Here is a 576,716-nt window from a genome sequence, read left to right on the forward strand (position 1 = left end):
AGCTTGTATCTGGCATTGCTGTGGCTGTGGTATAGGCCTGCAGCTGCAGCTCTGATTTGACCCCTAGCCCAGGAACTTCCGTATGCAGCAGATGTGGCCATAAAAAGAAAAGAAATGAAATGAAATAAAATAAAATAAAAAGAAAAAAAATAATAAATAAATAAAATTAAGAAGTAATTTGGAACCTGAATGTGAACTGCCAGTGTTTGCTAGAGTTCAATGGTGGACACATGCCTTTTTACATTTTCATTGTACTTTTCTGGGTGTATGAAATTCCTAGTATTAAAAACAATGAAAACTGAAAAAAAAAAAAAAAAGACCATTCTGGTATTTTCTCATTATAACATTTCCTGAAATGTTTTATTTAACTCAGTGCATTCCTTCTTTAAAATGTGTCTTTATCATCACTAAATCTATATTTTGAGTCATCTAACATGATTATTGTTGATATACAGATCTTTGACCCAAGTATAGCATTTTAACTGAAAAGTTGACTCAGGACACAAAAACCCATTTGAGTAAGACCTTAACAGTTCCTTTCTTTGTTTAATACTTCCTGTGGATGTATATTTGTGGTAAATACAGATAACTATTTAGTCTGTTGCTTGCTAAAGTGATGGATGAACAGATTATCTGTAATGACATTTAACACTCAAAACCATGATAACATCCCCAGGAATAACTGGCAAATTTGCATTACATTTCTTTATCCAGTTTTACTTCTGATGATGTCTCCACGCAGCCAACAAGACTATTGATAGTTTGGGTGGTGTCTTCCTTAAGCATCAACTTTCAAAATAAAATTATTGAGAGAGTATTCTCAATATGGAAGGCCTTATTAGGACTCAAAAAATGGTAACACTTTTTCTGAAAGACAGTATTGATGGGAGAGTCCCTTGTTTTACATTTGGTTATTAGTTATTATCAGTTAAACTTTTCCAAAAGAGATGAGCCTCTCATTGGTGAGCTATCCTGGGTATACGAATATCCTAGTACCTCGAACTGTGCTTGACCTAGAGTACATGTTTAGTAAATGATTGTGAGTGAATGGATGAACAGATGGATGGATGAGATAGCATTTGCTTTAGGTGAATGTGACTGTGCATGAGGATTGTGCAGTGCATACTACTCACAGTGAACATTACATCATTGACAACATAGAACTGTCTGTTGAACATGTCATTCTTTCTGGTACCTTCAAAGTGAGTGTCTTAACAAGGCAAGTATATGTTAAGAGAATTTTCTGACAAGAAGTAAGAAAATGTTTAGGAAAGGTCCAATTGCTACCGGCTATGGCCAGGAATAACCTTGGCCTTAATGCTACAAACTATAGTAAACTAGGTTCTGAAATAACTTACTTCCTGTGCATTAAAATCATCCCCAGGAGTTCTCGTTGTGGCTCAGCAGGTTAAGAACCTGACATAGTGTCCATGAGGATGCGAGTTCAATCTTTGGCCTCACTCAGTGGGTAAAGGATCTAGCATTGCCACAAGTTGTGGCATAGGTCACAGATGCGGCTCAGATCCTGTGTTGCCGTGGCTGTGGTGTAGCCTGGCAGTTGCAGCTCCAATGTGACCCTTACCCTGGGGACTTCTGTATGCTAAAGGTGTGACCCTAAGAAGAAAAAAGAAAAAAGAAAAAAAATGGATAAAGAAAACATCCCAGAAGGAATTTTTTCATTTAAGAAAAAAGGAATTATGAAAACTACTAAAATTGGAAATATTTAGACATCAAAATTATGCAGATTTTTAAATGTTTAAATACAGAAACATTTATAAGTAACTTGATTTCAAGAAAAAAACACCTTTATAAAATGGATAATTATATGTATCATGTCATGTGAAATGTTGCAGCCAATATTGTCAATAGCAGATAACAAGAGTTATATTTTGCAATAGTAATAGCTTACTTGGCACCTCTATTTACAAAAAAATTTACTTTCAGAAAACTTAATTATGTGTTTTGAAGACATATTATGAATATTAACTTTAAGCTACCTGACATATTTGTTGTGTTCTATAAAGCTTATTTTAAAATGGTATTTTACTTCAAACAGCAGGAAAAATGGGCTTCAGGCAATTTCATACCTATTTTGTAAAGCTGTGTACAGAGTGTATTACTTTGTCATAAAGATGTTATTGTCATGCACATTTTCCACCCTGTTCTTAACCAACAGCTATCACCTACTATCTCTTCAGATTATTAAGTGCCCCCGAACTCTCTTGAAGGCTTTAACAGTCTGTCTAAACCTTCTTTATCATGTTGCTTTCAGAAAACTGTTTTGACTAGAATAGGAAGTCTCTGTATTATGTTAAGCAAGAAGGGAGAAAAAGCAATTCATTAATAACTATAAAAATCTTTGAAAAGATAGTTAAATATTTCATGCTACATTGTGCTATTTAAATTGCCCTCAAGGAGTTCCTGTTGTGGCTCAGAGGTAAGGAGCCAGACTAGGATCCATGAGGATGCGTGTTTGATCCCTGGCCTCCTCAGTGGGTTGAGGATCTGGCAATGCCATGAGCTGCAGTATAGGTCATAGACAGACGGGCCTTGGATCTGTGTTGTTGTGGCTGTGGCGTAGGCTGGCGTCTGCAGCTCTGATTTGACCCCTATCCTGGGAACGTCAATGGGCTGTGAGCCTGGCCCTAAAAAGAACAAAAAAAAAAATTGTCTGCAAATATTTATCTCCAGTTTTGATGATTCTAGATAAATATACAACACAGTAGTAACATGGATAATCCAATGTTTTCCAAAAAGTAATTGGCATACCACTGGTGGAACAAAATATTATTTTAGGAAATACAGAGAACAAACATTGTCTAGTAGTATGTGACACATTTATATTAATGTGTATGGCAGCTTATCTACAAAAATGATCCCCAATGAGCCCTTCCTTCCTTCCTATTTTCTTTTTTTTCGTCTTTTTTTTTTTGGTCTTTGGTCTTTTGTCTTTTTAAGGGCCACACCTGCAGCATATGGAGGTTCCCAGGCTAGGGGTCTAATCGGAGCTGTCACTGCTGGCCTACACCACAGCCACAGCAACACCAGATCCAAGCCGCATCTGTGACCTACACCACAGCTCATGGCAACACCAGATCCTTAACCCACTGAATGAGGCCAGGTATCAAACCTGCAACCTCATGGTTCCTATTCGGATTTGTTTCTGCTGCACCAAGAGGGGAACTCCTTCCTTCCTATTTTCAAGCTGTTTTTCATTACCTGTCACACTGAGTCTAGGTGAGTTGCTTTAACCCATGAGATGTGGCAGAAGTGATGCTATGTCATTTCCAGACCTAACCTTTAAGAAGAACTGAACCCTTCAACATTTTGTGATTTAAAAAGGTCTAAACCAACAATTAAGAAATCTGTTTTCCTTGATATGCATACTATGTGATAAGACCTTGTAGAAAAGCCATATGAGGGGATAAGATCTGGAAGCAGATCTTCCTGCAGAGAGAAAGGTCCACCCATCCCAGTGTCCCTACTGAGCCCAGAGTCCTATCTCGCGTTGCCATGCTCAGTCAGACAGGGAGTAGAAGGTTGGCAAAATGGATAAAGGGAGTCAAAATATCCAACCCTCAGTTAGAAAATTAATAAGTCATAGGAATACAATGTACTGCATGGTGACTATAATTAATAATATTGTGTTGCAAATTTAAAAGTTGTTATGAGAATAGATCTTAAAAGACCTCACCATAAGGAAAAAAAATTGTATAGCCATATGTTGTAACCAGTGTTAACTAGACTAAATGTGATCATATTGTAATATATACACATATTGAATCATTATGTTGTACACCTGAAACTGATGTAATGTTATATGTCAGTTACACCTCAATAAAAATTTATTCTGTTATATTCTGAATCATTTTAGAGCCACAAATTAAACTAATCAACACAAAGTATAATTTTGAAGTTTCCAAAGAATATCCAGAGGAATCTATGAAAAAAAATTTTTTTTTGACATATTTCCACCATAAGGAACCCCCTGTGACCTAATTGGCAGCTGTGGAAATGCTGGATCCTTAACCTGCTGTGCCACAGTGAGAACTATCAAAATATTAGAAATGAAGTGCAAGCACTTTCAAGTGCGTCCCAATAATATCTATTGTGGTAGGGGGCAAATGCAAAAATCTTTGGAATACTTGTGTTTAGTGTCACATTTAAACACAAGAGCTAGGTAGACATCCTGAAGTTTTGGCAGGTTCGTTAGTAAATTTGCCAGCAAGAAATTATGCAGATCATATTTGGGCATATAATGAATACAGTGATAAAGTGCTTTCATCAGAAAGTTTATTTTAAAATTCTAAAATAAATAAATAAATAAATAAATAAATAAATAAATAAATAAATAAATAATTAGAGTTCCCGTCGTGGCGCAGTGGTTAACGAATCTGACTAGGAACCATGAGGTTGTGGGTTCGGTCCCTGCCCTTGCTCAGTGGGTTAACAATCCGGCGTTGCCATGAACTGTGGTGTAGGTCGCAGACACGGCTCGGATCCTGTGTTGCTGTGGCTCTGGCGTAGACCAGGGGCTACAGCTCCGATTCGACCCCTAGCCTGGGAACCTCCATATGCCGAGGGAGCGGCCCAAAGAAATAGCAAAAACACAAAAAAATAAAATAAAATAAAATAAAAAATAAAAAATAAAATTCTAGATATGGTAGAAACCAAAGAAAATATTTCAAGTCTTAAGTGTGGCCAAGCACAACTCATGAACAATTGTTTTTCAAATATGAGTGAATGAAGAATTCCATGAAGGTGTTTTTTTCATTCAACCATTCAAAATAGCTATGAGGTACCTTAGAAATCTATACATAGAACTACCATATGACACAGCAATCCCACTCTTGGGTGTATACCTGGACAAACTTTCCTTAAAAAAGACACATGCACCCGCATGCTCATTGCAGCACTATTCACAATAGCCAAGACAAGGAAACAACCCAAATGTCCACTGACAATAGCCAAGACAAGGAAACAACCCAAATGTCCACTGACAGATGATTGGATTAGGAAGATGTGGTATATATACATAATGGAATACTACTCAGCCATAAAAAAGAACAAAATCATGCCATTTGCAGCAACATGGATAGAACTAGAGACTCTCATACTAAGTGAAGTAAGTCAGAAAGAGAAAGACCAGTACCATAGGATATCACTTATATCTGGAATCTAATATACAGCACAAATGAACCTTTCCACAGAAAAGAAACTCATGGACTTGGAGAATAGACTTGTGGTTGCCGGGGGAGGGGGGGGATTGGGAGCTTGGGGTTAATGGATGCAAATTATTGCCTTTGGAATGGATTAGCAATGAGATCCTGCTGTGTAGCAATAGGAACTATGTCTAGTCACTTATGATGGAGCATGATAATGTGTGAAAATAGAATGTGTACATGTATGTGTAACTGGGTCACCATGCTGTACAGTAGAAAAAAATTGTATTGGGGAAATAATTTTAAAAATATAAAAAAATAGCTATGATTAGAGATTTCTAAATAATTTTCCAACTGGTAACATAGACTAAACAGATATACTGAGTTAAGCAATGTCACTAAAGATGTATTTGGTCTTAGGCTAAGAAACCTTGTTTCAGGCATTTAAGTTGTTACAATGGAAGTAAATTATACTCTGTACTGAACACATAGGGAATTTTATGTCCCATTAGTTATACACAATTATCTAGGAAAAGTAATTTAAAATCTGTTAAAATCTTCATTCATTTTAAGGATAGAGCTCCAAATTCTTAACTCTTTGTGGAAAGATAGGAAATATTTACAAAAACTACTTATTATACAGTCTGCTAATTCATACGGAATCATGTTGCTTCTCACTTAAAAGTGTTCAGTATTTTATTGGGTAATTAGAACTTTAACTTCGTCTGGAAGAAATATTTAATAAGTATAAGACATACAGAAAAATTTGCAAATTGATTTAATTTTGCACAAATAACTGCTCACTGAAAAAGTTCAAATGTGTGAGGATTAGTCAGGATGGGCTAGATGAAGTTGTTGCGGTAAGTAGACCCCATCTTCTTGACTTGCAAAACCAGAGTCTGTGTCCTCCTCATTTTGGGTAGAACCCAGCTCCACAGTGGTGGCCTTTGCTTTAGAACCTGATGGGACAGAGTGCCACCACCAAATCATTGCCAGTTTCCATGGCAGGGGCAAGGAAATATAAGGATTGGGCACCACTTCATTCCATTCACCAAAGCAAGTCACATGGCTGAATTCAAGAGGGCAGTGAAGTGCTAGCTTCTCATGGGCCTGGAATCACAGGAGCTAGACTACTGTTAGCTTCCTAATGATGCTATAACTTCTTTACAGGTTAACCTTGCTTAGGTATGAAGTCAAAAAGAATGTAGGCATCCCATAATTAAAAGTATGCAAACATCCTTGATCAAATTGATGTCTTGTAACTTTTCTGAATTCCTTTTGATATCACTTATATGTGGAATCTAAAATATGGCTCAGGGGAGTTTCCCTTGTGGCATAGCAGAAAAGAATTTGACTAGGAATCATGAGGTTGCAGTTAGATCCCTGGCCTCACTCAGTGGGTTAAGGATCTGGTGTTGCCATGAGCTGTGGTGTAGGTCGCAAATGCGTCTCAGATCCTGCATCGCTCCAGGTGTGTCATAGGCCATCAGCTGTAGCTCTGATTTGACCCTAGCTTGGGAACCTCCATACGCCATGGATGTGGCCCTAAAAAGCAAAATAAAATAAAGTAAAATAAAATAAAATAAAATAAAATATGGCACAAATGAACCTATCTACAAAACAGAAACAGACTCACAAACATGGAGAACTGACTTGTGGTTACCAGGGGGCAGAGGAGGAAATGGAAGGACTGGGAGTTTGGGGTTGAAAGATGCAAACTATTACATTTAGAATGGATAAACAATGAGATCCTGTGGAACAGCACAGGGAACTATATCTAATCACTTGTGATAGACCATGATGGAAGATAACATGAGAAAAAGAATGTATATATTTGTATGACTGGGTCACGATTCTGTACAGCAGAAATTGACACAACACTGTAAATCAACTATATTTGAATACAAATAAAAGAAAAAATGATGTTGATGTTTTGTTGTCTAAACTGCTTATGAAACTTTTTGAAGAGTTTGCTTAGAACCATTTAAATTATTGTAGAAATGCACTTGAAATATTTGAACAAAGTCCTTGATAAACATTTTTCTCAGTCAGAAAGTACTTTCTGAGTGGAGGAGTGGAGGATGAATCCTTTTCTTATCATGTGTGGGCAAAGTACCAATATAACTAGATTCATTCATTCTGTGAATCACTTCAAATGACAATTCAAAATAAAAGTCTAACACAGGTCACATATCTTTCCAGGCATTAACCTTCAGCAGCCAATTGTATTAGAGAAGTAAGTAATTGTTTACTTTGCTATCTGATCCCACGTGCAAAGTTTTGATTCTCCAATTAATATAACACTTTAAAAAGCAAAATTATTTCAAAATCTCACTTTCACCTATGCTAAACCAAATGTGCCTTTATCACTGATTAATCAAAAACATTATCATTTTTCCCCACTGAGTAATGTAATTTTGGTTGTGTAATTTTGCAAATTGACTAGATTTAGCATTACTAATCTATTCTTTAACATAAAAGCTTGATTTTAATCATATTTACATTTATAATCACTTTACTTGTGGCAAGTGAGATCATTTCAAATGCATGGTAGTGATACAAAATTATTTTAAATACACATATTTAATAAAAGGTTACAAAATATAGAATAAGGAAATGTATAGATGGGACACACATAAAAACTGTATAAGAGTAATGCAAATGCTGATGTTTAGAAAACAGTCATCTAATAAATGGATTATAAATAGTTGTTTGAGTTACAATATAGAAATAATCAGCCTGTTTGTTCAGAGAGAAGATTACCTTTCTTTGGGACTTTTAATCATGGATACATTTTGGAAATGCTAAAGATTTTAAAGTAGTATTTCCAATTTAAAAAACTTGACTTTCTAAGGCTCCTTAATTAATAAACAAACTTTTAAAACTCTGAAAACATAGATTGTGGGAGTTCCCGTTGTGGTGCAGCAGAAACAAATCCAACTAGGAACCATGAGGTTGTGGGTTTGCTCCCTGGCCTCGCTCAGTGGGTTACGGATCTGGCATTGCTGTGAGCAGTGGTGTAGGTCACAGACGTGGCTCGGATCTGGTGTTGCTGTGGCTGTGATGTAGGCCGGCAGTTGTAGGTCCCGTTAGATCCCTAGCTTGGGAACCCCCATATGCCACTGGTGCAGCCCTAAATAAGACAAAAGGAAAAAAAAAAAGACTGTGAAAAAATGTATGTAAAATTATTTGAATACTTATTTATTGTTTATTTTTACTATAAAAGATTTGTAATTATATAAATAAGTAAAACATTTTCCAACCCATAGTAATAGTTATATTGTAACATTTTTTTCCCATGCTAAATTGCTTTTTGAGGTTATACAAGAAGAGAAAAATGTTTTTTTGTCTATAATTTATTTATTACTCAATGAATTTATTACATTTATAGTTGTACAATGATCATCACAATCCAATTTTGTAGGATTTCCATCCCACAACCCCAGAGCACCCCCCATACTCCCCAACCTGTCTCCTTTGGAAACCATAAGTTTTTCAAAGTCTGTGAGTCAGTATCTCTTCTGCAAAGAAGTTCATTCTGTCCTTTTTTCAGATTCCACATGTCAGTGAAAGCATTTGATGTTGCTGTCTCATTGTCTGACTGACTTCACTGAGCATGATAATTTGTAGGTCCACCCACGTTGCTAAAAATGCTGGTATTTCATTCATTTTAATGGCTGAGTAATATTCCATGTGTATATGTACCACATCTTCTGGATCCACTCCTCCATCGATGGACATTTAGGTTGTTGCCATGTCTTGGCTATTGTAAAGAGTGCTGCAATGAACATTGGAGTACATGTGTCTTTGCAAGTCATGGTTTTCTCTGGATAGATGCCCAGGAGTGGGATTGCTGGATCCAATGGTAGTTCTATGTTTAGTTTTCTGAGGCATCTCCATACTGCTTTCCACAGTGGTTGCACTAATTTACAATCCCACCAACAGTGTAATAGGGTTCCTTTTTCTCCACACCCTCTCCAGCACTTATTGTTTGTAGATTTTTTGATGATGGCCATTCTGACTGGTGTAAGGTGGTACCTCATAGTGGTTTTGATTTGCATGTCTCTAATAATGAGTGATGTTGAACATCTTTTCATGTATTTCTCGGCCATCTGTATGTCTTCTTTGGAGAACTGCCTGTTTAGATCTTCTGCCCATTTTTGGATGGGGTTGTTTGTTTTTTGGTATGGAGCTGCAGAAGTTGTTTATAAATTTTGGGGATTAATCCCTTGTCAGTCGATTCATTTGAAAGTATCTTCTCCTATTCTGTGGGTTGTCTTTTCATTTTGTTTAGGGTTTCCTTTGCTGTGCAAAAACTTTTAAGTTTAATTAGGTCCCATTTGTTTATTTTTGTTTTTACTGTCATTACTCTAAGAAGTAGATCTGAGAAGATGTTGCTATCGTTTATGTCGAAGAGTGTTTTTTTGTTTGTTTTATATTTTTGCCTTTTCTATGGCTGCTCCTGCAGCATATGGAGGTTCCCAGGCTAGGGATCTAATTGGAGCTGTAGCTGCCAGCCTATGCCAGGGCCACAGCAATGTGGGATCTGAGCCTCATCTTCGACCTACACCACAGCTCACGGCAACACCAGATCCTTAACCCAGTGAGCAAGGCCAGGGATCAAACCCACAAGCTTGTGGTTCCTAGTTGGATTTGTTAACCACTGCACCACAATGGGAACTCCTATGTCGGAGAGTGTTTGGCCTATGTTTTCCTCTAAGGCCTATGTTTTCCTCTAAGACCAGATGGACTTAATAGATTTTTATAGGACATTCCATCCAAAAGCAATGCAATACACATTCTTCTCAAGTGCACATGAAACATTCTCTAAGATTGATCACACCCTGGGCTACAAATCCAGCCTTGGTAACTTTAAGAAAGTTGAAATCATATCAAGCATCTTTTCCAACCACAATGCTATATGACTAGAAATCAACAAGAAAAAAACTGCAAAAAACACAAACACATGGAGACTAAACAACATGCTACTAAACAACCAATGGATCACTGAAGAAATCAAAGAGGAAATTAAAAAACCTAAAAACAAATGACAACAAAGATACGACACTCCAAAACCTATCGGATGCAACACAAGAGAAAAGTCTATAGCAATACAAGCCCACCTCAGCAAACAAGAAAAAGCTCAAATAAACAAGCTAACTTTACATCTAAAGCAGCTAGAGAGAGAAGAGACAAGACCTAAAGTTAGTAGAAGGAAAGAAATCATAAATATCAGAGCAGAAATCAATGAAATACAAAGGAAGAAAACCATAGAAAAGATCAATGAAATGAAAAGCTGGTTCTTTGAAAAGATCAACAAAATTGATAAACCCTTAGCCAGACTTATTAGGAAAAGAAGAGAGAAGACTCAAATCAATAAAATTAGAAATGAAAAAGGAGAAGTAGCAATGGACATCACAGAAACACAAAGGATCATAAGAGACTACTATATGCAACTATATACCAATAAAATGGAAAACCTAGAAGAAATGGACAAATTCATAGAAAAGTACCATCTTCCAAAACTAAACCAAAATGAAATAGAAAAGAGGAACCAAGTAATTCGCTGTCATGAAAGTAAACTTTTAACTACAACTGGCTTAAGGCAGACAACTTGTTGCGTGAGGCAATTTATTTATTTATTTATTTACCTACTTATTTACTTATTTATTTATTTAGCTGGTTTTGTTTGTTTGTTTGTTTGTTTTTAAGAGCCACATCCGCAGCATGTGAAAGTTTCCAGGCTAGGGGTCCAATTGTAGCTGCAGTTGTTGGCCTATGCCACAGCCACAGCAATGCCAGATCCGAGCCTCGTCTGCAACCTATACTGCAGCTCAGAGCAACACTGATCCTTCACCCACTGATCAAGGCCATGGATTGAACCTGTGTCCTCATGGATACTAGTCGGATTCGTTATCACTGGGCCACAATGGGAACTCCACGTGAGGCAATTTTAGAGGTGACAAAAAGCCTCTAACTACCGTGAAACTTTAGCAAAAGCTTCACTTTTTTTTGGCATAAACCAAAAAATTGCAAAAATAGTACAGAACATTCTAACAGGAATTCATATGAATTCTAAGAGTTCATAAAATGTGAATTCTTATTAAAATCTAAATAATCCTAGAAGGACATAATATTCTCCTTTGTTAGTTATTATTTGTAATTTAGCATGAAGCAAGTCTCTGAAAACAAAGTTTGACTAGGAAGGAGTAAGGGCTGATATTTTAACTGAATATTTGAGAAAAAAGTGAAGAATTTGAGGATGGGAGGAGCACAGATTAAAAAGTTAAAAATTTCACAATTTTATTCAGTGTTGGCCCAACAGTCAATCTAAAGTCACTTCTAGCAGCGTGTCACCAATTCTTGCAGCTACTTGAGGATTTAAACTCAGAACTTATACTAATTATTATTTTTAAAAAGCCTGCAAATCAAAACTACAATGAGGTATCACCTCACACCAGTCAGAATGACCATCATCAAAAAGTCTATAAATAATAAAGGTGTGGAGAAAATAGCTCTGATGCAACCCCTGAACAGGGAACTTACATATGCCTCAGGGGGCAGCTGTAAAAAGAAAAAAAAATAGAGATATGTGCATATACACAGGTTAGTATACACACATATATTTCTTTATTGTGTCAGCTGAAAGAGCCTGTAAGAAATGATACCCAAGAAGCAAAGAGCACACCTAGAGCCCACATCTTGCTTTCTAATATTATTCACTGATAAAAGAAACTGGGGATCCTTGGAGAAACAGCTGATTTCAGGCTTGGGGCAGGAAGTATACGAGAAGTGCTTGGAGCATCTTTTAGTGTCAAAAACTGTCCCCCAAAGGGACAGTACCCCAAAAACAACCAAATCGCCACAGTCCACATCGATGGAAGGACATCAACAGGATACAGGAGTTAGAACAATCTGAGCACAAAATGAATAAAGTAGCGTTGGATCATTCAAAACCTATAGAAGGCAGAAGTAGAAAATAATTTTTCATGAATCTATGTGGATAGAATAATTAAATGAGTTGAAGTGGATAGACATTTCCCGGACAGAAAAATTCTAAGTAGTTTATGCAGATTTGCTGCTCTTCTTCAATCTGGGCTGGATATAGGGACTTCCTTCCACAGGAAACTTCCAGTCTGGAGAGGAACACAGTGCAGCTTTACATTGGGAAGGAAGTCTGACAAACACTTCCTCAGCCAGATGCCAAGGATGACATCGATGGTAACAAGTCAATTTAATAGAATATATTCTTGATGAGGGGTGGTGAGAATAGCATTTTCACTCTGTGATCTTCCTCCCCAAAATGAATAACCCAATTCTAATCATGAGAAAATCATCAGACAAATTCCCATAGAGGAGAATCCTACAACACTAGCCAATACTCCTCAAAGTCATCAAAACCAAGGAAAAATCTGAGAAGCCGTCACAACCATGAGGAGCCTAGAGACCTAAGACCAACTAAAGGTGATGCCAGATCCTAGATGAGATTCTGGACCCAAAAGTACACTAAGTAAATACAAAGTAAGTCTGCACTTTAGTTAGTGTTAATATGTCAAAATAGGTTGATTATTTGAGACAAATGTACCATACTAATGGATGATATGAATAATAGGGAAAACTGGGTTTGGGCATATTAGAATGTTCTGTACTATTTCTGCAAGTTTTCTATAAACCTAAAGCTGTTCCAGAATTAAAAGTTTGTTTTAAAAAATCACAGTGGTAGAAGATTTTTGAAAATTGGATCAGCAGTGTTGCCTGGTACCTCAGTGGGTTAAGGATCTGGCCTTTTTACTGCTATGGTTCAGGTTGTTTCTCCAGTTCTGATCTCAGGCCTCAGAACTTCTGCATGCTGCAGGCATGGCCAAAAAAAAAAAAAAAAAAAAAGATAAGCACATGAATGCTAAGTTTCTATATCTGTACATCTGGAATTTCTTTCAACATTTTTTGATTAACTGGGTTACTCAAATTACTAATGATTATCATTGTTAGTAAAAAAAAAGAAGTGGTCAAATATAATGACTGTTTTTAGAAATTGGAAGTTCGCTACTAAAGAAGAATAAAATCACTAAATGATCTAGAAAAATGTTTTCCTCCCATGCTTGTGGCAGCCTTTTCTCAAATTGTAATCCCAGGACCACGGGCAAAAGAATCACAGAGGGTGCTCACAAGAAATAGTGATTCCTGTGGCCAATCCCACAACTGTTGGGTAAGGATCACAGGCTAGGGAGTGCAGGGCCCCAGGGAACTGAGAATTTAAATCTTTAACAAGATCTTCAATTTAGCCACTGTCATCATAATTTCTAGGGTTAAACACTTGTTATTGGGGAAATAAATTCTAAAGGTCTCTTACAATAATGAAAAGTGCATTTTGTTCACATATGAATATCATAGACTAAATTGTCCATCTCTTTTCCTTTGAACATTAAACAATTAATACAAAGCCTGTGTTTGCACCTGTGCATATGAATTTTGAGTACCTTTTATGATCCAGCTAGCATACTCTTTACTTGGTATATTAGTTAATTTTATTTTTCTGATTTGCTTTATGTAAAATCACTAACGGCAATTGTTTAGGGATTCTATACCTAGGCACCTTTAAAAAAACAGTTTTGTCACTTTCATGCATTCATATACCTCATAATTTATTCAGGAAGCTTTGTAAATAGCCATTTTATTTTATTTTTATTTTTTATTTATTTTTTATTTTGCTTAACCCACAGCATGTGGAAGTTTCTGGGCCAGGGATGGAAACTGCTCTGTAATTGCTACCTGCACCACAGCTGCAGCAATGCTGGATCCTTAACCCATTGCTCCACAATGGAACTTCCTTAAATGGCAATTAGGATAAATCCTAACAAAGCACGTATTAGTCCATCAAACAGTTAATTTTCAATGAACTCGTATTTTGAGACCAGTCGGTGATCTTTTTTTGGTGTGTGTATGTATGTATCCTTTTAAATTTAGAAATGTTTCCATTTGGTGTATCTCTGGTTTAACGGTATTTCATTTCAATGGAAAGTCTAATGGGTCTTGAAAGTCCTAATCTCGGTTGTTAGATTATTTTTTACTTTGTTTCTGCTTAGCTATCTCATTTTTAACTCCAACCAAATTTTCAACAATTCAGATGCGTAATATGTTTTAAATTACAAATCTAACCACGTCCTACAATGTCCTGGAAATGGTAAATGATTCATTTTGTACAGAAGCAATATCGCCATGAAATCGGTTTCTTTTATTTATGCCTGGGTTGTGAGGACACTGATTAAAAAAAAAAGCTAGAGTTTAGCAAACAGCAGTAATCACGGAAGGTAGTTTTGTTTTTAGTGTTATTTATACACAAACTTTTCTATTTCTCTTGTAAATCATTATGACTTTCTATAATACAGAATTTGAATTTTACGCAGTAATTAAAAAGTGTATATTTGGAGGTAAATGAAAAGTAAAAGTTTTAGTTGTTTTTTTGGTTGATTGGTTCCAATCTTCAAATTTCTCCTTCATTCCCAGAGAAGAACCCCAAACAAAACACTCATAGTATCTTGTTCTTATATCAGTGTGGATGTTCTATTACTAGCCTACAAAGTTCAAGTGATTAAAAAAGACCAGCAACCTTCTCAGGACATACCAAATACTTCTAAGTTCCTTGCTCCCAGGTGAATGGGAAACTGACCATTTCATCCAAGCTTCCATGGTGGTAGAACTGCAAGAGCCAGGAAACCAGAGTCAGGGGCTGAGGCCATAGGATGGAGGAGCAAGCTTCCCTTTAGCTGCACAAGTCAGAAGAAAGTCCATGAAAGCACAGAGGATTTGATGCCTGTCAGATGCATTCACCCAACGTTAGCTGGACATTCTTAGTGGTGCTTTCTGTTAATTAAATTTCATCATGAAAATTCCCACAATCTCATTAATTTCAGTCACTGAGCATCAGAAAACTCAAACTATTAACTTGTCACTCCTTTCAGTAGACAGAGACTCAGTTGGAAAATGCAGATGCAAGATGAGCTCCTGGAATGGGAAGAGGTCTGCTAAAGTAGAACTGTAATGGAGACACACATGACCTTCCTTGTTTGTCTCCAAAGGAGACTTGGCCAGGAGACAGACAGCCAGAGAAAGCAAGAATGAAGGTCTCTAGGCAGTAATCCCAGTAACAGCCTAGACTAGAGGAAAGAGAAAATCCCCTAGATCAAGGAGTGGTAAGTAAGTACTTACAATCAACCAGTGCTTCCCATGCCCACCTGGTAGAGGAGAGTCAGGTGTTGTAAAAAGGGCCAGGGACCAAGCAGGTATGGGGGTCGGGGTGGAAAGGATCCCCAGGACAGATTATCTCACTGGTGACAACACTGGCCAGTTAAGATTACATTCATGGCAAGTTCAACTTCCGCCCCAGATTCCTGCCACAGATCCTTTATGAGCTGGACATCTCCCAGCAGTTGGTGTTGGTGCTGTCTTGAGCTCAGCCTTAATAAATCTCTTTTGCTTTATGCATTTGGCCTCGTGGTTCCTACCCTGGCAAACCTAATGGTGGCTAAGTTTGAAACTGAAACTGAAAACCCCTCTGACTCAAACCAGCCTAAACCCAGATTGGGCCTTGAACCCATGCTTATTTAATTAGAATCACTCACCTAGTGTCTGGACTTATGGAGGCTCAGGTTCTTTGGGTCTCAGAGCAGAAGGAATTCAGAAAGAGACAAAGAGATATGCAAGAAATAGATTTATTAAGATAGGACACTCGTGAGGGATAAGTGTCAAACTTCATAAGAGAAATAATGGAATTAATATGCTTTGGTGAATACACCTGGGAATCACTTTGAATAGAATCCTTCTTTCCAAATACGTATCTAAAGGATCTAAACATCAAACAACATCATGAAAAGTAAAGTCCCAGACAAGTGCCTTTATTTTAGTGAAAGGCCAATCTGATAAATTAACTCGGAATAGTATTACATGGGCAAGGTTTCAACTGTTTTCTCCATGATGTCACTTTCCAGAAAGTTTACTTGATGCGATTGCTTATAAATACCACCATGCTTCTTTACAAAGTTTGACTCATTTAAAAAAAAAATTATCGGAGTAGAGTTGATTTACAATACTGTGTTAGTTTCAGGTGTACAACAAAGTGAATCTGACATATACATAGCCATTCTTTTTCATATTCTTTTCCCATATAGATTATTATGGAATATTGAGTTCCATGTGCTGTACAGCAGGTTCTTGTTGGTTATCTATTTTATATATAGTAGTATGTTTATGTTAACATTGACTTGCTAATTTATCCCCCCCACCCCAATTGGCTCACTTTTAAGTGCCCAAGACAAAGGAAATTATGTTGAAACTATTGTAGAGATAAATCTCAATTCAAGGCAAGGAGCACAAACCCACTAAATTAGCATGTGACATATTTATATGTTAAAAAGACCTCTTTGCCATGATGGAAGATAACATAAGAAAAGGAATGTATTTATAAGTATGACTGGGCCACTTAGCTAGACAGCAGAAACTGGCACAACATTGTAAATCAACTATAATTTCATAAAAAATAAATTTAAAAAATTTAAAGAAATGAATAAAAAAGAACTCTTTGTTTTAGAGGAATGTAATCACTCTTGGATATAACTTTATTTCATATACAACACATTTAGTCTTTCCATGAGCATTTACTGTCAAGTTGATTAGGAACTGAAAATATAAGATGAACAAATTTTCTGTCTTCTGAGCTAACTGGTAGCTGTGATTTCAACTCTTTCTTATAAATTCTAGTTTCTGCATCATTCTGCATGTCTTATTTTGGACATATTCCATTTTCTTATCCATTAAGTTGAAATATAACTAGCAGGTTGAATTTTAACCCTTCAACCACTGGCTGAGATAAGCTGTGAACACTTGAAAGCTCAGTTCCCCAGATCAGAGAGCTATTATGTCTGCTAATGAAATTATGTTTTCCATTACACGTAAAGGGCAGCACACCTACTTTTGCTTCACATTGAGCTGATATTAAGCTTGTTGTTTTAAAAAGTGAATTGTCCATCCTATTTCTCTATCAGCTTAGTCAAGGGATTAAGAAATCTCTTTTAAAATTTTAAGAAAAAACATTCTAGCAAGTGGCCCTAACAGTTTACTCCTATGATGTTTTCTATTGTGGTTAGCTCACTGTCTGAACCTGCCATGACCTCTATGAGCCGTTCATTGGTCCTTTGCTGTGGTGCCTGACTTAGGAGCATTGTGGCTTTGGAGATTTCAACCAATTTGGCTTCTTTATTCAATCCAGTGACAAAATCCAGTTGTATGAAGGACATGGAAGAACCGTGTTCTCTGCAACTGTGGATGTTTCTGCCCGCCATCCTCAGTGACTGACACATGGCCTTCATCAACACTTGTTGGGATAAAATTGTGCAAATAAATATGATTTCAACTAATTGGAGTGTGACACAGTCTGCCCTTTTCAATCTGGTCCACAGTACTGAAGGGAACAGAATATGCCCCCTCAAAATAAGCCACTTTGGCATGTTGATTATTTTGAATTAAAGTTATTTAAGAACCAACCAGTGTGATAAGGACACAATGACTTCCTTTGCCTCCCCTGGAGGATACCCTCTCTGTACCAGGAAGTAGAGGGCATTTTTCTCATCAGAGGTGGGGGTTCAGGGCCAAGAATGCTGTATTCAAAGCACCAGGTTACTTCTTCATTAATTTGCTACCCCAAGCCCAAACCCCTTTTTCTTGTCAATTCCTCACAGATTTATAGTTTCCTTGTCTGAAAGGTATAAAACTGCCTGCTTGGGTCACTTCTTTGAGTCTTGTTTTTATAGATTCACATATATACAAAATTCAATTTGTTTTTCTCCTGCTAATCTGTCTTATCTCAACTTAGTTATTAGGCCCACTAAAGAATCTAGAAGGGCAGAAGAAAAGTTCCCCCCTCCCTATAGTACTACATAAATTCCTGAAAATTAAGATACCTTCCCAGTATTTGTAAGCTTCTTCTGATCTAGTCCATAATGCTATCTTTTTACAAGTTCTTGAGGAGTTCCTGTTGTGGTGCAGTGGAAATGAACCCGACTAGTATCCTTGAGGATGCATGTTGGATCCCTGGCCTCACTCACTGGGTCAGTGATCCAGCATTGCCATGAGCTGTGGTGTAGTTGCAGATGCAGTTTGGATCCCACATTGCTGTGGCTGTGGTACAGGCCGGCAGGCAGCTGTAGGAAACTTCCATATGCTGTGGGAATGGCCTTCAAAAACAAAATAATAATGACAATAATAATAATAACAATAATAATAAGTTAGTGCTTGAGAATTTATGCTTTATGCCTCTATATTTGTTTACACTGATAATCAGATTCTTTTTAAAATAATTTATTGAATCAGTTTTTTCAGAGTCCTTTGTAGAATTTTCCTGGGAACCAATAGGAAATTTGGCAATATTTCATGTCACAACTTTTTCTTTATCCCCTTTTGAAAAAATACTGTGATGCTACTGGTAAATCTACAGTCATGCAACACTTCTCTCCATAACCAGAATTTTAAAAAATATCATTGACAATATTTCTTCAACTGTATCTGAAAGTTCACTCAGTTTATTTTACTTTAACCCAGTGTAAATGCCTGAGGATGACTTACTGTAATGCATCTCCATTAGACCTCGAATATCACTTAATGTTTCTAAAAAGTTTCTGTGTTGCAGAATTTTCTCTTTGACTAAAAAATATTAGTAACATCAAGTAGTTCTCTTGTGGCTCGGTGGGTTAAGGATCTGGTGTTGTCACTGCACCAGCTAGGATCACTGCTGTGCTTCAGGTTTAATCCCTGGCTCAGGAACTTCTACATACTATGGGTATGGCCAAAAGATTCAGAAAAAAATTAGTAACAATAAAAAGACAAGTAGTTTGGTACCATTATGCCATCTACCTAAATGTTTGGCTTAGGCCATCTTTGGTCTTACTCTAGTTTTTAATTTTTTAATTAAGTTATGTACATTGTTTCTTTATCATAATGCTATTGTGCACATAATACACCACAGTATAGTGTAAACATAACTTTTACATGCACTGGGAATCAAAAAAATTCAAGCGACTCACTTTATTGTGATATTTAATTTATTGTGGTGGTCTGGAATCAAATTGTATTATTTCCAAGAGACGCCTATATGTTAGTTCAGTCATTGCCCAATTTTGTAATCATGATCTATTAATTTCATGCAGTCTCTCCTTCAGTTGAAGGTACTAGTTCTCCAAATTGTCCTTCTATTCCTTACACCTGCCATCTAAATTCAGGTAGAACTTTATCTTACAGTGGAAATACCAATGATACTTTGTGTTATTTGAGAAGCATAATTATATATTGTATTAGCTGATTCTTGAAACTCGGTAAATAACATTTACATTGTTACAGCTGTGTAGCAACTGACCAAGAAAGAACACACTGGTCTGGGATACCATTTTAATCCCTTCACATCCAATGTCACATACCCAGGACCAGTTGAGAAGGATGTTGCTGAAATCCAAAAACAAATGTGCTTTTTTTATATGTCTTTAGTTACCTGAAATCATACCTTGTTCTATTTTGTTTCATAAATTAACCATGACTTTATAGTGTAGTTCTATTTCTTTTCCAATTTTTCATTTTTTTCCTGCATTTTCATGGCTGAGAGAATAAAATATATGCATTCTTCCACATAACATCAAGAATCTCCCATTTCCTCTTAACTCATCTATTAATTGGAATGTATCCTATTCTTTTAAAAGATATTCCTCTTGGAGTTCCCATCGTGACACAGCTGAAACAAATCCAACTAGGAACCACGAGGTTGCAGGTTCAATCCCTGGCCTTGCTCTGTGGGTTAAGGATCCAGCGTTGCTGTGAGCTGTGGTGTAGGTCGCAGATGTGGCTCAGATCCCATGTTGCTGTGTCTTTGGAGTGGGCTGGCAACTACAGCTCCAATTAGACCCCTAGCTGGGAACCTCCATATGCCACGGGTGCAGCCCTATAAAGACAAAAAAAAAACAAAACAAAAAAAGAAAGAAAGAAAGAAAGAAAGAAAGAAAGAAAGAAAGAAAGAAAGAAATTCCTCTTGAGTTTTGAGACAGGATTAAGACGGCAGAGACGGATTAGAGCTCAGCTTCTCTCATAAAAACAACAAAATTTAAACCAACTGCTGAACAACCTTCAACTAAATAGACTGTAAACTATCAAAAAAGATATCCTACTCCAGAAGAAAAGGAGGAAGGCACATCAAGATGGTAGGAGGGGCGATTACATGATATAAGCAATTCCATACCCACCAGATGGGCAGCCCATAGACTGGGAAGGAACTGTATCACAGAGACTCACCTTTGGGAGTGAGAGTTCTGAGCCCCATATCAGGTCCCCACACCTGGAGATCTGGCATTGGGAGAAGGAGCTCCCAGAGCATTTGGCATTGAACAGTGGGGCTTATGCACAGGAGCTCCATGGGAATGGGGAAAACAGAGATCCCATTCTTGAAAGGTGCACACACAGTTTTACATGCACTGGTCCCAGGGCAAAGCAGAGACTCCATAGGAACCTGGGTTGGACCTGACTGCACCTCTTGGATGATCTGGGAAAATGAGTTGACTGTAGCTTGTTGTGGGGGAAGGACATTGGATGCAAAGATCTTGGGGATATTCATCAGTGTGTGCTCCTCTAGAGGTGGCCAGTCTGGACAAATATGGCCCCATCCACCCAGGCTGAGAAGCCCCAGGCCAAACAATAAGCCGGGTGGGATCATAGCTCTACCCATCAGCAAATAGGCTGCCTAAAGTCCCCCCTCCCACCCAGGCACAGAGCTGCCTCTGATCTCACCCAGAGGCAAAGCCCAACCCACAAGAGGGATAAGAATCAGCTTTACCTACCAATGGACAGGCACCAGTCCCACACATCAGAAGACCTACAGCAAGCCCCTGAACCAACTTCAGCCACAGGGGTAGGGGGGACATTATGTAAGGACATTACATAATGATCAAAAGATCAGTCCAAGAAGATATAACAATTGTAAGTATATATGCACCCAATATAGGATCACCTCAATATATAAGGCAACTGCTAACAGTCTTAAAAGGAGAAATTGACAATAATACAATATTGGACTTTGACACCCACTTACAGCAATGGTCAGATCATCCAGACGGAAAATCCACAAGGAAACAGAGGCACTAAATGATGCATTAGACCAGATGGATTAATAGATATTTATAGAATATTCCATCCAAAAGCAGCAGAATACACATTCTTCTCAAGTGCACATGGATCATTCTCTAGGACTGATCACATTGTGGGCCACAAATTAAGCTTGGGAACTTTAATAAAATTGAAATCATATCAATCATCTTTTCTGGTCACAATGCCACTATACAACTAGAAATCAACAACAAGAAAAAAACTGCAAAAAACACAGACTCATGGAGACTAAACAATATGTTACTAAACAACCAATGGATCACTGAAGAAATCAAAGAGAAAATTAAAAAATTCCTAGAAGCAATTGACAACAAAGACGCAACAATCCAAAACCTATGGGATGCAGTAAAAGCAGTTCTAAGAGGGAAGTTTTTAGCAATACAAGCCTACCTCAGAAAATAAGAAAAACTCAAATACACAACCTAACTTTACACCAAAAGCAACAAGAAAGAGAAGAACAGACAAGACCTAAGTTAGCAGAAAGAAAGAAACACAAATATCGGAGCAGAAATAAATGAAATAGAAACAAACAAACAAACAAAAAACAAACAAAAAAACCTTAGGAAAGAACAAATAAAACTAAAAGCTGGCTGTTCAAAAAGATCAACAGAATTGATAAACTCTCAGCCAGACTTATTAAGAAAAAAGAGAGAGAACTCAAATCAATAAAATTAGAAATTAAAAGGAGAAGTTACAGTGGGCATCACAGAAATAGAAAGGATCGTAAGAGACTAGTACAAGCAACCATATGCCAAAAAAAAGGCAACTAGAAGAAATAGGCAAATTCTTAGAAGATACAATCTTCCAAGACTAAACCAAGAACAAAATAGAAAAGATAAATGTATCAATCACAAGTACTGAAATTGTGATTAAAGAACTTCCAACAAACCAAAGTCCAAGACCAGACGGCTTTACAAGAGAATTCTATCAAACATTTAGAAAAGAGCTAACACCTGTCCTTCTGAAACTATTCCAAAAAATTGCAGAGGAAGGAACACTCCCAAACTCATTCTATGAGGCCAGCATCACCCTGCTACCAAAACCAGACAAAGATACCACAAAAAAAGAAAATTACAGGCCAATATAACTGATGAACACAGATGCAAAAATCCTCAACAAAATGCTAGTAAACCAAATCCAACAATACATTAAAAGGATTGTACATCATGATCAAGTGGGATTTATCCCAAGGATGCAAGGATGTTTCAGTATCGGCAAATCAATCAGTGTGATACACCACATTAATGAAGTAAAGAATAAAAACCATATGATCCTCTTAATAGATGCAGAAAAAGTCTCTGACAAAATCCAACACCCATTTCTGATAAAAACCCTTCAGAAAGTGGGCATAGAGGGAACCTACCTCAACATAATAAAGGCCATATATGACAAACCCAGAGTTAACATCATTCTCAATGGTGAAAAGTTGAAAGAATTCCCACTAAGATCAGGAAGAAATTACTAGTATTCAAAATAATTTTAGAAGTCCTAGCCAAAATTAATAAAAGAAAATAAAAGGAATCCAAACTGGAAAGGAAGAAGCAAAACTATAACTGTCTGCAAATGATATGATACCATACCTAGAATATCCTAAAGATGCTACCAGAAAGCTGTTAGAGCTCATCAATAATTTGGTAAAGTTGCAGGATGCAAAATTAATACGCAGAAACTGGCTGCATTTCTATATGCTAGCAATGAAAGATCAGAATGAGAATTTAGGAAAACAATCCCATTTACCATTGCATCAAAAAGAATAAAAGACCTGGGAATAAACTTACTTAAACAAAAGACCCGTACTCTGAAAACTATAAGATACTGATGAAAGAAATCAAAGATGACAAAAACAAATGGAAAGACATACCATGTTCTTGGATTAGAAGAATCAATATGGTCAAAATGACTATACTACCCAAGGCAATCTACAAATTCAGTGCAACCCCTATCAAATTACCAAGGATATTTTTAACAGAACAAGAACAAAATATTTCAAAGTTTTGAAGTTTATTTGGAAGCACAAAAGACCCAGAATAGCCAAAGCCACCCGAGAAAGAAAAATGGAGTTGGAGGAATCAGGCTTCCTGACTTTAGATTATATTACAAATCTACAGTCATCAAAACCATATGGTACTGGCACAAAAATATAAATATAGATCAGTGGAACAGGATAGAAAGCCCAGAATTAAACCCACGCACCTACAGTCAGCAGATCTATGACAAAGGAGGTAAGAATATACAATACAGAAAAGACAGTCCCTTCAATAAGTAGTTCTGGGAAAACTGGACAGCTACATGTAAAAGAATGAAATTAGAACACTTTCTAATACTATACACAAAAATAAACTCAAAAGAGATTAAAGACCTAAACATAAAACTCTTATAAGAAAACTTGGAGTTCCCGTCGTGGCGCAGTGGTTAACGAATCCGACTAGGAACCATGAGGTTGCGGGTTCAGTCCCTGCCCTTGCTCAGTGGGTTAATGATCCGGCGTTGCCATGAGCTGTGGTGTAAGTTGCAGATGCGGCTCGGATCCCGCGTTGCTGTGGCTCTGGCGTAGGCCGGTGGCTACAGCTCTGATTCAACCCCTAGCCTGGGAACCTCCATATGCCGCGGCCCAAGAAATAGCAACAACAACAACAATAACAACAACAAAAAAGACAAAAAAAAAGAAAAAGAAAACTTAAGCCAAACACTCTCTGACATAAACCACAGCAATATCTTCTCAGATACACCTCCTAGCATAATGACAATAAAAACAAAAACAAACAGGACTTAATTAAACTTAAAATTTTCTGCATAGCAAAGGAAACCCTAAGCAAAATGAAAAGACAACCCACAGAATGGGAGAAAATATTTACAAGTGAAGCCACTGACAAGGGATTAATCGCTAAAATTTATGAACACCTCAATCAGCTCAATACCAAAACAAAAACAAAAACAAAACAAAACAAAACAAAAAAAACCCAAACAACCCCATCAAAGAATGGGCAGAAAATCTAAACAGACAATTTTCCAAAGAAGACATACGAATGGCCAAAAAACACATGAAAATATGTTCTTCAACATCACTCATTATTAGAGACATGCAAATCAAAACCACTATGAGGTACCACCTTACACTGGCCAGAATGGCCATCATCAAAAAGTCTACAAACAATAAACGCTGGAGCAGTTGTGGAGAAAAGAGAACCCTATTACATTGTTGGTGGGAATGTAAATTGATGCAACCGCTGTGGAAAACAGTATGGAGATTCCTCACAAAACTAAAAATAGAATTACTATTTGATCCAGCAACCCCACTCCTGGGCATCTATCCAGAGAAAACCATGACTTCAAAAGATATATGTACTTTAGTGTTCCTTGCAGCAATATATACAATAGCCAAGACATGGAAGCAACCTAAATGGCATCGACAGAGGAGTGGATAAAGAAGATGTGGTACATTTATATAATGGAATATTACTCAGCCATAAAAAGGAAAGAAATAATGGCATTTGAAGCAACATGGATGGACCTAGAAATTATCATGCTAAGTGAAATTAGTCAGACAGTGAGACACCAGCATCATATGCTATCACGTATATGTAGAATCTAAAAAAAAAGGATATAATAAACTTCTTTGCACAACAGATACTAACTCACAGACTTTGAAAAACATGATTTCCAAAGGAGACAGGTTGGGAGATGGGGAGCATGGGCTGGTGATTAGGGATGGAAATGCTATAAAATTGGGTTGTGATGATTTTTGTACAAGTATAAATGTAATAAAATTCATTGTTAAAAAATCAAAAATAAATAAGATCTTCTTGGAGTTTACTGTCCTAGGGATCTGATTTGAACCAATTGCTTTCTAGGCTTACTACAAGAAATTCATTCCAATGTTTGTTTTGCTGCATTTCCAACACGCTTGCAGGGTTTCTCTTGCTTGATTTTTAACCTTGTTTTATGGAGCACAACCTCAAAAAGTTTCCTCAGAAAGGGTACATCAAAAGTGAATGGTCATTGGAGTTACCATGGTGGCTCAGTGGTTGACAAATATGACCAGGAACCATGAGGTTGCGGGTTTGATCCCTGGCCTTGCTCAATAGGTTAAGGATCTGGCATTGCCGTGAGCTGTGGTGTAGGTCACAGACGCAGCTCGGACTCTGGTGTTTCTGTGCTCAGACTCTGGTGTTCCTGTGGCTGTGGTGTAGGCCAGCAGCGACAGCTCCAATTAGACTCTTAGCCTGGGAACCTCTGTATGCTGTAGGAGCGGCCCTAGAAAAGGCCAAAAAAAAAAAAGTGAACTGTCATTATTATTTATATTGTCTTTATGTCATGCCCACAATGGAATAACTGATTGATCATGTGTAGAATTATATGTTAAGGGTTTATAAATCTTCCATCAGCGGTATTTTGATTGTTTTGTAAGGTTTATATCCTTTCTCTGTCTCTATATCTCTCTGATTGAACTTATTTATTCTTAATGTCATGATATTTCACAGGAATGTATGTATATGTGAATATTTAAGACCTATCTTCTATGAATTCTATAGATCCTTTTTGTTTATTTGTATTTTTTAAACAAAAACAAATAGTTAATGATATTTTCTATCTTTTCACTGTTTTTGGTGTTGCCATTTTAATTTTCATACAATATAATTTACTCTGATGTACAGTTTTTGGGTTTTGACAAAAGTGTTAAGTAAACAAGACAAACATGATAGTAAATTCCACTGTCCCCAAATATTTCCTGTGCTTCCTCTTTGTAGTCAAACCTTCCCTCTCCCCTCAGCTCCTAGCCGCTTCTGATGTGTTCCCATTTCCTATAGATTTGTCATATAAATTGAATAATACAATGTGTAAAGTTTGTATCCAGCTACTTTCATTTAGCATAATTTCACTGGGATTCATTTGTGATGCATTTATCAAGAATTTGTTCTCTTTTATTACTGAGTAGGATTCCACTCTATGGATGTACCACAGTTTGCTTATCCCTTCACCAGCTAAAAAAAAAACATTGGGTTATTTTTATTTTGGACAGTTATGAGTCAAACCAATAAGTACATATTAGCTGTTGTGGGAACTTAGGTTTTCATTTTATTTGGATAAATGCCTAGGAAGACGGTTGTTCTGTATATGGCAGTGGTATGTTTGAATATACAAGAAACCACAACCCTCTTTCCTAATGTGCTATAACATTTTGCATTTCTCCCAGCCATGCATGAAAACTCCACTTGTTCCACATCCTCTTTAGCATTTGGTATCATGCATTGTTTTTAGTCTTTGGCATTTTTGGTGACATCATATTGTGTTTCTAATTTTCATTTCTCTAATGACTTAAGATATTGAAACTGTATGCATGGGCTGATTTGCCATCTGTGTGTCTTCTTCAGTGAGTGTCTGTTCAAATGTTTTACATGGTTTGTAATTGGGTTCTTTCTTTTTCTCTTGAGTTTTAAGTGTTCAGCTTGTATTTTAGGTAGAATTCCTTTGTCAGATACGTGGTATGCAAAATTATTTCCTAGGCCTTGTCGTGTGTTTTCATTTATATGGGAGTGTCACTTACAGAATGAAAGTTTTAAACTTTCATGAAGTCAGATAGAGAGAAAGAGAGAGATTGTGTTTTTGGTCATAACTGAGAATTCTTCACCCAAGTCTAGGTCCCAGAGATTTTCTACTCTATTTTCTTCTAGAAGTTTCATAGCTTTAGGTTTTATATTTAGTTCTCTGATTCATTTTTGGTATATGGTTATATGTTTTATCTATTTCTCTATGAACATCTACAGCAAGTCTTTTAGCAGGACTCATTTAGGGATCAAGAGCTCACTGTCTTCTTAAGGCTTTGCCATTTTAGAAGGGCCATGTCGTTCTTTGTCTAAGATATGTTTCTTTTTTTCTACAGGGAATGTTGAGATTCTTCATTTACCAGCAGTGTTTTAGAATTGTATGCTAATCTACTCTAGTTTGTTTTAAATTTTTATGAATACATACCCTAGTTTGAGACTTTTCATTCGAGGTACTGGATACTTATTGTGGATATCAATAGCAAAGGTATCTCAACAAAGAAATGTTGTCAGATGAAATGGTTTCCAGGAAGCTCTGAGCTAACTTATGCAAAAATATTGGTAAGAGCAAAGAAAGGAAGAAGGAAGAAACGAGGGAGTTGAAACTAAGATGGATGGTAAGTCTGGCACTCGGGGCTGCTGCTCTAGGCAATAATGTCCTAGAAGAAACTTCCCAGGCTCTTCTCAAAAGAACTCAGCCACATCCTATGGGAGAATTCCAAAAGCTTATCTGCATGTTGGTGATCTAGAACACATCACTTTTTATTGCAGAATTCTGCAGAGGGGAGAAAGTGTTTTGCAGAACCTTATCAAGTGGTCAGCTCCTGACTATCGAAAGCACTAGTCCTCCAGGGATCTGGTTAATGTAGGATGCTGGGAGAACAGCAGACTAGGTAAATGTCGTGGAAGATCTGGGAAGCGGTAAGGACCAGTTGTGCTTCAGTATCTTCAGAGATGGGGTGGCCTGACTGTGTGCATCTCTAGACTCAGACATCTGCCCAGTGTGCGTACAGAGTAGGTGGAAGGTCAGAATTTTGCCCAGTGCCATAATGGATATTAACTTAGGAAATCTCACAGTCACCCATTGCCATCTCCTACTTCTCATCACAAAATTTTCACTCCTAGTGAAAGTTTTTTTTTTTTATCCTAGTCTCTATTTTAGAATTTCCCCAAAGCCAGTGCTTTTCCAGCACAAGGATCTAGAACTCTCCACAAGTGCATAGCCCTCTCATCTGTTCATGCCTTGTGTGTCCTTTTCCCTCACTTGATTATCATTTTACATCATGGAACCCCTTCTGAAGAGAAAAGAAAAGAATATGGTAAATAACCGCTGCCTCAGCAGGGAGGGTACCTATGAGACATGTCCTGTTGGACTGGCCAATGGAAAACCATTCGAGACAATGTCTTGAATAGTGTTGAAACACACCAGCAATGATGCAGGAGAGCAGGATCCTGGGAGGAGCCAGCTCAATCCCCAATCTGCCAAGGGTGCTGAGATTGACAGATTGTTTATCTGAGGAGAGGCAGGGGAAGCCTGGTGGCTCAAAGACAAGTAGCTTCCAATACCCCACTAGTGCCTTATGAGCAATTAATGAGAGACTGGACTGGGTATGAGGACAGGTGGCCTCCTTTATACTTGGGTGGATCATTTGACCTATATTATGTAGATGCCTAAACCCTTGAACTTGATTATTGTTCTCAGCTGTTCTAAGAAGATGGCAGAATGGAGCTGGTCTGCAAAAATATTTGCCATTGGCCTATGGGGAAATGGATACCAAAAATAAGAGGTAAACATTTAAAAACTCTTTCAGAAATTTAACATTTCTATGACATTCCAGCACATTTTGTATTTTTATAAATATATTGGCACTGGACGTATTAGGATTTTAAAAAATGAAATCTGGTCTTTCTGAAGTTCTGCTCAAAAGAACATTATTTTAAAAATTAGTGCATTTTTCAGGCTATTGTAAATGTGAAATAATGCTCTTTTATACTTGCTCAAAGAGTATTTTTTGCCCTTCCCCACCCCAAAAAGGCAAAGAGAGAGAGATTCTGCCAAAATGACTTCAACTCATTAAAATGACCAAATCTGTTCCATTTTTCCTTAAGCTAAGTCAGAAATGGGCTTTTTCTGAATGATTGCCAGTCAGATATGGGCTTTCCTCTGGTTGGTATCTTATTTTAGTTCTACATGGATCATGTCAGAAGTGAGAATGTCTTTAAACAAACAAACTAACAAACACATTTTTCTGGGAGTTCCCGTTGTGGCTCAAGGGGTTAAGAACCCCACATAGTATCCATGAGGATACGGTTTCCATCCCTGACTCTGCTCAGTGGGTTAAGGATCTGGCATTGCCATGAGTTGTGGTGTAGGTTTCAGACATGGCTTGGATCTGGCATTGCTGTGGCTATGGCACAGGCTGTCAGCTGTAGCTCTGATTCGACCTCTAGCCTGGGAAATTCCATATGCCACAGGTGTGGCCCTAAACAGAAAGAAAAAAAACAAAGAGTAAGCAAGTTGAATATTTTGCAGGACTTTATTTGAATAGAAATATCCTAAAGAATGTTGCTGGCTAAAAATTCGATTCCCCTCTTCTTTTATTAATGCCTCGCATGATATTGACTTTCCTTAATGTCCCTCACTGTTGACCAAAATACCACAGTGGCTCCCCATGGTAAGCTCTATCAAAGCTCACTGCCTCTCACTCACAGTGGCTGAGTTGGTGGCCTTCCTTGCACTGTCTGAATATATATGTGTGTATAGCAGGAGGAGATAGCAATTTCACACCCTCGTCACGTGACCCTCTTGTTTCCCAGGGGTATGAAGGGTTGAGCACTGCACTGCCAAGCAGATTCAAAGGTGTTATATTGTGAAATACAACATGAAGAGCTGTGTTTTGAAAGAAAATGTTCACACTTCACCTGAAACCTCTTTACAAATGCCTGCATAATATCAGGAAGTCTTAGATCAGAACTGTGCCAAAGTCTACATTCTTGGAGGTAATTTTTGTGACCACCTCATTATTCTTAACTTGGCTGTTATCAACTAGAAAAAAAAGAGAGAAAAAAAAATGAAATGTCAGAAGAATTTCTTTTAATTTCATACTAGCGAAGAACATAAATCTAGGCTGCCGTTTCTAGACTTGACTGGAACAGGTGCCTGAGATTCGAAACTAAATTGTCAGGAGGACAGGAAAACAGCATGTAAGGAATGATGTACTCATTAAACTTGAAATGCACTTACTTCACTGGTCTTTTTAAGCAGAATCTTTTACATGGGGAAAAATTCCTCCATTTATAACAGGACTAATTAAGTGAAAATTACTGAATTTCCAGTAAACCAGCAACATTTATCTAGCACCTACTTCATATAGATTATCATCCTAGCACTCAGAAGGAGGCATCCCTTTTAAATTTAATTACTCCTTTTTTGCCAGAGCAATGCTCTATAGATGTAGCAGCATATATTTAATCATGTCTTATATTAATGGTTCCTATTTCTCATTCTCTCACTAGACTGAGAATTACTTGAGGGTGAAGATTAAATCTTACCCTTCTGTGTAACCTCCTCAGCATCTATCACAATGCTTTCTACATACAAGATACTTAAAGGATGCTTGCTAAAATAACATATTGGAGGAATAATAGACTGGTCTCCCATATGGGGTTCATTTGGGGGATATGACCACAGTTGGAAGACAAGCCTAGTTGTTGTTTAGCTCATATGGTCATTCTGAAAATATTTATTTTACACCAACTATGTGCCAGCATTCTTTTTTTTATTTTTTTTTTTTATTTTTTAAGGCCACACCCATGGCATATTAAGGTTCCCAGGCTAGGGGTCCAATCTGAGCTGTAGCTACTGGCCTATACCACAGCCATAACAAAGCCAGATCTGAGCCATGTCTGCGACCTACACCACAGCTCATGGCAATGCCAGATTCTTAACCCACTGAGCAAGGCTGGGGATCGAACCTGTATCCTCATGGATCCTAGTCGGGTTCGTTAACCACTGAGCTACAAAGGGAACTCCCCATGTGCCAGCATTCTTTAAGATGCCAGAGATATATCTGCAAATGAGGTGTAGATCATGTAGCTTGCCCTCATGAAGTTTACGCTTGACTTTGGGCCTATGAGTGGATTGCCTTACTCCTGGTGCTGCACCTGATATAATTATACCACATCAGGGTAAATTGTTACCCCTTCCCACCACAGATTCCTGACAATTGTATACCTGCAACCAGGAATCCCATGATTCTTGTTTAGTTTCCTACAGATGTGGAAGTAAAAGTATCTGCTTGACACTCATATTCTCTGTACCTCTATTAACACAAAGAGGTTTCCTCCACAATTTGCCGATGTTGCCTTCCCTACTAGCATAGAGACCAGAGTCAAAAGCCAAGGAGAAAATTGTGACACTGTTCAGTTGAGGCTGAACAGTCTAGGAGCAAAGACCAAATGGCTTCAGACCCTGGGATTCTGGGTTTGAATCTGGACCACAATGCATATTTGATATGTGGCCTGAGGCAGATCTCTTAGCTTTCCTGAGCTTTACTTTTCTCAACTGTGCCTAGAAAATAAAGAGGCTCACAAAGTAAAATGAATTATGAACATTGTAGGATAAAATAATCAAATTCTTAGCATTGAAAAAATGTTATCCAAAAACTTGGTGCCAGCTCAAATCAGGCCATGAGGGAAATCACCCATCTGACTACTTTGATGGGTAGAGCAGCCACTAGACTAGAGATAAATAAAAGATTGATTTGTTACCCCTTCTATAGCATTAAGGACACTCTTCCCATGCCTTGTGATCACTACAGCCACATTGTTGGAGTATTGCCCCTTAACTGGGCAGCAGGAATAATGAGTTAGCAACCAGTCCTGGCTTAGGTTCCTTAGTAAGCAGAAATTGAAACAAACATTTCAATGCAGGTAATTTTGGAGGGGTATTAATACAATGTGCAGGAGTGAAGAAATACAGAGCTTAATAAAAAGAAGGGGGAGAAAAAGATTACATAAGGATACACTATGAATTAATGATCAAGGTGAACAAAAAGTCTTAATTCTGCCAGGACTAAGACTATTATCTTTCGGAATAATCCATCTATAGAACAGGAAGCAAGAGCTCTCATCCTTCACTAAAGAAGGGCTGACTCAGGGCTACCCTATATTTCCAGGATGCTTTTAAAGGATGAACAAGTGCCCATGAATATCTGGTAGCTCTGGAGAGCCATTAGGGCAGAGTGCAAAGATGCTCAAACTCTGCTTAATACAAGATGCTGTTAGTGAAAAGTGAATCATGTCTTCATGGAACTATCTACCATTTATTTGTAGACTTGTTAATGATGGATTAAAAAGATATTTCTCTGCTCTTGGTCTTTTGCTTTTCCATGTGAATTTTAGAGTCCTTCACTATTGGTGGGAATGTAAATTGGTACAAACACTGTGGAAAACAATATGGAGCTTTCTCAGAAAACTAAATATAGAACTACTATATGATCCTGCAGTCCCACTCCTAGGCATATATATGGAGAAAACCATAATTCAAAAAAAGCATTAATCCCTATGTTCATTGCAGCACTATTCACAATAGCCAAGACATGGAGACAACCTAAACGGCCATCAACAGATGAATGGATTAAAAAGATGTGGTACATATATACAATGGAATACTACTCAGTCATAAAAAAGAACAAAATAATGGCATTTACAGCAACATAGATGAAACTAGAGATTCTCATACTAAGAGAAGTGAAGTCATAAAGAGAAAGGCAAATACCATGATATCATTTATATTGGAATCTAAAATATGGCACAAACGAACCCATCTATAAAACAGAAACACTCACAGAAATAGAAAATAGACCTGAGGTTGCCAAGGGAAAGGAAGGTGGGACTGGGATGGGTAGGTAGTTTGGGATTGGTAGATGGAAACTACTATGTTTAGAATGGATAAGCAGTGAGACCCTACTGTATAGCAGAGAGAATTGGGATGGACCATGATGGAAGATAGTATGAGAAAATGAATTTCATATACATATATATATATATATGACTGGGTCATTATGTTGTTCAGAAATTGGCACAACATTGTATATCAACTGTACTTTAATTAAAAAAAGAAAAACATCTTTTAAAAAATGAACAAAGCTTAAGAGTTGACACAACCTAACTTCAAGATTTATTTTAAAGTCATGATAATCAAGATGGTGTGGTTTTGGCAAAAGAGCAGACATAGAGATCAATGGAACGTGACACAAAGCCTAGAAACAGACTCACACATACATGGTCAATTCATTTTTGAAAAAGTTGCAAAGGCAACTTTGTGGAGAGAGGATTGATTATCTTTGCAAGAAATGGTGCTTAAACTGGTGCATCTGTATATGCAAAAAATAAATTTTGATCCTTATAGTATATACAAAAAATGAACTCAAAATGAACCATGGACTTCAATATAAAACCTAAAACTATGGGACTTCTTGAATAAACACAGGAGAAAACCTTTGTCACCCTGGTTTAAGCAAAGATTTCTTAGACACTACATCAAATGAATGACCCATAACTGAAAAAATAATAATAAATTGGATTTTGTAAAAATTAAAGACCTCCTCTGTAAAGAGACTATTTAGAGAATGCAAAGACGAACCACAGTCTGAGAGAAAATGTTTACAAGTAACATATCTTAAGGGACTGATGCCCACAATATATAAAGAACTCTCTAAACTGAATAATAAGAAAGCAAACAATCAAAACTAGGCCAAAATTTAAAGATATGTTACTAAAAAAGATATTTGGTTGGCACATAGGCACATTAAAAACATGTCTGACATCTATAGATAAATGCAAATTGAAGCCACAAGAGAATAACCCTACACATGTATTAGAATTCCTAAAATTTAAAAGATTGATCAGATAGCCAACAAACACATGAAAAAATGCTCAACATCGCTGGTTATAAGAGAAATGCAAATCAAAACTACCATGAGATATCACCTCACACCAGTCAGAATGGCCATCATTAATAAATCCACAAATAACAAGTGCTGGAGAGGGTGTGGAGAAAAGGGAACCCTCCTACACTGTTGGTGGGAATGTAAACTGGTACAGCCACTATGGAGAACGGTTTGGAGATATCTTAGAAATCTATACATAGAACTTCCATATGACCCCACAATCCCACTCTTGGGCATCTATCCGGACAAAACTCTACTTAAAAGAGACACGTGCACCCGCATGTTCATTGCAGCTCTATTCACAATAGCCAGGACATGGAAACAACCCAAATGTCCATCGACAGATGATTGGATTCGGAAGAGGTGGTATATATACACGATGGAATACTACTCAGCCATAAAAAAGAATGACATAATGCCATTTGCAGCAACATGGATGGAGCTAGAGAATCTCATACTGAGTGAAATAAGCCAGAAAGACAAAGACAAATACCATATGATATCACTCATAACTGGAATCTAATATCCAGCACAAATGAACATCTCCTTAGAAAAGAAAATCATGGACTTGGAGAAGAGACTTGTGGCTGCCTGATGGGAGGGGGAGGGGGAGGGAGTGGGAGGGATCGGGAGCTTGGGCTTATCAGACACAACTTAGAATAGATTTACAAGGAGATCCTGCTGAATAGCATTGAGAACTTTGTCTAGATACTCATGTTGCAATAGAAGAAAGGGTGGGGGAAAAATGTAATTGTAATGTATACATGTAAGGATAACCTGACCCCCTTGCTGTACAGTGGGAAAATAAATTAAAAAAAAATAAAAGATTGATCATACCAAGTATAAGTGAGGATGTGGAGGAATTTGAATTCCCAGACATGAATGGTAGAAATGGTAAATGGTCCAAACATACTGGAAACAGTCTGATAGTTTCTTGAAAATTAAAGATACCCTTATCATATGACCAAGAAATCACTCTCTTGGATATTTATCCCGGAGAACCTGTTCACACAAAGCATATGTTGAAACAAAGACTTACACTTAAGTGTTCGTAAAAGCTTATTTTGTAATATCCAAAACTGGAAAAAAAATCTTTCAAGATGTGACTGAATAGAGAAGTGTGGTCTATACACAGAGTGGAAAAGGCCTAATGGAAAACAAGGAGTAAATGACCACTGTCAGTACACATAACAGCACAGATGACTCTCCGATACACTCTATTGAGTAAAATAAGCCAGAGGGGGAAAAATAATACTCTATGATTCCATTTCTTCAAAATTTTAGAAAAAAATCTATGGTGACCAGAAGCAAAACAGAGTTTGCAGGGAAAGAATAGGTTTGATAAATGTTGTGGAGGAGATGAAAAGACAAGAAAATTTTGAAGGGAACATATATATTCATTATCTTGATTGTGGTGCTAGTTTCATGATGGCATCACATACATACACCCCCCTGACACACACGTAAAATTTTACCAAATCATGCAATTTGTGCAGTTTATTGTATGTTAATTATATTTCGACAAAGCTGTTTAATAAAACTGTAGAGTTCTCTGCCATCTTAAACATTGCATACAAATTTCCTTTTTCTTTCTAACTTAGGATAATTATTGGGTATATTAACCACATTTTAGGGTCAAAGTATCCAAATAACGTCAATGTCTCTTAGCTAAGCCTGTTTACCCACACAAGTGGCTCTGGGATTCTTCAGTTTATGAAATTTTGTTTAAGTTTTTTAGATTTTATTTGTTATTTTGATTTCAAATATCAAAAAATGTTATTGCTTTAAACTGATCAGAGAACTGTAACCCTTACCATCCAGTTAGAAGTGAACCAAAGATTCTTGAGTGGCTGTGTTGTAAAATACAGTTTTTGAGGTCTGTAAACTCAGGTGCAAATTTTGACACCACCACTTACTGGCTGTGGATCCAAGAACTGTTATTTTAGTCAAGCCTCAGTCTCTGCATCATGAAATAGAACTGCTGTTGGCTAATTCATAGGTTTAGTTTGGAGGATAAAGAAAACAATGCATATGCAAGGTATAGTACACAGTAGACACATTAAGTTTTTCCATTCCTTTCTTCATTGTATTAGATGAATTAATTGTAAGTTTGTAGATGATAAGTCCCCAATACCTCAGTGGCCAAATACAATGGAAATTTATTTCTTGCTCGTGGAATGTCTGATTAGTAGCAGAGAGCAGGTACATGGGGGGAGCATCGGGGACTTTGCCATACAGTACAAGACACACTGCAAGTATCTATATCCAGCCAGCCCGTCAGGCAGAAAAAGTTATTGTAAGAGGTTTCTACGGACCAGGCTCAGAAGTATCATATACCATTTCTAGGATTTTCACATCATCAGAACACAGTCATATGACCATAGCCTGGGAAGAAGTAGGAACCAAGTTTTGGTGAACAGCTAGATGTTTCTGCCACACTCCCTATGCAGATTAAGAGTGAAGGTCTGAGGAACACTCAAATGAGCTTTAGGGTATAGTCTTAGTAATATCCATTTGTTGTACAGAGCCTTTGTCAGGGCTGTTTTATAGAGTTGAGGTTGCTGATATGTGAATTCTCATGTGATGTGTTAGGACTCCAAATAATAAAGCTTACAAAATTATAGTATTTATCTCTGTGGACATCCATTCTTCTTCTTCTTCTTCTTCTTCTTTTTTTCCTTTTTAGGACCGCAGCTATGGCATATGGACATTTCCAGGCTAGGGATCAAATCAGAGCTGCAGCTGCAGGCCTATGCCACAGTCACAGCAATAGCAATGCAGAATCTGAGCCACATCTGCTACCTACACTGCAGCTTTCAGCAATGCCAGAGCCTTAACACACTGAACAAGGCCAGGGATTGAACCAGCATCCTCATGGATACTAGTCAGATTCTTAACCTTCTGAACCACAGTGGGAACTCCTGGACATTCATTCTTGAATGCCAACTTTTCAGCAAACCTCAAACTCTGCCTCTTACCAATATCATATCATTAATTTCTGTCTTGGAGTGAAGAATTCTTAGGGATAGAAGGCATGTTTTCTTATTGGTTTCTTTTCCTGACAGTATTCTGATACTGAGTAAAAACAGACTATGATTGATACTTTTGAAAAGAGTGAATATTAGAGTCAGAAACTTCTCACCTGGGAAAACTGCTTCAGTTGTTCTAGCTTCCCAGACATGAATGTATGCTCGCTATGTTTTCACTATGATAGGAACTTCCATTTTAACAATAGTAATTCTTCCAGGGAGTTCCCACTGTGGCTCAGTGGTTAATAAATCCAACTAGGAACCATGAGGTTGCGGGTTTGATCCCTGGCCTTGCTCAGTGGGTTAAGGATCCAGCCTTGCTGTGAGCTGTGGTGTAGGTTACAGACACTGCTTGAATCCTGCATTGCTGTGGCTCTGGTGTAGGCTGGTGGCTATAGCTCCGATTTGATCCCTAGCCTGGGAACCTCCATATGCCATGGGAACGGCCCAAGAAATGGCAAAAAAAAAAAAAAAGAAAAAAAACCAAAACAATATTAATTCTTCCAATCTATGAACATAGAAACTTTTTCTGTTTATTTGTGTCTTCAGTTTCTTTCATCATGTCTTATAGTTTTTAGTGTACAGGTTTTTCACCTCCTTGGTTAAATTTATTCTTATGTATTTTAGGGATTGGGGTCATTTTAAAGGGAAGTCTTAAATACTACTAAACAAACAAACAAAAACTATAGTATGTCTTTTCTCAAAATATATACAATAATATATTAATTTATTTTTGTGATCAGGATTCCCTCCCCCCTTTCCTATATGATGATGTATAGTTGGCCCAGGGGGAGCTACTCTTTCTATATATATGTTTTTAAATGTATCTTAAAAAGTCTTAGAATGGACATATCAATCTTCATAATGCCTATCTGGGAGCTGTGCTTGTGAGGACTCAATAAGTTATATCTCATGACCAATTTGTATTTACAGAAATGGACAGAAACTGATTCTCAAGAGAATATGGCTTATTTATAGAATTTTTTGTGTGTAATTTTTCAGCTAGCCACCCAATCACTGGAAATTCGCAGCTGCTTTTCCTTAAATTGCACATTCTTTTACTCAAAAAGGAAAATGTTTTGCTTTTGAATACAACAACAAAAGCAAAATAAACTTTTGCACAAATGAGCCTGCTCATTGCTGGTTTATTTACTGGTTCATGCTAATTTCAGGTCATTTCAGCTTTATAAATTATTCTTTTTTTTTTTTGTATTTTGTCTTTTTAGGGCTATACCTGTGGCATATGGAGGTTCCCAGGCTAGGGGTTTAATCAGAACTGTAGCTGCTGGCCTACACCACAGCCACAGCAATGTGGGATCCGAGCCACATCTGCGAACTTTACCACAGCTCACAGCAATGCCAGATTCTTAACCCACTTAGCAAGGCCAGGGATTGAACCTGCATTCTCATGCGTACTATTTGGTTTCGTTAACCACTGAACCACACTGGGAACTCTTATAAATGTTTCTTTAATCTAGGTGCTCCTTAACAGGGCTAATGTTTAAAATGACATTTTCCTCCTGATATATCAAGTACGTTTCTATATGAAAAATTTTAATATTAACTGGAGTTGAAAAAGGCAGTCAAATTAAGTGTAACACACAAAAAATCATTGATACTAACAATGCAATGATGTATTCTTTCAGTTGACTGGACATTTTGCATGTAAAGTTAAAGGTCAAATTCTAGTCTTATTATTTGTTTTAAAACAAATTTACTTAATGTAGTCTGTCAAGAACGTTTATGTCTCTGGAGAAATTAGAAGACTACATAATTATAAGTGTTTTCTCAAAAGGGTAAAATGTCTTGCTCAATTAAAATACTTAAGAGAGAACCTTTTTTTTCAGTTTTATGGAGGTATAATTGGCAAACAAAATTGTAAGATACTGTAAGATACTGCAAGATAGTTCAAATCCTGATGACTTGATACATGTGTACATTGTGAAAGAATCCCTCCCATTTAATTAATTAATATCCATCAACTCATATATTTATCTGTTTATTTTGGTGAGACTGTTTCAGTTCTATTCTCTTGGTAAATTTCAATTACACAAAACAGCATTATCACCTCTAGTTACCATATTATACCTTAGATCCTCAGACCTTATTCATTGTATAGCTGGAAGTTTGTTCCTTGTTAGTCAACCTCTCTTGATTTCTCTAACCACCACCCCCTTGCCCCTGGCTACCATTTTTCTACTCTGTTTCTATGAGTTTGACTTTTTTTTTTAAGATTCCACATGTAAGTGATACTGTACAGTATTTTTCATTATCTGTCTAGTTTATTGCACTTAGCAGAAGGCCCTCCAACTTCATCCATGTTATTGCAAATGGCAGGACTTCTTTTTTAATGGGCTGTATAATATCCCATCACATATCTAGACCACACTTTCTTTATCCAACCATCTGTGGGTGAACACTAAAGTTGTTCTTTATGTCGGCTATTACAGGCAATGCTGCAGTTGGTTCAGCCTGACCTCAGAGCTGTCTCTCAAACATTTGTGATTTTCCAAGCCTCCTTCTTGGTTCTTTGTGGCCCCCAAGGGTTGAGGGTATGTATGCCAAGTCCTGTCCCTGTCCTAAAGGGAAGCAGCTCAGTCAGCAGCTAGCAGCAGGTGGCTTGGAAGCTGGATCCTTAGGTATCAGCTGGGGAAATAGCTAAAGAGCCCTCCAGGAAGAAAGGAGTTGGGCATATCTGCCTGCTCCCTCTCTGCTGGGCTCAGCGTAGAGCTGTGGGGATATGCCTCTGATCATTCAGAATTGTTTCTTTGTTTGCTAGTCTCAAGGGACTCTCAAATGCAAGCCCCATTGACTATCAGGGTCAAGAAATCCAGGCCAGTCCCTCGGGTGGCAGCCACAAGAGTGGGAGCCACCGAGGTCTGCAGAGTCTTTCCAGGGAGATGCTAGCACCTTGGTCTTGTTACTGAAGCTGGTTGGTGTGTGTCGGGGGGGGGGGCAGTGGGATGGGGTGTCCACTGACTTCCCTGGACTCTGGGGAGGTTCCCAGCCTGCCCTTACTGCCTGCCCAACAAGAAGCCTGACCTGAAGGCAGCAGCTTTTAAAATATGCAGATAAACCTCTTTGGGGAACGCATGGGAAATGGGTGATTTTGTCTGCTCCTTCTGCCCTGAGCCATGGGGAGAGGGGAAGGGGATAGGCCAGGCGAGGACGTGGACCTATCAGGAATTTTATCTTTGCCAAAGGCTTGTGGGTTTTGAGGGCTCAAGCCTGTTAGCCTTTAGAGCTAAGTGTTTAGGGAGCCCTCTCTCCAGGCAGTTGTCATAAAACCTGGAATGACTGGTGTGGGGTTGAACCTTGCACTCTTCAGGGAGAAGGTGGGAGTCAGGGGTTCCTTCCGGAGGGTTTGGTGCTGTGTCAGTGGTGGGGCTTATGCCAGTGTGTGCCTCAGTCTTTCCCACCATCTTGATATTTTCTAGGACTCACTGAGCTGGTTTCTGAAGCTTTTTCGTAAGGATTTGTTCCATGTGCCTTTGGTGCTTCTGTGGGAGGAGGAGGCCTCAGGAGACTCCTATGGCCCCATCTTGGTGGACCCTTTCCATCTGTTCTTTACTCTCTAATTTCTTGAGGGGACTCCACAACTTTACCTCATAGATGTACTGATTTACATTCCCACCAACAGTGTAGAAGAATCCTTTTTCTCCATTCTCACCAGCTTTTGTTATCTCCTCTCTTTGGTAATAGACATCCTAACAGGTCCCTTCCCCCCTTTTTAAACTATGGTATGTCTTTTCTCAAAAATATATACAATAATATATTAATTTATTTTTGTGATCAGGATTCTTTCTCCCCCTTTTCCTATATGATGATATATAGTTGGCCTAGGGGAGCTACTTTTTCTATATATATTAGCAGTACCTACTTATTTATGGGTGAACATATTTTTTTTTGGGTGTTTATTGTTCTTGGATTCATTCATCTGTATTTTTAACTATAAATTTTAACTTCCAAACTGTTACAAATTCTTTTAATAAAGTTTTTAATCCAGTATGTGAAAAGCCACCCCCCTCAAATCAATTTGTTTGATAATTTAATGAATAAAGAATCAGCTTGTGGGAGTTCCCGTTGTGGCGCAGTGGTTAACGAATCCAACTAGGAACCATGAGGTTGCGGGTTCGATCCCTGGCCTTGTTTAGTGGGTTAAGGATCCGGCGTTGCCGTGAGCTGTGGTGTAGGTCGCAGACGCAGCTCGGATCCTGCGTTGCTGTGGCTCTGGCGTAGGCCGGTGGCTACAGCTCCGATTCGACCCCTAGCCTGGGAACCTCCATATGCCGCGGGAGCGGCCCAAGAAATAGCAAAAAGACAAAAAAAAAAAAAAAAAGAATCAGCTTGTGAATGACTTTGCATGTTGTCCATAAGGCTTCAGATTTTTATCTTGGAGACAAGGAGGATGTACTGAATGATTTTAAGCAGTACAGTGCAATAGCTTATTGTTTTAGGAATTTGATAAGACTTGGTGACTAATGAGATATAGCAGATGAGGTAGGACAACGAGTATCAGGATGACTAATGCATTTCTGGCTCCAGTATCTGGCTTTATAGTGGAGGGAATCATCAGGGGGAAGACTGTGGGTGGAAGGGGCTAGTGCTGGATGGAAGATGGACCATTTGACTTGTACATACTGAATTTGTGATTCTATATATTTCTTGCAGGAGGAGATGTGACATATATAGAAATGCTAGTTTGAAATTCAACATCAAATCCCATCTCCTAAAATCTTCTCCTTCTTTGGTTTCCATGGGACTGCTCATTTTATGGCACTGCTCTCTTGAGTGTCTCCCTGCCTCTAATGTTGGGCTCTTCCTCCTTTACCAATGGGCGTCGCAGATAATACCCATGATCCTGACCAAGAGCTCTTCCTCTTTGGAGACCTCACTCTCACCAGTGCCCTTGGCTACCATTCTGGGGGCACAATGATTGCAGCTCAGAAGAGATAGTAAGTAGGTAGACTTAGGAGCAGAGAACTAGAAGAAAAACCAGGGAACGGTAAAATAACGGGTGTTTCTAGTGGGAATTTTGAAAAATCAGGTATCCACTGTAGAAAATTCTAATTAAGAGATCAAGAAAATGAGAGTTCCCTGGTGGTCTAGCTGGTTGAAGAGCTGGTGTTGTCACTGCACTGGCTTCTGTCACTGTTGTGGTGTGGGTTAGATCTCCAGCCAGGGAACATCTGCATGCTGAGATCATGGGGAGGGGGCAAGGGGGAGGGAGTACAAAGGGCCTTTTTGTTGGGAAAATTAAACCACCCTTACCAGAACAAAGCCAGATTGATTGCAATGCACAGGACTCACACTGTATTGCAATGGATAAAAGAGTAAATGAGGGTTTGGGGGAGGTGACAGGAGAAGGAGACAATGTATATTAAGTGGAAACAAGAATGGTGAGGTATAAAAGAAGAGTTGAGACAGAAGTTAAATCAATTGCATTTACATCTTTAATAAAAAATATTACGTTAGGAGTTCCCGTCGTGGCGCAGTAGTTAACAAATCCTACTAGGAACCATGAGATTGAGGGTTCGATCCCTGGCCTTGCTCAGTGGGTTAAGGATTCAGCGTTGCTGTGAGCTGTGGTGTGGGTCACAGATGCGGCTCGGATCCCGCATTGCTGTGGCTCTGGCATAGGCCGGTGGCTGTAGCTCTGATTCGACCCCTAGCCTGGGAATCTCCATATGCTTCACAGGAATTTCCTCAAATTTTTTGGCATTCATTTAGCATGAAAAAAGAAAGTTTTCCACTTATTTCCATTTATTAAACTTCCTGAGTTATGGGTTTTAAGATTTGGCTACAGGATACATCACATCACACACAGGCTTCTATTAACTTAAGCTATATGTGGACATTACAAAATATTCTCAAAAAAGTTCAGGTTAATTCAGTCCCATGAACATTTATTGATTTTCTATTGAGAGGCAATTACTATGCTAGGTATCAGGGACCCATATCGGGATAGTTACAGCCTCAAAAATACAACCCAGATAACCTGAAAATTGTAATATAATGCCGTTAAAAACTGAGATAGTAGTAGCTTCAGTGAACCTGGACAACACTTAAAGCAACCTAATGATTCAGACATGAGATCCACGGAAGCAAGTTTGAAGGAGAAATAAGTACTAGTCAGCAGAAGCAGAGAAAGAATAGCATGAGAAGTTACAGAAATATTCCAGAGCACATTACATGAAGGGCATGAGAAGCAACAACACTCTGATTTACTGAAGCATAATGTATAAATCATGAGGTTGAAGGCTGAGGAAAGAGATAAAGCTAGTTTATAGAGAGATTTGTATGACATTCTAAGGAACTAAACTTTGTAAATTTATAAGGCACTAAACTGTAAGTAAAGCATTGGTATAATGTATTTTTAGAAGACCATTCTTGCTGTGATGATATGAGAAAAAGAATGTGTATGTATATGACTGGGTCACTTTGCTGTAGAGCAGACATTGGCAGAATATTAAATTAAATTAATTAATTAATTAATTAATTAATGTCTTTTTGCCTTTTCTAGAGCCTCTCCTACGGCATATGGAGGTTCCCAGGCTAGGGGTCGAATCGGAGCTGTAGCCGCCGGCCTACGCCAGAGCCACAGCAACGCAGGATCTGAGCTGTGTCTGTGACCTACACCACAGCTCACGGCAACGCCGGATCCTTAACCCACTAAACAAGGCCAGGGATCGAACCCGCAACCTCATGGTTCCTAGTTGGATTCGTTAACCACTGAGCCATGACAGGAATTCCAAGAATATTTTAAATCAGCTATGTTTCAATTAAAAAAAAAAAGAAAGAAAAGGAGGTAAGACTGGGGGAAGAAAAAGAAGAGGTTAGAAGTGAGATGACCAATATGGGGTGTATGATATATATATAGGGGTATATAAAAGAAAGGGAAATATAGGAGAAATTCAAAGTCAGATCACAGTATTTGGTGATAGATTGGAGGTGATTGGTGGGTATAGAAGTCTAGGATAACTCACGGGTTTCTGGTATTGGTGACTTGGTGGATGAGTGTGTCATGAATCCATATAGTTTAACAGGAAAAGGAATTTAAAAAATGAATATGTGGAAAAGGCCGAAAGTGATAAGTTTAATTTGGACCCATTGAGTTTGGGGTACCAGTGGAACTTTCAAGTGGACTTGTCTAGCAGGTTTTTGAATTCACAAGCTTGAAACCTAGCTGAGAGGTCAAGGCTAAAGATACAGATGTGAAATCACCATTTATTTATTTATTTATTTTTTGTCTTTTTGCCATTTCTTGGGCCGCTCCACGGCATATGGAGGTTCCCAGGCTAGGGGTCGAATCGGAGCTGTAGCCCCTGGCCTACGCCAGAGCCACAGCAACGCAGGATCCGAGCCGCGTCTGCAACTCTGCAACCTACACCACAGCTCACGGCCGTATCGTTAACCCACTGAGCAAGGGCAGAGATCGAACCTGCAACCTCATGGTTCCTAGTCGGATTCGTTAACTACAGCGCCAGGATGGGAACTCCTGATATCACCATTTAAATGTCACTTAACATCACAGGAATGAGTGAGCAGGTTTCATTAATGCAGAAGAAACCTCCTTTGTCTTTCATGTTTACCATTCAGGCTGTCCTTCAGAGTTCTTTCTTCTTTCACCACCATTCCTCATCTTAATGGGATTTTTCCTGTTTGACCATATCATGGTCTAGGTGTAGTGGTGTCATTTTGATTTAACCAGAGAAATGGCGAACCCCTGCATAGGAACGCTATCTATGATTTCCAGTTTCCTATTCTTACCAACTCATTGCTGACCTAGCCTCCCTTTGAGTTACTTCTTCATAAGTAGATATGTCTTTTCATGTTTCTTCAACAGTAAAGTCTCTTGTGTCACCTGCTATCAACGTGTGTTTTGGGGAGATAATACCCAGGGTTCAGTAGGTTGTCTAGATTTGTTTCCTATAGCTGCTCTTATAGAGACTTAGTGTCTCCAAGCAACATGAATTTATTATCTCACAGTTCTGGAGATGAGAAATCTGAAATGGGTTTAACTGAGCTAAAAGCAAGATGTTAGCAGACCAGCATGCATTTTGGAGACCCTAGGAAAGGATCATTTATCTTTTTAAATTTTATTTTATTTTTTGTATGGCTGCACCCATATGGCATGTGGAAGTTCCCCAGGCCAAGGACTGAATCTGAGCCACAGCTGCAGCCTACACTGCAACTGCAGCAGTACCAAATCCTTTTAACCCATTGTGAGAGCCTGGGGATTGAACCTGCACCTCCATGGTGACCTGAACTGCTGCAGTTGGATTCTTAAGCCACAGCACCATGGTGGGAACTCCTCATTCATCTTCTCTAACTTCTGTATACCTTTGCTTGTGGCCTAATTTCTCCATCTTCAAAAGCCATCTCCCCAACCTCTGCTTCCCATCCTTTTCTTCTGTCTGATGACCTTCTTGTTTCTCTCTTTAAGGACCCTTTCCATTCCATCAGGCCACTGAGGCTGTCCAAATAACCTTCCCATCTCAAGATCCTTTACTTGATCACATCTGCAAATTGTCAGGTAAGATGCCATTCATTGGTTCCAGGGGTTAGAATGTGGACATCTTTCCAGGGCCATTATTCAGCATACCACACCCTCTGGGACAAGAAAGGAACACAGCTGCTCCACCTAGTTTGCAGTAGTTCTTAGAATAGGCACTGTGCTTATATAAGGTAACCGGCCAAAGGTACATTGTTTAAACAGTGTTCTTTAACTTGAAACCAACTTTCAGTTTTACTGGTATAATATCATTACTTATTTCCAAAAATCTCTAAGGATTACAGTGTAAATTTCATGGCCAGTCAGTGTAACAGGCATTTTATTTATTTATTTATTTTACCTCAGCATCAAATTCTTCTTCCTAGGAGCTTCCTGCATTGGTTTTGAGGAAGCATCTATCTCCACTCATGTGTGCTTCTGGAAGCATGATAAATCCAGGGATCTGCCCTCCCTTCTGGAAGTTCCGGAACCCAAAGTTTTCTTTCCCTCCCCTGGTACAGCTAGGGAGTGGGCGCCTAACTTAGGTTTGGCTGCTCAAATGCTTTGTCCCGCGACTTGAACCTTGATCTAGTAATATGAGGTTAGACAAACCCATTGACATTTACTGATATTGATTGTGTGGCACCAAACAAAACTGCTTCTGTCTTCCTAACTTCTGAGAGCTACAGTGTTGCCTCAAATCCTGCCTGTTTCAAGACTGCAAAGCTTTCAAGTCTTTCCAATAAATAACTTTCTCTTCAGTTAGCCAAATTTGGTTTCTGTCACTTACAGTCAGCAAATCCTAATAATAGCAGTGTTACAAAGATATTATTGTTGCCTGGTTGAATCAACCATAAGAATTTTGTAAGAAAATTGATTTTCTACTGCAAGTAAATTTATTCACTAAAGTCATCTAATTTGATTTCGGGCCTGACAGTTATGCTGACATTCTTATTTATGTGATCTCATTAAAAATTCTATGAATTAAACATACTTACAAATCTAGAAAGGCAAGGTGGTTGCTCTTTCTAGATCATGAAGGCTATTTTTCCTATGTCAATGCTTAGCCTTTTTATGGAATCTTATTTGAAGAATAAGTGACACTATACAGTCACTCTTGAATTGGCTGGGGATATCTTTCAGAGCTTTGTTAAAGCATTATAATCACGGTACTATTCTGCTAAGGATTTACCTCCATTTCGTTGAGCGTTTATTGGTTTAAATATTTTTTTTCCCCCTCTTTAATGGAAAATCACTCAGTGAAATTGTGGAAAAGCGATTATTTATCTGAGTCATATTTTCATGGAAACTGTTTTTCACTTCTCTGCATTTTTAGGAGTGTTTTCTTTAAAAGGATATTCTATTAATATTTATAATTAGATATCACACAAAGCAGATGCTAAATCTTATGCTATAACTTTATGGGTACAATTACATAAAGAAGATTATACGCTCTTGGACATAATGTTCTCTCTGGGAGCTGTGGAACAAAGGACAGACATTCTCCATGAAGATGCCCATTCTTTTGGAGTAGAGGGAAACAGGAAGATGGTGATTAACCATGGTTATTTTAACTATTATCACCCAGAACATACTACTTCAGTGGATAAAGCCTCTCCGTAAGCACTAATTGATTGACTCTTTTCTCTCTTTGACCCAAATCTCAATTCACCCATTCACACAGTTTTTGTTTCTTTACATACTGCAAAGCCGAAGCCTTATGGGTTCTTCCTATTTTCGGAGCACGTGGAGGTGTGGTCCTCGGTCTGTGTGCATGCGCATGGATTCCCAAAGCCGCTGGGGTAGATAGCCAGGGGTTTACCAAGGTCAGAGGACTGGAAGAAAAGGAATTCGTTTTTCTAATTACCATTGGGCTAATTCCTTGAGAAGCCGGTGGAATATATACTGTGTAATCTAATCCACTTGACCTCCCAAGACCCCTCCTTGTCTAGATGGGGAAACTGAGGCGCTGAAGGTTAACCAAAAGTAATGGCACTGGGTTTGAACGTCTGTCCTGGTGTGCATCTAGACTCTTTCCACCACCTTGTCTCTTCCCTGGCGATTCTACTTTTTCAAAAATTTTACCAGGGACCCTGAGGATGGAGAGACAACAAAAAACCCTCTGTCCGCCTGCGCGATCTCCTGTGATCCAAAGTGTGGAGCGCTCCTGAAGAAAGGGTTAGAACTAAGAGCTGTCAAGTGAGGAGGGGCAGGTTCAGTTCTCCCGAGACGCTGCGCGAGGGAACGCACGGGGCACGCCCACCAAGGAGGGGGGCGGAGGCGGCCGCCTAGCGGTTCCTCGCCTGGGACGCGAGGCTTTCCCCTCCGTCCGGAGTGAGCGCGCGCACTTGCCGCCTGGAGGCTGCGCGGGCATCACCCGCAGGCCGGGAGCCCACTCCGGGGGACGCCGCGCGCCTCCCCGCAGCTTGGGCGCACGTGCCTGGGCTAAGGCCAGGGCTAGTGGCCGCGCCGTAGTAGCTGGGGAGGGTGGGAGAGCTGGCTCCCGGCCCCGGCCGCCACCCGCCCGCCGGCTCCGGTGGTTGGGCGGAGGAAGCGCGGGACTCCTCCTCCCCACCGTATTAACATGCACCTAGGGGCGGGTGACCAGCGCAGCCTCGCCGCCCTAGCCCGCCGCTTCCCGGCGCTCAGCCTCTGCGCCAGAGGCGAGCGCTGCGCTCCGGGCGCCGCAATCCTGAGGACACGGCCTCTTCGACACCTCCAGCCCCGGGGAATCGGCAGTATCAGCGGCGGGAGCGGCCGCAGCCGCCTCGGCTCCTCTCTGGAGTCCTTCCCATCACCTCGCTGAGAGCCTGTCCCAGCCACGGGGACATCTCTTTCGTCCTTCCTCGTCGGCTTGTGGGACCGACGGACGAAAGCGGGGACCGAGGGCCGGACCGCAGGCAGCGACAAGGTAACGGCGGGCTGCGCCGGGGACTGGGGCGTGCGCTCCCGGCGGCGGCCCCCGGAGCCCGGGCCGCCGCCACCGCCGCGCGCTGGGTGGCTCTTGCCCGCCGCGCGGTCGCTGCTCCTCTCGCCGGCGGAGAGACTCTGGGCTGGGCTCCCCTGGCCGCCCGCCGGCTCTCCTTCTCCTTCTGCCTCCTGGGGCGCACTCCTTGGCCCCCGAGGGATTCTAGAGACCCAGGGGCCGGCGCGCCCCTCTCCAGGCGTGCGGTCCTCGCGGCACTCCCCGGGGGAAGTGCTGATTTCTAATTGCGACAGGGTCCTGGAAGGGGGAGGGGAGGAGAACACCAGTCCCGGTCACGTCTACCAGCCAAATTCCCACACCCCGCCCCCAACCCCAGGTGCACCTTGCAGGGGAGGGGTGGGGGGCTGCTCCCTGAAGGGCATTTCTCGACCGTTTCTTGGGTCGTTGGCAGAGCAAGTTGTTGCACTTGTCTTTTAGGTGACATTTTGGCACTGGTGGTGGAGACAGCCCCCACCCCTGTGTGTGTGTATGCGTGCGCGCGCGCGCGCAAGAGAAAAAGAAAGCCAGAGAAGCAGAGACACAAAGAGAGGCACGCAGGGAGAGATCGAGATCCAGAAAGAGGCACACGGAGAGTACGAGGTCCAAGGGAGCGTAGCTGGAGAGTCGCAGCCCCCACCCCTGCCCGCGGCCGAGGCCAAGGCCGATTCCAATTTCAGTGAACGAGTGGAGTATTCTGCTAACTGAACGAGTGGGGCTCAGCCGAGAGCAGACAGGGACCTCTCCTCCGGGTGGGAGAGGTAACACAGAGCACTTTCATGGGGCGGGCGGTGTCGGGGGGTGTGGGGAGGCGACTGCAGCTGCGGGGCGGAGGGACTTCTAGGGGCTCCAGGGGGATGGAGACCCAGCCTGCAAGACTCAGGATGCTGAGCCCGGAGAGCGCGGGAGGAGAACTAGCCCCGCCAGGCGCGATGGCCCCGGGAGGCGGTGGGAAGGAGCGGCTCAGGTGCCCGCGCCCGCGACACTGTCTGTGCCGGCGCCGCTCCCGCCCCAGGCTCGCAGGCTCGCCTCCCTCCCGGCGAGGAGCGCTGCGGAATTTTTAGTCCGAGAACGGGAGGGGGTTTGAGGCGGCGAGAGGGCCGGGACAGGGACGCCCGGGGATGAGATGTTATTTCCTTTCTGGACTCAGGCGGTACTGCCCACTCCTGACACCCTGAGCCTTAATCGGTTCTGGAGACTCGAAGCTTCCTTCTCCCCCACCCCGCCCCGGCGTAACACGTGAAGTTATGGAATTACAGTGATGAAAGACGTATAATAAAAGTAACAACTCAAGGCAGATCTTTAGCTTATATCGTCTTCCTGAATAGCTTTGTGAAGTGGTGATGGATCAATCTGACTTTGTAGTCAGAACCTGGGATGAAGAATGTTTAGAACTAGGAAAGCGATTTTAGGACCGGATGCAAACATTGTGCAAATTATTTTTACCAGGAAGGAGCTAACTGCCTTTTTAATGTTATTTATAGCGGAATTTCAGCTTTAGGAAGCAACTTTCTATTGGCCTCTGTAATTTTGCATATGTAACAGTAATCTTTATCCTAACTTGAACGGAAATTACATGAAGGCAGGCGATGTTACAAGTATTCTAATAGACCCAATGTCAAAAGGATAAAGTTTTCTTACATTTTATAAGGAAATAAAAAGTCATAAAGATATTGAATACATCTATGCAAAATATATGAAATTTAAACATGTAGGTTACAAAAGCTATCCTTGGTTCTGAAAACTCCTTTTTTGATGTGAAATAGGAAAGTTCATGGAAATCTGGTGTTAATGGGCTTGTTATTGTCTGGATGTATTAGTTCACTTTAAAGATGCTGCAGTAAAGTCATTGCCTTGCGTTATTCCTAGTTCTAGATCTAAAGTTCTATGATTATTAAAAAAAAAAACACCTCAGTCACTTACTAGAAAGTATTAGCTACTATGAGAAGAGACTTGAATGCCTTTGCAAACATAGGATATTTAAAAAATTGCATCTGTCTATTTTCTCTGTTTCTATTCTAAGATTAGTTTGCCAAATAAAATATTTCATCTCTGAAGTTATAGACAATATAAATATTGGCAAAATGGACTGATAAAGAGATTCTTTAAAAATTATGATGTAATTCTCTGATAAAGCCCTTCAAATCAGACATAAGCAACAGTGCCTTTGGGGGAATAACACTTGAGTTTCCTTTTGGGGAATTTTCAGTTTAGCATCTGTAATTTCTCCTTCAATAGAAACTTCATTCTACCAGGACCAAAACCTTGATGTGAGTGATTATTAAAATCAAGATGCCCTTCTTAAAGTGTCATGTAGCCCATACAGAGGAATAGCCTGTGTGTTGCTCTACTTTCTAAGCTCGAGTCCTTCTAAGCTTAGGTGTTCTGTTGAAGCAAATTTGGAAATACAAATTGCATGCACTTTGATTTAACTCTATTAGGTATGTATGCTTTTGTTCCATATAGCTGTCTGGATTGATTAATTTTTAAATATACATTTAAAACTGGGAAGGGGGGAGCTGAAGCTCTACTCCTTTAGAGATGTGTAACATAGTAACAGTTTTAGCTACAACTCAAATGAAACAAGTAACGTAGTCTTTGAATAGCAACTTCTTTTGGAAACAAAGACTGTAGTTTTCTGATTTTTGTTTCAGGTAATATTTCAAAATCAGAAAAAATACTATCTAAATGTGTATTTTAATAGTGAAGTTTATATGACAGATGCACATTATAATATCTCCTTGGTCATGCCCACAAATTGTCCTACCCTTGATCAAAGCAACTGTCCTCTACACTGAAGGATTTATTTCCTCTTAGGAAGCCTTCCACTGCAAAGCTTTCTTGAAGATTTCATCATTATAGAAGTCATACTGCCTCTCCTTGGTTAATTTAAAGAAAGATGTGGTTGTAAGTCCCCCCCCCCCCAATAAAGGGACATTATTAAAGGAAAAGCATTATGAAAGGACTTAAAAAAAATCTAAGCACTTTTCTCCAGTACTGACTTCCCACGCTTATAATCTACACCTTATGTCTCTGATACATGGTTTGCTTTGTACATTTTTAATTTAAAGAAACACAATCACAAGAAGACCCTTTTCTAGAATTCTAAAAGTTTTTGTGCTGCTGAGACACTCAAAGGTTCAAAGCATCCTATCCTGTCTTGTGCTTTTTTTATTTCCAGTACAGGGTCAGGGCTTGTAATTCTTTGGTTTCAAAGAAAAGAATCATTTCTTCTTTGACTTTCTTTCTTTTGGGGGGACTGTGCCTGCAGCATATGGAAGTTCCCTGGCCAGGGATGGAACCTGCACCATAGCAGCAAACAGAGCTGCTGCAGTGACAATGCTGGATCCTTAACCTGCTGCACCACAAGGAAATTCCAGTTTGTTTGTTTGTTTGTTTTTAATCATGGGGGACGTGTAGCCTGATTTCTGTTCCTGCTCAATGAAGGTGACTTTCTTTTTATGTGTAGTCTGTTAGGAATTCCCAAAGATGTTCCTAGGAAGGTCTAAAGCATTGTACTACAGAGGAGGATTTAGAACTAATCATCAGCCATTCTCTTTAATTTATTAAGCATCCACTGATAACTCATTGTATGAGTACCAGTTCCTTTAACATATAACACATTTGGTTTCTTCAAAATGTATATTTGCTATATATAATATTACCATTAATGCACATAGCGTGTGTGTGGGTGTGCATGCGCGCGTGTGCACACACACACACACACAGAGGCTACTTCTTGTTCCTACCCCTGCAATACACAAACCACATGCAGAGCAAAACATGTGATTGAGGATAGAAAAAAATGGGATGTGGATATAAGGAGGTTGAAATGGTGAACAGCTTCCCTTTGAGGTCTTTTCTCTTGTCTTATTGCATGCAGGTTGATATTGCATATGAGATGCACTGACCCATAAATTTTACATCTTTCACTCCAGACAACCATGGGGCCAGGCAACTGCTCTACCAGAAAGAAACTGGAGATAGTCTCTGCCTTTACTGACCTAAGAGTTTTCCTGGGTGGTGTTTATTGTTTCGTCCTTCCTATAAGAGGTAACGATTACTGATAGCAAGTGACATCCCACTTTGGAAGCTCAGCTCACACCCAGGAAGCACTCTGGATATGCAGCCACAGATCTTTGGCACAGATTCCTTGGGCTTTTTTTTTCCCCCTTGGGTAGATGAGACCCAGTATAGTGGCAATATCATGGCCCCATTTGGGGTTGTTGTGAACTAGATATCAGTGTACTGGATCATCTGTGAAAAGGCAGAGCCACCACCTCCTGGGATTTGCTTGGCACAAAACTGTTCATTTCAAAGTCTTTTATCATGGTTTGCTCATCTGTTGTCATGGACAATTAATTTCTCTCTCTTCTCTCAACATTTCTCGTTGGATGCGTAAGCAACTGTACAACAGCAAGCATGAAGAATGTGGTTTGGCAGTGTTTTAACGGCCCGATCCTGCCAGGATCTCTTAGGATTTAGCAGAGCGGTGGTCTCCTTGGAGCCATGGATGAGCCATAGGAGAGGAGGGTTTGTTTTGGGACCCGTGCTATCTCCCCAGCGCCTGCATCCCCATCTGCAGTGGGTGGGCTCAGAGGCATTTCAGTGGCTCCATCAAGGCGGCTGTGGGAAGGTCCCTTTCTCTCTCTCTCTCTCTCTGGGCACATTTCCAACTCTGCTGCTTTACTCCCTGACACATTGTGGCTAATTTGAAAACATCCACTGGAGTAATTTCTCTTTAGTTCTACTACTGGAGAACGTCAATGAGTATCTGATAGGAGGACTGGCTTTAACCTTCCCTCTCACCTCGAGATGACACCCTTGCCCTGGGGAACCCTCGCTTTCTTGGTTTCCATTTCAGTGGAAACTCAGTGTGATGCCTCTTTCGGGACTAGATATTTCCTTGGTAGACATCACGGAGATTTCTTTGCCAAACACATGCTGTTGTTCCAGAGGAAAATGGCATTTTGATCTTGTCTTAGCCTTTGCAAACAACTCTTCTTTGATATGATTCATCAGACTGCTCGTGCAAGAAGGCAAGGCACAGTCTTTTCCCAGACATGAATGCAGAAGCAAAGTCACCTTTTCCTTCTTTAAACAAGGATGAGATTTTCCATTTGGAGCTGGGAAAAGGCAGCTGGGGCACGTTGAAGCAGTAACACGTTTAGAAGTTTGCTGTGTGAACTCCCTGGATTTCATACGTTATTTCCTCGTCCTTAGGCCTCAGCAAAAAAGTCTTTTAATCAGTGAAGCTCTTCAGTTGTATGCAGTTTTAGTGCTTGATTCTTTTTATCATGGTCAATTATAAAAATATAGTCAATAATGATACCTTGACTTTTGTGATTATCAGATGCATTGTCTTCTTCTCTGAATGATGCATTCCAGGAGATCAAGGACTAAATATCCCATGTTCACAAAATATCACTGGCACCTGGAATAGCACCTGGCACTTTGCAAGTGGTTGGTAGCTGTTGGTTGAGTGAGTGCACACATGAGTGTGTCCAAATCTGTATTCCAGCTGTGTAAGGACCGTAACGTGGCTTTTGCATGGCCTGCCTTGTGATCTTAAACTCTGCATTCTTTGGTGCTAAGTTTACTCTGATAATACCTGGTGAACACAGGACTGATCCCAGCATGGCTGGCATATGATGGGTTTGGTTGTGTTTTCTTTCTTGTTAGGGAGGTTCCAAAATAAGATAGGGATTGAAAAAACAAAGCAATGCCCCCCCCCCAATATTTTTCATTTTTTTCTCCTCCTTCTTACTTGAAATAAACATGTGAATAACTTAACCACCCACACACCTTTACTGAATCCCCCACCCCCACTCCACTATTTGATACTAAGCACAAGCTTCTCCTCCACCCTTTACACCATAGGATCAAGCATTCCTTTCTATGTCTCCACTGAATCTGATGCATATTTATATGCCATCCTCTGTTTCTGTGCTTGTCAGTCTCTATGAGACCATAAGTTTACAGCATAACAGAGACCAAGGGGCAAGGAGAGGGGTTGCCTATGGAAGGGAGGCAAATCTTCATTGACGATTGAAAGATTGAATCCCATCACAGGGATGAGAGATAGGAAGTGGCGGGGGGAGAAGTGACCACACCTGACTTTCTTGCTGGAGGTTTCTGTAGAGATTCTTAATTAGAAGCTAAGTGGGGATGTTGGAGTCTGCCATTTTAAATTACATAGATTCACAGCCTTCTAGATATTTCTATGACTCTCTTATGCTAGTTTCTGGCCAGGCATGTAGTAGTATATTCTATCCTATCTATACCTTTGAGAAACCTGTTTTTTGTCTTTGGCTGCACCCGAAGTTCCCAGGCCAGGGATTGAACCCGTGCCACAGCAGTGACATTGCTGATCGTTAACCTGCTGTGACACCAGGGACTGAGATACTTGAATGATGTGTGGGGTGGGCCAGTGGTGTGGGTGTGCTACCCTGCCCTTGGCTCCCTGCTTTAGGTGTGACAGCCATTGGTCAGCCTTAAAGATCTGTGAGGAAATGTAAGACCCAGCATGGACTTGACCCATGAGTTTGTACTATGCATAATCATTTTTCTAGATCTGCCTTTACTTTATTGATACTTTAAAGTATTCTGCTTGGATGATCAGGAGCCTAAGGGATTTGGCTGGTAGATGTCAGCTATTTGGTACTTATATAGCCTTTGCAAGTATGGGCAAACAAGCAAATGAAATTACATTCTTTTCCTTGAGCTCATGCGTATGGAGACTCTAGAAGTGCAAAATGGAGTTCCAATCCTTGGGCAGCTGAAAATCGAATCCAAAGGACTGGGATCATCTGGGGTTGCTTCCTAAAGAGAAAGGACTTAAGTTGGACTTTTCTGGGGCTGTGAGAATTAAGTAGGAGGAAGGGATGACTTCCATTGACAAAGTCATGGGGATGCAAAGCAGCCTGGAGGATTCCTGGTTCAGGGAGGTGGCCTTCTTCACTAGCTTCTCTAGTTCATTTTAGTTAGACCTGGAGATGCATCTGATTGAGAAGGAGGGAGACACAGTAAGGAGGGTTTTACTGACTGCACAAGAATGTATAGGGTTCATAGGAGCATAGGAGGATTATGTGTGGACAGTGACGTGGACAAGTGGCCTCTTGGACTGTTAGAAGTAGGTAAGTCTGCCACCAGATTGGACAGAGGGATGTGTTGGGGGCGGTTGGACTCAATTCAGGCATAAATGGTGAGACCCACGTCTAGGGAAGTTGGAATGGGAGAAGAGAAGACATGAAATATTTCAAAAAATTTTCTCCCAGGTTCTTTTCTTTCTCTATTACTCTATACCTGGGTCACAAAGTACTTTTCAGGTCTTTAGTAGTTATTAAGAATTATTGTGGGAGTTCCCGTCGTGGCGCAGTGGTTAGCAAATCTGACTAGGAACCATGAGTTTGCGGGTTCGGTCCCTGGCCTTGCTCAGTGGGTTAAGGATCCAGCGTTGCTCTGAGCTGTGGTGTAGGTTGCAGATGTGGCTCGGATCCCACATTGCTGTGGCTCTGGCGTAGGCTGGTGGCTATGGCTCCGATTAGACCCCTAGCCTGGGAATCTCCATATGCCACGGAAGTGGCCCAAGAAATAGCAAAAAAAAAAAAAAAAAAAAAGACAAAAAACAAAAAGAATTATTGTGAAATATTTTAGTAACACAAAAAATTAAATGTTATGATAAACATTGCTGTGCCCAGTCATGGCACACACTCTTGATACTGTCTGAGTACTTTCTCTTCAAGCTTACCTCCCCTCATTAGTACCCTCTGCACTGAATTTGGTATTTATCACTGCTATGCATTTCCTCACACTTTGCTATATATGAGCGTGCACCTACAGAGTATAGTCTTGTCTCACACTTTTGAAACTCTGTATAAATGACAACACACTCTTTGTAGTCTTCTTTACCTGACTTTGATTAGTATTTTGTTGATATGTGTAGGTATTGTTTATTCATTTTTGCTACCATGTGGTACTCCATTGTATAATATACAGTGGTTAATGTACCAGCCTTCTGTTGATGGACATTCAGGGTGTTGTCCAACAAAGCTGCTATGAAGGTTCATACCTCCATCTCCTTGTCTAAAAAAAGAGCTTTTCCTCAGGGTATCTTCTTAGGAGAATTACAGGAGGGCAAGATTTGTATTGTTACATTTAGCAGGTAGTGCCAAATAACCCAAAAGGGTCTTCCTATTTATACTCGCACCAGCCATCGATAAGAACTCCTTTTGTAACCTGTCTTTGTCAACCTTTGGCGGTACATTAATTTTTTAGCCAATCTTCAGGATGTGAAATCATTATCTCCTTGTAGTTTGAATGTGTTGTTTCCTGACTGACTGTTCATAATGTTGACTGATTTTTTTTTGCTCTCTCAATATTCACATTTCTTTGGGATACATGGTCATACAGGCTGGCCACTCTCCCACTGCTTAAAAAAACACAGTGATTTGTAAGAGTTATTTATGTGTTCTGGATATCAGAGTTTCAGAAATGAAATGTAACTCATTTCAATGGGCTTCTCCCAGGGGGTAGCTTGTCTTTTCATTTTTATAGTGTCTTTGGGTGAAAATATTATCTTTAAACTTGAAAATAGATGCATTTTTAATTCTTCTCTGTATGATGTAGATATGTTGTTTAAGAAATCTTTTCCAATTCTGCGTGACAAAGGTATTGTCCCTTCGTATCTCTAAACTATGAAAGCTTTATTTTCACATTTAGTTCTTCAAGGCTTTCTCATCAAAGATTACCTCATAAACTCCTTAATGACATTTCCAATTTGGGCACAACATGTAACATCTCTTGGTCTTATTTCTTCCTTATGAGATAGACTTTGAAGTAGTGGTTCTGTATGGATTCTGTGGCCACCAATCCTCTTCAAGACTTTATCACTTAATGTCTGGAATGCACAGAAGTCTCTTAATGGGACTTCTGGCTTCCAGGGTCTCCTTCTTCTGATTAAACCTGCATCTTGATTTACGTTTCTAAAGTCTTGTCAAAGTCATTTTGAGACTCCTCAAACTCTGACCGTGAGACGCCGAGGGCCACAGTCATGTCCATTTGTGCTCCTCCGCATCCCCCAGATCCAAGCACAGGCTTGGAACATGGTTGGTCCTCGGATGTGTGAGTGAGGAAAAGGCATGAAGGCCCAGCTGGCTCCCTTCGTAGATCAGCTTTATTTCTTATTTATTTCTTTTTGGCCATGCCCTGGGCATGAGGAAGGTCCCGAGACAGGGACTGAACCCACACCACAGGGGTGACTTGAGCCCCAGCAGTGACAGCACTGGATTCTTAACCACTAGGCCACCAGGGAAATCCCTCCATTTCTTTTTTTTTTTTTTTTCCAGTTTTATTGAATTCTAGTTGATTTACAATGTCGTGTTCGTTTCAGGTGTATAGCCAAGTGATTTGGATTATAAAGAATACCTGTATATATATTGTGCTTCAGCTTTTTTCCCTCATAGATTATTACAAAATATTGAGCATAGCTCCCCATGTTGTACAGTCGGTCCTTGTTGTTTATCTGTTTTATATACAGTAGTGTGTATCTGTTAATCCCAAACTCCTAATTTAGATCCCCTCTCCATTCCTTCAATAGTCTCTTACATTAAACCTCTTCTCCAGCATAACCAACCCTGCTTGTCAGGACTGTGCTCTTCTGGCTCTTCTTTCCTCTTCAATTCTTTTCTTCTTCATGTGTTTGAATTCTGTCGACCTGATGAATCCCTAACGGCACATTCTCCTAGAGGCAGGACAGGAGGAGCCTGGGGTTTTCTTTTCTCATCATGTCCTTCTAGACAGTTTGAGGGTTTTACCATGACGCAGAACTTCTTTTAAAATCATTGTTTCAAAGCTCTCTCTATTCTTGGAGTTCCCATCATGGCACAGAGGAAACAAACCCAACTAGGAACCATGAGGTTGTGGGTTCGATCCCTGGCCTTGCTCAGTGGGTTAAGGATCCGGCATTGCCATGAGCTGTGGTGTAGGTCGCAGACATGTCTCAGATCCCACGTTGCTATGGCTGTGGCGTAGGCCAGCAGAACAGCTCCAATTGCACCCCTAGCCTGGGAACCTGCATATGCTGTAGGTGTGGCCCTAGAAAAACAAAAAAACAAAGCTCTCTCTGTTCTTGAAATCTCAGGCCCTGTCAGGTCTCACTTCTCATGTGAGGTGTTTTATGACTTCTTCCAGCCCAGGGGAAACTCTCCTCTGAATTCTAGTTGCGTTTTTCTGGATCATTTACTTTATGATTTACGTTTTAAACATATTTGTGAATACTTTTAGATTCCAAGTTCCTTTGAGTGATGAATTGGCTTCCATGATTTTGTTCCTCTCCTAAGTCTAACCCTGTAGCCAGCATGGTGGTTTTTCTCAGTGGGTGGTGGCAGGTGCTTTCATGATGATTGTAATTAGTTATTGCAGCTGCCTCAAATGAGTGGTGATTTGGAGTGTAATGATGTTGGGGATGGTGGCATTCCTGGAACATGGAAGGATTTGGGCTAGGGAGTCAAATTGAAGTGACCAAAATGTGAGTTGTATTTTGATCTTTCTTTTTTTTTTTTTTTTTTCCTTTTCCTTTTTATGGCCACGCCTGCAGCATATGGAAGTTTCCAGGCTAGGGGTCAAATCAGAGCTATAGCAGCAACCTACACTGCAGCTTGTGGCAACACTGGATCCTCAACCCACTAGGCAAGGCCGGGGATCAAACCTGCATCCTCACAGAAACTGTGTTGTGGTCTTCTTAGCCTGCTGAACCATGATGGGAACTCAGAGCTCTATTTTGGTTATGTTATGTTGATTTTTGAGATGGCATGTCCCATCATCAATTTGGGAAACATTAAACCTGAGTTTTATGAAATGATAAACGTTTGAGATATTGATTAGGGCATTCTGTGTTGGAAGGTGATCATGAGATTCATGACATTAGCAGCTGTTTCTATGTTCCAGACGGGAATCTGACCTCCAGTTCCCAATCCTGAATCTGCTATCCTGACATCTAACTAACTTGATGACTGTGGGCAATTTAATGAATTTTTCAGTGTAAGTTTTTCTCATCTGAACAGGGAGGAAAATTCAACTCACATATCAGTTTTTGAAAGGATTCAGTGAACCACCCTTTGTAAAGTTGCTAGTTCAATGGTGGGCAGTTAATAAATGCTGTTATTAACAATGCATTTTATCGCCGAGAACTCATCTACCAACCATCTTTTTTATATCCAAGTAGCACATTGGTTTAGAAGAGGCAATTTTCAAAGAATTTGAAAATCACTTGATTAGTCATGAAAGACTTTTCTTCTATTGAAAATTCCTGGATCTGATTTCATTTTCCCTTATTATCTGATAACAGTGAGAACAATTCACTGAACAAGTTCAATAATAGCTAGTATTCATTGAACACTCTGATTTTTGGACTCTGGCGGAGCATAACTTTCAGCAGTGCTTGCCGCCTCTATAGGCTGCATTTAAGGGAAAGAGGCCCACAGCCCCTACAGTTCAGCGCTGCCTGACACATGCTGTGAGGAGATTACAAAAGAAACCAAAGTCATGTCTTTCTCCCCAAGAAAGATTTAAATGTGAAGTAATTAATGCACCAAAACCAACATACAAAATGTACATTTTAATTTTCTCTGGCCAGAACGCATGCTTATTTATTTTTATTTTTTAAATTTTATTGAAGTGTAGTTTATTTGCAATGTTGTGTTAATGTCTGCTATACAGCAAAATGACGTAGTTATATGTATACATATTTTCATATTCTTTTCTGTTATGGTTTATCGCTGGATATTGAATATAGTTCCCTGTGCTAAATAGTAGGACTTTGTTCAAAATGCACACTTATTTGTTTATTTCTTTGAGAAACTTTTATTTGGGGAATTTTTGAACATATACAAAGGAGTAAGTAATTACTAGCTTTAGGAATTATAAATTAATGGTCTCTTTTGTTTTACTACTACCTCCCTACCTTGCAGTAATTATTTTAAAGCAGGTGTCAAGTGTCAATCATTTAATCTACCAACATCATCAGCTATCTGCTCTTTTATTTCCTTTTTCCCTTTTTTATTAAAGTATAGTTGATTTACAATGTTATATCAATTTCTTCTGTACAGCAGAGTGACCCAGTCATATATATATATATATATATTTCATATATATATATATTTTCATATATATATATATTTTCATATATATATATATTTTCATATATATATATTTCATATATATATTTTCATATATATATATATCATATATTTTCATATATATATATTATCATATATATATTTTCATATATATATATTATCATATATATATATTTTCATATATATATATTTTCATATATATATATTTTCATATATATATATTTTCATATATATATATTTTTTCATATATATATTCATATATATATATTCATATATTATATTTTCATATATATATATTTTCATATATATATTTTCATATATATATATTTTTCATATATATATTTTCATATATATATATTTTCACATATATATTTTCATATATATATTTTTTTCATATATATATATTTTCATATATATATATATATATATATATATATATATACACACATACACATACACACACACTTATATATATTCCATTTTTATATTATCTTCCATCATGGTCTGTCCAAAAGACTGGTTATAGTTTCTGTGGAATGCATATTTATTAAGGCAAGATGGGATATGGAAGAAACCCCGAGGCTAACCAGAAAGAAGCCGTTATGTTGGATCCTTACAGAGGAGCATCTCCCAGTGGTCACTGTGAGCCCTGGTTCCTGTGTTTTGGAAGGTGGAGCACTCATCTTCTGTTTGCATCTACTTCCTCTGCTCTTTGGGGCTTATCTTCTGTCTCCAAGTCATGTGTCTTCACTCAGCTCACAGCTTCTCTTAAAAGAGGCCCTGTAAATGAAAACCAATACTAAACAGAATGAGAATTTTACTGATTGATTAGAAGGAAAAATTCCATTGTTTTTTCATAAAGGGAAGGATTTTCAGGCAGTTCCAGTTCTATATTATTTGGGTTTTGTAGGATTTTTCTTTCTTTTAGCATACTGTTTCGTATCTTTTTAACTTGGGTTTAAAACCCCATAGAACCAAATCAAAAATAGATTCCCCATGTCCTTAATTCTTTTAGGGCTTCCTTTTGGGTAGAAATATTGCCACACATAATCTGGCTTGAAGTATTCCAAAGAGACCTGATAAGCTCATATTAAATGTGATGAAATTTACCAAGAGGTTGTGTTCCATAGTGTGCTTATAAGCTGATCATTTTTGGACATCCAACAGAATTATCCCATCAAATAGTGTATCTGACAGTGACTGGTTTCTAAAGTTAAATTTATTTCTAGAGTCTTTTTCACCCATTTTCTATAAGCAAACTGGTATTACTCCAGTGAAAACCAGAGCTATCTAAAATTTGGGACCTAATGTCTGAAAAAGAATTCTAAATTGTGACCAGGAACATATACCATCCCTTCTGCACAGAATTAGGACCTCTTTGACTCTGCCAGGGGTTGGGTGCTGGACCACACTCAGGCAAGAGCTGCTGCCATCAGAGCAGTGTGGTTTCCTTTGATCCAGGATCAGAACCAAGAGGCTTACTGATGGCACTAATAATTGCTCAATAGCTACATTTATATAAACCACTTACCTTTATTTGCCTACTTGAATGAAAGAAGGAAAGTCTAGTGTAGTTCAGTTATTCATAGTATGTCCTGTGTTGAGAACTGACATGTGTAGGTGATTTCTAAGTCAGATGACAGTGAGTTAGGAGTGATAGGTAGAAACGTATTCCTTTGAGGTTCCTGCTGCGATGCAACAGGTTAAGGATCTGGTGTCTCTGCAGTGGTGTGGGTTTGATCCCCAGCCAGGCACAGTAGTTTAAGGATCCAGCATTGCCATAGGTGTGGCATAGGTCTTAGCTGCAGCTCAGATTCAGTCCCTGGCCTGGAATGTCAAAAAAAAAAAAAAAAAGTAAAAGAGGGGGGGAAGAAAGAAAGAACTATATTCCTTTGTCCTATGTCATTTTTCCAGATTTTTTTTCCCTATGCATTTCAGATCCTAAAGATGCCCACTAGTAGGATGATGGGAATGACCAATGTATTCATTCATGCAGCCAACAATTTATTGAATAACTAGTATGTGCCAGGCATTATTCTAGGTACTTTGAATTTAATCCTGAACAGAAACAAGAACAAAAGACAAAAGGCATGCCCTGTGGACTTTCAAGTGTAAGGAAATCAGACAGCAAACAATAAACATGACATTTCTTTTAACGTATTAGAAGATATGAAAAAAATAGAACCAGATCAGACTGGTTACTGAACTACTGTTCTTGGATAGATTTCCAGTATAGAAGAAAATAAGCTTAAATTTTTTTTTAACTCAGACATTCACTCGAAATATTCTAGCTTTGGGACCTGAGAAGGCTCTGAGAAGGTTGTGGGGTGATGTTCACTGCTGTGTCATTCCTTTGTCCTTTCTATCTATATGCTTTTCAGATGTACTCTCTGCCATATTGCATTGTAGGTACTTGTGTGTGTGTGTGTTTTCTTTTCATTTTTGGCCACATGCAAAAGTTCGAGGGCCAGCGATCAAACCTGAGCAGCAGTTGTGGCCTACACCACAGCTGCAGCAATGCCAGATCCTTAACCCACTGCACCACAGTGGGAACTAGTCTACTTATATTTTTTAACCTCCTGCTAGATTATGAGCTGTAACAACAAAGGATGTGTTTCTTCCAAACTTACATTCATGTAATAAATCTGCTAATATTAATAATGGGTATTATATCTTCCTGAATGCTTACTATGTGCTAAGTACACGATGCTGCACTTATGCAGAAACTGGTACCATGCTTTACAGAATCTATTCTCATACCACAGAACTGCCACAGGTAGAGGTGATCACTGAACTGAGTTCTGTTAGCAGAAGGCTGTGTACTGCCCTGGTGCCTAATCTAGTGCCTGGCATTTTGGTTGGCATCCAAGCAACGTGGAATGAAATGGAAATCATGTAAATGGCAGCATTGTGAAACTGATAACCCTCAGAAACATCCCTCCAGCTGCCTCCAAGATACACCCTCTTGTTTTAAATTGTTTCAGCCCAGGAGGTGGCTATTTGAATATTCTTGAAGAGACACCTCTTCCCCCGCACCCCTGCTTTAATTCCTTCATCCCTTTCCATTCATCTCATTTGTGGAGAATGCAATAGAAACAGAATTACTTCTGCTGAAATCATAATCTATCATCTCTAGTTTGAGTGTGAAACTTTTTGTTTTGTGATGGCTGTTATGATAAGGGATATCCATGGATCCTTTTCTTATTTTTTGAGTTCTAATTTCCTTGTGACTGACTGGTGTGTGCTCCCATGGGTTCTTTGAGGACATGGCATTTTGATGGCACCAAGAACCAGGAGCATCAACATGTTGGGTTTGGCTCACCTTCTACTTTACACCTGCCTCCTCCCAATTGTCAGAGAAATTTTGTGTGACAGAGGTGAGTCTGCATGGACCCTTTTGGGGAGATGGGGAGATGGTGGGGGGGTGCATCTGTTTACTCTGAGGCAAGTCACTTCCTTCTTTCCAGGAAAAGGTCTCTCAGCTGCAAGAGAAACTCGAGCTCCTGTTTCCCATCAAATAATCTCTCGGCAAGGACACTTAGCACATCCTTCCCAGATGAAGTCACACACGCACAGGTGATCCTGGCATCAAGACCCAAGTTAGGGAACGCAGGGAGCAAACGTGGTACACCTTCGGCAAGGTTCAGATGAGGAGTCTAAATAACGTGGGGGAGGGGGGAGCTGTTAGATCATCCTCCTAAGAAATCCCACTGGAAAAGTGCTCCTTGTACCTGGGAACCCTCGGCGGTTCAGCTTGATGGAATTAAACACCTCAGTCTGTTTAAACAGACACTGGTAAATCCACACTGTTGTATCCCTAACTCAAAAGCAAGGTAATTTGCATGGCCTGTAATATACTAGAATGCTGCTGTAGGTTTTTTAAACTCTAATTTTTAAAGAAAAAGCCAAGCTGGGAGTTCCCACTGTGGCTCAGTGGTAACGAACCTGACTAGCATCCATGAGGATGTGGGTTCGATCCTTTGCCTTGCCCAGTGGCTTAAGGATCGAGCATTGCTGTGAGCTGTGGTGTAGGTTATAGACGTGGCTCGAATCTGGCATTGCTGTGGCTGTGACGTAGGCTGGCAGCTGCAGCTCCAGTTCAACCCCTAGCCTGGGAATTTCCATCTGCCACAGATGTGGTCATAAAAGGAAAAAGGAAAAAGAAAAAGGCAATTCAATTGTTTAAGCATCTCTGTCTCAAATAAATAAGTATTGGTACTGGATATTTGGCTCATGTACATTAACAGAAGCTGAAATGAAGATGGATACATGTAAAATTGGTAGAACAGTGTCTTTCATAAAGGCCCTGCTGCCATAGAGTCATGGACAACAAAGGCATTTTGTAAGTGCAATGTCTTCAATTTTTCTTCCCATGTTTCTACATAGATTATTTCTAATGCTTTTGTTTTCTTCAGAATTGCTGTATATTCCTTACCAAAATAAATTTTAATATTGAATTGACTAGGGCATAAACTCGGTGAATGGTAAGACAGGTACTAGTAAAGGTAATATGCTAATAGTAATGCATTAACTTGTTAAAGACAGGAAATATATAGTCAAAGGCTTGGCCGTGTTTTAATCTATGGGTATCCTACACCGAAATTCAAATCCAATTTATTGATATTAGACATTTTCTGAAAATTAACTTGTTTACACATGTATGGAGAGCACATGAGTCAAAACATTTTATTATAAATTACATAATTAAAATTAGTTTACATTGCACAGTCATAATATGTTTAGGTATAAAATGTAAGGATAACTAATATTTTCTACGGTATTTTGTACCATCTGCCTGGAACTTTGCCACCTCCCTACTTCCAATTCATTTTCCATGACTTTTTTTTTTTTCTCATTAATTCCACTCTCGATCACCGTTTGCAAAGTAGTTCAACTGTCCCCGTATTCTCAGCACCCTGGTTCACATACAGATTCTTAATAAATATTTGTCAAATATTATTGCTTCTTAAATATTTATCCAGAGAATGAATGTGAAGTAACACAGTTCTCAATGATTTAGATTTTTTGCTTATAATAACAAGGTGTGTTCGAACCACTTATTTATTTCACATTCTTACTACCTGAAGAGAAATTGGTAAACAAACCCAAGACCACACCAACATTATTTATCCCATTAGTTATTGTTAATTGATCAATTATGCTATAATGCTGAAAAAATGCAAAAGAGATTGAAAAATTTCCTGCCTTCAAACATCTTCCTTGGCTAGTATGTGGCAAAAGATTTGATTATTTTCCCTCTCCCTAAAGTTGCATTAAAAATCTTTGTCAATGTTTCAGTCTGTCGATATTCTTCATAACATTTCAGAAATGAATCAGCCCATCTGTTTCTAGAGCATTGTCATTCCTCAGCAACTTTATCGAATTTTCCTCTTGGCTGCATTATCATTGTTTTGGAAAACTTGTTTTCCTTCTGAGCCTTGACAGCTTAGATGGAGAAAACCAAAGTCTTGCTTCCATTGTTAGAGATTTCTCTTTTGTTTCCTAAAGATAAATTGAGCCTCCTGTGATGGTTTCTAAATTATTGATGATGTCCCCTAAATACTTCAGTGGCATAAGTGGGATTTTGGTTGAGCAGGAGCCATAAGTAAAGTGCTTTAGTTAAACATCACCCCTAGAAGATCCCATGAAGATTTTAAGCCCATAGGTTTAAAGAGAGAAGGCAGCTTCCTTTCAGAAAGGTAGCTTGCTGAATCCAAAACAGAATTAATTTGTCATCATTTAGCTTTACATCTCCACATAGCAGTGATTCTCAACCTTGTCTAGGCATTAGAAACATCTAGAGAATTTAAAAAAAATACCCATCTCAGGCCCTTCCTACTCCACCTCATCTTCACCTGTAGGGTGGATTCAGGTGTGAGCATTTACAAAGCCTGTCAGATGATCCCGGGGCATGTCTGTGGATGAGGACTTAAGTGGTTCTCCAAGTGTGGTCTCTGGACCAGTGGCATCACATCATCTGGGAACTTGTCAGATACAAATGGCTTGGGCCCAACTCTGATTTACTGAATCAGAAATTCTGGGGGCGGAGCTCAGAAATCACCATTTAACCAGTTTTCTAGGTGATTCTCATGCATGAGAAAATTTCAGAACCATTGACCTCTAGGGTCTTACCTCCAGCCAGATACTTAGATCCAGTCATGCTTGGGAATTGGCACTTTTCTTGGAGGGAAAAACAGAAAAGATCACTCACTGTTTGAAACAAGGGATCCTTGCTTGAGTTTTCCTAACTTAGCTGTCCAGACAGCTTTCCAGACCACTCCCCTGGGAACTTCCCACCCTTGCCTACTTCCAGAAATGTTTCTCTGAGGTTCTGACCTTTCCCTTGCCACCAAAATCATCTTAACGTATTTTGAACTTCTTGGTTGATTGTTCTGGCCACGTACCGTCTAATTTCTGATGTCTGTGGGTGCCTAACCCTGGCTTGAAGCCTCTCCCCAGTTCTTTTGCACTCACAGCCTGTCCCCAACTTTCCTAGTTGCACTTCTTGTGTCTGGGACCTGCTGCTACCCCAGCTTTGGGTGCAAGTTTAATCTTTTCATGTGTTGGAAGAAGGAGAGTGAAAGAAAGAATTTAGAAATGAGGTGACTAGCTTTCATCTCTCCAGAATTACATTTTTGTTGAGTGATTTTAAGACTGTGATGCAACAATGATGAGTTTGTAGAACATCTGGAGAGATTGCATTCAAATATACCCCAACTCTTTCCCAAGATCAGTGATTGATGCAGCTAAATCATGGTGATTCTCAGTAGTGCCTGCCCTCCTTTGGTGTGGGGATTGAGAAATGATTGACCACTGTGATCTATTTTCTTATCAACTTTGAACTTTACTTCAAGGTCCCTTCTCTTCTACCTTGTCCATTGTTTTCTAGGATTGTGGGAATTATTTTTCCTGGCTCTGCTTCCTTCACTTTTCATTTTACCATAATACATGTCCATTGCTCTGAATTTTATGTCAATGTTTTTATGTGGCTGTATTTTTTGGGATATGTACATTATCTTCCTAGTCGCTCAAGTCAAAAACCTGAGGTGATTTCTGAGGTAGCCTTCAAATCAGTGAAAAGTGAGGTAGCCTCTGTTTTTACTTCCTCACATCTACTCATAAATTTTACTAACTACCCACCTTTATTCTCTATGATTTACTAACTGCTCACCTATTATTCTCTCAAAGCAACTTCCTTCCATAACCCAGAAACCTTCAGCTTACCTGGTCTCTTCACCGTCTATTTTTTTCCTGCTAATCCAAGAGCCTCCCTTCCTGCTCGCTCTGTGTTCCCCTTCACCCTTCTCTATATGATCCTCTGAAGTTACATAAATCATTTTGAAATGTTTTTATTTAACTAAATTTCCAAATTAAATCATTTGACTTCTGGCCCTCCTTGACCTATGAGATGAACTTTCAGCTTTGCCCAGTGTGGCATTTAAGATCTCTTATGACCTAGTCAGATACACTTTCCCAGCCTTAACTCTTTTCTTAAAAAGAGCTTCAAATTTTATTCAAATTTAAAGGTTACTTTACATTTACATTTATTACAAAATATTGGCCCTATTCTCTGTGTTGTACAATCCATTCTTGAGCCTGTCTTACACCTGATAGCTTGTACCTCCCACTCTTCACTCAGATGTTGCCCCTCCTCCAGCTCCCCACTGGGAATCCCAAGTTTTATTCTCTATATCTATGAGTCTGCTTCTTTTGTGTAATCTTCACTAGTTATTTTTTGCATTCCACATATAAATGATATCATACAGTATTTGTCTTTCTCTGTCTGACTTATTCCACTTACATAATGCCCTCTGAGTCCATCTCATGTTGCTGAAATTGGCAAAATATCATTATTTTTTATGGCTGAGTAGTATTCCATTATGTATGTGCATATATATAGATAGATATTTATATTTATATATCTATATATATCTCCCATCTTCTTTATCCATTCATCTGTTGATGGACACTTTGGTTGTTTCCATGTCTTGGCAATTATAGATAATGCTGCAATGAACATTGGAGGAGGGCATGTATCTTTGAAAATTAGTGTTTTGGGGAGTTCCCTTATGGTGCAGAGGGTTAAGAATCTGGCATTGTCACTGTAGCAGCTTGGGTTGCTACTGTGGCACAGGTTCGATCCCTGGCCCAGGAAATTCCTCATACCATGGATGTGGCCAAAAAGAAAAAAAAGTAGTTTGTTTATTTTTTGGGGGGGGAGTAGATAGCCAGGAGTGGAATTGCTGGATCATATGGTAGTTTTATTTTTAATTTTTTTGAGAAACCTCCATACTGTTTTCCACAGTGTCCCAGCCTTGACTCTTAACACTCCTCTACATCATATACATAGTTTTTTGTGTCAGGCTGCCTTATGTGTCATCTCCTGATTAATATTATGTCTTATATTTTTCATCTATGTCTTGCCTCTGTGGTTTCCTCTCCTTGGAATGCTCTTATTTCCTTTTCTGCCTGGCAGGCCTCTAAACATCACTCAGGACAGCTCAAGACTCCTGAAGCTTCCCTGGAAAGTTTTATGTACCATTTCCCCTGAGTTCCAACAGTATCTTACATGTCCTGATTACAACATATTACAAAACTCTGCCACCATGCTGGTCTCTCCAAGACCTGGTGGAGAAGAACTGACTTCTTGCAGGACCAACTTGCAGGAGAAGCACTCATCCCCCAGCTAAGCTGAGAGTTGGGAACACTAGTGCATGCTGTTGGAACAAATGCGGGACCTAGGGTGGGTGAACTGGGCAATGGAGGCCCAGTAGGATGAGGGTGATTGCAGGCTATTTCTATAATTCAGACAGATTCAGGAAGAAAGAGAGTTTAGGAAAAATGTTTGGAAAACAGACTATAGTTCAAAAAAATAAAGTGAGAAAAAGGAGTCAGTGTGTCTGTTATCTTTTTTTGCCTAACCAATTGATACAAAACTTAGTGATATAAAACAATCATTTCATAGAGAGTCTATGGGTCAAGAATTCAGATAGGGCGTAATACTCTCATTGGAGAGGTGTATGTAGTTGAGTGTCTACAATATCAAGAAGCAGAGGACAGTGCTGTTGTATCTGGACAGGATGCTTTGGGTATAAGGCCCAGGCTTTAGTTCATAAAATAGAAAATAGGATGGAGAAAACTTGATTGAAGAGATACCTTTTGGGTTGGGCTTCAAAGAAGATGCTTCATTGCCAGGCTCAAGCTCAAGGGCTGGATGAGGTAACAAAAGGGCTAAAGGTGTGAATAATTTGTGATGGTTAGAAAGGAGCGTGTGTGGCAAGATACATTAGAGAGAAGCTTTGGGGTATAAACCAAAGAGCTTAATTTTATTTATCATGCAGCAAAGGATCATTGATTTCTTTTTTTTGGCAGAATGATCTCTCTAGATAGAGCCCATCCAGATTTTGAGACTAGAAATGCCTGAAGAATGGGTGAGTTAAGCAGCTGTGTATAGGGGGTTATGTTGCCAGATCTTTACCAGGTAACATGCTTTCAGGTTTTGGTGTTGAGATTATAGAATAAGTGGTCAAAGTGATAAAGAATACCCTTGCCTTTGACCTGCCAGGAATCTTTCAGAATAGGTCCTTACATGGTTGTGAGGGCAACTCTATTTACAGTGGCTAGAAAAATGTCTAGTGGCTTCATAAAAATTAGATTAACAAATGAATTTGAGACTTTTTTTTTACATGTCTCAAGCCGTTTACCCATTTCTCTTTCACCTCCTCAAAAATAAGTTTTTCCTGTTAGAACTTTGCAGTTTTTAGAAGTTTGATCTTGGCACCTGATTTCTACAAACTTATTTGAACACTTTTTGTTAATAGTTGGTTAGTAGGTCAGAAAGTTGCTCTTAAGAGCCAACTGAAACTAGGTAGACTTACATGGTGCTAGAATAGAAAAGTTTTCCAGAGAGCTTTGATCCATTTCTGATGCTTTATGACAGATGAATAAAGTTAGATGAGTTAACCACAGTCATCCAACCAGTAAATGTTGAAGCCAAGATTAGGAGCCAGTTTCTAATAGGTGGTGGGTATTATTTCCATTGTACAAGGTTGCACGCCACTTTGATTTTTAAGTCAAATCTTAGCTGGAACTGTAGGCGAAAAGAACAAAAATTTCCATCTGGCTCCACTAAATTCCCAGAGGGAAAAGCCCCCTGTGTGGCTGCTGAAAAATTTAAATCCTAGGGTGGCAGAACTCAGGAACTGAGAGGAAATTAACATCATTATATTAGCTAGTGTTTAGAAGAGACACATGTGGACACTTGTACATTGGATTAACTTCTTTGGGCTTGTTTTTCAAGAATTAAATTCAGGTAGACTGGGCATTGCCTAAGATAGAAGGCTTGGAGATTTATGCAATTGTTGGAATATTCTCTAGAAAAGACCAAAGAGATTGGTCTGTATTTTCAAGGCAGAAGATCCTCAGAGAGATTAAGTAACATATCCAAGGTCCCAAAACTGTTTGTGATTGAGAAATGGAAAGCAAGCTCTTAATTTGGAGGAGTATTGCTTTTCAGATATAAAATACACAGCCTTAAAGGAAATACTGGCATTTAAGGTGATATGTTTTAAAAATATTTTAATTTGTAAATGTCTATTTATGATATGAAACATAACTCAACACTGCCACAAACATGCCTCCTCACCAGCCATGAAATGGCTGTGCCCTTGGCTTCCTGCCTTCCACAGTGAAGGACTCTCTGGAGCTTTACTTTGTATCCTTTTCTCTCTGTTCTCCATTCTTTGACCATTATATGCATTATTCCTAAAAATCTATTTTTTAAAAACGTGTGCTTGCTCTTGAACTTGATCAGAATGGCAGCAAAGTATTCTTCTGCACCTAGCTTTCTTCATTTCATGGTGTCCTTTAAGGTCCATTCTTGCTGATGGATGCAGTCCATCTATCCAGAGTTGTACAGACTCTAGTTTATAACAGTTCCACAATCTGTTCATCCATTCTCTCATTTTTGTGCATTTGGTTTGCATGACTTTGCTTGAGTTTGTTTTTGCTGTTACCAGCCGGGTGGCCACAGGCATTCTTAGGCACGTCTTGTGATAAATCTGTGCTAGAGGCTGGGCTGGGCAGTGCCCCAGCTTTTCAAGATAATGCCCAGCTGTTTTGCAAAGGGGCTGTGCCAATTTGAACTTCCACCAGTGGCACCAAAGCATGCCCAATGTTCTAAATCCTTGCCAACACTTAATGTCACCAGCCTTCTTCATTTCTGCCAGTCTGGTAGGTGGATATTGGCATTGAAAGGTTATTTTGTGTGTGTGTGTGTGTGTGTGTGTGTGTGTGTGTGTGTGTGATTTGGGGTCTCATTTTTCTGTAAGGAAATACATGGACAGTATTACAGGAGGATGCAAAAATAAAATATTTTATAATTACTCACTTTAGACAAAATGATTAAGAAAAGCATACCACCCAGTCACATGAAGAAAGTCTAGAATGTGAGAGGAGAGAGATTTTCACACATCTAGAGTGAGGGCTGTTGATATATTTAGCAATAACACCTTTGTGTTGGTTAATATTTAATGATAATCTGGCATTAATTAAGTGAAGTTCAGTTTATTCATAGTTACTCATTTTATCTGCTGTTTTAGCTCATTCTGGAAGAAAATACAGTAAGATGGGAATTATATATAATATGTATAATATATAAATAATTATATATAGTATATATAATTATATATTATATAAATAATTATATATATTATGTATTATATATATTATTATATATATGTACACACATATTTATATATATATATACATACATTTACATTTGTATATAGGTAAGTGACTCAGGATGAAATCATATACTGACCTAAATAGAGTACCCTGCCAGGTTTACAAAAGTCATGACATTCTAACTCTGTGGGCTGTTTTACCGTTTTCACAATTTAATTTTTTTAAAACCATCTTAGGTTCTTGGTTGAGTAGTATCCTGACTATGCTTATTATGTGACATTTAATGACCCCAGTGATGTGACACAGGCTCTCTTGGCTCACATTATAGGTTCTTTTCTTCCCCAGCAGGATCTAATGTGGTGGCACCAACTTGCTATTTTAATGTGGGAGTCAAATTTTAGAATTCTTGGTACCTGCTTTTACCCTCCACTGCTCACGTTAAGCGTGGTTTTGCTATAATAACTTGTTACCAAACATAGGTGAACCAATTCAGAGAAGTGGAACATCTGTAAAGAACCTGTAAATGCCCAAAGGTAAATGAGATTTCATAAATACCTTCCTCTGTGATCATAGATCTGTGGTGTTTGCCTTCAAGTTTGGTAGAAAAGACGGTCTTTGTATTGGGAAGTCACTGTGTACTGAGGCATCGATTGTGGACGCAGTGGAGTCACTTCAGGCATTGCAGTTGCTGTGAGGACTTGGAACGGTTGCCTAGTGATAATCAGAAGGAATAGTTAGGAGACCAAGTTTGTCTTAGGATCCACTAGGAGCGCAGCATTTCCTCCACAACTTACAGTCTAAGCCTGTGACCATCCCAGGGTTGCTAAAACAGTGGATCCCCGCCATGGGTGCTTTTTCTCTCTGAGGCTGGATTGAACAGGCCCAGGCACTCTGGATTCCCACCCACACCTCCTACTCTCTCAGTGGGTTTCACCCTTTGATGGCAGCAGGGAACACGATCTAAATTTCATATTGTGAAAAGTGCCAGAAGCCAACTCATATACAAATCCTTTGAAAGAATAAGCCCCCTTAAGCTTAGGTTCATCCTTTGCATCGAGAGGTCCCTCAGAAAAGGTGAGGTGATGCGGCTCCCTAAGCACCTGTCTTACTTGTGCTGGCAGGTCTGCAAGATTCTAGAAGGTCTGGAGTTGACAAGTCCAGTATAGCCCAGGAGTCCCTCAGGATTCTGTCCTTTGTTCCTTGCATAACTTCCTTCCCAGCTCCATCACCAAGCTTCACCCAAGGTGGACCTAACCCATCTGCTTGTGACTCTGTCCCCATTTATTCTCCACTTCCTCTGCATGTGGCTTTTCTCCATATGACATTGCTAGCCTGGGAAAGCAAGCTCTCTGCTCCATTTGGTTAATTAGTCTCCGACCGTGTCTGTGGCTCACCTTGTTCTGATGTTTACAAGATGATAAAAACTCTGAAACTTCCCCTTCCTAGTTTTCCTGCATCTGTTCATATACAGCACCAAACAAACCAGACTTTCCCCAATCCACTGCATTAATGCATTCTATTTCCACTAACTCAAAATCTGTAATAATAGTTCTATAATCTATAATAATCATTAATCATGTCATAATCATCTCAACAAATGAACTTCTTAACCAAATACATATCATGTACTTCTCATTTAGCCTAATATTTTCCCTCTTGCACTACAATGTATTTTCCTTCTGATTACTGTTAATCTGTATTCTTGAAAGTACCCAATTGCATTTTATTGGTTTTGCATGATTTCAGATCTAATTGAGGAGATAATGTGCATGTAAGAGGAGAAATTAGCAATTTAATAATACCTAGAAAATTTACTGAGATCTTTTTGCTGATGATAGTTTGCTATGCGTGTGATGGTATTGTCATTTACTTGTTAAAATATGTCATGAAGGTAATAAGCCACATGCAGAGGAAGTGGAGAATAAATGGGGACAGAGTCACAAGCAGATGGGTTAGGTCCACCTTGGGTGAAGCTTGGTGATGGAGCTGGGAAGGAAGTTATGCAAGGAACAAAGGACAGGGAACACGATCTAAATTTCATGTTGTGAAAATTGCCAGAAGCCAACTCATATACAAATCCTTTGGAAACTGAGGCATGGAATTGCCCATGGTCACATAGGAAGTAGCTTGTGGGACCCGTAGGGAGGATGCAAACATGAGGAGCCTAGCCCTGACACAATATTCTTCATCTCTGGTCTTTTACTTCATTATCAGTATGATACATATTTCATCCTCTTTAAATCTTTTCTAAACAAGATAGTTCTCTCTCTTTTTCTTATTTATTTATTTATTTATTTATTTATTTATTTATTTATTTATTTTTGTCTTTTGTCTTTTTAGGGCTGCACCCGCAGCATATGGAGGTTCCCAAGCTAGGGGTCTAATCAGAGCTACAGCCTCTGCCCTACACCACAGCCACGGCAATGCCAGATCTGAGCCGTGTCTGCGACCTGCACCACAGCTCACAGCAACACCAGATCCCTAATCCACGAGTGAGGCCAGGGATCGAACCCACAACCTCATGGTTCCTAGTTGGATTCGTTTCCACTGCGTCATGATGGGAACTCCAAAATAGTTCTCTTAATTTAAATTTTTTGTTAAACTGCAGTTGATTTATAATTTTGTATTCGTTCAGGTATACAGCAAAGAGATTCAGTTTACATATATGTATATGTATCTCTGTCTATATAGATATATCAATATCTCTCTCTATATATACATATTCTTTTTTAGATCCTTTTCCATTATAGGTTGTAGCAAAATATTGACTATAGTTCCCTGTGCTATACTGTAAATCCTTGTTGTTGAGCTGTTTTATGTATGGTAGTGTGTATCTGTGAATCCCATATCCCTAATTTATCCCTCCCTCCCTTTCCCCTTAAGACAGATTTTTAAAAATTATTTAAATTTTTATTTTTATATTTTTAATTAAAATATTGTTGATTTACAATGTTATATTTTAAGTGTGCAGAAAAGTGGTTTGGTTTACATATAGGCGTATGTGTACATGTTTATATATATATTATTTAAAAAATTTTCTATTGTAGGTTATTACGAGATGTTGAGTATATTTTCCTGTACCATTCAGTACATCCTTTTTGATTATCTCTTTTATAAATAGTAGTATGTATTTTTTTTTTTGTCTTTTTGCCTTTTCTAAGGGCACTCCCGTGGCATATGGAGGTTCCCAGGCTAGGGGTCTAATTGGAGTTATAGCTGCCGGCCTACACCAGAGCCACAGCAACTCCAGATCCGAGCCATGTCTGCACCACAGCTCATGGCAATGCCAGATCCTTACCCCACTGAGCAAGGCCAGGGATCGAACCCGCAACCTCATGGTTCCTAGTCGAATTCGTTAACCACTGAGCCACGACGGGAACTCCTGGTATGTATATTTTAATCCCAAACTCTTAATTTGTCTTTCCCCCCTGTACAGGTATTTTACATAAATATATATGTTCATTGGTCAGAGAGAATGGGCAGAAAATAGTATAAAAATTCATACCTATGTGTTGGAGTAGGGGGGTAGAGGGACATAATGATATTTTAGATTTCAAAGAAGTTTTTTTCCAGGAGAATAAACAATGGTGGTCAATGGCAGATTCATGATGGTAGGGAAGTCTACCAATAAATTGGTTTTGGAAGAAGTAAATGAAGAATAAGGGGGCAAATTTAGTTTACTTCACCATCTCTTGTATTTTCACTTCCTTCCAAAAAGGAGAAAAAGATAAAATCCATCTAAGGGATAAATGTTTAAGCAAAACTCCTGCTTCTTTTTCTTTTTTCCAATTTGTGATGAATAACTCTGCACTTTCAGATATGCCATGAATTAAATCAGATACCCACGGAGAACAGTATGCTCAGTATTTGGTCACAGTTTGAAGACATTCCCAGATGATTTTAAAGAAAAAACTAATTTTATGAGAATGCAGGATAAATGACTAATTTTATGCTTGAAATTTTTAAAGGTCCCTCTACCCCAGTGACTGCTGTCACCTTGTATTATCTTTATATCATGCATACATGAATTTAAATGTATATTAAAAAATGTTGATGATGCTAAAACTGCGAAGATGGTGTAACCCACAGAAACAGAAGAGATGAATGCGAGCAAATGTTTGTTAACCTTTTATGCTTTCTCTAGCCTGGAATGAGGAACCTGGGTTCTGAGATGGGGGGGCCCAGCCTGCTATCAACTAAGTTGTTTATCTGGAGTCATGTAAAATTAGAAAGGGGGACGAGTTTGCCTAGGTTCTCTCCCCATCTACAAGGTCTCTTATGCATCCTTTTAAGGATGCACTGTCAACCTTTACCAAGTGCCCAGTGAATATTCACGTGGCTTCAAATTCTCTGCCCTCTGCTTCTGCAGGCAGTGACAAGATCTTTTTTCTTTTTAAAAAATTTTATTTTTTATTAATGTGTAGTTGAATTACAGTGTTGAGTCCATTTCTGCTCTACAGCATAGTGACCCATGTATAGTGTATACACATTCTGTTTCTCATATTATCCTCCATCACAGTCTGTCCCAAGAGACTGGATAGAGTTGCCTGTGCTATACAGTAGAACTTCATTGCTTATCCAATATGGCACAAAGGAACCTGTCTACAAAACGGAAACAGACTTAAGGACACAGAGAACAGACAAGATCTTTTCTGACCATCTCCCTCTTCCCTATTGCCTCCTGCCCTCAGGGTTCCTGTACGCTGCCACCTTCCCAGGACTTCTATAAATGCTGCTCTGGAGTAGGCAGCTTTCAAGCATCCTCCGAACTGACAGAATTGAAGCAGCTTTTCCATGATTAGCTTCTGGGTTAGAAGAGGCTCATTCAGGAAGTGCTGAGTTCTCACCAAGACACAGAGGAGTAAATGAGCATGTTGACCCTGTTTTCTAGCAAATTCTGTTGATAACAATATGCCTTTGGAAAATTTTTTCTCTTAGATTATTTGTGATGTGAACAAAGTCAAATCATTCACTACATTTTGTGGCACAAGGCTGTGTGTTCCAGCCTTCAAAAATGATCTAGGAGAACCATTCCCCTAGCTTCTGTGACAGGCCTTGCACTTGGGAGGCAAACAGATAGTCATAGTGAATCTAGAAGAAAAAAAGTAGCAGCCTAGTCATTGTCATAGTTAAATGAATTGTGAACTACTTCTCACCTTATTATTAATGCAGATGTTCTGCCAGTGAACACGGCACAGTTTTCATTATTCATTTTATGAAGAGCTACATAAAGTTCTCCATAAAAGCTCTAGGAAGACATTTTTTGATTAATCCATTTAGCAGATGAGGAAGCAAACACCAGAAGAAGTGAATATCTGTTGGCTTTGGAAGAATTGGTGGGTCACATTTAATTATAGCAAAAGAGCAATTTTGTGAGAGTTTTTAGGTTTGAGCTGTACTCTGTCCTAATAGTATTTCAACGATCCTTCTTTTATGAGTTAGATATCAATCACAGTAAATCTTGAAAAATGTATTTTGTGGGCAATAACATCACTAATTGTGATGTTTAATAAGACTAGAGCCCCTTCCAGAAACAATTAAATTTTATAATTTATGTGTATAATGTAAGTTTGTAGGTATAATTCATTCACAGTCTCATTTAACAAGCACACATACACACAATTGGCTTTTTAAAATGGCTGGTAGAGTATATTTACTGCTATGGGCTAGCTTTTTCTTAACTAGTGAATGTTTATTACTCTTAGGAGTAAAAGTTTTATTCTCACTTATGATACAAAAAGATAATGCTGATATTAATATTTTTACTTAAATGGCTCAAATTTTTTCCACATTTTGGACTTTGTAATATGTAGAAAACAGGTATTTTGGTTTTTCCCTCAAATATATACAAGTGGCATGTTCACTTGTATATATTTCTCTTTTTTATCTATCAAAAGATTTTTCATGGTCAAATTACGCTGAAATGTCTTAAGTTTTCGGGAGGGTTATATTTTGAAGAAAAGTTAGTATGCATCTGACACATTAATTCACTTTTCAGTTATTTTAAAATATAAGTAAGCTCACTGAATAAAAATTCAAAATCATAAATTAAATGAATTGATAAAATCCAAGTGATCCTATTAATATTATTTCTGTGATGAACTCATTATGATTATTTTAGATGTATCTTTTCATTTACTAAAATATCATGCAATGTATGTTATAACTTTTTAGTTAATCATACTGTGAATCCTTTGGAAGTATATTACCAGTTTTTTTTTTTTATTTTTTATTTTTTGCCATTTCTTGGGCCACTCCCATGGCATATGGAGGTTCCAAGGCTAAGGGTCGAATGGGAGCTGTAGCCACCAGTCTACGCCAGAGCCACAGCAACTCGGGACCCGAGCCTCGTCTGCAACCCACACCACAGCTCACGGCAATGCCAGATCCTTAATGCACTGAGCAAGGCCAGCGATTGAACCCGCAACCCCATGGTTCCTAGTCATATTCGTTAACCACTGAGCCATGACGAAAATTCCACCAGTTTTTTTTTTTTTTTTAAACTGGCAAAAGAATATTTATAGGACAAATGTTCAAAAATTATTTTTAGGAGTTCCTGTTGTGGCTCAGCAGTAATGAACCCAACTAGTATCCATGAGTATGCCAGTTCAATCCCTGGTCTTGCTCAGTGGGTTAAGGATCTGGTGTTGCCATGAGCTGCAACGTAGGTCAGATGCAGCTTGGATCCTGTGTTGCTGTGGCTGTGGGGTAGGCCAGCAGCTGCAGCTCCGATTCAATTCCTAGCCTGGGAACTTCCATATGCCGCAGGTATGGCCATACAAAAAAAAAAAAATTATATTTAAAGAAACATGCACAAGTCAATCTCATGTATTCTGAAAACCCTGTCACCTGCTTTATTTCTGGAGAAGGGTAAAGGGAGAAGAGGAAATCATTCACTTGAATTTGAGGGACAGCCAAATTGGAAGTAACGCAGCCACAATTTTAGGCCTCTGAGGTTTCTCTGACCCATAAGGGAATGCTGAATTTTCCTTCTTTGGAGATTTAAGAGTTTAATTTTTCCCTAGAGCCAGATCATCCATTATTTACTGGAATAAAAGAACAACAAACTCAGTAGCACCAAATGGGATTTAACACAGAAAACAGGGTTAGGTTTTTCTTTTCAAATGTCCAGGCTTACACTGATAACAAACAGGTTAACTATCATTCCCATAACAATTGGAATAGAGTTGAACTTGAGAGTGGTGACCTGCAGTGGGCAGCAGTCCTGGTCTGGGTTGGCATGGACATTTTCATACTGGATAGGAGACTGCAATCCTCCCGTATATACTTGTGCCTCTTGCTTTTCTTTTCTCTGGAGACAGTTTTCTCATGCATGCTTTCCTCCTGGGCATCCATCTCATTGCTGCTGTCAATGTCACAAGGCTCACCAGCCCCAGAAGGAGCTTCTACTGCAGGAACCTGGGAGGCTTCCAAGCCACAGAGACTTTACTTCCTGTGGAGCAGACTTGGCGACAGCTTTCTTGACCCTTTCAGACCTCATGGCGGCTGGATCTGAGTTGGCATAATCTGCCGTGGTCACTTGCCCAGAGCCAGGCGTCTTAGGTCTGGAACTTGAGGTGCGGAAGCCTGGTGACTGTGTCGAGATGAGGCCAGGCTAGTGGACCGGGAACCCTGGCCGTGTTTCATGCCAGGGAGTAGGATCCTGGAGCCAAGGGCCAACTCTGCCTGGCTCCGCCGCCATCCTGCTCCCCTTTGGAATTATATTACCAATTTTGATGGCTATACCTGTCATTATAGGACTTTAATATATATGTATTATATGCATTCATATTATATATGTATTATATATTATATATATGTATTATGTATACATATGTGTATATATGTCTGTGTATGTATATATAATTTATAATATATAATATATTATATATAAAATTTAAATCCCATTTAAGCCCCCATTTTTGGGTATTTTAGACTAGATCCAGGTTTCTTTTCCGAAATTAAAAAAATATGTTGGTGAAAGTACTTGCACCTTCGCATATGAACCACATCTCTTCTGTATGGAAGTTCCCAGGCTAGGGGTCAAATTGAAGCTGCAGCTGTGCAGGCCTAGGCCACAGCCACAGCAACATTGGATCTGAGCTGCATCTGACCTACACCATAGATTGTGGCAATGCCAGATCCTTAACCCATGGAGTGAGGCCAGGGATGGAACTCACATCCTCATGGACACTATGTCAGGTTCTTAGCAACAGAAGGAGCCACCACAGAACCCTTTCTGTTGTTACTTGAGCTGTGTTAGCATTCGGCCTCACTGTTTTTTTTTTGTTTTTTTTTTGTTTTTTTTTGTCTTTTTGCTATTTCTTGGGCTGCTCCTGCGGCGTATGGAGGTTCCCAGGCTAGGGGTCGAATGGGAGGTAGCCACCGGCCCACGCCACAGCCACAGCAACGCGGGATCCGAGCCGTGTCTGCAACCTACACCACAGCTCACGGCAATGCTGGATCGTTAACCCACTGAGCAAGGGCAGGGACCGAACCCACAACCTCATGGTTCCTAGTCGGATTCGTTAACCACTGCGCCACGACGGGAACTCCAATTTTTTTTTTTTTTCTGCCTCACTGTTGAATGGAGACTGTGTCTCTGACTATTTGGGGTGTGGCCTCCTTGGTTCCACCCCTTTCCCGTCCCCTGGGGTGGGGGTGGGGGGCAGGGGGATGGTTGTTGGTTGTTTAGTTCCACTTCTGTTTTCATGGCTGCAGTGGGTTTCCTCTTATATCCGAGGCTGGTGGAGTTAGTTTCTCATCTCTTAGAGGATGAATGCTTTCATTTGTAGGAGAGCTGGAGGGGAAGGAGGTTTCTGGGTGGAGTCTTTGCCCCTCCATGGTTGCTGATTCTCTCTCCTCAGGTGTGCCTCACAAGGGATGTGTTACTGAAACATTTTCTATGCTTTTCCATGAGCACTTGGTGGGATTTGTGGGGAAACCAACCCTGCAGATGATTGGACTCCTCTGATTTCTGTGATTGCTTCTCCATCTCATGCCCCTTGACCCTGAGCCTCCTCCCTATGGCTGAGGTCTTCTCCCAGGCATCTGGTTGTCTCTCTCACAGTAAGCACTGCTCACATTCCCTCGTCTGCAGGCAGCTGTCTCTCCTTAGCTGTGGACCCCATTGTCTGCCTCACAACCTCAGCTCTCCTGTGGGTACAAAACAGCTTGTGAATTTGCAGTGTGTCCAGATTTTCATTGGAAGGGTGGGAACCATCTTTTTTCAGTACGTATCCCCAAGCAGAAATGAAATAAGAGCTCTTATTTTCTTACTAAATTATTACACAAAGGGAGCATTTACCAAACCTTTTAGCTTCAGGGCTCCTTTTACATAAATGTAATGAAAACCCGAAAGATCTTGCGTTCGCGTAGGCTAGATAGCGATAGATATTTACTTCATTAGAAATTAAAACATCTATTTTATTTGTATTTTTTATTTTTAAATGATTTTTATTTTTTCCATTATAGCTAGTTTACAGTGTTGTGTCAATTTTCATCTTTTAAAATAATTTACTAGTTCATTTTAAAATAAGAATAATAAACTCATACATTAATATAACTTTGGGAGGGAAATTAAACATTTTTTAGGACAAACTATATATCATGATCCATCTTTTGTTGATTGTTTTGTAATGTTCCAGATCTGTTTGCTGTCTGATTTAAGAGATGGTGCAGTTGAAGTCTCATAGCTCCTTTCTGCATTCAGTGGGTTGCTGTATGACATCATACGACCTCTGGAAAACTCCACTGTAAACTCATGAGAGAATGAGAATGAAAAGTAGAAATGATGTTTTGGTATTACTGCGAAAATAGTTTTGACTTTGCAGACTCTCTGAACAAGACGAGATTGACCTCCCACAATGGGAGTAAATGAAACCATCCCCCGACTTCTCACCCCCACGGTAATGAATATATATCAAGTCCCAGTGTGCTAGAAAGCCCAGTTTTCTTATAATATACTGCACTCCTGAGATCTTAGGAAAGAGAAATATCTAAAGGCAACCATGAATCCAGGAACTGCTATGGTTCATCAGGTTAAGAACCCAACATAGTGTCCATGAGGATGTGGGTTCCATCCCTGGCCTCGCTCAGTGGGTTAAGGATCTGGTGTTGCGGTGAGCTGCAGTGAAAGTTGCAGATAGGGCTCGGATCCGGTGTTGCTGTGGCTGTGGCATCGGCCTGCAGCTCTGATATGAGCCCTAATCCGGGAACTTCCATATGCCATGGATGCAGCCATTGAAAAAAAAATGTGGATCGCGTAAGGGACTGCAATCGTGTTTGAACCCAGGTCACCCTGACGCTAAGCCTGTGTTCTTTTTCTCATGCTGTCCTATTTCAGGTGGATTGGAAATCAGACACATCAAAGTGCACTTCAGGATTGGCACCTCTTAAGTATAGCTTCATTTTGGGCTTCCCCAAACCGGTAACTGTGGGTAATGCATCTCTTACCTGCATTAGCTGTAAATAATGTTTAGAGGATTGTTGGATCTTATAGAAAGTTAATTCATGACCATTATCTTTGGATATTTAGAATTTATATGTTTATATGTATATAGGCAATTCATAGATTTCTTACTGTTTCAGATATTAACCAAACGTGTTTAATACTCTTCAAAAGTTCACACTGTCTGTTCTACAAACATGTTATGGTAAAATTCATACTTAAGCTAGAAAATCATTGCTATCAACTAGTCATTTTTCATGAGGGAAAGGAATTCTAAATCTGGACTTGGTCATTCATAAAATGCACATATTTTGATATACCCTTCTCATGTAGCATAACTCAAATTAGCATCCTGTTAGGGGTCTAGCCTTGGTATCTCATCTTTGGAATTTGGAATAATTAGAAGTTATCTATGAAGGACGTAATTGCCAGGACACCAATAATAAAAAATGAGAGGACAGACAGTATTATATGATATATTGTGAACATATGCTTTGATCTTTCTTTAAGTCCACTGCATCTTTGTTGAATTTCATGATGTATTAATATGTCACTACACATTTAGGTCCTGAAGCATAAAATATACCCTAGCCCGAGTGCTTGCCAAGATACTAGTGCCACAATTGAAATACTGGAATGTGTTTATTGACCAGCATAAATGTAATGAATAGAGTTGCCGGTTTATATTTTACCTTGAAACCTCAAAGTGATTAAAAGAGAGGGAGAGAAGGAAAGAGATCTGGCCAGTTCTGTAAAAACTAAAATTAAATCAATGCTTAGGCACTCACCAATACCATTCATAATGCAAATATCCATGGTATAAATAGCCTGCTTCATTGAACTCCACTGTATTCCAGTGTGTTAGGCTCTTTCCTGACATTGTTTCTATTCTTCACAATTACCCTCTGAGGCAGGTGATGCGCCCATTTTACAGATGGAAAAACTGAGGTTCACACATGTAAGAAACTTAGCCCCAAATCCTAAGTTAGTAAGTGACAGAGCTTATATCTGAGTCTGTATCAGCCGAAGTGCCAAATCTATGTGTGTCATTTACATTCTGGCAAGCAACAGTAGAGAAAAGGTAAGCCACATTTATAGTAGAAATATTACTGTTTGTGCTTAGAAACTTGAGTTCTTAATTCTTTGTTAAAAGGCAGTTCAGTATGCAGCATTATGACCTAAGGATTGGACAGATCTGTAACCCAATTCATTGTATACATGTTTTCTGATGAAAAATTATTTAATTTATTAAGGTTTTTCAAGGAGTGTGAGACAGGGTACTTGATTTAAAAACCTCTTTGAAAATTATTCCTTGACCAAAGATTGTTCTTCTAATATTAGCAGCCATTATGAAAACATGACCTTGGCCATAAGCAGGTAGAGGAGTGGGGAATATGTATTTCCACTGACCTGGTGTTCAGCGGTGTTTTATATAGTATCAAGATAATCCTATAAAGTGAGCATCGTCATTTCTTTAGAGATGACAAACTATAGATTCGGAAGAGAACCAGCTTGTCCTTGGCAAAGTCAGAATTCATATATGAGACTATTATATTTTGTAGCCCATGTTCATTTGCCAATAGAAGATGCCAGGGACCATCACTTTGCTGGGAGAGACCATAGTTTCCATGTTACATATTATTATTATTATCATCATTACTATTATTTTTAGGGCTGCACCTGAGGCATATGGAGGTTCCCAGCCTAGGGGTTGAATTGGAGCTGTAGCTGCCAGCCTACACCTCAGACTCAGCAATGCTGGATCTGAGCTGTATCTGAGAACTACACCACAGCTCATGGCAATGCTGGATCCTTAACCCACTGAGTGAGGCCAGGGATCGAACCTGCATCTTCAACGATGCCAGTCAGATTCGTTTCTGCTGAGCCATGACGGGGACTCCTGTGTTACTTACTATGATTCTTAGAACAGAATAAACATTTGTTGAAATAACATTGATTATATGCTAAGCATCATGTAAACATAACTCTTTCCTGTACTCCAAAAAGAAAAAATCAAGTAACTTTATTTACTTTTTATGAGTAAAACAAAACAAACTATCTCATCGTTATTTTGAAAAGCAGTTTCCAGGAACTGTCCTAGAAATTAGTTTAAATTTACTTTAATCTCGTCATTAAAAAGGACCATAGTAAATGTGTTATTGAATATTTTCTGTACTCTGTCTTAGCATTATCCTATGTTCTTTACATGGATTATCTTATTTAGTAAACACAGAAATTCCTTTTGGTAATGTTTTCATTCATATGAGAGATCAAAGAAATGAGGTTGAAAATCTGACCAGCTTCCCATGGTTAGTAAATATCTAAGTCTGATGCTGAATGCAGACTGTCAGATTCAGAGCTTAAGGATGAAGGTTGATAATTCATACTCATGTTGATGATCTTGGGGTACCTCAGAAGAGAAATCCTTTTGGAATCATCAAGAAGGATTGTAAAATGTAGGTTTCTAAAAAATATATTTTTGAAGTACAGAACATATAAGTAGAAATGCAATAAACACCATTTCCAGCTTGATGAATTTTCAGGATCACATCCATGTCAGTAGCCCCCCAGGTAAGAAACAGAACTTTTCCACTCTGCAGGAGCCCCTTATTCCCTCTTTGAGTCAGTACCACCCTTCCAGGGAAACCACTGCCCTGTTACCTAACATTCTATTTGATTTCTGCCTGTGCTTGAGATTTATATAAATACTCTGTGTGTGTGTTCTTTTGTATTCGAATTCTAACTTGGATTAGCTTCCTTAGAAACTGACTCTGAGTCGCAGACTGACATGCAGGATGTGCACTGGGAAGTGTCCTGGGCAGTGTGACCTGGAGGGCGTGGGGAAGGAGATTTCCCCAGGAGGAAGTTGAATTGAGATACATTTACACCAGAGACCTGAGGCACATGGAACTCTAGGGCTGGGTGGCCCAGATGTGCAAGGGGGCTGGGTCCTTGAACCCCTACCTTCATCATCTCAGTCTTGAAGGGGACACTAATTGACTTACTTAGTGTCTCTGGAGTCCACCCACTGGGCCATTGAGATCTATTTGATTTGTTTAACCTCATGGGAAAAAGCTTCTCCAAGGGAAAGGGGGGAGATCAATTAGGAATTTGGGATTAACAGACATACACTACCATATAAAAAATAAACAACAAAGACCTACTGAATAGCACAGAGAACTATATTCGATATCTTGTAATAACCTATAATGGGAAAGATTCTGCAAACAAATATATGAATCACTTTGCTCTACACCTGAAACATTGCAAGTCAACTACAATTTAAAAAAAGAGTAGATGGGAGTTCCCGTCGTGGCGCAGTGGTTAATGAATCCCACTAGGAACCATGAGGTTGCGGGTTCGGTCCCTGCCCTTGCTCAGTGGGTTAATGATCCGGTGTTGCCGTGAGCTGTGGTGTAGGTTGCAGACGCGGCTCGGATCCCGCATTGCTGTGGCTCTGGCGTAGGCCGGTGGCTACAGCTCCAATTCAACCCCTAGCCTGGGAACCTCCATATGCCGCGGGAGCGGCCCAAGAAATAGCAACAACAACAACAACAAAAAAGACAAAAGACAAAAAATAAATAAATAAATAAATAAATAAATAAATAAATAGTAGATGGAAAATCCAGAGATGAAAAAAACTAAGCAGTTACAAACTTAAAACATAAAAAGCTCCTCTAGGATTTTGATTGGTCTCTTTGCCTAAGAAGACTTACAAGAGGAGGGCTAGTGGGGTAAAGTAGAGCCCTTGCTTCAGCATCTGGTCTGTGGGCCACAACCAGTCATCCCCTTCCTCCCCTACCAATTCTAAAGCCCCTCACTCTCAGCACCATTGCTTGTCTAGACAGATAACCGAGTACAGCGATCCAGATCCTCATCTCTAAAGGGTCGGAGTTCCTGAACACCATGCCCTTCTGAGGCTGCTGCCCGTCCATTTACCATCACAGCTGGTCTGGAGAATCTAAAAAATACCCCTGCAAACTATCTGAGTGCCGAACATGTTTTTCAGTGCCCCAACGGGAAACGTCAACTTATCTTCTCCCTTCCTGCCCAAATTGTGACTCATTTTCAACTCTGCTAGTCTTTTGATACAAGATGCTCAGAGAGACTGGGTGGCACCTAGAGATTCAAGTTTCATTTTCTCCTTGATGTGTCTCCTTTGGAAGTGTTTCCTCTCTTGGAATCAGACCCTTAGTACAAGAGTTTTGAGTGCAGGAAGCACACCTTTCCTAAATGGGTCATTGGGAGAAACGGTGAGTCACTCTTACATCTACCCCTTGGTTCCTAAAGAATCATCATGATTTAGGGTATAGACTGCATCCTAGAGACATGGTGCCCCATTCTGGCACATTACCACACCTAAGAGGAGACTTCAGTTACAATTTCAAAAGGCCGTTCCATCCTTTGCAGGCTTGCAGCCTTTGGGTGGTGTGGTGATGATGGGACTGGTGGGATCCTCATGGTCATATATCTGCTTCCATCCATCATTCAATGTAGGTGGTCCTCTGGTCCACTGCTGATCCACAGCATCCTGTGCTGGTGCATTAAATACTTTGTAAGCCCATGGACAGTGGTGTTGCATGAGATCCTTTGGGGAATGAAAGCAAATTCATACTTGGAGTAGGTATTGATTCCATTTGAGATGAATCAATGCCTTTCCCAAGGTTTCCAGTGTATTTCAGCTGACAAGGTATCTGATGCTTCTCCCAGAGACATAGCGCCATATTAGGGTATCAGTGTGAGCTTCTGTTGCTGGCAAGTTTTACAAGTGTCTGGGGCTGGGGCAGATCAGGAGGATGTGGAATGGTCAGGGGGGTGTTGGCTGATGTCAACTGACCAAATCATGATTGCCAGTTATGTCTGCCTCTTCTGTGGTGGCTGCTCTCTTGAAGGATCTAACATAGAATAACTAGTTCTTCAAACTCACTCCCATGGTCCTTCCAAGACCCTCTTTCCAGACCTCATTTCCCTCAGTCTTCCAGTCATTCTCCTTGCAGGCTTCTGACCAACCAGGCAGTTCAGATGCTACTGCCTGGAATTTTGCTTACTGTATCCAATAGTCTTTGACATTCTGAGTCTTCCCCTTTGCCTAACTGGTGGGTACCTGAGTAAATGGCTGTAGACCTCTTTGCAGAGGGACTGTGTTAACATTAACATTACATTAACATAATATTAATACACATACTTGCAATGGGCTTTTGGATCCTTCTTCTTGGGAACCCAGTGTTTCCTTTAGTTAATGGGCTTGGTGTCTGAAAACTGGCTTAGGTCCAGACATTAGGCAAAGGATGATGAATTTTTATTTAGGCGACCCTTTTCAACCTCATGGTCATCCACCTTTGATTTGTTTTGATCATATAATTTGAACAATACTCTTGCTGGCTGCCCACCTATCTTTCTACAAAGGATGCTGAGTTTTATTAAGCATATCCATTACCCTGAACGAGTCAACAATTCCTGGCTGCCATCCTGGCTGCCATTCTTGATGATAATTGTGCTCACCTTTGCTGTCAGGAGCATTGCTCTGTAATAACATCTCCTCCGATCAGCCCTGGCTTAGCAGGACAGCACCACGAAGCACATCGACATTGCATGTACCTATCTAATGGGTATGTTTCTTATGACTTTGTTAAACTGTGTCCTCCAGGACCTCCCACAGGACATAGTCACCTAATAGGTTTTTCTGACATTGGTATATCCTCTTCTATGCCCACTTGTTATACCTCTCAATCCCTTTTTTCCTGTTGTCTGCCATGATGTGGACCATTGCTTCCTCTAAATTTTGAAGGACCATCTTAGCATTATACTTGCACTGACTTCTAGGTTTATTTTTAAGGAGTTAACATCCTATATGGTGGATGATTATTCTTGAATCAGTAAACTGTCCTTTGTTAAACTGTATGTTTCTCCCCACTGGGTTTAGAACCCTCATCATCCAACCCAGACCCATTCTCTTGGCTCTGGCCATGCCTGTTGGTTTGGTCCCACAGACCCTTCAGTATCTGCAGTATCTTCTGCAACCCCATCAGACCCAGTGCTTGCCCAGCCAGGGTATGTTGTGACTTGACCTAGTAATTTTTCTGGCAGCTCAGAAGGGGAGTGGACTATATTGTAACGGCGATAGTTGTCTTGTAAGGCATAGACCTCAGCAACATCTTTATCCAGGGATTGATGTCAGCCCTAGAAGAGTGGAGTGAGCCACTTGGTTAGGCCAGGGAGGTTTGGGGAAATCTCCCGATAAAATATGTTCAGATGCATTGACTGAGATGTTCTTATCTCAAATCTCACGATCCCTCTCCTTCTCGACAAGGACCTGACCTTAGCACAGCAGACTTGCTGGAGCTGGCTGCGAAGTCAAGTTTCCCCTTGTATTTAAGCCCAGAGCCTCATAATCGGCTTCTTTTTCTCTTTGATGGCAGGAACTGTGAGTCTCTTTATATGTTACCACGGAGGCTGTGTAGTTAGCCTTGCAAGCTGAGGACATCCCCCTACCCTTGCCAGTTTTTCCCATGTAAGTGTAACACCCATCAAGAAATGGTGCTTATTGCTGCTCTCCTTGTATCTGGGCTGAACTTGGGACTAGCTATGACCAATAGAATGTGGAAGAAGTGGTCATTATGTTCCTGGGCTTCTGAGCTCATTAGTGGACTGGAAGCTCTCTCTTTCTCCTCTTGGAACCCAGCCATTATGCTGAGAGGAGCCCAAGCTATATGAAGAGGTCCCATGAAGGACAATTGAGGTGCTTCAGTTGAAGTCCTAAGCTGACATCTTAGGCAAGAGCCAGAATCCAGTGCCAACTATAGGAGGGAACCACATTTCATGGGCCCCCAGATGACTCCAAGTGACATCACATGGCGAGGGAAGGCTGCCCAGTGGATCTCTGTCAACCTACAGGTCATGAGAGATAATAAAATGACCGTTCTATTAAGCCACTGAGTTTTGGGCAGTTTATTATGCGTCTATGGAGATGAAAGAGTCCCCTGCCCTTCCCTCTGCTCTGTATATTGGTTTTCATTTTCTGTCTCTAGTGTAACCTCAGCAAGTGTCAGCTGATCCCATCGCCCTTATACTGACTACTTCGCCCAAACCTTTCAAACAGCCATGATCCTGTACCCTCCACTGTATTCCCACCAGCGAAAGGTTTAATATTTGCATCATTATCCCATCTCAGGGGTTGTCACTTTTCTACTGGTAGTGGCAGGTGTTAGCTGTGTGGCAGGTATTGTTGCCCTATTTCTGGTACCAACCTTCTTAGTTTGAATTCACCACAAAACACTCTGAGATTCAGAGATTTGCGTGAAAAAAGTTTTCTTTTTTTTTTTTTCCTCTAATTTTTATCTTTTGACTGCCCCATGGCAAATGGAATCCTGGGCCAGGGATCAGATCTGAGCCGCAGTTGCAGAAATACCAGATCCTTTAACCCACTGTGCTGGGTCAGCGATTGAATGTGTGTCTTGGTGCTGTAGAGAAACCACCAATCCTGTTGTGCCACACTGGGAACTTCATGAAGAAAGTTACAGCATCTATAAAGGAATGAGAGAAGGATACAGTGTCTATAAAGGAATGAGAGAAGCAGGTGAGGCAGGAGGAAAATTTGAACTGAGATGTAGTTGCAGCAAAGGCCTCAGCCGTACCTTTTGGATGCTCTGGGACAAGTCCAGTCCTTCAGATATCCCACATTGAAGCAGTGGGGCCAGGCCACATCTTGGCTGTTCATAGATGAGCTTGTTGCCTTTGGCAGAGGAACTCAGGTGTGAGCCTCTAGTAGGCAACACTCTTGGAATGTTGGTCTTGGGGGAGTTCTCTGTGACACCATCCACCACAATTTCTTTTGTTGATTGTAATGGTGAGATTCATCTGTGTTGTTGAGTGTAGCTGTTAATAGTTCTTATTATGTGACCATATTGAAATTTATTATTGGTTCTGTTGCTCCAAATGTTCTTGATCGTTATCTTTTTTTTTTTTTTTTTGGCTTTTCTGGGGTCGCTCCTGTGGCATATGGAGGTTCCCAGGCTAGGGGTTGAATCGGAGCTGTAGCCGCTGGCCTGCACCACAGCCACAGAAATGCCAGATCTGAACCTCGTCTGTGACCTACACCACAGCTCATGGCAACGCCGAATCCTTAACCCACTGAGCAAGCCAGGGATTGAACCCACAACCTCATGGTTCCTAGTGGGATTCATTAACCACTGCACCACCAAGGGAACTCCTTGATCGTTATCTTTTGATGAATATGTATATGTGTATATATTTGTGAGGATTATATACCTGAGAGCTAAATTCCTGGATCAGAACATATATGGAATTCCAGCTTTGGCAACTCCAACTTCCCAAGATGTTTTAACCAACTTATATTTCCATCAGCCATGTATGAGTGTTCCATTGCATACAGTTTCATATTTCATTGTAATTTTTGGAAATGTGGTATTTTATGTGTGCATATATGAGCATTTATGATAATTCTCAATTATAATGACACATTATTTAGACATATTTGGAATTCACTAACATTTTAAAAAGAAGAGGCTAATTTTGTTTGGTTGTTTTGACATATTGGTATTGAAAATCTAGCTAGATTTATTGAATTTTTCCACCAATTTGATTTTTATCTGCTTAAAGCGTTAGCATATATAATTGGAGGATTTGTTTTCCTTTCAACCATGTTAATTTTATGTTAAAGGAGATAAGTCTGTAGTTATTGTGTTTTCTGGATTTGTGCATTCTGTGATGCAGGTAGGAAGACCAAAGTGTTACTATTGCTCAACATGATGTGCCTCTGTGGGGTGCCCAGATTCATGGCTCTCGTGCACTGTTTGACTACCTTGCATGCATGAACTTTCCTAAAGATTTTAACTACCTTGAAAAGAAACAAAGCATTGTACTCTAGTCTAAGGTGTCATCTTTTTCCCATCATTTTTTTTCAAAGAATACTGTCGGTATGCCAAAGTCAGGTGCTTTTTCTCACCTACTGTTTTATTATGGTTATTTTCCTTGTCAAAAAAATCTGCATCATTTTATTTTAGATATTCCATAGTTTAGATATATCATAATTTATTTAATGTATTGCTGAGCATTTAGAGTATTTTCATTTTTTGGTTCTTGTAAATAATATTAATTATATGTTTATAATTACACATATTATGGCTTTTCATACTAGTTTGATTCGTTAATTAAGCTTAAATTCAAGAAGGAAGAGTTAGGTTAAAGAGTTTTGCTGGATATTATCAAATTACCTCCAGAAATATTCTTATTTGGTAATGTCTTATCTCTGCTGTCAGGTATGTAACTGTCCTGTGGTTTTGCCGACATAGCATTTACAGTGTATCACCTTCGCTAGTCTGATATATGAGTAATCAGAAGTTATTTGCTTTAAATTTTAATCCTTGTTTAATGGTGAGACTATTTTAGCATTTTATTCAACATTTTATTATTTTTTTTGCAAATTGCCTTTCATTGTTTTTTTTAAATTACAATTGATTTACAGTGTTTCTTCAAGTTCTGTTGTATAGCAAAGTGGCCCAATCACACACAGTTCCCTGTGCTGTACAGTAGGACCCCATTGCCCATCCATTCCAAATGTAGCAGTTTGCCTTTCATCTGTTTTTAATTGGTTCATTCATCTTTTATCAGTTACTAGCACCTATAAACATTTTGCTTTCCCATGTGCCAATATGGCTTCTATGCTATATCTTCTATGTCAGTGTCATGTTTGTATCTTGCCTTTGCTTCTCAACTCTCACTGTAATTTTGACAAATTCCTTTTTTTGGTTTATGGGTTAGCCTTCTGCTTTTAAGACCTTTCCAACCCCCATATTTTCCTCTGCTTTAGCTCTCAGATTGGATGTGTCAACTAGAGCAGACTGCTTGCTGTTCTAGTTCTCTGCTTTTTTATGGTATTTTCCAGCATTCCACCCGCACACATACAAATACACACACCGTTATAACTGCTGCCAAGAATGTGTGCCTGGTAAATATCAACCCTTTTGTCAAGACTTTGCTCAAGGGTGACCTTTTCTTGGTGCCTTTCCTCAGTCTCCCCCCTCCCTCCCCTCTCTAAACTTGACTGTTCTTTTCTTCTTGTTCCTTCCTTCTCCCACCCCCGAAGTAGCTATTATAACCTCCAACACTTTAAAGCTGTAACTTGATTACAGGTTTGTATGCTCCTACTGAACTCTAAAATTTGTGGACAGAATTTGAATTATGTCCATCTCCGTATCCCCAGCAATGTTGGAGTGTTACACAACAGGTGTTTGCTGAGTACCTGTTGGGTACTTTCAGATATGCGATTGACTGAAATGATTTGCCCAGGCTTGGAGACCCTGGAAGAAGCACAGCCCAGCCTAATCCCAACACTCTGTTCTTTTCTTATTGCACCCTTTTGCTACTGTCCTACCTGTGCCGTAACGAGGGAGCAGGAATGGGTACCTTCTCTGCAAATATTCAGTTCAGAAAGTTCACATCCAAATCCTAGTTTTAACCTAGATAGCACTTATTTAATTAACTTGTCTAAAGATGAGGTCTTTTTCCCCTTTAAGGGGAAAAAACTGGAGCAACCAAGTAATACTTTGGGGTGGTTTTCTGGAAGACTTGTCCCTTTTCTTTAGAATTAAAAGTCCTCCCAGCCCTAGTTTTCTTGTTTCTTACTGCAGATGTTACTTTTTTCCCCCTTTTAACTAAATTGTGTTTTGCTCATTATTTTTTCTGGTTGGTAAAATTTGTATTGCTAAAGTGGGATTAAACTTAACGGTTATTGTTTTGTGGCTAGAATTGCATGGAATAAGCCACCTTCTTACATAAAGTAAATGGATTTCATGGTTCAGCAATGAATGCAAAACTAATTTAATGTGATAGGAGGGCATGATTTTAAATGTAAACATCCAGATGATCATAAAATCATTGACTTCTTTTGAGCTGGAAGAGAGCAGAGCAATTGTTATTCTTCAAATCACCAAAGGCAACATTGTAGAAACATATTTATCTAGCTTTTGACTAAGTTGCCTCCAATTGCATCCTCTAATAAGGCCACTGATTTTGTATAGTTTTGTTATTATAAGGTTTCTTCCTATATCAAGTTCTGTCGACCCCTATGTCTCCATTGAATGCTTATTTGTTGGATACCTGCTAACCTCCTCTATTGCTTGGACTATTGCAGTAGTCTTCTAACTGACTTGTCTCTTGTTTCTATCCCATTCATTCTGTCTCCCAACCACTCACAGTCCACATCTACACTAATTCTAACGTGCTTGGGGTGGCAGGACAGTTGCTTTCCACTGCCTCTCCTCCCACCTGGTGAAAAGATACCTGCCACTTCCTGGCAATGTGACCTGGGACATTCCCTGAACCTCTGTTACCCTCAGTATCCTCAGCTGTAAGGGATGATAATATGTCCCTCACCTTGCAGAGTGATTTTTGCAGGTTAAACAGCGTGCAGAGCAGCCACTGTTATGACTGACCACACCAGACCTCATGGTCTGGGTACAGTGTCCCAGAGTCCTCCGTCTGTTCTGTAGACAATCCCAGGGACTGTCTAATCCTGTCTCAACATGCTTCTAAATGGTAAAGCCCCGCAGGCGTGCCTGAGTTCTCGCCCTCATCAACCCTCGGAGCTATACACTTGCAGCCCATGAAATGCTCCTATTCATGTGCTAGTTATTTGTTCCTGTTTCTGTTCCCTGAAAGCAGGTGCATTTTGTTCGATTGTGTGTTCTCTTTAGCTCCCAGACGGTGTCCTTTGCAGGAAACCTCAGGGTGTAGATGCTCCCATTTCCTCAACACTCTGGCCCCTTCCTTGGAGGCTGGTCCATTCTTTCAGCCTAGTTTTGGTTCCCTGGGAGGGACACCCTTGATCCTGGCGCTGTCAGTGAAGCCGCTGGACTCAGTCTCTGTCCTGAGGAAAAGTCTTCTAAGCACACAAGCCAATTACATGAGAAACAGTGGAAAAAGCCACTTAGTATTAGACATGAGAGTGGAAAAGGTCAATGGCAACAAGAGTAGGAAGCTCTTATAACTCCCTCCCATCATCTCTTTCTGTGGTTATGCATTTTTTTTTTATGTTTTGAAATTCCCAGACAGCAAAAATTTTTCTGAGACAGAAAATTGGCACTTTGAAAACCAAATTTTTTTTTTATTGTTTTTTGGAGTAGTAGTGGCCTGAAGGAAATAGGGGGATTTCTTCCTCCCGTCCCTGCACAATTAGTGGTGGATGTTTCTATACTGTGTCCACATTACGGGACGTATCCAGAGGAAATTAGCCAAAGCCGCCGTATACGTTGCCGATCATTGGGCCATAGACCAGGTGTTGCCCTGTGATATGGGTTCCATCAGGGCACAGCTGTGGCATCAATGCTTCTGCTTGGCAACAGCTCCCTTCTGGGTACTGATGTAAATCCCGCTTCCGGTTGTACTTAATAATCGCGTGGATACTACCTTTTCTTTGTCAACCCACTCACTGTGCCAAATTCCACTTATGAATGTGAACGGTTTCCCAACTGTGTAGAGCTGAATATACTTAATGTGAAGTAGATCTCTGATATTCTTGTTCTTTTTCTAGAGAGTGAAGGTACCATTCTCCACTATGGTTATTCTCTCTTTTAGCAATTTACTCAAAGAACTGGTAGGATATAACTGTTCCAGTTTTTGGCTTTTATTTCAAGATGATAGAAAGGCATGAGGAGAAGGATTTTTTTTTAAAAAATAATACAATAGAAACCCTACATAATCATCCCCTATAAGCTGTGGAGAGGCTGTTACTTTCTCCTCTTGAGTCTTCTGTGATGTTGCCATGTTTCCAGTTTTTTCTGCATTTTCCACATATTATTGCATCCTCTGATTTCATAGGATTTGATGTTTGTATGATCTTTTTCTTTTGAAAGAGTTAGAAAACAAAGAAATATATGACAGACTTATGTACAAAAAGAACATAGAGAGTCTATTTCAACTCAGTAGATTTATTTTAATCCTAAAAGCTATTTCCCAGGAATGTATATGAAAGTAAATTCTGTTCATCTATATATTATATGTCATGGTCAATGAATGATTATCTGTTCTTAGATTACCACCTTGTGTATTACCTATGGGAAGTTATATGTATGTATATATATATATTTTTTATTTTGTGTATGTATGTATATATATTTTATGTATGTATTTTATGTATTTTATTTTATGTATGTATGTATATTTTATTTTATGTATGTATGTATATGTTTTTTATTTTATGTATGTATATATATTTTTTATTTTTAAATTTTATAAGATTTATCCTAACATTCCTTCTACTTGCTACATTTTCTTACTATCTCACAGAGCAGTTGGCCTGTGCTCACTAAATGCAAATGCATTTACATGATTATTAGGAAGGAAAACTGGCTTCGTGGGGGAAAAAAATCAAAATGTATTTCACACTAAGCTGGAACTGACTTTTGTGTTATCTCATGCTATTAAATGAGATTTCATTTGCTCACATTGCTTAATGCATATCATTAAACACTGTCTTTTCTTTCCAAGGAATACTGATAGGCTTGTAGAAACAAGAACCAAGAACCATTGCATAAAGGACATTTTCATCACCATCTTCAAACCTCTTCCCCCTTCCTCCCTCTAGAGTGCTGTGACTTTGGCGTCTGGCAGGAAACCTTCCTCATTCAACACTGGCCATCTGTGGTCTCTCTACAGGCCCCAATCCTGAGAGCAGTTTAGTAGAGGAGGAATTTTGAGTGGAGTTGGAACACATAGAGGTTGATGACCAGAGAGTGTGGGAAGATGCAGCCAGGACAGAGCATGTGGGAAGAATGGGGCTGCAAAAGGGAGCCAGAGAGAAAAAAGCAAAGCAAGATTCGGTTCTCTTTAATATTGAGAGATATTAGAGAGCGTGATATTAGCATAACCTAATATGTAAACCTACAACGTTTTCCCTCAGAATATCAAACTGATCCTGCAGATCATACATGGATTCTCCACTAGAGTTGGACAAGAGGGAAGGAGGGAAGGAAAGAAGGAAGGAAGGAAGGAAAGAAGGCAGGCAGGCAACATCCATTCCAAGATACAGCCTCAACCTTTTTTGTCATTTTTTTTTTTAATTTTCATGAACATGAGAACATGGATCCTTATTTTAAAATGTAACAAAACAGATTTGCATAAATGAAACATTTCTGAAGACATAATTTAGAACTTGGCAGGAATATAGACTTCGCAGAGGAGGGGGTTTTTATCACTGGAATTTTCTGTCTTAAAGAATGTATAGCTACCTGTGGTTTAAAACATTTTCTTAAAAAGAATTTTTTGCTAAAGACATTGGTTTTCTCTTTAAAAATATGGATAGCATTAAACATCAATTTTATAAAACTGAGTTTGAACAATGAAAGAATTAAATCATTAGAATTGCCATTATCTTTGTCAAATTATATTTTCTGAATTTTTAAAATTCAGCTGAATATGTTCTAGCTATATTCAGGTTGATCCTAAAAGAGTGACCTTTTTGGAAGAATTTAAGTACTTTGTTTATAGACCAGGTAAATATCCTCACTAGTGACCAACTACCTACATTATAATGGAGAATTTTATTTATTTATTTTTTGTCTTTTTAGGGCCGCACCCACAGCATATGGAAGTTCCCAGGCTAGGGGTTGAATTGAAGCCTCAGCTGCAGGCCTACACTCCAGCCACAGCAATGCCAGATCTGAGCCACGTCTGCAACCTACACTGCAGCTCACGGCAATGCCGGATCCTTAACCCACTGAGCGAGGCCAGGGATCAAACCCCTGTCCTCATTGCATACCAGTCAGGTTCCTTATTGCTAAGCCATGATGGGAACTCCCTACAAGGGAGACTTTTAAACAGCTGTAGTAAATTAAAATGTAGCTACTTTAAAATTTGCTGACATTTCCAAACCAGGACAATTAATACCTGATGTCAATTTATTTAGGAAAAAAGCCTTTAGTTTGGAATATTATTCAGAATAAAAGAGAAACAAATGGTAAGGATACCTTTTAATTAGATATTAGCCAGGGCTTGGGTTTCTAATACCTTTTTTTTTTTTGTCTTTTTGCTATTTCTAAGGCCACTCCTGTGGCATATGGAGGTTCCCAGGCTAGGGGTCCAATGGGAGCTACAGCTGCCAGCCACAGTCACAGCCATGTGGGATCCGAGCCACATCTGCAACCTACACCACAGCTCATGGCAACGCCGGATCCTTAACCCACTGAGCAAAGCCAGGGATCGAACCTGCAACCTCATCGTTCCTAGTCGGATTCGTTAACCACTGCACCACGACGGGAACTCCTGATCTATTACCTTTATTTTATTTTATTTAAAAATTAATTGTGGTCAATTTGCAATGCTGTATCAGTTTCAGGTGTATAGCAAAGTGATTCAGTGAATTGCTGAATTCTTGTTCAGATTCTTTTCAATTATAGGTTATTACGAGATAAGGAATATAATTCCCTGTGCTATACAGTGGGCCCTTATTATCTTTTCTGTTCATAGTAGTGCGTATGTGTTAATCCCAAACTCCTAATTTATCCCTCTCCTCCACTTTTCCTCTTTGTTTCTTATGTCTGAGTTTATTTCTGTTTTGTAAATAAGTTCATTTGTATCCTTTTTTGATATTCCACATATAAGTGATATCATATAATGTTTGTCTTTGCCTGACTTACTTCACTTTGTATGATAATCTCTAGGTCCATCTGTGTTGCTGCAAATGGCATTATTTCATTCTTTTTGGTAGCTGAGTAGTATGATACTAAGTGGGGATTTCAAAGTATGCAGTATGGTTGGAGATAAAATCATCTGTAAATCTTCACGACCTCCATCAAAGCTGTAAGCGTTCCAAATAATTACTTTGGGGGAGAGAGAGGCACATTTTGGTGAGAGTTGTGGGGAGAACAATGGATCAGACCACATAATCTGTTGGCCACAGGCTTCATTATGACCTCCCACAGGTCTTTTGACTTTTTCTAATATTACCTGTGGAATTTTGCCCTTGGTTTGTCTATGGAAAGCCTCCTTTTTTGGGGGTGGGAGCATGCCTTTGGCATGTGGAATTTCCCAGCCAGGAATTGAACCCATGCCATGGCAGTGATCAGAGCCACAGCAAGGACAATACCAAGTCCTTAACTTCCAGGCCAACTGGAAACTTCACAGAAAATCTCTTTAAAACTGAAGGATTGCATAGAAAAGATGAGTAGGGGTAAAGTGAAAAGCGAGCATAATTTATAGCAAACAAAAGTCCTACCTTAACTGTACACAGAAAGAAGGTCAGTGTTCAGTAGAAACTTAAGGTACTTGGGATAAATCTTCCCTAGGCAAGCAGACAACAGAAAATAATTATAATTATTTATTAAAATAGTTGTAATGGGAGTTCCCGCTGTGACTCTGTGGGTTAAGAGCCTGACATAATGTCCCTAAGGATGTGAATTTGATCCCTGGCCTCCCTTAGTGGGTTAAGGATCCAGCATTGCCATGAGCTGTGGTGTAGGTCACAGATGTGGCTCGGATCTGGCGTTGCTGTGGTTATGGTGTAGGCTGGCAGCTGCAGCTCCATTTGACCTAGCCTGTGAACTTCCATATGCCGCAGGTACAGCCATAAAAAGAAAAAAATATATAATTATTTACTTGTTTTAAACATATTAATCTTTTTACAAAGCATTTTTTAAAAACCAGTTTAGTGCTTCTTAGTAATAATAAATGCTCTACAGTGGTAAAGTTGTCTTTTTTTTGGGGGGTGTTCTTTTTAGGGCCACACTTGCAACATATGGAGGTTCCAGGCTAGGGGTCCAATTGGAGCTGTAGCTGCTGGCCTACACCACAGCCACAGCAATGCCAGATACGAGCCGCATCTGTATAAAATTTAGGAGCCTAACATTTACTGATTTTTCAGACCCTGAGAATTTAGTGACCAAGAAAATGTGGTACGAAATCATTGTGCATCAGTAGCACCTGGAGATCTTATTCCTAAAAATATAATCCTAAGAACACATGGGTGAAATGGCCAGGAATCTGTATTTTAACAAGTACGATATAAGCATCACATATAGAAAAGTGTCCCGGGTCCCAGAAAGAAAGGAATCTAGACTTGGCCCAACAGAGGGGACTACTGATTGTAGCTCTTCGAGAGCAGGAAGATTTATTGTAGCAATAGCTAAGGTTGGCTACTCTATGGCCAATAAGTACTCAAAAAGAATTCAACAACTCTGTGTTATCCAAGTGTGAAAAGAGATAGTAAGTTTAAAATTGCTTTAGGACCTTAAGATGTAGAAGGGTCAAAATTGAGCTTGTGTTAGGCTCCTAAATTTTATACATGGGAAACAAAAACAAAACTTTGTCATGCCTAATATAATGATTTGCGCTTTTGTTTTAGATCTTTTTTACCAGCAGCTGTGACTAGCTTTTTGTTCTACCTTGGGTAGGCAGCATTATTTCTGCAATAATAATAATAATAATAATAATAATAATAATAAATTAAATATAATAATAATTATTATTATTAAATGCAGGAGTTCCCTGGTTGCCTAGTGGTTAAGGATCTGGTGGTGTCACTGCTGTGAGTTGGATTTGAACTTTTGCATGCTACGGGCATGGCCAAAAAAATTTTTTTTTTTAAATTTAAACATACTTCCTATCTTTTGTCCAACCAAGACCTGCGACTGTCAACTAAGACATTTTTTTACATGCAAATATTTTATTGGGTATACATTCTCAGAGAAGTAGAAATGAGGGGTAAGGTAGTGAGGCAAAAACCAAGAGCAAATTCAGTGAGGTGCTTTACTAAGTTGGCCACCACTTCTAAAATACCATATGACCCAGCAGTCCCACTCTTGGGCACATATCCAGATGAAACTTTCCCTGAAAAAGACACACGCACCCGCATGTTCATTGCAGCACTATTCACAATAGCCAAGACATGGAAACAACCCCAATGTCCATCGACAGACGATTGGATTAGGAAGATGTGGTATATATACACAATGGAATACTTCTCAGCCATAAAAAAGAACAAAATCGTGCCATTTGCAGCAACATGGATGGAACTAGAGACTCTCATACTGAGTGAAGTAAGTCAGAAAGAGAAAGACAAATATCATATGATATCACTTATATCTGGAATCTAATATATGGCACAAGTGAACCATTCCACAGAAAAGAAAATCATGGACTTGGAGAATAGACTTGTGGTTGCCAAAGGGGAGGGGAAGGAGTGGGGTGGATTGGGAGCTTAGGGTTAATGGATGCGAACTATTGCCTTTGGGATAGATTAGCAATGAGATCCTGCTGTGTAGCACTGGGAACTAAGTCCAATCACTTATGATGGAGCATGATAATGTGAGGAGATAGAATGTGTACATGTATGTGTAACTGGTCACCATTCTATACAGTAGAAAAAAAATTGTATTGGGGAAATAACAATTAAAAAAATAAGGAGTTCCCTTCGTGGTTCAGTGGTTAACGAATCCAACTAGGAACCATGAGGTTGCGGGTTTGATCCCTGGCCTTGCTCAGTGGGTTAAGGATCTGGTGTTGCTGTGAGCTGTGGTGCAGGTCGCAGACATGGCTCAGATCTGGCGTTGCTGTGGCTGTGATGTAGGCTGGCAGCAACAGCTCCGATTGGACCCCTAGCCTGGGAACCTCCATATGCTGTGGAAGAGGCCCTCGAAAAGGCAAAAAGACAATAAATAAATAAATAAATTTTAAAAAAGTTGCCTTTAAAAGGCAGAATTAAAAAATAAATAAAATGCAATTGATTACTTGGTCTCAAGACATGGTCAATAGACTGTTTGATTGTATCTTGGAATAATTCCCCCATGAAGATAAAGAAATGACTTTTGACAGTACTCCCCTTTTCGCATTGCCCATGTCCCACAGAGAGTTAACGACTCCATACTTGCTGGTTTCCTTAGCTGGCTTCTCAAGACGGCTGCAGCCTTGATTAGACACAGCAATCGTGTCTTTCTCATTAGGCTGTGCTTCAGACACGGTGAATGGAATAGGCCTATAACTGGGAACACCGCCTTAGCATCCCACTGGTCTTTGATGTTTCAACTAAGATTATAGTACCTGTTTTGGCAGAAGAGTGTAGTGTTGTCACCTATCATGGGTATTGGTTTGGCTCAACCTACAGGTGAAATAAATGGCTGAAAAATTTAATCAGATCATTGATCATTGGGGAACATTTCCACTGACATCGGTGACTGTAGTACTTGATTTCCTGCTTTTAACATGGTTAACCCAACTAGATCTCAGGAACTTAGAAGATTTGCCATTTTTTAACTATCCAAGAGAAGAGTTCATTTATAGTAGAATATTGAAAAAAAAGGACATCTGTTGTTTTCACAAAGAATAAACTTTGCTAGTCACCTGAGATAGAGAAAAGAAAGCCTTCAAACCTTTGAAGCCAGAGTAGAGTGTTCTATAGAGGGTTTTCAGTGTGTTTTCCATAGCCAGCAGGACCAGGACATGTGGGGCTTGTCAAAAATGCAAATGTTCAGGCCCCACCCCAGGTCCATTGAATCAGAATCAGTGCAGGTCTGCCCAGCAATCTGTGTGTAAACAGTTCCTCCAGGTGGTTCTTATGCACACTAGAGTTTGAGAACCACTGCTCTAAAGCGTAGTTTGTGAGCCCTGGACTGCAGGCCAACTATGCGTTCTTTCAATATCCCTAGTGCAAAACCGGACGGTTTACTTCCGTTGCTCCAGATCCGCGCCTCTGGCCCAGCCCTTCTCGGAAGCACAGGGCTGCCATCCGCCACCAGCAGATGCTGGAGCAGCAGGTTAGAAACCTCTGCCTGACCTTCCTCTGCTCAGAACAACAGCAGGAGAATTGTCCTTAATGATGCACGTAGGGCAAAGCCGCTATGTTTTTACAAAATGATCCAGGTCAGCCTGTCTCTAGCTAAATTCCACCCGATCAGCCACCTGTTAATATTTTGTCAAAATCTTTGATGAGCTCCTCTAGTGCTAAACGCCACACCTGCACCGACCTTGGCTGCCCATGTGTCTGGGGCAGATTCTGGGTTTGTTGGCATTCCAGTGCCTTCTGTAGACATGACTTTGATAATGATGCTCTCAGGGCCATTCTAGATTTGACTTATGTGGCTTTTTGCCTACATCAAATTGCTATGTAGTATGCAGTAACTAGGCTGTACTTACAGAAACAATTATGCACAGAAGGAGAAAAGGCGGGTCTTGGGAAATACAGGATGCTTACAGAATGGGTGCTTTCGTTACACACACATTGTGGGTTTCTTTCCCTTTTTTCTTTTCCCTTTCCAACAGCTGGCTCTTTCTATGCCAACCTGTCTCTCCACCTGTCTCTCTCTCTTTTTTTTTCCTTGCTTTTTAGGGCCGCACCCACTGCATATGGAGCTTCCCAGGCTAGGGGTCTAATTGGAGCTACAGCTGCTGGCCTATGCCACTGCCACAGCAATGCCAGATCTGAGCCACGTCTGCAACCTACACTACAGCTCACAGCAATGCCAGATCTGAGCCACGTCTGCAACCTACACTACAGCTCACAGCAATGCCAGATCTGAGCCACGTCTGCAACCTACACTACAGCTCACAGCAATGCCAGATCCTTAACCCACTGAGCGAGGCCAGGGATTGAACCTGCAACCTCATGGTTCCTAGTCAGATTCATTTCCACTGCGCCACAATGGGAACTCCTCCACCTGTTTCTTAATAAAACCTGCCCCTACCTATAATTTGAAAAAGTTAAGCATTGCATACTTTGGGGTTAATTGTGCTGAGTCAGAGTGTTGGTTTTACTTCTAACAGGTTCAAAAAGGATTTCTGAGAAAAGATGGGGGGAAAAACTTTCCTAAACATCTTAGTGATGCTAGAAAGATGTTACCGGAATGTGGGTTCTTGTTCACACAGTTGAAGAATGAACTCCACGAACATACAGACAGCAAGCAAGCAAAGTCTTTATTACAGGAAACCAAATAGCTCCCAGGGCTGCTGGGAGGGAGGAGAAGAGCCCCCTTCTCTATTGTCCTATAGGGGTTTTTATCCCTTAAAGAAGGGGGGCTACCAATGTGGGGTCCAGAAAGATGTGGTTTTCTCCCATTGGCCTTGCCTAGTTACCTATATCAGTCCTTGTCCAATAGGGGTTTTAGGGGTGGAAACGTCCCATAAGTTTTTTGGTTTCTTTGTCCTTCTCTTTCCTTAGTCACCATCCTTCTCATTCCTTTTCTGTCAGTTGAGTGGAGTAGGGATTAAGGTCCATATGGGGGGAGGCACATTTCCGTGGTGAACAAGGCCTGTGGGGAATTACTCTCTGGAGCCCTTAAACCACGGATGTTAATCAATGGCCATATCAAAGAATGCATCGAAACCCCTGCTCCTACACTGACTACCTGAGTTAGCATTCTGCCTCATTAGCATAGAGGAAAAACCCCCAAACACTCAACCTTAGTTCTTATGTTTTTGTTTTTTCTACTCAGTAACTGTTTCACTTTGGACTTCTAGCCTTTTGACCCTCACTTTCATCACCTGTAAAATAGGCTCATAATACGTATTTTACAGGGTTATTTTGTGTGTTTATTGTACTTAATATGAGGTGAATGTATGGAAATTGACACTTAAAAGCTGGTAGCTATCATTTATTACTCTTGTTATTTTTAGGATTTCATGTCGGTAGTCAGAGATTAAATTGATTTGCAATGTAACAATGCCGAGAAAGTAGTTTTTAAAAATAGAAATGTATCCTTTCTTTTGAAGCGTTTGACATTGAAGTGAGTTATCAAAAAGATGTTTTGAAATCTCTTCCCCTAAAGGTCTTGAAACTAGGTCACATTTGATGGGGGAAGAGTTGGCTTGTCTTAGATGACTAAACTCTAAAAATTCTTTCCCATTTGGAGGTTTAGTGACTTTATCCCTGGCCTGATGGACACAGAAAATAGATGTAAGTGACACAGATGAAAGCAAAGGGCTAACAATTGCTCTCGTTTACCAATTTCTAGTGTTTGTAAAGTGGTTCCTAGAGTTATCTCTTAGTAGCAGCAATAATGCTTTTAACTTCTACCCCATAATCATCTTCCAGCAGTTTTAAAACATTTTCTGTAATAGCTATTAAGTTAGTAGACATTCAGCTGGCTAGACTCTGTCTGGGTTGGTAAACAGTTTGTCCGGGATAGAGAGAGGGGCCAGGCATCTGAGTCATTTTGGATTGTTCTGTCCACAGCATATCCACTCAACATACATGCAGTTTCCCCTTTCACTCCATTTGACTTCAACTTGTAATTGGGAAAAGGGAAAAGTAATATTTCTAATAATGAAGAAAATTGCCTTATTAAAGTCTTTTTTTTCTTTGTTCCTGTGGAAAAGCAGAGGGAACTGTATTTGGTCTTTGACTCCTCTCCTGATACAGAGCTTGGGATTTCCTAAAGGAAGAGAGCAATAAAGGTGTCTTTTGTTATGTTAATGAGATGGCTTTTGAAAAGCATCCAAAGATGGGGATGCTGGTTGCCAGGGGAACCAACTCTAATTAGAGGATGAGACCTTCCAGTCCCACCCCCTAACTTCCTTGGGAGGGGAGAGTGGTGGTGACTTCAGTTACCAATGGTCCAGGATTTCATCAATCCTTCCTATGTAAGGAAGCCTCCATAATAGCTCCAAAGAGCCCCATTCAGAGAACTTTCTCATTCAAGGGGAGATGTTGCAGACTGGTGTTCTCAGAGAGGTGCGAGCTTCATGAGACCCATCTGGCTCTTCCTGAGTTATATCTGCTGTAATAAACAGGTAAGTAAAATATTTATCTGAGCAAAGCAATCTAATCTGAGGAGGGGGTCGAGGGAACCTCAATTAAGAAGCTGTTGGTCAGAAGCCCAGGTGACAACCTGGGCTTGGAATTGGCGTCTGCAGCCAGGAGGTGGGGGCGGGGGAATCTTGTGGGCCTTGAGCCTCTAACCTGTGACACCTGATGCCACCGCCAGGTAGATAGCATTAGAATTGAGTGGAATTGTAGGATACTTAGCTAGTGTCAGAGGATTGTCTGGTGTCGGGGGAAAAACCCCACACATATTGGGATTGGGTGTAGAATCTTAGGGACACACTGAAACATGTAGGGATTCACACTGGATTCACCTGTTGTTTAAAAAAAAAAAAAGGAACTGAGTGAATTTTAAAGGTCTTCTTGGCGTTCTTCAACAACTTATAAATCAGGCAGCATCCATTCTGGCAGAAGGAATGGAGTTCCAAAAATCTCTACAAAATGAAAAGCTTTTAAGGCAGAAGGGAGCAGTTCTAAAGAAGTGAAACTGGGCAATAATGTGGGTTGGTTATTGCAAGGTTATTCTCCTTTAGAAGATGGCAGGGGCCTGTGAGGATGATTTCCTAATCTGTGCTTATCCAGGGGTTTCTGATTGGTTAACGATTCCACTTTTGGGAGAGCCAGAAACTGTCTCAGCTTGGTAACATTGGGCTTAGCATAAGCAACTCCGTTTTAAGCCTATCATCTTTAACACTGATCAATGTGTTTAAAATGCTGAACATATGCTGTTCTTTTTTTCACTGCTTGCTTCACATGAATATGCCCTAACTCCTGATAGGATTTTATATGTTCTGTGGTTTTGAATATGTAGTAAGAAATCATAAATATTCATTGAAATTAAATTAGTACTAGGAATACATTAATATTTCTAAAAAAATGGGGCAGAAATAACACACACCTGGCTGCCTATGTCATTACCTGTATGCCCCATTCTCTTTTTAGAATTTATGCCTTAGGAAGTCACTAAATATTAAATACATAAGCACACACTAAATTAGAGTAACATATTGATGAATGATCTAGAAAACAGCTTTATTCAGTTGTAAACTCTACTTAATAGCTAGGTAAATATATCCTAAAAAAAGTGGGATTAAGGAATCTTTACCTCTGGCTGATTAATTTAAAATTTAAATACCACTGGCTCTCAAGACTGAGTTCCAAAATTATGGGTTTATCCTCAAGAATATTAACATTTTATTAACTAGAAACGTAGTAATGGGTGAAATTGACTAATTTTGACTCTGCGATAATTCCAGATTTGTGACAGGGTCACCCCAATAAAAATTGCAGGACCCCTGTTAGGAGAAAAGGCCTTGTTAAATGCAATCAAGAACAGTGAACATATTTGAGGCATGATATTAGGTACTTTGACATATTTCCTTACAATATGTAAATGGATGCTGATCATTTCAAGTGAATGTCACCTGTTCAAAGAAGGCAAACAGAATCCAAGGAGTACTTTGATGTAAAGAAAGTGTGGCTTCTAGGAACATAGAAATAATCAAATACTAAAATGTTATGTAGACTTCATAAAGTGGCCTTTCTTAAGATTAGTCCTCTTCTTTTGACATGACAGTGGTTTTTTTTTGTTGTTGTTGTTGTTGTTGTTTTTTTGTCTTTTCTAGGGCCACACCCACGGCATAGGGAGGTTCCCAGGCTAGGGGTCTAATCAGAGCTGTAGCCACTGGCCTACGCCACAGCCACAGCAACGCCAGATACAAGCCACGTCTGTGACCTACACCACAACTCATGGCAACGCCGGATCCCTAACCCACTGAGTGAGGCCAGGGATCGAACCTGCTACCTTCATGGTTCCCAGTGGGATTCGTTAACCACTGAGCCACGACGGGAACTCCGGCATCAGACAGTTTTAAGGAACGCAAATCAGCCTTGTGAACCCAAACTAAGGACATACAACCTTTTGATGACTGCGGCATGGTTGTTGAGTAAATTACTACTAATGATAATGATTCCAGTGACCTGTTATACTTGTCCTCTGCTAGGTCTTGTTTTAAGTATATTAAGTGGTTTATTTTCTTCTCACACTTACCCTATGGTGGAATGCTTTGCCATACCTGTTGGACAGGGAATGGCACAGAGGCTTGGAGAGTTGAAGTGACCTGCCTTGGTCATACCTCGCTAAGTAGCAGTGGGGTCAGACCTCGGGTGTGTCTGGCTGTAGAGCGCACCTTGCTACCATTTGGCTTTAACTACTCCATGGAAATCTTCCCTCTCATTTTTAGCTCTTCCCCCCCAACCCCCACTGTGAAGTATTGCACAGAAGCTCTGAGAACAAATGAGTGCAAGTTACACAATACAGGTTTTAGAAATAGTGTGCAAAACCCAGCCAGGACCTCTTAATTCCGTCAACCACAAGCCCTGCCCAGCCCATTGGCTCTCTTCTCATATCCAGAAGCTGCTGCCTCCTTCTGACTCAACGTGGCAGGGAAAATAGGCAGTTTCTCTCTAGTGCGTCTCAGGTGTCTTTTGGCCACTCAGCCCTGGCGTGAGTTCCCAACTTCCCAGGTGAACCAGCCAGCTTGTTCTTGAGAGGAGAGAACTTGTAGCTTTTTCTCAGGGGACCCCCAGTATTAATGGTACCGTCTCCTCCACTGATCTGCTGTATGGATAACTACGTTGATCTTTTATTCCTGGTATTTGTTCCTTACTCTCTTGGGCCTCAGAGCAGCAGCACATAATTACTGAGACTCCCATAGTCTTCTTATTTCACTTTGCTGTTTTGGAGAAATCCTGGTCCTTACCATCATGAAGCACACTGACTGTACAGAGGTGCTCTTGTCCCTGTCTTTGGGGTGGTGATGGAATTACATTTGGGTTTCCTGGCAGCCTTGCCTTTGAAGGTAATGGACCATTCAGTGGCACTGTCTGTATCTGTGTAGAGCCGACTTCGGATGTGGGAGTTGACTCAGTTTCTCTCTCTCCACTTTTTCTTCAGACGTGGAATCGAGTATTAAAGTTTTATTTCTTCTTACTGAGTCATAGAGGCAGAAATCCCCTAGAGGAGACTAACTCAGTGCCTTTCACCTGTTTACCACCAGCCACTCAAGCCTCCCCCTTTGCCTGAAACCTAGGGGGGTGGCAACTTCTGTTCCAGTATCTAAGTGAAGCTCAGGAAGGCTTTTCCATGTGCCTGTTTTTCAGGATGCCTGTTTAGGAGTTGTTTAATTCAATGGGAGTTGGCTCAAGTGGTTCCTGTTATAAAATCTCCTAGTATTCAAAAATCATTAGGTTGTTAAAAAAAAGGATGCTATCTGGCCATCAAAATATATGTTGTGTCCATCTACGTTTATCAGAATAATTCTCCTTTTCATCTCTCTTGCATCTCTCTCCATCCCTGCTCTTTAATTAATGGCAGATATTTATAGAGGACCTCCTCTGTGCTCAGTAGATTTACTAGATTAAGACACCTGGCTGGAGGTAATGCCCTGAGTAACCTCACTGAGATAGACATTACTATTTAAAAAAAAAATAATTTTAAAATTGAGACCAAAATTTTAATTTTATTTTAAACTTGCTACTAGATTCCAAATGAATTTATCTTGACTTCTTTGGACCCAGGAGACTGCAATACTTAACGCTTAACACCCTAATTTTCTTTTTTTTTCCTTTTTACGCCTGCACATGCTGCATATGGAAGTTCTCAGGCCGCGAGTTGAATTGGAGCCACAGCTGCTGCCAGATCCGAGCAAGGCCGGGGATCAAACCTGCATTCTCATAGAGGCAATGTCAAGTCCTCAACGATGAGCCGCAACGGGAACTCTGGCCCCCATTTTTTAGAGACAATAACAGTAATGTAAAAAGAAAAAAGGTAGGATGAAGTAGATGTTGATGCTCTTGTGGGATTTTATCTTTTAAAATTTTAAATGGCGATAGAGAAAAATGTGAGCTTAGATCAGGAATGCTAAATGAAATTGCTATCTTTTATGCGTTTCATGTTGGAATGTTTCAAAACTTGTGTAAGGCTTCCCGTCATGGCTCAGTGGTTAACAAACCCAACTAGTACCCATGAGGCCTCGGGTTCGATCCCTAGCCTTGCTCAGTGGGTTAAGGATCTGGCGTTGCTGTGAGCTGTGGTGTAGGTCGCAGATGTAGCTTAGATCCCATGTTGCTGTGGCTGTGGTGTAGGCCGGTGGGTACACCTCTGGTTGGACCTCTAGCCTGGATATGCAGCGTGTACAGCACTAAAAAGAAAAAAAATTGTACATAAAACTCCAATGAGAGACCGAATATCAGAAACTGGAAACTTAACAGTGGAATTTCTCAGTAAATACATAGGACTCTTCTTTGACACTCTTTAATGTTGCTCTGTGACTATTCTGAGGAAGGTTTAATTTCTAATTTAATTTCTAAAGGGCTTATTTTGGCAGAGCTGGGCCTAATGAAGACAATTCCCCATGTGTATCTCATGTTGCTGGAGCCAAGCTCTCTTTATCCTCAACAGCTGAGAACTGAGACCCCGTAAAACAATTTCAAAAATCCTTCAAGAGAAAAGGGATCTTAAAATGTCACTGTTGACATAAGAACTTACTGACTTCTCTGATCATCAGAAATCTTGGGTGCTAAAAATAGATTTGTTCCCACCTGCTTAAAATGATCTAATTCCCTGGGAGAGGAATTTATGTTTCAAGGAGGATAATTTCAACAATAAAATATTTAGGATCTACATTTTTCATGAATAATTAAACTAATTCTTTCAGAAAGCGGTTGAAGTCAGAGATGTGGGGGCTTTCCATTTGGGGGATTGTTTTCAATTTTTCAAGACAATCTTTCCATTTACAAGGGTATCTTTCTGTGCAGTTGCTTTATTCTTTAGATCTTGGCATACTTAGATTGAAGTAAGTTCTTTCCAAAATGCCAATGAAACAGTGAATGAAGAAGGAAAATTTTAAATTACCTCACACCTTCAATAGCTCCTTGTTTCCTTCTAAGAACAGTGGACATTTGATAATTAACATTTATTAAAATTTCAACAATTTAGCACCAACAGCAACATCCATGTCATCTAGTAAATGGCTGCTTTTTGAGGCTGATGGGACCCATAATAGGCTCTCTTGTGACTTTCTTCTTTTTCTGTTATTCTTTGCATATACAGAAACTCTTGTCACAGTATCGTATTCAGCCACATAGCTACTTTTGTAATCACTTATTCAGTAAATATTTATTGCATACCTTCTATGCACTGCTTGTACCAGGGCCTGGAGATGCAAGGGTGAGTAAAATTGTCACGTTTACCCTTAAAGAGTTCATGAGCTAGCAAGAGAGATGAAAACAATCAAATACAGACAAACATGTGATTACAAATTGTGTCACTAAGTAAACAAACTGAATTGAGATAAGGAATAATGGGAAGTTGGTTCATTTCATAGAAGGCGTCCCAGATTTTTATGAGTTGATGATTTCTTTTTTAAATCGAAATAGAGTTGATTGGGTTAATTTTGGGTATACACCAAAGTGACTGAATTATATATATGTGTGTGTGTGTTTATATTTTCAGATTCTTTACCTTATAGATGATTACAAAATATTGAGTATATTAATAAATAGGGAAAATAATGGAATGATGCAAATATCTATTAGAAATAACAGACATTTACCACAGGCCAGAGAACAAGTTTGAGATTGAGAGACTTGCGATTAAAATGCTTTTAATTGCAGGTAATGAAATAAATAAAGACAAATTAACATATAAGGGTACTTAAAAAGCGGGGGGGAGAAAGAGTAATGGGAGGGGAGCTGGTTTAAATAGATGGGCCAAAGAAGGCCTTGAAGGAAATAGCATTTGAGATGGAACCTACATATTGAGAAAGAAGCAACCCCATGTAAAATTGGAGGCAGGTCTGTGCAAAGATGTGCAAAAGGCTTTGGAGGGAAAAGAGATGGGCATGTTCAGGAAGTGAGGGAAAATACTGCTATGCTGGAAGCATGAACAGAGAAGGGCTCGGGGTAAGATAGAAGAGTCTGCGTGTGCAGACAAATAAGACTCGAGGCATAGTTTTCCAAGGCCACAGTAAGGAGTTAGGAGTTGAAGTGCCAAGGGCAGTCAACAAAATAGTTTAAATGTACAAAGGACAACATCGAATTGAGTCATAAGATTGTTTCTGCTACTGCTAGGAAATCCTACCGATAGGCATTGGATTGTCATTTTGGGGTCTGTTCCAAGTTGTAAGAAGTGGTGTATCTGGTTCAAGGAGGTAGCAGAGGACATACAGAAATGGAAATCAAGTCCTTCGCGTTTGGGACACTGAGTAGACATGACCTGCTTATGGACGAGGGTGAGGGATGAGGGAGGAAACAAGGGCAACTTGGATGTTTCTGGTTGCAGCGTTACCTGCTGGTGCCTCATCCCGAGAGGGAGAAACTTGGAGTTGGAAGCAGACACATCAGGACTCCAGTGCTTGCTCTCAGTTATGCTAAGTTTGAAATACCCTTGAAATACCAAAAGTTAAGATGCCAAATAGTCAGCAGGTTGACATGTGAGGCTCCAAGAAAGCCAAAGCATGTCCTAAATGTTAATACTGAAAATTAGAATCCAGCCTAGGTCATAGAGTCTTACAAATCCCATATAATTGTTGAAACTTAACCATTGTAACACAGTAAAAACTGATTTGACTTGTTCCATTAAGAAAAAAAAAGTGAGGCTGGATGTCAGAAGTGGGACTTGGTTTGGGAATATATGTGTGGGAATCATAAAACATAAAGATAATATTGAAATCATGGGCCTGGTAAGGTCACCTTAGCCTGTACAGGTATTATAAAGCTCAATAGAGTATCAAATTTCCTATCTTATATTAGCCTTTAAAATGTAATTGGAGGAATTCCCGTGATGACTCAGCGGTTAACGAACCGGACTAGGATCCGTGGGGATGTGGGTTCAATCCCTGACCTTGCTCAGTGAGTTAAGAATCTGACATTGCCATGAGCTATGGTGTAGGTCGCAGACATAGCTTGGATCTGGCATGACTATGGCCATGGTGAAGGGTGATAGCTGCAGCTCCGATTCAACCTCTACCCTGGGGACTTCCAGGTGCCATGAGTGTGGCCCTAAAAAGCAAAAAAAAACAAAAAAACAAAAAAAACAACAACAATGTAAGTAGACACATCATCCAGGATAAGGTATCTGCCAGCATTGTCTTTCATTAGTTGTCCTCAGGAAGGCATTTTCCAGTGTGTTGTGACATGAGGCCAAATTCTTTTTATTCCTGGGTCATCTAAAGATTGGGTATGGTCATAATAAATAAAGTTCTGGTCAGTGATCTATGTTGAGGAAACCTATATCCTTGTTAACTTTTCATTAGAAAACTCTGATACATTTTCTCTTTGATTTTTTAGGATCCAATCAAGCAGTAATAAAGGAAGTTCAGGAGCTCCCATTATGGTTCAGTGGGTTAAGGACCCTGTGTTGTCTCTGGGAGGATGTGGGTTTGATCCCTGGCCTTGCTCAGTGGGCTAAGGATCCAGCATTGCCACAAGCTGCAGATGCGGCTCGGATCTCGAGTTGCTGTGGCTGTGGCTGTGGCTGTGGCATAGGGCCAGCAGCTGCAGCTCCAATTCAACCCCTAGCCTAGGAACTTCCATATCCTGGAGGTGCAGCTCTAAAAACAAAAACAAAAACAAAAACAAAAACAAAAAACGGAATCACACAGCTTCCAAAGAGAAGGTGCGTAAATCCTGCCTGGTGTAAGCAGCACTCTTTCCCTAATGTGAGATATGAGGCTTTTGTCAGTGGAACCCAGGTTGTGTTCCCACCACTTGTCCGTAAACAAATTTGGGGCTGCCCATCTGGATAGCTTATGGCAGTTGCTGGGGCCAGGCCCCGTTTTTGTGTGACATCTGACTTAAGAGGGAACAGGCTCCCTTGTCCTTGACCCACACTTGCCAGAAGAATAAATCCATTGACTTGTGTCTCCTCCTGAATCAACAGTTTGGTTTTTCCCCTTCAGTTTCTAACCCCAAACAAATGGGCAAACGGCAATACATCAGTAACAATGACACCAAAAAAAGCACAATTACCTTGAACTCCTTTTCCATGTTATTTTCATTTTAGAGCACCTGAGGCATATGGAGTTTCTGGGCTGGGGATCAGACCCAAGCCAGAGTTGTGAACTAAGCCGCAGCTGCGGCAATGCAGACTTCTTAACCCACTGTGCTGGGCTGGGAATTGAACCTGCATCCTAGCACTCCCAAGATGGTACCGATCTCATTTTACCATAGCGCAAACTCCAAAACAATTTTAAATCAGACAAAGAGGGCTTGGTGTCAATAGATGTGGTACAATCATGGCCGGACTTTTGTCCTTCTCAGTGAACAGCTCTGACCATCTTCAGAATGTCCTCAGGCACCAGGGAAGTGATTGTTCTGCCTGTTTCTGGGAGTGGACCTAAACAGAGGCTGTACATCTACCTGACTATGAGACAACATGAGAGCCAGTATTTCTACTTGAGCAACTCTGAAGGTCACTGCCCCTGGGAAGGACCAGTTTATTTAAGTTGCAAGCCATCATTCAAAAGTGCTGCTGTGGGCTATGCAGTGGTTTCTTCATTCGCCTTCAAGCTAAGGGGCTCTTCTTCAACCAGTGCTGTAGATGTCACTGAAAATAGGTGACAGCCTGCTATTGGTTGGCGCCAATGTCACTCAGCCTTCAAAGTTGGGAAAATTAGCCAGCAGCCCCATTCTAGAGGATGGCATAATGGGGAGGAAGGATCTTAATTGAGTAAGGAGTTGAGATTCTGGAAATGTGAGGAAGCTCACTGTGGTTCATGTTGGCCAAAGGCAAGGGTGTGATGAAGAAAGCAGATTTTCTGAGCATGTCCTTAGGAACTGGACTCTCATTTTTCTTGACTGAAAGGAGGGTGGAGAAAATAACCTAGTTAAATTTCAGATGTCTTCCACCCAGTGCTGTTGAAAAGCAAGTGCCTGCATTTTAGAAGGTGATCCCAGGAGGAGTAATCTTCCCTAAGTCTTTCTTTAAATTTGTTTTGTTTGTTTGTTTTGTTTTGTCTTGGCTGCATCCAGAGCTTGCAGAATTTCCCAGGCTAGGGATTGAACCCATGCCACAGCATGACCCAAGCCATAGCAGTGACAATGCTGGATCCTTAACCAGCTGAGAGCCCAGGGAATTCCAGAAGTACTTTGTTTTATGGTCTAGACAGATACCCTTGCCTTGAAGATGATGTCTCTCTAGTTTAAAGAAACTTGATGCACAGACTTGACCAACTCTGTCAATGGGAGCAGACTAAATTGAGTTGAGGTGATAAATAATGTTGCTTATGATTTATGTCAGTTTTGGATGACTTACAGTTTTGTACCAAGCTGCTTTCCTTCAGATGTGTACAGACTACCAGAGCTGGCCCAATGGTGAACACTCCAGGTACAGATCAGAGAAAAAACACATGGAGGAACCATGAAAGAGGTCCGAAGGAGGATTTGCTCAAAGAGGCACCGCATCTGCATGTGGTTGTTTAGGGCAGTTTTATTCACAACTGTCAAAACTTGGAAGCAACCAAGGTGTCCTTCAGTGGGTGAAAGGATAAATCAACTGTGGTACCTTTAGACGATGGAATATTATTCAGTACTAAGGGGAAGTGAGCTAGCAAGTCAATAAAAGACACAGAAGATATTTAACTGCGTGTTACTCCATGGGAAAAACTATTTTGAAAAGGCTATCTACTGTGTGATTTTGATTGTAAAACATTGTGCAAAAGGCGAAACTGTGGAGAGAGAAGAAAGAGGAATGGTTACGGGGGGTTAGGAGGGTGGGAGATGAAGAGTTGGAGCACAGAGGATTTTTAGGGCAGTGAAACTGTCAGACATGATACTATCATGGGGTGAAGTTCAGTAACATTGTGTGCTTTCAGTTGTTGTGCAATCAACCCTTAGGGATTCTTCTTCTTGGAAAAGTGAAATTTGGTCCCCATTGAACAACAAATCCCCATTTCTCTGTATCCCCAGTCCCTGATAACCACCATTCTTCTTTCTGTTTCTGTGCATTTGACTCCAGGTACCTTGTGTATGTGGAATCATGCAATATTTGGCTTCTGGTGACTGGCTCATTTGCCTTCACATAATGTCCTTAAGGTGCACCCATGTCCTAGTGCATGTAAGAATTCCCTTCCTTTTTAAGGCTACATAGTATTCCATTGTGTGATATGTCGCATTTCTCCATTCATCTACTGATAGACACTTGGGTTTCTTCCACCCTTTTGGCTCTTATGAATAATGCAGCTGGGAACGTGGGAGTACAAATATCTCTTTGAGATCCTACTTTCAGTTCTTTTGGGTGTGTACCTAGAAGTGGAATTACTATATCATATGGTAATTTTTATTTTTTTGAAGGATTGTAGTACTGTTTCCCATATCGGCTGCAACCATTTTACATTCCCACCAATAGTACATAAGTGTTCTAATTTCTCTGTATCCTTGCCAATGCTTATTTTCTGTTTTTTTTTCTTTTTCTTTTTTTTTCCCAGCTTCACTCACAGTATATGGAAGTTCCTGGGCCAGGGATTGAATCTGAGCTGCAGCTGTGACCTGTGTTGCAGCTGCAGCAACACTAGATCCTAAACCAGCTGCATCACAGTGGGAAAGCCTTCTGTTTTGTTTTGTTTTTTAATATATATGCATGTGTGTGTGTGGTGCACACATACAGGTGTGTGCATTTTTTTCTGTTTATTGTATTTATTCTTATTTATTTATTTATTTATTTTTCTGCTGTACAGCATGGGGACCAAGTTACACATACATGTATACATACTTTTTCCTTCCATTGTTGTGTTGCGATGTAAGTATCTCCACAGAAAAGGGTCAGAAGATGACAGAACTATGTGTCTATGCTACACATAGTTCTCAATGCTACACAGCAGGATCTCACTGTAAATCCATTCCAGGAGCAATAGTTTTTTTGTTTTAAGTAGACATCCTGATGGGTGTGAAGTAGCTCATAGGGATACATTTTTTGAGATAATTTTGATAGGTGAATTTAAAAATGTTATTTAATAAGTACTTTAAAAAGTAATTTAAAATGTATTAAATTCTTTGCAAGTAATATATAAATTCCTTTCAAAATCTGCAAATAGCATATCACTTCCTTTCAAGCAACATGTGACTTCCTTTCAAATTCTCTGAAACAGAGACGTTAAAGGTTAAGTATTGAGGGAATCCCACACTACATTTTGGAGAATTTCTGCGCTGAAAAACTGTTTTAACACATCCTACAGATGAAGTGAGTGATCTATGTTTTGGGGAACACATTTTAAGAAATACTGTTGTAAAGGAGGAGACAATGGAGTTAGGAACATCGAGATTCAGATCCCAGTTTTATCTCTTATAAGCTGATTGGCCCAAATAAATGTGCTGACTGCATCAGCCCATGACATGTTGTTGTTCTGCAAGAGGCCATTTTCAGTTATCCAACGTCTTATCTAAAGGTTTTCACCAGTGTCAGTTATTCCTGATATTAGTAAATACTTTCATCTCTGAGTTCCGATGCAGGCACCAATCCTGTGGTATTTGCGAGCTCTCACCAGTTAGCACATGTCTTCTCTGAAATATCCTGTCATCTTCTGACCAGTTTTTAATGTCATTGTGTTGTCTACAGCTCGCAGGAATGAATTGTCTGTTGCCTTCTCTTGTGAAAAAACAGGGTTTGAGGGAACTCTCAAATTTCTAGAATGCTATTATTGAATGAGAGATGTGAGTGAAGAAGAGGCGAAACTGGGGAGGTTGAGGAAGGAAAGAACTAGATAATGAAGTGCTTCTGGTGGCAAGTTGAGGAGATGGGACCCTTTTCTGTGGAGATTGAGTGGCTTGGCGGTAAATATTGGGGTAAGCCGTATGGAGGATGGATTGAAGATTAGCTACAAACATCCATAGTGGGTACGAACAAGGTAGGTTCGTCGATCTTGGCAATGTTGCAAGAAGGAAATGAGGCTCTTTGTCAGTATAATAGCAGTGCTGAGGAGCCATTATGAGATAGAATGGACAGGATGAGGTGAAGTAGGATAGGGAGAAAGAATTCTGGAATGACTTCCACATTTCTGATCAGGGGATAGTGGAGTTATTACCTGGGAAGAAGTTTTTTTTTTCATTTTTTTTTAACTTACCTTTTTAAAATGTATTTGCTTTTTTAGGACTGTACTTGCAGTATATGGAGGTTCCCAGGCTAGGGGTCAAATCAGAGCTACAGCTGCTGGCCTACACCAACCACAGCCATAGTAATGCCAGATCTGAGCCACATCTGCGACCCATACCACAGCTCACAGCAACACCGGATCCTTTACCCACTGAGCAAGGCCAGGGATTGGACCTGCATCCTCATTGATACTAGGCGGGTTCATTACTGCTGAGCTATGACAGGAACTCCCTAATGTACATTTTTTAAAGTTAAAGTGATGTTGGTTTACAGTGTGCCGATTTCTGCTGTACAGCAGAATGATCCAGTCATAGGTGTGTATACATTCCTTTTCTTTTTCTTTTTTTTTTTTTTTGTCTTTTTGCTATTTCTTTGGGCCGCTCCCGAGGCATATGGAGGTTCCCAGGCTAGGGGTCGAATCGGAGCTCTAGCCACTGGCTCACGCCAGAGCCACAGCAACGCGGGATCCGAGCCGCGTCTGCAACCTACACCACAGCTCACAGCAACGCCGGATCGTAAACCCACTGAGCAAGGGCAGGGACCGAACCCGCAACTTCATGGTTCCTAGTCAGATCCGTTAACCACTGCGCCACTGACGGGAACTCCCTACATTCCTTTTCTTATCTTTCATCATGGTCTGTCCCAAGAGATTGGATATAGTTCCCTGTGCTATACGGTGGGACCTCATTGCTTATCCATTCTAAATGTAGTAGTTTGCATCTACTAACCCCAAATTCCCAGTCCATCCCACTCCCTCCTGCCTCCTCCTTGGCAACCACATGTCTGTTCTCTATGTCTCTGAGTTTGTTTCTGTTGTGTAGATAGGTTCATTTGTGCTGTGTTCCAGACTCCACTTGTAAGTGATATCATATGGTATTTGTCTTTCTTTTTTTATATAATATGTTTTTGTTAGTAGTAGTATTTTTTTAAATAGTTATTTCCCCAATACAATTTCTTTTTTAAAAAAATCATTCCTCAGGTATTTAATTAATTAATTAATTAGTTTATTTTTTGTCTTTTTGCCATTTCTTGGGCCTCACTCGTGGCATATGGAGGTTCCCAGGCTAGGGGTCTAATCAGAGCCTTGGATCAGAGCCACAGCAACGCAGGATCCGAGCCTGAATCTGTGACTTACACCACAGCTCACAGCAATGCTGGATCCTTAACCCACTGAGCAAGGCCAGGGATTGAACCCGTAACCTCCTGGTTCCTAGTCGGATTTGTTAACCACTGAGCCATGATGGGAACTCCCAATTTTTTTTTCTACTCTACAGCATGGTGACCCAGTTACACATACATGTACACATTCTATTTTTGTATGTTATCATGCTCCATCTTAAGTGACTAGACATAGTTCACTTCACTTAGTGTGAGTATCTCTAGTTGCGTCTGTCTTGCTGCAAATGACATTATTTTGTTCTTTTTAATGGCTGCATAGTTTTCCATCGTATATATGTACCACATAAGAAGGAAATGACTTTGAAGGAAAAAATGGCTTCCATTTTGGACATGGCTCCATGGACCATCCATTTGAAAATAGATAGAAGGCAGGTGGGAAAGCAGTTTTTGGACCTGGAATTACGTGACCTGGGAATTGAGAGCCAGGGATCTTCTATGAAGAGATGGTGAAAGGAACTTTAGGGAACAATGAGCTTGCCTGGTGTGAGCTCATAATTCAGGAACAGAACTGTAAGATCAACTGCATCTCAGGGTTTGGCAAAGGCAGAGAAGATAGCGGAGAAAAATAAGGAGTAATGAAATACTGAAATGATTGCAGAAAAGATGGCCAATTTCTTCTCAAGCCAGGTCTGCATTAACTTTAGACCTTATATTAGCAAGGAAAAAGTTTCTTTCCCCAGCCTTTTTCCAGTGATAACTCCACACTTACACGAATTTGGCATTTGGTGTGACTCTCCGTATCTGGTTGTAATAAGAAGTATTTATGATCTAACTTAGATAAACAGTCTCGAGTAAGAAACAGAACTCGCAAGAATTGTGACAGAAGAGTGTCAGTGGCAGATGGTGAAAACTTCTTGACAGAGTTGAGGGTCTGGGTGCTAGTCAAGATTTTTTGCCACAGAGTAACTGTGTGATCTTGAATTTCCAGTTTAACCTATTCGGGGCTCCATTTTATCATCTGAATATTAGATATTCACTTCATTTCCTTCCTGCTGTAAAAATTTTATTACCTTTGAAGAGAAGTCATACATTTTGCTCATTCAAGGTCAGAGAAGTCTTCCCTAGAATAAATCGTGTAACATTCATTCAATTAATTTAAAATAAAGTTCACTTATGAAATAAATTTCCATCACAATTACTTCCAATAATATTTAAAAATCATCATCTGGTCAATGATATGGCCTTGTTTTAATCTTTATTACATAAATTTATAAAATATAACCTTGTGTTTTGCATTCGTGTATCCCTTAGTTTCCAATTTGGCCATTATACTCTTTTCCCTTCCAGATCATCTAACAAAGTGCCTCGTAGATGTGTTTGTAATAAAGGCTCAAGAAATGTCTTTCAGTTGATGGAGGTCATCTACCTTTCCACACCACCTTGCCCCATCATTTCTTCTTTCTACCCTTTTCATCCCTTCCCATGGTTTTTATTACCGTTCCAAAGAGGATCTGAGTATTTAGAACACTGTGGGTGTTAAATAATAACAGCTTACTCTCTATTTTAACTTAAATCCGGTTTCATTTACAAGACACATTAGAGAAGGTAGTTTTATTAACCTCTGAGTATTATAGAGGCAACACTTCTCTTATCCCAAACACTCTTGCGCCACAGATTTTTATCTCCTAGTTTTACCTATTAGGTAACTCTGTAACTTGACTATTTCTTTTCTTCCACTCATTTCCTTTGTTTTCATTGGCATCTCCCCCATTCTAAACATAGCCCTCCTCTCTGCATGCTTATGTTCATTCTTGCATTTCTGTGTTTTAGAGCATTGGTACCCCGGTTAGGCATCTTCTAATAGTCTAAAATAGTTACTGCCTAGAACTCCATTTCCTCACAAAACTGTGTACATGAGATCCTTTTCATTAACACAAGAATTGGAAAAGACTCCTGCCCCTGTTACCACCTATGTTAACTCATTTTGAAAATTTTATTTTATTGAAGTGTAGTTGGTATACAATATTATGTAAGTTACAGGTGTACGTACTGGTGTTAACTCTTAACCAATTCTTTGACCTTGGACAGGTATATCTGCCTACCAGATAGGCTGGGTGATAATTTTAACTCTTGCTTCTACATATTGCTAATGTTACACTGACCCTGATGAACTGTGGTTATGTGTGGTGATTTGCCATACCCAGTGGACTCCAAGCCCCTGAAGGGATGTCTCAGTTGCCAAAGGAGGTCATAGCTATCGCCAGAATCACGCTACAGCCTCGCCATGGTCACCCATGTACTTAAGTGTTGAGTAAAGGATGCTTAGAAACCTTGTCAGCTCACAACAGTACATTTTCTAAATCCTTATGGTAATTTTTTAAAATTGTGGTTTGTATTCTACACATCTCTTTGTGCTTTTCTATATTCAAAAAGCTTTCATATTTCCTCTAAGACCTACACAAATTGTGTATTCTCTATGAAAATGATTTGAACAACCGAATAAAATTATTGTCAAGTTAGTGGCATGTTTACCCTAACTCTATTCTAACATTGTGCCACAATTAATATGGGATTATTTATAAATTATACAAGTAAAATATGAAAAATAAATTAACTTTTATTATACATGGGTGTATTTGTGTATTTTTATTGTATATCTTGTTTTAGAAGTCTCTAGAAGACAAGAATCCTGAATACATAGATTTCTTTGACTGGAACAGCCTGTCTATCGTATGATATGCTGTGGTTTTTTTAAGGTCCATATGCTAATTCCCATAGCTCTTATTTATTATTTATATAATGTGGCAAATTATTTCTTGGAGCAACAAGCCGTCTGCATCTCTCAAATCAGATGTGATTAGTAACAGAAGGACTTTCTGCGAAGGTACAGATCAGTGACAAAATGAATGTATGTCAATATCTAACTGAAAAGGAATGAAAAGTAAATACTTACTTGACACCAGTTTGACCCAGGTTTTGGGGGATCTGAGGCAGGCAGTTTAAGAGCTAACCTCCTGGGCATTCTGTGGTGCCCTAGTGGGTTAAGGATCCTGTCTTGTCACTCTTGTGGCTCAGGTTCCTGCTGTGGTGCGCGTTCGATCCCTGGCCCAGGAACTTCTACATGCTGCTAGTGTAGCCAAAAAAAAAAAAAAAAAAAAAAAAAAAGCTAACATCCTGAATCAGGGGGTTGCTTATCAGATAATAATCTCAAGTAATCAGAGAACAAGCTTCATTTTCATTGTCTCTCTGTGACTTTGGCTTTTTCTTTTTCTTTTTTTTTTTTTTGGCTTTTTGTCTTTGTTAGGGCCACACCAGCAGCTCATGGAGTTTCCCAGGCTCGGGGAGAAGTTACTAGTATAGGTGAAATTGATTAGAGCAGTGCCTGGATTTTAGTAAATGCTCAGGAAGTTGAGATTCTGAGGATTATTATTACCGATCTGTTAACTCTTTTTGTTTTCCTGTGGAACCAAAGCAGTTCACTTTGAGAACAGAATGGAATGGCAAGGATCAATCTATTTTCGTATACCGTGTCTTGTTCGTCAATATAATTATATTCCTTCATCTCTGGAAATAAGATTGAGAATGTTTTTGTTTTAAAGTCAGGGCTGCCTCCAGATCAAGAACTGTGTGGTCCCTCATTCTGACATGGTTGAAATTATCCCATCACCATTGACCATCTGGACACCCATGAAAAGATAAGGTTGATGGCCAGATCAGGAAAGACCACCTCTGGATGTCTAGAGGCTAGATTTTATCATTTCACCAGCAGTATCCTCTCAGAGTAGAATTCTATTGGTTCTGTTGTTTTTTTTTCACTGTTAGAAAAAATCAGAAAGGCTGCTTTATTTGCTGGCCTTATAAACATAAGGCAAATTTTTCCACTAACTGACATCTGAAATTAGAATATCTTTGGTGCTTTGCCAGGTCCATCCTGCACCTTTGCTCTCAAAGTCCTTCATACCCCCAACCCCTTTCCTCTCTGCTCCCTTTATCTTTGCTAATTCCCAACTCCACTGTGGCCATCACGCCTTCCTGATGCCTGGAACAGTGCCCCGTTGCCATGGAAATAATCACTTTAAAAAACAATACAATAAAATAAGTAATAATGAGAGCTTCAGCAGCTGGTACTATAGCCAGGAAGGGAGGGGTGAGCCTGAAATAAAACTCAGCTTTCCTGACACTAACAACTACTCCCTTGTTCTAGCCAGTCGACCACTAGCTTCCCTTTTGCTTCTTTCCACTCTCATCTTCATATTCATATTCCCAGATGATATTGGGCAGTGCACAGATTTTGAATCAAGAAAATGCAAAAGTCAGAGTTCCCATCATGGTGCAGTGGAAATGAATCTGACTAGGAACCATGAGGTTGCAGGTTCGATCCCTGGCCTTGCTTAGTGGGTTAAGGATCCGAGCTGTGGCGTAGGTCGCAAACATGGCTCAGATCCCATGTTGCTGTGGCTGTGGTGTAGGCCGGCAGCTGTAGCTCTGCTAAGACCCCTAGCTTGGGAAGCTCCATATGCTGCGGGTGTGGCCCTAAAAAAGACGAAAAGCCAAAAAAAAAAAAAAAAAGAAAATTCCAAAGTCACAGAGAGACAATGAAAATGAAGCTTGTTCTCTCATTACTTGAGATTATTATCTGGTACACAACCCCCTTATTCAGGAGATCTTTTGAAATCCTATTTAGTGTGTGCAGTTAACTTCATGATGAGAATTTAGCTCATAAAATGTCCTCACTGGACCCCAAGAAACCTGGAGAGAGATGATAAAAGGTAGGTTAGTTATTTACTTCTCATTATGAGTCAGCTACAATACTGAATCACACCTTTGATTCTGTTGTTAATACTCTCCTTAGGAGGAAGCCCCTCAGCTTCTGTTGACCAAAGCTGTTTTGAGGGATGCAAATTGCTTGTTGCTTCAAGGAATCATTGACCATTTTATGGCATTTCCATAGTATTTGGAAGCTTTTTTGACTTTTGTTGCGCATTTTATTAGCAGAGTGCAAGGGTATTTGACACTAATCTTTTCCAATTCACTGAAGTTCAGAGAACTGATCCAGAGTTATTTTATTGAGTGGGTAGGAGCCATTGAAATGTTTATCCTTATTAGACTTGCAGGTTGAATGTTCAGGTAATGTTAGTTCAAATGGAGATGGACGCATTTAGCTTTTTCCCTTCACTGTCTTGATATATGGGATTTTTCCATTTGGTTACATTACATGGGTTAAAAGGAAGGAAGGATAATAATTCGTTGTCTTTGAGCACTTTGTGTGCTACATAACACAGTCCCAAAACAATCCCATTTGATCCTCATGAGTAAACATTCCTCTGAAGTATATATTTCCCTCATTTTATGTCTGAGGGTGCTTAGTTTTGTACACATTCATACAATATTTTGTAACTAATTAGTTTAGAACCTAGATCCCTTAACTACCAGCCTAGTGTTATTTCTAGCATGGCCTCCTGCTGTTACATCAGAGAGGTCTTATATTCTCATTTTATTAGGATTATATTTTCAAAATATAAAAAAAAGAGAATGCTAATGAAAACCACGAAAATCTCTGGCTTTAAGTACACAATATATTTTACTCATTAATAAATATGCTTGCACAGTAGGTGAATTTTAAAAGTTAAAAACCCCAAAGATAATGACCGTTCAATTAGATGAATATTAGAACATTATTCTCCAGGTAATGTGTTAATGCTTTGTTTGTGCTTTTGTGCTATCTAGAAGATGATGCGGTTCATTCTCAAGACATTTAGCCTTTATAAGAATAGGGAGTGAAGCTAATTAACCCCTATTTCTTTGTTAGCAGGCAGGTGGGTCCTTTGACCTCTTCCTGGCAAAATTATGCCCGGGGAAGAGAGAGCCAGGAATAATCTGCTAATTCTAAATAGTGTTGCTGAAATACCCACTGGCCGTATTCCTGTTGCTTAGTTTCCAAGGCGTGTAGTTGCCCTGACTTTGAAATAATTCAGTGTGTTGCTATTTAACTGATGTTGAAGAAATGTCATGTCAAATTCATGTTCGTGGTAAAGAACTTCAGGAGAGCCATTCAATAATCTTTATTAAATTCTTGCTGTCTTAAGTACTGAAGTGAGAACTGCGTACATGCGAGAGAGCATAAAATATAAAACCAATGACATAGGAAAACTTATTTTTCATACAGTCTTTTCAAAAAAATGGATTAGCTTTTCTATCATTGAGAGCTAATAAATACTTTATTTAAACTCAGGAGCTAAAGACCAGCAGTCAGTCTACAAAAGAGGAATTATTTTAAATTGTAAAGTAATTGATTCTCCTTCCTATAAATGCTATGGTTGCATGCATCACATATGAAGAAACTTTTCAAAAGCAATTTCATATTAAGATGTAGTATTTCCATTGAAAAAGGAGCACGATGCTCTTTTTCTATTGTCTCCAGAGTTGTTAAATCTTATTTCTAAGTTCTGAAATTTTGTCTACCGGGAAAATCTATTAATTGACCATGAGAAAAATAATAATGAAAATTATAACAGTAATGCAAAACACAAATAATTATCTAATAATGGCTAACTTTAATTCGGTGCTTAATATATATATTTTTTGCCACACCTGTGGCATGTGGAAGTTCCTGAGCCAGGAGTTAAACCTGCCAGATCCTTGATCCACTGCGCCACAAGAGAACTTCCAAGGGCTTAATATTTTGACAGTGCTCCAAGCCCAAGAGATGACTCCTACAACTACCCTTTTGTGTATGTAAAATTATATATAAATAAATTATGTTAAAAACATATATACATAAATTTATAAATCAAATTATATAAAATCAAATTATATGAAAATCAAATTATATATAAATCAAATTATATTAAAATTTAAATATAAATCAAATTATATAATCAAATTTATATATAAATCAAATTATGTATAAATTAAATTATATATAAATAAAATTTATTATATTTATAACATAAAATTCATATTTATATGATTTTTATTTTTTCATTTTAGCTGCTTTACAGTGTTCTGTCAATTTTCTACTGTACAGCATGGTGACCTTATATATATATATATATACATATATATATATATATATATATATATTACATCTTCATATATATACACATATGAAGTAAAGTTTGGGGAGGTGGGCTGGGAAATGGAATCCAGGTGAGTCTGACTGCAAAGCCTGGGCTGAATCACTACATTCCACTGTGTGAGGTAAGACCCATTAGAAAGGTCAAAGCAAGTGTCTGGAAGTTTAGAGTAAGAAGTCCCCTCAGCATAAAGGAATCGAGAAAGACTTCAGAGGAATGATGGTGCTCCAGTGGGACTGTGGAGGATGAATTAGATCTGAACACAAATGTGCTAGTGTTAAAAATAACATCAGATCAATTAAAATTTAATTAAGAGATTTTTGTGCATAAAAGAACAGTTCATCAACTAAGAGTCCTCACCCTGAAAGAGGAATGAAACTCAAAGGTGCAGTGGTACAGGTCAGCTTATGAAATGAAAATGCAGAAGCTGTTTCACTTTTCCAATGACCTCCCCAACAATGGAGGGTCACTGATGGCAGGGGATTGATGGACAGTGATTATCTTATACCACTTTAGAATAATGATTTAAGTTTTGTTTATGATTATTAGAGGCATTTATAAGAAATAACAAATTTTGCTTGTGCTGGGTAATAAGCTAGATTAGGTTTTGTTTACTTAACTGGTTTTGTCAGTATCGGGGATTGTCAGGCCAGGTTTCCATTTTTTTTTAATCCTAGTAAGTGGAGAAGATGAAATGACAAAGAAATATGAAATGGGGGGACGCCTGTCTAGCCCCTGTCTGTTGGAATGTGACATGAAAAATTAAGACAGATTGTTGGGGGGAGTTCCCATTGTGGTGCAGCAGAAATGAATCTGACTAGGATTCGTGAGGATGGGGGTTCGATCTCAGGCCTCGCTCAGTGGGTTAAGGATCTAGCACTGACGTGAGCTGTGGTGTAGTTGCAGATGCAGCTCAGATCCTGCATGGCCGTGGCTGTGGTGTAGGCCAGCAGCTGCGGTTCCGATTCAACCCCTAGCCTGGGAACTTCCATATGCCACAAGTGTGGCTCTAAAAAGTGGGGTGGGGGCGTGGGGAGGGTGGGCGGGGTGGGAGGGAAATTGATGGAAAGAAGGTGAGACACACATGTGGACCACCTTAAGTCTCAAATAATAGAAAAGCATCACAGTGCCACAGACCCAGATCCCTTCAGTTTACTCCTTGAAAGACAACTTTTGAAGATTGGGAGGGAAGAATCAGATTCATCCATATTTCCAGTGGACTGACTTTCAAAAGGTGCTCCCTATGGTTTCTAGCAATTGGAGATCATTGCGATGGTATTTTTACACTATACGTGTGCCTTTGAATATTTATCAAGTTAGTCTTTTTTTTTTTTTTTTTTAAGTCTGTCTACCTATCTGTCTCTGAAAACGACTGTAGGCCCACCCTAAGAGATGCAATGATAGCCATACAAGATCTCAGAATTCTAGGCCTTAGAGAATGGAAGCACAATAATTTTGATGTGAGAAAACTCAGTAAACTCTATGTCAACCATTTCATAGTGTTTCCATATGTGTATGTATACATACATGTGTATGTACACCTATATCTATTTTGAGTGGTATTTACCACTTCAGAAATAGGACATGATAGACTGCTTGGAAATTAATGATTATTTGTGGGAAAACAACTAAGGCAGCAAATGAAATCTTAAATTAAGGTGTGCCTTTGAATCTTCTGCCTTACTCGGGTCAGCAGTGAGCAATATTTGTAGTATGTAGTAGAGTATAACTGAATGGGTAGCTGGGTAACTGCATCATTAAGTTGCCTTTCAAAATATATCTCGAGAGAGACTGAGTCCTGATGCTGGAACAGTGGACCAAAGATGGACAGATCTCATGAATGCTGTGTCTGAGCAGAGGAGACAAGATTGGTAAACTGGTGTGCAGGCTATGAGTTGAGATCCTGGGAAACATATTAATGATAAGGCAAAGCTTAAATGGACTGGACAAACAGAAAGTCAGAGGTTCATAAAGATTCAGAGAGAGTTGGATGCCGAACATGTGTTAGGTTAGTTTCTACCCTCAATGACATGCCTTCATGCTGGCTTGGTGTCCTCCTGTGACTGGAAGTAGAACTGTAACCTAGGTGATCTTTAGTAAATGGGAAGAGGCAGTGTTTTGGGAGAGGAAGAAAAAAGTGAAAGATGGAGAAGATGTGTTCATGTATGTCATATTTTCTCTCTTCTTTGGTGCTTTACCCTCCAGTTTTATTCTATTGGTAGACTTTTCACCAGCCAAGGACAAATGCTTGTCCTCCTATTCTGCTTGTTGAATTGGCAGATTTTTAAGGGTTATTGTAATTTTGAAGAGGTAATTATTTTGTTATGTTGTAGTGAAAATTAGAACAGGAATAATTTTCAAAATTTAAATACATTGCCTTTATTTTTTGGTGAATAGTATTTGGGAAGTTATTACAGACTGTATCTTTATGATGCCTAGTGTTACCTATTAGTCTAAAACTCCTTTTAATAGTCATGAGGATAATTTTCCTTAAGACTTTCATCTCATTTATTCTATTCCTAGATGATTATGTGTGTATAGGGGCTGCAACACATCAACAGTAATATTTTATTAGCCTTCTTTCTTCCATGAGATTGCATCTGGGTTTTGAACATGAAATTGATGCTGGTACATGTACTTAAATTAACTCCAAATGTCTAAGCAGTGTATACTGGTTTATTTTTTTCAAAATTGACTCCTATTTTCTAGTATGTAATCTCTCAGTAGGGACCTTTTCTTTTGTTTAAATATTTTTATTAGATCTCAGTGGTAGAATATGTGCTTTAATTACACATTTAAGTTCAGTGAGCTTCAGTAATATTTTTGGAACATATGCTCAGTAACTTAACATGTTATTTGAATGCCTACTGAGTGCTCAATATACAGAAACTATTGAAGAAATGGAGCACTTTGTCCCAAAGAGGGCCCAGTGTAGTATGATACTCTGTCAAAGCCATTCTGTCACTTACGAAAGATGCTCCTGTCTAAGCTTGAATTATGAGGCACGTACTGTGTGGTGTATTCAAGGAATAATGGGTATAAATTGGAATTGTGGCTTTATTTTTTCATGTAAAAAAAAAAAAGAAAAAAAATGAATTTGGTTGGCCCTTCAAAGATGGTAGATTTAGAATTGATAGTGGGATAGTTCAAGGTTCATTCTCTGTCAAGATTCTAAGACAAGACTCATTCCTGTCAGCTTCACTAAGGAAATACTGAGGAAAAGATGAGAGTAGAATCCAGCAGAAGCAAAGATGAAGAACTACCGGGGGGGGGGGGTGTGTGTGGTCGGTCTCAGAGGTAGAACTGAAAAACCCTTGAAGAGAAAGCATCTGTGTCTGTCCCCTCTCCTCTGTTCTTTTCCTTCTCTCTCCACTCTTGTTCTGACTGTTCACTCTTTGATTCTCGTTGCTGCTTCTAAGTGTGGGCAGCCTGCCTCTCTCTGTTTAGTAATCAGCACAAGTAGCCTCAGGAGCTTCCATGGCTCCTGATCCTTCCGGATTTTCTTGCTCCAAGAATAAGTTGTAATTGATTCGGTCTTGGAGCCTATGACTATCTTGGTGAAATTCTTAAAGAGAGGACCTGGTTACCCAGCTTAGATGATGGGTAGGGAATGGAGATGGGAGACGGGCTATGGATGCAGAAGCAGGGACCCACCCTCTCTGGAGGGAAGTGGTGGATGTGGAGTTGTCAAAGACTCAGAAAAGGGAATGCTGACAGAGGAGCCCCCCCCCCCCCCCCCCCCCCGTGCATCCACTGCAGGGGTCCTCAGAGGAATGGCGTGGTATTGATGAAATTGTGAGATAGCCCAGTTGTTAGAAGAGAGGGTCTGTCTTTAGGAAGAGCAGGAAATAAAAATGGATAAAATGGGTTCAGGTTAAACATCAAGTTAAATTACATGAGAGGACAGGATACTAACGTGTACAAAATGCTTGTTTTGCATCAGAAATGGTGGGTGCTTCCATCTTGTGTAGATGCTTCCCTGCCTCTACTCAGTCCACAAGTGTGGGAGAAGCTGGTTTTGTTTTTTATTGAATTTTTCCTTTGTTTTTAATTATAATTCAGATGAGATTCATAGAAAGTAACTCTTGATTTTATCTAAATTTGTTGGACTAACTTGCCAATACGACAGGACCACTGCTCCTTCAGTTCAGATGTTAATTCCCTTTCGTCGGCATATTACTTAGATATTTAATTACACTGCACGATCCTGGGTTATAGGTATAGTTGATTCCATTGCTTCTGTTAACCTGCCTTTTACAATTTGAATTGAAAAGTGAAAGTAAGATGTAAAATGTGAAAGTCCCTGTTCTTACCTCCTTCCTGGCTTCCCTGTTTCCCATTCTTCCCCAATCTGCTGTCTACCCTATAGATAACCATAGTTTATAGGACCCTTTTAGCTTGGTTCTCATATACACAGACACACACCCCACAAACACATAGATGGATGGATAAAAAGATGGAGTTTTAGCTTTTACATAAATGAGATCATGTTGGATACATTATTTTTTTTTAACTTGGCCTTGCATTTTCTCTGAACAATGCATTTTTCCATGTTCAGGGCATGTGACCTTACTTGCCTATATTTAACTGCTGCATATGCTGTTCTGTAACATGGATTTAATTTAGTCACTCCCTAAGTGCTCATTCAGCAAAAGTTAAAGGAAGTATACTCTTAGTAGTAACGTGATAAACTTTCCTATATGTTTTTCTGTGCATGTGTAATTATACTTATTATAATAGATTCCAAATTATAGAACTTTAGGGTCAAAGCATAGTTATGCTTTAAATTTCTATACAGCCAAGGTGCCTTCCAAAATGGCTATGCTAACTTACCCTCCCACCCATGGTGTGTGAGATTACTTGTTTTCTGATCTCTCACTAGTTCTATAAAGAATGTTTTCTTGGCATCCTTTCAGAGTGAATCATGATGGTGTCTATATTATCTCAATGGTGCAGATTTTATAAGAAAGTAATAATGTACATGCCATGTCTTAAGGACAATGTAAGAGAATTTTTAAATGTGATTGAAGATGAAGTTGATTTATAAATCCTAAGGGATATAATCTCTTCTGTAAAACTTGTTTATCTTTTGAAAGGGAATGATTATTACACCCAACTGACTGAGATCAAAATATGCACCATATTTTCTTAAACAGGAAAAACATGGCTAGTGACCTAAGGTTTTAGGACTTTTATAAATCACTTGACAGTTTCAAGCAATGTATTTGCCTGAGAAAAATTAGCTTGGAGTCTGGGAATAATGAATTCAGAGAAATAGGCTGGTTCTTTTCTACTCTGAACATGATTCTCTTCTTGAGATGATTAGAATGGTAGTAACTGGTCTCTCCAGATTGCTGAAGGCAGAATACAACTTTCACCTTTCTGTAGCCTCTTCTATGTCGTGTCTGAGAGGAGCGTCACCTATGAATGCAGCAATCATGCCTGAACTCTGCACACACACGCGTATGTGGATGTGTGTGGGTGCGTGTGTATGTGTGTGAATGTGAAATGAATAACAAGTAACCAGAATAGGCCTCTGAAATCCTTAAAATGCGTGGGTTCCATGGCAAAGTCCAGATCTTTGAAGGTCTTTTATGTTGGAAAGGGAACAGTTCCTCCCACTGAGTTACTGGATGGAGCCAGATTTTATGGACTCAGAAGGCTCTATCAAAGTTAGACTCACTTTGAATGACCTAATTAATAAGTAGTCTAGGTAAGCACTGTCAAGGAAAGTGTATTTAGAGTATCCTCTGGATGGTTATGGGTTAATCTTCTAGTGCCCCGATGCACATGCCAGGTTCCAAACACCTGAAAACCCAGGATGCTGCTTTGTGTTCAATAAGTGCTTGATGAATCTGTTAAATAAAATTTGCTTCACCTCTACCTAACATTAAAGGAAACATAGAGTGCCAGTTAAGAATTCCTGACCAAGTGCTCAAAATCTTTCTTCAGATAAACCCTGACTTTGTTATAAGACTAGCCTTCTGTTACTGAACCAAAACTGGGGTCTGCTCGCCCATGTGCAGTAAAGCTAATCTTCTGACACTTGGTTGTGGTGAACGCAAGAACAGCCTTTATTGTGAGACACCAAGCAGGGGCTCTCGGACAGCATGTGCTCAAAAAGCCCAAGCTCTCTAGTGGGTTTCAGCAAAGCATTTTTAAAGGCAAGGGAGAGGAGTCCTAAGGTATGTGATCAGCTTGTGCACAGTTCTCCGACTGGTTGATAGTAAGGGGAGGTAAAAAGGCTATAAGTTATTGCAAATATTTCCCGATTCTGGCCAGACTCTGGAGGGGATGTGTTAATTTCTCTCTTGTGGTGGGAGTTTTGGCACCTCCAAATGACTCAAGAAATATCAGACACTGTTAGTGAGGTGCTTCAGAAAGGGGCTAAAGCAAAGAGTGAGGGGGAGGAATATGTCCCCGGAAGACCCCCAGGGTCTTGGTTGGTTACGCTTTTAAGTCTGAAGATCATTTATTCCTCTGAGATAGTTTCCTGTTGACACTTGATATCTCGGCTAAAACTAATGTTTCTAAATGGATGGGTATGCCTCCATAAGGGATGACAGAGAAGATCACAGTCCTCAGAAGGGTTCTGACGAAAATAAATCATGTTGGGCGTTCCCATCGTGGCGCAGTGGTTAACGAATCCGACTAGGAACCATGAGGTTGCGGGTTCGGTCCCTGCCCTTGCTCAGTGGGTTGGGGATCTGGCGTTGCTGTGAGCTGTGGTGTAGGTTGCAGACGCGGCTCGGATCCCGCGTTGCTGTGGCTCTGGCGTAGGCCGGTGGCTACAGCTCCAATTAGACCCCTGGCCTGGGAACCTCCATATGCCGCAGGAGTGGCCCTAGAAATGGCAAAAAGACAAAAAAAACAAAAAACAAAAAAAAAACCCCAAAATAAATCATGTTGGTTTCCGCTGAGATTTGGGTACCCAATTCTAACAGTGTAGGGCTATATGAGGAAAAGCAGAGGGAGAAAAGACCCAGAATTTGGCCACTGCTATGTGGCATCTAATAAGGGAGTTGTGGTTTTACATCATGGAAAATGTAATCAGATTGAAAGCTCTTGAGAGAGAAGACAGCAAGTTATGGAATTCGAGTATGTGCCAACAGTAATTACTGGATATACTGAAAAATAATTTAGTAAGGAGCGTGGGAGGGTCCAGTGATACTAACAGCTGGTTATTGCCTGGGACCACAAACAGTGTTTGAAATAATGCCATTATATATGCTGAGTGTTATGTATGCTTGGGATAGTTTTAGGGAGCTGTTTTATAATTTCTGTGATCAAATATGATTCAGTGTTTTCATACTCTTCTGAAAGGTTTTTCTTTAGAATCCACAGATTTCCCTTTTTATATGATTATATCACATGTAAGTGTATTATAAATGAAAACTACATGTGTTGGCCAACTTGCTATCCATATTTATGCATTGTGGTTTGAAAATGATGAAGACACAAAGTTGGTCTCATATGATTATATGCAGTGTGACCCATATAGATACTTGTAAATATTAACTGGAAATGTGGGTTTGCTCTGTTTGGAGAAAGAACTCAGGATGATAAATTCAACTCTCAAGTTGTAATTTAATCTCTATGAGTTTATTCTGTTGCTTCTTCCTCAGCCTAGGGCTTAGTTAGCACAGATACATATTGGAATCCTGTTATGTGCCAGATGCTGTGTTCCATGCGAGGCTGGGTGTGGAGAGTTAGGTGCCCTGTCCTCATGGCATGTGCAGGCGAAAGTGATGCCTGAAGCTTTATAGTAAAGAGGAGGATGACATTGTCCCATTTTTTTCTTTTTTCAAATTTTCTTGGACTATAGTTAATTTACAATGTTGTGTTAGTTTCAGGTGTACAGCAAAGTGATCCAGTTACATATATGTACATACCCATTCTTTTTCAGATTCTTTTCCCATATAGGTTATTATAGAATATTGAGTAGACTTCCCTGGGCTATGCAGCAGGTCCTTGTTTATTTTATATAGAATAGTGTGTATCTGTTAATCCCAAACTCCTAATTTATCCCTCCCCTTGCCACATTTCCCCTTTGGTAATCGTAAATTTGTTTTTGAAATCTGTGAGTCTGTTTCTATTTTGTACATAAGTTCATTTGTATCATTTAAAAATTAGATTCCACGTATTAAGTGATATCATGATATTTATCTTTCTCTGACTTATTTCACTAAGTATGATGATCTCTAGGTCCATCTGTGTTGCTTATTTCATTCCTTTTATGGCTGATTAATATTCCATTGCATTAATGAAATAGTGAATATCCATTAATATTCCATTGTGTGTATGTTGATTTTTGTTGATGGACATCTGGGTTTCTTCCATGTTTTGGCTATTGTTAATAGTGCTACAGTGAACATTGGGGTGTGTGTATGTTCCTTTTTTATGTAATGTTGAATCAAATCGATAGTGGGGGCTTTTAGAAATGAAACAATGCTTGGAAAACCATTTGCTGAAAAAAGAAGAACTTGGCTTTGATCTCAGATTGGTAGGTCTCAGTTTGAATACCTAAATGTATTTATCACAGAGGAGACAAGTGAATTCTGGAATTGCACGTTGGTGGGGAAGAGTGTGAAATAAAGAATTCATTGGTAAATTTGGTTGATTAACATCTGACTGAATGACAGCAATAAACCTTTTTGTTCATGCTCACATTAGTTGAAAAGTATCAACAAGATTCAAATTTGGGGACTAATCCACTTAATCCAAATGCCGCTATATGACCTTGGAATGCCATTCTGTAACTTTGGTTCCTTATCGGCATCTGTTTATTAATATTTCATAAAAGCCATGTTTGGGATGCTTGAATCAGTGGGAAGTGTTATGGTAAGATTACAAAACTGATAAAATTATCTCTGATAAAATTTAGAAAAAGGGCTCATAATTACAAAGCACTGAAACATAATTTAATTTCTGAATTTTCTCCCCAAATTAGGGATCAAATTTCTTTCCTGGGGATTATGCAAAAATTGTTGTTGGTTGAAAAGTATTAAACCTCTAAGTTACTAGAAGAGGAAAAAGTTATAGTTTAAATTTTCTGATCAATTTTCCTATTAATAGTTGAAAGTTGGAGTTCCCGTTGTGGCTCAGCAGAAATGAAGCCAACTAGTAACCATGTGGTTGTGGGTTCAATTCCTGTCCTCGCTCAGTGGGTTAAGGATCCGGTGTTGCTGTGAGCTGTGGTGTGGGTCACAGATGTAGCTTGGATCCTATGTGGCTGTGGCTGTGGCATCGGCCGGCCGCTGTGGCTTCGATTCGACCCCTAGCCTTGGAAGCTCCATGTACCATGGGTGCGGCCCTAAAAAGCAAAGAGCAAACAAACAAACCAAAATAGTTAAAAGTTGTTCAATTCCTTTTCTTTATTTCTAATAGAGTAGTTGTATTTAAACTTCATATTATACTCTACCCATACTTATATCTCAATTAGTAGTTTTCACTCCTGAATATGATCAGTGTTGAAATCACTGTGTTTTCTATTCTGCACTTTATAATCCTTTTCCTACCACTTGAGTATGTTTTCTTGACATTTACCTTTTTCCTGGTAAATACGTGTAAAGCCACCATCATTTGCTTTATCAGATTCAGATGAGATGTTGCACCCCTGGGCTCTAAAGGAGAGGAGATGAGAATCTTAAAACTACATCCTGTTTTCTTAATTCCTTCTCTCAAATTCTGTGATAGTATTTGCGTCTCTGCTACAATCCTCATTCTGCATTTTTTGGCCTCAGTTCTACTGTTGAATAGATTCAACGCTCACTGCCAAGCTATTGTCGTATATTTTCCATTCATCTCTTGGGTGGCTCTTGCAGTTTCAGTTGTTATTTAGAGCTCATGGGAAAAATATTACTAAATACTTTTGCATATTAAAACATACTTGTATGTTGCTTTTTTACCCACATTCCATCTTGGCAGAGTATAAATTCCAAAGTTATATTTTCTTTTTCTTCTTTTGTGTGTGTGTGTTGAATATTACAAACATGGTTCTCTCGTCCTCTAGACAGTGATTTGAAATAAGTCAGTGGACAGCCTGACTTACCAAATACTCCTTTCCATATTAATTAATTAGATTTTCCATATTTTAAATAACTTTATTGGGTCATGTCTCAGAATTGACCATTCCCAGGGGTAATTTTCTTAGAAAGGAGTGTACTCTTTTTTTTGTTTGTTGTTTTTGTTTATTTTGGGGGAGACTGCACCCACAATATACGAAGTTTCCCAGACTAGGGGTTGCATCAGAGCTACAGGTGCGGCCCTGCACCACAGCCACAGCAATGCAGGATCCAAGCCACATGTACAACCTACACCACAGCTCACGGCAACACTGGATCCCCGACCCATTGATCGAACCCACATCCTCATGGGTACTAGTAAGATTCATTTCTGTTGCACTACAGCAGCAACTCCAAGAACTCCAACTCTTTGAACCAACAGAGTCACATAGTATTTAAAATTTTTTCTTTAAATTTTCCTTGACTTACTTAAATTGTTAAATACTTTCTGGTTCTTTAAAAATATTTTTTTAGAGATTCCAATTATTGCCTACTTGGAACAAAATATCCACAACAGGAATACATGTCTTTCCTTACAAATTTGTTCTTTTTTACCTTCACTTGACTTTTTACTTCCATTTGACAAGATAAATCTGTTAAATCAAGTGTTTACACTGACTCCTCTACCCCTTAGATGTGTAAGAAATGCAGATCTAGGGAGAATCTGTGCTTTGGGTAATCAAGGTGACAGGAGAAAAATTGAAGGAAAGAGAAAAAATGCTATTAAATCACTCCTCATAAGAAAAGCTTAAATAAAAAATGCCAGGAGTTCCTACAGTGGCTCAGTGGAAGCGAATCTGACTGGTGTCCATGAGGACGCAGATTTGATTCCTGGTTTCACTCAGTAGATTAAGGATCCACCACTGAGCTGTGGTGCAGGTCGCAGATGTGGTTCAGGTCAGACCTTGCTGTGGCTGTGGTGTAGGCTGGCAGCTGCAGCTCCGATGATATCCCTAGCCTGGGAAACTGCATATGCCGCAGTGTGGCCCTTAAAAAAAAAAATCCAGTGTATGTGTTGGAGAAGTTTAAAGAAGAAATGAAGAAGATACACAAGAGAGGAAGGGAGAGACAGGTTGACAGGTGTGTGTGTGTATGTGCACACAGGCTGATTCAGGGATGGGCAGGGCTGGCCTGGAAGTGGCACTGTGTGTGAGCAGCTGTGTTTTTAAACTTTATGGGAAGATTTTAATTTTTTTCTATTAGGGTTGATTTACAGTGATCTGTCAATTTCTGCTGTACAGCAAAGCGACCCAGGCTCACATATACATACATTCTTTTTCTCACATTATCCTCCATCTGGTTCCATCACAAGTGACTAGATCTAGTTCCCTGTGCTCTACAGCAGGATCTCATTGCTTAGCCACTCCCAATGCAACAGTTTGTATCTACCAATCCCTGTTTTGATCTCATTTCCTCACATACTTATCAGTGCCAAGAGGTTTCTCAACTGAACCCCTTACAAGGCCATATCTTGGCTCTCTGTTGCCATACCTTGTGTAGTGCCTAGTAAGTAGTAGACACATGGTGAATACTTACTTACTGAATGAAAGGGATTGATAAATATTTGTTTTTATGTGCATGATATTGTATAAGATGTTCATATTGAGTACTAGACATTTCATGTCTGATTGTGTATGCCTGTGGTCCAGCAAGCCTAAACTTCTTAAGAAATAAAACACATATTTTATTTCTCTTGAACAATGTCCACCTCCATTTTGTAACATTTTCTATTTATTAAGCACATGGAGATTATGTGGCTTTTGAGTATGTTGTTTTTTTAAAATTGAAGTATAGTTGATTTATAGTTATGTTAGATTCTGCTGTGCAGCAAAGTGACTCAGTTATACATATATATATTCTTTTTCATATTTTTTATTATGGTTTATCACAGGATACTGAGCATAGTTCCCTGTGCTATACAGCAGGACCTTGTTGTTTATTCATCCTATATGGAATAGTTTGTGTCTGTAAACCCCAAACTCTCACTTCATCCCTCTGCCTCCCTCCTTCCCCTTGGCAACCACAAGGTTGGTTCTCTATGTCCATGAGTCTGCCTCTGTTTCATAGGTAGGTTCATCTGTGTCATATTTTAGATTCCACATATAATGATATCATATGGTATTTGTCTTTCTATTTCTGAATTATTGCACTCAGTATGGGAATCTCTAGTTCCATCCATATTGCTGCAAATGACATTTCATTCTTTTTGTGGCTGAGCAATATTTCATTTTATAAGTATACTGCATCTTCTTTATCCATTCAGGTATTGCTAGACATTTAGGTTGTTTCTGTGTTTTGGCTATTGTGAATATTGCTGCTGTGAACAGAGGGGTGCGTGTATCTTTTCAAATTATAGTTTTGTCTGACTCTATGCCCAGAGGTGGGATTGCTGGATCATAATGGCACCTGAGTACATAGCCGATGTCCAAATCGAACTGTTGATAGAAGTGTGTGCTCTGGTGTTATTTTTTGCACCAGCAACCTGGTCTTAAAATTCCATGTTTAGAGGGTTGCATTATGTCAGGCTGAGAATTAACACATGTTTCTTGTGTCCTCCTTTATGATGGGAAATTAAAACTCCAGCACCTTGGTAAGAATTAAGATTGTCAAGGTCTGGGGGCAGCCCAAGATCAAGTACAGCCTCTGAACATGGAGAGGGCTTGTTCAAATGACAGAAAAGAAGGATGATAAAGTCACAAACTAGATTCTGTCTGCTCTGCCATTTTGCCTCAGGCTAATCCCCAAATACCAAAATATTTGCTCTCTGAGTGAAAGCCTCATGCATTTGTAATCTTCTGGCATTTTTTTCTTCCTGGCTGAAATAGATGCACAAAGCCCAGTTGGAACAGACAATGATTAAAGACTCTGTAATTAAAACTAGAAGTTACAAGGGTGATTAAAAAAAAAGCTTAGAGCAGTGATGAAATTGAGCAGGAGAGTATAACGACACCTGAAGTGAGAGGGGGTTTGAGTCATCTGCCTCTTTGTGGGTTAGAGGATTGTCTGTTTAAATCACAAATGTGTGCGATGGGATCTGCCTTAATAAATGCTACATGGGTAGGTAATAAAATGCCTGTTTTAAAGCTAAGATGCTTAAATGCAAGCTTTCTTCTTGTTGCCTTGGGTGGTTGAGTGAATGGAGTTTTCTTACATTTCTCTCTTTGTCTGCCTTCCCCACACCACCCCCCAGCCCTTCATTGTATATGTTATTCTTAACAAATTCTATTTTAATTGCTTCTTTACTTGTTTCTTTCTCTTGCTAGGCTGTAAACTCCTTAAGGACAATTTGGATAAATCTCTGTTCCTAGCCACGTACCTAATACAACAAATTGTTTTTGAATGAGTGAGTGAATGAGACAAATGCTCATCCCGTCTTTGAAGTTCCTTGAGTCTTTGTTTTGTTTTCGTTGAGAATAATTGTGTGTGTGTGTGTGTGTGTGTGTGCTATACTGTGTTAAGTTATTTTCCGTTCAAGTACGCCAGAGTGGCTATTGGCTAGTAATACATTATTGAGTGGAATTAGTCGATTACCTCCCATGGAAGATGGAAAGAGAAGTAATTAGTGTTTTGTAATTTTTTGTATTGTTTTCGGTGGATTTCATGAGCAGTCTTAGTTTTGGAAAAGGTCAAACATACACAGACATATACACAAACACAGAATTATGGAACTAAAAAGCAGAGAATCAGGATAAAAAATAAAAGCATATACTTATAGCTGCCTTGCCACCTTTCTTCCTTAGGCTCCCCAGAAATTCTGCTATCCACATTTTTCTTGGGAAGATAAGAATCCAAACTTTGCTTCATTTTTCTGTCCAGAGACATGGGACTGAAATTAGTTCTTGGTGCCATTAAATCCTAAATGCAAAATTTAGGTAGATGATGTTGATTAAAAAAAAAGTATCTAGGACAAGAGGAAAACTCAGCAAGAAGCCATTGCACTTAAAAATGGTTCTTTGGAGTTTGGGGTGGGTAGATGCGAACTATTACATTTAGAATGGATAAGCAGTGAGGTCCTGCTGTATAGCAGAGGGAAGTATATTCAGTGTCTTGGGATAGATATGATGGATGATAAAATGAGAAAGGGAATGTATATATGAGTGGATCACTATGCTTATAGTAGAAATTCACTATGTAAATCAACTATACCCTAAAAAAATATAAATTTAAAAAAAGGTGATTTGTCCCAGCTGTCTCATTAATGACTATCTATGCTTTTAACTACTTGTGTGCCAGTGATTCTCAAATCCTTCCTTTTACCCCACATTCTTTCATGAGCCTCCATCTGAGCATCCCTCAGGAACTTGGTATTCTTGACATACCATCTCCCTCCTCCTTCTTCCCCTCTCCCAATGTATTTCTCTGTCTGCCTTCTCCAGCTCAGCTAAAAATCTTTAGACCATTCTTCACTCCCGCACCACTTTCCCACACATTCTATACATTCAGTAGGTCCTGCTTATTTTTGCTCCTGAGTCGTTGTTCAAATCCACCCCCTCTTTCTAGTCTTACTTTCTTTTCGCTAAGACTTCCCTTTGCCTTTCTCACCTGGACTGCAGTTCTGCCCCTGTAATTAAAGTTGGCTCTTGATACTCCCAGCTTCTAGATTTTGGTACCCATGGGGATTCCTGGAACCAGTGCCTTATGGGTACTGAGGGGTGACTGTAGTTTCCAGCCTCCAGTGATGCTTCCCTGCTTCCACTCCTGTAACAGTAACAGGTACAACAATCCATCCATAACTACTGTATCACTCCCCTAGTCGAGGCAGCTCAGCTTGATCACCTGTGTGGTCCTTTGTGTCTCCATCACCGAATTACTTTAGAGCATCATTCTCACCATTCTCTCCCCACTCCTGCCTTTTTTTTTTTTAACTAAGACAATAGTAGAACCAGATTTTCTCTTCTAAATCCATTTGCCAGTCCCCCACCTTCAGCTTCATCCATGCACTTCCGTTCCCTTTTACTCTGGGCAAAATTCCTTTCCTCTCTGCTCCCCAAGAGCCTGGACCTGACTCTGTTGAACACCCACTGTGGCATCATAGTGAGACTTGTACCTGGCATTGCACCTGGTTATTGAGTAGGCATTTTAACTTGACTATATAAATACTAAGACTGGGTCCTTTGATGCATATCACAGTGCTCAGGAAAACAGACAATGTTAAATTATTTGAAATAGGAAAAAAGAAATAAAAGTTGTGGGTAACTAAGGACTTGCATAATAATGATTGTAGTTCTCGATAATTTTAATCAGAGGATAAGACCAGGGAGTTCTTATTATCTGGAGACAAAGTAGAAGAACAAATATTTGTTCTCAGTGAAGTATACACACACACACACACACACACACACACAAAATGGGGAGAATTATTTAAATGGACAGGTATGTCTCAGATGTAGGCAGAAGCAGTTCTGTTCCCGGCTGTCTCATCAGTTGATTTTGTGACCTTATAGAGATTTGTCCTTGCTTATCTGAATCTCTTTCTTTCCATTGGAAAAAGAGCTACATGTTCCCGATGTAGGATGGGGGTCAGCTGTATTTCTTGAAATTTTGTAGTGGTCTTTACTTACTTGATTCCATAGTCACTGCTTCCTCAGTGTTTGCTGCAGAGAAATAGAGGGAATGGGGGAAATGGCACTTTTCTGCCCTCCATTCTCTTATCAACTAATAGAGAAGTCTGAATTTGAATAACAGTTTTATTTCAAATAACATTACGTGAAAGAGTTAATAATTCCTCTACTAAAAACTGTTCGGTAATGTACCGTTTTTGAAATTAAGAAAGCATGATCAATCTGTACTGGTCAGGGTGCTCCAGAGAAATAGAACCCATAGGACATGAAACATAAATAGATATAATCTCGCTGTGGAGTGATTTATTTTAAGGACTTAGGGGCTGGTAAGTCCCAAATCTGCAGGGCTAGCTAACAGTCTGGAGACCCAGGGAAGAAATAACTTTGCAGTTCAAATGTGAAGGCAGCCTGCTGGCAAAATTCCCTCTTCCTTGTGGGCAGGTCAAGTCTTTAAGGCCCCCAACTGATTAGATAAGTCCCCTCCGTGTTATGGAGGAGAATCCACTTTATATGTTAATCTCACCTAAAAATACCTTCAGGAGTTCCCTGGTGGCTCAGTGGGTTAAGGATCCAGTGTTGTCAGTGCTGTGGCTCAGTTGTGAACTGCAGTGGTGCACGTTCAATCCCTGGTCCTGGAACTTCTGGATGCTGGGGGTGTAGCAAAAAACAAACAAACAAACAATTAAAAAAAAATACCTTCACAGCAATATCCAGATATGTTTGACTAAATACCTGGATACTGTGGCATAGCCAAGTTGATACATAATATTAAGCCTCAGAATATCTAAAGCACAAAAAATAAATATTGGCCAAATGGGGAGAGAAAATTGTGGTGAATAGGAAGGAAAGATTTGTTAGAAAATGCTTAAAATTTCAGAACAAAACTTTAACCATGGTGATGCCTCTAATTTACTACCATTAAAACTACATATTGGGTATTATATGAAAATTTCTTTTTCTCCTGAGAATCATGAATTTACCCAAATGTAGTCATACATATACGTATTGCTCTTTGTTTTAAAGATCATTAAAATGAGTACATTGTATATGTCCTTTGCACAAATATATGTTAATAAAAAAAGATTCATTAAGTTTTTCTTAGCATTTTGAGAAAAACATGTAATCAACTAAATACTGAAGTAAGAACTACCTTTTTAAAAACCCACTTGAGTTTCCCGAGGAAGCTAATTTACTATTTCTGAGTGTTCCCTCTTGTCCCTATAAATCATCTTATTTTTGTGTAACATTTGGTAGAATTGCTACATTTTTAAAAGATAATTTGATTTCTTAGTACTTTTGAGAGAAGTAGATACATTGAATTTAATGAGAAAGTTGGCAGGTTTTTTTAGTTATGAAAGAAAGCTTATTTGGTAAGATGAAGTGAAAGCAATTTAAAGAAGATAAAATTAGAAAAGTGATCATAATGGATACATTTTTGAATCTAAAAATACTGAATCAAATCATTGATCAGTTTATTTTTCAAAGAGTTCCGAAAGCAATATGCTAACCAATTTCTCTGAAATTATGCTATGCCAGCTTCCTCTGATGCATCTACTTTGCCACTTCTGAATAACTAACTGTATTATGTGTTAGACGTAATTGGTGTTTAAAATTAGTTTGCTTGATCGTCTTGAAGCAAGTGCTTTGTAATTTAGGTCAGCAAAGAAAATGCCAGTGTACTGGATTAGCACAGTTCTAGCTGTTTTTGTTCCGCAGCTGCAGAATAAGAAAACTTGATCATCAAGATTCCCTTCCTCCCCCACTGGCAGAGCAATCTGCTAAATTATTATATAGCATTTACATATTACAAAAGTGAAGAGCAAAAAATCAATTTTTCTGCAAGACTGCTTTATTATCTGTCTATGGGTTTGTCTACATTGTGTTTGATCTATAGCATGGACCATCAGAAACACTATTGACTTTGTGGGTATGGCCTCTGGAAATATGCATGGAAAGTGTTTTGATTTTTTATTATTAATTTTTTATTGAAGTAGAGTTGATTTACAGTGTTGTGTTAATTCCTGCTGGAGAGCAAAATGACTCAGTTATACACATATATACATTCTTTTTTATATTCTTTTCTATTATGGTTTATCTCAAGAGTGTTTTGGTATTTTTTGTTTGTTTGTTTTTGCTTTTTAGGGCCACACCAGTGGCATATGGACTTTCCCAGGCTAGGGGGTCAAATCGGAGCTACAGCTGCCAGCATACACCACAGCTACAGCAACACCAGGTCTGAGCCACATCTGTGACCAACACCAGAACTCACAGCAACTCCATATCCCTAACCCACTGAGTGGGGCCAGGGATCGAACATGCATCTTCATGGATACCAGTCGGATTCATTTCTGCTGTGTCAGAAGGGGAACTCCTGTTTTGGTATTCTTAATGTTATCTCACATTGTGAGGCAGGAAGAGTTCACTTTTGAAAGGGTGACTAACAGCTTCTTATTACAGTGAGAATCTTTAAAAATTAGGAGTAATGGGAGAGCCAAATAAATTATTTTGAAATCATCCATATTTATGTCACCTACACCAATGTTTGCTAGCTTCTTTTCATCATTGCCCCACTAAAGATCCTATGTGGACTTTTTTTTCCCCCTAATCACTCCCCTGTGAAACTTGAATACAGGGATATGTATTCCGTTTCTGTACTCTGGTTCTGTACAAAATAGTTAAGATTTTTCACTTCCTGTAAGAAACAGTCCTCATGGTGAGAATGTATGACTTCCTTTTTATTAGTTCTTTTCTCTCTATCAGATTGAGAAATGAATGAAGTTTTGCTTTTTATTTAAATTTTTAAAAAATGATAGTTGTTTACATTGTTGTGCCAATTTGCTGTATAGCAATGTGACTCAGTCACACTTTATACATACATTCTTTTTTAAATATTATTTTTGATCATAATCTATCCCAGGAGATTGGATATAGTTCCCTATACTGTACAGTAGGACCTTGTGTTATCCATCCTATCTATAACAGTTTGCATCTATAATCCCAAACTTCCAGTTTATCCCTCTCTCTCCTTCCTTGGCAACCACAAGTCTGTTTTCCATGTCTGTGAGTCTGTTTCTGTTTTGTAGATAGGTTCATTTTGTGCTATATTTTAGACTCCACATAAGAGTAATATCATACAGTATTTGTCTTTCTCTTTCTTAGTATGAGAATCTCTTAGTATGATAATTTCTAGGACTATCCATGTTGCTACAGATGGCATTTAGTTTTTATGGCTGAGTAGTATTCCATTGTATATATGTACCACTTTAAAATGAGTGAAGTTCCTTAAGGGATTCAGGTTATTTTTTTTCTTAGAACACTAATTTTCTAAGAAAAACTCAATTTTCCAACCTCTCTTAAAATAATTAAAAATTTTCCTTTTTTGGTAGTTTAACATAGATTTATTTACAACTGAAAATATCTTAAGAGAGGCTTCCTTGGGATTCAGATAACTGTTCTGAGGCTTCAGGATGATTTTACTTCATTTTATGTTGGAACTTTGTTCAATAGAATTCAGATCTAGGGGAATTTTATTGTAGAATGTGGCTGCTGACTAAATAAGATGAATATATATGAATCATTTTGACAGTATCTATATGTTTATAGAATTTGGCTGAAATTATCATAACTTGTTGCAGTCTTAATGTAATTCAACTTGAAAAAATCAGAGCATCTTGCTAAAGAGGAAAGACAAGATATATTTTTACTGATGTAAAAAAAAAATTTAGTTATAAGCTACCCACATTTTTGTTGGACTAGAGATGAGCTTTTGACTTAATTTTTGAAATTTAAATTTATATTTAGTATTAAGACAACAACCAAATAGTTTATTTAAATATTTCATGTCCAATGGATAAAACTAGAAGAGGATATTTTGTTGACTATAAAATTATAAAGAAAGAATTAAATGAATTTCTTAATTTATAAATCTCTGCCTATGATTATCACTGTCTAGCTCAATTTAATCATACAGAATTTCATTTATTTGTGAAATGCTCATGCGTATTTTTCCACTGCCACTCAGGTCATTTGTATTTTAATGGCTTTATTGAGGTATACGTTACATACAGCTAAGTTCATTCATCGTAGTTGTATAATTCAGTGATTTAAAGTATACCTATAGAGTTACACAGGCATTATTCCAATCCAATTTTAGGACATTTTCCCTCACTTCAACAAGATGCTTTAGCTTGTTTGATGTTACTTCTTGTTTGCTTCCAAGCCCCAGGCAGCCACTGATTTGCTTTATGTTCTGTAAATTTGCCTTTTCTAGACTTTTCCTAATTGTGGAATCTGGTTGCTATGGGTTTAGTTTGCTATCCTGCTTCTAGTTTTTTTTTGTTTTTTGTTTTTTTTTTGTCTTTTTGCGTTTTCTAGCTCTGCTCCCGTAGCATATGGAGGTTCCTAGGCTAGGGGTCTAATAGCAGCTGTAGCCGCTGGCCTACACCACAGACACAGCAACGCGGGATCCAAGCTGCACTGCAACCTACACCACAGCTCACAGCAACGCTGGATCCTTAACCCACTGAACAAGGCCAGGGATCGAACCTGCAGCCTCATGGTTCCCAGTCGGATTTGTTAACCACTGCGCCATGATGGGAACTCCTGCTATCCTGCTTCTAGTTTTTTAAGGGGGAAACTTTGTTAGAATATGACTACATTTCTTTCCATCTCCTTATGTTACTACCATCATATTTTTACATCTTTATCTGTTAAAAAATCCAGCAATGGAGTTATACAGTACTTATTTTATGCAGTTAGCTTTAAATCAGTTGGAGAAAAAATATGTTTATATAGTTTTTATGTATTATCCTAGTATTTATTTTTTTTGGTGCCACATTTGTTCCTGTGGATTTAAGTTACCATCTGGTGTAATTTCCTTTCAGCTAAAGGACTTACTTTAGTATTTCTGTTAGGGCAGGTCTGCTGGCAGTGAATTACCTCAGCCCTTGCTTATTTGTGAATATCTTTTATTCATCTTCATTTCTGAAGGGAAATTTTATTGGACCTAAGATTCCCAGTTGGTTGTTGGTTTTTTACCTCCAGCCCTCAGAATAGATCACCCTTCTGCCTTCTTACCCCCCTATATGTGCTACATCATTTTTTTTTCTTGTTTTATCAAGATTTTATCTTGTATTGGCATTTCAACCACTTGTCCATGATGTTTCTATGTGTAGCTCTTTTTGTTTATTGGAATTCCTTAAGGTTTTTATACATTAATATTTTTCATCAAATTGGGAAGTTTTCATCCATTATTTCTTCAAAATTGTTTATTCTTTTTTCTGACCCCCTTCCGGAACCCTCATTTGCTCATAGGTTAGTGTGGTTGATGGTATGCTATAGTCCTCTGTTTACTCATTCTTTTTCTTTCTGTTTTTAACATTTCACAGCTTCTGTTGATCTACGTTTAAGTTTGCTGATTCTTTCTTCTGCCACCTCAAACATGCTTTTGGGCCCTTTGTGTCTTTTTATTTCACTTACTATGTTTTTAAGTTCCATAACTTTTTGTTTTTTCCTTATTAATAATAATTTCTCTTTGTATTCTCCATTTGAAATCTCATTATCATCATACTTTCCTTTAATTCTTTGAATTTGGCTTCCTTTAGTTCCATGAATGTATTTGTAATCCCACATCTGGGATTTAGTAGGAAAAGTTTTCTCAGATTGTATTTTTTGCCCTTTACCTAACTGTGAATCACAATTTCCTGTTTCTCTGCCTGTCTCATAATTTTTTTTGTTGTTGAAAAGTGGGTATTTTCGATAACATAGAAACTTTGGATTCCTCCTTCCCATCCCCACCCTGGTTTTTATGGCTATTGCTATTTGTTTGTTTTTTTGGTTTAATTTCTTGCCTGAGCTAACTCAGCGACATCTGTATCTCTTGCAGTTGTGCTGATGCTTATGACTCTACACATTTTCAAATAACTTTTCAGTCTTAAGTCCAGGTTCCTGGAGGGCATCATTGTGTCAGGATAGTTCTGGTTGTCACCCAGTGACTTCTCACAGTTTATGGTCCAATACCTTGAGTCAGTGAGGCCTCCATGTTTGCTGTGGCCTCTGTGTGTAGGTTGGGTACCACAGTCAAGGTTCAGTGAGATTCTGACCTAGCTTTTCGCATCCAGAGAGCTGGCGCTTTTCCCCTCTGTGCATGGGTATGTCCTTTTCACGGGCACTCAGGGACATGTGGGGAGCCAGACCCTCTCTGGTCTTTCCTGAGTGCACACTTCATACCACCTGGCGTATGTGGGGCTTATCTAGGTCACTGAGGCTGTCTCACTTCCTGCTTCTCCCTGGTGTAAATTTCTGGCTAGTCTGCCCTTCTGATCCAAACAGTATCACAAACGCAGGCTAGCTGTAAGTTGGTCTTCCAGGGTTGCTTGCCCCACTTTGTTTCCTGTAATGCTCATGGAACTGGAGTTGTGCATCTGTACCACGCCAAGTTAGCTGCCTCCAGCCTTCAAACTGCTGTTTTTCTGGTTTGCCAGAATCTCCTGCTATTCTTAGCACAGGTTCAGTAGTTTTTCTTGATTTAATGTCTATTAGTTGTACATTTAGCTTGATTTCTAGAGTTCAGAAATGGTGGTTATTGATAATTTTGTTAAGTTTTATCATTACTTTTCGGGGAGAGGATTTTCAGAGCTCTTTACTACTCCATTTTTGAATTCTTGCCTCCAAACTCCAATCTCTGGGGTTTTTTGTTTGTTTGTTTTTTCTTTTTTTGATTTGTTTTGAATGGCTGCACCTGTGGTGCATGAAAGTTCCTGAGCCAGGGATTGAATCCAGGCTGCAGCTGCCACCTATGCTACAGCCACAGCAGCACCAGATCCTTTAACCCACTGTGTGGGTTTGGGGATTGAGCCCTCATCTCCACAGCCACCCATGCCACTGCAGTCAGATTCTTAACTCAGTGCACCACAGGGGGAAAATCTCTATGTATTTCAATGTAATTTCTGTTTTCACTCATCTGTCTAATCTATATTTGGAAATGTGAGTGTATTTTCTCTTTTATCTTCCTATTCCATATTTTGAAATTACTATTTTGATTTAAGAATAGGAGTTTCCGTCGTGGCGCAGTGGTTAACGAATCCGACTAGGAACCATGAGGTTGCAGGTTCGGTCCCTGCCCTTGCTCAGTGGGTTAACGATCCGGTGTTGCCGTGAGCTGTGGTGTAGGTTGCTGACGCGGCTTGGATCCCACGTTGCTGTGGCTGTGGTGTAGGCTGGAGACTACAGCTCCGATTCGACCCCTAGCCTGGGAACCTCCATATGCCGCCGGAGCGGCCCAAGAGATAGCAAAAAAAAAAAAAAAAAGAATATATATTGAGCTTTATAGAATGATTTTTTTTTCTTTTTGTTCCTACTTAAGTCTGTCATTTGAGAAGACTGCACTAGATTTGGTGTTAGAAGGCCAGAAAACTCATTATTGTTTTTTGCACATTTGCTTTTAATTTGGAAAAATAAGCTTTCAGTTCCTTTGGGGCATACCATCAGGTAAAGAGATATGTTAATTACATAAACATTATTAGTAATCTCTTACTATAGTAGATGCCCTCTGAAAACCTCTTATCATCCAAAATCCTGAAAGAAAAACTACAGTTTCTGGTGGTTTTCTCTATGCAGGAGGAAGCTTTAGGTAAGTTTAGGTTTAACTTTAATGTCTCATCATTTAATTCTTCTCCCAAATAAGAGACAAATAAAAACACAGCTTCTGTTGGTTCTTCCTCCATTCCACATTCTTTCCTTCTTGTCCCAGGAGTCAATCCTTTTGACTAAAGGGTGCTGTTATCCTAACACAAGGTTATAAACTTCTCACTTGCAACCAGTCCATCAACACTTGATTCATTTATCTCCATCATCATCTTTTTATGTTGGAAAAATACTTTATTTGCACAAGTTCACTTAAGGTGACGTTTCTTCACTTTGACTGCCATGAGACCTACCTTTCTTTCATTCACGCCTCTCTACCACTTTGGTCTGATCTAACATCCTAATCTCTTAGCTTCTCCTTCATAACATTTTGGGACTCTCCTTTTTTGTTATCTCAGCCTCCCTTTTTCTATCATAACCCTTTATGAATGAAATAAAGTCCTGCCTCTAGTTTAACTCACCTCCAAGTGCACATACCCAATTCCATCCTTTAAAACCACAGCACTTAGTGGCGGCATTCCCCAGAGCTCTGTCCTCAAACCTCGTCTTTTTTCTCTCTGTATTTCCTCCCCAGGTAATCACATATGATCCCCATGAATTTAAGCCTTATCTGAAAATTCTAAATATCCTCTTGTCTTGACTTCTCTACTGGGCTCCAAAATTATCTACTCTGCTTGAGAGCCACAATTGAATTTCTGTAGCTATTCCTTACCCAGAGCTACTCAAGTCAAAAACCTCTGGAAGTCGTATTTTGATGCTGAATTGTTCCAACCCCCACATCGGATTAACCCACTGTCTTTGGTTCCAACTTGAACATATATGCCAGTTCTTTATGCTTCTCTCACTCTCCACTGATCCCATTCCTAGGCCAAGCCACCACCATCTCTACCCTGAATAACCATAGCCATCACCTCCCTGCTCACTCTTCATTTTTCCTCTCTATGGTCCAGTCTCCAAATGGAAGCCAGAGTCATCTTTTTAAAACATAAATGATATCACTGTATCTACTCTTACAGACAAACAAACAAACCTGTTGGAGTTTGAGAGGGCTAGTGAATTGTATCCCCTTCCTTGCCACCAGAGTTTTAAAGCAGTTGAAGGAGACAAAGATTTCAAACATACGGAGACCAGATTGTCAGCTTTATAGCTCTTAGAGAACATGTGTATACCAGCAGTGGACTTCCTTTTGTTGCATCAGGCTTAGAGGGACTGGCCCACACAGTCACAGAATACTGGCCCAGACAGCACTGAATACCTGCAAACCAGGTGCTACAGGAATAAAGACATTACCATAAAGCTCAACCCTACGCCCATTACAGCCCACAGCCTTGCTTCCTGCAGGAAGGAGGAAGGGGCTGCCTATTCATGGCTGGCTCTTCTTTCCAAACTTGCCAATCAAAGCAGTGAGAATATGAAAGAAGCCACTAGTAATAATCCAACAGGTTTGTCTTTACACAAAGAAAATATTAAGAGTAGCGACTCAGTGGTCCATGGTAATGTTTTGAATGCTTTTTCCTGCACTGCATTTAAAATACAAACTCTTTGAAAATATTTGCTAACCGTATATTTGATTAGGAGTTAATATCAAAGTATACAAGGAACTTGTATAACTCAATCACAAAAAAAACCTGATTAAAAAAATGGGCAAAAGACCTGAATATACATTCTTCAAAAGACGACATCCAGGTGGCCAGCTGGTTTATGAAACGATGCTCAACATCACTACTCGTCAGAGAAATGCAGATCAAAATCACAGTGAGGGAGAATTATTATTAAAATATTCTAGTCTCATAAAAAAACCCATAATGAGATATTACCTCATACCTCTGAGAATGGCTAATATCAAAAAAGACAAGAAACAGCAAGTGTTAGTGAGGGTGTGGAGGAAAAGGAAGCTTTGTGCACTCTTGGTGGAATATAAATTTGTACAGCCACTGTGGACAATGGTATGTATGGAGGTGCATCAGAAAATGAAAACTCTCTTGTATAATACAGTAACTCTACTTCTGGGTGTATAGCCAAAGGAAATGAAAACAATATTTTGAAGAAACTCTGCATTCCCTTGTTCATTGCAGCCTTACTCACAATAGCCAAGATATAGAAATAACGCAAGGATTCACTGATAGATTAACAGATAAAGAATATATATGTATACACACATATATAATTTTATATATAAATATCTTTATATTACATGTATATGCATATATGATCCTGTTTTATATATAACGTTTATATTATATATACATATATGTATGATATAAAACAAATACTATTCAACCTTAAAAAAGGAAATCTTGCCCTTTGTGACAACATGGATGAACCCTAAGTGAAATAAGCCACAGACAGACAGATACTGTTGATCTCACTTATAGATGGAATCGTAGCAAGTCAAACTCATGGAAACAGTGAGCAAGTAGTGGGTGCCATGGGCTGGCATATGGAGGAAAGGGAGAGATGCTGGTCACAGGGGACAAACTTCCAGTTACAACATGGTGGCCATGGTGAATGTAATCAATTTTATACTTGAAAGTTGCTAAGACAGTCTTCGGTGTCTTCCCCACATACACACAAAACATGGTGAACTCTATGAATTAGAATTAACTATATGTGTTAATTAGCTTCATTGTGATAATTCTTTCAAATGGGTACACATGTCACATCAACACATTGTGTACCTTAAAGATAGACAATGTTTATTTGATAATCCCACCTCAGTAAAGCTGGAGAATAGGCCAAACATGCCTTTCCTAGGGTTACCAGGGCTGAGTGGGTACCTGCTTCTCCCTCTTAAGCTTTTAGAATTCTTCCTCCCACTCCCTATGTTACAAACATCCTGGCTTTCATTGTTTATTTCTCAAGCATGCCACACTAGGTAGTCCCTGCAGTCTTTTGAACTTTCTTTTCCTTCATTTGGAACATTCTGCCCGCAGCTCCTGCATGACTCGTTCTTTTTAATTATTCATTTGTGCTCAAATGTCACCTTGGAGTAATAACATGATTGTCCAATTTAAAGGAGATACTTTAGCTATTTAGCATCCAATTTTATTGTCTTCACAACACCGGTCACCTGAACGTAAATTGTTCATGGGCTTGCCTGTAGAGTGTTTGTTGTCCTCCAGTTTTAGAATTATCAACTTGATGGGATTAGGAATATAGCCTGTTTTTGTCCTGTTTTTGAGCCCTACTTGACCCCAAGTGTCTAGACCAGTGTGTGATTCTAGTAGGCCCTTTGGAAGGAAAGATTTATTGGATGAATAGACAGATTTATACGTTCTGTTATTCTATCTGATGCTTTCAACAGGCAAACCTTTAATGGAAAGTCCCAGTCCTGGTGAGCACGTATCTAGATGTTTGTAACCTACCAACTCTCAAGGCGTTAGCTGCATTTGAGTTCATGTTTCAGATGGTCTTGGATGAGAGGAGGCTAGAAGTGTAGGTACTGCAACTTCCCCTGCTGCTCTGGGGCTGCGGAACACCTGGAAATAAGGAAGAATATAGGCTCTGCCTCCAGGGGCCCTGTTGGTCACTCACTGGAGAGGTGCTATGACCATGGGATGCATGGCCATCAGACTGGGCGGGCTCATAGAAATAAGGGGAGGCCAGACCCATCAGTCAGAGAGCAGATAGGGTTCTCTTGGTTTTTCAGGTCTTTCAGAATCTTAGAGTGCATGCTACTCCAACTACCCCAATTTTCATCCTATTGGAAAGTAGAGAATTACTTGCATCATCAGTTAAATAATTCATTGGTACTACAGTTACATATTGATGGTCATATATGTTCCAGGCATGATTTGAGCACTGCATAAAAACTCATAAAACTTGCCTTCTGATGGGGAAGCACAGATAACAAAGAAATGGTATTTCTTGTATATGAAGAAGTGGTGGTGAGTCTAATGGAGAAGAGTCCAAAGGCATGGGATGATAGGAATCTTTTTTTTTTCTTTCTCTTTTTACAGCTGCACCTGCTGCATATGGAAGTTTTTGAGCTAGGGGTTGAATCGGAGCTGTAGCTGCAGGCCTATGACACAGCCACAACAATATGGTATCTAAGCTGCATCTGTGATCTACACCACAGCTCACAACAATGCCAGATCCTTTATCCACTGAGGGAGACCAGTGATCGAACCCACATCCTCACAGACACTTTGTTAGGTTCTTAATACACTGAGCCATAAAGGGAACTCCAGGAATCTATCTTAAATGATGACATTTGAGTGCCTGAATTGGGAAGAGGGAGAGCTATCCTTGTGGCTACTGAGGCTGAGGGAACCACAGATGCAAAGTCTCTGTGTCAGGTACTTGATATGTTCCAGAAGGGGCAAGAAGGCCAGGGGACTAGAGCAGAGTGGATAAAGGGGATACTAGTAAAGTATGACATCCAGAGAGAATAGGGTATTTGAGGGCAGAGAAATGTCGTGATCTTATGATTTAAAAGGGTCCCTTGGGCCTCTGCACTGAGCATATACCATAGGGAGCAAGGCCAAAGAGAGAGTTAAGACCCTACTGAAAGAATCTATGCTAAAGATAATAGTGGACTAAATTAGGATGATACCAGTGAAGGTGGTAGCAAGTGCTTAGATTCACCGTGTCCTTTGAAAATAGGATCAACAGGATTCTCTGATAGGTTAGACAGGATGCATGAGAAAACGAAAGAAGAAAACGATGACATTTAGGGGGCTTGTGTTACAAGAAATGAGCTGTCCATTTTCGATGTTGGAAAAAGATAGGAATAGGCAGATTTGGTGGGTTGTTAGGTGTTTGATAGGGGGCATTTAAAGTGGAATATGTCTGTTAATTACCTCCAGAGAGATTTACCAGGGTTGTTGAGTACAAATCTGACATTCAGGGTTGAGGACCATGCTAGAGTTGGAAATTTGGAGTTGTCTGTGGTTACATACTGGTTACACTTGGGAGACTGGATGCGTTTACCCAGGGAAGGAGTGGGCCACAGAGGAATTTCTGGGAAAGAAGGAGGAAGCTGCAAATGAAACTGAGAAGGAGGCCCTCAGAGAAGGGAGCGTGGGAAGTTCATGATGTAAAGAAAGTGCACGAAGGACCAGGGTGAGCTCACTTCTGTCAAAGGCGGTCTTGGGTTAGGAGGGTGGGTCCGTGATGAAGATGAACAGCTGACCTGGGATGGAGGAGCATGGATGCCATTGGTGACCTTGAAGAGAGTGGGTAAAATGTGGATGGTGGAGCAGTCAGAGCTATGATTAGAGCAGATGTAAAATAGTATGGGGGAGGTATTAGAACAAACAGACAATTTTTTAGAAGAAGGGGCTATAGGGGAAGTAGAAGGGAAAATAGAAATATGGGGGACTCCAGAGGTTACTTTCTTCTTGTCATTTTTAAAATTTTGAAATAGGGATTCCCATAAAATTGCAAGAAATGTGCAGGGGGTTCTCTGTATCCTTAACCCAGTGTCTCCCCATGCTAACAACTTGTAAAACTGTATGTAGTACAATATCTCAACTAGGAAATAGACATTGATATAATCCACAGAGGTTATTAAGATTTCACTAGTTGTGTGTGTGTGTTCTCTGCAGTTTAAGCATAGATGTATAAATGTTATAAAAATGTATAAACTTATATAACCATCAGATCAAGATCCAGAGTATTCCATAACCACATGGCTTCCTTGTGCTACCTCTTTAAAGCCTCATATCTCCCATCTCTAACCCCTGCAAACCACTAATCTGTTCCTCACCTCTAAAATTTTGTTAGTTCAAGAGTGTTCCATAAATAGAATCATACATATAACCTTTGGGGACTAACTTTTGCACTCAGCACAGTTGCCTTGAGGTTCTTCCAAACTGTTGTATCTATCAGTGGTCCCTTTTTATGCTGAATGGTATTCCACGGTATTTTGTACCCCTTGAGGGACCTGTGGTCTATTCCCAGTCATTGGCCATGATGAATAAAGTTACTGTGAACAGTTGTGTACAGGGTTTTATGTGAACCGAAGTTTTCGTTTCTCTGGGACCAAGTGCCCCAGAGTGCATTTACCGGGTTATATGTTGAGTACATGCCTACCTTATAAGACACTGCCAAAATGTTTTCAAGAGTGGCTGCCCCATTGGACATTCCCATCAGCACTGCATGAGGGACCCAGGTTCTCCACATCCTTGCATTGTCGCTTTTTATTTTAGCCTTTCTTGCATGTGCCTAGGGGGAGATTTCTTTTTGAGAAGAGTAACTGCAGAAAGTCAGGAGCCTACCTGTACCTCCAGCTTCTTCTTTGGTAGCTTGAAGAGTGTTAAAAACCCAGCCCATGTTTTATTTATTTATTTATTTCTTGCTGGTACCCACAGCATGTGGAAGTTTCCCTGCCAGGTGTCAAAGCCTGTAACCAGAGTCACAGCAGTGACAACACCGGATCCTTTACTTTCTGAGCCACGAGGGAACTCTGGGCCCATATTTTAAAATATTGAGCAGCTGCTGTGACATTTACGATCTAAGAAGTAATGTTTGTTTGAAAGAAGGTTGAACTTGTGGGCATGGTGGTGTGCTGATATCTCATCTATGGCAGGAAGAGCAGTATGTGTTCTGCAGGTGCCCCCACACCTGTCACTACTAGGAACAATAGTCAGTGAGGGTTTCTACCTGTGCCCCAGCCTGGAACTGACTTATGTGAGTCATACACATCTGGCCCTAAGGTGAAATTTACAGTGCTTTCCAACAACCTAGGAATTATAAATTTCAGCGCTTGTCTTTTTTTAAATCTATTGATTCGTCTGTCAGAGGAAGAGAGAATAGAACTTGAGTGCACCTAAAATCTTATTAAACACTGGTGAGCCCAATACTATACTACAGGAAAAATAACCTTGAAAAACACAATGGAGGAAAATATGTACCTAAATACATACTAATATACAGGCTGACCTCATTTTCTTGTGCTTTGCTTTGCTGTGCTTGTAGATTTTGTGTTTTTTACAGATTGACAGTTTGTGGCAACCCTGCGCTGAGCAAGTCGAATGGTGCCATTTTCCCAGTTTGCTTTCTTTGTGTCACATTTTGTTAATTCTCCTGGTCCTTCAAACTTTATCATGGTTATTATATTTGTGATGGTCATCTGTGACCTGTGATCTCTGATGTTACTATTGCAAAAAAAAAAAAAAGATGATAACTTGCTGAAAGCTCAGATGATGGTTAGCATTTTTTTTTTTTTTTAGCAATAACGGATTCTCTAAGGTATGTACATTGTTTTTCTAAATGTAACGCCATTGCATGCTGACTCTATAGAATAGTGTAAATCTTTTATATGTACCGGGAAACCAAAAAAAGTGTGTGACTTGTTTTACTGTGATATTCACTTTATTGCAGTAGTCTGGAACTAGACCCATAATATCTCTGAGGTATGTCTGTGCAAATAAAGTGTGTACACATATACAGGTTTAAGATGTCCACATTTTTAAGACGCAAAATATTTTTCATTCTCTGTCTGAAAATGATGCTCTCTGTAAGCCACATTTGCTCATTATAAAAATACCCCCAAAGCAAAAGGCTGCAGCAAACCTTTTACAATGAGGAGGGGTTGTCTTGTGATGGAGAAAGCAGGACTGCTTGTGCTGATTGCTGGTGGCTGCAACCTCTCAAGGACCTGGAGGAGGCTGGGCTGTGGTTGTTTGGCTCCGTGGGGGGCTCGCTCTCAAAGCTGCTTGTAGTAACTTGACTGAACAGATGTAGCTACTTCAGGTCTTTTGAATATGTCAGCTTGGGAAGAGTGATGGACAAGCTTGGTGACTTGCTGCCCTGTGTTCAGGAGAAGGCTGTATTGATCCAGGGAATTCCCTGGGACCTGGAGAGAAAAAAAGAACAGGACAAAACAAAACAAAATAGGAGATAAGCAGCCCAGTGTTTTGAAGGTAGAGTGAACAGTTTAAAAACCAGAGGCTTCAGTGTGTGATGATTTGTATTTTAAATGCAATAAGCCCGACTTATAATAAAACAGAATTTTCTGAGAGCCAGAATTGCCACCCGGATGCCCAGATGCTTGCTTTCTTGCTTTGGTCATTGTACTTGATAGACAGACTTTTCTCCTGAAATTCTTCTTACAAGACTCTGGGAGCGAGTGAAGGAGTATCTCTAATTCTGGGTCGACAATTGTTATAATCTCAGAAGATGTTGGTCTTTAACTGTCCTGTGGGCTCAAAAAGTCAAAAGCAATCTCTCTAGGAATTTATAGTCACCCATACAAAAGGAGCTAAGAGTCACATAGAAAAAATCATTGAAAAAGAAACTGTCAGATAGGAGTTCCCACTGTGGCTCAGTTGGTTAAGAACTTGATATAGTGTCCATGATGATGCAGTTTCCACACTTGGCCTCACTTAGTGGGTTAAGGATCTGGTGTTGCTGCAGGCTGAGGTGTAGGTTGCAAATGTGGCTCAGATTTGGTGTTGCTGTAGCTGAGGCGGTGACCTGCAGCTGTGGCTCCACTTTGACCACTAGCCTGGGAACTTCCATATGCTGTAGGTGTGGCCCTAAAAAAAAAAAAAAAAAAAAAAAGGCGGTCAGGTAAACATAAGGGCTTCAACATTTCCAAAAAATACTGTCATGAGTGTGTATTTCAGAGGAAGAGCATGTACAGAATTCTGGGTGGTCCTTCTTGGGGGAGGGAGATGCTGGCCTGACTTGCCTTGCCTGTTCTTTCTTTCTTTCTTGCTTGCTTGCTTGCTTGCTTGCTTTTCTTATTTCAAGTGGAAATACTTATGGAAAAGACAGGCAAGATGACAGGTGTGGGCAAGGGGATGAGAGATTGGCTCCTGGGACCTGCAGGATATTCCAGGCATCAGAGGCTACTTGATAAAACAAACAGGAGCCATGGAACATTTCTCTTTGTTGAAAGCAAGCCATGCTGTGGCCTGTGTGTGACTTTCGCTGAGCAGGTGCTGAGTAAATGTCATTATCTTGATCAATAGGACTTTTAAAAGGCAGAAAGGATGCCTTTCCAAGCCCTGGTGCGAGAAAGCAGTGTTGAGAGAGTTCTAACTTTGCATAAACACGGGGGAAAGGTGCTGAGGAAAAGGAGAGATTTGGGAGCATTTTCCTCCTAAGGCTGGAGTTCTTGGCATGTAAGAGAAAATGGGCCTGTTCAAATGACAGATATGTTAACGAATGCAAGTTTGTGTGCCTGACATACAGGGAAGCCAAACAAACTGAATTGTTAGAATTTGGAGCAGAGAAAGATGTATTGCAGGGCCATGCAAGGAAAACAAGTGGCTCATGGCCCCCAAACTCCCTGAAAGTTTTCAGCAAAGCATTTTTAAAGGCAGAGTAAGGGAGGGGTATGGTTGGTTGTTGCAAATGCTTCTTGGTGTTGGAATCCTTTGTTCTTACATGGTCCACATGAGTCAGGACACAATGTTGCTGTAAACCTCCAACAAGACAAATGTTACTCTCTGTTCTACAACTTTTTATCTCTATATGGATGGAAAAGTGTTAGACCTTTAAAGGTCAGAGCCTTCAGAATGGGCTCTCCTGTATTTTTCAGGCTACAGACAACATCCTTAACTTGAAGCAAAAGCAACAGAATGCAAAGTTTAAAGTTAAAGAAACAGATCTAACATGGAGTCAGTTTTGTTCTTCCCTATTACAGATAGGCTCTGCAAGCCTGATTAGAATTCTTTTCTTTTAGGTTGTGTGAAAGAACAAAGTCGGGGAAGAAAGAAATTTGGCAAGAAATGGGGAGATGTAGTCTCATTTTACCTGCATTGGCAAATGCTTCTAAATGTTTAAATAAATGGTTTGATGTTATTGCAGAAGTGCAAACTTTTCTAGAAACAGTGCAGTGAATTTTTTCAATGATAGTCTTATTCTGTAGCTCAATTCTGCACCTCATAATTTCCATTCCAAATTTATAAATAATGTATGGCTGAGCAATCTGTATGTCTTATAGCAAAACTACATGTCGCCCAGAATAGAGGGGGAAAAATAATTTAAATGTTTCAAATATGCCACAACAAACATTTAACTAAAGGATCATTAGTTTTCAATTTTAGATAGTTCAACAAAATGTATAATGAAACAAAATAAATTTGAGCGAGTTTGACTTAAATTCCTGGTTCTATTTGTACATCAAATCTAGGTTATTCATGATGAAACATGAATACTTTGATAAATGATTACGTACTCAGACCTTATTCAAAAGACTCAGAATAAACTGAAGCAGAAATACATGGTTTCAGATAGATTTTTTTTCACTTATTTTCAGATGCTATAGAAGTATTTTATTGTGCTGTATCTATATGTGTCTTTTGACGTTAGAAACACGTCTATTCACCTGAGAGAATGAGCTACGAATTGAGCAGGTGTGATACGATTATTTATCTCAGAACTACTGAGAACTTACAAATGTGACCCTGGAATAAATAAGTATGGCTATTTTTATAAATTCTTACAAACCAGGAAACTCCTCCCCCAAATATGTCAGGCTTAATTTTCTGCTCTGTGGAGCACAGCTAGTAGGGTAGCGAAACCCAGTGACATTTTCCACAGCGTGAGCTGCCAACCACTAGGAGCCTGTGGCAGTGTTTAAATCTATAGCAAACAAGCTAACAATTGGTGGAGAAAGGGTTATGTAATTCTTCCTTACTATTCCTTTCTGTGGTGTTTGCATCACTGGCAGACTCATCAAGGCAGAACCGAGGATGATCTGCTCAGGTAGCATTTTCTTGTAGCCATGAACCCATGGAATCTTCCGGCTTCTCTGCAGGTTATTGGGGTTAACCTCTCCATCTTTTGCTAAACTCCTAATGAGATGGATTGTATTTGAGTGTGCTCCCTGACGTGGGTATTAGGGCCATGATTTCAGTGGTCATTATTTTTCCAGAGTGGCCTATATTAATTCCAAAGTCTCCTGTGGAGCATTAATTAGTAAGATAATAACCTGCTGCTGCCTGGGTTCTAATAAATGCTTCAGTAATTAGATCCAGCCTACAAATTGAAACATTGGTTATGGCAGTAGGAAGAGTTAATAAGTTCAGAGGGACTGACAAACTTTATTTACTGGATGAACGGAGGAGAACCAAAGTCGAATAAAAGCCACAAAAGACCTTTATAGTGTATAATAGATATTTGTAGGTTATGAAACCCTATCAAAGTTCTAGGGAAAACAAGATTATCCAAATGGTCCTACTGCAGTTCCCCTTTCTCCCTCCTGGATCTGTAAATGACATTTTGTGTATACATAGCAATACCTGATTACCTGGCATTGGTATTGAACAGAAGTGTAGGAAATAACATTTCTAGATAATGGGAAATATCCCAACTGCCAGATTTAATGTATTGTATTATCTTGCTCATTATAATTGAACGTGTGTTTCCCAGCCTTCTCGTCACAGAAGATATTGATCATAAATGAATTTTTCTTTTTGCCTTAAGAATTTAGAAAAAATTAAAAAAAATTTCTTTTTGCCTTATGGAATTTAGAAAAAAAATAAATCTTGATACCCAGCCATATTCAAGACACTGCATTGTATACAGGCCCTGTGAGTAGCTTAGATGCTAATAGAGATCCTGAACATCTCACTTGCTCTAGTGTGAGGAGTGTAGGTTTAGTTACATTGTAAATCTTTGTCTTCCATGATAGAATGTGAAATCCTGAAGGAGAGGGACTGATTTTTTTTTTCTCTTTTAGCAAAACTTTAAGAGAAAAAAAATCATGGAAGATGTCAGTTTCAGGGATTTCAAGCTAATATTGGTTGACTTTAGCTAGTTGACTGGACTTGGTAGAAATGGAAAATTATAGAAATTTTATAATTATTAAAGGAAGTGTGATTATACTTTTAATATTGAGCAAAACTGATGTATGTTGTTTCATATTGGTATTTTAGCCAGTACATATAGCTAGATGTATTTTTTTTTTTGTCTTTTTGCCTTTTCTAGGGCCACTCCCACGGCATGTGGAGATTCTCAGGCTAAGGGTCAAATCAGAGCTGTAGCCGCCCACCTACGCCAGAGCCACAGCAACGAGGGATCCGAGCCTTGTCTGCAACCTACACCACAGCTCACGGCAATGCTGGATCCTTAACCTACTGAGCAAGGCCAGGGATCGAACCTGCAACCTCATGGTTCCTAGTTGGATTTGTTAACCACTGAGCCACGACGGGAACTCCTAGATGTGTTTTCTTTAGAAAAATATAATACCCTATTATTAAGCCCTCTTTTATTTTATTTTTTGCCTTGTCTAGGGCTGCTCCCACAGCATGTAGAGGTTCCCAGGCTAGGGGTCTAATTAGAGCTATAGCCACTGGCCTATGCCAGAGCCACAGCAGCGTGGGGTCAGAGCCACATCTGTGACCTACACCACAGCTCATGGCAATGCCGGATCCTTAACCCACTGAGCGAGGCCAGGGATCAAACCCACAAGCTCATGGTTCCTAGTTGGATTCGTTAACCACTGAGCCATGACGGGAACTCTAAGCCCTCATTTTAAATTTGTTTTTTATTAATCAGGACTGGTACACATAAGTTAAAATATGTTTCTAAGATGCCGCAGAGTGCTAAACTAACATGCAATAATTAACACATTCTTCCATTTTTTTTGAGAAGAAATAAACACTTTAAACAGATTTATTGTATAAGCCATGATATTATCTTCCTTACTCTACAAAGCAGTGAACAGAGAGCCAGAGCATCCATTTTCAGCAAAGGATTTGGACAATAAAAACCGTTCTTTCTCTTTTTTCTGTTATTTTATGGACAGCTACATTCTCAGATTTAATACTTGGTTTTAATTGCATCCTGTAGAAAGCTCAGTCTGATAAAGTGGAATATTTCAACTATGAAAATGAAGACAAAAGTTTATTCAAGAAAAAAACTTTTAATTTTCACTGAATTATAACCTACATACAACATAGCACACGAATCTTAAGTGTTCAGCTTAATGAACATGAGGGGCGAGTACACCTGCCTAACCCTTCTTAATCTAAAGGTACAGAATATTATCACCAGCCCAAAGAACTCCCTTATTGCTCTTACCAATTAATGTGTATACATTGGCAACTGCAGTCAATACAGTAAATACAATTAATACTTCCCAGAGGTAATCACTTTAATGTATTTCTACTATAGATGATGTTAGGTTTTATTGACTATACACATGGAATGATACACTATGTTCTCTTGATTTTTTTTTTTTTTTTGTCTTTTTGCTATTTCTTTGGGCCGCTCCCACGGCATATGGGGGTTCCCAGGCTAGGGGTTGAATCGGAGCTGTAGCCACCGGCCTACGCCAGAGCCACAGCAACGCGGGATCCGAGCCGCGTCTGCAACCTACACCACAGCTCACGGCAATGCCGGATCGTTAACCCACTGAGCAAGGGCAGGGACGGAACCCGCAACCTCATGGTTCCTAGTCGGATTCGTTAACCACTGCGCCACGACGGGAACTCCTCTCTTGATATTTTTTAACTTTATATTATCTTGGCGAGATTGGTCGATCCATAATTGATTAACCAATTCTATTATTGATGGACCCTGTTGCTGGGTTTTGGCTTTTATGAGTAAACTGCTGTCATGGTTCCAGTTCATGTCTTTTGGTGCCTATACCTACTCATTCCCTTGGTTATATTCCTGAAAGTGGAATGCTGGTCAAAAGCTCTATTTGTTCAGCCTTAGCTGCCTAATCTTTTGTTTATTTATTTATTTTCATTTTTTAAAGTTTTTCTGGAAGTATACTTGATTTACAATGTTGTGATAATTTCTGCTGTACAACAAAGTGATTCAGTTATGCACATATAGACATCCTTTCTTTCTCGGATTCTTTTCCCTTATAGATTATCACAGAATATTGGGTAGAGTTCCCTGTGCTATGCGGAAGGTCCCATCGGCCAGTTATTCCTTATACTGCAAACCACACAATCTTTTCAAATGATTGTACCAATTGATGCTTGGACCAGTCACGTTTGAAATCTACTTCTATATCTTTGCTAACACCTGGTATTGGTTATTGTAATTTTAGCCATTTTCCTAGAAGCTATCTTGTTTTACCTTTCATATTAATCTACAGTCCATTTGGAATTGTTTTTATGTTTTGGGTACAGTTTGAGGATAGGGTCAAGACTTATTTTTTTCCATGTGCATCTTCAGTTTTTCAAGCACTGTTTATTGAAACATCTCTATTTGTTGTTTTCCCTACTTACTGAAATGGCATCTTTGTCATAAATTAGATGGCTACACAGATGGTGGGTTCTTGACTCTTCTGTTTTGTAAGTTACTAGCATACAGCTATTTCTAACACCCTTTTATTTATTGTAGTCATGCCCTCATTTGCATGTGGTATAGCTAAATATCATTTTTCTTACTGTCCTGTGAAGAGTTTCTAGAAACAACTTGGCATAATTGGTTTTCCGATTATATATTTCTTCAACTCAATTATGTTCATACTATTTTTATTAATTTCTTTTATCTATTACCTTTGAATTTAGTCTGCTATTCATTTTATAGGTACTTTTGATATGTTTTCAGACTTTTTTTTTTGTCTTTTGTCTTTTTCGTTGTTGTTGCTATTTCTTGGGCCGCTCCCGCGGCATATGGAGGTTCCCAGGCTAGGGGTTGAATCGGAGCTGTAGCCACCGGCCTACGCCAGAGCCACAGCAACGCGGGATCCGAGCCGCGTCTGCAACCTACACCACAGCTCTCGGCAACGCCGGATCGTTAACCCACTGAGCAAGGGCAGGGACCAAACCCGCAACCTCATGGTTCCTAGTCAGATTCTTTAACCACTGCGCCACGACGGGAACTCCCAGACTTTCATTTTAAACTAAGTTGAGTTAGAAAATGTTTGCAAAAATATTAACAGGAATTCTCATAAACTCCTCGCCTAGCTTCACTAAATCTTGACATGTTACATAACTGTAGTACAGTTATAAAATCATGAAATTAGTACTGATTTTTATAGCAAATACTATCTGTAAACCTTCTTTACTTTTTGCTGATTGTGCCACCCATGTCTTTTTCCAGTGCAGGATCAAATCCAGCATGACACACTTTATTTAGTTGTCATGTCTCTTTATTCTCCTTTCACTTGAGAAACATCTTTTGACTTTGTCTCTCTTCAAAGAACAGTTCTGGCCAGTTAATTTGGGGGTGCCCCCTCTTAATTTGGGTTTGTCTCAGTTCCTTCATGATTAAATTCAGATTACTCATTTTGGCAAGAAATACCCTAGAAGTGATGATGTGACCTCAGTGAGTCATATAAGGAGGTAAACTATGTTGACATGTCTCCTTCCTGGTGATGATAATTTTGATCACTTGATTGAGGTGGAGTCTGTCAGTTTCCTCCACTATAAATTTACATCTTTTCCCCTTGTAGTTAATAAGTACCTGGGGGAAGACAGTTTGAGGCCACACAAATATCCTGTTTTCTCATATAGCTTTGCCCACTAATTTTAGCCTCCATCACTGATTCATGCCTCTGAAGCAGCTATTACTGTGGTGGTTGCCAGATGGTGATTTTCTATTTACCTCATTCCTTCTGTATTTACTAATTTGAATGCTACTCTACGGATGAGCACTCTCATTCTTATTTATTCATTCAGCCACTTATTTGTCGTATGAACTCAAGGATATTTGTATTATTCCATGAGATAAAATTCATTGTTATCTGACCATTGAGAGCACCTGCAGACTGGCTCCTCTGTCCTTGTCACACACCATTGGAATTTCAGCCCTTGCTCACCTTCTGGGCCCACAGGATCTCTAAGGCTCATCTCGCCCCATTCCCTCACCATGCTCATTTCTGCCTCATTCCTGAGATCAACCATTCTTCCTGGGATTTTGGTTCATTTTATTGAAGAAAAGTATTTAGAAACCAAGATCTGGGTGCTAAGTATGTTCATTGAACTTTAACCATTGCTTCTAATTTCTTTCTTACCTTACAGAGCTGTGACATAGGTGTATATACACAAACATGCATGCGTGCGCACACAGATCTATATCTGTTTGATATCTATTTGTGTAAACACACAAACACACACATATAGAATCCTGAGTTTATATTGATACATCTGATTCCAGTCCATCATCACAGGGTTTCATTCCAGCCAACTTCCTTCTGTTTCTAGTAACTCTGAGAAACCTCACTTTCATTATCATCAGCATATTTAATTATTTACTCAATCTGGAAATGTCTGTAGTTTCGCAATTGCCATTTTATACCTCTGTGAAAAACAAATCTTTAACTGGAGTGTAATATCTGTGTGCAGTCCTTTTTGTCTTTTGCCTTAAATTTATGCAATCACAACACTGTTTTCTACAGTTTCTTAGGTTACTGTTCTTTCCCATCCTCTTCAGTGTGATTGTTACGTGCTTATAATGCATTGCCTTATGGAAGGTGTTGATTCCTGAATATTAATTTCATATTCTTTTGCCTTACTAACTTGTGGTGTTGGAGGTACTGTTTTTATTGATTCTTTAGCATTGTCCAGGTATCACATCATTTGCAAGTGGAAATAGTTTTGCCTCTTCCTTACTAATTCTTTATTTCATTTAGTTGTAGTTGCTAATACTGAATATACAATGGTGAATAATGATAGAGATATTGAGCATCCTCCCCCTGTTCCTGATCTGAGTAGATGTGTTTTCTAGGGTTTTCCATTAAATAAGACGGTGGTTTTAAGATAGAGAAATACGGAGTTCCCGTCGTGGCGCAGTGGTTAACAAATCCGACGAGGAACCATGAGGTTGCGGGTTTGATCCCTGGCCTTGATCAGTGGGTTGAGGATCCGGCATTGCAGTGAGCTGTGGTGTATTGCAATGAGCTGTGGTGTAGGTTGCAGACGCGGCTTGGATCCCGCATTGCTGTGGCTCTGGCGTAGGCTCCATATGCTGTGAGAGCAGCCCTAGAAAAGGCAAAAAGACAAAAAAAAGACAAAAAAAAAGGATAGAGAAATACAAATATTTTCCTTGTTAAGTATCCTTTCATTGTTAAGAATGTGTGGGTTTATTTTTATTTTTTTGGCTATGCCCATGGCATGTGGAAGTTCATTGACCAAGCCACTGTAGTGACAATACCAGATCCTTAATTCGGTGTGTCACAAGAGAACTCCCTGCTTTTACTTCTGTTACACAAAAGTCAATTTCAGATGGAGCATAAATAAACATGAGGTATAAACAATAAAACTTTTAGAAGAAAAACAGGAGACCATTTTCTCTTATAGTATGTATATATGTGATCACACACATATATATCCCAAGTATAAAGAAATCCCATATTAAAAATAACATAAAAGCAGGAGTTCGCATTGTGGCTCAGTGGTTAAGGAATCTGACTAGCATCCACGTGGACGAAGGTTCAATCCCTGGCCTTGCTCAGTGGGTTATGGATCCAGCGTTGCTGTGAGCCGTGGGGTAGGTCGCAGATGAAGCTTGGATCCTACGTTGCTGTGGCTGTGGCATATGCTGGCAGCTACAGCTCTGACTGAACCCCTAGCCTGGGAATCTCCATATGCCATGGGTGTGACCCTAAAAAACCCCCATAAAAGCAAACATCTATTAAAAATTAATGAGAGTTTAAATCAGGACCTTATAATAGAGAATATCCATATAGTCAATAAATAGATTTTTTAAAATTTCACTAGTCATTGGGGAAATGCATATTGAAATGACAGTGTAATGCCACTCTATGTTCACTAGACTAACTGAAATGAAAAAAAATTCCAAATATCAATGACAGTGTAAAGCAAATTGAAGTTGGATTTATTGCTGGAGTGAATATCAATTGGTACAACCACTTTGGAAAATTGTCAATATCTACTGAGGCAAAATAATTTGCATATCCTGTAATTCAGCATTTCTACCCTTAGTATACTTAAAAAATGATACATAGGGAATTCCTGTTGTGGCACGGTGGTAATGAACCCAACTAGTGTCCATGAGGATGCAGGTTCAACCCCTGGCCTTACTCCTTGGGTTAAGGATCTGGCGTTGCTGTGAGCTGTGGTGTAGGTTGCAGACGCGGCTTGGATCTGGCTTTGCCGTGGCTGTTGTGTAGATTGGCCGCTGTAGCTGCAATTCAACCCCTGGCCTAAGAACTTCTGTATGCCATGGGTATGGCCCTAAAAAGCAAAAAAAAAAAAAAAAAAAAGAGGATGCATATGTTCACCAAAAGCTAGGGTAGTATATTTAGAAATCTTTCTAACATTTAAAATATTTAGAATGGGTGGGAAAATAAGAAAATAATACACTCTACAGCACTATTTATAATATCCCCAAACTGAGAACAACCTAAACTGTCTGTATACAGTAAAATGGATAAATATGTGATGGTACAGTGATATCACATGGCGGTAAGAATAAGCAAACAACAAGCTGGACAAATCTAACACACATGCTGAGTGAAACAGGTGTAGCAAAAACACTTGTTTACTCACTGACTCTAAGTACTTTATTATTTTAAGTATTCTCAGTGCTTCAAGTGTGTGGGGATTTTCCCATACCAAGCAATTCTTTAGATTCTCTGCACACCAGGTGGGTGTTCTACAATTTAGCTTAATTCTGATGTTATAGCATCAGACCCCACAGGATAAGGGCTCAGTCCCACAAGACTATCCCTACACTTTTAGGCACCAGTTGTACACTCAGGTTGTCACCTGACCAACTGGCTATAAATTGGAGGTTCTCATGATTTCCACCTTGGGTTTGATTAATTGTAAGGGTGTCGCACAGAATTCAGGAAAGCAGTTTACTTACTAGATCACCAATCTATGACAAAGGGACATGAAAGGAATATGACCATCAAATGAAGAGGTACATTGGGAAAGGTCTGGAAGGATCTCAAGCACAGAAATTTCTCCTCGTGGAGTGTGACCCCCACCTAGCCCTTGGTCCTGTACGTGTTCACCACCTAGAAGCTCTCTGGGCCCTGTGTTGGGCTTTTATGGAGGCTTCATTACATAAACACAATTAATTAAACATTGTCTCCCTTAGTGAGTGGGTCAATCTCCAGCCACTTTTCCTTCCAGAGAGGCTGGGAGGTGGGGCTGAAAATGCTAATACTCTAATCATGTGGTTGGTTTCCTTGGCAATCAGTCTCTACCCTTAGGGGCTTTTCAAAAGTCACCTTGTTACCATAAACTCAGAAGTGACTGAAAGGGGCTTGTTTGAATCATAAGACGTGCATTTGACCTTCATCACTTTGGAGCTATTTCAGGAACTGGAGCTATTTGAGGTTGTAGGAGCTCTGTGCCAGGAATGGAAGGAGGACTAAATGTATCCAAATGTATATTTCTTATTATAAATCATAATATCATAGAGGACAGACCTCCAAAATGTACAAACTGAATGCTTTCATTTATATAAATTTCAAAAACAGGCAAAATTTACCCCTGATGTTATCTGAGGATGTTGGTTATTCCAGTGCTTGGGGAGTAGAGCTTGGGAAGTGTTGCATTCTGTTTCCTGACCTGGGTGCTAGTTACAAGGTTGTGTTCAGTGTAAATTTTCAGTATAGTAAACACTTATGATTTCAGGTTTTCTAAATGTATGTTATATTACAATTAAATCTGCCTAAGGAGAAATAAAAACAGGGAGGGAGAGAGAGAGAAGGAAGGAAAAGGAGAAAAGGAAGGAAAGAGAGGGAGGGAGGAAGAGGGAAAGAGAGAGAAGAAATTCTAATGGAAAAATGAAATTCCATTCACAGTGATGTTTATAGTTCATTGGAATAATTTTCATGAGGAATATACCTTACGGAGAAAACTATAACTTTACTGAAATATAGTTGATTTACAGTATTATATTTGTTTCAGGTATATAACAATGATTCAGTGTTTTTTATAGATTATATTCCATTTAAAGTCATTATAAAATAATGTGCTGTATAATATATCCTCGCAGTTTGTTTATCTTATACATAGTAGTTTTACCTCTTAACCTTCTATCCCTGTCTTGCCCCTCCCCAAGTCCCTCTCCCCACTGGTAATAACTAGTTTGTTCTCTATATTGGTGAATCTGGTTCTTTTTTGTTATAATCACTAGTTTTATTTTTTAGGTTCCACATGTAAGTGATAACATAGAATATTTGTCTTTGTCTGTCTTAGTTCACTAAGCATAATACCCTCCAGGTCCATCCATGGCAAAATTTTATACTTTTCATGGCTGAGAAGTATTCCACCTCCCATATTTCTCTACTCATCTTTCTCTCTTTTTTTTTTGGCTTTTTTGTCTCTTTTTTGTTGTTGTTGTTGTTGTTGTTGCTATTTCTTGGGCCGCTCCCGAGGCATATGGAGGTTCCCAGGGTAGGGGTTGAATTGGAGCTGTAGCCACCAGCCTACACCAGAGCCACAGCAACGCGGGATCTGAGCCGCGTCTGCAACCTACACCACAGCTCACGGCAACGCCGGATCGTTAACCCACTGAGCAAGGGCAGGGACCGAACCCGCAACCTCATGGTTCCTAGTTGGACCCGTTAACCACTGCGCCACGACGGGAACTCCTCTTTTTTTTTTTTTTTTTTTTCTTTTTAACAGTAACACCTGCAGCATATGGAAGTTCCTGGGCTAGGGGTTGAATCAGAGCTGTAGCTGCCAGCCTATACCACAGCCACAGCAACACCAGATCCAAGCCATATCTGTGACTTATGCTGTAGCTTGCGGCATTGCCCGATATTTAACCCACTGAGTGAGGCCAGGGACTGAATATGCATCCTCAAGGAAATTTTGTCCAGTTCTTTACCTACTGAGCCACAATGGGAACTCTTATCCATCCCTTAATAGACACCTTGGTTGTCTCCATGGCTATTGTAAATAATGCTGCTATGAATATTGGGTTGCCGGTATCTTTTTGAATTAGTGGGAAACTATAACATTTTAATTGAGAGATAAAAATATATTGAGTGGAAATAATGTGTTCTTGGATAGAAAAAACAAATTTTATCTTTTTCTCTAAATCCTCCTTTGGTAGACTTTCCACTTGAACTTCTTTGGGACATGTTGGGAGAGTGCCAAAAATATTGCAGAATTCATTCAGTAAAATAAATGTGAGCATAATGACGAAAATATGTAAAAAACAATGGGATGATCTGTAAATTAAATGTACTATCAGATATTTAATATAATTTAGATCAGCAGTAATTAAGAGTGTTACATTAGCAAATTAATAGAGGAACTATGAGAACAAAACAGTAACTTGGAACTTGCTACAGAAGCAAGCCCCATGTCCAAATACCATCATACTGGGAGTTGGGGCTTCAGCACATGCATTGGGGAGTGGGGAATGGACATAATTTAGCTCATAAAAAGCATGAGTCATTAAAATCAGGGGAAAAAGAATATTAGGCATGTAGGAGATTTCTAAAAAGGGCATACTGCCTTAATGTACTCTGTCATAAAGAGCAGTATATTTGACTTCAAAATATTTTAACATTTTGAGTTCACATCAGTTCAGCCAATAACCACTGAGTGCTCCCTCTGTGACAGGTGATGTGCCAATGTTGGGGACACAGCTGTGAATGAGGGAAACAGGACATGCCAGTTGCTTTGGGAGGAGAAAGAATCAGGAGCAGGGCCACCTCGTGGTCATGAGATGGCAAGGAAAGCTTCCTGGAGGATGCACACCAGTTAGCTAATCACACGGTGGGGCAAATTGGAGAAGAGCTGAGGAATTTCAGGCAGAGAGAGCAGTGAGTGGTACATGATAGAGCCTTGCAGGTAAGGCAGTGTGAAGGCTTTAATGAGACTGCTCCCCTTGCCTTAATGTTTGCTTAGAAGCCCAAAGCTAAGAAGAGAGGTAATAAAAGTTTTACACACACACACACACACACAAATGTCTGTATACATTTTTTGGGGGGGGGGTGTCTTTTTATTTTAGGGCCGCACCCGAGGCATATAGAGATTCTCAGGCTAGGGGCCAAATTGGAGCTGTAGGTCCAGCCTACACTGCAGCCGCAGCAATGCCAGATCTCAGCCGCATCTGTGACCTATACCATAGCTCATGGCAGTGCTGGATCCTTAACTCACTGAACGAGGCCAGGGATCGAAGCTGTATCCTCACGGATGCTAGTCAAATTCACTTCCGCTGAGCCTGAATGGGAATTCCATTTTTTTTTTTAAATGTGTTTTGTTGGCCAGTCAGATTTCCTCTATTATGAATTGGCTATTCATGTTCTTTGCACATTTTGCGGGGGGGGGGAATGGGCACACCTGAAGTGGGTGGAAGTTCTGGGGCCAGGAATTGAACCCAGACCACAACAGTGACAATGCTGTATACTTAACCCGCCGAGCCAACAGGGAACTCTCTCTCTGTGTATAAAGTATAAATGCAAACATACAAATAGACATGTCCATATACTTTATTTGCCCTTCATATATACATTAAAGGCAAACATGGATGCAGGACCATCTGAAAGATGGTTGAATTAATCTCATTTCCAGCTTCTATTGCTAGAAATTTGATAGTGTTTTGAAGTTGCCATTAGTACCTAATATTACTTTTTCTGTAAATTTGACTATAAGCAATTTGAAAAAGTTGCCTTTTATTATCTTTCTATGGTGGTAAATTCCACTATAAATCAGATCCATTATCATAGAGAGGGAGAGACATTTCTTTGAATGTTGTTTAATGTGTTGGCGTCATGGGCTGAATTTTACTGGCTCATTTCATTCTCAATCTGTCTCTTAAAACGCAGTATAAGAAAACTAAGGACAAGTTTATAAAAAATCATATTTGCCATTAAACCAATAATGAGTTAAATTTGAGATACTCTCTGTTTTGCTGTGTAGAGCATCAAAATATGGGAAATAGTCCCTCCAATATGAAAGAGTTCAGATGCAACAAGGACCTGAAGGAGCAGACAGACATGGTTTAAATTCCAGCCCTACCACTTTCTTGTTATCTAACTTTGGCAAATTACTAATTCCTTAAATCTACTTTATTTGTAAGACAGAAGTAATAACATTTCTTCTGAGGGCGAAGGGAGGTCATTTCTATAGAGCGCCAATCCAGTGCTTTACGCCATGTGCTCAATACACGGATATTCTATCTTCCTAAATTTTAACCAAGAACAGAAGAAAAAGGCATAAATAACTACTCTTTATTTTACACTGTAGTTTTGCACTTTATTTGTATTGATTAATTATTTCAGAAGCATACACGTGGCTTCCAAAAGAGGCAGGTTGGGTGACTGGGCTGTGACATGAAGTCTGTCCCACTGACCTGCAGCCCATTTTCCTGATGGCCAGTGTGCCTCTGAACTATTGGTGTAACGATGAGAGTGTGGCTGCTCTGCGTGTGGTTGAATATGTATAAGTGATATTGGGAAAGTATCTCTGAATCTCAGTTAACAGATTTGCATTTTGCTTTTATCCTTTTCCATGTTTCAGCACCTGGTGGACGGTGTTCCCAAGCACCTTCTGAAATTACTACTCGCACCTTTCCTGGGACACTTTCTTAAAAGGACCAGCAAGCCTCCAGTTGACGTGGCTAGAATCCCAGATTCATGGAGCTCTTGCAGAGCACATCTCAGTGGTCTCCCTAAGTCTGGGTAAGAGTTTAAAAATTCATTTACTGTTGTGGATGATGTTTGATGTCATGACCTGTTCTGAAATAGGTCTGCCTTGTTACAAATCAGAAAATGATGATAACCAGACACGTGGTAGAGGGGAAGAAATAGGGTACTGTAAAAAGGCATCAGTCTATTGATTCATATGTTTATTATTAGATATGCATATGCTGATGTATTTGAAGATCCTTTTATTATTTATGTAAAGTATAATGTCTTGGCATGATTGCAAGGGGAGTTTCATGACAAGCATCCTTCTTTGAAAATATAACCACAGGACAGTTTGAGCAAACCTGTAATTGCTACAACCTATGTTGTTTCTACTGCTCTAAAATCAATAAGTATAAATTAGAGAGGCCATCTCTTTGAAATTGATTATGATGACAATGTACCAACTATGATTATCCTCATGTAAATCCTGCCCAGACAGTGAGATTCCTTTATCTGTCCTTCTCGTGCATGTAATTTTTTCGTCTGCATGCCTTTTCCTCAACATCAGTATATACTAATATACTCAATTGCTGGTCACTTCATTTGGGATTAATTATCAAAACAGAAATGAGGCTGAGAAAAAACAGTGAAATCAAATTGAATGGCAGAATAGAAGTAGTTACTGCAGGAGCCTTTGAGGGAGATGAAGAAGATGAGCAAGGTGACTCTGTATCCCTTAGAAGGATGCTTCAGGAGCTGCTGTGAGGACAGAAGCTAAGGCATGAAATAGGTGCTTTGACTGTGACATGAGGTTCCCTTGGGTGGATAGATGTTGAGAAAAAAAAAAGTCATCCTGTGGTTTTCCTTCTCAAGTATGCAAGTTATTCTGCATCACAAGTACCTGAGACACAAGGTGAATAAGAACCACTGAGACATAAATAGAAAGATATTTATGTGGACTTAACCTCTTGGGATGAGTATTCATATACAATATGTAACAGATTTTCAAATATTTTATATATAAGGGAAGGGATATCGTGTAAGTTTCCTGATGGATAAATCCTGGGAAATGGAAACCAGAAAAGCTGGAGGTCATTATGGTGGCTGAGAACATGGACTTTGGAAGAGATGAATTTCTTTGGTTTGAATCCTGATTCTGCCACCTTTTGGCCATGACTCCTTTGGTCATTGTGAAATTAAGTGAGCCGATTTACACATTAGCCCATAAGAAGTGTTCAGAAATGGGTGATTCTGTTAACTGATTGTGTGAATATTTGTAAGGACTTGGGTAGTTTCACCAGTTTTTGATCTTAAGATCATTTTCTCTCTGAAGACTTAAATTTCTCATCTGTAAACCCTTCTACTATATTGCCTTTTCTTTATTCTCACAGAGTCAAGTCGAGAAGACATTACTATATTTTCCAAAAGTAGACGGTTGACTTTCAAATCTGGCATGTATTTTAGTTCTGAAGATCTTTGGTATTTAAAATTTTATGATATCAAATCTGCCACTTTCTAGCATCTTATTATAGGATAACTTTTCTAAAGTTTCTAAATAGTCTCATCTTTGAAGTGGAAACAATAGACTATCTATGAGAATTTTTGTGCAAAATAAAAAAGGCAAGCTACAGTACATGGCGCATGTGGGCTACTATGAATATTACTACCATTATTATTGTAATTCTTCTTAAATATATTCTTATTTACTTTTGATGTGATTGCTCATATTGCCAGTCTTTAATTTGTGGAAATTGAAGCAAGATAGTCTACAATTTTTCATAAAATAATATATGCAAATTCATATGCCACTTTTTAAATTTTTGAAACATGATTCACCATCATCATTTTGTACCCTCAAAATATAATATATTTCATTTAAGCACAAATCTCATTTTATGATGCTAAATTATCTCTAAGGACATCTGCTTTTAAAACTCGCCAAACTTGTTTCTTTCTAGAAGAAATTATATAAATTTCATTTTAAATTGCTTCACATTTTGATGATTTTTAATAGCAGAGTTTGGCTGTTTGTCCTTTAAGTTTTCATCCTTAACTTTAGACTGCTGACCCAGCCTACTGAGTCTACAAAAATCATACGGTAAATATTAGGAAAGCAGAGTACTCTTTTTGCTTTTTGGCTTTTTAGGGCCACACCCATGGCATATGGAGGTTCCCAGGCTAGGGGTCCAATCAGAGCTGCAGCTGCTGGTCTACACCACAGCCACAGCAATGCGGGATCCGAGCCATGTCTGTGACCTACACCACAGCTCATGGCAACACCGGATCTTTAACCCACTGAACGAGGCCAGGGATCGAAATGACATCCTCATGGTTCCTAGTCAGATTCTTTTCCACTGAGCCACTACGGGAACTCCTTGTTTTGTTTTATTTCTTTATTTTTATTATTTATTTATCTTTAAATATTATTAAAGTATAGTTGATTTACAATGTTGTGTTGATTTTAGGTGTACAACAAAGTGATTCAGTTATACATGTACATATATCCATTCTTTTCCCATATAGGTTATTAGAGAATATTGAGTAGATTTCCCTGTGTTATACAGTAGGTCCTCATTAGTTATCTGTTTTATATATAGGACTGGGTCCATGTTAATCCCATACTCCAAATTTATCCCTACCTTCCATGTTTCCCCTTTGGTAATCATAAGTTTATTCTGGAAATCTGAGAGTCTGTTTCTGTTTTGGAAATGAGTTATTTTGTATCATTTTTATTAGATTCCACATATAAGTGACATCATATGTATTTGTCTTTCTCTATCTGACTGACTTCACTTAGTATGAGACTCTCTAGGATGCTCTTTACTACTTACTTCATGTAACCTTCTAACTTTGTACCATCTTAGTCCCATGGTTCTGAATGCTTAGAGTTTGATTGCATAATCCAGCCTTAATGCCCAAGTCTGACTCAGATTTTATTTGCCATAGTACAGTACTGGGTTTGAAATAACTAGTCAATTTTAGAAAACTGAAAAATGGGGCTGCTTCTTTCATATTAAGGTCTGATGTTGACTGTGCAAAGATATATACCAAGGTTAAGGATAATATGCTATATGAAGCATTTTTATTTTATTTTCTTTATTTTTCTGCTTTATTTCAAAAATGTTTCTAAATAATTTAATTGTATGAGCAAACAGGAATAAGAATATATCAAATGTTTCAAATGCATCTAAGGGTTTATGGCATTTGTAGGATTAACTAATAAATAAATTTTCAACAGAGCTAATTTGTAGGTCATCTGGGCCCAAGCCAGATTTTTAACATGAACGATGTAATTAAATTACTTCATTTTTACAAGTAAATATACCATAAGATCTTTCATAGTGGCAAGATTTAGACCATTTGAATACATTTTCTAACATTTTTTTGCCACTTAAAGTATCTGAGTAAATAAAAGGAACTTAGGCAATTAGATGTAAAAGTTAGAAACTGTTTTTATTTTAAAAACAACATTTTAAAACCAATTAGTTGTAGTGGCGTAAAATATTTCCTTTATAATTTTTAAAACAGAAGTTCCTGTTGTGGCTCAGTGGTTAACGAATCCGACTAGGAACCATGAGGTTGCAGGTTCGATCCCTGACCTTGCCCAATGGGTTAAGGATCTGGCATTTTCGTGAGCTGTGGCAAAGGTCGCAGATGCGGCTCGGATCCCGTGTTGCTGTGGCTGTGGTGTAGGCCGACAGCTACAGCTCCAATTCAACCCCTAGCCTGGGAACCTCCATATGCCGCGGGAGTGGCCCATTAAATGGCAAAAAGACAAAACCAACAAGCAAACAAAAAAACAACTATAAGATCTTCAAGAGCATTTATCCAAATAGCTGGTGTATTTTTCTACTTTGAATATAATTTTTTATAATTCAAAAATAAGAAATTTAAAAATATCTCATTGCCTGCCATTATAATCTAGACATTATCAAGGGCAGGGTATTTGTTTTAGGTGATCTCAGTGTTTCTAGAAAGACTCCCCTGCCAAATGAGATGATCACAGGAGACTGTCACTTTTGGAGTATTGTTCATGACCAGGTGTTTAGTCTTGGTTTTCATTGTATCATGTTTTCCAAAGACTTTGTGAGGGAAAAAATGTCCTCCCAAGTAAAGTGTGCACAGAGTTCCTGTTATTTTTGATGTCTAGCAAAAACTAGCAAGGTCAAGTACATTGATGCCACTTTCTTAAATTTCTGGACCATGTGTCCTATTTCCTATATGGTTGCTGAGGACTGTTTTGATCATTTCCTGGGAAAGGCAGGAATGGAAGTTAGGACTTTTTTGTAGATTAGGGAAGGTGTAAGGAGAAACTTGGGGTATCCGCCTACATACTTCTAGCGTATGCCACGATTATTCCTGAAAAGGAAAATCCTATTACTTCTCTAATATTCTGAAGGAAACTAAACATTGGGTATTGCTAGCGGTGGCTAATAGGAAGTGAAAGCCAATTTTATTTGCTATGACCACTCATGTTTATATTGTTTACTGCAGTGATCACTGGTAACCCACATGTCTTATTTCCATAAGTTAAATTGTGTTCAGGAATCTGCAAAGACAAAAAAAGGACTTTATACTGAAGATTTTTTTTTTTAATTTTTCAAAGTGTATCATAGGTTCTTATTTATTCTTCTACTTCATAAGAAAATTGATACCTTCCCCCTTACACACATTTTCCTTATATATTTTAATTTTGTATCCTCATTCTGTAAATAAATGAATAATAGCAGTAACTCATAATTCTTGGTATGAATTGTCAGGAAAGAGCATAGAATATCATATAGGTCTGGAATTAAATAGATGATATTTATGAAACATTTATATTCACCTTAGTTCAGTAGTATCAAGACTCCAATTGTTTTTGCATTATAGGGATTTTTCTAAAAGAGTCATTTCATATATAATCTCTTATTCAGGTTTACTTTTATAATACAATTTTAAGAAGATTGTGGTCTAGTGCATTTTCCTTTTATGTTCTTTATAAAAGTTAAATTTTATCTAGGACGAGCAAAATGTTTAGTCTACTTGCTGGCAAATTTACTAAAAGAAATCTACTCAAGTGTATTGAAAATCTGATCATATAATTAAGAAGTCAGGATGGTTGTCAGGCAGAGAATAAAGTGAGTCCTTGAATATCTTCCAGCTTTTTATATTTGCCCTGAACCCATGTCTGTGAGAGGGAAAGACACTGGGCTGAAGTAGGACCAGGTTGTTAACTGTGATTTCAGGCCATTCACTCTCTTGGCCTCTTGAGCTTTAGTTATTTTTTCTTAACACACACACACACACACACACACTCTTCACAGGGTTGTTGGGGGAATTAAATGAACTAATAATTGTGGAAGTATTTTTGAATTTAAAGGCAGTATGGAAATAGTGCAGGTAGCATTTTGCAATTGCTAGTGCTGTAACAAGGAAACTTTTTTTTTTTTCCTTCTTCTTCTTTTTAGGGCCGCGCCCCCTGCATATGGAAGTTCCCAGGCTAGGGGTGGAATCAGAGCTGCATCTGCTGGCCAAAGCCACAGCAAGGCCAGATCTGAGCCTTGTCTGCGACCTACTCTGCAGCTCCCAGCAATGCCGGATCCTTAGCCCACTGAGTGGGTTCAGGGATCAAAACCACATCCTCATAGATACTAGTTGGGTTGGTACTGCTGAGCCACACGGGAACTCCGGAAAATCTTATAAGAGTTTAAAGAGTCTAAGTGTAAAATTCTGTTAAAAGTTTTAATGGAAAGAAATTGAAAGATAAGTATTTCCAGTGGGTTTGGTATCACACTTCCTGTTACATATCTCCTTTAATTTAGCACACTACTGTTTGTTTCTTTCATTGGTAGAACGTGTACATTCAGAGTAAATGGTAAATATTGACGTTGAATATTTTTGTTAAATATTAATCCCTTGTTGAATTCTCTGTCAGAGAACTGGGTGTCAGAGGACTTTTAAGTGAGGAATAATAAAGATTCTATAAATGTAGCAGTTCTGATGAAGCCAATTAAAATTGTGCATGTTCTATAACATAAATTGGAAATGTGAGTGACATATAAGTCCTTTCATAATCATATTACATGCTATCAGGAAAGATAGGTAATTTATAAGAAGCATCAGTTTCCCATTATGAGTTATCTTTCTAGACACCATGCAGATAGGTTTTTCAATGTGGATAAAAACTTGATCCTAACTTACTAAGTTAGAGGACATAGGAATTCATGGGGATGGACTCAAAATCCAGTTGTGTCTGAATCCAAAGCCAGGGCTTTTTAGCACTAACAAAAAAAAAAAAAAAAAAAAAACCAGCCTTTACCTTCTGCATGTGTATTATGGAAGAGATCATTGCAGTGTGTTTAAAAAAAAGTATTTTGTCCCCATTGGTTAGATACCTAGTCTTAGAGCTATATAAATTATAAAGTGTTCATAATAAATTGTTTTGAAGGAAGTTTTAATCCATGAGCAAGAAAGATATTTTAACTACTTTACTACCAATTTTAGTCCATTTTCATCTACTAAATGCCCCATTTAATGTCCTGATCACTGCCTTGGTGACCTATAGAATGATTCGTAGATGACTACATAGGGGGAATAGTTTATTTGCATAATAATATTCTAAGAAATAAGCAGCTCCCTGCTCTAAGTTCATTTAACATCTTATTTATTCAACATCTGTCTTATCATCTTGTCTTACAAAGGATTTGCACTTGACCTTACCCTCAGTGTGACTCCTGAAGAAAACGGTCTGTGATCTCTTCATCTTGGTGACCTGGCTCCCAGCCATAGTTCCCTGACAAATAAATAATAGGCACTCAATAATATTTAGGAAATGAAAGCGGGTTAAAAATAGTCAAATGCATGCCCAGGATCATGTGACTCGTCAGTGTTGTAATAGATTGTGAAATTCTTATTTTTTATTTTTCATCTACTGACACATTCTGTGAGTCATTTATTCACTCAAGAATCCTTTATTAGATGCATAGTATGTATGCAGCACTTCTCTGGATACCAAAGGTGCCTTAATAGGTCAATTAATCAGAAGTCCCATCTTTGTGGGCCTTATATTCTAGCTAATAAAAGTACACCTGATCAAACTTTAAAATCCTTTATAACATAAAAGCAATTTTTTTCAAAAAAGTATTTATGATTATAATTTAAAAAGGGATTTCCTTAACAAAAGAAAATAAATGTAAAGGTTCACAAAAGACTCAGTAGTCTGTGAATTAAGCCTAATGGGATTTTTAAATGATGTTCAAAATAGTGATAGAATTAGATCATCCCTCAACATCCATTATCTCAAGTTCAGCAAAGAGAAACTATGATTTATTTCAGAATTTTCAACTCTGTTTTTAAATATAGTGATGGTTCAAATGCTGTTAATAATTTAAAGTATACATACAGAAGAAAGAGAAATATCAAGACGGGGCAGCAGGGGGGAGAACCAGTGGCAAAAGATACAGTGAAAGCAACATTGTGAAATACAGGATCTAAAAGAGATTTTCATTTTAGCTGTGAAAGGGGGTAATATCAAATCAAAAAAAAAGAATAGCAGATTGGCTCAAATATTCCAGCAGTATCAGTGATGTTCTAATGATACTTATGAGATTGTCACTTTACTTATGCGTTTGTTTAATTTTTGATTTGGACTCGCTGACAGTTCTCTTTACGAATTAGAATTGACAGCTGGCTCCTGACACACAACCCTCAAATGTTCATATAAAAATCAATCTAAAATTGTGTGAATGTTATTCTTTGACGTAGCCATTGATCCAAACCCTTACAGGAGCTAAGAGAAGATTAGATGTCACAGGATCGTTTTGTTACAAGGAACAGAGTCCCTTTCTTGCCACCTTAGATAAAGGGGATTTACTGGGATGACACACGAGGGGCATTTTATGTAGGTTTGCTGTAGGGGTTCAGCCTGGCCTCCAGGCAGCCGTTACTCTCTTTAGCTGACAGTCTTTGTAGGTCTCATGGCCTCTCTTCTTTTGTTCTTTCCTGAAATCGTTGCCATCTTTCTACCTTCAGAACTGCTCCTTCCACACTTGAGAGTGGCCAGTGCAGTGGTCCCCAATGTGTGCTTTATTCAGGTTCTCCAGAACGGCTGTCCAGACCTGAATTTATCTCTGGACCAGATTCCATTTCTGGAGAGGATGTGACTGGTCCCCTTCCATCAGTTATTCATTTACACCCAATAAGCAGTAGTTAGAAGAATGGGGTCACATGGTGAGTATGTGTATAAGCTACTTCTATGCCAGGGGGCCAGAAAAGGACCCCAGGGTGGGATGTAGGGAAGGGGACAGCTTGGCTTCAGGATAGTAACAGACGAGTCACAATGTGCTAATAGTGGTTATAGGCAGATTGGCATTTATTTTGGTGCCTCTTATTTGATGTATTAAAATTCATGCTTTCTGTTTATCACTTTGTGTCCTAAGTAGTAGTTGAAACCAATAGTCTTTAATTTCTACACTATAAAAATGTCGCACATGATTCATGGCATATATTTAATATGCACATTTAAATAGCTGACTACGATAAATCACTCATAGAATTTTTAATTTAAAAGCCCAGTGGAGTTCACACCCTCGCTAACACTGTAGCATTTCACTTCTCAGTGCCATTGCTGATGGCCTCCTTTAAAACACATTTGACACCAAAAATCTAGAATATTTAATTTCTGAAAACTTCGAACAGGATATGGGTCATTTTGCTTTCCTTATATTCTTAGGTTTAGTGTGTAAGCTCTGATGTCCAGACCTGGGGTTGGCCACATTGTTCAGAAAAAGGACCTTACTTCCTCCAGACATTGCCTTCTTACCTGTGCTTTCTTAATTAGAGCTATGTCAAGCTATGGGACTTCCCATTTCAGCCCCAATCACCTGAATTTTCAACTGACATATAAACCTATGAATCTACATCCAAGCAAAACAAGCTTAAATGAGCATTTAATGAGGCTTGATGAGGCTGTGTGGTTTTTGGAGCTATTGAATTATGTGTTCAACAATTTTTAGTACTTTTATTCTGCAAAGCTCTGAGTTCATTGCTGGGAACCTAGCACTTTGTCTCCTGCAGTGGATAGTGTTGTGGGAGGTGGGATAGGATTAAAAAACAGCTATTATTTGATACATTTTGCCATTTAGTTTGATATTCCTGCTTATTCTTTGAGATCATTTTAATGCCAACCACGTAAGAATTATTGCTTCTACTCTGGACATTCTCACCCTTAAGAAATTTGCCCTATTAGGATAATTGTTTATTCTCCAGCCAACTATTTCTGATTTTGAGGAATTAACTGCTGCATTTCTGTGTATTCCTGTAGCCATTTGGTCTATAATGCTTAAAAAATTTCTTTTTAAGTTTCTGAAAATTTTTTACTGAAGTGTAGTTGATTTACAATGTTGTGTTAGTTTCAGGTGTACAGCAAAGTGATACATATACATATATCCATTCTTTTTCAGATTATTTCCCCATGTAGGTTTACACAGAATATTGAATACAGTTTACTATGCTGTACAGTGGGTCCTTGTTGGTTTCTACTTTATATATAGTACTGTGTATATGTCAGTCCCAAACTCCTAATTTATCCCTGACCTCACATTCCCCCTTTGGTAAGCATAAGTTTGTCTTTGAAGGCCATGGGTCATTTCTGTTTTGTAAATAAGTTCATGTGTATCACCATAAAGAGATTCTTGAAGCAATTTGTTCTTAATAGTATGAGTCTCTATATATTCATTGCATTAAATAATTGATAAATTTGCTCTCAATTTTCGTACCTGTTCAAAGTCAAATGTAAACACTAGTGACCTTTTAAAATTCCCGATGGCTTTCTTCATTCCTTTTTTTTTTTCTCCCCCAAAGATTCAAAATACCACTAGAGTGTATGCTATTGCCATGTTTCCTATAATTTAGATAAAATTAAAACTCAAATGAACATATTGCTGTTATTTAAAAGTATTCTTGAAATAAGAAATCCAGACTAGGACAGCAGTAGGTCTGAAGTAAGAAATGGTATTAGTGGTTGTAGTTGCTGAAATTTCAAACCTCTTCCCATCCTCCCCTAAGGAGACAGAAAGTTTCTCTTTCCTGCATCTTCTCTTCCTACACAGCGGATCCCTCTGCAGAGTGCAATTTGAAGTTCACCTATTTTTTGTTGTTGTTTTTTGTTTTCATTTTTTGGCCATGTCTGCAGCATATGGAAGTTCCTTGGCCAGGAACTGAATCCATCCCATAGCAGCAACCCAAGCTGCTGCAGTGACAATGCCAGATCCTTAACCCACTTGAAGTTCACCTGTTTGACTTGAGGCTATGATGACACATCTCTAAACTTGGGCTAGGACCTTTTACTTTAATTTTTTTATTTAACAGACTTTGGCAAACTGAGGTTAAGAAGCTTCCAGACATCATTAGCGCTGGAGGACTCATTTGCTACACCCAGTAACAAGATGTTTCTGCAACAACTATGTCAGGCCATGAAATCATTGGTAATTCTCAGGTTTCATGTTGGCCAATCAGGAACTTAAGTTACTCCATTTCTTTTGATCATCTCGTATACAAATGGCATTAAAGTCCTAATGCCACCAAAGTCAGTTTACACTTGATAAGAAATGAACTTAACTGGAGGTCTTTTATCCATCTATTTATATATGTATTCTGTCAAAAAATGCGTTTTGAGTGCCTTTCAAACATGAATGGCACTGATGTGCAGATGTAAAGGAAATGCTTGTTGTTCTTTTTTAAATCCGAGGATGTGGTTGCTTACAAAAATGACCACAGATTTTTCCCCTTCCAATATTATGGTGATGATATAGACCTTCCCATTCAAAGTAGTTTGCTTTGGCCAGAGGGATATTAGCAAAACTGATGCAAGCAGAGGCTTGAAGAATGCTTGCATGGGAGAGTTTGCCATCTTGATGCTTTTAGCACCTGGTACCCATGTGAAGAAGCACAGGGAAGCTTTTTAGGTGATGAGAAGTACCAGGCTCATCTTTAGCCAACAGCCAGACCTATGAAGTGAGGACAGGTAGATCAGCAGGCCCCACTGAATCTCAACCTGATCTCAAATGCAGGATCTAACCTTGCTGAGATCAGTTGAACCTGACCCAGACCAATAGAATTTTGGGCTAAATAAATGGTGGGTGTATTCATGCATTGACTTTGGGGATGGTTTCTTCAGCAGAAGGGGTTCACTGACACAGGATGTGAAGCCATACACCTTTAAAACAGATACATTGGAAGGCGGGTCAGATAGGCAGAAAGGGACATTACAGATGAGGAGAGACAGCCAAGAGGCCAGAAGGAAAAAGGGACTTAAATGTAAAATCTTACTTTTGAGCCATTTGGATGGAATATATCCATTGATGCCTCTAGGAAAGTACGAGCTTTATCTCCAACCCATTTGAGGTGAAAGTCAAACAAATCTGAAATATTTTAATGTTTCTGTTGCCTATATTCATCCATTATGCCTCTAGATTTAAGTCCTAATCAAAAGAGAGTTGAATTGGTTGAGATATTTGAATGAGGCCTAAAAAATAGTGTTTTTGGAAAAGCAGGTATTTCTTGTTTTTACTAAATTAATTTCTATGTAAATAATTTTTATTCCACTAAGTTGTATAAATTAGGAATCAGAAGTTTATTGAGAGATATGCTATTTACTTTTTTCTTAGCTGTTCTATCTCACTGTGCACAAAATATAATTCCCTCCATTTGAAATGATAAACCCACAATTTTGCTTTTAGATATATGACAAGGTTGTGTGAAATTGAGTTGTTGTAACCAATTACTAATCATGATGTGTCTAATCAAAACTGTCATAATATATCTTGTTAACAGTACATGTATATGAGTGAAGATTTCAATTAATATGATGCTTTTTATCTCTACTGAAGTCACAAGATGCTATTTAACTCTTACTTCTCCTTCAGATCATGGTCAAAGAACCCTTTCTCAGAGAAAGCTTATTTCCAAATTCAGTCTATTTCAGTTTTACCATGGGTGTTCTAGAGCTGTAGTGTTTTCTTTAAGGGACTTATTTCTGTGTTTATTTGTACTTAAATTGAATGATATCTCTTGTCTCCATTGAATTGTAAGCTCCTTGAGCAAAATGACCAAATAGCTTTAGATTTAGTGTTTTATGCTCCACATGGAACTCTGTGTCTGTCATCTAGTAGGCACTAAACAAATATTTTGATGAAAGAATTTATTAATGAGAGAGCTCTTTTGTGTATGTGAGGTCTTGGTTTAAATGCTAACAATAGAAAGTGCTAGGGTGAATTTATTCCAGTCAGAGGCAACAGCCTAGGTCCTAAATGGCAAAGAGTTTAATAGAATCAAGAAACAGAAAGACCAGGTGAGATCAAAACTTGAGTGGTCCATGAGGAGAAATGGGTTCAGAGAGGGAGTCAGGGTACCAATCATACAGGGCCTTCCAGGTTGTGGTAAGAATTTGGGTTTTATTTTAAGCGCAGTGGGAGAGATTGCAGAATTTAAAACAGGGTGGGAATGTCATGTATGCTCAGGTCACCCTTGCCACTACTCAGACAATGAAGTGGAGGTGGGCACAGTTGAGGGCTAATGAGGTAGGTCAGAAGTTCTGAAGTAGTAAGGGTTTTGATCACTTTTTGGTTCATGCTAAGGATATGGAGAAGAGTTAGGTGAATTTGTCACATTTTCTGAACAATCATTAGGATGTGCTTGACAGATAAAGAGGAACTGAGCTATTTCCCAGGTTTCTGTGCTGAGCAAGTGAGTGTCTGGTGTTTCATTCACTGACATTCAGAAAATCTGTGAGAGGGATGGGGGTGCATTGGTGGAGGAGGGAGAAAACACAATCCTGTGTGACATTAAAGTAAAAAGATGGAAACCAGCATGCCATTGCAGCACTATGCAAAAGAAAGCTAAGATGGCTTTATTACTGTTCAATAAGGAGATCATAGAACAAGAAATATTATGAGGGGGAAACAGGGATATTTCACAATGATAAAGAGGTCAGTTTATCAAGAGTCCTAAATGTGTCTGCACCTAATAACAGAGCCTTGCATCACAAGAAGGAAAGTTTGATGAAACCGAAAGGAGAAACAGACAAATGAACAACTGTCGTTGGATATTTCAACACTCCACTCTCTGTAACTGATGAAACAGGTGGAGGAGGTGGACAAAACTATCATCTTAAGTGACCTGCTTGAATATTTCACACAACAGCAGAGAATATACACCCAGAACATAGACCAGGAGAGATCATATGTCAGGTTCTAACACAAGTCTTAGCAAATTAAAGAGGATTGAAATTATGCCAAAGATGGTCTTTAAACAAAAAGGAATTAAATTGGATCTTAGTGACAGAAGAGTATCTTAAAATTTGGTATAATTTGGAAGTCAAAAAAACACGTTTATAAATAATCCATATTAAAAAGATGGAATCAGGAGTTCCCGTCGTGGCTCAGTGGTTAACGAATCCGACTCGCAACCATGAGGTTGCAGGTTCAATCCCTGGCCTTGCTTAGGATCCGGCATTGCAGTGAGCTGTGGTGTAGGTTGCAGACATGGCTTGGATCTGGTTGCTGTGGGTGTGGTGTAGGCTGGCGGCTACAGCTCCGATTGGACCCCTAGCCTGGGAATCTCCATATGCTGCGGTGCAGCCCTAGAAAAGACAAAAAAAAAAAAAAAAGGTGGAATCACAAGGGCAGCTAGAAAATATTTTAAACTAACTGAAAACGAAATCATATCAAATCAAAATGGTTAAGATGCAGCTAAGCAGTAATTAGAGGGACTTTTTGCATTAAATGACAATACTGGAAAAGAAGTATCAAATTGATGGGCTAAGCTACTGACTATAGCAGTATGAGAAAATTAAACCCAAAGAGAGCAGAAAAAAAGGAAATAATAAGCATTAATCTAGAGACTGTCATACTGAGTGAAGTAGGTCAGAAAGAGAAAGATAAATATTGTATGATATCACTTACATCTGGAATCTAATATAAGGCACAAATGAACCTTTCCACAGAAAAGGAAATCATGGACTTGCAGAATAGACCTGTGGTTGCCAAGGGGGAGGGGGAGGGATGGATTGGGGTTAATAGGTACAAACTATTGCCTTTGGAATGGATTAGCAATGAGATCCTGCTGTGTAGCACTGGGAACTATGTCTAGTCACTTATGATGGAGCACAATAATGTGAGAAAAAAGATTGTATACATGTATGTGTAACTGGGTCACCATGCTGTACAGGAGAAAAAAAATCGTATTGGGGAAATAACTATTATAAAATAATAATTACAAATAAAAAAAGAACTCAATGAAATAGAAACAGGAAAAAATAAAACAAAAAGGCAATTTTTAAAAAAAATTAGTAAAACTGACAAATATCTTTAGCCAAACTGATCAGAAAATAAAGAATAAACAAAGACAGACTATATAAAACAACTGAGTTTCATTCCAAGGATGAAAGATTTATTTAACATTCAGAAGACAGTGTAATTCATCATATTTACAGATTTAAAAATACAACTCATATGATTATCCTAGTAAATGCAAAATAGTATTTAAAAAACAGCAGGGAAATCTTCAGACATCATATTTAACAATTATTTTTCATTGTTAAATGAGAAAATAAAACTGTTTATTCTTGCTACTTTGATTTAGCATTTTAGTTGAAGTTCTTGACAGTACAATAAAGCAAAAAAAAATACATGTAGATTGAAAATAAAGTAGTAAAATGTCTTTTTTTAAAAAAAAGATTTTTGGTTGATTTACAGTGTTCTGTCAATTTCTACTGTAAAACTATCTTGATCAGAGATGATATGATAGTCTTTGAACCCAATCTTTAAAAATGTACCAAAAAAGCTTTAGATGATTTCTGCACGTTTGCAAGAAACATAAAAATCAATTACATTTTTCTATACTAACAATAAATAATTGGAAATTGGCAATTGAAAATAAAAAATGCAGTTCATAGTAGCATACAGATATTAACTATTTAGGGATAAATTTAATACAATATATTCAGGATCTATAGGCTGAAAAGTATAAAACCTAACTTAGAGAAATTGAAAAAAAAAACAGATTAAAGGGATAGATATCCCCTTCATAGATTAGAAAACTCAATATTGTTAAACTTTCCTTATCTCCAAAGTGTTCTATAGTTTCAGTGTAAGTCCATTGAAAATCCCATAACATATCTTGGTAGATTGACCGAGTTGATTCAAAATGTACATGAAATGGCAAAAAAAAAAAAAAAAAAATAGCCAAGACAAACTTTTAGTAAAAACAAAGAGAACTTATATTACTTAATTTCATGCCTTCCTATATACTCTGGTAATACATTATATACTACAGTAATCAAGATAGTGCAGTGTTCAAGTAAAAATATTTTTATATATCAATAGAAAAAAACTAAGTAAGTCTACAAATATGATGAATTGATTTTTGATACAGGAACCAAAAAATTTAATACAGAAATGCTAATTTATTTTTTCAACAAATGATGTTGGGGAGTTCCCGTCATGGCCCAGTGGTTAATGAACTTGACTAGGAACCATGAGGTTGTGGGTTCGATCCCTGGCCTCACTCAGTGGGTTAAGGATCCAGCTTGCTGTGAGCTGTGGTGTAGGCTGCAGACGTGGCTCGGATCCTGCGTTGCTGTGGCCCCGACATAGGCCAGTGTCTACAGCTCCGATTAGACCCCTAGCCTGGGAACCTCCATGTGCCACGGGAAGCGGCCCTAGAAAAGGAAAAAAAGACAAAACAAACAAACAAAAACAAAACAAAACAAAAAAACCCCAAATGATGTTGGAACAATATATATCCACATGAATAAAAAAACTACTTCACATCCTACAAAAAATTAATTCAATCTAGTCACTTATGATGGAACATGATAGAGGATAATGTGAGAAAAAGAATGTATATATATGTATGAGTGGGTCACTTTGCTGTACTGTAGAAATTGACAGAACACTGTAAACCAACTATAATGGAAAAAATAAAAACCTTTTAAAAATTAATTCAAACTGGGCTATAGACCTATGAACTACATATAGACCAATAAATCATAAAATGTAGGAGAAACAGGAGATTATCTGTGACTTTGAGGCAAAAAGCCCAAGTCATAAAAGAAAAAAACTGATAAATTGGACTTTTAATTATTAAAATATATTACTCACAATATGTTTGTGAATATATTGTATCCCAGCACACTACTTAGAAAATTAAAAGACAAGCCACAGATTGGATGAATATATTTTAAAGACATAGACTATAAAAATTTTATATCTTGTATAGATAAGGACTCTTACAACTTCATAGATAATCTGTGCATTAAAAAAATCAGGTTATTTACTTCACCACAGAGGTATAGAAAGAGTAAGATCATGAGTTGATGTTCAACATCATTAGTCACTAGAGAAACACAAATGAAGGTCACAATGAAACACTCCTTCACACCTGCTAGGATGGCTAAAATGAAATCTGAGAATAACAAATGCTAACAAGGATGCAGAGCAACAAGAAATAATACAGGTTGCTGGTAGAAATTCACAATGATACAACTTTTTTGTAAACAGTCTCACAGATTCTTATAAGATAAAGCAAACACTTTCATGTGGCCCAACACTAGGTATCTATTAAAAAAAAAAAAGGAAAAATAACTTCACACAGACTTGTATTCAAAGGTTCCCAGCAGCTTTGTTTTTAAGAGTCAAAATCAGGAAATACCCCGATTTTGTCCATCAGCTGGTGGATAGATAAACAAGTTGTGGAATATGGATTCAATGGAATACTATCAGTTTTTATAAAGGAACAGATTATTAATTCACAGAATGATAGGGATGCATCCAAAGATCATTTTCCAAGGAAGAGGGTGAGAGAAACTATTGACTACCAATGGGCATGAGGGAACTTTCTGGGGTGCAAAAATATTTTATGTCCTGGTTGAAATGGTGTTCGACATGGGCATATATATTAAAAATATAATTGTTTGGCATGTGCGGTTGAATTTTATTATATGTAACCTGTTTCAGTAAAGCACATATAGAAATATTTATTCTGCAGAGACCATGAATGTGATCCACTGTATTTACAATCTTGAGTAATTTCTAAATCTATTACAGGATCTCCAGATTGAATCCAAAATTTCAGGATTTTAAAGCTCTTGATTACCTAACACTTGGAAGAATGAAAACCTTTGCCTAAATACAATTGCTGCAAACAGCATTGAGCCGCATGCATAAAGAAAATATTCATGAAAAATTGTTTCATAGAGTACACTTAGTTCCCTCCTATCTCCTCATTTTATTACATAGTACCCAGAATTGAGGAATATCGTAAGTGCTATAATATAGCATGTTTTTGCAGTCGTTTCTAAATTATCATTGTTGTTTTCAATTATCGAACAGAATCGGTTTAGTATTGGCTTTTCTAAATGTTTGAAAGTGGTCTTCATTGTCTACCTGGATAGACATTGTTTAGGGATCATTAGTGTCCTTAGAAGCTGATTATAAAGAGCGAGTGGTCTGTGGGATGGAGGCTACTTTAAGTTGGAAGTTGCTAGACATGAACTCTCAAGTACTAGGCGAACAGCTCTGCTATTTTTCACCATAATTAAAGGGCCAGTGATAAGTCTGCTCTACCTTGACTTGTAGGTACTGAGTATTTTGCTCTAGTTGCCTCTCCTTGTCAATGACTAGATGCTTTCAACCATGACCATGAAGCCCAGTAACTGGTAAATTGTTCATGATTATGCCTCATGATACTTATAATCATGTAGTATTTTATAGGGCTAACACAGAGTGATCCTGTGTAAATTACTTCCACCAGCTCATTTTATCTTGATATTTTATCTTGATATAATCTCATGTGTTTATAAATTTATAGTGAAGACAAATGCTGACAATACTGAAGAATCTAGGTTCTACATGAAAATAGTACTTTCTCTTTTTGACTGCGTAGTCCTCAAAGACAAGAAAAAGTATTAATGGCATTGCTTTTTAAAACATTTTCCTTTTATGAGTGATACCAAGATAATTAATTGTTTTTTAAAAATTGTATCTAGTGCCGTTTATTCAAAAATATCTACATTTCCATCTGGAATTAAAATTAAATTCTGGAATTAAAAGTGGGCTAGGAAGGTTACTTCATGGTAGCATCAAGAAAGTTTTCATTAAATTTCATAATGCATAATAGTTACAGGGATGACAGTGGTCTTTGGTAATTTTTTTTTTTTTGTCTTTTTAGGACTGTACCCACAGCACATGGAAGTTCCCAGGCTAGGGGTCAAATCGGAGCTATAGCTGCTGAACTGCACCACAGTCACAGCAACACAGTGTCTGAGCCGCGTCTGCGACCTACATCATAGCTCATGGCAACACTGAATCCTTAACCCACTGAGTAAGACCAGGTTTTAAACCCCCATCCTCATGAATACTAGACAGGTGTGTTACTGCTGAGCCACAATGGGAACTCCTTTTGGTAATTTTTTGCTTCCTTTAAACAACATGGGGAGTCATGAGTTAGTCTTTTTTCAGTCTTAAGAGTTTGTTTGCAGTGGTTGTGTGTGTGTGTGTGTGTGTGTATGAAGTTGTAATTAGGGTTTCCACCACTGATTTATTGAAAGCTTGGAAAGGGCAACTTCAATCCATCATAAATGAGAGCAAGAATGAATTAAAATGAAACTTTGATTGTGTTTACAGGAGAGACAATGGGGAGACTTAGGCCCATTGAGTATGCAGTTCCCCATTTGACAGATTTCCTGTTGATTTTATGCATTTGCCTCCTACTCAGTTTTGCTACTGCTTTGGCTAAGAAGAGAGTCAGAATGTATTGTGGGGGTGTGTTGAAGAGAACAAGAGAATTACAACTCTCCAGACTGTGACAGAACATACCATTTATTGAGCTAAAATTAAATAAATAAATAAATAATAAATTTAATTCAAACAAACCTTTAAAAATTACAATCCAGTTTAGCTGTTCAGCTTGAAGGCATCTAGAAAGAAAAACAGAGCTCATCAAATAGGCATCTTCTCCCATATTTGGGGTTGTTATGGTCACTTCCCCAGCCCACCAGCTAACATGATGCAAGCAGCTGTAAAATCTGGGGATGAACAAACAGTAGAAATATGAGCAAATTATACAGTATCTCACTCTGTCTTTCTCATCATTGCTTCCTTTCAAAAGCATGCTGCGGGATGGAAATCCTGTGAAACTAGATTGTTATGATCATTATACAACTACAGATGTGATAAATTCATTTGAGTAATAAAAAAAATGAAAAAAAAATCATGCTGTGTTGGGTTGGGAGCAAGGTATCCCCAGGACTTGCTACTTCGTTCTCATAATTTTTTTTGTTCTTGTTTTGTTTTGTTTTTTGTCTTTTTAGGGCCATACCTGCAGCATGTTCTCATAATATTATTGAATGTGATACTTCTGGAATTAGCATTTGATAATAAAATTCTTATCAGGAAGGTTGAAGATAGAAGAGAAAGGAGACCAGTGATGGGTCACGTTCCCTATGGAGGTGGGAGGGCTGAGTACTGAGAAGGGTGGATGGAGTGTGACCTCAGAATGAAGAGGAAAAAGCCAGAGATGTGTGTCAAGGAGTCACAACTCCTCCAAGTGCTGCCAAGTGCTATTCCTAAAGTTCAACTGTTATTTTCTTAGACAGAAACTTTCAGTGGCTATTGTCTATGGTATATAGACCACATGGGGATTTAAGGTCACAAATGGCTGATGAGTCTCATCTCTAGTCAACTTTTCCTCATTCTCACATTAATTTGTCCCTTTAAATGCTGCATCCTGCATGCAACCCTAAAGATGAGTACCTTTTCCAGAATATCTTTCCCTACCTTGTATTCCAGTTGAAATGTTTCCAGCTTTCATCATATTCTATAACTTTCTGCAAGAGGTAGAATTAATTTACCTTCTGGGACCTTCCTTCTGGTTTGCTGGTGCACCTGTAGGAGAGTTGGTCTCATTCATCACGTTTACCCCAAACTGGACCATGTACTACTACTTTGTCTTCAGATTCTTAGTGTTTGTCATTTAGCAAGATTAAATACAGACTAAATGCTTAAATTTGAATATATAGACAAAAATAATTTAAGACAATATGTTTATCATATTTAGAAAAATCACAAGAAAGTATGAAGCCTTTGCAAGATATTGTCACTTTTCTTTGGTACACGTAAGATGATGCATTTATAACTTTTTAAACTTTTATGACAGCAGTAACTATTGGTAAGACAAGCAGAGCTACGAATTTTGTAAAAAAAAAAATAGACTCAGGTATGTGCTGAGATGAAAGATTCTGCATTATCTTAATTGGATTTCCTGTGAAACATATTTTGATATGATTTTGTGAAATATTTCATGAAATAATACTTTCTGTATTAATAGTAACAAACTTAGGGAGTTCCCGTCGTGGCGCAGTGGTTAACGAATCCGATTAGGAACCATGAGGTTGCGGGTTCGATCCCTGGCCTTGCTCAGTGGGTTAAGGATCCAGCGTTGCTGTAAGCTGTGGTGTAGGTCACAGACACAGCTCGGATCCCGTGTTGCTGTGGCTCTGGCATAGGGCTGGTGGCTACAGCTCCAATTAGATCCCTAGCCTGGGAACCTCCATATGCTGTGGGAAGCAGCCCTAGAAAAGGCAAAAAGGCAAAAAACAAAACAAAACAAAACAAAAAACAATAACAAACTTAAGATAGTTTAAGACTTAATTGTAAAAGATTATCAGAGTTCCCACTGTGGTCTAACAGGTTAAGAATCAGTATTGTCTCTGAAGCTGGCCCAGTAGATGCTGGGGCTTGGGTTCAATACCAAGCCTGGGGCAATGGGTTCAAGTTCTAGCATTGCCGCAGCTGTGGCTTCAATCCCTAGCCCAGGAATTTCCCATGGATATGGCCAAAGAAAGAAAAGAAGATGATTATCTTCAGGGTAACGTACTTATTTAAGCTGGTAAATACATTCTTTTTTAAAAAAGCTGAAATATGGTGCCCTGAGCTGGCATTCAGTTCTTAATGAACTTGCAAATTGAAAATGACATTTTTGAGAAATAAAGAAAAATGACCTTGCTCTTCCTGGTTTTCTCTGTCTCACGATGGAACGCTAGTATCTTCTCTAGGAAAGCCTTTGTGAGTGTATTCTATTGCTACTTTCACCCTGATGTGTTCTTTTGGACATGGAAAACAATTCTACCTTGGATAAGCGAAGGCTTGCGTTGAGATCTGGCTTAGTCCATTGCTTTAAGTTGGCCTGCGCTGGAATTAGGCTTTGATTTTAACATCATGTTACAACTTTTAAATTTCCTACCATCTTTCAGACAGTACAGCTTTATGGTCTAACAGTTCCATCTTAATAGTTCTTAATTCTCTGTAAAGATTTGTAAATTTTGCTGTTGTCAAGTGGTCAAAATGCTCTAAATTGTCCTTAAATTAAGAATGGTGAACCCATAAGCGAAGCAGTCTCGTTTTAATGACGTTTACAATAAAAATAATCCTAGGAAGTATGTGAACCCTTTGCCATATCTGGATGCTGTGCCCTTCTTTTTAACTAGGCCTTTCCTTTTTAATATCACTTTCTCATTAGCAGAGTAATATCCCTATTAAAAAGATAATTTTTAAATTTTAATATGTTTTAATCACTCTTTTGTATATTCCCAGTTGCAGCAGCTGCTCAAGTTTGTGTTTGATCATTTAGGAGATCAAATTCTAACTATCTTTCAGCTCTCTGCCTTCCTACTCTGTCTCATATCTGAGCTTGAGATTCTGGAGGCAAACAAGAGAGATACTTAAATAAAACAAAATCATGGGCAGAGAGGGAGTCATCAGCTCACTTTTGGGAGCTCACTTTCAGACTTTTCAATATCAGTAAATTAAGTCAAAGAACTATTCATGAAATAGTGACTTCAGAGTCCTGGAAAACTTATTTTCCTTACAATCCTTTACTCTCAACTTTAGGAGCAGAAAATAGAACCAGAAATCTGCCCCTTTATCATTAGAGTATGCAGGAAACTACACTGAGTCCATTTGCAAAGGTTCAGTCTGTGCCATGATACCATTGAAAAATCATACAACTACTTTAAAACAATAATTGCATATCATTTGCTTCGTCATGTTATGATTGGTCACATCTGGCAAATGTTATTAGAGCAGAGCAAACCCATGAGTAAACTCAGCCCAGTGAGTGGACCATATAATTCAGAAAAGATGGTAACAGGTTCAGAATTCTATATCAATAAGAGAAGTTCAACAGGAAATCATGAGTAGGTCTCCTAACAGAAGGGTGGGCAGAGTAGCAAGGAAACTGGTCTGTGACCATGACCACATGTCTGAAATAGGAAGGCACACATATCCGAAATAGGGAGGCATCCTTCTCCCCTGTATTCTTTTGCTTGAAATATTAAAACTTGGCCAGATGTCAAAATCCATTCTGGCTGGGTATGTCAGTGTGGACCTAGCCAGTAGGCTTGAGTGTAGGTCATATGGTGAGTCTGAGGCAGGGGAGGGGGTTAGGAAAAGGTAGAAAATGCCAAACAAACAAAACAAAACAAAACAAAAACACCAAAAGAAATAGAATATCGAATCTCTGGAACAAGGTGGCGATAAGAAGTTAAGTTTCTTACCCTAAATAACCTGGAAACCCAGCAAGGATATAGACAGGAGGAAAAAGTCTTATTTAATGAGTAGACTGTGGCACAGGGTAAACAGAGGTGTTAGAAAAGGTTGATCGTGTTAATTTCATCACAATTGGGGCACAGCAGAGTCCCAGCACCGGCACCTTCCCCTCTTCCCCATCCACCCTATAACAGCACTTTTTTGTAGGATGAGGGTAGAGGGAAAAGCCACATGTTTTCTATATTCTACGCCTGGTAAATAGAACTTGTGGTGTTTTCCTATCCAGTGGAGAGTTTAAAAAGTGCATTATTTCCTGTAATGCCTGCATGAGATTGTCATTATTTCTCTCAGAGGGCACCATGCTGTGTAATATGTAGACAAACATCAGCAGCCCAAAATGCATGAAAATTTTTTAGATGAGAAAATCAATATGATGGATCCAGTTGGGCATAGGAAATGTGCTGTTTCTGATTGCGCTTTAATCCATTATATTTTCAACTAGTAGAAAAAGAAGTTACAGATAGCAATGGGAGAAGTTAAGAAAAAAGTATTTTTTCTTGTATCAGCTCTTCTATATTTTCTCTTATATGTTGATACCAATTACCTGTGGTATAGTCATTGGTAACATGCTTAGGAGCTGACAAAACCTAGTCATTTTTTGAGCTTCTTGGCCCATTACATATGAAATCTCACCAGTTCAAACCTGCGTCCATTGCAATCAATATTCATTGAGCACTTATCATGTGCCAAATTATGTGCTTCTTGACTCATTCTGGCTTCAGAGTAAAACAGTGTCATGCAAATATTAGAAATAATCTGAATATTATGAAGTATTCATGAAAGATTTTTATATTTTTATTATTTTTCCTTTAATAACTGATATCTGGGTTAAATTTTTATTAATTTAACTTTGAAAATCACTTTATTTTAAAATTAGAAGATCTTCAGAATAATTCCTAAGATATAATTGCAATGGATTTGATAATTATAAGTGTAATAAATAGCATTCAATAAATATATAGTACTGAAAGATTATAGTTTTTGTCTACTTCTACAAAGAATTTGAGGTAATTTATTGTTTTTTGAAACTTCTGTAAATGTAATTAGAAACTATATAAAGAAGTTGAAGTAATTTACTCTTTTTAAAAACTTGTGTGAATGTAATTAGAAACTGTTCAAAAGACCTATCAACAGCTAATTAATAGGAGACAGAATTTAGAGGTGCCAGGGATGTTTTTATGGCCGATGAACAGTTAATTCAAAATGTCTAGAAAGTAGCATGGTAGCCTATATTGTCCACATTATTAGCTAAAATATATGTATTTAATAACAATAATAATAAATGTATACCCTACTTGCCATATAGCTAATGCTAATACTAATATAAACACTTTGCATATATATTTACGTTCTTACGACTCTAAGGTTCAATATATGGTTACTAACCCAATTTTGCAGGTGAGGAAACTCAAATTAAGTACCTAGGTCCATCTGGGAAGGGACAGAGCTGGGACACCACCCTAGCAGTTTGATTTCAGTGTCTGTGCTTATAAACCCTCCCTCAAATTAAGTTTATGCCTATATTATGGATAATTTTTAGTATTATGAATAATACTCTTTAATTCTTATAATTTAATTTTGGGAACAAAATTAAGATACTCTTCAGATCAATGTTTTCTTATGTTGTCCCTCTGTGAACCATGAAGGTATAGCTATTTTAACTTGTTGAAATGAACACATTATCTTTATTTCTATAGACCCTGGGAATTTGATGATTTTCTGTTGTCAACTGGCTTGTTAAAAATCCTTGATTTTTTTTCTTCTTTTTTCCCCCACATGCCCATATTCCACCCCCCTAAAATAAGTGACTGTCTTTGATGTCATAATTGCCCCAAGGCTCTGATTTCTGAATGCCCTCATTCATTCATTTGAGGAATATCTGTTGTGTGTTTCATTTATCTAGGCACTGGGCTCAGTGCTGGGGAAACAATGGGCATCAAGACCAGCAAACGTGATTATTGTTCTTAAGAAGCTTGTATTTTCAAGGGAGAGACATGTGGTCAATCACTAGTACGTGATCAATTATTTCTTGGCAACCATAAAAGTCCTAGGAGATTATAAAGCCAGGCAACTTGATATAGTAGGGAATTTGTGAAGCCCTCTTTGAGGAAGTAATATTCAAACTGAGAAGTACATGAGAAAAACAACAATTGGAAATTTGCAATTTGGGAAATCACAAAGGTTCATGAAATTTCATTAAATCCTCAAAACAGATATTGCTTGGTTTCTCCTTCCAGATGTCCCTTCTCGGATCATGGTGCATTAATATGTAGTAGGTGGTGTCTTCCAGGCATAGTTTCTAGAATGAAACTCTGCTTACCCCAGTCTGAATTGATGCGAGGCCCGCTTGCTCAGAATGTGGCTAAAGCTTGGGCATTTGAAAAACCAGTTTCCAAATTTTTTATAGATTTGGCCCATTTCCATCTACATGAGGAAGACCAATCTTTCTTAACCCCATGGAGTCCTCTTTTCTCTCCACTTCTGTGGAAATGACAGATTTTGAAGCTGACTTCTGAAACTGACTATCTTCCTTCTTGACCCTCACCTTTGGTGAAGTTCAACTTGTAACCTATTCTTTCTGAATCTCTTTGAGTATGAGGCGCCATCATTTCTGGAGCCCCCTCATTTCTGGAGCCTGCTTGCTGGTTGTCTTCTTGCTCTCAGAGTTCCAAATTGGTTACTTCTCTTTTTGTTCAGAGGAAAGCCTAATGAATTTGTATCTCAGAAAGGCTGCTAAGCCAGAAGCCATTTGTAAGGGAGAGAGGATGACTGTCTTAGGCTGTTAAATCATCTGTCTGATCCTTTACAGCTCAAGTTTTCACTCTCAATGAACTGCCAAATTTTTCTCTAACACCCCATGTGGGTGTTCCTACTCACAGGAGTTAGCTTTTACAACCAGCTTTAAGTGAAAGAGATGTCCTCAACTCACCAGAGTGCCTTTCCCTCATAGAGCTGCAGGGCTCAGGGCCTATCTTAGGCAAGTCTTTTCCTCAGATGGGTTTTTCTCCATGACACCTACTTGGACCGTGCTGTGCAACGACCTATGGGGACCATGCTATGCAGTGTCACAGCTACATCCGCTCCCATTCCCAGGCACTTTCTCTCAACTAACCCAGCTCTGCTTTTTCTTTTATTCCATAGTTCACAGCACCTTCTGATGTACTATAAATGGCCCTTATTTATTACAGCAATTGTTTATTGTCTGTCTTCTGATGCTGAAGTGTAAACTCCATGTGGTGGATGTTTTCTGTTTGTTGATGACATATCAATTGCCATGAATATGTCAATCGACAAGTTCTGGCTGGATGGTTGAATATAGCATGCAGAAAATGTTTCAAGCATAATTCTTCAGTAAAAGAATAATTAAAGGTTTTTTATATTTGCATATTTTTAATTGAAGTATACTTGATTTACAGTGGTATATTAGTTTCAAGTGTACAGCAAAGAAAAAAACATATATTCTCTTTTTCTTTGTAGATTTTTACAAAATATTGAGTATAGTTCCCTGTGCTATGCAGTACGTCCTTGCTGGTTATCTATTTTATATATAGTAGCGTATCTGTTAATGTCAAACTCATTTTTTTCTTTTTTTTGCCTCTTAGGGCCCCACACCCATGGCACATGGAAGTTTCCATGCTGGGGGTCGAATTGGAGCTACAGCTGCCAGCCTACACCACAGTCACAGCAATGAGGGATTCAAGCTGTGTCTGCAACCTACACCATAGCTCTTAGGAATGCCAGATCCATAACCCACTGAGTGAGGCCAGAGATCGAACCAACATTCTTATGGATACTAGTCAGATTTGTTTCCGCTGCACCACAACGGGAACTCCTCAAACTCTTAATTTATCCCCCCTTCCACCTTTCCCCTTGGTATCCATAAGTTTGTTTTCTATAGGTCTGTGGGTCTTTTTCTCTTTTATAAATAAATTCATTTGTATCATTTTTTTTGGATTCCACATATAAGTGATGAATGGATAAAGAAGATGTGGTATATATATATAAATGAAATATTTCTTAGCCAAAAAAGAATGAAATAATGCCATTTGCAACAACATGGATGGACCTAGATATTATTATACTTAGTGAAGTAAGTCAGACAAAGAAAATATCATATGATATTGCTTATATGTGGAATATAAGTAGGCCATTTTCTAATATTCTTTAGAAATCTAGGAAAAAAGTGAAGTGAAGAAGTAATAAGGAAAAACATAGCTTACGTGAATTTATGTGTGTGTGTGTGCAGGCATCCATGCTGGTGAAGTTAATACCAAGAAGTTGTCATGGAGATTTAATTAATAAGTTATTTTTGCTTATCTTAAACAATTTTCCCAAGTACATCATTATACTTTAAAAGCATTTATATTTTGATGGAGCATGATAATGTGAGAAAAAAGAATCTATACATGTATGTGTAACTGGGTCACCATGCTGTACAGTAGAAAATCAACATAACACTGTAAACCAGGTATAAAGAAAAAAAATAAAAATCATTATATAAAAGCATTTATATTTTAATAAAAATAAACATAAGTACAAAATCCTGTATGTTGGTATAGAATTTATTATATTGTGAAATTATTAAGAGATTAGATGAGATTGGTAATAAAAAGTGTTCAATCTGATACATAAATCTAAGACTGAAAATAATACAACTGAGTTTAATAATTTTGGTCAGGAATTATATGATTCAACTCCATTTTTCAAAATTGGAGTTCTTCCTCACTCAGTGGAGTGTAAACTTGGCATAGGAAGCTGTGGTAAAGTCAGATAGAGAAAGACAAATATCCTATGATATTGCTTATATATGGACTCTAAAAAAATTAATACAAATGAACTTATACAAAATAGAACTATACCCACAGACATAGAAAGCAAAATTACGGTTATCAAAGGGGAAAAGAGAAGGGGAGGGATAAATTAGGAATTTGGAATTAGTAGATACATGCTACTGTATGTAGAAGAAACAAACAACAAAGACCTGCTGTGTAGCACAGGGAACCACACTGAAACTTTTATAATAACTTAAAAGGGAAAAGAATCTGGAAAAAATATATATGTATAGCTGAATCATTCTGCTGTATAACTAAAACAAACCCAATACTTTAAATCAACTATACTTCAATTTGAAAAATATTAATTCTTCCTCTTCCCCCGCAAAAAAATGACCACAGAATCTGGAATCAATGTGTTCAAATCCTAGATCTGCATCTTTTTAGTTGTAAGACACTGAACAAATTTTAAAATATTTAATTTTTTCTATGTAAATTACTTAAAATAGTGCCTGACAAAGTCTGTGTACAAAGAACTCTCATTACCGAGCTATCCCTTAGAAAAAAAAAATTAACGAAATTCTTGGCATTATCTAGAAGAACCCATATGTATGATTTAAATGTAGACTTAAGTATCAGTGATTCACTGCTAAAAATGTTCAAGAAGAAGAAATTTTAAATAATACCTTAATGGCCTATAATTTCTTGTGTTGGAATCTATATAAAAATCTCATGAAGGAAATAAACAGAACTTGACTCTAATATGGCTCCTGGACTATTGAAAATGGTTTGTTACTGAAAGATACTAAAACCTAGTATTATTATTTCACCCATGTTGTTCACATATATTGTGTTCAGTGCTATAGATAGAAACTAAAAAGGCATCCCTGGCCTTTGGGGCTTATTATCTAAATAAAGCAGAGAGAAGTGAAACAACCACTATAATTATCCCAGTGGGCACTCCAAAAAAGTGAGGCTGATGTGTAAATGAGGTTTTATGGATTAGAGGGTAAAGAGATTTTGTCTTTGTGAAAGTTTAGCTGATGCAATGAAATGCTGAGTAGTTTTGCTAAAGTTAGGGCCCAGGAGCCCTGATGCAGATGGATTTTGCCCAGAGGGAGAACGCTTCCTTCATCAAACAGGATGCTTGGGCCCATGCATTAGAATTATACTTTGACTAATATCTAGACTTCCCTTGTGTAGTGCTGCACAGTTTTAGAGTTGTTTTTTTCTTTATACCTAGACTTTAGAAGAAGAAATAAGTCAGCACCGTGTACATGCAAGCATAGAGTAAATATTCATTCAATGCCATAAGTAAAAAAGAACTTAATTGAATTCAAGAGAGAATTACTAAGATGACCTGTCAAGTATGGGATTGGAGAGTTGCTTATATTTGTAAAGAGCTAGCCTAGGGAGTTTTATATTCTAGAGTGACTTGGAGAAGCATGGAAGCAGAATTTGATCAAAACTTTCCCTTTTGATATATGGAATAATATTTACTGTTTATTTTATAAACTTGAAACTTTTATTTTTTGTTGAAGGATATTTGATTTACAATGTTGTGTTAGTGTTTTAGTTTCTGGTGTACAGCAAAGTGATTCAGTCGTGTATATGTGTGTGTGTATATATATATATTCTTTTTCATATTCTTTCTCATTATCATTTATTACAGGATATTGAAACTAGTTCCCCATGCTATACAGTAAGACTTTGTGGTTTATTTTATATAGGATAGTTTATATCTTCTAGTCTCAAACTCCCAATTAATCCCTCTTCCCCTCCTTTTCCTCCCTAATAAGCATAAGTTTGTTTTCTGTCGGTATGAGTTTGTTTCTGTTTTGTAAATTTTTGCTAGTTAAATAGTAAAAGAAAAGGTGACTTTTTGTTGCTTCTCTATAAGTATCTTGTGTTCTTATCTACTGAATGCCTGGTCACATACCAGGAAACTAAGCCCAGGATACAAAGAGGAATCAGATGGTTCCTGCCCTCAAAGAACTCACCGCCTAGGGTCGGAAGGACCTATAAAGACAGATGTACTATAGGAAGCACACGACTAAAGATGTGTTCAGGGTATTACAAAATGAAAGACACCTCATCTCATTGGAGGAGAAGTGTGGGTTAGGGGAACCTTTTTGGAGTCCTGAAGGATAAGCTAATAAAGAGTGAGATGGGACGCTTCCTGGGGAAGATGACAATTGAAACTTCATTGTACGTATCAAAAAGTGAATATCCATATTGTTCTTGGGTGACTGTGGGGTGAGAACGCTTAACCCAAACCACTTGATGTAGGTCCCCGGAATTTGTCCCTTTGGAGGAAATTCTGCAAAGAGACTGAGGATAGTGAGGAAAATAACTGTTGATTAAGAGAGAAGAGAGAGCAGATAGGTGTGGAGAAAGCACAGGCAGGTTGGAGAGAAGGATGGAGGCAAAGAGCAAGAGGGAAAGCACAACAGGTGCCTTGGAGGTCCTTTAAATCACTTGTGTGGGATGGTCCTTCCAGGCTTCATCTGGCCAGTCATCTTGCTTTGTCTGGCTTCCTCCTGACTCAGGGCCCTCCCCTGTGTGTGTGCATCTTTCATCCAGGATAGAATTTAGCACAAGGGTTTCTGGGAAGTTGTCAGAAGGTAGTATGGTCTGGAGCTCCTCCTTTGTCTGACCCCTGAGGAACCTTTCTGCAAGTGTATAGTTCTGGAGATTCTCCTTGACCTCAAGAAAGAGAAAGAGATGGTCTCTATCTTTTATCCAAGCAGGATGAAACTTTTATCTTGAAGTTATCTGTCCACAGGGAACAGATTATTACAGTTGCTTAGCCTGGGACCCATCTATGTTTCGCTTCAATGTGACCCTAAGACAAAACAATATTAGCCCAGTTGTCAACTCTGCAGATGCCACCCTCATTCAGCCAGTGTCACTGCTCATTCTTCCCCGCAAAGATACTCACTGTTGTCACGTATTTCTTTACAATCCTTAAAATGAAAGTTTTACCTTCTAAAAAAATAAAAAAAGAAAGTTCCTCCTAGGTTGATAACTTGAAAACCACCAAATTAACTCCACATACCTGTACCCATATTATACACACATAAATACACACCACACTGCTGAAAAGAGGAAGAAAACCAAAAAGAAAGTGTATAATTGAAGGCAATTACAAGAAACTGGCTAGCGAGGAAATGATGAGCATCTTCTGAATGAGGATATCATTTCCCACAGGAGTGATTCAGGCAGACCAAACCATCAGATTTTTAGCTGAGTGTCTCATAAGTGAGGACAGAGCCCAGGGATTCTAACAAGGAAGGCAAAATGCCTCACCAGAAGCTTTTCCATTTCTCCTGCCATGTAAGAGCGTTATTCAATATGGATAGAACACAAAATACTTTGCCCTCAAAGGTAGCTTGGAGGAAAATAAAACTGATGTCATGTATCATTACAAAAACCCAAGAAACCACTCGTACTATCTCAGAGCAAACACTCTGGTTTCCTTTTCTAGACTTTGAGAAGTGGTGTAAAGTGAAAGAAGTTCCACCTTATCATAAGAATTTCATTTTCCCAAAGCCTAGGGGTGGCGTCTCACTTGCCCCCATCTTACAGAAGAAAACTGAGGTCTAGAAATGCTAAATAACTTGTAGGTCACAAAAAGTTCGGGAGTGAGGATTGCCCTTCATTCCTGGGGATCCCAAGCTCTTGGTTCTTCTGACCCACCATGTTGCCTCCGCCATCCAGCCTCCTTGGCTTTCATAATCATCCTCCCTCCTCCACTAATCTTGCAGATGTGGACACTGGGCTAAGGAAGAAAGAATGAGCTACACTTAGAAATTCATTTAGGTCTCTTTGGAGCTCAGTTCTGGTGAAAGTTTTGGAGAAGGCAAAGGCTACTGTTCAGGAGGAAGCGCTTTGTTCATTCTGACTTTCCACCCTTCAGAGTTAACCTCCTCATCCATGCCTGCCCTGGTACCTTTTCAAATTCCATCCGAAAACTCAGTGCAAATTCCTTCATTCTCTCTTGCTTTGGAAACCTACCGAAGCATTTTAAAACTTTACTCTCTTGACCTGCGAAATTTGGCACTGCCTTATATTTGGCTGTGTATTTTGTGTCATTTCTGTATGTACCATTTTCTTTTCTTTCTTTTTTTTGTCTTTGTCCTTTTAGGGCCACACCCGCGGCATATGGAGGTTCCCAGGCTATGGGTCTAATCAGAGCTGTAGCCACCAGCCTACGCCAGAGCCACAGCAACTTGGGATCCGAGGCACATCTACAACCCACACCACAGCTCAAGGCAACACCAGGTCCTCAACCCACTGAGCAAGGCCAGGGATTGAACCTGCAACGTTATGGTTCCTAGTCAGATTCGTTAACCACTGAGCCACGACGGGACCTCCCTGTATGTACTATTTTCATTTCCTTACATGGTTTAAAGGCCCAGTGTACATAGATGATGTGTAACTTTCTCCTTGAGACCCCAAAGTACACTGCTGATCACGCTGTGCATTTTCAGTGAAAGCTTTTATCAAAAAATATACTGTAACCAAGTCCCAAATTAAAAGCGGAAACCATATATGTTGTCATATCTTGGCTACAGACATTTAACCTGATACACGTCTATTGTTTGTGGAATATCCCCATATGCATGGTTGTATTTTCTACTGCATCAAAGTATTTATATGACTTCATTACTATAATGATCAGAAGGTGTTTACTTTTCAACTCACTTACTAAGGAATGAAACTGTCACACTTGTTCTTCTGGCCTCCTTATCATTAAGAGGCTTGGGTTTCACATGTCTTCCTGTTTAATAACTTATTTCAGCTTGGTTAGAGCTTTTAAAAGGTGAAGTTCATCTTATTTGGCAAAGAGTGTGATAGCAGTTCCTTTGCCTGAGGCTTCATGTTTTGTTAATTAGGTTTGTTGCCAGCTTTCCACATAGAAATTGAAGTTGTCCTTCAGGGTTTTTGCTTTTCTTACTGAGGTTGAATCATAGATCTCTTACTCTTTGTACAAAGGTGAACCTTTTAATTTGTGAACATAGTCTGCCTTTCCCTGTGGGGATTCTATGGCTGGTAAGTTCAGGGCAGTCCTTGCATTTTGTGTGTGTGTGTGTGTGTGTGTGTGTGTGTGTGTGTGTGTGTGTGTGTGGTCTTTTTAGGGCCGCACCCTCGGTATATGGAAGTTCCCTGGGCTAGCTGCCAGCCTACGCCACAGCCACAGCCACACCAGATCTGAGCTGCATCTGTGACCTACCCATAGCTCACAGCAACGCCGGATCCTTGACCCACTGAGCGAGGCCAAGGATTGAACCCGCAACCTCATGGATACTAGTTGGGTTCGTTACCGCTGAGCCGCAATGGAAACTCCAGTCCCTGCACTTTTAATGTTAACATGATGAAAATGTTTTATGATTTTCCTACCCATGGGTGTGGGGGGAGGGAAAGATGTTTAAAGTTATACGTATAGTACTGATACCATAAAGATGATACCGGAATCCAGGTTCTTGTTCATAGCAGTTGAAGACTAAACTCCATGAACACACAGGGAGCAAGTGAGCAGAATCTTTTTTTTTTTTGTCTTTTGTCTTTTTTTGTTTTTGTTGTTGTTGTTGTTGTTGCTGTTGCTATTTCTTGGGCCGCTCCCGCGGCATATGGAGGTTCCCAGGCTAGGGGTTGAATCGGAGCTGTAGCCACCGGCCTACGCCAGAGCCACAGCAACGCAGGATCCGAGCCGCATCTGCAACCTACACCACAGCTCACGGCAACGCCGGATTGTTAACCCACTGAGCAAGGGCAGGGACCGAACCCGCAACCTCATGGTTCCTAGTCGGATTCGTTAAGCACTGCGCCACGACGGGAACTCCAGAATCTTTTTTAAAGGAAAGCAAATAGCTCCCAGGGCTGCTGGGAGGTGGGGAAAAGAGCCCTCTTCTCTATCGTCTTATGGGGATTTTTATCTCTTAAAGATGGGGGGGGTACCAATGTGGGGTCCAGAAAGATGTGGTTTTCTCCCACTGGCCTTGCCTAGTTACCTATGTCAGTCCTTGTCCAATAGGGGTCTTCGGGGTGGAAATGTCCCATAAGTTTTATGGTTTCTTTGTCCTTCTCTTCCCTTAGACTAAGTCACTGTTCCTCTCATTCCATTTCTATCAGTTGAGGAGTGGGGGAAGGCGCATTTCCGATAGTAAAACAAGGCCTCTGGGGATGTTACTCCTGGAGCCCTTAAGCCACAAGTGTTCGTCAATAGCCATGACAAAGAATGTGTCAGAGCCCCTGCTCCTACACTGACTACCTAAGGTAACATTCTGCCTCAGTACCAAAGTAGGGAATTTTCTTTTTATTTAGGATTTTCTAGTCTGATTTATCATCTCTGCAACTGAAAACATCACCCAAGGTAACTACTACAGAGTACAGGCTGTGATTTAAAGAACAGCTGTTGCATATGATAGTTTTGATCCCTATTTTATGTTTCTGGTATATTTAATGGGTACCTTTTACGTGGCTCCAAATAAATTGATATTTATTAAGTGCTTAGTGGAAATCAGCACACAGCTCTAGGGTACCTATGTTTGGCTCCAGATATTTGAGCAGCAAGCACTTCAAAGGTGGCGCAAAGACTGCAGCCTTGGAACAGGGAACTTGGGCTCAGGACAAGATGGTCCTGGGGTCACTTCACTTGGCCACTTGTCAGATGCACTGTCTTCCTCAAGCTACTTCGTCTCAGTCAGCCTTAGTGTTCTCCTGTGCATATGTTGAGGAATATGAAATTAAAATATGGCTGCCATAACAGTAAAACAAAGGATGTTGCAGCCATCAAGCCATCACATATCAGCCTCCCCTGATGGTGAGCTCTGAGGGAACTCAGGATGGAAACAGGATGCCTGCCATCAAGCCATCAGCCACTGCAGTCACTCCTCCTCCCCAACCCAGGGTGTACCCTGAGGAAACACAGGATGGGAACACGCAGGATACTGGACCCAGAGAGCTGAGGTGCATATCAAGGGACTGATTTTAATGAGCCCTGATCTTTGCATCTTCCCATACATAGAAAATGCGCCGAATGCATCAGCTTGATATAACTGATTTTCTTTAACGGTAATCTTTTGATATTCTGCGTACCTGGTTTTTGTCACAAAATTCCTCCATATCTTTGCTCTTCTCTTTTCAGAGAAGTCCCTTGGGACTATCTGAGAGGCTGCTTCCCCAGCTGAAGTCCTTAAAAGGTCCACCAAATAAAGCATAATTCTCAACTTTTAGGCTGTGTATGTTTTTCAGCCGACAGTTACAACTGTGCCTTCTCCTTGATTCGTGTTAAGGTTCAAAGGGGACCACACATACTTGTGGTGTAACACAGGGAGTGGCCGAAAGGAAACCCTCAAGTTCACTGCTAGTGTACAGGGCCCCATGGGCTTGGAGCCTGGTTCCGCCCTTCTCTGCTTCTGTAACTGCACTCATTACATATCTCAGCTTTAGTATCCGTCTCTGTTAAAGGAGACAGTAATTTACTAGAGGATTCTGATATGTAAATAAGAAACTTATGTAAAGCATCTGGAATACTGTTTGGTATTTAGCAGGAGTTAAATGCTGGCTCTGTGAGTATATACATGTAGGAAGAACTATTTGCCAAATGAATGTGTTGCTGCTGATACTGGAATGATGATACCAGAATCTGGGTTCTTGTTCATGGCAGTTGAAGAATGAATTGTGCAAACACACAGGCAGCAAGCAAGTAAAGTCTTTATTAAAGGAAAGCAAATAGCTCTCAGGGCTGCTGGGAGCGGGGAGAAGATCCCCCTTCTCTATTGTCCTATAGAGGATTTTATCCCTTAAAGATGGGGGGTACCAATGTGGGGTCCAGAAAGATGTGGTTTTCTCCCATTGGCCTTGCTCAATTACCAATATCTGTCCTTGTTCAATAGAGGTCTTAGGGGTGGACATATCCCCATAAGTTTGATGACTTCTTTGTCCTTCTCTTCTCTTAGACTAGGTCACCATTCCTCTCATTCTTTTTCGATCACTTGAGGAGGGGGTTTGAGATTAAGGTCCATGTGGGGGAAGGCACATTTTCTATAGTAAACAAGGCCTGTCTAGAATTACTCTCTGGAGCCCTTAAGCCACAAATGTTGATCAATAGCCATATCAAAGAATGTATCAGAGCCCTTGCTCCTACACTGACTACCTGAGTTAACATTCTGCCTCATTGCCTTTCAATGGTGGAAATCAGAGATGGCGTTTGAGAGGCTCTTGTGGAAAGGGGAGTCTTTTTGTTGGAGTGATAAGTAGGAGGGGGAATTTGCCCCCTGGCAGTGGATACCCCAGAAGAGGGGAAAAGAACTTTCTGAAATGTTTCAAACCCATGTGCTTCTTCTCTCCAGGAACATGGAGACTCAGGACTATTGGATTCAAAAGTTTGTCTTTAGGGGTGCGTTCTTTCCAGGATTACTTGGGGTACAAGCAATGTCTCTATTCCCCAGCATGTTAACACATTCTGAAAGTATTTTGGTGCTCAAAGAAAGGCTTACTGCATGAAATCTAAAATTTCCAACCTGGTGATTTGGTAGTTTTACTTATGAGCCCCCAGAAACCTCTCTATTTGCATTTCCTCTGTCTTGAGGAAGTCAGATTGTATGCCTTTTATAGTTCCAGTTAACATGTTATTGTCTAGGAAAAATAAAGGGAAAAACCTCACTCATTTTCTAAAAAAATTCACATCATTTACCAATAACATAAGAAGATAAATGTTCTGTTTCTCTAAAATAAAGGTTAACAGACAATAAATTCTCTTGAAAATTACGCAAATTGCCCTTGGGTAGATTAACTCACACTCTAGGTTTTAGGGTAACAACTGTAATTTGGAACAAACATACCAAATGCCCCAAAGAGGCTGAGAATGGCAGTTAACTAAACCATTAAAAGTAGTCAAAAGTTCCTCATTCTGCTATTATTGGGGAAATTTGTTATATAAAGGAATAATAAGTTATATGTAATATACGTATAGTATTTTTACATTTAGTATTTAATGATTTCACAGCTATGCAAGGATGTAATTTAAAGCCAAATAGTTGTATAAGGCTTATATTTTTCCTTCTCTTTCCCTCCTCCCCTTCCCCCAGTCTTGTGTCCTATATACACACAAACAGATATACTTTCTCTCTTTTATTCTCTAGTTCTTTCTTTCCTTTTAATTTTTTTGGTTTTTATGGCCACCCCTGTGGCATATGGAAGTTCCCAGGCTAGGAGTTGAATTGAAGCTGTAGCTACCAGCCTATGCCACAGCCACAGCAATGCCAGATCTGAGCCATGTCTGCAACCTATACCAGAGCTCCTGGCAAGGGACCCAACCTGCATCCTCATGGATACTAGTCAGGTTTGTTACCAGTGAGCCACAGCAGGAAATCCAGCTCTTCCTTTTTAAATGTTCATTTCCTTCTAATATTATTACTTTAAAAATTTTGGAGGGACAGTAGTCTGATGGCTTGAAAAAGGAAAATCAACCACAGTCTCTGTTTCAGGCTTTCCATCACCCATTCTCCTTGTAGATCACTTTCCTAGGAACCTGGGAGATGAGACATGTGACTTGACTTGCCAGTAAGCTTTCTTCACTTAGAGCTTAGGCAATGCCTTCCTCTAATCTGATTATGCTTTTATCAGTTTTCAGATTCAAAAATCCATTGCTCTAATCCTCTTTTCTGTAATTCCCTCTATATGATGTTGCAGAAGTGGCATCATTAATGAGACTGGAAATCATTGGACTCAGTAACATCCCCCTAAACAAAGCTTAAACTTCCTCTGGCAAATAGACAACAGCTATGCCAAGTTCCCTTGGACTCTTCTCCCAGTTTTCACACACTGTCTTCTTTTTTCTATGGTAGGTGGTTCTGTTTTGTTTTTGTGTTGACATGGGGAGGGATAGGTAATATTGGGAAGTGATGAAACACATGGGCTTGGGAGTCAAAAAGACAGAGATGGATACTTCAAATTACTCAGGTACTGAGAATGTTATGGTCATAGCTCTCTGAGCATGATTTTATCACTGGTAAGGTTGGAATAACTACAGTGCTTAGAAAATTGTTGGAAGATCATCTGGGACAGCATAAATAGAAACATCTATCATATATCCTTCTGGACTCCATGTGACCTATGAGGTTTTGTTGTTGTTATTTTTTCTTTGTTTGTGTAACTTCACTTGTTTTCCTCTCTCCTCTTCCATCCCTATTCCCCCTTCACTCACCCCCTCATCCCATCTGCATACGTGCACACCCAGATCAGAAGCTTCTTGAATTCAGTATCTGTTCTATTTCTGCATCCCCATTACAGGGCTTGGCACGTGATAGAAATATTTTTTTTAAATTAATTGAATTAATGAATGCATGTATTTAGTAGTGTTAAGACTAAAAGAAGAAAACCTTTTTTCTTTTAGCTCAGAAAGAAAAAAAAAATGAACAGAAGCCACTCAAATGAGCTACCAATATTGGACTCCATTCATTTTTTTCTGTGGTCTCTAGGGACCAGTCACTATTCTGGGAGCTGGAAACCCAGCAGTCAGCAGAAAAGCTTTCACCTCTTAAATTCTCATGGGTGGAAAAATGTATAAACAAATATATAAATGAGATCATTTAACTTAGTGGTAAGTGCCACCAAAAAAAAAAAAAAAAGAGAGAGAGAGACAGGACAAAATGATCTAGCCAATATCTTTGGATTGGGTGGTCAACAAAGAAGGTGACGTTTGATCTGAGAACTGAATCACCAGAATTGCCTGACTTTGAAAGTGGGAGAACGCTTTCTCCCATGAGAACAGCATGAAGACCCTGGTGTGGAAGGATGTATAAAGAGATCAGTAATAAATCTGTCATTCGGGGGCGATGAGAAAAGAAATATGTTTCCACATGCAAGACTCAGGACCCATAACATCTCCATACACACACACACATATGCATATGTGTATGTATATATGCGTATAGATAGATAAATCGATATCATGAATAAGACACTCAAACTCTTTTATCCTATCTGAATACTCTGAAAGAGAAGGCATTTTAGAGCAGAAATAGTGGTGAGTAGTAATGATATTAGAGCTCAGAATCAAATCTAGACTACTGTTGTTGTTAATGTGCGTGTGAGGTTTAATGCAAATATTTTAAAAAGATTTCTGGAGAAAAAAATACGGGATTTTAAAAATTGTAAAATCAAGAGGATCATGGGATATGCGTTCCTGGGTGTGTCTGTATGTGGGGTGGGAATTAGTGTTGGGGAAGGAAAAGAGGAAAATTCTGTTCCAGGTTTAGTCTTGATTTGACATTGATACTCAAGTATTTTATTTTACTTTTTTATTTTTTGTCTTTTTTTTTTTTAGGGCCACACCCATGCCATAAGGAGGCTCCCAGGCTAGGAGTTGAATCAGAGCTGTAGCCCCTGGCCTACACCACAGCCACAGCCATGCCAGATCTGAGCCTCCTCTGCGACCTACACCACAGCTCATGGCAATGCCGGATACTTAACCCACTGAGCGAGGCCAGGGATCGAACCTGCGTCCTCAGGGATACTAGTTGGGTTTCTTAACTGCTGAGCCATGACAGGAACTCTGAGACTCAAGTATTTTAAAATTTATAGATAAGCCATAGTAAAATATAATTGCTGGACATAATTTATAAGTGGTTGAGGGCTTTTTAAAAACAAAATGAGGCAAAAAGTGATATGATAACAGTCATAAATAAGATGGAAGAATAAGATCAAATATTGTTACTGTTGTGGATTAAACTGTCTATTAAAAGACGAACCCTCTTAGAATGAGTCAAAAAGGAATACTTCTCTATATACCTTGTGTAAAGGGTTCATCTGAAATGAAAGATCTCCCTTTTTTTTTTTTTTGGCAATAAAGACATGAGCAAAGCTTTATCACACAAATAACGAAGAAACTTTGTTATTACAAATGAGGTCATTTTCTTTTGAAACTTCTGAGGGGGAAGGGAGTAGGATGGACTACAGCTTTGGGCTTAGTAGATGTAAACTATTACATTGAGAATGGATAAGCAATGAGATCCTACTGAATAGCACAGGGAACTATATCCAATCTCTTGGGATAGAACATGATGGAAGATAATATGAGAAAAAGAATTTTATATATATATATACATGCATATGACTAGGTTACTTTGCTGTACAGCAGAAATTGACAGAACATTGTAAATCAACTATACTTTCAAAAAAAGTTTTGAGTTGTTTTATAGGTCTATAGGAAAGCTATTGATTGTAATTAAACATTTACTGATCTCTTATTCATTTTAATATTTTTCCAGTTGAAGTTATCTCAAGGAATTACTTAGACCCCTGGAGAGTATTTTTTTCAGTAAAAGCTTAGAAATTGCATATTCTGCGGTAGAGGAGGTATTGGTCATAAACAAATTATAGTTTAGGAGAATACTCTACAGACGTTAAAACCTAATATCTGATATGAATCCTTAGGTAATTTTTCTTTTTTTTGCAAAAGTATTATGGAAGAATATAGGACAGACATTAGTAGCATTTAGTTTTTTCTTTCTTTTTAATATATTCTGAGTTTTTTATGCTGAATCATCACAATTTTTAAAAATCAATAATTATATTTTAAAAAGTAGAATATATTTCTCCTTAGAGATAGCATGACAAAATGGGCTTTTCATTTTCATAGATGAAAATACAGTTCAATACAGAGCTCAATACAGTTGTTTTTTTTTTTTTTTTTGGCTCATCTAAGTAATGTAATACTTAGAAATAAGGAACCTCTTTGACTTGTGTTAAATCAAGGTCATGAATGTAGAGTTTGTACTACATTAGAGAATTTTCAAGTAACAACTCAAAATACCTAGGAGTGATTTACCCAAAGAGTGAGTTCTTCTAAGAAATCCAGGATATTTTAAAGGTAGACCTGTTGGGTGTTCTTTTCAAAATAAATTTGTGTGAGCAGGGCGCTGTCAAATGGAATTATGATGACTAGAAATATATGAATAAAGTATATTTCAGTGGTTCATAAAGTTCACTGTGTATAAAAAAATTTACTTCAATGGTTTATTTAAATCCTTTTTTTTTTTTTTTTTTTTGCTTTTTAGAGCCACACCTGGGGTATATGGAGGTTCCAGGCTAGGGGTGGAATTGGAGCTACAGCTGCCAACCTATTCCACAGCCACAACAACGCCAGATCCGAGCTGCATCTGTGACATACACCGCAGTTTACCGCAATGCTGGATTCTTAACCCACTGAGCGAGACCTGGGATTGAACCTGCAACCTCTTGGTTCCTAGTCGGTTTTGTTTCCACTGCGCCACAATGGGAACTCCCTTCAGTGGCATATTAAAGAGAAAATTGCTGAGCTTCAACCCCAGAGTTACTGATCAGTGGATCTGGGCTGAGGCCCAATAATTTACTTCTTGAACAAGTTTCCAAGTGATGCTAATGCAGCTGGTCTAGGAACCCACTTTGAGAACCTCTAGTGTTAATTCTGAAACTGGACAGGCTCTCAGAGTAGCCCACTTGCAAGTTAACGATTTAGTCTGCCACAGTTTCATGCATAGACTAATAGGGCACGAGGCTCTAGGTTAGAGACACAGATACTTTATTACAGCAGAAGCCACAACCAGACAACTGTTCTCACTCTGGTTCCCGGTTGGTTCCCAACACCCCGGTGCCCACAGGGTGATGCTATGAGGCCTGACATTTACCTACACTTGTAATAATGTTTGCATCAGAGGAGAGGAACACCACGGTTAAGAGACGCTGAGCTTTTATTGGCTGCTGGCCCATCTGCCTGGCCTTTATTACAGAGAGAGAAAAAGATTGATTTTCCATCATTCTGGAATGTAAACCAGTCTCTTAGAGAGACTTCGGAAGGAGAGGGCTCTGTCTCTGTATCCTGATGGAGATTCTATCCCTTGCTTCTCAGGCTGCCTGAGATGCAAAGATCCTCTCAGCATCTTTTGCTCAGAAGGCTGAGGACCCTATGATAGTGTGAACATAAGTAGGGATAATAAAATACACAGAGATCATTGTCTCCCAACAGAGGGTATAGAGACTATGCTAAAATGACAGCTGTTTCCAGTTTTTAATTAAGTATTTATTTTCTGTTCATGAATAAGTTTTAATAATGAGCTGCTCATTTTGCCACGTGTATATTGTACTTTCATGATTTTTTGCCCATGGCACAGAGCTTTCTTAGGCACTATTAGGAAGACATGCATTTCAGCCAGGTCATGAGGTTGTGTGGTCAAAAGAGGGGCAATCTGCACAGATTCACCTGCCTGGGAATCCCTCTTTTGCCACGTGGTAACATCTTCTCTCTATGCTAAGCCTTATTTCCTTATTTAACCTCTCTAAGCCCCTGATTCCACACATGTAAAAGTGCCATGCATTCCTTATTCTATTGTTAGGAGATAAAAATAATCTATATTTAGTGCTTGGTAGAGGTACCTACTACACAAAAGGTGTTCAGAAATTGTCATTGTCATGACTACTAGATGGGCCACAGCAAGAGTCCCCAGCTGATCCAAATGAACGCACAGACCTACCCCACACGCATTGTAGGTGAAATGGGACCACTGTTACAACTACAGATGATGTAGCACTTCTGGCAAGGTGCTTATTATTGGTGATTAAAGAGGTTGGGAGTTTAGGCAGTTTCCCTTTGTAGCTCAGTGGATTACAAATCAAACTAACATCCATGAGGACTTGGGTTCAATCCCTGGCCTCGCTCAGTAGGTTAAAGATCATACGGTACCGTGAGCTGTGGTGTAGGTCATGGATGTGGCTTGGGTCTGGCGTTGCTGTGGCTGCGGCAATTCCACCCCTAGCCTAGGAACCTCCATATGCCGCAGATGCAGCCCTAAAAAGAAGACAAAAAAAGGAGTTGGAAGTTTAAATCCACCCACTGTCTGAGCAGGAGGCGGCTGCTTTGCCGGGCATTAGGAGAGCTGTTCAGACAGATGCCGCCTGTTCTAACCATCAATTCACAGGTGATGGGAGAAGAGGGGGGGAACTGGGTTTCTAAGGGCCATGACCTGGCCTCAGGAATGTGGTTCCGGATAGTTACTATTTATCCTCTTGAAGCTGAGGTTGCCAACATCTTGCAGGAAAGAATTACTTCAGAACACACAGTGTCTCCTCCAACCGAGAATGAATGCAGACATTATGGAGCCGTTAATCAAGGCAGCCAAGCTGAAAGTGGTATTAACTGCAGGATTTAGGAGAGAAGGGACCTGGAATTAAACTATAAAGTGATTCAAGATGGAAGGTGGAAGAACTTAATTAGAAATTTTAGAAATTCAAGTATTTATACCAGAGAATGTGTAACTCTCAGTGTACATGTGTGTTTCATTAGACTGGTCTAGTTTATTTGCTCATGGCTAGCGTGTTTCTGAGACTGGCCTTTTCTGGAGTCTGCTGTGTTTTTTCTACCAAGTAGAGCTGCTTTTTCGCCTTTTCTTCTTCATTTGTGTGTGTTGTGTGTGTGTGTGCATGCATGTGTCTACTCTAGTTTGGGGAGAGCCATAAAGTTGAGTGACACAATTTCTGTCCTCAGTGAATATATGGTTGATAAGGAATGGAAAGGAAGGCCATGCATGACATGATAAGAAGGCAAAGTCTTCTTGTCCAAATCAAGTCAAGGGATGACTAGACCATAATGTGTGCCCATCTTCACAAAAGTTGGCCTGTGTGTTGAGTATTTGCTGAGCGCCCAGATTAGGAAGTGAGAATCTTGCTTGTTATTCTTTCTTCCTGGTTAACCTTGGGCCCCTTGTTTTCCTTTTAGCCCATTTCCTCATTGATATAAACCATAATGCAATAAAGATTAATGAAATGATGGATGCCTAGCCCATACTAAGCCCCCAAAATACCCCCAAAATACTGGCTCAGTTGACTCTTTAATCATTAGCAGCTTTATTTATTCATATATTTATTGGCCATGCCCACTGCCTGTGGAAGTTCCCGGTCCAGGGATCCAACCCATGCCGCAGCAGTAACCCAAGCCATAACACTGATAATGCCAGATCCTTAACCTTCTAGGCCACCAGGGAACTCCTCATTAGCATCTTTAAAGAACTCAATAAAAGCGTTTCTCAAAGAGGATAGGAAGAGGCCTCTCAAAAATCTATATGATAATAGTAACTAAAATTTATTAAGCATCAACTTGTGTTTCAGGTATGCTAAGTATTTTAGAGCTAAATGCCATTGTGTCACCATTTTACAGATAATGAAATAGAAAACCAGAGAGTGTATGTAATTTTACTAAAGTTCAAGCAGTAAGAAAACCGGAGGGAGGGATACCAACTCACTTAGTACTATAGTTCCTTGACCTCCATTCATTCATTCATTCATTCATTCATCTTTATCTGTCTCTCATCTATCTCGTTACTATTCTGTCCTCACTCCTGAACACTACTAAAAAGATCAGTCTTTGGGATGTTTTACTTATTCACTATCTCAACAATCATTTTTGTACTCCTTCTAAGTGTTAGACATTGTACTCTGGAGAATAAGTCACTCTCTGTCTTCTAGAAACACAATACGACACAACTCAACACCTCGTTGACACTCATGGAAGAATCGGGCACTAGAGCCCCCATTAGTCTCCAGGGGAAGCCAGGCGTCCAACCACATAACCATGGTGCAGTTTGGTGAGAGCTAGCAAGCAGGCGAATATAGATTCCTTTGGAATCAGAGGGGGTGGAAAGTACAGAAACAGAAGTATTTCAATATCTGCACCATGCTGGATGTCACGTGCACCTCATCTTGTCCACTCCTCGCATTAGTTCTGAGTGATCTTGGAGGAGAAGTGGTCTTCCCACTAAACCTGACTCTTAACCCTGTGGCATCAGGAATGCCGTCAGGGAGCCTGGGACATTCGAGTTGTGTCTAGAAAGATAAGTGGTGAACATCTGGGAAGGCATCTTAATTGGTAATAGAATATAACATGTCTGGTCCATTCGGGAAAAATGGCCTCATGCAAAAATAGAATATTTTCAGAAGGATGAGCAGGAAGTGAGGTGGGAAAGTTACTTAGAATCAACTGATAAAAGGCTTTGAATGTCATGCCCAGGAGGGATTTTGATTTGCAAGTGAAAAACAAAGGCATGCCTTAAAAGATTTAAAAAAAAAAATGTGGATCTGAGATACTCAGTGTTTGGCTCCATTGAAACCCGGGGAATTTATAACCTAATTTGCTTGTAGTTTGAGATGGGAGGGAACAGAGTGGAGATAAAGAAATGGAAGATACAAAATTTAAAAGATACGTTTTCGGCACACCCCCAAATTAAATTGCTCTGTAACCCGAGGAAGTGCCCCGTGCATCTGATTTACTCTGATTTCAAATGGTTGGTAGAATAAGGGTATAATTATATAATATTTAAGCAAATGATTTATCCAACCAGTATTCCTAAAGTGGATTAGGACCTTAATAAGTTTATATTTGCTCTATCCTTGAAGATGGATTACTAGTTCTATAGTTTCACCCACTGTAATGAAATCATAACTTTTCTGCATTAAAAAGCTAATGCATAAAAGAAAAACCTCTCTCTCCTTGGAGAGAGGTCTCCTAAACATGTATTAAATGAAGGAAATGAAGTTGGAATGTATTTTTAAAATGATCCTTCATAGGCTTAAAACTTTGGATTCTCTCTTTGGTGGGTGTTAGGAGTAGAATTGGGGTGGGCGGTAGGTGGACTGAATGAAACTATTGAAATGCTATAGCCATGGTTCTAAATGCTATACAAGTTTTTCTGAGCTAAAGCTTTTTTGTCATAAAAATGTTAATTCTTTATTCCGGAAAGCACATGCAAACATAACCTCTTTCAAAAATGCCAAATGGCCCTGTCTATATCTGAATAAAAATGAGCCTTAATAATGACATATGGTCTGGAGAATTTGGTGTTCTGTGACTTAATGGTTTTGTCTTTGCATTTTGAAACATTCCAAGAGGACACTCGACTTTGAAATGCTTCAAATATTCTTTAATCTGATTTTGCCTGAAGTAGGGTTCTTACTTTCATCATTGTACTTATGATCTCTATTAATATTATTGACTCGAATGTATAGGCTGGATCTTACCTATCACTTCTCCTAGAAATGAGGAGACTCGTTTTTGCGCCAGAGTTGACTGCTCTGAGTGACTCCATCACAGGCATTTTTCAGAGATATATTTGCAGCTAGTGTTTTCTCTGTTCGTGGGTGCATATGTGTGATAATCACATGCTCCATTATTGGAGCCGGTCCCTACTTTTCCCTGTTTGCTTTTATCATCTTGTTCTAGGCAGAGGGAAGGAAGAAATTTACATGGTCTCTTCCAGACATTAGAATGATAATTACCTTTGTCCTTAAATAGCACCTTGACCTGCCATAGATTCTGTGTGTATTGGAATCACAGGCTTATCTAATTGAGGAAATGATAATGCTCAGAGTTCTAAAATGATCCCATCAGTAGCAAGTGGGCTACAGGATTGTCTCTGCTCATTCAGGCCTTTAGCAGCCGCTACCAAGATGGGGACAAGGACAGAAAGCAATGCTGGGCTTCTTCTGAGAGGCCTCTGGTTCCATCTCATACTATTCCTCACCATCTTTCTAGCCTATCTCTCCCTCCCGTGGCTTCTGTTTCCCAGAAGGGGGAAAAGGACTGTCCTAGAAATTCTAGCTAGCCTAATTTTTCCTTGCAAGGAAATATGATACAAAATTGTCTATGTGTGTGTATGTGTGTGTGTATTTAACCCTTAAGCTCATTCTGGGAAATATTTTAATTTAAAAGATTGAGGAAAAATTTATCCTAAGGGTGTAATCAAAGAGCAGTATTTATAGTAGATATTTTTCTTCTAATTTTTTTAAATAAGGAGGAACTAGTGAACAGTTTTATAGTATGAGCAAAGATAAATCATGAAACTATGTTATGACACTGACAACACAGGAAATAGTCACTTGTTGCCACATAAAAATCATGCTAGAATAAGTCTAATGAGCTTATATATATATATGTGTGTGTGTGTGTGTGTATGTGTGTGTGTGTGTGTTCAGACATCAAAAATTAAACTCTCAATGGCAGTGGCAGTTAGTGCCAAAATACTGAAGCATTTTGATAACCAGCGATGGAGCTTTTTTTGCTTTTATTTTAGTTTTCTAAAACCAACCATGTATTATTTACATAATTTTAAAAGTTAAATGAGAAAAATTCATTATTTTCATACAAAAGAATTAATTTCTCAATACTCTGGCCCATTTTTATGGTTGCTAGCTCTGCTTAAGTAGGGTAACTCCATATTATTTATACTATTCAACTTTGAACATGGAGTTTGTTAATGGCAGAAAATAGATTGAAAATACCTCTTTGTAATGTTTTAGATGAAAACCATCTAGCAGTGATTTCCGTACTTTGCTGGGATTTTGGCAAAAATATCTGTCACCTACTGAATCAGAGTCTGTACGTAGGACTCTGACAAATGTATTTCAAACAGTGCCCGCAGCAATTCTAACGTGCAGCCCAATTTGCTAACTGCTAGTCTAGTGGCAGCTTTGACAAAATACTTTTCCTTTTGAATTTTGTTTGTGTGCGATTTGAACTTGTTTGCTTTTGTGATACTGTTCCTTTAAGATTGAGGCTTCATGATTTTTCTCACATCTATAATGATTGATATTCATTAAATGTCTAAGTGTGTATAGGGCTAGTACCTTATTAGGCATCCTCTTGCTGGGTAAGGATTTTAACCATCAACTCAATAATAGCAAGACATAAAGTATTACATAGCAACATACTTGTGTTTCTCATGGTAGATACAACTCATTGTAATGATAGAGAAGTGTCATTGGCATTAAACTTGTCTGTGTTTGTGTGTGTATGGGAAATAATCCAAAAATGTATTCTTTAAGGAATATATACGTATCATACTTAGTTAACAACTGGAATTTGGAAAGCTAATTTTTCGTAGGTCACTGGGCCATCTGATTTGGAAAGTTTGATGGACAATGTGCTTAAATGAATAGTTAATAGTCTTTCATAATAGAAAGACCACACCTACAGGCATAACACCAAGAAAAAAAAAAAAGCCATGGCCTCCTGGGGTCACCCCTTCCCTGGACAAAATCAGAGAACTGTTGGCTCTGTAGGTGGTTGTATAAAGACATTTCTGATGAAGGTTGGCATCTTCTCAGTCTGTGTTCGGTTTCCATCAATATCGTCTGCTTGTACTGGACTGAGGGCAAGAGGCCCAGATGTCATTACCGGTGCCGTCACACGTAGTGTAAATCTTCAAATTAGGTTCCTTGTCTTGTTGAAGTCCAGCCTCTTGGGATAGGAGGAAACATTTGTGTGTGAGTTGAAAATATCCCAAGTCGAAATGTATTTAAAACACCTCACTTACCAAAGTCATACAAGTAGCCTACCTGAAATGTCCTCAGAACATTTACATTAGTGTACAGTTGGGCAAAATTATCCAACACAAAACTGAATATATTCATATATGTATATGTGTGTGTGTGTATATATGAATATATTTTTTTCAGATTATTTTCAATTATAGGTTATTATACAATTTCAGTATAGTTCCCTGTGTTACACAATAGGTCTTTGTTGGTTATCTATTTTATTTTATTTTTTATTTTGCTTTTTAGGGCCACACCCTTGGCATATGGAAGTTCCCTCACTAGGAGTTGAATCAGAGCAACAGCTTCTGGCCTGCACCACAGCCACAGCAACTCAGGTTCCAAGCCACATCTGCAACCTACAGCTAGCTCATGGCAATGCCAGATCCTGAACCCACTGAGCAAGGCCAGGAGTCGAACCCCTGTCCTCATGGATACTAGTCGGGTTCGTTACCACTAAGCCACTATCGGAACTCTGTTTATGTATTTTATATATAGCAGTGTTTATCTGTCGATCTCAACCTCCTAATTTATCCCTCTGCTCCCCTTTCGTCGGCATTAGTTTGTTTTCTATATCTGTGAGTCTGTTTCTGTTTTGCAAATAAGTTCATTTGTATCCTTTTTTTAGATTCCACATATGTCACATGATGTTTGCCTTTCACTGTCTGATTTAACTTCACTTAGTTTGCGAATCTCTAGGTCTATCCATGTTGTCACAAATGGCATTGTTTCATTTTTATGGCTGAAACAATACTCCATTGTGTACATGTGCCACATCTTAATCCATTCATCTGTCGATGGACATTTAGGATGTTTCCATGTCTTGACTATTGTCAGTAGCACTGCCATGAACCTTAACCCCAGTACTTTATAACCTCCTTCCTTGCTTGCTCTTTTCAGATCCTCGCTCACATGAAATTATGTCACTCATTTATCTTGCCTGTCTCTGTCACCTTCCCTAGAATAAAAGTCCTGTAAAGGCGATGTTTCTTGCCAATGTTGTTCCTCTCTGTCCCCTTAGATCATGAACAGGAATATCTCCTGTTCAATGAAGGACTGAGGCCTGAACCCTCTCCTCCCCCCGGCCCCCATGCCACTCTTCCATCTCTTTCCACCCCCAGCAGGATCCCTCAGTAATTTTAGTTCTGTGTCAAAAGTAACGGTGCTTTTCTTGCCCTGAGTCCTGGAGGCCCAAGAGTCCTATCTCTAGGGCAGCTTCCTCTTAGGCCTCTTAGCTTGAGGGTCCTTTCTGTTGCCTGAACAGCATCGTTTGTGTCTGTTTTTCCCTTGCTTGTGCCCTGAGGGTTCTCAAACACTGTCCTCCCTCAGCTTCACATCCTCCAGGTTTTGGGGAGTCATGCTTTTAAAGGCCCTCTTTCTACTCCTTGTGAAGGACCAGCCTCTGGTGCTGTATCAGGATCCTTTCAAACAGCCTCAGCTGGGGTTGCTTCTCTGCCTTCAGGTCCAGTGGTTTATTTGCTTCTACTACCTGCTGCTTCATCTGGCCCATCTTCCTGCTCCCATATGACACTGACGGCCTCATGATAGTGTCTTTATCCTTCCTTCTTGGTTTCTGGATCCTGAAATTGTTTCTGTCAATGTTTTTGTCAGAAACTTGCCCTCCAACCACCCCTCAGTAAGAGTTACTGTGTTCTGAGTTTCCATCATTTGTTTTTCAGACCAATTTTGTCCATGTTACTCTCTCTGAGTAGGGTAATTGTACCATCAGTGCAGGCTACTTTATTTACTTATTTTTAATTTTTTAAAATGATTTTTATTTGGTCCATCATAGCTGGTTTACAGTGAACTGTCAATTTTCTACCATACAGCAAGGTGACCCAGTCACACATACATATTTACATTCTTTTTCGCTCATTATCATGCTCCATCATAAGTGACTAGATATAGTTTCCTGTGCTACACAGCAGGATCTCATCACTTATTCATTCCAAAGGCAATAGTTTGCATCTATTAACCCCAAATTCCCAATCCAACCACTCCCTCCCCCTCGGCAACCACAAGTCTGTTCTCCAAATCCATGAGTTTCTTTTCTGTGGAAAGTTTCACTTGTGTTGTACATTAGATTTCAGATATAAGTGAAATCATATGGTATTTGTCTTTCTCTTTCTGACTTACTTCGCTTAGTATGAGAGTCTCTAGTTCCATCCATGTTGCTACAAATGGCATTATTTTGTTCTTTCATTATGGCTGAGTAATATTCCATTGTGAATATACCACATCTTCTGAATCCACTCCTCTGTCGATGGACATTTAGGTTGCTTCCATGTCTTGGCTCTTGTGAATAATACTGCAATGAACATATGGGTTCATGTGTCTTTTTCAGGGAAAGTTTGGTCCAGATATATGCCCAGGAATGGGATTGCTGGGTCATATGGTAGTTCTATGTATGGTTTTCTAAGGTACCTCCATACTGTTTTTTCCATAGTGGTTGTACCAATTTACATTCCCACCAACAGTGTAGGAGGGTTACCTTTTCTCCACACCCTCTCCATCATTTGGTATTTGTGGACTTGTTAACGATGACCATGCTGACTGGTGTGAGGTGGTTCCTCGTAGCAGTTTTGATTTGCATTTCTCTAATAATCAGTGATGCTGAGCAGTTTTTCCTGTGACCATCAGTGCAGGCTACTTTAAAAGTCATCAGAAAGAACAGAGTTCTTTTTTGCTTCAAATCTGGCTGAACTACCCTGTGCATTCTTAACAGTCTCCTAAGGTAATTTCTCTTTTCCTTCCACTAACATCTGTTCAGTTCACTTCTCTGCCTCTGTTCTTCCTTTACACTTTCAGGTTTTTTTTTTAATTAAAATAAAGTTGATTTACAATGTTGTGTTAGTATCAGGAGTACAGCAAAGTGGTTCAGTTATACACATACTTATACATTCTTGCTCAGATTCTTTTCCCTTATAGATTATTATAAGATATTGAGTATAGTTCCCTGTGCTATACAGTAGGCCCTTGTTGTTTATATTATATACAGTAGTGTGTATTTGTTAATTTCAAAACTCTTAATTTATTCTTTTCCCCTTCCCCCTTTGGTAACTATAAGCTTGTTTTCTTTAGACCATCAGTTTTAACTAGTTCATTTGTCTTCCAGCCTTGGGGTTCTAGATTAGAAAGATAACTTACAGCAGGAGAGCTTCCAGTTTCCCTCTTAGCTTTGAATTTGAATAATTGCACCAGACTTTCCTCTGTTTTTCTGCATTGTTTTATTGTACCTACATAGAAGACATTTGTCGGATACCACCTCACCTACTTTGTTTTGTAGCAGTTAGGTCTACCACCCATGATTTGAGTCCCTGGTATAAAACTGAGGATCAAGACCTGGGTATGAACAACCAGTGTCCTTGGAGACCTGGGAGACCCTCACTCCAGAAACTCGATGGGTCCAAACCACTGCCTTAATTGGACATCCTTGAAAACAGCAGGGCTGCACGGTGGGTGTCAAACATCAGTACTAGTGACTCGGGCTTGTGAGATTGAAGAATCCCAGCCTCAGAAGCTCAGGGACTATAATAATTCTTCTACTGCCATATGTCAAAGACAGTAAGTTCAATGACACCACGTTTTTGTTCTGGTCATTAAACTCAAGACTTCCTTGCTCAGCTATTTACAATAGCCAGGATATGGAAGCAATCTCAATGTCCATCAACAGAGGAATGGATAAAGAAGAGATGGTGCATATATACAATGCAATATTACTCAGCCATAAAAAAGAATGACATAATGCCATTTGCAGCAATATGGATGGACTAAGAGATTATCATACTACATGAAGTCAGTCAATCGAAGATAAACATCGTATGCTATCGCTTATATGTGGAATCTAAAAAAGAGATACAAATGAACTTATTTGCATAACAGAAACAAGCTCATAGACTTTGAAAAACCTATGGCTACCAAAGGGGACAGGTGGAGAGTGGGAGAGATGGAATGGGGATTTGGGATTGACATAGGCACAGTGAGGTATATGGAATGATTGGCCACTGGGGACATGCTGTACGGCAAAGACAACTCTACCCAGTATTCTGTGATCATCTGTGTTGGAAAAGAATCTGAAAGAGAATGGACTTATGTATATGTAAGACTGAATCACTGTCTTGTACAGCAGAAGTTATCACAACCTTGTAAATTCACTGTATTTCCATAAAATTTAAAAAACAAAAAAGACCTTGTTCCACAACCTTTGGTGGAATAATGTGTTGGATGTATTGAGTGAGTTGCTCTTCCCATGATGGTTTTTTTGTTTCCTCCTCTGCCATCCTATTCCCACCCTGTCCACCCGCATTCAATTAGTACTTAGAGGACCTGGTCTTTTTCTGGGAATTGCTGCATTTACACCTGTGCCACTGAAGAGCTTCTCTCCACTTGGATGGGTACACCTGACTTATAACTGAAAATGACCTGCAACCAGTGGATTTGAATCCCACTCATATGTCCTTTTCTGGGTTTCCTTTGGCAAGAGGACCATCTTTGTGTTGTTCCCACATCCAAGCCGTACCCCTCATTTAATTCTGGTGGCCCCTGAGGACTCTGGGTCCCAGCTTCCTTTGGTCAGACAAAAGCATATTTATTCTACAGCTTGGAGTGTGACTGCATTCTGCTTGAAATTAAACTTCTAACCAGTTTGACTAGAAATAGTGCTTTTCAACTTATGTGTTAACATCATGGAATAAGATGTGTGCCCGTATGTTGATAACTTCTTGGCAAAGTCTGTTTACTAATTATGTCTTCATTATCACGCTTAGCATGTTTCAAAAGATTCTTTACCCCAAATGGCTTCATCTTTGGAAAACTTTCTTCACAGGCTCTTTATAAGCAGTGATGATGTCTTTCAAATTTTGCCTTTTAAAGCTGCACACGAGGTTTCTTGAGGGAAAGGGTGTGTAGAGAGAAACATGATGAAATGATTCTCGCCAGCCCTGGTGGTCTCTCATGTTTAATTCTCATGTTGATATTGTAGAATCCTTTACCCCTAAGTACCAACTAATGTATTTAGGCATTTGTATTGATTCAGGAAGCCAAAGGAAATCTAATCCTTCTACTACATACCTCTTGAAATATTTAAAAAATAGATATTTTTCTGATTGTCCCTTTTTACACTCATTTTGCAAAGTTTCAGGAACACTTAATTTAGAAAGAAGTTGAACTCATCAGTGTTCCTTTTGAAAAGTGATCCCCAAATATCGGCCTTATATATCAGATGGGGTTTGATTTGTACAGAGTCCAATGAAGTGATCACCTTCTTATTGCGTTGACTGCTTTGGTTCTATTGCCAAGCATTAGCTTCCTTTGACAGCCATGTATATAATAGACTAATATTGAGCCCTAAGTGCTACCTCCTATTGTCTGACCCATTCATTTTGTCATTTTTCACATGACCCACTGTCAAAACAAGTTTTCCACACCCTACATGGCTACGGTTGACCCTGTAAACAAACTCATGACAATTTTTGAAACTAAATATTATGGAGAGATGTGGCTGAAACAAAATAGTTAAGACAGTTTATTATAATATAGACTGACTTTTGACATGTTTCCTGTAATTGTTGGCTATGATCACATCCATATTGTGTACAGTTTAAGTTAGAGGCAGCTGCTGAGGCAGAACTGAAGAGTATGCTCTTTAAGAGCTGGATCAGTTAGAGAACCACAGGTCATGCTGCTTTTGCCTTTCAAGTGGGTAAAATGAGCAAGGTGTTGCTTTCTTAACAAACATAGTTGAAGACTTGTTAATGCTTTAAAGATGGCACTAACACCCTCCATGGCAAGCCCCCTTTTTTCAGGTCGAAAGCATTTTAGTTTTTTCGAAATCTCTGGCAATCCTGAACATACCACAGCAGATGTATGCCTTTAGTTGGGATGCCATGAAAATTGATGCGTTAAGATTGATCTATGGCTTCGTACACACTATTTTCATTACTATAAGAGACTAACTTATTAGAGTATGTGTTATTCTCAGATATCTGATCTCTGCCAACTCTATTCACAAATCATTTTGTCTCACCATCAGAGAAATCTGTCATACTTACTCTTTTGTCGTAAATGTGGTGGATATTTGTAGTAATTAGGCAGAGTGATCATGTGAATTATTAATAATCTGTTAGACATTTCTCAGTGACATAAATACTGATGACTAAATAGAATGGTTTTTATTTTTTATTTTTTATCTTTTTTGGGCCACACCCACAGCATAGGGAGGTTCCCAGGCTAAGGGTTGAATTGGAGCTGCAGCCATTCATTGGTCTACACCATAGCCACAGCCGCACCAATGCTAGATCCAAGCCGTGTCTGCCACCTACACCACAGTTCACAGCAACACTGGATCCCCAACCCACTGAGCGAGGCCAGGGATGGAACCTGCATCCTCATGGATGCTAGTCAGATTCGTTTCCACTGAGCCATGACGGGAGCTCCCTAGAATGGTTTTTAGAGTTCATTAAGTTGATTGCCCTTCTTATAGGAGTTTCACTCAGTGAAAATCTCTGTACACCATCATAAATATAGGCAGTATATATATATTTGTATGAACATTTATCCATATTTATATTTTTATTTCTATGTAGCATTGTGTGTGAAGCATAAGGAAAGGAAGAAGGGAGCTCAACATTGTGTTTCCCAGAGAAACTCTGAATTCTTAGCTTATAGAAAAAACAGGGCAACAACAGAAATCAACAACTGATATATAGGAATGAGTAAAAGCTATTTATGGTAAAGATAACCAGTATCAATGCAAGCTTTGTAGGTGGACCAGAATTTAGTTATTATTATTATTTTTTTGTCTTTTTGTCTTTTCTAGGGCTGCTCCCACAGCATATGGAGGTTCCCAGGCTAGGGGTCAAATTGGAGCTGTAGCCACCAGCCTATGCCAGAGCCATAGCAATGAGGGATCCGAGCCGTGTCGGTGACCTACACCACAGCTTGTGGCAACGCCAGATCCTTAACCCACTGAGCAAGGCCAGGGATCAAACCCACAACCTCATGGTTTCCTGGTCGGATTTGTTAACCACTGAGCCATGACAGGAACTCCCAGAATTTAAAAATTTTGAAAGCAGGCCAAAAGAAATGACAACTATGTGACTCTACCATTTCTCCAACTTTTGTGTATCTCAGAAGCAGGTGCCTTGGGGCCATTGGCACAACATAGATACAAATGGTAATACCTAATGGATACTCCTTTTTGGAATTTCTCATGTTGAAAGCTGAAAGTAGATCAAAGTTAGGTTGATAGTTTATTTCAAAATTCACAGGCAGAATTAATGTTTCTTGTAGAATATGTCATGATTTAATCAAAGGCAATTATAGAGTTAAAGAGAAATGTACATTTATACAAAGGCCATAAAAATAAAAATAGGCTTATTTTTTATTATTATTATTATTGTTATTTAGTGCCACAGATGCGGCATATGGAAGTTCTCAGGCTAGGAGGCGAATCAGAGCTGCAGCCGCTGGCCAACACCACAGCCACAGCAACTCCAGATCCGAGCTGCATCTGTGACCTATACCACAGCTCATGGCAATGCCAGATCCTAATCCACTGATCGGGGCCGGGGATCGAACCCGCATCATCATGGATACTAGTTGAGTTCATTTCCACTGAGCAACAACAGGAGCTGCTAAATAGGCTTATTTTAGAAGAATGCGGAGGATGAGATTAGTATGGTGGCTTAAAATTTTCCTCCTAATTCTGTATCAGAGGTGATCAGTCTTCAAATATTTCCTGTCAGTTCTCTGTGCCCAGTACTGTCAAACCTGCAAGTATAAGATGTGATCCTTGGAGTTCCCATTGTGGCTCAGTGGTAGTCAACACGGCTAGTAATCATGAGAACACAGCTTCGATTCCTGGCCTGACTCAGTGGGTTAAGGTTCTGGCATTGCCGTGAGCTGTGCTGTATGTTGCAGATATGGCTTGGATCTGGCTTTGCTGTGGTTGTGGTGTAGGCCAGCAGCTACCTTCCACTTCCACCCCTAGCCTGGGAACTTCCATTTGCTGTGAGGATGGCCCTAAAAGGAAAAAACAACAACAACAACAAAAAAAGAAAAGAAAAAAGATGTGATCCTTATTTTTTTTGTGTAATTGGGAAGATAAGACATAAAGCCTTCTTCATAGAAATATATCTAAAGGGGAACGTGTCACTGCAGATGCTAAACATTGTATTTATCAGACTGTGGAAAAGTCTGTGACAACATTTGATAAATTACTGCTGAAAATTTTGTACAAAACAATAAGGCATCAATAGGGAAGGAAGAAGAGGGAGCAGTGTGGAACCGGGGAAATATCCCTGGCCTGGGAGAAGGGACACATGGATTCTGAACCCACCTCTACTATTAATTTGGTATATGATGTTTCCAAGGCAGGGAGTAAACACTTTAAAATATACTGCTCATCTGCCTTTGAACAAGCAATTTATTTATGCCGGGCCTCAGTTTCCTTATCTGTTTTAAGCGAAGCCATAAAGGCAGGGATTTAATCTGTTTTGTTCATTGCTGTATTCTAAGAACTAGGGATAGTACCTGGCAAGACTGTTTCTCTGGAAACATTTGATGGGTAGATGAATAAATGAATGAATGATTGCTGGAGTAGCTAGGTTGATTAGTGTTATATACTTTATATTATTATTTCATTTTTATTATTGTTGATTTACAGTGTTCTGCCAATTTCTGCTGTATGGCAAAGCGACCCAGTTATACATATACATACCTTCTTTTTCTCACATTATCCTCCATCCTGTTCCATCACAAGTTATTGGGTATAGTTCCCTGTGCTCTACAGCAGGATCTCATATATACTTTAATTTTTGCCTTGAAGTGTTGACACATGTTTAAATAATCTGAAAACTAACTTATACAGGTATTAAGATATCATTTAATGTAGGAATGTGAGGTTCATGTTGAAGTTAAATAGCAACCAAAAGAGGAATTCCCATCGTGGCGCAGTGGAAACGAATCCGACTAGGAACCATGAGGTTGCAGGTTCGAGCCCTGGTCTCTTAGTGGGATGAGGATCTGGCATTGCCATGAACTGTGGTGTAGGTTGCAGACATGGCTTGGATCCCAAGTTGCTGTGGCTGTGGTGTAGGCTGGCAGCTGTAGACCCCTAGCCTGGGGACCCCCATGTGCCGGGGGTGCAGCCCTAAAGGGCAAAAAAAAAAAAAAAGCAACCAAAAGAAATTTAAAGTGATCTCAATATAGTTACATGGCTGAAAAGAATGATTAAGAACTTAAAGCTGGGTCTGCTGTTTCCTACCTCAGTGTTGTTCCCCATGTCACTGCCACCCCATCACCACTGCCCATGTCCCTATGGCCCCCATCACCCTCACACCATCATCACCTTCATGTATGGCAGATTCCAGCAGGGTTTTAGCTTGTTTGAGCCAGCAAATAAACTGTACCGGAGTTTAACTGCACCCAAGGTTAAGGAATACTTGTATGCTTATTTGGGGGAGAAGAGGTAAAGATTTTACCTGCTGTTGTTCACTTAATAGAACCTAGCCTTCTTTCAGATTATCATTCTGAGAATGAAGGACTATATCAGTGCAAAATTAACCCTCTCCTGTACATAGTTATCTTATATAACGTGCCATATTGTATAAACTAGAGTTGCAGTGCAAACATTATGACACATACTGAACAACAGCAATGACAAAAGAATAACAAAGAACCCAAAGTAAGGAGAGTCTTTTTTTTATCACCCAAATCAAGTTGTCAAGAGTTCAAAACAATCCAAAGCTCTCTCTCATGATCAAGTCCCCTAATGAAAGGGCTGTTTGATGGTAGGTTTGTGAGCTAAAGAAGAAGGAGCTTTTAGAGGGCTGGGTGCAGAGTAAGGGCAGACATTATATTTCCAACCACTGAAATGCCATGAAGAATAGAATTGAAGGCCAATATTCTTGCAATTTGGGCAAATAAAAATTCAGGCAGCCCAGTTACACAGAGCAAGAGTAGAAGATAGCTACTCTTTGTGCTACCCCGGCTGAATTCTGTCACAGTAGGATCTCTGGAAAACGTCTGAGTTCCAGTAATATATGATAACAATCCACAAAATGTAATTAGCCCTAAATAGCCTAAAAAAGATAGTTATGGTAGCAAGTGCAATTGCAAAAAGGCTTTTTATACAAAGCTAGCTCGGAGCAGGTTTTTTTTTTTTTAAAGATGGAAAAAATAGTCTATGGTTCCTATACTCATCTACTAGACTCCTTCATGGAACACATGACGTGTATCTTCTCCCACATGAACCCCGCACAGACTATTCTTACTTTGAGGATACTAACACGGCTTAGGTTCAAAGTCACCATGACATCCTAAAACAATCAGGCTTGGAATTACAGCTAAACAGTGTACACTGGCCTACACACACACATACACACACACACCCATGTGTGAGTTGGATTATAAATAAAAACTGAAGGACTTCATAAGCAAGTTTTAAATTGTGCAATTTCCTGTATTTATTGAGGTTCTTTCTGATGAAAGAATCTTGCAGTGTTATTGGACTATAAGGACCTCTATCCTACACAGTCCCATATTGAAGTGTGCCTAGTTTTCACAATCTTGTACAAACGCTCTGTGCACAGGGAGGTGATCAAAGGACCACCACTCTGAAAAGGAGAGAAACCTCCCACCCTGTTTGGTGACATCTTATTTCAACTTTTCCTCCTTTTTAAAAATCTATTGGAACTAATTTACTAAGCAAGTCTCTTTATGGCTCCCTTTGTTCTGCTGCCTAAACTGTATTCAAAATCTATCAACCAAAATATGTAATGAGGCTAAGACCAATATTCACGAGTATTTAATAAGTAAGTTAGTCATTTTCTTTAAATTATATATCTATATGACATATATAGTCTGAGACATAGAAACCATATTTCTTTTCACAGCCTTGCTTTTAGGTTAAATGTGTCACAAAAATTCGGGTATGAATTTAGATAAATATTTAGATTTTACAGAAGATTTTTCTCTAGGCTTATAAAATACTGAATTTGAAAATTACCTTTTGGTAGACTCATAGTGTGAGACACATTTTATTTGACCATGAGATGCTCCTAACTATGGGAAAATATGTTGTTGAATTTATTTTAGCCTCTCTATATAAGCAAAACTTCGAAAAGATCTCAAATACTCAAAAGAACTCCTTATGACCCCTCACACTATAGCCAATGTCATCTTGCCATAATGTCATTGGGGTCACATGCCTCATGTCTCCTGACTCCTCCAAATGTCAGTGGCTTCCCATTATTCTTGGATAATGACCAGAGCTATGACATAGCCCACAAGGGTCTGCCTGGCTGGGCTCTTCCTTCTCTCTTGTTACCCCCTTTGTTCTGCTGCCTAAAGGACATTCCCATGGGCTCTTTCTTGGACCGTCTCTTCTTTACTCTCTTTCCCTGATTAACTCCTGCAAACTTAAGAGTAAGTTTCATTTCTAAGTTCAAGAACAGTTTCCTGATATTTGAGCACAAGTTTTCCTATACAGCGAAGCCTGCCTTCAAAGAGGTTGTTCCTTTTTATATTTCCATAGGACCCTTTCTTTCCTTCAGATCATACACATGGACCTCAATTTATACTTTTTTACATGTGCATATTGATTAATTCTATCCCTGTCCCCTGTCCAGACAAAGATAAACTCCAAGAGATGTGAGAACATGTAAATTTTTACACACAATGTACCATTGTGGGCAGCAGAGTGGTGGGCACATACTAAATGCTCAGTATTTCTCATAGGAATGACCCAGGCTCTGTTCTGGGCACTTATGATTTTCAAGAGGATGAAAAAGAATAGCTAAAATCCCTGTTTCCTTGGGATTTACATTCTAGCAAGGGGCAAAGGACCCCCCAAATGCACATAATAAACAAGTGAATTTTGTGTGCTAGAATGATAAATGCTATGCAATAGAAAATCTTATATGGGTAAGGGGGTCAAGAGTGCCAACTACAAGGAGAGGTATGGGGTAGGTTGAAAGTATAAATAGGGTTTGGAATCCATATATACCTTTTTGAGAAGGTGATATTTGAGGGAAGTTTTGATGGAAATGAGGAAAATTCACCATGTGGATATGGGGGGAAGAGCATTCCTGGGAGAGGAAGCGCCCAGGACAAAGGTGGCAGAGCTCCCTAGAATAGCAAAGTGGATGGTGTGGCTGGTGTGGAGAGAGCAAGTGGGCAATAAGGGTCGAAGATGTTAGAAACATAATGGGGAATCAGATCCATTAATGGAAATAATGAAAAAGTGCAAAATTTTAAAATGTATTTTGATACTCTCATTTTTATTAACCACAATTTATAATACTGATTATAATGTGCTACTAAAGATAGTTATATTGTTCCAGATTAATTCACTGCCCAAATTAGAAGTCAGTCCTATTTCAAGTAAATTCTTGGAAAGAAGTTTTTCCCACGTTTTAAAAGTATTCCTTAGTTGCATCATACCAGTGTATTCATCTTCAGTGATCAATTGACTCTAATTTTTCTTGGAATTGTCATGGTCAAGAACTGCTTTTATCTTGTTTCTCCTTGTTATGTACTGAAACCTCTGTGTTTAAATCCTCATTTGTCATTGAGATTTTCTCGATCATAGCTATCAAAATTGTGATTTTATTGAATTATACTAAGGTTTTGCACTGATTTAAAGTGAAGTTTGCTTACATGAATGAGTTGTCTGTAATACTTGAATCCTATAGAGTCCTGTACATCTGAGTAAACTCAGCCCAGTCTTTTTAATATTTAATTTTTAATTACATAAAATTTTTATTAAATATGTTTTTTTCTCACAATAAAGTTCAAAACAGTGACACTTCACATTATAACCTTTGCCATGCACCAGATCCCCATAATTGCCATCAAATCCAGCAGACGTGGGATGTCACAAAACAGGGCTGCCTCGATGAAATATAAAGCTAATGACTAACTCAGCTCTAAGATTCTTCAAAGCTTTACTGAGAATTCCCCAAAGGGACCTCACAATTATAGGATTTTCTTTCTGGAACAGCCTATAAACTCAGCCAGATTTTAATACCACAGCCTCTAATGCAAAGTGTATCCCAATGGAGAATTACTTATGTTTTAATTTACACTTAAGATACTGAGTAAAGTTTTGACTCTTCAGAGTCATGGAAAAATGGAACATTTTCTGAGACAGATCATAAGCTAAGCCCTAAAGCAAACCTCAGGAGTTTTGAAAGAATTGAAATAGTACTAAGTATGTTCTCTGATCACAATGGAAAGAAGTTAGAAATCAATAGCCATAAAAAAATTGGGGAACTCAAAAATATATGGAAATGATATAGCATACTACTAAATAACCAATGGGTCAAAGAGTAAGTCAAGAGGGAAATCAGAAAATACTTTAAGATGAATGAAAATGAAGACACAACAAACTAAATTTGGTAGAATGCATGTAAAGTGTTATTTAGAGAAATATTTAGTCATCAATATTAAAGAAAGAAAAAATGAGTTTAAGTCAATCAGAATAGATCACAGACCTAAATATAAGAACTAAAACTCTGAAACTCTTTGGAGAAACATTCAAGGGTAAAATATTCATGACATTGGATTTGGCAAAGGATTTCTTAGGTAAGACACCAAAAGTGTGAACTTTTAACAACAAAATACATAAATTGTACTTTGTCAAAATTAAAAATTTTTTGTTTCAAAGGACACCATATGTAGTAAAAGTACAGCTCACAGAATGGAAAAATTGTTTGCAAGTCATATATTTGATAAAAGGCTTGGATTTAGAATATATAATAAAAGTCTTACAACTCAATAGTAATAGAAGACCCCGCTCCTATTTGTATACCCAAGGGAGATGAAAACGTGTTCCCAAAAACTCGTATGTCTGTGTTTATATTATAGCAGCATTATTCATAATAGCTAAAGAATAGGAACAACTTGAACATTTGTCAACTGATGAATGGATAAAGAAAAAATGTGGTATATCCATAGAATGGAGTACTATTTGGCCATAAAAAGGGATGAAGTACTGCTATCTGGTACACCATGGATAAACCCAATCAACATTATGCTCAGCGAAAGACCTTCATCATAGAAGGTTATATGATTCCACTCATAGGAAATGTCCAGAGTAGAGAAATCTGTAGAGACAGAAGGTAGATGAATGCTTGCTTAGGACTGGTGGGAGGAAGTTGGGGGGATTTAAAGGGATGGTGGTCAAAGGATATGTATGGGTTTTGTTTTGTTTTGTTTTGAAGTGATGAAAATGTTCAAAACTTGATGGTTACATACATCTGTGAATAAAGTGAAAAAAAACCCCATTAAATTGTACAATTTAAATGGATAAAGTAGATGGTATATGAATCATATCCTAGGAAAGCTGTTTTTTTGTTGTTGTTGTTGTTTTTTGCTAAAAGGGCATATGGAAGTTCCCAGGTTAGGAATCGAATCAGAGCTACAGCTGCTGGCCTATACCACAGCCACAGCAACATGGGATTTGAGCCGCAGCTGTGACCTACACTACAGATCCAGACAACACTGGATCCCTTAACCCACTGAACGAGGCCAGGGATCAGACCTGCATCCTCATGGCTGCTAGTCAGGTTTGTTACTACTGAACCACAATGGGAACTCCAGAATGCTTTTTTTTTTTTTTAATTGGGAATGGGGTAAGGATTAGTACAGATAAATGGAAACTTCGAAATAGCTGCAAATCTTAGTTTAGCCAGCATCTTTTTTCAAAGTGTTATTGGAGGCTACTAGAAAATTATTGTGTCTGAGTTTCCTTCTCTGGAAGGGAATCTAATGAACAGAGTAAGGGGAAACAATGAGTCAGTAGATGTAGGAAGCAGGGGGAGAGGGTTCTCCAGTCTCCTGAGTTCAGTATAATTGTCATTTATCTGTGTACCGCTAGCAAATACCTGTCTTCCTCTGCTCAAGGACCACATAATCCTACAAAAGGACTCTCTTGGAATGAATCACAGAAGTAGTGGTGCTACTAACCAGCTGGGTAATGCCTGGCCAGTCTTGGTTCAGCTGAGTAAGTGTGTGAGTGTCTTTGGTCAGCTTCTTCTGAATTCACACATTTTTCTTATTACGAATATATTCTTAATAGCCATTAGCATAAATTTGTGTGGAACAAACAGAAAGTCCAAGGTAGAAGATTCATTGTCTCAGAAGTCATTTTCCCTTTCATTCTGGGGTCAGGCAGGCTCCAAGGGACATTGTGTTCCATCCCACACTGATGGGTAGTTTTTGGTTTTCTTTTAATGCATAATGGTCAGTCTGAGGACACTGAAAATATTTACTGGCAAAACGCTTTTATTTAAAACCATAAAATACAGACTCTGTGATCAGTCTTGCATATAATTTTATTATCACTAAAGGATTTCTTTCTCTGGGGGAAAAAACCCTGTCAACTATAAAAACAGCCTGCACAGCATGTCACAATGCCATGCTTTTGAACACGTTTGTCAGGTAAGAACTGGTGGCGCTGGGTGAAGTGTTGGCAGGATTTCGTGGTTTAGTGAAACCCAGAAAAAGAAAAGGGATCGCCAAGAGCAGACCTGTGGCTGCTGGGAGGAAGGAGGGGAAAGCTGGGGTGGGATGGAGGGTTGGTGGGGGGCTAACAAATAACAGCTTTCCTTCTGCACTCCCGAATTTGGTAGAACGGAGAATTTTTGCTTCATGCTGTATCAGCTTTCTGGGGGTTCTGTGACAAATCACCACAACCTGGGGAGCTCAGAACAAGAGAAATTGATTCTCTTATTTTTGGAGGCTAGAAGTTCAAAATCAAAATCAAGGTGTTGACTGGCTCACTCTCTTTCCCAAGGTGTCCTTCGCCCTTCATGGCTTCTGGCGGCTGCAGGCTCTTCCTCTGTTTGTGCATGGCCTCACTCTCTCTGTGTATTTTTGTGTATCTCTTCTTCTTGTAAGGACACCAGTGGCTGCATTTGGGGGCTACCCTAATCCAGTGCCATCTCATCATAACTAATTATCTCTACAAAGACCCTAATTCCCGATAAGGTCATGTTTGCAGGGACTGGGGCTTAGATGTGAACATTGCCTTTTTATCCATACGAATGCTTCCTTGGAAAAGAGTTTGGGCAGGCAGGGAGTCTGTATGTATTGAATCCATGTCTCTTTTGCTGTTCACGTCGTCTGGTGTTGCAAAGAGCGCCAACCCTGTCCACAGAGCTTACCCTACCTTCTCACTGTATGAAACTGTCAGCCGTCTTTCATTCAGATCAAGGCTTTTTTTTTTTTTTTTCTAAATCTAGGGTTCTTTTTTATTCTTTATATTGATTTTTATTTTTTCCATTATAACTGGTTTACAGTGTTGTCAATTTTCTACAGAATAGCAAGGTGACCCAGTCCCACATACATACATACATTCTTTTTTTCTTGAATTATCCTGCTCCATCATAAGTGGCTAGATATAGTTCCCAGTGCTATACAGCAGGATCTCATTGCTTATCCATTCCAAAGACATAGTTTGCATCTATTAATCCCCAATTCCCAGTCTATCTCCCTCCCTCTCCTTCCTCCTTGGCAACCACAAGTCGGTTCTCTATGTCTGTGATTTTCTTTTCTGTAGAAAGGTTCATTTGTGCTATGTATTAGATTCCAGATATAAGTGATAACCTACAGTATTTGTCTTTCTCTTTCTGACTTACTTCACTTAGTATGAGAGTCTCTAGTTCCATCCATGGTGCTGCTTTTTTAATATAAGAATATCCAATTGATCTAGCAGTCAGTTTTCTACCAACTTAAATTGTGCCTAATGCAGTCATGAAAGGAGAACATGACTAAAGAATCAGTCCTGGTGTTCACGTGCTTTCCTGTGGAGGCAAACAGACATCCTTATGTTCCCAGAACGGAGCCTGCTGACCTTGATCTGTTGCTTCATCAAAGGGCTTAATTTAAATAAGCATGATTGGAGTTCCCGTCGTGGCGCAGTGGTTAACGAATCCGACTAGGAACCATGAGGTTGTGGGTTCGGTCCCTGCCCTTGCTCAGTGGGTTATCGATCCGGCGTTGCCGTGAGCTGTGGTGTAGGTTGCAGACGCGGCTGGGATCCCGCGTTGCTGTGGCTCTGGCGTAGGCTGGTGGCTACAGCTCCGATTCAACCCCTAGCCTGGGAACCTCCATATGCCGCGGGAGCGGCCCAAGAAATAGCAGAAAGACAAAAAAATAAAAAATAATAAAAAATAAAATAAATAAATAAGCATGATTGTCTCATATCTCACGTTTTAGGGTCTTCTTAAGTTAGGGTCTTCTTCCGTCTTTTTCAGCCTTATCAGTACTAACATCATTATTTAGAAGCAGGAAGGGCAAAAGCGAAGAAAAACGGAGGGGGTGAGGTCAGATAGTTCAAAATACTAAGAAGTAATCATTGAGACTGAGGTGTGATAAGAATCATTGCCCCTAAAACTTTCAAAGCTGAGTGAGTCTCTTTAGCAGAGCTGGCTGAATATCATAAAAAAAGATAATACAGCTGCAGATGTCTACCACGATCATCTTGAACTAGCAAGAAAATAGTAAAGTATGGTTTTCTTCAGGGCGAAGAATTAGGTAATATTTATCAGCGAGATTTCTAATAAAAATCATTAACTATATTATCATACTTTGTGAAATACGTCAGACAGAAAAAGAAAAATATCATGATGCCACTTATATGTGGAATCTAAAGTATATATACAAGTGAACCTATTTATAACAGAGAAACAGACTCACAGACATAGAAAACAACTTTATGGTTACTCAAGGGGATACTGGGGTCATGGGGCGAGGGATAAATTAGGAATTTGGGATTAACATATACACCCAAATATATGTAAAATACATAAACAACAAAGACCTACTGTATAGCACGGGAACTATAGTCACTATCTTAAAATTAGTTAAATGGAAAAGACTGAAAAAAGAATATATGTATATATGTACAGAAAGTCACTTTGCTGTACACATGAAATTAGCACAACATTGTAACTATACTTCAATTAGTAAAAATTTAACCATTTCTTAACCAATTTCTATTTCAGCATTGATAGACTTGATTTCTATTATCTGAGGAATTTGTCATTCATAGTAATTGTTCTCAAAGGATAGCCAATAAATGTGATTCTCTAAGATTTATTTCCAGTCTACTCATGTTTGTGAAATTACATAGTATTATAAAAGGCAAGGTTATCATGGTAAGATCTTTTTTTAAGTGTTGTTCTAACTAGAGGTTTGCAGCTGTGGATATCTGTTAGAAACACCTGGGGAGATTTAAAATATTGGCCCTGGACCTCACTCCAGAAAAAAGAATATATGTAGGTATATATGAACAGTAAGTAACTTTGCTGTACACATGAAACTAGCACAACATTGTAACTATACTTCAATTAGTAAAGATTTAACCATTTCTTAACCAAATCAGGATCTCTAGATATTGGGTTTGGGTTTGTTTTTGTGAAAATTTCCCAAATGATTCTAATGTGCAACAAGCTTGGAGACACTCTATTCCAAATGAGTAGAAACCTTTCTATATCTCAAGAATCTTGGACCACTTTCTAAACCAGGAATATCCCTAGTTCATGGATGGGGTTTTGAGTCAGTTGGCTTTTGTGCCTTCTAGAATAGTCAGGAGGAGAGTTGCCCCTGAAATCCTATGTCAATACTTGAGAAAATAACCCACAGGATGTAGATTGGTACAACCACTATGGAAAACAATATGGAGGTTCCTCAGAAAACTAAATATAGAACTGCCATATGATCCAGCAATCCCACTCCTGGGCATATATTTGGACAAAACTACAATTCAAAAAGATACATGCATCCATGTGTTATAGCAGCACTATTCACAACAGCTAAGTCAAGGAAACAGCATAAATGTTCATCAATAGGTGAAGAGATGAAGAAGATGGGGCACATATAAAAATGGAATACTACTCAGCCATAAAAAGGATACAAAATAATGTCATTTGCAGTAACATGGATGCAACTAGAGATTCTCATATTAAGTGAAGTTAAGTCAGAAAGAGAAAGACACATACCATACCACGTTATATGTGGAATCTAAATACAGCACAAATGAACCTATCTACAAAGTAGAAACAGACTCACAGACATAGTGAATAGACCTGTGGTTGTCAAGGGGGAGGGAGTGGAATGGGTTGGGAGTTTGGGATTAGTAGATGCAAAGTCTTACATTTAGAATGGATAAGCAATGAGGTCCTGTTGGATAGTACAGGGAACTATATCTAGTCTCTTGCAATAGACCATGGTGGAAGATAATATAAGAAAGGGAATGTGTATATATATCTATGACTGGGTCACTTTGCTATAAAACAGAAATTGGCACAATATTGTAAATCAACTAAACTTTAATAAAAATTAAGAAAAATAACACACAGGGAAAGGGAAATCCCCTTATAAAAAGCTGTTACTTCATAAATGTTAGAGTGATTGGCTCAGACAATAAAGGATGTGATGAATAAGGAACATCATTCCCTATGAAAACTAGCGAGGATGTAAGTCAGCATGGGAGAACAGCACTGAGACAGGCCCACACAAAATGCATGACTGTAGTTCCGTAGAAAAGTGTTCTTGGAACTTTACTTCTGGAAAGTAAGCTTACAGAAAAGCGTCTGTTTACCGAAAAAACGGAACTGACTGGTAATAGCCATAGAATGCTCGTTGGAGGTTTTGGGAGGTTAATTTGGAGGAGGTGGGTAGAGAGAATTAGGTAGGAGTTTTTCCATCTTCCAAATATAATAAATAATCTAAAAGATATTTCTTTTATTATAAAGGCAAAAAGTGATTCCCTTCCTTGTGTTATGGATTTTTTAAAATGACCTTCATTTTTAATAAGAGGTCCTGTTAAGAAAAATATAGTCCATATACACAGTACTCTCTATAAAAAAGATAATCAACAAAGACCTACTGTGGAGCCCAGGGAACTATTTAACATCCTGTAATAATCTGTATGGGAAAAGAATCGGAAAATGAATAGATAAATGGATATGTATAACTGATTCACTTTGCTGTACAACTGGAACTTCCACAGCATAGCGAATCAACTGTACTTCAATAAAAAATAAAAATTAGGAGTTCCCACTGTGGCTCAGAGGTAACAAACATGACTAGTATGCAGGAGGACAAGAGTTTGATCCTTGACCTCAATCAGTGGTTTAAGGATCTGGCGTTGCTGTGAGCTGTGGTGTAGGTTGCTGATGCAGCTCGGATCTGGAGTTGCTGTGGCTGTGGCTGCAGCTGCAGCTCCAATTTGACCCTTAGAGCCTGGGAACTTCCATATGCCACAGGTGCAGCCCTAAAAGACAAAAAATAAATAAAAAATAAAAAACATTCCAAATATTTAAAAATGGTTACTTTAGTATAATGAAACTAAACAAAATATTGATCCATTTTGGTGGAATATTAATGATCATAACATTAGTTATGATCATAAAAAACTAATTCCTGAAGTTTTAAATTAACAGATCATTTGTCCTATATGAAATACTCTGTGCTCCTCTAAAATGGTGCCATTTGAGCCATCAGATTGGCACTATCACAAGAAGCCACAAGCAGATAGGCTACTCCTGGGAGCAGATGTCTACAGAGAACCAGCAGAATGAGGCTTGGCTTTTGCATTTTACTTTATATAGGCTGCCACCATACAAAGGCCACAGAGAAATTGAATCATTGCCAAATGGTCTCCTAGAGTGGTGACACTTTAGTGAATCTGCCCTGTATTAGTCACCCTACAAGACTTTGAATGACATAGCACTGTCTCCTGCAAGACTGATGTTCTCAGAGAGTGATATGTGGTTCCTCTAGTAAGAGAAAATTTGACCATCTTCTCTAAAACTCACTTAACGCAGAGCTTCTGAACAATTAAAACTGCATACCTATGAACTGTGGAGGATTCTGTCATGAGTAGCTTGGGCTTGCGTTTGAATCATTCGCTTGAAACAAGCTGCCATAAAGAAGCAAATCTGAAAGCAAAGGAAGAGAGCATTAGAGACAATTGAAATAGATAGAAGCTCAGGAAAAATTATTTTGGGTTCCAGGAGTCCTCCTGGTTAGACTTAGAATTTTCTAGATAAATGTACACATTTGTAGAATATCTATGATGTTCAATAGCCTGATTTATTTGAACTTGTCCTTCTGAATCATAATAATAATTATGGACTATTACAGTGCTGCTTTCCAATGGTATTTATTTCTGGGTGAAAATGAAATAGTATCAGAATATGAATGACATTGTTATTTGTTTCCCAGAAAGAATATTTTTCCTGCTTACAGACAGTTAACATGAGAGGCAACATTGTGTGAAAATGCAGTAAATATTTGGAAAGGTCAAGCTGATAATTCTTGGGTACACTTACTGTGATATCTTACTGAAATTTGGCAGAAATTCAATAAATAGCAATAGATTTATAAAGAGGATTCCCTACTATTATAACAGTGAATATTCATTACAACTACTCTGGTTTACCAGTTTTTAATATTCCATCATTCTGACATATCTATGTTTGGAATTAAAAACCTCATTCAAGTTATCTCCAAATAACTGCCAATCATTAAGCAAGAAAAAAGTTCACATAACACTGCACTTAATGAAATAACTTTAAGAAAACATCATTATTTATGTCCTTGTTCTTCGCTGTTCTCCTCTCATGTATAATTTCTTAAAATTGATATTGGAAAAATCTAAATATGTATTAAATACATTGAGTTTAGTTCCACTAATTCTTACTGTTTTAAGCAAGTGTGAAACACATTAGCTTTAAAGTGAGAGCATGTGTTTATGGAGTATTGCAAGTTCAGTAGTTATTCTTTCTCAACATAATAATTTTTGTATTTAATGTCTCAAAAATTCTTTTTTTTTTTTTGTCTTTTTGCTATTTCCTGGGCTGCTTCCGCGGCATATGGAGGTTCCCAGGCTAGGGGTCCAATCGGAGCTGTAGCCACCAGCCCTATGCCAGGGCCACAGCAACTCGGGATCCGAGCCACATCTGCAACCTACACCACAGCTCATGGCAACGCCGGATCGCCAACCCACTGAGCAAGGGCAGGGACCGAACCTGCAACCTCATGGTTCCCAGTCGGATTCGTTAACCACTGCGCCACAACGGGAACTCCTCAAAAATTCTTATGAATGTCTAATAATCATGCCGTATTTGGTATGATTATGGACTTGTAGTCACAGGACATTGGGGCAGCTGCATCTCACAATCCTAGCTGCTAAAACTAGACAATAAAAAGAGAGAAGGGAGGAGAATGAACTGTGGTACAGTGGCAAAATTATTAACCTAACACCTACATCAGCATCAAATAAGCATCTATTCCTCTTCATCTATAGTTACAGCTCCCTTGCTCCTTCATCTGGCATTTTTTCTAAAAAAAATAAAATAAAATAGTGGTGTACTTTCTACTTAGCCATACTATAGAATAAAATTATTTGAAAATGCCGTGTTTATTCCCTTTTAAGCATTCTGAAAAGAGCGGTCGAAGTGAAACTTTCAGATTCCAATAATTTAAAAAATATGTTGGCTATCAAAGTCTAGTGAATCATACATTCTGTCTGTCAACTCTTATGAAGGTGAATTTTGGCCTGTCTCTGAAGAGCTTGTCTCATCATTTTTAATGGTACAGAAGTGAAATAAACTGCCATCTGAGGTAGTAATAACCTTTTCAGAAACCTAATAAATATCACTGGGAGCCAGCCTCCATTGATCCCCCACTTCTTGGTATCCATACCTTTGTGTCGTTCTGTCCCAAGTTTTAGTTGTTATTTGTGACCAGTAGAATGTGACAGAAGTGCTGGTTTGTCACTTCCAAGATTAGGTTGTAAGAGCCACTGCATCATCTATTTTGATCAGTCTTTCTTGGCTCACTCGCTCTGGGGGAAGCCAGCTGCCATGTCCTGAGCAGCCCTTTGAAGAGATTTGTGTGATGAGGAACTGAGGCCTCCGACCGACAGCCATCTGAGTGTGCCTACAGGTGGGTCCTTGTGCCCCAGTCGAGCCTTCGGATGACCACATCCACAGCTGACAGCTTGACTGGAACCCATGGGAGATGCTGAATGAAGTGGCTGCCAGATTCCTGATCCTTAGAAATGCTGAGATAGTAAATGTTTCTAAGTAATCGTTGAAGTAATTTGTTCTGTAGCTATAGATAAGAAACATGCCTTCTGACAGGAATACCTCCTGTGGGAACGAAAGTGGGTTTTCTGATTACCAATGTACCTTAAAATTCTAGTATTTATTTTTTAAAAAGTGAGTGGGGAGAAGATATTCATTAAACATATTATAAGCAGACAAGGTAACTGTAGGACTTAGCTGAAGTAATTATATGGGCAGTAAAATGTTTCTGAAAGAGAAAGATAAATAGCAAGAAATCTGTATAGTTTCCCACTGATAGTCTATCCATCTCTGCTACAAATTTAGAAGTTCCAAAAATTAGGAAAGCTAGTGTGTGAGAAACACTCACATTAATCATAGTATTCAGACAGCAATTGACTGAAATACTAGTTTCATAAGATACCTTATGTTATAGTGACGGGAACAAATATTGATCTCCTAACTCTCTCACTAGAATCTTTGTGTTTGTGTGAAACTGTTGTCATAAAATGTCCTGAATCAATATATAAGCATAAGAAAAATTCAAGCAAAAGGGGAAAATATTTAATAAAGAAGAATAGAGGCAATAGGGTTAGTAAGGATTGTTCAACTAATCCAAATAGTGAGTGAGCAGGTTAGCAAACCCATGCCTGACAGGAGTCTTTGGATATCAGATTTGGCCAGAATGTCCCATGTATATAAAGTTTACTCTTGGGTTGTTTTGTTTCTACTACCTAATAAGTTACCAAAAGTTGTTTGTGTAGCTCACATGCTGATATGAGAAGTCTTCATTCACTTTGCTGTATGGTAGAAATTGGCAGAACACTGGAAACCAACTCTAATGGAAAAAATAAAAATCATTTAAATAAATAAATAAATAAATCACAGAGCTGGAGTTCCCCACTGGCTCAGCAGGTTAGGGATCTGGTATTGTCTCTGCTATGGCTCAGGTTCATTCCCTGGCCCAGGAACTCCCACATGCTGTGGGAACAGCCAAAAATAAAAATATAGTAAAAATTTTAAAATGTAAAAATATCACAGAGCATTTGCATGGAATGCAGTTGATCCTTGGTTGTTATAGTCATAGATAAATACGTAGCAATAGATAAATGTCATCTTCTAAAACTCACTAAAATATCATTTAGTTTGGTTTTAACTTTCTTCCCACATGAGTTACTGGAGGTGGGAGAAAGCAATTGAAATAATTGTCTTGACTCCTTTCTTCTTCTAGCCTTCTAATAGAAGTGCCTGTGAGCAGTGAAATAGGGCGTAAAGTGAGCTGACTCATACAGAAGCCAAGGAACCGGTACAGTCAGCTCTCAACAGTTCTCTGCTGACCATTTGACTGATTAGACTCTCAGACATGATTTAATCCACTAGGAATCCCTCGTTCTTAAGGTGAGAATTGGTCTCCGAATTGCCAGAGTGTTGACTTGCTATGCTCCCTACCTCCCTGTCATTGTCTTCTTGACCATCCACGCAAGCAACTAGAGGAATCTCCTTATGCTTTATATGTGGCACACTCAAATTCACATTCTTTCCTAAATCAAGGGCTGTTTGTTGTAGAGCTGGATGGATGGATGGAGTATAGAGTTATTCACAGAGAGAAGAGCTGGGGCATAGTGTTGATGAGGTTGTTGGAGTCAGTGTAATTTATTTTAGTAAATCAGCTAAAAGAAAAATTAACTCCCTGGTCGAAATGATTTCTCACGTATTCCACAAAATTCACATTCCATTATGTCACTGAGATTAGTAATCACATTTTAGGAAGCAGAATGTCACAGGGAAGTTCCACATACTGAACAGCTTAGTGTTAATTCTATTAACTGGATGAAGACTTAATGAACAAAATCTGTCATTCTGTGTGAGAGAGAGTTTTAACCAATGCACAGGGAAAAGGAGGAGGAATTTGAGAAGTCCTTGTTCATTACATAGCCGGAGGGGGTTTGGGAAGCAAGTGAAAAGCACAAAAGGAAATACTAGAGGGGGGCTGATGGGGAGTTTGGGCTTGGTAGATGCAGACTGTTAAATTTCAAACTAATGGGTGATGGGGTCCTGCTGTACAGCCCAGGGAAATATATCCAGTCTCTTGGGTAAGAACCTGATGGAAAATGGAGGGAAAAAAAAAAAAAAGAGTGTGTATGGGTGGCTGGGTCACTGTGGTATGGCAGAAATTGAAGGAACATTGTAAATCAACTATAGTTTAATAAAACTTTTTTTTTCTTTTTTTTTTTTTGTTGTTGTTGTTGTTGCTATTTCTTGGGCCGCTCCCGCGGCATATGGAGGTTCCCAGGCTAGGGGTTGAATCGGAGCTGTAGCCACCGGCCTACGCCAGAGCCACAGCAACGCGGGATCCGAGCCACGTCTGCAATCTACACCACAGCTCACGGCAACCCGGATCGTTAACCCACTGAGCAAGGGCAGGGACCGAACCCGCAACCTCATGGTTCCTAGTCGGATTCCTTAACCACTGCGCCATGACGGGAACTCCCTAATAAAACTTTTTTAAGAAAAGGAAATTCTAAGGTGATGGTGGGATATTCAGTAGACAGATTCTGCCTTCTTCATGCCTTTGCCTAGGGCTGTGGTGGCAGTAGGTTTACCTGGAGAAATCCCTGCCATCAACTGCCTTCCACTGGCTTCCAGTTTGCTTCTGCAGGAGGTGAGCTTCCAGAACCAGTTGGGAAGACTAAGAACCTCAAGTTCTAGCAATTCTGCTCCAAGCCCCCAAAGAGCAGCATGGTTAATCTAGATTTACCAGATTCACCTGCATTTCCCTGTGTAGTCTGATCCTGCACAGATAAAAGCCAAAGGAAAAATAGATGAAGTGAAAGTAACAAGTAGTATCAGGATTTGGTCCAAGGCGGGGGTTCTGAGAAGTGGGGAGACAGCTTGGGCGGAAGTCCAGACTGGGGGAGGCAGCGGCAATGGGACGTAGAGTGCAGAGCTGACATGTAAAGTGACACAGGTGGAGAATGGATCTTATGAAACAGTGACGGATGCAAGGGCAGAAAAGCAGCCTCTGATGGGGAGATCCAAAGACCAAGAGCAAGGCTTATATACTACTTCCCAGAAAGCAGTGTAGCCCCTCCTTCCCGCTTCCTTTTGCTGTGTTGCGTCTCAGAATCTGAGCTTGCTGTGGGAGCTCAGCCTGGCCCCACATTTGATGCCTTAGAGGGGACCTGGGTGTGGGCATGAAGAAGGAGGACAGCACATGGATGGACTCCCCGCCTCTTCTTTTTCCCTATTTTATCTTTAGTTCAATGTATAAGGATTTCCCTAGATCCGGGAAGTCTTAACCCCTTTCCTAAAAATACAAGAACCTGCCGGACAGACTATAGATTTTCCATTTTGTAATTGATTTTGCATAAACATGCCATCCAGAATGTAATTTAACAAAGCACATATAACTAAATTACATGTAAAAGAATTTGTGGGGAAATGCCTCTATGTGTTCTGTGTAAAGAAATTTTCATTAGAAAATGTCTGTTAGCTTTCATTATGATATATCTTTGGCAGTTCTGCAATAACAGAGAACCGTGGCCAGGTGGCTTATAAACAACACAAATTTATTTTTTACAATTCTGAAGGCTGAGAAGTCCAAGACCAAGGTGCTGGCAGATTCTGTGTCGAGGAAGGACCCACTTTCTAGCTCCCAGGTGGCCGTCTTCTCACTGTGTCCTGTGGCAGAAGGGGCAAGGGAGCTCAGTGGGGTCTCTGTTATAAAGACACTAATCTCATTCATGAGGGCCCCACCCTCATGACCTTATCACACCCCAAAGATTCCGTCTCCAAATACTATCATATCGGAGATTAGATTTCAACATAAGAATTTTGAGCAGATGCATTTAGTCTATAGCGTAATAACTGATTCAAACAATATTAACCTTATTTTTTTTTCTTTTTATGGTGCACCTGTGTCATATGGAAGTTTCTGGGCTAGGGTGGAATCCCGGGCTATACCACAGCCAAAGCAGCTCCGGATTCAAGCCCCATCTGTGACCTACACCACAGCTTGCAGCAATGGTGGATCCTTAACCCACTGAGCAAGGCCAGGAATTGAAATCACATCCTTACAGACACTGTCATGTTCTTAACCTGCTGAGCCACAACAGGAACTCCTTAATCTTATTTTTTAAGAAGCAGGGAGTTCTTCATATTCATAGAGTGTGTCTTCTTATTTAGGTAGTTGAATATTCTCAAGTAACTGCAGTCTATTTAAAAATCATTTAAAAATAGAAAAGTGCTTAAAGAACACCTTTCAAATTTGATAGCAATGCCTTCTTCATAGTACATGTTGAGAAAAACCATGATTGATCATTTGGATGTTGATTCATTTATTTATTTTATGAATAGTAAAGTTCTAGGCACCAGGAGCAAAACAGATACAGCTGCTGCCTTTATTGAACTCAGAATTCCAGTGGAAATTATTTTTTCATCTAAAATTTTATTCATCATCTTACGCCATGTAGTTTGCATTTGGTCAGATTTTAGAACTATTCACAAAATCATTCCATATGTTTTAATTTTTCATTTAATTTCATATTTGCTTTATTTAAATATTTAAATATAACACTTAAACACATTTAAATAAGAAGTCATTAAAACTAATGGAAGAGGACTTCCCGTCAGGGCTCAGCAGTTAACGAATCTGACTAGCATCCATGAGGGCACAGGTTCGATCCCTGGCCTTGCCCAGTGGGTTAAGGATCCGGCGTTGCTGTGAGGTGTGGTGTAGGTTGCAGATGTGGCTTGGATCCTGCGTTGCTATGGCTGTGGCATAGGCTGGTAGCTACAGCTCCAATTTGACCCATAGCCTGGGAACCTCCATATTGCTGCAGGTGCAGCCCTAAAAAGTAGAAACAAAAACAAAAACTAATGGAAGAATTTAGTAAATCTCACATGAGGTGTCACTGCATTTCAGATAATTAAAAGCAATGCAGAAAGATGCCTATTGTGTAGTTTTCTATTGCTGTTAAAACAGATAAGCACAGACTGAGTGGCTTAATACAACATAAATTGTCATCCAGTTCAAGAGGTCAGGGGTCTGACATGGGTCTCTTTCGGCTAAAATAAAAGTATCAGGAGGGTTGTATACCTTTCCATTGTCAGGGAGAATCCCTTTCCTTAGCTTCCTCACCTTGTGGAAGCTGCTCTCATTCCTTGGCTCACGGTCCCTTCTTCCATCTAAGACAGCAGAGGCCAGCTGATTTCTCACGCTGCCATCTATCTGGTACTCTTCTGTGACCCTCTTCCACTTTTCAGGACCTGAATGATGACATCGGTCCAATTGAGATAACCCAGAATAATCTCCCTATGTTAAGAAACAGCTCATTACTAACCTCAGTGCTGTTCGCAGCCTTAACTCCACTTTGCTGCATAATCTAACATGTTCACAGGTTCTGAGCCTTAGGACATACACACCTTTGGAGCTGCTGTTCTGCCTGCAATGCCTACGGTCAGTGCATGAAATGACCACACAGGCCAGCTGAGTACATGTCAATTCTCAGAAGATTCCACCATCTCTTTGATTTACCTATTCTAATTTTTATTAACATTTTTTCATATTCCCTATGCATAATCTTGAACTCACCTTGCACTGTTTGAGCCCTTTCACTCTTCTCTGCAGCTCCAGGAGTTACTAGCCATTATTTTTCTTGATTTGAAAACAATTCAGCTCCAGAAGCACTCAAACCTAGTTATTAACAGACATAGATGAGCTTAGCTTTATGTACAGTAGTAACTATATTTATCTTATGTATTTGATAAGTGGGAAAAATAATAATGATAGCAGCTAAGCACTTTGTCATTGGTAATTCATTTAATTATCCTAAAGATGCTGCCAGGTAGGCTTTTACCCTGGATAAACATAAAGCTTGATGGGAAAGGATAACATTTACATTACATCTCTAACAATCATGCTTCTGGAGTCTTTGAATTTAGCCCTGCAAATAAAAACTGAACAGTAATAGCATTTTACTTTGTATTGATAACTGTGGATCCGCTTAGTATGAACATGTGTCCAGGTACAATCATGACAGGTCATGTTTGTGCATCCTTACCATGGGTCAACACTGGTTTTTTGCTTGTTTGTTTGAAGCCACACTTTATTTTCTTATTTTTTAAAAATTTATAGTTGATTTATAATGTTCTGTCAATTTCTGCTGTACAACAAAGAAATCAAGTTATACATATATATACATGCTTTTTCTCATGTTATCTTCTATCATATTCTATCAGAAGTGATTAGATATAGTTCGCTGCGCTACACAGTCAGACCTCATTGCTCGCCCATTCTCAATATAATAGTTTACATCTACTAACCCCAAGCTCCCAGTTCATCCCACTCCCTCCAGCTTCCACTTGGCAACCACAAATCTGTTCCCCATATCTGTGAGTCTGTTTCTGTTCTATAAATAGATTAGTTTATGCCATATTTTAGGTTCCAGATATAAGTGATATCATATGGTATTTGTCTCTCTGACTTCACTTAGTATGAGAATCTCTAGTTGCATCCACGTTCCTGCAAATGGCATCATTTCATTCTTTTTATGGCTGAGTGGTGGTCAGTGGGTTAGCACTGTTCTTAGCTCTTTACAGGGCTTATGTCATTCTGCGCTTCTCAGCTGTCTATTAGGTAGGTGACATCATGCTCATGTTACAGATAGAAAAACTGAGGCACACTGGAGTTAAGTAAGTTGCCCGGGAACAGACAAGTGTAGATCGCTGACTGGTCCCAGCTCAGGAGACTGGGCACACAGTACTTGCTTATTACCAGCTGTGCTGCCCACAAATTGCCCACATACTGCTGCATCTGTGAGGGTTTTACAATCTGTACTTTTTCTTCCCTGCATCCTGAGTCAATATCTCATGTGAACAAAGGCCAGTTTTATTCTTGTTTTGTTGCATGTCATTAAATGCTAACATTTATTCAACTTAGTGTTGCCTGGCACAAAATGCATTCATTCCTTTTATTTGTTCTTAAGTGTGGCCACTGTTTCATGAGAGCACAAGAGTACCTTGTCAGTGTTCACTGTTTTCTCTCCTGGAATTTCTGATAATAGAACCCACTTAGACAAACATACAACTGCATGTTTGCACATCCATGTATCATGCACATATGTGTATACAGAAATTGCCCAGGAAATGCTTTTACCTTCTTAGTTAAGGGAATTAGAAGTACTAGATACTAGCTCACATTTTAGCAATTTGTTTTCTGGCTTTATCCTGACAGCCTGCAGAAAAATCTCTGAGTACATTTGTTTTAACCAAGTGTAGAACTCTGCAGCTATTGCTGTTATTAAAAGATGCAAATGGACATTTTTCTCATCTTTGACAAGAAGAAGAGGTCAAGCAGAAGGGACTCTAGAATCTCAGTGTTGGAAGGGATCTTAGAAAGTACCTCACGTTCTAATACAGCCTCCCAACTACGACAATTTTTATATAGTATTCCTAGCACTTTCAGTGATGGCGAACACACTTTCCAACCTGTGTTCTCTACTGTTTCCAAGCACATACAGTCGTTTAAAAGTTGTTCCATTATTGCGACGAGTTTCTACTCACTTCGCCTCTGATATTAGCTAACTTAACCCATTGCCTCACTGCTTGGCCCTTAATAGGAGCTCAGTATGCATTGGTGGTTGGTCAGAGTCCTTTCACCTTTTCTACAATAGACATTCAGTTCAATTCTGCCAAGGTCTGTTCACCGCCACTAGAAGTTAGGTGGAGTCTCTGCTTTCCAGTTCATCTGCTACAAGAGCCAGAGTGTTACACGTGGATCGTTGTGATGAAGTATGTGCTGCCAAATGTGCATGGGATGCTGCAGAATCATAGAGGAGAGACTTTGGCTGAGGTGGGGGGAGTGTAAAAATATTTTCAGGAGTAAGTTAGATCTGAGTCTCGAAGATGGGGAGGGATTATTCCATGAAGAAGGGAAGCGGAAGTGAAAGGGGATCATAAGAAAAGGGAGACTCTGGGTTCCCTGGTGGCTCAGGGGGTTAAGGATCCAGTGTCATCACTGCTGTGGCTCTGGTCACTGCTGTGGTGCCCTGCCCCACCCCCCGGAACAAAAAAGAAAGAAAAGAAATGGTAGCACAAAAGCTGGGAGACATCCCGGTGTGTGTAAGAACTCCATTAATGTAGGGGTTTGAGTGGAGAGCAGAGAACTGGGGCTGGATGGAGGGTCAAAGTCAGGTCACTGAAGGCCATGGGTGCTGTGTGTGGTCACTTTTGAATTTGTGGAAGTTGGAGTTTAAGAGAGGCACAGAGTCACACTTGGATGCTATCCCATTTTCTTGAATTTGGCTCCTTTACAGATTCAACAGCTACTCTCTTTCTTCCTTGCCACTGCCCCCTGAATATATTTTCAGTCCTGTTCCCATCATGCACATTCTCTGAATATCTTGAAGGTATCAGTGCACCACTTGTGTTGGGGGCCCAACAACAGAACTAAATATCCTAGCTGCTTCCTAACAAAGGCAGCGTACAAATAGATGGGCACTTTTCCTTTGCACACGCTTATTCTGTGAACACTGGGTATTTTTTGGTAATTCATGCCATGCCATTGATGCCTTTGAATGTGGTGCCAATGAATATGCTAGGTCTTTTTCAGATGGCCTACTGTATACTGTACAGCCAAGACGTGCCAGTTCTTTCTTGATGTCTTCTGTTTTGCTTTATCTCTGTGCATTTCTTTGTGTTTGATTTCACCTATTCACCAGGCCTCATCAGTCCTTCTTGATGAGATCATTGGAATCCAGACGTTGTCTCCAGTATAATCACAAACTTAGCTTTTCGCCATTTACCAATGTGATAAGCATGTTTTTCTGTATATACTATTTTATTATTTTTTTAATTACTCAAATGAATTTACCACATCTGTAGTTGTATAATGATCATCACAATCCAGTTTTACAGGATTTCCATCCCACAGCCCAAGCACATCCCCCCACCCCCCAAACTGTCTCCTCCAGAGACCATAACTTTTTCAACGTCTGTGAGTCAGCATCTGTTCTGCAAAGTTCAGTCTGTCCTTTTTTCAGATTCCACATGTCAGTGAAAGCATTTGATGTTGGTGTCTCAGTGCATGGCTGACTTCACTTAGCATGATAATGTCTAAGTCCATCCATGTGGCTAAAAATGCCGGTATTTCATTCCTTTTAATGGCCGAGTAATATTCCATTGTGTATATGTACCACATCTTGATCCACTCCTCTGTCGATGGACATTTAGGTTGTTTCCATGTCTTGGCTATTGTAAATAGTGCTGCAGTGAACATCGGAGTAAATGCGTCTTTGTGAGTCGTGGTTTTCTCTGGATAGATGCCCAGGAGTGGGATTGCTAGATCCAATGGTAGTTCTATGTTTAGTTTTCTGAGGCATCTCCATACTGCTTTCCACAGTGGTTGCACCAATTTACACTAACCAAGAAAGAGCAGAAAGAGGAATTAGGGAAGCAATCCTGTTTTCCATCACATCCAAAAGAATAAAATACCTAGGAGTAAACCTACCTAAAGAGACAAAAGACCTGTACTCTGAAAACTATAAGACACTGATGAAAGAAATCAAAGTTGATAATCATGGTTTTGCACCTTGGGGCAAAGCATTGTGCATCCATTTGCTCCTGAGAATTTGATGCTTTTTAAAAGGCATGAAAAGGATCCTCACTCACGTCCCCCATAGAAAATATGGGAGTTTCCATGGTGGCTCAGTGGTAACGAACCCGACTGTAACCATGAGGATGCAGGTTCGATCCGTGGCCTTGTTCAGTGGGTTAAGGATCCAGTGTTACCATGAGCTGTGGTGTAGGTCGCAGACGTGGCTCAGATCCCATGTTGCTATGGTTGTGGTGTAGGCCAGCAGCAGCAGTTCTGATTTGACCCCAGCCTGGGGACCTCCATATGCCATGGGTGCAGCCCTAAAATAAAAGCAAAAAAAAGGAAATAGATATCTAATATTTATTTCCAAATATGACTGTTAGGTAACAAAAGCAACTTAACCATATTCATTTATATTTAGTATGTCTATGCATAACAGAATTAACTGGAGCACATGTCCCTAAAGAAGGTAATGTCCATTTATTTTCTTTTCTATTTCAGACAAGGGTAGAGATATTATTAAGTACTTAACCACAAAATTAAATACTCCTTTTTCTTAAAATGTACATGATCCTGGGAGTTCCCGTCGTGGCGTAGCAGAAACGAATCTGACTAGGAACCATGAGGTTGTGGGTTTGATCCCTGGCCTTGCTCAGCAGGTTAAGGATCTGGCGTTGCCATGAGCTGTGGTGTAGGTCACAGACGCAGCTCAGATCTGGTGTTGCTGTGGCTGTGGCTGCAGCCAGCATCAACAGCTCTGATTTGACCCCTAGCCTGGGAATCTCCATATGCCACGGGTGTGGCCCTAAAAAGACAAAGCCGTACACACACACACACACACACACACACACAACACGAAAGTACACCATCCTGAAATTGTTCATTCTGTTTCCTTGGGTTTCAAGGTCATCTTCTTAATATTATATAAAATTGCCTTCAGTTGCAAAGGAGTTCTTGTCATCAGGTTTATAGACTGACCCCTGTAGAAAGTAACAGGAGATTTAATGTATAAATGAGAACAATAAAAGCTAGCAGTGGACCTAGTGGAGAAACTGTTCTGATGGGCAGTTGATATTCTGTTTGGGGGCATGTCCGTTTCACTGATTCTCCTGTTTGCTCCCTAAGGGTGTCTTAAGCCCATTAACAGAAGTTGACTGTTTAGATGATTTTTGCTTTTTATCCTAGAATTTCTCCCATTTATGTTACCTATCAAAGTGCATTAGCCTTACGGCTAAATATTAGGTCTTACACTGTGTAACCACATACAGATTGATTGCTCAACCCAGGAACTCTCAAGGATCTAGTTAGATTTCTTCAGAATTTGGTTTTTCAAGAGATCACTTTCCTCCTCCTCTAGAGTGAGGAAAGTTTCCCAGAAACTGAGCCTCTCTACCACCACTGTGCTAATAAATACGTAATTTCAGTGCATTTTTCAGATCAAAACTTCTCTCCACCATTTATAGGGGAAAAGGTGATGGCCTTAATAATTTGTCTGTCTCTTCCATGCCCCAAAGTATCCAATTTGTGTATGATTTAGGCACAAGTCATAATGTCTTCTAAATAACTTTTTTTTTTTAGTGAGGACTTTTAGGATCTATTGTCTAAATGACCTTTTTTTTTTCCTTTTTTCTTTTTAGGGCCACACCTTTGGCATAATGGAAGTTCTCAGGATAGGGGTCAAATGGGGGCTGCAGCTGTGGCCTACACCACAACCATGGCAACACCAGATCTGAGCCTCAGCTTGTGGCAATGCGAGGCCAGGGATTGAACCAGTTCCTCAAGGACACTATGTTGGGTTCTTAACCCCCTGAGATGCAATGGGAACTCCTAAATGACTTTTTAGACAGATATTGCTGTTGAAAAGAGCAGAGGAGTATTCTTTGGGCTTGTTCCACATTCCGCCCTGTTAGACCTCAGACTCCTCTTACTAATACCTACTGGGCCTCCCTTCTTTCGTCCCCCTGCATTTCTACCCTGCTTTTCCTCCTTCCAACCTGAGCCTGCGCTGCAGAGGTCATCTCCACATGCTCTGGGAGGTGAACAATTTCAGGTGTGTCCCAGGCATTGTCCAAAACCCAGATCAGGGATGCCTTGCACGTATGTGCAAATAATAGATGCGGGTGTACGTAGAGTTGCTTCTTGAACAATGCAGGGGTGTTAGGGCCAGTGACCTCCTTGCTGAGTACCACTATCTCTGCCTCTGAAACAATGAAATTGATAAATGACTCCCCCAAAGGCAGGAAGCTGAAAGTCTGGATAGAATCAGGACTCAAACCCTAGTTCTTTTTTAAAAATTTTTATTGTAATTGATTCACAATGTTCTGTCAATTTCTGCTGTACAGCAAAGTGACCCAGTTATACATACACACACACACAAACACACATATACATATATACATATATATATATATGTATATATATATAAACACACACATATATACACATTCTTTCCCTCATAGTATCTTCCCTCAAGTTCCATCACAAATGGTTGAATACAGTGCCCTGTGCTATACAATTGTGATCTCTAGTCAAACAAAACTCACCCCCCCACTTAATTAAAGAGCTGTAAAGTGAAAATACAAGTACTGTTTTTATTGAAAAAGATCTGTGTATAAGGTGTGAGCTCTGCAGTTGAAACCTGTGCTGTTCAAGAGTCAACTGAACAGCTAATTTGAAAAGGAGCTATGAGTTCAATGTTCCTTGAATTTAGGATTAAGAGAGAGCAAAGAAGGTTAGAAGAATCTCTGCTTGACCCCCATTGTTCCTAATGCTGCAGGGTTTAAGATCCTACAGGGTTCTCAAGATGGGGAAATCTAAAAATGAGGTATTGCTATAATGAATTATCATTTGGGAAATAATTGAAATGAAATTAAGCTCCACTAATTTTTTTCCAGGTCATAACTTGGTTGCAATATGTAATATCTTAATATTATATGTTTTTTTCACTTTTCCCACTTACCTTTGCATTTGTATTTTTCTTCCCTTTGGATAGGAAAAGGTAGAAGCGATGCTTGGTATGTCTTACTGGCTATAGGGAGGCAGAATATAAAATAGGATCCATCAAATTATCTATCCTTGAAAAATGGAATCTTAGAGTAAATTCATCAAGAGATGGTCTTGACTATTATATTGAAAACAGGAGTCTTTATTTTGCCCAAATACATACTAAGTTCTTCCAGGGAACCTGCTCAAGTTCAACTTACGCCCTGAAGTAAGGTTGACAATGTGGATTGGATGAGTCACGTGCTTCTCCTAGCCAAAAAAAAATCTTGCTTTTTGGTGACAGAATTTAATAAAGTTTTTTTTTAAATATATGTGTAATTCTTGCCTCAATTCATAACAATTTCTTAATAAGGAAATAGAAAATGAAATGGCCAATAAATACTTGGCTAATTCCCTTTCATGTTGACAGTCACATCAATTCCTAGGGTTAGTTTATCTTTTGGAAGGTAGGAAGTCAGTGGGTACAGGAACAGAAAATTCTGAAAGTAAATTAATCAGAGGAGAGTGATAGAGCTTTGAGTCTTAAACCAGAGCTTATAAAAATTCTGGGAGATAGTGCATTGAGAGAAGTAAATTGTTTGATAAATCTCTGTAATAATTGTGGTTTTAGAACAAGTTCTGTTAATGATTCAAAGACAAGATAATTTCCCTATTAAATTACAGATATTTAGCCAGATACTGCTAAGTCATGTGGTATGATAAACCCCAGACTGTGGATTTCACAACTTGATGAGTTGGCATCAGCCTCTATTTTCCCGTCAGACCTGGAGGCCTTCAGCTGAGTGCCCTCCTCCAGCCCTTAAATCAGATAAGGGTCCATCTGGCCATGTTGATGCTTTAAGCATCCTCCATACCACTTTGACATTTTGCTCAGTATTTTTCTCATCTCCTTTATGGATCATGACACCTCTCGGCTTACTCTGGCAGTTCAGCATCCTCTACTTTGTTTTCAAAGTGTACACCTAAAGTAACCTCTTTACCCTGCTCTCAGCATTCTTTCCTCCCCTTTGAGGTGAGAATAAATACATCACCATTACAGCCCTTGGCAACGTGTTATTTCTGCTCTTGCTCGCCAGAGTCAATGCTAGAATTGCACAGTGGGAGCCTTGACAGCGCTCTTCACATTTGCTCTGTGCTGGGGAAAGCACCCAAAGGTGGCATTCCCACTGGTCCTCTCCAGCCGTCTTCATCTTCCTCTTGGTCACATACCTTTCCTTGCATCCTTGGGCTGTCAAGGAAGCCTTGCATTAAAGACCAAAAATAGTCCAGTTATCCTCATAGCACATCCAACTTTTCTTTTCTTTACTTTACGTTTCTTTCCCTTCCCTTCCCTTCCCTTCCCTTCCCTTCCCTTCCCTTCCCTTCCCTTCCCTTCCCTTCCCTTCCTTTCCTTTCCTTTTAAGGGTCGCACCTGTGTCATATGGAAGTTCCCAGGTTAGGGGGTTGAATCAGAGCTACAGCTGCCATCCTACACGGGATCTGAGCCATGTGTGCAACCTACACCACAGCTCACGGCAGCGCTGGATCCTTAACCCACTGAGCGAGACCAGGGACTGAACCTGCATCCTCATTGATACTAGTCGGATTCTTAACCTGCTGAGCCACAACAGGAACTCCACATTCAACATTTCGAAGAGGATACATTTTCAATGATTTGTGTAGTTTCACTATTTAAAGCTTTTCAAGAGAGAATGTTCGTGTAATCCCAAATACCTTTCCATGCTTGAGCGTAAAAGACACTCAAATCATTGTAAAATGAAAACCTTAGTTAATGATGATGTGTGTGTGCATGTACACACACACACACACACACACACACACACACACACACACACACGTGCTTTTGTCCTAAGGATTCTAAGTTGAATAAGTCCAAGTAAATTTTACGAAACTTACTGGAAAAAAATGAATTCTTTTGAAGTAGCAGAACTTGTGTACAGAAGTCAGATTTTTATTGTTAGGATTGCTTTTGACTAGGTATTGCCACAGGGCTGGCCCGAAGAGCAAAGCATCGAATGGTTTGCTTGAGTAATGCGGAAAGTCAGGGGTTCAGCTTGGATTAGCTTCTGCTTGCTTGCTTGTTGTCTTGAGTTGGCAGAGTCCCCTGCGCTTTCTTCCAGTCTGTTTCTACCCGTGAATCTTAAGGTAAATTGCTGGGTGGCGCAGTAAAATCTAACCTTTCATTCTTTTGCCAAAGCAACCCAGTAAGAGTGATTGATACTGAATTTTCTCAGAAACTGTTGAAATTTTCTAGACAAAAAGTCTATAGCATTTTACATGAAACCTGGTGGTCTTTGCAGTTTATTTTTCTGTGGCAAAAAATAAAAAAATAAATTTATGCTTAATTTGGGGAAAAGCTTGATTTATATCACTTTATCTGATGTTTCAAAAGTTAACGTCGCTCACCCTTGGTTTTAGACCTGAAGCATATGGAAATGATTGGTAGGGAGTGGCTCAGACTTTAGTGTAGATGAAACTGTGCTAGAAAGATGCTGAGTTTCCTTGGTGATACTGTGTTCAAAGCTGTCACTTTGCAGAACAGGGAAAGAAATGGTCATTCATGAAGGAATTCCCCTTGTGGCTTAGCTGTGTAAGAACCTGAAATTGTTTCCATGAGGATGCAAGTTTGATCCCTGGCCTCACTCAGTGCGTTAAGGATCTGACGTTGCCATGGCTGTGGCATAGGCCAGCAGCTGCAGGTCTGATTCCATTACTAGCCCAGGAACTTAGACACACTACAGATGCAGCAGTAGAAAGAAAAAAAAAGTCACTAATGAGTTTGGATTAAAAAAGAAAAAAAAAATATATATATGTAAAGTCAGTTTGAAAGTAAGTCAGAATCAAGGATGAAAAAAACAATTTCCTTGGCAAGATGATGGAGGAGAAATATTTTTAAAGGGCATCAACTAAATACTCAGAAATCTGCAATTTAAGACTCATGAAAAGTTTTCATATTCACTTGTCAAACCCTAGTTTCCATGTCTGTTTCCCAAATAGGTTCAGTAAATTGTGGCAAAAGGCAATCTAAAAGACAGATAAACTGGAATGTGTACCCTGCTCCATAATGCATTAAAGCTCCATCTCTGGGTGGAGGTTTTAGCCTGGTGTGCCTGAAATGAATTCCTAAGTTATTTCCCACACTGTCCCTGCCCCTCTTCTCGCCTCTGTCCAGGTAGGTTTGATTCCTTCACTGTGTCTGTCCTGCTAATTTGGGGCCTTCATTTATGGTTTCTCCCTCTCTGCCTTTTAAAGGCTTTGCCTGTCTTCCTAGATTGTGTTTCATTGAACTGCATTCCATTCCTGGAGGTTTAGCACATGTCTGCAGACTCTCAGGATGCATGCTTTTGTGTGTTAATATTCCAGCAAGTGAGCTACTTCAGGTAATTTCTTATTCATTTGTGTTTCCATAGCTGCCAAAGAATCAAGGGCTACTACAAAACATTCCATGATTCAAGGTGTTTCAGTGAGAATTAAGAGGGGAAAAATGTTTTTAACTTCAACTGTTTCCCAATTTCCATAAGCTGGAACAGGCCAAGATATGCATATTTATGTAACAATGTGCTAAAAATTTTATGCTTTCTTTATTGACCTCAGAATGGTCTCATAGTCTACCTTCTGGAAAATGTAAACAGTGTGATTGATGGTAAACATTGTTTTAGATTCTGGATGTGCTCCCAATTGCAAGACAGTTTACTAGAGGTAAGAGTCATGCCTTGGATGGGTCATGATTGAGTCTCATAAAATGTAGATGTTAGAACTGAGTCAACTGCCAGCTTTGGGTATCTCAGAATTAACATCCTGAGCTATCCCTTTTCTACTCATAAGCTGGGTGATTGTAGGCATGGTATTTACCTTCTCTGGGGGTGAATGTCCTCAACCTCAAGGCAATCTGGACTATTTCACCTATCTCTTCCTTGCAGCTCCAAAATTTTGGTTTCCATTTAATGATGAATAACCTCAGCCATCAACAGAATCACCTTTTTGCACAAAAGGTGGATCATGGCACTTAGAGCGAAGAATTGTTTCTAGGAATTAGGATTCCAACTTCCAAACCTTGAGAAGAAGGAATCTCCGGGGCAACATTTGCCATGGATAAGCAAGCCTTCTCTCTCCCCTGTCCCCTGTGTCTGCCCTACATAGCAGAACGTGGCCACAATGAATGTGCTGATCTTCAAAGCTATCACACAGGAAGGGCTAAGAAAGAAGGGGAGGTAAGATAAAACGTGAGATGATATCTATCAGAGACTTATTTTTGTCTTCTCTGGAGCATACCAATTTTAGAAAGGGAATGGAGGAGGAGAGGGGTTAACCCAGAGGTGGTAGACAGTCTGCCAAACCTGAAACAAAAGATGGTAGAAACATGCTTATACGTGGAATAAAAAAAAAAAAAGACACAAATGAAGTTATTTACAAAACAAAAATATATCCACAGACATAGAAAACAAGCTTACGGTTACCAAAGGGAACAGGTGTCAGGGGAAGGGATGGATTGGGGTTTGGGATTAGTAGATATACGCTACTGTATATACCATAGATAACCAACAAGGACCTACTGTATAGTGCAGGGAAATATATTCCATATCTTGTAATAACCTATAATGGAAAACAATATCTATATAAACCTATTCTTTTTCATATTTATATATGTGTATGTGTATATATAACTGTATATATACACCTGAAACTAGCACTACATTGTAAATCAACTGTACTTCAATTAAAAAAATAAAGAATGGAGTTCCCATTGTGGCTCAGTGGTAACGAATCCGACTAGTATCCATGAGTATGCAAGTTCAATCCCTGGTCTCTCTCAGTGGGTTACAGATCCAGCGTTGCCATGAGCTGTGGTGTAGGATGCAGACATGGCTCGGATCCCGCATTGCTGTGCCTGTGGTGTAGGCTGGCAGCTGCTGCAGCTGTGATTTAACCCCTAACCTGGAAACTTAACATATGCCATGGGTGCAGCCCTAAAAAAATTAAACAAAGAAAAGAAAGACCAAAAAATTATTTTTTAAAAAAGGTAGAAAAAGAATACAAAGTACAACTATAAATGCAGGGGATTTTTGAAATTTTGTTGAATTCCAAACAAATTTAGTCTTGTCTTCAGCAAGGTCTACCAAGGACTGGATAAGTATTTATGCTTATTCTGGTCCAAAGTTATTAGTATCTCGAAGTCCCCATCATGGCGCAGTGGTTAACGAATCCAACTAGGAACCATGAGGTTGCGGGTTTGATCCCTGGCCTTGCTTAGTGGGTTAAGGATCTGGCATTGCCGTGAGCTGTGGTGTAGGTTGCAGACAGAGGCTCGGATCCCACGTTGCTGTGGCTCTGGCATAGGCCCGCAGCTATAGCTCTGATTTGACCCCTAGTCTGGGAACCTCCATATGCCGCTGGAGCGGCCCAAGAAAAGGCAAAAAGACAAAAAAAAAGTTATTAGTATCTAGAGCCTTAATTGTGATCTCCTCAGAAGCAGGAATAATGTTTTTGGGTAATAAGAGTTCTATGAAATATCTGTTTTTGTTGGCTATGTTTGGATGTTTCAGAATATCATTTTCCACGTCTCACTGAAACCCATCTTCTGGGTCAAACCTAAGGCTATTTATTGCTTTGTTATTCTTTATAGCATCATGAAAAAAAAAGTTAGTTAGGGCTGGCTAGATGGAGTTGAATGGCCATAAAATCCTGCTGCATAGCGCATTTACCGCTCTTCCTAGGATTTTCCTTTTATGAGACTTGACCGAGGATCCTTTGCTCCTTGCCCAGAAGTCGAATGAGTTGGTGAGTGTGCTGATCACCACGTACATGGCTCGATGCGGCAATTGCTCACATTTATGCTCAACCAGGGATTTCCAATGCCAGCCGCCAGCGCTTGGGCTTGTTGACAAAAAAGTCTTCAACCGCTAAGTTACTTTGAATCTAAAGATCAATCTCCAAGTGTCTTAAAAGCATTCCGCTTCCAAAATTCCCAAAAGTGATGAAAAATGTGACTTGGTTTAAAGAAAAAAAAGGTAGCTTGTGATTAGTGGCATGGCCATTGTGCAGTGTGAATTGGTTTCTGATATTGAGCTCTCTGGTGATAAATGACACTGGCATCTGGGCCACTGTGCCCTTGTCTCATCAGCAGCCAATGTTTTCTTTTCAGGGGCTGCATCTGAATTCTGCCAAATCTATTATTTTTGAATTTGAAGTAAACCTCAAGGCTTTCTTTTGTTTTTGAATACTCAGCTATCCCTTTCTTAGGTTGGTTTGCAGGGAAAGCACATGTTTTAAAAGCCCACTGTTCTAAGAGGCTTAGCTAGCTCTTTGGTTCTAAACAAAGGAGTCGAGAGTACAATGCTTCAGGAGAATATTGTCAATTTTTTTTCCTTCTTTTCTGACTCTCCTCAATATAAGTGATCACAAAGTTTATTTTCAGTGGATGCAGCGATGCCATTGCCAGTCCCAACTTCAACTACTTCCTTCTTTTCCACACTAAAAGAGGTTTTATTTATGTTCATAAGGATATTCTCCCCCAATTGTTCTTAACGTCAGGCTCTTTATGGTGGCCTACATGAATAGATAACCTTTGCGTAGTCAGTCTCAGAATGAGATATTGAATTTTAGTCTTTTCAATGCTAAGACAATTCTGGGATTCTCCAAAGAGAGTGTGGTGTGGCGGACTGTCTCCAACTTTAGTTACTAAGAAGTACACAGGGGGTGAAGATAGAACCCCTCTGGTCCCATCTGCTTGACACTGACTTGTTCTCCTTCGGCACCCAGCGCTTCCCATCCCATTGCCCAAGGTCAAGTTCTTGGACTAAATGAACTTGACAGACCTTCCAGCTTTAAAAGTTATATAATCCTATGTCTAGAAAATGTTCTTAAAAGATAACAAATTTATAGGCTTTATGTCTATGAGGATTTTAAAGAAAGAGATAAACACTTACCGCCATTACCATCCGCAATGTATCGAAGTGTATTTTACCAGAGGCTGGATTTCTCTTAGAATCCCTTGACTTGTGTGTTTCTAAAAGTGTTTTGTGCCCTGACATCCCAGTTTAACTTGGTTTCCTAGGGCATTATAGATTTTGGGGGGTTTTATTTTTTACTATTGAGTGTACTGAATAGGATATCTAACTCAGCTTATGTGCCTATTTCTTCCTAAATCTATACTTTAGGATTTTCTTTTTCTTTTTACAGTATTACACAGATCTGCTTTTAAATAATTTAAGCAATCAAACACTTTGTAAAAAAGTCTTGTTCCCTAGACAGCTATACATGGAGAGCCTGTATGACAGGAATGACACAATGTCACTCCCCTTTGTAGTAGGAAGTCACATCAAACAGGTAGAAGGACTCAGCTTTTCTCCTTAACATAGCATCTGCCAGGAAAAATCCTACTTAAGAATGATAGTGACGGGCATGAGAAGGTGTAAGTGACTAACTATAAATATAACAATTAAAAAAAAATTTTTTTAAAGTATAGTTGATTTACAATTTTCCTTCAATTTCTGCTGTACAGCAAAGTGATCTAGTCATACATATATATATATACATTCTTTTTTAAAATTTTTTGAATTTTATCATTGTCTCAGCTTTTATCATTTTCTTAATAGTTATTTCCCAAATACAATTTTTTTTCTACTCTACAGCATAGGGACCCTGTTAAACATACATGTACAAAATCTATTTTTAGACATTATCATGCTCCATCATAAGTGACTACACATAGTTCCCAGTGCTGCACAGCAGGATCTCATTGCTAATCCATTCCAAAGGCAATAGTTTGTATCTATTAACCCCAAGCTCTCCGACCACCCCACTCCCTCCCCTTCCCCCTTGGCAACAAGTCTATTCTCCAAGTCCATGATTTTCTTTTCTGTGGAAAGGTTCATTCATGCCTTATATTAGACTCCAGATATAAGTGATATTATATGATTTTTGTCTTTCTCTTTCAGACTTACTTCACTCAGGATGAGAGTCTCTAGTTCCATCCATGTTGCTGCAAATGGCATTATTTCATTCTTTTTTATGGCTGAATAGTATTCCATTGTGTATATATACCACCTCTTCCTAATCCAATCACCTGCCAATGGACATTTGGGTTGTTTCTATGTCTTGGCTATTTTGAATAGAGTTGCAATGAACTTGAGGGTGCATGTGTCTTTTTAAAGGAAAGTTTCATCCGGATATGTGCCCAAAAGTGGGATTACTGGGTCATATGGTATTTCTATGTATAGATTTCTAAGGTATCTCCATATTGATCTCCATGGTGGTTGTACCATCTTACATTCCCACCAACAGTGCAGGAGGATTCCCTTTCCTCCACAACCCCTCCAGCATTTGTTATTTTGGAGTTATTAATGATGGCCATTCTGACTGGTGTGAGGTCATATCTCGTGGTAGTTTTGATTTGCATTTCTATAATACTCAGGAATGTTGAGCATTTTTTCATATGCTTGTTGGCCATCTGTGTATCTTCCTTGGAAACATGTCTATTTGGGTCTTTTGCCCATTTTTCAATTGAGTTGTTGGCTTTTTTGCTAATGAGTTGTATAAGTTGCTTGTATATTCTAGAGATTAAGCCCTTGTCGGTTGCATCATTTGAAACTATTTTGTCCCATTCTGTAAGCTGTCTTTTTGTTTTCTTTTTCATTTCCTTTGCTGTGCAAAAGCTTGTCAGTTTGATTAGGTCCCATTGGTTTATTTTTGCTTTTATTTCAGTTGCTTTGGGAGACTGACCTGAGAAAATATTCATGAGGTTGATGTCAGAGAATGTTTTGCCCATGTTCTCTTCCAGAAGTTTGATGGTGTCTTGTCTTACATTTAAGCCTTCAGCCATTTTGAGTTTATTTTGGTGCATGGTGTGAGGGTGTGTTCTAGTTTCATTGATTTGCATGCAGCTGTCCAGGTTTCCCAGCAATGCTTGCTGAAAAGACTATTTTTCTCCCATTTTATGTTCTTGCCTCCTTTGTCAAAGATTAATTGACCATAGGTGTCAGGGTTTATTTCTGGGTTCTCTATTCTGTTCCATTAGTCTGTATGTCTGTTTTGGTACCATTACCACACTGTTTTGATGATTGTGGCTTTGTAATATTGCTTGAAGTGTGGAAAAGTTATGCCTCCTGCTTAGTTTTTGTTTCTCAGGATTGCTTTGGCAATTCTGGGTCTTTTGTGGTTCCATATAAATTTTTGGATTGTTTCTTCTAGTTCTGTGAAAAATGTCATGGGTAATTTGATAGGGATTGCATTGCATCTGTAGATTGCTTTGGGCAGTATGGCCATTTTTAGAACATTAATTTTTCCAACCCATGAGCATGGAATATCTTTCCATTTCTTTACATCTTCTTTAATATTCTTGATTAATGTTCTATAGTTCTCGGCATATAAGTCCTTTATCTCCTTGGTCAAGTGTATTCCCAGGTATTTGATTTTTTGGGGTGGAATTTTAAAAGGTATTGTATTTTTGTATTCCTTTTCTAATATTTCCTTGTTAGTATACAGAAATGTGACTGATTTCTGAATGTTAATCTTATATCCTGCTACTTTGCTGAATTTGTTGATCAGTTTAAGTAGTTTTGGGGTTGAGTCCTTGGGGTTTTCTATATATAGTATCATGTCATCTGCATACAGTGACAGTTTTACCTCTTCTCTTCCTATTTGGATGCCTTTTATTTCTTTTGTTTGTCTGATTTCTGTGGCTAGGATTTCCAATACTATGTTGAATAACAGTGGTGAGAGTGGGTATCCTTGTCTTGTTCCAGATTTTAGTGGGAAGGCTTTCAGCTTTTCTCCATTGAGTAGTATATTTGCTGTGGTTTTGTCATAAATGGCTTTGATTATGTTAAGGTATGTTCCCTCTATACCCACTTTGGTAAGAGTTTTTATCATGAATGGATGTTGGACTTTGTCAAATGCTTTTTCTGCACATAAACATAAAATTATAAGGACACCCGGGGAGTCCCCATCATGGCGCAGTGGTTAACGAATCCAACTAGGAACCATGAGGTTGCAGGTTTGATCCCTGGCCTTGCTTAGTGGGTTAAGGATCCAGCGTTGCCATGAGCTGTGGCATAGGTCGCATGCAGACGGGGCTCAGATCCCACATTGCTGTGGCTCTGGTGTAGGCAGGCAGCTACAGCTCCGATTCGACCCCTAGCCTGGGAATCTCCATATGCCGCAGAAGCGGCCCTAGAAAAGGCAAAAGAAAATTATAAGGACACCCACCTGTTCCCAAGCTGAAAAATGAATAGCTCCTCAGTAGTCTAATTAAACATGAACTAGAAAACAGTCACAGAAATACTCTTCAATGGGGATCGTCAAAACTGTTGGCATCAGGATTTTCTCAGGTACAGAGAAACAGTATGACACTGAAGCTGCTGAGTTTATTTGATTTTCACTACCCCGGGAGGTGACAGCTGTGGGTGTTAGACCTAGTAGCAGAAGTGAGCACTTCTGCCACCTAGTTTGCCCTCTCATATAACAAGGCCTTCTGTTTCTCCTAAGGACAACTTCGCTTTTGAAACAGCTGGGACTGCAGGCAAAGAAGGGATCTTGGAGTAAAAGGGAAAAGAGTGGCCCCACCCCACCCCAACATCTGCAGGCTCCACCCCATCTCCAGGGAGGTTCTGGACTTTGGAAGTGCAGTTTGCTTGGTGAAACTCAATTCCTTTTCTCTGTACAGAGGCACAGAGAGGTGAAATTGCTGCCCACAGAGGCTGAAGGATATGAACTTAGAGATAATCGGACATAACTATGGGCAGTGGAATAGAAGAACAGAGATAAGGAAAGTTTACAAATGGCCTGTGGATTGGAGGGAATCAAAAGTTGAAAGCAAATCCTAGAATCCATCTTTATTGAATGGCTACTGTATTGATTCAGGGTAAACCTTATGCCTGGCTCCTTTGGGCCAGCTTATCTAGAATCAGTTTTGCTGTTATTTTTCTTTCCTAGAACACCAACCACATCAGGCCGTTTAGGTGATGGGCCTCTTACTACTTTCACACAGCCCGCACACAGTTGGTCATTTCCCCCTTAGTGTCTTTTCCTTATTTTGCTGAGGTGAAATTTCGTTTGTCTTTCATTCATACATTCCTTGATTCATTAAGTCACAAAATCCACAGTGGGAGGCATTCTGTGTGTTGGAAACAGAGTGTGGACAGAATAGACCCAGACTTTGTATCATGCAGTTCACACTGCAGGGGGAGCGTCTAGACAACAGTGAGCAGAATGTATCATGACAGTAGATAGAGTGTCTGACATGGGGACAGGTAATAAAGCAGGGAATTGAGAAGAATGGCCAGAGACAAAGCTGCTGTTCTCAACAGGGGAGCGAAGGAAAGAAAGCCTCACTGGGCAGGTCGTGTTTTCACGAAGATGGGGAGGAGACACATGCCACATGGACATCTGGATGCTCTAGATGAAGATGGCACCCAGAGCCCTGGTGGGGGGAAGGTGTCCTTGAGGAGCTGCATGTGGACCACTGGGCAGATGCAGCAGGGGTGATGGAGGAGGCGGAGGCCAGAGGGGCTTAGCCATCATGCTGGACCTGGATTCCACTTGATGACTTTGCTTTTCTCCGAGAGAGAAAAGAAGCCACTTGATAGATTTTGAGAAAAGAATGACGTGACTTTTGTATGTGAGTGAGGTGTAATTGCCACATAAGATGATACTCATTCCAGGTGTAGTTGACTGACTAGATAAGAGGATCCCTCTGACTGCTGGGCTGAGAATGGACTGAAAAGGAGAAATTAGGAGGTCTTTTGTAAGTTTGGAAAATAGAATAGACATCCAGGTGGAGCTGAGGAGGGGTAGCTTGATGGATGAGCCTGGAGTTCAGGGGAGCTGCCCCCTTACATCTCCAGCTCCGTTTTCTACATCAATGGCAATGCATCTACATGTCTTATGTCTTCTCTCTGTCCCCTTGAATAATTAACCAGATTCAGCAGCTTCTGTAAGAAAATGCTATAGAAGGCAATGAATTAAAGAAAAGAGCCATTCTTCGTGAGGCTGATTTGCTGGAAAATAATAGAGAAACTTTGACCTCAGGAGAAAACAAATCCTGATGCAGTGAAAGCTTCACAAATGTTGCGGACTTTCAGGAACTGAAAACAGGACTTTAAGGAACTGAAAACATGATTAGAGTTCCTGCGTTGTATTCTTTATTTCACCATGAAGATCATTGTTAATTGTTTCCTTGGAGTTTTAAAGTTAACATCCATTTTGCTTCTTCAAGCTGTTTTGTTTTATTTTTCTCTTCCTCAGCTAATAAATGTCATTATATAGTAACCCCAGGATGGGCTGGCAGAGACGAGCACCCAGCCTGCAGCTGGAGGTCCTGTAGGAAGGGGCAGGGAGCCAGGAGGCCACCACTCACAGCCACTTGAGGGTGACTTTGAGCAAAATCACCAACATTTTGTTCACTTTTCCATCCCCCAATGCCATGTATTAGTACCCAAGGAATTAACATGATCTTGCTCTGTCACTGGCATATTGAATTTTAGATCTCAGTATATACCAAGTTCTTAGATGACAGGGATTTAAATTTATAGCAGAAACAAGAGTGAAAACTTAGATTACACTCCTGTGTCTCTCCTTTGGTGACCTTGGAAAAGGCATTCCATCCTCTCAATTGCAATATCTTCATCTGTCAAACGTTTGCTGTGAACGCCATCCAGGGTAACATTTCTAAGGATGCTTTCTGCAGCAGTGGGGCATAGAAATGAGCCCGTATGTCATGATCCTTGAAAAGCTGAGGCTGGACTATCTGGGTTCAATGTTTGGTTCTGTTCCTTACTAGCCAAGTGAACTTGGTCAAGTTTCTTAACCTCTTTTTTCAGTTTCCTCATCTGAAAAATGGGACTGAGAGGATCATGCCTCATTTTGCAGGCAGTTCTGGAGATGAAGTGCCTTAATCCGTTAAAAAAATGCTTCCGGGGGTGCCAAACTCAGGAATGCAGGCAGCAGTGATTCACAATAAGTGTCATCCCTGTGGCTGCCAGGAGCTCTCCCTTTGCTCCTGGTACCTTCCTCATCCCTGCCCCACTCCCTGCTGCTACTCTAGGTGAAATTCTAAACCTACCCAAGCTGCTTAGCTGCCAGGATCCCAAGACATTTTGAACTAAGATAAGAGATCTTATCTCACTGGGCTTCACAGCTTTGAAACAAGATATTATGATGAAAGAATTGGTCTCTGTCTGTCTCTCATGAATGGAGAAATAAAGGTAAAATGAGTGAACAAATATCAGGAGGAATTGGAACAAAGTCAAACTAACTCACCTGGAGCTTTCTCCTGCCACATCCGTGAAATGGCACATGACACTCTCATCTCATGCATTGACCGTAATTCTTAGACCACCTCTGTTGTCTTTTTCATCCTGTGATCAATCAGAAGGAAGACTCTTGTTTTATAGTCTAAAGAATTACCCTGGAGACTGAAGTCCTGGTAAACAAGGAGGTGTGGTTCAGGTAAATGGGAGGTGGGGTGAGCTCTGGTCGTATACTGTGAACCATCAGGGGTGGGGGGCACCCTGACCTGGGAAAGATGGCCGACCTCTCCCTGGAACGGGCGACTGTGACCTTCTTTGTTCTTTGCTGCATCCTCAGTGCCCAGAAGCACCTGGCACACAGTGGAGAGGCAGTGGAGGAAAATGGAATTAGAGGTGTTGCAGTGTCTTAGATATGGCTTTATGATCCCATCCAGTGCAGATGCTCTCAAACTTCAGTGCTTAGGAAACATTACCCACTTTAGAACAAGTTTTTAAAAAGCAAAAACCACCCCCAAATAGAACCATGACAATCAAGGCATTCTATGTCAATGGGTAACATAGAATAAGTGTAGAATAGTTTGGAATAATAGGTATACAGTACTTATTTAAACTTATGTATATATTTTATAGAGTAACAGTATACTTGAAAGTGCTAGCAATGCAATTTAGTTTGTACCTTTCTGTTACTGGCAAATCATCCTGTTTTATTGCATCTAAAACTGTTACACATAAACATTTTGTCATAGAAATTCTGATTAAAATTTGTTTAGCTCTCTGAAATAATACCTGCCGTGGCTTTTTTTCTTTTTGTCTTAAATCCAGAAAGTGAAAAAATCATTTAGAACATTTCCTTAAGATGAAAAAACAAAGTTCAACCGAGTAAATTGCAAAGATCTTATAGGCTGTATTCAGTGTTTCATGGGGAGGGAGTAGAATGGACTGGGAGTTTGGGATTAGTAGATGTAAACTGTTAAATTTAGAGTGGGTAAGCAATGGGGTCCTATTGTATAGCACAGTGAACTATATTCAGTTTCTTAGCGAGACCGTGATGGAAGATAATATGAGAAAAATAAAAAAAATATATATATATGGTATGTATGACTGGGTTACTTTGCCATACAGCAGAAATTGACACCATAACATTGTAAATCAACTATACTTTGATACAAAAATTTTAAATGATTCCTGAATTGAGCAACCTCCCAGGAAGTAAATAGAAGAGAGCTCTAAGGCACGATACAAAAGGAGACCTTTGATGTGGAAGGGAGCAGGAACAGGGAAGTTACATAAGCAAAAAGTAGACTTATTGTAACAAGGTCAGTTTCCTTTAGAAGATGGCAAGGTTCTGTCCTCACTAGTGATAATCAGGCAAGTTCTGAGTGACTGGTTTAAGATTCCATTTCTGGGAGAGTAGAAGTATAATTAGGTCGGGGTTTGGTGATGGGGGGGCCTGGCATAAGTGACTCCATTTTGGGCCTGTTGCCTTGTTTTTAGCAGTGTCTATGTTAAGAACTTCATAATACTTAATTATGCTTTATTACATTTTATAATTTTAGCATGCCTGGCTCCTTCTGAGGAATCAGATAAATATCTCCAAGATGTGTATGCTCTCCCTCTCTTGCACTCTCTGTCTCTTTTTTTTCTCTCTTCCTCTTCAATAATACCAAGCTCATAAACTGCAATAATAACTAAGACAAAAATATACAGGGAAGGTTTCTTTCTCATCAGCCAGCATTGCTGAAAATTACAGGTTTTTAGTGTTAATGTTTGAACATATATTTAAGACTTTGGGTTTTTATGAAAAAGCATCCTCATTTCATAAAGATGACTTAAAGTGAGCCTTGCATGTGAAGAAAACTGATGAATCTCAGCCCAGCCCCCAATCTCTCTGCTTTCTCTTTAGCATATAGGTGTGAGCATGTTCGGTGAATAAAGAACATGCTTGCATTTCATTGATAGAAATGCTCTCAAGCACTCTAGAAATAGCAGCAAGATCAAATCTGACTTTAAAAGGAAGCCTAGTGCTTCTCAGCAAAGTGATACTACCCAAGCGGACTTTGATGATACATGATTATTTCCTGCTGTAAGGTCAATGAATTGCTCTGGGACTCTGTGTATTATCTCTGCATTGCTGTTGTTTGCAACTTACTGCTCATTTTACAGTGTGGGCCTATTCCTTCCAAAGAAAAATAGCTTTGCTAGGATTAAGACTTTTAAGAGCTTGGAATGTTTGTTTTATTGCATTAAAAAAAAACCTAGCAATAAGGCTGCTGAAACAGCAAGCTTTGCTTTTTTTTTTTTCCTCTGAAATGCCTTACTTTAACTAAAGAAATGTGCTGGAAAATCTCTTCATAACAGAAGTTTCAGAATGGAAACTTATGTTTTTTGTGGATGGTAGGTCATATTTATAACTCATCACAATATATGGTATTTGCAATAGTGAAGGAAGAAAGGGTATACATAAGATGTTAGACTATCAATAGCAATTAATACTGAAATAATTGGACTTTACAGAATTAGTAGGCAAGAGGCGGTCTCCTAAGCACATGCAGGAGCTTAAATAGTCTGAATATTAGGGTGATGTTCTGAGTAATGGCAGGAGTTGCTATTGCAACTGCAGGTTGCACAATACAGAATTGCTATTATTGGATCACCTGTAACTTATAAAGTGGTTATTTCATAGGACTTCACATTTCTATGTTTATACTAAGAATGAAAATGAGCTGAAAGTTTATGGACTATTATAAACTGTTGAGAACCAGATATTTGCTCCATGGTAAGCTAAGTTCTAGCAAGATGGCATGTCATCCCTCTGGACTTAGCTCAAACCCACTCTGTGACACTGGACCACAGCAGGTGTCAGTGAAATGCAGATCACTGGGATTTCTGTTACATCCTATCACCTATAAACTGCAAGCAATTTCATTCTATATTCTTTAGCGTCTTAGTATCCTTGTGATGTTGGCAGTGTACACTTCTATTAGTGTACTCCTATTTTGTGGTTAAAGACAGTCATGCACAGAACCAGGAACTCCTCTGTAGTCCTTTAAATATTTTGCCTTGGAAAGGGGACAGCCTGTAATACAGAATCAACAAAGAATGACCAACGATACTCATTTTCTTGCCATTGCTGTTTCTTTCTTTCTTTCTTTTTTGTCTTTTGTTTTTTCAGGGCCACACCCGTGGCATATAGAGGTTCCCAGGCTAGGGGTCGAATCGGAGCTACAGATGCCAGCCTATGCCACAGCCATAGCAACTCCAGATCCGAGACGCATTTGTGACCTACACCACAGCTCACGGCAGCGCCTGATCCTTAACCCACTGAGCAAGGCCAGGGATTGAACCCGCAACCTCATGGTTCCTAGTCAGATTCGTTTCTGCTGCGCCACAACAGGAATTCCAACCACCGCCATTTCTCCTGTCACCAACTTGGTGATGTATAATAAATATGTTTATTCTGTCACAAAGCAGTGTTTACTCCAAAATAGAGACCATATGATTTTCTGTTAGGTAAATTGTGTCCATTAAGTAGTTTTTATTTTCAAGAGATGAACTTCACAGGTTATGGTGATGTTGAAAGTCTAAAACATAACTCAACTTTAGAAGAAATGATGTTGCTTAATGCCTAATTTTTTAAATTAGAAAATTAAAGTCATGCTTTAGATTTGTAAGAAGTGGCCCAATAATCTGATCGAAGCATGATTATCTTAAATATCTTCCATTTGGACAGATGACTTGGGAGAAGTAGGACTTTGTTAGCCAGATTTCCTGCTTGGCACTCTTATCTCTGAAAATACATTTCAAATTATGGTCCTAATTGAATTGACTGCATGCATGTTAGGTAATATTAGTGAATTAAAGTGACCTTTTTGGTGTGCTTAAGGTTGGATGATTCTATAGGAGATCAGCTCTTAAGACAGGTATCCTGACATATTGATGATTAAAATCACGATAACTTCAAGTGGCATAGCCAAAAAGAAACAAAAGGAGAGCAAAGATGAGCAAAATAATAACTGATGAAATTAGATGACAGGCACACAGGTGTTTATTGTAGTACTGTTAACTTTTCTGAAGGTTTGAACCATTTGGAAATTAAAACGTAGAGAGAAAATATTCCAAAATACAGATATCCTCCAGTCCATGTTTAAAGTCCATTTGAATGTTTTTTACCTTTTAGCCACAGTATAGGGTAGCCCATCTAGGAAGAAAAGAAAGGTGGGTTTTTGTTTTGCTAAAGCTACACATCTGAATCAAATAGTCCACTTCTCTTTTTTAAAGAATAGCAAACATTTCGGATGCCAAGGGGAAATGCCCTACTATTAACACTTACGGTCCAAGTAAGTGGACTTAGCGGTTTAGCCTTATGGGGCATGGGGGTGGCAGGGAAACCGCCCATCCCTGGGAAATGGTTATGCTTGTCATTCAGTGTTGTTTTTTGTTCTTCTGGGTTTCATAGTGAGATCGAAAACATATCATCATGGATTCTAAAGTGACCTTGAATTAGGTCTTGATCTGAAAAGATCAAGATGATGAGGAACTGATCCACTAGATGGTGATCCAGTGGATGATCCAGTGGATGATGAGAAACTGGTCATCCACTGATAAGGAACATCTACCCCTGTGGGGACATGAGGATCTCCTCTCGTGATACCCCCAGAGTGTCGAGCCTTGCGAGGTTCTGGCAATAAGTTCCCTGAAGCAAAACTGAGCCAAAAGGGTCCTAGTCCTCTGTCCCTCTCAATAATCAGTCTCTGTGCCTCTCAGTGATCAGTCTGCTCCACATACCCGAGAGATGGCAACAGAGGTGCCCCCGTCACTTCTGTCCATGTTACTTAAGGAACATTTTGTATGCCAGACACATCCCATGGGAAGAACTATTATTATATCCATTTTACAGATGGGGAAATGACAACTTAGAAAGATTATAAGTAACATGGTTCAAGAAACAGTTTTTTTTTTTAAGTGTCCAAGATTGACCATTCTGGCATGTGACTTTGATTCCAGAAGTCCCTGCTTGGCCACCCCACTGCAGTGCGCAAGCCACACAGAGAGTTCCCTGCGAGCAGCCCCTGGATAGGAGTAGCTCTGGGTTTGGGGCAGGTGGGAGGGGAGGTGTGTTGACAGGTGTGTGTGTGTACTGCCCCCCTCTCTGATGGACTGTCACCCTGCTCCTGTGACCTGCAACAGCTGGGCAGCTCTGGGCACAATGCATGACTACACCCCTGTTGTGTATAGGACATGCACCTTCACAGCACCACTGGCCACCTAATCCCTAGCTCTCTTGCCTTCCCATCTCCCCTGGTTTCTGCCTTCCAGTCCTAAGGTTTCTGAAGAGAAATTTTGAAAAAGCAAGAGAACAAAATCTCTTTGTTCTGCCACTTCTCAAAGGAAATTGTGACTCTTTTCTAAGATAAAAAATTTTTTTCCCTAACTTTGCATTTCCAAAGCCAGCCCCACCCCCAGCTCTCCATCTCTTCTGGCTTCTGGCCTTCTCCTTCATCTCAGGGCTGTCTCCCAGAATGCTGGGCACGCATGCTGACGTCCATCGGAACAGTCAGCTTCGAGAACAGACGGTGTCCTTGCAAAGGTGATCCACACAAGCCAAGTTAATTCCCATGGATTAAAAAAAAAAAATGGAACACATGAAATAATTGCAGATGAGTCTTGATAAAGTTGTCCTCTGGACAATACTCCTGTGGCTTCTAAAAAACTGGAGAGGAAGCTATAAATAACAAAATGGAGTGCATTTTATTGTTATGGAAAGACACGTTCTACAAAAAAATCAAAATTAGGCAATAATCTATCAAAGACCATGAGGATCAAGAGGGAACCACTTTTGAGAAGTAGATAATCTGGCGCCTAATGGTTTCCATGAAGGGCATCCTTTTTCTGCATCGTGGCAGATGACCATCTGGAGGAATGACTATAAAGGAGAAAAACCCCTGATAGTATCACAAGCCACTCAATATGCTAACAGAATCATTGCCTGGGCTTCTTTCCAAAATATTCGGGAATATATGAATCTGTAGTAATATAATGTCAGCTCACAAAACTTACGTTTTTGAAAAAATAGAATAAAGGGCACCATGCTTTAAAAAAAAAAATATGGCACCATGCTTTAAAAAAAAAAAGAAAAAAAGAAAAAAGGAAAACTCGTAATACCATGTTATAGCCAGGACTTTTGAGTTTTGCGTTTCTCTTTGTTTCAAATTGGTGGCAGATTCTTTTTTCAGCATTCATTCATTCAGCAAAGGTTTACCTCTTTGTAAGCATTGTGTGATTTCTATTGAATGTTTAGCTTTTAAATGAACCATTAAAAATTGTTTTATTAAAGTATAGTTGATTTAAAATATTAGATTAGTTTTAGTTTCAGGTATGTAACAGAGGGTTGCAATATTTTTATAAATTATACTTCATTTGATGTTATAAAATATTGGCTATATTCCCCTGTGCTGTACAGTATGTCCTTGTATCTAATTTGTTTTATACATAGTAGTTTGTATCTCATTTTTTTCCTTTAAAAATTTTTTATTGAGGTATAATTGACATACATCATTGTTAGTTTCAGGTGCACCATGTAATGATTTGACGTTTATATATATTGGGAAATGATCACCACAGTAAGTCTAGTTAACATCTGCCACCATATATAGTTACAAAAAATTTTTTTTTCCTATATTGAGGACTTCTAAGATATGCTCTCTTGGCAACTTTCAAATATGCTATATAGTGTTATTAGTTATAGTTTCTATGCTATCCATTACATCCTCATGACTTATTTATTTTATAATTAGTTTATACCTCTTAATTCCCTACCCTATCCAGTCCTTCTCCCCATCCGTCTCCCCACTGGTAACCACTAGTTTGTTTTCTATATCTGTTGTCTATGAGTGTATTTCTGTTTTGTTACATTCATTCGTTTTATCTTTTAGCTTCCACGTGTAAGTGATAACATAGGGTATATGTCTTTCTCTGACTTACTTCACTAAGCCTAATACCCTCCAGGTCCATCTCTGTTGTTGCAAATGGCAAAATTTCATTATTTTATTGTTTAGTAATATTCTAGGATGTGTGTGTGTCTGTATCTGTGTCTGCATGTATGTATTTCACATCTTTTTTATCCATTTATCTGATGACAAATACTTAGGTTTCTTCTATAGCTTAGCAGTTTAGTAAATAATGCTGCTTTGAACATTGGGGTACATGTATCTTTTTGAATTAGGGTTTTCATTGTATTCAGATACATGCCCAGAAGTGGAATTGCTACATCATGTAAAACTCTATTATTAGTTTTTTGAGGAACCTTCATACTGTTTTCCATAGTAGCTGCACTAATTTATATTTCCACCAACAGTATAATAAGATTTAAATAAAATCATTTTTTTTTTCTAAGAGGTGTATTCTAAGCTAATGTGCTTCTTGTCTAATTGTATCTATAGATTTATGGTGAGATTTCATCATACCAACTTCATGTAAATGAAAGGCACTGTAGGAAAATTCGCAGACTAGTTTTATCCACTGCTGCAGCCACCAGGGTGGTTCCCAGGCAGCACCACCATCTGGAAGCTTGTTAGAAATGATAATTTGGGGGCCTAAGCCTAGACCCACTGAATTGGGCATCAGCAATCTGTATTTGAGGAACTTCCATGCATCAGAATCCCTTGGAGGTTTGCTCACTCACCCAGACTGAGCCTCGTCCCCAGGAATCCTAACAGAAACAGCCAGCAACAGAGGAGTTTTGAGCAGTGGTGAATGACATGACCCAAGGCCTGGTAACTTATTGCTTTGGCTTTTAATAGACTAAAAATGAATTTCTCAAGTTAACCAAGAAAAGAGGTCAAAGGGCTATTGTTTTTTTTTTCCCCTCTGGTTCTCAGCATCTCGATTAAAATGGGGAATGAGTGATAGTGAATGATGGCGCCATGAGCAGGGAGGTCAGAGGGCATGTGCATTTTATGGTATATTCGATATCCATCATCATTGAGCCAAAATGAAATTAAGGTTTATGATTGCCTGGAAACCACATGGAACTTATAAGAAGCCCATCAGCTGCTGATCTTTTCATAGCATGCTTTGAAATAGATCCGAAAATTTTCACCAACCTCTAATAAAATACTGTTTACATTTCAGTGCTCTTAACAACTGTTTCCATCATAAAAGATAAAGTTATTTCTACGGATCATACCTGGGATTATCCAGAAGGTTCTGATTATGAGTCATGTTAGAACACTTATGATTTTATTGTAATTGTTTTATTTTCACATTTGTATGTATGTAGGAAAATTATTCCACAGCTTAATCTTTTTCGGTTTCACTCTCATTTTATATAAATTCTACCTTCATCAGAATTTTGATTATAAGATTATTATAATTAGTCTCTGGTATTATTTATTATTAGTCTGATATTATAGCCTGATATTGTTATTGGTCTGATATTGATTTTCTCGAAATTTCCTATCATTAAAAAATTTGTTTTCTGAGGATCCTAAATCTTTTCCTCACAACTCTCAATTTTTTTCTGATAACATTTTGTTGTAACTATTTTTCTATCATAGCATACTTAAATCTAATAATATTTAAATACAGTAATATTTTAATCCAATAGCATAGTTTTCATTAGTATGTGATAGTTATGGCATCCTGGTGCTTATTTTCACTGATAAAATAGATCAAGTAGGTTTTGATGCATAAGTACTTGTGTAATAAAAAATACATTGCCAGGTTGAAGGGGAAAAAATAACTACACTTTTTTAAAATAAAAATATATAAATACTGTGGAAGTCAAGTAAACGTTCACTGGGATCCCCTTGCCTGTTAAAAACAACACCCAGAGTTCCCGTCGTGGTGCAGTGGTTAACAAATCCGACTAGGAACCATGAGGTTGCGGGTTCGGTCCCTGCCCTTGCTCAGTGGGTTAACGATCCGGCGTTGCCGTGAGCTGTGGTGTAGGTTGCAGACGCGGCTCGGATCCCGAGTTGCTGTGTCTCTGGCGTAGGCTGGTGGCTACAGCTCTGATTAGACCCCTAGCCTGGGAACCTCCGTATGCCACAGGAGCGGCCCAAGAAATGGCAAAAAGACAAAAAAAAGAACCAAAAAAAACCTCCTTGTGTCTCATAACTTGTACTACATTTCAGTAAAGGAAAATTTGGTTAACTGAGAATTCCTAACAGCAATAAATTACACGATAAAGGAAGTATCTCTTTGGAGGGCAAACTTGATATGCTTGAAGGACTAAGATGTAAGAAGATGTTTAAATAAACAAACAGAGCATGGGACAGGAGGATAAAAGATATGGGTGAGGAAATGATACCAAGGCCGTCCTAACAGTTTCAGTGTTGCTCTGCCGAACCACATGCCGACTGAAGAACACATGCTTGGAGTCGGACCAACTTGCTGGACCTGCACTGAGGAAGGGGGAAATCATGCTTTTGACCCTTCTTTTATTTTTATTTTTTTATTTATGGGAGTATAATTGACTTATACTGTTATATAGTTTCAGGTGTACAGCCAAATGATTCAGTTAGATACCTACGTATATATCGATCCTTTTTTCCCCGTGTAGGCATGACAGAATATTGAGTAGATTTCCCTGTGCTGTGCAGTAGGTCCTTATTGGCTATCCAGTTTATATACAGTGGTGTGTATATGTTAATCCCAAGCTCCTAATTTATCCCTCCCCTACCACATTTCCCCTATGGTAACCATAAGTTTGTTCTCAAAATCTGTGAGTTTGATTCTGATTTTGTAAATACGTTCACTTGTATTATTTTTCATAGATTATACATATAAGTGATATCATATGATGTTGGTCTTTGACTTCACTTAGACCATACCTCTAGGTCTACATATCAGACTTAATGACCTTGATAACTTTGCAACGTGCAAATGGGGTGGATTCTCTCACTCGCTGAGCTGCTGTCTTGTAGACAGTCATATTAAGGATACCCTCCAAAGCTGTCCAGTGTACACCTCTCCCAGCATCACATCCTGGGAGATGTCCGCACAGTGATAAAATCTGGCCCACATGACCTATGCTCTAGTTCTTAAATTTTGATGTTCATGAAAATCTATGGGTCGTTAATCATCAATGTTCATTCCTGTTTTTTACTCTTTAAGAAACTGTAATTCAGTAAATCAGAGGAGTGAGGGACATTTCACATATCTTCCTTATTAAAACGTTACTCCAAGTAATTTACATGCAGAGGGGCCAAGGATTACGCGGCAGCGGGGGAGATCTTTGCCTAAAGGTTACCCATTTCTAACAATCTGAAAACATCAAGAAGATTCCATTTCCAGCTCGTTTGCTTTCAGTAGTCTGAAAAGGCAGTTAACATCTTCTGATTAGAATTAATCATGCTATCATCAATGTATAATCCCTCATTATCTTGTATCATCATGCTCTTTTGTTACTAAATAATCCTCACTAGTTACTGAATGTGTTTTTGGAAGGAAGTGATGCTGGAAAGATATTACCCAAATCTGGGTTCTTTTTTTTTTTTTGTCTTTTGTTGTTGCTGTTATTGTTGTTGTTGCTATTTCTTGGGCTGCTCCCGCGGCATATGGAGGTTCCCAGGCTAGGGGTCTAATCGGAGCTGTAGCCACCGGCCTACGCCAGAGCCACAGCAACGTGGGATCCAAGCCACATCTGCAACCTACACCACAGCTCACGGCAACGCCGGATCGTTGACCCACTGAGCAAGGGCAGGAACTGAACCCGCAACCTCATGGTTCCTAGTCGGATTCGTTAACCACTGCGCCACGACGGGAACTCCCAAATCTGGGTTCTTATTCACACAGCCAAAGAATGAACTTCTCGGACACATAGGAAGCAAGCAAGAAAAGTCTTTACTACAGGAAAGCAAATAGATCCCAGGGCTGCTGGGAGGGTGAGAGAAGAGCCCCCTTCTCTATTGTCTTATAGGGATTTTTATCTCTTAAAGATGGGGGGTACCAGCGTGGGGTCCAGAAAGATGTGGTTTTCTCCCATTGGTCTTGCCCAGTTACCTATATCAGTCCTTGTCCAATAGGGGTCTTCGGGGTGGAAATGTCCCATAAGTTTTATGGTTTCTTTGCTCTTCTCTTCCCTTAGACTAAGTCCAAAGATGGGGGGTACCAGCGTGGGGTCCAGAAAGATGTGGTTTTCTCCCATTGGTCTTGCCCAGTTACCTATATCAGTCCTTGTCCAATAGGGGTCTTCGGGGTGGAAATGTCCCATAAGTTTTATGGTTTCTTTGCTCTTCTCTTCCCTTAGACTAAGTCCTCTCATTCCATTTCTATCAGTTGAGGAGTGGGTTTGAGATTAAGGTCCATGTGGGGAAAGGCACACTTACTATAGTAAACAAGGCCTGTGGGGATGTTACTCTCTAGAGCCCTTAAACCACAAATGTTCATCAATAACCTTATCAAAGAATGCATCGAAGCCCATGCTCCTACACTGATTACCTGAGTTATTATTCTGCCTCAGAAGCATACCAAAAATGTACAGTGAGAGAAGATAATTTCCCAAATGTCTACTGTATATTTGAACAATTGAAAAAAAGTTTTTTAACACTGAGAATGCTTCTCTGCTTCTATTTAATTAAAAGTAAACATGATCCATCAAACTGTTGTCTGGATCTTGTCAAACTGATGTAAATTAAAAAGCTGGATTTTATTTATTTATTTATTTATTTATTTATTTATTTATTTGTCTTTTGAGGGCTGCACGTGGCATATGGGAGTTCCGAGGCTAGGGGTCGAGTTGGAGCTGCAGCTGCCAGCCTACATCATAGCCACAGCAACGTGAGATCCAAGCCATGTTTGCAACCTACAGTGCAGCTCACAGCAAGGCTGGATCCTTAACACACTGAGTGAGACCAGGGATCGAACCTACATTCTCTTGGATACTAGTCGGGTTCATTAACCACTGAGCCACAATGGGAACTCCCTGGATTTATTCTGCTTTATGATCTAAGTAACTTTAGCTGTCAGCACCCTTTTTTTGCTTTACTTAACAAAGGCATAAACTTAACCTCTGGTTATCAATGGAAAGTAGCCTGGAATTGTTATTTAGATTCGAGTCATAATTTATAGAACGTTGTCTAAGAACTTTTATAGATAAAAGCTCATTTAACCTGTGACACTTTGAGGAAGGTAGCATTCTCTTTTGCAAATGATGAAACAGACTGAGAGGAAAACTACCTTTTATAAATAGAGGCATACTCTAAATGGTAATGACAGGGATGGAGTGGGATAGTTAGGTAGTTGTAGAAGTCCCAATAGGGGACCATAGATAGAGGGAAACCTAGGGAACTTTGGGAGACCACTAATTAACAATTAAGTTAATAATTGTTCAAGAGGGCCATCAGAAGGGGGCAGGCTTGCTTGACCAGTGGAGGTGCAAGATATGCCTCAGGTCACTGGGTAGGAGGTGGGTTGAGGCCTGCATTCAGGTTCAGACTAAGGGCAAGAGTTTAAGGACCACCCTTCTGCTGATCTGTGTAAGTACCAGGACAGTCCTAGTTTGACCTCATAGGGTCAAATGCTTTCTTACTGGATACCAAGGAGGAGCTACTACTCAAAGAAAGAGGAGGCAGTCTTTTCCCACCTCTGCTCGCCTTGGATTATAAAACTGTAGCCCACTTAATCCTTCTTGCCTGCCTGCTTGCAGCTCTCACAAGTGTCCTATCTTAATAAATCTATTTCTTGCCTAGCACTTTGTCTCTCACTGATTTCCTTCTGCGTGGCGGCCCAAAGAACCTGAACCTCCTAAGTCCAGACACTAAATGAATGAAAAACGTGGGTTCAGGTCCCAATCTGCATTTAGGCTGGGTTTGCATCCTGACATGTGGGTTGAAGTCCCAATCTGGCTTCTGGCTTGGTTCAAGTCATAATTGCTGTCAGTTTCAGTAATCCTTTAAATGGTATGTGTCATCTGAAATATTTTTAATGGTATATGTCATCTACAGGTTGTTTTTGCAGGTGAGGAATCCTAATGAATTTTTCATGTTACATATATAATAATAACTGCACCATAATATTTTCATTATAGCTTTACCACTTGTAATTCATCTCACGCTGGTCATGATCAGTGGTCTGAAGTGATTATAAAGTGATTTATGTTAACCTAACTTAAAGTTGCATAACGTATGCTGTCGCTGCAGCTGCTTGTACATACTGGATTTCATCTACTCAAAACTCAGGCAACAGTGGCTTCTTTTTCTTTCCTTCCCAAATGGTGTTGCTTAGGGCCTCTTGCTGCAAACGAAACTAACTCGAACATAAGCACAACAGGAATTCATTACAAAGATCTTGGGGAAAGTAACAAGTCTGAAGGGAAGGCACAGAGCCAGTGTCGCAAAAGACAGGAAACTGGATACTCCAGGGCTCTTGGTGGCAGGGACAGTGTGACCCATGCGCCAAGACACCCCCCCCCCCCCCAAATCAAGGCATTAACTCACCATGCCTTCTGGCTTTGGGTTTCTCTGCTCCATTCAGATTCCCAACGGGAAGGTTCCAGGGGCCCTTCTACCTTTCATCATCTCCCCAAGACTAGACCCATTGGAGAGGGGGCGGATTCCCTAAAAGGAACTAGGTGGGCTGTTGAGAAGGGGAATGGATATTAGCTGACAAATAATAAGAAGAAGTAGGCAAAGAGTAAATCTCTCTCTTTTTTTTTTCTTCACTTGCGGCATGTGGAGGTTCCCAGGCTAGAGGTCGAATCAGAGCTAATCCTTAACCCACCGAGTGAGGCCGGGGATTGAACCTGCATCCTATCCTCATGGATGCTAGTCAGATTCGTTTCTGCTGAGCCATGGCTGGAACTCCCACAAATCTCTTTTAACTGGGGGTAAACCATATTAAATAACCTCCTTGTTACTCTCTTGAGTGCAATACATGTGCACACATGCATGCACACACACAGTCACACATATATGCACACAATGCATACCCACACGCATGTATATACAAACACATGCACACACATGTATACATGCATATGTATACATACTTATATGTGTGAAAACGTACACACACACATAAACAGAGATGAGAAGTGAGTGTCACTTCTTTAAGTCACAGTAAAGCTGACTGGAGAAGGAGATAGTGGGATTGCCGCCGCTGGGGCTTGCTGGGCTCCCCATCTCAGGCCCCAAAGGAGGCCCTGGACCAAAGGGCTCCTTGTAGACCAGTTTATGGCCTTTTCCCTGGCAGGTGAACCCCAAACAAGGAAGTGGCAGGTGCCAATCTGAGCCTGCTTCATTCCTTTCCTTATGTCACCTACCCAATGGCATCTGTTCGCTACAGGGAGGCAGGCCTTAAAAGACCAGATTCTGACAACGTCTTGTCACAAAAACCTGAGGTGAGGGAATTCGAGGCCACTCACGGAACAATGTCCATTATAGCTTTAATTTTCTTGTATCCTAAATATGATTCTTGCACAGTGTAAAAATCAAGTCAATAAAGAAAGGTACCAATAACAAAGTTAAATTCCTCATAATACTAGCACCCCCAGAATAGTTATCATTTTGATGCTTCTGCTTCCCTCATTTTAGACTTGTAGGCATGTATGTACACCTACCTGTCTTAGGTTCTAACACACATCTTAGCACACACACACTTAAGAATTAATTCTTCTCTGTGCTTTGTGCATAGGCTTTTGAAAAGTATTTAATAACAAGACTTTACCATTTGTTGCTGGTGGGACCAGTTTTGTGTGGGTTGGCGGGGGGGAGCTTAGAGGGTTGCCAAGGATGATACTGATGTGTTTTAAGAGGTGATGCTTTTTTCCTGGAGAGGCCTGAGAGAGGAGCCCTGCAAGTGGGCACCCCTACCAGTGACAATGGCTGTACCTTATATCGACCTCATAACAGCCACTAACATTGGCATCTGTTTACTTACCATCTTATCCAGTTCCTTAACTTTGCAGATGAAAAAAGTGAGGATGAAAAAATGGAAGTGAGTTACATCTCTGTATGCATTCTACCACCATGACATAGGACTTTCCATAAGTCAAGTTAAAAAAAAAAAAACCCTTGACATTATAGTGGAATGATAATTTAATAACACGTAGTAATTTATGATTAATAATAAGCTAGCATTATAATTGATTAATAGACTTACTAATATTGATAATTTAATATTTGATATTATATGCTAGATGTGCCACCTAGCATATAATTATTGCATCCTGCAATAATTTCTTGCAACAATAATTACTATGTTCATTTCTCAGCTAACCATTCTGAGGATCAGAATTTAATCTGGTTCCAAACCTTCTTAAAATATTACATTGATTGGGAACTCTAACCACAGAATACATTTCTGAATACTGGAGAATAAAGGAGAAAACCCCTGATTTCTCACTCATATCTGGAAGAGGTACCAAGCTGCTAGTGATAAGGAAAGAGTGAATGCTACTATGTTTTACACTTATGATATTGTTTATCGTTGTTACAAATCAACCAAGCAGAGAGTATAATCCTCTGAAGCAAAGAGATTATGCAGTTTCCTAGGGGTACACAGCTAGAGAATGCCAGAGTCATGCTAGACCTACTCATGTCATCGCCACCAGGCCACACTAGCCAAGTCATGTTTCAAGGGAAAAGTGGGAGTAAGTTGTTAATGATGGTGTGAATTGAAAGCATTTCCAACAGATTGCAAATGGGGAGGATCATGGCCTTATTTGGCAACCAGTGAGTCACCCTCAGCATTTCCCTCCCTAGGGCTTCCTCTATCTTAAGCCTGAGCCACTTAGTAGCCATTGACCTTGTCCTTGGGAAATAGAGTGGAATTAGCATAGTCTTTCTTTCCCCAAAGGTTTAAAACTATATTTCATTTTTAAATAAGACATAAATGTACATATTTCAAAAATTAAAATGGATAAAAGTCACATACACAGAGAATCTGTGCTCCTACCTATGCCTCCAGCTGTCATAGGCAGAATTCTTTTTTTTTTTTCCCATTTTTTAGTTTTATTGAAGTATGGTTGTTTTGCAAGATTGTGATAATTTCTGCTGTAGAACAAAGTGATTCAGTTATACACATACACTTATCCATTCTCTTTCAGATTCTTTTCCCATATAGGTTATCACAGAATACTGGATAGAGTTCCCTGGGTTGTACCGCAGGTCCCTGTTGACCATCCATTCCACACGCAATAGTGTGCACATGCCAATACCAACCCTCCCTGCCGCCATCCATCCCCCTCCACCTGCCCCCTTTAGTAACCATAAGTTTGTTTTGGAAGGTTTTGAGTCTGATTCTGTTTTGTTAACAAGGTTCTTTGTACCTTCTTTATTAGATTCCACGTACAAGTGATATCATATGATAATTATCTTTCTCTGCCTGACTTACTTCTTAATATGATAATCTCTAGGTTCATCCATGTTGCTGCCAATGGCATGATTTCATTGTTTTTGTGGCTCTGTTCCTCTGTTGATGGACATTTAAGTTGTTTCCATGTCTAGGCTGTTGTAAATAGTGCTGCAGTGAACACTGAGGTGCATGTATCTCTTTGAATTATGTTTTTCTCTGGATATATGCCTGGAGTGGGATTGCTAGATCATATGCTAGTTCTATTTTTAATTTTTTAAGGAACCTCCATACTGTTTTCAACAGTGGCTTCACCAATTTACATTCCCACCAACAATGTAGGAGGGTTCCCTTTTCTCCACACCATCACAGGAGTATTTCTAAATGGTTCTAATGATTCTTGTTGCCATAGTAGCCACACTTCTGTGTAATCCCCTTACACTGAGCATGGGCAGATTTTGTGACTGTCTGCTTTTTCAAAACTTTGTTTTAATTGAAGTAGAGTTAATTTACAGTGGTGTATTTGTGTACAGTAAAGTGAAAGTTATTACAGGTTATACATGATGGTTATTACAAAATGTTGAATATCATTTCTTGTGCTATACAGTAGGTCCTTGTTGGTTATTTTATATATAGCAGTGTATATATGTTAATCCCAAACTTCTAATTTTATCTCTCATCTTCCCCTCCTCCCTATATCCCCTTTGGTAAACATGAGTTTGTTTTCTATGTTTGTGAGTCTATTTCTGTTTTGTAAATAAGCTCATTTATAACATTTAATAGATTCCACATTTAAGTGATAGCACATGGTACTGTCTGCTTCTGTCTGACTGACTTCACTTGATAGATAATCTCTTGGTCTATCCATGTTGCTGCAAATGGCATAATTTCATTCTTTTTTATGGCTGAGTACTATTCCACTGTGTATATATGTGCCACATCTTCTTTACCCATTCATCTGTTGATGGGCACTTAGGTTGCTTCCATGGGCATAGTCTTGATTTGTTCTAGGTGGAGGTAAGTATGTCTGGACCAGGAGGACCCATTGACATGGTTTACTGAGTTTTCACAACAGGAAAACTGTTTATGTGTTGGTTCCCCATGCTAAAGTGTGCCACCAAACACATTTCCTGGAACCTCTCAATAAATGTTTGTTAAATAAAAAGGAAAAGGAAAAAATAAAGTTATATATAAACAGTCGTTATTCAATATTCTAAAAGTCAGTAGAGACATGAGTTTTACAAATTTATAAGTCAGCTGGACCAGACAACTGTGTCGATAGTATTATTTACTTTTATGTGGTACATGTCATCTCCTCTAGGATAAATATCAATAAAAATAACTCAATGTGGAAAATAAACAGCATTGCATTGAAGTATTAAGGTAATTCATTTATAGAGAAACAACTTGTCACAATTTATTTATAAACCTTAGAGGACTGAGCTATAAAATGCAGCCTGGGAGTCAGGGAGTCATTTTTGACTGGTTTTTGAAAGCATTAGCTGTAGGTTACCACTGAAACATGTGAGCCAAAGATTCCTGAGCCTCATTAGGAAGGGAGATGAAAATAAAAGTGAAAATATGGCAATGTCTTTATACTACCCCAAGCTTTATCAACATATATATTGCGTGCAGTTTCCACGCTGTCCCTCCCAGAGACCTAATGGACTTGATGAAATATAGAGTGGAAAGTTAAATGCCTATATAGATTACAGCCTTTCTATTAAAAAATTATAATAAATATATCTAGCACTGCCTCAGTTCTTACTTTATACCAGCCCATGTAGGAGTTCCTTTACACATATTTACAGGTTGAGTCCTTGCAAAATCCTCTGGAGCAAGCAATATTATTTTATATCCATTTTACAGATAATGTTATTGGGAATCAGAGAATATAAGTGACTCATTCAAGTCAGACAGTTGAGTGGTTGAGGTAAGATTTGAACCCAGGAAATCCAGTCCTAAAATTCATTCTTTGAACATGATGCTAAACAGGGAATGTCACACATTCAGTTCTGGGATGTGCAAGGCAGAGAAAAAGCATTATGGACGTTTATAAAATGGAAAACCAGGCCTAGAGACTGAACTTGGATTTGTCCTTCATTTACCAAAATACTGAAAATAGATTATATTTTCAGATGAATAAGGGAAAGTGTTGCTTTAGATAGTACAGGCAAAAACAAACCAAAAAACCCATTTTTATTTAAAATATTATTCTACATAATGCTAGGAATAAAATAGCAACAGGCTCAAAAAGGGCTTAGATAATTTCATGGGTTATGGCTCTAGAACTAGAGTAACTGCTGTTTCACCTACAAACATTAACTATTTCCATGTAGTTCATGTGAGGTTAATCTCATGTTAATATGATGTCACTTTTGGCCTCCAGGTCACTGCCTCACATTTAGAGTAAAAGGAAATGCACCAGGCCTATTTCCTACCTAGTGGGTGACTAGCACACGTGACAGGGTGACAGAGACACAATTACAATCCCTTTATTTCCACCTTGTTTCACTCCCAGCTTATGTTAGCAAATTCCCCATATGGGCACACCCTGAACTTTGCCATTACCCAAACGAATCCCTGTGTGGAAATTTTAATTGACTGTAAACCATTCTTATATTAGTCTTCCCCCTTTTTTAAATTGTTCCTCATCTTCTTGAAATTTAACTGAGGACCCCCCCATCACTTATATTTTTATTTTTATGAACTCAACAGTCTTTCCTGGATAATTTCATTGCCTACTTGACCAGTCGGTCATTCACTAATATTTGCACCAGCACCCTTAATTCCTTTACCCCACAGTTATTGGGCTTGATATGTCCTGGCCTCAATCTTGAATCCAACCACATTTTCCTTCTGCTTTTGTTTTTAAATAAGCTAGAGAGTGTCTGTCATATGCAATTTCTAGCATTTAGCAGGGAGGTATTAAATATATACTTGAGTCAATAAGTGGGTGAAAAAATACAACATCTCACCTAATTGGCTGTCACACATTTGTGGTTTCCAACCTCGGATGGCGCATTACTACCCATGGGCAAGTGGTACTTCGAACCCTTTACAGGATCACCTGGTGATTGGGAAAATGATGCTGGATCCACATCCTTGGTCCACTTAATATCTCTAAGCCTCAATTTCCACATCTGTAAAAGGGGATAACACTATTACCCACTTTATATGTCAAATTTTATTCTTTTTTATTCCTTGTGATGCGTTCTCAGTTTTCTTTATTAGATACATGTGATTTTGAATTTTTAAAAGGTTTTTCCCCTTTTTAAAGAATAGTCGATTTACAGTGGTGAGCCAATTTCTGCTGTACAGCAAAGTGACCCAGTCTTGCATATGTATATATACATTCCCTTTCTTATATTATCTTCCATAGTATAAGTCTTCCATAATGGTCTGTCCCAATGGTCTAGACTGGATCTAGTTCCCTTGTGCTATACAGACAGACCTCATTGCTTATCCATTCTAAATACAATAGTCTGCATCTACTAACCACAAACTCCTAGTCCAACCCACTCCCTCCCCTCTCCCCTTGGCAACCAAAAGTCTGTTCTTTATGTCTGTGAGCCTGTTTCTGTTCTGTAGATAGGTTCATTTGTGCCATATTTGAGATTCTACATATAAGCGATGACGTGGTATTTGTCTTTCTCTTTCTGACTTACTTCACTTGGTATAAGAATCTCTAGTTGTATCCATGCTGCTGCAAATGGCATTATTTTGTTCTTTTTTATGGCTGAGTAGTATTCCATTGTGTGTGTGTGTGTGTGTGTGTGTGTGTGTGTGTGTACCACATCTTATTAATCCTTTTTCTTTCAAAAAATTATATATCTATATATATATATATTTGCTTTTTAGGGCTGTGTGTGCAGCATATGGAAGATCTCAGGCCAAGGGTTGTATCAGAGCTGCAGCTCCCAGCTTATACCACACTCACACAGCAATGTAGGATCCTTAACCTACTGAGTGAGGCCAGGGATTGAACCCACATCCTCATGGATACTAGTCAGGTTCTTAACCTGTTGAGCCATGACAGGAAAATATATTTTTAAAATTCAGTTTAACACATATTTAACAAGTGTCTACTGTGTTTTCAGCACCATGAGGACACAGGATCAATGTACTATGCCCTCAGGTTTCAAGGAGCATTCATCAGGCAGCAGAAGACCTGCTTTCAGTGACCTGGAAAATAGCTTTGAGTAGGATAAATCTTAGAAGAGAGGGACAAAAATGCCCTGGGTGAACTCGGTGAAGGGATCAACACTGACCTAGCAGAAGTCAGGATACTTTTGGCCAAGGAGGCAGAATAGGTTCTGAAATTTTCTTTTTCAACCCTTCCCCCCAAAAGAGTTTAAAGAATAAGTTCTAGGATCAACATGGTTTTCTGTTACTTCTGCAGTAACATCCTAACCCTTCCTTTAGATTCCATCTTTATGAATCAGAAACAAAAGATACAAAGCATGTCAAGAACTATTCAAATCGTGATGAGGAGAAAGGGGTGTTGTGTCCTATGGGTAGAGGCTATTTCTCCCTCTTATATAATTACTAGTTAGCAGAGCAGCACTACATTTATTCACTTACCATAATCCTTCTAAAGGAATATATATTCGCTAAAAATATGATTCAAAGAAGTGTGGCTGTTTTGATCATTTATAAAACAGAAGGACTATATTTATAAAATGTTTTCCATTTGATATAGTCTTTCAATCAAGGTTAAAACCCTGAAGAAATCTTTCAAAGGAAATTATTGTTCTCAGAAGGGAGGCTGGATGAGTTTGTGATTTGGAAATTCAGTTGGCTGGGTGAATAAGAGCAAACTTAAACTTAAAGCACTTGAACTGGGTGGCATTACCGTTGTATTGAATCTCAAGTTTTCCTTGGTTACCATCAAATGGAAATAGAAATTAAATTTAAGCAGAGCTTATTAAGAATTGTTAGTCTGAAGAGCTCTTCATCAGTTTTAAAGTATATATAAGTGTCATGGCTAATTAAAATTGAATTTTAGTGCTGCTAATATAATTTGCAATCTTAAGAATCTGCTATCTGGGAACCTCTCCAATACTTGGTCAAGATATTCTTGGCACTGTTATTAGTATTCATCTGGGACCATTGTAGTTATGTCTAGTTGACCTTCCATCCAAGAAACAACAAGAACAACAACAACAAAAACAAACAAACAAAAAAAAGCAAAACAGGAAACTTTTTAAGTCTTAGGTTTGGAGAAAAGCTTTTGGGTGTAACTATTTATGGATATGTTGAATTCCTTTCAAATTGAATCAAGAGTGAAAAGTGAGACATGTAGGCTTTGAAACCATGCTTATCAAACACTTATTAAAATCTTCATGTAGTTTGGTCATGACAGGAGGAAGATATAATTTATGTGGACTGTGTTTAGGAAGATATAATTTATGTGGACTGTGTTTACTTGTATTAAAATAAGAATGGAAAAAAGGAACAGTGACAGGCTATGAGTAGTCAAACAGAAGTATGAATATTTTCCCAAGTGTCCTGTGGTGTTATGTATTTCCTATACAATCCTCTCTCTGCACCAAAAAATTGTATATCAATTGAGAAATAATTGGTCACTGCGGTGAGTTTAACATATGTGCACAAATTATTTGGTAATGCTCCCTCCAGGCAGTGGCCCTTAACTCCTGTCCCCTTGGGTGTGGGTAGGACTTAATGACAAATAGAGTATGGAAAGGGAAGAGCTGTAACTATAGTAGAGAGACTTGGCATGCATCTTCTTAACCAGGTTAAGGTTACTAAATTACCATACCAGTGATGTCATATTGTTATCATGCACTTCAATATGATGTGATAAGATATTTCATCTTCCCCCAGGCCCCTAGCTCCAGTCTGTTTGTGAGAAAAATATCAGAAAATTCCAAATGAAGGGTCTTTCTACAAAATATCTGACCAGTTCTTTTCAAAATTTTCAAGGTCTCGAAAGACAAAGACCAAGGAACTCACACAGACTGTAGGAGATGGATACAAGACAATAAAATTCAATGTGCTTTTTCTGGCATAGATCAAGACCAGAAATAGAACATTCATTGAAAAACGGGAAATCCAAATAAAATCTTTAGGTCACAGTATTGTACCAGCATTTCTTAGTTTTTGATTTTTCTATGATTTATAGGATAACTTTAGGGAACTGAGGTGAAGAGAAGGGGAAACTCACTGTAATAACTCTTATAAATCTAAAATTTATTCCAGATAAAACATTAAAAAAAATAACTACATAGTTCGTAAGAAATCATGGTTCTTGTCATTTGTTACCCTGGTAGACACGCTCCAAGATAACACCCTATAATCCTTGCCGTCTCTATTTCCACATTTGTGCACATCCCTTTCATGTTGAATAAAGACTGACCTGTGTACCAGAATATTGGTACACAAATCCAAGCCAGCCAAAATCCAAGCAGAAGCCAGCTAGTTTTAACCATATGTCCTAGAGATCGGCCACCCAGGTATCCAGAGCAGATATGTATGAAGAAGGGCTCTTGAATAGGGGATAATGAGAAAAACCAGCACACTTTCATATGAAAATGCTTTATTAGTAGTAGGCATTCTGACATTCTTAAATGGGGCTTAATTTATGTTTATGTTTTTTGTCTTTTTAAGGCTGCACCTGCGACATATGGAGGTTCCCAGGCTAGGGGTCTAATCGGAGCTTCGTCTGCCAGCCTACACCACAGCCACAGCAACATCAGGTCCGAACTGCGTCTGCGACCTACACCCAGCTCACGGCAACACTGGATCCTCAACCTAGTGAGCGAGGCCAGGGATCGAACCTGCAACCTCATGGTTCCTAGTCGGATTCGTTTCCACTGCACCATGATGGGAACTCCTAAATTCAGACTTTAAATGTGCTTAGATACAAGGAAGAATGTGTAGTTGTTTGAGACTTTATTCAAATATTTATATAAATTAAAATAATTATAATATCCTGGATGTGGCATGTGTTTCTCCTCAAAAGGTAATATATCAATAATAAATAAACCATAAAAATTATCTGATATGTAATCTTGAATTAATGTATATAAGTGTTGACCCTACAATAAACAAACCGAGGAGGTGGCCTCTTCAGGACCATGAACAGATTTCACCCTATGGCTCTGTATTTTTCAACAGTCTATCATGCTTTTCCTATTTCTCTAGCTAAAATTTCCCAAGGTGTACTGAAATGATGGACGCTATTATCTGACTGGTTTTGTATAGATGTTATGAGATTACAGCTAAAAACTTAAATAAAATGATTAGGCTCTTGTAGACATTTTTCCTCCTATGGCAGAACTATGAACATCTGCCCCGATGACATTCTTAATACTAATTCTTTGTCATCTGTATATGCTGGGAGGGGTGGTGTTTTTGTATTATAGAACCAAATGCTGGAAAAATTAGTCTGTCACTACTATAGCTTCAAGAAAGCTTGCATTTCTGGCACAGAAATATAATAATTTAGAGTAGCTTTTAGAATTATAGTAATGCCTTTATATAGCTAGTGACCTTCAACTGTTGTTACATAATCTTGAGATTTATTAAGATCATTATAGGTAATGAAATTCCAGATGGCTTCACTAGTCACATTTTTCCAAATATGTCAACTCGATTATTTCCTTTAAAACTATATGTCTGTATAGCTGTATCTATAGTACTCTGGGGTTTTTTGCACTTAGCACATCTTGTCCAGATGTCAGAAGCACTCATTCATGCCTCAGAGCACTATGTAAAAGGATCCAACTATTTTGGTGCAGAATTATAGACTAAGCCACTCAACTCCAGGGTTTTGAAATGTGGATCAGTTCTTGGAATACTTCTACTGTTTAGGCAATATGGTGAACAGTAAACCAGGCTGGCCTTACTCTCTAATGAATTACACATTTTACTTCTCCATAAATGTTTCCTACTCAGCTAGAGTCGAGAAAATGATTTTTTATATTTTTATTAATCGTTAGTTAAAGCAATATTTATAAAATATCTGTAAACTATAAAGAAAAACAATACACTAAGTATCTATGTAACCTACACACAATTTTAACATGGTAACAGTATCCTAAATGCATATCATTCCCTTGATATGCCTTGTCATTCCAGTATTGTATTATATCCTTTCATTTTCTTTCTATATTTTAACTCCTCCAAATTGGCATTGTAGTTTTACTTGGTAAATGTTTGTATAGATTTCCTTACATATTTGCCACTTTCCTGTCCCTCACTATTCTTGCATCTCAGATTTCCGTATGGTATCATTTTCCTTCGGCCTAAAATATATCTTTTGGAATTTTCTTTAGAGAGGAGCCACTGGAACTACATACACTAAAGTTTTTGACTTATCAGAAAGTCCTTAATTCTGTTTTGTTCTTGGAATATATTTTCACTAAATATGCAATTCTCGTTGGAGTGTGTTCCTCCAGCCCTTTAAATATATTATACCACTAACTTCTCACTTCCACTGTCATTTCTGTGAAATCAGATGTCTGACTATAGCCAATCCTCTAATGAGGAGGATTGCTTCTTCTTTTCACTTTAAAAATTACATCTTGGAGTTCCTGTCATGGCTCAGTGGTTAGTGAACACTGCTAGTGTCCACAAGGATGCGGGTTCGAACCCTGGCCTTGCTTAGTGGGTTAAGGATCTGGCGTTGCCATGGGCTGGGTGTAGGTCGCAGACCCAGCTCAGATCCTGTGGCTGTGGTGTAGGCTGGCAGCTACAGCTCCAATTTGACCCCTAGCCTGGGAACCTCTATATATGCTGTGGGTGCGGCCCTAAAAAGACAAAAAACAAACAAACAAACAAAAAACCTTTGTCTGCAATTTCACCCTAGTGTGTGCAATTCTAATTTTTAAAATTTATCATGCTTGGAGTTTTTTGCACCTTTTCAAAGGTACTACAAGAATCAGAAACAGGCATGGGCTCTGTCTCATGAAGTTTGGGAGGAAATGAAAGAAAATGAAATGAACACTAGAAACAAATCTGGTTTTGGACATACTGAACACTCCATGTGTGTGTGTGTTGGACATCATGTAAGTAAAAGAAGAAAGTAAAATCATAGATTGGTTGAGACATTTTAAGATTATATAATATAGAATGAGACGAGATGAAGTTTTAGAATCAACCTTGAGAAATTCCAGTATTTAATCACCAAGGAAATGAAGGATAAAGACTGAGAGGGAGCAACTAGGAATTAGGGAGAAGTTAAAATTAGTCTGTATTAACAGATTGAAATACAGTCTTTAAATGAGGGAGCCCTGAAATCAGACTTACGTGAGTTGAGGAGTAATGAAGAGGGGGGAAAAAAAAGAGCCAAGGAACCGTATGCAAATCAATGTGGGCTAAAGTATGAGGCAGTGAAAAAACAACCTTGAAATTTCAATGGACACAAAATCACAAAGTTTGATTTTGTGCGCAATTATTATCCAATGTGGATTAGCACCAGCCCTCCTGAATAACTCAGAATGAAGTGGCAGCTGCTATCTGGGACATTATTGGTATCATGGTAGAAGAAAAAAAAGGAAGTGACAAGACCATGAAATTATTCTAAAAGCTTCTTCTTGGAAGTCAAACTTATCACTTTCACATGTAATGTCATTAATAAAGAAAGTCACATGGCCAAAGCTAGTGTGAATGAGGCCAGCAGTGGGGAGGGAATATTTTTATTACACATATCATGTAATATGTATAGAGAGAGTACTGTCATTATTTCCATTGTCAGTGAGGAGAATGGAAAATGAGAAGCCATACAAGTTGAGAGATTTTTTTTAAGGGAGGTAATTAATGATGTTTAATTATTAGGGTGATGAATCTAACTGTAAGAGAATTAGTGAATATATTTTAAAATAGAATCTGGGGGAGTTCCCGTCGTGGAGCAGTGGTTAACAAATCCGACTAGGAACCATGAGGTTGCGGGTTCAGTCCCTGCCCTTGCTCAGTGGGTTAACGATCCGGCATTGCCGTGAGCTGTGGTGTAGGTTGCAGAGGCGGCTCGGATCCCGCGTGGCTGTGGCTCTGGCGTAGGCCGGTGGCTACAGCTCCGATTAGACCCCTAGCCTGGGAACCTCCATATGCCACGGGAGTGGCCCAAGAAATAGAAACAACAACAACAACAACAACAACAACAAAAAGACAAAAGACAAAAAATAAAAAAATAAAATAGAATCTGGTTGATATTTTGGGTTTCTGTGAAATAGGATCCAATTTATGAGGAGTGGCCCTGGCTCTAGGTAGGAGGAACTTCTCACTCATTCGTAAAATAAAAGTTTATTAAAAATGTGTAAAAGCTCTCTAGATAGATTTGTAAGTTTGTTAGAAAGTACTAGGTGGAATTCCAATATGTATGGTGATTTCTCTTTGCCCTGTGAAGTAGAACCCAAGAAATTTACTAAGGCAATAGGAAAAATTAAGAAAGATGTTCTAGGTCAAGGAAAGTGGGAGGTTTTGAAATAATCTCTATGTAAAAGAGTATAGAGAGTAAAACAAAAAATATACTCAGATTGCTCAACAGTCCTGAGGGTAAATTTGATTTTTCTCATTATAAATTCACAGTGTCACCATCTGCCCTCTTGTGATTTCTCTAGCTGCATTTGCTCAATTGTAGGCAAAAATTAAAGCAGTTGAGTTGTACTCATTCCCAGTTGGGGCTTTGCCAGATGGAAGTGAAGAAATAAGAAGGACAAAGGATACAAAATTCTTGGCAAGAATGTCACTGAAAGTGTAACCATGGAATTTTAGCTGAAAAAAAAAATGAAGTGAAGAGAAAATGACTGAGATGAAGCTTGATCAAAGTGGAGATTTTGATGAGAGAGCAGTGGAAGTTATTGAATACATAACTCAAAGGAGAAGAGGTATTAGGTAGTGAGTGGTTTTAGAGTTAGTCATTAGGGTTTTGAAGAGTTTAGAGTGGTGACAAGTTTTGGAATATGAGTGTGGAAGTGGGTTAGGGGCTTGGAGAAGGTGTCTGAGAGGTTGGATGGGTTAATCCACATGTGTGCTGAAGACAGGAGAGAAAGCCTATATGCTGGTGCCAAAAGCTTTGATAAATAAAGAGCAATCTGGTTATCTTTAGCTTCTGGTGACAGGAGAGAAACATATTGTTCTACCAAAATATGCTTCTCAGTGAATAGTTCTTTTCCTCCATGAAATGAGGAGGGATAATTACACATAGGAACAAATAAATAAATCTAAGCTTCAGGAAAAGCATTTGACAAAATCTAACATCTATTCATGGCAAAAACTATCAGTGAGCCAAGAAGATAGAGCACTTCTTCAACTTGATAGATAACATCCACAAATATCCTACAACTACCATTATACTTAATGGTAAGAAACTGGAAGTTTTCCCCCTAAGATTGAGACCAAGCAAAGATATCCCATATCACTACTCCCATTCAGCATTGAACTGGAAGTCTTAGCTAATGCAATAAGACTAAAAAAGAGCTAAAATTTATACAACTTGAGAAAGATGAAGTAAAGCTATCTGTTCACAGATGACATGACTGCTGATGTAGAAAATCATAAAGAATTGATAAGAACACTAAGAGAACTGATAAATAACTGTCTCAAGTTTATAGGATACAAAGTTATTATAAAAAAGTCAATTTTTTTTATATACCCGCAATGAACAATTGGAATTTGAAACTGAAGACACAGGAACTTTTACATTAGCACCAAAAAATTAAAATGCTTAGATGTGAATCTAAAAAATATGTACAGGATCTATATGAGGAAAACTATAAGCTCTGATGAAAGAAAACAAAGATCTAAATATTTGTGTATTCCATGTCCATGGATGGGAAGAGCCAGTATGGTTAAGATGTCAGTCCCTTCTTTTTTTTATTAAGATTTTTTTTTGTCTTTTTGTCTTTTGTTGTTGTTGTTGTTGTTGTTGTTGCTATTTCTTGGGCCGCTCCTGCGGCATACGGAGGTTCCCAGGCTAGGGGTTGAATCGTAGCTGTAGCCACCGGCCTACGCCAGAGCCACAGCAACGCGGGATCCGAGCCGCGTCTGCAACCTACACCACAGCTCACGGCAACGCCGGATCGTTAACCCACTGAGCAAGGGCAGGGACCGAACCCTCAACCTCTTGGTGCCTAGTCAGATTCGTTAACCACTGCGCCACGACGGGAACTCCCTTTTTTTTTTTTTTTTGTCTAAGATTTTTATTTTTTCTATTATAATTGATTAAAAAGGTTCTGCCAATTTTTGCTGTACAGCAAAGTGACCCAGTCATATGTTGTTTATATATATATACTTTTCTCACTGTTTTTTCTAATATTTTTTTCTTTTTCTCATCTTTTTTCTCACATTTTTTTCTCATATTTTTCTCATCATGTTCTATCACAAGTGCCTAGATATAGTTCCTTGGCCTCTACAGCAGGACTTCATTGCTTATCCACTCCAAATGCAGTAGTTTGCATCTACTAACCCCAAACTCCCAGTCCATCCCACTCCCTTTTCCTCCCCCTTGGCAACCACAAGTGTTCTTTCCAAGTCCATGAGTTTGTTTCTTTTCTGTAGATAGGTTCATTTGTGCCATATATTTAGATTCCATATATAAGTGATATCATATGGTATTTGTCTTTCTCTTTCTGACTTCATTTTAGTATGAGAGTCTCTAGTTCCATCCATATTGATGCAAATGTCATTATTTTGTTCTTTTCCTGTGACTGATATATATATATCTCACATCTTCTTAAACCATTCATCTGTCAATGGATATTTATATTTTTTTCATGTCTTAGCTATTATGAATAGTGCTGCAGTGAACACAGGGGTGCATGGGCCTTTTTAAACGAAAGTTTTGTCCAGATATATGCCCAGGAGAGGGATTGCTGGGTCATATGGAAGTTCTGTATTTAGTTTTCTGAGGTACCTCCATACTGTTTTCTATAGTGGTTGTACCAGTTTACATTCTCACCAACAATGAAGGAAGGTACCTTTTTCTTCCCACCCTCTCAAGCATTTGTTATTTGTTGACTTGTTAATGATGGCCATTCTGACTGGTGTGAGGTGGTATCTCATTGTAAGATGTCAGTCCTTTCTAATTTGATCAGTAAATTTAAGAGAATCCAAGCAAAATTCCCAGCAAGCTTTTTACAACTATAAACAAGCTGATTCTAAAGTTTATATGGAAAGCCAATATAATACCAAAGGAAAAGAACAAAGCCAGAGAATTGACATCTGATACTACTTGACTTCAAGAGTTAATACAAAGGTAGAGTGATTAAGATGGCATAGTAGTCTTGAAAGAATAGAAATAACACATCAATGGAATAAAATAGAGTCCAGAATAGACTCAAACATTTAAAAATCAGCTGAGGTTTTACAAGGAAGCAAGGGCAATTCAATGGAGAAAGGATTGACTTTTCAACAAATAGTGCTTGAAAACTTGGACATTTATGTACAAAAATAATTTATATAGACCTTACACTTTTCACAAATACTAAAACCAAATTGTAGACAAAAATGTAAGTTTCAAAACTATAAAACTTCTAGGAAATAAGAGAAAAGGCTAGCTAACCTTGGTTTGATGATGAATTTTTAGATATAGTACCAAATGTAACACAACCATCCAAGAAAGAAAATATTAAGTTGGGCTTTAATAAAAGGAAAAATTTCTGCTCTGTGGAAGACACCATCAAGAGAAAAAGAAGGAAAGCCACAGACAGGGAGAAACTATTTGCAAAAGACATACCTAATAAAGGACTATTATTCAGAATACACAGAGGGCTCTTAAAACTTTACAGTAGAAAAAAAAAAACACAATCCAATTTAAAAACTAGCAAAAGACTTGAACAGATACTTCATGAAAAAAGATGTCAAGATGGTGAATAACCATATAAAAAATGCTCCCTAGCAAATTATCATCCCATAGGGAAATGCAAATTAAAGTAACAGTTACCAAGATGTCCTAGAATGGCCAAAATCCAGAACTCTGACAATACCAAATGTTGGCGAGGATATGGGGCAATATGAATAATCATCCATTGCTGGTGGGAAGGCAAAATAGTACAGCCACATAGAAAAACAATTGGGCAGTTTTTCATAAAACTAAGCATATTTTAGCATATGATCCAGCAACTGTGTTCCTTTGTATTTACCCAAATGAGTAGAAATCTAATGTCCACACAAAAACCTGCTCACTGATGTTTACAGCAGCTTTGCTTATAATTGCTGAAACTTGGAAGCAACCAAGATATCTTTCAGTGGGTGAATAGATAAATGGTAGCATATCCAGACCATAAAATAATACTCAGTACTAAAAATACATGAGCTATCCAACCATGAAAAGACACGGAGGACATTAAATGCATATTACTAAATTATAAAAGCCAGTCTGAAAATGCTACATAGTGTATAATTCCAATTATAGTTTGCCCTTGAACAACAAGGGGTTAGGGTTACCAACCCTCTGGGCAGTCAAAAATCTGTGTCTAACTTATGGTGGGCCTTCCTTATATACATTTCCTTCCTCTGCATCTGCAGTTCCACATCCATGTATTCAATCAGTAGTGAATTTTACTGTAGTATTTACTATTGAAAAAAAAAAAAAACAACAACAACCATATATAATTGTTCCCATTGTAGATCAATCCTGTGTTGTTCAAAAGTCAGTGGCGTATGACATTCTGGAAAAGGCAAAACAGCGGAGATGGTTTTAAAAAAAGAAAAGATAAGTGTTTGATAGGGATTCTTAGTGAGTGAGAAAGGAATGAATGAGATGGGACATAGGACATTTAGGGCAGTGAAACTTTCTATATGATACTGTAATGATAGATACATACTGATACAAGTGTCAAAACTCATAGTCTGTCCAACACAGAGTGAACTCTGATGCACACTGTTGCCTTTGTTAATAATGATGTATCAATAAGGGTTCATCAGTTGTAACAAGTGGACCATAGGGATGCAAGATGTTAATAATAAGGCAAACAGTAGTGTCGGGGGAGGCTATATGAGGACTTCCTAGACTTTTCTGTTCAGTTTTTCCGTACACCTTAAATGGCTCTAAAAATAAAGTCTGTTAATATTTAAAAAAAATCAATATTAACCCAGTTCCTTAACCCAAATCTATAAAGGAGTCAGATAGATGTTATCTTTATCGACTCTAGCATTTTGTACTTTGCTCGCAAACCAAATCCTACAATGACAGATGCAAGGTTCATCTGCAAACTCACGCATAGTAAATATTAAGCTATGATACATTTATTAACACTTAGCAAAATAATTGTCGGTGGGTCTAGAGATGCCATGTATGCCATGCACATGTCTTTCTTAAGCATTCAAATACTATTTGAAAAGTTTGTGACTACGGATAAAGGATAATAAGGAAGATTAAAGAGATTAGTATTAGTTGATAAGAGGCAGTGAATTTGTAGGAAGTAGCAAGTTCTAGAATTGCTCCATGCTTACTCCTCATTGTCTCCGTTTCTTTGGTGTAAGACATGGACCCGTTCTGGTGAATTTCCAACATCCAACATTCCTCCTCCTTCCTAAATTGATTCCTGCTCACACTTTTGGCGAGGAAAATCTACATTGACCTAAAGAGAAACTGCCCTGCCTGCCAGAGCTGTGTGGTGTTTTACCTTTTGCTGTGGAAACTGCATTAGTGCTTGTTTTAAAAACACACCAAGCCATTATTTATGTGTTTAATGTCTGCCAACATCCTTGGCAGAGAGAGGATGCTCCAAATTAAAGCTGATCCTCCTCCCTTTGGGCTCGTAAATGAGCCAGTCTCTTTTAATAAATGGTGTGTGTGTGGGGGGGTGCATGTGGAATGTCCCTTTTCTTGCCACATAGAACCAGAAATACAGACTAAAGTGTCAAAATGGACTGTGCTTCTGAAAGTATTTACTTTTAAGGTTCATTTGATAAGTCAATTCAATTGAAATTCAGCAGGAAAGCCGGCAGAAACCTGGATCGCATGAATGTACTTTTCAAGGGATCAGTCTCTTTGCCTCTTTCAGTATCTATTCATATGTTCACTCCTTCTCTTGAAAGTCTCAGTAGTTGGATGAATATCTAAACATTGACCTAGGTCCTTGGTAGCAATGTAAATGCTACATAAAATAGCGCATTGTCCTACATAGCCTTTATTTTCACATATTTCATTGTGATCTCTCTCAGCTGGTCGACATATAGATAACATCATTGTGTTGTCACATTAAAATTTTTTAAATAGTCAAGGGTACTGTTTACATTTGATTAAAAAATTATGCATGTGGCAGAATTTTGAAGTATTTTAGAAGAGTTTATCACCTTCTTTTCTATTAGGTATATAGGATATTAATAGCAAAGAATTATCTTGCATCTTGCCTTATAAAAAGGGTAGCTTATGCAAAATACAATGAAAAAATGAATAAAAAGAATATGTTTGATATCATAGCAAAATAAATCTCCTTTCCTGACAAATTAGATTGAATTTTCACTCCTCTTTCCTTAACTATTTAGAGGTCTAAGGTATTGTCTTGATTTTATCGTGCATTTTCTTATCAGAGGAAAGGCACACTGTGTCAAAAATTTCATTGTAATCCTAATAATTAAGGTAAAAACTCTGGTGTGTTGGCATGTTTTGTTCTGTTGGGGTTCCTTCCCTGAATGAACCAGATAATTAATCATGTTCTCCAGAGTGGAAAATTGGCCTAATTAGACCAAGGTCAAAATACTGTTCACTGCTAAGGTTAATTAATTCCAGCCCCCTGGCTAGATTAATAACTAATCTAGCCATCCAGTGGTCAACGTTTATGAGATGGTGATTTGCAATTGTATTAGAGTACTGTTAGAATAGGTAGACTAAGAAATAGGTATAGAGGGGCTTTTTTGGTACTCATTGAAAGCTATAAATCAATGCTAAAATTATCAGAGATTGCCTTGGAATTAGTGTATGTGCACGCTTTGGCTCCACCCCCACTCCCACCCTGTAAAGCAGTGGGTTCCTTGTGGGGAGGGACTGTGTTTGATTTACCACCGTGCCTTTTGAGTGCCTAGCGCAGCAATGGGACAAGGTAGACCTTCAGTGAATATTATAATTAAATGAATAGGAAAAATGGACCTCTGTGGATCAAATCAGAGTCACCCAAGTGGCTTTATTCTGAATACTTTTCCCAAATAAAAAAATAAAGGGAAAGGCTGCCTCCTTAGCCTGTTGTCTATGTGTTCTGAGTTATCAGTGGTCCAGGGCTCCAGTTCCATTTCCATCTGGCACTTCCTGGCTTCATCAGTTTCTCTTACTTTCTTTCAAGGCTTTGATATTTCTTTTTCTTGGCTCTTGAAACATCTCTTGTCTTCAGACACACACAAATCAAAGCACCCTTTGAGCCCTCATCTATCTTCATGCTATTTCACAGCATTTATCATTAGTTGGACTTTGTGGAGTCATTATTTTCACCTAACATCTCTTCCTTCTCACCTTCTTTGTCAACTCTCCTCTGGTCTCCACTGAAGCTTCTCTGCCAAGGACCCAAAAGACTCTGACTCACCCTATGCCACCTTCTCTTTCTTTACCTTTTGGTTTCCAGCACTTTCCCACCACTCACTACTTTGTCTTTCTTCCCACTTCCCTGGTTCATTTTTCATCTTCTTCATCTCGGGATGATTCCTACCTAAATCTTGGGAGCCCAAGGTTGTTCTTGTCTTTTTCTTGTTACCCTGGAAACACACTCTATGGATAGGGAGGGGCTTTCCCAGAGTTTTTCTGTGCTGTTATAGACTATTGACGTTTCTCTCTGTGTGTGTGTTTGTGTGTGTGTGTGTGAATGTACACATATACATCTTCCACTTAAAAATATCCCCTGAATTTCAAAGGAAGCCATTTCCTTTGGACTTCCCTATTGACATTTCCAGTGCAAAAATGCCCAAAATGCATCTCATCATTACCCCAAGATCACACCTGCTATTCTTCCTGTGTGTCACAACTCTGTGAGTGGCACCGTCATCTCTCCAGAGGCTGAAATTAAAGTTTGGGACTAACCTCTACCTCATTAATGCTCAAACTAGGGGATTTTAAGCTGTGAATATCTCTCCAATGTATGTACTTCTCTCTCTCTTCCCCCGCTGACTCTGTAATGCCGACCTGCCATTATTTCTTGCCTGAATTCCTGCAATGGCCGTCCAGCTGGTCCCCTCCAATCTCTTCCCATACCAATCTGAATCCTCCACTGTTGGTGGGAATGTATATTGGTACAACCACTATGGAAAACAGTATCGAGGTGCCTCAGGAAACTAAATATAGAGCTACCATATGATCCAGCAATTCCACTGCTGGGCATTTATCCAGACAAAACTTTCATTGAAAAAGATACATGCACCTCTGTGTTCCTAGCAGCACTATTCACAATAGGCAAAACATGGAAACAACCTAAATGTCCATGGACAGATGAATGGATTAAGAAGATGTGGTACATATATACAATGGAATATTACTCAGCCATAAAAAAGACAGACTAATGCTATTTGCAGCAACAGGATGGATCTAGAGACTCTCATATTAAGTGAAGTACACCAGAACGAAAAAGGCAAATACCATATTGTATTACTTATTTGTAGAATCTAAAATATGGAACAGATGATCCTATCTAAAAATAACAAACAAAAAACAGAAACAGAGCATGACCAAGAAGAGCAGACTTGTGGTTTACAGGAGCTGGGGGGAGGAGGGAGAGGGATGGATATGCATTTTTGGGGTTTTGGAGATTCAAACTCTTATATTTTGAATGGATGGGCAATGGGATCCTACCGTACAGCACAGGGAAATGTGTGTGATTGGGTCACTTTCTTGTACAACAGAACTTGATGAAACATTGTAAATCAACTATACTTTAATAATAGTAATAATTGAAAAGAGAATTAATGATATAAAAAAATGCAGATTGTATCCCTTCTCCCCCCTCCCAGCCCACCAATAGTGGTCCATTGCCCTCAGTGTAAAGATGAAATCCTGTAGAATCATTGGTCATGTTTAGGCCCTATTTACTGTGGAGTCTGCCTCAAGGAAGGGCAGAGATTATGTCTCATTAATTTGTATACCCTCAAAAATCTAGCTTAGTGGCATGTACTTAATTAACACCCAAACCATATTTACTGAATGCATAAGCAAACAGATGAAAATACAAACAAGTGTTATCAGTGTGTTTTAATACATGAAAGAGAAAATGCTTTGTGAACTAACATGTGTAATCTTTTATTATTATTTTAAGTTTTATCGAAGTATAGTTAATTTACAAGGCTGTGCTCATTTCTGCTGCACAACAAAGTGACCCAGTCATACATAAACACATATCCATTCTCTCTGATTCTTTTCCCACAAAGATGATCACAGAATACTGGGTAGAGTTCTCTGTGCTGTACAGCAGGTAGGTCCCCATTGGCCAACATACGTATAATCTGTTTGCTACTTTATTATCCACAGATTTCTTGTAACTTGGTTTTCCTCTCCTATGATAAATATGGTAAGTGTTCATGTCAATAATTAATTATTGGAAGTATACTTCCTGAAACACTTTTAAAATGGTTAGAAATTAAGTTATATAAAATCTGATTTCAGTGATGGGCTATTTTTTATATTCACTAAAAATTAATAATCCATGTATGCTATAGGTCCTATTAACCAGAGTATCTGTACATTAATGATATTGTTAAAAGCATATGACACACCCATTAGGCTGCATAACTTTCATAAAGGTCCTATGAACATGGTATAATTATTATCCCTACTTTAAAGAAACAAATCACCCATTCCCTTCTCTTATATTTCCAGATTGATAGCAGAATCAGTCAGTTTGGGAGTTATTGACACAGATGATGTGCTTTATGGATTAAATGGTTCTGGCAGCATCCTATGATCCAGCAAAAGTACCTCAAAGCCATTATGTTTGATGACATTTGGAGTTCAGTGTCCCCTGCCCTTCCTGTTAGTACCACTCATTAGGCACGAGCTACCTGCTCGTGATGTATGACCAGACTCATGTAGATTCTTATGCTGCGGGGGAAATGTATTCCTATTGGGAATACCTGCTTTTGCAAAAAGAACCATAGGGAAGAAGCAGTGTCTACCAAGTTTGGTAAATTAATAACTTTTAAACAATGTATACAAAACATACGCACACATAGTATGTATTTTTAAAAACACATTCTTAGAACTGTTGAAAACCTAAAAACATGCTTGCTGTCTCTCCTTCACTGGGTGAATGAACTGTGAAAGAATGACCAAAAATTAACAATGGGTTGGAAGTGAAGCTAAAATATAATTCAGAAAAGCCTAATTAATATAATGACTTATGTTGCCTTTGTAGAGATAGTGACCTGCCACTCACCTGTAGTGATGCAGTCATTTTCCACAATGATGGACTGCTTTATCCTTGTCTCGAGGGATTAAAGGAAGATCTTGACCAGTGTTTTCACTGCAGAAGCATGTTGAATGATGGCTGATGTTTCTGGGCAAAATAAAGGGAATGGTGACTGACCACCCACACTTTCAAACAGGATCTGGACCAAACTTATACCAGTTCTCTTGGGGACTGACTGAGGAATGCTTGAAAGGACAGAGGTCTTACTAGGCTCTACTGAGACATCAACTCATATCACCCTCCACCGTGTTCAATGAAGAGATCTGATGCCTTCCACATTTAAGCTAAAAATCCCACCCCAAAGAACAATCAAGCCGTCTCCTTTGATAACTCTATCATTTAATAATAAATAGAGTTAACACATACCTAGTCCAAGTCTTTAACACAAAAATGTTCATCCATCTTTTTTCTTCTGTACTTAGGCTTTCTGAAAAACAGATGTTTATTACTCATGATTAATGTCATTAATAACTCACTGCTTGGTGTAAAACACCCTGCCGTCTTCAAGTCCTTTGTCAACACAGGTTTAGAAAATCTGTGAGATTTACTGTGATCTAAGTTCCCTAAACAAAGTGGCTACATTGTATTATGTGGTCCCTTCTCACCTTTGTGGCTCGTTGCTCAGATGGCTGTAACTAAAAACTAATTTTGCAAATATATTATTATAAGGGACTGAAGCTACATGATCTCTTTGGAATTTTGTTCTTCCAACTTCTGGCCAACTTTTGTGCCTCATTAGATTTAATGCTATGAGCTTTGGCCTCCGGGTCAAGAGACTGAATTTATAATCCTTGTTCGGCCAGTAATGGCTGAGCAGTAGCAACACATCTTCTGGGGTCAGTTTCTTTATGCGCAAATGAAAGAGTTGAGGTAGATCAGAGGTTTTCTTTGCCCATCAGGTTTGGCTGAAAGGCTTTTAATAGATTCTTAGACCTCACCCACACCTAGTGAATTAGCATTTTCTGAGACTGGAATCAGGAATTTTCTGAATTTTCTTGGGCACCTTATGTTTCTATCTTGGAGCCACTGAGGTAGATAAACTTCACGTTCATTCCAGCTCTTCAATTTCAGGTCCATTCTCTGAGAGGCTGGCACCCCACTTTCATCTGCAGTGTTTTCCCCGGTACCATTTTCCTGACTGGTATCATGTGCATAGTAAATAAGGAATGAATCAAGGCAATAAAAACCATGTTGAAAAGTCTCTTCCACTGGAATCATATTTTCCTTTTTCTAGCCCAGCAGGTTAATACTACCTCTTGAGTTAAATTTTCCATCAGTGGTATCCCACCTGCACAAGAAGGTATCAAGTCATTTGGTGAGCTGACTTCTGCTGCATCTTCATCCTCATCCACAACCACTCTCTGCGTTGAACTTCCAATTATGGTCATAGAGTCAGTCTTCCATTCATTTACTTCTTCTTCATGGGTAAATTACTTACCCAACACCTTGTAAATACCATACACTTATAGGGAACTGAATTCAATGGTGAACCTGCCTGAAATGTTAACAGCCCCCAGGGAGTTAACAAGCCATGACGTATATGGACAAATAATGGATGGACATTAAAAAACATGTGGGGGATGATAGCGGTTATAGAGCAGGACATGTGAGCACCTGAGAGGGTTTGTTTCCCCATATAAATGGTTAGAAACACTTTTCCAAGGAAGTGAATTTTACGTTCACACAGAACTGCTGAAGACAGTTTAATTAAGCTGAAGGAGGTTATCTTCAATTCTAGTATAAAATTCCCTCTGAAGACTCAGGGAGGGAAATTTAATTGAGAAGAGCTGAAGTCAAATTGCAATAAAATAAGGAGTGGATGGGAGGCTGTAAAGTATAGATATTGAATATTTTGTGTGTTTTTTCCCTAGAAATCTCCCCTCTCTGCTTTCTCCCTGGGGCATCAGTAAGTCCTCTCATAGCACCTGTGCACCAGCCTCATATACACACTGACTATGTTATATTGGCCAATTGCTGATCTGTCTTTCCCTCTTACTAAGCTGTGAGCTCTTTGAAGGCAAAGACTGTCTTATTCTTTGTAGCTTCAACCTCTAACACAGTGTAGTACACCTAGAAAGTGTGCAACATTCCCTTTAAAGTGAGCTGAACCAACATGTGCCTCTATCTACATCTGGGCATCCACATCTACCATGACGCTTGTTCAAACCCCCGTACCACCTTTGTTTTTGCAGCATTTCTTGATTGCTTATCTTGTCCCTGAATCTCTCTTCCTGTACTCTACTCTTCACATTATACCCAGAACAATTTATCTAAAAAAAATCAAGATGAATGTATTATTTCTTGTAAACCTCTCAGAGGTTAGAGGACAGATATTTTCCATGTGGTTTTTCTCTCTTTGGGGCTTTCCTTTTTGTATCTGGCTTCTGCACACTTTTTATATTATGTTTTCCACAGCAAGTCAAAGAATACCTTCCCTCAAACTGCACTAAACAATGAGAAAATTATTCTCTTTCAAGAAAAGTCCAGATGTAGAATGTTCTCTAGGCTTAGTGCATTAGGAATAGCTTCACTCCTTTGTAATGATCTTAGCTGTGCCCTTTTCAATGCAATGCTTTATTTTCAATCTGGTAGCAAAATGGCTACGGTGATAGCTTCAAGTGTCACATTCCAATTTGATAATGTTCAAAAGAAAAAAAGGGACTTGAGTTCCTCTTATGGCTTTCTTTTTTTAAGTGTAGTTCATTTACAATCTTGTGTTAGTTTCTGGTGTACAGCAAAGTGATTCAGTTATACACAGACACACACACATAATACATTTTCACGTGCTTTTCCATTATGGTTTATTACTGAATATTGAACAGAGTTCATTATGCTATACAGTAGGACCTTGTTGTTTATCTATTTTATGTATTGTAGTTTGTAAATTTGTGTCTTCTAATCCCAAACTCCTAATTTATCCCCCACACATTCTAGTTTCTCCTTTGGTAACCATATGTTTCTTTTCTATGATGTGAATATTTTTATGTTTCATAAATAAGTTCATTTGTGTCCTATTTTAGATTCCACATATAAGCGATATCATATGGTATTTGTCTTTCTCTCTGATTTCACTTAGTATGATAATCTATAGTTGCATCTGCATAGCTGAAAATGGCATTATTTCATTCTTTTCCTATGACTGAGCAGTATTCCATTGTGTGCATATGTACCACATCTTCTTAATCCATTCATCTGTTGATGGACATTTAGGTTGCTTTCATGTCTTGGCTATTGTGAATAGTGCTACAATGAACACAGAGGTGCATGTATCTTTTTGAATTATGGTTTCCTCTAGATAGAGGCCCAGGAATTGGATTGCTGGATCATATCTTAACTCTGTTTTTAGTTTTTTTAAGGAAACACCATACTGTTGGGGGCTGCACCAATTTACATTTTCTTGTGGCTTTCTTAATAACAAGGTGAATTTTTCCAGGGAATACCCAGCAACCTGCTCTCATGGTCATCATCCAAGAATGAGAAAAGTGGAAGAGATAGCATAATTGGTGTGATTTACTCAGGATATATCTGTTCACTGGGGACAGGAGTCATCTCCAGAACCCTGAGACTGAGGGCCGGGTATCCGATGGGGTTAGGGTTCTGTTGGGAACCAAACAGAGGCAACTCTTGCTGGATAGGCATCCAGTTGTGAGAATTGCCCTCAATGCTTCCCTGATCTTCCCCACACCACTCCCTTTCCAAGAATAAATCACTCTCAACCCAGATATCCCAGTTCTACCTGAAATGTTCCTCCGTACTTTCTGCCCTCTTTCATTTGACTAACTCCACTCTCCTTGTGCTTCAGGATCTACTTAGGAGTCTTACAGAAACTTTCATTGGTTCTCTAAGTAATACTATAGCAGCCTCAAGTTATCCTATGGTAGCACATTTCAGTACTTGGCAATTTCCTGTTTTCCTGTCTCTGCTGCCATGCTTTATCTTTCAAGAAGAGAGAGACTATATCTTTCTTATATCGTTATATTCACTCAACCTAACTTAGACCCTGACACCAATATTCACCCAATAAAATTTCGTATGATGGGTTAACCTTTATAAATTAAATTACTTACATTTCAAACAAACATGGAGTTCCCGTTGTGGTGCAGTGGAAGAGAATCCATCTAGTATTCAGGAGCATGCAGGTTTGATCCCTGGCCTTGCTGAGTGGGTCAGAGATCTGGCATTGCCATGAGCTGTGGTGTAGGTCACAGATGCAGCTTGGATCTGGTGTTGCTGTAGCTGTGGTGTAGGCCAGCAGTTGCAGTTTCGATTTGACCCCTAGCCTGGGAACTTTGTGTGCTGTGGGTGCAGTCCTAAAAAACAAAATTAGCTAACTAAATAAATTTCAAACAAACAAGTAAGGTAATATTCTGTTTTATATCTTGTTCCCAAAAAAAGGATTAAGCTGGATATAATCATCATAAACATTTAACTATGAGCCTTGCAATCTTTTTTAAAAACCTTACTAAAATCAAACAGGGTTGAACACCTTCAAATATTGGATGGCTGTATCAATTTAAATTTCGCAAGTTGAAGACCAATTAAAAAGAAGAGTACTTTGGAACATTAATCAAGGTAAATGTGCTTTTCTAATATTCAGGATGAAATTAGAAGTCTCTGATTTATATACATACACCTGGCTACTGTCCTTGAAATGAAATGGTGTTTCCCTCTGTGACACTCCAATCATCTGCCAAGAATAACTTCAGTTTGCCTGTTTGGACCTCTTTTTGTGGATCCAGAGTTTTTTCCTGGTTGCTCAGGAAGTCACCCCTGCTGTAATCCTAACCCTCTCCCCTCGAGCATCGCAGCCAGAGGAGCCTCAGGTACCTGCGTGCTGTTGCTGCTGGTGGGTGTGGAGGCACCATTACCTACTACCCTCTCCCGTCACCCCATCCGCACATGTTTGCCCTTTCCTCTCTTCCCTTTGATGGAGAGGTCAGCTTTCTTTCCCCTCAGTTTTTCCTTACCTGAGACCATTTACTGTTGTTTGTCTCTCTCCCACTACTTGGCCACTTAATTGCCACTGACAGCTGCTGTCACGTTGTGGGAGCTCACGCTCCTCTCTGCCTGTGGTAACCGCCATTTTGACTTCCACCCGAGGAAACACCCAAATAGTTGGCTTGTTCTCATAGCACTCATCCTCTCTCTGTCTCTGTCTGTCTGTCTCTCCCCCCGCCCTGCCCCCACACAGTTGATCCTGATGAGAGAGAGGATCATCTTCATTATTTTGGGTTTAAAGTTTGTGGAAATGAAAAATTCTTCTCTTATTATCCCATTCCTCCTAAGTTCCAATAACATATTACGATAATGGCATGATGAAAATAGGCCAAAATTAGCCTTCAGCGCAACTTGTGGCTAAGACTCCTGGGTTAAGTGAGTCTAGCTGAGGAAGCACTGTTCTTTGCATTGGCTCAAAAAGTGTTTTTGTGTAGGTCAAGGAAGACAAACTCTGGTACCGTATGCACTATTCTATTGTTTCCTGCAAATTGATGGTGTTTCAAATATTTTGTTCCCAAATTTGCTTGTATGAGTTGGCTTGGAAACCTAATTATGATTGTAAAATTTTTTCCGTAGAAATTATGTTCTCTGTCCAACCACAATTTCTAAGTAAATTTCCAATCACAGCCTGCACCTATGCTAGAGACAGCTTGTACAGGAAATCATAACGGTAGAAATGGTATGTCTTATTTCCTCTCTGTTGTATTAAGAATAGAGAAATTTTCCTTTTAAATTTTAAGTATGTAAAATGTTTCTTTCTATAGCTAAACTTTCACTGAAAATTATGAAAAATAATTTACAGATAAAGATCCTCAGAGTTGGTTATCAGTCCTATGTATTGGAATTGAAATATATGGATACACGGTCAGTCCTTCAAAAAATGGGACTGACATCTGGTAAAAAAATAAAAGAAAAAAACCCTCACAATTGGAAGGATCTATTCTCCTTCACACATGCCAATGATTAAAAAAATAGAGAAAAGGGAAGGTTTAAAAGATGGAGCTAGGATCCAAGTCAAGATATATAAATGTCTGGGCAGAAACAGAAACACAAATCTGGGGTGCAGGTCCATGAAACAAGGCAATGCTGAATGACAGTTGGCTTTTGGGGGGTTACAAGGACTGAAGTGTTCTATGTGGGGACGGAGGTGGACCCAGAGCCAGACTTTGAGACTTTGCACTTGGCCTTTCCCAAGGCTGCAGAAGCTGTTTGCAAGCACTCCCAGGAACCATGACTTAGATGGAGCCCTGTGAATTGGGAACAAGCTGCAGGCAGGCTGGCTGACAGTCCCTAATGGATAATTCCTTTGCAGCTTTTAGGATCAGGTTAGATGCTTTCTTCTCCAGAGTCCACATTCTTGCCTCCTTTCCTTCCATGATATTGGAAGGGTAGTCCTTGTTCCACTCTGGTGCTGACCCACCCCCTGCACGTCAGTCCCATCTACTCAAATGAGACCTCATCAGGAATTTTTTCTCTTCTTCATCTTCAACTTCTTAGCCTTTACTGTCTCTTTTGCATGAATATTTAAACATATTGAACTTCTCTCTCACCCCTTTGTCTCACTCTGTCACTGAATCAGTTGGACTGTGTGCCCTTTGTGAATCTTTCTGCACACCAGCAACACTAATATTGGGAAGAAAGCAGGAAACTGATGGAAATCCGTGATAGTGGCAGGCACCCCGGTGTTGGCATGTACTTCTGTTTTCTTTGTGAAGTGGAAGGCTTATTCTTTAGCTAAGAATAATGAAGATTGGAGTGAGAATTGGGGTTCAGGACATGGTGTGAGAAAGTAAGAGGTAGAACAACAAGGCCACTTTAAAGTGGTTCAAAAAGAATTTCCTTTTCTGATAGTAGGTATAGCTTTGAATGCTTTTGAGGGCCCTCTTCAGGTTTGTGGATATTAAAGCCTGGAGGCCACAGTTTCTTTCCTTTGACCTGAGTCCCTCAGGTGTGTGGGAGTCAGGAATCCTCAGGCCTTAGAAACAGAGTGGCATCAGGGTACAGCTACCACTTCCTAATGGCCTTGGTTGGAACATACCTTTGCTCTGCTTCTTTGCAGGTTTGGTAGGAAAATGAATTGAAAACCACCTGAAACCTACTCTGTCATCATTTGTTTTCAGTTTTAGCCTAACTCTTCTTTCTTGTGGAGTCTTGTGATAGCTTAGAATGTCTATTTTAGGCAATTTTGAAAGGAGTCCACTGGAAAGGAAGACTGGCAAGAAATTACTTTTGAGACCTATTGACCCAAATCATCTATGTTCCAGGCACCTACATCTCAACCAGTACAAAAATTAACTCATCTGCACTCTCCAGCCCATTAAATTCCTCTGGTACTTTCCAGTGAAGGTGTCGCCATCTTCCCAGTTATCTCCACAAGGAACTTAGCCTGATCTTCTTGGTTCTGCTCCTCCACATCTTCTGAAAAGGCAACTTCCCTCCACATCCCCACAAGTATAATTTTAGTTCGGTCACTAAACAACCTTCTTTTGGCCCTTGGCCTCCAGTCTCACCACCTGTGTATCAATCTTTGACACTATATGAGTTACCTTTTAAACTCAAGCACAGTTTAAATCAGGTCCATCTCTTGCTTTGAAATTAGCAGTTGGATGTGGCTTCTCCTGATCCGAGGCTGCCCTATCTGCTAGGACCTTCACTGATAAGGAACATTCTGAATTGGGCCATCCAATATGGCAGCCACTAGTAACACATGACTTTTGAGCACTTGAAATGTGGCCAGTGCAACTGAAGAGTTGAAATGTTGCTTGTATTGATTTTTAACTTAAATTTAAATAGCCACATGTGTATAGTGGCCATCGTATTGGAGAATGAAAAATTTAATGGATAAAATCCAAAATCTTTGGCATGCTGTGTAGGAGCCTTCACAGGCCAACTGCAGCTTCCCCTTCTCCCTTTTCATCCATTTGGTGCCTATAAGTAGACTTACATGGCTACTTATCATCTCCTTGAAACTCCAAAAGGACCTCATGCTCTACCTTGTTCTGGATGTGTGTTGGTGCAGGTGTTTTTTTGTCTGATATCTTCTTTCTCTTCTTCACCTCCTGGGAACACCTGTAAATCCTGTTTCAGTATGACTTCTGAAAAGCCTCCTTCTACCTCCTTAGGCCTTTGTTAACTTCTGTTCTCAGGGCTTCCATAACAATTTGTATAGGCCCTAATAAAGCATTTAACTACTGACTGGCAATTATTTGTTTCCTTAGTTCTCTCCTACATTTCATTTTTCTCTAAGCAATCAGAAAGCAGGTTTCAAAATTATTATCTATGATAGATAACTAATATGTTGGGGAAAAAGAATCAAGCTAGATATCCAATGAATTATGAAAGAGAAAAATGAAAGTTGAGTGGGATGGAAATCGCTGCACTGACCACCAGCGCATACTCTGTGCATGCAGATCTTTTGAGGGAATTTGAAGGGGGTAAGGAGTTAGCTTTGACCTTCATAGAACATCTAACTTTTCTGTTATGGTTCCAAACTCTTCTTTTACTTCTTGCTTGTCCATATTTCAGATGTGTTCCTGCTTGATGTCAAATGTCTGAAAGCTAATTAAGTGATAGATTTTTCCATTAAGCACCCCATATATCTTTCAAGGTTAAGCAAGAATAAAACACTTTGCCTGGATTTTCCATTGTGAAATTGATGGGGGGAGGATACATTTTTTTAAGTGATGCACTACAGTAGAGAAAAAAAAATCTGCCGGTTAAAACTGCTAGATACAACCAGCCTTATAACTGTTTTAGAATCATTGTAAACAGAGTGAATTAATGATATTTTTGAAATTTCCTAGGCAAATGACTTCCTGCTCATTGAATTATCTTGGCAACATGCCCGCCTTTTGAGCTCACTGGAGGGTGAAGAGAATAGCATCTTTTCTTGTTCTGATTTTATGGAAAGCAAAGCTATCTGTTCTGTTTTTTGGGAATGCTATTATTACCATTTAAAATAAGTGATTATTGAAAAGAATCTGTTTCTTGGTACCTATTCAACCTCTTCTAGTTTCATTGACACAATTATGTACAGATAGTTGAAAAAAGTATGGCTATTAAGCAGCATTGAATATTATAGAAAATGAAATACATAATGACTAGGTTTCCGTTACTTCCTATTTTTATTATGAAAAGTTTTAGAGGCAACCAGATTTACAATTAGGAACCATTTCTGGATTGGCCATTGAATCTAGAAATGGTGGTATTTTCGGCCTCTTATTTTTGTGGGAATGGTATCAGGGATGAATTTTGAGAAGGAGCTGATGTGTACCCCCAGCTCTCTCCTCTTTGAGTCCTTTCTGACCTCCTCAGTCTCAGTGGAGACACTTTCCTCTCTGCTCGCAAACATCTTATGCAGATATATGTATCACTGATATATATATATAATATATATATAATATATATATCACTGAATTTATTGTAATTAGATGTGTATATTTGTGCATCCCCACTGACCTGTGACCTTCTTTAAGAATAATACCATGGATATCACATATCTGGAATCTAATGTATGACACAAATGAACCTGTCTACAGAAAAGAAACAAACTCATGGACATGGAGAGAACAGACTTGTGGTTGCCAAGGTGGTGGGAGAGTAGGATGGACTGGAAGTTTGGGGTTAATAGATGCAAACTATTGCATTTGGAATGGATAAGCAATGAGGTCCTGCTGTATAGCACAGGGAAGTATATCTAGTCACTTGTGGTGGAACATGATGGATAATAATGTGAGAAAAAGAATGTGTGTATATATATATAAATGTATAGTATATGTATATGCACACTGGGACACTTTGCTGAACAGCAGAAATTGATAGAACATTATAAATCAACTATTTTTTTTAAAAAAAGAACAGTACCAGGTACTATTTGTCACCATTACATCCCCCAGTGGCTAGCACATGGTCTTAACTGGAGAGGGACTCAGGAAATGTATCCGGAAGGGAGAAGAGGAAGAAGAGAAGAGGAACAAGGTTTTTCTGGGCAAAATCAATGATGAAAATATTCTCATTCCCTTACATGAGACCTGAAAGCTTTAAAGCGTGTCAAAGTAGAAGCCAAAATAACAACACATGGTGAAACAAACATATTCTAATGGATTAATTGATAATTACCTCTATATTACAGATCTGAAAATGGAACTAGATTCTATCCTTCCTAAAGTATTGCCCTTTGAGGAGTTTGAGCCCTTTGAAAATATTTAATGGATATTTAGAAGATGCATTCTTGCAACTAAAAAGTATTTTATACTATATTTATGCTTAAAATAACACCTTTTTGAAAGAGTTTCGTATTGTCATAGAGTGATTTAAATACCAGTTCAGAGAGGAAATCTGCTTGAGTCCATTTGTACCCCCTAGAATGCAACATGATCTAAATGATTGTTCCTCTGTCAAATAATATTTGTGTTGCTGTGCCCTTACTATGTTTGACTAATATATAAATGCCACATTTTAGGGCCTCCTGGGCTAAGGGGTTGGAGTATAATTCAATCATATTCTCATCTGCTTTGGTCATATGACCCACTGTGATTTACCTCTGAGCCTACTGGTAATGTTTATTAGAGAAATATGGTCTGATTTGGTGAGTTTACAAGTGGGATTTTGCAGTAGATAGTAGATACCCACAAAATCACCATTAATTATTTAATCGCTATTTCTACAGTTTAAATATGATTTTTGAAAAGACTTTTCCTGGTTTTGTAGAGTTCCCATTGTGGCTCAGCAGGTTAAGCTTGACATAGTGTCTGTGAGGATGAGAGTTTGATCCCTGGCCTCGCTCAGTGGGTAAAGGAGCCAGCATTGCCGTGAGCTATAGTGTAGGTCGCAGATATGGCTTGGATCCAGCATTGCTGTGGCTTTGATGTGGGCCTGCAGCTGCAGCTCCTGTTTGACCCCTAGGCTGGGAATTTCCATATGCTGCAAGTGCAGCCATGAAAAGAAAAATAAAAAAGACTTTGCCTGATTATGCATTATCTTGGCACACCCCTTGCCAACTTCCTGAAGAAAACTATGCATTTGGTTGTCATGTGCAGTCCCTGACCATTCAGGGACCTAGGGCACTGTCCCCTTGACCAGTGGCTGTTGACGTTGCACTCTGTTCATGCTCTCCTTGACCAGGTCTCCCCACTCTCTCCCTGTACTCTTCCAACAAGTTATATTGTTGTTGTAATCTATAAGCCCAGTCACCCTAAAATCTAACTTCATTTTGCAAGTTCTGTTCTGAAACATCTTGGCCTTTTTGGATCACCAAGCAGTAGAATGGAATATAGGCAGACCTTGGAGATGCTATGAGTTGGGTTCCAGACCCCAAGGATAAAGCAAATATTGCAATAAAGGGAGTCACATGAATTTTTTTGGTTTTCTAGTGCATATAAAAGTTCTGCTTACACTATTCTGTAGTCTATTAAGCATGCAATAGCATTATATCTCAAAAAGCAGTATACATACCTTAATTAAAATGATTTTATTGCTAAAACAAGCTAACCATAATCTAAGCCTTTAGTGAGTTAAAATCTTTTTAGAGTAGTAACATCAGAGATCACTGATCGCAGACCATCTTAACAAATATCATAATAATGAAAAAGTTTGAAATATTGTGAGAATTACCAAAATGCAACACAGACACGAAATGAGCAAAATGCTGCTGGGAAAATGGGGCTGATAGATTCGTTCAATGCATCATTGCCATATACCTTCAGTTTTTTTTTTTTTTTAAAGTGATATTTGCAAAGCACAGTTAAAATGAGGTATGTCTGTAAAACTTTCTGGTCAGAAATTATAAAACCTGCTTGCAAATCCACTCTGCTAAAATGCCATGACTGTGTTAAACATTTGTAAAGCCCATATAGTTTGAAAATATAAGAATGAATGAATATTTTTGCCACTGTTAGTGTGATGTTGTTTCACCTTTCATGACTGTCAAGTACAAAATTTATACTGGATTTTTTTCTTCTAATATTTCAAAAATACTGTATAAATTTTTTCCTGGCTTACTATCATGCGCTGTTCTGACCAGTGTTGATTTTAACTAGGTTTCATTTTTCTTCTGAATAAGGTATATCTTTCTAATAAAATTTTACTCAAAGTCTAATAAAAGAACTGAATAGAGCAGTTTCTCATTACAAAGTTCTGATGATGATAATGAAGTGACACCAACGATGTGTCTGAGATGTTCATGTTTGCTGCTAGAGAGGAAGCTCTCTAGTATTCTGAAGCAAATCTTTGTACCAAATAGAAATGCAATTAAGACAATTACACCATTGTCAGTATTGTGACCAATCACTTGCCTCACATGTGGAGATTAAGGGCAGAAATTGCCCTGGTTTCAGCATATACTGAGCTAGTTACTATAATTTACCCATGAACTACTGAAGGAATTTGTCTTAAAATAAGAAATATAATAATGGTGCTTAGTATGGTCATAATTATTTAATATCATCTTGAAAGTTCTGGCCAATGCAGTAAGAAAATAAATATATATACACATATAAAATATAATATATAACATATATAAACACATGTTATATAATATGTACACTATATAATATATAACATATATAATATATACAATATATAATATATAACACATATATATAATATATATAGTGTATATATGGAGTTCCCCTTGTGGCACAGTGGAAACATATCCAACTAGGAACCATGATGTTGCTGGTTCAATCCCTGGCCTCACTCAGTAGTTTAAGGATCTGGTATTGCCGTGAGTTGTGGTGTAGGTCACAGACGCGGCTTGGATCTGGTGTTGCGGTGGCTGTGGTATAGGGTGGCAGTTATAAATCCGATTCGACCACTAGCCTGGGAACCTCCATATGCCGGGGGTGCAGCCCTAAAAAGCTAAATAAATAAATAAATAGGTATAAATATTGGAAATAGTTAATGATTCTTTATAACTGATACTTATATTTCTTGTAGATCAAGAGGAATCAAATGAAAAATTACAATTAATAAAATGTTGATAACTGGACAAAAGATATTCAATAATCATAATTTTTCGGCTTTTTTTCAGAAAATAAAATGGAAAGTTTCATTTATAGTGACAAAATTCTATACAATAGCTAATAATCACTTTAAGAATTCAATACAGTTTATACAAATAAACTCAAAAAAATCACAAAAGAAGACATTTTAAAGGAGAATGGTACATGTAGATATTTCAGTTTTCTACAATTTGATGGGTTTGTTGCAATACTAATGAAACCTTCAAAACTATTTTTAAACTTAAAATACTTCTAAAGTTCATCAAAAATATTGAAGAAATATAAACAAATATAAATGAGGCCACATGTGAGCATTGTAAGACATTCACTCAACAATAATTAAAGTTACATGTTGTTATCTTGAGGATGGACAGATGGATTAGTTGGCCCAGACATAGACCATGAAATATCTAGAATTTAATATATTACTAGAATGACAATTAATCTATGAGGAAAAGTATTAAATGCATGTATTAGAGTAATGGTCAAGAAACATAAAATGAAATTCAACTCTCATCTCATAAAATGCAGTAAATTAATCCTAAAGAATGAAAAAAAATTTAAAGAACATTTGAAGAAAATTTGATTTAATTTTAGCAGCTCTTTGGTAAAGAAAAAAACCTCATGTTTTGAAAAATAGATATATTTAATATAAAAGTTCAACTTCTAGGTATCAAAAATCTTCATATAAAAAGGATATTTAGCAGAATGTTGTATATTTCTTATGCAAAGAAGATGATAACAATTTAATGAGAAAATGAGCTCAATATATAAATGGTCATTGACAGAGTTGACAAACAAACTATGATATCAAACAAATATGTGGGAAGTTATTCAACTTTTTAATTTAATTTTTTGTGAAAATAAATTTTATTGGAGTATAGTTGACTTAGAAAGTTGTATTAGTTTCAGGTGTACAGCAAAGTAAATCAGTTATACCTATACATATATCCGTTCCTTTTCAGATTCTTTTCCCATAAGGGTTACTACACAGTATTGAGTAGATTACCCTGTGCTCTACAGTAGGTCCTTGTTACAGTCTATTTTGTATATAGCAGCGTGTATAAGTCAATCCCAGCACCCTAATTTATCCCTCCCAGCCCACATTTCCCCTTTGGTGAACATAAGTTTGGTTTCAAAATCTTTGAGTCTATTTCTGCTTTGTAAGTTCTTTTATACCATTTTTTTTAGATTCCACATATTAGTAATCTCATTTGATACTTGCCTTTTTCTGCCTAGCTTACTTCACTTAGTATGATAATTTCTAGGTCCATCCATGTTGCTGCAAATGGCATTATTTCATTCTTTTTATCTAACATTCCACTGTATATTCGTACCACATCTTCTTTATCTAATTCTCTGTTGATGGACATTTAGGTTGCTCCCCTATGTCAGCTGTTGTAAATAGTGCTGCAGTGAACATTGGAGTGCATGTATCTTTTTGAATTGTGTTTTTCTCCAGATAGATGCCCAGGAGGGGATTGCTGGATCATACGCTAATCATAGTTTTTTAAGGAACCTCCATACTTTTCTCCACAGTGGTTGCACCCATGTACATTCCCCCCGACAGTGTAGGAGGGTTCCCTTTTGTCCACACCCTCCCCAGAATTTATTGTTTGTAGGCTTTCTGATGATGGCCGTTCTGACTGATGTGATGTCATAACTCATTGTAGTTTTGACTTGCATTTCTCTAATAATTAGCGATGTTGAGCATCTTTTCATGTGGTTTGTTTTTTTGCTTTTTTTTTTTGGCCATCTGTATGTCTTTGGAGAAATGTCTGTTTAGATCTTCTGCCCATTTTTTGATGGGTTGTTTGTTTTTGATACTGAGCTGCATGAGTTGTTAAATTTTGGAGGTTAATACTTTGGCCATTGCTTCATTTGCAAATATTTTCTCCCATTCTGTGAAAGAGTGTTCTGTCTATATAATTTCTAATTAAAGAAATGAAGTTAGGCTTAATTTTTCATTTATTAAAAAACCCACAATTGAAGTAAAGCTAATCAACATTACTAACCTAAACACCATGCATATATGTACTACTATAAAGAGTATTCAGGTAATTAGTATATTTGTTATACAAAAGTCATAATAAAGTGAGTAGCCATTGACATCCTAAAACTTGTTTCTTAAATGCTACCTAAATATGTCAAAATACATAGACCTCATAGGTTTTTGAAAACAATAGGGAAAATAAAATATAAGATACAGTACATTCATTTAAGAAACTATTATAGAGCCATTTAAGGTGGCAACTGACAAAGCCTAGTTACCACTCAGTAAATCTTTGTAATCTAGTTTTAAGTAAATAGACATTAGATACAAAATTGTATATACATGCAACAACAATGTAAAATATGATTATGAAAATAAAACTAGAAGGAAACATCTGTAATATTAACTGTTGTGTTGGCATGAGACTAATTTTATAACTTTGATTTAAAAATATTTTGAAATGAGGGGCTTTTAATGAATGGTGCTGTCAGTGTAGGTAGTCTGACTATCACTATGCAGCACAGTCTCCTGCAAAGCTCTTGAGAAAATGTTGTCTAACCACAAGACTCTTACACCCTCTTTATAACAGAGGATGCCAACATCCCCAAGAGGAAGGACTACCTCTGAAAATTAAAATATCCTCCTTTCCCATTTTTCCATGGTCCTAATGAAGCTGACCTGATAAGACAGTTTTCCCATAAAATAGTTTTCCAAAAATGGCTTCTGCAGAGAACTCTACCCAATATTCTGTGATAATCTATGTTGGAAAAGAGTCTGAAAGAGAATGGATATGTGTATATGTATAACTGGATCACTTTGTTGTACAGCAGAAATCATTAAAACTTTAGTTGTAAATCAACTATAGTTCAATAAAACTTTAAAAAATAAAAAAGTAAAAAAAAAAGAAACCAAAAATGGCTTTCATTCCTAAAGGCAAACCCAGAAATCAGTTATTCTCTGTGTGTGTGATGATTATTTCAAGGCAGTGGTTAAATGGGAGACGTTTCCCCAGTTCCACACATGCTGGGTAGTATTAGCACAAATGCCAGACACACTCCCATTGGCATGATCAGGATTTTTCATAATTATTTCAATTCACCACATCTGAAACCAGTTGTAAAACATACCATATGTACCATATGAGTCAGAAAAAAAAAAGTTTATGTTTAAACTATGACAAGCCATTGATTGTAAGAATCAGCCTATAACGTTTCTAAAATACATACTGCAATGATGAAAACAATGATTCTAGCTTACTGACAGTCACTCTTCCTTTCCCCCACTTGCAAAAAAGATGTGAATGTAGCAAGAGAAGACAAAGATGTTTGCTTCCAGGCTGGGCAGGAGGCCTGACCTCCTTCAGGGTGGAAGGTCTGGGCAGAGGCTTTAATTGCTTTTCCACTGCTTTCCCTTTAACAAACAGCCCATCGCCATTCATGGCCAATAAAAAGCAGGGTAGGTGTAGGGTTGGGCCCCTGGTCCAGATCACCACCCACGTGGGCATCCAGCTGTACTGAGCTTGGGTTGATGAGCACGTGGCAGGGTGGAGCCTGCCTCCTTCTTATCCCCTACTCCTGTTTCCGGTCCTTCCTCCCTTGGCAACGCGTTCATTTTTTTGAGCCACAAGATGCTCTCCCTGGTGTTTGTGGATCCCTTCTGTGCAAGTAAGTGAGGACAACTTTGTTATAAGGATAACATTGAATGTATTTCGATTGATTTAAGTGTATCATTGAAAAACTTAAGAGCGTAACAAATCATTTGATAGGCACTTCTAAGGAGTTTGAGGAAAAATGTGGATTGTAGTTTGGAGCCAAACTACCATAAATATCTTATCCTGGTTCACGTGGTTATGTTGAAGTAATTAAAGCACTGCGATATTGGGGCTTTTTGCTACAATGTGGTAATTTCAGAACCTTGCAGTTCAATGACATGCCTGTCAACTCTTTTATTCTGTTAAATTTGATGCCCTTCATTTTTGAAGGGAGGGAGTTTTTATAATGCTACCAGTGGCAATCCAAATATGTTTTTTAAGATTCAAAAGAGTGCCATCTATCCGATGCATTACATATTTATGCATTATTGAAGCATATTCTCTGATGAGATCTACTAATGTTTCAGTGGGCACACTAACTGTTTAAGTACTTAAAAGGAAATGAACATTGTCATGGTATTTGCGGGGACTAAAGCTCACTGATTTCATTGATGCAACCTCTCTTTGACATCCTCTTGGATTCTGGTTTTGTTTCTCCAAATGCGGAGAGTATTTAGAAGTTATGCACCTTCTCTTAGGAATTCAAGAATCAGTTTCAGCATCTTTCTCCGCAAAGCTTTCCAGCTCACCATGTATTGAAGCCGCTGTCGGGCCTCTGGGAAAGCAGTGCTGGCTCCCTACCCTTCTCAATCACTGTGTTCTCCCTACTTAATCGCCAACAGTCAACAGGTTTCAGGTGACACCCGAATGTAAATAATTTCCAAATCTTTGCATCCAAACCTCTCCTAGAAATTCTGATCTTGGTTCTTCTGCTGGGCAGCTAGATTTTTGCTTCCCAAGACTCACATTGAAACTCCTAGAATTCCACCATCCTAGGCCCTATCTACTTTAAAAATCAACCTCTTTCTGTAAAATGTCTGCCCTATATCCTTCCAAGAACCTGGAACCCAATTTACCAGCAGGGCCTTCTCCTCCAATACATCCTTTCTATTTCCCATCTCTGTGCTTTCTTCCATCTTTTGAATGTTCTCCCAGTTTGGAAAACTTTGCGCTGGAAGGGCTGTGCTGTTTCTGGTTCTTTCCCCCTTAATATCCATTGGCTTGTGCATCTCTTTGAGAATGGTTTGAAGATATTTCCTCAAAATGCAGGTATATACAATACTGGGAAATCACCTAAGATAGAAGTGATCAGAAGAATGAAATGCATGTAGGCATACAGCAAAAAGAAATCAGTTTGGTTAAAACATAAAAGAATGATGAGATTGCACGCACTTGCAGAGCAGTGGCCTCCTCAGGATAATCTTCACCTGCCCCCATGCACCTGCTGGCTTTTTTTTTTTTTTAACTGTAGATGATTTTAAAGATACGCATACACAGAATCTTTTCATTTACAGGTTATTACATAATATTGAGTTCCCTATGCTATACTGTAGGTCCTTGTTGGTTATCTATTTCATATATAGTAGTGTGTACCTTAATCCCAAATTCCTAGTTTATTCCTCCCTCCACGCCCTTTTCCCTTTGGTAACCCTAAGTTTGTTTTCTGTGTCTTGAATCTCTTTCTAGTTTGGAAATACATGTATACACACACAAAAGAACTTATTAGAATTTTTAAGATTCCACATAAAAGTGATACCATTATATTTGTCTTTGACTTACATCGCTTAGTATGGTAATCTCTAGTTGCATCCATGTTGCTGCAGATGGCATTAGTTCATGCATTTTTATGGCTGAGTAATATTCCATTGCATAAATATACCATATCTTCTTTTACTTGCTCCTCTGTCACTTTCGACACATTCTACCAGGTCTGTTTGTCCAAGTGGTCAAGAAATGTATTGGAAGTAAAAGTTATGTTACATTCGCATGTGTATTGTCAACAGGGCTGTGTAGGCACTGCGCATGTAGGAAATACCATATTTTTATAAATGAATGGTAAATGAATAATTCACAAATGAGATCCACATGGTAGGCAGGATTTTTATTTCTTTTGTTTTTTAAGTTGGGAACAAAGTATTTTTATTTTATCCTTAAATATAGCATCACACCTGGCTAAGCTTTGCCTTTAGCCAGATGTGATCAATTTCTTGCCATCTATCCTCTTACAAGCCGTTTCTCCCTAGCCCTTTTCCAGTTTAATAGTTTATACATTAGTGTGACTCCTTGATATCTGTATCCTTTACTGTAATATCCATGAGAATGGTCCCCTTTTCCAGTGCCCGCCACACACTTGACACGTGGCAATGTTCAGTACCCAATGGTCCAATAGTGAACAAAGCGCTGATGAAAGGGCACGGGACCCCCACACCCCTACCTCCCTGCTGCCCAGATACTTGCCATGTGCCTGCCCAGCGCTCCTGCATCCTGCTGCTGCCACAGGACTTGTAGAGGCAACTCACCAACCAACAATAGCAATAACCAAGACCCAAGCCGAGTAGGCTTTCTGTTCTTATTCCTAAAGTTTATGTTCCGTCTGCAAACCCCTTCATCTTCAAACATATCATTTGCTAAAGAGAATAGGGCTGTCCTTAAAACAGTAGTCTTTAAAAAAACAATACTATCTGATTTTTTTTTTTTGCTTTTTAGGAAAAATTTATTGGGACTTTTAAAAATAGTAGCTTTCTTGAAACTGAAAGAACATAAACATTCTTATAAGTTTTATCATAGATTCCCATAGGAATAAACAAAAAAAAAGATAAAGGTATACTGGTAAACTTATAGATATTTTTAAGATTCCTATTAATTTGATTTCTATTAGAATGGTCTTCATTTTTTCTTTTAGTTTTTATGGCTGCACCTACTGCACATGGGCGTTTATAGGCCAGGGATTGAATCTGAGCTGTAGCTCCAGCAACGGGATCCTTTAACACACTGCGCTGGCCTGGGGATCAAACCTGCACCTCCACAGTGACCTGAGCTGCTGCAGTTGAATTCTTTTTTTTTTTTATTACTTAATGTTGTTACATTTATAGGTGTACAACAATCATCACAACCAAATTTTACGCATTTCCATCCGAAACCCTCAGTGCATCCCCCCACCCTCCAACCTGTCTTATTTGGAAACCATAAGTTTTTCAAAGTCTGTGAGTCAGTGTCTGTGCTGCAAAGAAGATCATTGTGTCCTTTTTTTAGAGTCCACATGTACGTGATAGCATTTGATGTTGGTGTCTCATTGTCCGATGATTTCATTGAGCATGATAATTTCTGGGTCCATCCATGTTGCTGCAAATGCCGGTATTTCTTTCCTTTTAATGGCTGAGTAATATTCCATTGGGTGTACGTAGCACAGCTTCTTTTTTTTTTAATTGAGGTATAATTGACATAACATATTAATTTCAGGTGGATATATAATGATTCAGTACCATCTGATATTATAATGATGGAAAAAGAAATCTTCATGGGTAGCAGGCAAATTTCCCCTCTTTCATCATTTTTAGAGTAGTGTTAAGACAGTGAGAACAACAGACATAACACATTTGAAGCTTCCTCTGCTTGTGCCTGTCTGTAGGTTAAGATGCATATTGTTTCCTGAAATGAGTTATTTTTTTTCCCATGATGTTAGTTTTCATGAGGTAATGGGCATTTTTACAATCTTTCATTTGTACGTCTCATGAATCTTAGATGAGAATTGCTTAATTTAGTAGTCTTCCAGTGCACATAGAACATATGTGATAAAACTTCCTACTTTATTATATTCCTGCTTTTCTAAAAAAGTCAATAATACTAATAGTGTCAATTTTTTGTTTTTTTATCCTTCAAACTATCTTTGTGAGTGAAAGTAACAAAGCCCTATAAACTCTTAAATAATTTAAGATATCCTAACATTTCAAAACTGGCATACTCAAACTTCATTAAATATGAAGGCAGACTTAATAACTATATAAGTAGAATTCTTTCCTTGCTAAGTTTTGGCTCAAAAATAGCTTATAAATCTAGAAAATACTAAGTAAAACACTAGGACATGTTTTGGAGTTCCTGCCGTGGCACCACAGGATTGGCAGTGTCTCTGGGGCACTGGGACGCAGGTTCAGTCCCTGGCCTGGCACAGTAGGTTAAGGATCTGGTGTTGGTATAGCTGTGGAGTAGGTCACAACTGCAGTTTAGATCTGATTCCTGGCCTGAGAACTCCATATGCCACAGGGTGGCCAAAAAAGAAAAACAAACAATTAAACATCAGGACATATTTTAAATACATATATAATTATTTATATGAAGTCTTTATTGCTATTCTAAATAATTTCAAAATAGCTTTGGCCTTGAATTTACTATTACAACTTGATAAGATTTTTCATGTGTAACAAAGCTGACAATTTAAAGCTTGACAAGTCAAGCCTTATCTCTCTACGTTTCATGAATCTTAAGAGCTGTTTCAGAATTTCAGCGTAGTTTTCACATCATAAAAAATAGAGACCAAGAAAAATCTTTGAAAAACAGCTGCTGAAAATTAATCTCTTTTACATCTAAGTTGTTGAGTTAAACTTCCAGGTTTTCCCATGGGCTTTTGAATCTGTGTAGTTGAAAATCTTTTTTTTTTTAATTTTAAATATTCATTTACTTTATTTTTTATTATTTTTTTATTTTTTATTTTCCCACTGTACAGCAAGGGGGTCAGGTTATCCTTACATGTATACATTACAATTACATTTTTCCCCCAGCCTTTCTTCTGTTGCAGCATGAGTATCTAGACAAAGTTCTCAATGCTATTCAGCGGGATCTCCTTGTAAATCTATTCTAAGTTGTGTCTGATAAGCCCAAGCTCCCGATCCCTCCCACTCCCTCCTCCTCCCCCTCCCATCAGGCAGCCACAAGTCTCTTCTCCAAGTCCATGATTTTCTTTTCTGAGGAGATGTTCATTTGTGCTGGATATTCGATTCCAGTTATAAGTGATATCATATGGCATTTGTCTTTATCTTTCTGGCTCATTTCACTCAGTATGAGATTCTCTAGTTCCATCCATGTTGCTGCAAATGGCATTATGTCATTCTTTTTTATGGCTGAGTAGTATTCCATTGTGTATATATACCACCTCTTCCGAATCCAATCACCTGTCGATGGACATTTGGGTTGTTTCCATGTCTTGGCTATTGTGAATAGTGCTGCAATGAACATGCAGGTGCACGTGTCTCTTTTAAGTAGAGTTTTGTCCGGATAGATGCCCAAGAGTGGGATTGCGGGGTCATATGGAAGTTCTGTGTATAGATTTCTAAGGTATCTCCAAACTGTTCTCCATAGTGGCTGTACCAGTTTACATTCCCACCAACAGTGCAGGAGGGTTCCCTTTTCTCCACACCCCCTCCAGCACTTGTTATTTGTGGATTTATTAATGATGGCCATTCTGACTGGTGTGAGGTGATATCTCATGGTAGTTTTGATTTGCATATCTCTTATAACCAGCGATGTTGAGCATTTTTTCATGTGTTTGTTGGCCATCTGTATATCTTCTTTGGAGAAATGTCTATTCAGGTCTTTTGCCCATTTTTCCATTGATTGATTGGCTTTTTTGCTGCTGGGTTGTATAAGTTGTTTATATATTCTAGAGATTAAGCCCTTGTCGGTTGTATCATTTGAAACTGTTTTCTCCCATTCTGTAAGTTGTCTTTTTGTTTTCTTTTGGGTTTCCTTTGCTGTGCAAAAGCTTTTCAGTTTGATGAGGTCCCATGGGTTTATTTTTGCTCTAATTTCGATTGCTTTGGGAGACTGACCTGAGAAAATATTCATGATGTTGATGTCAGAGAGTGTTTTGCCTATGTTCTCTTCTAGGAGTTTGATGGTGTCCTGTGGTATATTTAAGTCTTTCAGCCATTTTGAGTTTATTTTTGTGCATGGTGTGAGGGTGTGTTCTAGTTTCATTGCTTTGCATGCAGCTGTCCAAGTTTCCCAGCAATGCTTGCTGAATAGACTTTCTTTTTCCCATTTTATGTTCTTGCCTCCCTTGTCAAAGATTAATTGACCATAGGTGTCAGGGTTTATTTCCAGATTCTCTATTCTGTTCCATTGGTCTGTGTGTCTGTTTTGATACCAGTACCACACTGTTTTGATGACTGTGGCTTTGTAGTATTTCTTGAAGTCTGGGAGAGTTATGCCTCCTGCTTGGTTTTTGTTTCTCAGGATTGCTTTGGCGATTCTGGGTCTTTTGTGGTTCCATATAAGTGTTTGGATTGTTTGTTCTAGTTCTGTGAAAATGAAAATCTTTTTAATTGCTGAGGGTGTTATGGAATTTACCTGGACTTCAAAAGTACACTCAAAACAGAAAAGTCAAGGAGCCAATAGACGAATATACAAAACTCTAGATTTTAGCTTTGTTTCTCTTAATTTCCTGTCTCATCCATTCATTATTTCATTTAACCAATATTTATAAAACACTAACAAGGGAAGTATTTTTCTCCAAACATAATCAAACCACCCACTTGTAAAATCCTATAAGATATAGTCGTTGCCATAATCATATCTTTTTTAAAATCAAAAACCATAAAGCTGTTTCATTTGATTTGCTGTTAAGTTCATCTCTTCATGGATTCCAGGAATGAATTTGGTGTCAGTCCAGCTTTTGACTCTTTTTTTTTCCCCAAAAAAAACCATTGTTTGGGGGCTGTTTTACAGAGTCCTGATGACGACTCCATCTGAGTACAATTGCAAACCTTCCCTGAGCTCTTGCATGTACATAGGGCACATTGCAAAGGTGAATTATTAACACTCCTTAGCTGATCACTTCGTGTTTGACCTAGTTTCAATAATTTATGCATGATTTGGGAAATATAAAGAAAAATGTATAAAAAATGAGATCAAAAATGGATTCTGGCCAGAGCTGGCTGTTTCCCAGACCTGAGATTCAGGCCAGGCTTGCATCCAGCTCAGACTTTTCTCGGCACCCAATTTCAGAGAAGCCACGTTGTCAGACCAGAGGCTGTGGAGACAGTCAGGTCCTCAGTCCACCTCCCTGGAGCACGAGGACATTTTTGGTGGCCCTGACGTCCAATCCTGTTCAGTGGCTGTCTTAGATTCCTGCAGAACTGAAATGCGGATAAGCAATGAGATCCTGCTGTCAAGCAGAGGGAACTATAATCACTTGTGATGGAGCATGATGGAGGATAATGTGAAAAAAAGACTGTGTGTGTAAATATATATATGTGTGTGTGTGTGTGTGTTTATGTGTGTAAGAAGAAAATGTGTGTGTGTGTGTGTGTGTGTGTGTGTATGTATGGCTGGTTCACTTTCCTGTACTGCAGAAATTGACAGACACTGTAAATCAACTATAATTAAAAAAAAATTTAAAGAAATTAAAGTGAACATCCATTTGAGAAAGTGTGAAAATCTACCGTGCAGTTTTACACCACTCTTCTGGGGTGAGCTGAGTAAAATGTCTTTACCTGGAATCTGGACCATCAGTGCTTTTCTTCAATGAGAAGTTTTTTCCTATCTTTGCCTCCCTTTTCACAACTTGTATCAACAACCTGTATCAACTCTTTATCCAAAACATAGCCTGAATTCCTCCCAAGCTCATAAAACCCATGGTTTGATCTGCCCACAGCTTTCCCCCTGGTCCTTCAATCTGCTGGGGCCACATTGGTCGCCTTGGGTTCCATTTTCCCAGGCTAGGGAACACTGGCTCTTTTCCTTTGCCTGGAATTTGCTTCCTCTTGACTTCAATGTTTCCGCTTCTCCGGAGTCTATAATATTGTTATCCAGTCAGAGAAACAAGAAAGATCAACAGATCTACCCTTTACAAAGACTGTTCCAGTTGTGCCCTTCTGATACGATGCCTGAAAGAGTGAGGCAGAGAACACAGGTCAAATGAGTTGAGGATACAGGGTGAACATTGCCATGATAGCTTCTGCTCTTAAGGATTACATCACTTAATTTTATTCCAATTCCACTTCTAAGGACTGGCTGTTTGGAGAAAAGAGTAAGTTTCAGACTTTATCAGATTACATGCTTCGAATACCCCCATCTTTCTTTGAAAGTCACACTTGTACAACCCATGATTACTCTACCCGAGGACCACTCTGCTTTCTTTTACTCAGTCAATGGACCTGTCAGGCACTTCCTCCAGAATAGAAATTCCAGAATAGAAATTCAACACAGGGTTTATGGTTTTTAATCTTTTTCTAAGGATAATGGGAAACAGATTATGACAAATTGAATACTCTTTCAATTTACCTTAGGAAATTTTATAAATAAGAGATTCTTTCTTTCTTTCTTTCTTTCTTTCTTTCTTTCTTTCTTTCTTTCTTTCTTTCTTTCTTTCTTTCTTTCTTTCTTTCTTTCTTTCTTTTTCTTTCTTTCTTTCTTTCTTTCTTTCTTTCTTTTTTGGCCACACCTGAGGCATATGGAAGTTTCCAGGCCAGGGATCAAGTCCTAACTGTAGCTGCAACCTATGCCAGATCCTTAGCCCATTGTGCTGGGTTGGGGATCAAACCTGTGCCACCACAGAGACAACACCAGGTCCTTAGCCTACTGTGCCACAGTGGCAACTCCTAAATGAGAACTTTCGGGTGGTCAGGGAAATCTGATGCCCCAAACCAAATGTATTGTTGATGATTCTTTGCCCATTCAGCTAAGTATGTTATCGAAATTTGATCATTCTTCCCCTTCCATCATCCCTTTACAGTGAATCTTTGGGTTGCTTTTTTGCTTCTCTTCATGATGACATGGTTGTTCAAGAAATATGTGTTGGGCATGTATACTCTGATCCCTGTGCTGGATTTGGAGGATAATTACGAGTCTTGTGCACCCATGGAGCACACTTCGCATTGGAAGAGATGAGTTCTACAGGTCACCGTATTCTTGTAGTTGGACAGGTGTTCTGGGGGAAACATAGAGCATCCTTTTTCAAGACCATAAGAGGTGTCCTAACTTACCCTGGATCTCAGGATGCAAGGAAAGTCCTGTGTAATTGAGAGACAGCTACAGAGGAGGGGAGAAAAGAGTAAACTTTGTGCTTGGAGCCTTTGAAGGATTTTAAGCACAAATGCAACCTGATCTGATTACACTTAAAGTGGGATCCCTATGGGTACTCCATGGAGAATGGGTTAGAAAGGAGCAAAATGAAAACAGAGAGAACAGGTAGGACACTATTTAAGTTGCCCATGAAGGAGAGAGTGTTGGCTTAGACAAGGCACCAGAATTGAAGATGGAGAAAGTAGATAGATTTTTGAGTTATAATTAAATTTTACGTAAGAACTACTGGGGGACTTGCGGAATTCTCATTAATAGTACATCTGTGGTTTTCGTCACGTAGCACTCAAGCTTTATTTAAAGTAAAATTTATATAAAGTCTTTTCTAGTATAAATTGTTAGATTGAAAAATATTGAGAAATATGCTGCCTTATCTGATCTCATATAGCAATCAAAAATTCATGATGCAATCATAAAAGATGTAGACATAAATGTAAAATTGTGGGAAAATGTCATTTTTCTCTGTTATCATGGTAAGTGTATTTTGATGTGCTAAATGTGACAAAACGGTTGTTAAGGGAAAAACCATCCATTTCAAATATACCTCCATAACAGAAAATTTATAACTTTTGATAGGATACTTTTGATAACACTAAATCTCTTGTCATTTAGATATTTGATTTCTTGCATGAGATTTTTGTAGTTTTCATGCTTGCTTAGTGGATGAACCTGTTATGGAAGTTTAAAATTTTCAGCCTAAATGCGATGTCATTTTATTAAGATTTGTAAACAACTACTATTTTAAAATAATATTCTCTAGTCATCAAAACAAAAACAGAAGCAAAAGTTGTAGCATCTGGGAAATTTTAATGGAATAAAAATAAGACCTACATCAATAACAACTAGGAATTGACAAGAGACAATTTCTTCAATAGGTTTTATAAAGATAACACATGGTTGTTGCTGACAAGGCCTAGTTGTCAGCCTACTTGTTAATTTATTACAGTGAATAATTGTAATACATTAACATTCACTGTACAGAGATGATAATTTTTATTTCTGGTGGTGTGATCCCTGGGTGTTTATATCTACTCCCTTACAAATTAGAAAGGAAGCTTAACAAAAGTAAGTAAGAGCTCATAATTATTGAAAATCTTTCCACTGAGACAGATGAATTTTAATGACTAAATGTGAAATAATAAACCATTGATGACTTCATTCAAAAATAATATCTGCAAAGATATTGTTGCTGCGAAAGAGCTTCGGTGATTAAAAGGTCTGTTTATTTGACTTAATCTATCAATGACTTTAGGTGATGTTTGCTCTGTTGCAAAGAGAATCCTGGGTAACTAACTTAAGTGACTGAATCCATTTGGAAAATAGTACCTGTAGTGTAGTTGGTTTTTAGTAATTTTTTGAAAGTGAATAAATGACTACTTTTCAACATGAATAAATTAACAAGTAAATACGGACAAATGGAAAGTACTGACAGTTTTAAGATGAGAATAGTATGGAAATAACAGAAAAATGCAGAACATACATTTTTGAAAAATTGCTAGAATCATATGATCAAAACAGGAAGGAAAAATAATGAGATACCACCACCTTTTAGATATAAATCTAGTTATACAGCTTATTCTAAAACAAATGCAATTGCTAACTTAATTTTTAAATAATTTAAAGACATTATTTTGAGAGATCAGTTTCTTTAGTCAAATTTTCAGTAAAATAATTTTTATAGGAATAGCCCACATCTCACAGCAATAATATAGAAAATGGATGATAATAATCACACTTTGGTTTTCATCTAGGTGAATTTATATGTGTGTGTGTATAGTAAATTACATACATGGTATAAATATATATTATGTGGCTAAGAATTGAATAGGGGTTTCAATTTGAGAATAAGGGTTTCTCAAAAATAGTTTTAGCTCTGAATACTTTAGTACCTAAAATCAGCATATAATATATCAAGTAAGACATTTTAAAGAGAAAAGTAAAATTTTAAATATAAGTACTTGTTTGGTGCATATCTTGGAGCATTTGCAGAAGTGGTCACTCATGCCTTAAATATATTCATGAAACATTGAGGTAGCAGTTTCTAAAGGCACAATCTGGTGCCTGGGAATGACAAGATGAAAAAGATAAGGATGACTAGGGAAGTAGTCAACCTAGTGGGAAGGCAGGAATGTGTGCATGTTATTAAAATTAACTGTATTAAGTGATCTGATATAGGTATGTCCACAGAACATCAAAGGAACCAGAACCAGGGAGTCTGCTGGGGGAATGGAGGAATCTCAGAGAGGGTGCAGGACCCTGGACACATATACTCAGGCCTCAAAATATAAATGGCTTTTGGAAGGTTCTTAAAGCAAAGGAACACAGTCATTCATTAAAGCTGGATACTCATGGCCACTTTCATGAAAGCATGATGGGCTCCCAGAATTACAGTTCTGTGTGGCAAAATGGGCAGATGCCATGCCTAGCAGTAAGAAATGCATATGAGATTTCCATTTTATATTTTTTTTAAAAGGAAAGGAGTTCCCTGGTGGCTCAGTGGGTTAAGGATCAGGCGTTGTCACTGCTGTGGTCTGGGTTGCTGCTGTGGCTTGGGTTTGATCCCTATGCTGAGAACTTTCATATGCAATGGGCATGGCCAAAAAAAAGAAAAGAAAAGGCAGAGGACTAATGCTAGTTAGAAATACCACTTTTAAACAAAATCAGTGTGTCCTGTGTATTTCCAGTTTGTATGTTTGTGAGGATTATGAATCGATTTAGAATAATGACTCTCCTTCTACACTGAGAGATTTGTCTTTTCTGGGTAAAGTTAAAGTATGGGGTTGTCAACGCCCAATGCGAGAATTCTTGGCTATTGAAACAGTAAAATTTAATACAGCCTTGACTGGTAGAGACCTAGTTATCTTGTCTCCCCCAAATGATCTTTGTCTCCACATTAGCAAATGTAAGTAACTCTGCCATTTGGTAGTGCTAGGATAGCTGTGGATTTTCTTTCCCCAGGGTTTTGGCTCTGCACATAAGGCAGCTCTATAAACTCTGCAGAAGCAAATTTAGATCCTGATCGATAGGGGCAATTAAAAAGTCTTTGTAAAGTGGCTAAGCCTTCAAATTCATTTAATTATTTTAGATCCAATGTGGGAAAAGAAAAGGTTGCTTTTATTTTAACATTTATGCAGAATTCTTTCAAACATTTAAAGATCTTTTCACTGTACAGATTTGCTTTGCGTAAACTAGTTCTATTAGTCTAAAAATAGACTCTGTGTAGAGTATTATTAACTTTCCTGTGTGGGCATTTATGCACATTTTGTTCTGTCACCGTCTGTAACAAGATGAGAAAACACCCTCAGGTCTCTTTTTTAATGTGAAAGTTTTTTTGGAAAATAAAATGGAAAACTGCTTCGGCCATATTTAAAGTGAAGAAAAATAAAGTGGTTTTTGAGATCTTAGTAGGGGACTACAAGGCAGAATGATTTCTAAGTATGACTAACATTCTACAATGCTGAAGAAATGTGTCTGCATGCAATTCATGTAAAGATTATTCAATGGAGGGAGTTGCCGTTGTGGTGCAGTGGTTAACGAATCTGACTAGGAACCATGAGGTTGCGGGTTCAGTCCCTGGCCTTGCTCAGTGGGTTAAGGACCCGGCATTGCCGTGAGCTGTGGTGTAGGTTGTGGACGTGGCTCGGATCCCGCGTTGCTGTGGCTCTGGCGTAGGCCGGCGGCTACAGCTCCGATTCGACCCCTAGCCTGGGAACCTCCATATGCCACAGGAGTGGCCCAAGAAATGGCAAAAAAAAAGACTAAAAAAAAAAAAAAAAGATTATTCAATGGTCTTTCGAAGGAACCTACATGGAATTTAATTCTTCTTGGCTTTTAGAGGGAAGTTTGAAATCCTGCCTTTCTGAAAGAAAGAAGATGTGGACCACCCTAAAGTAACCATATGATTTATAAAGAATTGTTATGTAGCATTTACCATCAAATAATTTTTAATTTCTCTGAACTACCTACTTTGGGTAAACATATAATTAACACAAACATACATATGAATCTCCTCTTTGAGCTGTCTGGTCTTAGAACATCTATAAAATCCTGATATACCCCCTTCTTTGTAAATATTTATTTCCTCAACTAGCCTTTCACATTAAATCATTTAAGCTATTCAGTTTTGTGCTAGACTTAAACTTGGGCTACACTTGGTCTTAGGGTCCATGGCCACTAAGTTACACACAAAAGGAACCAATAAGCTTTCAACATATCTTGTGTATTCGACTTTCTTGCATAATCATTTAATGCACTTTTGTGGGGGGGTTTTGAAGGATTGTTTTTATTTTTTATTTTTTTAATATAATGATTTTTATTTTTTTTCCATTATAGCTGGTTTAAAGCGTTCTGTCAATTTTCTGCTGAACAGCATGGTGACCCAGTTACACATACATGTATACATTCTCTTTTCTCACATTATCAGGCTCCATCACTGTTGGTGGGAGTGTAAGCTGGTACAACCACTATGGAGAACAGTATGGAGGTACCTTAGAAAACTATACATAGAACTCCCATATGACCCAGCAGTCCCACTCCTGGGAATATATCCAAACAAAACTTTCCTTGAAAAAGACATGTTCATTGTAGCACTATTCACAATAGCCAAGACATGGAAACAACCCAAATGTCCATTGACAGATGATTAGATTAGAAAGTTGTGGTATATATACACAATGGAATACTACTCAGCCACAAAAAAGAACAAAATAATGCCATTTGCAGCAACATGAATGGAACTAGAGACTCTCATACTGAGTGAAGTAAGTCAGAAAGATAAGGAAAAATACTGTATGATATCACTTATATCTGGAATCTAATGTACAACACAGATGAACCTTTCCACAGAAAAGAAAATCATGAACTTGGAGAATAGACTTGTGATTACCAAGGGAGAGGGGGAGGGAGTGGGATGGATTGGGAACTTAGGGTTAGCAGATGCAACCTATTGCCTTTAGAATGGATGCAATGAGATCCTGCTGTGTAGCACTGGGAACTATGTCTAGTCATTTATGATGGAGCCTGATAATGTGAGAAAAAAGAATGTATGCATGTAATATACTTTTTTATTTCTCAAGTTTTTTTGGTTCGTTCTTTTTTCCTTTAGCCTGCTCCTATTTCTGTAACCATCAGCCATTAGCCTATATATGAAGTAAAAGAGATTTGGTTATAATTGCTATTTCTAAGGAGCCTGTGTCCATCTTTCCCTGAAAATACCTTTTTTTCTTGTCCACAATCCTCTCAAATATTGTTCTGTTCTCCTGGCCTTCACAAGATGAATTTAATGCCATCAACTCTTGGCAGACAACACTTCATTTGCTCAACACGTTTTTATTTCACTCAGTTGTACCTGCCCATGGTTGGGTATTTATAAAACCAGAATCATCAGCCAAAGATCTTTTATAGGCAGCGATGTGCTGGTGAAGTTTAATAACCAGCTTGCAGAATAGAGTGTGCCGTGTTGGTCAGTTTCTGTGGTGCTACACTTTCTCCAAGGCCAGTTGCAAGCTACCAGCAAGTCTTCACTGACCCCAGTACAACCCAGTCCATTTTTCAAAAGTACGGGGTTCTGCAGAGCCCTCCATCACCTTCTCTTAAACTGGCTGCCGTGAGCAATGCAGTCTGGGATACACGTGGTATTACTGGTGTTTCTTCTCCTAGAGGGAAACATGCCCTGTATTTATTACAACTACTGCAGGTCCTTTCTCAGCAAGAACTCCCCTAATTTCTTTCCCTGGAGCAAACAGAACATTATCAACCCAAAGTGTCAGCTATAGCTGTGTTTGTTTTTTAGACTAACCCATCCGTGAGGCCCTAAAGTGCCAAAAACAGGCACTTTTTTCAAAAAAACAAGAGAAGAAATCCAAGAGGATTTTTAACAAGGGAGCAACAAAGTAAATGAAAGGTTGATTCTTGGCCAGATATAGCAGTAAAGAGAATACAAAGTGGATCAACTAGAGAAGCTTTGGGTGTTGTTTTGTATAAAGTGTTTGCAACCCAGATGCTGGTGCTGAGGTATGCATTTGCAGGTGTATATTCTTATACCACAGGTAGCCCATGCTGAATTTTCTCCATTATACTGCCACAGTATATTTTTCAACCAACTGTGAAATTAAAAAAATTCTCCCTGAAGCAGTTAGATCCAGTTTGTTAGTTTGTGTCTTATCAAAAACTGCTTCAATGCATCTCTGGTGGCATTTCAATGATGATTACAAAGAAAATTCCAGTGTTTCAGGAGTAGAGACTATTTTCAGTTATTACTTGACTCATCTGATATAACTCTTCCAGGAAACTGGTCCCTCATGTGAAATAACAGAGACCTCATTCTTTGTATGGTCTTTAATTGTGTCACTCCATTTATCAATAGCCAGGGTGAGAAAGTGGATGTGATAAATGAGTCTCCATGTCTTATGAGAAATGTGAAAAAAAACTTTGACTTGACTTAATAAGATGATTAATGTCTAATAGTCAAGGGGATATGAGGCATTATTTGTAACTTGGGCTGTAGGACAATATTATTTCATTTTTTTTCCTGTCTTAGCAAATGTTCTTGGTGCAGGAATGGGTTGAACACTCTACTGACTAGTCTCTCTGTCTCCAGACTTTTCTTCTTTCTAGACCTTGCTCAACACCCTTGCAATTGTAAACTTCCTAAAACAGAACTTGGAACATTTGATCTCCCAGGAACTTTTTGCTTATGGCAAGTTGTTCCAATATTTCTTCCTGTTTAGAAGCGATTTCTCCTCCTCTGAACAATATGTTAAAATTTATTTATACCTTTACTGTCAGGGAAAAAAAAAACTAAAAGAATATTCTCTGTGGCAGAGAATGAGAACAGGTAAATGTATTAACATTTATCCAGGTGAATCTGGGTGAAAGGTATGTGAGTATTCCAGCCACCTATTCCTGCAGTTTCTGCATCTACGGAGTCAACCAATCAGGAATGGAAAATATTCTGGAAGAGAAAATTTCAGTAAGTTTCAAAAAGCAAAACTTGAATTTGCTTCACTGGCAACTATTTATATCTAATTTACATCGTGTTTGCAGCTATTTACATATCATTTACATTCTTTTTTAATTTTCAAATGATTTTTATTTTTTCCATTCTAGCTGGTTTATAAAGTGTTCTGTCAATTTCCCACTGTACAGCAAGGTAACCCAGTCACACATACATACATGCATTCTTTTTTGCATGTTATCATGCTCCATCATAAGTGGCTAGATATAGTTCCCAGTGCTATACAGAAGAATCTAATTGCTTATCCATTCTAAAGGCAATAGTTTGCATCTATTAACTCCAAACTCCCAGTCCATCCTACTTCTCCCTTGACAACCACAAGTCTGTTCTCTATTTCCATGATTTTCTTTTCTGTGGAAAGGTTCATTTGTGCCATATATTAGATTCTAGATATAAATGATATCACATAGTATTTGTCTTTCTCTTTCTGAATTACTTCACTTAGTATGAGAGTCTCTAGTTCCATCCATGTTGCTGCCAATGGCATGATTTTGTTCTTTTTTATGGCTGAGCAGTATTCCATTGTGTATATAATCCATTCATTTTGTGATGGACATTTAGGTTGTTTCCACTTGTGAATAGTGCTGCAATGAACATATGGGTGTATGTGTCTTTTTCAAGGAAGGTTTTGTCCAGTTATGTGCTCGAGTGGGATTGCTGGGTCATTTGGTATTTCTATATATAGTTTTCTAAGGTACCTCCATCCTGTTTTCCATAGTGGTTGTACCAATTTACATTCCCACCAACAGTTCAGGAGGGTTCCCTTTTCTCCACACCCCCTCCAGTATTTGTTATTTTTGACTTATTAATGATGGCCATTCTGACTGGTGTGAGATGGTACCTCATAGTACCCATTAATTATTAGGAAATGCAAATTAAAGGCATAATTATATACTACTACACACATTTTTGATTTACATTTCTGTAATAATCAGTGATATTGAGCATTTTTTCATGTGCTTGTTGGCCGTCTGTATATCTTCTTTGGAGAAATGTCTATTCAGGTCTTTTGCCCATTTTTCCATCAGGTTGTTGGCTTTTTGGCTGTTGAGTTGTATAAGTTGTTTGTATATTTTAGAGATTAAGCCCTTGTCAGTTACATCGTTTGAAACTATTTTCTCCATTCTGTAAGTTGTCTTTTTGGTTTTTTTATGGTTTCCTTTGCTGTGCAAAATCTTGTCAGTTTGATTAGGTCCCACTGGTTTATTTTTGCTTTTATTTCTGTTGCTTTGGAAGACTGACCTGAGAAAATATTTGTAAGGTTGATGTCAGAGAATGTTTTGCCTATGTTCTCTTCCAGAAGTTTGATGGTGTCTTGTCTTATATTTAAGTCTTTCAGCCATTTGAGTTTATTTTCGTGCATGGTGTGAGGGTGTGTTCCAGTTTCATTGCTTTACATGCAACTGTCCAGATTTCCCAGCACAACTTGCTGAAAAGACTGTCTTTTCCCCATTTTATATTCTTGCCTCTTTTGTCAAAGATTAATTGGCTGTAGGTATATGAGTTTATTTCTGGGTTCTCTATTCTGTTCCATTGGTCTGTATGTCTGTTTCGGTACCAGCACCACACTGTCTTAATTACTGTGGCTTTGTAATATTGCCTGAAGTCTGGGAGAGTTATATCTCCTGCCTGGTTTTTGTTCCTCAGGATTGCTTTGGCAATTCTAGGTCTTTTGTGGTTCCATATAAATTTTTAGATTGTTTTTCTAGTTCTGTGAAAAATGTCATGGGTAATTTGATAGGGATTGCATTGAATCTGTAGATTGCTTTGGGTAGTTTGACCATTTTTACAATATTAATTTTTCCAACCCATGAGCATGGAATATCTTTCCATTTCTTTGAATCCTCTTTATTTTCCTTGATTAATGTTTTATGGTTCTCAGCATATGTGTCCTTCACCTTGGTCAGGTTTATTCCCAGGTATTTAATTTTGGGGGGTGCAATTTTAAAATTTATTTTTGTATTCCTTTTCTAATATTTCATTGTTTATATACAGAAATGCGATTGACTTCTGAATGTTAATCGTATATCCTACTACTTTGCTGAATTTGTTGATCAGTTGGAGTGGTTTTTGGCCTGAGTCCTTAGGGTTTTCTATATATACTATCATGCCATCTGCATACAGTGACAATTTTACCTTTTCTCTTTGAACTTGGATACATTTTATTTATTTTGTTTGTCTGATTGCTGTGGCTAGGACTTCTGATACTATGTAGAATAAAAGTGGTGAGATTGTGTGCCCTTGTCTTGTTCCAGATTTTAGTGGGAAAGCTTTCAACTTTTCTCCATGGAGTATTGCATTTGCTGTAGATTTGTCCTAAATGGCTTTTATTATATTAAGGTATGTGCCCTCTATACCCACTTTGGTAAGCGTTTTGATGTTGGACTTTGTCAAATGCTTTTTCTGCATCTATTGAGGTGATCATGTGGTTTTTGACTTTTCTTTTGTTAATGTGGTGTATGACGTTGATTGATTTGAGTATGTTGAATCATCCTTGTGAACCTGGGAGCCATCCCATTTGGTCCATGGTGTATGAACTTTTTGATATGTTGTTGGATTCAGTTGGCTAAAATTTTATTGAGAATTTTTGCATCTATATTCATCAAAGATATTGGTCTGTAATTTTCTTTTTTGGTAGTGTCTTTGTCTGGTTTTGGTATTTGGGTGATGGTGGCTTCATAGAATGTCTTTGGAAATGTTCCTTCTTCTTCAACCTTTTGGAAAAGTTTAAAGAGGATGGGTATAAGTTCCTCATTTACATTATATCCACAAATATTTACATAGCATTTTCATTGTATTAACAACTACAGAAGACCCTTGAGCAATGCCAAGGTTAGGGTCACTGACCATCCTGGAAGTCTAAAATCCCAATACAACTTTACAGTCGGCCCTCTGTACCTATAATTCCACATCTGTGGATTCGACCAACCTTGAGTCATGTGGTAGTGAAGTACAGTATTTAGTGAAAAAAATCCTCATATGTTAACCCTTGAAGTTGTTATTAAAAGAGTCAACTGTATTTACATATCATTTACATTGTCTTAGGTATTATAAGTACCTTAGAGATGATTTAAAGTACATATAACATAGATTTTATGCAAATACTATACTGTTGTACATAAGGGAATTGTGGATTTTGGTATGGAGAAGGGGGGAGTCCTGGAACCAGTCCCCCTTGGATGCTAAGAGATTACTGCCCTATTCTTATTCTTGCAACTTTTGTGTATTTCAATTTTATTTCCAAGTAAATAGTTAATACAAAAAAGAGAAAAAACTTTTAGTATCTGATCCCAATGTATCAAACCCAGAGATAATCCTCCTATTGTGGCCATCTGCTCTATTTACACGGCTGATCAAAATGATAACAATGATGTGTTTGGAGTGAGCCTTGCAAGGTGTGCCCTTCCCAAGAAAGTCAAATATGTGGAAATTTGGAAACATGCAATGCCTCTGGATGACCAGATCTCCCAGCTTCCTTGGGACCGAGGGGTACAAAACTTATAGTGCTAAAAGTAGGATATTGCAGGCAAATTAGGATGAGTTGGGTCTCCTATCTTAGGGGGACTCTGGGTGGATGAATATAGTGGATGACAAAACCTAGTGTCAGGAGAGCTTGGAGAGGTGGCTAGAGCAGAGCCTGTATTTCCAAGTGAAGGCATTTCAGCTTTACGCACAGTGGGAAACCCAACAAGCTGAAACTGCAACAGCAGAGAGCTATGTTACAGGAAGGGTAAGTTGTGTTAAAGGAAAATTATCTTTATTTTTTAATTAGCTAACAGTTTTATTATTTTTTAAATGTTTTTGATTAAAGTATAGTTGACTTAGAGTATTCCTTCAATTTCTGCTATACAGCAAAGTGACCCAATCATATATGTATATACTTTGTGTTTTTTTCATACTATCTTCTATCATGTTCTAGCCAAAGAGACTGGACATAGTTCCCTGTGCTGTACAATAGGACCCCATTGCTTATCCATTCTAAATGTAATAGTTTGCATCTACCAACAAGAAAATTAATCTTTGATGCACATGATTATTCAGAAAGGGAGACCAGGTTCAAGATCCCTGTTGCTCCATTGTTCAAAGATTCTTATTGACTCTTCAGTGAAGTCCAGAGTCAGAATGAAAGACTTGTTTATAAGAACTGTCATGTGTCCAGCTGCTATTTAATTGACTCTTCTCCACACCTCCAACCCAACCGTGCAACTTAACCTTCTAAGGTTAGTGTCATTATGCCCAGCTTGCAGATATGGAAACTGAAGATCAGAGAAATGAAGTGCCTATGCCCAAGTCCACTCAGGTGCTCATGCCTAAATTCGAAATTACATCAGTTATCTGCCTCCAGATTCTGGCTTTTCCGTTCCAGGTTTATGAGTCACCACCTCCCCATAGTGGGCCATGTGCTCCCCACACAGCTCTCACCACTTCCTGGTTGGGCTAAGCCTTTCCCTGGGGGTGTGCCCTCCTCAGGCTCCATCCACCAAAAGCTTACTCAGTGTTTAATGAGACTCTCTCCATGCAAATACTGATTCTAATTTAGCTAGAAATGATTTCTCTCTCCTCTGAAACCTGGCATATTTTGACTGTGTCATTCACATAGACTTCCTTTTTTTGGACAGTTAGTTGAAAAACAGTAGAATGGGTTACAGAGTATAGAGTGCATCTTCCAAGGACCATAGGTTAAATTCAAGATCTGCCCCATCTTAGGTAGCATGTGGTCTTGGTCTGCTATTAGAGCCTCCAGTTTCTCGTATGTAAAACTAATACAATTTCATGTTATTTATAGAATTACCATAAAAAGTAGCAATATAAGTGTATAAAAGATTTAATGTGGCATCTGTCACCATCAATGAAATATTAAAGCATTAAGGGCAAAAATTTATATTGCATTTTTTTGTTTGTTTTTTGATTCCAAGCCCTGTTTTGAACATGTAGGGCACTCAATGAGTGTTTGTTTAATAAATAAAATAAAGGTTTATATAGGGTGATGCGTTGGAATAGAAATGAAGAAAGATATTTCAGGAAGAATAAATGTGATTTAATAAATGATTAACTATGTGTTTGGTGAGACCAAGGGGGTAAAAATTCAAAATGTCTGATGTTTTTCTTTTTTTATTGAATTATACTTGATTGACAATGTTGTGTTAGTTTCAGGTATATGGAAAAGTGATTCAAATATATACATTTTTTCCAGATTCTTTTCCATTATAGGTTTTTACAAGATATTGAATGCAGTTCCCTGTGTATAGAGTATATCCTTATTGGTTATCTATTTTATATGCAGTAGTGTGTATCTATTAATCCCAAATTGCTAATCTATCCCTCCCCGCCTCCCACTTCCCCTTTGGTAACCATAATTTGTTTTCTATGTCTGTAAGTCTTATTTATTTTTTATAAATGTTTATTTGTATCATTTAAAAATATTCCTCATATGAGTGATATCATAGGATATTTGTCTTTCTCTGACTTATTTCACTTAGTATGATAATCTGTTGGTCCATTCATGTTGCTGCAAGTAGTAGTATTTCATTCTTTTTATAGCCGAATAATATATTTATGCCATATCTCATTTATTAATTCATCAGTGGGCATTTAGCTTGCTTCTATGTCTTAGCTATTGTAAATAGTGCTACTGTGAACATTGGGGTGCATGTATCTTTTCAAATTAGAGATTTTGATTTTTCTGTATATATACCCAGGAAAGGGATTGCTAGATCATATAGCTCTATTTTTAGTTTTTTTAGGAACCTCCATACTGTTCTCCACTGCTGTACCAACTTACATTCCCACTAACAGTGTAGAAGACTTCCCTTTTCTCCACATCTTCTCCAACATTTAGTTGTAGATTTTTCGATGATGGTCCGTCCCTCTCATCAGCGTGAGGTGGTATCTCATTGCAGTTTGATTTGCGTTTCTCTAACAATCAGTGGTGTTGAACATCTTTTCATGTACTTGTTGAGCATCAGTTACTTCTTCTTTGGAGAAACACCTGTGTAGGTCTTTTGGTTGGGTTGTTTGGGTTTCTTTGACATTGAAATTGTATGAGCTGTTAGTGTACTTTGGAAATAAATCCCTGTAAGTCCCATTATTTGAACATTTTTTTTCCCATTCTGTAGCTTATCTCTTCATTTTTTAAATGGTTTCCTTTGCTGTACAAAAGCTTTTAAGTTTTATTAGGTCCTATTTGTTTATTTTTGCTTTCATTTATTTTGCCTTGGGAGACTGAGCTAAGAGGGTATAGCTGTGACTCAAGTCAGAGAATGTTTTGCCTATGTTCTCTCCTAGGAGTTTTTTGGTGCATGCCTTATATTTAAGCCTTTAAGCCATTTTGAGTTTATTTTTGTGTATGGCATGAGCAAGTGTTCTAACTTTATTGATTTACATGTGGCTGTCCAGCTTTCCCAACACCACTTGGATGAAGAGACTGTTTTTTCTCCATTGTATATTCTTGCCTCCTTCGTTGAAAATAAATTGACCACAGGTGTCTGGGTTTATTTCTTGGGCTCTCTATTCTGTTCCATTGGTCCATATGTGTTTTTGTGCCAATAGTGTGCTGTTTTGATTATTTCAGCTGTGTAGTACTGTCTGAAGTCTGAGAAGATTAAGCCTCCAGATTTGTTCATTTTCCTCAGGATTGCTTTGGTGACTATGGGTCTTTTGTGACTTTGTATAAATTTTATGATTATTTGTTCTAGTTCTGTGAAAAATGTCATGGGTAATTTGGTAGGGATCAAGATGGCTATAATTTTGAGTCCAGGATTCTTGTTCTACTAAAAGGTGGTGGGACAGAGCTTTCACTAATTTTGATTGTATTAAAGATAAAATTATCAAGGATTTTAGAGGTTAGCACTTGGGCCAATGTGTCAGTTCCATGAGCTGTGTGGCCTTGAAGAAATTATCTCATGCCTCATTTCCTCAGCTCTCACAGGATGACAGTAATCCTCTTTATAATGAATATAAAACACTTACTACTACACCTGGTGAGCAGTAAGCACTAAATCACTGAGAACAACAATAGCAAAAGTAGTGAGGAGTATTTTAATGTGAAAAAGGAAATGATCTGGGAATTTTCACTTCCATGGAAAGTAGAGGTATGTATTTGATAAATAGTGAGCATTACTGCCCATGGAGCATCCTCAGGGCCATTTCTTGTGACGGCTGTTACAGCTACTGATGTCATTTAGCAGAATATGGGACACTGGCAGACAATTCCTAGAAACAATGAAGACCTCACTTGTGACAATGAAGATCTCACGGTGACATTTTTTGTTCTGTAATCCCTATCAGCTTGAAGGTTAAAAAAATAACAGATGTCGCTGATAAATAAGAAACTTGCTTCTTTCTCTGAAGTTTAAACTCTATGCCTTTGAGTCCATGCTTTGATGCTTCACTGTTAGCAAAGATCGAATCAAAGGCGCTACCTTTACACAAATAGCTCTTAGTAGGCAAATATCTTAAGAGTTTTAGTAATAGGAACTAGGTTCTACCATACCCTGATTTTCATAATAGATGTAATGTCTATCATTTCAGTGTCAATTTAGAGGAACATGTAGTGAGAGGGAAGGTCAGGTAGTATAAGTTTCTGACCCAGGCTGACCTGGACAGCTTAGATGGAGTAAGTCCAGGCAACTCAGGGCAGGCTTCGGTCCCTGACTTAAGGGCTGGAATTCTAGGCACAGATAAGAAGCCTCTTCCTGGGAGAAACACAGGCCCTTGGGTTGGGATAGGATATAGTTAGGGTTAAGATCACTAGGGGTGTTGTGGGTACCCCAAGGCTCTTAGGACTAGCATACCAGGGACCCAGGATCAAATGTCTGGTTGATCCAAAGAGGACTGGGGGGGAGGATAGAGACTGAGCCCTACGAGAATAACTTATTTCTAACTAATGGGGTGGGAAGTGGGGAAATGGAGGTCAGACAGAGGTAGGGGCCCAGACCATTAAATTTAATTTATACAAATATTACAAATATTGACACAGCTTTTCCTCTGTGAGTAAAGGAGCTAAAGACATCCTGGAAGCCAGGAGGAAGCCGTGAGTGGACCCAGCTGGGTGCAGTAATGGGCAAAAGGGAGGAAAGGAGCACATACTTGAAACTGCCTTTTCATCAGGGAAAGATTTCTCAGCCACCATGACATATCTTGTGTTCCCTTCAGATCTGTTCACTTCATGGTGTTGTCTTTCACCAGTTCATAGAAAGTTTTCTAGGCTCACAGTCTCACTGGATTCATGCATGCCACCTTCTTCTCCCTTTGGTTGAGACTGTGGTTGGACTGGGCAGCCAGGTCCCATTTGACGGGAAGAGTCCTTGAGGTACTCTTCAAATTTTATTAGGTAGATCTCGGGTTTACTACTTTTCATAGAGAAAACAAGAAGTAGTTAATTAAAATAACAAATGCCTGAAGTGGTCAGACATCTTCCCACTTTCTAGCCCTCCCAATATATACATGCATCAACAGCTATATACTTACTAACCCTGGGAAGAGAGCATTCCATGGTTGCTTCATCTCCACCAGTCAGAAAGGACCTGATTTATTTCAGGACAAGTTCAGATGAGATTGGGCGTGTTCAAGGTAGGATGGCTGTAGACCCAGGATAAGTTCAGAATCTACCTTGACTTACTGTAATTATATGGGCTTCTAGAGGAAACAGCGTGGGATACCTATGGAAGGTCCGTACACCTGGCAACATCCTGAGATTGGGAATGTCCAGAAGACCTTGAGTTCCATACAGCCCAGGCTGATGTGATGGTCCATCCAAGTGTTAGACTCGTTCTGGTCTTGCTTCTTTCAGCCATGGTTGTCCCATCCCTCAAGGCGACAGCTTCACCAAAATGCAGGAAAGAGCTGGTATTCACAGGAGTTGATCTGTCCAAGATTTAGACCCTATTATGGTTGGGTACATTGGCCTTTGAGTCTCAAAGGAAAGTATTAGACCCATCCACCCTCTGCAAATGTCCAGTGATGACATTCTTATGTGAAATAGGCCCAACATACATGCTTGTGGGCCTGAAGAATCTAATTCTACCAATTTTAATGCCAGTGAAATCTCAGAATATCTCTTTGGATCCATGTATTTCACTTTAGATCTTCATACTCCTCAAGTGCTAGTGAAGTAGATGTGTAACTATAGTAAATCTTTCCTTCAAATGATACATTTCAAATATTATGGAGAACCTGTTATTCTTAGCAAAATAAATAAAAGAATGTTCTCTAACTTTTCTCAAGGAACATAACAGTTTGGCTGAGAACAACCTAGGAAGTTTTCACCTCAAAGCACTTGGCCTTGAGTGCCATAATCAAAATGGCTTTTGCTCTGCACTGGAGCATTTACAGTTGCTAAGGAATAGTATCATTTGACATGCACTCTCACTATGGTTTTTTGGTTGTTGTTGCAGAAAAATGTCATATTTGACTTTAACGTGGATTATGCTTTTTTCCAAGAATATTTCTTTTAATTTTTCTATGGTGAGGCAGCTGCCGTTGCTATGCCTTCAGCTCTGTTGCTATGGGGGATGCCTTGGGTGTTTGCCAGACTAAGATCAGTTATTTCAGCACCCTTATGTTCAGTGGTTGACACTTCTTCTCTGTTGAATCATGCTATTTTATCTTAATTCGATGGGTAGACTCAATAATGTTGATCAGCTTTGAAAGAACTGAAATTAGATATAAAAGAATCCGCCTATTTGTCATCTTAGAAAACTAAAAAAAAATTCTTAGTATTAAGAATTCAAGTGATTCATATAGGACACAGACACATAGATACACATGCAACACTAAAAGGGGGTATATTTAGAAATGTGCCTGTGTACAAGACATATGACTCTTAAATCATGGGGTTCAGAGCAATGAAAAAGGAGAAATGCTGACATTTATGCCATTGTCCTGAACAGAGAAGTTATTTCAAATTGAAGGTGACCACATCCTATCCACTTCATTGACAGCCGTCAAAATGAATGTAATAATGGCTCTTTGGGATTCATTCTCACTAAATGGGTTCTCTGCTCCCCTCTCTGCCTTTAAGATATGTGTGTCTTCAGTAAATGTTCTGTACTCTCAGATCAACTTTCTAATGAGCTGCCCTTGTCTCTGTGATGTAGTGACATTAATTGAACATTGCAGACAAGAGCCAAACTTCAAATTGTCAAAACTCAAAAGCCTTTGAAGAGGAAAAAAATAAATAAAAGAAAGAAACTCATTATTATGATGACTGTCTCGCTTCTTCATCTTCTTTATCTCAAGTGCCAGGAGAAATAACCTTTGGAAAACAAGATCTAGGAGCTTCTGTACCCTCGCTTCATCACTTGCTTTGCTTACTTACACAGGACAGAACCTGAATTTGTAACTTTCCTAAATACACATCCACACGTAGGCTTGTAAGAGGAATATGAGTCAGTTGGCTCAATACTGAGGAATCTAGATTTTTACTACTTACAAGCATATAATGACCGTGTTTTGTAATTATTATTATTATTTTTTTTTTGCTTAGGGTATTTTTTCCTCTTCATTATTAGAGAACACTGGCTGTTAGATTTATGAGTGAAATTAACATTTCCAAAATAAAATATATTTTAACAAATACTTTGATTCATTTCCTGAAAGCATGGATTCTCAATTGCCGAATGGATTTTTTTTTTTAATCTCAATAATTCCCTTCCTAAAAATACTTTGTGTCCTTAACAATTAAAGAGGCTTTATGCATTTGGGTTGCAGAGAACACAATTTAACATGAATCTCATGGAGGGTTTTTTTTTTAGTACATATAGGTCTTTTCAGACAAGTGAGATGCATACACGTGAATGCCTATATGTATACATGCACACATGTATATACATACATACATACATAAGCATTTTAGGAGTTCCTGCTATGGTACAGTGGGTTAGGAATCCAAATGCAGCAGCTTGGGCCACTGTGGAGGTGTGGGTTCCGTCCCGGCACAGTGGGTTAAAGGCTCTGGTGGTACTGCAGCCATGACATAGGTCACATCTGTGCCTTGGATTCAATCCATGGCCTGAGAATTTGCATATTCCATGGGTGCTGCCATAAAAAAATAAATAAATTTTGTACAATAAAAAACACTGTGTTCTTGAATAAAAGGTAAGATTTTTGCAATCTGGATTTTAAAAATGATAATTGAAGAGGACTTCAAAATATGAATAATTCCCATGTCCAATTCATGACAGTATACTACATTTACTCTGCTGCATATTTAAGCCTTAAAATTATGTTATATTTAGAAACGGAGCTCAGTGAAGGAATAAGAGCAGGAACATATGTTGGTCTCAAGCTGTGTCCTCATCTCCCCTTCATAACCACCCTTCCTCCAAAAGCAAACAAGGAAAATGTAGAAACCTGAAGGAACACTGGTGTTCTCTCTCAAGACTTGCAAATTAAGTTGAATTGTTCTTTTTGGGGAGACAACATTTTGGAGGGCAGTACATCAATGTCATTCTTACTTCTACAAATGCTTGTATATGGCCTGAAGTAGGAAATGTGTAATGTGGCAGAATGACACTTGCAGAATTAAAAGCAAGGATCAGCAGTTTGCTTAATACTGTAGTCCACAGGTGTTTCAAACACAGCTCCTTCATAGATATGACCCCATATCACATTCCTCAGTTTTTGCACATACAGCACTCTCTTCTTACTGTCCTCACTTCATTGCTTTTTCCTGGGAGCTCCTCTGTTATTTGATAAGTTTGTATCTGAATGACCTCGATTAGTGATCGCTATATAGCTTAACTGATCTTTGCCCTCTCACATTTGCCCCTTCTCCCATACTCTGTTCAACTGTCAGTCTAAATGTCCCAAACCAGACATCCTGGGGTCATCCGTGAGCCTGTCTCCTTTATCTCATCTCCAATTGATCATCATGTCCTGTTTAATTCATCTCAATCCCTTCTTTGGTCCATCCCCACTGCTGCTGCATTAGTTTAAGCCCTAATTCATTCTTGTAGAGACCTCATCAGTATCTTCTGTCTGGTCCTTAGGTCTGATATCACTCTTCCCTAAGAATTTTTGTAAAACACAAATCAGGCCTTTTACTTATTTGCATGTCTACTGGACATTTTATAAACTTGTCCATACCTAACATTTGAGCTTCCCTAACATTCAAAACTTTTTCAACCTCATTCCTCTTCAAAGTAATTGGAGCCAATTCTTCCCATGTCTAAGGCCCCAGACATTGCTGTCTTTCTCATCTTTCTTTCATGCCCAACATTCGGTCAAACAGCAAATCCAGGGTTGTGGATCAGCTGGCTAAGAGTCCAACAGAAAGTCTGTGAGGATGCAAGTTTTATCCCTGGCCTCACTCAGTTGGTCAAGGATCTGGTGTTGCTGCAAGCTGTGGTGTAGCTCACAGATGCCGTTCGGATCTGGTGTTGCCTTGGCTGTAGTTCCAGTTTGACCCCTGGCCTGGGAACTTCCATGTGACATAGGTGTAGTTGTAAAAAGAAAGAAAAAAGAAAACCACAAAACACAACAAATTCTGCTGGCTCTGAAAATACATGTAGAATCTGACCACTTCTTGCCCCCTATCTGGCCACCAGCCTGCTCTAAACCATCATTCTCTGATGCCCAGACCTCTGCAAGCGGGTCCCAACACTCTGTCTATACCCTTGCCTCCTTCAGTATCTTCTGCAGTCTGAGAAAGAGGGGTGTGTCAGGTGCAGTAGGTGTATGATTCTTCACATTTTATAGATAAGGATTTTGAGACTCTAAACATTTGACTGAGTGGATCAAGTCTTGCCTCAGGTTCTGACTCCTAAACTCAGATTCTCCTCGTCTGTGACAACTGAGTCCTGTAAAGGGCGAAGTGACTGATTTACAGTGAGACATTTGTAGAACAAAGCCTGGTTAACTCTCTGTCCATCAAGTCTTACAGAATCCATATAGGGGACACACTAATGATGCATGTACTTTGATTAATAACATTTTTTAAATGAAAATACACCTGGAGTTTAGCAAATGGAACTTTAGTTAATCTCTGGGGAAACATGAAACTTTCCTTTGAGAGCTGAAATAAGGGCATCAAAGGAACTGGAATGTTTTAATGCAAAATTTTGTGTGAATGATTACGCATCGTAAGTGCAGCAGCAGATACTTTTAACTTGACATATATGTCATATGAGATTATCTTCCTCGAGTAGAGCTAATATATAGATATTCCATAAGATTTCAAAGTAATTTATTTTGGGAGTCATACAGGGTGGAACAGGTTATCTTCTTTTCATGCTTAAGTAAATGCATCTTTTTCAAGTTAATATCCACATTGGGGAAATGCAAATCAAAACCATGGTGACATGCTGCTTCATATTCATTACACTGACTGTTATTTTAAAAAATCACAAGAGTCGAGAAAGTGGAGAAATTGAACCTCTTGTGTATTACTGGTGAGGATTTAAATGGTCCAGTCACTATGGAAAATAGCATGGCCATTCCTCCAAGAGTTAAACATCATTATCACAGGACCCAGCAAATCCATTCTGGGTACATACTCAAAAAGAATTGAAAGCAAGGACTCAGTGAGATACTTGTACACTGGTAATATTCACAATAGCCGTAATATTCACAATAGCCAAACGGTGTAACCAACCTGTGTCCATGAACAGATGAAGGGAAAAAGATAATGTGGTTTATCCATACATGGGAATATTATCCAGCTGTAAAAGGGAATGAAATTCTGACACATGCTACAGCATGGATGAAGCTTGAACACATTCTGCTAAGTGGAAAAAGCCAGACACAATAGGACACATATGTTTCACTTGTAGGAGGTGTGAGCAAATTCATAGAGACAAAATATAGTATTGGTTCCTAGGAACTGAGGAGAGGAGGAATGTGAAGTTACTGTTTAGTGGTTACAGAATTTCTGTTTGGGATGATGAAAATGTTCTGGAAAAGGAGAGTGGTGAAGGTTGTACAACATTGGGAATATACTTAATGCCAGTGAAGTGCACAATTAAAAATAGTTGAAATGATGATTTAATGTTACAAGTGTTTTACCAAAATTATTATCCAGGAAAGAAATTAAAATGCAAATCACATAGACTGATTTTCTAATGTGCATATTAGTACATACTGTATTGGAAATATAAATTGTTCTGTTGCTTTATGTTATCTTTCATAAATATTATAATTTTCATTAAACCTGCAATTTAAGGTTATAGCTTTTTAATTGGAAATCTTATGGATAGAATTGTAGGTTCACATGCAGGTTTTTGGGGGTTTTTTGTTTTTGTTTTTGTTTTTTTGGTCTTTTTTTTAAGGCCACACTTGTGGCATATGGAAGTTCCCAGGCTAGAGGTCAAATTGCAGCTGTGTAGCTGTCAGCCTTCACCACAGCCACAGCAATGCTGGATCCAAACTGCGTCCTCGACCTACACCACAGCTCATGGAAACACCAGATCCATAACCCACTTAGCGAGGCCAGGGACTGAACCCACGTCCTCACAGATCCTAGTCAGATTCGTTACTGCTGAGCTACGATGGGAACTCCCCACATGCAGTTTTTTGTTTTTTTGGTTTTTTTTTAATTACTCAAATGAATTTATCACATCTGTAGTTGTATAATGATCATCACAATCCAATTTCACAGGATTTCCTTTCCACAGCCCAAGCACATCCCCCAACTGCCCAAACTGTCTCCTCCGGAGACCATAAGTTTTTCAATGTCTGTGAGTTAGCATCTGTTCTGCAAAGAAGTTCAGTCTGTCCTTTTTTCAGATTCCACATGTCAGTGAAAGCATTTGATGTTGGTGTCTCATTGTGTGGCTGACTTCACTTAGCATGATAATTTCTAGGTCCATCCATATTGCTAAAAATGCTGGTATTTCGTTCCTTTTAATGGCTGAGTAATATTCCATTGTGTATATGTACCACATCTTCTTGATCCACTCCTCTGTCGATGGACATTTAGGTTGTTTCCATGTCTTGGCTCTTGCAAATTGTGCTGCAGTGAACATTGGAGTACACATGTCTTTGCGAGTCACGGTTTTCTCTGGATAGATGCCCAAGAGTGGGATTGCTGGATCAAATGGTAGTTCTATTTTTAGTTTTCTGAGGAATCTCCATACTGTTTTCCACAGTGGGTAAAACAACAACAACAAAAACAAAAACAAAACAACAAAAGCCTCACACCAGCCAGAACGGCCATCATCAAAAAGTCTACAAACTATAAGTGCTGGAGAGGGTATGGAGAAAAAGGAACCCTATCCCCACATGTAGTTTTAAGAAACCCAAAGACACCATGCACACTTTATGCAGTTTCCTCTTTCTACCGAGTTCAAGCTTGGAAGTTTTTACTCTTTGACCAACATCTACCCTTTGCCCCGACCCCTAAGCCCCTGGTAACTACTAATCATCTCTCTGTTTTAGGAGTTTGGCTATTTTAGATTTCACCAATAAGTGATAATCATGCAGTATTAGGCTTTCTCTGACTTACTTCACTTGGCAAAATATTCTCAAAGTCCATCCATGTAGTCACTAATGGCAAGAGTTTCTTCTTTCTCATGGTTGAGTAATATTCCATTTGTATGTATGTGTGTGTGTGTATTTATCCATTCATAATGGACATTTGATGGACACTGAGGCTTCCATTTTTGGCTCTTGTGAGTAATGCTGCCATGAACATACTTCCTTTGGATATATATATATATATCCAGAAGTGAAGTGGGACTCCTGGATCATATGGAAATTCTGAGTTTCATATTTTCAGGAATCTCCATAATGATTTGATAACAACTGTTTTTATTTACATTTCCATCAACAGTGCACAAAAGTTTCCTTTTCTCCACATCCTCGCCACACTTAGCTCCTGTATTTTCATGATTACCATTCTAACAGGCGTGAGGTGATAGTTCATTTTTGTGGTTTTGAGTTGTATTTCTCTGAGGATTAGAGATGTTGAGCATGTTTGTCATATACCTGTTGATCATCTGTATGTTCTTTGAAAAAACATACATTCAGTTCTTTTACCCATTTTTTTTTTCAGAATTCTTGGTTTATTGCTGTTGAGATACACTGAGCATGCACAATAGTTCCAATTTCTCCACATTATCACCAACACTTGTCATTACCTGATTTTTGTTTTCATTTGTTTCATGTCCAACCTAATGGACATGAAGTGATAACTCACTGTGGCTTTTACTTGTATTTCCCTAATGATCAGTGGTGTTGGTCATCTTTTTGTGTGCTTACTGACCATTCCTATATATACTTTGGAGAAATGTATATTCAGATCCTTTGCCCATGTTTTAATTTGGTTGTTTGGGTTTTGTCATTGATGAATTGTAGGAGTACTTTCTATGTTCCAAATAAATCCCTTATCAAATAGAAGGTTTAAAAATATTTGCTCTATAGTGATTTTGATATATTTTTGCATAGTTTTCATAGTGCTCTGTGTATTAACATATATACTTTTCTTATCACAGTGTATTGGTACCAACCTGAAATTTAAAGTAAGGTTATTGCTTTTTAATTGGAAATCTTATGGAGAGAATTATAGATTCACATGAAGTTTTAAGAAATACAGAGATACCATGCATACTTTACCTGGTTTCCTCCTGGGTAAAGTTTCCTCCGTTTATCATGGTGAGTAGTTTGGAAACCACACTCCATTGGATCCCTTTACTTTCCACACTTTTAGATAGCATTCTTTTAAGTACTAGATTGCATTTTATTTCTTTCAGTTATCAAATGCAATTGAGGAAACTGAAACAAGTAAAAAGATAATGTATACCTGTACTTCTGTTCTTTTCCTTGTTCCTTTCTTTATACTCCATGATTCTTTCTTTTTATATTTCCTTTCTGTTTGAAGAACTTCCTTTAACCAATCTTTAAGATTAGATTTGCCAGTGGTGCAGTCTTTTAATTTTTCTTGGTGTAGGAATGTTTGCCTTTTTTCTTCATTTCTGAAGGATCATTTTGCTGAATACTAAACCTGCAATTAACAGTTATTATCTTTTGTCATTTGAAAAATGTTTGCCACTTCCTTCTGGCCTCTATAGTGAGTAGCCTTCTGTTATTCACATCGTTGTTCCTCGGTGGAACTGCTTGTTTCTCTCTGACTTTCTGATATTCTCTTTGTGTTTCATTTTCACAAGTTTAATTCTAATGTGTTGGTGTCAGTTTCTTTAGGTTTATCTGTTTGCATTTTCCCCAGCTCCTTGAATCTGCACATGTGTGTATTTTACCAAATTTGAGATGTGTTCAACCACTGTTTCTTTGAATATTCTTTTAGGCCAACTCTCTTCTCTTTTTGGAACTTCAATGAAGTGAAATTCAGGTCTTTTGTTATTGTCTTGCACCCTCCTGAATTTTCTATTCATTTTTAAAATATTGTTTTCTCCTTCTTGTTCAGGTGGGGTGAATTCAATGATAAGTCCTTTGTCCTCTCCAGTCTTTTCAATCCGCCCACCCATTTTTTCCTCCTTTTATTATTTCCGTTATTGCATTTTTCAGTTCTGTTAATTTCCACTTGGTCCTTTTTTGTAACTTCTATTCCTTTGCTGGAGTTTCTATTGTTTCATATGTTCCAAAAGAATTTGCAGTTGATTGTTGAAACACTTGTCTGGTGACTGTTTAAAATCCTTGTTAGATAATTCAACTTTCAAACTTATCTCAACGTTGCCATCAGTTGATGGTTCTTATTTAGCTGTGATCACTTGAGTTTTGGTAAGATGGGTGTTGTTTTAAATCATATATCCTGGACATTTCATCTCTTAAGTTAGGAATCTTTGGATCCTACTTAAACCTTTTATTGTAGTAGCAGTCACACTGTTAAAGCTTGACATGCAGTCTTGGTCTTCTTCTCCCAGCCGTGGTTCCAGTGGCAGTTGAGTGTTCACTGCCTTTCCATTGTGATTTTGGTCGATTAGATTTTTCACTGATCCTGCTGCCCGAAGAGGTGGAATGAGCTTTTTGATGTCCAGGTCCCTGGATGCCTCTCAGAGTGAAAGGAGTGTCTCAAGTGTGTAGGAACAATGAGGCTTCCTTGACTGGACTAGTTGTTGTCAGATATAGGAGTTTTAATTACGGGAAACTTGAACAACAGTATCTGAAAAGAAGACATAAAATTGGTAAAGAGATACAGAAAAAAGGACACAGAATTGTGGCGAAGACAAAATGAATCTCCTTCTCAGCATGTTCTAGAGATGACCCTACATACCTTCCATCTGTGACGAGCTAAAGGACATAAAAAGAGGCTTCTTGTCTTCCTGCTCATTGCATTTGCCTCTGGAATAGTGTGTCACCTAATTACCATAAATTTAGCATCATCGCCTTGTATTTTAGCAGATATTTTATTGGGGTGGCATTGGCCATGACAAGTACATACATAATTGACTTATACTGCATCTGCTGCCCAGTGTGACCCACGAGGGAACTACAGAACTTAAGTTAGAAGAAACTGCATTATTTGGGCACTTGGCAGTTAGCTAGCCTTGCCACCCTGAAATATGTTTCCCTCACTGGTCTTCTAAAGGCACTGTGAGGAATGGAGGAATGAATACTAAAATCGAGTTCAGTGACAATTGCTAACCTTTTAGATTTTTCTCCAAATTTGTCATTCAGGATATTGTCTCAGTGTGAATCCTCGTATATTGACCCCTCAGAAGTAGCAAATAAGCAAATAAGGAATTCCCCAAAGATGAAAAGACACGTGACTAGTGGGTCCTCAGCTCGGCATGTATGGAAGCTTAGGAGCAAAGATGGTTATGAATTTGGAACCAGAAATTTTATTCTGGCTTCTCATGTCTTTCTATCGCTGGGATTTAATCAAGGTGTTTTCATATTGACCCTCCGTGTCAGGGACTTCCAGGGGACATGATACAGCCACATCTACTCGACATACTTATTAAGTGGCAGAGTCAGACAGAAGCCTTTCATGTCTTAGAGGCCAAAGAAAGTATAGTTTGTGATCCAAACATAACTGTATTATATGTATTTTAATCCCTGGTTACTGCAGATAATGGTGTGTATTGACATGGCAAAATATTGTAATTAAAGAATAGACTTAGCTTAGTACTTTAAACTGTACTGCCTTTTGTTTTCCATTACGGAATAGCTTCAGGGTAGCTGTTGCTTTTCAGACTGATCGCAAAAGCAGACAGCCTTTGTGACCAAGAGCTCAGTTTTGTCACTTCATTATAATAATTACTGGCAAGAGGAAGAGGTGGTATGTTGGCTTCAAGGCAAATTTGCATTTTATTATTTTCATCTCTCAGCACTGGACAAGTTGACGCAAAGTAAGGTATGCATCATTTAAAAAGACTTTAAATAGATGGGTTTCAGAAAATTTAACTGGGGCTTTGGGATTTCAGATTATTCTCTTAATTATAGTTGCAATTCTCAGCAGCTATAGGGAATGGTTTTTAATTGCTATGGAGTAAAAGACAATTTTTAAACATTATGGAATTTGCTGAGAGAGGTTTAATGAGGGAAAATGCTCTCCTCTAATCTATGTGACTGATGCTTCATCCTTAAACCCTTTGGGAACAGGCACCTTACTGTCTCCATCTCTCTGTTGGTACCACAAAGCTCACACCACCCCTATTTATAGGTAAGGACTGTACTTTGCTTCTATGTACAAAAAAGTAGATATAACAATAAGCTCATCCATCTGTTTGGCTTTGGACCATCCATATCTCAAGCTAGTGCTTCTTAAATAATTTCTTTTTTTTAACCAGTGATTCAATTCAAAGTAACTTAAATGACAAAAGATCATTTTAAAATGGAGTACCCTATGCCATCACAATGTCAGGTTGTAAAGTCTCATGAGGGCAGGGAATTCTCTTTTTTCATTTACTGCTCAATCCCCAGTACCTGTAACAATGTCTGGCACAGAGTAGCCCTTCAGTATTTGGCAAGTGTATGAATATATATTTTTCAGACACTGTGAAAAATAGCTAATTAGGCTGTCCTTGTTTAGGATGAAGACCCCAGATTCCATGTCAGGAAATTTCAGTTATTGTCTTAGTTCTGCTACTAATTTGCTGGGTGATCTCAGATATGATGCCTAAGCTCTCTTTGCCTTTCTTATCTCTGCAATGAAGCAATTAGATTTTAGAAATAATAAAGTCCAGTCCACACTTAAGGGTGTATAACTCACTGATTGATGATTCGCAGCATGCATTTGAGAAGTGGCTGCTTGGAAACAAAGTGAAAATTCACGGCCATGGCACCAGTGTTGCCAACTGGTATGTGGAGGCTTGTTCCCCAGCTACTAAAATGTTGGCTCTAACAATTGAATTAATCATCAACTTGATTTAAAAAGAAAATAAAAGAAAAAAATTAAGGGAAAAAGTCAAAAACTTTTCCATATTCTTGCATGGGAAAGTGATTTTTTTTTTTTTTTGGTCTTTTTGCCATTTCTTGGGCTGCTCCTGTGGCATATGGAGGTTCCCAGGCTAGGGGTCGAATCAGAGCTATAGCCGCTGGCCTACGCCAGAGCCACAGCAAAGTGGGATCTGAGGCACGTCTGCAACCTACGCCATAGCTCAGGGCAATGCCGGATCCTTAAACCACTGAGGGCAGGGATCGAACCCGCAACCTCATGGTTCCTAGTCAGATTCATTCACCACTGAGCCACGATGGGAACTCCCCGGGAAAGTGATTTTTAAGAATAAGGACAAAAAAAAAAAAAAGAAAACTAATCTAAAAAAAAAGAATAAGGAGAACAGAATTCCTGTCGTGGGTCAGTGGTAATGAACCCACCTAGTATCCATGAAGATGCAGGTTTGACCCCTGGCCCTGCTCAGTGGCTTAAGGATCCAGCATTGCCATGAGCTGTGGTATAGGTTGTAGACATGGCTTGAGTCCCATGTGGCTGTGGCTGTGCTTGGCAGCTACAGCTCTGATTCAACCCCTAGCCTGGGAACTTCCATATGCCATGGGTGCAGCCCTAAAAAGACAAAAAAAAAAAAAAAGATACAGAAGAGTGTGAAATGTAGTATGGTGATAAAAAAAAAAAAAGAACTAGATTTAAATCCTACCTCTGATATTCTCTGTGACCTTGGCCAAGTAATTTAATTTCTGTGCCTCCATTTTGGCATTTGTAAAATGGAATAGTGATAATATCTAAATGAAATAGTTTATTTCTGGTTTCTGGGACATGGTAAGCTTTGAAAGCCTTAGAGCCAGGCTGAAAATAAAGGAATTAGGTAGATGGATGGAAATGAATTCGTGAAAGATAAATCTGTATATCTGACTTGAGGCAAACACTGAGAGGTGAAATAGTGGTTGAGTGCATGGCCAAGGTCAGGCTGTCTGGGTCTGATATAAATAAACCTCCCCTCACCAACATTAGTAATTTTTTCACTTTCTTACCATCACTGCATCTCAGCTTTCTCATCTGTAAAATGGTACTAACCTAATAACAGTACCTCCCAAATAGGGTTATTGTAAATTTTCAATGAAAAAGTCCATATAATGTTCTTAGAACAGTGCCTGATGTATAGTAACCACTCAATAAATGAAGCTCTTCTTATTATGCTCTGTTAAGTTCATCCAGAGGTGGGAAAATCGAGACGGGTGTGGAAGACTGCTAGCCTAGTGAATTAAGAGAAAGCAGCGAGAGTTCAGGATTGTTATAGGCTAGCAGGTTGGGGAGTGGGGTGTTTTTTTTTGGGGGGGGGTATAAAACTACTTGTAAACATATTAAACTTTGAGATCTTAGGGAAGAAAGGCTATGCCAATCTGAGACATTGAGAGTTCTCACATATGTCACTGGCAATAAATAGCACAGACTCTCCAATTTATTCCTAGGCGATGAACCTTCCTTTTAAAAAACCTGCCATAGGGAAAAGGTCCTTTAGTCTTTGGCCGCCTGAATTAAGAGATAGTGCTACAGTGTGCTCCAACAGGTGTAAATGGATCATCAGTCTTCTCCTAACCGGGCAACAGCTATGATACCATAGTGAGCCCTTCTGACTCTTGCTCACAGGGAAGCTCCATCATCTTGTCTGTAGCAAAGTGAGCCAGGTGGGGGGCAGTACCTGAACATTTTGGCACAGAAGGTCCTTTAGCCAAACTCTTCAAGTTGCAAGATAAACTGAGATATGAGGACAGGATGGAAAAAAGTAGATGTCAAATAAAGACAGACAATAAAATAGAGGCTAAGTTTCCGACTAGCACTGCTCATTTTAAAGTGCATTTCTGGAATTCCCACTGTGGCTCAGTGGGTTAAGGACCCAACATAGTCTCCTTGAGAATGTGGGTTCAATCCCTGGTCTAGTTCAGTGGGTTAACAATGCAGTGTTGCCACAAACTGGGGCATAGGTCGCAGATGCAGCTTGGATCTGGCATTGCTGTGGCTGTGGTGAAGACCGCAGCTGCAGCTCTGATTCGACCCCTAGCCTGGGAACTTCCCTATGCTGCAGGTGTGGACATAAAAAGAAAACAAAAATTAAAAAAAAAAAAAGCAGGACAGAGGGTTGCTAAAGTTGCAAAAATATAAAACCATTTCCCTTCTCCTACCATCTCCCTCTCAACCTGACATAGTGTTTTTTATTTGCCATTTAATGTAGTTCCAAGAAAAACTATAGTTCACACGGTTAGCATGAACTTAACCATTTGTCTCTACATTGTGCAATACAGGTATGAGAAGCTGAAACTTTCATGCAGAATCACCAACATCACACAATTTGTATGTCAAAGATCGTGCCAGTGTACATCATTCTTATTGGAACAGTGGAAACACTACTCAAAGCTTACTCTCCCATTTTTTTTTCTTTCTTTTTCTTTTTCTTTTTCTTGTCTTTCTTTTTTTTGGTCTTTTTGCCTTTTCTAGGGCCACTCCTGCAGCATATGGAGGTTCCCAGGCTAGGGGTCTAATGGGAGCTGTAGCCGCCAGTCTACGCCAGAGCCACAGCAACACGGGATCTGAGCTGCATCTGCAACCTACGCCGTAGCTCACGGCAACGCCGGATCCCTAACCCACTGAGCAAGGCCAGGGATCGAACCTGCAACCTCATGGTTCCTAGTTGGATTTGTTAACCACTGAGCCACGACGGGAACTCCTTACTCTCCCATTTTTCTTTCACTTCTTGATGCATGTATCTTGTGCCAGTCCTCTCCCTTTGGTTTATTGATGTGTAAGGAAATACTCCAAGAAAAACAACTATGGACTCAAAGAGCTAGGGAATGCCTTTCCTTTTTCTTTCTATGTATCATTTTCAGCATAAGGAGCTGGCTAATGCAAGGGAAAAGATGCAGGAAATAAAGGATATGACAGGGTTTCTTGGTCATCAGTGTCTCATAGACCACCACGGTCTTCTCTCAGAGTTGGGAACAGATTCTGCTTCCTGTGGAAGGCTTGGCCCCTGGGACTGTCGCTTCTTCATTTACTCAGCCATAGCATCCTTGCCCTTGTCCGCATGTGAATCTCACTGAACTCCCAGGAATTGTGCTGGGTCTACCAGGAGTCACCATGACACATGCTTCATTGTGGATGAGGCAGCAAGATATCTGGGGACAGGGATACTGTTCAGATGTCTTCCTGCTCACACACATGCTCCCTCAGCCTATACGATTTCACCTACAGAACACTGGTTCAAATATTAAAGCATCGGAGTTCGCAATGTGTCTCAGTGTTTAACGAACCTGACTAGTACCATGAGGATGCGGGTTTGATCGGGGGCCTTGCTCATTGGGTTACGGATCTTGCATTGCCATGAGCTATGATGTAGGTTACAGATACGGCTTGGATTCCGCGTTTCATGGCTCTGGTATAGGCCAGCGGCTACAACTCTGATAGGACCCCTAGCCTGGGAACCTCCATATGCCTCGGGGCTGGCCCTAAAAAGATAAAAAGACTATATATATACACACACACATATGCATTAAACAGAGCACAAGGCTGTTCTGAGCATGGAACATGCCTGCCCCCTACCAATGTATCCTGCCCTACCTTGAAGTTTCTTACATATAAAGGAGGAATGAGTTAGTAAAGAGCTTTGCAAAGGAAGTGGATTCTGGATATCTTCCTTGTTTTCTTTTTGTTTGATCTAAGACTGTCTCAGACACTTGGGAACACGCAGAATAACTTCAGACCTTCTTAAGAAATTGATTCTTCCCCGAAGATGTGCAGGACTGAGAAGACCAGAGAAGTGGTTTAACTTTGTCCTCAAACACAATGCTTTATGGACTATAAAATTTGAGTAAAATTTTTTAAGGCATGAGACTTGAAAAAAAATGATGCTGCTTCTTTGGTAAAAGAGGTAATCTGGTTAAAAGAAAAAAAAAAAACTTAGGAGAAGCTATTTGCATAAAAAGACTGCAAGTTAGGAGGCCTCCAGTCTAGTTCTGGTTTTGCTCTTGACTCACTGTGGCCTCAGATAAAACCTGTTAGGTCTCTAGTCCTCATTAACCTCGTCTGTAAAACAGGATTTGAACTTCAATGGTTTTTAGTTTAAAATGTGTTCAGTTGAAGAGGCATTTATAAATCAAGAAACCCATTATTTTCTTTTTAAGGCCACACTAATGGCAAATGAAAGTTCCTGGGCTGGGGTAGATGGGAGCTGCAGCTGCTGGCCTAGGCCACAGTAGAGCAACCCAGGATCCAAGCTGCATCTGTGACCTATGCTGCTTGTGGCAACACTGGATCCTTAACCCACTGAACAAGGCCAGGGATCAAAGTCACATCCTCGTGGACACTGTCAGTTTCTTAACCTACTGAGCCACAGCAGAAACTCAAGAAACCCATTTTAAAGATGCAATTTCATACCCAAGACATGGAAACGACCCAGATGTCCATCAACAGAGGAATGGGTAAAGAAGATATGGTACATATATACAATGGGATATTACTCAGCCATAAACAAGAATGAAATCATCCCTTTTGTAGCAATATGGGCCAACCTAGAAATGATCATACTAAGTAAGCCAGAAAGAGAAAGATAAATATCACATGATACCACTTATATGTGGAATCTAAAATAGGGCACAAATGAACTTATCTACCAAACAGAAACAGACTCACAGGTGTAGAGGAGAGATTTATATTTGCCAAAGGAGGAGGAAGAAGGGGTGGACAGGGACTTTGTGGGTAGATGGATAAAAAGCAAGGTCCTACTGTGTAGCACAGGGAACTATATTCAATATCCTGTGACAAATCGTAGTGGAAAAGAATATGAAAAATGACAATAAAAATAAAGATACAATTGTAGACTTCAAAGAATTCTTTCCAGAATTTCTAGAGCTCCCAGCTGTGTTTCCTCAGCTGTGCACTGGCTCCTGTGGTTGCATAATCATCTCTCCCACACTTCTGTGTTGTCTTTATGCCAAAGGACAATTAATCATTGCTCAGAATTGAGGGGGATTTGAGAGGAGTTGAGCGACTTTAGGTCCATCAATTTATTTCAGTTCTTTTTTTATTTTCACATTAGATCTTTCAGCTCGTGCCCAAACCAAAATTTACCTTGCTCCCTGAAAGTCCTAGTTTATGACTTACTGCGTGCCATTATTAATATTTCATCAGGAGATTATTTTCACTGTATTTTAGAGAGGACCGCCAATATGTAAAGCATGGTTTTTATTATGTCTTGCGGAAAATGGATTTTTTTTTTCACACAAAGATAGACTTAATCTTATAGTTAATCGGGAAATAAATATTTGAACATAAAAAACAGGAAACAGAAGTGAATCGGAACGTGCTGAGTTCTCTTATGTTCCTGTTCCTGTGCTTTTCATCTGTTTTTGTGTTTAGTATCATCCACAAAATCATCTGTGGTGGGTAAAAATAAGAATATTACCAGTTGCCTCTGCTGGACGGGAAAGACATCTGGGTGCTTCCATTCTAATGTTACATGTACAACCACCTGCATGGCAAGTGTTGCCAGATTAAACTCATCCTTCCCCCCCACCCCCAAAGCCTTCTCTAGCTACGACCTTTCCTATCCAAGTGATGGTGGTAATTCTTCAGTTGCCTAGACTAGAAACCTTGAAGTCATCCTTGCTTCCCTCTTTCCTTACCTCCTCCACCCAACCCATCAGGAGATACTATGGACTCTTGCTTTCCAAGAAACCCAGCCAGGATCCGACCATTCCTCACAGTACCCTTGAGTCTGAGCCAACATCTCTTCTATGTAGATAAGCTTTCCACCTGCCTCTATCCTGGCCTCCTCTGTGGTCTCTTCCCACCCAGAGCCTGAATGAGCCTGCTGGAACATAAACTGTGTCCATTCTGAACTCAAGCTCCTGCAGTGGCTCCCATTTCACTCTCCAAGCAAAAGCCAGAAAGCCTTGAGCTCCCCTTGATCCCACTGCCCCCCCCCCAGTACCCTCCATTGCCCTCCATTTCTCTCCTACTACTCTTCCCCTTCCCAGCACCACTCCATCCCCACTGACCCCTGCAATTCCAGAACAGCCCCAGGAACACTCCCACCTTGGGGCCTTCACCTTGGCCATTCCCTCTGCCTGGAATGCCCTTCTCTTGCATGTACACCTTTCAAGGTTTGAGTCAATGCTAGTTTCTTAGTGTGGTCCCCTTACCACCCTACAGTCAACGACCACCAGTGATGAGGATTCCAAGACAAACAAGGGATGAGGGCAGCTTTGGAGGCTGGCAAAGGTGAGGGGCTGAGCAGACACCCCATAGCAGTTGACTCTAGAAAAACCCAGTGGAGTAGTGGAAAGCACAGTATAGAATCAAACAACTTAAGTCCAAAATCCTGTGTGTGTGTGTGTGTGTGTGTTTCCTTTCCAATGCTCTTTTTCTTTCTCAGATATAGAGACACTATTGTTACTAGATGATAGAAAAGAAGCAGGAAAAAAATAATAAAAGAGGGACTCTTGGGGTAAGGAAAAGGAAAAAGATACCAGAGATTTAGGAATTCTGCATTCTCGTCTCAATTCTGCCATCAAAGAACAAATGCCTTGGGCAAGTTGTTCCCTAGTCTCAGTTCCCTCAACTTTTTTTAAAAAAATTTTTGTTTTCTTCATTTTTTTTTTTTCTTTTTAGTGCTGCAACCCCAGCATATGGAAGTTCTCAGGCTAGGGGTCAAATCAGACCTACAGCTGCAGGCTTACATCACAGCTGTAGCAATGTAGGATCGGAGCCACATCTGCGACCTACACCACAGTTCACGCCAACGCCAGATCCTTAACCCACTGAGCAAGGCCAGGGGATCGAACCTATATCCTCATAGATACTAGTTGGAAATTCATTCCCTCACCGTTTAATAAGGAATTTAAGCACAAATCAATATGTTTTCCAAACCTGCTTGCTCAGGAGAATGAACTGGGGCACATTCGGAAAATGCACATTACCCTGAATCTACTTATGAGTAGTCTGATTTGTTAGATCTTGCATGAAATTCTGTAGTTTGTGTATTTCAGCAACTTTCCAGGCAATTGTGATGCACACTTAGAAACCACCTGAATGGATGACATTTATGATACTTTCTATTGGTAAAGATCCTTATTTAACTTACAAAACATTCCAGTTGTAATAAAAATGATTTTTATGGTATATCTGGATGTCTTTGTCAGAAATTACACAATCTTATCATTTGCTTTCCTATAGAAAATTAAGAACAATGTCTAGCACAAAATTGAATCTCAGTAAATATTTATGAGTGAATAGTCAGGTCTGTGTGTTTAAAAAATTGACAGCTTTTCATTTCTCCTTAAGTAAGCTATTTTTCACATATGTAGGGGAAAAAAATCAGTATATCTGGTATTCTTAAATATTAAGAATATTTCACAGAATAATTTTATATAAACTAGGGCTCAATAATAATGATAATAATATCTGAAAGGTTTTGATAATAGAAAATCATTTTTATCTTTTGTAACCTGGGTAAATGAGGTAGATGTGAAAATATATTGCCAGTCTGCTTTATGTGCTATAAAAATACATGACATTGTTGCGCTCCTGTTGGTCTTGCTTTTTACCACCTTCAGCATTTGTTTTTTTTTTTTTTTTGGTCTCTTTAGGTATTTCTTGGGCCGCTCCCTCGGCATATGGAGGTTCCCAGGCTAGGGGTCGAATCGGAGCTGTAGCCACCGGCCTACGCCAGAGCCACAGCAACGCGGGATCCGAGCCGCGTCTGCAACCTACACCACAGCTCACAGCAACGCCGGATCGTCAACCCACTGAGCAAGGGCAGGGACCGAACCCGCAACCTCATGGTTCCTAGTCGGATTCGTTAACCACTGCGCCATGACGGGAACTCCTGCCTTCAGCATTTGAATACTTAACCTGTTCTTTGCCGGTCTCAAAATATTGCTGGGACAAGTTCTGTAGAGAGTTGTATTAGCTATGAACTTTTTGAATGACTAGTGTTCTTTTTGGAAACAAGTACAGTGTTAAGGGTTTTGAAAGCGATTGGACTTTGAGTTTTCTGAGATGCTTTTTTTTTTTTTTTGGTCTTTTTGCCTTTTCTAGGGCCGCTCCCACGGCATTTGGAGGTTCCCAGGCTAGGGGTCTAATCAGAGCTGTAGCCCCCGGCCTACACCAGAGCCACAGCAACGCGGGATCTGAGCCGAGCCTTCGACTTACACCACAGCTCACGGCAACACCAGATCGTTAACCCACTGAGCAAGGCCAGGGGTCGAACCTGCAACCTCGTGGTTCTTTGTCGGATTCATTAACCACTGAGCCACGACGGGAACTCCTGAGACGTTCTTCTGTCTGTGTCCATTAGCTGAATACAGTTAGGCAAGCCCTGTTGCCTGTTCTGGCCTCTCATTCCTCTTCTGGCCTCTAATTCCTCTCCCATGAAATGGTTCCTACATTTATTCAGGCGAGGTAATGTTTGTAAATAGGAGGGAATAAATTATTCACCCTTGGATTCAATTCTGAATATCCCTAAGTCTCCACTTAACACTTACTACTAGTTTTCTCATTCCTTTCTGACACTATTTGAATGTGCTATTGATGGCCACAAAGTCATCATATTGCTTAGAAACAAATAGAAACAGAACTCTGTGGATCCCTTCTTTTTCAACATCAGATCTTGTGTGTGTTTGACACCACTCCTTGTTTCTGTGACCTTTCTGGAAGGAAAATCACAGCTCAGCATAAAGCATGTGATATTATCATAAGAGGCACCCCCCCCCCCATATCTAGGCCCAATTAGAAGTTCCATTTTGTCACTCTCATGAGAAACTGGGTTTTTGGTTTTTTTTTTTTTGTCTTTTGTCTTTTTAGGGCCTCACCCGTGGCATTTGGAGGTTCATAGGCTGGAGGTCCAATCAGAGCTGAAGCTGCTGGCCTATGCCACAGCCACAGCAACACAGGATCTGAGCCCCGTCTGCCACCTACACCATAGCTCACGGCAATGCGGGATCCTTAACCCACTGAGTGAAGCCAGGGATGGAACCTGCGTCCTCATGGATGCTAGTTGGGTTCACTAACTGCTGAGCCATTACAGGCACTCTGAGAAACTATTGTTATTAATAGGGGTCATGGCTCAGCACTTAATAATGCCCTTGGGAAGATGCTGCTGTGACCTGTATACTGCTGTGATGTCAAAACAACTACCCTGGAAAGGATACTTTTTATCCCCCTTTTTTTAGTCACAGCTGCTTAGTTGCTTCATTGTTAAAACATAATGCACAGGAAACGAACACAATCTTGCATGTGTAGTATACCTTACAAAATCAAATGATCAATACTTGCATTTTATTGCTTTTTAAAGAGGATATAAATGTTAACGGTGGAAAAATAGATTGTAGAATATCAAACCCATTTATGACGAAGATGTTATTTTTAATTTTTTTTTATGGTTGATTTTCTTTTCTGAAAAGCATAAAAATACAAAGTGAAACAGAGAAGCCTGGCATGCAAATTTTCTATGAAATGCTCTTCTCACGTCGTTGAATTTAATGGCTAGGTGATCTTCCTAAGGATCTTTTCATTTCAGGGTAGTTACTATATCTAATCACTGCATTTTGTTATGTTTCAGAACAGCTGAGCATCACACACCCAGAGAGACATCGGACTTAAAAAAAAACAAAAACAAAAACTGCAACATTTGGATCTTTTCCTGCCTTAAAAGCAAGAAAAATGGAAAATTGATAATCAAAGGTAAAACTATCTCCTTTCCCTTTAAGTAACATCTCTTTACAGCTTCCTCTTCAATCACTCTGTGTGAGGAAACTTTTTTTTCTTCTTTCGATAGCATGATGTAATTGAATACAAATATTTCTGGTTTGTACTCCAGACATATTAATATGCTGCTGACGTAGGAAGTCTGTGTTGTTTTGTTGTTTTAACTCCTTAGTTGCCTGTTCAGAATCTGGACCAGATGGCTTTTATATGTTTAATCGTCATTCTTGGTGTGGATCTAGAGTGGCAGATCAGGAAAGTGCCATTTTTGTAAATCTCTGGGCCAAAATGTTGTACTTGGGGTTAAGCGTGGAATTGTGGAAGTGGATGACATAGTAAGTATCAGCTTCTCTTTTCTTCGCGTGTTGGACAGATTTGCATCTATCATCACAGCCAGGATCAAGTTAAGCTCTGTGAGAAAAGAATGGAGACACTTGATGGGATGCTGTGATCTCTACTCCTTTCATTTTATGATGTTGTTGAAGGAAAGAATAAAGAAAGGTCTTAACAATACAAAAATAAAAAACACTGCATTCATGGTATCACACTAAAGGGGATTGGTATTGCGGAGTGTATCAATAATCCATCATCTTTGTTTCGGTTGCTTGCCTGGGACAACGGAAGGGGCATGATCATTTACTGGTGATCCAGAGGATTGGGGAGACTGAAGGGGGGACGAAGTAAAGACCCACATAAGAGCAGATGAATGATTTCTCCTCTGTGGACATGGGGACGTGTTTCCCCTGGGACTTCCAAGAGGATCTGGGGTCCCTCTTAGAATTTCTTCTTGAAGGATGTATAGCTAAATGTTCATCCACTGGCTTTCCCCCCTTGGTTGTAGATTGCTCCCGGATCGTTAACTCCAACAATTCTGGGCTGGGCTGGCACTTGTCTCTTGTCATAGACGCTATAAAGGCAAAGAGAATCAGAATTGGCCTAGAATTGGCCAAGGCAGCAATCAGAGGTGGGCCAAGGGGGTGTGATGCAGGGCATTAGTGGTGTCTGTTGTAGTTCTTTTCACTTTATTTTCAATCATCAATTAAATCACAATGATCCTCCTAAATGAACTATTTTTGTGTTTTAAAGACAGTGGAGAGTTCTATCCAAATGGCGTAGGAGCAAAGCGACCTCTGTTTCAAAACTAACCTCTTCCTTAATAAATTGTCCATGTTCAAAGTGAAAGGTACATCTTGGTCCACAGGTACCTTTGCCATTATATAGTAAGACCTGAAGTATGGCCAAAGTAGTGGAATAGAGATATAATAGAACAACGTTTTATAATACCTTACTGCTCACCGTTATGTTGATTTCTGTACAAGAAGGTATCTGTGGATATGTAAAAATATATTTATTGTCTTTCCTCTTTGGAAACAATCCCATGAGCAGGGTCAGTATTTGTGTGAAAAGTATGACTTAACTGATGCATGTCCAAGCATAAAGTTACAAGGATGGTCTGCTGGCAAAATAGATTTGACACATTAAAGTGAATTGGAGTTTTTTTCCCACCTTGAGGACATTCAGTAGATTAAAGAAAGCTAAGTAAAGGCTAGGGTTGTGTGGTGACCCAGAAGATCCTTTGTGCAAAGGAGGAATGTATTCTGTGAATTCTTTAAGGATCAGCTATTAAAGCAAGTGGACAAGCAAACATTTCACCTGATGCACATTTCCATGCAAATTTATAATTAAGGGAATGAAAATGGAGAGATGAAGGGAAAGGGCAGCAGAAGGAAGCAGAGCAGAGCAGAGGAACCAAGGAAGCAAGGTGGCAAGGCAGACATCCTCAGAGTGGGCAGAATCAAACTAGAGAAGGAAGTGAATCCCACCACAGTGGAGAGATACATCTTAGGGCAGAGCACATCCAGATTGAGCGAGTGGCCCCAGTTCTTTTGAGGTCTGATATATCCCTAGGTCATCACAGAAAAAGTCAATCACTATGTCTTCTCACCTGAACAGTGCAGTTGCCTCTCAACCGTCTTCCTCTTGGTGGTGGCAGTAGGCTCTAAAATGCTCCTTAAACAAAAGTTCTGATCATGTCTGGTCTTGCCTCAGAAAATTTATTTTTTTTATTTATTTTTATTTTTTATTTTATTTTTTTTTTGCTATTTTAGGGCTGTACCTGCGGCACATGGAGGGTCTCAGGCTAGGGGTGGCATCGGAGCTATAGCCACTGGCCACAGCCACAGCCACATCAACGGGCAATCCAAGCCATGTCTGCAACCTACACCACAGCTCACGGCAACATCAGATCCTTAACCCACTGAGCAAGGCCAAGGATCGAACCTGAATCCTCATGGATCCTAGTTAGGTTCGCTAACCACTGAGCCATGATGGGAACTCCCGTCCAAACTTCTTCATCAAATCTTTAAAACACGCCCCTCTAAGTTTTCAGACTTATTTTTTTGATTCCTTGACTTCACTTACCATGGGTCTAGACCCTTGGTCAGTAAGGCAAATTCTGTGATCTATCAACTCATCTACATGATTTGGATGCATTTGGTTCTCAAGCATAGGTTAGTCTGGGACAGGGCCCAAGAATTGGCATAGCGAAAACATTCCCAGACTGTGTTGCTGCTGGTGGTCCAAAAACCTTACTTTGAGAATCTTTCTATAAAACAAAGGGTCCAGGCTGGCCCTATAATTTCTACATTGCAGTTAGAGTCAAAGAGTAACAGCCTTAAAAAGGCTGCCAACATCACCCTTGTGGAGAAGTGTACTAATTTAAGAATAGGGTCTGTCTTCGTCAGATACCGTCTTAAGGTCATAAAAGTCCCAATGATAAGCTTTGTGATATATTTTGTTATCCCCCGCTGTGTTACAGACTCATACATATTTTTTGGATGGTTGGATGGATAGATGGATGGATAGCTGGGTGGAAGGGAGGAAGGAAAGAAGAAGGCAGGGAGGGATGCATGCACAAATTTGAAAACTCAGGGTTGGTTTCAGCAAGAATCTTAACACTTACAAAGAAGCTGTTCTGGCATATGCCATTAGGGAGAGACTAATTGCCTTCACATGAAAATCGTACTCAATATATCAGACATTTGATTAGGTGGAATAACTGTGTATTCAGAGCCTGAATGTCTGGGTATCAATAGTCCTGTGCTCTTTAATAAGCACAGTCTTTCACAAAAGACTTCTTGCCCTTTGATTGAGTACAACACGGGGGAGAGGTCATTTATATCAAGAGAAATTGTACATTTTACTTTATAAAAGAGCCAGAGTCTATGTGAAACCAGGAAATTACATCTTTTTAATAAATTGCTTTGCAAATGTCTCTTCCTTGAGTTTAGATTTTGCAGCTGCAGCATAATTTGCATGTTTATTCCCATTTAGGACAATTGTGCATTCTGGTTTTTTGCTTTCTTGCATTCAAATGTGTTCACGTATCAATGTTGCACATCTTCTCTCTGCATCTTTTATGTGCATTCATCAACCCATGATTGGCTTGGTAAATTTATCCTACTTTTCTTGCTAAAATAACTGTTCCTGCTGTCTGTTTTCTGCCTACTCTTTGATTTATTCTAGAAATTGGGCTCAATGCCTACCTTTAGAGCTCAGTGTGAAATTTATTCTGTATGTTTTTAAACCCAGTTCTAACATTTTTTTTTCCTGATATGGGTTCTGTAGTGGCATCAGCTTCAAAGTGCACCCTTGAAAGAGCCTCATTATGTATTAGCGTAAAAAAATAGTGATGAATGAAAACATGAATCTCAAAAATTTCTTTTAAAAGTGAAGTTCATATTTCACTTTAACAGTGGAAAATTAAAATTTTCACATCCTGCTATGCCATGCCTAATATTAAGCATAAAGGAATGAATCTAGTTCCAAATTTGTTATTACCTTGATATATGTCCTTGTCTGGAGTCTTTAGGCTTTAGCTACCTCCATTATAAAAAGAAGGATTTAGGATAAATGTCCCTAAGGGATTCATTCCAGTTCTTGATTTTACAGTCTCAGGATGCAGGTTATATGAAATACTATTTATAAATCAAACACAACAGTATGAAAAGTCAGTTCGTCAAATAATATGGCACCTATTTGGCAATAAAGTTGAAAGAGCAGAGTTTTGAGTATTGAAAGATCTGCATTCAAACCCTCGCTCTTTCACTTATTAATAATATGAGTTTGGAGAATTTATGGAATCACCCTATTTCCTTTAGTATCTTCATCTGTAAAATGCGAGCTGTGCTGTAATTATCTGCAAGGTCACTTTAAAGACTAGGGATAATCTGAAAACTATCTAGCACTTACCTGCTCAGCATAGCTAGCTGTGAAGATCACTACAGGCATCTAAGCTGAACCAGATCCAAACTATGGTTTCCGAGGTTCATGGAGAGCCTGTCCTTCTCTACTATAATTCTCCAAGGCTAAGAAATGTTCATTTGTGACTCTAAAAGATGAATCCAGTTTGGAAAATGTCTCCATAATTTAGTCATCTGAGACTAGCAAGACTAGTGGGAAAATTCAACATAGGTTTTCGAGCAGACAGGGCATCTTGTTGTATACACTGGGGGTGATTACACAGAGCAAGCAAGGCCTTTTCATCAACACTGACTTCTTCAGAGAGTTACCGTCATGGCTCAGCAAATTATGGCCCTGACTAGTATCCATGAGGAAGAGGGCTGTTTCCCTGGCCTCGCTTAGTGCGCTAAGGATCCATCGTTGCCATGAGCTGTGGTGTAGGTCGCAGGCATAGCTCAGATCCTCCGTTGCTGTGGCTGTGGTGTAGGCCAGCAGCTGCAGGTCCCATTCGACCCCTAGCCTGGGTACCTGCATATGCTGTGGGTGTGGCCCTAAAAAGCAACAAACAAAAAGAAACAAAAACAAAACAGAGTTTTAGTCTGAATAAATATTTATATGCTCTTGATTTATACTGATTCCAGTAAATTCAAAGGTATTCCTTATTTTTTCTTTCTTATCCACTGAAAAATTATGTTTACAGCCAATTTGTCTGATGCAGTCTTATACCCAGAGGCAAAAGAAATTAAATTTTGGTCAGTAGATGATTCATTTCCTACAGGATTCATGCAAATATTGAATACTTTTCTGCTCTTTTTATTAATTTATTTTTTTGCAGTTGAACTGTCACTTGGCTATTTGTTAACCCCAGCCCTTCCTCAGCAGAAATTCAGAGCTTTCTCCTTCATAGGAGCAGATCAATAAAATTTGGGTGGACTGTTTCATCAATCTTAGCAGAGGATTTAATCCTGTTGGCTTTTTTTCTATTTCAGTATTCTATAAATCCTCTGCAATTTAATGTCTTTTGAGATAAAGCTTACTATATTTTATTCTTCTACACTTTCCTTTCTTTTTACATTGGAAGTAATTTAGAGCCAAGAACTGCTGGTGCTCTTTGAGTATATTGATTATTTTAGACACTTCTCAGATAACTAAAATCTAATTGTGGGATGTTGTATTTATTTATTGTGTCTCTGAGACATATCACTGTCAAGATGAAAATCATACTAATAAGGCTGTTCCAAGCTCTAAGAGAGATGATAGATAGATACAAATATAGATACTGTATACACATACCTACATATATACGCACATACAGCACATGGTGGAAATACTGGTGAAAGTGATGGTGTGATAGTGTTTACTTAGACAATCCATTTGTTTGCAGTAGTATAGTTATTTCTCCATAGATACATTATTACTGAAATTTGCCTTTTTATGAGTAGATCTATTAAGTACTCTGATAAAAACGTATTCTTTGTATGATAAAATAATTTCCTTATAAAACAGAGCATAATAGAGTTTATCCCAAACTCACCTTTTTTTTTAGTATTTGTCGACACCATAAGAATACCCAAGGAAAACATTTACATGCAGTAAAGAGATGCAGCTGATGAGAATTATTAGGAAAAAGAAAAGAAAAGAAGGAAAGGCCTATTGACTGAGTTTATTTCCTCCCCACTGTATTCTTATCATGTGCTAGAAACTTTGACCTCAAATATTTATTTAAAAGCTAAGTTTGGAGTTGCTGCTGTGGCACAGCAAGTTAAGGATCTGGCATAGGTGACACCTGTGGCTCGGATTCATTCCCTGGCCTGGGAACTTCCATATACTGCAGGTGTGGCTAAACAAACAAACAAAAAAAATAGCTAAGTTTACGGAGAAGATGATAACCATTTTAATAAGCAATAGTGCTGCAGTTTTGTTGTTGTCATTGTTTTTTACCATTCCAGTATTATCTGGGAATTTATAAATCAAGTAGGGTACAAATTTGACAAAATAATTATACTGATACACGATGCCTTTTTTCTCTGACACTTCAAATAATTGAGGTCTTTGTTCATATGTATTTATGACTAAAAACCTGAGAGCAAGCGTATGTTTAATACTTAGGTTTGGGTCCATGCAGGGGAGACATAATTTTCCATCTACCTTCTTGGGATCTTTGGCTGGGCCTGAGAATTAAATGGATGTCAGGTAAAGCGACAGGAGAAAATCACACAAATTTATTTAATATGAGTTTTATATGACATGGGGGTCTTCATAAGGAGATAAAGACCCAGGGAAGTAGCAGAACCGGTGTGATTTGATCAAGGTCTCCTTGCACAGACCTCACCCTCTGCTCCCTCTCTGATCACAATGTGCCTTTCCTCCTAGTACAGGGAGGGCATCTTTCACGTGGGAGTTTTATCTCCTGCTTTTAGGAAGTAAAGAGGAGGTCAGAAAACAAAGTTCTATTTGTATCTGCTGTTTTTCAAGTGCCTTTGACGCTCATTAATTCTTAGGCCAAAGTGGCGTATTTGGGGTGGCATATTCCATCACCTTCCAGGCATTGTCTTAAGCACTTTATCAGAGTTACCTGACTTCATCTTTAACCTTTGAGAACATGTTATATACCACTTCAGGGAGCAATCAACAATTCCACCATCATAGTCATAGATTTCAAGGTATTTTTCTCAACGATAGAAGCAGCTCACCAGAAACTCACTGAAGACATGGCAGATGTGAATGCACATTAACAAGCCTCATTCAGTGGCCATGAATGGACTTTTTCAATCAATAGTTGGAGAATGTCATGGTCTTTGGATGCGGGTCAGAAAAAGAATTTCTGGACTTGTATTGGGGTGAAAAAAAAAAGAAGAGTTAATTGAGACTAGAAATGCTGCTCGTGCCACAGGATGACTTCCTGATAATCAGAGAGAGCCGACAGTGAGCACGTGGTCGTGTCTGTTTTTATAACCCAGGGAGAGGAGAGGTCTGGAGATACACCTGCTGACTTGCTGATTGGTTGGGGAAAGAAGGGTCTTAGGATTCACTTGCTGATTGCTTGGTGGGGGAGGGATATAACGGCCCTGAAAGGGCAGGGTGAGGAGTGGGCCACATACCTTTTCCAGTAGGGGCAGGAAGGATTAGGCCATGTTGCTCCAGGTGTCGGGGAAGGAGCATTACAATGAGGTGGGTGGGGCGATGATGAGGGTCTGGGAATTCTTATCTTGGCCAGAGGCTTTGAGTTCTATCTCCTCGAAGGGGCCTTGAAGCCCAACAGAGAATACCAATTCTTCTTAAGTTTCTGTATATGTCTTTAAAATGATATACTGAGCCACAAACCAAGACGGAAATGTACTCTCCATTTCACAGATGAAGAAACTAAAGAGAAGCATAAAGAAGCCAAAAATCTTATCAAAGAACAGAGCTAGTGTGTGGCAGAGCAGAGCACAAACTGAGACAGCTGGGCCATCAGAGCCACCTGCCTCCTACAATATCTGACCCTAATGGTTGTCATACAGGTGAAAAGCAAAGAGCTGATCTTTAACAAATTTTTTTTTTGGGGGGGGGGGGCTGCACTCATAACACGTGAGAGTTCCTGAGCCAGGGATCAAACCTGCGCCATAGCAGCAACCCGAGCCATAGCAGTGATGATATTTGAACCTTAACCCGCTACACCACAAGAGGCCTCCCTTTTGCAGATAACTTATGTAGCAGGACAAGAAGGCTAGGATTACCCCCCCCCCTTTATTTTTTTTTAGATTCAGGAGCAAGGGTGTTGCCAATTGGACAGTGGATTTAGGGGAAAATTCAAATCAAATTAAAATAGATTTAAATAATTGCTCAGTGTTTAAATAGCCAGCACAAAACAAGAATGGTAGAGTTTGAGTTATTACCATAAATTCATCCCCTCTAATAACCCAGCCCTGAATTATTGATCATGTTGAGTGAGGTTTCCTCTGTATAGAAATGGAGAACATCCACTAGGATTTCACAATCATGTCAAACTCTTTATTTGTAACACTTCACCCATAAACACCTCCTCCCATCCGCTCCAACCTCCTCTACCCCATCTATGTCTCCATGACCCATCTATCCAGTTGCTTTAGTTGGAAACCTGGGAGTCATCTGTGAAATGATAGATGACTCCCCTGTCACCTTTGATGAATTTGAATGAACTTGTTGAATGAAGTTCCATGTTACCCATCTAATTATGTGAATGCTCAGCTGGTCCAGTGATTACAGTCAGAGTGTGATGATCACACATTATGCTCTACTGTTTGCTAATACGTTTGGGTTTCTGGCTGCAGCAGCCAATCCCCACGTAGGGTTTTGTTTTGTTTTGTGTTTTGTTGTTAGCAGTGTTGTGTTGTGGGTGTTGCGTGTAATACATGCAGAGAAGATTCACTGTAGAAAAGCTGAGATGTTTTCTCCTCTCCATGAAGGCATTGTATTTGTTGACAAATTCAGCGTATAGCCTTTGGCACACACAGCTCTCAGCAGCATTGCCCTCTTTAATTATGTCCCCTGGGGAAAAAAAATTTGTTTCCTGGCAAGGCAGCTTTCCTAATCAAAGACTTCCTGGGTCTTAAGTAATAAGAAACTCAAATGTTTCAAACTGAAACTTATGGTGGGTCTTAATTGGTTCTGTCTAAACTGACTTAGAGTCGTACTACAACTGGGCGGTGCAAGACCAACCAGGATGGACCCTGAGCCTGAGCGGGAGGCCCTGAGCCATAGAGGATCCTGAGTCCTTAGTCCAGGAGAAAGTCTTTGTCAGAAAAATGCAAAGATACCCAGGAGAACAGGGATGGTTTTTGTCATGAAGGATAAAAAGAAAGTTCCAGGATTTAGCTTAGCAAATGCAAAGCACGTGGTCACATCCTAATTCTAAATTTAGCCATTTCTTTCAAATATGGCATCTATTTTATGAGCTTGTATAATTATAGGTTGTGAAATGATGAATTCAGTCAACCCATCTCATGTGGCTTCTTCATTTTTTAAAAATAGGACCACCATTAGCTCAGTGTTAAAATCTTAGAGTCATCTTTCCATTCCTATTTATCCAGCCCATCCCTAGGTCTTGGTCATTTTTTTCAAATCCCTTCCTGATGCGGTCTCCACCACCACTCGCCTGCCTCCATCTCAGCCAATGCACTAGCAACCTTACGGAGGTCTGTGCCTCACAGTGACCTCATTCCAAAACCCCATTATGCAAGCTGTCCTTAAATTAACCTCAAAATGCCAATTCTCATGCATATTTTTAATAGTTAGTGTTTGGGGAGCTCCTGCTGTGGCAAAATGGAATCTGTGGCATCTTGGGAGTATTGGGAGGTGGGTTCGATCTCTGGCCCAGCACAGTGTGCTAAGGATCCAGTGTTGCCACAGCTGTGGCTTAGGTCTCAACTTTGGCTTGGATCTGGTCCCTGGAGCTCCATAAATTAGTATTTGATAAGTCCCTCTGTACCAGACATTATGTTAAGTGTGCTATGTCATTTAATTTCTATATGCAATCTTAAAGAGTAGGTGCTATTATTATTCTTCCTTTGCAAGTAAGAAAATGAATCTTTCAAGAGTTAGGATAACTCCTCCAAGGTCATAGCAACTAAATAGCAAAGTCTAACTCCAACAGCTGAGCCCTTGGGCATTGTTGCATGGCACCTTCTGTAGCCACGTGTAATGAGATGAGGGTGATCAGACTCCAGGAAATGCAGCTGAGTAAACTGAGATTCGATTATGGAAGTTCTCTTGATCTCACCAGTGGACTAAAGCTTATTCAAGATGTTTAAGCTGGGGATGGGGAGAAACACAGTCAGATGGTGGAGGAATTAGAGGAACTCGAATCTGGAAGTTGTCTCTCCCCCCCTCATAAGCTCTGGCCATATGGCATTTCCTGTCCTCTCTGCCGGAAATGTTCTTAATGAATTTCTCTGCCTCATGCATCTCCTTCTAGGTGCTTCTCTGGGGTCACATTCCTGGAAGAGTGTGCCCTTCCTCAGTACCCTGATTGCCTCTCCTCAGAGCTCTTAGGTTGTTTGAGACCGTGTTGTCTTTCAGATCCTTGTGCAATGAGTTGCACTTGATTCTTACAAAATCTTGGTGAGATGTTTCTAACTCCATCTCAAAGATGGGTAAGGAAGGCTCACAGAGTTGAGGTAACTTGCCTCTCCATATTATGTCGGCAACATTGTTGTGTTACCAATGCCTGATACCTAGTAAATGCTCAATAAATACGTAATGAGTACATCAGTTGCCTTTATCTGCTTGTATCTTTTATTGTGGTAAAAATACTTAAACTCCTAGATTACAAGGATTTTCCCCAAGGCTTTTGTGTGCCTCATAATACAGAATGTATTGTACAAAGCAAATAAAAGTGCTTGATTTATTTATATTAACAAGTCTTCATTTTATATTATGGGCATACCTCAGAGATATTTGGGCTTGGTTACAGACCACTGCAATAAAGAAAATATTATGATAAAGCAAGTCACTTAAGGTTTTTGGTTTTCCATTGCATATAAAAATTACATACCCTATACTGTAGTCTATTAAGTGTGCAATAACATCATGTCTTAAAAATACAATACAGACCTTAATTAAAAAGGTAGTATATTGCTTTTTTTAAAAAAAAGGCTCATCGTCATCTGAGCCTTCAGTAAGTTGTAGTAGCAATATCAAAAAAATCACTGACCACAGATCATCTGCACAAATGTAACAATAATGAAAATATTTGAAATATTGTGAGAATTATCACCATGTGACACAGAGACCTGAAATGAACAAATGCTGTTGGAAAAATGGCATCAGTAGACTTGATTAACTTGGGTTGCCACAAACCATCAGTTGTAAAAATAATGCACTATCTGGGAAGCAAAACAAAGCAAAACACAATAAAAGAAGGTATGCCTTTCTTCATTTCATTTTGGATGCAAGACACTTTAGGAGTTTGAGTACTCTTGGCCAGAAATCAGTACACTGCCAGGCTCTCTTAAAAGGCCATTTTTGCCCTAGAGTTATATGATGTTTGTATGCCAGGTAACTATCAGATCTGGTAGGATGAAAATAGAGTGGAAATAATACTATCAACTTCTTTTGAAACTTGACCATGTAACAGGTTCTATCCCATTCACTTTAAGGCTATATCAACTTATTCTCATAATACCCTGTGGAATAGGTGTTATTATTATTAGCCCCATTTTACAAATAAGCAAGGAAGGCACAGAAAGTTATTTCCCCAAGGTCAAACTTGTAAGTGGCAGAGCTGGAATTTGAACCCAGACACCATGACTCAGAGTCTAGGTTCATTCCCTCAATTAATAGGTATTTTTATACCCTAGTCTTGATTTTAAGTCCTAATAGATGGTCAATGAATGTATTCTTAATGATTTTGTGAAGTCTAGCCGAGGGTATTCACTGACTCATGTATAAAAGCAGAATTATTATTTAGTGGTGGTCGACTCATTTCAATGAAAAAGTGATTTGTCTAAAGCTAAAGCATCCATTTTTAGTTTTCAGATTTTACATGCTGTACCAATTCATCCTCAATTAAAAGAAAGCAATTGCAGAGTGACTAGGAAATAGGCAATTATTGTTCAAACTGCCAAGCTTTGGGAATTAGCATTCTAGAATTTGCACAAATGTTAAGCCAGGAAAAAGAAGTCATAAAACAACGTTTGAACGGCTCTTGAAATTATGCCAGATATTAGTAATTGTATTATAATTTAAATTTTGGCATCAGAGGGTTTTTGAGCTGGCTGGGAACTTTGGGATCATCCATGCCAGCTTTCCCCTCGATGCCAGAAGTGTTCACACACATTTAAAAAATAAGATGTTTGACAAATATTCCTCTAACAGTGGTGTAGAGTCAATAGACACAGTTAAGGGATTTAGCTTTGTATAACTCTGTGCCTGTGGCTAGTAAGACATTGGGATATTTAGCCAGTCCAACCAAGCAGGGCCTCTTGGCACTCTTTCCTAGGACTTTTCTATGCCTGCATCTGGCCCTTTGAAAACACACTCGCCACCCTCTACCTAAAATATTATAGCTCTTTATAAACTTCCTTTTCAAATCTCATTATTTCTTCTTTCATTTGTCATGTGGCATAAAATGATTGTGACAGACTAAACAACGTAAGCACAAAGAGCCAACATATGGTTTCCGTAATGTCTAAGAAGTCTTTTCTCTCGCCTGCACACACACACACATGCACACACACACACACGCATGCAGTTGTTCCTGAAGCTGGTAACCTGGGTACATAATGGTCTTTCTGTGCACAATCTGAATGCAGGCAATCAGTTGCCTTAAGATACAAACGATGTCACATAATGTATTTCTGAAAAAAAGATAGCAATATTGTTTCTTATCATTTCAAGATAGTTTAATAGTGTCCCCTATGTTTGTGACTATGATTTCTCATTGAATGAGACGCAGATAGTCCCTTCTTCCTTAAATCCTTCTCCACGTGGCCACTGCCCTCTGGCCACCCTTTCTCATGGTCCCTCCCACTGGTGACCTGATCAACCAAAGTAGACAGTTTTCTTACAGGTTTTGCCAAAGGCCAGCCTGCTACTCCTGCTCAGACACTCCGTGGTCTTTTTCCTGCTTCCAATGTCTTCCTTTAGGTCTTGGTTAAAATGCCATCTTCTCAGAGTACCCTTCCCTGAGCACCCTTTAATGTCTCCATCAGCTCCTTTTCTCTTGACCTTTGTGACAGTGACCACAGTCTACATCTCTCCCATTGTCTACATTTGTGTCATGTGTGTTTGTGTTTGTGTGTGTACATTCACATGTGCAAGGGTCACCCCTGCCCTTTCTCTTGGAATGTAAACGTCACAAGGCCAGGGATGGAATCTGTCTTGTTCACCACTGCTTTTCTAGTTTCTGATATAATAGGTGCTCCATATATAAATAAGTGAACATCCTGAAATTATAAATATTGAAATGGCTAGAGGCATTAATGCACATTCACATGTCACTGGGATCTTTACCCAATTTTGCTGATGCCATTTTTGCATTTATTAACTGATCAGTTATTAAATAATCATTCCAGGTGCCATCTTTGTACATATGTCCCTTCTTCACAGGTGGTGATGTGGGCTCATTTGTATCAGTGATGCTTCTGGTATTGACTTATTCAGAAAATTTGGGAAATAAGTAATAATTGTCTATATAACTGAAAAATATTTTTTTTAGATCACATGGTACTTAAGAGCAACCTGAAAAACCAGCAAGAAGGAAAGGTATCTGATGTTCTTAGAATGAAATTAAATGGACTTAATATTGAAATCACAGTGTTCGAGACTATTTGGACATGGTAGAAAGGCAGTTGAAGGACTGTGTGGTTAAGCTTTTCTAGGCAAATATGGTGAAACATCTGTTGAGCATGCGCTGGACAGTACCCAGAACATCCTATTCTGATATGTAATAAATAGCACAGGATGGTACTGATTAGTTTGTATCATTACTTGTTAGAAATAATTTTTTGCTTAGTGGTCAAAACACTTCGAAACACAACTTTTTAGATCCTTATCTCATTCCATCCAGTCACTATTGCAGAAAGAAATTATTTGCCTAATTCACCTGTTCCAGAATTGCCGTAGACTAGATCCATGGTCCTAACAGTTGTGATTAGCCAGAGCCAAAGTTGACAGCGAGTCGGATGCTCTCCCAAGGGGATGGTCAGAGGCAACGGAAGACAGTCTACAATTTGGCATTGATGCTTCCTCACCTTCCTGTAAGCCTCATGTTTCAGGGAAGGCTGAGGCATCCTTGTGGTCATGGAGAACTGTCTGTCCATGAGGAAACAGATTGGCCCATGAGGGTACTGGACCAGTGCATCTGACAATTCTATTTTTTTTTTGTCTTTTTTTTTTTGCTATTTTTTGGGCCGCTCCCACGGCATATGGAGGATCCCAGGCTAGGGGTCTAATCGGAGCTGTAGCTGCCAGCCTACACCAGAGCCACAGCAACTTGGGATCTGAGCCGCGTCTGCAACCTACACCACAGCTCACGGCAACACCAGATCCTTAACCCACTGAGCAAGGGCAGGGAGCGAACCCGCAACCTCATGGTTCCTAGTCGGATTCGTTAACCACTGCACCATGACGGGAACTCCGCATCTGACAATTCTTATCCCAGGATGCATCCCTCTTTCCCATGCCCTTCTTCATGATTAGGGGAAAGGAGAAGAGTCCTCAACGTGGCCTCATATGATTTTGTAGAGCATTGGATGGACAGACTGCCAAGGTGTTACTTTCTTCTGTCAGCTGCATGTTTGCCCAACCCATACACACAGTAACTCTAAAGGCTCGCTCTCTCTCTTCATGTCTTCAATCACCGTTAGTTTTTCTTTCTGTGGAACTTATCAAAGGGACATCTTTTTTGAGCTGCATGCAATGAGTAGTAATTTAGCCATCACATCCCTGTAGCTCTTCCTCTATGATTTTTCTAACCAGGTTTGGATGTCACAATTGTGCTAAAGGATGGCCTTTGACAGCAAACGCCCCCCCTTCCCCTACCAAGCCAAAAAACTTCTGCTGACTGACATCATAGGCTATTCAGTTTTCTGAATGCAGCCTTCATTTATTCTAGAATACAGAGCATAACCTTTAGATGAAAAATTGCAGGCATTTTTTAGGAAAACTCAAAGTAAAAAAAAAGACTCCTTTCCAGTTTTTACCACCACTTAGCAATTTGGTTGGATCACTGGAGTACCATCCTTTCCTGTGTCCCAAGATGTCATTGTTGAAAGTCAGGAAAAATCTTGCATTCTCACATCCCCACTGGTTGTTTTTGACCTTGAGCATCTATTTTGCCCTCCATTTTAGTAAATGCGGCTAACCAGCAGCAAGCTTTTGTGAATTAACTTGGAGTTTTGCTGATGCCATGCTCTGTTCTCCTGCTTCTCCAGGGCAGTATTACCTTTTAAGGATCTGCTTATCTTTGTAAGGGCTTATCTTTTTAAGGATTCAGCTTTTCTCCTATTCCCATCTAGCATACCTTTCTTCTCTTCTCATTTGAATAACATGAGATTATAAAGCATTTAGAAAACCGACAGTCACATAAATGGTAAGAAGTATAATCATTTTTTTCGTTTGTGAAATCAGCAGTTACAAGAGATACATAATTGCCTCTAGTGACTGAAAATGCTGTTATTACAAGAACACCAGTGGTGGTCTTGGGAAAATGTTATGTAGCTAACAAAGGAGAAAAATTCCAATGAAAAATAAGATTTATCCCAAACTCAGAATGCTTTTGAAAAACTTGATCTTGCTGTGAACTACTGCATGATGATTTCTTGTGACACTTGAACTTATTTTATACAGTCTTGAACCATGTCAAATGGATTTTCCAGAAGTGTTTGTATTCATAACGATGAGATGATTTAAGTCAATAAGCCAGTAAGTGACATATGAGAAGTTACCACAGCGTGTGCCATAGGTGGGATTAGAATCTTTAAAATATCTAAGCTCTCAGGTCATAATTTTTTGAGGTCTCACTTTATTATGTTAGAAGAGAAATTAGCCACAAAATAGTATTTTAACATCTGTTCTTCTGTTTTTATAGCAAATATGTGATCTATACAATTGTGGTCAATTATGCTTTTCAGGTAACACTTTTTTTTTTCCTGAGGAACCATTATTAAGTTGATTGCTAGTGAGTTACAGTAGTGTGGTAATACCATTTTGCTCCTTGACATCAATGGACTTTTTTTTTGTTTCATTGGTGGATCAACAGAATAAATCCTTGCAGATGTTTCCTCTACTATCATTTCTCTGAATCTGAGATCTTCCTTTTACTTATTTTTCCATCACCCTCTTTTACCTTCTGAATTTCTCTATCCCTCCATTTTTACAGTGAACTTCGACTAATGATTGATTATGAGAAGGTGTCAATATCTTGATAGGTTAGTAAGAAGAAATTAACTCCTTTCCTTTGGACAAATATTTACTCTTCTGAAAATGTACTAGTGGCTGCGAATCTATTTTCTCAGCTGTACAGTACCACATCCTACTTTTCAAAGAGTGAATGTAGGTAGGTGCATAGCTTCTGAATAACCTTGAGGATGTATGGTAGCCCATGTTGATCAAAAATTTCCACCTTCATATTTTCCACTCGGATGGCTTCTTCTAGATCTTTTTCTGAAATGATGTAATTGTTCCTAGAAATTTCAGCTGATATTACAATGTTCTGGGTCAAATGACCAGGAATACAAAAATATTATTATGCGAATCTTTGTCTTTAATTTGGAGCCAAAAGACCACTGCTGTAAATATACAGAGAACTCAAGTGAAGAAAGTTCATCTTCTGGACATAACTGTTAGGCTACCTTTTGCTCTTTCTTTATAGGATGTTCTCATTTTCCCTTGAGAGGAGAAAAATTTTTCATTAATCTGGGACAGCTGTCTGTAGAGGTTTTATCCTTTTTAGACGTTGCCTTTGAAAAGGTTCTTTGATACCTGTATATTTGGGTTTCTATGACTTAAAAATGGAAAAAAAAATTAGCACCATATGTAACCACTTTTAGAGTCATAGGGTTGCTACTGTGAGGTTACACAACAGACTTATAGCAGATCAGGGAAAAAGCCATTTTATGGTCTTAAGAGACTTATATATCCTTAAAAGGAACTTGCAAAAAGATAGGCATCTCTATTTTTTAGAACTATAAATTCATGGATAAAATACATAGATACATATACTATATATTTGCACTCTATGTGTATATGTTTATGTGTATTTATGTGTGTGTATTGTATATGTATTTGTATTTGGGCAGCTGTATAATCCAAACTAATAGGTATGGAGATGCTTAAAAATATACTATTGCAAGGACTTTGTGTATTTGTGCATGGTATTTAACAGGTTAACCCTGGGCTCTTATGAGATTTGTATTTTACAGACATGACAGTAGAAGTTGCCCCTTTGTAACTGTTAGCAAACGAGGTTGTGCACAGCCCAGATTCCTATTGCAATCTCTATACTTAAAGGCAGTAACCAAGTCAGCTCAGAGACAAAGTGTTTAATAATGGTAGGGAGGTCTGTTATATCCATCTTTGCAGGAGATTTTCTTTCTTTTTTTAATGTGATCCCCCAACCCCACTCATGAGAGATCCCCATACAAAAAGCTCCAGCTGCATCCCTGCTCTGGATGCACTATATTGGCCGGGTGCTTGAAATTGCAAGCTTCCGACGAGAAGCCCCAGCTGTGCTGGGATTGATCTCTGCCACCCTGGGAAATGGCAGAGAAAGCCTGAACTAGGTCAGAAAACGGCCTCGCTCAGCAAGTCTCACTGTCTCGGGCTGGTACCCTTGATTGCTGCTGCCCAGTCTTTTCATCTCTGTGGCTCCATGGTCTTGTGGCTTTGGTCACCCTCAACCTGAAGAAGTGGTAGCACCCCACTGTGGACCCAGCTCCATCTGCTGACTTTGGGGCAAACCCTTGGCCCCCAGACTAAGACCTAAAAGGCAGTCAATCTCTGGCCAAGAAGAAGTCACCTTGTATCTGTCCTCACCCTCTTGTCAACTTAAATCCAGTTTCTTCAATGGCCCTCAGTCTCCCCTGTGATAGAGTGCATGCCCTGGGCTTTTCAATTCTGTGCATTCACAGTTTGGCCTTCCTATGGTTACCACGTTTTCCTGGCTCTGTCCGTGGTCCTCATAGACCTTGCCCTTGAATCGCCATTATTCCAGCCCTGCACAGCTAGATGTAGGGTCTGGGCTTTTGCTAATATTCTCTGGGTCCCTGCAATCCCTAGCAACATAATTTGAGACCAGCCTGTTGTCCCTTATGCCTGCAGTGTTCCTGCAGTCAGTTGCTCTGCGTCTGTTATGACTCCCCTCAAGCATCAATTCGTAAAACCTTGTCTGGCCTCCCTCTGTACCCACATCCCCACGGCGAGGCTGGGCTACGTGCTCTTTCATGTGCCCTTCTCATGGCCTGTGCATATTTCAAACATAGGCTTTGATTTATGTTATAATTTTTTATTTACATATTTGTCACTTCCCTGCCATACTTGCTGGTCTGTGTGTCTCCTGGTACCAGGATCAAAGATGTGATTTGTAAATGTTTCTTGAGTGAATGAATAAATCTTCAGATGTTTGTTTCTGTGGGCCAAGTCCGTACAATAACTGATCCTTCGCCTCCCTCCTATAGACCGACCTCCAAGCTTGATCTCTCACTAGCCTTTGCTGGCCATCATCTGTATACTTAAGCTATGACACTTGACCACCAACCTAGACCACACACTTGCTTGCCTGGTGACCTAGGACCTGATTGTGTCTTGTCTTGCCCATTCTGGATAGTTGTGGGTGGTCTCTCGGCGGGGGGGGGGGGTCCGTGGAAGTTTCTCCTTCTCTTGACATGACTAAGAGCCTAAGATGGATGCTTTCTCTGTCTCATGCTGGAAAATAATCCCCATCAAGATATTGTGATTTTTTTGAACTCTGAACTGGAAAGAACATGCCAAGCCCTGCTCTTGCTTCTTAATCAGAAAAGTAAAAGTATTGAATGAATCATTGTTAACAGTGATAGCAAAATATTTTATAGCAAATAGTTTCTGAAAATTTAGGACCATTCTTTCTTTCCTTTTTTTTTTCTTTTTAGGCCACACATGCAGCATGTGGAAGTTCCTAGGCTAGGGGTCAAATTGGAGCTGCAGCTGACAGCCTACACCACAGCCACAGCAATGCAGGCTCCAAGCCACATCTGCAGCTGCACCAGAGCTTACAGCACTGCCGGATCCTTAACCCACTGAGCGAGGCCAGGGATTGAACCGGCATCCTCATGTACACTAGTCAGGTTTGTTACTGCTGAGCCACAATGGGAACTCCCCCAGGACCATTACTTCAAAGTGAGCGATAGATACAGGCTCTCTCTGGGGTCAAAAGTTGTTTGGGACCTTAGGAGCCAGAGGCTCTGCTCCATCATTGCTTCAAGATCTAGGACCCAAAATGCCAGAGATCTTTCTCTACACAGCCACCCCAGAATTCAATATCATAAGCTATTTATAGTTGGTGAGAGAGATATGACTAGTTTTAGAGAAAATTTTCAATCATTTTTCTCAATAATACTATATTTTGGCTGTCTTTCTTTTAGGGTCAAAATCAACCCACACATGTTATCAGGAATCTTCCTTGTACCCAGCATTCTCTTGGGATTTTGCTGAAAATCTCTGTGAAAAGTAGGCTTACATTATGACACCAAGGAAGGGGAAAAGTGACCGTCCTTTTTTGTATTCACCAGCAGTGGCTGGTGGGGTTCCAGAACGTCTTAAGTCATATCTGTTCACTGACTCTAGTTATTTCCTTTGAGGTTCAAGAGCAGGATCACCATTTCTAAGTGCTCTGCCCACCTGGGCACTGAGGCTCATATTAGGTCAGCATTACTTGAGATCATCATTTTGATATGTTTCTTTTTTTTTTCTTTATTTTTAGGGCCACACCCATGGCATATGGAGGTTCCCAGGCTAGGGGTTGAATCGGAGCTACGCTTACCAGCCTACACCACAGCCACAGCAATTCGGGATCCAAGCTGCATCTGAGACCTACACCACAGCTCACGGCCATGCTGGATCCTTAACCGACTGAGCGAGGCCAGGAATCGAACCTGCAACCTCATGTTTCCTAGTCAGATTCATTTCCCCTGCGCCACTACCTTTCTGCCAGAACATTGTTCCTCTCCCATTTTTCCTTTAGTCCATTTCAGGGCTTCTGCTCTTACTGTTTCCTCAGCCTGGAATGTTCTCACTGTCATTTCCCTCCGCTCTCAGATGGGTGTCTCCAAGAAAACTTTTCCTCTAAAAGCCCCCAGACTCCCCTCCCCGCCTTCTCACTCAGCCCTGCTTTAGACACAGTCCACCACCTCATCAGCCTGCTGACTTCTTTCCTCACACTCAGCATGAGGCAAAATCAGCTGGTGTTTGCTTGTTAATTGCGTGTCTGCACCTCCTCCAGCTACTGCCTTTAGCACAGGAGTGCTGAGAATGGGGAACATGTTTGTCCTGTTTTCTGCAGGGTCCTCAGTTTCTCCCCCAAATGCCCAGCCTACTGCAATCATTCAATATGTATTTACTGTATAAATACAGAAATAAAATAAAGGGAGGGTAAGGTAAGAGAAAGAGGGTAAGAGACAGATGAAGGGAGGGAGGAAGGAAGGATAAATGGTTTGTTTCCCTGACAAGATTTTATATTTGCAAGGAAAAGAACCCTGTAGAAGCAGTGGCCAATTACTCTGCCATTTTTTGATGTCTTCTTTGGTCGGGAGGAAACTTCAGCCCTCCCTAGCTGCTTGGAGCACAGATCTCATTCTTAACTGTCTATCATTCCTCAACAACCACTGCCTATCTTTATAATTACCAGTTATCTCTCAGTGATCCACTTCAAGTGTCAGCTGTGGACAGTGGCGATCGTGTTGAAAGTCAGGACTGATGGGAAATTCACCTTTCCTATTGGCTTTCTGTGCTGCCCAAGGCTTCAGGCAGAACCCATATTGTCTGATTGTTTCCTTTGCAATGAAGCCTTCAACTTGAGCCTTTCTACCAGGCAGCAGAGCTGTCTCATGACCTGTAACAATTTAATGGGGCTGCTGATACATTTCATAGCAGCTCACTGCTCTTTTTAACAATTGCTAACATTGTCCGAACAACCGGGGGCTAAATTTTACCCATGTTATTCAAACAAGTGGTAGATTTTAAAGGTCTCTCTAACAATGCCATTATGATTAATCTTCATTAGTTTTCAGTAAAGATAAATATTCATTTTCAAGCTGGTGATCGTGTTGAAGAGAATCTTCCCATTAAATATGAACCGTAAGTCAGCACATTTCTCTTTAATAATTCATCGGTCCCTTCTGTTGTTAAAAGGGTTTTTTTTTTTTCATTTTCTGTAGTTTTTCTTAATCTCAAAAAGATACTTAAAATTCAGTCATTGTATCAAATAAAGAACAGGTGCATGTGTCAAGTAATTTTACCCATGAGAATATATATATATATATATATATATATATATATCCAAATGATGACTCATTTCATAGGAAATCTAATAAGAAGCCCAAGTTTCATCACATTGTTACTGAATTAAATATGGGAAGAGAATATTTCCAGTTTAATAGTGATTTAAATCTTTGTAGGTAGATAAGTAGACAGAAAATAAACATTTTTTTAAAAAAGAACACTTTTTCTAATGCAAAGAATGAGAGCTAGAAGTCAGGGACCCTGGATTCCAGTCTAGTTCTGCTCTAGTCACTTGTATGCCCTTTGGCAATCATCCTCACTGTCTGTCCATATTGTTAAGAACATTCCAGCCACTTTCCAGGGAGTACAAAGTGCTGTTATTACAATAGCCCTGTGAATAATAAAATGTCATTTAGATGTAAATCAGCTTGAAAGGGTGCCAGCTTTTCTCTGTCCTATAATGCAGTAATCATTGGTGGCTCTAGCATTTAAAATACTGAGATAAAAGTATTGGTATATAGAAACATATTAAAAGTAATAGAAGATACCATCTTTGTCATGAAAAAAAGGTTATCCCAAAGAAGCAGTGATTTGTATTTGCTCTATGTATAACATGAAGGAAAAGATGGGGAATGGAGAGTGAGGATCACTGTGGGTTCTCTTCCCAACAAGCCATCACTTAACTGGATGCAATTATTTTAAAAAAGTTAGCATTGAAGGAGAGTTGTCTTGGAGTTCCCATTGTGGCTCAGCAGTAGCAAACCTGACTAATATCCATGAGGATGTGGGATTGATCCCTGGCTTCCCTCAGTGGGTTAAGTATCAGGTGTTGCCACAAGCTGCAGCATAGGTTGCAGATGCAGCTTGAATCTGGCATTGCTGTAGCTGTGGTTTAGGCTGGCAACTGCAGCTCTTATTTGACCCATAGCCTGGAACTCCTGTATGCTACAGGTATGGCCCTTAAAAAAAAATTGTCCTAAGAACATCTAGCAGATGGAGAAAGACTCATTCAAGGAAATGAGAACATTTAAGGCAAGAGTCTGTAGCATTTGAACTATGACCCCACCTCCCACCCCAGGTTCCAGGTACTCTGATCAAGGCAGGTGCAACCAAGAAGATCAAGCTCCCTTGTCCCTCAGCTCCCAGTTTGGAGCCACAGTTTCACCCAGGGAAGAACAGACTACCTGCGCTCTCATTTCTTCCCATTTTACAAAAATCTATTCCAGGCAAGTGTGACTAAGAAACCCAGTCCTCCTTTCCTCCACTTAACCTCCATTTGTAGGACAGAGACTCTATCCCAAGCATAACAAATCAAGAACATGAATTCCCTGATCATTGTCACCTCAGCTCAGTTATAAGCCTAAGGTTCCACATGGGGAAAGGCAAGTCAAGAAGAGAGAGGCCATCTCTGCCATTCCACCTGCAGGTGAGGCAGGATGTCACCCTGGGAAAAGCAAGCCACTGTGTTCTGCCTTAGCTCCTGTGTGGTTATGCAGAACTTCTACCAGGGCAAGAGGTACAACTCAAGGATAATAAATTCTACAGCTCTGCCCAAGGGAGCTGAATTCATTAGGAGCAGAACATGGAGAATTCCATACCTAAGGACACTGTCGAAAGCAATGATCATCTTGTTAGCAATTAAGAAGGAGCTCCATGATCCAAGCAGCAGCAAACAAAATGGCAGAGCAATCAGAAGTTTAACAGAAACAATGGAAAGAACCAAGAAGAGCTGTCCTGAGATATTGGTGGTCAGGAATGTTGTGCACAAGTGCTGGTCTACACTCACTGAAGAGCAATCAGAGCTGGATGTAAACAGACCTGAAACCATCCCCTGAGCCATCCACAGGTGAATCAACAAAGAACAGAACCCTCACTGGCACTGAGGGTTTTACCAAATACTGCCTGAACAATCTACCTTGACCCAGAGGCGAAACTCCTAGGAAAGCAGATTTGCAAACTAAAGCAAACCTACCACTGGCAGTCTCAAAGACTGTGTGCATGACCAAAACTGCACCTTCCCAGGTGTGCTGGGAGAAGAAAATCCAAGCTGCTATTTTCTTACTTAAGGTGGAGGCAACCATGTAAACCATTTAAAACTGTGATAGCGGCCTGCAAAACACATACATGTCAAATGATAGAGAGTAAAATATAACTGGCTAGCAGAGCTTAAGTACAACCTTTGACCAATAAGTGGCTTATGCTGTCTCAGGAGAAATTCCTAGATAGCTAGACTAAAACATAAAACAAGAGGCTACATGCAATGGGGGAAGTAGATTTCAAGTCACTAAATATATAAATAAGTAACTGAGAAAAGAAAACAAAGACAATATCAGCCCATGGAAGAAAAGAGGCAGTCATATGCAAGTTGCTGCAATCTGTTATTAAAAATGGCCAGTTTTCATCAAAAAATTATAAGACATGTGAAGAAACAGGAAAATGCAACTCTCTTAGTTGTCTAGGCCACCATAACAAAGTACGGCATACTAGGTAGCTTAAACAACAGCAATTTATTTTTTCTAAGAAGGCTGAAGGCTAGAAGTCCATGATCAAAGTGCAGGCAGATTTAGTCTCTTCCAAGATCACTCTCCTTAACCTGTAGGTGGCCCTCTCCCTCTGATATCTTCATGTGGTTTTCCATCTGTGTGTATCTGTCCTACTCTCTGCTTATAAGGACACCAGTCATATTAGACTAAGGCCACCCATTTGACCTCATTTTACCTTAATTACTTCTTCAAAGATGCTCTCTTCAAATACAGTCAGATTCTGAGTAACTGGCTGTTGGGACTTCAACATATGAATTTTAGCAGGGGAACAATTCAGTCCATAAAAGACCCATAAACAGAAAAAGGCAGGGTATAGGGACTGCTTTTGAAGGGACCCATTTGGTTGACTTAGCAGACAGTCACTTAAAAGCAGTCATTATAAATGTATTCAGTGAACTGAAAGAGATAAAGTCTAAGAAATTAAAGAAAAATTACGGGGACAGTGTCTCAAAAAATCAGTAGAAAGACACATTATTTTAAAAGTCCCAGAAGGAAATTCTGGATTTGAAAAGTAGAGTAACATAGATGAAAGAATAACTAAAGAGGCTTAGTAGGAGATTCGAGCTAGAAGAAAAATGTCAGTGAACTTGAAGACAGAGCAATAAAGATGATGTAGTCTAAGCAGACAATAGAGAAAATATGAAGGAAAATGAACAGTGTCCCAGAGAAATATGGGACACCATTCAGCATAGCAATATATGTATAATGGGACTACCCAGAGAGGCAAGAGATAGGGGCAGGAAAAAATGTTCAAGGGAACTATGTCTAAAATTTTTCTAAATTTGATGAAAAGCATTAACTTACACATCAGTGAAGTTCAGTAAACTCTAAATAGGAGAAGCACAGATGTTCACACCTTGATGCGTCAGAGACAAAATGTTGAAAGACAATATTTTGACAGCAGCAGAAGAAAAATACTTCATCACATACAATGGACACTCAGTAAGATTAACAGTTGATCTCTTATCAAAAGTAGTGGAGGACGTTAGGCAGTGGGGTGATATATTCACGAGGCTAAAGATAAAAAAGGAAAAGTAAACAGTCAATCAGGAATCTTTAAGTAGCAAATTTATCTTTGAAAAATGAAGAATACCAGAAAAAAAAATTTTTTTTTTTTTTTTGGCTGCACTCGTGGCATGAGGAGGTTCCCATGCTAGGGGTCACATTGGAGCTATAGTTGCTGGCCTAGGCTGCAGCCACAGCAACACCAGATCTGAGCTGTATCTGTGACCTACACTATAGCTCACAGCAATGCCGGATCCTTAACCCACAGAGTGAGGCCAGGGATTGAACCCGTGACCTCAGGGTTCCTAGTCGGATTCACTTCTGCTGCACCATGATGGAACTCCCGGAAAATAATTTGAATCCATATGAAAAAAAGGAAGAGGGCTAATAAGGGTAGTTATGTGGGTAAATATTAAAGACAGTATAATTAAATGTTGACTTTTTCTTCTCAAGACTGAATTAAGAGCAATTGAATAAAACAATACATATATCATAGTATTATTGGATTTGTAACATATAGAAATTTAATGTATTTGACAATAACAGAATAGAGAAAGTGGATAGGAACAAAGCAGCAGTAGAGTAAGGAAAAGATAATAGATGGTAGCTCATATCCACAGAAAGAAATGAAAAGAATCAGAAATGATATAAAAGAGGGGTAATATAACAATCTATGTAAGTATATGCTTTCCTTTCCTCTCTCAATTCCTTTAAAGATATAACATTACGTCAAGTAATAATTATAACAATATATTGTTTGGTTTGTAACATTTATAATGCAATGTATATAAAATAATAGCACCAAAAAGAGAGTAAGGAATAGAGCTATACGTGGTCAAATTTATTTCACTGGAATTAATTTTGTATAAATCTGAAGTTAATTTTGATAAGATGTATATTGTCAGCACTAGACTAATCACTATGAAAATAATAAAAATAGATATAGAAATACAAAAATTATTAAAAGAAACAAAATTTTACACTTGAAAATATCCAGTTAATACAAAAGAAAGCTATAAAGGAAAACAAGAACAAAACAGATATGAGACACATAGGAAGTATAAAAAATTAAATGGCAGATAAAAATACAAGCATTACAATAAAAATATTAAATAGAAATAATGCAATCAAAGGGCAGAGATTATCAGATTTCATAAAAGAAAAGATCCAACTATATGCTGTCCACAAGAGACAAATAAGTTGAAGATGAATGATAGAAAAAGATAATCCATGAAAACAGCATCCTGAAGGAAGCTGGATTGGCCATATTAGTATACAAAATAGAGAGACCTTCAACCAGAATATGTAATTAGGGGCATTTCATCATGATAAGGCTCAGTCCACAAGGAGGCTGTAACAGTTACATATGTACCTAGCAACAGAGTCACAAAATACAAACAAAATTGGCAAAATTTTCAGAATGGAAGGGAGAAACGGACAATTCAACAGTGGTAGTTGAAGACCAGTACTCTACTTCTTAGTGCATCAAACAACTGAACAAAAGATAAATAGAAGGTCAAAGACTTTAACAATAGTACAAACCAACTAAAACAAACTCAAAACTATCAAACTCTCTTCCCAAGAGCAGAATACAAATTTTTGGAAGGGCACATGAAAAATTCTCAGAGATCATATGGTAGGCCATAAAACAAGCTGCAGTAAATTCCAGAGTGTTAAAAAGTTTACAAATTATTTTCTCTGACTGTAATGGGATTAAATTAGAAATCCACAACAGAAGAAAATTTAAGGAATCCACAAATATGTGGAAATTAAACAACAAATCCTAAGTTATCAATGGGTCAAAGAAAAAACCCCACAAGATAAATTAGAAAGGAATGAAAATTAAAATAGACCAAAACTTATGGGCTGCACCTGAAGCATTGCTCAGAGAGAAATGTATAGTTGTAAATGCCTATATTAAAGAAATTTCAGGGAGTTCCTGTTATGGCTCAGTGGTAACAAACCCAACTAGTATCCATGAGGATACAGGTTTGATACCTGGCCCTGCTCAGTGGGTTAAGGATCTGGCATTGCTGTTCTGATGCTGTAGGTCACACATGCATCTCAGATATGGTGTGGCTGTGGTGTAGGCCAGCAGCTGCAGCTCCCATTTGACCCCAGCCTGGGAACCTCCATATGCTGCAGGTGCAGCCCTTAAAGGATAAAGCAAAACAAACAAACAAACAAAACCCAAACAAGTAGGAAATAATAAAAATTTTAGCAAAACGAACTTAGAGCTAGAAAACAATAAGGAAAAATCAATGAAACCAAAAATCTATTCTTTAAAAAGATCAGTAAAATTGACCTCCCTTAACTAGACTGGCCAAGAAAAAACTCAAGTTGTCAAAATCAAGAATCAGGAACCAAACATCCCTACTGATTTTAAATAAAAAGGAGTATGAGGGAATATTGTAAAAAATATTTGCCAACAGCTTAAATAACTTAGATGAAATGGGCAAAATCATAGAAAAATGCAAACTACTGAACCTGATTGAGGAAAAAAATGGAACATCTAAATATATCTATAACAAACTGAATTAATAATTTTAAATCTTCCCATAGAGAAAAACCCAAATTGCCTCACTAGTGAATTCTAAACATTTTAGGAAGAATTACTGCCATTTACTTGTAAACTCCTCCAAAAGACAGAAGAGGAAGGAACAGTTTTTATCACATCCTATGATGCCAGTGTTACATTAATAACAAACCTGGCAAAGACATCACAAAGAAGGAGAACCATGGACCAATATCCATTATGAATATAGATGCAAAAATCACCAAAAAAACACTAGAAAACTATAAGTCCAGCAAAAAGTATGAGACACCTTGTCCCAGTGGGATTTCCCAGGAATATAAGGTTGTCTTAACATCCAAAAATTGAATAACATAATACATTCTATGATGGACTAAAGTCCAAAATTCATAAGATCATCTCAATAGACACAGAAAAATATTTGACAAAATCCAACAGCCATTTGTGATTTAAAACAAACAACAACAAAGCACTAGACAAATTGGTACTAGAAAGGAGTTTCTGTCTTTGGAGAGTAGACATCTATGAAAAATCCATAGCTAACATCATAACTTCGAATGAGATCACCTTCATGAAGTGAGTAGAGCTTTGTTTGCATTTTGAAGGAAAAATAATTTGTAGACAGAGAGGATTTTTGGAGAAAGAGCCAGCCTGGAGCAAGACAGGGGGCAGAAAGATCCCGGGAGTCCAGGAAAAGACTTTCTAAGGAATAGTAAAAGAGTAGAAGTAAAGAAATGTGCAAAGTGTTTGAAGGATATTAACTCATTATCTCAAAATATTTCCTCGCATGACTTGAAGTTCATTTCCTCAAATGAACTTCTGGAAAGAAAAGAGGAGACGATTTTCTTTTAATTTCTCTCTTTCCTCACATTGCCAGAATTCTGATCTACTGTAATTCAGTTTTGTTGTAGACAGAATAAACCCACTGGACACCTGGACATCTAACCAGCATTTCCCCAACTTACAGTGTCGCTGGGACTGGACTCTAAACAATTGACTTAAAAATGAATCTTGGGGGCCTGACACAGTCGTAATTTGGAAATTACCAGTGTACAATATTTATATTCATGATTTATTTCCCAAAATTGTGGTTCATTAAACTTTACCGTTAGTTTCCCTTCCCTGGATACACACTGAGGGAATTAAACAGCTTGAGAGTAACCACTATAATCCAATATATGTGCTTTCTTTTTTTGGACCCAAGAGAAATCTTCTAAATATGTTATATATAGATATAGCTATATTTAATTATTCCAAGACTTAAATGATCCTGCAGAAAAGCAAACTAGGAAAAGGAAAAAAACTTAAGGGATGAAGATTTAAGAAGACAAAGAATGTTGAGTTGGGATGATTAGATTCATATGAGTTCGACTTGGATCAGCTCTGAATCTGACATAGGACTGAGTCCTAGAGCAGAGATTCCAGAGTGAAGCTAGGGAGGAGAGGAATGGTTTCAGGACTAGTAACTCAGGGAATCTCTACTGGCTTATACCTAGAGAGTGTTTCATTATGTAGGAAAGGGCTTTCCTCATGGGTCAGGAGCAGAGAAAGTATAGGTAGCCAAGAAGGGAAGCAGGGGTCTCAAGTCAGTTGTCATTTGAGCCTTCTCCAGCCATCACAGTAACAATGGACTATTTTAACTCCAGTTGCCCTGTGACAGACAGAATCCTGAGAATGACCCCCAGTGGACCTCTATCTTGTATAATCTCCTCCTCATTGAGTGGGGGTGGAGGGTGCGGAGATGAGGAGGTTTCACTCCTTACCAGGCAAAAGGGAGATGATTTCAACTGGCCCCGTCTGATCTCATGAGCACTGGCAGAGCATCCTAGGTGTGCTCTGGCAAAATGGCCTGAGCCCCAGGTGACAGTCCAGACTCACAGCCATTTTCCCCAAAGTCGACTCAGTCTCCCTGTGGTGGTGCAGGGAGGTTTCTAGCTCTTGGTCACCACTTGGGCCTGGGATGAGTGCATCCTTTTCTACCACACAATCATTGATACCGAGTCCGGGTCATGAAATCAGATCTTTAGGAGCTGACTGGTTCCAAAAGCATCTCAATCCTCTTGGACAATGCCACATACACAGCACAGTTCTTCACAAGGCCCCCTCTAACTTATACCTGTTGAATGATTTGTGCAATAGATACCGTCATGCAGGATAAAGCCTATGTCCAAGAGTCTGGTTGTTCTTGCACTTGACAGCCCTTCAGTTATTTGAAGGAGGTAGAAGTTTCTCCTGAGTTTTCCCTGGGCTCTTCCTCTTCCTTGTAGAAGTATTCCAGGCCGCAGTGTTGCTGAAAGCTGAACACAAAGCCAGGATGTACATGTCATACCAGCACCAAGGGGAGGGCTATCTCCTTTCTCAGTCTTGGCACCTTTCTTTAGTAACTGGTACCTAACATGCCTTTCAAATCTCTGGCTGCTGCATCATGTGACAAACATGTTCTCAGGTACCATGAAGCAATCCCCAACCTTGTTTTTCGTATCGACACATAATAAATGGCATTAGTTAATAAAGGTTTAACATACAAGATGCTGTTGGATGCTCTCAATTGTATAGTATATACTTTCAATTCTCTGCTTGTAAAGAAACAAGACTAACTTTTAACCAGAGCAGATGCTTTAAAAGGAAAATGTAGAATGAAAATCACACCCACCCACACATACACACACACCACATGGAAACATAACAAAATGAAAAGGAAATGGAATCCGGTAGCCAAGTTATATTACTCTGACTCTCGTTTTAGTTGAAAAGCAGGAGAGGTCAAACATTGCTCTCCAAATTCATTACATAGAGGAATCCCTTTTTGAAAACAGTCATAGTGAGAAATAATTCACATACCATACAATTCACCCATTTGAAATGTATGCCTCAGTAGGTTTGAGGACATTCATGCCCTGCTATGTACCCATCACCATCATCTAGTGTTAGAACATTTCATGCCCCCGGAAAGAACTTCTGAAATCCCTTTATTGGTAATGGTGAGGCAGAAGGCTTGTCATCCTGTTCAGATCAAGGGGAACAAGTCATTTGGGAAAGGGGAGGGGGGAAGAGAGCAAGAGATGGATAAAGGGATGTCTGTAGCCTCTGAAGGTCTCCCTGGAGTCCTGTGTTTCTACTAGAAGGCAGGCATCTCCACGCCAGTTCTGCCTGGGAAATTCAGCTTGTGGAAGATTCGCAGTGTGATTCCTTTAACCCTGATGGGACTATCAGGGTTTAGATAAAGGCTGCATTGTGCCTTACGTTCCTCACCACCAGGCTTGCCCTTTCCTTTCAGAAGCGGTTCAGACTCAAGTAGAATCTGAGCACAGAGTGTGTTTTGCTTCAGCAAAGAGGCAATTGTCTTCAAGTGGTGCTATGTTTGCACTTGGCAATTGAAAAACAAATACTTGTCCCCGGTTGCTTTTAACAAGGCCTGTGTGATTTCCTTTCATTTTCTTCCCCTCTTTTTTAAAGTTCCAGGGATGAGCGTGTTAAAGAAAAACCAGTGCATTTTGTTTTTAACTGATCTGGAATGGGACGAGAATGCTCATTGAAGGCCAGCAGCTGGAACAGAATGCCCACATCTTTTCCTTCATGAGACTTATAAACTCTGAACTGATGGAGGAATGGACTAAAATTGGAATGAATGTAGTGCTGGCTGTTTCTCCTGTTTTACTTCATCTCAGAACCAGTTTGGGTAGAGCGGGGAGATTTTACATCAGAAACACCAAGTACTAAATTAGATATTGTTCTGATATGAAAAGCCCTGGTAAACAGCCTTCTTCAAAAAATGCTGTTTTTTTTCTATCTACTATTTTGCTGTAGCACACAAGGGGAAACACAGTTGTTGGTTGTATGTTTTTGTCTGTTAAGCCAAGCAGCATGTTACTAGGACTCTGGAGTTTTTGTAGCCTCCTTCCCTCTGCTGGCTGAAGGAAAGTATTACAGCCCCTTGTGGATTTTATTTTTGCAAGGCTGGGAGCACTTTTTCTCCTCTGCCACAATTAAAAGAGCTAAATGAAATGCATTGATCCATATTAAAATTTCGAAAGGCTAAGGAAATGTCTCCCACCTTCTCCTCTTCCGGATTTCTTCCTGTACCTTTGGATTGTAGGAAAGTGTTAGATGCAGAGCCTGGGGACCTGACGGGTCAATAGGACAGCCTGGATTCAGGCAACGGGACAGTCATGTAGTGATTGTGAAAAGAAGTGAATTCCCGGGGATGAAGTCTTAGGTGGGGGAAGTTCTCAGGAAGGGTCCAGGACCCTGTATGACTAATAGTTATGTCAGTTATGTTACAGTCCTGTAGGTATCTCGGTACGGAATACACCTGTTCTCTGAGTTCAGGGCATGAGAAATCTGTCTCTTCACCCTGCCATGTCTTATCTCTAAACTAAGACAGTACACAGCTGCTTCTACTTTTAAAAATTGGGTTTTTAAATCACTTGTGATAGAACATGATAGAAGGAGTTCCTGTTGTAGCTCAGTGCTAACAAACCCAGTTAATATCCACAGGATGTGGGTTTGATCCCTGGCCTCGCTCAGGATCCAGCTTTGTGATGAGCTGTGATGTAGGCCATAGACATGGCTCAGATCCCCCGTTGCTGTGGCTGGGGTGGAGGCTGGCAGCTGCAGCTCTGGTTAGATCCCTAGTCTGGGAATTTCCATATGCCTTGTGTGTGGCCCTAAAAAGACAAAAAGAAAAAAAAAGATAGGCGATAATATGAGAAAAAGAATGTATAAGTGACCCCAGCCGGGTCACTTTGATGTACAGTAAAAATTAGCACACCATTGTAAATCAACTATAATAATTTTTTTTAATTTTTTTTTAATTTCAGCAGTTTTATGTTTAATTACTACTTTTCTATGCTCCTTTCTCTTGATACTTGAATATTGGGGTTAAAGAAGCAATGAACATTTTTAGAAATCAATTATACATAAGTTATTTTAAATAGCAGTGTGTTTCTGTCATCTCCATGTGTCTATGGGTTAACCCCAAAGTTCAAAGCCAAATCAGCATAGGTCATTGAATTAAATATGTTTCATTCACAAACTCAGTGATAAATGAGTATTATATGACTACTGGTGACATTACTAAGATCATTTAAAACTTGAGACTTAGGCCAAATTTATAGCTTGATTTAAAATGGTCTTTCACCTCTGAAATCAGACTCTTTGCTGTTGTGTATTCATAAGTATTATTGGCTTCCCTTTCCCCCAGGAAATGGTATCTAAAATTTCCAAGCACATGTAACACGAGGGACTTTGCCACTAACTTTCAGAGCCTACCTGGCCTCCCTTGCCATGTCATGTCAAAGCTGAAGGGAAGCTAAATATGGTAATGAACTGAGGCCTTGTGTGAGGTCCACTTCTGTGCCTGCTTTTTGTTTCATGTGTCAGTCAGTCACTTGAGACTAATGACAATTCCTGAGCATTCGTCCTGACAGCTGGTCTTGATTTGAGAAGACAGAGCACATTCCTTGGCTAAAGTGCACTCTTGGGGTTACACATCATGTGTGTCCTTCTCCCCCATGTCATGGAGGGCCTTTTATGCAGTCCTATTATTTTGTTTTCCAGTGTGCCCCTGGCACCCAGCACAGTGCATACGCCCAGAGTGTGTGGGCATGTGTATTTCAATCATTATTCATTAAATGAGTAAATGGAGTCAACTGCCAGCTATTTGATAATCTTTTATGATATCTTTCGCTGGGAGTTAATGCAAAGGAAAGGAAGATGATTAGGTAAACCTAATAGAATTAGAGGGATTGTAGAATAATTATAATAATCTGGAAAGACTTGTACCTTATGCTATTTTATTTGAACTAGAGAAGGGAAAAACACTGGTTGTATCATCAAAACCAACCTCTCATTATAACATTTCTTATCTTCTTAGTATATATTCTAGAATGAGAATCTAAAAATCACATGTATCAGAAAAAGAATTATCAGAAAATCGGTTTACTTGAAGACTTTTCAAAAAAAGTATATGAGACAGCAATAATCAGAAAAGAAAAACAGAAAATACTAGATTTGAAACAAATCAAACTTAGTTCCTTAAAGTGACCAGTGCAATTGACAAATCCTTCTTTGGCAAGGCTGATACGTGGGAAACAAGGAAACCCTAAAAATAAGTGATGTTTACAAATAAGAACAGGGAATATGAATGACTACAGATAATGGGGAAATTCAAGAAAGCATGAGAAATTACTTTGTACACATTTGGAAATTCTAGATGCAATTTTTAATTTTCTAAAATACGTACATTATCAAGATTGGCTAATGGAATAGACAATTTCAAGAAGGCAATAATCATACAAGAAGGTACCACAACATTGTAAATCAAATATTCTTTAATCTAAAAAATTTCAGGAGTTCCCGTCGTGGCGCAGTGGTTAACAAATCCGACTAGGAACCATGAGGTTGCGGGTTCGGTCCCTGCCCTTGCTCAGTGGGTTAACGATCCGGCGTTGCCGTGAGCTGTGGTGTAGGTTGCAGACGCGGCTCGGATCCCGCGTTGCTGTGGCTCTGGCTACAGCTCCGATTCAACCCCTAGCCTGGGAACCTCCATATGCCACGGGAGCTGCCCAAGAAATAGCAACAACAACAACAACAACAAAAAAAAAATTTCAAAAAAGAAGTTAAGGTGGTCAGAAATCTGTCCCTAAAATAGGTATGAGATTCAAAAAAATCATATAGGTTATTCCTACAAAACTTTAAAGAAATGGATAATTTTGTATTATAAAAAACTGTTATTCCTTACTAAGTCTTAATATAACATTGATAACATAATATGCAGTGTTAACATAATTATAATATTTATGTAATATATAGAATAGATAATTTTATATCATAAATCACTTCTAGTAATGAAACCATGTTCAGATAACAGAAAAAGATTGGATGTATCTTGGCCAATTAGACAGGCAAGCAAAACTCTGATACCAAACTAGATGAGGGAAGACACCTGCCAAAAGGAAAACTGTAATCCCTTCTCACTTGTAAATACAGTAGTAAAACTCCTAAATAAACTATTAGTAATTAAAATATAACAATGCATCTAAAGAATTAAACATGCTAATAACAAAGTGTGGTTTATATTGGTTATGTAAAGGTAGTTTAATTTAGAATATCCATAAATGTGTTAACAAAGAAAGAAAAAAATGTACAGTTGGAGGCTGAAGAAAAGATTTAATGAGATATAAAACCCACTACTGATTTTCGAAGAAAATAGCTAACAAATAATAGGAACTACTTCATCTAACTTGCTGTAGGAAGCATCGTAATCAACAGTATTAACTGCATATCAATAAAAGTTAGGAATAACATGTGGATACTTGATTTCTTAGCTCTTCAACTGGATTGACTTCCTAGTCAGTGTGGTTAATCCCAAAAACATAGGATGAGAGGAGTAGACTTTTAGTATTTAAGATATTATTATTTATGTGGAAAAAGATAAATAGCTAAATAGTTATTAGAGTTTAAAAAGATTTAATGAAGCTGGGACAAATACGGGAGTTCCTGTTGTAGCTCAGTGGGTTAAGAACCTGACTAGGATCCATTGGGATGTAGGTTCGATCCCTGGCCTCACTCAATAGGTCAAGGGTCCACCATTGCCATGAGCTCTGGTATAGTTTGCAGACATGGCTCAGGTCTAGTGTTGCTGTGGCTATGGTGTTGGCTGGCAGCTGTAGCTACAATTTGACCCCTAGTCTTGGAGTTTCTGTATGCCACAGGTGTGGGCCTAAAATAAATAAATAAATGAGTTGGCAGGAATATAAACCAATAAACTAACATAAGTGGTTTTCTTATACACCCCACCAATGAATGAGAAAACATTTCTTAAATGCCCTTCAATGTAGTAATTAATAGCATAAAATACTAGGAATAGTTATACAAAGAAACATATAAAACTTATCAAAGTTCTTAGAAAAGTACAATCTTCCAAGACTAAACTAAGATGAAATAGAAAAGATGAATGGACCAATCACAAGTACTGAAACTGAAACTGTGATTAAAAAACTTCCAACCCAGAGTTCCCGTCATGGCGCAGTGGTTAACAAATCTTACTAGGAACCATGAGGTTGTGGGTTCGATCCCTGGCCTTGCTTAGTGGGTTAAGTATCCGGCATTGCCATGAGCTGTGGTGTGGGTCACAGACACAGCTCAGATCCCACATTGCTGTGGCTCTGGCGTAGGCCAGTGGCTACAGCTCCGATTTGACCCCTAGCCTGGGGAAAAGAAAAACTTCCAACAAATGAAAGTCCAGGACCATATGGCTTCACAGATGAATTCTATCAAAAATTTAGAGAAGAAATAATGCCTATCCTTCTGAAAACTATTGCAAAAAAATTGCAGAGGAAGGAACATTCCCAAACTCATTCTATGAGGCCACCATCACCCTGATACCAAAACCAGACAAAGATACCACAAAAAAAGAGAAAATTATAGGCCAATATCACTGACGAACATAGATGCAAAAATCCTCAACAAAATACTAGCAAACTGAATCCAACAATACATTAAAAGAATTGTACACCATGATCAAGTGGGATTTATCCTAGGGATCAAGGATTTTTTTCAATATCTGCAGATCAATCAGTGTGATACACCACCTCAACAAACTGAAGAATAAAAACCATACGATCCTCCCAATAGATGCAGAAAAAGTTTTTGACAAAATCCAATACCCATTTCTGATAAAAATCCTCCAGAAAGTGGCAGTTAGGGAGCCTACCTCAACATAATAAAGGCCCTATATGACGAACTCAGCTAACATCATTCTCAATGGTGAAAAGCTGAATGGATTCCCGCTTAGATTAGGAACAAGGCAGGGATGTCCTCTCTCAACAGTACTATTCAACATAGTTTTTGAAGTCCTAGCCATCATAAATCAGAGAAGAAAATGAAATAAAAGGAATCTAAATTGGAAAGGAAGAAGTAAAACTATTACTATTTGCAGCTGACATGATAACTATGCCTAGAAAATCTTCAAGATGCTACCAGAAAACTATTAGAGCTCATCAATGAATTTAGTGAAGTTGCAGGATACAAAATTAATACACATAAATTGACCGTTTCTATAAGCTAACAATGAAAGTTCCAAAAGAGAAATTAGGGAAACAATCCCATTTACTATCACATCAAAGAGAATAAAATACCTAGGAATAAACCTATCTAAAGAGACAAAAGACCTGTACTCTGAAAACTATAATATGTTGATGAAAGAAAGCAAAGATGACACAAACAAATGGAAAGTTATACCATGCTCTTGGATTGGAAGAATCAATATTGTCAAAATGACTGTACTACCCAAAGCAATCTGCAGATTCAATGCAATCCCTATCAAATTACCAAGGACATTTTTCACAGACTAGAACAAAATATTTTAAAGTTTGTTTGGAGGCATAAAAGACCCAGAATAGCCAAAGCCATCCTGAGAAAGAAAAAAATGGAACTGGAGAAATCAGGATCCCTGACTTCAGACTATACTACAAAGCTACAGTCATCAAAGCCATATGGTACTGGCACTGAAACAGAAATATAGGTCAGTGGAGCAGGGTAGAAAGCCCAGAATTAAACCCATGCACCTACATTCAACTAATCTATGACAAGGAGGCAAGAATACACAGTAGAGGAAAGACAGTCCCTTCAATAAGTGGTGCTAGGAAATCTGGACAGCTACATATAAAAGAATAAAATTAGAGCACTTCCTAGTACCATATGCAAAAATAAACTCAAATGGATTAAAGATCTAAAGGAAAGACCAGATGCTATAAGGCTCTTAGAGGAAAACATAGGTCAAACACTTTCTTGCATAAACCATAGCAATATCTTCTCAGATCCACCTCCTAGTGTAATGACAATAAAAACAAAAATAAACAAATGGGACCTAATTAAACTTAAAAGTTTTTGCACAGTAAAGGAAACCCTAAACAAAAGAAAAAGACAACCCACAGGATTGGAGAAAATATTTGCAAATGAAGCAACTGACAAGTGATTAATCTCAAATTTATAAACACCTTCTGCAACTCAATACAAAAAAAAAAAAACCATCAAAAAATGGGCAGAAGATCTAAATAGACAGTTCTCCAAAGAAGACATACAGATGACCAAAAAATACATGAAAAGATGTTCAACATGACTAATCATTAGAGAAATGCAAATCAAAACTACTATGAGGTACCAACTAACACCAGCCAGAATGGCCATTATCAAAAATGTACAAAAAATAAATGCTGGAGAGGATGTGGAGAAAAGGAAACCCTATTACACTGTTGGTGGGAATGTAAATTGGTGCAACCACTGTGGAAAACAATATGGAGGAGTTCCCATCGTGGCGCAGGGGAAATGAATCCAACTAAGAACCGTGAGGTTATGGGTTAGATCTCTGGCCTCATTCAGTGTGTTAAGGATCTGGCATTGCTGTGGCTGTGGTGTAGGTTGCAGATGCTGCTCAGAGCTAGTGTTGCCGTGGCTGTGGTGTAGGCTAGCAGCTGTAGCTCCAATTAGACCCCTAGCCTGGGAACCTCCATATGCTGTGGGTGAGGCCCCAAAAGACAAAAAAGAAAAAAAAAACAGTATGGTGATTTCTCAGAAAACTAGAAATAGAATTACCATTTGATCCAGCAATCCTACTCGTGGGCATCTATCCAGAGAAAACCATGACTCAAAAAGATTCATGTACTACAATGTTCATTGCAGCATTATATACAATAGCCAAGACATGGAAGCAACCTAAATGTCCATCAACAGAGGATTGGATAAAGAAGATGTGGTACATATACATGGTGGAATATTACTCAGCCATAAAAAGGAATAAAATAGTGGCATTTGCAGCAACATGCGTAGACTTGGAAATTATCATGCTAAGTGAAGTCAGTCAGACAGTGAGACACTGACTTCATATGCTATCACTTATAAATGGAATCTAAAAAAAGGACACAATGAACTTCTTTGCAAAACAGATACTGACTCACAGACTTTGGAAAACTTATGGTTTCCAAAGGACACAGTTTTGGGGGTGAGGAAATGTACTAGGGGATTAGGAATGAAATGCTATAAAATTGGGTTGTGATGATCGTTGTACAGCTATAAATGTAATAAAATTCATTGAGTTAAAAATAATAAAATTAAAAAAATTACCAAAGAAAACTTTTAAGCATTTGTAAAGTACATAGATACCCTGAGTTAACAGAAAAATATGCCAAGCTCCTGCAAAGGAGAACTTTTTTTAGGAGACACATTCTTTTAGAGTTATTCTATAAATTTAATACAATTCCAACTAAAGACCCAAAAGGAGTTTTCATCAGATCTGAAATGTTGACCTGAAAATTTATCTAAAAGGGGAAATGAGCAGATAACTCCAAGAACTTTTGAGGGAGAAGGAGAAAAAAAAAAAAAAGAATGAGAGGCACTTCTTCACCAGCTGTCAAAATGCACTATTGAGGGTTTTAACCACTCCCATGTCAAGTGACTTTCTTACTTTTGAAACAATTGCAAATAAATACTTGAGCTGGTTAAGAATTAAAATACAGTTCCCTTCAATGGAGATAATGCCAGTGTGGACTTTCTCTTACTTTCCTCAAATTTAATTTGCCCACCAGGTCACAGGCAGAACAGCTGGAGAAAATGTAGGTGGCTCCTATAAAGCAGGGAAGTTTTGTGGGGACACCCCCAAAGGTAGCAAGGGCATAAGGCACAGACCTGCAGACTCTGCAGGTCCCAGAAACAGAGGCAAACACTCTTTTCCCTCCATCAGTTAAATCACTTCTCCCCAGGGAGGGGGGAAGTTATTATGAGGAGAAAGAAGTGTGAAATCCACATGAAGAAATAGAGGATCAATTAGATGAACAACAAAGACCTGAGGTATAGCACAGAGAACTATATTCAATATCATGTAATAACCTATAATGGAAAAGAATCTGAAAAAGAATGTGTGTGTGTGTGTGTGTGTGTGTAACTCAATCATTTTGCTTTACACCTGAAACTAACACAACATTGTAAATCAACTATACTTCAATTTTTAAAAAAGGGGGGACATGGGATCAAATAATAGAGTTTCCTAACAAAGCATAAAGAAATGAAGACAGTTCAGTGTGGGCACAAGAAGACACACACACTGCCTATAGGAACAGAAATGAGTATCACAATACATTCATATATATGCAGATATTCATTAGATGACTAAAAGAATAGCTTTGTCAGTTGTGATCATTTCAGCTGCAGGTAGCAGAAATCAGAAGTCTTAAATTCCTATTAGCCTGAAAATTTTAAAAATCTATTGGCTCATGTAACTGAAAAATCTGAGGGAAAATGAGATATTGCCTTCAAGTAGAGCTTAATCCAGGAGCTTGAAAAAATCTGCAGTGATCCTGTGTCTTCATTTGGTCCATTTTGTATGATGTTGCCTTTACTCAATAGCTGGGTCTCCTCATAGGTATGAGAGGACTTTCTCTCCCATCTCTAGCATGAAAATAAGATAGTCTCTGTCTCAGCATTATAAGCAAAGTGTTCTGAGTTTCATTCTAATTAATTTCTAATCCAAATTTTAGATCATGGCTCAGATCACATACCTAAACCTATTATATGGCCACTAGGGTAAAGTCGCTAATGTTTGTCACCCCTTCCTCAGTTCTGAGCATGGATTCAGTTTATACAAATCATAAAGCCAATGCTGGGTCAGAAGTAGTTTTTTCCAAAGAAAATCAACAGTACAGTTTCCAGAAGGTGAGGCAAGAGTTGCTTGCACCCAAATGATACATGCCAACTACAGTGGCACTTCAGAACAGGTGGGCGAAAGAGAAAGAGATGGAGAGAGAAAGGGAGGGAGAAAGGGAGAGAGAGGGAGAGGGAAAGGAAGCAAAAGAGGGAAGGAAAGACAGGGAGGGAGAGAGGGATGGAGTGAGGGAGAGGAGTAGAGAGAAAGAGAACAAGCAAACATCTATTTAGGGGAAAAAAGCTAATTCTTACAGCAGATTATTTTGATTGCTTGCTTGCTTGCTTGCTTTTTAGGGCCTCACCTGTGGCATATGGAAGTTCCCAGGCTAGGGATCAAATTAGAGCTACAGCTGCCAGCCTACACCACAGCCACAGCAGCAATGCAGGATTGGAGGAGCCGCTTCTGTGACCTACACCACAGCTCATGGCAGTGCGGAATCCTTAACCCACTGAGCGAGGCCAGGGATTGAACCCTCATCCTCATGGATACTAGTTGGATTCATTTCCACTGAGCCATGACGGGAACTCCCACAGCAGATTATTTTTAAATTTCAGGTTGGTATATTAAAAATGTTTTTTAACATTATTTTTACATATTGTTTTGTATATGCATATTTTTACACATTATTTCGTGTATTGAAGGAAGATATATATGCATTTAAACATATGAGAAGTTAGAAACATATTTATGTATATTATATATGCACCTGTATATTTATTTATATTTATATATATTTGTATTAGGAAATCCTGGAAGAATAAATAGACAAGTATAAACAGTTAAATACAGAGGCAAAGGGAGAAATAGAATAAAGTGACTGGCAGTAAGGCTTTCAGTATGTATCTTTGTATCTTTTTTCATGTAACTTTTATTTTTTTTCAGCATGTAAATGTATAACCTAGTTTTTAAGTGTAGAAAAAAATGAATCCAAACCAGCAATTGAAACAAATCAAAGAAGAATATATTTATAACTTTGGAGTAGGAAAGTCTTTTCTAGAAAAAAGAAGATATAAAGTACAACTGGTATAAAGACCCAAAAAAAGCCTACACATTGACATCATCACCATTTTAAAAATTCACAGCTACTTATAACGCCTATAAATAGAGTTGAAAGATGAGGTAATGACTGGAACAAATACGTGCAAAATATTTCAAAGGCATAGAAGTAATGGCATGAATATATAAGGAATCGTATATGTAAACAAGAAGAAAAATTCAATAGCAAATTTGAGCAAAGGATGTAAACATTCAATTCCAAGAAGAAATATAATTGGTAGTGTATTAGTTGTATTTTGTCATGCTAGAAGCATTTAATTGTAACTTGATGAATTAAAAATCAATTCAGGGAGTTCTCATCATGGCTTGGCAATAACAAACCCAACTAAGATCCATGAGGATGCAGGTTGTATCCCTGGCCTCACTCAGTGGGTTAAGGATCAGGCATTGCCAGTGAGCTGTGGTGTAGTTCGCAGACGTGGCTCAGATCTGGTGTTGCTACTACGGCTGTGGCGAAGACCAGCAGCTACAGTTCGACACCTAGCCTGGGAACTTCCATATGCCCCAGGTGTGGCCCTAAAAAGCAAAAAAAAAATAAATTAAAAAATTAAAATTAAAATCAGTTGATATCTATAAGAGAGAGGGGATGCAAGTGAGAATGGATTGAATTGATGGAGGAGAAGCAGGACCCCTCATCCCCAAGGCCAGCCTCACCACCAGGGGGAGCCCAGAGCAGCTCCAGGCCAAAGAGACACCGCATGCCAGGACAATGGGTGAAAACATTAGGCTGGCAGCAGCTGAGAAAGTCAGACTGCTCTCCTCTCCCCCAGACATTAGAAAAGCAGCTGCTTACAGTTGTGCAGTTGTTCATTTATGGTGAACAGACAACTGCAGTTCCTCCTGTTCCTCATCTGTCATTTCAAGTGCTTTTCCATTCTCCACTGTTGAATCGAATCACTGGAGAGATAGTGTCCAAGTGAGGAGCTTTCATTCAGGCACAATACAAATTAGTCTCTTACATATTTGTAAAAGACCAGTAAGCCTACCACATCTGCTCATCTGGTCTCCCAATTTTATAAATATCTATCAAATCAGCAGTTGGTCTTTCTGGTTCCCCACAGAGCTGGTTCAGATAAAGAGCATGAGGAAATTACTAAGTTTCCTTCTTATTGGGAAAAAGCTCAAAGTCCAGATGTAGCCAAGTTGGGTTCCTTTTTTTTTTTTTAATCAACCCTGTTTTCTTCCTTAAAACATTGTTATTTAATAGTTCTAGTATAGTCTTCATTTTTATAGTCTGCACTTTTGAAGGAAAATATGAAATACCTAGACATGGGCACATGTGTGTGTGTATATATATATATATATATGTCGCTATTTATGTGTGACTATACATATAGATACAAGCAAGTAAGCTGCCGCTTTGACCTAGGATATAGACTGTCAGTTGGAAAGAATATAACTCCCTGGAAAGGATATAACAGTAAAGGCAAGATAAAATACCAAAACAGAAATTTTCTTAAACCCATCAGATCACTAAGTTACACACAAACCCAGTAAGCTGAAAGCCCAAGGAAGATAAATTTCACCAAGGAGACATAAAATACAAGCATGAGAGGCAAACATGCCAAGCTCCATATGATGAGAGAAGAATTCAGCTAAAATTTTTGACACATTGCTAAAGACCAAGTGTAGGCTCGAGTTTGAGAAGAGAACCCGTGGAAGACGTGGACACAAAGGGCACTCAGTCGCTGGCTCTTTTCCATGGGCCTTTATTAGGTACTCAAAAGAATTGAAGCCAGAGCTGTAGACAGGGGAAGGTATCCCTCGGTGGGGTAGGCCCAGAAGAGGTGAGACACCAGCACTTCAGGAACATGTGAAGCATTCCCTGGTCCCCTCTCTTCTGCAGAACAAAAGCATTAGCTTCTAGAGAAGATATACCAAACCAGACTATCTCTAAGCTCAACCGTAACCCATTTCAGTTAGGGAAAGGATGAAAGAAAGAAAGAAAAAAAAAAAAAAACAAACTCCTGGACAAGGGGTAGGAAAGGGATAAAAAGCATCCAGTTCAGAAAGGAAGAAGTAAAATTGCCTCTGTTTACAGGTAACATGATAGCAAATATAGAAAACCCTAAGAAATTCACTAGAAACCTTTAAGATTAATCAGTGAATTCAGTAAGTTATAGGACACAATTTTTTTTTTTTTTTTTTAGTGCCACATTGGTGGCATGTGGAAGTTCCCAGGCTAGGAGTCGAATCGAAGCTATAACTGCTGGCCTACACTACAGCCACAGCCACATGGGATCCAATCCGTGTCTGCAACCTACACCACAACTCATGGCAACGCTGGACCCTGAACCCACTGAGCAAAGCCAGGAATAGAACCTGCATCCTCATGGATCTGAGTCAGGTTTGTTATTGCCGAACCATGACAGGAACTCCTGGATACAATGTTAACATACAAAAATAGGTAGTGTTTCTATACACTAACCACAGATTGTCTGAAAAAGAAGTAAAACAGTCCCATATACAATAACATGAAAAACAAGAAAATGCTCAGGTATAAATTTAACCAAGGAAGTGAAAGACCTGTACACTGAAAACTATAAGACTCTGATAAAAGAAATTGAAGAAGATACAAATAAATGGAAAGGTATCCCATGTTCATGAACCTGAACAGTTATTATCACAAATGTCCATACTGCCCAAAGCCACTTATAGATTCAACACAATCTCTATAAAGATTCGATTGGTGATTGTTACAGATAGAACTAAGAATTCCTAAAATTTGTGTGGAACCACAAAAGATCCCAAATAGCCAAAGCCATCCCAAGCAAAAAAAAACAGCAAAGCTAGAGGCATCACACTGCCTGATTTCCAATGTATTATGAAGCAATAGTGATTTTAAAATATGGCACTATAATAAAAACAGGTATACAGACCAATAGAACAGAATCAGGAGCCCAGAAATAAACCCATGCATATATGGTCAACTAATATTTGACAGGGGAGTCCCAGGATAGTCAGTAGGAAAAAGAAAGGTAGTTTCTTTAATAAATTTAAAAAAAAAAAACACCTAGATTTTCACATGCAATAAAATGAAAGTGGACCTCTGTTTTACATCACTCACAAAAATTAAATAGAAGTGGATTAGAAACTCAAACATAAGATCTGGAACTAGAAAACTTCTTGAAGAAAAAATATAGGTGAAAACACTTTGACATTGGCTTTAGGAATCATTTCTTTGATATGATACCAAATGCACAAGCAACAAAAGCAAAAATAATCAATGGGAGTACATCAAACCAAAAAACTTCACAGAAGGAAACAGTCAACAAAGTGAAGAGACAGTCTATGGAACAGAAGAAAATATTTGCAAGTCGTATATCTGATAAGGGGTTAATATTCAAAATATGTAAAGAATTCATGTAATTCAGTAGCAAAAAATGAAATAGTCTAATTAAAAAATTTCCAAATATCCAACATATACATGAAATGCTGCTGGACATCACTAATCATCAGGGAAATGCAAATCAAAACCACAGTGAGATTATCACCTCACACTTGTTAGAATGGCTGTTATCAAAAAGACAAGGGATAATAACTGTTGGCTAGAATGTGGGAAAAGGGGAACCCTGGTGCACCCTTGGGGTGGGAATTAAATTGGTACAGCCACGATGGAAAACAGTATGGAGACCCCTCAAAAAACTAAAAATAGAACTACTATATTATCAAGCAGTTCCATTTCTAGGTGTATATCTGGTAGAAAGGAAATCACTATTTTGTGGATATGTTTACACCCCTGTGTTTATTGAAGCACTGTTCATAGTAGCCAATTTATAGAAAAAGACTTGTGTCCATCATGGAAGAATAAATAGATGGTATATATAGAAAGAGGAATAATATACAGGAATATTATTCAGTTATAAAAGAGCAGGAAAAATTGCTATTGTGGCACCATGGATGAACCCTGAAGGTGTAATAAGTGAAATAAATCAGACAGGAGATGACAGATACTATATGATCTCACTTATATATGGAATCCTAAAAATCAGACCTAATAGAAACAGAGAGTGATTGCCAAGGGTAGAGGTGGGGGCAGGAGTGGGTGAATGTGGTCAAAAGGTACAAATTTCCAGTTAAAAGCTGAGTCGGCTCTGAGGGTGTCATGTACCGCGTGGTTAACATGGTTAACAGTACTGTATTGTGTATTTGAAAACTGATAAGGGAGTACATCTTTAAAGTTCTCAACCAAAAAAAAAAAAAATACAACTATGGGAGGTAATTAGGTAATTAACCTTATTGTGCTTATTATGGTAACCATTTTTGCAATATATACGTACGTGAAATCTTCACATCACACAACTTAAACTTACACAATACGTAATGTTAATTATACCTCAAAGCTGGAATAGAAAAACTCAGTGCTCTATAACCCACAGATCAAAGAAAACATCACCATGGAAATTTGAAAACATTATGAATGGAATGAAAATGGAAACAATGCATATCAAAACTGGTGGGACACATTTAAAGCACTATTTACAGGAAAATTTATGGCATTCAATGTTTATACTAATTGATCATGTTACTGATTAACTTGGTTAGTGGATAAGAATGTGACTTTTATTTAGTCCTTTATAGTTTAGGGAATAGCTGTATTCATAATTGTTTGGTCTTTGCTCTGAGAAGACCCAATCTGAGAGAGCCATGAAATGATTAAACCCAAACCAGATGTAGTGAGTAGCAGATGGTTCTTCAAAAACCCAGTGCCCATTGAAATATCTTCTTAGCCTTCTTTTGCTAAAGTTGGATCCAGCAGCTTCCCCAGGTTTTTCCCCACCTCACCCACATGTTATCATGTAGCACCTCTGCAGCACGTGTTCCCTTGTCTAAACCTTTCCATCCCTAAGATAGTTCCCACCAACGAGGAGCAGATCTGAGCTTTCTGTAATCTCCACCTTTCAAATAAATGAAAAGTAATCATTTGGCCCCAAGGACCTGCTCTTCCTGTTTCTGTCCAGCTGAAGTTTCGTATTATTCAGTCAAACCAAAATGACGGCAAAGTCAGTAATCACTTTGAAAAGAAGTTCCCACAGTGAGCAAAATAGAGATAACTGAGAATTCTAAAGAGAATGAAAAATAAAAGGTCTTTGAAACATGGAAGGAAGGAGGAGTCAGGTCAGAGAAATTTGCAGAACTTAATTTCATATTGTTTGACTGGTCCAGGTAATTGTATTGGAGTTATCTAAGGAAATCCCTCTGGGTTTAAAGTGGAAAAATACGTTTTGTTTTCTTTGGGGATAGAGACTGAGATCAGACAAGGGCCAGTACAAAGCCCTGTGATTTAAAAGCTGCATCAGTGGAACACAGCCTTGTAAAGTTGGTAAAAACAGAAATTGACAGAACCTTTTGCTCTCAAACCATTGCCATTTGTTATTAAAGTGATGCATAAAAAAATAGACTAGATCTAGAGTATTAACTGATAGTCTTGTCCTAAATGTGAAGGAAGTTTTTCCTGTGATCACAAAAGGAAAAGAATTCCCGCTGGGTTGCAGTGGTTGATCCAGCATTGCTGGTTCAGTCCCCAGCCTGGCGTGGAGGTTAAGGATTCCGCATTGCTGCAGCTGTGGCATAGGTTGTAGCTCTGGCTCAGATTGAATCCCTGGCCTGGGAACTTCCATATGCCATGGGTGCAGTCTAAAAAGTGGGAAAAAAGAGAGAGGATAATGGTTTCCTAAGTAGCTGGTTTTGCTGAATTAAGCAAAGGAAGCAGATTCTTCAATGAAGATAAAACCTCTAATTAACATGTAAGTGAATTGGAGGCTGCTGCATATAATCAGTACTCAGGGAAATAATCAAACCCCAAGACTGCCCACATTTTTTTTCTGCCTTGGTGACTTGTCTATGCAGTAAATAATTAGCTTCCTGTGGTTGACATTTGGAAAGATTCTGCAAAAAGTATTTTCCCCTCGCCTTTTTCATTTACCCATTTAATTCTACCATTCAGTTGCACTGAGACGGCCTGGCCTGCCTCAGTAATTTTCTTCTGGTATATATAGAACAATATAGAATGGTCCATTCTAAATTTATGTGCTTTAAGTACCAAAAATCCTCTCCTGATTCCTAGACTTGTAATCTGCAGTTTTGAATATGTTGTGTGTTCCCCCGTTAACCATCCAGAATGTAATTGATAACTGCTTCTTGCCTTTACAGCCAATTATTTTTTTTTAAGTTCTGAAAAGAAGAGAACAAAGCTAATTTTTAGCAATAGAGAGATCATTAAACAGATTATTATAAACAATCCTTTTTTCCATAAGGGAAATGCTTAGAATAAAGTAAATGAAAAAGAAAACCACAAGATTCAAGTTCACATCATAAATTCTTTGATTCCAGACAATAGATTGATTCATTAATCAATGAACATCGATAAAAATAAAAATGTGTACCTAGACATATATCAATGTATAAGGAAAAAAATGATATGAAACAAAATGTTTTCTCCACTTAGCTAATTATGAGTAATATTTATTTTCTTTATATTTTTCAAAAGAAACTTGCATTACTTTTATTACCAAAAAAAAAAAAATCACAAAAAAAGTTTCTACCAATAGAGGAAGATGAGTATCTAGTTAGGAGTCCCTAATGTAACGAGAAGAAATTAAAAGACAATGTTATAAAACAAAATAAAATCAGAACTAAGTCATTTGGCCAGAAAGTGAAATAGCAGAATTTAAAAGGAGATCAAATCCCTGTTAGTGATAAATCCTTACAAACACTTGAATGGAATATTCCAAGTGTTTTTACCCTGAGCAGCTTAGTTCTCTGCTTTCCCCCTTTTATAGTGGGGATCTTATGTACATTTATTCCTTCTTAATGCAATTGGATCAGAACTTCTAACTTTGAGTTTGAAATGTTTGGGGCATCCCAGCCTGAAGCAGGCCATGAACACCAAGTGAGCTATGTAATTTGCAGGGCCTAGTGCAAAATGAAAATATGGAGCCCCATATTCAAAAATCATTAAGAATTTCAGTGCAGCTACCATAGAGCTTCAGGCCAACAGAGGGCCCTTCCGGGTGTGGGGTCCTATGTAACCGTGCAAGTTGCCCATACATGAAGCCAGCCCCAAAGAGAGTAGGTGCTCAGGAGAGGATCTTGTTCTGATACCAGCTGCCTGTCTGACTCTGATTTCCCCCTTTTGCAAAAATGGAGGCACTCAAAAGGGGTCTTTTATGGAAAAGATCTGGTACAGTGCCTGGTGGCAGAAAGGCTATTTAAAGTGGGAAGAACAGGTTGTATTCAGTAGTACTGCTGTAGTAGGGACAAGAGTCCAGTGTGAGCTAAATTCAACTTCACTTTGTACCAAGGAGACTGATCATTTCAAAGAGAGAAGGAGGGAGTGGCGTGGGACTGGAGCAAGCTGGGGCTTTGTAGAGTAAGAGAAGTGAAAATGTGCAAGAAGTGAAAAGGGTTGGTCCATGTGACACCATCTGGTTTGTTAACTGGCGCTTATTGAAATTAGGCTCTCCTCCCACCCCACCCCCCCAAGAAAGGCAAATAACTGTCTAGAAAATTCCTGTCCATTTCCTTAATTTATCTTCTAACTTTGGATAACTCAAAAATAAGAGATTTCTAAGGAGCAGCAGTGCGGTGCAGTGAAATAGGATTTGAAATTAAATCCCGGTTCCTCAAAAGCAAATAGTACAGAGGAAAGCACTACACTATGTCTAATCTGGGGCACAAAGAACTTGAATCTATTGTTCCTTCACTTGGCATTCTTGGTAAATGACTAAATGTTATAAAGTGTTTTTAATAGAACAAATTCAAATTTTCCTTAAACTTGGAAATTACCTAGCAAAGGGAAAATAAATGGCTCCTAGGCAGGTCATGATGCCAGTTTTATTGTTGCTTTATTTTTTAATACTCTTAACCAAAAAGAATTTAACAAACAAACACTTTTCTGTCCTAATGTCCTGACTGTGACAAAAATTTATCATGAGAGGTATGTCTGCTGGATAATGGTTGGTTCAGGCCACTGTTTTCTCCAAGAGTGTGTAAGGCTCAGTAGAGGGGATTGTTTATATTACAGATTCCTGGCTTCCCCTCGGATTTACTGAATGAGAAACCCTGGCATTGAGTCTCAGAAATCTCATTGTCAGCAAGCTAGTGATTCTTATGCACGTTAAAGGTGGACAGACTCTCTCAATTGACTCCTATCCATGTGGAAGTAGATCTTTAGTAATATCTCCACTGTGTAAAGATCAGAAGCACAGTTTGCTTTCTAGTTTTCTCTCCCTGGTCAGGAGATCTCCTCTGTTTCTTTGACTCTACTCACTATGCAGGTTTTTTTGTTTTTGTTTTTTCTCCTAAACCAAGTACCAGCTCTTGGATCTTGAGGGATGAGGGGTGAGAAAGAAAGAAAAGAAAACAAGAAAACTGAAAGTGATTCCTTTGGCTTATTTCCATGGAAAGAATTCCAACACACCCCCTCCCACCAGCCCAGCTCTCTCTCTCCTAGTTCCCTTTTCCACAAGCTGATGGACGATGCCCCATGGGGCAGACAACTTAACCCTGCCCCTCCCACCTTCCATTTGCCTTGAATTTACCTGGGAAGCTGATGCTTTTAATTAGTTCATATGGGCTCAACTTGCGGGTCTTCTAGCAATAATGATGGTCTCTCTCTCATCAAACACACTCCCATCACATAAACTTTATGAACAGGAGAACTTCTCTGTAAAACAGTCAAAGTTTAGGAATACAATCTGTGGCCATCGACCAGGGAACTGCCAGCTAGTCCACATGGGAACTGAATCACAGGGCTATCAACCCGGGCTTAGCAAAACTGCGTTACCTAAGAGCCCTCAGGTTTTAAGGAAACACGTGCCTATTTCTGCATTCATCCATATCTTTATCTTCCTCTTTCCAACCCTCCATTCTTCCACCCGAGAAACATTATTGACTATTAGGTTTCCAGATTAGGTAAATTTGCTTCAAAGTAAATGAGAAAGACTATTAGTGTTTTAATCTGATTCTTTAACCATGACCCTTTGGATAGCAAAACATGAAGGTTAGCCATTCAGAAGTTATTTCAACCAGAATCTATTGGCACTCATGCTGCCATGTGCATTTATATAACCTCTTGATGTACCATTTTTTTCATCTGCAAAATGGAGATTTTTGAGGATTTAATCAAAATCTAAACATCCAGTGCTTCAGGTTACATTTAATGTGGAGCCTCTTTGGAGACTGAGAACCCTGGTTTCTCAAGGATCATCATGGGAAGAATGTCCTTCCCCAGAGACCCTGAGTGCTCTTTATGGTCACTTGTCTTCAACTGGGCTACTTTTAAGTTTTAGTGGGTGGGAGTCTTAAAATGACTTCTGCAGGGTTTTATGAATTAAATCAGTTGATCTAAGGCTGGTCCTTCTTGCCTCAGTTTTCGATGGTAGGAGCTTTCATCTTTAACATTTCAGTGTTATTTTATATTTTCTATGGAATAGACTTTTTAGAAGCCTATACACAAGAATATTACAGATTAGGTTCCACTGTAACCCTGTCAAGTCTCTTAATCTTTAAATTACTTTCTTCCCTCAGGAAAGATCTAGTTTACCTTTAACTCTGAAAAACTAAAGAAAGCACCAAGTGAAGTATCTGCTGTTCTCAATGAATAGGGAAACTCCCAACATTGAAAATTTTGCAAAATTTTTCATGGCAGTCAAACCATTGCCCCCACTAAGGACTAGGTAGAACCCTAGTCTATATTCCACCATGAGCTTTGGCATTCTGCCTGTTCACATGGCCTGTTTAAATTCCTGTTAGGTAAACTTGACATTTCTTTGATTCAGAGCTCTTGCATACCACATGCTTACCTTTACAAAATGTCTAAATGAAAAGATGATCTAATAGGTAGTTTAAATTTACATAGGGCTTTGGCACTTTTAAATTCCTAAGTAACTTTCTTTTCCTCTTTAAGATTTAGAAGCATTATCTTTAAGATTTAGGAAGTTAAACACCAATAGGAATATCGATTACAAACATGGCTCTTCTCTACTTTGAGATGATTACCTTTGAAATGAATGTCACATGCAAAAAAAAAAAAAATTTGGATATTTAACCTATTTATTTAATTCATTTCCTTAACATTTTTGCATTAATTTTACAATTAGTAGATAAAAGTCTCAAAGGACAAAATCTGATTCTTTAACCATGACCCTTTGGATAGCAAAACATGAAGGTTAGCCATTCAGAAGTTATTTCAACCAGAATCTATTGGCAGTCATCTCTGAGCAGAATTGTTTCTTGCCTTTGTAGCCTCCTTCAGTCTTGTGAAGGAAACAAACATCTAGCAAACAGGCACTTATTATATAATAACAAATAGTGGTAAACACAATAAAGGAAGAAAGAAAACAGTGTGGGGAGAGAAAAAAAAATGGGAGGACAGTTTAATGGAAGTGGCGAGGGCAAAAGTATGTCTATCAAGGCAGAGGCCTTAATGCACACAAACCTTTGTTTTTCTAAAACTTGGCTCTTTAACATTTGCATTTTTTCTTTCATTCTTCTCTCCTTCATTGGGTTAATTCTTCATTTTGAGTGTAAGTGTAATCCGGGCATGAACATACAGTTTTAACACTTACAAGGTGTAGATGACGTAGATGAAGCTCTTCCTGGACCTTTCTTAACTCTCAGTTCTACCCAGTTTACACTGGAACCAGTGGAATGTACCAACTCTGGTGAGCTCTTTCCATTACATGTAGTTTCTAAAAAATGGTGTTCTAAGGGGGCAAGAAAACAGTGTATGTGGGGAAAACTACACTGAGCTGAGAACTAAAAAGTGAAGCTCAGCTCAAAGTGCACTGGAGATGAGAGACCATTGGAAAACTAGAGTCTCAGAAATGCAGTCGTATTGGGGGGAGGGATGGGGACATGAGGAGGAGCAAGGGGAAGAGAGAGGTGAGACAAGGAAATACTGAGAGTCAGTTCTGGAAGGAACCTGCTGTATTGTTACCGTAGACTCTGCTTTGAAAAAAAAAAAAATCCTTATTCTGTTTTAGATAATCAGCCTATCTCTTGTAAGTCTTTATCCATTCATATTGCATTTAAATACAACTGAACAAATTTGTTGGGGATGATAAGAACTTGTTGCCATTGGAAAGGACTATCCATGTTGAATCTGTTACCATCTTAGTTCTGTTATTAATACTTATGTTCTAGGTCATTGAATAACATTGTGTGCTTGCTTTCATTTCTCAGGCCAGTAATGCTGGACAAAATGAGCTGCCTTGATTTTCTTCAATAAGAGCCTTCTCACTTATCATTTCTTGTTTATATTTTGGGAATCATGTACCTGTGACTGAAATAATCAAAAGAAATGGGGGGACCAGTCCCATTTTTCCCATCTAACTGTAGCCATGAGGAAGGATGGTTGCCTTCAAATGGAGTGGAATTGCTAAAATTTTCTCTAGTGATCTGAGATTCAGGTCATTTTTTATTCCACTCAATTGGTTTTTAGTTTCTTATATTTATTAAGAAAAGGAGGAAAAGAGAGTATTTTTATTTGTTGCCTAGTTACTGCTTTTCACACGGTAAAGAAAGGTTGACCCAGTCATAGCTCAAAAGACTAAAACTCACAATCATTAAAATATTTGAAGACTTCTTACTATTAGTTACCAGCACCATATAGTATTGAAATAAGACAGCATATTTGGAGAAACTAATGCCACTGATTTTTTTTTTTTAATGTAATGATGCTGAGAAAGCTACTAAATGTCAAGCAGCTTCTCCCACAAACAAGAGGAAAATTTCCATTGGTAAATTTTGGTAATTCTGAAGTGGAAAAGGGTTTAAGTCATTTTACTGTCAATATACCTATTTAACATTCAAAAGGTTATATTAATGGGGAAAAAAGGAGGACAATGTTAAGAGCAGGAAACAGAATTTCTTTGCCTCTAGCTGAAAGTTTTCATACTCTGATTTGTCCTGTGTTAGATGTAGTGATGCATCTACTTATTCAGGAAACATTTGCTGAGGGCCTGCCTGAGATACACTCACTGAAAAATTATGTTTACATTTATAGGACAAGAAAGGATAACAGATTTGAGAACACAAAAGTTCTTTATCTGAGGTTTTAGAAAAACTGTGCTGTTGTGGTGTTAGGAGTTCATGATCTTGATTAAGCTTGGTGAACGTAGATTAGCTATGATTCGATACTTTAAATAAAATACTTAAAAAAAACCTGAGGCCCTGAGGAAGACGTTTACATGATAATATAAATGGCTGGACTATTTTGAAATCCTATATTAGTCTTTTATTTTTTGGCAATTGATTGGCCCTCCAAAATTAAGACTAACATCAAAATGAGTTTCTGGAGGTGATGCTGAAGTTATAGAAAATTGACAACATTGAGGGAGTTTCTGTCAGGGTGCAGCGGAAACGAATCCAACTAAGAACCATGAGGTTGTGGGTTCCATCCCTGGCCTTGCTCAGTGGTTTAAGGATCCCTGAGCTGTGGTATAGGTTGCAGACACGGCTCAGATCCCACGTTGCTGTGGCTGTGGCGTAAGCCAGCGGCTACAGCTCCAATTAGAGCCCTACCCTGGGAACCTCCATGTGCCATGGGGTGCGGCCCTAAAGACAAAAAGACCAAAAAAAAAAAAAGAGAGAGAGAGAAAATTGACAGCATTCAGACTTTAGAATATTTTTATTTCTGTGAATCAGATTCTCCCTCTTCAGCCATTTTAATGAAAATCTTGAGTGAAACATGCTGAACCCCTCCAACCCCTAAGATACATATAATTATTAAACAGTGTGTCTAACCAGAGTATTAGAAGATGAAAGAACTTGAGAGATAATATATCCAACAATCTGACCCACCAAAAAATTCACTGATGCACAAAGAGGTGAATAAATTTATTCCAGTTTGGACACTTAATAGAACTACATCTGGAATCCATACCTATTTGCTCCTAATTCAAAGCTTTTTATTTTACATGAAGCATTGTCATATCTTCTGCATGCATACTTTTTTTAAATTGAGATATAATTGATACACAATATTGTAGAAGTTTCAGGTGTACAACATAGTGATTCACAATTTTTAAAGGTTATGCTTAATTTATAGTTATTAAAAAATGCTGTCTGTATTCACTGTGCTCTGCAGTGCATCCTTGTAGCTTATTGATTTTATACATAGTTGTTTGAACCTCTAAATCCATTACCCCTCTCTTGCCCATTCTCCCTTCCGTCTCCTCACTGGCAACCACTAGTTTGTTCTCTGTATCTGTGAATATGTTTCTTCCTTCTTTCTTTCTTTTCTTTCTTTTTTTTTTTTTTTTTTTTTTTTTTTGCTTTTCAGGGCCGCACTCGCAGCATATGGAGGTTCTTAGGCTAGGGGTCCAATCCGAGCTGCAGCCGCTGGCCTACCCCACAGCCACAGCAACACTGGATCTGAGCCGTGTCTGCAACCTACACCACTGCTCATGGCAACACCGGATCCTTAACCCAGTGAGTGAGGCTAGGGATCAAACCTACAACCTCATGGTTCCTAGTTGGATTCGTTTCTGCTGTGCCACAATGGGAACTCCTGTTTCTTTTTTTCTTATATTCACTAGTTTGTTGTATTTTTTTTAGATTCCACATGTAAGTGATATCATACATTTGTCTTTCTCTCTCTGACTTATTAGACTCAGCATAATGCCCTCCAAGTCCATCCATATTGCTACAAATGGCAAGATTTCATTCTTTTTATGGCTGAGTAATATTCCACCTTCTTTATCCATTCATCGTGTTGATGGATGCTTGGGAAGATAGGCTTCTATATCTTGGCAATTATAAATAATGCTGTTGTGAACACTGGGACACATGTATCCTTTTGAACTAGTGTTTTCATTTTCTTTGGATATATACCAGCGTAACATTTCTGGGTCATATGGTAGTTCTATACGTAGTTTTTCTGAGGAAACTCCATACTGTTTTCCACGGTGGCTGCACCACTTAACATTCCCAACAACAGTGTACAAGGGTTTCCTTTTCTCCATATCCTTGCCAGCATTTGTTGTTTCTAGTCATTTTGATGACAGCCATTCTGACAGGTATAGATGATACCTCATTGCGATTTTGATTTTCATTTCCCTGATAATTAGCAATGTTAAGCAACTTTTTATGTACCTGTTGGTCATTTGGGTATCTTTGGAAAATTTTATATTCAGGTCTTCTGCCCATTTTTTAGTAGGGTTTTTTTGTTTGTTTGTTTAGGGCCACACCCACAGCATGGGGAGTTCCCAGGCTAGGGGATGAATCAGAGCTGCAGCGGCTGGCCTATGCCACAGCCACAGCAATGCCAGATCCAAGCCACCTCTGTGAACCTCACTACAGCTCACAGCAATGCTGAGTCCTTAACCCACTGAGCAAGGCCAAGGATCAAGCCCACATCCTCACGGACACTAGTCAGGGTTGTGACCTGCTGAGCAATGAGGATAGAAACTCCTTGTTTGGGTTTTTTGATGTTGAGTTTTATGAGCTATTTATATACTTTGAATATTAACTCCTTATTGGTCCTACAATTTGCAAATATTTTCTCCCATTTAGTAGGTTTTTCTTTTGATTTTGTTAACGGTTAACTTCGCTATGCAAAATCTTGTAAATTTGATTAGGTCCCATTTGTCTGTTTTTGCTTCTATTTCCTTCGTATATATTTTGATGAGTATTTCAGGCTTTATAAGTATTAGTTGTAGGGAAAAGATGAGCTTCGTTTATTTTCTTCAAAATAATCTATTCCTGTCACCAAAGGTACTGGCTTATAAATAAGTTAGAAGAACTTATTTGTTCTTCATTGCCTCCCATCACTTTATGCCTTTTGGTTGAAAACCCTGACTTAGTTGATTCTTTTATATCATCAGTTTGTCTCCAGAAAGTCTTACTGGGTCAGTTGTTTGTGGTATTTAAATTGTCAGAGTTGGAGTATAGCTAAGAAAATCTTTGCTATACATAATCTGACTTTCATTGACTCATCTGGCTGAGGAACTCCAAAATAGGGTTATTGTTAGTATCTAAATGGTACTTCCTCCCGGTGTCGGCGAGATTTTTTTTATTATTTCCTATTAAATAGCTGATGTTGAAAGAAAATCATTCAGAACAAGTTACTAGAATTTTTGTCTACTTAGTTTTCTGCGTGTAAAGAACCTCTTTGCTTATTTAGTTCGTTTCTGGCTAACATTAAAATAAGGTCACTTTGATTTATGCACTGAAACACTTGAGTCAGAATTTTCAAATTTGCCTCTCTCTGTTTTATTTTTTCCCCCTCATTATCCTGAGATAGCTCTGCCTGAAGGTGACTTTCCCGATTTGAAAGTGTGAAGCTGGAGGATTAAAATGAATTCATCTTCTTTCCGGAAAAACGTGCTGTATTAGTGATGACAGGACATTTTAATATCTCTGTTCTCTCCTTTCCAAAGTGTAAACTCTTCATTCCATTTTCCTCCTAGATAAACAGCTGTGTCCTCTAGGGTTTGTATACATTTTTTAACCTTTGAGTCTTTGCATCAGAAACTGGCATTTACTGAGCGAGCCCTGCTCTTTATTTTTGTAATTGGGTTAGGGGTTACAGTTTGGGTTACGTGGACACCTATAGCTAATACCCTAAGTATAAAAAATGATGAACAGTAATGCTGGCTTATGTCATCCAGTTTGCCCAGGCTTCCCTTGATCTACAGTTTATTCATCCCTGTTCCCATCCCGTCGTAACCTCCATGGCACACGTCCGTTATTACGCCTTTCTTTTGTAGATGAGGAGAGTAAGCTCCAGGGAGGTGAAGAAACAAACCTTCCTCCAGTCATACTGTTTGTAGTGGGGGAGCCAGTTTTGAACCCAGGCGCACATACTCCAGAGTCCAAGTTCTGACTCCAGCATTACTAACTCTGTGACCACATGCAGCTTTCTTTTTTTTTTTTTTTTCCTATTTTAAAGTTTTATTGGCGTGTAGCCGATTTACAAGGTTGTGATAATTTCTGCTATACAACAAAGTGAATCAGCTATACATGCACACACATCCACTCTCTTTCAGTCTTTTCCCACATAGATCATCACAGAATATTGGGTAGAGGTCTCTGTGCTATACAATGATTACCCATTGGGCAATCATTCCATATACTTCAGTGTGCATATGCCAATCCCAAATCTCTAGTCCATTCCTCTCCCCACCACCTGTCCCCTTTGATAACCATAAATTTGTTTTCAAAATATGTGAGTCTGTTTCTGTTCTGCAAATAAGTTTATTTGCGTCTTTTTTTTTTTTTTTTTGGTCTTTTTTGCGTTTTTCTAGGTCCACGTTCTGTGGCATATGGAGGTTCCCAGGCTAGGGGTCTAATCGGAGGTGTAGCCGCCGGCTTACGCAAGAACCACAGCAACACAGGATCCGAGCCATGTTTGCAACCTACACCACAGCTCACAGCAATGCTGGATCCTTAACCCACTGAGCAAAGCCAGGGATTGAACCCGCAACCTCATTGTTTCTAGTCGGATTCGTTAACCACTGCACCATGAAGGGAACTCCTATTTGTATCCTTTTTAAGACTCCACATATAAGTAATATCATCTGGTGTTTGTCTTTGCCTAACTTCACTTAGTACGATAATTTCTAGGTCCATCCACATGCAACTTTCTTAAATTCCCTTGCCTTGGTCTCTTGATCTGTCAACTCAAGGTGTAATAATATACTCCTCTCACGGGGTTGAAAGAGTTAAGTGAGCTAATTAACACATCAGTATATAACTCATAACAGTAAAAGTCACTATAAAGATAATAGTGATGAAAATGATAACGATGATGAAAGTGAAGAACACTGATTTCTATTGTGATTGGTACATTGACTACTGAGATTATGGCTAAGAGAAACCAGTCTCAATCTATGAAAACAAAAAAAGTTCCACCTTCCTCATAGAGTCAGATCTCAACTAAAAATGCAGGAAGGGTCTATTGCTTTGCACCTCCAAACTAGGTGCTCACAAGAATCATTCTCAAGAAAAAGTCTATAGACAAACATAGATTCAGAGTCTTTGCTTCAGGATGTTGGGTGTCTACACAGAACCCACGTTTAATGTTCATCATCCGTTGTACTAGGGCGTGTAACACAGCCAACACAGCAGATGCCCTCAGTTCTTACAAGGCAGCTGCAGGAACCGGGAGATAATTGAATTCTAGACACACATATGTGAGCACATTCTTTATCTTCTGTATAAAGAAATACTTTTCAATGGGAGAAAAGGATATGGCCTCAAGTCAGACTAAAGCTCTTCTGCAATACACCTGTTGGGGCTGCCTTATACTTTAGGAACAATGGGAATTTTGAATTACAGAGATGACATTCTCTCTGTAACATGAATGGATATTTGAATAGAGTTAGAGAAATCATAATGACAGCCTGCAAGTCAGAAGGCTGTCATTGCCCTTTCTCATTGCCCTTCAAGAGCCCTTACACGAGCAGGCCCATCCCTAGAAATCTATTACAGTGTCACAGGAAAATTTGTTGGTAGTCAGGGGTTTCAAAACAGTGTAATTATTATACATTATGAAATAGGAGTCACTATAATAGTGAGACTATTATCAGAGGTAACTCTGCCTTAGAATGATAATAGCCATGTCATTTTCCTAAAAGAATACTGGCGTACATTTCTTGGGCGGTATGGGAATGAACAGTGTGTCGTTGGTCTGAAGGTTGGTTAGCTGTGCTTTGACTCATTAAATCATAGAGCATGTTAAATAGCAAATGGACAACTGACCAGGAAAAATTTAAACAGTTATAAGATTTTCCAGTTTGTCATTTTGATGTGTATATTATCTCAAGAAAGTGTTAATGTAGATTGTCCCAAGGAAAGATTCAGATAGGAACCAAAGATTAGTCAATAGTTTTGCTTTGCCAAGAAACATTTTAATCGGGTTTTTGAATATATATACAGATATATATTCAAATATAAAATATATATTTTATAAATATGTAAAACGGGCATACACACACGTGTGTGTGTATGTGTATAGAGAGAGAAAGCTATATTTACCTTTCAGGTTTTAAGTATTTTCCCATTTCTGAAAGTCAATCCTGTGAAAATAGGTCAGATATTGATGTTCACAGTTAGAGAATTAGGTATCATATTAAAAGTTTGAAATATCGAAGATAGCCCAAAACAATCATGCAGTTCAGTCTCCCACATTAGCTTGGATGATCTCTGATAAAAAAATACATTCTTCATGAACTATTGGGGGTTCCTGTAGAAGTGTATCTTGGTTCAATAGAGACAGAATAGTAACAACCAGTCTTTTATGTAGGACTAGTTTCTGATGATTCTCATGGTCATTAAAGCTTATGAACAGTATGTTAATTCTCACATTTAAAAAAAAAAACTAAATCGCTTAAGAAGTAAACTTCTGAGGCAGCATGTTGTAAAGTCTCTGCACATGATTTTTTATCCTTTATATGTATTTTTTTGCTTTAGATATTTGAAGAGCTATTCTGTCCTATATATTTAGGATTATTATGTCTTCTTCATGGATTAAACTGTTATCTATATGGAAATATCTTTTTCAGTTCTGTTAAGTGCTTTTTGCCATGAATACTGTTGTATCTCATATTAATGTTTCCTCATCTCCTTAATTCTTCTTATTATTAATCTGCATTTCTTTTCAAATCCACTGTTATCAGCCTTTCTGTGTGATTTACTTTTAGGTATATATGTTGTAAGCAGGCAGGTTTTTGTTTCACATTGTGCAAGGGTCTGTATCTTTTAATCAAAGGATTTTATACATTTGTTTATTGTGATAATTTGTATTCAGAATCATGATTTTATTCATAATTTTTTTCTTTTCTTCTTTTTATTGTTTTCACCAATTCTCTTTTCGTTTTCTTCTCTCTCATGTTGTTCAAGCATCTCTTTTCTAGCTCCAAGCTCCACTTAAATCTTCAGTGTACTGATTAATGCATCAATATGTCAGTATCTGTATTGTTCCCTAATTAATATAAGAACATTAGCATGTTTCTGTCTCCTTCCTACAACCTTCTTCACTCCCCATTCCTGCCACATTGAGGTCATCTGGGATCTCACTTAAATATTATTATTTTTTTTACATTGTACATTAGTTATTTATAGTTATGTATGTAAATGATTGGTTTTGTTTTGTTTTGTTTTTTTACGGCCGCCCCCATGGCATATGGAGGTTCCCAGGCTTAGGGTTGAATTGGAGCTGTAGCTGCCAGCCTGCACCACAGCCACAGCAATGCAGGATCCAGGCCACATCTGCAACCTACCCTGCAACTCACAGCAATGCTGGATCCTTAACCCACTGAGCCAGGCCAGGGATGGAACCCACATCCTCATGGATTCTAGTCGGATTTGTTACTGCGGAACCACAATGGGAACTCCTTTAAATGATTTTATTCATCACTATTTTTCATAGTCTTACTTTCATTGTCTTGTTTTGTCAGAGTGCAAACCCATGCCTCTTTCAGAAAAAAAGGCTAGTTTAGCTAGGCTTAAAATTATAGTTTTAAAAACAGTTTCCATCTGAATTTTTAAGATACTGCTCCATTATATTCAGGGCTCTTGAAGAAAGAATCCTGTCACATGGGTTCTCTTCCTTCGTAAATCACTGTGTGCTCTCCCTGAAAGCCTATAGGAGTTCATATTTACCCTGTCTTTCTGAAATATCTGCATAATGTCCAGTTTGAACCTCCTCACTCACTCTTGTTAGCATTTAGTCATTTGTGCCTTAAGACTTGGAACTTAGGATGACATTATGGATGTGTTAACTAAGTTATTTACTCATCCACTATCCTCTTTTATATAGTTCCATAAAACAGATATTGAAACTGGTAGAATTGTCTCCAAATCTCTTACTTTTTTTCTTATGCTTTTTAATCTTGTTGTTCATTAATGTTATGTTTTGGAAGATTTTATTCTCTTCCATCTTCCAGTTCATTAATACACTATTTCTCTTATACCTCAGGTATATAATATATAATACATAAATTGTAATATGCAGCCAACCTGATTTTTAAATACTTATGATTTAAATTTCTAAGACATCTATTTTTCTAATTAATGTATTCTCGTTTAGTGCCTGTAATACCTAATTTGCATATAATTGTACTCTTTAATAGAGCCTTTTGTTTGCTCTTTTATACATTTCTCCTAGGGTATTCTCCCTGTTGTTGAGTTTTGTCTTTCTCTTTTGCAAGTATTGATTTGTAGCGACTATTCAATTATCCTTGGCTGTTTGCACATCTTTGTGTTTGCACATGTCTATTTGCATACCTAAAGACATAGGTTCTGATTATGAAATCTGGCTTAAGGGAAACAGGCTCAGGTGTGCTGCCAGTCAGTTTGCCGGGACCTTGCCTTCAGGTAGCACTAGTTATCTGGGTCTTCTCCATTCCCAGTGCTACATCCGCTAGATTATCCTTGGGGCAAACGTGCTTCTCCTGAGCCCCTCTGCCACTATGCAGGTAGTTCCCCAGTTGATCAGAGTGGGGATTTCCTGCTTGAGTCCTTGCTGCCCCTGCTTCTGTTAACCCAGCCCTTCCCAGCACCATCTTCATCTCACCAGCGATCAGCTTTGGGGATGTGATTTGTCCACTCTTATTTCTCTTTCAATCAGATAGCTTCTGCTTTATATCTCTCAGAGATTTCTTAACTTTGTTTTTTGTTTTTGTTTTGTTTTTTTGCTGGTGGGTTTTTTTTCTAATTTATTGGTGATTTTTTGTGAGGGAGTTAAAATATCCCATTTTCATAATTTCCCAGGGTTTAGCGTAAAAGAGATAGTAGATAAACTTGACAAGTTTACTCTAAATAACCAATTCCCTCCCCACTCTTGACACCCTTTAGCAATTTACTGTAAAGAGTGTAAATTGTAAATTTTTAAACCCTAATCATTTAGAATTCATTTCCAATCATTTTATAAGCCCTCATCTGTGTAGTCTATCCTTAGATATTTCATCAGATTTAATTGTGAATCCGTAAAGAACCCACAGAACAGGTTACAAAATAATATTTATGTTATAACTAAAGAAATAACATTAGGATATCATGTTTAAAGTGATTAAAACTACTCTGTTAGTACTCATTCAATGCCATCTGTGTTGTTTTCATGCTGTCATGAGCAAATATTTGAATACCTGGATTGTTACTCACCGATTGTAACTCAGGGTTAAGTTGGTTTTTCTGACTGCTGTTTCTCTTAGCTTAGATCTCAGAAAATGAGGAATTCTTTCATATCCATCATATTTTGGAAAAACTGTCATGTAAAAATATGTATCTTTATAAGTAACTTTGACATAACTTCTTTGTACCTGAATCATAGAATCTCCCAAGACTCATAGTCTCTTTTCAGGGATGTGGCTCATCATAAACATATAGTTCTATGGAGGTTTTAAGTCAGATATTTACCTGTTGTGAAAGAAATCAGGGTAGAAAAATGTGGAATTAGACATTTGTCCATAGACTCTGTTTGAATCACATGGTAGTGAAAATAAATATTCTGAAATAAGAGAACTAGAAATTCCCCTTTGCTTGAAACACTCATTCACAGGTTAGGGCACCTCGTGAAAAGCAAATGAAGAGAGAAATTGGCCATCACTTGCCCTTCACAACAGTCTCATCAATCCTCAGTATAGGATTTTCGGTGTAATTTGTAATGAGATGAGAATGGCTTCTTGTTTATTTAGTGAAGAAATATGCATTAAGTGCTCACTATGAACCAAGTGCCTTAGACACTTTATCCCACTGAGAATTTAAAGGTAAAATGTCTTCGTTGTGGAGGAACTTATATACAAGCAGGATAATAACACAGTAATATTTCTTCAGTACAGTCATGTGTGTGCCAGATGCTACATAGGAAGGGAGGGAGGGAGGAAATCACAATGAATTCTCAAATCATGTAATGTAAATATTATTAATCCCAAAAGGACATTAAAACTCAGAAAGTCTAAGTAACTGCCTAAGGCTATGCAGCTAAAATGCTAAACGAAGTCTATCTGACATCAGAACTCAGGTTTTTGCCACTAAACAGCACTTCCTCCACATTCCGCTCTTCTAATAATAAGACAGACAACAAACATGCAAGGCACTTACCTTCTCACATCTCTGTTTCTCACCTGTCCATATGGAAGTTGATCTGGGTGCTTCCAAACTCCTTCGCTGCTCTCAGGTCTTTTTAGACATTTGACATGTTTGTTGTTGTTTTACCAACACACAGCAGATGGCAGTGCAGATCAAAGACCAGCTAATCCCACACCTTCTCTTCAGGCTCTTTGATTTCCCTAAATGATGATTCCTGTTCATTTCCATCATTAGCTATTACACAGTCACTACAACATAAAAACATTCTTATACTACAGTGTACACTGTGAAATATATGTTATCATATACGTTAAAATACGTACTTGTGCCTCATATTTATCAGTATCTGCAAATAATTGAAACATCTAAACCAATCCAAGTTATTGTTGATATTTCAAATATTTGGAAATCAGAAGGTTAAAGTTATAGCTTCAGAACATAAACACACAAAAATATATTTTATATGTATATATGTATATACTGTGTGTATACATACACACACAATATAGATATACATACATAACGTTAACATGATTTAAGATTTATACCAAAATGTAAAGTTTATATTCACTCATTCATCTAATATTTATTGAATACCTATTAAGTGAAACATAATTACAAACCTTGAGATCCAGTAGTAAATAGACAATTAGTCTTGCCCTCCTTAAGCCTGTGTTACATTGAGGAGGCAACAGATGATTGACTAAAAAGAGAGTACATTAATATGTATAGTATGTCAGATGGTAATAAATAAAAAGTAGAGAAAAGAGGAATATGTTTGCATGGGGATGGAGGGTGTGCTTGTATCTTATACATATGCTAATATATGCATGTTGATGATGAAAGCTAAATGGAAAGTCTGAGTTACATAAGATGTCATCTTTTAATCCAAGGGAGAATCAGTTAGTGAGAAAACCAAGGCAGAACCTAAGGACTAGGTTACAGTATAGAAAATCTCTATAGAAGTTCAATCCCATAGAACATCCAAGCAGGGGCACCAAGGCTTGGGAGTGCTGATGCTGGACCTTAGAAGACTGGGTCGGTATTAGATCCAGAAACCTGTCCCAGTGGGTGAAATTCCATGAGGAAAGGTTTGGGTTTGAAAACGAATGCAAAATCATCTCTCTTCTGCATCTTATATATTCAGATAAACAAAAGAGACTCCTGGGAGTTCCCGTCGTGGCTCAGTGGTTAACGTATCCGACTAGGAACCATGATGTTGCGGGTTCGATCTCTGGCCTTGCTCAGTGGGTTGAGGATCCGGCGTCGCCATGGGCTGTGGTGTGGGTCGCAGACGCAGCTCGGATCCCACGTTCCTGTGGCTCTGGTGTAGGCTGGCGGCTACAGCTCCGATTCGACCCCTAGCCTGGGAACCTCCATATGCTGCAGGAGCAGCCCAAGAAATGGCAAAACGACAAAAAAGAAAAAAAAAAAAAGACTTCCCCCACGTCATAGGATTGCCTTAGCCAAGTTTACAAAGAATGACAGTATGAGGACAAAGCTTGCAGCCCCAGCTGACAGTGCTTTGGTTTCAGTGATGAATTAACCTTGCTCAACCTCTATAAAATTTGCTTATTACCACACCAGTTGTTAGCTTCCTTTGGAAACATACTGTCCAAGTAAGACCAGTGCTAATACTGGAATTGACAAGCTCTAAGCACCAAGGGTGGTGGCTTTAAAGCTCACACAGTTTCTGAGTCCAAACTCATACTGCTCGCTGCACGACAGGCCAATAAGTGGAGAGTCAAGTTGTTGGGGACAAAGACTTTATTTGGAAAACCAACAAACTGAGTAGCTGGTGGACTAGTGTCCCAGAGAAGCATCCTACCCAAGTTAGAATTCAGGCTTCTTTTATCCTGGTTGGTTGTTGCAAACTTCTTGGTGTCAGAATCCTTTGTTCTTGGAGCTGTCCACATAGGTCAGGTTGTGATGTTCCAGCAAACCTCCAATAAGACAGATGTTATTCTCTGCTCTGCAACATTTTATCTCTATATGAATGGAAAAGTGTTCAACCTTTAAAGGTCAGAGCCTTGAGAATGGGCTATCCTATGCACTCCAGGCTATAGGCAACCTTCCTCTATAGAGGGTACAGAGCCAACATGATTAAGCACAGGCAGCAGAGAACAAAGTTTAAAGTAAAAGAAACAGTTTGAATATGGAGTCAGATTTGTTCTTCCCTATTACAGCATGAAGGATACTTGGGTGGCCCACACATGTCTCATCATTCTGCGCTAACATGAGTGCTAGTCATCAAATATTGCAGTTTCTCCTTCTTGGTAGAGTCATGTGTCCTCTTTAAAGTTAAATGTGACTATAGGACTTGCTTTGGCCAATGCACGTGAACAGAGGGGCTATGTCACTGCTGAGAAGAAACTTTAGGAGCCAGTGTGCCATCCCCAGTTTCTTCTAAGTGTTTCTGGGAAGGGGTGAGGGTTTCCAGGAATTGGGCCACCACCCACTTTTTAGCCTTTCATGGCCAGCCTTGGAACTGTCATGGCACTTGTGGGCATGTCACTCAGCTGATGTGTTACATTGAGCTATAATGAAACTCAGGATCCACTGGAAGTCAAATCTTCCATCATCTTGGACCTAGTTGGTTCTAACCAGTTTTTTGTTGTTGTTGTTGTTGTTGTTGTCATATCCTCAAGGATTATGTCATTCTTTTAAGGGTTGTGCCCTGTCCCCTTCCCTCCTGTTTCAGTCATGTCACGTGAGCAGGAAATAAGCTTGTGTTCTATTAGGTCACTGGGGTGTCTGGAATTTTTTGCCATCCTAGCACATGCCGACACACACCTCTTCCCACTAAAAACTCCCTGAAAACAGAAAATAGTCCGTCAATTTTCTGTTCGCAAAGCCTATGAAATAATACTTCAGGATAAATAACTTGCTGAAAGTGTGTTTAAATCATAAAATCTGATCTCAACTTGATTCAAGGTTTTGGTGCCTACTTCTGAAATATAAAAAGAGAATTTCCTTTTAACTACTCTAAGAGAATTCATTTCCAGAGAATGATGCTCAAATAATGAAAATACTGTTTATTTTCTTTGAGTAGAATGTTATTAAAGAAGGGGTATTATGAAGGTTGTGATATTGTGGCTAAAAATTGAGCTAAATTTTGAATATTACCAAATATGAACAACCTCAATTTAGATTATTATCATCTAGCATTATCATTTTGCATGTGTTTGGGTCCTTATACTTTTAGTGTAATAGTTAAAAAACAGAAAGAGTAAAATTACAAGGAATTTTCATTTCATTAAATTCGTGCTAATGCTTAAACCAGAATTGGCTTCTCTTCCTAAAGGAATGATATATCCCTTTGTCCATGTATACTGTTGTATAGTTATAATTTATACTTGCTCATTTTCTATAGTTATTTACATGGAGCTGTTCTATGAACTGAGCTAGTCCATACAGAATAGGTATTCTTTTCAATGTGACAGAAATATGCACTCTTCAAAGGCAGACTAATGGCTTCCTTTGCCTTCCTGAGAAGGTTTTTGATTAAATGCTTTGAGGAAAAAAAAATACAGCCCACATCATGAGAGATTTTGGATTTTTTTTTCCATGTCTATCAATTTGGCATCACTCATGGGAATATCATGGTGACAACTTCATAATAGTACCACTCAGAAAGTCTTCAGAGAATGGATATTTAGTACCTAAAGGATCAGGTGGAACTTCCTGGTGGCTCAGTGGGTTAAGGATCTGGTGTTGTTATTGTTGTGGCTTGGGTTGCAGCTGTGGTGCAGGTTCGATCCCTGGCCTGGGAATTTCCACATGCCACAGACGCAGCCAAAAAAAAAAAAGACCAGACAGCAAGCGAGAGCCATCAGGAGAATGTCCTCCATTCCATGACACCAATTGACAAAAATCACCTAAGAGAAAATGGCATAAAAGCCATGGCAACCACACTTCCTTTTGACTGCATCCCAACGGTTGTCAGGTTGCTCTCTGCTTTAAGAGAATTAAAGAGTTATAAAGTGGCTTTTAAAATTTCTGTAATGTTCTTGCTTCAGAGTAGTCATGACATCCTAAAATCACTCGAATTTTATCTGCAGTATACAGTATTCCACATAAAAATTTAAAGTTCCTTATTGTAACTCTATTCCAATTAGGTGACATTAAATGCCACACTTTTACCACCATTCCAGAAACAAGGTAAACAGAAAAATGGATTAGCCAAAATGTGATGGTGGAGAATACCTTTTGAGTTTTGCCTAGTATCTTGGCATCTTAAAAATTGATCGACTCTGGTGGATTAAAGGAGGCTGACCCTAAAAGGAAACTTCTAGCTGCAGTTTCAAGGGCACAGGCTTTCTGGAGAAATGAATATTTGGCATGCAAAGGGGAAAAAAAGGAAAAGAGTAGACAAACAACTTGCAACCATACATTCCGCTGACTCTAATTACATATGACAATAGATGATAAAAGCATGAGTTTTTGCCAAAAGGGATTATAGAGAAGAAAATGCCACAGTACAGCTTCACCCCTGAATCAGCATCTCTGAGGGTTCTTTGAAAGAGGTCTTAAGGGCTACCTGCTGTTCGAGTGAGAGTGTGGTAATGACCTCACATCTTTCAAAGAGAGAAGTGATTTCATCTTTCCACCAGCTAACTTGGGTTCACAGATTAAAGTAATAAATATTTGTGGGAGATAAATCAACACTTTAGATTTAAACATTTATGGAAGATAAATCAACACTTCCCTGTGCATTATTCTTTGTCATTTTCCTAGAACAGGTGACATACAAGACATTAACCTGTTTAAAAATGTAGGTGGTAATCCCTCAAATTGCCACTACTAAGAATTTAGAAACTATACAAATTTCTAATGCATTATTAATAAAGTGGATAGAACTTCATATTAACAATACTAAGGCTTGTTTTTAGCTTCAGCTCTAAACTTTACCAAAGCTCTTTTAACTTCTAGGGACTTTAGTTTCTTTTGTATAAATTGAGGATGAAAATAATGCCTACCCTACCTATACCTCACAGGTATGCTCTGAAATTCCAGTAAGACCTATAAATAAAAGATTTTCATATTGTAAAACTCCATGCAGAAGTTCCCATCATGCCTTAGTGATAACTAATCCAACTAGTATCCATGAGGATGCACATACAATCCCTGGTCTCTCTCAGTGGGTTAAGGGATCCGACATTGCCATGAGCTGTGGTGTAGGTCATAGATACAGCTCAGATCTGGCATTGCTGTGGCTATGGTGTAGGCTGGCAGCTGCAGCTCTGATTCAACCCCTAGCCTGGGAATTTCCATATGCTACAGGTACAGCCCCAAAAAGACCAAAACAAAGAAACAAAAACAAAACAAACAAAAAAACTCCATACAAATCTAGGGGATTCCTATGTGAATATGCATATAATATTAATGCTTGCTCTCCTGACTTGAAATGTTATTTTTTTCCCCTAAAGTCCTCAATAACAGAACTGAAAATATTAGCCTTTTTGGCCTCAGCAGCATATAGCTTTGTGTTCACAGGGCAATAGAGAGCACACATGGAATCTTGGCATTGGACTCACCTACTCAGGAAGATGTGTGGAGAAGTACTTATCACGTTTTATTGCAACTGTTTATTTAATTAACTGTCTGTCCTGCTAGAGCAGGTATAATATCTGTCTTAGGAACCATTGTATCTCCAGCACTAAGCATGGGTCTGGCATAAAGTAAGCCCTTAATATATAAGAGTGACAAAAGTGAACAAAGAGATGGATGGATAGATGAATGATGAATGGGTGGATAATCCCAAAGGCAGTTATCACTACAGTCAAGGGGGAAAGTCAAAATCTAGTTGAACTCATGATTACAATGGGTTATCATAAAAGAGAGTGCAAGGCTGGCAGTCAGTAGCATGGCTTTCCTATTAGACCACATCTGGGAAGTCTGTTCTAGGGTTATGTGCTGAAGACAAGAGCAAAGTAGTCAGATCCTAGGTTAGCAGAAATCAAACTCAGAAATAGGTCTAAGGTAGATGTCCCAGCCCCAAGGATGGAGTTGGAATGCTTATGAGGCAAAAATCTCAGATTTAGCAATCAACGCCCAGAAGGAGATCAGGTTTGGGCCATGCAAGAGCATCATTTGAAGAACAGGGAAGTGATGGGAGGCTGGACCAAGGGCATCATTTCAGGAGGACGGATGTGACAGCCAGCTTGGGTGTCTTGGCCAAATAGGAGGCAGTGACCCAAAGCCCTCCAGCCAAGACTGACTTTGGAATTGGGGCAGAACTGGGCTGTCATGGAAGGTAGCATGAGTGGGCAGAGCTCCACACAGTTAAAAGGAGCCCAGGCAGTGGCTGTCATCTGTGTGTCATGATCATTTATCCTCATGGGTATCAAGTTCGTAATTATTACACGAGACTAAGGGTTACACGCAGACTAATGGCTTGCAAAGGGTAGAAACATTTTACAGAACTGTGTATAGAATTAGTTCCCAGGTTAGAGAGTATGTGGGGAGTAGGGGTTATTCTTGAGAGAGTGACAAATGCCAGCTCTTCTTCAATCCCAAAGCAGCATTTTACTGCTGCTTCTGTCTTGGCAACAAATATTCAGATTTTCCATAATTCTTGGCACTTAACAGTAATATTTGTCCCCATGCTTCTCCCCTGGTTTGGTGTAAGATTGACCTAGCAGAGACCAAAAATTAATCAGGTCATAATTTCCTGATAATTTTCTGTCAGTACCCCCCACCCTCTAGGATTTGTTTGACTATCAAGGGAAGATTAGAATTCCTCTTAAATCTAGTTTAGATTATTATACTGCATGGGTGTGTGGGCATTGCTCGACTGACAGGACTCAAGATAAATGCTAAATGCTACTTCTGACCAAAAAAAGATTTGGCAAACTGCATGCTTCATGCTTTGTCATGCCGTGAAAAACTCCATGTGATTTAGAATCAATATGGTACAAGATAAGTTTAAAAGGCCAGATTTGAATTTCATTACTTTAAAATGTCAGGAATGGGCTGTGTTTCAATTCTTTATCATAAATCTGAACAATTATATTTCATCAAAAACTAATATTTCTCAAAAATAGCTGGTGAGAATTTGGACATACTCTCTGGTATAAAAGAATACACAGGTTTTTTTTTTATTTTAATGATACCTTGAAAAATTGAAATATAGTTGATTTACAATGTTGAACCAATTTCTGCTGTACAGCAAAGTGACCCAATATACATTCTTTTTCTCATATCATCCCCATCATTTCTATCGCCAAGAGACTGGATATAGTTCCCTGTGCTGTACAGCAGGACCTCATTGCTTACCCATTCTAAATATAATATTTTGCTTCTACCAACCCCTAACTCCCAGGCCATCCCACCCCCTTCCCCTTGGCAACCACAACTCTGTTCTCTATGTCTGTGTGCCTAATACATAGTTTTTACCTTTTGTTTTTCCAAGAATCTATTCAAATGAACATGGGATAGTTGGGATAGACAGTCTCCTTCTCATTCAAATAGGAGTTTTTGTTTCTTATCAAACCTCAAGAGCCTAATGGGAAAAGCCATTTGATAGGTGATGAGCAGATTCACCCACTACAGAACAACTCAGTTTTCCATTTGGATGAAAGTCACTGACCAAGGTTTTTTCCTCAGGGTGATACTTGAACACTAGGGTCACCTCTTGGTGGATGTTGAGCCAATAGACACAACCAAGCTAAAAATTGGGAGAAGGAAGGATTTATTTTTACTTGCAGCAAATAAGGAACATACTGGTGTCTGCCTGATCAGCCAAATTTGGGGGGAAGATATAAGCTAAGGATTGTGCATATTCATGAAGGAGCTAGAGCAGGGGAGAATTCTGCGCAGAACTGGGGCAAAAGTCAACAGATTCCAGGCTGTAGTGGACTGAAGTCAGGGGAGTCAACACCATCCTTCCACCATCCACCTGGGTAGGGGAGCTTTAGTTCCTACAGAACTTGAATATGTATTCTTATGTGCATCCCTTTCAGAAGAACTAGGATTCTGCTTTGTCCCTGTACTGTTGTTTCACTTCCTTTTCTCCATTCCCACATTCCTTTGTTCCCTGAAGATTATTAATTTCTGAGACCTGTGAAAGGACAAACATTGTGACTGGGCTTAGATCACAAACTGGTTTAGGCCAAAATGGCTTCTCTATGTCAGGAAAGGCATTCCTGGTTCTCTTTCTTTGGGGACCCCCTAACTTGCTTGCCTACAAGGGTGGTGTATGTCTTGAGACATCTAATACAAATGGACTAAAAATAAGGACATTGGGAGTTTCCATTGTGGCTCAGTGGGTTAAGAACATCGTGTCAAAGAATATTGAAAGATTGGCCTTTTCAGGCAGTTCCCATTGTGGCACAGCGGAAACGAATCCAACTAGTATCCATGAGGATGTGGGTTCAATCCCTGGCTTCACTCAGTGGGTTGGGGATCCGGCGTTGCCATGAGCTGTGGTGTATGTCACAGATGCAGCTTAGATCCCATGTTGCTGTGGCTGTGGTATAGGCCTGCAGCTGTAGCTCCAGTTCAACCCCTAGCCTGGAAACTTCCATGTGCTATGGGTGCAGCCCTAGAAAGCAAAATAAAAATAAAAGAAAGATTAGCCTTTTTAAACAAAGAATGCCAAATGATAGCAAAACGTGCTCCATGGCATGATCAACAAAAATTCTAGTTCACATTACATTGATTAAATGATAGGGGGAGAACGAGGTAATAAGATTATGATAATTTTTTTAATGATGTAGTGTTTGCTGCAGTCTGATTTCTATTTCCTAGAAACTCAAAATGAGGGTAACTCTAACCATTGAAAGTCAGTGATCAGGAATTATTGAAAGATACCAAGGAGTTATCAGTTCCTTTTGTTTCCCTTTATTTTGGATGCATATGAAACTAATTTTTTTTTCAAATGGAAGAGAGGGATGAGAAGAATAGGGATCCATGGAGTGTGATAAGTGGCTAAAGCTTTGTGATAAGAACAGGCTAAGGAACCTGAGTGAGCAGAGCCATTAGGGCAGGAAGAGATGAGGGTGGGCTTGGGAAATCAGCGTGGGTCAATCTTGATAACTTGCCTTGAGTTATTCATTTCTTAGGGAATATAGTTATTTCATTTATATTGATGCTCGTTGCTATTTGTTTTCTTTGTGGGGAACGGAGGTGATAACATGCAACATTAAGGCTCAACCCGCCCCTCGTGCCCAGGCAAAAAACCAGAATTCTTTCCTGGAGACACTCTTGATTTTAACCTGAGGTCGAGACTGGGGATTTGCCACAAGGGGACTTGTTGATTCGCAACGCTGGCCCCTGTGGGGAACTGTCTACTTGCTTAATGGTGATTGATAGCAGTGTTCCAGATAGGGGTGTGTAGAGAGATTCCTCATGGCTTTTCATTATGGGAAGTTACACCCCTTGTATGTGAGACCTAAACAGCATCCAGACAGACCCATTGACTCTGGGGGGCCCAGCTATGACTGTCCACCAAACCAGACTTTAGGTGAGGGGACTGACCCCATAGGAAAGAGAAATCAGACTTTGTCTTTGGTTCTTTGCCCTTGCCTCTTGTAAGAAATGAGCTGTCCTTTGATTTAAATTTTTTTTATTAAAATGTAATTGATTTACAGTGTTGTGCCAGTTTCTGCTATGCAGAAAATTGACCCAGTCATACATACATATACATTTTTTTTTGTATCATTTTCCGTCATGTTCTACCCCAAGAGACTGGGTATGGATCTCCATGCTGTATGGTAAGAATTCTGGTTTGCCAGAAGTGATCTTTGTATTGCTTCTCGTTTCTCATTCACTTATCCTGATTTCCTGCCCTGTCACTAATGGTGTCTTGGGACTCATCGTTTCAGTTCCTGCATTTAGTACAGTGTAGAAGAAATAGTCAATGATACTCAGTTCACATTTAATGCTAATTGTAAATGCTTTTTAAATGTACAGTTATGACATTGACCAGTCTTCATTCTTCACTGTTAAGACAGTGCTCAAAAGTAGTATTGATTCTCCCCCAACACACACTCAGTTCTCATTTACTAACACTTGAAATAAATTAGCATCTCACTGCCAAGTTTCTGATTCAGCTTTCTCTTTCTCTCAGTAAGTTTCTCCTGAGATTTGGTAGTCCTGTTGTTCTAGTTTATCCTTGAAAGATACAAAGGAAAAAACAAATTGCTTCTGTGGATATTATAAATCAGACTATCGGTCCATAAAGCTTTGGCTGCTGTAACTTATTAAATCAAGCTGGGGACATTGAAGTATAAAAAAGAAACTGACGATCTGCAGAGATGAAAGGCAAAAAATAGGATGTAGGTTACACCTAAGCCTGCTCTTCCTTTTGAAATCTTGCACATAGAGAATGTTCTCCACCTGGAGATTTTACATGACTGAGCTAATTGTAAGTCATGGTCTGTTGGAGGGTTTTAATATAAATAAATGCTAATTTCATCAGCCTGCAGAAGGGGATCTGCCCAAGAATTGTGAAATTAGACACTGTTATGACTCATACATTCCTGCTTTGACAAATTTCTGTTTTAATGTCAGGCGGTTGGTGATTAATTTCAGATTTGTCATTTTCTGTATTTGCATAAGACCAGCCGGAATGACTATGCAAATGCTTTTCTTTAATTAAATTTCACTGTATTACCTATAGTGGTATAGAAATTATATTTATAGTAAATATTCCCAATAAAAATTAAATGTGTGCAAATGTTACTGTAGTAATGAAAATCATATGAGAAGCTCTGTTCTTCCCTCTGCTTCCAAAGAAAAAGTTCAAGAGAAAAGGTAAGGTCTGAATTTTTGGTAAGGAGAAATATAAACATATTTTTCAGTGGAATATAAAAGATTACATTCTGTGACAAATGATTTTAAATGTTACAAATGAATCTTTTAGAAGAGGAAAATTACCCTCTGTTCTACTCTTAACTCTTAAGCACATATATTGAAAATTTAGGATATTTGTTTTAGCCAGTAAGGATGATCTTTGGGGGAATTGGAATGGTTTAGTACCAAAACTATTAAAAATTAAAAGCAGCTTTCCATTGCTGCCGTGAACCATATTTTTTAAATAGATTAACTAATAATCATAGGAATGTCGGAACTCGTATTGGTATTCTATATTTGCATAACAAATTACATCAAACCTAGTGGCTTAAAATAACATCCATTTGACAAAGAGGATATGGTACATATATACAGCGGGATATTACTCAGTCATAAAGCAGCAACATGGATGGACCTAGAAATTATCATACTAAGTGAAGTTAGACAGTGAAAGACAAACATCATATGATATCATTTATATGTAGAATCTTAAAAAAAAATACAAATGAACTTATTTGCAGAACAGAAACAGACTCACAGAGTTTGAAAACAAACTTATGGTTACCAAAGGGGACAGGTTGGGGGCAAGGGAAAGGGTGGACCAGGGGCTTGGGAATGGCAGATGCATACTGAGATATGTGGAATGACTGGCCAATGGGACCTGATATATAACACAGAGAACTCCACCCAATATTCTGTGATAATCTATGTGGAAAGAGAATCTGAAAGAGAATGGATGTGTGTACATGTGTAACTGAATCACTTTGTTGCACAGCAGAAATTGCCACAACCTTGTAAATCAACTGTACTTCAGTAAAACTTTAAAAAATGAAAACAGAAACATCCATTTATTTCAGAGTTGTGTAGGTCAGAAGTCCAGGCAGCTTGGCTGGGTTCTCTCCTTAGGGTACCACAGTGTTAAAAGCAAGGGGGCACCTGACCTGGGCTCTTATCTGGATTCACTGGGGGAAGAATCTGCTTCCAGGTTCATTTAGGTTGTTGGCATCATTTACTTCCATGCAGCTGTAGGATTGAGGTTTCTGCTTCCTTGCTGGCTGTTGGCCAGGGGTTTTCTCAGCTTCTAGAGGATAACCACATTTCTCAGCTCGTGGCCCCTGCATCTACAAAGGTGGCAAAGGCATGTCAAAGCCCCCTTGTAAATCTGGTCTTTCTGACTTCCCCTTCTGCCTACCACATCTGCCTTTTAAAGGGTTCATGTGATTAGATCAAGTCAAAATGATAATGGTCACAGCCCAAGGTCACCCTCGTTGGGACTTTAATTACAATTGCCCAATTATTTGGTTGGTTGGGGTTTTTTTTTAGCAGCAGCACCTGGATTGATGATTGATTGAATAACTGTAGGGACAGCTTTAGAATTCTGCCTGCCGTAGAACTCTTGTAATACAGTATCTGAAGGCTCTCTTCTTCTTGGTGAAAAATAAACCACCTGTGAATTCTTGCATATACAAGAATTTAGTCTTGCAGATACAAACTTTATAGTTTCAGCTTATATCATACAATACAGTATTGAGAAGGAATTTAGAAAAGCTGATGTTTTTTCTTAAACCACAAAATGGGAATAAGTTACATTTTATGGGGAATAAAGAAGAGAATGTTACTTATGTTAACTAGGACTTTTAAGGCATTTGATTTTTTCAAATGTTCCAAGTGACTTGAATAATTATAATAACACATACTGAAATTCACCAACCCTAAACTATCCATTCGAGAGTTATGGGAAGAATGGCACATCTATTTTTTTGTAAATAGCAAGTCAATTTTAGGAACATGCATTTTCTCTATTCTTCTTTCCAGGGACACATGATTGTTAGAAATGTACATCTCATCAAGACATTTATATAATACAATGAAAAAAAATATATATTTTCTATAAAAATCATCTCAAGTTATTGTTTGTGCCATGCAACACCTCTACCCAAGGCCACAGTTAGATCAGCCTGGGATTTCCAGCATTTTCTTTTAAAAGAGATTCACAAGATGAGATTTTAAAAACCTTCATTTTTTAACCTTTTTGTAGCTGGCAAACTCTTTAATTTGGCAAGAAATTTTTGTTGAAATCCCTAGCAGAGATAAAGGATGGTCACCACCCTTTGCAGAAGGCACTTCGGGGAGAAAAGTCTTCCCCATGAACAGAATCTCTCTCAATAACAGAACTAGTGGGTTCACCAGGTGCAATGGTGAGATACTAAAGAAAGATGCTTAAGTCAAAGCTCAGGATAGACCCACCCTGACTTACTCTTCAGTTCTGTCTTGTCATAATAGCCATGCTAATCTGAGCATGTTTCTTTGGGGAGTATCAATAAAAGTACAGAAGACACTTTCAAGGTAGAAATAGGCCAGTTATAAGAGAACACTGCTCGAACAGAACATGGACCATTACATAAAGAAGACCCCATGGCCAGGGATTCCCTAAGGATGCCACATTTTGACATTGAGAAGCCTTCTTAATCCTGTAACAACTTGACCTCTGTAGCTGTAGCCTGAGGAGGAATATTTTCCACCAACATCCCTCCTCTATAAAATGTGTCCCAAGGACTGTTGTGACAATCCTGCATCGTCCTTCATCCTTCAGATGGAAGAGGATTGATAAACAGAGTGTAACATGTGATGCTCCTGATAAACATTGATGAGCATCCTTTTTTTTTTGTCTTTTTGCCATTGGGCCGCTCCCACGGCATATGGAGGTTCCCAGGCTAGGGGTCTAATCGGAGCCGCAGCTGCCGGCCTATGCCAGAGCCACAGCAACGCGGGATCCTAGCCACGTCTGTGACCTACACCACAGCTCATGCCAATGCCGGATCCGTAACCCACTGAACAAGGCCAGGGATCAAACCTGCAACCTCGTGGTTCCTTGTCGGATTCGTTAACCACTGTGCCACGATGGGAACTCCTGATGAGCATCCTAACAAAACCCATTGGTTGTCTCCATTTCCTACCCTGAAATGAGTCCTTGACTCAACAAACTACAGGGAGATGGAGCATGTTTTATACTGACCTCTCCCCGTGATTTTATGGCAAAGCCAGATTTCTCTGTAGTTGGAGGAATGCCTAGGGTGCCCTTTGCTCCCTGTTCTAGCTGCTGTTACTGCTTCACTCTGCTGCTTATGAGTATAAAGCAGTGATGGTGGAAATGTGGATCCTGTGTCTGTGTAGACATTGCTTTATTTCCTTGAAAAGTTGCTCTGCTGGCTACTGCTGTGGAGTAAGATATTGGGTTCAGTCCAGGGAGCAAAGGCATGGAGCCCCAAGGATTACACCAGTGCACTGTTGACCCCTGGTCTCTTGAGAGCAGGTCCGGGGCAGGTTGCTCACTGCAAACAAGCAGACGTAATTTTAGGCACAGTAGGAAAGCTTGATATAGGAGCTAAGTAGTACCTTATCTTGTTTCAACTTGCCCAAAAGAATCCCCCAAGCTCACCTTGAGATTCCAGCTCTGTGCTGATAGCTCACGGCCACATTCTTAGGTCAGCTTCGAAAACAGTAGACACTTGGTTCTTCTTGAACATCATCTCCCAAACCATCTGCCATTGAGCACAGCCTGTTAACCAACCTGTGGTTTCTTGGTTGAAATGAGTTGTTACTCACTTTTTTGGGGGCATGTCAGGATATTTGTGATGGAGGGGAAAGGTAAAAGAAACTATGCTTATAGCCTCATCAGGAAGCTATAAAAATGGGATATTTCTTTCTCTCCCTCTCTCTTTCTACTTGAATAAAAATAGAAATCTCTCTGCTCTGAAATGGATGCCTAGACCTTGTTTTGGATAAAATATTTAGAGAACTGTGTTAAAAAAAAAAAAGCCATCCCTTAAACAGAATAAAATTCCATTTTATGCAATATAAATATTTTTTCAACAATAAAATCCTACTTTACATTTTATTGTCCTAAGAACACTGCACATGAAATCCAGCCTCTTAGTAAATTTACAATGTACAGCACATTGTTGTGGATAATACTTATAACATTGTACATCAAATTTCTAGAACTTACTCATCTTACTTGCCTGAAACTTTATGCCTCTTGATTAATAACTCCTTATTCCTCCCTTCCCCCAGCCCCCAGTAACTACCATCCCAATCTTTGATTTTGTGAACTATTTTAGATCTCATGTAAGTGAAATCATGCAGATTTTTCTTTCTGTGCCTGGTTTATTTCACTTAGCATCATGTCCTCAAGGTCCATCCTTCTTGTCCTGTACTGCAGAATTTCTTTCTTTTTAAAGACTGAGTCCTATTCCATTGTGTGTATTCACCACATTTTCTTTATCCATTCATCTATCAGTAGGCATTTAGGCTATTTGGCTTTTGTGAATATGAGTGTCAACATCTCTTCAAGATCCTGATTTAATTTTTTTTTGATATATACCCAGCAATAGATTTGTTGGATCATATAGTAGCTCCCATCTTAATTTTTTGTGGAACCTTTGTACCGGTTTCCGTAGTGGCTACACCAGTTTGCATTCCCACCAATAAATGTGCAAAGGTTCCAATTTCTCTACATCCTCACCAACACTTGTATTTTGTTTTTGGATAACAGACCTCAGTCTTGTTGGAGGTGACATTTCACTATGGTTCTGATTTGCATTTCCCCCATGGTTGGTGATGATGAGCATTTTTTCAAGTACCTTTTGTATGTTTTCTTATATCCGCATTTGTAGACTTGAGTTTATTTAGAGGCCTTAATGGTGTTCAGAAACATACACAGTCCAGATGGTCTCAATTAACACATTAGTCTTTCAAGGCCACATGCTTGAAGTGGCTCCTTGAGTGGGAACAGCAGGTGGAATGTCCATTCCAAAATGGGGATGGGGAGGGAGCCTCTGATCACCGGGGTCTAGTTCTCAGCTCAGCTAGTAGCCACGGCCTCACCATGGTCTCTTCCAACAGTTTTCTGGAGAAGTGTCTAGTCAAGTCTTTTAGGCCATTTTAAATCAAGTTTCTAGGTTTTTTGTTTGTTTTTTTAGGTTGTCACTGAATTGTGTGAGTTCCTTATATATTTTGGAGAATTACCTCTTATCAGATACAAGGTTTGCAGGTATTTCTTCCCATTCGATATATTGCCTTTTCACTCTGTTTCTTTTGCTGTGCAGAAGTTTTAGTTTGATAATGTCCACTTGCTTTTGTAGCCTGTGTTCTTGGGGTCATATCCATGTAATCCAAGATCTATGTCACGAGACTTTTCCCCTGTGTTTCCTTCTAAGAGTTTTACAGTTTCAGGTCTTACATTTAAGTTCTTAATCCATTTCGAATTAGTTTTTGTGTGTGGTATAAGATCAATATCCAGTTGCATCCTACTGCTTGTGGATTTTCAGTTTTCCCAGCACCATTTGTTGAAAAGACTATCCTTTCCCCACTGTGTGTTCTTGGCACCTTTGTGGAAGATTAGTCGACTGCGTATAAAACCCACCTATATTTTACAGTAACTACAATTGTAATAACTGATAGGGTGTGTTTAATGGCGTACTGGTCCAAGCTCTTATACTACCTTATTTAATCCTCACAGCCACATATGAGATAATACTATGCTCTTCATTGATAGATGGGGAAACTGAGGTACACAGAGGTTAAGGAACTTGACCAATGACACACAGCTGGCTAGTAATCACTGTGTAGTTTGAGCCCAGAGTCTGAACTCTTATGCTTTATGCCATGCTATGGCTGTTCTGAAAGGCATATTTAAAAGTCTTTAGGAAACAGGAGTAGGTTCATTAACCCCAGGTGGGAGTCTTTACATACAATGCTCTTCTCTAGGTCAGTGGAAAGGAGCTAACATGAAGGAAGGTGTTTTTCCAAATTTTTATTATGTCCTCATATGAAAATGTATGGCACTTACTCAAAAGTAGTATATCTTCAGTAAGTATAACCAACATTTGCAACATTATACAAAGAGATTTTGCATGTAATCCTCAATCCTGTGAGGACTGAAATATGAAATGCATGCAAAATAGCACACAGGTTAAATTTATTTTAACCTGTTCTTACTCGGTTCTTATTCTTACTGTTTTGTCATTGCTTCTTTGTATAGTATTTAAGCATCTCAGCAAATAAATAATGTTATAGCCATCACCATTTTACATTTGAAGAGTTATGCTCTAAGAAGTCTACCCATGAGCCTCTATGATGGACTGGAAAAAGAGGGAGAAAATGAGTTATCAAGAGGAAAAACTATCTATAATGCATTTTGAAAATATTTTCTATGTTGTGTCTTGGGTATTCAGTTATTATTTGTGAACTATCCAGACCCTTAACCACTCTTTTTCTCTCTTTTCAAAATTTTGTCTATTTTTACAGCTTATTAAAGAGAATAAGAAGATTAAGTTTAAATAAGCCTGCTTTATAAACAGAAGATTTGAAATGGAGGGAGATAAAAACCAAAAGACAACTCCCTGCAGGCTTTTCATTCTTCTTTTCTGTTACTGCTCTCTCATTGGCCTCTGCTATTGCTGTGAAACAGAAACTATATTATTCATAAGCCCTATAGAACTAAGGCCCACATATGTGCCTTTAAGGGTATAGGTTTTTTTGCGTTTATATGAAAATAAGTTACTAAAAGTTATCAACACTGGCTGAAAGAATGTCTCAGAGCCTGTACTTAAAAAAACAAAACAAACAAAACCAGATCACAAGTATTTGCGTGTCCAGAAGTCCAAATGATAAACAAGGATATAATTGGAACCCAAGTAGGGCAACCTGTTGTCAAACCATAACCAGACTTTTCTCCAAAGGGAGGGTGGTGAGCCAACAGGTCTTCAGGAACTCAGAGATGCTGGCACAGCCAAATAAAACTCAGGCGATATTAGAAGATAGAGAAGTAGCAAGTCCTTGATCATGACTCCAGATCCAAGAACATCCTCTGATTCCCCAATCTGAGCACCGTATATGAGATGTGCTCATCAAGGCATGGAGCCACAAGGAGAATCAACTGAACATACCGTAACTTAGAGCTAATACATATTCAAATTATTATTTAATGTTGGTTGAGATATAGTATCATGTCTCTGGCTCTGATACAGGATTGATCCTCTTCTCTGCAATGATGGTGGTATCCACATTAAGAAATCACCCTTTAGATCTATGGGAAATTATGCCTGTGTTGCTTAAATTATACATCCAGAATTATCGGGATGAGCAAATAAATCACTGACAGAGTATCAAAAGAAACTTACGGATGTAAGAGCCATGTCTTTCCCTCTCCAGTTAAAGGGGAAACTCAGTCTGTGTTCTCTGCATTAAAAAGCTCTCTCTAAAGTTTCTTAAGACTTATCTTTTTGCCAAATATTCCCCCAAAAGAGAAAGCATGGCTCAACTCAGAACAGAAGGCAATGTTGGGTAAGAGATGAGCTTCCATCTTTCCAAAAGCCATGTTCAGATTTGACTCAGTGATACAACAGGTATCAATTAGTACAGATGTAAACAAGCCTAACAAGTTTTAGGCACCTTATGATTATACAAATGAATGTTAGACCCACTGGCTATGTATATTAATTGAAGTAATGAATACCACCCTCTCCTCTTTTTCCTACAAGCTGACCATTTTTCTTAACTATTCCCCTATATCCATATTAGTAATATAAAAAAGCCTGTAGCCACGAGTGAAGTAATACACTTTTTCAAGTTGTCCCTAAAACGGTTTTCTAATCCCCATGACATGTTAGATACTAAATTTCACAAATGACACCTCATTGCTCTTTTTCTCTACTTTCTTCCTTTCTTCTGAAGTGTGACTTTGCCTGCTAGTATTTTAGCACCAGGCCATGATCAATTCTTACAAAATTTGTGACACCATCCAACATGGAATCTCTTAGCATGAAGTGATAGAAATGAAGTTTACAATTTACAGAATTCTCAAAGGAATTCTCTACTGCAAAAGCAGTTTCATGCCAATTTGTCCATATTAACAAAGAAAACGTTACTAGAATTTGAAGGATAGAATATACCGAAGAGAAAATCATGCCTCTTTTGTTTCAGTGAACACTCCTATTGAGCTTTGATTGTTTGGGTACTGAATTCTATTCTGGATATTTCTTTTTTCTTTCTCTTTTATAAGCCTGAGAATATGGAACTTCCCCTTTCCGTCCACATCACCTCCCCCCAAATTTTAAATTATAGTGGATGGTACCCAGCTGGGGCTTAAAATGTGTGATCTGTATCGAGAGAGAGCAAGCAAGCTAAGCACAAGCTTTGTGTCAATGTGACCATCTTCACTTTCTCTTGAAAAAGTATTTAGGGCAGAGATGTGCAGTGATGCAAATGCATGCGTTTTGGTAAAGAATCTATGAGGTGACATCCCTGTAGTCCCTAAGGGTTCTCAGGAGAGCAGTACTGATAGGGAAATTAGGAATATTCTCCTCAAGTTAAATGAGCTGTAAGATCTGGGGGACGCCCCCCTCCAGAAAATGTTTCCGTCTCCATAATCACATCAGGACCCAGTTTCTTTAAGGATCTGGCTTAACTGCTGCCTTTCCAAATGCAGTGTTTTTCCATCAAGACTCATTTTCAAGTTTGCCTCACACCTGCTTTGGCTTTTAACACATCTGCTTTTAAAAGATGCCTAAACTGGGGACCAGCTGTGTTCCTTCTAGCATTACCTCATACCAAGTGCTGGTTTGTACAATAGTACCTAATCGACTTAATAAAAATCTTTCAGAGCAGACACAGAACACTAACAGTGTGTTAAAGATCTCTGGCCAGTTTTTCCATAACCGAAATATAAATAAACCCTGGTCTTTTCCAGAGGACATATTAATGATACCTTTGGGTTTTCTGGGCAGTATCTGTCCAAGAAGTGGATGTGAGTTGTAAATATTAAATCGCTTGTCATTGACATTGGATTGATGGTGTGCTTAAGAATTTTCATAACAGAATGGAACAGAGGGCTGCATTCTAAAATCAAATTAACTCATGGGTCGTGGTCATTTTGGAGACTGGTGATCCCTTGGTGATTAAGACAAAATCCTTAGCCAGAAACCATTAGCAACTGGTACAATGTCAAGTGAGTGGGCGGCTTTGTGGCAGCATGCAAGCTTTTAAAGCCTGTAAGTGGCAATTTCCTGTTGTTCTCAGCTCAACAGATTTATTTCAGGAACATTCCTATGGCCCAGGACCTGGTGAGGTGAAGGTTAATTATCTCCGCTCATCCAAAATATGGTATTTTTTTTCTGTGGAGTAAATGATCAATTTTTGTGTCTTTCCGTCCCTGGAAATTTTTTTAATTCATTTTTTCATCAAGAGCATAAAATATGCAACACCCTCGGAACAAAGCATTTGACTTCTGTTCTTTCACTTACTGTCATTTCAGTATCTTTAACTCAGACACCTTAGAACCTGTAATAGGTATTCTTTTCTCCACAGTTGTAAAGAAAGACAGTGTTAGTCTGATAGAGTAAGACAGCTAAATGGAAATTTGTACAGACAGCAGAAACAGTCTTGTTCCAGTTACATTCTGGAAATTAGAGATAGAATTGTGAGGGTAGATATTCGGTTACATGGAAGATTCCAAAACACCCAAAGCGAGTGAGGTGGGCACACGATGAAGATAAATGGGAAATAATGATGGAGTAGAAATACTGTTAATAGAAGTTGGAATTAAAAACCGGTTTCTGAGAGCCAACATACATCAAAATCTGAGAATAGAAAATATTAAATGGCCCTGTAGTTAGTTACTAAAAAGTAAGTTAGACTTAAGTTATACAAGTACATATTTCTATGATGAGGCTGCAAATCCCTTGAGTGGGGGCTAGACTGTAGAGATGGGTAGTGTTCCTTCTTGTGGCTCTTATCTCAAATATATTAAGGCCATTTCCTTTTTATTATTATTATTAAAGCAGTGTTGTGCCAGTTTCTGCTGTACAGCAAATGTGACCCAGTCGCATTCTTTTTCTCATATTATCTTCCATCATAGTCTATCCCAAGAGATTGGGTATAGTTCCCTGTGCTGTACAGTAGGACCTCATTGCTCATCCACTCCGTGTAATAGTTTCCATCTACTAGCCCCCTCCTCACTCCCCCTTGGCAACCACAAGTGTGTTCTCTAGGTCTCTAAGGATATTTCTACCTGATAACTTATGTTTCTAAAGCTTCTTCAAGTCATATTTCCTTATTTAAGACTGTTCAGGATTTTACAGATTCCTGTTAATACCCAACAAAAAAAATAACAAAATTTCTTCAAGTGGGTATAAAGGTGTAGTTATCAGTAGTCAAAATTTATTCAGTGCCCAGGCCTTCCTCTTTCATTCTTACCCACGCATTTGACTCCTTCACTTACCTGACTTTTCACCTTCTTTGAAGCCACCATTCTACTTTCAACACTCAACTTTTCCTTTTGCCTCCTGTCACTATTGTTTTAGAAAACCTTTTTTTCAGAGTTCCTGTTGTGGCTCAGCAGTTAACGAATCCAACTAGGAACCATGAAGTTGCAGGTTCGATTCCTGGCCCCGATCAGTGGGTTGGGGATCCAGCGTTGCCGTGAGCTGTGGTGTAGGTTACAGACGTGGCTCGGATCCTGCGTTGCTGTGGCTCTGGTGTAGGCTCCATATGCTGTGAGAGCAGCCCTAGAAAAGGCAAAAAGACAAAAAAAGAAAGCAAGCCTGTTTGTCAAAGTCTGTCTGTGAAACCAAGCAGATCATTTAATTTTTCTGAACATCTGCATCATTTATGTAAAATGGAATTTCATACAGTGAATCCCAGAAACAGGTTCCAGACTTTGTCTGCACAGTAGCAGCACTGTAACTCTGGCTCCCACCTCACCACAGGACTCTCCCAGACAGTGAGTGGGTGCACTGGCACAGGCTTTCCTCCAGCCTTTAGATGAACCTTCAACTGAGTGTCAGTCTACAGTGCATGAAAATAAATCAGAAAGGCAAGGCAAAGCTGGGCGAACTGAGATGTCTGTGCCTCATGGTGGACAGATGTGCCTCAGCCCCAGCTGTTGGTTAAAATGTAGGCTCAATGGACCTGTGTTGCCAGGTCATCCAGGATTCCAAGAAGCACTTTGAATACTTGTCTTTGTGTAAAATCTCTAGATTTTTGTAATGTTGGAAGACAAGTCAAGGGAGTTGAGTTGGCATCCCTCGTTCTAGATAAATCCCTTGTTTTGTTCAAGACAACAGAGTTCAGAAAAATAATCACAAGAATTGCCTGTTGCTGTATGGATGCTCAGTGTCAGAGCCCAGATCTGAATACAAACTCCTGATTCTCATTTTAAGCTTCTTCACACATAATTATGAATTTCAGGGAGACTTTTTATAAGGGAAGGAGGCTGGAAGAGTTTCAAGTTATATTATTTGCTGAGCTAAAGTAAACTATATTTCTTTAAAAATACCTCAAGTACTTGAATCAAATTTTCCCGAATCTCAAGTAATCTTATTTCTTTTCACTAATCAATGAATAATGGATGATATATACTGAAGATTTTTTCCATACTTAGCAATTGAAAAGTTACTTTGATAGATATGAACAGGAAGCAAGGTACTTCAGAATCTAAACGTTAAGTTCATTGCAATGGGAATCTGCATTCTCCTTCTCATTTGTCTTTTATTTAAGTAAAATCAAGCCCATTAAAAAAATTATAGGGAATTCCCGCTGTGGTCCAGCAGGTTAAGAACCCAACTAGTATCCATGAGGATGTGAGTTCAATCCCTGGCCTCACCCAGTGGGTTAAGGATCCAGCATTGCCTTGAGCTGTGGTGTAGGTCGCAGATGCAACTCTGATTTGGTGTTGCTGTGACTGTGATGTAGGCCAGCAGCTGTAGCTCTGATTCAGCCCCTAGCCTGGGAACTTCCATGTGCTGTGTGTGTGACCCTAAAAAGATGAAAAAAATAAAAAATTATTACAGGAGTCCCCTGGTAGACGAGAGGTTAAAGATCCAGTGTTGTCATTGCTATGGCTCAGGTCATGTTGTTGCATGGGTTTACTCCCTGGCCCAGGAAATTCTGAATGCTGCTGGCATGGCCAAAAAAATATATAAATCTATAGATGTTCAGGACAAATATAGTTTGAAAATAATCTAGAACTGTGTTTCTCCTTTTGTAGTAATTCTCTTACCTTAATAACCCCTGTTCCAAAAAATTATTAATTCCAAAAATGCCCAGCATTATACCATTTGATTACCATTCAGGATGTGTGTATATGTTTGTGTGTATTTAAAATATCTTAACTAATACCTGTATGTCTCCATTTATTCTTTTATGCCCCAGCACTATCTTCATCATTCAGTTTTGCTTATAATCAAGAGATTTTTACATGTCACGATCATGAGATAATTCAGTTGATACCTTTTTACCTTTTGATCAGCATAGTCTTTTCAACCTGTGGTTATGATTATGCTGCTTGACAGCACAGGACGACCCAGACTTTTTTTTTTCAAACAATGCTAGAATTAGACTTTAGGGTGGGGAAAAGCAGGGCGAGAATATGTGTTCCAGCATCTGAAAGTTTTTACTCTGCCTGGATGACTAAATCTATTTCAATTGTAGTATATTTGTTCTCAATGCACCACACCCTGTGCTAAGCATAAAGGCTGGCAGAAGTAGACGTGCAGTGTGTGTCCCCAACGAGGTGACACCAGTGTGGGGAGATTCACTTAGAAAATGGCAGTAGCGGAATTCCCATGGTGGCTCAGTGGAAACGAATCCGACTAGGAACTGTCAGGTTGTGGGTCTGATCCCTGGCATCGCTCAGTGGGTTAAGAATCTGGCATTGCCATGAGCTGGCTGCGGTGTAGGTCACAGATGTGGCTTGGATCTGGCGTTGCTGTGGCTCTAGCGTAGGCTAGTGGCTATAGCTCCGATTAGACCCCTAGCCTGGGAACTTCTATATGCCCTGGGTGTGGCCCTGAAAAGACAAAAAAGAAAAAGAAAGTGGAAGTAGTGATGTATTCTTGGAGTAAGAACTGTTTTTCCAGAGAGGTGATCACCTTGGCTTTAAGATTTTGAAGGATTGCAACTTCCCACTGAGAAAGATTATAAAACATGGGGTGCTGGGCATCTTTCAGGAGCCTCATGAGTAGATCATTGTATTTTTGTGAAGAGTTTAAAGGTTCAGTCTTGCTTCAATAAGGCAACAGGGCTACTAGACAAGTTATAGCAGTGACATGACTTGGATTATTAATAGGAGTAAAGATAACTGAAAAAATTACAGTGATAAGTACTATATAAAAATTGTCAGGGAGTTCCCTTTGTGACTCAGTGGTTAACGAACCTAACTAGGGTCCATGAGGCTATGGGTTGGATCCCTGGCCTCGCCCAGAGGGTTAAGGATCCGGCATTGCCATGAGCTGTGGTGTAGGTCGCAGACGCGGCTCGGATCTGGTGTAGCTGTGGCTGTGGTGTAGACCAATTTGACCCCTAGCCTGGGAACTCCCATGTGCCTTGGGAGCAGCTCTATAAACAAAATAATAATAATAATTATAAAATTAAAGATTTGCTAAACTTCAGTAGTCTGGGAAATGCACAAGAAAATAAGATAAGCATTTTCACCCAAATTATCAGGAATAAAATTAATTTGATGAAAATATTTTGGTACAAGTTATAGAAAGTGCATATGCTCTACATTTCTAGCAGCAATGTAAATTCAATGAGCCATTTTTTGGATGACAATTTGGCATTCAATTTCAATTTTTCGATTTCAGTCATTTCAGTTTTTAAATATATGATAAAACAATTTTGTTTCTCAGTATCCGATCTAAAATAAAAGGATGTTCATCACTGCATTTTCCATAGCAGCTAATGGTGTTCACACCCTAAATATCTATCAGTAGGGGGAAATTAAATAACGTACAGTACAACCATTTTATGGAATCCTCTGTAGCCACTGAAAATAGCATTAAGTAACCTATATTTCCTAAAATAGAAAGATCTCAAAGACAATTAGCTTTTGTGCCAAACCAACTGTGCACAATTTCCAGCATCACTGTTGATAGATGAGTTAATGTTTTCTGAAATGTCTGAGTGTTTTACAGTGTTGTATATTACGAAAGCAAAACTGAATATGAATTTTAAACTAATGATCAGAGCAGAAGTTAGGGAAAGATTGAGCTATTATTTTAGTGCTTTCTAATCTAATGGAAATACGGAAAGTTGATTATTGATTAAGGACTGTTGTATTAAAGAGCTACAGTTGGGAAAAAAATGAATTGGTCTGGCCCAGTATTTTGTAGGGCATAAGAACCTCATTCATCCATTCAGTCTTTGTGTTGTTACTTCAATGTACATTGTTTCAGCACCTGCCAAGTCTCATCCACTGTGGATACCAAGGGGACCATCATGGTTGCTGTCATCCAGAAGCTTGGGGAGGAGGAAGGGAGGGGGTTACAATCTACTGAGAACAACCCCCTAAGAAAATGACCAGTGCTCTAATCATCATCAGTACAAAGTATGATTGGAGTACATGTGTTCTGGAACCTTTCTAGTAGCTCCTGACTCTTCTCTATGACTTCGGCTTCCAAGTGGCTCATCTTCCAATAGTGTTACATGATCGTCTCCTATAAGAAGTCTCTAAGGAGAGGTTTTATTTGCCTCCTTCTTTTTTCAGAGGGGAGTTTCCTATTTGCTTCCTGACTTCAGCAATTATAAGGCCAGTCTTTCGCAGATGCCCTGCAAGGATAAAGCAACCTGGACCCAACTACGCAAACTCTTTTTTTTGTTTTTGTTTTTTGTTTTTTGTTTTTTCTCTAGATTTCTTCTATGTTTTCTTCTCTTTGAAACTTGATTGGAAAAAAACCATGGTAGCACTGTATGTAACCCACTCTTCCCAAGTTGTGCTCTGCAAAACAGTGATCGTCCTCAGGACATCCATGGGTAGACTAGGAAAAAAAAATGCACTTGGTCAAATATTTAGAGGAAAAATAAAAGGTCATGGAATCATTTATTTTACTACAGAAATTTCCAGAGACTTTAATTAATAGCAGTATCATGAATCTCCATTAGGAGTAAAATCTCATTTAACCTCACATGTCTTTTCTGTGTGGGCAATCCAGTTATTATCATCTGGAAAATTCTGAAGACAGTTTGGGAAACCTCTTTTTAAATTTCAGTTCAAAAATGTCAGTAATTGTCTTCCATGTAGGAAGGAAACTAACTTTTCCTTAGTTACCTTGGGAACTGCTCTCATTTATGCTCCATAATTTATTTCTCTTGGTGTTATTCTGTTAGTTATAAAACAATGAAGCTGGGAAAATGGAGAAATGAAATTATTTTGCTTATTATTCAAAATGTCACCTTCATGTTTATCCACATGCATATTTTTACATGGCTGCAGTTACCACAGATGGTTTCAAATATGTAAAGATTTTAATATTTCATACAATTTTTCTCAGCTGCTCTGGGGTCTTTATAGTTACCATTTTAATTGAAGCACTCTTTTCCAGTCCGCAATTTACTAATTATTTCCTTATTGTTAAAGAATTGAGTTCCTTCCAATCATCCCCTCCAATTAAACCACAAAGAACCCCTTTATGTTCATTATATTTTTCATTATTTTCAGACAGATTCCTCAAAGACTCATCCTCCTTTGAAACTCACTGTTGTAAAGCTCTTTTATGTCCTTTTTTGAAGATTACTCTTTAAACTACCCGGCAACCCCTAGGGTTTTTACCAATAGTTATTTGACAAACTCTGTTGTTGATTTCCCATCAACTAACTTTGAAGTGGCTCATGAACTTCCTAACGAACAAGCAAGACCATTTGGGGATAAACAGACCCACACCCTGGGCACCTACTGGGTACATGTATAGAGGGTTTTCATAAGTAGGTCATCATTTTATTTTTCATTAATGGCACAGTCATGATAGCTTTTAGTAGCTTGGTAGAAACAAACATATTTATAAATGCAACATATATTTTATTCTAGCATCTTGAAGGAAATTTTTAAAAATGATTTTTATTTTTCCCATTATAGTTGGTTTATAGTGTTCTGTCAGTTTTCTACTGTACAGCAAAGTGACCCAGTGACACATACATATATACATTCTTTTTCTCACATTATCCTCCATTATGCTCCATCACCAGTGACTAGATATAGTTCCCAGTGCTATACAGCAGGATCTCATTGCTTATCCATTCTTTTTTTTTTTTGTCTTTTTGCTATTTTTTGGGCCGCCCCTGCGGCATATGGAGGTTCCCAGGCTAGGGGTCCAATTGGAGCTGTAGCCACCGGCCTACGCCAGAGCCACAGCAACGCGGGATCCAAGCCGCGTCTGCAACCTACACCACAGCTCACGGCAACGCCGGATCGTTAACCCACTGAGCAAGGGCAGGGACCGAACCCGCAACCTCATGGTTCCTAGTCGGATTCGTTAACCACTGTGCCACGCCGGGAACTCCCTGCTTATCCATTCTAAAGGCAATAGTTTGCATCTACTAACCCCAGACTCTCAGTCCCTCCCACTCCCTCCCCAACCCACCCAGAAACCACAGGTCTGTTCTCCAAGTCCATGAGTTTCTTTTCTGTGGAAAGTTTCATCTGTGCTGTATATTAGATTCCAGATATAAGTGACATCATATGGTATCTCTCTTTCTCTTTCTGACTTACTTCACTCAGGAAGAGAGTCTCTAGTTCCATCCATGTTGCTGCAAATGGCATTCATTTGTTCTTTTTTATGGCTGGGTAGTAGTAAAAGAAATTTTATGCTGTAGGTCAGCCAGCTAAAACTCAACTTTACTTTTTTTTTTTTTTTTAAGCAGAGGACTTTGCTTAACAAATAATTTGGGGTTTTTTAACAAAAAATTTCTTAACCAGCAAAAAGAGAAAATAACTCAGAAGCCCCCATATTATGAACATTAAGGCACCAGATTTATACAGGTATCAAACTTCTATGATGTTTTAATCATTCAGACTAGTGATTAACTTAATATTCACTGAGCCCCTATTATCAGCCAGGCACTGTTCTAGCACTAGAATAGAACAAACACCTTGAGTTGTCTTTTAGTGGGAGGAAAAAGACAATAAATAAAAATAAGGTGGCTTGCAGAGGTAGAAGGTTAATATATGACAAATGCTGTAAACAAAAAATAAATCAGAAAAATGTGAAACTAATGCCCAGAAACAGAGGGTGGGTTGCAATTTTAAATAGAACCACCAGAACCTTGCTGGATAGGTGACAATTGGGAAGAAATCCTGGAGTAGGTGAGAGAGTTGAATATATGTGAACCTAAGGGTAGAATATGACAGGCCAGGCAAGGGAAAAGACATATAGTAAAAATCCAGTATAATTGGGCTTTACTTTTTACAGGAAAGAGAACTGAAATTTGGAATTAGGAAACCTAGATTTTAGAGTGAGCACCTATAACCTACCTCTGTAGACCATTCATGAGCAACTCACTAAGCATCTCTTAAAGTTCAAGTATAAAATATGGGGATGGGCTTGGGGAAGAGAATCATTTCTGAGTTTCCTCACTACTCTCAAATTCTATTACTATTTGTTTGTGAATAACTGAGTCATTAAGAGGAGGTTAGGATGGCATTTATTAGCACATCTAATTCACAAAGCAGGGAGATACAGGAGGTAAGAAAGCTTCATCACAAATGCTTCCAGTGAAAGGGTTCCATGCTTAAATGTTAAATATCAATAATCTAGAAATCATAATTACACTAAACACCTCATGCCCTGAAACTGATCAGTATGGTGACACCAGGAACTATGAGGATAAAGGAATGTAGGGGTAACAGATTTCACCTGCTGTTGCACTTATCAGTCTCATGAAAGTTCCTGCTTAGTTTGATATGATGTGTCCCTTCAACACATGGTGTAGCGTGTTCTGTCCTTGAATTTTGAAAAACTGTCCAAGGTCTGATGGTTATTTTGCTTCCACTTAAAGTGCACAAGCAGGTTAGGGACGCTGGCTCCCCCCAGAACAGATCGCAGCAGTGCCCTTCTCAACATGTTCGTTTTATGATTCGTTGTAGGCTTTTATTTTTCCTTAAAAGTACACTTTGTGTAGAGCCATAAATAAAAGTAACAGGTAGCTATGTAACAGAGATCAACACAGAGAGACAGTACCCTATATATTTACATGCTTTGCATGACCTCTGGTGATTGAAAATTCCAATCCCAAGACCTTATTTGCACTGACAGCACCTCATTAGGGAAAGGACGAACTGCATTTTTAGACTCTTCCCAGCAGCCTTGGGTTTATTTCTAGATTTCTCTCTTTGGGTCCACTTTACAGCTGTTTCTAGGAAAGAAGCACACTTGATTCTTCTCCAGCTTAGATTTTTTTTTTCCCCGTTTTTATTGAGGTAGATAAGACGGAAACTGATTGGCTTAGCAAGGGCCATTTAGGGAACGCATCGCCAATCTGCACTATTTAAGCAAACCCATCATGAAGGCACCACAAAGAATGGCTTTAAACTTGAGATCTAAGTGAAACAAATCAGCTTCAAGGTCATTTAATCCTCAAGCTCTGCCCAGGGCTGTTGAGCTGGAAAGTCATGACTTAAGTCACCATAAACAGAGGTATGTTTTATCTTCTCTTTTGCTACATCTTGTTTTGGCAGCAATTGGATTCTAAATTGATTTCAAGTGAAGATTTTATATAGCAATACATATGCATGTTGTATGAATATATATGTATACACGTGTGTATGTGTACACGTGTATGCAAATATATATGTGTATGTAGTGTTAATATATATGTGTAGGTTCTGTATGAAGAAGAACTACAGAATACCTCCTCCTGTGGAGACGGGAGGCAGTGTGAGGGAACTGACATTTTTTTGAATACATACTATGCTCCAGATTCTGGACTACGTAGCAAAATATGCCATTTTGTTTAACCTTAGTACAGTAGGTTGTTATTCCTACTTTTAAATAGCGAAATGGAGACTCAGATCACACCGTCAGTGCATAGTTAAAACTTCCAAATGCTGGAGTTCCCATTGTGCTTTAGTGGAAATGAATATGACTAGCATCCATGAGGACATAGGTTTGATACCTGGCCTCGATCAGTGGGTTAAGGGTCTGGCATTGCCATGAGCTGCGGTGTAGGTCGCAGATGCAGCTCGGATCTGGTGTTGCTGTGGCTGTGGCATAGGCCAATGGCTACAGCTCTAATTCAACCCCTAGCCTAGGAACCTCCATATGCCATGAGTGTGACCCTTAAAAAAAAGACAAAGATCCCAAATCTTCATTTTTTTTCCCCCCCAAACAAATGCTGACTCCCATCATCTAGCCACTGGCTGACTGCACAGGTGCACCACTCACCTGCTATTAAACCCCAGTGCAGTGCCGGGGCCACACGAGAGGCAGGGGTGCGCCAGGAAGCTGGGGTGGCACTGATTCAGGTTCTTACCATCACTACAGTTTGTATCTTTATATTGTTTGCCCCCGAATCTTGGGAAGTGACAAAACCCTCAGCCTGACTCTCAGGACCTCATGCAAATGATCCATTCATAGTGTGAGATATCCCTGGACTAAGCCCAACAAACAGATGTCTGCATCCCTTTCTGTTAGGTGAGGAGTCTCTCTTGTAGCCCAGAAAGTCACTGTGGGAGCAAAGAATCTGAAACAGGGACATGGGGAATTTCCCTGGTTGCCCAGCAGGTTAAGGATTGGGCATTGTCACTGCAGCAGCTTGGGTTGCTGCTGTGGCTTGAGTTCAGTCCCTGGCCCAGGATTGTCCACATGCTACAGGTGCAATGGAAAGAAGGAAGGAAGGCAGGAAGGCAAGCAAGCAAGCAAGAAAGAAAGAAAGAAAAAGTAGAAGGAGAAGAAGAAAAGAAAAAGGAGAGATAGGGCCTTGGGCACTACTAAACAGATAACCGTCTAGCTAATGGAGGATGGCTTGATCTTCTGGTTCTTTTGCTAACCTCCAGACCCAGAAATGGTTGTGTAAAATCAGAGCTCCATCTTCTAGAAGGTGTTGTGGACACTGAAAATTCTATTCTCCCAACTCTTCTCTTTTGGTACTTTTTTTTTTTTTTAATCTTTTGGTACATTTTTAAAGCCTCTGGTAATACCCAACCCCTATGTATTTATCACTCAGTATCTTCTTTGAATGTTCTACCCTGGAAAGTGAAAAAACCTTTCTAAGCTAGAGAAGAAAAATTTGGCATCATTATTTTCTCAAGGCAGCACTTCTTTGTCCTTTTTTTCTTTTGGCTCAAAATGGTGTGTGAGACTGGATGCCTCACATCCAAAGAGTGAGGGACATTTGTGACTCTCTTAGTCAGAAAACCACTAACACCTGGAATGGTTTTCAATGGCTTAGATGCCCTTTCCTGGCACTTCTTAAACTAAATTCAGCTCAGCCTAACCAGTGTGTGTCAGGAGAGGTCAAAGGGAATGGACTTAAGAACAGCCTTTGTCTTTTATAAATGGGAGCACTATTGTAGCCACACAAACCTAACAGCCCCTTTTGACATAATGTTGTAGGTGCTGAACATTTGGGAAAGGCAGATACTGTTTTGACCCCAAAACTCGCTTCCCACCGTGAGGAAGGAGATTTGGATTCCCTCATCTTGGGGCGTCTGGGTTTGGCATTTTAGAGATAGAACTACTTGTATTATAGTACGAGATTGCTTTAAATCAAAGTAACCATTTTTCTAAAAATGCTTCTGATGGATTTCCTTGGCAACTTACAATGTCATTTTGGGGAATTCCTGGATGGTCCTGGAAAGGATCCAGAGAGTGTCCTGTATCTCTGGTTAGACTAATATTCTTTTTCTTTGCATTTGTAATCAGGGCAGTACATAGGACTTGGGCGCAAAATGTCAATCTTAGAAAGTAAAGAGGTACACTCAGGAAACCTTTCCTTTGTGTTCTGTTGAGAATGGCAGTGTCACAGTTCAAAAGCAAAGTGAAAAGGGTCTGTGGAGTCAGAGAACCAAGACTTGGATCGATTGCATGATCAAGGACCAGTGGCTTTACTGCCCTGAAGAACTACTGCCACGTGGTAAGACAGTTATGACAGCTATACTCACCTCATTGAGTCCGTGCAGGTGTCAAATGCGATGTGTGTGTGAAATGCTCAGGGAAGCAGAGGGCGCGGGCAGGGTCAGCGCTGACCTGGGGCAGGGTCAGCGCTGGGTCCTCGCACATACTCCAGCTGCCGTGTCCTTTAGAATTGCTCTTCCTCTCCCATCGTCTTCTTTCCTGCTAAATCCCCAGAATGTAGATGCACACCTGCCATTTGGTCAGCGCACAGGTGGTATCTATAGGAGGCAGGCATGTTGGTTTGTGCTTTTATCCAAGTTGCCCAGCACCCGTGTTTACTTCTTCTGTCTGGTCCCTTCACATTGATGACTCGATGGTGACGCCCACCTTGTCTTGGTTTCTGTCTTACTCCTGGATATGTCTCCTAGGTCAGCCATCTAGGTCTTAGACACAATAGCCCAAGATCAAGCCTCACCACCCTCCCAGGTCAAGTCCCGGCTCCTCAAAAGTGGCCCAATTTCGAGATCTGCCCTTAGTGCCTTTTGATAAGATGTGCTACTCTCTCTGCAAGGAAAAAGAGATTCTGTGAGCATGATACCCACCAAAGGGAGGCTTTCAGAGTTTGGTCGTCAACAATGCTCTTCACTAGACACGTCTAGTCTCTCCACTTCTGGTACCCAAAGAATTGCACTCCGCTGACCCATTTAGTTAGCTGTGGCCATGCAAGTTCCTGCGGTCAAGTCACGTGAGCATGAATGACTGTGTTGCTTCAGAGCACAAGCATTCGGAGACAGAGGAGAATTTGACACATCCCTTTTCTGGCCTGAGTGAACATGGAAGCAAATGTTCCATGAAAAGCCCTAGTACTGGCATTGCCAGGGATAATCTTGACTCCATCCAGGTAAGGAATCCTGGAATCCCGTCCCAGTGGTGGTGTTCCAGCTGGCTGGGCCTCATCAGGGAGCTGGGCTTTCACAAGGACACGAGGTCACGGCTCCATCATCTGAAGCTCTGGCCTCAGCGGCAGATTTCTTTCCAGTCCTCAAATTGAGAGAGACTCTTGTGCATGCTGATACTTAATCGAGAAAGGCAAGCAATCATGTATCGTTTAAGAACAGAGCCACCAGAGAAATAAATAGCGGATAAGATGATATTTTTATATCCTATCTCAGAGATTACCAAAGAGAGGAATTTACTTTTGACTTCGAAAGCTGGATGTGTAATTTTGTGTTGGGAGATGAGATTAAAGTTTTGTGAAAAGCTTAGAAAAGATGGGAGATGAGCTAAGGCCAGAAACTTCAGATCAGTTATGTTGAGATAAATGTAAAAGGGGGTGAGAAAAGGAAACTCGTGAATTACGAAACCCAAACACACTTTCTTACAGATGTGTGCGTGTGCGCACACAGATACTGGTCCTCATACAGACATCTTTTCTATTAAGAAAATTCCAAATATGTTTTTTTAAAAATAAGTAAATAAATAATATAGGAGCTTCTCTCTCTTTTTCATGAGTCTGGCTAGAGATTTATCAATTTTGTTTATCTTTTCACAGAACCAGCTGTTAGTTTCTTTGATTTTTCTACTGTTTTCTTTGTCTCTCTTTCATTTACTTATGCTCTGATCTTTAGTGATTTCTTCCCTGCTACTAACTTTGGGTTTTGTTTGTTCGTCTTGCTCTAATTGCTTTAGGTATTAAGGGTAGGTCGTTTATTTGGGATTTTTCTTGTTTTCTGAGGTGAGATTGTAGTGCTGTAAACTTCCCTCTTAGAACTGCTTTTGCTGTGTCTCATAGGTTTTAGATTGTCGTTTTCATTGTCATTTGTCTCTAGGTATTTTTTTATTTCCTCTTTGATTTCCTCAGTGATCCATTGGTTGGTGGCATGTTGTTTAGCCTCCGTGTGTCTCCACATAACACATTTTTAAATAGAAAACAAAGCATAGAGATATCTTGTTTAACAACCCTTTGAAAAGATTGGATGATCCTGTAAACTAAGCTAAAACAAATTCATAAGATGGCCCAAAAGTTACATTTGTAGTCCGTAGATAGAATATTCTTTCCCCAAATACTTTGAACTGTAGAGTCAAATTTAGTAGAAAATACACATTTACCTAGTAACAAGTAAAAGCATTTTAAAAGAAGACTTGCTCTTTTGCCTGAAAAATCAGTTCTAAATATATGTAAATTTTTATTTTTAAGTATTTTTAAAAAATATTTAAGTCAGTTTATTTGTTATCCCAGGATTCTTTTAAGCAGGTAGAAATGGCAAGATCATTTGGGCTAAGTACAAAAATGATTTAACCTGAACAGGAATAGATGAGTGAGTGATAGTCAAAATTTAAAGTTTGCACATTGAATTTGTTATGGTATCATGATAAACACATTTGATAGATTATTTTTAAATCTTTAATCAGATAAATCTCGGGGAATAGAAATGCTTATGGGCTAAGAAAATCTAGTTTGAAGACACCTGAAAAAAAAAGGTGAAGCATCTTTGAAATCACCATAGATGTCCCTGGATAAAATTGATTCATTGCAAGCATCTAGTTTATAGACCCTTTTTAAAAAAAATGTAAATAAAGTATTGAGTAAAGTAAGTGACATCATCTAACACTGGGATGCATAATGTAGGGAAGGTGTCATTGTGATTAAATTGCTGTCTGCAAGGTGAGGGGATCTAAGCACTCAGTGGAAGAGGTGCTGGATCATTAAACTGAGCAGAATAGGTTGTGCTCAGAAAAGGCCTTCAACAAAGAGCGTCAGAGGATGACTGCATTCGTTGAAAGGGCTCCGAGCAGGAAGAGTCACTAATTTTGGAAGGATTCCATCAATGATGCTTTTCACCTCTCTCTGCTGTTTCACACAAGGCCAATTATTTCTTTTTAAAAAAATGGGTAATTTTCTATCAAACTCTTAGGTAGTGGAATAATCTCTGTTTTACAGTGAGAGAGGGCAGTACCCTCACTTGTCGAAACTTGATTCCCCAAATCAGAGCCCCTTTTGGAACTTTGCCTTCTGCCTTCTCCCCGAGGCTTAATACATGCAGAATCTGAATACTTTTGATGATTCGATCAAATGACAAAGTACAGGACAGGTATCTGAGCTGGAGGTTCTCCTCGTTCTGAGTGAATTCTGTCTTTTCCTGTACCCTCTTTTACAGCCCTTCTGATGAAGTTTAAGTCCAATGTTTATCATTCTTCCCTAACAATAACTACACATTCATTCAACAAATATTGCCTCAATTTGATTAAATGTCCTTGCTATGCAGATTTTGAGTTGGTTATGCTCTCATAAATACACTGTTTGTTCACACTGCCAGCATTAGCGAGTGCTGTAATTGGCCATCCAGATGCCCCTGTAGCACCAAAGTATTTATTCCCCCTGCTGCTGGAAGTGCTGGCAGCTGACAGCTCTCAGCTTTATCTTCTCTGGGAGGTGCCTTTGGTTGAAAGGGGCTGCTGTGGGCAGCCCACATCCAGTGACTAGGCAGGGACTGGATACAAAGGCCCCACCCCCTTGCCTCAATTTGGGATGATTCTGAAGGGCCATCCCAGCTTCCACGTTCAGTGTTTCCCGCCCCCCAACCCCCCTTTCCTTGCCACTTGAGCAATGGTTTTCCCAGTGTTCCCACTACTGTATCTGCTCTCAAATCTCCATCCCGGGGTCTCTCTCCAGGAAAACCAACCTAAGACAGGATAAGCTATGGAGCATCCCCTGTCTAGGCCACTCTCCTCAGTTCCCTCCTTTGTTCCCATCATCTCTGGTAGTATTCAGAGCAGCACCACATTATTGTTCCTCAAACATCCATTGCTTATCGGATGCTAGCCATCAAAGCAAAATGCTCTGATATTTTCCCTCAAGTCTTTGCAGTCTAACTGGTGTACGTGAGTGATGCTCAGGGTCCAGACAATGCTTAGAGAGAATGATAAGATTGATGCCCAGTGCTAGTCTTTTTTGAAAAGCAAACTGAATCATTAACTAGTCCAGCAGAATATTTTCAGTTTGTAACTGAACACAGGTTCAACTGCTTTCTGCTCAACAGCCAATAAATTAAGGGACAAGTGTCAGTAGAAAGGAAAGGTGCTTTATGCAGAAAGGCTGGCAATCTGGGGGAAAGGTAGACTTGCATGCAGAGACCAGCTCTGAAGAATCTGCTCGGCCGTGCCATTTTTTTTTTTTTGTCTTTTTGCCTTTTCTAGGGCCGCTCCCGCAGCATATGGAGGTTCCCAGGCTAGGGGTCGAATTGGAGCTGTAGCCACCGGCCCACACCAGAGCCACACAACGCGGGATCCAAGCCACATCTGCGACCTACACCACAGTTCACGGCAACGCCAGATCCCTAACCCACTGAGCAAGGCCAGGGATCGAACCCGCAACCTCATGGTTTCTAGTCGGATTCATTAACCACTGCACCACGATGGGAACTCCTGGCCATGACAGTTTTTAAAAGGGAAAAGGGGAAACAATCTCAGTGAATCATGAAGACAGGAGGTCAGATTCTACGTCACTTTTCCATGGAGTGCATTCCATTTCTGCTGACTTCTCTCCATCCTCCTTGGGATGCTCGCTTGCCCACAAGGGCTGCCTGCAGATTTACTCAGGAGAAGCAAGGGGTAGAGAGTCCACCATTCTCTAACTTCTTCACTCTTCATTCTTACTCCTTCTAGTCCCGGAAAGGATGCAACAGGTTATCGAAGCATTGTGTATGTTTCATAAAGCAGACATCAGGAGCAAGGTTTCATATTGCCTAGTGACCTCATCTTTATAATTAAGGTCTGAGGAAAACAGGGATGAACAATCAGGAAAAAGGCAAAGAAGTTGCTTACAAGTTGACTCCTACTGACCTAACCTTTTCTATGCTTTAAGTAGACTTCCTTATAGATTGCTCTGCCCATCAGAAGAGCAGACAGGGAGAACTAGCCCATAATTTCACCTGAGCGTCTATGTCTACCATGCAGATGAGCTGCTTTTTCCCTGCCTGAGCCTTTGCACCTTACTCTGAAGTTCTGGCAGGTCAGGAGAGGGTTAGGGATCTCCTGATAGAAGAGGCATCCATTGTAGCAGAGCCACTGTTGGCTGGACTTAGAAGCTATTACACTGGGGTTACTGAGGCAGCTCACTGATGCTGTATGTGGACTTAAGGAAAATGAACAAGATCAAGCATTTTTCTGTGGTGGAAACTTAACAGTTTTCTTCTCTTTTCTGTTAGAAATCATTACTTGCACCCCTAAACTCCAGGGAAAAATAGAAGGTCAAGTCCCAGAGTGTTCCTATCTTCTTCCTCACTGTTCAATGCTGTTAGTCAAATATTTATTAAGCACCAAATCCATATGAGAGGATCCTGGCCATCACACTTGAGATCCATCAGGAAACAAAACAGGTTCTGTCCCTCCCCTGAGTTCTTACTTTTGTCCATATTCTTTATACCACTACTTGTGGGAAGGAGAGGGGGAGGAGCTAGAAAAGGAAGCAGCGATCATGCAGAGTATATGTCCAGATTTTTCTGCACACTGGGCTTCTTTAGTTCTTCTGGTTTCAGATCATTGGGCTCACTTATTAGCTTAGATTATTTGCTCATTTTTATTTTGTCCACTGGAATGGGATTTTTGGTGTGAATGAAACAAAGTTCACCCCCTCCTCTATGTCACCTGTAAACACTGTGGGAATGATGAGGGGCTGAGGAAGTGAAAGGAGGGATCAAATATTTATTTAATACTTAGAATGCTCCCTACACTTTACATGAGATAGGGCACTTCATCTACATAGTGACTCTGAGAGGTGGAAACTATTTTCTACCTATGTTAGCTATAAGAAAACTGAACTTTTCTGGAGACAATACAGATGGTAAGCATCTGAGCCAAGACCGAACCCAGGTCCACCAGCCTTCTCCCTAATGTGCTGACCTGCAGGTAGAAACATCACACTCTGGTCCGTCAACGTACCATCACACTCAGAGCTGGAGAAACCATGTCCCCCATTCAGTAAACATGTATTTACATTTCTGAGACTAGTGTGCTTTAAAATGAATTTGAGCAATGGGGCCTCGTGGGCATAAGATATTCAGAAAGGAGTTCATGTTGCAAAGATGGGCCTAACATTAGAGGTGTCCTTCGTGGCCACAGCCACACATCTTCTTCACAGGATATCTTCAGATCCGACCTCTGCTCTGTTTCCTCTAAGAGGAACTCATCTAGATTCTCCCACGGAAGCTGCCCCCTCGAGAACATACACAGGGTTTTCTCTCTATCCCACCCCTTTCTGTTCCTTTGAATGTGGAATCACATCACACTCTTAAATAACTGTCAGGATGTCTGGGGCCAAGACAAAGAACAAAGGTGAGTCGACCAGCCACAGCCATCTTGGCCGATCTGTAAAACTTGTTTTGGAGAAGTTATGTGAACTCATGATTTGTTTCTATCAAAAATGAACCAACTCAGTCTATTAATTTTGTATCCAGCAACTTTGCCAAAATCGTTGATGAGTTCTAACAGTTTTCTGGTGCTGTCTTTAGGGCTTTCTTAGTATCATGGCATCTGCAAACAGTGATAGTTTTATTTCTTCTTTTCCAATTTGGATTCCTTTTATTTCTTTTTCTTCTCTGATTGCTGTGGCTAGGACTTCCAAAACTAGACTGAATAATAGTGGTGAAAGTGGACATCCTTGTCTTGTTCCTGATCTTAGTGGAAATGTTTTCAGTTTTTCACCATTGAGAATGATGTTAGCTGTGGTTTTCCATACATGGTTTTTATGATATTGAGGTATGTTGCCTCTATCCCCACTCTCGGGAGAGTTTTTGTCAGAAATGGGCATTGAATTTTGTCAAAAGCCTTTTCTGCATCTATTGGGATGATCATGTGATTTTTATTCTTCAGTTTGTTGACATGATGTGTCACATTGATAGATTTGAGGATATTTTGAAGAATCCTTGCATATCCCTGAGATAAATCCTATTTGATCACAGTGTATGATCCTTTTAATATATATTTGGATTCTGTTTGCTGGTATTTTGTTGAGGATTTTTACATCTATGTTCATCAAAAAAAATGAACAAACTTTGTCAACCATGATAAATTTACATTGGTTGTATATTTTAAAATTTTTTAATATTTACCCCTACATTTAAGCTTCTATAAAATTCAATGATAAATAAATATCTATCCATAGGGAAAAAAGTTGTTCTGTCATATTGGAGAGAGGGAACAATAGGAAAGAGGAAGGTACTTACTAGTTACCTAGTAAGTGTTTACTAGTTCCTTAGGTACATAAATCTGTTAACAGTATGTGTTTATTAGTCTGCAGTCCTAAAGCTGTAAAATTAATGAATTGTCTGAAGCCAAAAATTAAAATTAATGAATTGTCTGAAGTTGAAGGTTCATTGAGGATTTAAAATACTGACCTACATAAAATGTTATTTTTTTTTATATAATACTGCTTTATTCCACAGTGGATTTGGAGTGGCCAGTAAAGAGAGTTACAACAATGGAGCAACAGATTGCTATAGATCCATAAAGAGATAAATAAAAATTAGTATCAATGTAGGCTGAATTTAAGGCCCTGAATAGTTACTCCATTAAGCTGCTCTTCCCAAAAGCTGAAACAAAAAAGACAATCATGTATTGTAGCGTTTATATTTTGTCTTGAAAGCACAGCATTCTCCAGTGAAGCAAAGACTTTTCCTGATACCTAGATTTGGCAAAGATATCTCAATGTATTGGCATTCTGACAACAAAAGTCAAGGCAGGTCTCATAGAAAACTTTAAAGATTTTTCCTTAATACAACCTGAAGGCATAAGGTATAATATTAGCCTAAATCCAACTCAGTAGAAGCAATCTGCTTGAAAAACAAGAAAGTGTGTAGTCAACATAAACAGCTTGTTGAGAGTCTGCCTTAATTGCCAGAACAGGGAGGCCAAAGTACAGCCCATCACTGGCCTGGCGCCTTCCTTACCCACACACAGCACAAACGAGGTCATAGAGCTCTTTTGTGTAAAAACCAAACAGGGCTCAGATTCATTCAAAATCGTGCTGTTGGCCGACACTACCAATTGATTAGAAATGGCAAACACTGACGCCTCCTTGTCATCATGGACTAGATTCTCTAGGGTCAATATATGCTTCAGAGCACCCAGGTCTCTGCACCAATCCGCCCCGTTTGATGTGTGTTTCTCTATGTTTTTCTAGGCAGAAACTTCAGAGCTTTCAATCCATGAAAGGGTCACAGTCAGGAACGCATTGATCTCAGGTCCTTTAAACCCCCCTTCAATGTATCTGTCAAGGGCCTTCAATAAAAGGTGAGCAGCACACAGTTCAAAGGCCTCCTTCTCTGGCAAGGGCCTGGGGCCAGCGTTCCGTGCTGCTGATTAAAAGCCGGGCCGTATGCTCTAATGATCAAAGCCACCATTGGCCAGCACAATCTTGGGAGAATGAAGCCTCTCACCCAGGCTGGCAGGGATACCCACCTGGGCACAGAATGGGTGAGCCAAAACCTCTGCAGAGCCAAGCAGGTGTGCCTCTTGAGAGTTTCCTCTGTACCAGAAAGTGAGGACACAGTGCAGAAGAGATTCCTGTCCACATCAGGCGTATTCTCTTAGTCACCCAATAATTACAGTTTTTGTTATTTGCCATAAGGGATAGAAGGGCTGGGATTGTCCATAAAAGTGAGTATCTCCCAGGACAAACATGTCTCTGAAATTCTCACCACACACAGACAAGTATATAGAATTTATTTGCGGAGTTCTTTACTGATCCAAAATCTTCATGTTGGTATAGGAATACAGAACTATGTTGTTTATATCATAAACCAATCTAAATTTGCCTTGCCAGTTTATGGCTATAGAAATGTACTGTTTATAACTCTGGCCATATACTAGTTTTTTTGTTGTTGGTGGTGTTCAACTCAGAGAATAGATCACTCAAGTAATAACTACAAGTAGATTCATTAAATTTATGTTTATTGAATGTACCCCATTAAGTAAACCCACAAATTGATAACTTTTTTTAATTGAAGTATAGTTGATTTACATTATTGTGTAAATTTCTGCTGTACAGCAAAGTGATTCAGTTATACATATATATGTACACTTTTAAATATTCTTTTCCATTATGGTTTATCATAGGACACTGAATATAGTTCTCTAGTTCTCTGTGCTATGCAGAAGGACCTCGTTGTTTATCCTCTCCATGTATAATCGCTTACATCCGCTAACCCCAATCCTCCCACTCCATCCCTCCCAAGCCACCTCCCCCTTGGCAACCACAAGTCTGTTTTCCATGTCAGTGAGTCTGTTTCTGTTTAGTAGAGAGATTCATCTATGCCATATTTTAGATTCCACATATAATTGATATCATATGGTGTTTGTCTTTCTGACTTCACTTAGTATAATAATCTCTGGTTGCTGCAGATAGTAATATTTCATTCTTTTTATGGCTGAGTAGTATTCCACTGTATCTATGCATCACATCTTTTTTAAATTTAATTTTATTGGCATATAGTTGAAGTACAATGTTGTATTGGTTTCAGGTGTCAGCAAAGTGAATCAGTTATACATATCCATTCTTTTTTCCCATATAGGTTATTACAGAATATTAAGTATATTTCTCTGTGCTATAAAGTATGCCCTTATTTTATATATAATAGTGTATATATATGTTAATCCAGACTTCTTAATTTATCCCTCCACCATGGTTTCTCCTTTGGTGACCATAAGTTTGACTTTAAAGTCTGTGAGTTATACATATTCCATTCTTTTTTCCCAGATAGGTTATTACAAACTATAGAGTAGATTTCCCTGTGCTAATACAGTAGGCTCTTGTTAATTATTTTATAGTTTATTTTATTTTATAGTGTATATATGTTATTCCCATCCTCTAATTCCTCCTCCCCTGCCATGGTTTCCCCAATGGTAACCATAAGATTGGGTTTAAAGTCTGTGGGTTGGTTTCTTTTTTATAAATAAGTTCTTCTGTATCATTTTTTAGTAGATTCCACATATAAGTGATATCATATATTTGTCTTCCTCTCATTTCAGCTTAGCATGATATCCATTCCTCTGTCAATGGACATTTAGGTTGCTTCCATGCCTTGGCTGTTGTAAATGGTACTGTAATGAACACTGAGGTACATGTATTTTTTTGAATTATGGTTTTTTTCTGAATAGATCCCCAGCAGTGGGATTGCTGGATCATATGGTAGTTTTATATTTAGTTTTTTAAGGAACTTCCAAACTGTCCTCCATAGCAGTTTCACCAATTTATACTCCCACCAACAGTGTAGGAGGGTTCCCTTTCCTCCACACCTTTTATCATTTGTTATTTGTGGATTTATTAATGATGGCCATTCTAACAGATATGAGGTGATATCTCGTAGTATTGATTTGCATTCTCTAATAATAACTGGTGATGTTGAGCATCTTTTCAAGTGTTTTTTGGCCATCTGTTTAAATATTCTGACCATCGTTTTTTATTTCATTTTTTTAATATAAAGCTGCATGAGATGAGATGTTTGTATATTTTGGAAATAAATCCCTTGTCGATGACTTCATTTTTGCAAAGATTTTTCTCCCATTCTGTCAGCTTTTTGTCTTACTTACAGCTTCCTTTGCTGTGCAAAAGCTTTTAAGTTTAATTAGGTCCCATTTGTTTATTTTTATTTTCATTACCCTAGGAGGTGATTCCAAAAAGATATTGCTACAATTTATGCCAAAGACTGTTCTGCCTGTGTTTTCCTCTCAGAGTTTTATAGTATCCAGCCTTATGTTTAGGGTCTTTAATCCATTTTGAATTGATTTGGGGATATGGTGTTAGAGACTGTTCTAATTTCACTTTTTTCTTTTATATGTAGCTGTCCAGTCTTCCCAGCACCACTTACTGAAGAGGCTGTCTTTCCTCCACTGTCTTCTTGCCTCCTCTGTCATAGAGTAGTTGTTGACCTTAGGCACAAAGGTTTGTTTCTGGGCTTTCTATCCTGTTCCACTGATCCATATTTCTGCTTTCATGCCACGTACATCTTCTTTATCCATTTATTTGTTGATGGACAAATTGTTAACTTTTTGAGGAAGTTAGTGTCTCTTAATTTTACAGTTATTAGAAGCATCTTGGAGTTCCCTTCGTGGCGCAGTGGTTAACGAATCCGACTAGGAACCATGAGGTTGCGGGTTCGGTCCCTGCCCTTGCTCAGTGGGTTAACGATCCGGCGTTGCTGTGAGCTGTGGTGTAGGTTGCAGACACGGCTCAGATCCTGCGTTGCTGTGGCTCTGGCGTAGGCCGGTGGCTACAGCTCCGATTCAACCCCTAGCCTGGGAACCTCCATATGCTGCGGGAGCGGCCCAAGAAATGGCAACAACAACAACAATAACAACAACAACAACAACAAAAAGACAAAAAAAAAAGAAGAAACATCTTATAGAAATGCGACGGAACTATGTAGTGATGCCCATCTGATTTCTATTGCTATCTGAAGGATGGGGAAGCTGCACAGGAAAGGGAGAAATGTCATGTTTCTCTGTCATCAAACTTCTTAGTGGTTTGGTCTCCTTATGCAAAAATAGAAAATACCAACTACCTATATTAATCAACTTTTCAACCATGAACAGATAGCCAAAATGTACTACACATTTGAAAAGCAGTATACTATAAGATTCCAGGATCAGATTACATAGCTTTGGATCCAGCTAACTTACTTGTGGCATGGTGAGTTAAGGCTCTAGCATTGTCACTGCATTGGCTCAGGTCACTGCTGTGGTACAGGTTCGTTCCCTGGCTCAGGGAACTTCCACGTGGCGCAGCCAAAAAAAATATGATTTGGGGCAAGTAACTTAACTTTCTGTGCCTCTGTTTCCTCATCTGCATAATGGGGAAAATAACAGTACCTACCTTACATAAGTATTTTAAATATTAAATCTGATTGCTAAAGATAAATCCTGCCTATATGTTAGCAGTACCCAGTGAGCAAGTGTCATAATAATTAAGGAAAACCAACAGCATCAGAGACAGGCAACAATGAACATTTCAAATAAATGACTCTGATGGAAAAATAGTTTTAAAAAGAATTTTTTCAAATGAAAAAAAATCTTTTGTAGATTAGAATTTTAGTATTACTGAATTAACATTTTCACAGAACATTGAGAAGATATTGCAATCATAAAACAAGAATATGAAATAGGAACCATCTGTTAACAAGACAGTCAAAGAAAACTCATAGCATGGAAAGGAAAAAGACAACACTATAAAGTATAGAAGCCAGTTCAGGAGATCCATGGCAGACTCTTCGCTGAGCAACAAAATTGGCTTGCTCTTCTTCCTCTGCCAAAGACAGACACATTTCCAACCCTGCTGCTTCCCAGGCTCCACTCAACCATGACCACAGAAGCGAGACCCTGCTGCATTTTGGTGTGGCCAAAAACACGAGTTTTGGCCAGTGGAACCTGAGAAGTGATGTGGGTCACTCCTAAGCCCAGTTGTCCGTGCTGAGCCCGGAGCTGCACAGTGGCTAGGGTCTCGCTTCTGTGGTCATGGTCGAGGGGAGACTGGGAAGGTGGGCAGAGGCAACAGTGACCTTCAGTGCTGCACTAGGCATTTGAGCTTCGCCTTGGGGCTGGGGGATCTACTGAAGTATTGGTTTTCCATAGAAGAGAGTATAATCAGAAGCTGGGCATTTCTGAAAACCTACTCCTTCAGCTGGTGGAGGAGATTGATGCGAATAGGTGGGGGAAGGGTGGGGGCTGGAAGCAGGTAGGAGACCTTATAACTGCACACAGGTGAAAAGGATAAAGCCTACCAGGTAGTGATGAACACAGGGACACTAGGGAAGGTTGTGTCAGCAGTTGTTCTGGGTGTGGGGTTGAGATGCCAGTGGGCCACCGATGTCATTATACCTGAGGGCATTTCATAGCTTTGGGGATGCTTGGGCCTCATGGTCTCTATTTTCTCCAAGAAATTAAACCATCATTAACATCCTCCATACTATCACCTCCTACACTCTCTAAAACAGTTTTCTGGCTTTTTTCTGTCTGGAATATGTGCATCTCCCCAATGTGGACAATGTAGAAACTTCCTGAACTCCCCCCTCCCCCAACCTCTGCAACATCTCTTCTGTGAAGGCTTCTCTCCACTCCAGACAAGCCTGGTTGCTTCTCCTTTGCTCCTTCTCTCTCCCTCTCCTCTTATACTTGTGGAAACGTGGTCACCGTGCTCACTGGGCATCTTTACCACTAGATGGAGAGCTTTTAGACAATAGAGATTTCTCCATTACCTTTGTTAGTAGTAGAGGACCTAGGACATAATGAACTCAGACCTCTACTGAGCATCCATTAATTGAGAATAATGGGACAGGAAAAAGTATGAACCTTGAAACAGCACCATCTCCCCTGTCACTCTCATACCATCCACACAATTGTATGATTCCTTTTTTTTTTTTTTTTTTTTTTAGTTACTTCAGAATTATCAACTTTCTTATAAGGAGACTGTGAACACACTTGCTTTGGGAGAAGTGAGTGGAGAAAGGAAAAAACCAAACTACTCCTGCCTTTCTAATAGCCAGAGTTTTCCAGTCTTGTACTCACAAAGCATCCTCAAGTGAAGAACATACACATTGAAAGGGTTGATGGTACCTTTAACTCTTAAGACACATAAAGTTTTTCATGAGTTGTTTACCCAATCTATTCTTCCTTTTCTCTTAGTGTCAGAGCCCCAGTTTGATTTGGAGTATTAATTTAAGCAGCTGAAAGTCCCCATTTCCCAGCCTGCAGTTTAGCAAGCTGTGGCCATTTAAATAAGTTCTGGCTACTGTGGTATTAGTGAAAAGATAGCATGTTATTCATCTTCTACCTGGAAATGTGTACCCTTTGACTAACATCTCCCCATTTCTCCCACTTCCTAGCCTCTGGAACCCACCATTCATTCTGTTTATATGAGTTCAGCTTTTTTGGATTCTACATATAGATGAGATCAGACATGGTTTGTCTGTGGCTGACTTATTTTACATAGCATAATACCCTCATGTTGTCGTAAAAGGCAGGATTTCCTTTTTGATGGCTGAGTAGTATTCTATTAGGGACCTTTAGGTTCTTTCTATGTCTTGGCTACTGTGCATAATGCTGCAATGCACATGGGACTATAGATTCTGCCTCAAGATACTGGCTCCAAGTACATACCCAGAAGTGGGATTTCTGGATTATATAGTTCTGTTTTTGAGGGACCTCCAAATGATTTCCCATAATGGTTGTGCCAATTTACACTCCCTTTCAACAGACGCTGTCATTCTTTAAAGGGGAAAAATCTAAAAGACAATCTCATCTGTATCATGAGAACATTAATCATATAACTTCCATGTATTATTAGGCTAAAATGTTATATTTCCAATTCTGAAGAGGGCAGGGGGGAAAGAAAGAGAGAATCCTGTCCTGTTGTGGGCCTGTTATCACCTGTATCCTTCCTGCTATTGCACCCCTTTACCCTCAGTCCTGAGGGAAGAGTACCTGGCACATTTCAACCATGTGGTCATCACTTTGGTGAATGAGTGAATAGGTAGTGACTAGGCACGTGTTTGGTGGTGGTCCCAGCATCAGTTGCAGCATAGAAGTAATGGATTTCCATCTATGTTTGCTTGATGCTGTTCACAAAGGGTTACTAATGCCAGACAGCAAAGCAAACACTTGGCCATCTTCATCCACTCATTCAGGGAAAGGGGCAGAAGTCAAGAGGAGTTTGGGGCATATGTCAAAAGAGAATGGGGGGGTATCACTTCCCTCCTATTTCCTGTCCCAAGGCTTCGTCAGTATTTGTTCTTCTACTTCTGCCTTTGAATAATCTAGTTTCCTCGTTTGCCCATTTGGTTTAAAAGTCAGAAAAGTTAAATATAACCCCCCAAAAAGCAGCATATTGGGCACTTAGGCTACTTGAATAAAAAGCTGAGGTAATTGGATAGAAATGTGATCATTATTTTTCCCCATCATTGGTTTTGGTTTGTCTGCCTTTCACAGCATGAGAATAAAACACTTTCACAGAACAATGAAGAGAGTTATGCTGGGCAGAAAAAATGATTTTCACTTTGGACAGATGTGCTATATCTTCAGAAGCTATTTTTATCCACCAGCTCTACTTGGTTTTGAAGACCTTGATTCTTTAAAAAAAAAAAAAAAAAAAAGTAGCATGATGAAAGCCTCTCCAGCTTTCTGCAAGAAGTCTTTGCAGCTTGGATTTAAAGATGAAAAATCAAGAACATGCAAACACCTTGTACGGATAGGTATTTTTGTTTGTTTAACTATACTTTAAAAACTACCACTAGGTGTGTGATTTTAGTAAAAGGATGACAAGTTGGTATTTTCATTTTGCAGAGCAGCTGGACATAGTAATGTGGTTGTTGCTACATCATAAAATTCTACCGAGAAATCCTAATGAGTGGAGAGCCCAGATAGTCATTAATGAATCCTGGTGGGTGTACTGAAAAATCCTAATGAGTGGAGTATCCAGATAGAACAACACCCACCAGGATTCATTAATGACTAACTCCATTGTTTAAAATGCTTTATGTGATAATTAAACAAGTGAAATTTGGAAATTTTGACTTCCTAGCTTACCATTATCAGACAAGGGAAAACTATAATAAAAATAATAGCAGGAGTTCCCGTCGTGGCGCAGTGGTTAACGAATCCGACTAGGAACCATGAGGTTGCGGGTTCGGTCCCTGCCCTTGCTCAGTGGGTTAATGATCCGGCGTTGCCGTGAACTGTGGTGTAGGTTGCAGACGTGACTCGGATCCCGAGTTGCTGTGGCTCTGGCGTAGGCTGGCGGCTACGGCTCCGATTAGACCCCTAGCCTGGGAACCTCCATGTGCCGCGGGAGCAGCCCAAAGAAATAGTAAAAAGACAAAAAAAAAAATAGCAAACTTAACCTATCTTTATTTTTAGATTGATTCTGTGAGGTTATTCCCTGAGTGAATATTGATTGGGGTCTGTGTAGTTTGTTCAATAAGCATGTATAAATCCTTGAGAGAAATCACTACATAATGACAGGAGAGCAAACCAATACCTAAACACAGAGTATCTAACTCACAATGATGCAAATATGTGTTTTGTTTTTATATCGCATCTTAACATGAGCCAGGTGATGTGCTAAATGTTTTAACTTGTGCTGTATCCCCTTTTCTCCTCCACACAGCCCTGCTTCTATACAACTGCTATGTTTTTATTGGGTTAAACATTGCCACTGCCTGCATATCCTAGAAGTGAAGTTCCAGTTCAAGACAGCCACCCAGGAGGACCCTGAATTCACCCCCTCCCACAGACACACTGAACCTACATATGGAACAGTTTCTTCTGACAAAAGCTTCCAAACTAGCCGAGTGACCCCTACACATTGGACAAATGAGGGGGGGAAAGCATGGAAGCACAGAAAAGTAGCATAAACCAGCCATAAACCCCACCCTGAGCCCAGTGACTCATAATTAAGAGGGAACTCTGGAGTTCCCGTCGTGGCTCAGCAGAAACAAATCTGACTAGTCCTAATGAGGACGCAGGTTCGATTCCTGGCCTTGCTCAGTGGGTTAAGGATCTGGCATTGCCGTGAGCTGTGGTGTAGGTTGCAGATGCAGCTCAAATCCCACATTGCTATGGCCGTGGTATAGACCAGCAGCTACAGCTCTAATTCGACCCCTGGCTTGGGAACCTCCATATGCCATGGGTGCGTCCCTAAAAAGACATATATATATTGTTCCAGGGTGGAACTCACTACCCTGAGCTTTTCCCTAAAGGGGGGAAGTGTTTAAACCCTACATTGGGTACCCCAACTTTCAAGATCTGCATCTGAGAGACAAGCCCCTAAAACCTCTAACTTTGAAAGCCACTGAGGTTCCTCTCCAAGACCCACAGTCCATAGTGAACTGAGAAACCAGTTCGTACAGGGCTGGCATAAGCTTACAGCTCCAGAGCCGCCTACTGCAAAGAGCTCAGTCCTTCTGTGCAAGAGGCTTATTTCCTTAGAGCTTCAGCTTCAGGGGCACGTAGGGGCCTGTGACATACTTCAAAGCCAGCAGGTACCATTGTGCTTCTTCCTCACTCCAGCTTGTTGGCACCTCTCAGAAAGGATGTTGGACACTTCACTGGTGCCCTGAAGTTTGTGGCTGCTGCCCAGGGGACACTACTAGATGGCCCGGCTCTGGTGGTCAGTGAGGCTTTCACTCACAGGCCTTGCAGAACTGTTCCAAATGGAGAGAAAGTTCTTAATTGGCTACCCACCCAGAGCACAGCATGGCTCAAGCAGACAGAAACACACCCCCAGTCTTTTTGTGAAAGAGGCCTAGAAGTTTATTTTCATCACTGTGGCCCAAGGGGCAGGCTTCAAATTAAACATACATCTAAGGGCTGACTGCAGTCCTATCCAGGGGAGAAAGGCAGACACCACCTTTACATCCTCCCTGCCCTCGGGTCATTAGTGCATCCAAGAAAGGAGCTTGTGTATATGTCAGGCACTCTGACACCCAGAGGACACACTTCATGTTATCCTGGCTGTGGTGACCAGCAGAGCTTATGTTCACAAGTTCAATGGGATGGTAACAAAGAAAAAGAAAATACAGTTCTTCACTCACTAGGCTCAGTGGAGAGAGATTAGACAGAAACACCCTTCTGCCAGTCATCCCATAAAAGAGGTTTTTATTTGCATACTTTAAGCTACTGCCTAAGGATATGGCTTCTAGTTGGCCTGAATTTAAGTGTTTTTTGAGATCCTCAGCTTTGGAACATTGGCAGATCAAGGCACGACCTAAACTACTGGGAACCTTTAAAAATAAAGTAGGCTACTTGAACAGTCACAAAGGTTTGAGAGAAGACCAAGTGCTGGGGCAGGATCAAGTGGTAAACTCCATCCCCTACATGAGACCTCTCCCTCAAAACTGGGAGAGGTGGCTGTTTTATCCAATGTCTGAAAGCCAAGGAAAGAGAAAGAGTCTTCCAGGCAAGCCATACTAAAAATGTCAAAGGGACTTCTTTATTGAAATTGAAGAGCTCTAATTAGTAACAAGAAAACATGACAGTCAAAACTACCATGAGGTATCACCTCATACCAGTCAGAATGGCCATAATCAAAAAGTCTACAAAAATAATGCTGGAGAGGTTGTGGAGAAAAGGGGACCCTGATACACTGCTGGTAGGAATGTAAATTGGTGCAACCACTATGGAAAACAGTATGGAGGTTCCTTGAAAAACTAAATATGGAACTACCATATGCTCCAGCAATCCCACTCCTGGGCATCTATCCAGAGAAAGCCATAATTCAGAAAGATATATGCACCCCACTGTTCCTTGCAGCACTATTTACAACAGCCAAGACATGGATTCAACCTAAATATCCATTGAAAGAGGAAAGGATAAGATGTAGTACATATATACAACAAAATATTACTCAGCCATAAAAAAGAAATAATGCCATTTACAGTAACATGAATGGACCTAGAGATTATCATATTGAGTGACGAGAACAACAAGTATCATATGATGTCACTTATATGTGAAATCTAATAAAAATGACAAACATTTATAAAACAGAAACAAACCCACAGATTTCAAAACCAATCTTATGGTTACCAATAGGGGAAACCAAGGCAGGGAAAGGAGGAATTAGGATGGGAATAACATATATACACTACTGTATAAAATAATAATTGACAAGAACCTACTATATAGCACAGGGAAATCTGCTCAGTTTGTAATAACCTATATGAGAAAAAAATAGACATGTGTAGACATAACTAATTCAATTTGCTGTACACCTGAAACTAATACCACATTGTAAGTCAACAATATTTCAGTTGAAAAAAAATTTTTAACAAGAAAAAACAGGTTGCTTAAAACTTAAAACCTGGAGTTCCCGTCTTGGTGCAATGGAAACGAATCTAACTAGGAACCATGAGGTTGTGGGTTCAATCCCTGGCCTCGCTTAGCAGGTTAAGGAGCCGGCGTTGCCGTGAGCTGTGGTGTAGGTCACAGGCACAGCTCAGATCTGGCGTTGCTTTGACTGTGGCGTAGGCCAGCTCCTGTAGCTCCAATTTGACCCCTAGCCTGGGACTCTCCATATGCCGTGGGTGTGGCCCTGAAAAGACAAAAGACAAAAAAAAACCTTAAAACCTGAAGCATGTAAGACTTTAAATATTAGAGTGTGGGTGGGATGGAAGCTGGGTCTATGAAATAAAGTGACAACACACAGATTAACAGAAAAAGTATACAAATATGTTCATTTTTAATATTACATCCTTGAGGGCATCACTGGGAAAAATGGTGAATGCCCAAAAGAGATGTGAGATTTGAGTGTCTATATATTGTCTTGATGGGGAAGGTGGAGGAGTGGGATGTGGGCCACTTGGAGGAGAGAGAATGATTTTTCAGAAAGACAGGTGGGCCCTTGGCAGGCATGATAGTTGTGACAGAGCTCAGCTGAGTGTAATGTGGATTTCTAGTGTCCTCTCCTATGATAAGAGTCAGTCTTCCCTGGCTGATGAAACTCCCAGGAGGGGGTAAATGAAAGTTGAGTTCCTTTAGGAATCTGTCTTTAGGCAGAAAAGGCCTCTCCCTGCATTTGCTCTATTTCAAGTGCCTTTAGCTCAAAATATCCTTATGCCCAAGAGGCATAGTTTAGGGTGGCCTATTCTGCCACCTTTCACATTCAATAAGCAGTTCTTAATCCTTGGGAAAGTCAAAGATGAATACAGCATGGCATTTGCCATTAGGACTTAGAACAAGAATTTAGGGTTTTGATAAGAGGAGAACACTAGCTGCTGAGTGGAAAGAAGACCCAGAGGCAGGGGTGAGTGTGACATTTTTGAAGAATGGTGATTTCAGGTCTATTCAGCCTGCACAAAGTGAAGACAAGTAAGATACTAAGTCTTTGCCAACCTGACTCCACATCAGTTCCAAAGGGAACTTTACTGAGGCACCTGCTTTCCAAGTGGGTCCTGGACATCTGTGTTAAAAACAAATGACCAAGTAAGTTTACCAACGGAACATGATGCATGACCAGGGTTGAGAACTATTGAAACAGGTCAGATATTGGAAACTGGATGATGGATGCACTAAGTTTCAGAGAAGACAGTGAGCAGTTGATTACTGTGGACCAGCTATAATGGTGGAGGATCCCTGTTCTAGCAGCTAAGCAAGGATCACAAAGTAGAAAGGAGACATAAAAGTACACTGATAGGCATGGAGTATTGGATAGGAGGGAGAGGGGAGGCAAACAGGAGCCTGCCGAATCATAAAGTCCTGAGATACATGCACCCCTATGTTCATAGCAGCACTAGTCACAGCAGCCAAGACATGGAAACAACCTCAATGTCCACTGACAGATGAAGAGATGAAGAAGATATATAGTTCATATACATGATAGAATACTACTCAGCCATTAAAAAGAACAAACTAATGCCATTTGCAGCAACATGGATGGAACTAGAGACTTTCATACTAAGTGAAGCCACAAAGAGAAAGACAAATACCATATGACATCACTTATGTCTATAATATATGGCACAGATGAATCTTTCCACAGAAAAGAAACTCATGGACTTGGAGAACAGACTTGTGGTTGCCAATGGGAGGGAGTGGGATGGACTGAGGGTCTGGGGCTAATAGATGCAAACTATTGGAGTGCATAAGCAATGAGATCCTGCTGTATAGCACAGGGAACTATATCCAACCACTTGTGATGGAACATGATGGAGGAGAATGTGAGAAAAAGAATGTATATGTATGTATGTATGACTGGGTCACTTTGTTGTAGAGTAGAAATTGACAGAACATTGTAAATCAGCTATAATAATTTTTTTTTTTTAAAAAATGAGGTCCTGAGGACATGGCAGTGTTCATCCCCCCCCCCCAAGTACTCAGTATCTCTACTCACACTGTGTGAGAACTGAGTAGATATTTGTTGAATAAAGAATTGAATCAAGTAAATATATGGGGGGGGAAATTAGGAAAACTGGGGGCCCTGTGGGATAAGGTATTGACAAAACACAATATGGAAATTAAGAAAAATCTTTAGAGGAGAAATGTGAATCCAATTTTAGATTTACTACATTTAAGCAAACAGATATGATGCTAGAGGGGCAAACGTTTAACAAGCCACCTAGTATACAAAAGAAAGTCATCAAGCTCCTAAGTTTTTATGCACATTTCCATCACCCCTCCTGTTTTGTTTGCATTTGACCAAGGGACTAAAAGAAGCATTACGCCTCTAAACCTACTCTGGGATGTACTGAGTGCCACTAGAGGGTCCGGTATCTGCTCCAGAAAAAATCCTGATTGAATGACTAAGACGCTAAGAACAGTAAGTCATGATAGAGGAGTAATATGGGAAGAATGGAGCCTGTGAACTACAGATAATCCTAAATTAAAGCAGAAAAGGATGAAGAGTAAAAGGAATGTCTGTCTATTTCAAAGCCAACTACCAGCTTCCCGCCATGCTTCCCCAGTCCAGCACACCCCACCCAACAGCATGCATACTCACAGTGCACATGCACACAACTGCCTGGGGTATTTAGGGACGCAAAGAGTCTGTTGAGTGAACGCTTGACTTTGGGGGGAACCATAATATAGAAAGAAAAGCCTGAGGAAGAAGGTTAATGGACCATCATCAGAAATCTTCTATTTATCCAAGGTCAGTACTCACATTTTAACTTTAAAAATGTGCCCCCATTCTTTCCAGCTTGATCTCTCAGTAATTTTATGTAGGTTATTTTGATGAAAGCTGAAAATCTTTCACATACTGGTTGTTATATGCTGTGTAGCCAAAATTAATAGACCAGAAACACCTTCTTTTTTGTGACTCACATTATTTTCCTTTTCTGACTCACATGGTTCCCCCCACCCCACCCGCACAGGATGGGTCAGCGAATATTCTGGTAGTCTAATTGATGTATATGTATTTCAGGGCTAAAAACAGAACACTAACATTGGCTGAAGGGAGGACTCGATAATGTTCCCATTACCCTCTGTGAAGAACAAGTTTTGTTAGCAAGGTGAGAAGGGAAAGGGGGTCACCTAGGTGGAGGGGGGGAGTCCTCTTCCCTTTTCACTGTTAATCACCTGCTGCATCCATCATATCCAGAAAACAAGAAATAGTCAAGAAATATTAATAGCATAGAGAGGAGAATAGAGTTTCAATTACCTTATGTCCTAGGATCCTTCTTTAATTATGCAAGAAACAGCATGTGAAAGAGAGAAAACATAAGCAGCTCAGAAATAGAAAACTGCCTATTTATTTCTCTGAAGTTAATATGGCAAGTCTTGCTTAAAGAAGACAAGTCTACTTATTTGAGCCATATGGCTTGAACCATGTATAAGAATTATTTCTTTAATGATGATATGACCTTAAGTTAAATACCCTGGAATTTCTGTGGATTCCTCTGAATTCATCCTGAATATTTGATGCTATTAAGCTCTTAAATCATCCACCAGGGACTCCAGCCAAGCTGTCAGTTATTTGAATTTCTCCACCTTTAAACCCACCCGTACAGAACGCAAACCCACCTACACAGCACCTTTACTTGTACATGAATGAAGATAAAACACAGTGATCAAATTGTCGGGAGCAAATGACCACTCCCAGTGTCTGCTGGTGGCTCCCTGCCCTCCTCTGGGGAATTTTCTCCACATCTGTGATATCCTTCTCCCCAGCCTCTCTGCCTGCTTTCTTCTATTAAAACAGCAACAGATTTGGTACTATCAGTTTGTCTTTGGTAGAAACACTCCCACAAAATGTCACGTCTTCCAAACGTCCCCTTTTGATGCCTGTATGAGTTCATCTCTATCTGTAAAATGAAAGATTTTCTGTTCAGAGTTGAGTTTCTAAGCTGAACAGTAAGCAGGGATAACTTTAAACGCCTTGAAGATAAATCTGCTTCTGATATTAAGCTGAAGAAGAAAATGGGCTCCCAAAGAAAATTAGATCCTTGGACCACTGTCTTTTCTTTCTTTACCCTGTTCTCTTAAGAGTCATTTTTCCTCCCCTTCCTCTGCCCAAGGCACCTGACCCAGGGCTAATTCCTGGGGCACCCTCTCCCCCTCCACCACCCAGACCAGAGAATCCAAACACAACCCTATTCAGGATCTAATGGAAACCTTTGGGACGTTTTCTATCAAACTGCTGTGACCTTCTGGTGTATTCCCTCATTTTTCTATCTTCCCATTCAGGTCATGCTTCTCTAAGCCTCATCACCACCCTGATTAAGCGTCAGGGCTAATAACCTGTTGGGACAGGAAAGGAGAGAAAGCTATTTACTACGGTCCCATAGCAGGGTCACTTCTGAAGGGTAACCCATATTCCACTGGCCATGGTGTCAGCATTCAGGACACTCAGGACCACAGTGGGATTCTTCCCAGACTGCTAGCGTCCTGGCAGTGTGAAAAGACCTCAATACATGCCTAAACTGTTAAGATCCCAATGTTAACAGGCACAAACGTCGATGCAAACACGATGATTAAACAATACAGTGCATCAGGAAAACTGTCAGGGTAGACATAGGCCTAGAGATATTTACTAAGAAAGTAAAACAGAAAAAGGCAAAAAATTGGGATGTTTAACAGTAACCTGGAAACTGGCAGCAAGGTGGCATCATTTTTTGACCTCCCCAAATCCCCATAAACACAGAGCAACCAGGATCACAGAAGCAAAACCCCACAGGCAACATCTGTAGTCAAGTGATGGGAAAGCACATCCCTATAAACCCTCAGTATATGTGGGCTAGATTTGGAGTCGATGACAGGTGATAGTAAGATCTGTGCATTAAAGGAAATGGAACGAAGATGAGAGGTCTTCCTTCTATGGCCCCAGAAGGCTGCAGAATCTTGCTGGCTGCAATTTGAGGATGAACACAGAGGACCACAGCAGGGTTAAGTGGCACTGGAGCTGCATGGACCCTCAACAGAGGCCCGTAACAGACATAACCAACGTCCCCTCCAGACAAAGCCCCACATTGAGGAAAATCTGCTGGGGATAGAATCCGAATAGAGCAGGAAAGAGACAATGGAGGCAAAGGAAACAAAAAAGATCCATGGAGTTCCCGTCGTGGCGCAGTGGTTAACGAATCCGACGAGGAACCATGACGTTGTGGGTTCGATCCCTGGCCTTGCTCAGTGGGTTAAGGATCCGGCATTGCCCTGAGCTGTGGTGTAGGTCACAGACGCGGCTTGGATCCCGCATTGCTGTGGCTTTGGCATAGGCCGGCATCTACAGCTCCAATTAGACCCCTAGCCTGGGAACCTCCATATGCCGCAGAAAAGGCCCTAAAAAGGCAAAAAGACGAAAAAGAAAAAAAAAAAAAGATCCAAATGAAAGTGGGGGCAAAGGGAAGAGATATCAGGCATGATAAAAAGATGGCAAAAGTAAACTTATTTACAAAGCAAACATATGGACTTTGAAATCAAACTTATAGGTACCACAGGGGAAAGGTGGGGGCGGGGGGTGGATTGGGGCCCTGGGATTGGCATGTGCACATGGTTGTATATGGACTGGATGGTCAACAGGGACCTGCTGTATAGCACAGGGGACTCCACCCCGTGTTCTGTGATAACCTGTATGGGAAAAGACTGAACAGGAAGGGACATATGCAGATGGGGAACTAAATCACTTTGTGTACAGCAGAAATTATCACAATGTTGTAAATCAGTTTTACTTCAATAAAATTCTAAGATTAAGACATAATCAAAAGATTGTTAAGAGGGAAAAAAAGAGAGGATCCAGATAGAAGTGGGGGGAGGGAAAAGATATCAGGATATGGCTGTAATTGTAGACATTTCCCAAAACAGTAAATTGGGGGAGGGGGGGGACACTAGAGCTGTGAAGCCACCTTTTCACCTAAGAGTAAAGACAACTTATGCCACTTAAATGTTAGCACAGAAAACAACCACAATCAGAGCCATCACAAGGAAAAATGGACCAGGAAACAGAACGGTGCCCCTACAGACACAAAATGCATGCCAGCAAGACAGGCCAACAGAAAATAACAATCTAGTATTTCAAATCAAACTTTTTAAAAAAAAAGGAAACAAATGATAGAACCTTTGAAAGAATAGCATAATCCAGAAACTCTCAAAAAGACTCTCACTGGAGAAAACACAGACTTGAAAATCGAGTCTGTAGAATTTAGGAAAATATTAGAGATGAAAAAAATTCATTTTAAAGTTTCAGACTGAAAAAGAACAACCAAAACTGTGAGTGAGCACCATAGACAATGCCTTAAGGAAAACAGAAGAGGAAAGAATATTTTTAAATAAAGAGATTTATATATATAGGTGTATATATATAAATACAAATATCTATATGAATGACATAGTAGGCAAAGGAAATCTAAGGTACATACCATAGAAGTGCCTAAAAAGACTCATGTAATGAAAGAGAACAAATATTATCAATTATAATTCAAGAATATTTTTCTGAAATTAAACAAAAAGACTTTCCCTATATGTTGAATGGACATACCTGGCAAAATTGACCTAGAATGGCCTCTACCTAAATACAGTCTAGGATAACTCCTGATCTTTAAGTAAAAAGAAAAAATTCCTTTTGGTACCAAATTTTAAAAGTCAACATCCCTTATAAAGAAAGAAAAGGAGACTACTTCAGACTTGACCATAGCAGGGCTTTAGGCCAGAGGACCATGGGGTAACGTTTAAGAAATACAAGGAAAGCAAACAAGAGCTAAGGATTTTATAGGCAGCTACATGGATATTTAGATGGAATGGTCACCACTGTTTATGCACATGAAAGTTCCTACGAGCCTTTCCTGGGAAACTTCCAGGAGAGCAAGCTTCGGACAACCAAAGTGACTGAAGAGTCATCACTAGTAGTGGCAATAGGGAACATTAAATACGGGGAATTTATTTGTGTAAATCAGAGTACCTGTGGGTTCTAAGGAGAAGGTATAAGACAAAATGGCAAGGTGCTTTGCATACACTTAATTGAACTTTATTGTGAAAGGAAGGAGGGGAGATTAGAAAGAGGATATGGGAAGCAGAGGAAGCTCTCAGCGTCTCAGAGACCTCTATGGGAAAGAAAAGATTCATTGAAATCTTTTTTCCTCCTCTATGAGGAGGAAAAGATGCAAAATGGGGAACAGGGTCACAAAGGAGTCAGTTAATTGCAATTTCATTCAACATAGGATATTCGGAGGAAGCAATAAAAAGGGATTCAGGGTATCACACACAAATATTACTAAATTCATACATCCTATAAGCTCATATCACAATATTAATAAAAAACCACCAGGACAAAGAAATACAATCTTTCTAAACACAAAGAGATATGGAAACGGGGCGGGGGAGGTGCGTGGAGAGGGAGAGCAAGCCAGCAAAAGCAGACCAGTGCCTCGCAAACTATGGATAGGGAAGGACCAGTACTTGCTTTTTGGATTCTTTCCTCCACCCAGTGGCGACTCGCTATTTTTGTAAAATACAAATTCGCATGCTTGGACATTATGGCAGATTGTCTACATATTTCTAAATGTTTTCTTTTACTTTCTGTATGTATATCGTGGCTTAGTAACAAAGAGTTCATAGACCAGCACTCACATAGACCATCCAGTAAAAGAAGAGGACTTTCTATTCTAAAGCAATGAGATTAGGTGTGTGGATATGTATTCCATATGTGGAAATATAGATAACAGTAATAGAACAAAACTGCTGTCTTAGTTAATTAAACAAGAAGGCCATTAGACTCCTGCCCTAATGCTACGGAGCCCTGTGTAATCAAACCACAATAGAAAGTAAAGCCTTCTGAGTTACAAAATTGAAACCTAAGGACAACCCATCACAAAGAGCCAGTTGGGCTGTAAGCTACAGCCGATTGGTAATGTCCTTACTTTGCTTCCCCATTTCTCTGTAAGCTCTCCCCAGCTTCAGTAAGTGGAGCTCTTAGCAACTTCCAGGTTGGCACTGCCCAACTTGACTTGATTTTTGCTCGAATAAAATCTTCTGAGTTTTTAATGTGCCTCAGTTTATCTTTTAACATGTTAGTCAAACATTTAAATCCTATTAATAAATGTGAAAGGACTTAATTCACCTATTTTTTTAGAAAGTATTTTTCAGATTGCCTAACAAAGCAAAATCCAACAGTCTGGGTTAATATATTGATATATTATGGTATATATTGTATAGATGTATACTTTTCTCCGCTTGAAATAATATATATATAATTATTTCAGATGGAGAAAAAATCTGAAAATGATGCTACCATTTGTCTAATAAAGAGGAAGTAGATAAAAATATGTATATGAATATATAAAGTTAATACATATATGTAAATATTAACATTTACAAAAGGATAAATAACAGCATTTAAAAAAACAATTACCAAAGGGCAGAGGAAGGAAACTGAGGGGAAGATGAGATAATAATAGAAACTCGATTTTTTTGTAAATTTGACTTCAGAGTCATATAAAATATCACATAATTACAAAACAAATTTAATATAAAGCAATCTCTGAACACCAGAATGTGGGAACTGAGCCTATGTGACCAGCAGGTGGCGTAACAAACCCAGGAGGACTCTTCCAAGCTCTATGAAACGGATTTATTTGACTATTGTCCCAAGAGGAATGTTAGTATAAGGACATAAAGAACCTGCAAAGGAGCTTAAACTGATTTTTAAGCATTTTCTTGGTGGTAGTCTTAATATTTATCCCAAGACCGTGTGTATTATGGATAAAAGCAACAAGTAATTATATTTATATCATTGAATACTTGAATATTTGACATGAGAAAAGGACATAATAAAAAAGAAATCTACTACTGAATTTGAAGGGGAAGTGTTTTCTGATGCACATTATTTTATTAAGCTAAATGATCCTCAGCCTTAACCTCTGGAAAGTCCTTCATTCCACATGCTGAGATCATGGTCTTATGATCTATCCTCTTCTCTTAAAAGGAATCAAGGTCTCCTTGAAGAAACAGCCCATTGCAGATCTGTGGTGGGAAATGTACCAGATGTCTCAAAACATCAAAGGCAGCTTTGATGATATCAGAACACTGATATGAAAGAGGCTCCCAGGAGCCAGAGATGAGAAAATTTGAACAACAATAAATAACGCCAGTAAGTTGAAACACATCAAATGAGTTAAAAGTTCATGAATTTCTAATGATACTGTGAAAATAAAATACTATTGACCATCCTTGAAAATGTGGAAAAATCTTATAAACTAGCAAATAAAGGGAAGAGCTCAAATATTTATTCTGCTTTCTCTATGCAAACTATTCCAGGTAACCAAGTAGTTGATGAGGTGTTCCTTTCAGAAGTAGTTCATCTAATAATTGAGGGAATTTTAAAATTTCAGTATCACTGACAACCTTTAATGAGTTATTACATTCAGACAGTGGTCATCAGTGACTGCTGATTATCACCAAAAAGCCATCACACGTGTGCATCTGGATGGAGGTATACATCACCACTTCTGCGATATATATATACATATATTTTTTTTTTTGGTCTTTTTTGCCATTTCTTGGGCCACTCCCATAGCATATGGAGGTTCCCAGGCTAGGGGTCAAATCGGAGCTGTAGCCACTGGCCTACACCGGAGCCATAGCAACACGGGATCCGAGCCGCGTCCGCAACCTACACCACAGCTCACGGCAACACCAGATCCTTAACCCACTGAGCAAGGCCAGGGATCGAACCTGCAACCTCATGGTTCCTAGTCGGATTTGTTAACCACCCAGCCACGACGGGAACTCCACTTCTGGGATATTTTTGCCAAAATTGAACCATAACTTGATGACATTCCTATTTGATAACTAGCTCCATGTCACCATCAAGCATGTAAAATGTAGCTAGGCTATAAATATAATATACACATCAGATGGCAAAAACTTAGTATGAAAAAGTATAGATCTACCTCCATAATATTTAATATTTACTATAAGCAACAATAGTTGTAAATATTAGATTTTTACTTGTATCATTAGAATGAATTTCAACTAATTTTTTTCCTTCTATAAATGTCTTATAAAATTTAAAGTATATTTGGTAGTTAAAATAAGTTATACAAAGTAAAATAAAGTTATATTTATGGTTAATATTATATTTCTATTTGGACAGACCTTCCCTAGTTGTAACTACAGCCTACAGGAAATACTTTGGACAGAGAAGCATGCAACATGGCACTAGAATGGAAATAGAAAAATCCAGGCATTTGGAAACACTGCAATTCATATTTCTAGTCCATTTTAATGAGAGTCAGAGTTAATACAAATGTATGTGCCTGGGCATTATAATTCATGTAGAGGTAGTCATATATATATACACGTATATATTTATATGACTTGATTTCTGTTATATTCTCACTGTTGCTCATAAAAATAAGTATATAACAATTTAAAACTCCTATCTTTGCATTGCCTAAAGTAATTTATTTTATTACCAGTGGTATGTGAACTGCACTATGGAAAACACTGATAAACAATTTGTCCCTCCAAAATTTAATTTTTAAATAATCTGAAAATGTTATTCAGTTTTATCTGCTATATATATATATGTGTGTACACACACACACACTCATAGTTATTATCTCTACACTATTAGACCTTTTTTGAAATTACTGTTCCTTACAGCTCCAGATAGATAGCATTCCTACATCTCAGGAGAATGACCTTAATTTAAAATACTTTTCTTGATGAAAATATAACACAAAACCAAATTAGCCATGTAAACTTTTTAAATCCTCGCCATTCTCTTTCATCTTTACTGTTTTCCAAAATTAGAGATTAAATAAATAAATGTATTATAAAGTGTTAGAAACTTTAAAAGTTAGGTATCAACTTAAGTTTATAGATTCTTCAATTTTTATTTTTTATATACCTAACTTAATAGGCCCCCCAAAATATTAGATAATTTGTCTCTCAGTTTCTTAAATCAGAAATCATTTGGAGTTTCCTTTGTGGCGCAGTGAAAATGAATCCGATTAGGAACCATGAGGTTGTGGGTTCCATCAGCTGTGGTGTAGGTTGCGGACATGGCTCGGATCTGGCATTGCTATGGCTGTGGTGTAGGCTGGCAGCAACAGCTCTGATTGGACCCCTGGCCTGGGAACCTCCATATGTGGTGGGTGTGGCCCTGAAAAAGACACAAAGACCAAAAAAAAGAAAAAGAAAAAAGAAAAAGAAAGAAAGAAAGAAAGAAATCATTTAATTGGAGTTCCTGACGTGGCTCAGTGGAACGCAATCTGACTAGGATCCATGAGGACGCAGGTTCAATCCCTGGCCTTGCTCAGCGGGTTAAGGACCTGGTGTGGCCGTGAGCTATGGTGTAGGTCACAGACACGGCTCCGATACTGCATTGCTGGGGCTGTGGGATAGGCCATCAGCTACAGCTCCAATTCGATCCCTAGCCTGGAAATCTCCATACGCTGTGAGTGCGGCCCTTAAAAGACCAAAAAAAAGAGAGAAAAGAAATCATTTAATGGTTATCTAAATTTTTACTTCTGTTTTTACTTATTTATGAAAAAACATACAAGTTTAGCATGCTTTAATCTTTTATCCAGACAGATAAATATGATAAAATGTCTAACCAACTCATAGAAAGGTATCTTACACACTCAAACAGCAATACACTAATAAATACAGTATATACATTGATCTTGGAATTTTTTCTCCTTTACTCACACTGCACCAAAGCAAGATACCACTAGGGGGCGGTGCTGTTGGAGCAAAGATCTCTTGGAGATTGGAAAGGACAGCTCAGATCAAACTACCAACTGCTAATTTGAAAAATAGCAACAAAAGCATGTGTTTAACTTTCTCTGAAGTTATATGGACTGTATGCAAATTAATCACAACCTCTTGGAAGGGACACTTTACTGAATAGCTTGATGACAATCTTTTGGTGACATCCTCAAATCAGTTCTACTCAGCTGAATTCCTAAGCACAGTAAGTAATTAATCCTATCATTTCTCCACATTTTGGCTAAGATTAAAAGTAGTAATTAACCCATAATGCCACTCACAACCTACAATAAGAATAGGGTCAAAACTTAAAAACCCAAAGCTTTGAAAACCTTTTTACAGTTTGTAAGATTATATTTATGCCTTTTGAAGGGCATAAAAATCTTATGAGTGGTTACTTCATGGTACATTTTGCATAGAATATCGGACATGGTCTATAGATCCTTAATCTGTGATAATGAGATAAGCATTTACATGTCAGATGCAGAACAGGCAGACTGCTAAGCTCCAATGCCCTTTACTATAATGTGAATTTTCTAAGATTCAAGAAAGAAACAAATTAGTTTTTTCTTTTTCATTTAGAATATTAGAATCTAAATATTATCTAAGCTATCCTTCGAATTATGGGTTTGATTTGTATTTTAATAAACTATTCTAGCGAGTTCACCTTATTTAGTTTTGAACAATTCTTGAAATCTGTTGGAAGATATAATTTAACAGCAGGTGGTGCGGGTGATTATGAAAGTACATGATTAATATAATTAATCCCAGTTGATTTTGACTCATTTCTTCAGATCTTTTTGGCTTTGAAATTGTGCCTAGAATTTCTATAGCCTATTTGTCTTGGGATTTTTATAAACAATAAATGCTTCACTCCCCTCCATATGGTGGCAATCATCTAGCTTTTTGTAACTAGAAACTGCAGCTCACCAGGGTTTCTACCGGGTTTGAGGTATTTTTAGTCTTCCCATATCAGTAGGAATCCCGTTGCACAAAGACCACCCTTCCAAGAATTGAAATGAGAATTTAAAGCTGTAGCTGTTTACAGAGCAGTGGGCAGGGTTAAGAGAAACCAACCAGAGAGGTTGAGTTACCCAGAAATAAGCACAGTGGAAAGTGGTCCCCACTCTCCGCGTGAAGGGATGGGGGAGGCGAAGTAAGAGTTTGCAGAGCCTGTGGGAACTGGAGCTGCAAAGGAGCAGCCATCACGGATGCTGGGAAAACGCTGGAAGGAAGCGAGACAGACAGACCCATCCCTGCCTGTCCTCCCACTGGTGCCTCGCTGGACTAGCCAAAGCTCGATGGGGAAGGGTGGACCCCGGAAAGGGGTAACCACAGCAAACAGAAGAAACAGGACCACTGAATGGACGGGGTCACTAAGACAGCCTCATTACTGAAGCTTGTCCGCATACTTCCCCTCTTAGCTTTTTGCTTCACTCCGCACGCTCTCACCAAACCAAGACAGAAACAGTATTTTAAGGAAAGGCTTCCTTCTTACACCTGGTCAGGCTTTTGCATGGAATCTTTATTCCCTACTGCATGTGTCTAATCTTTGATTCAAGAGGAAGCAATTTCTGTGATAGAAAAGTCTAGAACTATTTCTTCTCAATATCAACATGACAAGCTTCCGAGTGGATCTGATGAAGTCGCTGCTTCTTGAGTTCGAAAAGCTCAGTCAGCGATCAACCATCAGTGGAGAAAGGAAGCTGGGTTCCCTCCCTCCTGTATGTCCAAGAAGTTTCCATGACAGCCCCAGCTAAACCCATCATCTCTAGCCTGGACCTTGGGACTCTTACCTGCTTGTTTGGCTAATTTCCTTTCCTTCTTATAATCTATTTGAAACTCCAGCAGGAAAAAATCCAAATGCAAAACATATTGTCACTTTCATAAAATATTGCTCTCATTGCGCCCTTCCCCCCCACCCTACTTCCCCTTCCTGATCTTTTCTGAAAAGATGAGAGAAAAGGCAATCGCAATGATTTCATACCAATTACACGATCATTAAATGACTGATGATTTCATCACATAAGTATAGGCAAAGCTCTGCAAGAAAGCAACTAATTAAACCCAGTGACTTTCTTCCAAAAACCGTATTCTGCCCTAAAATTTAATTGATGAATAAAAATGTATTCTGTTATTTTTCTCGTTCCTGAGAGTCCCCTGTATGATTCAAAGGAAGCCTGGTCTTACTTTGTTCCCAAAACCCTTTCCTTCTGTTTCCACTGAAATGTGGCCTCCTATCTTATTCCCACTTGCATTCCTGCTGCACAGACTGGGTCCCAAGTGTATGGACTTTGTACAAGGAAGCTTTGTCCCTTCATCTACTTGCTTCTGGAGAAAAAAATAAACCCTTGGCAGAAATGCAGACAAGTGGAATGGGTTTGTACATTTCTGCCGGGGGTGAGGCCTGTCACCAAACTGACTTGATTTTCTTCTAACGGGTCTGAGCAGAATTAAAAACTGGATTCTGCCACCTGCATTGGGGCAGATTGACTCTTGCTGGGATCTCTTGTGATTACAGGGCATGTACATTCTCTCGCATCTTTTACAAATAGGTCTTCAGGTCTTCCAGGGACTGTTGGCTAAATGATCTTGAGAGTTATTACAAAGAAATTTTCATTGTTTGTTAAATATCTGTACATGTATCAATGCTGATATTTATAGTTTGGTTTATCTGTACAGGCTGTATAAGTTGCTAACAATGAGACCTAATTTAAACAGGTGGCTTTTCTGTGAATTCTTTGGAAAAAAAATGAAAGGAAATGCTAGCAGATCTCTGTCTTAAAGATCTTGGAGTTCCTGCTGTGGTGCAGGGGATCAGTGGCATCTCTGGAGCCCTGGGATGCAGATTCCATCCCCAGCCTAGCACAGTGGGTTAAAGATCTGGCATTGCTGCAGCTGTGGTATAGGTCATAACTGCATTTTATAATTTCAGTTCAAAGGAACAACTAGGGCCACACCAGACTTTCCTAGTTGACAAAAGAGTTCCTTGGTCAATGGTGTTCCAAACAAGCAATCTCTTTTTAATGCTTTAAATTATTTTTAAAAATAGAGGGAACAAATCTAAGATAAACAAACAAAGTAGGAACTTTTCAATGAACTTTTCTTAGGCATATGGAAAGAAATTGCAAAGAGGAAAATGATTTTTTCTGCACACTTAGTAAGCTAGATTACCCTTTTTATTGTAGAATTATGTGACTGGATGAGCCATCAGGGGAGAGGAGTACTCTGGGATGGAGAAGCCTGATGTCCACTATTTCTTCAACTTGTCATTTTTTAGAAATAATCATAAAAATGTATTTTTTCTATGGTCTTCCAAACAGAAAGTATGTCAGGGCAGGACAAATATTGTGATTTAGATTTTATTAGTCATTGCAGGATTATTACCTTTGAATAAATTATGACCTCAAATGTACCTAAGGAAATCATAAAAGTGAAAATAAATATATCTGAACATACTCTTTTTAAACTTTAATAGTTATAGTGATAATTAAAACACTAGCTCATAGGGCTGGTCTATAGCTTGAACTGAGTTTCAATATGTAAAGCACTTGGAACAGTAAGTGGCAGAGAAGGCCCAGTGTAAGTACTTGCTATTATTATGGAGTTTTTAAAATAATTATAGTTATAATTTTAGAATTTTAAAATAGGATGAGAGAATAGCATTCATTTGAGCTGGTGGGGGTTTTTTAAATTTTTTTTTTTTAACATAGCAAAACCTATTTTTTCAGAAATTCTTTCTGCAAACAAAAAAAGTTCAAGTGGATCCTAATGAGTAGGTCAGATAAAGAGGAGCCTCTGCTTGAAGGGGGGCCCTGATTTTCACATCAGCCATCTCCCCAGTCTGAAAACTAAGCCAAGGCCCCCCACCATTTCACAGATGAGGAAAATAAGTCCTAGGAAGGAAAATACCTTCATTGCCAAAGCCAGCACATTCAGATTGCTTCCCAGAAAATAATTAATACCTACTCTACCTGAAAACAAATGCTCTTTTTCCAAGGTGATCCTCAAAATATTTAACCAGTAGCCAACCAGAATCTCTCCGTCTAGCTAGAGCCTGGTGCTGTTGATTCCTCTGGTAATCAGGTATTTATTAACTTGTTAGTTACTAAACTAGAGGGCATGTTTGTGGGAGGTAGGATGTCACAGGGGATGGACAGGGGAGCCGGGGGGGCTCAGGCCTTTAGTATAAAAGTGAATTCAACGACAGGTACTTTCAAGGATGTCCAGTCATACTGACATTCAGCACCAGCTGAATGTCAGCTCTGGATGTCTGAGATGCTCTCTGCAGACTGAAAAAATCCACATCTGATTGGAATTCTGTTGACAACGATAGAGGTAAATTCTGGAGGACAGTATCTTTTTCCTCTCATTTGGTCTTTCTAGAAATTAAAGTTCCAATCTCCTCTTCCAAAACATCCAGGCATTTATTGTCTTCCAAAAGAAGGGGAACTACTGACAATGTCCACCGTTCTTAAAGAAGCTAAGAGCATAAATCACCTCTCTTAGATGGGAGAGAGCAATGTGAAAAAAATATCCATCCTACGAAATGAATTTGTCTGTAATAAAGAACTACCTTTAAGTTAAAATTTTTACACCCTGGTCACTGCAGAAAGTTGAACAGTAGTTGTCTGGGATAGAAATTGTAAGTCATTGTTTTGTATTTATCATTCAAAATAAGATGGACCATCCAAAGTGATCATTGAAAGCCACTAATCATAGGAGTGGATCCATCTTTACAAAAGGATTTACAAAAATACTTGACATTCATTCCCTTGTACTTATTGAAATAAATGACTTTTGCCAATGGTTCTTGACACAGACTATTTACCTACGCGATAGGCAGGTGATGGAGGCAGAAGGAAAAGAAGAACAGAGCCTTCCAGTGTACCCTCAATGGGAAAACTGGTGGTCAGGTTGACTGGGAAGAGATAGTAATGAGAGTCAAGCCTCAGGTTTGTTAGAGGGACAGTCACTCTGCATACAAACAGGTTATTAACTTGAGCTCGATTGCTTCCTGCGGCTTCATGAAAGTTAGTCTTCCCCATGTCAAAGGCAGATCTGTCCCTCTTTTGTATTCCAGCAAAATGTCTGTGCCTCACTTTCTGGGCTCCCGGAGAAGGGGGGAGGCTGGGAGAAAATCCGCTTAAGTGTCTGACTTCAAGTGAAGAGCATTTGGCTAATGAGTAAGCAGCTGTTTGGTTAAGCAAATGACTCATCCTAGATATTTATGGAGCACGACTATCTTTCAAGCCTGTAAAAATGTAAAGGGAAAAAAAAGGCTCCCTAAGACCCAAAAGCAGATGTTTCTGCATTTATGAACAAAGTATACTGAATAGTAGGCTCTTCCTCCAAGTTCATCATTTATCTGTGAAAACATAAGAGTCTTCTTAAGAGGTGCTACATTTATTTCCAGTTAACATAAAATATCTACTGATTACTTATTTTATGCCAAGCATTGTTCTCTGCAAAAAAAAAGGACAAGGCCACAGCCTGTAAATGAGTAAAGTCTGATAGGAAAGTTATATACCCCCCAAAACATAACTAATAATAAAAAGTGATCTTTTTAATGACAACGTGAGTGTCATGGACCGTAATTGGTATAACTTCTGCTTTGCTTATAATTTACATTATATATTGGTTATATATAATTATTATATACATTGTGTTATATATCAATTATATTAGTAAAGTAATATACAAGCCTATATTAATATACATATATATTAATATAACTATATAATTAATAGTTGCCATTGAGAGCTTACTATGAGCCAGGCCTTGTGAATTTGAGGCCTCTTGTTAGAAAAGCATGTATTCCATGCACCTGCATGTTCATTGCAGCACTATTCACAATAGCCAAGACATGGAAACAACCTAAATGTCCATCAACAGATGAATGGATTAAAAAGATATGGTATGTATACACAATGGAATACCACTCAGCTATAAAAAAGAACAAAGTAATGCCATTTGCAGCAACACAGATGGATCTAGAGGCTCTAATACTAAGTGAAATAAGTCAGAAAGGCAAATACCGTATGATGTCGCTTATATAGTGACTCTAATATACAGCACAAATGAACCTTTCTGCAGAAAAGAAAATTATGAACATGGAGAACAGAGCTGTGGTTGCTAAGGGGGAGGGGGAAGGAGTGGGATGGACTGGGAGTCTGGGGTTAATAGGTGCAAACTATTGCTTTGGAGTGGATTAGCAATGATATTCTGCTGTACAGCACTGGGAACTATACCTAGTCACTTGTGATGGAACATGATAATATGAGAAAAAAGAATATGTATATGTGACTGGGTCACTTTGCTGTACAGTAGAAAATTGACAGAACACTGTAAACCAGCTAAAATGGAAAAAATAAAAATCATTATTAATAAAAAATAAAGTTACTACCCCAAAAAAAGCATGTATTCCAAAGAGAGTTTAAAATAGGACTAAAAGAAATAGCATAAATCACATTGAGAGGAAATAGAGGGGGGTGTGACTATGGCCTAAGAGCTGGCTGTTGGACTATGGAGAAGAGTATGGAGGCTCCTTAAAAACTAAATATAGAGCTCTTGTGTGATTCTGTATCCCCACTCATGGGCATATAGCCAGAGAAAAACATAATTCAAAGAGATACATGCACCCAGTGTTTATAGCAGCACTATTTACAATAGTTAAGACATGGAAGCAACCTGTGTCCACTGACAGAGGAATGGATGAAGAAGACATGATTGTGTGTGTGTGTGTGTGTGTGTGTGTAATGGAATATTATGGCCATAAAAAAGAATGAAATAACGTCATTTGCAGCAACATGGATGGGCCTAGAGATCATCCTACTAAGTGAAATAAGCCAGAGAAAAACAAATAACATATTGATATAATTTATACATGGAATATAATAAGAGGATACAAATGAACTTCTTTACAGAACAGAAATAGGCTCACAGACATAGAAAACAAACTTTTGATTACCAAAGCCCAAAGGTAGGGAGAGGGATAAATTAGGAGATTGAGATTAAAATATACATACTACTATATAGAAAACAACCAACAAGGACCTACCGTATAGCACAGGGAACAATATTCAATATCTGTTAATAACTTGTAATGGAAGACACACACACACACACACACAACTGAATCAGTTTACTGTGTACCTGAAACTAACACTGTAAATCAACTATATTTCAATAAAAATTTTCAAAAAATAATGACTTCTGTTTGGGAATGATTGACAAACATAAGGCTATTTAAAGTTCTTTACAAATGAAAAAAAAAAAAAAAGAGCTGGTCTCTGGGATAAAGCATCACATTGGGCTCAGAAGTACTTGCTAATCAAAAAAGAAAGGGCCCCCATGCTGTATGGTGGAAAAATAAAAAATAAAGGAAATGTATAAAACAACAAAAAAAGGGGGGGAAACAGGGTATGTTACAGAAGCTCAAGGAGGCAGTCTATCCTTTGAATACGGTTTCACACAGGAATTAGATCTGACATTGCTTTGAAAAATGGGTAGGATTCAATAAATGGAAGAGATTTCCAAGCAGGAAGATGGCTGGAGAGCAAAAACAATGAGGTAGACACAGAATAGTCCTTATCACTGCCTGGACAGCCACACTCCCATCCCTAGATAAACCCATTTGATTAGCATCAAGGAGACAGGTGAGGAGCCAGGGTGGTCAAAAATCAAAGCCTGCAGGACCTTCCAGGCAAGAGAAAGGCTCAAAGGCTGAAATGGATCAGTAGCAGGAAGAGTATTCTGGGCTCAGTGCAACATGCACAGCTCCATAGCCAGGCTGGAAGCGGGAATTTGGTCAGGTAATTGCTGTGGACTGGCCCTGGGAAAACGCAGCAGGATCTGCCCTGCAGAGAAAACACCCAAGAAAGGAAAAGGAAGCAACAGCAAAGACAGGTGAAGGCTTTGGAGCTGTGAGAAAAAACTGAAGATGGCTCTAGAGTCTGGAGCTGAGGTGACCACACGAGAGTGGTATGAGCAGATGCGTCTCATTGGATAGGAAGCTTTATTTTAGACACAGCACTGAGCTTGGAGGGCTGGCTGATTGAGTGCATATAGTGACTGACACGGGGCACAAATCTCACCAGCATCTAGAATACAGGGAATTGCAGCCAGGAGCTAAGTGGAGACCCGGGATTTCTATTTGAACAATCAAGTGCAGGGTGGCTGACTGATGAGATCTCAGGGAATGTCTGAGGGGCACAGGTGAAGTTACCTGTGCTGAGGAGGCGTATTAGCTTGCTAAGATTGATGTAACCAAGGACCACAAACTGGGTAATTTAAAGAATAGAATTTGATTTTCCCACCTCTGTGGAGGCTGAAAGTTCAAGATCAAGGTGTCCGTTTCTCCTGGGGCCTCTCACCTTGGCCTGCACATGGCTGTCTTTACCCTGTGTCCTTACACGCTTGTCCCTCTGTACATGTCTCTGCCTAATCTCCTCTTCTTAAAAGGACACAAGTCATGCTGGATCAGGGCCCACCCATAGGACCTCATTTCAAACCTCATAACTTATGTAAAGGCCCTGTTTCCAAGTACAGTTACAGCCCGAGATACCCAGCCGGAGTCGGGGGGGGGGGGCATTAGGAACTTCACATGTGAATTTTAAAGGGACACAATTCAGCCCCTAAGAAGGTAGGAAAATTTGTTAGTGGGGAAGAGGTTGAGCATTAAAGCTTCAGCAGAAGCAAAGGACCAGAGGACTACACACGCACTTGTTTGTACGTTAGGTGGCTCCAGACCTGGCAGTCTCTGAGATCTTGCCCAAACATCTCCTGTTAGAGAAGAACGTTGCAAAGTTCATTTTTAACAGCACATCCTTTCAGTTCTGTGTACCAACAGCATGGGGCCTCTACTGAGTCAAAAATGACCTGCATCATGCATCTGCGGAAACCCAATTAGCTGAGAAGCATAAGTGATGTCTAGGTAGTGTTGATTTTGTCTTTTTGCCTTTTTCTAGGGCCACTCCCACAGTATATGGAGATTCCCAGGTTAGGAGTCAAATCGGAGCTTTTGCTGTTGGTCTACACCAGAGCCACAGCAACTCGGGATCCGAGCCGTGCCTGCGACCTACACCACAGCTCACAGCAACGCCGGATCCTTAACCCACTGAGCAAGGCCAGGCATCAAACCCGCAACCTCATGGTTCCTAGTTGGATTCGTTAACCACAATGGGAACTCCAGCGTTGATTTTTTGATATCAATAAATGCTGCATCCAAGGAGCATGGCGAAACAAACAGGGAAGATGGCAGCCACTCTATGCTTTTTGTCTTACGATTTTCTGATTTTTTTTCCTTTCAAAGGACTTATAAACTGGAGATGTTTTCCAAGCTTTCCCATTTGGTGAGGGTGTTTGTTTTCTTCTATCATAGGAGCCTTCTCTTCTTTCCATTCATTTTTTTTGTTGTTTTTCTTTATTTTTAGGGCTGCACCCATGGCATATGGAAGTTCCCAGGCTAGCAGTCAAATTGGAGCTGCAGGTGCCGACCACAGCCACAGCAACCAGGATCCAAGCTGTATCTGCAACCTATACCACAGCTCACAACAATGTCAGATCCTTAGCCCACTGAGCAGGGCCAGGGTTCGAACCTTTGTCCTCATGGATACTGGTCGGGTTCTTAACACACTGAGCCACAATGGGAACTCCCTGTTTGTTTTTAAGTACACTTGATTTATAATATTGTGTTAGCTTCAGGTGTATAGCAAAATGATTCAGTTATTTATATTATACATATATTACTTTTTCAGGTCATTCCATTATTTTTTACCAAATAGGGCTGTCTGTATCTTTCTTTCCATTCAGAATTTCAGATCATGGGTCTTTTTGTCTCTCCCCCTGGAGTCGTGGCTCAGGGCTCCCATGGTAGCTTTTCAGTGTTACTTTCTATCATTGTTGGGGCTGTTTGCTGGAAACCTGCCCACTGTCACCTTCCTGCTAATGTTATCTTTTCTGAAAATAACACAGACTTCAGAGAAGGCTAGTGATTTATTCCCCTGAATAAATGCAAATGCTTCTCTCACAATGGAAGATTAAGAGGGGAGGGAAGTTTTTCCTTCTTGGCAGGAGGGTAGGGTGTGAGGAACACCCAGATATCACATGGTGGTGTCAATCAGTCTTTCTCAGTTTATTATACAGATTTATTCTAGTATTCACTTTCAGTAGAGGACCCAAAGCATCTTTATAAACCTAAATGTGTCTCAAGTAAACTCCAGTACTCCAGAGACAGCTCCTTTTATACATTACTTAATGTAAAATATATTTTAACTCCCCAGAGACCAGCTAGAGGGGAATTGGCAAGTGACAGATCCTTTGTGGTTCTGGGCTGCCTCATCTACTGACAGCAGAGATAGATATGCTGCTGAGCATGTCAGGAAAATGAGTTTTATTTTGGAAATATTCAGTTTAGGGCCTGGCTAGAACATACAAGTAACCTTGTCCTTCTGGGACTGTTGTGAGATTAAATGAGTGCCTGGTATAAAGCTGTTTCAAGAAATGGCAGCTGTTAAGATGATTATTATTAATTCAAGGTATCTTTTGCCTTTTCCTGGTGAATATTCCTTAAACATGTGCCAGTGTGAGATTCCTGAGTAAGAAACAGATGTGCTTATAACTTTGCCCTGAAATCTCAAATAAGGCAAAATGAATTTAAGAAATAAATATTCTTTTCTTTTGTAAGAATACTTAACATGAGATCTTCTCTCTTAACACATTTTAACCAGGATGATATTGTTAACTATACATGTCATACTATACATATCTCTTGAACTTACTCATCTAGCATCACTGAAGCTTTATACTCAACAAACAGGAACTCCCCATTTCTCCTTCACCCCAGGCCCTGAAAAATACCATTCTACTCTCTGTTTCTGTGAGTTTGACTATTTTAAATACATCATATAAGTAGAATCATGCCATAGTTGTTCTTCTGTAACTGGCTTATTTTAATTAACATAATGACCTCCAGGTTCATCTACATTGTCACATAGGGTAGGATATCCTTTTTTAAAGACAAGCATTCATCTGTTTCTTTGATTACTCATATTTTCTATAAGAAATTTTATAGGAATGTATGTTTCTCATATGTGATTATAATTCTTTAGATACAAACATGATTCTATTTTACTTTTCAGCCATCATATTAAAATTTAATAATTGTAGAAAACAGCCTTTAAGAAAACAAATTTTTCCATTGCACCCAAAAGAATAAAATACCCAGGAATAAACCTATTAAAAAAAAAAAAAGAACTGTACTCTGAAAACTGCAAGATGCTGATGAAAGAAATCAAAAGTGACACAAACACATGGAAAAATATACCATATTCTTGGATTAGATGAATCGATATTGTCAAAGTGACTATACCACCCGAGGCAATCTGCAGATTCAGTGCAATCCCTGTCAAATTAACAATGGCATTTTTCACAAAAGTAGAACAAAAAATTTTAAAATTGATGTGGAACCACAAAGGATTTTGAATAGCCAAAGCAATCTTGAAAAAGAAAAGTGGAACTGGAGAAATCAGGCTCCTGGGAATAAGACTATACTACAAAGCTACAGTTATCAAAACAGTATGATACTGGCACAAAAACAGTAATATAGATCAGTGGAACAGGATAGAAAACCAGAGCTAAACCCATGCACGTAATGGTCAACTACTCTATGACAAAGAAGGCAAGAATATACAATGGAAAAAAGATAGTCTCTTCAATAAACTGGAAAACTGGACAACTACAGGTAAAAAAAAAATGAAATTAGAACATTGTCTAACACCATACACAAAAATAAATGCAAAAATGGATAAAAGACTTAAATGTAAGGCCAGATACCATAAAACTCCTAGAGGGAAACATGCAGAAAACTCTTTGACATAAACCACAATATCTTCTCAGATCCACCTCCTAGTGTAATGAAAATAAATAAATAAATAAATAAATGATGGGAAATAATTCAACTTAAAAGCATTTTCACACAAAGGAAGCCATAAAAACATGAAAAAACAACACCCAGAATGGGAGAAAATCTTTATAAACAAAATGCCCAATGAGGGATTAATCTCCAAAATATACAAATGTCTCATGCAGCTTTATATTTAAAAAAAAAAAAGCCTAATCAAAAAATGGGTAGAAGATCTAAATAGACATTTCTCCATAGAAGACAGATGTCAAAATAGCACATGAAAAGATGCTCAACATCACTCATGATTAGAGAAAAGCAAAGCAAAACTACAGTGAGATATCACCTCACAACAGTCAGAATGGCCATCATCAAAAAGTCTACAAACAAGAGTTGCCATTGCAGCTCAATGGTAACAAACCCAACTAGTATCCACCAGGACACAGGTTCAGTCCGTGGCCTCGCTCAGTAGGTTAAGGATCTAGTGTTGCTGTGAGCTGTGGTGTAGGTCGCAGACATGGCTTGGATCTGACATTGCTGTGGTCGTGGCATTGGCCAGCAGCTACAGCTGTGATTTGACCCCTCGCCTGGGAACTTCCATACCCTGCAGGTGTGGCCCCCCCAAAAAAATAGTCTACAAAAAATTAATGCTGGAAGCGGGGTAGAGAAAAAGGAACCCTCTTACACAGTTGGTAGGAATGTAAATTGGTACAACACTATAGAGAACTAAATATAGAAGAACTACCTTGTCACCCAGAAATCCTACTCTGAGGCATTTATCTGGAGAAAAGGATAACTTGAAAACCTACATGCACCCCAAAGTTCATAATATTTAAAAATATTCAAAACATGGAAACAAACTAAATGTCCATTGACAGAGGAATGGATAAAGAAGATGTGGTACATATATACAATTTATTACTCAGACATAAAAAAGAGTGAAATAATGTCGTTTGTAGCAGCATAAATGGACCCAGATCTTATACTAGGTAAGTCAGACAAAGATAAATATCTTGTGATATCACTTACACGTGGAAGCTAATAAATAAAATGTTACAGGGGAACTTGTTTATAGGACAGAAGCAGACTCAACAATTTCGAGGTTAAACTTAGGGTTATCAAAGGGGAAACTGGGGGGAAGGGATGCATTGGGAGGATGGTGTTGACATTTGCACACTACTATATACAGGATAGATGGCTAAGCGGGGACCTACTGTATAGCACAGGGAGGTCTACTCAGTGTTCTGTAATAAACCACATGGGGAAAAAGATGTATGTATATGTGTAGCTGATTCACTTTGCTGTAGATCTAGAGCTAATACAACATTGTAAATCAACTACACCCTGATAAAATTTAAAAATAAATAAAATTTTAAAAAGAAAACAAAATTTTAACAGACCTCTTAAAATATAAATAAACGTGGCTTCTTACTTTATCCTTCACTATCCATCATATTCTGAAACCAAGTAACTGTTAATCACCTTAACTCATTAAGGCCCTGTGCTAGATTGCTGTAGAATACACTGATAACAAAATCAACTACTTTCCAACCAGATGCAGAGAAAAGGCATAAGGATGAGGGGAAAGGAGGATATAAATGCAGTAAACATCTGAGGGCCCTATTGTGTGTCAGGCATATAGGCAGTAAGAACTATCATAGACCATTTCATTGAAACCTCACCACATCTCTGAGAGATGCCTGAGCTTATCCCCACTGATACTCAGAGAAGGTAAATTGCCAACCCAACATTACAAGTCTGTCCTGCTGTAAGAGCATAAGTATTTCTCATATCATATTACCCATCATGAAAAGTTAAAACAGTAGCCAGCAACATACGACTAATAAAGAACATCAAGAAAACTGCAGAAGAGTTGTCATGTGGTAATAGTAATGGAAAGTATGTATTTGAAGACTTGTGGTTGCCAAGGGGGAGGGGGAGGGAGCGGGATGGATGGGGAACTTGGGGTAAATAGATGCAGACTATTGCCTTTGGAATGGATTAGCAATGATATCCTGCTGTGTAGCACTGGGAACTATGTCTAGTCACTTATGATGGAGCATGATAATGTGAGAAAAAAGAATGTATACGTGTATGTGTAACCGGGTCACCATGCTGTACAGGAGAAAAAGAATTGTATTGGGGAAATAACAAACTTTTTTTTTCATTTTTGGAAATAAATAAATAAATAAAATGAAAGTATGTATTTGAGGATCGGATGAGGGAAGAATCATTGAATTAAGGCCATCAAGGAAATTCCTACAGAATATAACCCAACACTCTATTCGACATATCTGTAGTACAGTACCACACAGATTCTCTACTACCTGGGCCAGTCCATCCTGGAAAAACCAGACAATATTCAATCAGTTCTTTATTTCAATTTCAAGCATTTTATTTCAACACAACACAACTGAAGGGCATTGGAGATTTGGGGCGACCTTTCCTTACCTCACCTGTTCTTCTCTAAGCTCTTTCCAGGCCCCTGCCCTTAGTTATTGGAACTTTTGGAACACAGGAGCCAGCACTTTGCAACGAGCACAGAAAGTCTGCCTTCCTTTCCTTCTCTTCCTCTCTGGTTCCTACATCCTTTTGTTATATTTTAACTCCCTCACACCAAAGCCTGTCTTCTCTTGCATGTGACTCCACCATGGGCTGTCATTTTAGCCATGTCTGAGTTATGCTAGAGTGTCCACTTCTTGCTGGCTTTGAGACATATCACAAAAGGTGACAGAGGAGAAAGTGAGGAGGAAAGCCAGGGTTTCCCCAAATGTAACCATGACTCAAATCTTTTAAAGAGATATTCTGATTTAATAAATAAAATACATTTTCTCCTAATAGGGATAAATGCTCTGCATTCTATCTGTCCAGAAACATGGGCCTTTTAGAGGCAACATTTCTAATTTTTAATTTTCTTGCATTTTAAAGTACTGTCTGCAGTGCATTTGTTATTTGAGCATCCTTGTAAAATAGAATTCTATATAAAAATGAACTAGGAATTTGTCTTTAAAAAGTAACCTCAGAAAATGGGTGGTAGTGAGCATATGGGTATATTGTCTAATGGGTATATCTATGGGTATATTAGAGAAAGAACAATGCAATGAAAATTGAGGATTTTTTTCTTTCTTTCCAGATAGGAATAATACAGATATGTGACAGTCACACCTGCACATCTAATGCAAAGCTTAATTATTTATGCTAGAAATGAGAAAAACATTCTTTCTTTTGCAAACAAAATTTAAATCACACTGAACAAAATTACTATTGGCAAAAAAAAGATGAAAATCCCAACTCATTTTGGACAGAAATTATTAGTAAGCCTGTGAGTACTTACTGCTCATTAAGCATTGCTCCAAAACCATTATCTCTAATTTGGCAAAGTCTTTCTTATCTAGCTGATGTTCCTGTTAAAAGCTGGGCTTACTGCTCTCAGGTGCTCCTACCCCTAATTAACCAAGATCCATTTGAGGGCTAGCTCTGGGTAGACATGCTGCAGATCAGATCCTTCTGGCTATTCCTCTCCTCCTTTCTTGCCATTTCTACCTCTCACTGTATCTTCATGACTCAATGCAACAACTTCACTCAGACAAATGGATTAGTCATATGATTTCCACATATTCTTCATTTAACTCTGCTTCTAAAATTTTGTTGCTCTGTTCGCCCAGCCCTCCTCTACCTTGCTGCTAGTCAGAATCTATACTATAGACTGCAGAAAATTCCAAATGGAAGAGGAGATGACTGTTAAAATTCAACCATACTCAGTGAAATGAGTCAGAAAGACAAGGACAAATACCATATGATATCACTTATAACTGGAATCTAATATCCGGCACAAATGAACATCTCCACAGAAAAGAAAATCATGGACTTGGAGAACAGACTTGCGGCTGCCCGACGGGAGAGGGAGGGAGTGGGAGGGATCGGGAGCTTGGGGTTATCAGATACAACTTAGAATAGATTTACAAGGAGATCCTGCTGAGTAGCATTGAGAACTATGTCTAGATACTCATATTGCAACAGAACAAAGGGTGGGGGAAAAAATGCATACATGTAAGAGTAACTTGATCCCCATGCTGTACAGCGGGGGAAAAAAAGAAATCAACGCAATTGATTGTGTAACATTTTAATATTTCAGTATAGCTTTAAAATAAAATGAAAACTATTAACAAAAATCTAAATAAGAATATCAATAGATTTGTGTCAAGACAATTTTAAAGATAGAAAATGTAACTACTAAAGAGTTGTAGACATGTTAATGATTCGACGTCACTAGTAGTTTTTTGGAATGCAAGTTTAAATTATGAGATGCAAGTTTTTTTCACTTTAATTAACATGTTTTAATGTATCATTGGAGATTAGGTCATGATGATAGTAGTGCCTTCCTAGTTTGCTGATAGTATTGTGATTTAACACAGATCTCTTGAAGAGCAATTTTGTTCATGCATTAAATGCTAAGAATAGATTCATGTCTTTAACTCAATTATTCCATTATAAGAAATTATCCTAAGAAAACAGTCTCTTCAATAAATAGTAATGGGAAAACTGAACGGCAATATTCAAAAGAGTAAAACTCAACCACTATCTTTTTTTTTCTTTTTATAGAAAGAAAATGGAAATTCCTTGCAGCATATGGAAATTCCCAGGGTAGGGGGTCAAATCAGAGCTGTAGCTGCAGGCCTACACCACAGCCATGGCAAACCAGATCTGAGCTGCCTCTGTGACCTATGCCACAGCTTGCAGCAACACTGGATCCTAAACCCACTAAGTGAGGTCAGGGATCAAACCCACATCCTCACAGACACTGTTTTTGGATTCTTAACCTGCTGATCCACAAGAGGAACTCAGGCAATATTTTTTTGTCTGATTGTGGAGGCAAGAAAAGCAAAGCAAAAATACACTAATGAGACTTCATCAGACTAAAAGGATTCTATATAGTGAAGGAAACTATCAATAAAATAAAAAAGCTACCTTCTGAATGGGAGATGAAATTTGCAAATCACATGTCCAATAAGGCGTTAATATCCAAAAAAATAAAGAATTCATATTGCATAACAGAGAATTTTCATTTAGGAGTTCCCGTTGTGGCTCTGTGGTTAATGAATCTGACTAGGAACAATGAGGTTATGGGTTCGATCCCTGGCCTCACTCAGTGGGTTAAGGATCCAGCGAACTGTGAACTGTGGTGTAGGTCACAGACGTGGCTCGGACCCCAACTTGCTGTGGCTGTGATATAGGCCAGAGGCTACAGCTCCGATTCGACCCCTAGCCTGGGAACCTCCATATGCCACAGATGCAGCCCTAGAAAAGACCAAAAAAAAATTTTTTTGATTTAAAAGTGGGCAAAGGAACTGAATAGATATTGACATACAAATGGCCAATAAGCATATGAAAAGATATTCAACATCATTAATCATGAGGAAAATGCAAATCCAAACCACAGTGAGATATAACCTCACACCAGTCAGAATGGCTATGAAAAGGACCAGAAATAATGTGTGTGCAATGATATGAGGTAAAGGGAACCCTAGACACAGTTGGTGGAAATGTAAATTGGCACAGCCGCTATAGAAAACAATATGGAAGGTTCTCAAAAAATTAAAAATAGAACTACCTTATGATCCAACAATTCTAATTATGGATATTCATCCAAAGAAAATTAAAACGCTAATTCAAAAAGATATATGCATCCTATGTTCATTGCAGCATTATTTACAATAGCCAAGATATAGAAACAACCTCAGTGTCCACTGATGGACAAATGGATAAAGAAGATGGGGTACATACAGACAGTGGAATACTACTCAACCATAAAAAAGAATGAACTCTTGCTTTTCTGACAACATAGATGGACCTTCAAGGTATCATGCTAAATGAAACGTCAAGAAAGTGAAAGATGAATACTATGTGATGTCACATATATGTGGAGCTAAAAGGCAAAACAAATAAAACTTATAGATACAGAGAACCAAATGGTGGGTGCCTAAGAGGAAGGCGGGTTTAGTGGGGGACAAAATGGGTGAAGGAAGATAAAAGATATAAAGTTCCTATTATATAAATAAATAAATCAAGGGGATAATGTACGGCCTGGTGACTATAGTCAGCGATAATATTTTATTGCAAATTTGAAAGTTGCTCTCATCACAAGGAAAAAAAAAACTGTATAACTTGGTGACAGATGGTAACTAGATTTATTGTGGTGATCATTTCACGGTGTATACAAATGTTGAATCATGGTATTATACACCTGAGACTAATGGAATTTTTTTTTCAATTACACTTCAATTAAAAGAAATGAACAAAGCAATTTTCTGACACTGTAGGTATAGTTAAAAAAGATTTAAAGACCTCATAGTACCACGAAGAAAATAAATGTATGAAAATATATATGGAGAAGAAAACACCAGAAGGAAAGTATAACACTACTCTGTTAGGGTGGCAGGAGTGATGGGTGATGCTTATTTTATGTTGTCCATTCTCTACATTTTCTATAATGCATTTCTTTGTTGTGATAAAATATACATAATATAAACTCTGCCATTTTAACCATTAAAGTTCAACAGCATTAATTTACATTGCTATGTAACAGATCTGCAGAACTTTTTCACACTGCAAAACTGAAACTCCATACTCATTAAACACTAACTCTCCATTCTCCAGCAATGATTATTTTGGATTCTGTCTACGGATTTGACCACCCAAGTCACCTCACATTCATGCAATCAGACAATATATGTCTTTCTGTGACCAGCTGATTAGACTCAGCATAATGTCCTTAAGGTTCATCCATGTCATAGTATGTGACAGGACTTACTACGGTATATAGTAAGGCCATATTCCACTGTATATACTGTATTGTTTTTATATTTTTTTATTTGTAAACTTTAAAATCCTACCCTACCGTAGGAATCTCATACGGACCTCTTCTCTGTTCAGCCACCTAAAGCCCCTTTGGTATAGCAGGCCTTTGGCATTGAATTTACTCAGTGTCATGCTCTCTTTTACCTGCTTAATAGTAAGTCCTTCCTGTCTCACTTTTAAACAAAAGCAGGAACCCTAGGATTGTTGGCCACCTAAGTACCCTAGTGGTGCTGTGCAAGACAAACCCCTGATGTTTGGGGAGAGGCTGGTCTTTTTCTCTCCCGCTATAGATAGGTATTTGGGTTGAAGTTTATTTTATTGAAATATTAAACTCCCTTAAAACGTTGAAAAGTTCTTCAGAAAATACCTTGACATCCTGAATAGAAAGACCCTAATACATCATCTTTTATCTTCTAAAACTCCTAGGCCTTCCTTGAAACTTTCTAGCCTAGATTCTGTTTCTCAGGTTTCAGAAGGAACAAAATTATCTAAAATAGAGAAAAGAAAATTGGCAACTTGGCCAAAGCTCAAAATTGATTTGCTAACAACACACAGAAGAAAATGCCTTGAAGCCAGATTCATGTTCCCCAGAGGATGCCCACTCAGGAGGTCACAGGCCAACAGGGAAGTTCCAAACACTTGAGCCAAGGCCGCATAAGCTCCTGCACCATCACTTGCTCCCCCAAAAGAAGGATCGGGTCCCAAACCAGACTATTTAATCCCCAGTAAAAGAGGCACAAAGGTAACAGAGCTCTTCCTGAGATGAATTATAGCTTCCAGGAGTGAAAAAATTGATGGCTTGTTAATATTTGTTATTGACTGTAGAAAAAAAAATGTTATGGGCCTCATTAGAAACAAATTTATTGACTGTTTTTTTGCAAAAGGCAATGTAATAGTTACTTTGATTTGGCTAGGTGATGGTATCTATATATTTGGTCAAACCCCAGCCTAAACAATGCTGCAGATGTATTTTTAGATGAGATGAACGTTTAAATCAGGAGACATCGAGTAAAACAGCTTACCCTCCATGGCATGGGTGGGCTTTATCTACTCGGTTGAAGTTCTTAAGAGAAAAAAAGATGGAGGTCCCTAGAGGAAGAGGGAATTCTGCCTCCAGATTGCTTTCAAGCTTGAGCTGCAGCATGCCCTTGGTCTCCAGCCTTCTGGCCTCTTCTGCAGATTTGGGACTTGTCAGCCCCCACAGTCATGTGAGCCAGTTCCTTAAGATGAGTCTCTCTCTGTATGTAGGGATATGCATACATGTGTACACACACACACACAAACTTACTGGTTCCATTCTTTGGACAACCCTGAATAATGCAGGCAAGAAAAGTCAGGAAATTCTCTATTTGTTGTGCCTAGTCTCTTTTACTGAAAATTGTTTCTTCCAATTAGGTATAAGCAGTTTAAAGGCTGGATCCAGTATTAGGTTTCTCTGTGTCCCTTATAGACTCTTGAATAGTGCTTTGTAGGTAGAAGGTATTCAATAAATATTAGATTCCTTAATTTGAATAATGAGAGCCAGATGATAAGAACTTAATCCTGTCAATTTAAGTCTTCCTGGGCAATGATTTGTTGAGATTTTTAAAAATTAACCGTTAGCAAAAGACTGTGCTCCCCTCAGCTCATGTTCTCCGTTGTTAGCTGTATGGAGCACCAAACCTCATGCATGTCAAGGCCCAGAGTCTGGTTCATGTTCTGAGTCAATGTTGCGGACTGGAGTCTGGGAGGAGAAAAGTGACCTCAGGGGGGTGCTCTAGCTCCTGAAAGAAGGCAAGTGGGGATGGCAGTTTGGGGGGAACAGCTATGGGGTCCTGCAGGGGGCAGATATGGAATCAAAAAGGTAATACAGCTGCCTCAAGGCTTGATGGGATCTTGGGCCTGACCCAGAGCTGGACTGGACACTGAGACAGAAGTTGACCTCATAGGCACTTGGGTTCAGGGGTCTGTCCAGTGGCGTCCTCAGAGCAAGGGGGCAGGCTTCTGTTCAGTTCCTGAATCCCACTTGATATTAAAGTGGATTTTCCTTACATTGGGAGGAAAAACTTTCTTTTGCTTATCTTTAATGTTAATATTAATACAAAGATAGCTGTAATTGACTTAATAATACAATAACCTTGGTTCTAGCTTTTGTAACTGAGGGTTAACTGAGTAAAAACTATGATTATTTTGCAGCCTCCTAACGGGTCAAGATGTTTATTTCCATCTTTATCTCCATCCTCTAAAAGGTACCTCACTTGATTTGTTTTATAGATGAGCCCAATATTTCTACCTCATTTCCCGTATGTTTGTAGTACACATTTGCTATGATTTGTAGCAATGACATTTGTTGTAGTACAGCACTTAACAGTTGTATTTGACTTAAAGTACAAAGTATGTTCTTCACCGAGGCATTATTTTTTTTTTTTTTGGAGGACTTTTTATTGTTATTGGAGCCATTAAGATCAAATTATGTAGAGATAAGAAAACTAGGATGAAATCTCTTTTTTAGTTACCATATTTTCCTCTAGCCCCAGGGTTTGAAAAATGCAAACAAACCATCTCATATATTCTCTGTGAGATTTAAAATGAAATCTCTGATCAGTTCATGAAATTGTATTTTTATATGAAATAAGGGAGGGATAAATTGCTTGAGTACAATGGAATTCAACCCAGCTTAAACTCTGCATTTTCATTTTTGTGCTGTGTTTGCTTCATCCCGCTCTGAAAAAACCTGTTCTGTTGTTCTACCTACAATGACAAACATTAATCAAAGTTACCATTATTATTAAATCCTGTTTAAACGCCCACAGCCTAACACAACAAATCTGCTAGCTTCTCTGCATGTGCCTTCCATCCTAACACAGACAAGACAAATAGACAAGAGGGCCTTTTATTAGAGGTATTTAACCCTCGAGTCTTCCTTTGTATCTCTTATACATGAAAGGCCCTTTAGATGAGGCACATTAAAACATTAAATAAATACCAGCTTTGGATAGAACTCCCTTAGCTGCAAGCTGACAGACATAGAAGAGTTGGCAGAAGGAAGCTGGAACTCTTATTAAGGGGCAATAATTTTGATTTTTCATAGTTTTGCGGATACCTGCAGCTAAAATAAAAACATGGAGCTGCCTCTGTGCTAATTTCTCTGTTAGAGTTTGTGTGTGTGTGTGTTTTGTTTTTTTAAGAACAGACTGAAATTGTGAAATTCTGTACTTCTTTTCTGTGACGATAGGTATTTTTATTTCATTCCAGATCTCTGTTTACAAATAAGGTCCTGGGCCATTCTCCTCTTTCTATACATTTTTTTTTTTTTTTGGAAAGTATATACCCTTCTATTATTTTCCTAAAGCTGAAACATGTCAGTGATATAACACACGAACTTTTAGTGGCACAGAACATGCAAGATGTTTTTTGTAAATAAAAATAGTCACTACATAACAGGAGACCTCATTCTGCTTCTCTGCCATTTAATCTTCAAGAACAAATGACAAAAGACTAATTTAAAGAATTATTGACTATGTTGATTGGCCAACTGATAATTCGTGAGATTTCTAATTGAGCTGCAGAATATTAGGGAACCATAAAGTTTGGTACGTGTATATTCAAGTATTTTGACCTGGAGAGATAAACCAACTTAACCATCAGTACTTTTCCTCTAAATGATTTCAGAGCAACAAAATAAATAATCATCATTTTCTTTGAATATTGCTAGGGAAAATAGGACTTCTCCTTCAGACTATACACCTTGTCTTCTCAGTACTGTTCATTCATTTGTTACCACTCTTTCCTTTTTGTCTTTTTGGACTGACACCTGCAATAGATGTCTTTTAAAAGAAAAATAGAGAAAGAATGCTCTTCCCCCCTACACACACACACACAAATCAGTTGTTTTGTTCATTACTAGTTGTTTCTTGTTCTGATTATTTGCTCCATAAAATTGCGCAGGGAGAAGGAGAAATTAAAAAGCTCCTTTCCATAGTATCACTTATTAGCTGTTCCAATAAAGGTTTGATAGGATATGATGATTTAAAGTTGTCTGAAAAGGTATTTCCTTTGAATTTCAATTATCTGTACTTTTTCTAAGTATATTTACACAAATAATTGAATGACAGTTCTAAGTCATCCTGCAAACATGATTGTGTTCTTCCTAAAACTTCATAAGACTGTTATTTGTCTTTTAAAGACCAAGAATATAAATACAAAGACGTTAACTACTTAAAACTTCCATGATGGTTTTTATCTAAGTAGAGAGATGAAACATGACATATATGTTTGGTTAACTCTCTGTATTTTCAAGTTTTCTTTAAGGTGTAGCATTCAGCCATCATATTCATCAAATGTTAGTTGACTGACTGCCATGAGACAAATGACATGCTGGTTGATGGGACTATAAAGAGGACCAGACGGACATGTACTAGAAATTTTGCTGCACAAAAGATTGAAATCAATAGCTTGAAAGTGAAATGAAATTGAGGCAAGATTTAGCATTTCCTTTTTAAGATGAAAGGGCCTCTTATCCATTATTAAATGCTATTGGAAAGATACGATGAGAGTGAAGGGTTTAAGGTATAAGAGAAGAGGGGGAGATGGGGGCCTGGTGAACTATGCTTATATTAGAACAATTACAGTTCCTTCCTCTAAGCATGATCAAAGGGGGAAAGATGTGATAGAGTTAGGTACATTTTCAGGACTTTTGTCAGGAAAATTTTTCCAGTAAGTTATTTTACCTATGAAAAGTAAGAGGTAAAATTATTTGTTGGGAGTGATTAACAAGTAGGCAGAAAGAATGTTCAAAACAGCTACTGGGAGAACATGAGGGAGCAGTGACAAGGAGGACGTGGGCCTGCTCTTGGCATCCGGTGTCCGATGCAGCCGAGAGCTATACGTTTATACCGGGGCCAATCTGTACAGCTGGGTGATTTTCTCAGAAGTGCGCAACAGTGCTACTTACATAATGGAAATAAATAACCCCCCCAATTTTTAAATAGCTTCGCAGAGTCTGAAGCCAAAAGTAGACTCAAATATGTCTTAAGCCAAAATAACCAAGGACGGGCTTCAGAAATGGAACAGAGTGACAAACACCACCATTACCTCTGCAGAGTCATCCCCCTGTCACAGCAGAGGATTAGTTCCAGGACCCCAGAGGATACCAAAATCCATAGATACTCAAGTCCATTACATAAAATGGCATGGTACTTGCATATAGCCCATGCACATCCTCCCGGTACTTAAAATCATCTCTAGATTACTGATACCTAATACAACGTAAATACCATGTAAATAGATGCCAGCACCTGGCAAATTCAAGTTTTGCTTTTTGGAACTTTCTGGAATTTTTTTAAGAATACTTCTGAGGGGAGTTCCTGTCGTGGCTCAGTGGTTAACAAATCCGACTAGGAACCATGAGGTTGCGGGTTCAATCCCTGGCCTCGCTCAGGGGGTTAAGGATCTGGTGTTGCCGTGAGCTGTGGTGTAGGTCACAGACGTGGCTCGGATCCCGCGTTGCTGTGGTTTTGGCATAGGCCAGCGGCTACAGCTCCAATTAGATCCCTAGCCTGGGAACTTCCATGTGCCTTGGGTGTGGCCCTAGAAAAGGCAAAAAAAAAAAAAAAAAGAATACTTTTGAGGAGTTCCCATTGTGGCTCAGTGGTAACAAACCCAACTAGTATCTACTGGCCTCACTTAGTGGATTAAGGATGCAGTGTTGCTATGAGCTGTGGTGTAGGTCGCAGATGCAGCTTTGATTCAACCCCTAGCTTGGGAACTCCCATATGCCATGGGTGCAGTCCTAAAAAGGAAAAAAAAAAAAAAAAAAGATATTTTTGATCTGCAATTGGTTGAGTCCACTGATGCAGAATCCCTGGATACAGAGGGCTGACTGTATTTGATGCCTTCCCTTTAGATATTGTCATTTTGAGTAGATAGGTGAACAAGTGATTGCCTCCGTCCTTCCAAGTGGTTCTCAAACTTGAGCAGGCATCGGAATCACCTGCAGGGCAGATTGCTGATTCAGGTTCTGACTCAGTAGGTCTAGGGTGGGGCACTACAATTTGCAGGTCTGATAAGGTCCAAGGCGCTGCTTGAGGCTGCTGGTTGGACACTATCTTGAGAATCATTGCTCTAAACCCAACCCTGAAACAGGACAAGTATCTTGCTGTGGTTAAAACTGTCCAAGCTCCCAGGGAACACTTCTCATTCATTGCTGATTTTGCATGTACCTGCCACATAACTGACACCCAGGAACTGGTTTGAGGAAGGAAGACAAGCCAGCATGTCATGAATGCCCTCCACATATGTTACCCACACATTTCTCTGTGGATGCAGAGAGGCACTTCCACATACACAAAAATATTAAAGCATTGGTACATCTGTGCGGAAGGTATAAAACGCCAAGTGATTGACATGCCTCAAGCTCCTAAATTAATAGTATTTATTTCGGAATATGCCCTCCGTGCCATATGAAGATAATAGAAGGTCACAACTAACAACAACTGTAAATTTTTGAAAACTATAATATAAAAAGTATATTGTTTGCTCCTTTTCCCCCATAAGCAAGGCATTATATTTACCACTCTAATCCCCATTTTAGGGAAAATCCTAAGAAACTTATGCATAGCTACTGACAGAATTAGGACTATAGTCTCTCTCCTTTTCTTTTTTTTTTCCCCACTTTTTTGACCACACCCACAGTTCGATCCCCAGCAGAAGTTCCATGGCCAGGGATTGAACCCATACCACAGCTGTGACCCGAACCACAGAAGTGATAATGCCAGATCCTTAACCACCAGGCCACTAGGAAACACCCTCCATTTACAAAGTTTTACTGAGGTCTAAGTAAGGACCACACTCTTTTAATTCTCATGAAGTCATCACTGACCTATGTCTTGCCAGGTCCTGTAGTCAGTTTTCTGTGTCTTAGTTGTCAGCAGTCTGAGTCAGCTGACTAGTCCTTTTTTAAACCATTCTCTTCTCTAGGCCCTATGCCACCTGGTTTCTCTTCCACTTCTTTTAGAAACGCTTGCTTTCTCATCCTCTCTTGGACTTCGGAATGCCCCAGAGGGCTCTTGTCCTGATTGCCCTCTCCTCTGTCCCCTGATAAGCTCGCCCAGTCCCAGGGCTGTGGACACCACCTTCACGCTGCTGTCACCCAGACCTGAATCTCCAGCCCAGATATCCCTCTCGGCTCCACACTCATTTACCCAACTGTCAGCCCAGCATCTCCACTTGAATACTTAATAAGCATCTCAAATGTTACTGGTCCAAAACAGAATCCTCATCTGCCTCAAATCCACTTCTCCCCAGTCTTCCTGTTTCAGTAGATATCACTCCCATAGATGAGTTACTCAGGCCAGGATCTTGCACCATCTTGGATTTCTTCCATGTGCTAACTTTCCACAAACCCCTTGGATCAGCTTTTGCTCCTAAACTCTTTCTGGACCAACTCCTTTGAGCCGTCTCCTCTGCTGCAATCACAATTGAAACCACCATCTCTCTTCCCCGAATCCACGGTAAGAGCTTCCTAACTTCCCACTTAGCTCCACTGGACCATATTCCACGAAGCAGCTGCAGTTTACTTTTGTTTGAAGGTGAATCAGGCCAGCACAGTTCTCTGATGATAACCTGCCAAAGGCTTCCCCCAGCCAATAGAATCTTATCATGGCTCTTACCATGACCTGTAGAATGTTTGTACTTTCTTCTCTTATTAATGGCACCCTTTAAAAACTCTTGACTGATAATAGCACCCACTAGTTAAAACATATCTCATGCTCTGGTAACTCCTGAAATACTATGTGTATTGAAAGATACTATTGGCACTTTGTAAGTAACTTAAATTCCGCAAGTGTCCACCTGAGGCCTGCCTCGTCTCTTTGCGATGCTAGGTCTCAGAGTATGTAAGTTGATCCAGGTTCCTTTTGGTAATAATCCCTTCGAGGCTCTTCCTCATCATTCCCACTCTTGCATGTGGGTTTCCCAAAGCATCAGCATTGAGGTGCACACCCCAGGTAATTCCATCCTCTGCGCCAGTGACCCCCAGACATTGAACCCTAGCCCCACGCTCTTTTCCTAGCATTTTTCATGCTGTCATGTACCTACAGGACATGTGAGAGCCTAGGGACACCTCACACACCCCAGACCCAAAACCAATCTCATTCTTTTCATATCCTCACTGGCACGTCTGCTCTGACTCCTTTCTTTCTAGATGACGTTCCAATTCACACCATGAGCAAGACTATTACTGACCCATGGTCCCCAGGCTTGAAACACTGCATTTTTTCCTGGCTTTCTACCCACAACAAACTGGTCCCTAAATGACATAGATTCTACCAAAGAATAGTATGCCTCTGCCCTGACCTCTCCTTTCCACCCACACTGCCACTTTTAGGAGCATCATTTATCTCAGCCTTTTGTGGTTTTGATGACAGTGAGGATGGATGAGCAGTCTACATACCTATCGATTCATCGCTTGACCTCTTCTTCCTAATTTTATCTAAGGATGACTCCTGCCCCAATGTGAGCCACGCTGACTGACAGAAATAGAGTATGAGCCACACATGCAATTTTGCATTTTCTAGTAGCCACACCATGAGAGTGAAAAGAAACCAGTGACATTAATTTTAAGAGCATATTCAGTTTAAGCCATCACATTTAACAGATTAAAATTTCAAACTATAATTCATGTCAAAAAAAATTAACAGCTATTTCACAGTCCTTTTTTCTTGGTCCAAAGTTTTTAAAATCAAGTGCTCAATGGCCACATGTGGCCAGTGGCTATCATTAGATACCATCATCATAGAGAGTGAACAGCAGTGGGGCAAACACTCATAGGGAAGGATACATCTATAGCATCAGTGAGTGATAAGGCTGTATATTAAGACAATGGTAACAAAAACAAAGACCCCATCCATGACTACACTTAAAAATATGAAGGGTGCTATCAGAAGAGGACTTATAAAGTAGATGGAATCAAACTGAGGCTAAAACCTCAGCACTCCCCCCCCCACCAAAAAAACACAGTCCATATTAGGAAGATGTGGGTCAAAGGTATAAACTTGTATCTAGAAGATGAATGAGTCCCGAAGCTCTAATACACAGAATTGTGATTAGAATCAAACATTTATATAATATGCTTCAAAATTGCTAAGGGACCAGATCTTAAATATTCTAACTGCAAAAAAGAAATGATAATTATCTCCTGTGATCGAGGCATTCATGAACACTAGGCTGGTAATCATCTTGCAGTATATAAGTGGACCAAATCAATCCACTGTACACCTTAAATTTCCACAGTGTTACATGTCAGTAATCCCTCATTTCAAAACAAAACATCACAGCCTAATATACAAGGAAACAATGGACCTTCAAGAATAATGCTAAAAATACCCCCACTAGAGAGCTGGAGGCACACTGTACCAAACACTAGAAAGGGCTCTGGGGTAGGTGAGTGAGTAGTTGAGAGAAGAGCAAGGTAAGTAGTTCACCTCATCCCTGTGCACCTGTGAGCCTGGGTAGCTATGCTCATCCTTGTACACCTGGGCTCATCTTCGTGCACTTGAATTCATCCTCATGCACCTGTGAGCCTGGGAAGCCATGCTCATCTTCATTCACCTGTCAGCCCTGGCAGCTGTACTCGCCCTCGTGCACCTGCAGGCCCAGGCAGCTGAGATTCTCTCTTCTAGGCTAAATGGCTCAAGAACTACCCTTCCAACTAAGTAAATGCTCTTCTGCTGATTTTTCTGTAAGAGGAAACAGACTAGATCCTGAGGGGATGAAGTGGGGCCAGTGAAGCTGGTGTTGACCCCCAGGGTAGGACACTGAGTGTGTATTCAGAGATGGGGACTCTACCAAGAGGGCTCCCTAGGCTTCACTGCAGGTAAGGAGAAAACCCTCTCACTCAGCCTGCCTTCCCTACAATGACAGAAACCAGACTGCTGAGATCAGAACTCACATTAATAGAAAAGTTAATAGAGTTTCTTATTTAAGCTCAGGAAATTCAGTCTTAAATCCTGTCCTTGAACATAAGTGTGAACAGAAAACCAGGAAGCATCAAACTTTGAAAGAAAATGCTTCAAAGAGAAACTTCAACAAACCGAAGCACTCACTCCACAGAGACAGTGTCAGTGGAAGACTACGGCAACTTGAAAATAAGTATGGAAATAAAATAACCCTCCTCCCCAAATATTCAACAGTAATTCCTAAACTAAGTGCAAGCTACTATGTTTTAAATTCCTTGGAATTAGCTATATGATCAGAAAACCAATAGACAGTCTCAGACTAAAGAGCAGAATGAATCCAGGTAAAAGAATGAATATTCTGAAAGGAGCCTCTCCTACATGTAAACAATGTAGGGATGAGCAGAATGGGACAAGGCAGGACACATAGGAATGGAAAACACAACCAAATCTTAAAAATCTAATAGAAGTTTTAGAAGAGCAGAAACTGAAGGAGAGAAAATACTGAACGATGTTAAAGAAAATGTCACTGAGTTAAAGCATAGCATGGTTCCCCTCTAGAACATTCAGACATAAATAAATATATGCATATAGAAAGTGTTCCAGGTGGAGTGGGATGGACACAGATTATTACAAGGCTTGGGGGGAGGTGTGTGTCCCAGCACACCTGCGGTCAGTTTTCCCAAGTGCTGAGCAAAAGTGAATACTGGTTTGTATCTAGTTCATACCCAAATTTAATGTGGGAAGACAGTATTTTGAATATAGCTTACCGCATGAGGTCCCTTCTGAAAAAATAACTAAAGGATTTATTTTAGCAAATGAATCCAAGGAAGAAGAAGGAATAAGGGTATTAGAAATGATGCTAAGAGGAAAATCTTACCACTAAGATTTAAATGCCTGATGGGAGATAATAAAAAAAAAAAATCTCAAGCAAAAATTCCCAGATCTTTTTGTAGAATCAATAGGCTTTGATCCAGAGAAGGATCAAAGTATTAGATGGGACATATTACTCTCAGTCACAGAAGCCTTTACTGTATATGACTCAGAGTCCAAGAATCTGCTCAGTCCCATTAGCATCCCTCATCCAGCTGCAGAGTTGGGGCTACTGCCCCAAGCACCCTGCTTTAGAAGGTCACTGTGGCCTTCCCTGGCCACACCCCATGGCAACATGAGGAATCTGTGAGCTCCCCGAAGTCCATGCCTTCCCTCGCCCCACCGGTAGACCATGCCCCACATACCTGGGATGCTGAGATTCCCCAGTCAAACAGCCCTGAGCCTGCTTCCAGGACATGCCCACCTCTTCCCCAGGTCTGCCCTCCCAGGTCCCAGAGGATGCACTCCTCCGACAAAGGATGGCCAGGGGTTCAGTTCTTAAGGACTGGGAGTTATGGTAGAGCTTGGACACACAGGTGTCCATGTGCACCCCACTCACGGCACAAAACTCATCCAGGTGTGGGAAGAGAGATGCGTAAGGACGCTCTGTTTGTGTTCCTGTTCTAAGCCCCCAAAATGTCAGGGACTGGCCTCCCCTCATCTTTGGTAGAGCAAGAAAGGCAGGGAGGGGAGAGGGAATTTGGTACAGGAAGAAGGAGGGTTGAAAGCCGACTTAAGGAAGATACCAACCAGACAGTTATTGGAGAGAGAAGGGATGGAAGCTTTTGGAAGGAGTGTCGGGAGCTTTCCCGCACCAAGTGATAGAAGACTCAGGTAAAAGCAGCCTAAACCACATATATGCTAATTACTGCACACAGCACAGGAGGGGCCCCAGGAAGGAAACCCTCCATTACCCATCTCCCTTCCACCTTTCCTCTCTGTGACTGGGGTCGGGACTCAGCTCGGCTTCCTTGGCTGTTCCCCTCAGGGACCCAGGATGATGACTGTACTCCTGAGGGGTGGGCGCAGGCAGCAGTGTCCAGAAGCAGGAAAAAAGCAAGCCTGTTTTGGGTCCCTTTCACAGAATGTGAAAAGTTCCTAGAAGCTCCCTCATCCCCCAGGTCTCATTTGCCAGAACCCATCACTGGCCAGAGAAAGTACCTTTACCATTGGCCAGGACTGATCCAGACTCATACCAGGTGGGCCTGCATGCTGGTGTTCAAGCCATCTGGACGCCCAACTGAATCAGGCTCTGTCGGGCAGAAGAGGGGGTGTGGCTGCAGAACAGACCCCTCCTGGGGGAAGGGACAGAGGGCCAAGGATAGACCCTTAGAGCAGGAGACACCACTGGAAACTCATTAGAAATGCAAACTCTCCAGCTTCACCTCAGATCTCTGGAATCTGAAACTCAGGAAGTGGGCCCAGCCATATTGAACAAGAACCTGGGGGCTCCGAGGCACTTAGGTTTGAGAACAACTGCTTGTCCACACCACCCTCCAGGGGCATGAATCTGCAAAGGAGAAGTAAGGAGAGAAGAAGCAGGTAGCTCTGAATGCAGCCCTGAGGGAGAGGAGTTGTCAATGTCTAAGAGGCCCTAGGTTTTACTTAGAGAGCTTGCTGGGGACAGGAAATTGCTACATTGAACCCAAAGCTATTACAACACAAAGGGTTTTCAGGAAGGTCTGCAGAGTCTAAAGGCAGAGAAAGAGACTCCAGTGGAAAACTAAAGCAGTGGCAATGAAGTATCCTCTGGGGAGAATTTTCCCCAGGGGCTGTGAAGGGGAGAGGTTAGAGCCATGAGCTTCAACATCTGAACCACTTGACACAGGTGGCTGGTTGAGTGTTTGAAATGAGGATCATCTGAATTGAAACGTGCCATCAACATAAAACACACGCTGGACCCCATGCTTTAGTATAAAAAGAGAAAATGGATGATAACTCACTACTAATTTTATACCGATTACAGGTCAAAGTAATAATACTTTTTGATATATTGGGTTAAATACATTATTAAAATTATTGCACCTCTTTCTTTTTTAATGAGGCTACTAGAATTTTCACTTATATTTGCAACTCACATTATGTTTACGATGGAGAACTCTGGTCTAAGCCAATGAAAGTCTAATACATTTATAGAAAATCTTGATAAAAGAGTTTAAAAGTGTCAAGTCAACATAAAGTTCTAAGAAAAACACCATATGTACTTGTTTCGAGATTGTTCTCATGTTACATTGTGTCTTATGCTATTGAGGGGGGGGGAATGTTTCTCCCCCTTGAAAAGAGAAACAAACAAACAAACAAACAAAAAGTAAGGCGATTTTAAAGATCCAGAAAACTAGCCTCTCGTTTAAAGCTGTCAAGGAAGCGTTGAGTTCACAGTATGAGGATATAATTTGGTGCTGAAATTTCTTCTGTGTTTGAAAGAAATCTCCAACTAGTAGTATGAAGCAGTAGTTCACTACTGGTGAGTGAAGAACGAAAAAAAGACCAAACATCATTCCTTGTGTTGGGTTCATGCTCGAGCAGAAAGATCAAGATGTAAGAGTAGGACGTCTGACTGTCTTCCTAGAGATGTTATAGGTGAGCCCATCTCAGGAGTGCCTCAAATACCTCAACTGAGGACTTGCTCAGAAAGAGTCTGATACTAATAACTAAAGCAAAGGAGGAGGATGCTTACTGGGGGCTTTTTTTTAAAAAGTGACTTGTTGCCTCCTGAGATGCTCTAACTTAAATACTTCCTCTCAATGCTTGGAGGCCACCCAGAGGAGAGAAAAAAATGTAGAAAAATGTCTTATTTATAACTCCATATTCTCAAATTCCAAAAAACCCACAAAAGCTTTTTTTTCCTTAAGAGGATTAAACTGAAGCAACAAGGATGCACCTAGAGATGATCATACTAAGTGAAGTAAGTCAGGACAGAGAAAGGCAAGTGTCATAGGATATCACTTACATATAGAACCATATACACACACACAAATGAACAAAACATAAAAAGACCCACAGACATTATGGTTACCAAAGTGGAAAGGTGGGAGGGATAAATTAGGAATTTGGGATTAACTGATATACACAACTGTATATAAAACAGACAAAAAACAAGGACCTGCTATATAGGAATCTGTATTTAATACCTTGTAATAACCTATAATAGAAAAGAATTTGAAAATATGTATATAAAAAATGGAATCACTTTGCTGTACACATGTAACATTGTAATTAAACAATACTTCCTATACTTTCTTTTTTTTTTTTCCCCACTGTACAGCATGGGGACCAAGTTACACATACATGTATACATAATTTTTCCTCCTATTGTTGTGTTGGCTATACTACCCAAAGCAATCTACAGATTCAGTGCAATCCCTATCAAATTACCCATGACATTTTTTCACAGAACTAGAAGAAACTATCCAGAAATTTATATGGGACCACAAAAGACCCAGAATTGCCAAAGCAATCCTGAGAAACAAAAACCAAGCAGGAGGCATAACTCTTCCAGACTTCAAGCAATATTACAAAGCCACAGTCATCAAGACAGTGTGGTACTGGTACCAAAACAGACATACAGACCAATGGAACAGAATAGAGAACCCAGAAATAAACCCTGACACCTATGGTCAATTAATCTTTGACAAAGGAGGCAAGAGCATAAAATGGGAAAAAGAAAGTCTTTCAGCAAGAATTGCTGGGAAACCTGGACAGCTGCATGCTAATCAGTGAAACTAGAACATACCCTCACATCATACACAAAAATAAACTCAAAATGGCTTAAAGAGTTAAATATAAGACAAGACACCATCAAACTCCTGGAAGAGAACATAGGCAAAACATTCTCTGACATCAACTTCATGAATATTTTCTCAGGTCATTCTCCCGAGGCAACAGAAATAAGAGCAAAAATAAACCAATGACAAGCTTTTGCACAGCAAAGGAAAACTGACAAGCTTTTGCACAGCAAAGGAAACAAACAAAAAAAATACAACTTACAGAATGGGAGAAAATAGTTTCAAATGATGCAATTGACAAGGGCTTAATCTCTAGGATATATAAGCAACTTATACAACCCAACTGCAAAAAAAGTCAACTGCCCAATGGAAAAATGGACAAAAGACCTGAAAAGACCATTCTCCAAGGAAGATATGCAGCTGGCCAACAAGCACATGAAAAAATGCTAAACATCCCTGATTATTAGAGAAATACTTTCTATATTTTAAAAAAGAGGAGAGGATTAAACTGTTTTAGGCCTTCTGTTTCTCAAATTGTGAAACTCTCCTAACTGCCTTCTCTTCATGTATTTTCTCAGCTAATCCTAAGTACTTGACTTGACTAGGAGATTACTTCTTCATCCTGCAGTATTGGTTTTTTTTGCCTCCCCCAAATTGCATTCTCTCTTAACAATGGCATTAAAGTCCCAGCTACAAAGCCAGACTGCCTACATTCTCCTTCTTATTGTTGTTTTAAAAATATATATGAAATGGGGGGAAATGTAAATATGACCCCACTGGAGAATGTACTCCCATCAAATACAGACTTTGAGATTCCCCTACTGAGTTCTGCATGATTTACTATAAGAGGGAGAGGAATGGCTAAAACCATAAGAAAGACATTCATTAGAGAGAGAACTATGCTTAGTTTAAGTACTTTGCTTAAATGGCAAAAGGTTTTAACAATCAAAAGTTTTAATGCTATAAATCAACTATAATAAAAAATTTAAAAACCAAAGCTTTATGTGATACGTATATACAATAGAATACTAATCAGCCATAAAAAAAAGAATGAAATAATGCCATTTGCAGCAACACAGATGGACCTAGATATTATCATACTAAGGGAAGTAAGTCAGAGAAAGACAAATATCATATGACATCACTTATATGTAGAATCTAAAATGTAACACAAATGAACTTATCTATGAAACAGCAGCAGACTCAGATATAGAGAACAGATTTGTGGTTTCCAAGGCAGGGGTGGGTGGGAGAGGGATGGATTAGAAGTTTGGGATTAGAAGATGCAAACAATTATATATAGACTGAGTAAACAACAAGTCCTATTGTATAGCACAAGGAATTATGTTCAATATCCTGTGATAAACCATAATGGAAAAGACCATTTTATATACATATAAAAAAGACTATTTTATATATATATGACTCATATATATATATATATATATATAAAGACTATTATATATATAAAGACTATTTTATATAGATAAAGACTAATATGTATATATAAAGACTATTTTATATATATATAAAAAATGAATCACATTGCTGTACAGTAGAAATTAACATTATAAATCAACTATACTTCAATTTACAAAAAAAAAGAGGTTTTAAATTTTCAAGGAACCAATGTCCGAAATAATTTTGAAGCCAAAAATGTTTAATATGTTTTGAAGGTTAACGAAACAAACAAATTCTCAGTGCAGTTGTTAACAAATAGGTAAAGATTTTTTAAAAAATCTTACACACATAAAATCAACCTTATTGGTCAATGAGAATACACACACCATGCCCTGAATGTAAATATATAAAATTCCTTTTGCTTCTATAACAAATTACTACAAATCTAAGGACTTAACACAGCACATATTTGTTAGCCTTCATTTCTGGAGGTCAAAAGTCCAAAATGGGGCTCACTGGGCTAAAGTCAAGGTGTTGGCAGGGCTGTGTTCCTTCCAGAGGCTCTAGGGGAGGGTCTTTCTCTTCCTTTTTCCAGCTTCTGGAGCCCCCTGTGTTCCTTGGCTCATGGCCCCTACCTCCATCTTCAAGACCAGCATTGTGACCTCTTCAAATCAATCTCTGTCTCTGGCTCCCCTGTTTTTCTCTCACTTATAAGGACTCTTGTAATTACATTGGCCCTACATAGATAATCCAGGATAATCTCCTGATCTCAAGATTTTTATTTTAAGAACTCCTGCAAAATCTCTTTTTGCCCCATAAGTTACCTTATGGACTGAACATGTACACCCAGAATTCATGTGTTGAAATCCTAACCCTCAAGGTGATTTGGGAGGTGAGGCCTTTTGGAGATGCCTATATTGCAAGAGTGAAGCCCTCATGGATGGGATTAGTGTCCTCATACAACAGACGCCACAGAACTCTCTAGCTGCCTTCTATCCTGTGAGGGTATGGGATAGGGGGCAGCCTGCCACCTGGAAGAGGATGCTCACCAGAACCCAAACACCCTGGTACCCTGATCTCAGACTTCCACTCTCCAAAATTGTGAGAAACAAATGTTTGTTGTTTAACCCACTCAATCTGTTATGCAGCCTGAACTGACTGTATCATACTCATAGATTCCAGAGATGAAGATACAGACATCTTCAGGTGGCCGTTATTCTGCCTATTCAGTAGACCTCTAACAATTTCACGATTTCACTTTCTGGAAAAGAAATGAGTAAATAAGAAATGTTAGAGGAATTCCTTCTGAATGCAAAATCTTTATTTCCTTTCACTTTTGAGAGATGAATTCTCTGGGTATAGATTTCTAGGTTGATGGGTTTTTCTTTTTTCAGTACTTTTTTTATTACTCAAATGAATTTATCACATCTTTAGTTGTATAATGATTGTAACAATCTGATTTCACAGGATTTCCATCCCATAGCCCAAGCACATCCCCCCACCCCCCAAACTGTCTCCTCCGGAGACCATAAGTTTTTCAGTGTCTGTGAGTCAGCATCTGTTCTGCAAAGAAGTTCAGTCTATCCTTTTTTCAGATTCCACATGTCAGTGAAAGCACTTGATGTTGGTGTCTCATTGTATGGCTGACTTTTCTTAGCATGATAGTTTCTAGGTCCATCCATGTTGCTAAAAATGCTGGTATTTCGTTCTTTTTAATGGCTGAGTAATATTCCATTGTGTATATGTACCACATCTTCTTTCAGTACTTCAAAGATGGATCTTTTTGGTTCCATTGCTTCTGTAAGAAGTCTGCTGCCATTCTTATCTTTATTCCTCTGTAAACAATGTCCTCTTTCTTTGGCTGCATTTAAGATTTCCTCTGTAATCACTGGCTCTATACAATTTGATTATGATGTGCCTTGATGTAGTTTTCCTCATTTTTCTCATGTTTGGAATTCATTGTCCTTCTTAGATTAGTAGATTTAATGGCTTTCACCAAGTTTCAGCCATTATTTCTTCAGTAACCCCCTCAGAGGGGCTAATTATACAAATATTAGCCTGTTTAATATAGTCCCAGCTCACCAATGCTATTTGATTTTGAGGGATTCCTTTTTCCCTTTCATTTTGTATCATTTCTATTTCTGTGTCTTCAAATTCACTAATCTTTCCTTCTGCCATGTGTAATCTTCCATTAATCCCATCCAGCATGTTTTTCATCTTACATGTATTTGTTTTCTTTCTGGAAATTCAATTTGAATCTCTTATGCCTCTGTGTCTCTACTGAATTTCTTGACTGGTTACCAGACACTGTGAATTTTATCTCATTAAGTGCTAGATATTTTTGTATTCCTAAAAAATATTCTTGAGCTTCATTCTGTGATATAGTTAAATCACTTATAAAGAGCTGGATTTTTTTGAGTCTTGCTTTTATGACTTTTAGATGGGTCCAGAACAGTACTCAATAAAGGCTAGTTCCACCCATTCTGAAGCAAGACATTCCTGAGGACTCTACCCAATGCTCATGAATTCTGAGATATTCTGGTCTGTTCAGTGCATGCTCTAGTCATGCATTTGCTAGTCAGACCCTATGGAGGTCTCAGATTCTCTCTGTGTGTAGTTCTCTCCTCTTTGGTACTCTGATCTGAGAATTCCATCTGCCATGGTCTCTGTGGACTTTCTGTCTTCAACACTCGTCGAGTCAGCTGGGCTCTGCCTGGATTCCCCATCCCTGTACCTTAGCTTAGAAATTCTCTTTGGAATAATTAAGGGCAATTGATGAGTTTTCCTCAATGCTTTCCCATCTCTCAGGAATCCATTTTTCATTGCCTGGTGTCTAATACTTTCAAAACTTTTGTTTCACATATTTTGTCCAGTGCTGTTGATTTTTTCAGGCAGGAGGCAAATCTGGTCCTTTGTGACTCTACCTTGGGCAGAAGTACTTCATCCCTTTAGTGATTTATAGACCTTTTAAGAATTTCCCAATCTCGTATTTTGATCATTGTCTCAAAAAGTTTCTTCACATGTTTCCTATAGACAATTCTGAGACTTTCTATTTACTTGAACACAGTCCTGTAGCTCTAGAGAGGTAAGTCAAATAACTTTTTGCTTTAAGTGTGATGGGAACTTTCTGGTGTGAAATAGTTTTATTATTTTCCTTATTACTAAAAATATTGTTCAACTTCCACTGATGTGCACTCACTGTTTGATCTTTCACTCATCTTATTACTCATCTTCCAGTGTGTCGGTTAAAATAAATCTGTTCACACCATTTAGCATCAAAAATTATGTTTTGACAGTTTAGTATCAGAAGCTTGAGAATAGAGATTGTGCCCTCCAGGGCCTTTTATTCCCATCCCCTGAGCGGCATCATATAAACATGGTTCTAATTTATGATGAGAAAGGAAATAATTTAATGATAATATCTTTTTAGAAAGATAGCTTTATTCTAAAATATGTTTGATCCTTTGGTTCTCTAAGTCTTTATGTTTTTGATATTCGACCATTTCCCTCCTTAAAATAAAATACCTACACATTCACAAATGATAAACAAGTGCCTACAGCCTTCATATACTGAGAAAAACAAAATAAATATTTACCTAATATTAAGGACAAGAGATGAAGTTTTCTTCTCATAATAATAATGTTAAAAATAGTTTACCTTCTTCAGTATAATCTGACAGGGGTGGAGACAAAAAAAAGTTTTAAGCAAAAAGTCTCAGATGAAATAACTTCATCCAAGCCATGGAGTCCCCTTAGCCATGTTTTTCCATCTTACTAGCACCTAGTTTATGAGAATTCCAAAGAAATAACTCAAAAGTGTTCTGCAGCCAATTCCAATGGCTGGGAGAATGGCTGTTTCCTCACACCACCAGGCAATTCTCAGTCACCAGCTCAGTGTCCTACAGTTTTAAGTCAATTCTAACACTATCTACCTGGGTGGAGATACAGTCAGACCACACAGGTTAAAGCTCAGTCCTACAAGACTGTCCCCTCCCTCCCCCACTTCAGAAACCAATCTCAAGTACAGGTTGTCACCTGTACTTCTGACCAGACAATACATCAGGGGTTCCCACAGCTTCTCCTTGGGTTCTATTAATTTGCCAGAGAGGCTATCAGGACTCAGGAACCCAGTTTTGTCACTAGATTACTGATTTACTACAAAGGAGGTTGAAGGATACCAATCAATAGCCAGATGAAATGACACAGGGCAAGGTATGGGGAAAGGGCACAAAGCTTTCACGCCCTCTCCAGGTGCACCACTCTCCCCAGACCTCCAGGAGGTCACCAACCCAAAAGTTTTCCAAACCCTGTCCTTTTGGGGTTCTAGAGGGCTTTGTTATATAGGCACAGTTGATTAAAACATTGGCCACTGGTGACTGCACTCAACCTCCAGCCCATCTCCCTTCCCCAGAGGTCACAAAATGGGACTGAAAGTTCCAACCCTATAAAGTCATGGTTAGTTTTCCTGCCAACCAGCTCCTATTACTAGATATAATCCAAAGTCACCTTATTAACATAGCAAAAAATATTTCTATCACTCTCATCACTTAGGGAATTCCAAGAGCTTTCTTTGCAAGCTCTGTGTCAGAAATAAGAATGAAGATGAAGTATACATGTCTCAGTATAAATCACTGTACCATAAGGACACAAAAAGCTTAGTGTGTGTGTGTGTGTGTGTTATACCAATTAAAATGTGAGACATCTTACTATCATCATTTAAGCATCACTATTTCAATGGTTAAAATATTTCCATTTAGAAAATTTGGAGCGGAATTCTGGAACAGGCCATTGTAGGAACAAAGGGCATTTTTTAAAAATCTATGATAAAGCCATTTCTTAGGGCTTTTAATTTTTTAAAGAATTAGCTTATTTTCTGTGCTGTATATCTGGTTTAAAACTAACAAACCTGGAGAGAACCTTCAGGCTTCTAAGGGCTAAACAAAGAACCTAACCTTAGCAGGAACACAGTAAAATATGTGAATGAATGGATCCTTTCACGGTTAAGTAGGCAAATGGCCCCAGACATCAAGGGAGCAACATTTCCCAATCTGTTCTGAATGGTTTAGAGTGATTCCAACGTCTAATTTACTTACTGTAAACTCCCTTTTGCCTGTAATTTCTTTCATTCCATTGCTTATGATTCTATGGCAACAAAGATAAATTGCTCAGCATCCTCCAAAATGTTTCGTATATTTAAAGATATAATTAGTCACCTGATAACCATCTTTATTTATGCAAGATAACCTTAGTGGAATTTGCTAAATAAGTTTATGTTCAGATAAATGATCATTATTAAATTATCCTCTCTTCTGTGAACATTGGCAATGGTTTTTTTGTCTTGTTTTCCTTTTTTTTATTTTTAAGGCCACACCCACAGCATATGGAGGTTCCCAGGCTAGGGGTCCAATCGGAGCTACAGCTGCTGGCCCATACCACAGCCACAGCAACATCAGATCCAAACCACATCTGCGACCTACACCACAGCTTTGGCAACACGGGATCCTTAACCCACTGAGTGCGGCCAGGGATCGAACCTGCATCCTCATGGATACTAGTTGGGCTCCTAAACTGCAGAGCCACAATGGGAATGCCAGCCTCTCTGTGTCTTGACTCCACTGCCTTAAATAGATGGAGTAAGAAAGGCTAAGCTAGTTTTTGAAAAAACCTTAAAGATTTTCATAGATGGGAAAAAGAACAAGGCGGTAGTTGGGCAGTGAGTGTGCTAGTCTCCACTGCTACTGATGAGATGACTGATCTGTGTCCACTGAGGCATCTGCTTAGGGCTTATTTCCCCCACTTTTAGAAAGAGTGGGTTGGACTAAATCATCTCAAAGGATTCTTCCATAAGGGGATTATTAGGTGACAAACAGGTAGATAGAAAGATGCTACGTGCACCTGGAGCTTGTGAATGAGAAGGTGGACAGATGGCCTTCCAATGAGGAATGAAAGCTGCACAGTTCTTTAATCGTACACCTTAAAGTCTTAGAGACCTGGACAGTGAAATCAGGGAGGTGTTAGACAATCATGCAAGTATACAATTAATAGTGGTTTAAAAAAATGAGAGGAGCAGAAGTCATTTCGTGTCACTGTTGTTGGATGTCCCTTTGTGTGCAAGGACACCAGGGAAGAAGGACCCCCTAACGAGTTTATTCTGATGGTCTGAGGTTTAATAGAATCGCTGTAGGAACAGGGTAAGGAGTTTTCTAGTGGGATCCATGAAAAGCCCATGTCCCCGCTTCATAGTCTTTCTTCTTTCATGGACTTTGTGAAATAGAACCTTTGAAGTAGATCTGCTGTCAGGAATCAGACCAAAGAAAGCACATGGATAAATGCATAGTTTAGAAGGATGGGCTCAAGAATGCCGTGCAGATGTCGCATGGATAGATGGATCCACACACATGTACACAACATACAGTAACCCTAGACGCCACACAGCTCTGCTTCCTAGAAGGTTCTGTGATAACACAAGCCTGAATGTGGTGGGAAGTTTCTAACTTCTGTGAGAACAATAAGTAGAAGCTCCAAATGATACACAAGAAAGGCAATGTACATGAAAGAAAAGATCTACCCATCTAGAAAACCCATGTTGTGAAGGTAATTAGAGTCTCTGTTTTAGAAATGGAAACAAGGCAGGTGTATGGCTAAACTTTAACAAGTGGAAAAAAAATTGTTTATTTCTTCTTGTTAGGGCCAAACCTGTGGCACTTGGATGTTCCCAGGCTAGGGGTCAAATCAGAGCTGCAGCTGCTGGCCTACACCACAGCTTATGGCAACGCTGGATCCTTAACCCACTGATCGAGGCCAGGGATTGAAACGGTAACTTTATGGTTCCTAGTCAGGTTCATTTCTGCTGTGCCACAATGGGAACTCCCCACAATGGTTTCGTTTCTAATCTCAGCACGCTCTTTTGTGCCACCTCTTGCCTGACTCAGTCCTTTGAAACACAAGGCTAATGGAGTCAAGGCTTCCAGGTTGAGGGTCAGGATCAGCCAGTTCACTCAGGGGGGAAAAACCAACCCCTTGCATGGTCTAGTTGGGTACCTGGTGAGGACATATCACAAGGGGGACTGTCCAGTGGTATGACGTTAACTCAGAACCTTTGCACCAATGGGAAAACCTGCTACAAGGCTGTACACAGGGTTGATCACAATGCCAGAGCACCACGATTTGCTACCCCATGTTAAGAGTCAAAGAATTTAAGAGCCAAGGAATATAAGGCCAATTTTGTTGATATTTTCCCATCTAGGATTAAAAATAAAAGCAGTAAAAATCATCAGTGAAAGAGGAAATTTTCTTTTCTTCCCAAGAAGGTCTGATTGGAGCTCAGTGTTCGTTGACTTTGGATAAAGTGCCACAGATGACTTTGAAATCCCTCTTAAAAACCAACGAATCACTAACAAGCGTGCAATATGCCATAGACAGCTGTCTCCCTCTAGGATAGCAATACTCCTGTGTTTTTCTACCATCCTGTATTTCCCACAAAATATCTCCATAACTCCATAAATTTACAAGAAAATAAACACTCAGTTCATCAGTCATTTTTCTTTATAAGCCAAAGAGTTTTTGGAATTACAAAAACTTTTAAAGGATACATTTAAAATTAAAGTCAGGAGTTCCTGTTTGTGGCTCAGCAATTAATGAACCCAACTAGGATCCATGAGGATGCAGGTTTGATCCCTGGCCTCGCTCAGTGGGTTGAGGATCTGGCGTTGCCATGAGCTGTGGTGTAGGTCACAGATGTGGCTTGGATCTGGTGTTGCTGTGGCTGTGGTGTAGACCAGCAGCTGTAGCCCCGGTTGGACCCCTAGTCTGGGAACCTCCATGTGCTGTGGGTACAGCCCCAAAAAGCAATCAATCAGTCAATCAAATTATCAGAGAGGTGGACCAAAAAATCAATGAACACACAAAAGAAAAGTGAAGAACCAGTATACCAGTTTCCAAATGTTGTCTAATATATTCATCAAAAGATACACTTTACACTAACATTTAAACGAATGTGTCTTTTGATGAATATATTAGAAATCTGAGATTTATAAAACCCCAACTGAAGGGTATTAGGTCTCCATTTCCACTGTATTATAGTGATTCCCTCCCCAGAAATATTTTTATGTATGTATTTACCTGTGTGTATATTTGATACTCTTAATTTTCATGCTGAAATTAAAGACCACTTTGACAAAACTACTGTCACTCACATTTTGTTCCAACTAGAGTGTTAAGATTTAGATAAGCTCTAGATAAATTACATTAGTCTTACAGCATGGGGCAAACATACAGAAACAAAATGAGCTTTCTTCAGTTGCTGCCTAGGGTCTGCTGACCCCAAACACTTGATTTTGTTTTTTAATACAAAGATAAGGTAGCTTCTTATTCGAGTGATTCATTTGCCTTTATGTGCTACTGTTTAAGCAACAACACTTTCTCACCTTTTGTCCCACGTTTAGATTCCTTTCCAGTCTTTCTAGTCCTTGAGCATGAATTATTGTCATTCCATGTAATTCATTCACCTCGATACATCTGTGCTTTTCTTGTAAAATGTTGACCTATCAAAACTCTCTTTGTTTTATTCTAATACACCACTTAGAAAAACAATGAGAACAAATAATCCCTTTTGAGGGCTGGCAGGAATGAAATCATCTTGGCCAAGTGAATTTGCCTCAGACTAGGACAAATCAAAGCAGAGTTCAGAAAACTCACCACAAGCTTGAAGCAGAATTGGGGCCAGTTCTAGGGCCGTTGCTACCTCCTAAGCTTGAGAAGTTCTGTGCCTATTCTTTATTCATTCACTCATTCATTTGGCTTGCATTCAGTATTTATGATGTGCTATGTGCTAGGAAAATAAAAATAAGCAATATTTGAAACAGTCTTTGCCCTCATGGGGTTTTCTATGTAGTGGAAGAAACAGTTGCTTCTAATAATTCAGCAAATAAGTGTAGGCTTAAGTGTGATATGCAACTGAAGGCAGAGTCTACATGCCTTGACTATCACAGAGAGGATTTGATTCCATGGAGAGGTGCCAATTGACCCCAGGTTTGAAGGATGAGAGGGGTTAACTAGGCAGGAGAGAGAACCTCATTCCAAAATGAAGCACATAAGTGTGAATCTGTCCCTTAATTTGAGACCAACAAAAATTGTGACATGACTTTCCACAAATGATGAAGTCTTGGCTTCTGCCTTTTTTTTTTTTTTTTTTTTTTTGGAGTTCCTGTCCTGTTAAGGGTTATTCACTATTCTGCAAAGGCTTTCGGGATGCTTGATCAATTACACATTAACTGGTAAATCTCACAGGTGAAGAGCCCTGATCACCTTGTTCCTGAACATGGAGATATTTAATGGGTGGCATGAAAAATCTTTGCATAATGTGAGAGCCCCCTCTTACTCTGCCTTCAGATCTCAGATATTGTTGTATAGTTACATCTATCCTCATGTTTTTCCTAGCATATACCATCTGTATTTTAGGAGTTAAATAACTGGATTTTTTTTCCCTTAAGGAAACAAAATATCATGCGGACTACAAAATGTGTAGACAGGTGGTCTTTGGTAAGACCCATTTTTTCCCCAATGTTATTTATGCTACTATTTAGTCTAATTATTACTAACACCTCACGCATCTTATAAATGATCTTCTTTGAAAGATAGAAAATAACAGATTTCTTTTTGAGAACAAAGAATAAACTAGTATTTATGCCAAATATTTTACCTGTGTGATATTAAATACAAACAATTATATATTATATTGGGTCAACCACACACACTCAATTCAATCAATTCTGCATAACTCAGAGATGATGGTGTCCTATGTAGAAAAAAACGTGTTGTTCAATAAAGAAAAGATGTTCTAGAGTTCCCACTGTGGCACAATGGGATCGGCACCTCTGGAGCACTGGGACACAGGTTTAATCCCCATCTTGGCACAGTGGGTTAAGGATCCGACATTGCCGCAGCTGCAGCATAGGTCATGACTGTGGCTCAGATCATATCCCTAGCCCAGGAGCTTCATATGTCTCCAGGTGGCCAAAAAAGAAAAGATATTCTGACCAGTGACATTACCTCGAGTAAGATAATGGAGCTATAACAGCCATAGTCCTGTGAGGAAAGCAGAACCCATGCCACATGGTTCAAAAGAAGTAATTTAACATAGGGATTTGGTTCCAAAGATGGTGGCAAGAGCTAAAAAATAACAGAGTAGCAGCAGGACCCCTCCACCATCCTGGAGCTACAGGGTGGAGACACAGGGAAAAGGTATGAAACCAGAACCCAAAGCCACAGGTTCATCACTCCTACAACCACTGAGGTCACTGCAGCAGAGAGAGGGAGAAATACCCGCCCTGCTTCTCCTTTCAGTTTCCCAACAAGCTTCCCATCAACTCAACCTAACTCAAAGGGAGGCTAAGCAATGGATTCTGCAACCAGCTCCATGATGCAGAGCAGGGGAAGGGCAAGAAATGAACCTGAGGGCAGAAAGACAGATGACTGGGGAGTCAGAAAAGGATGCTGACTGGTACCAGGCCTAAGGATTCTGGGCCGGAAGGCTGTAGGTGCTTCTTTTTCTTACCCTTTTTTCTTTGAAACAGTATCTTTCCTTAGAGCCACTTTTAACTGTTCCTTACGGAATGTGTTATTTTTTTTCCCCCTTCTATACTTTCACCAATGTAGGCGTTGATGCTTGGCTATTCCCCTATAAAAAAACACCAGACTAACTAGATCCACTCATCTGCAGTGCTTGAAAAGCCAGGCTGTAGACAATGTAGGCAGCCACGTGCATCAAGCAAAGAAAGAATTCAGCAAAACCCCAACAGCAGGGGGTGGGGCTCATCTATACCCAACCCCAGTATAGACTGGAATGTAGTGGTTATAATGGGAAAATGGTGGGTTTAGGGGTTAGGAGGAGTGGAGCATGGCAGCCCAACCCTCCCACCCTCTAGCCTGTCTTCTCTATTGTTGGAGATCTGCCCAAGGAATAAAACAGGAAGCTTTCTCCCATTCATCATATAAGGCTGTCCCCTAAGAATATCAAGAACTTAGGGGAAAATCTTATGACTCTATTTTCAAAGTAAGGTAGTAAGTTCCAAAAGCATCATGTCAGAGTTTAAATGAAATGAGACAAATATGATTAGTTCTTTCATTCAGGCAAACTCCAGTGTTCATTTTAGCAGTGACTCAGATCATTTCTGGCATCCTTTATTAGCAACAAGCCAGAACCTTTCATATGAATAACTAGTCCATAAAGAAAAATGATAGGACTTTTCCAAAAAGGCTTTCATCAGTTAGAAACCATATTATTTTAATACTTCATAGTTTCCTTCAGAGGAAATACTCTGCTTTTAAGGTTTATTGTTGTTGTTTATGTGTTTGCTTGTTTTAGATTTGGTAAATTCCCAGAAATACTTTTTTACTGATATATTAATGAAAATAATTTACCCAGGTAATAAAGAATCTATTTTGATTTAGCTTGGGAGAGGACTTAATTTTGTAATGTTTGGATTTATAGATAAGTTTATTTTTTTTAATTGATCCATATTGCTACAGGAACCATACCATTGATACATCAGTCAAAGCCCTGGATTGATCTGGTTTAATAACTCATATAAAGCATAGAGAACAAATGCACCAAACCAGTCTTCTTGCCTCCTAACTACCCCCTGTATTGTCAGACTGGGCCATCCACAGCTCAGAGCAAAACCAGAGTTGCCCTGCCATCTGAGACAGCAATAGAGAATAAAGAGGTTTTTGTGGGAGAAGCATTATTTTTCATTCTTTTAAAGTTATTTGTATGAATAAACGATTTAAGAATTAAATAAGGGCATAAAGTAACCTAAGCTATGAAATCCCTAATTAGCTACACCTGCTGTAGCTCTCTACTCAATCAAAACCATTGTTAGACATCAAGATCAAAGTTTGAGATGCGATTTTCTAAAAGATGAGGTTGCCAAGAATATCATCCTGAAACTTGGCTTATCTAATAATTTTCATCCACAGAGATTCTAAATATGTAGCCTAAAATTATCTTGGGCATCTATTCTTAGAACTATATGCTAATATTTTCATTATATTTGAAGGAAAACTCATTATTGGAAACCATTGCTTTACTGACGTATTAACTCTTAAAATCCCATAAGAAGATGTTCTTTATATAAAACAGATAACCAACAAGGACCTACATACAGCATAGGGAACTATACTTAGTATTTCATAATAACCTATAAGGGCTGAATCACTGTTTTACACCTGAAACTAACACAACATTGTAAATCAGCCATATTTCATTTAAAAATAAGATAAAAAATAAATTTATGACTTCCCATTTTGGCACAGCATAAACAAATCCAACTAGTATTCATGAGAATGCAGGTTTGTTCCATCCCTGGCCTCGCTCAGTGGGTTGAGGATCCGGCATTGCCATGAGCTGTGGTGTAGGTCGCAGTCGAGGCGCAGATCCTGAATTGCTGTGGCTGTGGCTGTGGCCAGCATCTACAGCTCCAATTCGACCCCTAGCCTGGGAACTTCCATATGCCACAGGTACGGCCCTAAAAAGCAAAAAAAAAAAAAAAAAAAAGTCTCTCTTTTTTTTTTTATATGAAAGACACTGAGCAAGTACATCTAAGAACTCTCGTGGTTGTTCTTTTCTTTTTGAAAAAATATGTTTGAGTCTATGGCCATACCACCCTGAACGTGCCCAGTCTCATCTGAAAATATACCTTGACCTTCACTTTAACCTTTTTTATTTCGACTTAAATGTTGAAACCAAACATAGTGCTCAGGGGTAGTTCTAAGTTCTAAGTCCTGTATCCTGCTCCCAACCAAACTATTTTTAGACTATTACATGTTCTCAAACCATGAGATTCGAAGAGATCAAAGAGTGGTATATTTTTGTTGCTTCAGGTTTGCTTCTTTCGCATCAGGTGGCTCATACTTTGCCAGGTGAGACTCTTTTTCTTCCTCAAGCACGGCATTAGGTACAACTGCACATTTTCTAATAGGTAAGGTTACTGACCTCCCCTACCAGGCACTGTTAAAGATTTTATATGTATTAACGCACTTCATCTTACATTAATCCAACAATGTAAATATTCTTATTATTCTAATTTTAGAGCTAGGGGAACTGAAAAGCACCGAGAGGTTAGTTAAAGGCATGGGGGATCCAGACCCAGGCTCTCTGGTCCCAGGGCCTGACTTTGAAAGGCTCTGCTGCCTGAGATTCTTACCCCAGATGTACAGAACTCTAGAGGTTTGAAAAGAAACAAAGTCAATACAATATAAGGCCACCCCATCGTTTTTTAAAAGCAACCAAAAATAAATAAATAAATAAAAGCAACCAAACTCAGTTGTTAGAACGAGAGCCACTTTGACCGTTTCCTCCAGGGGTACATAGACAGGTTCCAATCTCTTGGTGCCTCGGGGAAGGTGTGATGGGCCCCTCCATCAACAGGTGTGTCACCTCCGTCCACCCCAAAGGCCCAAGGCAGAAGCACATCAGGGACCTTCTCAATGGAAAGGTGATTCTGAAGGTTTTTTTTTTTTTTGTCTTTTTGTCCTTTTTAGGGCCGCACCTGTGGCATATGGAGGTTCCCAGGCTAGGGGTCTAATCGGAGCTGCAGCCTACACCAGAGCCACAGCAACGCCAGATCTGAGCCCCATCTTCAACCTACACCACAGCTCATGGCAGTGCCAGATGCTTAACCCACTGAGCGAGGCCAGGGATCGAACCTGCAACCTCATGGTTCCTAGTCAGATTCGTTTCCACTGCACCACAACGGGAACTCCATGATTCTGAATTTCTTGCTGCCTTCATATCCTTCTGATGGAAGATGTACTTTCTTGAGTAACAGTGCTCATTACAGGAAGTCATTCTTAAACCAGAGATGTCCCCCAGCATGGTGGCATCTGTTGGTCTTATGAAGCCTGGCCTCGGCTCACACCTTCAACAGAAGCTTGCAGGGGCAGCTGAGGGTCAGTGTTGGAAATGCTCTTGGCAAGGAGTCCAGCTGACTTTCAGGTGGCCAAAACTACCTGCCTCGTACTTTGGGGATACTTTCATTTTAACAGGTACTGAACAGAAAGAAATATAAAAGCTTTTTTCCGTCTTTCCCAGTCATCTGCACAAATGCATATGTGTGTGTGTGTGTGATGGGTATTAAATGATGAAATATGCACGATAGTTATTAGTTTGCTAGGGCTGCCATAATAAGTACAAACACCCTGTGTCCTCTCTGTGGCCCAATCTCTTCCTCTTGTAAGGACACCAGTCATGTGGAGTCAGGGTCCACTCTACTGACATCATTGTACCTCAGTTACCTCTTTAAGGACACTTTTCTCCAAAAAAAGTCACCTTCTCAGGTCCTAGGGGTGAGGACCTCAAGGTGTGAATTTGAAAGGGACACAGTTTGGCCAACGATAGAGACCTAAATCCAAGAATCACGCTAATGAAGAGAGAGGAGATACACTAGTTTCTGTTTATGACCATATACATACAGTGTACAGTGTCGCTTTAATTGTTTTCTTATAGTAAATAGATGAACTCATTCAGAAAGAAGAAAACTGGGATGTGGTTTATGGTATTGGAATCTGGGTTTACTTCTAGTGCCAGTTTTTTCTCAGTTGCGGTTTGCAGTCTCCGAGCTAATTCCTCTTTCCAGCGGTTGACCAGTCCTCCTGGTTTGCACATTCACAAAGGGAGTTGCCTCTGTGAGGCCCAGACCATTCCCTGGCAGTGATGGTCTTTTCCTCACGCCAGAAAAAAAAAAAAAAAAAAACCTCTCTTTCACAGTAGATAATCCTCCAGCTCTGTAGTTGACCACTTTTAAAACCTGGGCATGCCTCAGTTCTCAGATGATGCCAAAATCCAAATAGTGGTTCGTAAGAAAGTGAATGAAGCCTGGCATCCCATGAAGCCGAACTTTTAAACATCCCAGGAAAGTCTGTTTTTCCTTTTGTTTCCTTCCTTCCTTCTAAAATATAGAGTTGTCCGTTTAACCTCTTTGATCCTTGGCAAATGACAGGCGAGCAGAAGCAGAAGTCGGAGATGCTGGGAGGCAGTGAAATTAAGACAGAAGATTGATCCCAGAAAACTAAATAACCAGAAAAGAGATGTGAAATCGGAAACTGAATGGAGAGCGAGAAAGGAAATGGTAGCCAATTTCCTTCGAAAGGGAGCAGAAAAGAAAGCTGAAACGAAACCACTTCTTATTTATTTTTAATAGCTGCATCAAGAGATGGCTTCGGTAGGAAAAAACTGAAAAATGTTACTGATCCTGACTGTCAACCTGAGGCTGAATGCTCCCCACCAGGCGTCCCATCTCCCAAATTCTATCCAAATCACTACCCCTATATCTGATCCCAAGAGGGTACTACGAATGATATTAGGAATAGGAAGAAAATCATTTTCTTCACGGTTTGGACAAACCAGTGCATTTTTCAAAAGATTTTTTTTTTTTTTTGGTCTGTTGTCTTTTCTAGGGCCACACCCGCAGCATATGGCAGTTCCCAGGCTAGGGATTGAATCGGAGTTGTAGCCACCAGCTTACACCACAGCCACAGCAACGAGGGATCTGAGCCGCATCTGTGACCTGCACCACAGCTCATGGCAACACTGGATCCTTAACCCACTTAGCAAGGCCAGGGATCAAACCTGCAACCTCATGGTTCCCAGTCGGATTCATTAACCACTGAGCCATGATGGGAACTCCTCAAAAGAATTTTGAAAACAAAGGATTTCAAGTCCAGAAACATTAATGACCTACTTGTAGGTAAGTATTGTCTAAAATAAATTTCTGCCCTCAAGGGAAAAATATAAAAAACAGAAAATAAAACAAATAGAGGTTTCTGATCTTAACTCTGGCCACAGACTGGCTGGGTTCCCATGAAGGGGCACCTCTACCCCACTGTGTTCTGTTCCCTCCATGCTGTTCAGGATGGATGGAGACTAAGATATACAAATACAAAGTCCTCTCCCAAGGCCAGTGTGGTTGCCACAGATTCAGATCTAATAGATTTGTTCATCCTTCTGAAAACTCACTTCCAAATCTGAATATGACAACCCCAGGTAATCCCCTCTGCCTCCAGGACCGGAGATACCTCCCACACTCTGCAGCATTGCCCTCCCAGAGAGGAGGTCATCTCAGCAGAGACGGAGCTCAGGTCCCCAGTCAGATGCTTCTGACACCAGTGCTTCTAGTTTTGGGACCTTGGGCAAGTGTTTAACCTCTCTTTTGGCCTCAGCTCCCTCCTTCAGGAAGAATAACACTGATGATTGTTGTTGGGAATCTGTGTACGAATCGCTGGGCACAGGGCCTGGCACACAGGGAAGGTTCTCAATAAATATTAACATCTCTTAGTGTTCATTGGATGGGGTGACCCCGGCTGACTCACTCTTGGATAAGAAGGTATTTCCCCTTCTCTTGGAATCCCAATAGTCTTCTAACCTTACAGTCTTCCCCTCCACCCTTTCTGGAATTCTCCGTCTCCACATTCTGGGAATCAACATTCTACGAACCCTTTTGCCTTCTGGCCTGTTCTCTTTACCACTCGGTTGTTAAGACCCCATTCTCCTTCGCTCAGCTTTGGTTGCCTTCCCCGAGGCTCTCATCAGTGTCTCAACTTAGGCCGAGTGGGGAGATGTGACATGTCCCTGAGCTCACACCAGAGGCCAGGACACATTTCTCTCCTGTCGCACCTGGTTCCATGTCCACCTTGAGCCTGGTCTCCTGCACCACGTTCCCCATCTGGCAAGAGCAAATCATAGATCACTGGCCGGTTTGGAATTCCATCCAAGGTAAAGGTTTTTGCTTCAGGTTACAAGCCCCCTTCACATCCTGGTCTTCTGATTGACTGGAATTGAATCATTAGCGTTTGAGGCTTGTTATTATTTGAGGCATGATGCAAACTAGCAGACATCACTTCAAGCAAGGGAAGAAAACGCTCTGCTGGCCTTGGTGTTCACCACCGCGATGGACTAAGGTGTGCGTCTGCGCCCTGCCAAGCTCCTTCACAGACTAAGGAACCTCTCACACACCATGCTCCCCACCCTTCCTACCTCTCGCACTCTGTGGGAAATTTAGTCCTTACTAAGCATCAGGAAATACACATCATCTCATGCATTCAAGATCATCTGTCTATTATGTGTACGGCACATCTGTCTTTAAAAACTCTCTACAGAGAACAAACAGAAGAGGTTTCAAAGCAAGATGATTATTTTTCAGAAGTCTGGATGATGAAGGAAAGGGAGTTTCAATGAAAACAGCTGTGCAATCTTAGGCCTGATGTGTCTGTTTAAAGATGCATTTCAGCCTGACTATGGTGCCAACACTTGATTTGCAAGGACTGATTTTATAGGACTTGTTTTTACCTGAAAGAAGTGGATACTAAGTTAGTGTTTTCAGCATCTTTACCAACAGGCAAGGAACCAGTCCAAAGCCAGGCAATACTCTTACCCCCACCCCCAGCCCCTCTTAGTAAGGCTGTTCCAAAGGCAAGTTCAAAGTACTGACTTCAATGGGGTCCATTTAATCTACTGTTGAAGAATAAAATACCCCCAAACTTAGGAACTTAATATAACAATAACTGTTATTATCCACAAAGTTTCTGCGAGCCAGGAATGCTGGGAGTGGTTTACAGCTGACCCTTGAACAACATGGAGGTCAGGGGTACAGACCCTCTGTGCTCAGTTGAAAATCAGCTATAATTTATCGTCAGCCTTCATACCCTCGGGTCCTCCATACTGGTGGTTCCACATCCTCAGATCCAACCAATTGCAGACTGTACGCATTTACTATCGGGGAAAAAAAAAAAAAAAAAAACTGCTTATAAGTGAACTGCACAGATCAAACCCAGGTTGGTCCAGGGTCAACTGTATTCACGTGTTCTGGCTCAGTCTCTCTTGAGGGTACACTGAAGGTGTGGTCAGGAGCATAAGTCCTCCATAAACTTCTCAGGGGGCTGGAGGGTTTGACCCTGAGAGGGTTCACTCACTGGCACGCCTGGCAAGCTCTCTGTGGTTGGCGGCAGGAGCCTCAGTCTGCAGCCATGTGGACCTGTCCACAGAGCAGCTTCCTCCAGAATGAGTGACCGAGAACAGACCAGAGGCCAAAACCTCACTGAGGACTGGCCTCGGGAGCCACACATGGCCAAAGAATTTCTCCTATGCTCCACTGGTTCACAGGTCACCCCCTGTTGCATGTGAGAAAGGACTAAGCAAGGGAGCATCAGGAATCGGTGGTGGCTGAGGACTGTCTCAGAGGCCAGGGACCACGTACACCATAAGCTGTATGGTTTAAGGGAGAAATTGGCCATCAGTGCTTGGAGGTTGAGGGTGTTATTTGTGTTTGAGTCTTAGGAGCCAAAACCCTTTACTAACTTGAGTCAGGCATGTTTTCCTGATAGACGGCACATTCCACTACTGGTTCTGGCACAGCCCTCTTTTGTTTTATTATTCCTTTTTTTTTTTCAAAATGGAAATTTTCCATTCCTCTCCCTCCCATAGGCATTGACTCAGAAGACCTTGATCTTTATCCTTGGATACACAGGTGCATGTGTATCCCTATAAGATCTACGAGGTTTGATGGTCATTTTAAAATAGACATCAATGGCATTGTGCCAGAGGTGTCTGTCTTTCTGAAATGTACACAGCACTCCATGTGTTAAGTGTCTATTCCTGTCCCTATTTGAGTATCTAGTCCATTGCCACACAGTTCTCAGGAATATGCAACTGTCGCATTTTGCTTATCTACTCCCTTCCTGTTAGTGACCCAGCCCTCTGGTCTCCGATCCCCTGAGGTTATACAGTCATGAACATGGTGTATACCCAGAACCTGGCCACCGACTGTCCCCTTTACCTTCACTGTCCAAGTTCAAGCCCCCTCACCTCCAGCCTGGATGGCCCTGCTTCCTGGCTTCTCCATTTCCACTCTTGCCCCCTGCAGGGTAGTCTCACCGGCACCAGCACGAGTCATCCCATGTCATCCAAGCCCCCGGAGGTGGTGGGTGGAGGGCTCCCATTGGTCTCAGAGTGACACCTGACTGCTGTAGGCCTGGCGTGGTATGGACACTGGTGTGGGATGGGTGGTGTCCTGCCCACCTCTTCCTCTACCTTGCTTGCTTCCCATGCTCCAGCTACACAGATCTCCCTGCATTCATTCTTCATCCCAGAACATTAATTGAGCAAATACTACCTGCCCAGCATCCTTCAAGGCCCCTGGGCACAGCAGTGACCAAAACAGGCAAAGAGGCCGGCCTTTCATTCCAAAGCTTTCATTCTAGGGTCTGACACCCACCAGGCACACCCCAGTTCCCAGCCTGGCCCCTGCTGTTCCCTATACCACAATGCTCTTCCCCACGTTTCCCTACTTACTGCTTTATTTTCCCTCAAACCCCCATCATAGCTGATACTGTATGTTCAGCTGTTTAGTATCAGCTCCCTGGTCAGACTGAAAGAGGACAGGACACTTTTTTTATTATTTCCAGTTATTGGATCAACAGCCCCAAAGTGCTGACCCTTTTGTATTTGTGTTTATGTCCTGACGCCGATGTTGCTGTCAGAACCTCAGCTGCCATGGCTCTCAGTGCCCCAGGTACAGCAGCTCTGTCCCATTTCTTCTAATCCATTCTGAGCTTGGAAACAGGATAACTGTACTTGATAATAACAGCCAGGGTCTGCCGTGCACTTTCATCCTCACAACAGCCCCATCAGTTATGGTCTGTTATTATCCCCACTGTTCAGCTCAGGAAACTGAGACACGGAATATAAATACCTCGTTTCTGGTGACTCGGCTCATAAATGTCAGAGCCAGAGTAGACTCATGGTGGTCAGGCTCCAAAGCCCTCACCCTTAACCTATCCCTTTCTAGAACTGCAGATAAAGAAAGAAAAATTGCCTCTGAGTAGTGTCCAAAGGGGCCTCCCCTGAAGAAGGGGCGTAAGCTTCGATATACCTTTTTGGGTTACTTGAGATTCAGCACTGCATCTCTAAGAGTCAGAGTATCAGGGGGCTGTATAAAATCAATAACCAATAAGGATCTACTGTACTAATACACCGTAGATATAGTAGGAACTATACCCAATATCTTGTAATAACCTGTAAGGGAAAATAATCTGGGGGAAACATGTATTGTAGAACTAAATACTTTGCTGTACACCAAAACTAACACAATGTTGTAAATCAACTATACTCCAATTTAAAAAAAAAGAAAAAGAAGAAAGAAAAAGACGTATCAGGGGCTAAATTCTAGATGTGCGAGTTACCTTAGTCTATAAGCAGAGCGATAGTACATGAAAGGCAGTAACTTGAAAGCATGTGTAGAGTCATGTGATAGAGAGCGTGCCCTCTGCCTCCCAGTATCTCTGAGGCTGGCTTCTCTGGGGCGCACCCACGTTTAGCCTCCATTCAGAGCTCATTCTCTACCCCATCATAAGTCCCCCACGTGCTTCCTTCATGAGTTCCCGCAGACTGACTTTTAATAACAGCCCAGGCGGGTAGCTTATGTGTCAGAGCTGACTTCAAACACCCACACATAGATGAGTGTCGCTCTTTGCATCCACGTTCATTGGCTTTTCAACATGAGGGTTAGAACGTCTCAGCTGTGAGTCACCACTCCTGATGCTTTGGTCCTGGATAAGCTGACAGTTGCCACATTACCCCACTATAGATGTCCAAACTGTGAGTAGTTTTGCAGATCTTAAAGGGCTGGAATCTTTCTAGGATGCTATTTCAACAGTTTTTCATCCATTTGTTCACTCATTCATTCATTCAAGCATCACATTTAAGTTCTTACTGTAGACCAGAAATCCTGCAAGTGTGATCCAGCAAACCCCAGGGCCTTTGCTCAAGCTATTCATGGTCTAATAGACAGGAGTATACACAGACGATTTTAATACAACATTGCTAGGGAAATCAGGGGAAAAGGCATAAAGGATTATGGAGGCACTTGGCAGGGGGGAGCAGCGAGGGCGTACCTATTCTAGAAAAAGAGGGGAATCCCTCTTTTCAAAGGCTAGACTGTTTAGGAGGATCTGAGCCTGTGAAAAAGTGAAGATACAGGGAAGGGAAAGACTCGGGTCCAGCTGGGAGCAACAACAGCTGCAGGAAAACCTAGACTTAGGGGAAACTGCTGAACAAGGAGAAACAGGCATGAGAAAGGCAGGGTCATGTTGGCCTCGGTTGCACTGTAGGTTCAGGAACTGATTCACATCAGGGTGAGACACAGCCTAAATAGACTGAAGTGTGCAATGAAGACTGGACTGGCAGGGGAGAGGGTGAGGAGCATCTAGCGAGACTCTGAGGGCTGAAGGCTGCACCCCCATAACCAGGTAGGACTCCAGGAAGCTGACATGACCTCTAGGGGGTGACCCCAAGATGACTCCAAGGAAAGAGCTGTGGCTTATGGGTTGGCTGTGCACCTTTAGATCATTTTGGCTGGGACAAGTGAATGTTCCAGTTCTTCCTCCAGCTCTTGCTTTCAAAATGCCAGATGCAGAGTTCCCATCATGGCACAGCAGAAATGAATCCAGCTAGGAACCATGAGGTTGTGGGTTCAATCCCTGGCTGCACTCAGTGGGTTAAGGATCTGGTATTGCCATGAGCTGTGGTGTAGGTCGCAAACATGGCTCAGATCTGGCATTGCTGTGGTGTAGGCCGGCAGCTGTAGCTCCAATTAGACCACTAGCCTGGGAGCCTCCATATGCCATGGGTGCAGCCCTAAAAAGCAAAAAAAAAAAAAAAAATCCAGCTGGAGTGTGTTAGAATGACTTTGGGTGTAATTAATTGCAAGCACAGACTCCCAAGTCCTTATCCTATTGAGTCAAAGGGGATCAGAGCCCAGGAATCTAGATTTTTAACAAGTGTTCCAAATTCATTCAGAATTATGTCCAGATTTGAAAACTACAACCTGGCCGTTGTCCGACGTTGACGAAGGTAGGTGCCCAGAGAGGAAGCCAAGAATATCTCGTTCTGGGCCCCAGAGACAGGGCCCAAGACAAGCCTGCAAGAAATGCTTCCTCCCCAAGTTCCATCAGCATAAAGGGCCACAGCCAAAGTCAAAGGAAAGACTGCGTTGGCCTATTTCAATCCCTGCTCCCAAGCACAAGGCTGGCATCTTATCTCTCTGTGCAGGGAAAAGCAAGAATTGCCAGGTGGACATTGACCAGAGGCTGAAGGGAGCACAGGTGACAGCATATCTGCCACCAAGTCAGGCCTTGGAGGGGTGGTCAGGGGGAGGTGGGGAGCAGTTCACCAGGATGGCCCCACCTTCAGTTGGGCACAGTGTCTGTGCCCAGGAAAATGCTATGTCCTTCACAGGGAGAAGAGAGAGAGAAGGGGGTGCAATATAGAAAATGGGGGAGACGGTACTTAGGTCCCATTCAGAAGATACCCAAGGGCCATTTCAGACCAGCTTTCACAAAACCATGACAACAGTGTAGACAACTTTCAAACCTACAAAAGGGACATGTCTGTCTCAGGATATTTCAAGGGCCAGTGGGTCACTGCTGTTTTTCCTTGATCCTAATGCTGTGTGGTTTCCTACAGGTGCTTGGCTAAATGTCCAAGAGCTCTCTGGGCCGTTCTGACTCCACATATTAGTGTCACTGGACACTGGTGTCATTTGTCACCTCATCACACCTATTCTTGTGGTTCTGGCTTGAGGGAATCCACGGAAAGAGGGGGCACAGAAGCATCCCCACTGGACTCCAAAGACCCAGTTCTGAGGTCACCACCAAGAGTCACGGGCCAGAGCAACTGGGGGAGTGACCACATGGACAGCCCAGCAGGCTGGGGCCTTTCTAATGAAGGATGGGCCCAGGGCTGCACAAACTCCAGGGCAGCCTACATGGGCTTCATGCCTCAGTCCCCCACTCAAGATGTGAAATGCTAAAAGTGAACTGATGTAGACTTCTAAAACAGACTGCCCCAAAAACTGCCCTGAGAAATGGGAGTGGCCACTTCATTAGGAAAGGACTTTAAAATGCAAACGGCCTAGGAGTTCCCGTCGTGGCGCAGTGGTTAACGAATCCGACTAGGAACCATGAGGTTGCAGGTTCGATCCCTGCCCTTGCTCAGTGGGTTAATGATCCGGCGTTGCCGTGAGCTGTGGTGTAGGTTGCAGACGCGGCTCTGATCCCGCGTTGCTGTGGCTCTGGCGTAGGCCGGGGGCTATGGCTCCGATTGGACCCCTAGCCTGGGAACCTCCATATGCCGCGGGAGCGGCCCAAGAAATAGCAACAACAACAACAACAAAAAGACCAAAAAAAAAAAAATGCAAACGGCCTAGAAAAATATTTGCTATGTCTTTGCCCAGTGCCAGGCCCACTAATTACTTGATAAGGTGTAGCTGTTATTGTCGCTAAAAGAAAGCTTTCTACAAGTCCTTCCAAAAATAAAGTATTCACAGCAGACAGGTCACAGAAGATGAGGTACATGTGACCCTCATTATAATCAAATACTAAATTAATAAAACATCTTTTCCCCACACATTGAATTGGCATAATCTGATGTTCTATTGGGTCTAAGGTAACACTCAGTTCCCTGCAGCCTGACACTCATGACCTTTCCATAGAGCGACCTGCTAATTCATCCTACAAGATTATAAACATTCTAATATAGACTATGCACAAATATTTATCTATAAAATGCTCCTCACACTATTGTTTATTAAAGCAAAAAAAAAGAGTTAGGCGTTATCTAAATATTTAACAATAGTGGTTTGACTAAAAGAAAAAGTTAGGAATTATCTGAATATTTAGCAATAGAGGTTTGGAGTTCCTGTTGTGGCTCAGTGGTAACAAGCCTGACTAGTATCCATGAGGATGCAGGTGTGATCCCTGGCCTCGCTCAGTGGGTTAAGGACCCAACATAAGTGAGCTGTGGTGTAGGTTGAAGATGTGGCTCATATCCCAAGTTGCTGTGGCTGTGGTGTAGGCCAGCGGCTATAGCTCTGACTGGACCCCGAGCCTGGGAACTTCCACATGCCGTGAGTTCAGCCCTAAAAAAAGACCAAAAAAAAAAAAACAGTAGAGGCTTGACTAAAAATAACAAGTACAATGAAAAGACCTTCAGACCTAAGTATCAAGTTGAAAACCACCTTTCTGTTGTCATGTAAAGATGATTAGGACAGCCAATATTGGGGAAAGGAACTTCCAAAACCTCAATTAAGATGTAGAAAAATATAATGTGTGCTAACAATGACTGACTATGCGTGGTGGAATTATAAATTTTTTATTGTTCTGCTTCAAAGCATTTTCTAATTTTTCTGTAGTGCATAAGCATTGCTTCTATATTAAGAAAGGCAATAAACAATTTTGACTTTGAAGATGTCAGGACATAGTCCCAGAATCAAATGCATGTCTGAACTCGGATCCTTCTTTCATCCCACTAATATTTATGGAGAGTTTATATATGCCAGATTCTGCTGGTGCTGGAAATAAAAACATGCATGCTAGCTCTTAACTCCTGGCTTAGCACTTGTCTTACTATTAACGTAATTATTAGTACTGGCACTTGGTCAAGAACAGTATTGGTTTCATTAAGGGAGTGAGTATAGTTACATAAACAGGTCACCACAACACAGTGTGTTCAAGCACAGGGTGATATGGGAGGGATCACTAACCCAGACTTCAGGGGCAGAGAAGGGAGGGCTTCCTGGAAGAAGGGGTACTTAACAGTTTAAGTCAAGGGGGCTGCTAAGGACAAAGAAAGGGCCATGTTGCTGGCAGAAGGAATAGCACAGGCAGAGAATTCACCAGGAGTACAAAGAACCCAAGTTCACTTAGCTTGGATGCTGCAGGGTTAGGTGGGGAAGGAGTGGGAGAGAGGGCAGGGATCAGCTGGCATCAGAAGCAGGAGGCCTTGTAAGCCATGGTGAGGGCTCTGAACTTGACTCCCAGCTCTTGCATGAGATTTGCTCTGTGGAAATGAGGCCAGTGGGACTGGAGTCATGGGGCCCGATCTTCCCTCAGCTCCATGATTGGTGGGTCACCTGCTATTATTTCTCACCTGCAGGTATTGGGTTCTTGAGAGGTGAGAGTCTTTGTCAGGTCAAGATACTGCTGTTCATTTCTCATGAGCCGTCTAACTTTCTGAAATCTCAGTGTTTTGGCTAAATTCAGGTAATACTCCCCTCAATCCCGTCTCATTCAGTATGATTACACTAAAACTCTCCCCACCTTTCTGAAGAGCCATCATGTTGCTATTCAGCCTGGGGAATAGCAACACTTCACTAAAAGCTGCATGCTCCTTGCCCCACCTGCACAGTTCTGTAGCCCATCCCTGGGGTGCTCAGGTTTGTTCCTTTTGTAGTTTTCAAGCAACTTTACACTCTGGCTAAGGCTGCTTGACCCATAGCCAAACATCTCCCCTTTGCAGAAAGCTTTGACAAACATGGCAAGGCAGCTTTGCCACAAGGAGACCACAGAAATCCACAGCAGAAAGAATTTAAAGTTCAGTGGAGAGAAATAAACTTAATCCAGATTACTTGCCACTTCTGCTAAAATACACGTATCAGAGGGATAGAAAATGTGAGGTGGATTCATATGCCCCTAAACAGCCATTGATGGAATCATTTCCCAGCACATACCACAGCCTCAGTTGTCCCCTAGGTGGCCTCCCTATGACTTGCAGTGGTGTCCCTGGCTGCCTCTGAAAGTCATAGCTGGACAAAATGTAGCTCTGAGAGCACTTCCCAGCATTGCCATCACGTCTGCACTCAGCAAAAAACCACGAATATAGCTTCGGACACCTCAGCCCTGCAGGGACTCCTCTTCTGGGACACAGATGCAGTGACCCAGAGCCATGGCTGGAACAGTCAGGTCTGTGGAATATGCTTTGCTATCTTACTCATTTCAAATTCCCTTTCAAATCCACGGGGAAAGTATGCTACGCCTTACTAACCTCAGACTTCAAGATCTTGGCTTGAGTGTGATCAGATTAGGTGAGCAACTTTGCTGTGCTCTGAAATTCCTTCCATCTAAAAATGAAATCCTCCAAAAGGGCGAGAAAAGAAAATTGTACTTGGAGGAGTTCCCGTTGTGGCTCAGCATGTTAAGAACCCAACTAGCATCTCTGAGGATGCAGGTTCAATTCCTGGCCTCGCTCATTGTGTTAAAGGATCCAGTGTTGCCATGAGCTGTGGAAATAGGTCAGATTCACAGCTCAGATCTGGTGTTGCTGTGGCTAGGGTATAGGCCTGAAGCTGTATCTCCGATTTGACCCCAAGCCCGGGAATTTCCATATGCTGCAGGTGCAGCCTTAGGGGGAAAAAAAAAAAAAAAAAGAATACTATGACCTTCAATCAAGCCACGGTTTTCAAAAAATTTTTGGATGTAAATGCAATATTATTTATCCATTCTCACCCAATTTTATTGTTTATTCCTGCCTGAATCAATTATTAACCAGCCTATGTGATCTAATGATAGAATCATCATCACTTCTGGATTCAGTTGATAACCTACTGTTAAAAAAAAAAAAAAAAAAAGCTCTATTTAAGATGGATTGTGTGTTTTTATTCAATTATGATTTATTTTGCTGTTCAAACCTTCTGACTCTGTTGTCCCAGGTTTGGTCAGAGGGAACACCTTCAAGCAAATTCCTATGTTTTTGTGGTATTTCCAGTATTTCTTAAGCTTTTCCTTACTTGACAACATAACGAGTAGTTGCAGGATCATCTTGTATTTTCCTAGCCTCAGCCTTGAATTTGATAGAGAAGCTATTTCCCAAGGAGCACCGATTCCTTTTAGTCAAGAATGGTACTTAGAACCTAGGGCCTGGGCCAGTGCTAGATGTACTCATGGCTACGATGATGGTCTCACTGCTTCCAAGCAAGTCCTTTCAATGCAAATAGAAAATGTATGTGCATGCACTTGCGTGCACACACACACACACCCCTCTATCCACATCTACTAAAAACCAATCACGTAGACCAGTGGTTATCCACCAGGGAGCTATTTGTTTGTTTGTTTGTTTTTGCTTTTTAGGGCCACATTTGTGACATGTGGAAGTTCCCAGGCTAGGGGTCCATTTGGAGCTACAGCTATTGGCCTGTGCCACAGCCACGCCAGATCTGAGCCGTGTCTGTGACCTACACCACATCTCACGGCAACACTGGATTTTTAACCCACTGAGCGAGGCCGGGGATCGAACCTGCAACCTCATGGTTCCTAGTCAGATTTGTTTCCACTGTGCCATGACGGGAACTCCCACCATCAAGGAGGTTTTGCCTCCCCACCTCCCTCAGCCCAGGGGCATCTGGCCTTGGTTACAGACAATTTTGGTTGTCAGAGCTGGGGAGGGTACCACTCACATCTGATAAGTAGAAGCCAGAGATACTCTATATATCCTACAAAGCACAAGACAGCCCCTCACAACAAAGAAATACCTGACCCAAAATGTCAGTAGTTCTGAAGGTGAGAAGCCCTGGCTTATACTGTTATCTCAGATTTCAATCCAGCACCAGTGCTGGCTCTTGCATTTCCTCCTGACTGTGAGAAGCACAGCCACCTTCAGCCACAACGTGCTTACTTAGATGATCAACTCTCAGATACACAGAAAGTATCTTCCCAAATTGTTGTCCCATCTCTCTGCAGAAAAACAAACCTACTAACTAAAACAGTGTTTGCATGAGATTTTGGTTTTTTGTTTTAGTGGGTTTTTTTTGTTTGTTTGTTTTTGTCTTTAGCCTAAAGGTAGTCAAAATACTATATATGCAAGTTACTTGGGTTGTTTTATTTTTCCTGAATCTAATAAATGCAGGAGGGCAGCCTGAGCTTTACTAGTTTGCTCTTCTCTGTACCTGTAGCTCTAAAAATAAATTATATTTTACGTAGGTACGTATGTCTTGGAGTATGAAAATCTTTAAATGTATTAGACCTTTTGGCATGTGTGATTTTCTGGCTGAATTGCTTATAGCAAAAGAAAATATTTTCACAATACTGTTTTTTCCATACACATTTGCCTTAAAAGAGCAGGTAAAAATTTGAGTTATAACAACTCTGGGGAAGCCAGGTCTGTCCCAGGAGGGGCCAGGGCCTGAAAGTGACTTGCTCAGGGTTAAAATCAGAGCTCAGCCTTCATGTCTAAGTTGGAGATAAATGGGCACTGCCCATCATAGAACTACTCACAACTCATAACACTACTGCTAAGGGTTGTGATAGAGGTAGTGCAAACTAAAATTTCCGCATTTGTAGATAAAACATTCTTTGAAATTTTGAAAGTTAAAACAAACAAACCATGAATCTGTTACTAAATATAAGTACAACAAAAACGTCTTATGTAAAAAGAATGCTACCAGGTCACTTTACTCAGAGATGATGTATTTTGAACTCCCATTTACAACTCAAAAGTAGATTTTACATGTGAGCATAGAGTATAATCAAAAGGCAGGCCAAACAAGCAAAACAAAACAAAACAAAACAACAACCCCCAAAAAACCAAGATGTCTCTATTTCCAAATCTAGATCTCTCATTAGAACACTCTTCTGAACTCCAAAACCTCAAATCCAACTCTGTGCTGGGTGTCTATCTCCTCCTGGGTCCCAACAGTCATCTACTCTCATCCTAAGTCCAAAGTAGATTTTATTGCAGTTAACTCCAATTACTGGTTTCGAATGAAGTGTTTTGATGCTGAGCAGTGAACTGGAACTGTTTATCCCATAGCAGGGCTCAGAAACAAGGTAAGGAGGTAGTTGACTCTCTGATCTAGTTAATTTACTACAACATGTGCTTATGACCCTTCAGAAAGGCATTCTTGGGTTGTTCTATTTATTCTGATATTTACATACTACTTGACAATTTATGGTGGACAAACATTTTCAATTGTCTCAACAACCCTCTCCTGCTAACCCCTTGCCTTTTGTTTAAAGATGAAATTCATCAAGTTTAAGCACATTCTCAAAACCACACACTCATAGATATTGACAGGGTCAGGCTTCCAGCTTGTGTCTTCTAACTAAACGCATGTTCTTTCCACCACACCAAGCTTTCTCAGTTATGTAGGAGTTGCAGGCACTATTTAAGTTTTTCTGGTAGTGATTTTACCATCATGCACAGAGAAACAACGTAAGCACACACATATCCATATTTTTTCTCAAATCCTTAGATGACTTTGAAGTAGTCTTCCCACTTTATAATTGGGGAAATTGGCTCAGAATATCGAATGATCTTGCCCAATATTACCCAGATTGGAAATGGCAAAGCTAAACCAAGACAGCCAGCGTCTCAGTTTCCAGTTTCACTTTCTTCCTTTCCACGTGTGGATCATGAAAGAATGCTTGTCGGAAACATGCCTTCTACCCCTGTTAGGTATCAAAGGAAGGCAAATTGCACCAGTATATTAGGAAATTAAATAGTCCCTGTCACCATATAGTGATTATCAAGGTAGCAGAACTACAGTTTTATAAATTTACAAGTTGAACCCTTAATCGTGTGGGCTGTCGTTCCAGAGGCGGAAAAAAAAAAAAATTAATAATCCTTTCTAGCAATTCTCAGCCCTGGAAATTTCACTTTTGCCAGAGGAACACAGGAAACTGGCATAAAATTAAGCATATGAATCAGAATGTAGCACTCAACAGTCTGTGCAACGATCAGGAAGGGGAAGCAATTGACAAGCAGTGATCTCTTCCTTGGAAGAGGGTGTGACCATTGATTGTTCTCTGGTCAACAAGACCTTTTACAGCAAAGGACATTGCTTTGTGGATACTTGACATGCATCCTTGGGTGGGGTGGAACAGAATGGGAAATCGAGCCATGCGCTAACTGAAAGCCCAATACAACACAGCACAACACAACCATTCATCTCAGGGGAAATCTGAAGGGTGAGGTATGTGGCAATGCTATACTCTGGAAAAGAAATGGGGCATAAACTGGTCACTCCAGGTGGCAGCAGAGGAAAGGTAGAAACTTGAAAATACACCGCAATGTTATTTAACTCAGGGGTAGCCTGGCTAATAGCACAACAGAGAAATAGTGAGTGCAACCAGACTGGCAGATCCATTCCAGCCTACTAGTTCTGCCGCAAGGCATTTGTGATTTCATTCCTACATTCCAAAGTGCTGGATGTAAACAGAAAAATTTCTTTTCATCAGCAGAAAATCTTCAGGAGATGACTTGCCTCCTAAGCAGCTTTTTCTAATTGTGTGGCCTCTATTTCAGAGTACCTCTTGCACCAGCTCGTCCTTATTATTGTCATTTTCTTTGTTTGCTAGTTAAGAGCACAGGTGTGAAGTCCAATGGGTCTTTGTTCAAAGCTGGCTTTATCACTTACTAGATGTGTGGCCTTAGGAAAGTGCCCTAAATTTTCTGAACCTCTATGTACCCTTCCTAAAATGAAAGTGCTAACACTGCAGCATCTCTGGAAGGACTAAGTGAGATGATACAGGCCAAGCACTTATTTAGCACAGGGCCTGGCATATCACAGTGGCTAATACAATCCTATCACCTGGCACCTAGCACTTTTCTGCAGGTTCCTATTAGACAGCAGAACTCAAGAATCCATTCATCCACTGGATATTATCTTGCTAAAGCAATGCTCTGACTAAGGTACTCTGTGCAAAAACCATCCGAAGCTCCCCCTTATCAATCCAGGAAGTTAAAAATGTAAAGTCACTCACACTCTAGCCTCAACCCAACTTTCCAGCCTCATCTCCCAGTTAAAGTCATCAGGAATCCCCATGGCCTGCGCTGAGGCCTTGCAGTGAGCCACACTTGCATGTGAAAACTTGGTAACATCAGTGGATGGTATAAAAGTCCCTCAGTGATTCCCAAGGGACAGATACACACTTGTCAATAGGAAGCCTCAAACAACACTAAGGACCTGAGATGTGAGAATTTCAGCTCTTTCCCAAGTGCCTACCAAGGAGATTAAAATGACTCAAGATGCCTCTGAAACTGAGTGGAGAAGGGGCAAGGCCTTCACCCGTCTTCCTTGTTGATCAACTGTATCCATGTTCAGGCATCTCTGACTTGGCATGCATGTTATCTTGGGCAAACTCCCCCTGGGGAGTGCATGTCACAGACTATCCAGGTGTTTCCCCAGCCCTTTGCATAGCTGTACAACGGTTGGCTCTTAGGGAATCTGTACCGCAGGTGCTGGGGGTGGCTGGGCCATCGTGCTTACAACCCCCTTCCTGAGCTCTGCCTTCCTCTTCAGTCCAGTTTCTCAATTTGCCTTGCATCTGCCCCTTCCTCTCCTGGGAAGAGGAACCACCACCACCACCAGCCACCCTAGTTCAAGGATCCATCGCTGCTCCTTCTGTGGAATAGACACCCCCAGGCTCCCCTCCTTCCACATTCCCTTGCTGCCCTGTCTCCCCAGCAAGGTAATCTCTGCTCTGAATGCCTGTTCCTGGAGCTACCTGCGACATTGCTAGAAATCACATTGCAGAGAAAGGAAAAAAAAACAAAAAACAAAAAAAACAACGTGTGGAGAAAGTTTCCAGAAAGCATCTCTAGTTTCTGAATCCCAAGTTCTAAGATACAGTCCCCTGAATGTCATGTGAATATTTATCCCCCTTTAAGGCCCGAGTTGGGTCTGGCTGATAGTTAGGCTACTTTCCACCAACTCTTAGTTGTGTTCAGGGTTCTCTTTAGCCTCTAACAGAGTATTTCTTATTTCAAAGAAGCTGAGGCTCAAAGAGGCGAAATGACTGGTGTAGACACATTCACAACGAGAATTGCTCTGCCTCGCGATGCCTCCTGTAGTCAGTCTGTGTATTTCAGTCCTTCGTGGGGAGTGCTTCGTTTTCATAGCAACAGACACGATATTGAATCAACAACAACAAAGCACAAAGCTAGTCCACGAGCCCCGTAATGACAGGTAAGGCGTGTTTCACAGCTCGACTTGAATAGAGATGATTGCGAGGAACCAGAGCAACGCAGATGTGCCAGCAGCATCTCATCCCTCAGGATGTTAATATCCCAGCACTTCCTTCTCTATCAGACCCTCTCCCTGTTGTCAGACAGGAGGAAACCTGTGAAAGTGCTTCCTTTCTTTCAAATGCAGTCTAAAAGGGGGGAGAGGCGGCAAATTCCTTGATTTACTTTTTTTTTTTAAACCTCTTTTTCTATAACCCGTGTTACCCCACCATTCCACACCCTCAAGCTGAGGGAAAATGTACTTTGGGTCATCCTGACATTATCCAGCATTTTCCCTTTTCCCCTGGGTACTGACCTTCTAACTTACACAATTTTCACAGGATAAGTGTAGTATGATTATTATTGCTCCAGAACAGTATGTACTCCATGTCCTTATATATAGTGTGCTACCTTAAGAACCACCCAAATTATGCTTAACCACTGTCAAAGCCCAAGTCTTCTCTTATTTATGCTGCTGGCACAGTGAGTTAAGGATCTGGGCTTGTCACTGCAGTGTCGCAGGTTCCATTCCCTGGCTTGAGAAATTTCTACATGCTGTGAGCACAGCCGAAAAAAAAAAGAAAGAAAAAAAAGACTGATCTGACTTATGCTGCCATTTAAGATAATGAAATGACAGTTGTATGGCGCCAACCCTTGATGCAGGCCAGGTATATGTCTAATGACTTGACAGATGTCCACATGTTTAAGTACTCATGTAGCTTATTACTCTAGTATATGATGTACAGTAGAATACGCTTGAGGTGACTTCCAGAAATGAGGACACACATAAAGATAACAAAACTGATGGGGAAAAGGGTATTAGGCTCCTTGGACCACAGCCATCACTCTTAGATTGACCTCCAGCATCTCTGGGTCTTATCCACTGGCGCAAAGTCAGGATGCTATTGGCCCCTGCCTGCAGGTCCTTCAGCCCTGAGGGAAAACCCCTGCCTCTATTGGACACTGTAGCCATTCCCTGGGAAATCTACCATAGTGTACTTGAAATAGGTTCCTTTCCCCCCATCTTGCCCTCTGTTCAACCCTCACTCCCCTGCAGTATAGGCTCCTGGGCTGGGTGGGAGGTAGCGATGCCTAATGGCTACAAGCACAGACTACAGAGCTGGCCTTCCTTCACTGGTATCCTGGTCCCCACCACTTAGGATTCCTTGGCCTATGTGTTTCTCTGTGCTACACTTTCCTCATTTGTAAAAGGGAGACATCAATAGTACCTATGATGTAGAATCCTTAACATTCTTAACAGGACTTGATATGTTGGAATATCTAGAGAACTTAAACAGGGCATCCTGAAACAGAAGTTCTGTCTTTCAGGGCTTCCTGTTCAATAAATAAAAGTGTTAGCAGATGCTTTGGAGGAATAACTCAGGAGTTTCAAAGTACACTGTGATAGGTTTAAACAAGCTTTATTTTTTCTTTGTTTTTAGGGCCACACCTTTGGAAGTTCCTGGGCCAGGGGAGCTTTGGCAGCTGCCGGCCTGCACCACAGCCATGGTAACAATGGATCTGAGCCACATCTGCGATCTACACTGAAACTTACAGCAATGCTGGATCCTTAACCCGCTGAGCAAGGCCAGGGATCGAACTAGCATCCTCATAGCAACAATGTTGGGTCCTTAGCCTGCTGAGCCACAGCAAGAACTCGTGGACAAGATTTTAATAGAAACCATCACAGTACACTTGTTGGGCCATCCACCTCTACCTCCTTACATATGGTAGTCATGTCAATTATATGTTTTGTATTGTTTCATTTGATCGCTTATAGATGTTGGTTCAAGTTTTAGAAGAAAGGATAAGATTTTCAGGGTGAGAAAGAGGGATGCTAGAAAGGTCAGAATTCTGGAGTTGTTTTTTTTTAAATAAAAATTTAATTCTTACTGCTCTTTTTCAATTCTTACACCTTGCTGGTTAGGAACACAAGTAGAAATGCAAGAGAGGGGCACGCAGGCCTCAATTTCACTGAGGAGGTTACTACACAGGGCAAGTTCTGGAAGTTAAAGGCAAGTGCTATGGGGCTGCAGTTCCAGAACTGGTCTAATTGTTTACAAGGATGATGATGATGGTGTTACACAGCACGTGGATGAATGTTCAAGCTCAGGACAAACTAAGCAGTGGCTAAGGATTTTCTCCCTTTCAGAGTCATGGGCCAGAGCAAGGAGAAGAGCGTTGTTTGTGTCATGTGGCTCCTCCTGGTCTCCATTTGAAAAATGTTCTTATCTGAGGGCAGCAGACCCTTCAGTCTGGAAATTAATAACTCCCAAGCATCGGTGCCAACAGGGATTGCACGTGCACTCCTGCCCACTCTCGACAGATGGCAAGGAGCCCAAACCTTCCACATGCTCCTCTGTTCTCTGGAAAGGCAAGGGCCCGCCAGCCAATTTGGCTGGTGCAGCCGTGACTGTGGGTGTCTCTCAAGCATCATTCCTGTCCTTGGCTATTTAGCACCAGATGAGTTTCCAGCCAGTTGAATATATTCTGGGGCAGACAGCACAGGGACTCTCAGATGTTCTGCTGTTAGTCTGTGGCTACCTCTGGAGGTTTTAATTGGCTTGCTTGAGCAGGGGCGGTAAGGGTTGGTGAGACTGCTGGGCATCTTGCTATAGTAGAGAGAGGGACTTGTCTATTTCACTGATTTTTTAAAAAAATTCTTCTTTAAAGTATAGTTGATTTACAATGTTGTGCCATTTTCTACTGTACAGCACAGCCACCCAGTCATACATACACACATACACACCCACCCATTCTTTTTCTCTTATTATCTTCCATCATGGTCTACCCCAAGAGATTGGATATAGTTCCTGGTGCTGAACAGTAGGACCTCATTGCTTATCCATTCTAAAGGGAATAGTTTGCATCTACCAACCCCAAACTCCCCATCCATCCCACTCCCTCCCAATTTCCCCTTGGCAGCCACCAGTCTGTTCTCCACTTGAAGGTCTCAGACTTGTCAGGGCTCACTCTCCCTTCATAAAGGCTGCAAAATGTCTTCAGAAGCGACATTCTCCCAACAGACAGAATTTGCAAATTTTGCATCCAAATGTAACTGGTATTTCAGAAATAGCCTTTTCTGGGCTGGTATGCTGTTTTCCTTCTCTCCACCACCCCCCATCCGGTGAGCATTATTTTCAAAAGTCAAAGGCTTTATTGATTCTAAAACGCTCCAAGTTTACAAAAGAACTCCCAGGAATGGATTTATCCCATCTCCTGTTTGGGATTCCATTCTCCAGTGCCCTTTCCAGTTGCAATGAGCAGTTTCCATCTTTGTTTATTTTTCTTTCCAGCTTTCTTGGTTCTTTTTAAATCTTGATCACCACCTTGGGTCCCAGTTGGGCTGCTCCTTCCCTGAGCTCTGCTGCACCGAGTGGCCATGTTTCCACCAGCTCACCCACGACTTTAAATGTCCACAAATTTCACTTCAAAGGCCTCTAACTCAGGCTCATTTCCTGTGTTTTAAGCATTCTCAGTTATTCGTGTGCATAATTGTCATAGCTGAGCTTATTACACACAGCTTAGAATAAGACTTTCAAAATTTTTTAAAAGAAATGGTCACTTTCCAACAGTGACCATTGGAAGAGCTTTTAATTAAGGCTGAGTTGGTAAATTGCTATGAAAGTAAAACATAACAGTTTCCAGGCCAAACTAGGCATGGGTTTCCCATTTGCCATTTATTTGAATCCTGTTCTCGAGGTTTCTGCTTGAGAAAAAAAAAAATGTCATCCTTATCGTAATGTTTTCAAGCTAGCAAGACATATGGCAGTGAATTAGGGAGGGAACATAATTTCAGTCACTAATTATTCATAAATAGACTAACTGAAGAAGGGGATTTCGTTTGAGGAGAATAATGAGAACTTGAACTCTATGATTTTTCTTTCTTCAGTTGAGATCTTGATCTCTTTTGAAATTTTGATCCAAGCCCAAAAGGGTTTGTATTTCACTTCTGTCAGAGAAATGATTCTGTGTTCTTAAATCAGGGTGGAAAATGGGAAAGGTAATATGCCTTTTAAGGAAAATCTAGGCATTCGCTATATATATATGTTAATGGCCATGCCTGCATCATTCTGAGGTTTCCAGGCTAGGGGTCAAATTGGAGCTTTAGCTGCTGGCCTACACCACAGCCACAGCAACGCAGGATCCAAGCCACATCTTCAACCTACATCACAGCTCACGGCATCCCCAGATCCTTAACCAAATGAGTGAGGCCAGGGATTGAACTTGAAACCTCATGGTTACTAGTCGGATTTGTTTCTGCTGCACCACAACAGGAACTCCCAGGAATGCATTATAATTTTATTTTCTATTTTTTGCTCTTTAGGGCTGTACCCGTGGCATATGGGGGTTTCCAGGCTAGGGGTCCAATCCGAGCTACAGCTGCCAGCCAAGATCCAAGCTGTATGCCAGATCCAAGCTGCGTCTGCAACCTACACCACAGCTCATGGCAACACCAGATCCTTCACCCACTGAGCAAGGCCAGGGATCAAACCTGCAACCTCATGGTTCCTAGTCAGATTCATTTCTGCTGAGCCACTGCAGGAACTCCAGAAATTCACTATTTTTATATCCCACTTTGAGTAATAAATAGAAGCTGTGTTTGATAGGCACATTATTAGACCTTGTAGGTCCATAACAATTCCACCCCACCCCACCCCACCCCCGCAATAATTCAAGGTATCTCTTCCTACTAATGCATCCTCCTGGAACATTATGAAGAAGAAAAGGCCACAGAACCACAAAGCTAAAGCAAACCTGACATCATCTAGTCCCAGGGTTATTTTTGTCTTCAGCTGTGAAATCTTTCCTCTCGCCAAACAAAAACTTACACGGGGGGGGGCTGATAAACACACACAAGTTGCTGTTCTGGTTTGAGCAGAAGAGACACAGAGTTGCTCCAATTTGTCTTCCTCCAACTCCTCCAAGTCAGCAAAGGGCATTTCCAAATCCCAGTTCCAGCCTCATCTCAGATTATTCTAGAAGCAAGGAAACTGGGGCACAGAAAGAGGACTTGCCTTGGCCAGGCTCACCCACCTCCCACAGCACCACGCGTTTCTATTTGAGCTCAACCCCTGTCCCCTCCCTGGCTTCGCATTCCTCCAGGGCCCTTATGAGATGCTGTGTATTTATGCCAAGTGTTTATGTTTTTAAATACCCTACTTTATTCTGAGACCCTGGAAGGAATGAACTAGTCTTACTCATTCGTGTTCCACCCCCCACCCCAAACCCCTTGGCACCCAGCACCCTGCTTTATACCAAGCAGGTCCTCTGGCCACAATGACTGATGTGGACTGAAATTGCCCCACCTGAATGATGGCCCACATTAGGTTAAGCACTAGCTGCTAGGAATATAAGAAATTTGATTTTGGTGTGTTGAAGTTTAGATATCCAAGTTAATATATAATGGAATCTTTTATTTTCAAAATCAAAGTGGACCTAAGAATAACCCATAGTGGCTCATCAGAGTGTTAAATATCAAAGAACAGGGCTTCCCAAACGTTAGCAGGTATCAGAATCACCTGAAGCGTTTGTTAATTAACCTCTCCTACAGCTGGGCTGCCAAAGAGACCAGGAAAGTGCTAGGATACAGTAAAAAGAATTGGGATTTGTCACAATTCCTGCTAAATATTTCACAGAGTTGCCATCATTCAGCTCATTAGGAAAATGTCTTAGATTGCCATGCTGTAGCGTTGAAAATTTATGTCACTTCCTTGCTAGGTGATTCAGCCAGCTATCACACCCCACTATAAGCAATCCTCTAGTCACTGGACGTCTTGAAAGTGAGCAACTTCCTGGTTATTCTAAGACTTCAAATCCATCCACAAACAGTGTAAGGTACATTTCTCCCAATAACCATACAAAATGAAGGGAAATTCAGAAATAATGCCATTTGCAGCAACACGGATAGACCTAGAGATTATCATCCTTGGCAAAGTCGGTCAGAAAGAGAAAGACAAAACCATACGATATCACTTAGATGTGGAATTTAAAATACCGCATAAAAGAGCTTATCAACCAAACAGACTCATGCACAGAGGGAACAGACTTATAGTTGCCGAGGGGGTAGGTAGGGGAGGGATGGACTGGGAGTTTGGGGTTAGCAGATGCAAACTATTATATATAGGATGGATAAACAGGGTCCTATTGTACAGCACGGGGCAATATATTCAATATCCTGAGATTAACAGTAATGGAATAGAATACAAAAATGAAGATATATAAAAATGAATCACTTCACTGTACAGCAGAAATGAACCACCGTTGTAAATCAAATGCACCTCAGTAAGTTTTCTTTAAAAGTAAAAATACAATGAAGGAAAATTCAGTCATATTATGAGGGGAGGAAAAAACCCTCCCTTTTCATAAGGATCTAATCTTGACCTTCTTTGCGTGATTACTACCGTCATCCCCTTCCACCACCAGCAGAGAAATTTGTTTTCCCTTAATTTGTATGAGAATTTATGCAAAATCAATTCAGTTCAACAAACAGCATGGCCAAGCAAACCACTGTGCTGAGAAAAATCAAGTATGTCTAAGATCCAGCCTTCATTCCAGGGGCCTAGCACAGTTTGTGTAAAGCAAGGGATGTGGCCCAAACGTGACTCAAAGTAGGTGCTTGATAAACTTTGTCCTCCGAGAGAAAACCGGTCTACCTGGTGGGCGTTTACCATCCAGAACTTTCTCATAGGAGTTACGTATTTGCTCTATTTGTACTCACCTAATTAAGCTTTCTCTACTCACAGTTGGAGCAATTAAAACTCTGGAGGGTTTCAGTGTCTTATCCTCAAGCAATCCGTGGGCCGAAACCAAGATTAGAACTGTGACTCCTCCTCATTCCCAGCAAGGAACCATCCTAACAGAAATTCTCCCACCCCCTCCCAGCCTTTTGTTAGCCTTCCTGGTTTTTAGGTGCTATCAATGACGTCAGAAAGATTCCTATTCTCATTTTCTTCAATATTTTCATGTATTTAGAAAAGGAGGTATCCCTTCTCCATCCTTTATTTCTACCCAGGAGAGGAGGTGAGTCACTCCATTGAGGCTTGTAACGGATCTTGCTCCACCAGATGCTGCAAAGGCAGCAGGCATGAGCAGATGGCAGTGATTCCCAACCACCAAATTGGCCTTTATTCCAAGCAGTCATTTATGGAGTTTTCATTGCTCTACAAAAACCTTAGTCCACCTGAGGTCACTTACCCAAAGGTTGTGTTTTGTTCTAAGTTGTTACCAAATTTGAATTGGCCGATAGGAAACAAAAGGTATGAATGGATGACATTTTTGGTCTGGAACTACTTGACTTTTTTTTTTTTTTAAAGCCAAACCCAACTCTGCATGCCTTGTCTTAAATCACTAAATTTCTCTCAACCTACTCTCATTCTGCTGTGGATCATACCAACATAGAAATTGTCGACAAATGAACTGTTACACTTAGAATGGTTAAGCAGGAGTTCCCATAATGGCTCGGAGGAAATAAATCTGGCTGGTATCTATAAGGACGCAAGTTCGATCCCTGGCCTCACTCAATGGCCTAAGGATCCAGCATTCCTGTGGCTGTGGCTTAGGCCAGTGGCTACAGCTCCGATTCGACCCCTAGCCTGGGAATCTTCATATGCCGTGGGTGAGGCCCTAAAAAAGACAAAAAAAAAAACCCAAATATAGAATGGATAAGCAGTGAGGTCCTACTGTACATAATAGAGAATTACATCCACTCTCTTTGGATAGAACACGATGGAAGATACTATTATGAGAAGAACAATGTGTGTATGTGTGTGTATATATATATATATATGTATATGACTGGGTCACTATGCTATTCAGCAGAAATTGACACAATACTGTAAATCAACTAAACTCTAATAAAAATAAAATTTATTAAAAAAAGAAATTGCCAACAGATGTAATACAATTTCACTTCTTTGAAAATGAAGGTACTGGAGTTCCCGTGGTGGCTCAGTGGTTAAAGAACGCAACTAGCATCCGTGAGGACACAGGTTCAATCCCTGGCCTCGCTTAGTGGGTTAAGGACCCAGCGTTGCTGTGAGCTGTGGTGTACGTCGCAGACACAGCTCAGATCCCACATTGCTGTGGCTCTGGTGTAGACTGGCAGGTACAACTCCAATTGAACCCCTAGCCTGGGAACCTCCATATGCCATGGGTGTGGCCCTAAAAGACAAAAAAAAAAGACAAAAAAAAAATAAAAGAAAGAAAATGAGAGAAGGCTCTCCTGTGGATCACAGATAACATCTTCCAACGACTGCCTTGGAGACCCTTTACCATTGGAATAATGACATGGTGATGCACATGCTCATTGGAAAGATGTTTTAATTATTCCTTAATATTTGCTTGGAATACTAGATAGCAGGCTTTTATTTTTATAGCCCAGCTACTAATCTGTAAAATTTCTAACCATGAAAAAATAGCAATGATTACTTCCTATTCCTAGGCGACCAGAAAGGCAATCTCATTAAACCCATCATAAATAAGGCTGGATCAAGAAGGGCTGCCATTTATCTATATATAAGCTTTGAGCCTCAGTTGGCTTAAAAATAGGAGGAAACGTACTTCTTCTAGGAAGCTCAAAACCAGTTGAACATACCATAGTTAAATAGGCAAGAAAAACTTGTGTATGGAATAGCTACTTATCGAAAGTTTTCTAGCATTCTAGGTAAATAGAAAGGTGAACTTACATGGAAGGTGTTTCTTAAGGAAGGCAGTCAGTAACTGAACACCTGTGTGTAGACACCAGAGAGATGGCAAAGACGGAGCAGATGTATGGGCCCTGCTCTCAAGGAATTTATGCACAATTAACATTATTTACTTGGAAGAACGAAGGGAAAGAGACCCCTATAAAGGTTTTACAGTTCCAAGTGTTTTTTTTTTTTAATTCAACCATTCTCTCAATGAAATAGAAGTAATTTCACTAATAAAAAAAATCAAAAGAAAAATTCCACCATCAATAATAGCAAACTAGCAGCCGGGGTTCTTAAGTGTCACTACTAGACAGCTGGTCCCTTTTAAAACAGCCTGAGGAGTTCCTGTTGTGGTGCAACAGGATCAGCAGCATCTTTGAAGCACTGGGACGTGGGTTTGATTCCCCAGCCCAGCACAGTGGCTTAAAGATTCAATTTTGCTGCAGCTGCAGTGTGAGTAGAGACTGTGGCTCAGTCCTGATCCCTGGCCCAGGAGCTCCATATGCCATGGGATAACCAAAAATGAAAAAAAAAAAAAAAAAGACAGCCTGAGAATATTAAAAGCTGTAGTTAATGGTCCATCAGAGTGCTGTAACCCAGGACATTGACTTAATACGAAAGTACAGGTGGGGCAAATGAAGAAGCTGAATAAATGTATTATGAGTTCAAAAAAAGAAAGTACAGATGAACTTTATGACTAGTCAAGGGCTGAAACCTCAATATCCATTCAGCCATTCGGTTTATGTGATCTTGGGTCTTGTATGAGAAAACTTAGGTGCTAAAACCCTGTAACCTATGACTCCAAAGTCTCTCTTGTTTACAGTCAAAAATCTCACTTAGTTACATGCTCCAAAATGGATGAACCTTGAGGACATTATGTAAGTGAAATTAGCCAGCCATAAAGAAGACAAATACTGTATGATTCCACTTCTACGAGGCATTTAAAGTCGTTGAATGAATAGATAAAGAGAGTAGAAGAGTGGTGACTAGCGGCTGGGGGGGAGTGCAAAAGGGGATTGTTTAATTGGTATAGAGTTCCAGCTCTTCAGGATGAAAAGTTTCTATTTCAAAACAATGTAAATATACTGAACTCTACTAAACTGTGTACTTAAAAACGATTAAAATGGTAAATCTTATGTGTTTTCTACCTCAATAAAAAATTTTTAATAACATGGGGAAAAAATTTACTTAAGAAAGATCTGGAGTTCCTGCTGTGGCTCAGCAGAAACAAATCCATGAGGACACAGGTTTGATCCCTGGCCTCACTCAGTGGTTCAGGATCCGGCATTGCTGTGAGCTGCAGTGTAGGTCACAGATGTGGCTCAGATCTGGCATAGGCCAGCAGCTGTAGCTCTGATTTAGCCCCTAGCCTGGGAACCTCCATATGCTGCAAGTGTGGCCCTAAAAAGACAAAAAAAGAAAAAAAAAAAAAGATCTTCAACAATTGCTTTCAACTGTTTAAGCCAGAATTACTGCTGCCCTTGGCCTTCTATAGCAAAAGGCTATTGGGGCAAAAAAATACCCAATGGGTTTTGAGTACAGAATTTTCCCTGTTACTTAGATTTTCCACACAGAAAATGGTTCATTTCTAACTTAAAAGTTCATGTTCTAACCAAATACCACCACCCTATTTTCAGAGAGTGTGCTTTGCACCTACTGATTTCAGCAACTTGAGCTAGGATTTCAACAAACACACCTTGCCACCAGAACCATGGAAAACAAAAATCAGGAGTTCCCGCTGTGGCGCAGTGGTTAACGAATCCGACTAGGAACCATGAGGTTGCGGGTTCGGTCCCTGCCCTTGCTCAGTGGGTTAATGATCCGGCGTTGCCGTGAGCTGTGGTGTAGGTCGCAGAGGCGGCTCGGATCCCTCGTTGCTGTGGCTGTGGTGTAGGCCAGCGGCTACAGCTCCGATTAGACCCCTAGCCTGGGAACCTCCATATGCCGCAGAAGCGGCCCAAAGAAATAGCAAAAAGACAAAATAAATAAATTAATTAATTAAAAAGAAAACAAAAATCAACAAGACTCCTTTACTGTGGGTTAAGCATCTTAAAAACCGAAATAGCTAGGTCTTTGTCTCAGAACACTTATGATTCAAGAGTTAGGAATAGGCTATCCCTAGCATGATATTTCAAACACATTTTTGTAAAGTTTTTTTTGTTTTTGTTTTTTTTTAGTTTTCACAGAGCTTAGTAAAAGTGTATCCTAATTCATGCAAAACTGGATGAAACATGATTAGAGTCTGTTTAAGGATATTTTCCTCCCTGACAAAACAGATGTGTGAGATAGCCTAAATGATTCCTCTCCTCTTAAGAATGCCACATAAAAGAATAATCAGGCAGAAATAGAGAACTTGCAAAAAAACACATAACCTTCTTTGGCAGTGGCTACCAATGGGAGCCGCAAAGCAAATCACCAAGGAAACATCCTGAATACACAGATGGCCAGGCCAAACCTCAGGTTTTCACGAGTGGGGGCCAGAAGCCCTTTCTCAAGGGTGCTTCTGATGATCCTGGATCACTGCCAGAGTTAAGAGCAAAATTCGATAGTTATGTACTCTTTCTGAGATGTGAAATCAATGACTTACGAGCACACGGTTTTCGTCCATATAGCAATTACTGCTAAGTAACACACCATGAGACTTTTTTTGTCTGTCCTTCCTAAATATGCCGCATTCACAACGGTGCATCCACCCCGTTCCCCACCACCCTGTCTCTTCATCTATTGTGTTCTCATTTTGCCCGTGAGCCAAGCCAACAGGGAATTTTCTGACTCAATGTTCAGCACAGTGTCTAGAACATTGGCACTGAGCGAGTGTTAAAAAAAAACAACGGTAGGCACTGCATGTTGCTTTCACACACCCCCAAATTCTTTCCTGCAGGTATATCAGGTTTAAAATCTGCAATGACGACGGATCGCACCTGCAAGGACAATACTTTTTTCTTATCTTCAAGTAAATTCAGCTTACCTCTCGAGACCCTGACTCCCATCGAGACGGAAACCTTGGAATCCCGGTGTCATCAAAGTCATTCTGCAAGAGGTTTTCTCTTTTAGAGAGAGTTTTGGTCCAACTAGATATTCTTCCTTCATGCTGGGAGGCTGCTGCCTCCTCACAGCCTCCCCTCACCGGCGTCGAAGCTGCTCTTCATCCCTCCCCCCTCCTTGGCGTCTGCTGGGAAGCAGCTACCCCGGCTCGGCCCTCAGGCCCTCTGTATCCAAGTACCACCAACACCTGTGGTCCTCACCACAGCCTCTGGTCAGGAAGTGGGTGCACCTGTGTCCTCCACGCCCCGCCCCCCACCTCAGGCCTCCGGTTCTTTCGCGGCATCTTCGACTTCTCAGAATTCTCGCCCAGCCAAGGAGCGAGGGGTTCTCTGAGGTCACCCATCCACTGAGTCAGCCCAGGGCCCTCGCCAGTTCCACTGACAATCAAGAATGTACACGAGGCTCCCTCATAGGCGCGCCATCCTCAAGGTTGGGAGGCAGGTGGAGATCTGTGAGGCTCCCAGATCTGCCTCACCTGGGCCCACACCAGGTTTCGACCCTAGGAGTTCATAGGGAGCGAAATGAGCCTCCCTTTAACATCTGTAGGGAAAACACAAATGATCCCGAATAGCCAAAACTGCCTTGAGAAGGAAGAACACAGCTGGAGGAACCACACTCCCTGACTTCACACCCATCATGCTTTACGCACTCTTTTCTAAACTGTAGGTCAAGAAATACCTAGGATTCCTGGCCAGCATTTTTAAATTAGATGGGATCAGATAGGCTTGAGGTCAACTGGAAGGGGACATATTGCTGCGTTCCCTTTTTTTAATACTGGTTCAAGAGGTAAACTCTTCATTTCTTACTGTACTGGGAGTCAAAAGAGGATCAAGAACTCTGCTCTCTCATTCTATTCCCTTTAGAATCTTCTGGTCTCCCAGTAAGCGTTTTTATCACTGCCATCTCTGGCTCTCCCGGTAAGAAAACACTCCCATAGAATCACCCCTCAAGCTCTCTGTTCTTGGGTTTATTTTGAAAATGATCCTTTGAGCCTTGCAGACTCTCCTCTGTCTGGCTTTTCTCCCAGGGTCAAGTCCAGATGTTCATAAGGACTGCTTCTGAGCTGTGGTTTTCATTCCTGCTCCCCTGGTCGCCCCCCTTCCCTGAGGCAATTAGCTTCAGCCGGCAATTTCCTTTCAGTGGTCCAAGGACCCAAGGTATAAAGAGAAGCAAAATCCAACAGAAAACAATTCAAAATTTTAACCTGCCACACAGGGATGTGGCAGTTTTCAAGCCACATTAAAAAGCATTTTTAAAATTGTTTAAACACATAAGAACAATCTCTCTAAACTGTTTGGTTTGTATATACTGCTAGTCACCTCTTTCTAAAGGCTCGATAAAGCAAAGAGTCTTTTAAAAATAGCGTCCTCAAACATTTCATTTTAACTTAAAACATATAAATATTTATTCACTCACTAATCTCTTCAAGAAGCATCAAGGCCTTTAAAAAATAAATTTACTGACTGAAATTCCAGATTGTCTTCCTTGCATGTGGTTTATAGAACCACATTCTATAAATTCTGGTTTCAGTTTTCTTTAGGTTGGGACTTGCAAAACGAACTGCATGTAAATCCTTCTAAATTGTCATTATTTTTTCCAGTATTTACACTTGCTTCACCCACAACAACTTTAGCAGTAATTTTGAACAACTCTTTGTTTATTCCATCCTTGCAAGGCTTTCTAAATTGGAAAAGAAACAATTTTTTTAAAACTCTTTTTAAGGGATTTTAGAAAAATGGGTCTTCTGCATTCCTACTTCAAGATGCTTTGTAATATTTAATTTAATTACATAAAGTAATTAGTAATATTTAATTACATAAAGTTAGACTAACATAAATAGATTTGAGGAAAAGTCTAGAAAAGCTCTAAAGGAGCTCAATAGGATGAGCCGTCCTTGTGCCCTGGGCAGCCTGGCTGCTTTTCCAGAGAGAACGAAGTGTCTATTAAGCTGAAGAGCGGGTCAGGCGGAGTTTTGTGAACAGGGCTTGTACTCCCCTGAGAAAAAAGACTTAACCTAAGCTAAAACAAACTGCAAGCTATCATAACTTCAGAAAACTGTCCTCATCTAGCAGAGAGAGCATTTTGGGGATGGCGGAAGGGAGAAAGTAGATGTAAGGAAATTCTGGAGTTTAGACACCGACACTGCTTAACTCATGACTTTGGGTAAGTCAGTTACCCAAAGAGTTTGGGGTTTTGGTTAATGAAGCTAGTTCTCTTCAGCTTGGAATTCCATTATCCATACTTACCCAAGGTTCTCGTGGGTAAACATGGTTTAGGGGAAGCCAGAGGGGAGTGTGCTCTGTTTCCTCACCTCTGGAATGGATAATCAGCATCTCCCCTGATTCCTCAGGTGAGTCCTGCAGGATGATCATTCTGGAAAATGGAAAGAGATAGTCTTCAAAAGGTTCAGTGACCAGACCTACAAAATGCTGGGGTAGAAATGTTTAAAATGTTTCTTGACTGCAAAACTTCACAGCCTTTCATAGGCTAAAGGGTCTGTGAATCTCTAAAGAGTATGTAATAGCCAGCTTCCCTCAAGCATATTGCACCAAATCTCTTTTTTTTTTTTCCCCCATAGGATCTCTCTTGGGACTAGAGATCTAGAGAATACGCTTTGGGGAAATTCTGGCTCAGCTATTTCCGTGGTCCTTTCTAGCTCCAAATTCACTAGGCTGCATCATTGCCTCATTGAAACTTTGAACAAACAAGGTCCTGGAAAGGGCCACAGAGGCAACGGGAATAATTTTTAATAGGCAAAAACTTGAACAAAGTCAGGAAGGGGGATGGAAACTGACCAGATGTTTCCATCTTTTAATGTTTTCCTTAGCACTAGGTAATGGCCATCAATAAACCTGCAATTATTTAAAAAAAAAAAAAAAAAAGGGAGTTCCCATTGTGGTGCAGAGGAAATGAATCCAACTAGTATCCATGAAGATGCGGGTTCCATCCCTGGCTCTCTTCAGTGGGTTGGGGATCCACTGTTGCCCTGAGCTATGGTGTACATCACAGACATGGCTAGGATCCCACATTAATATGGCTGTGGTGTAGGCCAGCAGCTGTAGCTCCGATTCAGACCCTAGCCTGGAAACTTCTGTATGCCTCAGGTGTGTTCCTAAAAAGCAAAAAAAAAAAAAAAAAAAATGTACAATATTGGTAATGGTAGAAAGGACTTCCAAATTATCTCTTAGTTATTTGGGCCCTTCCTTGATACACATACACACATATACATGTCAACTCTCTCAATTTATGTTTCTAATGTCAGTGAAAAGACTATATAGAGAAAATGGAATGGAGACTAAAGATAATACTAAGGATGAATAATAATAATGAATAAGAGCTGGGCCTTTCTACCAAGAAACCTTGCAAATGCATGTACCTTCATTACTCCAGAAAATGTATTTACCTGTACCCCATGAGTGGGATTCATATTTTTATTCCTCCTTTATGTGCAAGGTATAAGTGAGCCAGAACCAAGGCGTATCTTGAAAGATGAATGACCTCAAGGCTTTTTAAAGAGTGAATACGCTTCAGTGCATTAACAGCTAAGAATCGTATAAATTATATTCCTTGTGAAAACAAAATATTTAGTCTTGACAGCCTTGCTCTAATTATGAGGTCTGTCTCTTCTTCAAGTGCTGATTCACTAAGTGGTTAAACTATAAAAAGATCAAGTGGGTGTTCCTGCTGTGGCGCAAGAGGATCCTCGGTGTCTCTGCAGCGACAGGACACAGGTTCCAACCCCACCCCGGCACAGTGGCTTAAATGATCCAGTGTTGCCCACAGCTGCAGCATAGGTTGCAGCTGTGGCTCAGATCTGATCCCTAGCCCAGAAACTCCATATGCCTCGGGGTAGCAAACAAACAAACAAAAAAACCCACAAAAACTCAAGTGCATTTTCTCCCAGTTTGATTAGACTGTAACCACCTGAAAACCCACCACATGGCAACTCCAAGAATGCTTTATGATCAATACCATTACGGTCTGACTCTTGACTGAAGTTCAGAGGCAGGACCAGATGAAGTCCCTGGTCTCCATTTTGCCAGCAGCACCCTCAGAGGCCTAGCCTGCCCTTAACCCTAAGCTGGAGGACCCCAGAAGAATAAGTAAAATTCCTGAAATTCTATTTCCTGAAACCCTGAGGTCACTCTAAAGCCAAGCCAGCATCGCTGCAGTGTTTGTGGATTTCACCAGCCTGAGTGCCACCTACTCTATCATATTGCCACCCCAGAACAACCCCAACCTGCTTGACCGTACCCTGCATGGCTTGGCCCCATGGGGTGCAGCACAAGATGCTCATTTTAGCATCTGTCTGGGTGGCACCGTGTGAAAGGAGACTGCTCTCCCACGGAACATTTCACAGCCTTCCGTTACTGAAGGATTTGTTCAGATGTAACCTAAACGCTGTGCCTGAGGGTGGATCCCCTCAATTCTTTTGGGGGGATAAAGCGAAGTGAAACAGAATCATCACCAGATGAGGGTCAGGAAGGAGAACATTTCATCCAGCCCAGAATTGTAGGCTTCAGGACTGGTGTCTCCTATAAAAGGACCCATCTCTCCCGGAGGTCATGCAAA

General features: G+C 39.4%; 1 long non-coding RNA gene across 1 annotated transcript; it reads left to right on the forward strand.

The window, feature by feature from the left end:
* The first annotated feature begins 47,709 nt into the window (after positions 1–47,709).
* Positions 47,710–368,531, forward strand: LOC125134455 (uncharacterized). Its single transcript, XR_007136638.1, has 3 exons — positions 47,710–48,283; positions 172,302–172,462; positions 368,324–368,531. It is a non-coding gene; the product is annotated as an uncharacterized LOC125134455 (long non-coding RNA).
* Positions 368,532–576,716: the final 208,185 nt, after the last annotated feature.

The sequence above is a fragment of the Phacochoerus africanus genome, chromosome 8 (genome assembly GCF_016906955.1).
Source record: "Phacochoerus africanus isolate WHEZ1 chromosome 8, ROS_Pafr_v1, whole genome shotgun sequence".
NCBI classification, from domain to species: Eukaryota; Metazoa; Chordata; class Mammalia; order Artiodactyla; family Suidae; genus Phacochoerus; species Phacochoerus africanus.